Source organism: Bombus affinis, chromosome 13, assembly GCF_024516045.1.
Source record: "Bombus affinis isolate iyBomAffi1 chromosome 13, iyBomAffi1.2, whole genome shotgun sequence".
Classification (NCBI taxonomy): Eukaryota; Metazoa; Arthropoda; class Insecta; order Hymenoptera; family Apidae; genus Bombus; species Bombus affinis.
In genome coordinates, this window is record NC_066356.1 from 928,777 (window position 1) to 1,379,564 (window position 450,788).

At 36.8% G+C, this 450,788-nt stretch overlaps 16 protein-coding genes and 1 long non-coding RNA gene across 41 annotated transcripts; 7 read left to right on the forward strand and 10 right to left on the reverse strand.

Annotated features, from left to right (window-relative positions):
• Positions 1 to 38,335: 38,335 nt before the first annotated feature.
• On the reverse strand, positions 38,336 to 64,733 carry LOC126923076 (allatostatin-A receptor). Of its 3 annotated transcripts, none has more exons than XM_050736107.1 (6): positions 63,323 to 64,733; positions 59,881 to 60,696; positions 58,819 to 58,948; positions 56,425 to 56,685; positions 54,562 to 54,810; positions 38,336 to 39,222 (listed from the first exon to the last, which is right to left on the reverse strand). In XM_050736107.1, the coding sequence occupies exons 2-5, from the start codon at positions 60,303 to 60,305 to the stop codon at positions 54,562 to 54,564; spliced, it is 1,065 nt and encodes a 354-aa protein (XP_050592064.1). In that variant the 5' UTR covers positions 60,306 to 60,696; positions 63,323 to 64,733; the 3' UTR covers positions 38,336 to 39,222. The 3 variants fall into 3 exon arrangements, with proteins under 3 accessions (XP_050592064.1, XP_050592066.1, XP_050592065.1); XM_050736109.1 differs by lacking the exon at positions 63,323 to 64,733 and adding an exon at positions 60,856 to 61,335; XM_050736108.1 differs by lacking the exon at positions 63,323 to 64,733 and adding an exon at positions 60,816 to 60,836.
• A 1,158-nt stretch (positions 64,734 to 65,891) lies between these two features.
• Positions 65,892 to 78,454, reverse strand: LOC126923654 (corneodesmosin-like). The gene is made up of 7 exons (XM_050737340.1): positions 78,425 to 78,454; positions 77,454 to 77,538; positions 73,903 to 74,034; positions 72,849 to 72,941; positions 70,432 to 71,031; positions 68,104 to 68,372; positions 65,892 to 67,105 (listed from the first exon to the last, which is right to left on the reverse strand). The coding sequence occupies exons 1-7, from the start codon at positions 78,437 to 78,439 to the stop codon at positions 66,056 to 66,058; spliced, it is 2,244 nt and encodes a 747-aa protein (XP_050593297.1). The 5' UTR covers positions 78,440 to 78,454; the 3' UTR covers positions 65,892 to 66,055.
• Positions 78,455 to 81,710: 3,256 nt separating this feature from the next.
• Positions 81,711 to 121,400, forward strand: LOC126923074 (voltage-dependent calcium channel gamma-7 subunit). Of its 2 annotated transcripts, XM_050736103.1 has the most exons (9): positions 81,711 to 82,096; positions 99,945 to 101,718; positions 112,209 to 112,301; positions 113,223 to 113,366; positions 114,247 to 114,335; positions 114,706 to 114,861; positions 117,635 to 117,850; positions 118,138 to 118,313; positions 118,869 to 121,400. In XM_050736103.1, the coding sequence occupies exons 2-8, from the start codon at positions 101,379 to 101,381 to the stop codon at positions 118,300 to 118,302; spliced, it is 1,203 nt and encodes a 400-aa protein (XP_050592060.1). In that variant the 5' UTR covers positions 81,711 to 82,096; positions 99,945 to 101,378; the 3' UTR covers positions 118,303 to 118,313; positions 118,869 to 121,400. The 2 variants fall into 2 exon arrangements, with proteins under 2 accessions (XP_050592060.1, XP_050592061.1); XM_050736104.1 differs by lacking the exon at positions 118,869 to 121,400 and having other exon boundaries at positions 114,706 to 114,865; positions 118,138 to 118,259.
• A 611-nt stretch (positions 121,401 to 122,011) lies between these two features.
• On the forward strand, positions 122,012 to 128,685 carry LOC126923090 (uncharacterized). Of its 2 annotated transcripts, none has more exons than XR_007713056.1 (2): positions 122,012 to 122,134; positions 126,959 to 128,685. It is a non-coding gene; the product is annotated as an uncharacterized LOC126923090 (long non-coding RNA). The 2 variants fall into 2 exon arrangements; XR_007713055.1 differs by lacking the exon at positions 122,012 to 122,134 and adding an exon at positions 125,680 to 125,790.
• LOC126923080 (uncharacterized) lies at positions 122,774 to 143,759 on the reverse strand. 3 transcript variants are annotated; one of them, XM_050736114.1, is made up of 6 exons: positions 143,573 to 143,759; positions 128,903 to 129,554; positions 128,388 to 128,631; positions 126,400 to 126,474; positions 126,003 to 126,140; positions 122,774 to 125,749 (listed from the first exon to the last, which is right to left on the reverse strand). In XM_050736114.1, the coding sequence occupies exons 2-6, from the start codon at positions 128,933 to 128,935 to the stop codon at positions 125,499 to 125,501; spliced, it is 741 nt and encodes a 246-aa protein (XP_050592071.1). In that variant the 5' UTR covers positions 128,936 to 129,554; positions 143,573 to 143,759; the 3' UTR covers positions 122,774 to 125,498. The 3 variants fall into 3 exon arrangements, with proteins under 3 accessions (XP_050592071.1, XP_050592075.1, XP_050592074.1); XM_050736118.1 differs by lacking the exon at positions 143,573 to 143,759 and adding an exon at positions 143,105 to 143,543; XM_050736117.1 differs by lacking the exon at positions 143,573 to 143,759 and adding an exon at positions 136,184 to 136,402.
• A 546-nt stretch (positions 143,760 to 144,305) lies between these two features.
• Positions 144,306 to 146,743, reverse strand: LOC126923068 (uncharacterized). The gene is made up of 2 exons (XM_050736093.1): positions 146,602 to 146,743; positions 144,306 to 146,540 (listed from the first exon to the last, which is right to left on the reverse strand). Exon 2 carries the CDS (start codon positions 146,493 to 146,495, stop codon positions 144,750 to 144,752), a length of 1,746 nt encoding a protein of 581 aa, XP_050592050.1. The 5' UTR covers positions 146,496 to 146,540; positions 146,602 to 146,743; the 3' UTR covers positions 144,306 to 144,749.
• Positions 146,744 to 148,154: 1,411 nt separating this feature from the next.
• On the reverse strand, positions 148,155 to 153,931 carry LOC126923072 (multiple inositol polyphosphate phosphatase 1-like). Of its 3 annotated transcripts, none has more exons than XM_050736098.1 (9): positions 153,720 to 153,931; positions 150,848 to 151,032; positions 150,642 to 150,773; positions 149,989 to 150,182; positions 149,784 to 149,897; positions 149,356 to 149,500; positions 149,067 to 149,277; positions 148,725 to 148,934; positions 148,155 to 148,520 (listed from the first exon to the last, which is right to left on the reverse strand). In XM_050736098.1, exons 2-9 carry the CDS (start codon positions 151,008 to 151,010, stop codon positions 148,283 to 148,285), a joined length of 1,407 nt encoding a protein of 468 aa, XP_050592055.1. In that variant the 5' UTR covers positions 151,011 to 151,032; positions 153,720 to 153,931; the 3' UTR covers positions 148,155 to 148,282. The 3 variants fall into 3 exon arrangements, with proteins under 3 accessions (XP_050592055.1, XP_050592054.1, XP_050592057.1); XM_050736097.1 differs by having other exon boundaries at positions 153,218 to 153,927; XM_050736100.1 differs by lacking the exon at positions 153,720 to 153,931 and adding an exon at positions 151,166 to 151,355.
• Positions 153,932 to 154,492: 561 nt separating this feature from the next.
• Positions 154,493 to 157,548, reverse strand: LOC126923073 (multiple inositol polyphosphate phosphatase 1-like). 2 transcript variants are annotated; one of them, XM_050736101.1, is made up of 9 exons: positions 157,385 to 157,548; positions 156,960 to 157,172; positions 156,541 to 156,675; positions 156,270 to 156,463; positions 156,076 to 156,198; positions 155,848 to 155,995; positions 155,548 to 155,758; positions 155,271 to 155,480; positions 154,493 to 155,183 (listed from the first exon to the last, which is right to left on the reverse strand). In XM_050736101.1, the coding sequence occupies exons 2-9, from the start codon at positions 157,156 to 157,158 to the stop codon at positions 155,021 to 155,023; spliced, it is 1,383 nt and encodes a 460-aa protein (XP_050592058.1). In that variant the 5' UTR covers positions 157,159 to 157,172; positions 157,385 to 157,548; the 3' UTR covers positions 154,493 to 155,020. The 2 variants fall into 2 exon arrangements, with proteins under 2 accessions (XP_050592058.1, XP_050592059.1); XM_050736102.1 differs by having other exon boundaries at positions 157,401 to 157,546.
• A 520-nt stretch (positions 157,549 to 158,068) lies between these two features.
• LOC126923085 (dynein light chain Tctex-type 5-like) lies at positions 158,069 to 160,406 on the reverse strand. The gene is made up of 3 exons (XM_050736124.1): positions 159,388 to 160,406; positions 159,075 to 159,268; positions 158,069 to 158,989 (listed from the first exon to the last, which is right to left on the reverse strand). Exons 1-3 carry the CDS (start codon positions 159,424 to 159,426, stop codon positions 158,824 to 158,826), a joined length of 399 nt encoding a protein of 132 aa, XP_050592081.1. The 5' UTR covers positions 159,427 to 160,406; the 3' UTR covers positions 158,069 to 158,823.
• Positions 160,407 to 160,481: 75 nt separating this feature from the next.
• LOC126923079 (uncharacterized) lies at positions 160,482 to 162,696 on the reverse strand. Of its 2 annotated transcripts, none has more exons than XM_050736112.1 (5): positions 162,532 to 162,696; positions 162,026 to 162,246; positions 161,866 to 161,953; positions 161,547 to 161,777; positions 160,482 to 161,446 (listed from the first exon to the last, which is right to left on the reverse strand). In XM_050736112.1, the coding sequence occupies exons 1-5, from the start codon at positions 162,679 to 162,681 to the stop codon at positions 161,333 to 161,335; spliced, it is 804 nt and encodes a 267-aa protein (XP_050592069.1). In that variant the 5' UTR covers positions 162,682 to 162,696; the 3' UTR covers positions 160,482 to 161,332. The 2 variants fall into 2 exon arrangements, with proteins under 2 accessions (XP_050592069.1, XP_050592070.1); XM_050736113.1 differs by having other exon boundaries at positions 162,442 to 162,598.
• On the forward strand, positions 162,593 to 167,028 carry LOC126923062 (GPI ethanolamine phosphate transferase 2). 3 transcript variants are annotated; one of them, XM_050736081.1, is made up of 14 exons: positions 162,593 to 162,739; positions 163,337 to 163,493; positions 163,573 to 163,771; positions 163,858 to 164,067; positions 164,140 to 164,331; positions 164,455 to 164,800; positions 164,872 to 165,068; positions 165,138 to 165,383; positions 165,464 to 165,633; positions 165,707 to 165,885; positions 165,961 to 166,114; positions 166,176 to 166,473; positions 166,556 to 166,722; positions 166,792 to 167,028. In XM_050736081.1, exons 2-14 carry the CDS (start codon positions 163,345 to 163,347, stop codon positions 167,021 to 167,023), a joined length of 2,739 nt encoding a protein of 912 aa, XP_050592038.1. In that variant the 5' UTR covers positions 162,593 to 162,739; positions 163,337 to 163,344; the 3' UTR covers positions 167,024 to 167,028. The 3 variants fall into 3 exon arrangements, with proteins under 3 accessions (XP_050592038.1, XP_050592037.1, XP_050592039.1); XM_050736080.1 differs by lacking the exon at positions 162,593 to 162,739 and adding an exon at positions 162,812 to 163,253; XM_050736082.1 differs by lacking the exon at positions 162,593 to 162,739 and adding an exon at positions 162,812 to 163,172.
• Positions 167,029 to 167,106: 78 nt separating this feature from the next.
• On the reverse strand, positions 167,107 to 178,298 carry LOC126923060 (transmembrane protein 94). 9 transcript variants are annotated; one of them, XM_050736075.1, is made up of 27 exons: positions 178,206 to 178,298; positions 177,254 to 177,420; positions 177,036 to 177,170; positions 176,729 to 176,865; positions 176,466 to 176,659; positions 175,922 to 176,392; positions 175,672 to 175,833; positions 175,497 to 175,600; positions 175,334 to 175,428; positions 175,032 to 175,269; positions 174,710 to 174,820; positions 174,419 to 174,512; positions 174,132 to 174,349; positions 173,816 to 174,051; positions 173,620 to 173,744; positions 173,401 to 173,549; positions 172,921 to 172,962; positions 172,318 to 172,452; positions 171,879 to 172,022; positions 171,372 to 171,516; positions 171,103 to 171,311; positions 169,958 to 170,132; positions 169,469 to 169,714; positions 169,111 to 169,348; positions 168,934 to 169,027; positions 168,687 to 168,848; positions 167,107 to 168,619 (listed from the first exon to the last, which is right to left on the reverse strand). In XM_050736075.1, the coding sequence occupies exons 2-27, from the start codon at positions 177,415 to 177,417 to the stop codon at positions 168,547 to 168,549; spliced, it is 4,296 nt and encodes a 1,431-aa protein (XP_050592032.1). In that variant the 5' UTR covers positions 177,418 to 177,420; positions 178,206 to 178,298; the 3' UTR covers positions 167,107 to 168,546. The 9 variants fall into 9 exon arrangements, 8 of the variants coding, with proteins under 8 accessions (XP_050592032.1, XP_050592029.1, XP_050592031.1 ...); XM_050736072.1 differs by having other exon boundaries at positions 172,915 to 172,962; XM_050736074.1 differs by having other exon boundaries at positions 172,915 to 172,962; positions 178,109 to 178,230.
• LOC126923078 (uncharacterized) lies at positions 170,127 to 171,255 on the forward strand. Its single transcript, XM_050736111.1, has one exon. The coding sequence runs from the start codon at positions 170,193 to 170,195 to the stop codon at positions 171,024 to 171,026; it is 834 nt and encodes a 277-aa protein (XP_050592068.1). The 5' UTR covers positions 170,127 to 170,192; the 3' UTR covers positions 171,027 to 171,255.
• Positions 178,299 to 178,388: 90 nt separating the features above from the next.
• On the forward strand, positions 178,389 to 183,949 carry LOC126923064 (mediator of RNA polymerase II transcription subunit 16). 3 transcript variants are annotated; one of them, XM_050736083.1, is made up of 14 exons: positions 178,389 to 178,537; positions 178,822 to 178,983; positions 179,062 to 179,260; positions 179,336 to 179,582; positions 179,667 to 179,822; positions 179,907 to 180,079; positions 180,163 to 180,490; positions 180,573 to 180,780; positions 180,882 to 181,056; positions 181,158 to 181,304; positions 181,413 to 181,626; positions 183,312 to 183,421; positions 183,497 to 183,642; positions 183,718 to 183,949. In XM_050736083.1, the coding sequence occupies exons 1-14, from the start codon at positions 178,476 to 178,478 to the stop codon at positions 183,839 to 183,841; spliced, it is 2,451 nt and encodes an 816-aa protein (XP_050592040.1). In that variant the 5' UTR covers positions 178,389 to 178,475; the 3' UTR covers positions 183,842 to 183,949. The 3 variants fall into 3 exon arrangements, 2 of the variants coding, with proteins under 2 accessions (XP_050592040.1, XP_050592041.1); XM_050736084.1 differs by having other exon boundaries at positions 178,390 to 178,537; positions 178,837 to 178,983; XR_007713047.1 differs by lacking the exon at positions 183,718 to 183,949 and having other exon boundaries at positions 183,254 to 183,421; positions 183,497 to 183,536.
• Positions 181,657 to 183,254, forward strand: LOC126923075 (uncharacterized). The gene has a single exon (XM_050736105.1). The coding sequence runs from the start codon at positions 181,953 to 181,955 to the stop codon at positions 183,078 to 183,080; it is 1,128 nt and encodes a 375-aa protein (XP_050592062.1). The 5' UTR covers positions 181,657 to 181,952; the 3' UTR covers positions 183,081 to 183,254.
• A 231-nt stretch (positions 183,950 to 184,180) lies between the features above and the next one.
• Positions 184,181 to 186,379, reverse strand: LOC126923077 (thioredoxin-like protein 1). Its single transcript, XM_050736110.1, has 4 exons — positions 186,159 to 186,379; positions 185,492 to 185,759; positions 184,764 to 185,047; positions 184,181 to 184,677 (listed from the first exon to the last, which is right to left on the reverse strand). The coding sequence occupies exons 1-4, from the start codon at positions 186,254 to 186,256 to the stop codon at positions 184,464 to 184,466; spliced, it is 864 nt and encodes a 287-aa protein (XP_050592067.1). The 5' UTR covers positions 186,257 to 186,379; the 3' UTR covers positions 184,181 to 184,463.
• A 15,120-nt stretch (positions 186,380 to 201,499) lies between these two features.
• LOC126923003 (uncharacterized) lies at positions 201,500 to 450,287 on the forward strand. 3 transcript variants are annotated; one of them, XM_050735983.1, is made up of 14 exons: positions 201,502 to 202,360; positions 206,012 to 206,180; positions 258,706 to 258,801; positions 283,878 to 283,918; positions 322,355 to 322,461; positions 346,863 to 347,010; positions 353,756 to 353,863; positions 394,428 to 394,506; positions 421,621 to 421,638; positions 437,969 to 438,126; positions 439,397 to 439,531; positions 440,637 to 440,842; positions 443,260 to 443,481; positions 445,170 to 450,287. In XM_050735983.1, exons 5-14 carry the CDS (start codon positions 322,447 to 322,449, stop codon positions 445,263 to 445,265), a joined length of 1,185 nt encoding a protein of 394 aa, XP_050591940.1. In that variant the 5' UTR covers positions 201,502 to 202,360; positions 206,012 to 206,180; positions 258,706 to 258,801; positions 283,878 to 283,918; positions 322,355 to 322,446; the 3' UTR covers positions 445,266 to 450,287. The 3 variants fall into 3 exon arrangements, with proteins under 3 accessions (XP_050591942.1, XP_050591940.1, XP_050591941.1); XM_050735985.1 differs by lacking the exon at positions 322,355 to 322,461 and having other exon boundaries at positions 201,500 to 202,360; XM_050735984.1 differs by lacking the exon at positions 206,012 to 206,180.
• Positions 450,288 to 450,788: the final 501 nt, after the last annotated feature.

Sequence of the window (450,788 nt, forward strand, 5' to 3'; positions counted from 1 at the left end):
TGGAGTGTTGTCCGGCGTGGAAGCTGCCCCGCTACACCCTGCGTCTCGTTATAGGCGAGAGATTGGCCCCCTCGGCGATCGTGAAAGCGATGCTGAGTGGGTCGCAGGAATAAGAGGCTGTCCGCTTCTTCTGTGAACAAGTTATGCTCATAAAGGAGCGGACAGAGAGGCAGATAAAGAGAAATTCTCACCCTTGTAGGGTAACGCGGCGGAGGGTGATGTCGGTCAGGCGGCCCAGGGCCGCTCCACCGCCGCCACCAACAGGTTGCGACTAGCAGGGGGGATGGCGCTAGGGGCAATAGCCTCCTTTAGCGCCAATTTATCAGTTAGGAAATTTTAGGACTGGCTCGATCAAGACAACGCGGGGAGTGCACCGGCAGTAATTCGCAAGAAATCCCGGGGCACTCCTGTCACACGCGTAGGCAGGCCATCGTAGAGTTTTAGTCGGTAAAAGTCCGCACTGCTCTGCTGCTGCCGCAGCGACGGAGTGTCCATGAAGATTTCTCCACGTACAAAAAAAAAATCTGCCGAGTCCCACATAACCTAGTGACACGGGTCACTGAGTATGCGTAATTAGTATTTTCCCCTCCTCGCGGAGAAAAAAAGGAGAGGTGGTGGGACGACCAATAAGAGTTTTCCTCTGCGACAGCATCGTCACTGAACTTCACTGGTTATCATCGTTACATCAGTCAATATCTCTGCACTGGTTTTACATCTTTAGATTAGTCATCGAGTTAACTTATATCTATACGCACCGAGCGTAGCTATTTTGTCTGCAAGTTGTTGGAATAAAATGTACATTGTTACCTGTTATTCTCAATGTTATAATCAATTCAACCACTTCTATTGTCCTAACAGAAATAGGGGATCGATCACTTCGTGGCGTCAATTATATAATCGTAACGGGAATTTACGACTCCCGTTGGCACGCTTCTTCGTGATCGCATTTCTCCACGAACGGTCGGACACCCATAGAAAGTTTTCATTCTTGAGTGTAGATTTTTACGCAAATTTTATCTTTAAAGACGTAGGTAGAAAATCAGAAAATTGTTTCATCTATCGGGGAGTATAGAATTATACTTTGGATATTTTCTATACTTTTTTATACTAAGCGCGTTCTGTGCGATTCTGCACTTTCCCATTTTCTATAAATGCGTGTCTTATATAACACATTGTGTCGTTGCACGAATACTGTAACGAGACATTGGCATGATCGAATCGGCAAAACTGAATAATAATTTCTAACTCTAAATTTAGTAATAAAATTGGAAGAGACCAGTTTGCACAATTTTAATATACGCAATTTGCTACAAATTTAACGAAACTCAACGAAAGTAGCACATTTACGAGGTTATTATTTACTACAAATATAGACTTAATGAAAATTATAATTGGTAAAAAGTCTGGTAAACATAAATCGTTAATAGCAATCTGAAACATACGATTAGCGTAGAAGGTCTCGCTAAATATTGGGGCTTACCGATACTGTTCAAATTGTCCAAATAAACTGCACAACAATTTTGCTGATTCTCGCGAAAGATGTACTTTCGTTAAATATCTGGCAGCTTCTATGTAAGTCTCTAAATTTGTTTAAAAATTTATCAATACGACTATGATAATCGAGCCTCGTTACAATGTAAATGACATCTCGTTAATAGTATATTAATGAAAGATTTCTACAAATACCTTGTTCGAATATTTCCACGAGCTACTGTTAATTACTGTTTGTTCGAGAGGCTTATCAACGCAAATCGACGTCTGTTGCAGAAAATTCCCGCAGTATGTACATTAAGACGTGCGTTAAGATTCTCAACTATCGCGAGATATTCAAATTACATGGTGATCCGAGCGTTCCGAGCAGAATATTGTGTCTCTTATCGTCGCACCATCGCTCTGCTTTCAACTGGAAGAGAATACCATAATCGTGGTAAAAATCACCGACTTGCGAGCTTGTTTGAAATAGGAAAATTAGAAGCGGACATCTGCCGTGGATCCTGCAGCTCTGATTGCGAGGATTTTCGTATAAATGCCAAGAGAAGGTCATGGATGAATCGTTTACGACGATGCGTACGACAATTCAGCACCGACAGAGAAACTGTATCTGATCGTAAGCGTGATCGGGTCGCCCGTTTCTCGTTGCAGAAGAGCCGAAGAACACGTCTGCTACTTTATGGCGCATAATAGACCAGATTGTCACTTTGTCGCGAAATTTACCCAGTTTTTCGGTCGATAATAGGAACAATAATTTAAGGGACTGCGTGAAACGATGGTTATGCGAACTGGCGGCGCAAGTGTATGGCGAATTATGTATACAAAAACTCGTAAAACATCGTGGTAAAAAAATTACGAACGAAGTTATGAACAAACAACTATTTAAAACGCATTTTGTTTGTTGTTACTTGAAAATGGCAATTACTTTCCTACATGACCCTCTTTCGATATTTTTCGCGAGTATATTTTGTGCGTTATACATTGGAACGTTTTGAAATTTCTGTAGCAAATGAATTATAAAATACGAATCTACCGATTAAGATATTTCTTTAAAAAAGGGGAATCTCTAGAGAGGAGACGCAGTTTCTTCTTCGCAGGATTCTCCGCCGAAAAAGATTTTACTACTCGCGAACGAAAGAATGACGTAGCATAGAGGCTACGAGAGAGGGGAAACAGAGCAATGTAACGAATCGCTGTTGATTCTACGGTCCTTCTTCGGTAATAAGGTCCTACTACGAATGAATTATCATCATCAAGATAGTAAAGTCTTCTTACAGTGAATTCAGGTTGGCAATTTAGCTAGCTACATCGTCGAGCACGTCCCCAGAGAATAAATCCCCACGAGATCCTTCCATAGGGGATAACTTTCACTCCGTCCCTTATAAGATTTTATAGGATACCTCTGTAAGATAAGTTTAACGAGCTAAATCCTGGCGCTCCTATCAATTTTATGAACGAAATACGCAGCGGTTGGTATTAAAAATGAAAACCCTTCCGATAAATAGAATGACAAAGAAAGAAAACATTACACTTGCGCGTGTGAAATGCTACATCGAAGTTTGGAGGAGGAAAAATGGTAGATTCTTCATGTTGAGGTGGTATATGTGTTCGTGATAATTGTAATTACCGCCTGTAGATGTCGCTGCTGGGGTATTACTAATTATTCTTCTATTTTGATGCGTGGAGGAAAAATCGGATCACGGGAACCGAACCCGAGCCCCAAATGTTCGAAACCTAAGGCGCTAACAACTGCTTTTTTTTTGTTTTTTTTTACCAGTTTTTGTGTATTACATACTTGTATTTTCCATTATAAACGATGAATCTGGTTGTGAGGTGGTTCAGGCAAAAGTACCGATATGCGACGGTACGACATAGCCATGCAATATTACAATTTTTTTTTTTTTTTTAAGGTTTACACTTGTAACTTAAATTTAAGTCGCTGTAGAGCGGTGCTTATGTACGATATTGTTCTTTTTTTCTTTCCATCTCTGTCCTGAAAACCTGGTCGCAAAAACAGGACAGTTCGTTAGTGGCGCTAACAACTGCGCTGCCGTGTCCGTTGCTAGTTAGTGTCGAGTAGCGGTATTTGTTGTCGAGTGCCGCCACAGTGTCTTTTCAATCTAGACGTTACTCTATAATAATAATTAATCAAAATAGTATTTTCTAATAATTTTCATTAACAAAATTCCATACTTGCTGTAACCTTAAAAAATAACTTCTGCTAATAAAATTCTATACTTGTAGGAATTGCTACCAATGCTCTTCCTTAATAAAACCCTAATAATAATAATCATGCTAATCTCTTCTAGTAATTCCCGTTACTAGAATTCTATACTTGCACTCATTTCTTAAACCAACTTCTCTTGATAAAATTCTCCTCCGCTTAATAATTATATCGCATATTCTCCACTGCGTATCTCGTGCCTAAATCGCAAGACCGATTTAAACTCTTCGAAGCTGCAATATCCTTCACTTCGAATTCCAGCCGATTATTCAAATTGCCCGAAATCGATGCGATCTTCGTTGTAACAATTTTACGAGGCAGCTTCTAACCTGATAAAGTAAATGATTACGACATTATCGCTCTTGCAGTTTCCTCTTTTACAATAAATAGTCTACAAGAATGTACATGACGGGCTCGTTTCGTACGATTTAAAAGCGAATTATTAAATGCTTCCTGAATGATGCGTCGTCATAATGGAGTCTGGACAAGAGGCGGATGAATTTGGAAGAAGCGGAGGAATTGCAGCAAAGTTTCGTCGAAATTTTCGAATTATTTCGAGACATTTTCGAGAAGTGATTTCAAATTTCACCCACGTTTCCATCTACATCGTTTTCTTTCTTATTTTGGAAGAAATCCACTTTCACTATTTCTCAGATAAGCGAACTTAAAACGAATGAAAATACACAATCATCACGTAGACCAAAGCCTATCAGCCTTTTTCGAACCTGTAGGTTACAACAAGATTTTCATCTCGATGCTCATAGTTAGAGCTTGAACTGGGCTATAAAATGACACGAAGAGAAGCAGCATCAACAGCTCGTAAAAATAGAGAACAGGGACAAGCGGTGTACCGGTATCGTTTATACGTACAATATTTCGTAGCACGTACGTCACGAGCACGAGCTCGATCTCGCGAACCCGTTCAGACGGACTGAGTTACGAGCTGTTATTGCAGGGTCCGTTCAACGAAGCAATTCATACGAGAAACATCGAGATGATTGGAAATAACGTATAGGCAAACCATAACATGTAATACAATCGATCTAGTATATCAATGCCGCTAAGGGAAACACGGCTTCGTTACTTATTTGAACGTCAATTTCCAAGCGCGCAAAGATCAAATTTCAGAATAGCAGAATTTGAAGGGAAGAAAGTAATTTGATCTTCGCCTTTCCAAGGTACAACACGGGACATTCCAATTCACGCGCCAAGTAACGTCCAAAGTGCAACAAAATGAACTTGTTATTTAAATTCTATCCTCCTTGAGTGGATCGTTGGAACCATCGATGTTCGAGGAAATAACGAGACGCGTTCGTTTTGTCGAATTTATTAAATTACCAATTACGAGAAGTTGAAATTATTGTGTTTAACACATTTATACAAAGGCCGTTTCATTTATTTTGAAGTATTTCAATCGAGCATTTTTATTATTAAGAATAATTACTCAAAGACGTCAAAGATTAATTGTGCAAAACACAAAACGTGTGAGCCGTAGAGGAAACCTGCGACCATGGGTACCCATACAAATAGGTACCGAGACGGTGCAGGATAATCGGCTGGAGAATCAACCTGCTGGGACCGAGCTATATGCTGGCAGCTCCGCCTCCTCGTGACCCCCGCTGGTAACGACGCAGGGCAATGCATGCATAGTCGGCTAAGCGAGCTGCCGCTCGAAAGGGTAGATTCAACTTGTCCAATGAGTCGCAAGGGGAGGGTAGGGTTTTTCCAAGTCGCGCGCCGCCCATCTATGCGCGTGGTTTCCCGGGCGGAGGGCGCAAGAGAGTAGACGAGAATGAAAATGAACACCTAGAAGCCAGCGAAGCCAGTATGAGTTCTTATTCAGGGAATGGTGCAGTCGACCAAAAGGTCGAGCCCTGAAACGCACACATTATTTGTAACCCTAAGTGAGTTAATTGTGAAGAAATTTCACGGTTGAATTAAAGGAACAAAGCATTACGATAGTTGTAGTAACCCCTAATAAAAAGTCTCTGATTTTCTCGTTTCCATATGAGCGAGTTTGAAACGGGAATTTATGAGAAAGACGCTGACCAGGCTTTTGTTACTCCTGCATTGTTCCTGTCGTTTTAATTACACCGAGTAAAACTCGAAAATATAATCCACTGCCGAATTTATTTACGTCGCGTGTCGTTGCGATCATCAACCTTTTAGGAAACAAATATCTAACAGAGTTATTACGCTGTTTCACAGTTCTTGCAATATGAGAAATTTTAATTAATTAACTTCCCTCTTCTTCTTTACCTTTTTCGTGTCTACGCGTTTAAAATTTCTGTATCATCGTAGGAAATATTTCGAATATTCGAGGCTCAAATGAAATTTCCACGGATTCGCCTGCGAAAATACATATAATATCCCTGTTAATGATGAATTCAGAATGATAATTCCATTGTTTCAGTAAATTGAGACAGTCGTAACGATATTATCGCGATTACTGAATTTCTCAAGACGTCGCGTTTGATTCTCCTCAAATTATTATTAAAGGCAGTTAACGTAACGCAATTGCCTGATTACGTCGCGAAGCAACTTGAGAAATTTTTCACATAATTTCAAGATTTCGTTAAATTATCGTAATACAACGTATATCAAATTACAAATCAGTGACCGCCTATTTGGAGTAAAACATAGAGTAATTGATATCCATCTCGCCATTACGACAATTTGAAATTAACATTGAATCATTACAATCAATCTTGATTGCAAAGATAATCAATATTGACTGTATCCCAAATTTTAATATGAAAAATGACTACAGATTCCACCCGACAAATATCAGCGTCTCTTAAATAATTGAAGAAACGCGTCAAAGAAAATTCACAACTTCCACGCTTGTTTCTAAAAAGAAGGTTGCAGCGATATTCGTCGAATCGCGTCGCGAAAATTTCAAGAACCGGTGAGACGGTGAGAAAAGCGGTTATAGTTGTACAAACGTCATTATGTGTAAATTTCGCGGCGCGAACGTTTGACGGACGATACATTGACGGACGATTAATTTGGAGTTTCGTGGACGACTACGGAATAACCGAGCAACCGAGGATTTCGAGATGTTTCGTCTGAAACCCGTGTAATATAAGAAAATTCGCGAAATGTAGATGAACACGGAATGAACGGAGAGAAACAAGAACAATACTTGAAGTTGGTACTTTAAAATATTTTTCTGTCGATGTCCACGCGGAATTATCGCTGATGTGCGGTGATTTTGTAACTAAAATACAATGAACATTTTTATTATAATTCTCTCGTGTATCTTTTCATAAACAATCTTAAAGCACTATAATAAGATACGATTTATCGTTACGTATTTCGATAATTTTGCATCGTAGTTTGACGATGCCACAGAAAGATAGTAAGTCCCTAATTTCCAATTCGTTGTTCAGGGTGGATTTTCGCGTTACAACAAATACAAGCAAATGACTTTTCTAAACTTTTTTTAAAAATAATTTATATATCTACGAACATTGATATACGCCGTTTACCATTCTAACCTGCGTGCCAATTATTTCCCTAAAAATCTGTGATTACTCGGAAGCAATCGATTGTTAGTATCGCAGAAACCATCGAAATAGCCGCGAAACGCGACTATAAATACGATTGTGGCACGCTTAATTATTATAAATCACTGGAAAGGATGGCCAGCGGAGATAAGGTTTCTTTAAATCCACCAACCTGGTCACGCCCTTTAATGGAAATTATCGATCACCCGTGGACTGATGCTTTCCTCCCCCCTTCTTCTGAAAGAAAATGTATTTTGAATTATAGAGACGAATTATATAAGAAAATGTATTTTGAATTAAGCTGGACGGTATTGTGTATTTATTGAGAAACAGCGCCGTGAAATAACAGGAAATGGAGAGTAGATGGTTGAAATCGAGTAGTTAATATCGAGAAATTCGGTCTAACGGTTCGTTAGGGTAACTAGAACTCGGAAACAAACGTTGTAAAATGAGATTTTGTTGGTTAACTGTTTATAATAATGCGTAAGTTGGAACTCGCGTGTCCACTTGTTTATATGTTTCAAGGATTACTGAAAGTGAAGTGAAATTAAAACGGCCTAGAAGAAGAATTCAAATTAAAATCGATGTTGGAATAGCAGAAGATCGAGCCAAAGCTGTTAAAAAGATAAGAGTCAATTTTCAAGTACCGAAATTAAGGTAAAAACTCAGAAATGAAAAGCGAGAACTCAGGGTATCGGAGAATCGTAGCTGATGAACCAGTTCGAAGATCAAAGATATTAAGTGATTATGTATAAAATGTTAAAACGTTGGAAAATTTTAAAAATAGGAAGCATTGAAGTGTCGAAAAGTTAGGACCAAGAAGATTAGGATCATTTTCTTCAATAGAGTATTATAAGGTATATTAATTCAAATCTATTTTATACCATTGGTATTAATATTAGGTCATCCCATAAGTTCATTCCGTTTTTCGAGCGATTATATATGTTAAGATTGTTTACATACCTTTCAGTTTCATGAAAAAATGTAATCCCCCTCTCGTTGTACAACTTCTTTCCATTTTTCAAGTGCATTGGTCCCTTATCGCCGTATGTTTATTAATCGACACATGAAATGTATACACAAAAGTCGGCACGAACTTATGGGATGACCTAATATATGTACCCGATTTTTATTAAAATTTCCTAAACCTTACTGCTTGAATTAATATAATACTAGTCTTTGTATAAGTATAGAAGAAATTTGTTTATGTAATTCGTTTCTTAGAGGCTACAGAGTCTGGGAATAAAGAACTTTTTCTGACCGTTTTGTTACGACCTTTGTTAAAACCACATCATAGGAATAAGATAATAATACAGATCGTAATCATTATGTATCGGCACATACTACCAATTTGATTGTGCAATTAAATAACATAATATCAAAAGTAACCAAATGTTGCGATACTTTTGAGCGATAGTGTATATATGTCCAACAATCTGCTTTTATAAATTCATTAACAATAAATCAAAAACAATGTTGTGTTACTTATTCTAATAAGTAGTCCAACCATTTAACTGTAAGATATTTGGAAAGTTCATGTAACAAGCATACAATATGGCGCCCGTAAAGTACCAACTACGTTCCTCTATGAAATTAGTGCAAATGTTTCAAGACTTATATATGGTTAACATTTCACGCAACGCTTTTATAAGATATGTTAATCTGTAGAAACGACCCATCACGGTAAATCTATATATAGAACAGAGTTAGAAAATGCAAAAGAACGATATTTTCTCTGAGTATACGAAGTTAAAATGGTGTTGGACGCAAATTAATTGGTTGGAAAGAAGCGCCCCGAAGCATAATAAAAGAGGTAGCTTACCTCATTGAAATACCATGGAACAAAACCCTGTTGGACAATGGGCATTCTGCTGCAGCCTGGAATTCCTTTTATTCCCGTATTCTTCTTCTGTTTCCCGTGGTTTTTGTTGCAACACTCGTGACATTTTCATTCAAACGAACACACAACGCATAAACGGAGAAAAACAAACGTTGAAGTTAGGTCGCGTCATGCAAATCATTGACGCTACACTTATGTATATGTCGGAAACAGGAACGAAACCAGCGCGGGTGCAACACGAGGCCCCGCGAAATGTAAACTATCGAACTACGTATAATAGTACACGAAAGTATTTCGACTATTAATGTCCTTTTTACTTCCTGATCAAATTTTATACTATCACATTAATATCAATTCTTTAGATAATAGTAATTGAATTTAACAAAATCGTATACTGAATTTCAATATACATACAATTGTATACATATGTCGGAGATGTCGGGCCTTTCTTTTGGGAAGATCCCCAATACTTGGGCTCGAGGTGTCACAACTGGTCGCCTAACGTAAACACGGTCACGGGATGAACGTTTTACCTAACAGAAGTACCGACACTGTGGGACACACGCTGTATTAACAAACAAGCCCCGGCCAGGAGCAATATCAGCTCTACGCGGATCTGCCTAGTAACGGCGCCTGGAATTTTGTTGATATCTCTGATCAATATGTAATTGACAAATGTGATCGTATCAGTCTTTTATTCTTGTGATCACTTTGGAGAGTTTACTGATATCGTCTTGTGAGTCAGTCAGAAAGTAACCGAGCGTCACAGCTAACGTCACTTTGTGTTACACTCCTGCTCGGACAGCCGAGGAGGACGGACGTGTCTAGACGGTCGTCCTCTCCAGGTATAAGTGAATAGTAAAAAAGTGCTTCAAAGTAATAGTGCTGCAAAGTGATAGTGAGGAGGAAATAAAATAACAATGCAGATACCAACTATAAACATAGCAACAAAAGGTGAAACATATTATATAAAAACCAAACAAATTAACATTGAGACTGAAGAAACAAAAGAGCATCGGGGACAGGAAGATAGCAATTCAGAACATGAAAGATACTACCAGGACGAAAGCTGGAAGCCAGCGAAGGCTAGCAAAAAACGCAAAACAACCACAGACATAAGTGCCATAGAAAACCCAGTTACAGAAAAGCAGCGATGGCTGCAAGAATTACCATTAAGTAACTCCTTCAACTCACTAACGGAAGAAATAGACGCTGACCCCGTAAATAAAACCACTATCCAAACAAATCATATTACAAAACCACCACCAATCTTTGTAGAGGCCCAAATAATAGACCCGCTCATCGATCTACTAAATAATCTAGATGAGAAAAACAACTACACAATAAAGCAAACAAAATTGGATCAAGTAAAAATACAAACAAACACACCAGAAACATTTAGGAAAGTTATAAAAGCATTAAAAGAAAAAAATGCTATCTACCACACGTATCAGCTTAAAACTGAAAGGAGCTATAAAACTGTCATAAGAGGATTGCATCCTAAAACCAACATACATAAACTAAGCGATGAGTTAGCTAAAATTGGACATCAAACAAGAACAATAAACAATATAACAAGATTCGACACAAAGCAACCACTACCACTATTCTTAATAGAACTTGAACCCAGAATCAATAACAAGGAAATATATGATATCAAACAAATACTAAACACAATAGTAACAGTCGAACCACCACGACACAAAAAAGATATACCTCAATGCATGCGGTGTCAACAATACGGACACACTAAAAACTATTGCAACAGAAGCCCAGCTTGCGTCAAGTGCGCAAAAAATCACTTAACTGTACACTGCCCATATTCAGGAAAAATAGAAAAAGTTAAATACTTCAACTGCAACGGAAAACACCCAACCAGTTACAAAGGTTGCGAAGCTAGGAAACAACTACAACGCAAACTGTTCCCGCCCCTACGAAGCAGGACAAGCACTAACACACAAGCCCATCAGGACAGCACAAAACCTGAAATATTACCAAATACAGAGCAAGCAATAAACACCAAACCTATCAGCACCAACACCATTGGTGGTCTAAGCTATGCTTAAGTAACCAGCCAACCAACACACACACACAACCAATACCACAGCAATAGTAACAATGACACTGCAGAAATCAAAGAACTGCTCAAACAATCTATAAAGAACACCGAAATGCTAACCAGAATGATAAGCGAACAAAACGCAGTACTCAAACAGCAAACCCAACAAATCACAGTCATGCTACAACTAATTACAAACGTGCTAAGCAAAAAATAAAAACGGACACTCTAAAAATAGCAGCCTGGAACTCAAACGGCCTACAACAACGGGCCCTCGAAACTAAAACATTCATATACAATAATAATATAGACATACTATTTGTCTCAGAAACACACTTCACTACAAAAAGCTATTTGAAAATACCATACTACACCGTATATGATACCAAACACCCCTCAGGAAAAGCTCACGGAGGGACAGCAGTGATAGTCAGAAACGATATCAAACATTATCTACACAGCCAAGTTAACAAAGAATATTTACAAGCAACCACTGTTACAGTTCAAACTAGCAGCAACTACTTCCAGTTGTCAGCAGTATATGTGCCTCCGCGACACAAAATAACAACACAAATGTGGGAAAAATACTTCCAGGACCTAGGGGACAAGTACATCGCAGCAGGAGACTACAACTCAAAGCACACGCTTTGGGGGTCAAGAAACATTACACCTCGAGATAGAACACTGGAAAAATACATTAGAAATAATAACCTCAATATATTATCCACGGGAACACCGACACATTGGCCGACTGACCTGAACAAAAAACCAGATCTTCTGGACTTTGCAGTTACAAGGGGACTAAACACAAATAAACTAAAAATAACACCCAACCTCGAGCTCAGCTCCGATCATACACCCATAATAATTGAATAAAGAAACAAACCAATTCACTATAGCAAACCAGAAACACTATGCAATAAAACCACCAAATGGCAAACTTTCAAAGAAATAATAGAGAGCAAAATAAACTGCAACATCCCGTTGAAAACTCCTGAACACATAGAACAGGCAATAGCAACATTGACAGCAACTATTCAAGAAGCAGCAAGGACAACCACTACACCCGAATCAATCAGCGAACAAACAATAACAATCCCGCAAGAAATACTCGAATACAGAATACTCGAATACAGAACTCGAGAAAACAAAAAACACCTAAACAAACTCGCAAAGGAAATAAAAAACAAAATAAAAGAGCACAACAATAACGAATTCACAAAGTTCATAAGGACGCTCTCTACACATGAGAACATCAACTACTCCCTATGGAAAGCCACGAGAAAAATAAAGAAGCCAATAATACCCGTCTCAGCAATCAGAAAGGCAGATAACACATGGGCAAGAAGCAACGAAGAACAAGCTGAAGAATTCTCCAACCACCTCTGCAACACATTCACACCACACATTATCAACAACAGCAACCTCAAAAGTCATATGGAGGAGGATGCGCAAACCACTATTATCACAACCGACAAGGAATACACCATACCTAAAACAACAGCACAAGAAATTAGAAACATTATCGATGAAACGAAAAACAACAAAGCACCAGGAATCGATCTAATCAATGGCAAAATCTTGAAAAACCTTCCGCCAAAAGCAATAAGACTAATGACAATAATATTCAATGCAATTCTAAGAATTCAATACTTCCCCAAACCATGGAAATTAGCACATATCAAAATGTTACATAAACCAGGCAAAGACCCGCACCAAACTGCATTTTACAGACCAATATCACTGCTTCCAGTATTTTCCAAAATACTGGAAAAGATAATATACGACCGCATAAAACCAATAATAGTGACAAAAAAACTAATACTGGATCACCAATTTGGTTTCAGAAACAAGCACTCCACGATAGAGCAAATGCACAGGCTTATAAACGAAATAATAATAGCACTAGAAAACAAGGAATACTGCACAGCCCTCTTTATAGACATAGAGAAAGCATTCGATAAAATTAACCATGAAAGTCTACTACAAACAATTAGGAAACAATTCCCGGCGCAAATACACCAATTAATAAAATCCTACCTAAGCAGCAGAACCTTCGTAATAAAAATCAAGGACACACATTCTCAAGTTAAAGACATCAAGGCCGGAGTACCACAAGGAAGCGTCCTAGGCCCAATACTATACACATTATACACGGCGAACATACCAACAACTACCAACAGCACAGTATTGACATTCGCGGACGACACAGCTATACTAGTCAGGCATACTAACCCAGAAACGGCAGTCAAAATACTACAAGAACATATCGTAAAAATAGAAAATTGGCTACAAGTAAAACAAATAAAAGCAAACCCCAATAAATGCAACCATATTACATTCACGCTACGAAAAAAGATACCACCAAGCATCCTTCTGAACGGCACGAATATAACACAAACAAAGCATGTCAAATACCTAGGATTCCACTTAGATACACAACTCACATGGGAACTACATACTAAATCAATAATAGAAAAAATACAGAAAACAAGGAGACAAATGCATAACAAGCCGAAAATCCAAATTAAGCATAGAAAATAAATTAAAAATATATAAAACGATCATAAAACCAATCTGGACGTACGGAATGCCACTATGGGGGACAGCAGCAATGAGCCATATAAAAAAAATAGAGATAATACAAGCTAAAATTTTTAGGACAATAGTAAACGCTCCTTGGCATGTCAGAAACGAGGACATACGGAGGGACCTGGAAATCCCAACGGTCAAGGAAGCAATCAGCAGCAACGCGGAAAGATACAAGGTAAGAATAGCAACTCCTCCAAACCCGTTAGCAGCGGAAACGTTCAAAACCATAAACATGGACAGAAGACTGAAAAGGGAGCACCCAGCAGACCTTATAAAGGACATAACCTAACAAACACGAGGATGGTACCCCGCTGGGGGTAGCCACCAACATGCTAATTTAACCGCTAAAAAATTCCATCAAATGTCCAAATTGGACAAATAGTGAATTTAAATAAATAAATAAAAAAAAAAAAAAAAAAAAAAACTTTGTGTTACGAAATATATTCTATTATACAGAGTTTTCCCCGTTGACCATGAATTCGTTATTGAACCCAAGAACATTGTCAATAGCATTCGTTAAACTAATTATTCGTTAAACTAATTATTCATTAAACTTTGTAAAAGTTATATTTATACGTGTAAATATAATCTCTGTTATGCAATACGATAGCTAATTCAAATGAAGAATTGTTACGCGTCCAAAATTCTAACGACAACCCGAGATATGTAGTATCTTAATGGGTCTTAGAGGAAAGGACAAGTAATGATGTTTTGATTTAATAAATGATATTCAAAGCAACGAACTGATTACAATGCTGTCGTACGTCTTCTTCTCATACTCCGCTCTCGACTTCCCGATTCACACTCTCCGGCTTCTGCACTCGCTCGCTCTCGCTTCTCAACTCACCCTGTACTATTTCCCCACTAACTAATACCCCATGGGCTAGCATCCCTTTGTCTTTTCTTAGCCCCATCACGCATGTGTTCCGCGATAGCCAGTGGCCAGGGTAAGCCTTTTCTACGGAACTATTCATTTGAAGGACCAACGACACATTGATGGACCCGACGGCGTCTCGGTTCTCGCGACATTGTTTATGGTTCGACCGATATCTTAGGCCTTTTGTCCACGATACTACATATGTTCAGCTAGCCTCATGACCCGTTATAAACCTTAAAGTTCTAGTTAACGAAAACAGGCAAACAGTCTTTTCCGCGAACGACGCTTCCCGCTAGCAACTTTCCCTCAAGGGCGGCTAGCATTCTTCTCTAACCACCACAATGGAGACTGACCAATTAACAGTAACGTCAATTTCCCTCACCCTCAGAACGAAGACTTTTCTCCACGAATCTGAAGACCTGGTGCCCTTAGACACACCCATCATAGTTTTCCTTGACAGCGTCACCATGACGGAGAGACAGTCTCTCGTACGATCTCATCAACGATTGAAGTATCGTTCTTACACAAAGTGTTTACTGTGCGTTCTAACAGTGAGTACAACTTAGACGTTACCGAAGAGTAAAGAGTCCCGTTGACCGCGGATTCGTTATCCAACCTAAGACCATTGTCATTAGCGTTACGAGTGTCTAACCGCCGCAGTTAATTGTCAAATCGGTCGTATCCATACTTGTGTCAATAAACTCTGCATCGTACCATAACAATAGCTAATACCAGTGAAAATTCGTTAAACGCCCACAAATCCAATTCTACCGTCAACCTGGCATATAATATGTAGTATCGTGGAAAAGGGCCTAAGAAATATCAAGTTAACCATAAACAATGTCGCGAGAGCTGAGGCGCTGTCGGGTCCATCAATGTATCGTCGGTCCTTCAAGTGAATAGTTTCGTAGAAAAGCCCTACGTGACCCTGGCCATGGGTGTTTGCGGAACACATGCGTGGTGGGGCGAAAAAAGACAAAGGGATGCTAGAGACAGAGTTAGTGGAGAAGTCGTACACAGTGTGAGTTGAGAAGTCAGAGCGAGTGAGTGCAGAAGCCAGAGAGTGTGAGTGGAGGAGCCGGAGAGTATGAATCGGGAAGTTGAGAGCCGAGTATGATAATAAGACGTACGACGATATTGTAATCAGTTCGTTGTATTGAGCATTGCTTGTTAAACTAAATCATCATTACTTGCCCTTACTCTAACACCTATTTAAGTTACTACATATATATGTCGAGTTCACATTATGATTAAGGTTAGGGGCCTGTAATGAACAGTCATTTGGATTAAACATTGTTGTTATGCAATAGAGAAGATATTTATTAGTACAAATATGATTATTAGTACTGTGGATATTGCAGAATGGACAGGTAACCGCGGTGATTAGACGCTAATGACAATGATCTTAGGTTCGATGACGAATACGTGGTCAACGAGATAACAAATGTACTTTCTTCCAAAGTCTAAGTCGGACTCGATCTACTTGTCTACGGTACAAATAGTTTAGACTTTAGTTAACTAAAACTTAAGATTTATAACGGGTCCTCAGGCTAGCTGAACATGTACTGTGGAGATGCGTCGACATCTGGTAATCATCTTACCCGAAGGTTAGGGTTTACGCGTGGCGAGTCACGGGACAGAAACCGTTGGAATGTTTACTGTCGCGTGCCAGTACAACTATTTCTTCTTATTCTTAGGAGAGCTACACTATTACTCCATGTCTTTGTTAGACAAAATGTTCATCTCTTGACCGCGGTTACGTTCGACGACTGGTTGTCGCCTCGAGCCCAAGCTCACTATCATAAATCTCGAACAAATACAATCGGATTGAATGATGACAATTGCTTAATTACGGCTATGGTAGAATCTAGATTACAGTATTATGGATTTTTCCCAAAGTTCCAAAGGGAAGGCTCCAGTGCCCTTCCATCTCCGACATATATATTCCTAGTAATGCTAGAGCAATATAACTAATAGATTGTAAAGCACTTAGTTCCCGTTTCTTAAGACTTCTAATTCTATGTTTATAATTAAGAGAGTTTATTTCGTCGGAAATTTGATTGAGGTGCATTCTATACGATTGTACATTATTAGTAATTTTTGGAGCGTTTTCAGTTTTTGTTAGAATTTCTTCTAGACCGTCATTTAAGGGTAAAGCTATAGTTTTGAGATTTGTTTTGTAAGTTATATTGGTTTTTTCTTCTCCTATTCGCATGTGTTCGTGATTATATAATAAATCGCAATTCAGAGGCGTATAATAGTAAGTTGTTTTCTATAGTTATGGCTTGATGTTCCTTTCCACATATAACATTAATTTGTCTTGGCTTTTCGGATATGGCTATGTAGCGATTACTAAGTTTTAACGAGATAAAGCTAATGCCTTTGATTTTATAGATAACAATTTGACAATGTTTTACTTGAGGATGAAAATTTGACTTCTGAATGACAATCAGTTGTAGCATTTCTGTCATGAATGGGTTGTATATGTTTGCATATTGTTAATCCGATTTTTGTCTAAGTATTCGGTATCGACATTAATAAAGCTAAGTCACGAAAGTAAATAGATTTGATGCTCTAGTAAGGGAGCCATGAAAACTTGATTTCTGATGGTTGGTATGGGATATAGCTGGAATATGTCCCATTCAATACCAGAAATTATTGGAGTGGAAATTTTAAAGAAGATGAGATCGCGAATTACAAACATACTCAAGTCGCTTATATCGAGAATAAATTGGAAATGTTCAATTTTTGATTCTATAGCGGTATTAGTTGATCTCGTTTGTAATGCTTGTCTATAATTATCCATGAATTGTGTTGGACCAATAATTTGTGAACTTATAATTCCTTGTTTTGCTAAAGTGAGCATGTTCAATATTTCGTCCAGCTGGAAATGTAATTTATAAAGTGCATTGTCGATTTTAAGAATATAACGAGTCATTAAATTAGTAAGTTTCGTTTTTAAATTTATTGTGGTCTTGATTCAATTTTTCAGTGGTTTGTAAGCTATCAGAGTCTACGATTTTTCTGATTAAAGCGGTTTGATTTGCGATAATGGTTTTTAATTTATTGTTTTCATCAAAAAGTTTATCTATATTTTTATTTATTGATTCTAAATCATCGTAATCCAGAGGTCCAAATAGACTTTTAGAAATGGATCCATCAAAATTCAATAACCATCTTCAGTAACGAGTGTGTGTCATAAGTTTAATATGCATTACTAAATTGTTCAAATTTCTTTTGCGAGCGCGAAGTGTAATCATTTCATTGAAATACGGGCATTCACTTTTACAATGCTCTGTTAACATTAGTCTAAAGCTCTTAATTTCGCTTAGTTTTGCATATATATCTTTAATGTCTGAACCTATAATTACGTTTACAGATTCGCTATATAAGTATGCATGAGCTAATTTTTCTTGATATATAGAAGTATCGTTAAGAGGTATAACGTTTAGCTTAGCTAATTATGAAAAAGGTGAAGATCGTCCTGGAAAATAAGGTTTAATACGATTACCATATATTTTCCTAATCGAGTCATTCACCATTATTTCGTAATAAGGGATTTTTACTTTTTTAATGGTATATGACCCTAGCCATTCAGTATCTAACTTGTGTTTTTTATGATCATTATGAACTAATACTGAATCTCCTTCTCTAAAAATGGATTGAGGTTTAATAATTTTTTTCTTAGATTTCTTTGATATTTTTGTTTACTCTTCATTAGAGTTTCCCTGGCTTTAAGTAGTTTGGCATCCCATTCACGTTTCCTGAAGCTAACCTCATCAGCGTATGTTCTTTGGGGATTTTGGGATATGGTAGAGGGGAGATTGGCCTTATGTCCAAATGTTAATTCGAAAGGGGTATATCCAGTGGCATCATGAACCATAGTGTTATATGCTAGACACACAAAATTTAGGTTTTGATCCCATTCTGTTTTATTATCGTTTTTTATAGCTTTTAACATGTCGGATATTACAACATGTGTTCGTTCTAGGCTTCCGTTGGATTGTGGATGGAATGAGGTGGTTTTTATGTATTTGATCCTAAATGCTTCTTCGTATCGTTGCATTAGCTCGCTAATGAAACTTTGTCCTCTGTCAGTTAATATACGTTTCGGTGCGGAGAATATATAAATGTAATGATTCAGTAAAGCATTCCAGATTGATTGGGTCTGTTGTGTTTTTAGGGGCACAAGTATTAAATATTTGGTTAGTTCATCGTGTATAGAGAGAATGTATTGGTTTCCTATCTTGGTCTTTTTCAACGGGCCTATCACATCCATAGCGATTTTGTCGTTAGATTCTAACGGGGTGTCGGTTATCTGTGGTTCCTCCTTTCCTCTTACCAGAGTAGTCTTTGATGTTTGACATGTCGCGTAAGTTTCTATTCTAGTTTTTATTTTGTCCATTAAATGTGGAATTTTATATTTGTCTCTGATTCTGTCGTACGTCTTTTGTATTCCAGGATGTCCTATCAAGTCATGATTTTCTTTTAATATTTGCTCTATCTCTTCTTCACTTATTGGTTCGTAAGCAAATTCTATGTCGTCGCGTTGGTCATTGAAAAATAAAAGAAGACATTTTATGTGTGCTTTGTCTTGTGCGTTTAAGTTGTTGTCTCCTATTTCTATCTTTCTATTTGTTTTAAGTATGTTTGATATTTTCTGTAACCATACGGTTTCGCCATATGGGCCTAGATATATTTTTGTTAATTGGAAAAAGTTATGTTTGTTAGATGTTAGTTTTAATAATTTTGGTATTTCTTCTGATTTTTCCCAGTCTTTGGATTGTTTTAATAAAACGTCAGTTTGTGTTATCGCGTGTACTCTGGATAGGGCGTCGGCGGCTGTGTTTTCCTTTCCTTTTACGTAATCTATGTCATATTCCTATTCAGTTCCGCCTGTGCAGGCGACCTAAACGGACGTGCGAAACAGTGCTTCAGTGAAAGTGCAGCAAGAGGGAAGAGAAAGCGGCAAAGTAAACGCTCATCGATAAAACGTGGAATCATACAGATTCCACCAATAAAAATAACTCACAAAGGAGAAACATACTTTATAAATAGAGCTGCAGACTCTACATATGCAGAAAAAAAAGATAACATGGAAATATCACAAACCAATGCCGTGAACAACGAACCAACACACCACGAAGAAAACTGGATGGTGGCAACTTCCAGCAAAAAATGCAAAGTAACCCCGTTCGCAAGCGGGAGGAAAACCGAAACACTAGAAAAAATACAATGGCTGCAGGATATCAAACTGCATAATTCATTTAGCGCACTGCCAGAAGAGACAGCAACGGACCTAATGGAAAGTCCGACAACCCGCGTCGCTAAACCACCACCAATATACATACATGCAAAAATAATAGATCCCCTCATTGAACTGCTAAACAACACAGCAGGGAAAGAAAACTACACCATTAAACAAACAAAAATAGATCAGGTGAAAGTGCAAACCAACATCCCAGACACATCCCCATTCAGAAAAGTGACAAGATCACTAAAGGATAAAAATGCAGGGTATCACACCTACCAACTCAAATCCGACAAAAGCTACAAAGCAGTAATCAGGGGATTACACCCAAAAACAAACACCGACAACATAAGCGAAGAACTAGCAAAAATCGGACACCAGGTAAGGTCAATAAACAACATAAACAAGTATGATACCAAACAACTATTATCGCTATTTCTAGTCGAACTAGAACCTAGAAACAATAACAAAGACATATACGATATAGAAAAATGACTAAACACAATAGTAAAAGTGGAGCCACCTAGACATAAAAAAGATATCCCACAATGCATAAGGTGTCAGCAATACGGCCACACAAAGACTATTGCAATAGAACCCCGGCATGCGTTAAATGCGCAAAAAATCATCTAACAATACACTGCCCATCCAAGGGAAAAATAGAGGAAGTTAAATGCTATAACTGCAACGGAAAACACCCAGCCAGCTATAAAGGTTGTGAAACAATTACAACGCAAACTGTTCCCGGCTCTACGAAACAGGACATACACTAACATACAAGTCCGACAGGACAGCACAAAACTCGAAACAATACCAAATACAGAGCACGCAATAAACACTAAACACATCAGCACCAACACCTTTGGTAGTCGAAACTACGCGCAAGTAACCAGCCAATCGACACACTCAGACAACCAATACCACAACAATAGTAACAACGACACTACAGAAATCAAAGAACTTTTCAAACAATCTATTAAGAACATCGAAATGCTAACCAGAATGATAAGCGAACAAAACGCAGTACTCTACAGTAAACGCAATAAATCACAGTCATGCTACAACTGCTTACAAACATGCTAAGCAAAAAATAAAAACGGACACGTTAAAAATAGCAGCCTGGAACTCAAACGGCCTACAACAACGGGCCCTTGAAATTAAAACATTCATATACAATAACAACACAGACATACTACCTGTCTCAGAAACACACATCACTACAAAATGCTACATGAAAATGCCATACTATACCATATATGACACCAACCACCCCTTAGGAAAAGCGCACGGAGAGACAGCAATGATAGTCAGAAACGATATCAAACATTATCTACACAGCCAAGTTAATAAGGAATATTTACAAGCAACCACCGTTACAGTTCAAAATAGCAGCAACTACTTCCAGTTGTCAGCAGTATATGTGTCTCCGCGACACTAAATAACATCACAAATATGGGAGAAATACTTCCAGCATTTAGGGAACAAGTGCATTGCAGCGAGAGACTACAACTCAAAGCACACGCTATGGGGATCAAGAAACACTACACCTCGAGGCAGAACACTGGAAAAATACATTAGAAATAATAACCTCAATATATTATCCACAAGAACACCGACATACTGGCCCACTGACCTGAACAAAAAACCAGATCTACTGGACTTTGCAGTTACAAGGGGACTAAACACAAACAAACTAAAAATAGCACCCAATCTCGAGCTTAGCTCCGATCACACACCCATAATAATTGAATACAGAAACAAACCAATACTTTATAGCAAACCAGAAACACTATGCAATAAAACCACCAAATGGCAAACTTTCAAAGAAATAATAGAAAGCAAAATAAACTGCAACGTTCCGTTGAAAACTCCTGAACACATAGACCAGGCAGTAGCAACATTGACAGCAACTATCCAAGAAGCAGCAAGGACAACCACTACAGCCGAATCAATCAGCGGACAAACAATAACAAATCCGCAAGAAATACTCGACAAAATTAGAGAAAAAAGAAAAGCGAAAGGAAAAAGAGCAAAAACACAGAACTCGAGAAAACAAAAAACACCTAAACAAACTTGCAAAAGAAATAAAAAACAAAATAAAAGAGCACAGCAATAACGAATTCACAAAGTTCATAGGGACACTCTCTACACACGAGAACTCCAACTACTCTATGGTAAGACACGAAAAAAATAAAGAAGCCAAGAATACCCGTCCCAGCAATCAGAAAAGCAGATAACACATGGGCAAGAAGCAACGAAGGACAAGCTGAAGAATTCTACAACCACCTCTGCAACACATTCACACCACACATTATCAACAACAGCAACCTCAAAAGTCATACGGATGAGGATTGGCAAACCACTATTATCACAACTGACAAGGAATGCACCATACCTAAAACAACAGCACAAGAAATTAGAAACATTATCGATGAAACGAAAAACAACAAAGCACCAGGAATCGATCTAATCAATGGCAAAATCTTGAAAAACCTTCCGCCAAAAGCAATAAGGCTAATGACAATAATATTCAATGCAATTCTAAGAATTTAATACTTCCCCAAACTATGGAAATTAGCACAGATCAAAATGTTACCTAAACCAGGCAAAGACCCACACCAAACTGCATCTTACAGACCAACATTACTGCTTCCAGTATTTTCCAAAATACTGGAAAAAATAATATACGGCCGCATAAAACCAATAATAGAGAAGGAAAAATTAATACCGGATCACCAATTTTTATTCAGAAACAGACACTTCACAATAGAGCAAATGCACAGGCTCATTAACGAAATAATACTAACATTAGAAAACGAACAATACTGCACAGCCCGCTTTATGGACATGGAGAAAGCATTTGACAAAATAAACCATGAAAGCCTACTACAATTAGGAAACAATTCCCGGAGCAAATACACCAATTAATAAAATCCTACCTAAGCAGCAGAACCTTCGTAATAAAAATCAAGGACACATATTCTGAAGTTAAAGACATCAAAGCAGGGGTACCTCAAGGAAGCGTCCTAGGCCCAAACACGGCGAACATACCAACAACTGCCAATAGCACAGTACTGACATTTGCTGACGATACAGCTATACTAGTCAGGCATATGTACCCAGAAACGGCAGTCAAATTACTACAAGAACATATCACAAAAATAGAAAAGTGGCTACAAGAAAAACAAATAAAAGCAAACCCCAATAAATGCAACCATATTACATTCACGTTACGAAAAAAGATACCACCAAGCATCCTTCTGAACGGCACGAATATAACACAAACAAAGCATGTCAAATACCTAGGATTCCACTTAGATACACAACTCACATGGGAACTACATATTAAATCAATAATAGAAAAAATACAGAAAACAAGGAGACAAATGCATAACAAGCCGAAAATCCAAATTAAGCATAGAAAATAAATTAAAAATATATAAAACGATCATAAAACCAATCTGGACGTACGGAATGCCACTATGGGGGACAGCAGCAATGAGCCATATAAAAAAAATAGAGATAATACAAGCTAAAATTTTTAGGACAATAGTAAACGCTCCTTGGCATGTCAGAAACGAGGACATACGGAGGGACCTGGAAATCCCAACAGTCAAGGAAGCAATCAGCAGCAACGCGGAAAGATACAAGGTAAGAATAGCAACACCCCCAAACCGGTTAGCAGCGGAAACGTTCAAAACCATAAACATGGACAGAAGACTGAAAAGGAAACACCCAGCAGACCTCACAAAGGATATAACCTAACAAACACGAAGGTGGAATCCTGCTGGGGGTAATCACCCACATAATAATTGAACAGTTAAAAAATTCTACCAAATGTCCAAATTGGACAATTTGAGAATGAAAAGAATTAAAAAAAAAAAATGTAAACTGTTCAGTCGATTAACAGTCGGGTATGGAAGAAAGTGCTGAGACGCGTGCAAGTGTGTATCGATGAATATTCTAGAAATCGTCCATAAAATAAATATACGACTATGCTAATATTAATTCCAAGTGTAAGTTCAATGTTCCCATAACTATATTTCGGCTATCAAGATCCACAATTCTCAACAGTAACATCAAGAAAATTAATGGAAACCGTTTAAAACTTTATTTTCCAGAACGATCTTCATCACTATAATATATGCAGTATCGTAAAAAAAAGCCTGATTAGAGATTATTGGTTCAAGGGAATGCGTGAGAAAGTGGAAAGGGTGGTGCAGAGTTGCATTGATTGTACCCTTGCGGAGAGAAAGTAAGGGAGGCAGGAGGGGTTGCTGAACACCATCGACAAAGGAGAGTTGCCGTTCGACATCTATCATGCCGACCATATTGGATCATTGCCCTGTACGAAGAAAATCTTTCTAGTAGTTGATGCTTTCACCAAGTTCGTCTGGCTGTACCCTACCAAATCAACGGGTTCTGCAGAAGTTATCAGTCGCTTGGAGAAGCAGTCTGTGTGTTTTGGGAATTCGCGAAGGATCATCTCCGATTGTGGGACGGCGTTTACAGCTGGCGCCTTTGAGGACTATTGCAATAAGGAAGGCACAGAGCATGTACGGACTACGACTGGAATTCCAACGAAATTATCTGCACCAACACCAGGCGAGTGGTTCAAACACCTGGAGAAAGTGCAGAGATACCTAAATGCAACTCCAAGCAGAAGTACTAACGTTACTCCATTTCAGTTGTTGTTTGGAACTCGGATGAGAATGCGGGACGATCTGCAAATCAGGCAGCTGGTTGAGGATGAATAAGTCGCAATGTTCCAGGAAAAGCGGGATCAATTGCGTATAAAAGCAAGGGGATGGATCGAGGAGATTCAACCCCGAAACAAGCAAACATTTAACAAGAGACGCAAAAAGGCGACAACATACAAGACGGGGGATCTGGTGGCGATCGAGAGGATGCAGGGCGGTCTTGGGTTAAAGCTGCATTCGAAGTTCCTTGGGCCGTACCGTGTGGTGAAAGTCTGCGGAATAAACGCTACATAGTGCAATGAGAAGGCGAACACGCGTACAACTTCCACTGCAGCCGACCACATGAAGTGGTGGAACGTTGGTATTAGTGATGTAAGTGAGAGCAGTGGTGATGAGCAAATTTGAGGGCAGATGTGATGGTGGCCATGGCAGGCATGGCCGAATGTAGTATCGTAAAAAAAGCCCGATTAGAGATCGATCAAAACAGTGTCTGTCCTTCAGTTGTTAGTTTACATAGGAAAAAAGCCTATGTGACTGGGGTCATCTAGTTCTTGCGAAGCGTTGGCATGATGAGATTAAAGAGAGGAAAAAATAACGCTAATGGAGGGGGACGATTTGAATTCAAAAAGTGTTGATCGAGAAGTGAGAGTGAGTCGAGAGGTCAGAGCTAGTCGAGAAGTCGAAGAGTAGAGTTGTTAGCGTTGTCGAGTTGCGAGAGTTGCTAGCGTTGTTGAGAGATTGAGTTGTTAGCGTTGTCGAGTTGCGAGAGTGGTTGAAGTAAAATAAGATTGTTGCGTTTAGTTCAAGTTAAACAACCGTCGTCTTTTGTTTAATTAATATCTGTTTAGTTTATTTATTGCAAATAAATTATAAATAGTATCAGGAAAAATTTATACCTAAATTTCCCCGATAATACATATATTTAGCCAACGCACAAATATCAATTCTACCTGTTAAAACAAGGAACGGTATTTCAAGAAAAACTTAACAAAGCATATTTATATAGCGATACCAGAAATGCCAATTAACCTAGACGTCATCTGCAGAAAAACTAAGATTTTGGAGGACCACGATCAATCTAAGGAGGGGGATATATCAATCCACATTACAGACCAGACCACACACCGTGGGCAAGGTGGCAGCCAGATGTCCGCACACCTTGGCGCGTACTTCAATAGTCTTAAGGACCCACTATAGGTCTTAGCATTTTCATAGTTAAGGTCCTTTAGACCAAGCAAGTATCTTTTGTTTCAGGTTTTCTTCTACATTTATTGTTTACTACGGGTTAACGCGGAAAAGTTGGTTTTCCTCATGTTCGGTATCTTCTGTTAGTAACTTTCTCTCGAGGGCGGCTAAAACTCTTCCTGGACCACCAACCTTGTTATTGTCATCAACAAATCCGATGGTCCCGTGTCTTTAGACACACCCACCCCTAGCTTTCCTCAGACACAGTATCGTCAGTAAAACTTCACTTATTCTGTATCCTTAGAATAGTCAACATATCTTTACCGGTTTCTACCCTTAGATCAGTCGCGTACTTAACGTATCAGTGTAACTAGGTTTTACATAAAGTTGTTGGAGTGAATTCAGATTTATGAGTGTTAATTCAGTATGTATTCCATTGTGATTGCTGAATTCATAATAAAATTTAATAAAAAAAAAATTGATCATTGTGTTGCGACTCAGCTATTTTATTTTATCATCCAACCCTCAAGTTTACGTGACACTGGCATGCGGATCGGGATCAGCTCAAATTATATTCCTACCTGTACCTACACTACTGTATTAAAATATATTTTCTACTTTGCAGTTTATAAACGCGTTTCTCTGTTTATACATCTAATAACCTCAACAGTAAAATATAATGTAATATTCTATTACGTTATAATGTATTACATAATATACTATTGCGGTATATAGTATTACGTCATACAGTATTACTTTCTAACGCATTGCGTTATATAGTATTACGTTTTAACGTATTACGTTATGTAGTAGTACGTTATACAGTATAACGTTGTAACGTATTACGTTATACAGTACTATGTTATAAAGTATAACGCTATACAGTACAACTTTATTTAGTATTGCGTTATATACTATTACGATATAACGTATTACGTTATGTAGTATTACGTTATATAGTATTACGTTATATAATATTTCGCCATAACGTATTACATATATAGTATTAGTGTATAGTATTAGTGTTACGCCGCGCAAGACATCTGCACTTCATCTCGCGCGGCTTGACAGCCAACGGTCTACGTGCCATCCTTCGAACCCTCCATAGGCCCAAGGATCCACCATAAATTTGAAATCCTAACTGCATTGTTCGCACATATGGTTTAAGTCAATCTGTTTGTCCGAAAAGACTTTATAATTCTAGAAGTGTTATTGGCTGGTTTTTAGAAAGGTCCTTGGGTTTATTACGTGCTTTTAAGAATTACGGAGAAAGCGGGTAGTGGCCTAACGCAAAAAGCAGAGATCTACCTAACGGAAAATCCGAGTTTTCCTATAAACAATGTCGCCCAGGACCCACGTTGGTAGGAGGGTTCTTCCTCTTATCTTCCTTCCCAACATTGGTCATAACCAATCGACATCGCTGATCATGGCCTTCACTTTCCTAACTAAATATGTAAGCAACGAATCCGCGTTCTTCGTTTAAAGGGCACACCCATACCGAGCTTTCCTCCGTAATCACATCAGAACGAACTTCAGAGTCCCTATACCTCTCACAGTGCCTACAGGTTCGAGAAGTCCTACAACTCTCACAGTACCTACAAGCCCGAGAGTTCCTACAGCTCTCGAAGTGTCTCGCTAGTCAATCAAAGTCAACATATATCAGGTTTGTAAATATGAAACCGGAATTTGCCTATAGATGGCCTTAACTGATAATGTAGTTATCACTAATCTGCGTCATTGATGCCAAAAGTCTTTGTTGACATCTCACAAACATTTTCGACTCAGAACAATACAAGTTTCATACAACAGCATAGTTTGTAATAGTAATTGAACATGTCGAATTTTGTGCCTGAAAACTACGATTTGCGGACAGCACTGATTTTCTGTTACCATTTGAAGAAAACTGCTGCAGAATCGCATCGAATGCTTGTCGAAGCTTACGGTGAGCAAGCTCTTGGTAAATCACAGTGCTTTGAGTGGTTTAAAAAATTCAGAAGTGGCAATTTTAAAGTGAGCAAAGAAGAACGTGGATCAGAAGGGTGTGATCTATTATGAGCTGTTAAAACCTGGCGAAACCGTTAATACTGAGCGCTACCGACAACAAATGATCAATTTGAATCAAGCTTTGCGTGAAAAACGACCAGAATATCAAAAAAGGCAACACAAAGTAATTTTGCTTCATAATAATGCACCATCACATACAGCAAAACCGGTCAAGGAAACGATTGAAGCGATCAGTTGGGAAATACTTTCGCACGCGGCTTACTCACCAGACTCGGCTCCGTCCGATTACTATTTATTTGCATCGATGGGACACGCACTTTCTGACCAGCACTTCACTTCTTACGAAAATGTACGAAAATGGCTCGATGACCGGTTTGCCTCAAAAGAGCGACAGTTTTTTTGGCGTGGCATCCACCAATTGCCGGACAGGTGGGAAAAATGTATAGCTGGCGATGGGCAATACTTCGAATAAAATATTTTTAATCATTTTCATACAATAAACGTGTATTTTCTATACAAAAATTCCGGTTTCATATTTACATACCTGGAACACGAATACTCTCATCTACGAATAAACCTTTTCTTCGTTACCTGTATCTTAATCAACGGCGTTACTAATTTGTATGAATATGCGAAGTGTTGGAAATATATATTTTTATAACTCTGTGAATCCCAGTGTTATACTACAACAACCACCCCTATTATGCTTACCGAAATAAGGGGATCGAACTATTCGTGGTGTCGATAGTTATAATCGTAACGGGAATTTACGACTCCCGTTGACGCGTTTTCTCGCGACCGCATTTCCCCGCAATAGCTCGAAAATATAATTAGTACATTATATAGTGTTACGTTATATAGCTTAACGTTATAACGTATGGTAGTATATAGTATTATCTTATATAGTAATACGGTATATAGTATTACTTTATATAGTTTTACGTTACAGCGTATTGCGGTGAACAGTATTACGTTACATAGTATTATGGTATAAAGTATTACAGTTATACAGTATTACGCTATAGCGTCTTACAGTATATAGTATCATGTTATATTGTTTTACATTATAACGTATTACGCTATAGGTTATTACTTTATGTAGATTTACGTTATATAGTTTACGATATAACGTTTTACGGTATACAGTATTAGGTTATAACGTATTACAGTATATAGTAGTACGTTATATGGTTTGATGTCATCACGTATTGCGGCATATAGTATTACGTTATATAGTATTATTTAATATGGTATTACGGTATATAGTTTTACGTTATAAGGCGTTACGGTTTGTAGTATTACGTAATGTAGTATTACGGTATATAGTACTACGTTATATAGTATTACATTATATAGTATCACGTCATTTAGTATTACGTTACAACGCATTACGGTACATAGTACTAACGTATAACATACTACGGTATATAGTATTACGTTACGTAGTTTGTCGTTATAACGCATTAGGGCATATAGTGTTACTATATAACGTGTTACGGTATATAGTATCACGTTATATAGTATTACCTAATACAGTATTACCGTGTAACATATTACGGTAAATAGCATTACGTTATATAGTATTATATTACACGCTTTTATGCCGTAATGTATTGCGGTGAATAGTATTATGTTGTATAGTATTACGTTATAACGTATTACGGCATATAGTATTACATTATATAGTATTACGTTATATAGTATTACGTTATAACGTATTACGGTTTATAGTATCACGTTATATAGTAGTACGGTATGTAGTATTACGTTATATAGTTTGACGTTATAACGTACTTGGAGGTATAGTATTATATAATATAGTATTACCATACATAGTATTAGGTTATGTAGTTTTACGATACAACGTATTACAGTATATAATATCACGTTATATAGTATTACATAATATAGTATTGCCGTATAACGTATTACGTAATACAGTATTACCGTTTAACGTATTACGGAATATAGTATTACGTTATATAATATTTCCATATAACGTAATACGGTATATATTAGGTCATCCCATAAATTCGCTCCCTTATTCGTGCGGTTATATATGTTAAGATTATTTACATATCTTTCAGTTTCATGAAAAAATGTAATCCCCTTCTCGTTGTACAACTTCTTCCCATTTTTCAAGTGCATTGGTCCCTTATCGCCGTATGTTTATAAATCGACACATGAAATGTATACACAAAAGTCGGCACGAAGTTATGGGATGACCTAATAGTATTACGTTATATAGTTTTTCGTTATAACGCATAACAGTATATTGTATGACGGAATGTAGTATTGCCGTATAACGTATTTCGGTATATAGTATTACGTTATATAGTTTTACGTTTAACGTATTACGGCATATAGAATTACAGAGTATAGTATTACTCTATAAGGTATTACGTTATATAGTATTACGGTATGTAGTATTACGTTGCATACTTTTACATTATAACATATGACGATATATAATATTACGGAGTGTAGAATTACGGTATATAGCATTACAATATATAGTTTTGTGTTATAACGTATTACATTATACAGTATTGCGTCATATAGTGTTACAATATATAGTATTACGGAATAGAGAGTAACGATATATAGTATGGCGTTATACAGTTTTATCTTGTAACGTATTACGGTGAATAGTATTACGTTATATAGTATTACGGTATATATTATTACGGTATATACTATTATGTTATATAGTCCTACGTTATCATGTAATACGGTATACAATATTACGGTATGTAGTGTCACATTATATAGTTTTAAGTTATAACGCATTACGGTATATAGTATTACGTTATATAGTATAACAGTATATAGTATTACGTTATATAGTTTTACGTTATAACGTATTACGGTATATAATATTACGTCATATACTATTTCCGTATAACGTAATACGGTATATAGTATTACGTTATATAGTTTTACGTTAAAAGGTATTACGGTATATAGTCTTACGTTATATAGTTTTTCGTTATAACGTATTACGGTATATTGTATGACGGAATGTAGTATTACCGTATAACGTATTACGTTATACAGTTTGACGTTATAACGTATTACGGTATATAGTATTACGTTACAGGCTCTTTATGCTATAACGTATTACGGTGAATAATATTACGTTATGTAGTATTACGTTATAACATATTACGGTATATAGTATTACGTCATATACTATTTCCGTATAATGTAATACGGTATATAGTATTCCGTTATATAGCATTACGTTATATAGTTTTACGTTATAACGTATTACGGTGTGTAGTATTATGTTATATAGTATTTCGTTATAACTTATAAAGGTGTATACTATTACGTAATATATTATTACTATATATAGTATTACATTACATAGTATTACGTTATAACATATTACGGTATCTAGTATCAGATTACATAGTTTTACGTTATAACGTATTGCGATTTATAGTATGACGTTATACAGTTTTACGTTATAACGTATTATATATTTAGTTTTACGTTATGTAGTATTACCTGATATAGTTTTACGTTATAACATATAACTGTATATTGTATTACGGTATGTAATATTACGTTATATAGTGACACGCTGTAACATATTACGGTATATATCATTACGGAGTATAGTATTACGTTATATTGTATTACGATATTTAGTTTTACGTTATAGCATATTATGGTATGTAGGTTTACGTTATAGCGTTTTACGTTATTGGGTATTACGGCATATAGTATTATGTTATATAATTTTGCGTTATATAGTATTAAGGTATAACGTATTATGGTACATAGTCCCACGGACTGTAGTATGATGTTATAACGGATTGGGATTTGTAGTAATACGTTATATAGTGTTACGATATACAGCATTATGTTATAATGTATACTGTACATATTATAGTATTACGTTATATGGTATTACTTTCTAACTTTCGACGGTGCAAAGTATTAGGATATATAGTATAACGTTATAACGTATTACGGTATATAGTCTTACGTTGTAAGGTATTACAGTATATAGCATTAAGCTATATATAGTGTTACCTTATAAGTTACTACGGTATAAATTGTTAGGTTATATATTATTACGATATATAGTATTACGGTATATAGTATTACGTTATATAGTGTTACATTATATAGTATTGTCGCATAACATATTACAGTATACAGTATTACGTTGTAAGGTATGACGGTATATGGCATTGAGCTATATATAGTATTACCTTATAAGTTACTACCGTATAAATTATTAAGTTATATAGTATTACGATATATACCAGGTATGTAAATATGAAACCGGAATTTTTGTATAGAAAATACACGTTTATTGTATGAAAATGATTAAAAATATTTTATTCGAAGTATTGCCCATCGCTAGCTATACATTTTTCCCACCTGTCTGGCAATTGGTGGATGCCACGCCAAAAATACTGTCGCTCTTTTGAGGCAAACCAGTCATCGAGCCATTTTCGTACATTTTCGTAAAAAGTGAAGTACTGGTCAGAAAGTGCGTGTCCCATCGATGCAAATAAATAGTAATCGGACGGATCCAAGTCTGGTGAGTAAGCCGCGTGCGAAAGTATTTCTCGACTGAACGCTTCAATCGTTTCCTTGGCCGGTTTTGGTGTATGTGATGGTACATTATCATGAAGCAAAATTATTATTATTATTATTATTATTATTATTATTATTATTATTATTATTATTATTATTATTATTATTATTATTATTATTATTATTATTATTATTATTATTATTATTATTATTATTATTATTATTATTATTATTATTATTATTATTATTATTATTATTATTATTATTATTATTATTATTATTATTATTATTATTATTATTATTATTATTATTATTATTATTATTATTATTATTATTATTATTATTATTATTATTATTATTATTATTATTATTATTATTATTATTATTATTATTATTATTATTATTATTATTATTATTATTATTATTATTATTATTATTATTATTATTATTATTATTATTATTATTATTATTATTATTATTATTATTATTATTATTATTATTATTATTATTATTATTATTATTATTATTATTATTATTATTATTATTATTATTATTATTATTATTATTATTATTATTATTATTATTATTATTATTATTATTATTATTATTATTATTATTATTATTATTATTATTATTATTATTATTATTATTATTATTATTATTATTATTATTATTATTATTATTATTATTATTATTATTATTATTATTATTATTATTATTATTATTATTATTATTATTATTATTATTATTATTATTATTATTATTATTATTATTATTATTATTATTATTATTATTATTATTATTATTATTATTATTATTATTATTATTATTATTATTATTATTATTATTATTATTATTATTATTATTATTATTATTATTATTATTATTATTATTATTATTATTATTATTATTATTATTATTATTATTATTATTATTATTATTATTATTATTATTATTATTATTATTATTATTATTATTATTATTATTATTATTATTATTATTATTATTATTATTATTATTATTATTATTATTATTATTATTATTATTATTATTATTATTATTATTATTATTATTATTATTATTATTATTATTATTATTATTATTATTATTATTATTATTATTATTATTATTATTATTATTATTATTATTATTATTATTATTATTATTATTATTATTATTATTATTATTATTATTATTATTATTATTATTATTATTATTATTATTATTATTATTATTATTATTATTATTATTATTATTATTATTATTATTATTATTATTATTATTATTATTATTATTATTATTATTATTATTATTATTATTATTATTATTATTATTATTATTATTATTATTATTATTATTATTATTATTATTATTATTATTATTATTATTATTATTATTATTATTATTATTATTATTATTATTATTATTATTATTATTATTATTATTATTATTATTATTATTATTATTATTATTATTATTATTATTATTATTATTATTATTATTATTATTATTATTATTATTATTATTATTATTATTATTATTATTATTATTATTATTATTATTATTATTATTATTATTATTATTATTATTATTATTATTATTATTATTATTATTATTATTATTATTATTATTATTATTATTATTATTATTATTATTATTGCTGTCCGCAAATCGTAGTTTCCAGGCACAAAATTCGACATGTTCAACGCTATTACAAACTATGCTTTTGTATGAAACTTGTATTGTTCTGTGTCGAAAATGTTTGTGAGGTGTCAACAAAAACTTTTGGCATCAATGACGCAGTTCAGTGATAACTACATTATCATCTAGGGCCATCTATAGGCAAATTCCGGTTTCATATTTACAGATCTGATAGTATTCCGGAATATAGTATTACGGTATATACTATTTCCGTATAACGTATTACAGTATATGGTATTACGTTATATAGTATGAAGGTATATAGTATTACGTTATAAAGTATTACCGTATAACGTATTACGTTATATGTTATTATGTTATAACGTATTACGTTATGTGCGATTGCGTTATAACGTATTACGTTATAACGTGTTAAGGTATATAGTATTGTGGTATATAGTATTGCGGTATATAGTATTGCGCTATATAGTATTGCTGTATATCGTATTACGTTATGCAGTATTGCGGTACATAGTATTGTGTTATACAGTATTACCGCATAACGTATTACGGTTTATAGTATTACGTTACACCGTAATAAGGTATATAGTATAACGTTATATGGTACTATCGTAAACATATTACGGAATATAGTATTACGTTATATAGTATTATGGTATATATTATTACGTTATGTAGTTTAATGTTATATAGTATTAAGTTATATAGTATCACGTTATAACGTATTATGTTATATAGTGTTACGTTATATTGTATTGCGTAATGTATTATTACGTTATATGTTATTACGATATATAGTATTACGTTTTATTGTGTTACGTTAAATTATATCATTACACGCTATATTTTATTACATTATAATTTATTACCTTATGTACTATTACATTCTATTATATTTCGTTATATTATATCACGATATATTATACTAATTACTACTTGGTTCCATTCAATCGTGTTTCGCGTTAAACGCAGATAAAGAAATTACGTTTGGTGAATTAGTTGTGGTTCAGGCAATACGAGATCTATTGTGCCGAGTGTCGGTTCTAATTTCCCTGGTTTTACATTCAGAAAGTGTCTGCCGGCATTAACTACCTGATAGTTTCATTATCTACTTTGGAATATCTTTATTCCTACGAGAACTGTATTGGATGCTGTATCAGCTGTTAATGCATATGGTTTGCCGAGGATCTATTGTACTCGAGTTTCACCTACGAAACATTGTTTGAAGATGATGTTGTCAACGTAATTTATTGCAAATCAAGCTATTGCAGAATACTATAAGCTGTAGATGGTGGATTAATTGTTTTATTACTATTCAGGTTATAAATTCGTTACTTTTTCAACTACGAAGCTTTATTGATCCTCTTAACGTAATCTACGTTCAATTTATCAGTGGAAACGAATAATCCTTCTGGATCATTTCAGCAGCATTTTATTTAGATCAATCAAAGCTCATGTTTGCTACCGTCAACATTCACATCGATAATCGGATAGGTTCTTCGATAGATTTCTATCACATGTAGCAAAGTACAAAGGGCTTAGATTTATCTTTTATTGTCACACAAATCATGCGTTGTGTAACGAGGCGTATAATAGAAAGAAAAGATAACATCATCGCAAGAGCAAGTATTTAACCGTAACGATAGAAACACTGAGATATCTAAATATTATGCAAGGGAGGAAAATATTCTGCTATATTCTTCTTCTTCGCTGAAAGTACACGACGAAGAAATCTGAAAATTGCAGCTACTAGTTTTACGATGTTTCGGGCAGACGACGAAAATAGAAAATGAAAATCCCATTGTTCGATGTCATGCGTTGAAAAATTAATTTCAGATTGCAATTTTCCATAGACACCAGTCAGTATTTATCGATGGTGCTGAGGGATATATGAATCCGCATTAGTAGTCTGCCAACAGTATATCGCTGATCCTATAATTCAGGACGACTCATACGGTTTACCGCAATGCTTCAAAATTCTCTCGATAGTAGCCTTGTAATCGATGAGGCGATGTTCTCTACTCGAACTTGTGGTTTTGGAATACACCAATTTCTAAGGAATATTGACGTGACCATGCGAATGAACTTCTCCATTCATTGAGATAGATTCTAGTTAAAAATATATTCGATGATTGGGTGTTATTATCATTGGATGTAAGTTGGAGTTTCCTATGGAATAACTATCTCTATGATGACAGCATTTCGTGATACGAAGGAAGATATAATCAAAATTTTGCAGGATTGGCAGGAAAAATATTTTCTCCTCTCTATTAGAATACCGTATAAATCTTTGTCCTCCTTTTCTTATTAAATATGAAGACATAGAAATTTGGACAAGTAGACGCCGCTATTAGTTCTATTTTTGAAACCACAAAAGCACAGGAACTTGTGGAATCTATAGACTTCGCGTAAAATTCTTAAATCGATCAAAATTTTAATTTAAGTCACACGAATCCAGGCATCGAGATACCGCGATAAAGTTGCCCCTCCTCAAACATACTAAATGTATTGTTTCTAAGGACCCGGGGAATCTGTTGCACTATAAATGCGACATTAATATTCAGTGGCTCTGATGCTTATTCAATCGTATATTATATTTCCTCATCGCAACTATACAAGGCTAATCTCAGCAACTGCAATAACTCAACTCGACTGTCTCGTCTGCGGTTGAACCACTTTTGTTCATATGGCGAACAATAGACGAAAGCTCGAAGACTGAAGGTTAACCGACACTAATGACGTCTTCCATTCTTCTCTTTCCTTTTTTTTTTCCATACGCGAGTTAGCTTGATTAAAGTGAGCATCAAAAGTCTAGGTTAATGCTATCAGAGAATAGCTACATATCGTGGCCCTTCTTTTCAGAACATTAGTTTCCTTAGGAAATGATTTGACTCTGACGATCAGACGTTTGCCAATCATTAGTCTCTTTCCCGAACGTCGTATCGTTAAATTGCTCTTCCATTGGATTTCCACATGGATATTACATTGGGCTAATGATGCATCGCTCCAGGATATCTAGAGCAATGGAACATGTGTCGGTCCTGTTCGATCGTCTATCATTTCAGCGAATGGAAACCAATGATGCGCTGGAGATCTTCCGGATTATGTACAAACAAATTGCCTCTATAGGCTGCGCTAACTATCGTCGAATCACGCGTAAACTGAAGTTTTCTTGTAAATTGAACGGTCCATGTATTCCAGCTTCATAATCCTTGAACAACGTGCTTTTTCCAATTTCGATCGGGGAAGGAGAAGCAATATTGAAACTCGAAATAATCAGGGCACGAGTTTGATTAAAAAAGTACGAGTATAGAAGGATAATACATACGCGAACGTGTAATTGTTAAAGTGTAACCTGAAATGAAATTTCATTATTATGGAATAGAATTTAATACGGTCCTTGTCAACTTGTAATTTATAAAATTTCGCTAATATTGTTAATTCGATTACGAGTTCAATTAAGCGAAACAACGACGAGTTCGTTTAAGTTTAACTGATTAATTATTACTTGAATTAAGAAGACGGAAGAGGTGAAAATGTTTAAAAATCATTAGCGACAAATTGCTATTAATTAAAATTTGTCTTCCGCTGAAGATTAAATAAAGGATGAAAATAAATGTCTGAAATAAAGTATGACAGTCAATAATGAAACATTAGTTCAAGGATCCGCGCGTCGTTAATCATTGACTTGTACTACTTCATTTGCCAGGAATTCCCTATGAATCATTTTTTTATTACGGGGATTAGAATTTCATCGTATATTCTTCGTTCGGCAGTGGCCTTTGGAAAGTGATAAAAAGGAATTCCTCGTGAAATATTAAGCTAGAATTGCGACGTTATTCCAGAAACCACGGAGAGATGGAACTGTCATTCGTATTTAAGAGTCCATAGCGTTGGCTGCAATCGTGGAACGTTGGCATGTAATAAACGTACCTCTCAAGTTTTATTCCACCACCTCTTTTGTCAAACCAAACTTGCAACTCAAATTCTGGAATTTACAACGTTTCCTTTGTTAAGAATATCAAATTATTGTCTATCAACATGGTACTTTCACGCTTAGGTACTTACACTTTCGAGCTAAAATGAAATTACATTTCGTCGTGAAATCTACAGTACCGAGAAACCATATTCATTAAAATCATTAAAGGATAGATCATCTTAAAATGGATATAAAACAGGCAAAATGAAATAGAAACTTTTTATTCTAAAGTCATAACAAATAATACTGACAAAATTATAGTTATAAATAAATAACTAGAAAAAAGACTGCGCTAAAACATATATAAAATCTTGATTCTACTGAATAACAGGATCTGAAAATGACAGGATAAAGGAAGATCATCGCCTAGAAAAGGTGAACAAGAGAAATGATTACAAAATCCAATTTCTTCTTTGTATTACATGAGCGCCTTTATTGATATATGTACTTTACAATTTGTATCAGGACAATTCTCCACGAAATCTCGAGTGTTCTTAAACCTAAGACTCTTAAAATCTACGACGATCAGCTAGAAAAGAAAGGAAAATCTCACATCGTCGTTTAAGTTACTTTCAAAATGTATATTTCTTTGCGCGCTTGGCTCGCGGATGGGCAGGGGCTTATCTACCACGATCCACGAATCTTCAGCGAAGCCTCCCCTCGAAATTACGTAACTTAAAAGTTTTATAATAATTTAAACATCAACATCTTTCTATCAGCCGCGCCGTTAAGCTCTTTCGTTCCTTTCTTTTTGGATTCTTCTTTACAGGACAAACGATAAGCTGTTTCTTTGTTCTCTAAATCTAGATTAGTAACTATCGTCGAACCTATTCATCACTTAATGTTACTATTTATACTCGTACTGTCGTTATTACCTTACAAGCGTTACTATGTACAAAGTTTGTTCACAGTGTAAGCGTAAACTCCGCACGCCATTTACGTCTATATAAAACGTTTATTACCATCAGCACACGAGAAAAAATACATGCTTAATTACGAATCCATGGAACATTCGATACGGTAGAATTGCTCCAAAAATCGAGCAACGTCACGCGATCGACACAGTCATCGAGCTTGTTAATTAGGAAGATTAAAGATACGTCGCTGTTGTAATTGTTTCGCCAAACGGACGTCACGCTTAAACGACACGAATGCACGTTTCAGTTCCCATGATAACTATCCTGTGTAATATCGAATATCGAATGCCGGCGATATCCTTTAAATTCGATGTAAAATCGGCGCAATTAGTGCTTGTTACAGAACGACGAATTCGGCGTCGAAATATTTGTGACCTGAAACAGTAATAATACAACAACAAGAAGCAAGAAAATTAACAAAATTGTTACAACTGCGAGTATTGTTGAATCTAATAGCAGATTAATTGCTTCTCAAAATAAAAATATGTCCTGCCATTTGTAAATGAACTGCATGAAAGTTAACTTTGCAAATCTTCTGCCATATACACTGCTAAAAATTGTTACTCCGCGCTCTTCGTTAATTTTTGCATAGGCGATTGCCTTTTACTCTGTTGCATGACGCAGTTGTGCCATTTGATTTTTTTTTATACCATTTGGTATAAAAATCATAAAGATATCATAAAGCAATTTAATCTGCATAATGTATCCATTAGCGTGGAATAAGGATCGAAGGAGAACCACGAGGACTACGAATATCCAGTACCTTCAGTTTCGATAAGAAAAGGGAAACGATTGTGAAATTTTTAAGCGACCATCTTCGCAGACGTGTTCAGTAAAGTAGTTCGTAAGCGACGATGAAAGTGGGCAGACTCGATGATGGGTACACAGATCGATGACGGGAAAGTGCAAGAAAGACAAGCCAAGAGAGAGGAGAGCTAAAGATACGAAAAAAAAAAAGAAAAAAGGAAAGTGGAGGCAAGCGTACGATACGACAGAGATGAGGAGGCAAAAAGAGAATGGCAGCCCTCTTTTACTTGACGAGTGAAGTTTCCACCGGTTTCACAGCTCGGCCTACTTTGGTAAGCCTCCTAACCCAGAATTATAACGTGGAAACATTGCGAGAATTTCGGTCGGATGGTACGAGAACGTCGCGTTATTCGTAGCCAAGCTCTAAACATTTCTGTAATTAATATTGGATGGCGATGAATTTCTGAGTGACGTAGGACCATCAACTAAGACACTTTGATAGCGTATTTCATATCAATTTCGAAGAAATAAGTGTCCGTAAAGACGGATAGGGGAAGAATCGTTTCTGAGGTGTCCAGCGGTTCTTAATCCCAACGAGGGGAGCATCTTTACGATCCTCGTGACAATATGTTATGTTGTCTAGGTTAATTGTCCATGATAAATGTATAAGTTTTCTATGGATGACTTTGTTACGCATGTTTGAAAGGAATTAAACAATAAAGTAGTTTAGGAATGGAAAGATTTTTAAATTGTCGGTTATGGAGAAAATGGGAAATATTTTTATTCCACATTGCCCGTCGACTAATTTGTTTTAATTATTCTTAGTTGGTCGTCATTTAGAGCTCTCTAATCGTAGTATTTAAAGTTACAGAAGGGATTGGTTAATAGAGATTTTATTTGTCGCGAAACTTTTAATCAAGGACTCCAGGAAAGTAACTTAAATACAGAAACAATGTTACCCGGAAATTGGAAAGGCAAGTTGAACGTCTTAATCTATTTTTAGGTGTCGTCGATGACTCATTGTACGGGCAACCTAAGTACAAGTACTTTCCATTAAGCGTCACCCTAGTTTTCCCCATTCGACGTTAATTCCATGTGAATTCGTGTACTCTTTTTACGATCACGACCACCTCGGTGCGTTCCCTTTCCACCGATTCTATTTGCTCCAAACAAAGACGCTTTCACAGATGAAGTCTCATGATGTTCAGGAAGGAACTATAAGTAATTCGAGACTATTCCACTCTAGAGAGCGAGGCTACCTTTTATTACTTGCTCGTTATGTTTTTGCTAAAAACAGATTTATTTGCATAGAGGAAGAAATATCAAAACAAAAATTCATTAAGCTTTGTTCTCAAAGTATTTTTATATAAATTGTTTAAAAAATTTGGAATATTTAGAAACAAAGTTTTTTTTATATGACACATTATTTGATATTAATTATTTTAATAAAAATTTAACTTAATATTAATTATTTCTATCATGAAATTGTAGGAAATTATTTTAGTAAAAATTTAATTTAATATTAATTATTTCTATCATGAAATTGTAGGAAATTGTAGAATCGCTTAACACCTTTTGCTTTGTAATTCGCATTCGCAAGCTGAATTCGAGTGATATACGATGCCCATGGAGCTTGACAGCGACATAGGTTGGTAAAACTGATAATACGTAGCTATAAGATAAATCAGTATCTACATAAAGCCAAAGGTGTACAGTAGCAGATTGCACTGATGCTAGAAAATGACGTTTGCGTGATACCACAAGTATGTGAATTATAGGCCATTCATTCACCTCATTAGTACATACACGTTCCATTGCTTCTATAATGTAATCGAATTTCGACATGCAATCTTGCAAAATCTGGCGTGGAAATAATTTTTCGTTGGGTAAAAACTCATACAGACCAGTGAACTGTAAAAAACCAATATCGTATTTCCCGTAACATTACTATAACGCCACATACACGGATCGAAAAAATATCACAAATGTTCGTTTTCAAGAACTGGAAATATTTTTCATCGGTCATTATAAACCACTTGTATTATATTTGTTATATTTTATTTTTCCAACAATTTCGTATCTAACCCGTTCTTATAAAATCAAACGTGGTTGAATTATTTATACATTTTGTGAATGTTTTGATTCCCAACGATCAAATTACTTCTACACGTTACGAATTTTCAGGCTGCCAACCAGAAAGCTCTCGAAACAGTTCCCCGTAGTAATATTACACCAACTGATTGCGCAACCGTATACAGAAACATTTTCTTACCAGTGCAAGGAAAATGGTCCCATCGAGGGATATTGAAATTGTCTCGATAGCGAAATAACCATTACCAATCGGCATAGTATTTCGAAGAAATTTTAAAACAAGAGGCAAAAATCTACGTAATCCTATGACTAATCTACTTTGCAATATTTTCATTATTCGCTAATCTTGTTCCGATCGTCAAGAGTGCGCCGTTGAAAAATTGCAAATTGTTCATTTTGACTACTGTGAATCGAGGAGAGAATTTGCCTGAATCTTGTTAGCGAATTACACGCTTTATAGAGCATGTACGCGCATACTCCGTAATATTCTCCGATAATTTAAACGCATACATAACAAAAGCACGGGCAAAAACGTGCATGAAATATAATTTTCTTCTGGCTTCCTTCTGTTTACAGCTTCCTATAAGTTTTATAAAATGAAAACGTCGTCATTAAGCGAAACATTTATAATCCTTATCTGTCTCTCTGTCTCTCTGTCTCTCTGTCTCTCTCTCTCTCTCTCTCTCTCTGAATGTTCAGCCAAGTTCCTAGGTTTAATTTATTCGTGTTACGTCACAGGAGAACGAGCATGTAGCTAAACTTATTGATATTGTATGTTAATAGCTAAGAATAGATGGAGTTTTTTCACAAATAATAAGAAGGTCGGGGGAGATTAATGGGAGAGGACTGCAAATTTTTATAAGCTACCAGAATTTATTAACAATAGTACGGTTAGAAACAGAATATATTTTAGCTTTTTCATGAAACAAGAGCATAACTTCCGATAAAAAATAAAATAATACTCACACAGATGTTACGACTATCAACGGATATGTTCTACAAATGCGCAACAAAATTTATGAAAAATTTACATCGTGATTATACTCAAGCAATTTCACGATGAACAGGCTTCTCATTTTTCCTTTTCTTCTTCAATTTCATCAACTGTAAGTTTTATTACATCGAGAAATTTCACTTTAAAAAATGGAACTAGGTAAGAATGAATCTTACGCTGTTCACGAGATTAATGACCAAGGGTTAAAATATGATCACGCTTAATCTTTTCTATGTACCTTTCTCTCCTTCGCTTTGTTCTCTGATCTTATTAATGAAAACATCCAATGGATCGAAATTGATTTCAAACCATTTTCCTACGCTGAGTCGTAATATCTGCAATTTAGAAGACAAACGCTCTCCTCGGTTTTCTCCAACATATCGACAATGCTGCGTGAAATTGGAACAAACTTTCATCATATAAGAGTTATGTGGTGTCTTCAACCGACATTGCGAGATCAAATTTTAGAAAATACTGCATATCAGATATCAGAAGATATTCTTCGACATTGTTAAACGCAATACTTCGGAACATTTAGCACGAACTTTGAAACAAATGTTTATAGAAACGCTCTTTTCCTTCTTCAAAAATGAATTCTTTTCCGACACAAAACAGAAGACGACGAAAGTTAGAAATCGACGAAGAACATACAACCGATTCGCAGCCCAAGAATGCAATGGAACATCCGTAAGTTGGTTTATTATTGCAGTTCCAATCAGCAAATGCTTCGTGGTCGTAATAGAAATAAACCATAAAAAGTAGGACGTTTGTTTTAGAAAGCGATTTCGTATTGCTGCGTAATATGTTCACTACGCTTTGCACAACGCGGAGATTACACCGTAATTTTCTTTTACGACTTCCATGTTAACGGTGTTTTATAGATGCCATGGAAAAAATTAAACAACGCGAAAGATTGCTGGCACCTGCTGGTTCAGTGTGCAAATCCACGAGGATGAGGAACGTTGTTGTTAAAGCTTCGCCAAGAATTTGGGAATTTAGGGCACCCGTAATATGTTTTTTTCCCTTCTCTTCATTAATGCGTTTTACTCGATGCTCTGGACAATGTACTTCCGGAATGTACGGAAATCAACAACAAAGGTTACGAGAAGCGGGAGAAAGCGCTGACTCACTCGACAAGAAGGAAGTAGACTATGGGAAATTTATGGAATTAGCGATCTTTTCTCTACCGCTGCCATTTTTTGTTTGAAAGCTTTCAGTGAAAAAGCGTGTTAGAAGTTTGTAGAGTTACGATATTTACGATGATGTTCCCAGTTCTAATTTATGCGACGCACATCATATTACGAAATAGTCGCCAAGCTGATAATAAACTGAATACCAGTGACTGAACAGCAACTTTGATATAAGTTAAGACACGTACAAGTGAAATTCCTGTAATTACAAAACTCAGAGAGTAAGTCATAAAGCGTTAATTTAATTGCTAGACCGCCTGTTCGTTATGAAACTTTGCTAAGATGGAATAAAATCGAGATGCGAGATATATAAAGCTAACTGAAAATAAGAACGAAACACGTTGCTCCCTAAAACATTTTTAACATTCTTTCGCTATTAATGAACATAATTTTTGACTCTTTGTAATTAATGAACAGAACCTTTTTTTTTAAAGTAACTATTATAAAATGTTGCGTTACTAATTATAAAAAGTAACATGAAATAAAATTCTAAATTTATGGTTTCTATGTCGAATATTAGTACAATAGAACTTCGCTTATCTGAGACAAATAGTTTATATATCACCAACTACCTATTATTTTTCGTTCACATAATAGGAGCTCGCGTTCAGATGAATTGAACGAATGAATTGAAGCAGCAAAACTTCAGTTAATCAGGCATTAACTAAAATTTCGTTCGGATAAATGCAATTTGTATAAATGGAGTTCTGCTATGCGACAAAATACGATGAAATTAAACGAGCAAACTCAATCGAGACTAATCGCGTTTGCCATTGATCACTAGTTTGATGGATCGTGTTGACACAAAATTGATGAGCACCGCGAGAAAAGAGAAAATAATGCTGGTCAGTTGGTACATAGTTTCATAAACCGCAATCGATACTGTGTACACGTTAACGATATCCTCTAACAATATTGTTCTTTGCACGGAAGCATAAAAGTAAACTATATGCCATATGTTACTAGTTTACGTCAGACATAAATAAATAAGTGCATAAAACAAATTATGAACGCGAAATGGGATTTCTTTCGAACGTACTGACATTTTGTGCTTAATAAAATTTTTATCGTAATACGAGTTTATCACGATTGCAATGAGATGCCGTGAAAACAGATCACAGTTTTCGCAGCGCGACACGACGCATCGTATCGCATCGCGTTCAAATATCGATCCCATGTTGTATTTTAGATCCTCCTATGTGGGTTTGATTAAAGCGCGTTGTCTATTTAGCTGTGTAATTTCGGCAAAGGCGTGAAGCTCATAAAATTCGAATGACCGAATCGTATAGCTTTATCGACAATTTGAAAGTGCTATAGCAATACACGAATCTCTTTCCGTCTCTCAACTCTCGCGAGAACTTTATCCCTTACTATCGTCTGTGACATATAAACTACGATAGCATAATAATTCAAATCTCGGATTAGTATATACATACAGACTGCGGATATTTAGTTATAAATTCGTCTATTTCGCAATACAAATAAGTAGAATCTAAGTAGAAATTCATTTCTTCCACTAAATATCGATTACTTTCCTTCGGGTATTTCACTTTGTATATTTACATTTGATCGAGAATGACTGGAAAGTCAAGATATAGCAGGGCTAATATAACAGTTTCTTCTGCTTTGTGAACAAAATTCATAAACGGAGTAGAAAAATAGGAGCGAACTCATAGATAGGGATGATCGCGTGAAATAAAAGATAGCTTGTACAAGTAGATGACCAAAATAAATGACTAAACACTCTGTAGGAGGTTCAGGCATTCGAGCAAATGACGTTGAACATTTTCGTGCAAGGTAGGCGAACTATGCGATAACAACAATCCAGAGAACGGATACGGCGTAACACAAGCGTCGCATTGGAATGTTCTATTACGGTTAAAATTATTTTAAGAATTTAGAAGATCAACAAATGTGATACGAATATAGAAGTTCCAGCGCCCGATAATGATTTATACGATTTATTTATCTTTAACAACACTGAAAATCACTGATATAACAGGGAAATAATTACGATACAGAGATTTACATCTTTCTCGCTTGGAAACTAAAAGTGTAATAAATTCATTTCTTATGTACACGTATCTCCAAGTATCTAAGTATTAATCTTTCGAAACTATTAACTAAACATATTAACTAAAACATGTAAATCAGATATTTATGTTCGTATGTCTTCTAAATTTCATTTTATTCAAAAACTGTACTTGTATGGGATGACCTAATATTTTATTCAGTTTAAGGCATATCGTTCAACGCGATTTATAGACTAAACTAACCATTCGAATATAACCATTCAAAATAGACGCAAGGTTTTAACGTTTGTATTCGTTTCGAACGTAATATCAACCATAACAGTTGTTTGGAATTATCTAAATGTTGGTCCGACATACCACGAAGTTCCGCAATTATTTAGCTGAAAACGAAGCGGTTGAGAGGCATAGTAGCTAGCTATAGTCGTTTGTCGGGGGGCGGGGGACGGGATTATAGAACAGGCCAGTTATCTGTGGTAGTCGAAGCACGGCGATGGATAGATCCATAACGCGGCGAGTTTATGTTTCGTAGCAACAGCCTTCAAACTTCATCGGAATAAAAATGCACGAACGAAGAAAAAGGGGATGCATGGACGAAAAAACTAAGCCGGATTTCCACATTAATTTGTTGGAACTGTGATATGCTTGGTGAATCGTTCCACGCAAAGCTATCACAGACCGACGTTATTCAGTCATAAACGTAATAATAGCTGTCGATCGCAGAGAAAAATCGTGCTGGTGCTTACGGTTCCGAGCAGGACTATGATTTACGACATGTGCTCTGCTGAATTCGTTCATATAATATAATGTTCCGATTACGTAGAGAGAAGATATAACAGACTAGAATAGACGATAAGCTTGAATTCGATTTTAACACAATCAACGGAGTTTCAAAATTTCGAAGAATGGTTGATTGTTAATTTCATGTTTTTTTCGGCCACGATACGCGATTATCAGTTTTTCCGATACAACATTTTTGTATTAATTCTCCTTCGTCCCTGTCAAAAGATAAACTTGAACAAAGCACGGTAGATGGAAAGAATCTGCTTCTCCAGAAGGGAAGTAATAGTGTCTTTAATCGAGAGCGGCGAGATTTAATGGATTAAGAAATCCCTTCATTTCCTCATTTCATTTTCATCTTCCCTAAATCTCATTTGCGACAAAGGAAAAGACTCGCTTTAAAACTGAAGGGATTAAACGTGCCGTGTATTAAAGCTTTACAAGTTCGCGCTATCGCTGACAATCCTTAAACCCTCAAACGAGACAAGACACATCAGCGGACAGAATAGCATTTCGACAAAATTTATGGGTAAACAGCGTTTATGTATCGCGGTACGATATCCAGCATATTCAGAGTGTTTTATCAGCGCGCGAGTCGCGATGTTATACGAAAAGTTGCGCGACACGATAAAAATTTGTCTACTTTCGCACTTCTCAAGAGGAAATCAGCGAAAATAAGGCAGCGCATATATATTTCCCTATAGTGTCACGCAATGATATTTGCAGCCAAATCCATGTCGTCTTACCATTTTCTGTGACAAATTTCTCCCAAGCAGCTAAAAATACCGGTAGTGCGCCCCGAATGTCGCCATGCAACTTGACTCCAGTGATTCCGCCTCTTTCGGGTTTTAAAGTGAAACAGTATTTTATAGACTTAATAGCGCTCGTAGATCTCGAGAATGTCAAGAAATTTAGAAGAGCCAACACGTTACCTTACTAAACAAGTTTAAATTGAAAAAGTATTCGATCGTAGGACGCGTGTTTTAAAGCCTCTTTCGGCGCTATTTTACGAGAAATCTGTACGAGATTTTTCGCCTGTTTTTATACATACGTTCGTCCGTATTGTAGTAACGTACACAAATTATTTTGGAGAGAAATAATCAGAATTGGTAGCAGTATAAATCCTCGAACGTACTCGTTTAGAAAAAGAGACGTAGAATGCAGATTACATTCTTAAATAAAAATCTTTGAAAGACAATTTGCAAAGATCACTACGACGTCTCGATAACGCGGTACAATTACAAGATCCTACGACATAATATTGCTTGAGCGGAGCTCTGAAATTTGTTTCACAGATAAGTAAATCGAGTTGGTGCCGTAATCGTGGAAATAACTCGAGAGAAATTAAAGTGGCCGAGGATCTGATGTCGTCTACTCCGAGCCGTCTATTTATTTCTCCTTTCGTTTGCTCCGTTTCTTTTTTTCTTTCTCTTTCATTTTTTTTCTTAACTCGATCTCTCTTTGTCGACTTCGTCGACTGCATTTTGCTCGAACGTGAAAGGGAAACAGTCGCTACCTGTTCGGTGGAAATATTCAAACAGTCGATAAAACCAGCGAAATGCGAATAATTCGTGCGATTAAACGGAAGTTACCGTCGTCTCAGTACTCAGATTTCTAACCACGAAATGCGTTTCAAAGGCTGATAATTATGAAAATATGATGAAACATTACGACTTCGATCAGTCGTTTAATAAATTGAAGATTTTACCGCTTTTCCACTAAACGTTTTATTTCAACGTATAATATATTTTCAAGAATGTTATAGTTTGCAGTGATATTAGTATTCTAAAATCCTATATATGGCTTATACTCTTTCTAACTTTATCTTAATTTACGAAACTATATATATTCAAATATATATAGCCTCGTAAATTAGAATAATATAAATCGATTTTACATATCCCGGTGTGATCCTCGTGCAATTGAGTAGATGGCGAGCCAACTCTCGTAGATGTGATTTCGTTGATTCCTGAAATTCTGTACGACACTGTCTAAAAATTTGCATGTTGTGTCTTTGGAAGGGGGACCTAGACCTAGTACTATGTGAGGGTGTGCGTCGAAGCAATGGAACGAACACTCCTGTGAAATGTTCGAATGGGTCTGAGTTATGTCGCAAGAACCACTAGGCTAATCATGAGCGTTTCGAAACGCCAAGGTTTATGATAAGGTCGCGACTATTGAGCTATGGAAAGTTACTGCGGAGAAGTTAAAAATACATGCTACTACAAATCCGTTAAATTACTCGCCATCTAGTACCATCTGAGTACTGCCACTGAGTAGCGCTGAAAATGTATTTCTAAAAAACAGTGATTGTTCTTGACCGTGACATAAACCTGGCTCTATACATAATCCTCGACACATTGCGTTATAACACTCAATAGTTACCTTGCTACATAAATAAAAATTGATGAAGAATTCGTTGATAAAATCGTAAAAGATTGGGTAATCCAACGCTTATTTTTGGCAGAACGTAATTTAATTAGAAAATTGCGGACTTTATTTTATACGTATAGTTTCTAAATATTATAAGTTATATAAATAAATGAGTAGTGGGGTATATTTGTAGCAACTGATTTTCCCGTCTAAAAGATATATAATAGAGAATAATGAACTGAAAATGGTCAAAAGATAATTCGAACGAAAGGAACTGCGGGCACAAAACAGATAAGAGACGAATGGGTGGATTTCCCTGCGTTCCTTTCGTGAAAAGTCCAAGATACTGGCGAACAGCACTTCTAAAATTAGTACCATTCTTCCCTCCGCTCCTCACACCCGGTTTTATCCCTCTTCGCCAGGGCTTATTATCTGTTACTCGTGGATTCAAAAGTAGAATTGCAGAAAGTTGACCTGGTATTTCGGTATGAGAACCGACACTTTCTAACTTTCCCATTCTGTTCATTCTACACGATCAATCAAAAGCAGTTGATAAACTCTGATAAAGGAATAACGATATTGCTTCCACCACTATATTCCATTTGACCAATATTTCTTAGATGTAAGTGATATACGAGCCGTATTAGTATCGAAACTTGAAAGGAATCGATTTAGGCTTCGGAAATCAAGAAATTAGGTATTCATAATATGCGGACGCGTTCGATAAATCTTTCTAAATGACACGTTTCTTATAACCGATTTCGTTTTGCTTTGAACGTTTCAAAATGATCTATGACGCGAAATTTCCATTTTACCATCTTCTTTCTTTCTTTCCCCTTTTTTCGAGGAGAATACATCTGAAACGATATCGTACGTAGACATATTGTAGCAAACAGAATACATAATGATTCTGAGAAGGAAAATATTTCGATCTAGGTAAAAATTCTGCGTTGTTTAAAGTGATGTTTTACGTGTTGCAACCTAAGATGAAGAAAATCTACTTTTCAAATATTAAATGTCAGGACGCTTGATGAGAAATTGATAAAGAAAAGCTGCGACGTAAAACTTCTGAAAAAATACATGAAGAAATCACGAAAGGGAAGTCATGTGAAAAATTAATTCAAGCAACAATAGCAACAACTTTTCGAGCATAATCGGATTAACAATCTTTCCATGCTAAACTTTTCATCACCGTAAAAGTCATCTTGTATCGTTCCATCTTTGTATTTCATTTCCGTCTACTCTTTCTTCTTTACTCGTTGGGTTACTCCATCCTACCTATCTGACGAAACGTAAATATTTTCCTCCATCCTCCGCCGCAAGACAAAATTGTATAATAGAAAAATTTTCCCGTTGAAAACAGGGAAGGGGAATTCGATTCGATTCTGTTACATCACACGGATGTTTTGATACGGGTTGGATATAACAAAATCTCCACAGGTGGATGTAACAAATTGCAATAGAAATATCGTTCAACAAACCAACTTATTACCAACTTATTTACTTTTTATCGAACTTTCCGTCGCCGATCTTTCGATCATTTTTAAATATTTCACGATGATAAATGATACGTACGTAGTAGGTATATGTATCTCATAAAACTTCTGTCGGAGGATATAGCATAGTTATAAAAAAGGATACGTTGTAATAATAGTTACAAGGAATAAAAAATATTATAAAATATCCCATAAAATATTGATTTATTTTCTATCGATTTATTTTTCTGTCATTTTTTTCTAAATACTTCACGACATGAAATTTCAATAGAAGGGAGAAAAGCTTCAGACTCGTTCGTTTGCGTTACTATAGAATATAGAATTTAATTAGCTTGTACACAAAACTTCATCGTTTTCGAAGTCTTAGTAATGTCCCCTATACGTATTTAGTATACCATCCACTGGTAACTATACCACTAAACGCCTACATTGATCTTCTTTGAAAAACGAAGAGGTATTGATTTTTGCCTAATAGTTTTGAAGGAAACCTCATAAAATACGTGGCAAAGTTTTGAACGCAGTGTATAAAGGAACATTAAAGCAACCTTATAGGCACATTAACTCCTTAATGAACATATAAAACGAGAAAAATGTGCTTCGTTCGCGTTAATTTGTTCAGAACAATTGTTGTTAGAGTATACAATGTGTCCAATGTCTCGTGTCCAATTTTTCATTTGCTTTACTAACAGAATAATAGAGGCAGGCATCACGATTTTTCTTGAGAATACAATGTAACAGCAAAGACATGCGCGTTTACAAACATTTGTTCGTGAAGTTTGCGACGAAAGAAATCTCTATCCCCAGATACAGAAGACAGATACTTCAGTGAATTGAACGAACGTCTGCCAGTCCTCGAAAGTATGATCGAAAATACTTGGAAAAGAACATAACTCCCCTATAGACGTTTTGGCAGGATTTTACGAGAAAATTTTAGGCTACGAATGAAACGTTGTCGGTATTTTAAAACAATCACTTTTCAATTCACACGATTCCCGCGAAATCTAATTTCGAATGTCCGTACTTATCCTGATTTATAACGGGGATTCGTTGCTTTCTAGCCACTTTAGTAAACGCAATCTGATTTTCCAGCCGTTTCCACTTTCCGTCCGAAGAATTTCCTGCCACTTTATCTGCAGTCCGCGATACAAATATATAAAAACTCCTATTTAAGGACAGTATTGCATGGTCTTTACCGGATGGGGAGGAAAAATGCGTATCTCCGGTGAAATCCGATTTTCCAGAAGGAATACGTTCGAAAGTACATCGCATCTCCGATCTTACGTATTCCTATCCGATATTATCCTCTGATAAGCTCTTCCTATCTTACTCTTACAACTCTTAGAAAATATCTGTCAGTGTAAATATCTGATTGTAATAAAATGTTGGAAATTGACACACAAAAAACACAACCATTGAATTTCAAGTTGATTTTATGATAATAAACGCAAGAAAAATTAGTAAAAACATTTATTTCATGTAATTAACAAGGAAAAGGGGACATGGTTGAAAGTTGATAATGAACGTAGCAATGAAAGATTTCTCGATAAACGTGAATCGCTATATTTGTCTTCATTTTTATGACTAATCTTATTTCCATATCTCTTCGTCCGGCCGATATGCGGATCATGTTCTAATTATCGCTTTAGAGACGTTAATCGAGTCAGCACAATTTGGCATTTCCTCCTTTTCGATGAAAGTTAGCTGAGCCATAAACGACGTCGTGTGGTCTAATGAAAAAAGTTCTTCCAATCTCCTCAATTCGGAGAAGCTGCATTAGCATTGATAACGATAGGCATCGAACATTCCACGAATACTTATTCGCTTCATTCCCTTTTACAAACTTTTTTAAATGCTCTGAATATTATACGAAGAATTTTTACGAGCGCAATTGAAAATTTCATAAATTCGTAAGCTCTGCTGACGCAGATAATTACAACAACGATATCAAATTTATCAATTTCAGAATCATGGAAACGATTTATACGAAAATGTGAATAACCGGGGATGAAACGTTCAGCCCAATCCTCTCACACTGCTTTATTTGGTATTTCATAAGCGGAAACCAATGTGTGACCCGATATTCCTACATAAGTGACGCTCGTCTTACGATCAACGAATTATACGGACGTCTTTCTGATGCAAAAAGGGAAAATACGCTGACTCAGACTGAAGTCAGCGGGAATTCTACAACGAGAATGAACGTCGGTAAAAGGCAGTAAGAGCAACGTGCAAATGGATATAACACGAGCACTATTTGTCGAATAAGAAGACTGTCATTCAGGCGTTCTACAAACGTTCTCGGATGTCGTTGGGGAACGTTAACGCCTCAGCCAATCCCTACCCTCGCAATTTCATCCTCCCATATACCGTGTGCCCTTCCTTTATCCTGCAAAACCTTCGGGAGCAGTTCGCTCTGTGGATGTCGCGCACGCTTCTGTGATTTATTATCCGATATCTATTCCACAGCCTCGAATCATTGAAACCTCTACAATGTAAGTTATGTCGTGCAGTATTATTAAGGATAAAGATTGTAAGCGAACGAGGTTGAGAGTAAGTGAAAAAAAATGAGAACCAAGTCGTTCGAGTTTATTTCTTCTGGATGATTGGCGGGGTGAAACAAAGCTCCCGCGTTTTGCTAAGTCCCGACGGGTCGATTGAAGCTTCCACCACTTGTAACTTCGTGGGAATTTTCTACAGAAATCGATATTAGGAAGAAATTTTGTGCGCTGGCGAAACAGAGAAAAACAGTGAAAATATATTCTTGGGTGTTTGTTTTATTTATCGAGGGTATGTCTCGCAATGTGCTTTGTATCCGTAACACGTGAAATGAAAACATTGTCCCTACTGCTGAATATCTCTATGAAATGTTCTATACGAGCCGCAAGAGACGAATAAGGAGACAGGAAGAGAATAGCAGAGGGAGAATGAAGAAACTAGTTCACCGGACTTTATTTTTCGGATATTGAAGCGGAATGTTTACAATGAATTTTGATGTGCACGACGTGTATTATGTATAATAGAAAGTAGTAAAACCGTGAGACCTAACATACAAATAATATCACAATCTGCAACTACGATAAAAGTAACTCCCAAATTCAAACAATGCTCCGTAACAAAATCTAAATTGTGTATTTGATTGCAAGTTCTAATCACGTGCTTCATCCGAGATACATTTTGGGTAAAATAAACAGAAAAGTAGGCTGCGAGGCCGGTGTAACCTAGACATCCTATGAGTACAGTAGTCTCGATGGCCTTGCATTTTCAACTTGAAGATGTACGCCTACAGCGATACAAGTAGCGCCGGGTGTTTTCAAAGCCTCTGACTCGTCCATAAAACAAAAGAAGCTTTTCGGAAGGTCGAAAAGCTACTAAGGTAAAAGATGCGTTTCACTTTCTCACTATTATGAAGAGCTAATTGCCTACGAAGTAATTAATTCTATCGTGCAATTTTAAACGAGAATAGGAGAAACGTGAAAAGAGAAGCGCACACTTATGCGCGTTATAGTTTAAAAATCGGTTGTTTGTTCAGGAGTTTAACTCCGCTTAGAATTTTATTCACAGTTTTAATTGTTAAGCAAATTTCTACAAACATGGATCCTACTGCGAAGTAAAACGTGGAGAGCTATATAGCGTTTTCTAATTTCGGAACAAATATCGAAACTATTGAAATTGAATTACCACTTTATCTAGGAACTAAGAAGTCGACGAGAACCAAGAAGCGTTAGTAAAGCAAATCGATTCTCTAATCAATTTTGAAAAATTAATCACAGAAAATTATTGATTATTAATTTTGAAAAACTAGTTAAAGAATCAATCTTTTAACAAACTCTATTATTAATTTTCAATATTTGTTCAATTAAAGATCTTCAAGTGATTAAGATAGATAGTACGAAACATTGAATAAGCATTCCTCACTTTTTAATCATATCAGCGAAAGCTCCTTAATATAGCATGTAAAATAAATTAAGCGAGGAAAATCTTGGAACAAACAACGTTGAAAAAATAAAACTCACCTAAAGGATGTCACCAGTACTGGCAGCTCTCGTAGTCTTCGTCAATGGTCCCAGTTGTCTGGTTTGATCTGGTCGAGGTCTGCAGTAAATAATTTTTCGAAAAGCTTTCCGAAAGCTGTCACTGAGAAAAGCGTAAAGAATAGGATTGACGCAGCTGTTCGTATACGCCAGAATATGACTCGCTATTTGCACCATTATTGTCGCTGATGTCAATCGGTACACATCCAATGCTTTTGTCACTAGGATTACCTTTTGTAAAAAAAAGACAAAACATGCAAAAGATATTATTATAATCCTCGAGCGTGGAGAGTTTGGATTATTTCAAACTTATTTCGGATTAAATATGCTCGCTCATAACCGAAGGATGAAATTTTCCATGAAAACGCAGCAAAAAATCTGTTTTATAATGAACGATTGACGATCACATGTGTAAATATATATTAACTGCGTGTCACAGAAAGTACACCGATGGCAGTTCATTTCCGTAATGGCGATATTGCCACTAAAAGTACCGAAAAGACCGATAATAAATAGTCTATCAACTTTTTGGCTAAATTTTAACTCACTGATCCCGTGTCCTACTTAAAAGGAACCAAAGTAAAGGCATTATGCGAATATTGTCAAAGAAATATACGTTTAATACTTGAACAGATAAAAACGTACAATTTCTGTGATATGAATTCAGCAGCTAAGTTAATAAGAGCCAATAGGAAACATTTGTACAATCTATGAAAACAATATTTCTCGTTCATCGAATAAAAATCGTATAAACTCTTCGTTCTGGCTGTTGCAACATATCGGCGTATTTCTGTTGCGTTTCGATGCATGGCTGATACATTTTCAACGGAGAATATTTTATACAGAAAGCTCAATAAACGCAGTATATCCGATATATATTTAGTGCCGTGAGAAATACATAAAATATTCATTATGAAATAGGAGACAAGCGAAAGATACATAAAACATCATTATGTTCCATTTCGAAACGCGAAAGAACAGAACATCGTACTGATCTTAATAGTCTTGACATAGAACCGGGTGGCTGAACATATTTTTGCGGTTTCATAGAATTGTTTCGCTCGCTATTTTCAATTCGCAACATCCTACGATGAATATCTGAACATGCAACCATTATTCTTTTTGAACCACCGTTCGATTCATGAGTTTTTCTATTTCATTCAATTTAGAGAAATTTCGTAATAAATAAATAAATTTCTATGGACTGTACCATGTTTTAAATGTAACGATATCATTCGTGTAATTTAACTATCTCACAAAGCCAGAATTAAAAAATTAGTAGCATTGTTGACCGACCGATAAACCTCACGCCGATATTCCGTATTGGCCACGAAATACACCGAATTACCGAATTACACCGCACAATTTCCTTTCGCGATTTATCTTCCATCTCAATTAGCGCCAATGGCGTATCAGTTAATTACATCTTGCTGTTCTTGCTCATAAATTTTTTCCGTCAAAAATCAAACTCCACAATTGCTATTTAATTCTCTGGCCACCGTTTACGATTGATATCACGGCGAATTATACGATACGAAAACCGTAATCTTTCGGATAGATCATTGCACGATAGCCCTGTCAAATTTACACGCGGTTACGTAGCACATTCCACAAGAAATGTTTTTAAATATTATTAAAGTATCAAAAAAATAATATTGTTACGAATATCTTTATAGTCCAGAATAAATAAAATCGAAAATAGAAATCTGTTATTTAATAACAAAATATTGAAAAACGTTTAACGACGAAATTTTTGTTAGATCGTAAAAATGTCATATATTACAAAATTCGACGCTGATCGATATTCACCTATTTCGTTATGCAAAAGAGCATGACACTACTAACCTGTATAGGACACCAACAAAAGGCGAAAACGCCAACGACGACGAAGACTAGCCTCGTAACTCGCTTTCTTCCGCGTCGACTTTCGGCGCTGACGCGATCAGTGCGCCAGAGTCTGATGAGCATGCAAATGTAAAAGAAACATATCAGCGTCAGTGGCAGCAGATAGCTCATCAGGAAGAATGACAACTGGAATAACGGCCAACTATATTGTGGTAGGATTCGACAAGCCGTCAGGTTCTCCGACGACAAGTCATCCATGTCCTGAAAGTAAAGCAAATCTACATATATAACAGAGCAATTCTGGGCCGAAATCGTACATGGAAATAAAATGTATGGAAAGTAAAAAGTAAATTGTCTTTGTCCCTTTAAGTTTAGACAAGGTATAACTTTAGCAGAATGGGCGTTTTCAATTTATGACGAAGAATTTCTTTAACTACTTTGAATCTATGAAACTTTAAAGAAATCTTTCATAGTGCTAGCTGGAAAAATACGTTTTAGCAGCGAGGGTAGGATATGTGCTTGCATAATAAAGTCAAAGTGACCGCTTAAATGTACATAAGTGTATACGTATATGTAAAACGTGATCGATATTTCATACAGCGCACAAGATTTCATACTCGCAGTAATGATCATAGCAAATCGCATATCATATATGGATAACGTTCATACTCAGAGTATTTAGTGCTCAAAGGGCTAATGCCATGAGTTTGAACGCTTTCACTATGATAGTTATTATTGAAATCGTGTACATGCCATATGCCAGCGTCTCTGTGTGTACGGGGAGTAGAACTGTAAGAAATTGTTGCATATATGTGATATGAAATAAATATTCAACTTTGGACATGAAGGGATAAAACATTTTTTCACTGCATGTTCTTAATTCTATGGAACGATGGAAAAATGAAAATATTAATAGTTATCCGAAAATGAGGTTGAATTACTCCAAAACGAGATAATTGTCCCTGATTAATTTAACACGTCTACCAATTTCGTCTGGTCAAACTGTGGTGTGATTCAATCGAAATGTACATTTGACGCGTATATGAAACGCGCATTATGATTTGCATTTCCCCATCGCATCAAATGGCGCGTGTCATGCACGTAAACCTAAAATACTGTGCAGCTATAATCGTCGAACGATCACAGCCAAGTAGGAGAATGGTTGTTTCTCCCATTTCCGTTTGTGGAGTCGGGCAAAATCATATAATGCACGATAATGAGTCGTGTTTGGAGAAATTTGTGCAGAGCGCGTACAATCGCGATAATCTAGATGCGTATTCCATGAATGTGTAGTGTTCGGTTATCGTTCGCGGTGTAATCCAAAAATGCTTCTAGCAATTACACATTGGTAAACATTGTTGACAGATTAGTCTAGCAATTTCATAGCTTATCATGTTCAAATAACGCGATTCTGTACCGGTGCGTCATATGTTTCAACGATGAATCGATACAATTATCACGTTAAATTATCCGAAGTTAGTGCTTCGTATGATCTCGTAGGGTTTACATTTACAAAAAGAAAACAGAATATGGACATACGATCGCAGAAAGTACAGAACGAAGAATAAAATTCAGCGATTCAGAGATAAAAATGATTTTCGATTTCACAGAACTGCGGATAAAGTTAAGCTAAAAGATAAAATATATTGAATATGATTTCAGCAATCAAGAATTGAAAAAGAATATATGATACAAATCGCTACGACTTCTAATAATACTTTGATCCCGACGATACCGATCACGTCTGTTTTGCGTTTATAAAGCTTTATGAAAAACGTTCTATTATGAATAATTACAAGTTGCAAGGTTGGCTGCGTCCATTTCATTCGAAAATAATTAGAGTGGTTGCACTCAAAGGTGAATTACTGAATAGAGGGACATCAGCGAACTTTCCTCCCGTCCACTTCAATCTTTCAGTACCATTGCCGGATTATTATTTGAAGAGCTAATCTGTCTTTTTGTCAATTTTAATCCGGCTATCTCGCGTTTCCCTTCTTTCAAAATCTCTGTCGACTATGAATCAAATCGACCCGCTAAATATCAAATAAATCATGATTTCCGTTTGAATGATAGACAAATGATTGGAAGTGCGTTATAAACAAGTTTTATCGGTAAAAGGGCATATTCAATCAATTCATAGTATTGAAATCTGACCATTGAGCGTATTAATACAACGGATAACGAATAACCGAATCGAAGTAAATTGAAATGAATCGAAAAAGGTTACTGGATCGATGTAATTTTCAACATTTGTTCGATTGTAACTAATAAAAAGCTCTGATAGAGATCTATCGTTATGTATTATATATTGTACTATTAGTAATATTATGAGTTAAGTGAAAATCGTTAATCCACAAATTTAACAATATTATGGGAAGTGATTGTGTGACTTACCTCACCGTGGACGATGAATGCAGGAGTGGATATTGCGAAAATCATCGCCCAGGCGATACAGATGGCGACGATTGCGTGGTTTTCGGTCCTCCATGACATGGAGGAAATGGGATGAACCACTGCTAAGTATCTGTAACAATCAAGATACAACATTATATCGCCATCAACAAATGCTGCTTCTTAATTCATTATTAATGTACACCCTTTCACCGAATTCAAATACTCTCTACTACTACTACAAAACAACTAAAGAGTTCCGATATGTATCAACGGCAGTATAGGCCTCTTTTGAAGATGTCTTATACATAATATGCTGAAGCAAATCAATATGCTAATTAACTTGGATGTAAGCCAATAAGCCAAATTATGCAGTCTATCAAGGGATACTAGGTAAATGGATTTATGCGATCTATCAAGGAAACCTGAATCAAACACATAGCTTCGCTTGCAGCTATAGAAATTAATGATACTAAATATGATACTAATGATACTAAACTTTAGCGATTATAAATTGATTCTTCAAACATGTAAGGCTATCAATCATATAGAAATTATTCGAAATCCCGTCACGATCACATTGCAATTACTGAAGACTTTGAAAATTCTATTTGATATAGGAGATGGATGCCGCTAGGTTATTGAAAACGGAATTGAGGAATAAAATCAGAAACCTGAGCACGTAATGTGACTCAAAAAGTTTCTTCAAAACACAAAATGAATGTATCGTATATTTCGAGAGGAAATCAAGATTCTTTCGCACGTATGACATTTCTAGACATAGCACATGATGCTGCAGTCTGCACCACTGCATACTATACGATATCTTGAAATGTAACGGAAAACAATGCTGATATTTATAGAAGGATGAGTTACATCTTACGTTGAGGATCGAATTTTATCGTGCAATATCCTTCTTCGACTATTTCTGTTAACCCGTGCCTGATCGAGTGATTCTAAATTATCGTCTCTACCTCTGCGTACCGCTTTCTTTATAGAAACTATACTGTGGAAAGCATTTTGAGAGAATTACCTAATTTTTCTCTTTCTTCTTAATTTACTCACCTATCGAGGCTCATGAGGACTAAGGTGTAAACACTGGCGTAGGCAGTGACAATGATGAGATATTGAACCATCTTGCACCAGAAGTTGCCGAAGGGCCAGTAGGGTAGCACAAAATCGGTCGCGGTAAATGGTATACAAAAAATGACGAATAATAGATCCGCTACGGCTAGATTAATAATTAGGATATTCGTAGTTGATCTCATTCCAGGATTCGCGGCAACCACGATAACGACCAAAGAGTTCCCAATGAGTCCAAGGATACCAATCATACCAAAAAATATCGGCACCACAACTACTACTATTCTTTCCACTTGATGTCGATCGAAATTATATTCCAAGTCATCGAAGAGTTTCTGAGTTTCGTTGTACGAGCTGTTTGAAAAATTTCTGGCTATTCTGTCCAAAGTCTCCATCTCTTGAAACATCGTGTATCACAACCACAGATCGTTGAAGTTATATCATAGCAGATCTTGAAACTGTATCTTGGAGTTTCTAATCACTTTCGTTCATATCATAACAAATGGCCTTGTTACAAGTTTTAATATAATTTTCTCCTATATTTCAGTTTCATTTTAGTTTAAAAGAAGATAGATATGAAAGCTGTTGTTTATGACAGTAAATGTATCACGTCAGTGAACACTGCAGTTAAAAACTTAATACTCTGTATTTCTAAATCTAAACGAAAAATCTATTCGATGGCGTGTATCTAATATACGAATTTCCCCCAGAATTCCTTGCGATTAATGGAATTTTAGTAAATTCTTACGTCGTGTCTTTGAGGGATTAAGTATGATTTTCTTTCCGCCAGCTGTCGATCTGTAAAGAAACGGATTTTCTATTCAATATAACACATTTGATACAATAAGTGGTTAATACATCAGTAAGCAATATTAGTTGCACAGTCGAATTGTTTTATCTCTCAACGACTAACTAACAACTTTACTTATCCAGACACGTGGAGCTTAAATTACACACGAGGCACAAAGCGTTCTGATTCAAATTTCGTATCCATATTTCAAATTTGACTAATGCGTTGGATATAGATTCCTCTTCCCTTTAAACACGGAGCCATTAAGCTAAACTAAAATTAGATTTCGCTAAACATAACATACAATATTCTACAATTCTATGAAATCGTTTGGTTTTAATCGTTTTTATTCAGACTGATACCGAAATTCTATTTATCACGTCACAGATAATAAAGTCACTTCTTGGAAGATAAATAAGTTCAGTTCGTCACAGAAGCATCTACACTTTAAGAAGTTCCTTTTAATTCGATGAAATTACTCGCCGTCTGTCACATCCGAATCGAATTATTTAAGACTGTTGCTTGCAATCACGAGATGGACTAAAGGAAGTAATAACTTGATCTACGCAATCAAACGCTGATTTTTCAATACCACATTAAAAATAATCGTCACGTAATAAATTACTGGCATGACGCAACTAAAGTCGTTCAAAGCTATTAAAGTGTAAAATATGAAATGCAATGTACGTTCAATATCACATTTTCTCACAGTTCTTTCCTCAACGGGAAGTCATATTTTGGTAATTATCGATATCGCTATACTGAATTCTGCCTATAATTATGTCCGTGACAACTTATGCGTTAGTATTGGTTGGTATTAGCTAGATGAAATAACGTCTAAATCAAGCCTAATTCTTATCTTTTGTCTATAATTTATATAAGATTGGGTTAGATGTCACTTTATCTAGCCGTCGTGAGGCGGCCGCAACCAATGCTCATACGCTGTCACGGATAGAACAATTATAGACAGAATTCACTGTGCCGATAGCGACAGCTTTTCGCGAATATCTGGAAAACTGAGGCCCAGCGACGCTTATATGTATAAAAAAATCGATTACAATCGATATTTTTATAAAATATTCTAAAAGCGATAACTTTCTGACTTTTGTGTACATTCTTTTAAATTTCTCTTTGTCAGTTAAACATTGACAATTCTCCTAATGAAGATCGAACAAAGAAAAGAGAAGAAATAATAAAAATTGACCTGTTTCGAGTCGTGTTTGACTGATAGCAATGCCTTATCAAAATTCAGGTCACGTTGAGAGCACGTGCGATCCCCTCTTTGTGACTCCGTAAAAAGAGTGTTTTATTTAGCCACCGTTCTCACTTAGACAAATATAAATAATATAGGTAAATTCAACATAAGTGGATATTCAAAATATTATCAGATTAAATTAGAGAAGTTAAGTGGTCTAAAGTGGCAAGAAACTTACGATAAAACCACTCGCTTTATACAAGTAACATATAACATCAAAATACGTGAACAGATAGATGAAATTCTATCCAGGCAGAGGGAGTATAAAGATAAGAAAAATATTGTGTTATTATCCAATAAATTTTGTCTCCATCCCATATATTCGCATTTGATATTTATAGACAGAAATAACGAAATTCTACTATTACGATATTGGAATTTTGCAAATTTATATAGTAATTTTAATTCGATATATTTCAAATTACGAGTCTCACAAATTAAAACTGTTGGAGGAACTAGACGTAGAATGCATATGTTACAGATAATAATTAAATACCACGTATAATCCTATAATAAATTACCATCAAATAAATAACATTGTGCCATTGTATAAAGTTCATTAAATAACATGGAATATGAAAATTAATCATCACATTCAAAAGAAGTCTATTGTGTTTCAGTTGGCTAAATTAAATTCAAATAATACCGTAAAATATGGGAAAATTACATATGCATTACATGTTTCTATTATTCGAAGTTATATTTCTGCATTCTGCAGTACGTATAAAAAACTATGGTGCTCCAGCTACCAACATTCTTTACTTCGTTGTTCGCAACATTTCTGAAGAATCAAAATTTTTAATTCATGCCACTTTACCGCCCACTATTTTTTTACGACTCTCTCTCTCTCTCTCTCTCTCTCTCTCTCTCTCTCTCTCTCTCTCTCTCTCTCTATGTTCTATACTATTTTAAACAATAAAAATGTCAGTTCCACCATAAAGCAACGTTAGATCGTAAAAGAATTTCATTCGTCCAGTAAAACGATATAAAACCACGTATCTTTCATATATAAATGTAATATATCATATAGATTGACGCAAAGGGACTTCCTCTCTCAATTTGTACAATATTATCGTGCAATACATTCTTTTATAATACATCTTGTTCTCGTACTTTTTACCCTTGTTCCAACCAATTTATTAAAGAACGAGAAATTGGGAATAAAGAAAAGATTTCCATCGAAACGTCATTGAATATAAAACAACATTTCGTGGCTACGCTCACAGTTGAATATTCCACGAACATAATAATTTCACAAAGAAAAGAATTGTCTGAAAGCCAGAAAGATTATCGATAGAACACGTGGCTTCGAATCCGACAGGATGTAACAAGCATCTCGTGGCTATTAATGAAATTTATGACGATCTTCATTTAATTACCTTGGTCCTCACGCGCTGATATCGAGAGGGTTTAACGATCACCCGCCCTTCCTTTTACCGGATTAAGGCTCATAAGGCGTAACTGATGCAGATAGATCGATTCATGATTGGTCGTCCAACGGCTACTAATTGCTGCAACTCTCGTTTGACAAATATGTCCCTGATGAATATCGTTGATGCATCTTTGATTTCGATATCATGATAGCACAAAGACACCTAAATGCCTGTATCCTTATACCGAACTCGAGCGCATTCACATCCAAATTTAACATTCTATCACGTCATTTTTTCACACAATAAACGATGTTTTAAACGATGATTAGAATTTTTAATATTCTTTATTGTAATTTTCTCATATGCGTGTTAGTTAATCGATAATCCAGCGCGTGAAGAATTATTCAGTGGACCGTCGATATAAAATTTCGAAGATCTTCCTGTTAAATAAAATCTGTCAACTTCAATCTCTTTTTCCTTTCCTCTTTTATTAGTAAGGAACTTTGATTTAATGAGCACGTTAAACATCAGAATATCAAGTAACTTGCATTCGATCTCACACTTTTCTGGGTCACGTTTTCTTGATCGTTCTTGCGTTACAAAAGATGGATATCATATTTAAAGAAACATTACGTGGAAACTTTCGGTAAAATATTCAGATATTTTGGGTAAATTGTTCGCACTTTCCGCACAGCTATCACCATTCACGCGACTTAAATTATATTTTTCAACCTGAATCCCACGAAACTTTCTTGACACATTCTCGTCAAATAGCTTTTTATGATATCGTCCAGTAATAAGACTCTCCGTAAAACGTACGTCACTTTAACAAAATAATCCACACGAATCTCAGAGCTAGTTATTCGTTGTAAAGTTGTGAAATATTTAATTTGCGCTTAAATTTCGTAAAAATCATGTTGTTCTTTCGTTTCTCGTGGGAAAACTGCGCGTGTTAACGAGACTTAGTAAGTACCGTCGTCCATAAATAAATGAGCGGTAACAGAAAAATAAAAAATTTATGAAACGTAACGACACACGTGCTTAGACAATATCAGAGTCGGGAGAAAATATAAAAACGACTAAAAATAAAATTATTTCCTATCTCACGACAAAGTTTTCAGGAACATTTCACTGATAATAATTTCTTCGATTATTTGTCATTTACACGATCGATTTTCGTTTTCTTTTTGTTTTTTTTTTTTTTAATTTACTTTAAAGCTTCTTTTCTTCTTTTATTTTATTTATTGCGATTACGCGACAGAATTCGTAACATGTTTCTATCACATTTAATTTTGAATACAACTCTCAAGAACTTTTATCGGAAAGAGATGCGTATACAAAGTATTTTGAAGACCGCGAGATAGGTACGCAACCAGCGGTGGATGCGGCACGACTGTGCAGATTGAAGAAATATCGCCGTCGAGTTTACCTGAAATAGGGGTGCAGGACTATCCTCGCAGAGAGGGTGCAAGAGCCATCTAGCATCCTTCGAAGAGCAGGGATTTATTGATCTGTTCCCTCAGCCGCTAAAATCGACGTACGATTGTATCATCATATAGTAATCCTTCATCATTTTACAAAATGAGATTAAATATTACTAATGAAGAAACGAATTTACACCACTTAAATAAAATATATTAGAATCAATTATCTAATTTGAAGATAGTTTGAAAAATAAGTAGGTCAGAATTTCTTCAGTTTTGTGCTGAATACACATATACAATTGATTTTCCTGTATTGCCACATTCTTACAAATTAGAAAATAATAATATTTAATTGATTAACATTTCATTATTTCATCATTTTATAAACACGTTTTCGAAATTTGTCGCTTAACTGTTAAGTTTGGATACTAATGTTCCGATAATCGATAAGTAACGTATAATACAATTGAAATGTTTAAAAATCATTTCACTTTGTTTATAAATTTGACACATTGATTATAAATAATTAGTTTACTGATATGATACTGAAATTTAGAAAGCAAGAAAATATCACATGTAAAATTATCGTTATAAATTTTTAACTAGTTTATTCTTTTTATTTTTTATTTGTATTTAAAAATAAAATTTACTTTCCGCAAGAATAATACAAATTTGTATTGCAATTATTATATACGATATAATATGTTTATTAAATAAATATGTTTATTATTAATAATATGTTTATTAAAATCAAATTTTGTGATTAAAATCAAGAATTTTGTTATTAAACCCAATAATTTTTTTACTAAATCCAGGAATTTTGACACCTACAGTTTCGTAGCAACAATCGACCAGTTTTTAAACGTGCCTAAAATAGTTTCGTCAAATAAACAGGGTCTAGTCCTCAGGCGACGTGTCATATACACCAATTGTATGATAATTAAACAGAGTACGAAGTTATTTAAAGAACTGCACTGGTCGAGTGGACGGAGTCAACTTTAGCTGATTCTTTCTTTAATTATGAGAACAGTAAACCTAAAATAAGAACGCAGAAACTAACAATTTTCCGTACATTAAAACTTATGTCATTTGTAAAATTATAAGGTACTTGAAAGAAAAATGTCCCGTTAAGACAATAAAATGCAATGATATAATCAGTAAATCATAAATCTTACTGAAGAATTTATTTCTACAATTCGTTAGTAATTCTATTTAACATAGAGTAATATCGCTATAAGCAGTGATTATCTCGAAGAAAGCATAATTAATCATATATATAATAATATCTTAAAAATATATAAGATCTTCTAAAACTCTAATGCGATCTTCCACTAACTTTATCTATAATCGCTTGAGTTAAAACTCTCCCAGCAAGATCTTTAGCTATATTAGTTAACTGGTCTCCAAAGTTAGGCTTTTTACTGGCAGGAGGAGGAGGAGGCTGATATCCTTGCGGATATCCTTGTGGATAACCTTGCTGATATCCTTGTGGGTACCCTTGAGGATAGTTTCCTTGAGGTGGATATGCCTGTGGGTAACCTTGATTATATCCAGGATAGTAATTACCATATGGGTTAGACTGGCTAGGATATCCAGACTGTGATGGGTATCCAGATTGTGAAGGATATCCTGACTGTGAAGGATATCCTGAATTGCTTCGACTAGCCTGACTAGGATATCCAGGATATGCAGCATTCACCGAATTGGCATCTACCCTTTTAACACTTTCTTCATTCGTCCTGGAACTGCTAGGGTAACCGGAGCTCGCTGGATATCCTCCGGAACTGGAAGGATAACCGCTATATCCTGATGGATAGCCCGAACTACGCGATGGATAACCAGATCCTGATGGGTATCCCGAAGAACTTCTCGAAGGGTAACCAGACTCCGAAGGGTAACCGGAAGAGCTTCTCGAAGGATATCCGGATCCTGATGGATAACCAGACGAGCTTCTTGAAGGATATCCAGATTCAGAGGGATAACCAGAACTGCTTCTCGATGGATAACCGGATGAGCTTCCTGATTCAGACGGGTATCCCGAACTTCTTGAAGGATAACCTACAGAGCTATAGGGATAACCTGACGAACCACTGGATGGATAATTGGAGTTCGAAGGATAACCAGAGTTACTTGGATAACCGGACGATCTGGTTGGGCTTTCGGATTTTGGTTGACTTGCGGAGAATGAATCGGGATTTTTGGAAGAATCAGAGCTAGGATATCCGCTTCCAGATGGATATCCCGATTGCAATCCCTTTGTCGACTGAACGTCAGACGCAGAAGAGTCCACGTCGCTGGCGCTTTCTCGTCTTCTGACTATCTTGTTGTCACTATCGAACTCTGCGAACAATTCGTTATCTATCTCCTAATTTTTTAGAAATATTCTCTTCCGGTTTGTGCCCCATGCCATGCCGAGTCCAACTTAATTGTTATCACACTTCTGTGTTGCACAAGCAGCCTTGCTGATACAGTCAATATCGCTGCCAATGCCCGAGCAACTGTACTATTTGAATTAGTATGTTATTAAGCTAACTATAATGTAAATGTATTTTAATCTCGTGTGTGTGATTGAATTATTTTTGTATCTCGATTATTCATTTCTTGTTACTGTTTGAAAGCTAGGCTATGCAACGAGTAATTCAGTCATGCAATTTCATGTGTTTGTTTTCCTGTTTGTTAAAAGTGTTGAAGGCTGTAAGTGTGCTACTGCAATAAACGATTCACATAGATGTGTCTCGACTTCCTAAATGCGTGGAGTATTTTAAACAATTACATAATCTTATTTATAATTCATTTTATTGGCATCTAATTTTTGTATTGTTTTATAAAGAAAATATATTTCTGGAATTATTCAAATTAAGAGCACCCATAGTATGCTGAAGAATTACATATATTTATTACATTTATTCGTTACATAAGAAAATGTTTCAAATGCTTGTTAAGTACTATACATTTAATAGACTTATATGTCATAACAACGTAATAAAAATGAATCGCACAACCGTAACATGGCACTATAATGAAAGAAACCACAGTCATTCATAAAATAATAAGACACCTACAAAACTGGAGATAACATAAAATTAAATTAGTTCATCGTCATAATTTAGGTTATTGAATAAAAGATTAAATATCAGAGAATCCAGAGTAAATATTTTAAAGATAAGTACTTCTTTATCGACAAGATATCTCGTATATCGACACTAGATACAAAAAATAACACAATTAGGACATTTTCTTTATATAAATATGGTATGTCTTGCGATATAACTGCAGCTTCTAGTGTAGAAAGTAAGATGCGATCCTAAAGCGAAAGCTAAACGTAAGGTAAGTAAGTTATAAATTGACAATGAACTCCACTTAACCAAAAAATCTCCAAATTCGGTTTCCCTGATCATCCACAGAGGTATGAGTATCGTAATAGCCGTTACCACTTTGCTGAGTACGGCTCCTAGGAGTAGTTACGCCATAACGATCATTCCCGAACAAACGGTTAAAAATAGAACCACTTCCAATAGTGTTTCTGGATCCCGAGTTACCGCTGACTCTTCCACCATATCCACTGGGAGAAGATCTCGGTGGTGGAGTAGGTGGAGTTGGTCTAATCTTTCCTGGTCTTGGTGTTGGATACACTGTCACATTGAAGAGTGGTAGTCAAAAGCTATATCGTACTTAAGTCAACTAAATTCGACGCACACAATATATAAGCCGTTAGTTAATGTTAGAAATAACGATTACTGCGTACCAATGTTATGATGAAGTTATCTCTCCTTAAACATGCATTCTAATAATTAATTAATAATAGTTAATTCGTTTACACTTTGTACTTCCACTCTTCAATTTTGGGCATCAATTCATTTTTGACAAGTAAAAATATGAATTGCCTGAGTTAACTCTTAAGCCTTTAATGGATATTAATAAACCTGTAGCTATAATTGGATGAAATAAAAATAAGTAAATGTTTTAGATAATGTATGTATAATAAAATAAAAGTAAATTAAATCGAAGTAAAAATTAGAACAAAAGTAGATATCTTAAAAGTAGCTGGAAATTGTAGTTTCTTTTGAACAAAAACATCGTAAAAAGAATATGCTGAAAGAAACGCTGATAAAAGTAAAATGACTATCCGCCAGCTAAGAACTGTGACCTACAAAGTACTTCTACGTCGCACGCTGAAGTAGATAAGAGGTGTCAGGGTTCGACACGATAACGAGATCAGTCGGTGTTTGCTACGTCTTCGAGAAATTAATCCTAAAGCCTGTTCCCAGGCGACTGCAGCTTAATGAGAGCAGATGACAGGTAGTTGTAGTAAATCTATGAATTTGATAGAAATCGTATTATTTTTATTCCGATTTAACGAGTTCGCACAATAGCCAATATTTCATATATTCTTTAATATAGAAATAATTGTATACGTATTATAAATATACATCAATACAGATATATCGATTTTATTAATTCTAAGAGAAATTATTTTTCGGACGGCAAAAATATATGGCTCGCAACGAAAACGTATCATCTCAGTATCTAATTAAGTGCATTGTGTAAAAAAAGGAAGATAAAACAATTTACGTGACGATAGTTTGTTCGTTTAAAGAGAAGTGAATAATTTTGTTCGTCGATCATACTCAGAATATCAGGTACCAAATTAATCGGCTCATTGCGAACAGCGTGCTTGAGGAATTGGTCAACTTACGTGCTTGATGACATATTTCTTGTTTTTAATTTATCGCTGGAAACATACATTTTGACAAGTTGTAAAATCATTGTGTACATCAAAAGAAAAAAATAGGTCATCAAATTCTGAGGTAGAACACGAATAAAAAGAGTACATTAAATGGAAGAACTTTCACCTCAAACAGCGTGACTTTAATCAGTCAAATGCATTTTCAGCACCCAACATGTTTGAAAATCTTATTCTCTATGGAAAATGTAATTATATTTTCTGCGTCTCCATTAATCATATATGCATTACAAAAAGAACGATCGCTGGGCTGGCTGAAAGACACGTTGGAAGGCACGTAATGCATCATAGTAAAATATCAAATGGTAAATACAATTTTAAGAATGAATCTTTTATAAAGATAAGAAAACGTTGAGCAAAAAAAGAAAAATGATAGAGAGATAATATCTTAAACAATAATTCCTTAAAGCATCTTGTACTTTCGTAAAGCATTTTGTAATTTTTGTATATTTTTTTCTTTTTCAAATATTATTCTAAAAGAAACAACAGAGAGTAATGAAATAACATAACATTACTACAACCTGTTATTGAATCTTCTAAAGATATTAATTTACCATAATGTATTTTTAAATGATGGAAATGTAAAAAATAAATTAGTAGCAAGAGAGAGACAGATAAAGAGAGAGAGAGAAAGAGAGAGGAAGAATATACATTGAAATCACTAACTTCAACATAAAAATATCCAAAAATTATATACGGTACACGCTAAGAAAGTTTCCCTAAGTCTATTGGACGAAAGTAGTGAAGGTACTTATAATCTCTTTCCATAATTAAATGTACATATTATAAATATATACAATTCCACTAAGATTTCTGTATAATTATACATATATATATAATTCAATATTGATCAGACAAACAAAAGTTCGCCGCCCAAGATTCGTCTATTATTCAACCATAACGAATAAAGCATTAACAGACACTTAGAACCCAATACGCATGTAATCATGATAATCTATTTACCAATACCATGATAAGACTTGCTGAATAGATAATCATTAAGGACGGAGATTGCATGATGGCGTTATTTCTTCGATAACCAGAATGCACATTATTGTGGTACATACGATTCTGATTAGGATAATTCGCATTAGGATAATTCGCATAAGGATAATTCTGGTATCCGGGATATTGTTGAGGATATCCTGGCGGCGCTGGATAACCAGGTTGTCCTGGATAAGTAGGATAATTGGATTGACCAGGTTGTCTAGCGGGATAGGATTGTCCAGGCACTGGCATTCTGTTGTGCGTTGGATACGGCGGATATCCTAAATCTTGTTGCCGATTTCCTTGGTTCGATGAGGGATAAGGCGGATATCCGCTGTTAGAACCGCTGTTAGAAGCGCTGTTACTGGGATATGCTGGATAACCCAAATTGCTGCCAGAATTCACTTGATGGTATCCTCCTGCTGGATCAGCAGGGGCCGGGGGTGCATTAGCATTCGCGTATGGGTTCGAATTGCTAGCGCTGTTGCTGGTCTTATCGTGATTCTCGTCGTTGTTGGTTCGCTGTCCGTTTACGTAAGAAACGCCCGCCGAATCGTATCCTGAAAAGATCGTCCTCTTCTACGTCGTATTTTATCTCTAGGGTATTCCTCAATTATAATTAAGGAATTTTAAAAATCAATAGGAACATCAGACAGAAAGAAACGAATATTGTCAAAATATGATAGGAGCTTCATACTAAAAACGGGAGACACCTTGGTTACGACTACGTGAACGCATTCCGACTAAAAACGTTTCGCTAGAAAATTGGAGATTTTTAGAGTGACTCGCTTTAACGGAGTTAGTCGAACGAAGGTGCTATGCGAGAATTCTGAAAATTGTGCTGCATTATTTTCATCCCCAGTTACGTATGCAAAGATAATTGGAAAGCGTTAGAAGTGAACGTTAAAAAGATCCATGCTACATGCTGAAGCAATCCTGCGTTGAAACCATCGTAGAGAAAGTTAAAAATATGTCGTACTTCATAATATTCGTTTGTACAAATAATTAACCTCATTATTAGATAGTGAAAATTGAATAGGATTATACAATGAGTAGTTTCAGACGTTATTTTATTTTTGTGGAACGAAGAAATTTTAACGCAACTGCATAAACCACGCGTTCGAAATCAATTTCGCTAGCAACTAGAATAATACATTTTTTCTTTCCTTCTTCGACAAGATGTTAAAAGTTTATGCGTTCGAGAGCAATTTCTTCAAAATCCTATAACGCTACGTGAGTATACGTGCATCTATACGTTTGCGTGTAGGAAGAGACGATAATGGAAAGGTCGTGTTCGAAAAAGTTAAGAAGAGTAAAAAATCTGCCATACAGGTTCTTGGGGTTCGCCACCTTACGTTACATCCCGCTCTACACTTATCAATATTTCGAAAAATTACGGAAATTCTATGTTCTTAAATGCCATTTTATTTCGAGAACTTTAATTCCACTTCATAAGAAATGGATTTTATCGAACTGTTGCACTTACATTAAAGATATTTCATATCTTAAACTATAATATGCAATAAAAAATCTTCTTACAAAAGTGTATTGTCAGAAAGATAAATACTGTGAATCAGCTAGACTCGTAAGATAAAATAAATTTGAATAACGAAGATTCGTATGGAACATTACGTATGATATTTAAGACCAAGAACACCGGAAGTTTTAATGAATCCAACACGCGTGACTGTAATTTGCACTCGAAACGATTCACGATTTTATACGTTAATAAAGAACGATGTAAATCACATTTAGTTTTGCTTCAAAATTAGTTTCAAAATCTAGTTTCAAAATTTTAAAGCTGAGATATCTAAAACCATCAAATGGATAAAACTCAATGGAATATTCCAACCAATTAAAAAGTTATAAATTTCAACAAAGAAATAATTCCATTCATTTTATAAAAATATGCATATATGAAAAATGGGGAAAAAAGCCTGGTATAAAGCTTTGTTTTTACCGCAATGGAGAGAGGATTACAACAGCTTAAAGTTCCATTAGCAAATATAGAATGAAATTATTCCATAACTCTTATATAATATCGTATTACAAGTAAAAGTGTTCTTTAATTAATATATCTTAATGAACTATAAATTAATAAATCGCATATAATAATACATGATTAATTGCATATATTTGATACTTTCAACGAAGTTCATAAAGTTTTAGATAAAATGTAATATTGGCAATTTATTTATATCAAATGCAACAATTTTTGCCAATATTGTATTCCTTTCTCATCTGCGTAATTCAATTTCATACATTTTGCTCGTTGTACCTCTGACATGCGCTTAAGTTTTCATGCTAATCAACAAGCGTGTACGCATAATCAATCACAGTAGTAGCAAATAAAAGATGAAATAATTTAAACACTCACCAACTGCCGTTGATTTTTTCACGCACGTCGGTGCGTCATTTTCGGTTTTACAGTATTCATTTTCCCCGCATATAGTGCTTGCGCAACTAGCACCTACAAATAAGAGAGATTAAATATTTATTTTGAATTCCTCGCATTTTCAATTCACGATCAGTCGCGTTGATAATATGGATAATATTTAAACGATAATAGGAAACAGCGACTAAAATGATAAATATGGTTCTCCTTAAAAAAGAAGCAAACAACGAGATCGATAATGATGCATTTAGGTTCATCGGATGTGCGTTTCGAATATGATAGTATTGAAGTTAGAAACGTGGCTAACTTTATAATAATTATGAAGTTTGATCAACGCGATTAATCGGTGTAATTTATTTTGAATTCATTGAAATATTCAAGTACTATTTATTAGTATTATCGATCATAAAGCGAACAATTTCATATGCGATTGGTCAGTAACTTACACACAATAGATTAAAATTTAATGAGCTTGTAATTGATTGAAGAGTAATGGAGCTATCGATAATTTATGCACCGAAAGGGGTTGAAACGTTCGCGTTACACACATTCTAATTCAAAACACAACAGACTATATTTGAATAGTAACATATTCCAAACACGCTTCTATGCATGAATCATTATTATATCCTAAATTCTCTACACTTTAATTTCCATTGATACGACGACAAGTATTCATTACTGTGTATTCGCGTAATACGTAATTCGAAATAATTGTGCAGTATTCGTTACACGACTTCGTTAATTGATAGGAATATCGATACGTTAATATCTTCATTTCGAAAATGCTGTATCACTACAGGACATAGCATTCGTGAATCAAAAATTGCATTAAAATGAGTTTCGTTCGATAAGAAACGTAATCGAATTAAAATCATTGATTATCATTTATGCAAAATTAACAAGAACCGCCGTCATCAACCCCGATTCAATCGTGCAGGATTTTATTCCTCTTCCCATTTTCCGTGTCCCGTCCATTCCTCATCGAGATGAGACAGCAAAACTATATTTATGGATAGGTCAACAACATTCTTACCGCCTGGATGAGCTTTTGCACAAGTCGGATAACGACCGCAGTTATCTCGTTGGTAAATTGAACAAGGATCCTCGGCCATCACGCAGACCTCATCCCTTCTGCAACCGATGTCCTTGCATGTCCTTCCATACTCTGCAAACCAGAGAGTAACCCCTCCGTGAGTTTTCGTTTAGTGGCGAAAGTTCCAGTAATATACCATGATCTCGCAATTGGATATGGTTCGTTAAAAGTTCACTCGAAGAAAGGGACGTGTTATAAATAGAATTTATACCGGAGACTCTGATACTCCTGATCAAATGGCTTGTACGGAAGCTTTAATTTCGGGTCGCGCGAAAAGTGCACGTAAACGATGCGTACTTCGCCGAGAAATACCACCATTATATATTCACAGGATTGTGGGTTTATACTGTAGCATAAGAAAATATACTTTTGGAACTTTTTGATGCCACCAGCGTTTCTGAAATATACATGATAGGTCTACAAAGTTTCAGAACTGATTTTATTTTTAAGTACTATTTAAACCATCTAGAGACTTTAGCAAACTAATTAGCAACACATCTGAATATGATGTATGCGATGTTTTATCTATGTAATCAGTAGAGTATAAACATTTATGGAAATTTAAATTTTCGAGGACACAGCTGACACTGAAGAAATAAAACTTAAATGTTCGATGTGATGTATATTTATGTAATCATAAAATATTTACTATAGACAGACCATCTGATAAAGGCTAGTCGCAGAGCACAGTACTTCAGAGATTTTTTTATACTGATATATCACTAATGACGTTAATGTAGTTGCCAGTAATTATTTGTTGCATAGATAACTGTTAAAACTTGTTTTAAAGACATACACGCCTAGATGCCCGGCCATGTAACGTGAAACTATTAAACAGAGTAAGTATATTTACATTTAAGTGACTTTAACTCAATATCTCACATCCTATGTAGAGTTCCACTAAAAGTTCAAATAGTAACTGGGCAACTGAGTAACTGAAGCTGCTGTTTAGTGAATAAAGTATAACTTGATAAATAACTAAATATCTATAGTCGGTCAATTCTGTCATTTCTTTATATCAGCGTCCTTGGCCACAATTAATAATTGTGTGATACGTATTCAAAGAACATGGTCTTGGTATTGTATTACATTTTATATTTATCCTCAACTGTTAAGCTTTGCTGGTTGACAATTAAGTCTTGACTTAAGCCTTGACTGTTGACAATTGCTGAATTGCAGATGAGCGATTAGGTTCTAAAAATTTATATTAAATGTTTTCAAATAACGAATAATAATAACGAAGCAATATAAGACGACATTATCCCAGACTGTAACTGTAATAAACAAATCGAAATGTAAATTAAGTAGAAATTTTGGAATTCTTCTCTCGCAACTTGAATCAATATTCACAAGAGCATAAGTATCTTTGCCAATTTCGTTTGACGCGGTGAAAAAGCTCGTATATCCGCATTTAGTAAATACTAGAGGAAACGTTTCTTGCAGTGAAAATACAACTTCCAGCGCACATTTACCTGACATTACCCAACCAAGCCTTGCATCGGTGTAACGCTGCTAATCGTAATTCTATTCAAGCACCACAGCGTCATCCCCATATAACCCCATCGATTCTCAATTATCCAGCAGCAAGGGAAGGAGAAAGAGGATAGAAAAGGAGAGAGAGAGAGAGACAGAGAGAGAGAAAGAGAGAAGCAGCTGCCGAGTTAACGCCCAGCTTGGTGTTATCCACCTCTGCCTACGTGTTGGGAAGATACGAAGGAATGGAATAAAAGGATGGGCAGCTAGAAAGAGAATATTAAAACTAGGCTAATGATCCTCTCTCTAAATGTCCTTAAACGTTTGTCATATCCAAGAATAAAAGGAAGAACGAAAGAATCGTAGAAACAATAGAGGTATTATATATATAGGCTGCAAAATAATTCTCAAGCAATGCGTGGTGTTATGTGATAAGACCGACAACTGTAATTGTAAGGAATCAATCGAAATACGTTAATACAGGCGGCAAAATGATTCTTGAAATGATACACGGTGTTATGTGATAACCGTGGAAATAACGATAATTATGAAAAATAAATTGAGACGGAGTGAACAGCGTTCCAATTCATCTTCCGTGAAAATGAAATGTACATATGCGGTTATAATAGTCACATTTTGCGTAAATATCAATTCAGCGATAGCAATTAAGGTCCGGTAATTAATTATATCAATTTGGTCAAGAGCATTGGGGCTCTGATCAAATAATGACATATTGGTGATAACGGGTACTTCTTATTTAATATATGTATTACGTTTAACAAAATAAACGTAGAAATAGAAATGTATATGAATAAGATTACTTTTTTATAATAGCATTGCAATAAATATATTAGGAATATATTTCAGAATATATTTTGAATGGCGAATCAATATTAACAAAAAGGTTTTAATCTCGGTATTTTTCTAGCCATTTAAGAAAACTCCATTTTCAACATTTCATTTAACCCGCAAAAAAGCTTCACAGGAAAATTAAGAGAGAAGTTCTGGAACAATTTAAAAATTACTCCAACCAGTTATAATAGTTATAACATCCCTTTTAACAGAAGTGGTAATTTTTAACTTTAAAACAAATACTTTATTCACTTTGGAAATTTGCTATTGGATAGTTAATGAATCGGAAATATATCTATTAATCTTCTAACTATTCTATACATATCTTATACATATGTATTATTTAGGCCATTTGACTGTGTAGTAAGATTGCCAATTCAGCGGAAATAATTAATGAGATATCTTTTTTACTGAAACGAATTCGGATATATCTAGGAAAATTGTTTATTGGCATGGTTTTTCTCGAGACGCTTGTAATAAGCTCCTAAATAAGCTTGATTACGTAAAACTTCTAACAGGAAATTATTCTTATGCGATAAACAGGAATTGTGAAATATATTTCCAAGCCAACGTTAAAGTGTTATATTCTTGGAAAATCCAATACAGGGTCCTATATAATTCAATATAATTCCAATAATAAAACAAAAATATGCTCGTATAAGTATTTTCAAAGGTTGACCATTAATAAGAATATAAACATGGACGACTAGAAATAAATAGTTGAGTTTAGGATTCGAATATACGTGTCATTAAATCTCTTGGTTCCTGTCACGGTTTCTTCTTCCTTATTTAACAAGATTACGAAGCGGAAAAGGACAAAGACGACGATTACGACGAAGGTCGATGTAATTACATTGGTCGAGTTAGAGATTAAAAACGATCATTTGTTTCCATTAAGCCCACTTAATCCCGATCAAACGAAACGATTGGCCATTGGCAATTGAATTGCAACACCATGATTTAAGCTGGCTTGTAATACCACAATTACAACAAATTAGCAATTTAAACAAGTACTGTAGAAATATACAAATTGAAATTTTAATCGATATTTTATTAATACGATATATTTTATGTATTATTTTATTCATTACAGAAATTTATATATATCTGAATTAAGAAAAAGTTTTTTAAAATGGTCTACTTAAATTTATTAAATTTTTACTTACTAGTGTATGAGGCTGCATCGGGAACCGAAGTAATAAGTAAGAGTGTCCCCAGAAGGATACCCAGTATAGAACTGGACAACATTTTCTGTAATTAAAAAAATGTTCTTCTTTCAACCTAATTTTATACGTAGATATAATTATTCTTTGGTCGTTTTAAATTATATTACTTTAAGTACTATAATAATAAAATTATTTGATAAAGGGTTGATTAAAAATTAATACGTAATAATACTATGTGTAATATTGTGTAATATTTTATGGAGTCTTTACACTATATATCGCCTGGAGATAGATAAACGTCACGCAACGTACAACGTATTTCCATGTCATCAGACGTATATTCAAGAGAAGTACGCCCTTACAAAATATCGAATATTTAATACTGACTTAATAAAGAAATGTAATTGGAAAAATTCACATAACATTTATTCCAAATAAACTGCAATCATAATATAAATATCTCGTGGAATTTTGCAGAATTATAATAATATAACTATTCTCTCTACTCTTTTTATTATTTAAAAAACAAGAAAAAAAGTTTATAAAACCAGAAGACGTGTCCAACTTTAAAATTAATAATAGACGCCAAAAGTATTTTATCAATGATTCTATTATAATTTTAAACGAAGTAATAGAAGATGTTTTGGATTTCTATTAAAGTTCTATTAAACAAATATTAAATAAAGAATGTTCACCAAGTGGTAAACATATCAAAGCTGACAATCAACGTTTAATGTTAATTTTAGATCACAAAAGTGTATAATGAAAAAAAGTAACTAGATTTACAATTTCAGCAGAAATTATAGGCAACATATAACCTAACTCATGCAGGTGCTCTATTCCTCACCTGTCCTTATCTCACCAGTCTCACTTTTTAACCTCACCGTCATACCTATCCTTGTACTCCTTAGTATAGGAATACCTAACCTCAAACGCAAGAAATGTACTAAACGTACAAATGAAACACGTACTTCTCGAGTATGCATAACAATTGAATTAAATTGCCAACAATTTAGATCTTAACACTAGAAAACGCATTGGTAACATTGAATTTGCAATCTTTTAATCCATTGACCTTGCCAAGCCATGGAGAAACCGTAAATTGCGTCGTTCGTTTCAACGTGGCACATCGCTCTACTCAGTTACTTACATCATATAATTAACGCGAAAATTCTTAAAAAGACACAAAGCAATAACGTTATATGAGGAAATGATGCAAACTTACCACAAAATCTCACTCACTATATGCACAAACGTCTACTCCAACGCGTAGTCAGTATAACACTGAACATTCGGTGAAATGCAGTATCGTTACTGACCTGACGTTGGCGTGAGTCGAACAAAGATAGACAACGACGTTACGCGCGAGAGACAAGGAGAGAAAGAAACTCCGAAAAGGAAACTTATATAGCGCCAACGTGACGTAAAAGGAAATAGAATATGTTGAGCGTAAATAATCGCTTTAATGACCACGAGAAAGGTAAAAAAGATACGATCTTCAAAGGGAGAGGCTTCAATTCACTTTCGAGAAAAATTTTTAAACATGATGTTGAATGTATAACGAGAATTTCTATAATCATCACGGTACTTTGGAGATATTTATTAAAAATTTCTTAAATTCTGACTACCATTTTTGTACAGTTGTAAAATGTGACACGTGTGCAAATTCCAGTAACGAGAAATTCCTGGACAATGTTGTTTGAGTTTTAATTTAACAACCAAATAAGATATTGACAGAAAATTCGAGATAGAGGTTGAATCATGGAACTCGACATTGCAATTCCATGATGTCATTATCCAATTATGATGTTGGAACAGAGTTTTGCTAATCCGGGCCATGAACAAAAATATTTTTAATCCATTTCTTCCTCAATTTTTTTTGTACTTTTATATCATTAATTCTATCTTCTATTTAATAGCTTAATTATTACTTAATTTCTGCTCAATATAATAACGAACTCTGGTTCAATATAGAATCGTTCTACAGTATAGAACGATCTTGTCGTGTAATGTATCACACATTATTATAGCGTTTATGGAGACTAGAGGCTATACTATGTATAACACGTTCCTATGACAATTTAATGCCTCTTTTTAATGCCACTTATTCTGCGCATTGCAGCGTACGTTAAAGTTCTTATTGTGTACGCGATATGCGAATGGAATAGAAAAAGATCTTAAAAATTGTCTTATCTCAGTTAGTAGGATCAAAGTCCCATCGTAATATTTGTAATTTATTCTGAAACTAGATATTCGATTCAGCGACTCTATACATTAAATTTCATATAATATCATCTTTTAACTTAATTTCTACGATTTTCTGTTTCTATAATAAAAATTCTACTGAAACACATTAAGCTGTAAATAATTTTTATTTGGCATCCCTTTTACGAAATATTCTAATATTCCCTTATTTATTTTTCTTTCGTGATATCATATGTAAGTATCTACAAAGAAGATGCTAGACGAGCTTCGCGAACATCTCACGCGTTGCAACGTGTTTCTCTCGAGGGATAATTTTCGAGCATCTCTGTTATCCTTTATGTTATTTTTTTATACTTTGTATCTTTTTCAAATAAAAGCACATTGAAATTAAAAACCGTGATTCCAGATTATCATCCATTATATTGCATGTCTTGCCTAGCTACCGCTTTTAATAATTCGTTGCTTTTATTAATACTTCTTTGTATAATTACACCAGTAAAGTTCTTAGCGGATAAACGGAAAATTTAGAGTTGGAAATTGTAGTTAAAAGATTTATTAAGCGAAATATTAACAACAACTATCAAAGTTACTTATATCAGATGTATATAACTTAACACGTTTGAGTTTTACATTTTACGTGATAACAATATTCCTAAAATTAAATGTCAACGTTTCTTGCAAATTCTAAACTATAACTCGCGGGTTGATACCGAAAACTTGAAGAAGTTCACTAATCGATGATATCTTTCGCGTTCGTATTACGTCTCCAGTTTAACGGTAATCGAAGAAAATATTTTCAGTACAATTAGATAAATCTTCCCTGGTGGATCTTAGGATCACACAACTTTTCGGCCAACACATCTTGTGAAAGACGATTTATATTACGTATAGCTTTCATCGCACTGTCCGCTACATCCCAGAACTCGCCTGTACAGTATCCGCAGTCACGTTTACCAAGAAATCTCATCGACAAGGAGTTCCGTCAAACTCTCACGTGTCGGAACATTTCATCCTTGCAGAAGACCTCACTGCGTTGTTCCGAGCTTTTCGTGCTCTCAATGGCAGGATGTTCGATCTGGAGACTGCGCAAAGGTGCTCGCTAGTTCGACACTGGGGATAGAGAAACGTTGAATGAGGGGGATCCGGGGAACTTTCGTAGAACCCTTTTGCAGGATGAACACTAAGTGGTGGTGGGTTACTATCACAATCACGCGCACTGAGGTCGCTTCCCTTTCCTTTTCCCATCCACATGTACAATCTCACGCATGCTACTAAAATACATCTTCCTTATCTTTTTTTATTGTTTTCTTTCAGTTCAGTTTACTGCACGTGCTCTCCCTTTCTATCCTCCCATCCAATAGATTTCATATCACGCACCTAGCTACATATCATCTTCTGTACTCATCCGCATGACTGCATAAAAACTGTGAGATCTCATTTTCTTTTCACTCGTCGATACTTTCTAAGAAATTGCAAGTAACATTCAGAATCTCTTTTTCCAACCTTTCTATGCATGCATTCGAACTTTACCTTCTTTCCTACATCTAGTCAAAAACCGCACGAAATTTTTTATTTTCTTTATGTTGCATCTTCGGGGCCGTTTCTCTCGCGAATTTATACACGCGCCGGTCTACCTTGCGTTTTCCGTATTTCATATGTTTTACTCTCGAACATTATTTTCAATCCCCGCGCTAGATTTATTAATCCTTTCCTTGTCATATCTTTTATCAAGAACCTCCACACATATACATCTATATATATATAAAGAAACTACCACTGCTAGTTTCTCATTTCCATTACCCAGTATTTTCAAAATTATTCCGTTTCACGTTTTCGTTCTACCATTCGTAAGCTCTCAGATATTAACTCGCCAGAACCACAGGGTCGAAGGTATCAGTGACAGCCGAAGCAACCCTTATCCTTTGCACTTGTTCCTCGTAGATTTCGGTGCGTTTCTCCCGCGTGTATGCGCGCGCGTCGCACCGCGCTTTCGAGAGGGTGCTGCGCGGTCGACGGGCGTCGTCCGGTAGTCGAATTCGTCGCTTCCTCGAGGTAGGTGCGCTCGTTCCTCGCGTCACGAACCAACGCTCTTTCCTCTGCGATCCTTTAAAATCTCCAGGAGAACCGCCGACCCGAAGAGTGGGGGTAGTACACCCCGTTTTCTTCTCGAACGAGCTTTCAGTGTTGATTCGTGGTGCACGAGTTTCGCGTTAACGATCGAGGAAACGCGGTACTGCGAATGTCGCAGCGCCGTGTGGACTCTGCTGCAGTCAGTGATCGTGCAAGCTTCTGAGAGCAAAGGGGTAAGAGAAAAGGGATGATCGTAGGTGCGCGCGCGAGACAGCATCTTACGGTTCCCCATGAAGAGACTGCTTGCTGGTGAAGGAACTGACAGGACGGTGTACCGATTGGTATACAGACTCATCGAGGAACTTCAGGTATGTTTGAAGAACATCGCATCTAGTAATCGAGAGACGAATCTTTTCAATCAGACGATAGACGTGTTGATCTCTTCCAGCGCCGATTCTTTTCCTTTCCTTTCCTCAAGTGATTTTTCTGTGTATACTCGGTAAACACGGTTTCTTTGTATACTACTAGATGTAACGAGTGCACGGGTGTTAAAACGACGGTTAGAATTAAATTTACTGCCCCGTGCTAGTATACTTCTTTGGTACTTGTTTCTTTTTATTTTTTTCTTTTCATCATTTATTTTCTTGCAGAGTTTTTAGTTGCCGCAAACCGCTTCACCGAACGCCGACTGAATAAATACGGCTTCCCTTGTAAACGCTCCACGGAAGGTTTAGCGTTGTACGAACGAGTGTTTAAGCGAGTACTTTCGGGCTTCCTTGCTTGATCCCTTTCGGGGAAAACTTTCTTCGAAGTAACTCCTGTTTCATTTCCTTGTTCCATTTTCGATGTATTCAAGAATTGTTATCAATGAAAAGGTTTAAGTAAAATAAATGATCAGTGGAATTTGCTCTCAGTTTTTATAATTGGTTTCCTACAATTTCTTGAGAAAACTTCGAGTGCCGTTACCGTTAGGATGCAGTAAACCAAGCCAATGATATATCGATAATTTTTGCGTGACATGTGATCCCTGTGATGTACTGCAAATAAATTTTTGCCCAGATATTCCGCTTGGTACTATCGAAATGCTACCGATTTTTAAAACTCGGCAAATTGTTGGAGTTCGGATTTTCTTGTCACTCGCAGGTGGTTTCTTCCTTCGTTCTACGAATTGAAGCAGGACGAAAGTTCTTTAGTTCAAAATTCAATACAGGTGGTATTCTTCCTCTTCTGCGCCACAGTTTTAAAATTTGATCCTGTTTTTCGGAGCAGAATATCTTTTCAAATAATTATTCAAATTATGTAATTTAATAAATAAAATAATATAATAAAAGTAAATTGAACAAGTAATCCCATATTGTCGAATGAATTAACCAAAGCCTATTAATGTCTGAATTTTCAACGAATTTATTATTTTCTTTTTGAAAACAATTTTATGCAACAAATAAATGAACTCCTTAACGAAAAAAATATTTATCCGGCAGCTTTATCGATAATTCTGGCGTGGAACGTGCAGCGTTACAACACGCGTGCTGTATAACGATACAGCATTGTAAAAAGGAAACAAATTGCGGAAATAAATCACAAATTCATCACCGAGAAAACGGAGCGATAAAATTACTTGTTGTCACGTTCGATCTCCAAATTCTCAAACTCATAGAGAAACACGAAAGTGAATTATGAAATCGAGACAAAATATTTTCCTTTATACAGTTGTTTTCAGTGTATGGTTCAACAAAATTCAACTAGCTAAATAATACTATATGCGTAATCATCTACTTGAACTACCGCACTATATAGCAATAAAATTCATACAGAAAATAAATAAAGTAATAAAATTTGTATGCCCAATCGATTATATAAACTATAGCCCATTAATATGTATTAGAAGGAGAAACCTAATTAATTTTCGTGGAAGTTGAATTTACTTTTCACATTTATAAACTATACAACACGTGTTTATTATTAATATTAATACAAGTATTTTATTATTCAGCTGTCATGCGGATTGCCCCCTGCACAATTAAGCTCTAATGTACTGTACAAGCTAGTCAACGGATTTAAATACAAGCACCATGAATGAATACGTTTATATTGCCGTAGTTATATAGATACATATATGTAAATATCGGTCCCTTTAAATTCTCTTTTATTGAAAAAAATACAATTACTAAAGTCTCATACAAACTGTCAATTTTCATGTTATAGAGTTTATTTTTTCAAATTTTAAATACTAACTCAGTTTACGCTATTTAATAATATTTTTCACGATATCCTCATTTTCAAGCTCCTATTTATATAGACTAATAGGTATAATATTCTGTAACTCTTTGATGATTCGACACAAACTGAAAATTTATTCCCAAAATCTATTCGACGAATACGATTACGAAACAGATGCCTGATGTTTAGTTAATTTTCTCAATTACCTTTAGTTGACGGAATTATAAATTTAATTTCGACATGACTCGTGACAAGTGAAATAATTTGAAATTGTTCATTTTCAGGTTGTACAATGACAAAATTCTTATTGACAAGTTGCGCCTTGTAGTATATATTTATATTATATCGATTCGTTGGCAACATACGTGATTCGAAGAGGATACTGCGGATATACGTCATTCACAATTATCCCTTTGAAATTGAACAATTTTCATTTTGCATGACTGTAATACCATTTTGAACGTTTTTGCTTTTATTTGAAACTTTTATGTTAAACTTCGTAGTATACGTGAAGTAGCCTGCATTGCGGAATTTTCAATGCATTCCCTGTTAAATTTTCAAGCTATAACAATTCTATAATTATAATTAATTGTCACGGTACTGGACAAGGACTGTTTATTGTAGTCATGAAAGCGTTTGAAGCATTTTGCAAATATATACTTTTACAACGAATTAGCAAATATCGCGAGCCATTCATTCATCGAAAATATAAAGATTACGCGAATAAAAAATAAAAATTTTGAAACAGAAAGCGATAATAACTGTGGCATATTTCTATGTTTACATTTCAGATTTCAGGAAACTGTTGCAAGTGTGGTTTGCACCGAGAGTGCAGCATTTTGAGAAAAGTCAGGAAAAATAACGAAAAAGGCAACAGTACTTCGTTTGTCTGTATTTTCAGATTGCAGACCTAACGTAATATCTGTTTGAAACATTTACGTGGGTCACCAAATTGCTTATGCATGTGCTTGTACATATTAGCATGTCGCACGTGTGCACACACCATGTATAAGTGTACGTACAAATGGCAACCAAAAAATCCTTGCTTCTAGCCTAGGAAAATCGCAAACCGCAATTCTCATTATTCTAGTTGCCGACTGAAAGTTATTTGTACGATCAAAATTAGAACCCTAGCCGAAAATAAAATACATTCTCTTTTTGTCGCCGATTGCCATCACGAATGACGATTATTGGAACACAGAAATACACGGAAATAAAACCATTGAGAAATAACTTGGAAGTGGAAATACTAAAAATAATACAAAATCAACAAGCCTGTCCTTCTCATAGAAATTCTTCAAATTCGGATAAATTGTCGAAGTAAACGTGGTGGTATTTAGCGAGGATGATTATCATGATCGTTATCACATTATATGTAAATTAATTCACGTGCCGCTGCTTTGTGAGATAGATCAGATCCTATTAAACTTATGACGTGAGATTTCGGAACTTCTTTTTCTTCGGAACTTTATTTTGTACGGTCCATTGGCAAGAAAATAGCGAAAAAATAACAAATGTTGCGAGAATTGAAAGAATTCTTTCAGCTTCATCAAGAAATTCTTGGAGTTCCCATTAGTGGACGTAAAATTCCAAGGCAAAGGGAATTATCCGATCTCTGTGAATTCAAAGGTAGATTTGTGCATATCGAATTCTCCTTCTCCTTGGAACTTCTCGTTACCTCCACCCTTTCGTATAATCAACAGTATTATTTATCGACGCAAAATCAGCATGTAGCTGGCTTTGAGAAATTTGCACGGAATATAATATGAGGATGTTGATCACCACCGGCGTAGTGCCGCCAAGCTTCCAGATTTCTTAATTTAGAAAGAGTATTATTCGCATATTCAATCAAAATCAATTTTTTCATATGTATAGATAAAATTGTACAGTACGCTATAAGTAATAGAATCTGAAGTGTTGATTGTTTAATGCGAAAGGAATAAACGATATTCGTATATCGAATTACAAAATAGTAGCGAAGCTTCATTAAATTGTCAATACGTAATGTAGGTTCTTTGTGATGCTTTATAATTAATGTTATGATGATAACGCTTATATTATTACGTTATTATTGCGTTATATATCGCATACATAATATATATTAGGTCATCCGAAAAGTTTCTTTCGTTTTATAACGAAATAATGAATGCGCAACATTTTCCGTTTTATATCATTTTATCGAATTACGTATGATCCATTTTGTTCTATCAAACTAAAGATCACAACGTTCGACAGATTACGTTTCATGTTTGTATAAAGATGCGTCGTTGTAAAAGACGTGTCTGTAAAAGAACGACACTTTTCGAACAACCTAATATATATAATAGACCCAGTCGTAAAGAAAGACACGTTTGTTTGAAAATAACATATGAAGTTAATAAAGGAGCATATAAAGAAAGAAAATAACATATAAAGATATATATATTAGGACATCCCATAAGTTCGTGCCGTTTTTCGAGCGGTTATATATGTTAAGATTATTTCAGTTTCATGAAAAAATGTAATCCCCCTCTCGTTGTACAACTTCTTCCCATTTTTCTTGTAGGGCCATTATTCCGTCTCGATAAAAGTTCTCTTGTTTTTCTTTAAAATAATTTTCTAAGCTATTTTTGAGAATGTCAATATTTTCAAATTTGTTACCTACTAAAAAGTGTTGTAATGCTCTGAACAGATGGTAATCATATGGGGCAATGTCTGGGAAATATAGGGAATGTGGTAAAATTTCCCAATTAAATTCAGACAATTTTTTTGTAACGCTTTTCGCGACATACGGTCTAGCGTTGTCGTGATGGAAGATAACGTAGTTCCTATTCACTAAACCTGGTCGTTTTTCAGCTAGTGCTTCCCTTAATTTTTCTGAGTGTAATATTTGTATGAATTAATGGTATCACCACTAGATAAAAGTTCAAAATAGAGTATTCCTTTATAATCCCACCATACACACAAAAGAACTTTACGTGGATGTAACCCTGATTTTGCACAGCGTTGAGGTGGCTGATTTCGTTGGGACCAGCTACGTTTCCGTTCAGGGTTTTCGTGAAGTATCCACTTCTCATCACCAGTTACCAGGCGTTTAAGGAATGGCTTATGTTTATTACGCGCAAGTAATGACATGCACGCTGTCGTTCGTTCAAGACGGTTCCGTTCCGTAAGTTCATGGGGCACCCAAACGTTCAACTTTGACACCATCCCCATTTTTTTTAAACATCTATGAATCGTTGTCTTAGGTATTTTCAGAACATTTGACATCTCTTGAACTGTCAAACTTCGTGATTTTTCAATAAGATCCCGAATTTTATCTTCGTCTGTCTGAGGAGGACGCCTGGAGCGTTCCTCGTCTTCTAAACAGAAATTCCCAGCTCTAAAACATTGGAATCACTTCCTACAGGTGCGAGATGAAAGCGCATTTTCTCCGTAAACAGCACATGTTTTTCGTGGCAATTGTTACAGAACTTCCTTTCCGAAATTCATATAACATGAGACGTCGAAAATGGATACGCATTTCACTCATGATTTCTTACTGTTAGAAGTCACTATGTTCACTATATTACGATCTTATACCCACGAAAATCTGCTCTAGCCTGTCCTCGACCAGCTAAGCTCAAGTACAGTGGTCTCTTATCGCCGTATGTTTATAAATCGGCACATGAAATGTATACACAAAAGTGGGCACGAACTTATGGGATGACCTAATATATATAAAATGATCACGAACCGCGGTCTTCTCAGCTACTCGACGTTTTCAATTATTAATTACGAAAGAAGCCCAAGGATTCTGGTAAATGACTCTGTTGGGTGTAGGTTTGTAACAGATCATTCACCAACATCGTTAAGTTCATCGGGGCGCCCGCGGAATCGACTTCCTTTTCAGACGATAGCAGCTCCATGAAAAGCAGACCCAAATTAGCTACGTTGCAGTATCAATGCCTTAAAACTCAACGTCTTTGAAACAGAAAATTTCCTTCATTTATAGCGCACGTATAGTTTTCCATTTTTACTCAAATTTATTGTCTTCTTTTTCTAAGTAATTGACAGCGAAATATAGGCTGAATTCTTATTATCTAGCCACGCCAAGAATGTTTCCTCTTTTAAGCAGATTGTTGTCTTTCTTAAAAATGCAATGTCGATAACCAACCTAAATGAGAACGGAAATGATAAAATCTTATACCGAATTTTGTCGAGAAATATTAATACAGTGTTTAAAAAATCGTAAAAGTATGATGAATAAAAATCCGACCATTTGGACATGTATATTCTGTATAGTTTTTTACGCTCAAATTTCACGCATGGGCGTATGATCATCCGCGGTATAACTTCGAGTTTATCTCGGTTGTGACCGACGTTACCAATGCACGTGGAAAATTGCTTCACGCTTTCATCGTCGCGCGAACGTCAAAATTTTTGTGTCATTAAGGAGAAATCCTTGGCTTTTTCGAATCAACGCCACGCGTTCGAAACACTAGCTGAAGTTTTTATCTCCGTGTCTATTCGTGACATACCCATTAATGGATTTTCGATACGTGACGTCGCAGTGCAGATCATTCGTATTTCACAGCTTTACTTTCCAATTTCGTTCAAGTAGCAAAAATGTGGAGAGTTCGCACGCCCCTCGACTGCATACAAATCGACCAGCTTAAACAAACCGTCTCATTTCTTCAAAAGAACTACGAAGTGCGATCTGTGAAATTTACGAAAGTGATTGCTATGTTTTTTTTTCAATTCTCTTATACAAGAAAGACGAATTCCACATTTGTCGCAACTTTAGTTACTGTGACATACATCACTGTACATGTAATTTACGATTCAACGAGTTTATTTTTATTTCAAATGTATTTTTCATCCTCTTCGTAATCTTCGCCACGAGCCATGTAATTCCGGATGCACGACACTGTCAGTATTCATGGCGGTATTACTTTAAATTAACTGAACTAATAATTATTCGTATAATTCAAAGGAGAGAACAATTACGCGCCTCGCGAAAAATATTATTACCGGTATGGTGACGGCTGTACGCATAAAACTGAAATCACAATGCGAAAGAATAAAAGTTTTAATTGAGAAAGGGAGGAACAGGCCTCTGCTCTATTTTTGTTAACTTGGTCACTGTAACAGCACCTCCGAGATTAAGTTGGACCATATCGCACGAAACTAATTTAAGTTCACCATACGCGAACTTCTGTGTTCCGCCAGGAGCAACACAATGCACATGCTCTTTTTCGATTTATGTTTCATTTCTAATTGTTCATTGTAGTTTCTTAACTGCAGCTAACACAACGAGATCCAGCTTCTCTTTTGAATTGTAACCGGGAACCATAATTGCTGCTCTCGCATACTCTGTGAATTTACAAAACAACTCTTACTTGTAACGCTATTATCTTACGCAAAATTCGGAATTAATTTCGCTATTGTCGCTATTGTACAATGCTATTTTCGATTCACTGTTCTTTGTAATAGAATAAAAAAAGAAAAGACGAGGGCGTCGCTCTTGCCATCAATTAAAAATATCAAACTCAAATTCGATGATCATAATAAATATCTAATAAAGGGACATTCAATTTTTTCTATGAACCTCTACATTTCCCAAATCGGTAATTGTTAGGTTAGAAAACTTTACTCTGTTTGTTACGGAATTCTAGAAAAAAATCCTTACGCCAGATAAATGTTGCGGTAGCTATGAAATATGTTCCGCGTTATTCCAACTGGTGGTATTTTCCCTACAACGTTCCACGTGAACAATTTTCCACACTACGATACTTAACGCAAACATCATTCTACGGGGCTGTACATTCTACGACGTGTTTATCATCTATACACTCTGCGACACAGTTCGCATATTGTGGTTCTTTTAATATGCACAGTACTACATTTCTAATTTAGTCCAGTCTCTACGTTCATCAATATACTTATACAAATAATATATTGTATAATCTGCAAAATTATCGAACTAAAAATAGTAATATTCCGATATGGCAAACACGCGTTGCATTTTAGAAACATCACTTCATGTAAAATCGATATACATAGGTATCTTGATCTATTTACCTAGTAATGACCAAAGTGTTCAGTAATTAATTCAATGAAAGGTGATACGATTACGATTTAGCGAAAAATAATATTGTAAAAGGATAGATTCATAGAATTGTCTAGTCGATCGAAAATAATCGCTGCCTACCTGATTACGTATTAAATTTCTCAACGTAGTTAACAGAGGCAAGGTGGAATAATATCGCGTCTAACGAAGCAGATATGAGATAATGCAACACTAGGATATGACTGGACGTGGAAAATATCCCACAGAATAGCGTCACACGATCACCACGGATATTAACTTGCATTGTTATGCAAACTAATCTAACGAGCAACTAGCAACATTATAAAACTTTCAGTTCTTAAGTTTTTAGTTGATAATAAAGTCCATCGAATATATGCATGGTAAAAAATGTTCTTCCTCCGTCAAATTAAATGAATGCTGTAGTTGCACATTGTTGATTAAAGGCATTCATGAGTTCTACTCGAAAATATAATTTGCGGGAAGAAAAAAGAGGGACCATTTCCCATAGTGGCTTTATTTTCTTTAACAATCTTCCATCACGAATGTATGGCAAACGCATTTTTTAATTTATTCTCTATTGTAATTTACTCTCTATTGGATCTCTATTGTTAACGCATGAATTTCTAATAAACTAGAGCGAAAATAAGCGCAGCATACTCCACTTTCAACATACGGTACCACGCAATAACTTATTTTTTTTAATCCTCCTTTTACGAGGCGTCCTATTCCAGAGTTATTGATAATTTGTCGAAGAAATATTTCCTAACAATATGATTAGTCGTCATTACAAGGTCGCTATTGTAGATGACCCAAGATTTTTCCACGTTACCGTATACATCCAGGTATTTCTGAGCTCCCATCGTGGTACACGGTACACGCTTTCCGTTTTCGTTTCGCAGTTGAATTTCAATTTATTAAAATGCCGGATCTCTCTCGAGCAGGGCTCGGTGATCCTTTTTAACGTCGTCGCTTCGCTTTCCTCTTTATATCGCTTTCCGGAAGCTGGCACGAAACACCGTGGTCACGCCGCCTCGAATGTCTGAATATAAACAGCGACGCTTTACAATTCATGACCCATGAACGGAACCACGACTCTTCTTCGTTTTCTTCGTTTTACCAATGAAACACTGCCTTCTCCCTGCGTTCTTTTCTTCTGCCCGTAAAAAAAGAAACTACACACGCGATTATCCTTCATGATAATTTTGTAATTCGCGAGGTACTTGAAGAATCTGTCATGCAGGTCGTTAGCAGGAGCTCGCAATTTGCAGAACTCTTTCAATCTTTCAGCGACGATGTAATTCGGATGCACCCTCTAACGCTATACGCATATACTTTGATTCAAACAAACTTTCTGATACTAATTTCTTTCTGCGAAATTCCTCGCTAAGACCAAATTACCTCTAGCAATTAAAATGTTACATTTAACGTGCTCGAAATGTCTCTCAGTGGAATTTCAATTGAGATCTTTGTTCGAATAAAACTTTTCAAGTGCGTCGCTTCCCTTATCGGGATTGGTTATTATGGAAACAAGGAGATCGCAATGTTTCTGTGAATGCAATCGCATTCGTTAAGCTTCATAGAACTTGCAGTTGCTACATTGTTTGGCAAAAGTCCTCGAAACCAGACGATTCAGAAAGTTTTTCGTTTCTTTGCTTTTGCGTAAAACTCCGTACGTGCAGCAGCGTGACTATCAGCGCCGAGAATGTTAGCCCTTAGAAGTCAGCCTCGAACTCGGCAACCTTTCGACGACCAAACGAGCTGCTTGAATACCTTCGTCGAATGCTACGTCGAAGAATACAAACCCCGGTGCGAGTTGGAATCTTGATTTTTGAAATATCACTGTGGACATCTGATATTTTCTTTAAACCGGTTGCGCATTTTATCGATACGTCCCAATTGTGCAGGAAGTCAGTACGATGTATAAATAATAAATAGACATCACGTTTATACATTTATACACGTACTTTGTATTTTCTATTCTTTAAACAATACCGTAAATAATTTCATTTCAAAAGATACCACGTTCTCGTTGTGAATCGAGCGTAATTGTCCGTTTCTGTTGTTTCAGCGAATGTTAACGATCTACGTATTTATAAATCATATTTTTCATCAAACAGAAAGCTATAGTGTGCTCAGGAAAAAAGCAATTTACGTTTAAATCATCCCCGTGCTTTGGACTTTTTCACACACGAAAGTGTACAATTATGGAAGGCAAAAATGTATTGGACCCCAGGGTGTTCTCATGATACATCACCATCCGTGTAGCAACTCTTGTCAATTATCGCGGCATTTCAGTGCAACGACCATCAAGCAAAAACAGCGTTAAAGAACCTACGATAAATTGGCAAAACGTCTGGGTAATTGTACCGTCCATGCAAATTTTCCAAACAGAGTTTCACCATTACGAGCTACGTTCTAAACGAAGCTAAGAATCCATCAACTTTAATTCAACGAGTACTGAAGATGAATTAAACTCGAATATTTTCTTCAAATTGAAATTCGTAATTTTCTCGTTTCGGAGAAAGTACACCGAGGATAACGTAAGTTTCTTCTTTTTCTTCATTGTCAAAGTTATTTGGCAAATTACGTACGACGCGACGTGACAAATTTATTCTCTTTTATCTTTCCTTTGTTCTTCGAAGAAGACGTGTTTTCAACTTCTCGTCTACGGTTTTTCTCAGCTGCATTGCTTATGGAGTAACAAAAAAGGAGTTACTGCGAAGATAAAAATAGTAAGACGGATGATTGCGTTTCTGTGCGAGCCACGCCATTTGTCTCACCCTTCGCAGCGCATCTTACAACAAAACTGTCGCACTTGCGACAGTGAAATACCGATTTCGGACAATTTTCCTATGAACCATAATAAAGCGCAGTCGACGAAAAAAGTCGAACTAAATTTTTTTTCATTTTCTGTGAAAATCGGTGACATTCTATCGAGAAAGAGAAAAGAGTACGTTTGTACCGATCGTCCATTGAATTCTTCGACTACCTATATCAAGAAATTTTATGATACTAGTAAGTGATGCGAAGAATAAAATATGAGAAGAGATAAAAGAGACAGAAAGATAAAGATACAAAAAGGAAAGAAATTAGAATAGAATGATTTAAAAGAATCTGAATTTGAACGTGTTCCGAAATTATTTTTCTATATCGAGGTATTTGGCAGAAATTTTGTTTTCTTGGGACGGAGTATTTTTTAAATAAATTTTCCACGCGAAATAGAGTTTACTCAGGTCGTTTACTTGTCTTACAGGGATCTCGATAAATTTCCAACCTTTCCTCTCTCGTAGAAATTCCCTATGTGGGGACACACATGATTATAAATGGTAGGGACGGCTACCCTCGGGGGTTGACCTCAACGCCTGTCGGGTCACCTGCAGAATCTTTCGACGACCAAAAATATCACTTGAATACAAAAGCCTTTTCGAAAATATGGATCCATAAAAATGTTGTGATCGTAAAATACCGTGCCCTATAATTTTCCAATCCTTAATAAATAGAAGTAACTCGCGTAAAATGAATTGTGAACACACGCTGGGATCTTAATTCACAGTTATAAAACATGGAAAAATTCTGTGCTCTAGATTAATGGGGCAAGTTGTTAGTTTTCTTTCGACGAATTTAAAAGTCAAGGATATTGTGATGTTTTTTTTAATTTAAGAGGAAAATTAGTCCTACCTTAGTTTCTTTGATCTCGAAATCATAATACCAATACCGATCCGGCGATATTGGAAAGCGTCCTTAAAATATTTGAGAGGCACCTCGCAACTCAGCTGCACCGAACGATCGACCGCGAAGTAAAAGTCTGGCAACGTGCCGTATTCCCCCACATTTTTCATTAAAAGGAAGAAGAAAAAGCAAGGGCAAGGAAAACGCAAAGTACTTGGCCGAGTGGAACTAAAATGGCGGAAAAACGGAGCTTTCTTGTCAATTAAATCGTCGAGATAGAAGTTATACCGATACTAAATACGAAATTTTATCGCTATATTAACTTTCCATTGACCTGAATAATCAAAGTTACTTGTTTTGCATGAAACAAATTTATACGGCAACTTTTTTAGCGGCAAAATTTTACTACCTTCTTCGTATTAATTTCAAATGAATTCTAAATCCTTCGAAAGATGAAACGTTAATCAAATAAATGGAACGTAATCGTTAAAATTATATATTGGTATGTACTTATTCCTTTTTCATTTATTTATTTCTTCTTTTTGCATCATATATTTATTCATCGTTTCCCGTAAAAACATTTCGTTAACATAGGAGATGTCCAAGGAAAATAGAGGAAATGAAAAGATCACTGTGTGAATCGCTTTTAGTCTTTATGACAGTTGAGGGAAAAGTAGCAAAGGGATGGCAGTCAATGGCCGCACGTGGTGGATGAGCGCTTTCAGCTTCTTTTAGCAAAAATCAATTTCGCTGACGCTACTTATAATCCGATTAATTAAAACCTAGCCGTGAAGGATAGGACGCACGGTTCTGAAACCTAAAATACGAAATATTATACGGCATATTATGAAATAAAAAGAGCGAATTACTCTCACTAGCCTCGGGGGCGAGCGGCGTTTTAATGGATATAAAATCCATCTACCGTTAGAACTTTCTCGCATCACGTAAAGTTTTAAAGTATAGAACGGAAAATTGCGTTTTAATTGCGTGTTCCTAGCCGAAGGTATAAATGGGTGCATATTTCACGAGAAATCGATACACAAGTCTTGTGGTGCACTCGTGCTGAAAAAACAAATCGAATCGTTTCTTGAACCCCGTGTAATATACTTCTAAAGCTAACAAATATCTCGTGTAAGAAACACATTAACATCATTGGATTAAAAGATGTGATTTGATAAAAAACAAACACATGCATGACGTTAAAGAACATTATTGATAGTTCTATGAAAATCCCTTGCTTAACGCAAATTTCAGCGCAAAATTTTCAATAATCCAGTAAATATATTATTTCACATTTTAATTATTACACGTACGGTATTCGAGAATTCCTGATTAAAGTTATAATCATGTTGAAGGGAAAAAAGTTAGATTTCTTGAATCATTCTACCGCTAAAGCCAAGATTCATCTTAGCTTCGTCTAAATTATTTCGTTCCCTTAGTTTCATTCATGCGTTATTTAATCCAAGCTCAGTCTTGCTCACAACTATATCTCTACGGAAATTTGCGGAATGCGACGAGCCCTCTCTCTCTCTCTCTCTCTCTCTCTCTCTCTCTCTCTCTCTCTCTCTCTCTCTCTCTCTCTCTCTCTCTCTCTCTCCTCTCTCTCTCTCTCTCTCTCTCTCTCTCTCTCTCTCTCTCTCTCTCTCTCTCTCTCTCTCTCTCTCTCTCTCTCTCTCTCTCTCTTTCACTTTCCCTCCTCAAGGAGAGTGGTTCAAAGAAATTTAATTTCAATGCTAAAGTCAAACTGTCGCGCTTTGACGAAAGAACATTCGTTTGAGTTTATCTTCGATTCTTGTTATCTACATTTTCACTTTGATTATCTTCCTTGTTCGTCCTTTACCGTCGTCGCTTCCATCGAAACTTTTACCTTTCATTCTTATTCATGAGCTAATAGGGTATATTACGGGACGTAGATTTAAAGTTTTGACGAAATTTAAATCCTTATACGGAAGCCAACATTGGAAACACTGTTTTAGCTGCAGATTTCCTGCAAATTTTCCATCTAAAAGTTATCGTCAGTTAAACCTTATCAATCGCAAAAATTACCAACGATTACGTTGCAGAGTTAAGTAACCACAAGTACATGGCAGATTGGTAAAAAAAAAAAAAAAAAAAAACAGGAAAAACTAGGTTTTGCGGAACGATCGACCTTAAAACGTTTTCCTGGCTGACGATGGCCTTGTTTCAGTAACCGTAATGAGTAATGGGAAAAGCAATTGCAATTAGATTCGAATGACGTGATTGCAATGATACCGCTTGCGCGATTACTTGTTCTTTAGCCGCATGGTTTGCGAGTAAGCAAGCCCTGCTTGCGCTTGGCGCAGTTCCGCCTCATCGTTGCTTCATTATCCGTACTTAACGAAGCTTTTCTGCAAAGCACTACGATCGATTCGAACCAGTTCCTGTGGAAAAATAAACCATCAAGCGGCTGGGAGGAAATATTCCCTATTCGCGTTACCATAGATACGGAATAAATGAAATTATTTTGCAATTATTTCTTGTACTGCTGGAATTTATAATAGCTACATGGTAAATTATTGTATATTGGATATTACTATACTTCCATTGTCCTCTGCCACGGAATTTAAGTCCTCTGACACAAAAGAAAATCGCGAAATTCTGTCAATTTCGTCGCTGATAAGCTACATAACAGTAGATGTAAAATTCGGAATTAGAAAAGAGTAAATAGATATAATCGTCATATAAATCAGAGTGCGATTATAGATATTTTCACACGTCGTAATGTGTCCGTTCATCGTGCGAATAAAAATCTCCGAGCCCCGAAGGAAAGTTGATTTTTCTTTCTTAGTAATTTCGAACTCGCGAGTGATCCTCTCGAAAGAACAGCACGAGAAAGATCACTTTAAAGTACGTGACGAGAGCAAAGAAGATACATTTGCATCTCAAACGGCTGAGATTAAGAAGTTGAATCATTCCCGCGTTGCATTACAGTACAGAAGCTTCTTACGGTGTGACCAAATGTTCTTCGGCAAAGTAGGCTGCGCGAAACTCGTCCAGGATACTCAGTTTGGAAAGAACTTTCCAGAAACACCTGACAAATTTTAACAGCAACTTCTCCAGACACATTTATTATACGTTATCGATACAACTTGGTAATTGGGTTTTAACAACATTACTTAAAAGCTTGCTGCCTCCTCCGTTTATTAATCGGAATTTTCATCGAAGAATTTTTTCTGAATTAAACCGAGAACAACTCTTACATTTCTAATATCTCGCTAAATGGAAGCATATTTTATGTACCACGATATTCTCTCGTTTCCTACATTCTGTTGTTTCAGAGAAACATGCCACGTCTCTCTTTTTCACAGAAACACGTAGCGAAAATAAAACAAAGCAACGTGATCTTCGAGAAACACGTTCGTCTTCGTAAATCCTTCAATATTGTAAACTTGTTCTGCGTTCTCTCTGCGATGTTCTCGCGCTTTTGTTCCAACTCTGTTCTAATAATTACAAATAAAGAAGGAAATGAAGATTCACAAAGATATAAGAATTTCTAATTCGACGTTGCGCACCGTTTAACCGATTACTTGTACATAATTTCCATCATTCTTTGTCGCAGAATTACATTGAGAATTTTCCATAGCTGCTCAGATAGAGACAGCTCGAAAAATTCCAATCTATATTATTGCGGCAAATTAATTGCACTTTTTGCGCCAGTAACTAAGCTACAAAATCGTGTTAATATTTTAATCACCTGTTGAGCTGCCATTTCCTAGTCTCGCCATTTCGCTCGGTACGATAACAGCTTTATTAATGGTTCACGTTTTTCATTATGTTACTCTAATGATACATTTACCTCTATTCATATCTGAAGATTTATAACGTACAAATATCTACGATTCTTTCTCTTTTTCCCAACCATTACGAATTCAATCATCTAAAAATATTCATTGTTAAAACGAATTAAATAATCATGCAAGTTAGCTCTTTTGTTCGGCGAAATTTCAGTTCATAAAATTGCCTAGCACATTATCCATCGTCGTCCTGTATAATTCAATCGGGTCAGAGAAGGCAGTTCAATTCTAAATCTAAGCCGAAATGAAATCAACGTTTCTGAATGCGGTGCAATTAACAGTGCGGTTAACCAATAATCAAATCACAGAGCGTGAAGAGAATCGGCGAAAGAAGATTCAAGTGGTAAGAGGATGAACCTCTTGATATTTCCTTGCGAGAACTTCACAATCAAGTTTTGCAACCGACTCTTAGCAACAACCCTCCTAAGTTGGAAGAGCCACTCAACTATCGAGCACCCACTTGAAAAGTAGAAACTGGAAGTCACATGTTACGATGCGAAACTGCGCAACCAGACCAGAACTTCTATTGCTCCGCCCCCGCACCGCGATATCCCGATAAAACCGCAACGTGCATTTGCACCCCGTGAGCAGACACCCGCGTAACTGCACATCGCCCCGAGCCACACCTGCGAACGCTACTTTGGAAGTTTTCCCGGGACCAAATAATTCTAAAACGAAATTACAGGGAGGCGCGAGTTTTCATCTAAATGGCTGAATTTTGTCGCCTCTGTGCGCTATATTCGCAGAAGGCATGGAACTCACGTTCAAACAACCGAGAAGTAAAGCAGGTGCGGCGCCATCATTTTCAATTAAATGTATTGAACGACGACGTGTGACAGCAGCTTTTTCGAACGTGAGAAACGTCGGGAATAAAACAGTGACTTTTAATTCTCGTCCATGCGTCTTATATGAATTTGACGATTGTTGCATAAATATAAAGACGTTGCGTTTTTTTCAAATTTTTATCAAACCGTTCCAAATTTCTCTCCTCGATATGAACACTCCGGTTGTTACTTAAATTTTCTAACAACAACAAGTCGAGTCAAGTACGTTAACTTGTATGAACACTTGAGTAGATAACTGGCTTAAAGTTAAACAACTCATTTATTTAACCAATTAAATTGGTTTAAGCCAATCTACTCTAGTCACTCTTATGAGCTATCACTCGATAATATCAGAGGATTAAATATCGTCCATCAAAGGAACGGATCAAGGCTTCAGGGATTCGAATCGAAGGATCGTAACTATCTCGGATGTTGGGTTTTCAATGTACATTAATCCGAGGATCTTTTCTTTTGTTTCGATCGTTTTCTGCCGCTGTCGAATCGAAAGATCCGGGCTCGTCTGAACTTCGATAATCCTCACGGGATAAGGCACCAGGTTAAAAAGAGGGTGGCGATGGGAGGGTTACGCCCGATGAAAAGTCGCGACCCAAAGGGTCTTCGATGAGGCTTGCCGTGGCGAGTTCATGGATTACGCTAATAGGAACTCCATGAAATTTATACGAGTAGCGGCTTAAAAGTTCAATTTCTGTTCGTGGCCCCGGCAAAAGGCCGAAACGTCGATTCAATTACGATTAAAGGATTAACAAGATGCGTAAGGGTGGCGGGTTACTTTTTTCGAGTCTCTTTTTCATTCTCGTTCGGCCTCTTTTTCTTGCTTGGGAACTGGGATATGCTCGTCGAGGATCCTCGAGCATTGCCGAGTCGACTAACTCAAGAGGGCATGATAATCCAACGAGGCTTCGACACTTGACTATCTTGCGGCTTCCATCACCGCTCTTGCATGTTTCGCTGTGGATTTTCGTCCATGCTTCTGCTTAATCGTCTATAATCTATGTCTTTTGTATCGCCGTCTGTGAAATATCATGCAGTAGATTCGAGTCCTTTCACGGACGATAGGAATCATTATTTCCACCAATTAAAGTCAGATGAAATCAATATATGCAATTGGCCAAATATATGCAGTAGACCAAACTGTAAATGTCAATAGATTTGTAACTTATTCAATACTAATGATACATAAATGTAGAATGCAATAAATTTCATTGTACGATAGTGAAAAGAATATTCGCGTTAACTTCGTTACTGACTACCAGAAGATTCAAGAATTTCCTGCAAACTCTTCGAAGCATTGGAAACATGTCAAACAATCTTTTATACTGCTTGTTTCGTGCGCGGAATATCAAAGAAAACTCAGCATACCCAGATGATGGATTAAAGATGTAGAAACGTTTCTGCTCTAACAGTGCTGCCTACGTCTCTCGTATTTTCTCTGCGTTCGATATGATCCAATAAAGCAGGAAAGTTTGACTTAAATTTCAGAGTTCGTACGTAGTTGTCGCTAGCTCAGAAGATTTATGAATTTCGGTAATACACCCTAAATTCTAGAAATGTTTCGTTCAACAGCTTCACACGTAGCTCATAAATCTTAGCTGCAGACCGACCCTTTCTGTTGCAGAGTTTGGGAAAGGACGACTGGTGGGCACCTTGACGAACTTCGAACTGCAAACTGCAAACTCCTAAGTTTGCACGACGGCCGAAGGGTACGATCCTCCACGGAATAGTCTTCGAGTCTTCCTTAAATCTATCTAGGATACAGCGATCAAAGTGTTTGTAACAAATGAAGAATACTCCTTGACGCCGGCGTGTAACGCAATACTTCAAATTCAGCCCATAACTATTCATCACTACGCGTACACAGCGCTGAAACTATCACGTCGAGCTCCCTTCGAGCACCGAATGAAAAATTACGCGTCAACATCCATTGCCTTCCCTTCAACGATGAAGTGTTTATTCCAAAGCCTTGGGAAAACAGTATGAAAATGTTGCAAATATCTCTCACTCTCTCTCGATAAATTATACCATTCATCATAAATTGTAGGCGAAAATGTTTATTCGATAAAAATTTATCGAACCAAGAGTGGTTTGTCATCGTCTGATGGACGACTTTTTAACCAGTTCGCTTTGGAAATGTTTTATCAAGAATTTGCTACTGTTTAGGCTATCTTTTGCAATTACTGTAACTTCGCAAACGTGCGTAACCTTTTTGAATAAAGGAGAGAGAACAAGACACGACAGAAGAAAACTTTCGATTGCAGATACCCACGATAAGACTCGGGTGGAAATAAGTTATTGCCGTTACTTCCACTGCATTATCGATGAAAAGTGTTAACGGACGAATCCAGTGCCAACCGATTTCCAATATCGGCTTCGTCACGAACTTTCGCACATAACTTCGAGAATAACGATGTATAAAGGGGAACCTTGAAATAAAGGAGAGAACAATAATTTTTCTTTCCATCAAAACCGGATTTTCACAAGTTTCTTGGTCGCCAGCCAGATTTTCTTGAGGAATATTTTTAAATAAACGCAATCCTTCAAGTGACAAAAGGAAAATTCTTAACATGACGAAAACATTATAAAATTGTTAAATCGTTAAAAAACAGGACTGTGATTTTAGTATTTGTAAATATCTAATAACAGAACTTATAACCGAAGTACAGTCCTTCAGACACTCACGAAGCGACCTAGTGCTTCAACTCAGAAGATTTTTACTCCAAAGATATATGCTATTAAAAAAGCGTTATGAAGTGTAATAATGAAATGACCAGAAGCGCCATTAAGTTCTTACATATCGATTATAATTACTAACCAAGAGTTTTAAATTTAACATTTAAAAAAAAACACATACACAGAAAAATATTAGAACAAGGAGGCAAAATCTAGTGAGAAAAATCTTAGAAGTAAATACATCATCAAGTTCTATCGTCATCGTCGTGATTAAACCGATCCAAACGAATCCTTGAGACAAAAAAAAAGAGAAAAGAAGAGATTAAAATATAAAAACGAAAAGTACCAAAAAGCTTTTGATTGCTGGTGCTGGGATGCCCCCATGACAAAAGGGAGGCACGTGGTGATGTCTTGTTGTTGTTGGTGTTGCGACAACCTCGGCAGTGCCGGTTCTTCAAGTGCTGGTGCTGGGGGTGTTGTTACTGGTGCATCTGGTGGCAGTGTTGTAGTTGGTACTAACGCCAATAACGCCGGTGGTAGTGGTCTTGGTATTGCTTCCGGTCTTTCTGCGATGCTGTCGTTGGTAGTCGTCACCGTCGCTATCAGTACAGGAGAGTGGCTTTTGACGGAAGAGAAACTACCGAAAACTTCATCGAATGCTTCTGTGGAGCCTGACAGCAAAGTTACGTACAGTGGTCTGTGGAGAGTCTGCGTTGCTATAAGTAAGTAGCTTTCACAAAGTTTCTATACCTCACGATACAATTGTAAACACTCAGCTTCGATCAAGCTTATGGTTATGTATCCATTGGGAATTTATTTATAACTTTGTTTCATCCTTCTGGCCAATTATTATTTTCCATTTTTATCTCCTTTGTAATGAAATATTTGCTTTTCAACGAGGAAACGTTCCGTGCTTATTTGTTAATATTTATTTTTATATACGAAGGCTAATAAATCATTGAATAATTCAATTACTCGCTGCACCCATTCGCGTGCTAAACAATGAACAAATATAAACTTGGGAATAAGTCGAGAAATATATTTCAGCATTAGCAAAATCCGTAATACTTGAGGGGGTAATATTATGCTAATCTTCATCATTGCTTCCATAAACAAGATACGACATTCCTTATAATTGCCGGAATCAGCTTAATTCGTAATCTGCTTATGAAGTTGAGAAAAACAGCAGAGTTACGAAGATTGACTTGGAAATAAATCGGTGGCAAAACTGTCGCGATGTGATTTTACTTCTTTTAAAAAAGAATAGTACCAAAAATCTCAAAATCATACGCTTAGAATATATACTTGACGATATTTTGTTACAATATAGAATCATAGTGGATTTGAAAAATATATTATCAAGAGTAGAATAACATGAGACGATATCCAAGATGCGAAAGGTGACGAATGACAGTGGAAATTTTGGAAAATTCGCGATAGCATCAATAGTAACAGAGGCGCTAAAGAAAATGTTGACTCAGCACTTGTCATTGCATTCACCAGCCGGACATACCAGCTCGGAATAGATCAAATGTACATGTGAATGAAAGCTTTAGCTATCTGTTCAAAAAAGAGAGAGAGAGAGAGAGAGAGAGAAAGAAATAAGAAAAACGAGTAAAATACTCAAAATTATTACTACGCAATTTCTTTCCGTAGTATACCAGAGTATACTTTCCATTCCGTTTGTCTTTTTATTCTTAAAGACATTTTAAGCCAACCTCAATTCCGTGGGAAAGCATTACCAGACACTTTGGAGAATTCGCGAGCGAATTGTAACGACCGATCCGCTTATACTATTCGCATCGTGTTTGAAAAGTGATATAGAAATAGATACGATAGTGGGAAACGATAACGGAAATTGAAAAAAACTCCCGGTGAAAGGAAGCACCGTGAAACCGGAAAATTGTTTGGGACCTTCTTTGAAAGTACACCGAAGTACTCCAACGAACAAAATTGTATTTAAGGGAATCTAATTCAGCGTCGTTCGAGCTTTTCCCTAAGCTCTGAACCGTATCAAAGGATAAAGGGGAAAATAAAATAGTCACGTATATGCCGTAGTTGCTTATTAGGTAAAGCGAAAAAATTTCCAAGGAACAGCGTTATACGTTTCGCAGAAAATACCATTGAAACTATGAAAAGATACCTTATATTATAATTTCACAAAGAAAATGGTTCAAAAATTAATTATATAGTAACTTAAGAGAAATGAATCGTCTACGATAAAATTGGGGAGTTCCAAAGAAACTTAATTTTCTTCGTTGAAATAAAAATAAAATAAAATGACCACTGTATTGCACATTGGACTATGTTGGTTAGTATTCAATTCTAAGTTCTCAGGAGAAACTAATTTCCCTCGAACAATGCGAATTAGCTAGCTTCTTCGGAAGAAAATTGAATCACTCCTGTAACACGAAGACCTACAGTTTCTTTTAACCCGTATTTCTACAAAACTTGTTAACCTCTGTGAAAGGATTTTCTACTTAAGAAGTGATAATATCTTCTTTTCAAGATATGCTATGCTATGATTAAAGAATCTACAAACGAGAGAATGGAATACATTATCTAATCTCATTTTAATCGATTGTCTGGAATATTTTTAAAATTGATACATTTAAATATGTTAATTAAAATACAAAGGCGTGAAGCATCGAAGTAATTAACAGAATGTATAGCTGTTTAATCTTCAAACGTCCGCACGTGCTTGACGTGAGAACTAACTTCTAGATTCTGTCCCTCTTGGGTATCACGTATTCCTAACTTTTCTACCTGTCGACAAACATTCAGTGTCCTGTGGGCTTTCTCGACGTTTCTCTGCGTGACTGTTCACCATGCACGCTTACAATAATAAAATACAAATTCAATATTATTGGCGACAGCAGATAGCGATAATACATCGAATTAAACCGTATGAAAGCTAAGATTAAAATAAATAATAATGAAACGAATAAATATGAAATCGAAATTGTGTTAAAATATCACGCATCGTTTGGATGACTTTATCGTGTTTTAATCACATTATATCGTAAACTAAATTAAAAGTTTCAAAATATAGCCAAGCGAATGTACAAAGATAATAAAATGAAAACGAATTTTCGATATCATCTGCTAGAGATAGGTATCTAATTCAAATGAATACGAGTTTCCGTTTTGTCATAACACCATCAGTTTATTTTTCATTTTTCGTTCACATTCAGTTTATTTTTCAATGGACACAATAGTGTCAACATTAACAAATTTCCAGAACGATAAATGTCGCAGTACCAAACGTTTCTGTCCGAATATTTTCTTTTTTAATGGAATTATTTTACCATAAATTCTTCTATAGTACAATTAAACTAAAATAATTTATAATTTTAAAAGATAAATAAAGCTATTAATTTTAGTTTAAAATATTTTCGAAACTATTTTAATCAACTCTCATCCATACTCGTAAAGGAACGTGGACGTTCTACGAATAAATTCCACGACTAACTTGTGCACTTAAAAAGTAGATTTTTCATTTCGACGATTCGAGATATCGCCCTCAATTTCACAGTTTCAACTGTTTTGCATAGCCGTTTGTGAACTTTTCTTGAATACTTAACCAACAGGACTTACGAGATCCCTCGAGTAACGTTATAGCTAGAGTTTAGTGCGTTCTATTCTTAAGGCTGGATAGTACCATCTGTTTCTACTGGCATTTGTCTGTCGCGGTCCTCTCTCTGCTTTACAAGTATTCATGAAATTTTTATTTTAATTATCTATTTGATATTCATGGTATCGTATTCATTGCGAAGTGATATTAAAGTTAAAAATATGTTCATAAAGTCAAGAAATACACGGAAAAGATTAATACAAATAATTAGAACGTTCATTTCGCCAACAGTAAACAAATCCCAGGATTTTATGTATTTTTCTAGCACTTTTAATTTCACGGCTACACAACACGTAGTATCATATCTTATGCATGAAAATTATAAATCGTTTCATCCTCTGTTAACTTTCATACGTACGACACTGCTGGCGAGCTACATGCAGGTCCAGCCTTAGCTGCATTGCTAGACACGTAGGTCTACGTGCTTCAACCTTTGAATATTAATGTCTAAACGGAGCCGAGATACCGCTGAAATATTCCTCCACTATAACTTGCAGTGTTCTGTCAATGTACCAACTTTATCCATTATTGTCCCACCGTTAATTGATTATGACGTGGTCCAATCTGTGTTATTACCATCCTATTATTATCATAATGTGGCAAGGAAAAAACGATTTCTATGCATAATGTCTTAATAATCTCGTTAACCATAGTTAAATATGAGACGAACGCAATAGGTTGAAAGTATTCAGAGATACCTTTGGCGGCTGATTGCATGCTTTTCAAGATATTTCTGTTCTCAAAAGGAAAAGATTTCCCTCGGCCGAGGAAAACAACGGAATGGCATTTAACTCATAATACTTGAAAAGCATTTTACTTTTACCATTCCACTTTGTTATCTCACAACAGAATTTAGATATACATGTACATACTCTACGTATACTCCACACGCGGCACAGTGAAACGCCATTCCTTATGTTCCTTGATAAGAACAATTTATTTTAATTTTACTGCTCCATGGCTATACATTTCCGTATCGTGATCTGATATTGCATCCTGTTGCTCTATACGATTGCCATAGCTTTAAATAATCAACTTAACAATTACATACATCCAATTAAAGTAAACGGATGAATCAATATGTATCCAAAATAAAGCTACGATCTTTTCTCAGATTCTATCACGCGAATATCCTTCAACGTCTTTAATACAAATATAATATAAACGTTCAAATAATTTCGCGAGTCTTATTCCACCTATTAACGAATTTCATAAATACATCCCGAACAATTACCACTCCACTCTTCGTATATTAATAACCGAGACACAAACAGAGAATTCCTCTTTAATTTCTTCTTCCATTTATCCAACGCAAAAACTCATCAAGCTATATCAATACAGAGTAATAATCTCCACGAAACAAAGGTGAATCATCGTTGATTTCCAGTATAAACGCTTCTTATCCTGTTCTTTATCCATTCGCCAGACACCGCTGAGATTTCAGTGAGTAAAGGGGCGAGGGCAGAAAGCATTTAACTGGTAATATTCGCGAAGCGTTCTGTGATTCCGGTCCAGGCTCTCTCGATAGGAATGACGGCATGGAATGGGAGAGGATCTGAAGGAGACGAGTACAGTGGGTCGGAAATGACTCGTTACCGAGGGCACCGGAAACCGCTCTCCTTTTGCTGCCGCCATCACTCGGCCTCCAAGCAGTTCCACGCCTACCAGGAGCGATGCCCCCTGGCTATGCCAGCGGATAAAGAAAAAAGAGCAAGAAAAAGCAAGAACGAGAAGGAAAAGAAATAGAAGAGCCGACGGTGGAGAGCTTCGTCCTCATCCAACTACCGGATAACTTCTTATCTCGGTCGAAGAAACTCGAATTTTGTAGATTGAGGCAAAGACGAAGAGATCGAGAAAGAATATTGCGTATAAAACATAGCCGATTTAGCCAGAAACGATGGTCACTTGTTTCTCTTTTTCGATTTAGGCTACTGATTCGCAGACGTTCTCCTTTCTTATGCTAGTCTGTATTCTTCCAAAGATTATTCGTTTTATGATAATTACATTTTGCGATATATCGTTCGTAACCATTTCGTTTTTCAAAGAATGAAGGTTATTCAAAGGTTTTAACTGGTTACGCAAGTATCCACGGTGAGAAATTAATGTGGCTTTAATGCTTTCATGCGAAGCTTAATACCACTATAGAACCGTGCTTTTCTTCGGAAGCCCGTAGGAAGGATTTATGATGCATCTCACCCCGTTAATTCTGTTAATCTTAGAATCTTCGTTGCGCTTCAGTACACAATTTTGCAACTTGTTGCGAAAGTCAGCCAAGCCTTTTTGTTTGCCAGTACTTAACAGAGTTGCCAGCGCGTTTATCATTATTTCCTGTGGAAACTATCAAACTTGCGACTCTTGATATTAAAATTCTTTTTATATATTTAACATCGAATCGTTCGAGTATCTAGCGGTTTTTAATATCAACGTACCAGTAATACAAGTAACTCGTATGTATTCCATGATATCATATATGTATTTCACAGATACCATGATCCACTTCTTTAATTCTCCGGTCCTCTGATATTATTTGTGCATAAAAAAGGTAACTGGCGAGATGTGAAAGAGAATTTTTTCACAGAGGCAACGAGACATAAACGTATCAGTATCGTGTGACATTAAATTCACCGAAGACAAATTTGATATTGTTATCCAATAGGAGCACGCATATGCGCGGTCGCTACGTTAAAACTCGGTTTCTGTAACAAATGCTTCTGGGTATTTAATAGAGTAATCGTGCCAGGGTAGTGTCTTCGTAACATGTCCAGGTAACCAGACCCGTTTGTTCCAATTAGCCACGCTGATGTTAAATAATGTCACGCCGCGCCGGGGAAACCGGTCGCACAACGTGCCGGCTACTCCCACTGCAGTTGTACTGGATGATCCCTATTTCGTTGTAAACTTCATCTCCAGTTCGTGGTCTCGCGTGGCGCACTACGAATCCCCGCTTCTTCTTTAAATGGCCATCAGAAAATCGAAACATTATTAGACTAGAACACGAAAATACATATCTGCCACGTATTCCTTTTTCTCGGAAATTTCAACGGCTTGAGAAATGAAAGTCCGTTTTAATTAAAGTGCTTATGACATGCTTTTCAATTAGACCCGTAGATTGAAAAAGTTTCTTTCTGGGACTTTTGCACATCAATTCGTTCTCCGCTTGACCGAGATTTGATAATTTTCGTGCTACATAATACGGAAAACAGAAGATAAAGTCACTGTTTAGATTGAAGTTGCTTAAGTTCAAGCGACTCGGAGTTGTTGGAATAATTTCTATAATTTTCTAAAATAATGTTTCTAATTTCTCTAAACACGAAAATGTTGAAAGCAACGTGAAACATTCTATTAATTATGCTCTTATTTTGAATTCTCTGCAGACGAGTGTGATGTACAGCATGTAATATCGTAACGAGTTACATTTATGAGAATGACACACAGAAAATTTAAACTAAGCGAATTATATTTTCATCGTGAGTAAATTTAATTAAAGAAACAAGAATTTTAAATGAAGCCGTGATAAACAAAATCATGTATAATCTGTCTATCTGTCTGTCTGTCTGTCTGTCTGTCTCTCTCTCTCTCTCTCTCTCTCTCTCTCTCATTCTCTCTCCTTTTGAGTTTAACTTGCAAACTTACATACCATAATAGTGCACAACCATAATTATTTGACAAACTTGGAAACATTCCTCCATTTTTAACCAAAAAATAATACTGTCCCTATGTGCAGTATTCTCTATACTAATAATTAATATGTCCAAAATTTGATTACAATATGCGAATTTCTAAAATAGATGGCCGCATTAGCCTGCCAGCGGAAATTAGACAATATGGAGCCCAGCAGAAATTGCCGAGTTGAAAAAATGAAATTCTCCGACGAACAACTTTAATTCTTCATTAGCGAAACTTCTTATTATATTCGAAATATATTCCCAAAATGACCGCCTTAAATCATAAAATACTACGTATCTGCATATGCTTTACAAACTTTCTAACCAAAACTTTCGCGAATTTTCCAGTGTCAGAGGCAAGCAAAGGTTTGAACACGTAAAACCTCTTCCAGATCCTGACGCTTTAAAATCACTCTTGCGCCCTACGACAAACATATTTCAACAACTTCCACAAATATACAGATGGATGTAAGAGCCCGCTTGGCACAAATACTACTTGTCACCAAAAACCAAAATACATAATAATACTATTACGACCAAGTTACAGCAATCTCGATCACCGAAATGGTTTCATAAGAATCCGATCGAAATTATGCAATCCCCTACCATTTGAGGGTACAATACGGCTCACTGAAAATATGTGAAACGGCAATCCCGTGAACGAGGCTCTATCATTCCTCGCGGAAGCGCGGCTCTCGAAGAAAAACGAAATTGCCAAAATGAGAAGTTGGCAAAGGGGCGCGTGTTTCCAATTCTCCCATGTTACGCTTAAGCGGCGACCGCAGTGCATAGTCGAACCGCGGTGTACGTGGACGTGAGCAAGTTATTATTTCTGTTATACGTATACCTCTGTCAGTGGGCACGCCGGCAGCGAACCTGGAATATCGATTCTCAACTGTCGAAGGTAGGCAATACGGCCGACTTCCGGCACGAGCCGGAAATGACTGTTCCACGCCTGCCAACCCAATTCCCCGTTCTCCGTTTTCCCGTACCCATAGCAGCCACAGCGAGCTGCGTAACTATAAAAGCCCGACGCTTTGCGTTCCCTTGCGAATGATTTCGAGAAACGCTTCGATAGTTGGATGCACCACCTCGGCATTTGTTCCAAAATACCGAATGGTAAGCATGTTTAACGATCGACGCTTGATACGCGCGTGCCTGTAATCGGTAGAAACGCGAATCCCACTTTTTAATGCCCCGTAACGCGTAATAGTTTCGGTTTAATGACAATTACCAAAAGTAAATACGCTGGAAACACGGTCGCGCTTCGCCACCTGTTTCAGCTTAGTTTCGGCATCGAGTAACGGAATGTTCGATGATTTGCATAACGTAATTATTTAGTGCGCGGCTCACCGTTTAATTTAGGTACGATGTTACAAACAAGTGATTTATGCTGTTTATCTTTGCGGTAATTATCCAACTTCTTTGCTTTGGTCATTTATTTATATACATTTTTCGTTTTGTTTTGGAAAATGTTATTAGGAATATTAAAAAATATTCTTTACGCAAACGTTTTGTATCGTTTGGAACTGTACGTATCGATTTGTCGATTGTATTAATTTTAAAACATGTGGGGAACGTTGTCGGTACGAAACGAATCGATAGATTGATTCGTAAAGATTTTCAAATTGAGATGAATTACTATTATCGTACTTGTTTGTGTAAAGTAGAGCTGTTTAGATGGAAGTAATGATCGATTCATGGGCTAAATGTTCGTAAAACGTATTTGTTGGAAAAGCGCGCAAAAACTAAAGTAGCTTTGTTAGTGGAGCGGAATTACAAACGAGCATTTCAACTTCAGAACGTTATAAAAGCATACATTTGTTGTTTTCGTGAATTTAACGATGCGAAATAGCGTTTCTTTGATTCATATTTGAAAGGCAGTTTTATAAATCTCTGCCACAGTACCGTAGCCATACATCATACGCATATAGCGTACGACAATCTTTCAATCGTGACAAGATCTACTTCGCAGAACTTTGATTGTGGGTATTCTTTTCGTACGCTCTGTAAAAATGTTGCCCGACAATGTTTCCGCTTTACCGTTTCCATATTTTAACCGACAACTAAAATATTTAATAGGCCAAGTATATATTAGTCCTTTCTTCTTACCTTTCGATTTCACAACATGAATGTGGACACTGATTTTTGATGGACGTTTCACGAGGATCCGATTTCGCACCCGTTTCTAGACTTTACATCAAATACATGAACCGTAAATAACGATTGGATGAACATGGAGGGATTTACGAAAAATTTACTGACTGACAATTGACCGAATTTCACAAATGTTTGGATGTTAAAATTAATCCGTTTTGAATGACAAGTTTTTAAACGCCAAATAAAATATTAAAACTAGCTAATTGCTAGAGAAATACATTGACCCGCTTTGTCTAAATATACATTTTACTGCTTTATCTGAGAGAAAAGGTCTTTCATCCTTATACTATACGTCCCACTTATTAAAAAGAAAACTCGTTGCATGGCATACATCTTGAAACGAACGCATCCGGAAACATCCCTCGATCATCTGCAGATGATATTAAAATAGAGACATATCTCGCGTTCTATTTACGTGAAGCTATTGCAAGCCTGTCATTGCAATAAGATTTGCCACAGAGAGATATCGATCGCGATAAATCAAATCGTATAAAACAGAACCATTGCGTTGTGACGAACGACTGGTCTAATAACGCGACATCGAAGTAAAGAGTGCGAAACTCACAAGTCACGGGTTATCGCTCTTTGCCATACGGTTCGTTTCAATTAAATCTAAAATTGTGAGGAAAACGTGAAAGATAGTACGACGACGAGAAGAAAGATGATTTACTAGTCCAAGTCTTATAAATTACATTCATGCGCTGCTTCCCGTTTTCTCTTTGAATTTAACTCGTCTAACTTTTCCCTCGCGACGCCCTTTGAACATTTCCATTTTTACGTAGTCAAATGATCAAAAGATAATTATGCTTTTAGTTCTCTTATTACTGCCTCCTTTTCAATCCACAGATCAATACTAGACCAGCGAATACATCGTTACACGCAAAAATTTTAATTTAAAAGACGAAAATTAAGATTCGATAAATCAAATCATCGAGTTTTCCCTCCGAGAAGTTAAATTTCTATTTGACACCATCGTCTTTAAATCTGATTCAATGATGAAATAATAATATTTGGCCAATACAGCAGTAGAGAAGATGATTTAATATCACAGTCCACATCGAATTACGATATTTCTGCAATTGAATTTAGTTGCTTTATATTATGACGGAAATAATACCTCGTTTAACGAAAGTATTAATGAACGTCTATCCAGAAAAATCACTTTTCCCTCCCGAAGACTTCCACGATTCTGATTGCGCGGTCCAAGTATTATTTTATTATCGCTTCTTAAGTTATCAAAAATAAATAAAATTCGAAGGAAATTATTGAAAAAAAAGAAAAGAAGAAGTAACCCATACAGAGAAGAATGAATGGTCGGGTAATACTAGTAAATGTAAATCGTACGAGTCGTGTGACAGAATAGCAAGTTTGTCGGAAATTGAAAACAACCATGTATAATTGCTCCGAGGTTTCAACGACGAGGAAGCGTCTAATTCGCGCATTTTCTACACAACGTGCCAGGTAATAAAGAGAAAAAACGGAAAGCTACAATGCGATGTAACGTTATCAACGACCACCTGTGTTCTGGCGACAATGAAATATAAAACACGAGAGCCATAAAGCTAGAAACCGGAGAAACGAAACACTCGTTGCGCATCGCCGGTGGAACTTCCAACTAAACGCGTAACTAAAAAGCAGGCGACGAATTTATTTTGGTACTTTTTCGATATGGTGAAAATAGGCTACAGAAGCTTGCGCGTATCACAGATGCGAATCGAGGCCAGGATACGAATCACTTTCTTTTGTTTTCTAGGCTCCCGCATGGAATACGAATGCTCGAGCATCGACTATTTTCCAAACGAGGAATACAGCCCAGATCCCAGCGATTCAACGATGGCAATACCATGTGAGTATCAATGAGACACGGATCGAGTATATGGGACGTGTGCCTTTGAAGGGGGTTGATTAGGTGTCCTCTGTCCGGCACTGAACTCGAGTGTGACACGCTCCGTAAAATATTCGGCGGGAAAATGCTTTCAGCCGGGAGGATGTTCCATCCATGATAAACTGGATCCGACAATTTGTCCATCCCGATTTTCACCCGTCCTTCGGAACCTCGTTCTTCTTCTTCCATCATTCGCTGAACCGTGAGAAAGAACAATACGAAATTTTAGAACATCCTTCCTTTTTTTTAACGTTTATTCATACATCAATCATTTTTTACGGGGTTTTTCACTGTAATTGAAATAATTTTTATTATTTTATCGTTATAAAGCGCTGGTGATTGTTGGTATTTTATGCATAGAATTTATGATTTTTACGAGGATTGTATTACAAACATTCGTTGTTACGCTTTTAATGTGAAAATTTTGAAAATAACGACGAATTGCGTGGATGTGATAGGATTTATTCAAAGTAAGTTTAGAGTGTTTGAAACAGTAGTGTAAGAACATACATTTAGTTTCGTATTCGACTAAGTTATATTTTCTTTCCCTGACAGGAATGCTTTTATAACTTCGAAATACGTATTAAGTTTTGTATGGTGAAATATGGCAGTGAAAAATAAAAGGGAAAAGTAGCGAGAGAAAATAACAGCGAGCTGAATCACGCCATGATTCTCAGACTAATTATTTCTACTGTAATAAGTTTCAATTTTATTCTGAAATCCTTTATTCGTTGAACAAAGCGAAATATATTCCTACAAATCTCATCGGTATCCTCGTATCTACGCGTGATGATCAAAGGATAGTTGAATGGAGGGAAGAAAAATTTCGGCAAGAAACTTTTCCCATTCGTCGAGCCCGTCATACTCATATTTTTTACCTAGATGCAGTTACCAAGTCGGCAATGTTCTTCTTCGCTGCAACATCGCTGCTGGTGGTAGCCGAAGTTTGTTACTTCACGGCTCACGTTACTCACCCGAGACACAGACTTTGCGTCTTTGTCGCCGGCGTAGTCTTCATAGTTTCCGGTGAGTAATAAAGTACACCAAGCTTATATTGCACCTAATACTTCGCGCACACTAACTTTCTGAAAAAGGGTTATGAATACAGAAAGCAGAAAAACAAGCGGTAACTTGTTGGTTCGTATAACGTTCAAAATAAAAAAATACACAGTGTATCTTGTAGAAAAACGAACCAATCGAAAGATGGTAACTATTGTATGAAATTAAACTTCGTTTTATTATATTATAATAGAACTATCAATTTTTAAGATAAAAAAAAGAGAGATCGTAAAATAAATTTTAATGAATTTCGTAGATCTAGTATTACCCTTTTGTTCATTTAAATAGCATCGTTATAATATTTTATTCGAGTTAGAAGAAATTTCGAAACTATTGTTTAAAAAAAGATCTTGCAGAAAATGGATAAAAAACCTAAAAAATTATTGAACTACCAAAGGATTAGAGCATGAAGAAAGCGTCTTTCTGGAGCAATTCCGCTTTGAAAAACGCGCACTGCGTTGTAGAATCGTTTTGCCGAGTGCAAATACAGAAAATTCCATCTCGCTTTTCAAATATTACGCGTTCGATATACACAGGCTCACCAAAGTATTCGAACAGTTGTAGATAGCTTTTTTGAATATATCACGTGTGTTATACGAGACATTTTGAAATTTCATTAGCACCGTTACAAGATTCGGCTATATTACACCGTTCTCGAAGATGAGTTTATATAAGCATCAGTAGGTTAAATCTACATGCAATGTCCACCTTCGTAAATGTACCACGCACGAAGATGGATTAAAGTTTAAATAATCGCGTTACCTAAATTGTTCAGAGCCCGTGAAATTGTCGCCAGAACTGCTGCAGAGAGATAACGTTCAAGTTATTAAATCGGTTTCCCTTTCAGGTTTGTTAATGCTGGTAGGAATGGTGATGTACATATCTGTGTTCAAAGCTGAAGTTGGTAGCAAACTTAGACCAAGGTCGTCGTTTCAGGTCAGTCAAATATCCAAAACTCGTTTGATGTTCACATCCTCAAATAAAGAAAAAAGAAAAGGAAAGGCCATATTATTTTCAATCGATATTAATCTCAATATATTTAATCTCAAGTTTCAGTCGGCTGGAAATTGTTTACATTTTACAAATTTCCGAAAAAATAAAAGTTTATGTTTCATTTGAAACGTAAAAATCTCGAATAAAAATTTCCAATAGAGGAATTTTAGTTGAAATCATAGCCTAACCGTGGAATATCATACGGAACGATGAAATTCTCGATCTCATATTTCCTTCGGTGCCATTAGATTACTTCTTATCTGTATCATTGCCCGTGTGAATGAATATCTTGGACGCAATCTTGCGATTTCAGGGACCACCCTTCACCTACAGGTACGGATTCTCATTTTTGCTGTACGTGAGTGGCTTCATCACGACCGAGGTCGCTGGCACTTACGCCATTTTCTTGTATATTTCTTGGCACCAGAAAGAACTGCTACGGAGAGATTCCAGGCGAAAAAATTACGGGGTTGGTAGTATTAGCTTCGTTTCTACGACTTCGTAAGATCGGATGTGCTCGCGTTCGGAAACTTGGACCGAATTAACATCCGCTTAAAAGTTTTCGTTATACAAATCGCAGTCGTTAGTCTTCGTTTGGCAGAATATCAAAATATCGAAACTATTTGCTTGGCCCATCAACAACCAAGTGGTGAAATAATACAAGCGTATCGCTTTCCACTCAAATTACAATTTCATTAAAATTTTGCAATTTTAATATAATTCTAATGCACATTCGTCGATTGGACGTGATAAATTTTCTACAAATTCTTGAAAGTCTTTATCACTTATACCGCAAACTTTGCGCCTCTCACTTTGATAACTCGCAATCAACGTGCTCTTTTCTTGGTTCGCGCGTGTGCTCGGAATTCTTGAAACTTTCAAGGTGTATAAGTTATTCTTCTAAAAAATTCAGCTACAATCTCGTGCTTTCAACGATAAAATAAAACTCGCGCAAATAAACTTCCAACCCAGCTGAATACAGATAGTTGAGTCTCCTGAATGCCAACTAAAAATTTGAACGTGAAGCTTATATTTTGAAGCTTATATTTTTTACGGTGAAATTTAAATATTTTCCAAACGTAATTAATAACTGTTTAAATATTAACGAATAATCGTAAGGCTGGGTTTTGCTAAAACGTAATTCACAAAAATATATTCTGTCCAAGTTAAATTACTCGTTTAATATCTATACAATAGAGTACGAAATATTCTGTATAAACCCCCATCTGCATGCAATTTAATAAGTGCTCGTGCAAAATTTTACTCAAGAACGTAGCTCGCGTGAATTACACTTCGGGAGTTTAATTTAAATTTAACGAACGTTGTGCTACTTTGAGACAATATTATGAGTACCAACAATGGTACATTAATATGATTACAAAGCGAATAATGTCAAAAGAAAAAAGTAAATAAATTTTCTGAAAAATGTGCGAATATTTCTGCATGCTTTTCACCATTGCACGATTAAATCTTCCATCCTGCTGTCAATTAACCAACTCGGCGCGAATTCAGCGACTTATTTTAACTGAATTACGATCCGGCAGACTAGGAGTTAAATTACATTTAACTAGTAAATAGACACCTGAATGAAAACGAAGCGAAACACGAGGCAGAGGCAAGTGTTAGCTCTCGGCCTCCAAGTACCTGGGATCTCATTCGCGCAATGCTATCGCACTCAGGAAACAAGTGACACTCTTGACTTCGCGTCCCCAGGTAGTTTCCACCGCACAGAGTAAAGATTAAAAGCATTGGTTTTCTTGTATAGTACTGCTTTGAAATTTTCCCTGCGAGGATGCTCAAGATACGTGAAACATACATAAAACTCGCCAAATTGAGTTGAAAATAGAGCAAGATGATAAAAGGCAATAAAGGGTTATAATTAAAGCGATACGATGAAAATAAAAGAAGTTCATATATATACGTTTCAATCATATATCACGTTTCAATCTCAATAAACGTCTGTGTATCAATTTTGTCAAAAATTTCAACATGTTTTTAGTCAAAGAACGGGAATCGAAGTCCGATGAATTTGGTATCTATAGTGCTAAGTATCGCGTCGAATATTAACGCGTGGCGTAAAAAACAATCGGCTAAACACGACACAGTTGTACGAAACATACCTGTTGCAGTATCTGTGAGTCTACTATACTATAGCGGTAACATAAGCAGGCACAGTTAAAGCTTTACAACTAACTTACCTACGACCCGATAGAATGAGATACTCTCGAAAGTCATTTCAGAGATTAGAACGCATACTCGTAGAACTTTATTAAGCCATTTTAATCCAGCTAGAGTTTCCCACTTGCACGTGCTTCGAGATGCAGATATTAAAGGTAAACATACCTCATAAGAGAGGGAAAGAGGGAAGTGTTCTTTAGATTCACCATTGGATTAAAAATATTTTCAATCGATTTATTTTCATCCCTCGTAATAGATCAATTTTTGTAATCGGATAAAAGGAACAGACGCGCGACGAAATAAGTGTCAGGACAAATAATAAAAAAAGGAACGAGCGAAAAGGGAACAAGATAAACGCCGGCAGTGCGTCGAAAAGCAGGAAGAGGAAACACAATAGAGAAAGGAAAAGAACAATTCGCGACCTACAGTGATCCGTGTGGCCTCTGTTAACATCGAGCTGGATTCATCCCCTTTATGTCAGTGGAAATGCAATACTTCCGTGTAGTAAAACCGACACAAGTGGAATAGGTCAGTCATACATCGACCATCAACCTTGTCCCTTCCATATATCTCTACGTATGTTTATACATGTATCTACACCTGTATCATTTTATTTCTCCTTGTAAATTTTTGCAGTTACATTTATTTTACTTCCTCGCTTTCGTCCGTCGTAATTTCTTTGAATAATCGTATCTTCGATATTTTCCGCCTCCAAAAATCAAGCTGCAAGAGATTCTCACGTATTTTCTACAGAAACACAGCGAAAAATATTTGAATCGAAGGGACTGAATATTCTTTCCTAAACTTCGCCCGATACAATTACGCAGATTGGGGTTTAATGTATCTTTTATACGTTTGACCTAATTCCCCGCTGAAGCAATCAACCTTAACGCTTCCGGTATTAAACGAATAACCTTATATACAGAATCGTTCGTATACGCGTTGAACGCAGTTTCCTCCTTATTTAACTCTCGTTTTAACGTGTTTTACTCGAAGATAATAAGAGATAATTGTCATTACGCGGAACAGAGATCCGTTTGTTTGTTCATAACGTCTTTTTTCAGGGCGTGTATCACTTGGACAATCACCACGTGCATCATGCAAATCACGCGACTATAGGCCACAGTGGTTTCCTCTGCGAGAGGCATCAGAAAAGATACTTCTTCGGCAGGGATTCGGTAGATCATGTCGACTTCGACGAGTTCTTACCGCCACCTCCGAATTTGGAATATCACGACCACTTTTCCAGGCAATTCCCTAGGGACCTTACCACACAAACGGTAAAAAAGAAAACGAGAAAATGGAATACAAAAATGTTTAATTAGACGGAATATTTTCATTTTAACGTTAATTTCTTTTTCACGTTTCCTCTACAAAATATAACATTTAAATAAAGTTGAAATAAAAGGCAGACTGAAAATGTAATTGAAAGAAAAATTACGATTAAAATAAAAATATTACGCGTTAACCGTAAATATTACATTTCCCAAACGAATTTCATGCTTCGTAGTTTTGGAATTTCATAAATCTTTAGTACTTTAGAATTCGATAATTTAATTAATCGCAGGTCAGTACAACAGCCGATGTCCTGCAGGAAGAAGAAGAAGAATACAGTCCCAGTGTTCAACACGAATTCGTGACGTTTGATCTTGACGAACCTCTACCTCCCCCACCACCAGTTAGGGGTGGTGAATGGACCTTCGACACATTGAGAAAAACGACTCCCGTCTGATATACCGTCAGGTATATTTTTTCGTCTTTCTTTTTACCTTCTCCTATCATATTTGTCATTCTATTTCTCTTTTATCAAGCATTTAATTATATCGTCATATCAGTTTCCGCAACTCGTATCGAGTAACATGCCCATGATTCATAAAATTCCTCATACAAAAAGTCATGTAACGTTTAGTTAAATTGGCAATTAGTATTTTATACTACATTCGAAACATTTGATTCAAGGAAATGTAATTGACTGTATCTTAAATTTATTTTGGAACTTAAGGTATAATTTTGTTTCCAATTATGAAGTTTCTATAGGACTAAATTTATTTGAAATTTGTTTCAAATATATACATGCACGTTAAAATTGCTATTTAAAATCGATGTAAAATTTTTTGATATTCGAAGACCGCCTAGAGAGGAGACAGAGGAAAAAGGATTATCTTACGTTAAGAGAAAGGGTAGAAACTTTACAACAGAATATATAACGCAAAATTCATCGCAGATAAAATCACGAATACGGTCCGAAATGAAAGTAGTCGTGTCGTGAAATCAAACGAACGGTTTATGATTTTGCAGATACGCGAGACTAGTGCAAAGCGTTGAAAGCGACGAGGAGGACGAAGCGGAAACCGAGGAAGACCACGACATAGCTGGCGATTAAACAAATCGACTCGCTTTTTAATGAGATACCTGATACCTTACAACTGAAGATCGGATAGCTTTCATCGTTCAAACTCCAGCAGAAAGCCACACAAAAGCAGACACTGAAGCAACGAGACTTGGGGGTCGATGGATTATCGAATTTCGAAATTAATAACTCGCCGAACTCCTGTTTTACACAGCGTAACTCTGTAGCTCAAGATCGTGATCAGGGGAAAAAGTGAAGGGGGGAAAAACATGAAGTACATAATCCACGAGTAAGGATCAAGTGAAGCAGTAACTATTAATTAACATGTTCGATTTCTCAATTTATTTTATTGTGTATTTTTCTATTCCATATCTTTTTTTTTCTCTCTCTCCCTCTCTATTGAGAAGAACGCGAAGAACACTTAAAGATGATAAATGGTGACTCGGTGAACGTAAAACTTAAACTATGGACTAAGATTGAAGAAAATGAATCGAGAACAAAATCTCGATAGTTCTTTTAATAATTTTAATCAGCTAAAACGACTGCCAGCCTCGATCTTCCATTATTAATCGCATATGAGATGAATATGATAGCTTTGTTGAAACGAACCGTCCCATCGTCGTTGAAAGAAAAAGAAAAATTCCAGAATACGGGAAAGAGCTTAATAATTATTAATTTAATGATCGTTAAATTTCTATTCGTATGGAAGTCGTTGATGATAATATGTTTATGTGATGTGTAGAATTTTTAGCAGGTAAATATTACATAGAAATATTGTGTAATACTCTCGAATTCGTAAAAAAGAAACATTCACCGTTTTATATTCTGACTGTTAATGGGATTGTCATTTTCTAGTTGTTAGGATTGTTTGTATTCCTTCCTCAGATAGAATTTTTATGGAAAGGAATTAAGCGAAAGTTTCCTAAAAGACTGTTACATACATCTACTGTAATTGAAAGCAATCGAAACTGTAAATCGATTAAATCTATAGTTACATAAGCATTAGTGTGTTTACAGTAATCGAATATCCAAGGTTTTACTTTTAATACTGTGGGGACCAAAAAGAACTGTTGTTTTTCCCAATTATAATCATTTTCTTATTCTGTTTTTAATACAATTAAACGATTCTTACGAATTACTTAAACTTAAAATTTCAAACTGGAAAACAAGGTCTTCGTGGTGTTAAAATTAAAATGAATATAAAGTCATACCAAAGACTGCAATGCCAATGAAAATATTAATCGATTAAATCGAGAAGAGGAATTATTGGAAATGAATTATATGATAGATTATACTCGTGAAGGAATTTTCCCAGATGGAAAACAAGGAATTGCAATCATGAATTTCAGAAATTGATACAGACAACGACGGTGATTCATTGTTTGTATCACAAACTTGTTAAAAAGCCCATCTAACTAAGGAAAATGTGCTGTACAGAACATATAATATTGTTACAACATTAGTATGTCTGAGAATTTTTAACACAATTAAATAGTTAATAAGTTTTTATACAGTAGTCAATTTTCCACCAGAATTTGTATGCAGACTCATCGATTAAACAAAGATGAAAGTTATTAAGATTACCTATTAATAATTAGTCAATCAAAACAGATAAAACAACAAATTTAATTAAAGATCTGATGAAATGATACACATAAATCTTAAACTATATGACCTTTTTCTAATTTTGTGTTCATCACCTTGAATATCATTGTAAAACATTGGTAAATAACTTCTTTAGCAATAACCATAATTTATGAACCACTTTCATAATTTATGAAAATTTTCCTGTTCCTAAATTTTTAAGTTAGTTTTTATACATGTACAGCTTTCCAGTCGCATAAAAATACACATCTTATAGACTGCTCATATAAACATGAAACAAAACTTTTTCATATAACATACCCAACTTAAACATACAGAAGTAATTCATCAGCAAATTTAATTGGTGAGTAAGATTCTGTAAAAAAGATATTAACCTATAATTTTTTATAACACCAATAAAATAATATGTTCCTTTTATGTGACTGGTACACACGCTAATACCGTTACTATATAACTTCAATAATTTTCTTTAATTCTACACAAACTACTTGTAAATAAGCCCAGATACTTGCAATGCAATATATGATATAAAATGCATTGCAAATGAAAGTTCATTTTGTATTGTACATTTGTAATGCTCAGAATCAAACCATTATATATCAGTCTCTAAAGGACTTTTTGGTAGTTTTTAAGTAAAATAAACCAAAAGTGGGCAACTGTCATCTGATAAATTAAGAAAAGAAGCGATTGATCTTATTATATATGACATTTGCCCTGAAAAGAAAGAGAAGAAAACTTTTTCTTGAAACGTTGCCATTGTTTATAGAATAATCCATGTTCACTAGCATGTAATAGAAGTTTATTGTTTATGTATTCAATTATGATAAGCTTGTCCAAACTTTACAATTTGTACAATAAAGTTTCTTCAAATTTAATATTCAACTAAACGCATATCCCATAACATACAAATCATTTAGGTTAATTAATAACAATTTGATGTAATTTTCAAGTAAGATTTGAAATATAACTTGTTAAATTATAACATACAAAAAGTATCATTCCATAAAGATTTCAATTTGACTTAACAAAAAATAAATTTATATTAATTTCAAGAAAAGTACATCAGAATTCTTTCTATCAATGTACAAACCAATTAACCAATCAATCAATAAGAAAGAAAATTTACATACACAATTCTTGTCTTATAAACTTCAAATTGTCCAACGATATAAGGAAACAACAAAATCACTCCGCGCAAATCGTATCTACATTCTGCACTTTAACTTCTCTACTTAAACAAATTATACGTCGAAATTTCATTATAAAACCCTATATTACCCTTGATAAAGAATAAATTGTACTTAAATATCTAATTGAAAGTAAGTATATGTATAGACTGAACACTTTTTATTATAGGAACACATGGCGGGATCTCACACGCGCCATCTGTAAACAGAAACAACCGTGGTGATAATAATGTGAAATATGATCTGTAATACCGACCATTCAGAGTTTTTATTACGCCCTCTACAATCTATAATATGGTGCCGAATGTAATTAGTCTGTTTAAACGCGCTCCGTTCATTTAAACAAAACTTTAGTTAGTGTTAGTATTAGTGATTAAATTAATTTATCTGAACGTAAATCAGCATTATATGAACGAGAAATCGTAAGTAGTAAGAAGAATCAGTGTACTCTTACGTATATATGAACTTTAGTTATACGAACCTCTTATCCCGCAACGGTTTCAAATGAACGAAATTCTATCGTATATCTAATTTTAATACGAAAGTTGATAAACTTAGAAACAAAGCATATGAAGACAGAGTTAAATTAAAACACTTCAGCCAATCAATTTTGGCAGAATATTATATTGAATCCAGATCACTAGTATATGGCTTTGACAAAACTACTGTTATTGCAAAAACATCTTCATATCTTCCACCAGAACATCGCGAAGCAAATAGAAATTTAAAAATATCCATACAATGTGATTCGATGCAATGAATACAACACCAACTGAACTTGGCACTTTATCCTCCCTTTTCGATTTTCGTTTCTTAATTCGATTGAAATTCGAATCAAATTAAAAAACAACTTCCGGTTTGAACATCCAGTTGGAACTTCCGGTTTGATAGACCAATCATGGACAATGAATTGCAAATTAACAATTGTTATTATTTGATGTAGAAGTACTAATTGCATCGTGATATGTGGCTACAATTAGTAATTACGTAACAAATAATACGAGCCAATCGTCTGTGAGAGCATTTCTCGTTCTATAACGATAATTATTGATATTTTACCGTACTTGTGAATACCCTTTATTTCGATCGTGGAAAAGAGCAATTACATTTATTTTCATGGTCTTGTACACGTGTATAAAGTAAATGTCTTTTATCAGAACGCGTGGGCAGCTGCTTATACTCAACAAGCAAAAGGCGAAGGAACTTTTAATCAGACACTTTTGTGCAGTTCATTCTGAAATCAATGTTCGCTAATCTATATAGAACAATCAATCTGTTCTTCAGATATTATAAGAACTTTAAACGATAACGAGACTGCGCTAGTTTTGTAAGTTAAAACAAATTGTAAAATCACGTACTCGTTATTTTACATTAATTTACTATAATTCGTATTTCATTTCTCGAGTTATACTGGCACTATGTGTATATATATATGTATTTGTACGTTCCTTTTTAATTGTTACGATGAACAATTAGTATATTTGTTGTGAAATTAGAACCAGAATTTTAATTAGCGAACTTTAATTTTCATAATCTTTTGTACGGAGGACAATAAAATTCTTAAAGTTCAAACAACCACAAAGAGCGATACAGTATATAATATAAGTGATATCGATGGCGCAAATTCACCTTTTATGCAGACGTAAAAAGACTCGTTTAAGTAATACTTACTCGCGAGTTCTCAAATGTGCGTATGGATTTATGCCATGAATAAGATGACGAGGAATCATCGTCGTAGAAATCGCGATTCTCAGGATCCCAGAAAGTTACTGAAACTTCCTGTAATCGAACGCTTGAAAATGAGAATAGTGCAAAAAGCAGATATCTCGTTTCGAAAAATTTATGCTTGAAACACGAACACTTTGTATTAGTAAGTAAGTAGAGAAACAATTTACAGTTCGATAATATTTCGCTTGCACCATTCTCAATTTATCGAGAGATAAAATTGGACATGATATTATTTACATAGAGTTAATCTTCTATAATCTTTTACATGAAGAATCATGTCTTTGAACTTTGATTAACGTGCCCTTAACGAGTGTTAAGATAAATCTTAATGTAAAAGTTGTACGATTGAATATTAAATCTCTATCGACTAGCATCGTGGTACTTAATAAATAATCATTCGAAGTAGCGGAATATCTTGATATTAAGTATACTTTTGTGCAAATATTTCATTCGCTTAGTCATTGTACAATTGCATCTTTGATGACTAGAATCGTAAAATTACCTAATAATCATCGTAACTTTGCTCAGGTCCTTAAGTCTTTTACGCATCTTAATTGCTTGCTTTTAATAAAAAATAATTTAATTATCATTCCTTAATTAAATAGCTAATGTTATGTAATAATAATTAAGTAACTTGAGCGTAAGCTTTTAAAGTACATAAGTAATTTTTTAGACGCGTAATGAAATTATGGACCTTGGCAAAAATAAGCGACACTCTTCCTTCTGTTAAACATCAAGATTTTCAAAATTATACGTATATTACATACGAATATATCGCGCTTATTAGCAATTAGTCAATTGCTAATTAAACTTGTTTTAATTCGCGTAACTAACAATAACTCCATTCTATCCAAGAACTTGTAATATTCTCGTGTATCTCGAAATAATTCCATTCCTAACTCCCCCAAAATTGCTGGTTCGTGAAGTTTCATAATTGAACGTTGTTCTCTGAGTTTAATTAATACAATAGCTTTCACTTATGGTATAAGGTTATTCCAAAATAGTTTCTAGACTTGATAGATTGTACAGAGAATATGGGTAACTACTAATTGTTTCGGCATTCCTATTTCTAAATATCTATCTTCTTCTTTGGGCATAATTTCGACACCGAGTTTCACCTAGAATATCGAATATCTATTTATAGAGAAATATTGTCTTTTCAACATTGTTACATATACATATTGCAAATTACGTCGAGAAGATTCAAAATATTTTCTCGTTTACTATATCTCTAGTCTTTAAAGTTCACGAGTATATTGTTGAAGAAGGTAGAAAAATATACACTTTCGTGTAAAAAAATAAATAGTTTGGTGGTTATCTCAGAATTTGATTGTTGTATATAATATCTTATTTTCGTACTCAGTTACCATTTGTTCAAATACGCATGCAATCGTCCATTGAAAGTTTTGCTTCGGCCGAGTTTTAATATCAACGCCTTGCAAACAAGTTGCTTTTAGAATTTTTATTTATGTTAAATTTATTACGCTCATTTCGGCAGATATTCGACGAGGAATATTTCAATTTCTGTTAAATGGTCCCAATATTCTGAACTTCCATATTCCGATATGATAGAAAAATAGTATCTGTTGTCAATAAATTATTTCTATCCTGTTTACGAAATGTTCAATATATTTTTCTCTTAGAGTATCGATGCAATAGCATCGATTAATCCAACCACCTGGGGGAGATGGAAAATTGAATATCGAAGTACATTTACGTTCTGTCTTTTAACAATAACGTTAACAATGTTGACGAACTGGATAGAGAAATGTATGCGAAAGTTAGTTATTTAACCATAAAGATAATCAGAATTAAAATTACCATACAAATGCACCGATATCCAATTTCTTCTTCTTTTCGTCACAAAATCCATTCAGCACTTTATCCATTTTCTTAAAACGTTTTCTTAACACACATACAGCTACGAGCTTGCGCACGATATGTAGTACGTTCGCGTCTTTTACTTTCATCGAATTCACTCCATGAATCACGCACAGGCGACAGTCTCCAATAACGTACGACGAATTTATCAATTATTAGGAAATAATCGAAGACGAATCAACGACCGATTATGGTCGGTTCATCAGCCATCGCAATTTCTTCCGTCGGTGCCTTGTCCCTCTTTCGCTTCCTGGAGAACACTATAAAGGCACAACCCGCGAACAGGTTGCAGAGAAATACTATCCAGGCCAGAATCAGAGAAAAGTCGTACCTCATGTTTGCGCCCTTTGGAAATGTCGTGTGTACATGTTTGCTTTCGAACTCGATCGAGGACAGAAGTACTTGTATCACCACCATGTTACAAGCGGCTGAAACGAGATAAAAACGATGATTGGATCGTTAAAACGTCGTAAGTTAAGGATAATAAAACACAACTTTGAGATCTATTATACGTAGAGCTACTAAAAATTAAACACTAGATCGGAAGTTTACGAGATTTTCTCGTTAATAAAACGAAACATAGAGCGAGAAATAGAATAAAAAATGCAGAGATCCAATAAACCAATAATAAATCTGTATCCATGACAGTTACTAAATTAAACTAGTAATTGTGTTAATTACCACTAATGAAATGTATTCCACCAGCCAATCGTTTGAACATATATCGTGGATTACGAAACGTGTAGATCGAGAAAGAAAAGCCCATCATCATCACGAATAGGCTGATTATCGCGAACGATGCCTGTGTCCTCGAATAATCTGCAAGTGATAGATTGAAAGTGATAGATTCAAGTGTGGCGATGCTTTCACAAATTTCTTTTATAATTAATAGTATCGTCTATCTTTCGATTACGTCAAGTACATGTAGGTTTCATTTTGTATAAGGTCCACAATGATAATGCATTTTTTAAACAAATGTCTCCGTGTATTTCGAGCAAACGTATTTCAAGTGGATGATTCCTCGAAAAAGAATTTTAAAAAAGACAGAACAGTACGCTGGTAATTTAGTTTCACTTACTGACTACGGTGTTTAATCCCGGGTTCAACTTGAACTGCTTCTCGGTCGGGAACATGTCCTGATTCTTGCACTCCTCTGAAAGAAAAAAGATAAAAATGTTGGATATTAAATTAAAAGTTAAACTACCGCTTGATTAATGTAGACTTCGACCCGTTGTTTGCAAGCGTGATGCACGAATCAGTTTGCGTTAAATCCCTGGTTTACAGTAATCACCCTATCCATCTTCATTTCTCTCCCAGCTTCCATTTACTATTTTCTCATCCTGGTTATCTTTCTTTGCCTGGAACGCCTCGTTCGTGTCTCGCGTCATGGTGAGTTATTTTTACGCGCAGCCTTTAAACGGAACTGGAGAGACAATGAGACCGTGATCAATATTTATACCACATGATATTTAATCCTTCGATTACGCGAGCTACGGTCGACGAAACGTGAATCCATCACACCTTAGCGAATATGATTAGGAATTTCCGCGTAAAGACGTCGAATTAGATAAACAATTTAACGATAAAAATTCAACACGTGTCGTTTGTGTTAGTACAAGGATAAATTCTGAAAACAGGTTAGAGATGAAGATACGATGAGAGAAATGATCGATCCCTGGACAATTTATGATGATATTACGGTTATCTAACTCAGTTCTGGCATATACATGATGAAGCACAGGTGTGGAACAGTGGACGTGACGTATGACAAGTCAGTGTACAGCTACAGATGCGGATTCTGGCATAGCCATAATTAACTACAAGGAGTGAAATTAACTGTTTTGGTTAGAAAATTACTCCTCTTTCTTTTTTAGGTCTTTAATTGCTTCGAATCTGCGACATTGTAACGACAAATTCGAAGAGAGAAGATTAAAAATTCTATCGACGATATTTGGCTTAAATCGGCGTATTTTAAAAACATTACGATAATAAGAGGAGTTGCAGCAATTGTGAAAGAAAAGAGAAATCTGTACTCGTAGATTTTTATTTAAAGTTTACCAGGCTAGTGCATCAAAGTGTGAGCAAACGTATAAATTAAGTACCAAGAGAGGTTTATAATCGAGCTTGGTTTATTGAGGTATGGTAAATCTCCGGATGACATAGTGGATGAATATCCGCCTTCTTTAAGCAGAAGTGTGATAAATCAAAGTCTGTTGGGCAACGGTGCGTATTGGTTTAACGTGGTGTAAATGATGGAAACTGTAGGCGAAAGAGGGTAACTCTGATCGTTCAACGTTGAAAGAACGTATGCATGCGTATACTTTGTTGAAAATGAATTATCAATGTTGCAGAAGGTCGTTTGCCTAACATAGTGCAAGTACAACTAATGCAATTTTATTCTACTGTTTCTATTTAAAGCACGGGAAACTAACGAACGAGGTTTCAGAATGCATTTGTTCTTTATGTATATCGATTATCGAACCCGCCTTTTTTGGAACGACGCCATCGTCATTCGGACAGGCGACATATCGTGGCACGTCTCTTATCCCTCGTTCCACAGGTGTGGAATTCTTTGCCATTAATTTGATGAAGATGTAAAATTTCTCAGTGGTCGTTTCCAACGGAGTGTATTGTCGTTTCTGTCACGAGCTCGCCCGAGTCTAAATTACGTATAGCTGGTTTAATTATTGGGAAGGCATGACGAGAGTTGTTCGAGCCAACTACAAAGAGAATAACTTGGCTGTGTTGGGTTTACTTCTTTTTACCATGACTTTGATCAAAGTTAAACTTCATAAACGTAAATCAGTTACAAGGCTCCGTTTTTCCAGTAAATTTCGAATCATTAAATTCATTTTAGGTGACCGATAAAGTATGGCTATCCGATTGAACAGCAATTTCGTTTTATTAAGTTTTCCACGTTTCACAGCAGACCGAACTTTCCAATATCATGTGAAAATAATATAAAAATGAAATGGGTCGTTCTTTCAAATTTCAACGTTGTGTCGAGAAAATACGGAGCAGGAGGATAATATTCGATAACATTTTTCAAACATTCCATACACTTACTGTAGGGGATAATTTCGGTGGAGTTTTCTGACTGTGGCATGGTCCCTTCCACACAACCTCTCCAGAGACCCATATGCTTGTAGATTAATCGTCTACCTTTGCTTGGATCCCCGAGGGGTAAACCTCCTTCATCCGGTGCTTCGACTGTGAACCAGTGATCGGTTCCAATGGCAATCGACCATATGCACACTGACAGGCCAACGAGAACAGTACAACCAAGAAGAATTCGCCTCTCGAAGATTACCTGTACAACAAAACACACACGAAATATCCAGAGATTTCATCTCGGTCCCGTTTCCTTAGTTTGTAAAAATAAATACTTATAAATATATACAAATATCTAATTATAATATTTTATTTTCATTCAAAATTTTGTTACGTTCGCAGAAAAAATTTAGGGAATCGTTCTATTAGAATCTTTTATCGCACATGCAGTGAACAGGAAGTTGAAATGAAACGGTTAATTATAAAATGAGACGAGACAGAAATAAAAGCAAAAACGTATGATATTGTACCTGATTATATAACGCTTTCATTCGACTCGCCATTTTGTTCAATCCTTTGAATACCTGGAGTTCCTATTTGGCAGACGTAACGGTCTACTTCTCCTTTGTGGTCCGACTTAATCACTTTGCTTAGTGCGTTACCATATTGCATTCGTTATATATTCAGAGCTAACGTTTTCAGATGGCATAAAAAAGTTTTGATAAAACTAATATCTAATTATGTACTTGTCAGTTTTCCGAATATTCTTAATATTTACTGAATCTGTTTCCTTACAAAGAAATTATCGATATTTCATTAGACGTGAAATTTACAGTGACATTTGTATTAATACTTTAGACATTCATTTACGTAGTTCTGATTGGTTCGAGATTTACGTTTACAGGAATCAATGAGAAGCTTCCTGAAAGGTTTCAACTTCTTTGCTTTCTTTCTCTTTAATTCTCGAACATCTTCGTTATTTCTTTCAGGCATTCATTTCGATTATTTGTGTCACTTTTCCCAATAATATTCCACTCAGTAGCTTCCATTTCTTTTCTTCTGTTCTGTATTTCGATGATTATAATTTTAATTCTTTAGAACTCTTCAAAAAGAAAGTTTCTTCTTACGATCACTTTGAATTCACGTAGTTTCACAGTTTCGTGAAATGTTGTTTGATAAAACCTGAAAAAGTAGAGAAAAGAAAAATCCATGATAGAGAAGCTGCGTAGACAATCGATACGATAACAAAGAACATCCGAGTTCTTTGACAGTCAATTCCAATCATGTATCCATCTTTTCACAAATCACTTACAATTATTTGGCACGAATTTGAAATTTCCATGGATACTTGGCTCTCTTCGTCGCGATTAGTATACCGTTATTCTTTACACTAATATGGTTATTAACTTTGTAAACTGATCAAACATGCCTTAACATAATATGTACATTACACGTTTATCTAAACATGAAATATACAATCACAATGGAAATTAGAAGGACGAATTTTAGATTCATTAACTTGGTAACAAATTTGTATTGCACAACGTAGCTTGTATTCATCTTCTTTATCTGATGCTTTTAAGATTACTTAACTTACGTTGTACAGTAATATTTTAGTGTTGAGTTGAGCGAAGTTGAGTAGCTCGGACGCCAGTATAATTTTAAAATTCCTTGGCTTTAAGTGTCTTTAGGGTTTATGGCTGAGAGTTGGGCGTAGTCAGGAATAATTTGTGAGCTACTGTCATGTCTCCCATTTTAATTATTTACCGGTTTTATCGCCGCAAACTTTGATATGTGAGCCATTCAGGGACCAGACTGCGTAATAATTGAATGGAACTCCTTACAATTAAATTAATGATATCAACTTTGTAATATTCCGATATACAGTAAAATAAAACGCAGTATCTCCTATGCAGACAAAGAAGCTACGAGTTTGTGGTTTGAAAAACGACAATGCAAAAACACGAAGAAACATATATAAGTAAATTATACTACTACGTGCCTGAAATAATTTGGCAAGAGCTGGACCTTCTGCCGAAACGTATCAATTTCATTCTATTCGCCTTTACTACAAGGTTACAGCACGTCAACTCCTCGAAGCAGCCAAATTAAATAATGCACCATGCCAAGTGTAGAATTTTGTTGTCATGTTCTCAGAGAACGCGGGATTAGGAAGAATAATCTCAACGGAAAAAACGTGAAATGTGAACAATCATCCTAGACAACGTGCATAGTCACGTGTGAATTTATTTGTTTTGTCAACGAAATCCACAATTTTGTATCATGCCTGTTCCAACAAAGTAACTTCGTTAATCTAACCAATCATTTGTTAGCTCTCGCGCCGCTATTATGATTGAATATAAAGTATCCGAGCAGTTACGAATGACTGTATTAATTACAATCCAAACAATTTTAATCATAATTTTTTCCCAATCGTAATCCTATGCGCCAGTCTAAATGTAAATAAACTAGAACAGGATTAATCGGACATGATGAATGTACGTAATTCCTCCGTCTGTTCGGCTTATAATTTCTCAAAATTGTTGTGAAAAGGGAGACATCGATCCTCGAGTGCAATCATTTTGCCCTTTTATACTTCATCGGCGCGGACAACGACGTTGACAATGCGAAAATTTTTTCTTGTATCGTTTTCACCGATATGAAATGGAAAATGTGAGAAGGCTATTACGACAATAAATTTAAATTGTCACGATCATTGAACCATCTTCATCCAGGAATCTTAATCCAGAGATCTAGAAAACACTGTCTAGAGAAACTCCTTCGAATTCGTCAGATGCGCGAGAGATGAAAGTTATCGACGTGATGTTTGAATAATTCGATACAGAACGAAAATAGAAAAGAGGCGGTTCTAGCTAGAGATCGTGAATAGAATTTACAGATTATAAAGTAGACAATTTATGGATTTCTTTTTATATTTTTCTGGTTAATCGGCCTATATTCGTTGAGCGTGAATCGTACAAAGAGAAAATAGACACGACGAACGCAGGTATAATACGGGAGTTGAGAAACTAGGTATGAGTCGCATGAGTTGTTTACCAGAAACGGAACATTTTGGCAAGACAACATCGACTGGCAGGCATCGGTAAATCGAAGATTTACTCTATATCGTTTCGTACTCTTCGATGAAATCTACGCTTCAATGAGACTATTTACTAATTAAAGTTTTCCGAACAATTAATTCGTAGCACTTTTGGCATAGAGTACGCAGAGTAAACAATCCAGGATAGGAATATGTAAACACAAACAAAATACGTATTGCGTTACTGGCATGTGGCGACTGTTTCTCCTGCAGAGTGTTGGCCCGCATCGTACAAGAATAAGTAAATACTGGTAATATCCATTCTATGAATTTTTGGTAATGAATGTTGTTATTAAATATATAGAAATGTAAATATTGATTATACGAAGCAACATATTGTTAATAGTGACTGATATCTATAGGAAAATTGGTTTACATTTGTTATCCGGACTTCTTTCAATTATTATACACGCGGTATAGAATCCTTTTGTTGTTAATTAAAATTTTAATTATGTTTGTTCCACGATCTGACTCGTCCGATACAAAATACATCCATTTTGCTGAAATTGATCGTATTTCAATAAAAGGCGGTTTAACGCGAACCCCTTCTGCGCGCAAAGAGGCAAAAATTTAATCGATGTCAAGAATACGCGGGTAGGTTTCATATACGAAATTAATGGTAAGGTAAAATGGAACAAAAATGTTTCTTTTTATAGAAATCGTAAATTAAATGTTACTCAACTACTAGGAAAATTCTACTTGTATGCTGAAAGCAATATTTCAACAACAGTGTTTAGAAAACTGGAACTTGTTGTAAATAATATTAAGATTAAATTCATACGAGATCATAGGGAAAAAGGCTACTGAGAAATCCATTTCAGAAAAGATAATAAACGCGCAAACATATTCTAGTAATGAATTATTATTCTCGATGAATGCTACAACTGTCATATCGTGTTTCAGTTTTAATATCAAGCGATCAAACGATCAGAATATCACGCAAAAGAAACTACCACTGGCAATCGAACGATCGCCAAAAGTATCTTAAAGCCTACGATTTGTCGATGGATGTGTTTATCATAGCACACATGCAGACACGAATTTATGAGACTCGCAAATCGTGAAAAACGATCTTCGTGATCTATCTGTAGACATAAATTATCATATACAGTCACGTAACACAAAGTAATCATATCAATATACCAATATTCGCTGTTGTTTAAAAATGTTGTAGGAAGTTTTTCCTAAAACCTCTCTTACAAAATGAACCAAGCGGAGGAGAGAAAAAACAGGCTGTTTTGCTGATTTTGTATCGTATAGCGTGTTTAACTTGTGACATATGAAACTACAGAACCGCATATTTTTTTCTTTTTCATCTCTGATCAGAGAATAAACTTTGCAGAATTATTTCAGATCTTTTTAAAACCTAAAACACGTTCGTATGCTATGTTTCCCAGAAATTGAATATTTTTTTTTTAAAGAAGCTATTTGACGTAATTTTATTTCCCGGGCAAAGTATTCCAATAACATCAAAACATTCCTTTGTGCTTTCAGGGTGGGTGTTTTATAAAAATGATAAATAATTTTATTAATAATGCCATTGCGGCAGATCGTACAGGTATAATATAGCGAAGACAGGGTCATAGGAGGTTCCATCGAGCTGAGGAATTACCGGCATTTGGCCTAGTTTTTACGAAACACGTTCCCTTTTTCACTTTTATGACGCATTAATGAACTTGGTTTTTTGCCTCCACGTGAAAAAAATTCCGTTACGCGAACGTTGCTAATAATTTGATTTTCCCGCACAATTTTAGAATGAATTAACCTTATTTCCATTGGACAGCGTTACTTTCATTCGTGAAACGAGAAGCTGTGTTTTCGGTACAAAATTGGAATCTCTGTTCCGTTCATTAATTTTGCAACGGAGGAAAAGATTGTAGCTTGACTGACATTTGCTAGGAGAAGCTACCAGGAAATTAAAGTTATAATTTTCGCGATATTCCCAAAGAATTATATTTCGATGCTGTTCATAAATTCATTCGAATATGCGATGAACGTTAATTATAATGTTGGAGACGTGTAACGACGCGTAAGCTAACAGGATTTCAAGCGAAGTTCTTTTTTAACTTCCGGATTCTATAGTACGCGCGGTGGTCTCAAACTTCTGGTCGGTAATTTATACAGTATTAACAAGAAATTAATTAGTGAAATAATTAGACTTGGCATTATTCGTCAAAATTTGTCGCCAACAATTTCTAACATGTATAAATAGCACGATTACATAATTTTCCTAGTGCATATCCCAAGGCACCTAATGAAATATTACGAATATTTCTGGAAATGAAAAAATAAACACGCACGTAAAAGTATAAACATATTTACAAGTCCATTGGGTAACGACGAAGAAGATTGGCATTTAATTTTCATTCCAGATTCGAACTAAAGTAATAGTGATTTAAACTCTTGTTATTAGGGTTGAGAATAGGGTAATGGCATTATTTACTTATGGATCTTATAGACTTATATATTACGATACATGCTCCATTTCGTTATGTACTTTGTCCTAGTTTAGTCATTATAAGCACTACTACTTAACTTTCAAGTTGATCGTACAATTTTTAGTTGTGAAACAAGTGGCAAATGGCAAATCTTTAAACTGTTGGCGCGGTGTACTATTAAATCACACAAGTTAAGTAGGTTTCAGTGGCAATTTGTTCAAATAACTTCGTTGACTTATTTTGTAATATTACAATGATACGAATTTTGTTAACATCCTCGGTATGCCAGTTTCATTATTTGGTCCTCTCACAACATCGTTGGCCCTTTTACATCACCAGAGAAAATATGTTACAGATTGAATTTTATCCTAACTTCTTGAATGAACGTTCAAAGTTTGGCACGAATTACGGTAAAACTCTATTTGTCCAAATCCATTGAATTGATTCCCAATAGGAATTTACCGATCTCTACAGTATCTATATTTTTTGGTACAAATGATGGGAATCCGCACTCTTGATAATCGAATTCATTCAATCGAACGATAATGAAAATTTCGGTCAAATAAATGAGATATCTCGTCCAAAGCGTTCAGTAGGCTATGTTAAGAATCCGTCATACCAGATATAGAGACGACGCTGGAAAAAAATCCCATTATAAACTACAAAGTAAAGTTGGCATAAATTCATAATTGTCGTGAAATTTACGAACGATGTCGCTGTCCGAGTGAAAAAGTTCCTTGCGCAGAGGCAAACGGTACGAAATTAAAAAACGATCGGTGCCGACAGAGTCCAACCTAAGATTACAGAGTGCACGTGGCTCAACCATTTCATCTCAAAGTGTTAACGATACATAAAAGTCAAGCGTTCGATGTTATCGATGTTCATCGTTTTTCATTGCGACGATGACGTCAATGCACTCGCTATTGTTTTATTCGTTTACAAGCGCAGAACCGCAGAGCAGGACGCTGCACACCGGTTTATTTAACCGCAGCTGCAGCTGCGCATACTGCGCATGGAGTTATAAATGCTGACAAAGCGAACCGTGCAACGATCTGTCAGACTGTAGACACGACACCCACAGTGGCTATTTTTGAAAATCGCCGCCTTTTTTCCTCCCTACGCCGTTCTTTTCTAATATTTATCCGCCTTTTAATGTACCGAAATATATGGATCACCTGTTCATTCGCTGAAACGGACCAAATACTCTCCAAATCGATGTAGAACTTCTTAACACTACAATTACCAGACTCATTAAAATGACTAATTCGCAATCTTTCATAGATGTTTCGAAAATTTGAATGTTTCTTTTTTTTTTTATTAAGTGCACTGCCATAAATTTCTGCCACAAGTTCAAAAAGAAATTCGATTGCTTCGAGTCTGTTATCTAATCTACTGCAAAGTACCTTAAAAGTGAGTGATAAAACTGTCACGAACAGTCTTTACAGCTGTCTGATTTTTTATCTCGACCTGTTGAGTTTCTCTCTTCAACTTTTTCTGCTTCAATAGTACATAAAACATAGATCTACGTAAACATATGTAAATCTGTTTCCCATCGGTAGGTATTCGAGTTTCCGAGGAAATATTAGAAAAATAAAAGGAGGTAGAGGAAATCTATTTCTTCGAGCCTGTACCTTGAACAACGAGAATAATAAAATTTGCACAACAATGACTATAAGAATCGACGTAAAAAATATTTGGCCCACATTCAGAGTCTATTGTTACGGTTGTGAAATCTTTCTCAAACGAGCTTCTTAATGTCGTGCTGTAAGGATGACTTTTACAATCACGTTGTTCGCCAAATTGTTAAAAACGAACAATTTTACGACTCCGTTACGTTGAAGAAAGGGGGATACTTTTCAATAAGTTATAGAAGGGAGAAATAAGAAAGCGAAACGGTCGATTATTCCGCCGTTTGAAAGCAGCAACTTCTTTTTCATCTTCGTTTCAAAGGTGGAAAACTAAGAAGATAAAAAGAACCTACCGGACAGGATAGCTTTTGCCAAAGGAGCAAAATAAAAATGATAGAACGAATGCCACTGAGACAATGACGTTCCGAACGAAATGTTCGTCGATTTATCGTCATCGTAGCGTCCTCGTCTCCTTTTTTTCCTCTTTCCTTCCTTTCTCTCTCTCTCTCTCTCTCTCTCTCTCTCTCTCTCTCTCTCTCTCTCTCTCTCTCTCTCTCTCTCTCTCTCTCTCTCTCTCTCTCTCCGTCTCATCCACTACGTCGATGATTGATCGTTGTGGATGGCAGAGGAGTTTATGGGACTTACCGTCGAATATAACGGCGAAACACGAAGTTACAGCGTTCCTAAATTTCCGTCGATGCTATTCTCGCCCTGAACCGTCGAAGACAAGCGGAAATACACGGACGTCTGCTTAGAATAGAATCAGAGCCAAAGATCTGAGGGGTTTGTTTGCTCATGAGCAAATTCAAATCAACGAACACGATGACTACCTGACAGGAACGTCATTGTTGCTCTCTAAATGCACCGTACCTATCGATCGATCTAAGCGTCTGTGTCAATTTATTATTGGCCTACATTCTCGATTCATTGTAATAGAAAATTCAACACCCGCCAGACTAGTCAGCAATCGTTCGTGCTTCAACGCGGTTTCAAGCGGATCAACCGATAGAAAGGAGACACAAGGATAACAGAAACGAAAGATACCGAGAGTCTTAATCAACTTTTAGAAAGTGCGAAGTCTTGTAAATAGGAAAATGTATAATTTTGGTATTAATAACGGCGATGCTTTAATATCAATAATAATAAATTTGTCATTCTTTAGTACTCTTTTGGATCTTCCAATGTTGATAAATTAATCGAAGAATGCGCAAAAACTATGATATTTTATTCTCAAGAAATAAAGTAAATCAAAATGGTAAACATGTAAGGAAATTTTGCAAGGAGATTTTTCAGTAAAGTTGGTTTCGAAACTTCGGCAAAAATATTGATACACGCATTTATATGCATATAAGCAACGGAATTTTTCTCCGAGTTCTGAGAATTTTTCAAAGTACGGGAAATACAATTTCGTTCTGGTATATCGGTTTATACAAGGTAGTTGATCTGACAGGAAAGTTGCTTTCCACGTTATGACATCATTTTAGTCAACTTCATACACTTCGAAGGAAAATAAATACGAGAATAACATACAAGCTAAGAAGCACGATTGTTGACAAGAAGTAAAATTAGCAGGAAGAATAATAATCTTACGTCGAAGGCGTCACGGTGAACTTCAAAACTTTCTATGTTATAATTATAAATCGAAATTTCGTAATTATCCTCGTCGTGCTCGTTCAATATTTACCCCTTTCGGAAATGTAGAGATTTTATCAATAATTACGTTGATGTCTAATCGTTGGAAATTTTAGCGAATCAAGGATAATACTCAATTGCGTATTTACACATGTCAGTAAGCTGCCAACTCCCTTGATGGAATCCCTTGCGGATCGCTAAATGCGATTAACACTAATTACTAACGCATCGCGTGCTACGCGAGACATGGTGTTGGAAACATGTCGGAAATTACCAAATATATTAATTACAGTTTCCCGAAACACTAAACATGTTAGGTAGTTCCGATTAATTAACCGAAACCGACAGAAGCTTTCGATTAATTTCACACATAAACACCGATACCGTCTAGGGTATGAGATCTAAGAACTCCGCCCGAGCGTTTGAAATAAAACTCCTGAAACGAATCGATCAATTTGCGCGTGACAGGTATCTCTCACATATCTGACAAATCGATCCACGTAACTCCCTGGTAAATTGAGAAGACAGGGTAACGTTAATAGGCGATTGACACCGAGTAGAACGTCGACACGTGTCAGTGCAGATCGCGTGCGTATACTCAGCCCAACCCGACGCGACGCGACGAACGAGCCTCGAACTCGGAGCGATCGACCAGCCAGTCTTCGCCAGAAATAGGTCCCTGGCAGTAGTTATATTTTTAAATAATTTCTCGACGACCTACGACAATTGCGTGGCACGCAGCACGTTTTTGTTGATTAAACTCGCGGCTCTTATCACTCGCGATCTTTCTTTAAGTAACACCGATGATAAAATAATTTCGTTATTATCCAGAATATGTATAGTATAGACTTTGGAAATATTTTTGCCAACTTTTCATTCTTCTGTGGCTTCTTAATAACACGCTCGCACTTCGTAGCTTCGGAGAAATGGAAATTTTTATACAGCCAACTGGAATAAAAACTGGACTAAAAAAGGAACAAAGTTACTTTTCACGACGGGCTTTTGTCGCTTTATTCTGTCTCATTTCTACGAAATAACAACTTTTTTCGAATAATATATTTCTCAACGATGGAATCCGATTGCTACGAAATAAATCCCACGCCTAGAATTTCAAAGCTTTTAAAATTTCCATACAGCTTTGAATCATTTGAAACACGGACGAAGTACAAACATACTCCGGTTGTCTAAAGTCTAAATGTTTTTCATTTCGACGGGCAAACTGTTGCAGTCGTATATTATCTATGAGGAAGAAAAACGGTCACATGTCAGTCGATAAATACGAACGGAAAGAATTCACAGTTCAAAGCCAATTCGCTTCATCTATGTATCACGACAGTTCCAGCTTCCTCTGTTGCTATTTTTCGCGTCTTTCGTCGATTCGGTTCATTGTATCGAATTAATTTGTAATTCCAGTAACATTGACCAGACTCCTTACAATCTGTTCTCTCCTTTTGTTTTTCAAACTGCTGTGTTTTAAAGGCTGATGTATGCAGTCCGTCTGTTTTGGTTGGACGGTATAAATACAATGGTCAAAAGCTGGGGAGCTATCTTCGAGTAAACACAGACGTTTCCCGACTTCGTTGGTTGGCACGAGAATACGTGAGAAAATTCAGAGTAGCGGTACCTTGAGATGACCGTAAGGATTTACAACGTGATTAGGGTAAGAAACGAGTATTTCCGTCAAAGGAAAGGTTGGATCCTTTTCATTCAAATGGCCATGTAACGAAGATAAGAGGAGTTTCCCCGGGGATAAGAGCACGCTCGGAAATTTTCTTAATGGCTGTTTGCTAACTATGCGGAACTACAATCGTGTCGAATAGAAAAATTGCCGGCGGTAATATATTTTATATGTTCCGTCTCTCGAGAACAGATAGTATTTAAAATCGCCAACCACGCTAATAAATGAACGTATGAATAGGATAATGGGATGATAGAGATAAAGTTAATAGAGAGAACGGTAATTCCGTTAACGCTAACGACATTATCAGGCAGAGATTAAACATGCGGAAGGATTGTTAATGGTGGTCTTAATACGCTCTTTTTGCTACTTCGTCATTTAGAGCTCCTTCTGTCTCACGCTTTAATGTGCTTACGTAACAGCTCCATAATATAGGATAGAAATGAAGAAATGTTAGTCACGTAGCATTATGATTAGCTTGGGATATTTTTAAAAAATTTAGCAGACCAGTAACATATGGAAGCGTGGTATTTTTCACGGATATGAAAATGATAGATAGGCATACTATCTTTATCAAGCTTTGCTAACTCCGTTAAATAACTAATCCAAAATTTCTACACGGCGTTATACCGTAACATATCTTCCGATAAAATTAATAAATCAGTATAATTTGGCAAGTACATCAGAGGTGCTAGCTGACAGTAACGAAATATCGTACAGAAAGAAACACGAGATAAATTCAGCGGGATTTGCAAACATCGTAAGACGTATACGCATTCATCCGATCTTTAAGAATGAAAACAGCTTGGAATTTTTACATCGCAGTTAATAATTCGAGAAACGATAACAAATTACATCATTATTGACCGAAAGCGGTTTCTCAGATTACGAAAACTTTTCATCGAAATATCAATATCAATTTCATCGAAATAAGATCATCCACTTTTTCCTTTCGAGGATATTGACAATGTCTCTCTGCGATTTACGATAACCGTAAATAAATTACTAATAACGTCCGTAAAGTTCAAACGGGTAGAATACGTGAAAATTTTGGGCATGAACGGACGCGTTCAAAGGAACATACCGTCTGCCAAAATTCGCTACCAACCGGTGACAAAAATATTCCTAAACAAATGATTCATAAAGATAATCACATTTATCATTTGATAACGTTTAGTAATGGTTCTGATCTGAAATCGGACTAGAGGGTCTGTTACCGAACCAAATAAAGCGTTACGCCTCGTCGCCGAATATTGCAAGCGCAGAAGAAATAATTGATGCTGTTGAAGCGCAGCCAATTTTCACAGGACTCTCTGTGCACTCATATATTCGTTAACTTGACGATAACAAATACGATACACTCTCTTGGGCGAAATTGATAAACATATCCCTTTATCACTCATTATTAATTAAAACCGGAGAAAAATGTCAAAGCATTTTCCTAATTCCAACTGTGCTGAATCTTCTACTACTTTTGTTGTAGATTCAAAATTTATATTACATCGATCGAGTGATTTTTCTATTTTATTTATATTTCGCCACTTTTGTTAACAGCTTGTTCAAGAGACATTCAAAGTAACATATCGAAAAAGTAAAACCTTTACAAGTCCTTCGGATGGTGGATAAGCAACGAAGCTCATTTGTGCTTTCAACCGTGACACCTAAACTGCGAATATTTTCACATAGAACGTCTAGTAGCTGTAACTGATTTATCGCGTTTGGTCAGTTTTCATCTTCGTGTGTGAACATAAACCGTCGAACAAAAGACATTCGGTGACCCGTGACAAATCCTTGCTATAAGCAGTAAAAACCACCTTACTATCGTTGCCTGCAAAAGAATCTTACGCATCTCGCGACAGACGTAAAGATTTGTATACATTTATAAAGGTTGTAAAGATTTTTATATAACACAGCGAAGAAATAAATCTTTGTACTTCAGGGAATACGACAGAAAGTAAGGAGGGTAACAAAAATGTTAATGATGTTCTGCGTTGTAAAAGTAAAATGGGATTTTGGTAATGTGAAAAATAGTAGCCTGAATGTTATTATTGTGAATGGCACCAACTGTAGGGCACGATTACTGTTTAAAACTGATTATAACTTCTGCCGTATTCTTGAACTGTTTGAAGAACGAAGGACAAAGAGTAAAGAGGACACGAAAAAGAGAAGCGATATAGTGAAAATAGTATAAATTGATTAAACATAAAAGAAAAATAAGTAGAAAATGTGATATCTTCTACGTTTAAAAAGTTTTACGATCGTTTTGTAAAGAAATTTGATCTTTGATCTAGAAATGTAAATTATTTTAGGTTTCAATAACACACGTGTCCGGAAAAGAAATTAAATTGACACCTGACGTATAAAATTACTGTTCCTCTAACACGTTATGATTTTAAACGTGATAAAAGCTTCTGCTGTTGGCCAGGATCAAAGGAAAATCAAGAGAAATGCAATATCGAATAACGCAATCGCTTCATACTAATTGCCATTAGCCTGCTGATTGGTAAGCAAAGTTACGAGCAATTTCCACCTAGTATTAGGACGCGATAATCAGCATTTCCTTCATTAATCCTCAAATCCTCGACGAGGATGCCGTTATAAAGATTTCGTTGCGCCAGAGCAGAGGTTAATTAGGGTGGCGTATAAAATGAAAAGTTCAAGGTACATTACAAAGTCTGTTGTCAGGAAAGTCATCGGCGTTAGTACTACGCGTTTCAATGGCACTTTATTTGTTCGAGAAATTCATACGAGTCCTGGTCGAGTGAACAAAAGCGTGTCAATGCCATTCCACGATGATTATTATCGATCTCAACCACTGTGAGAAGAATTTATGTGTTATACATATACCGTGATTATTATCGTATTACTTTTTAATGGATTCACCGCGGGAATAGAATCTATGTCTCGTATTTACAAAAGTGGAAAAAAGCGTGATATTCAACTACCATAACGTATCGCAATATACATCTGGATTCATTCATAAATTATATACATAGAAACAAGTATGATCTTTCTTTTTTTTAAATTACAGCAAATCGTTCCATAGATTTTAAGTAAAGTAAATAATTTGTAAAATGCAAATAAAAACGAGATACAGCGACTTTCCGAAGCTAAATCTCTAGTTTTGATTTCAACAGCTTCGAAAAAAAGTTCCTGCTATTGTGGTGCGATGTATGGGGTTCGCAAGATGCATAAAGGAAATTTAGCCAGAGGGTGGAAACCAGGGGTAGACGAATATCGAACCCACACACCACAGCCACGTTAGGGTGAAAATTCCAAACTTAACCCGCAGTCAATTTACAAGTTACGAAAGCTAGTCGTAACATGCGAAACTGTTGTTTATCACGTGATAAGAGGTAAAAAGTTTCGTGGAAAGATTTTCTCGTACGAGCGTGATTATCGAAACTCGAACGATTGGAATATCGTTGTTTGCGATATCGAGAAAATATTTTGCATTCTAAGTACATATAAACTTCTTTATGTATATCCAATATTCCAATCGATTTTCTCCCTGGTCGGATTATTTAAAGCCGTAGCTGAACAATAACAACATAAACAGAAACAATGTATCCGCAAAATTTCGTCGAATTTTAAGAATCGCGGTGTGAAACCAAGTTGTAAATAGAACGAGAAGGTATTCACCTCGTAAAGATCGACGACGTTAATTCTCGCAAACAAAATATGTACTCTGGAATAATAAAATTCCCGCGTGACAAAAAGGTAACATTTTAAGTACTCGACGTTGACAAAGTAATTTTAGGAAGTACCAAAACACTTATTTCGTGACGGCCAACAAAATTTTAATGAAATTTCTGCAAAGCAGACTTCTATTTTTTCATTATGACAGTACCTTTGGACATAAAAAGCTTCTAGACCAGAAGATACTATTGTATAAGACCTGCTGAGTTACTGACGCTATAAAATTTTTCCTAAACTCAAACCTTCTTTCGTTACTTTAAATTAGTTTAAACATAGCATTGTATAATTGAAAGAAAACAATATTCCATAATTCCTTCCACGTTTGATGACAAGCAAATAACAGAAGAAGACTGCGGTTGTTTATGCATTTCAGAAAAATTTAAACTGTATAAAAATATACGGAATATGCATGATATAGAGAAGCGTATAAAATATTCAAAATAAAGTACTCATTACAGTATTAGCATAATAATTATAAAATTATGAATATGCATAAACATCTACAATCCACGTATAAGAACGTGTAAAAATGTTTTATGAAAACAATATATAATTACCACTATAAAAACAGTAACGTAGATGGTTTAAAATTGCATACTGCATGGTTTAAAACGGAATAAGTACTGTATACTGTAGCAGCGGTGCTGGTATTACGTTTCCGTTGAAATCGTGTTCCAACAAATCTCTTCTCCATGCACGTTTCCGATTAAACAAACCTCGTAACACAAACGATCGACACGTGAACCGACATGAAATTTCGCGGCAGCCACACGTTTAGCCACGGATCGGTGTCCGCGAGGTGGGCAACATCAAAAATAAAGTCAAAGCGGCCGCGTCGTAGTTGTCGTGGCGTAAAAAACGGAGATTACGAGGCGCGGAGAGCGAAAAAATCAAGATTCATGCGGCATGGCGTAAGAGAAACAATAAGCGTGGAAGGAAAGCGTGGGTGACTGTTCAACGAGGCACCTCGTTGACACGTGTCCGTATACCACGATTCGGACTTCCAGCTCTACTGTCGACTTTACCTCGATCTTTCTTGCGTCTGACGATGTGTTTCGATGCCCGAGACGACGCAGAATTCCTTCCACTGGCGAGTTATCCGGTTTCGTCTCGTGGAACTCGAATGAGTTCGAAATAAACCGCGAGGGTAAACGTACCACCTACACACGTTGCCGGTTGGCCCGACACTGGTCGTACACCGACTACTTGCTGCGTGACTTCGCAGCGGTGAGCGGAACTCCCAGTGGGGGTAGCGACAGGAAATGGAACGTGGGGAAACTGACGAACCAAGGGCTAGAAGGGAAAATATGCGAAGGAGAGACTCTAGGAAAAAAGAGTGGGATATCGAACCCTCCGTTCGTATAACGTTCACGGCCGACTGCATTTTCAGAAGCATTTATTTGGTTTTCATGGAACTGCAGAATTTATCGTACTTCTAAAATTGCGACCCTTCTCTCTCTCTTTCTCTCTCTCTCTCCCTCTCTCTCTCTCTCTCTCTCTCTCTCTCTCTCTCTCTCTCGCTCTCTCTCTCTCTCTCCCTCCCTCCCTCCCTCTCTGTCTGCTTCTCTTAAGTAAGTGCGTTTCAGGCCTTGAAAGATCGAAAAGTGCGAAAAACTCATACAAACGCTTCGTCGTCAGGTTTATCGACGGCGAAATCATAATTGTTCTTTATTTCATATGAGAAAACGTGTTGCATAGGATATTGCTGGTTATTAATAGTATCTAAATGGTTATGGATATTGATTTTGAACGTTTAGCTATTTTACACGTAGAGACATGACTTTATTAGGTGAATATTTATCGCGTTCGTTACAAGATATATTTTTTGAAATGCTTTTAGTGCTAAGATTATCGATATTTGTTACCTAAATCGTTAGGATTATTCAGTTTTATAGACGAAACTTACAGCAACGCAACGCGGTCAAACATGCTGAAAATAAGTTGGCATTTCAAGACACAGTTTGAAGTACAGGATCATTAAGTTGATCCTAATATTAGATTGTTTAAATATTACTAAGCAAAGATTTGTGTTCAACAAATGTTCAACGTGAGTTAATAAGGATAAACAGTTCGAAAAAGATAACGAGTTTGATGGAAAAATTCGGCCATCCTTTTCCAAGAAAAATTCTTGTATTTCTAGTCACGTGAATTCCAAACCACTATTTATATTTCAACTACGCACAGTCTCAAATACGTGTAACTTCACATTCTGTTCAAAAATTTTTTCGTCCCCTTGTCACGGCGGAGATAGTGTATTATAATTTCACCAAAAAATACTAAAAGCGACATTAAAAATCCACTACATGTGATGCAAGCCAGATTCCATGCGAGAGGCAATGTGTACGAACTATTAACTTCCATGATGTGAGTCTTTCTTGGCCGAAATTTACCAATATAATCGTTTAACCATTTCATGCGAATACCTGCTGCATCCAAATGTATTATGATCTTTACAAATTGGTCTCTATACGGCGAATGTTTTTTCAAAAAGTACGCACTCGGTGGTTTCGCGTAACACAATTTTTCGCAGATTTTCAGGACCCTTTTACCTTCGCGCGCATGCGAATACATTATCATGTTTACACTTCTCGTCTCAAGGAAGCAAGTAATATTCTTGTGTTGTTCCAAATAATTCACGCAATTCTCTGTATTATCCATCTGGATCGCGTTTCTCTTTAACCGAGAAGAAGATTCATCTTCGTTGAGGAAAGTTACGTTCAAAAGACCAGACATAATAACGGGAGTCAATCCAGTGTCGTCCAACTCCTTGTAACTGTTATAATCTATCACGGTGTGCTCTTTCATGCTTATGTTGGTCAGATCAATGAACAGATTCGCCGAATACATCGACGAAGCGAGTACAATGAGAAAGAATATAACTCTTTCCGTCGTCTTCTTTGGCCTCGATGAGATGGTGGTAGCTATCAACAGACCGAAGATTTTCAATGGTTGCCACAGGTCTGATTGAAATTTCAATACGACCGATAATCCCCAGAATATAAGGAGAACACAGAAATTTGTGGCGATTCCAATTAAACCGCGTATCTCGGCATGATTGGATTTGTATTTAACCGGCACTACTGGACACCAACTTTCGAAGCCAAAAGGTAAAGTGAAATCACATTTTACAGCATTAGCGTCCGCGAAAATCGACAACGTCGGAATAATCATGTCGATTTTTTCATTGACTATATCAACGAATACCTCTTGACTGGGATATACTGCGATAGTGAAGTTCATAATCCGAGCAAGTGTTTTTATAACTTTTACGTCCGGGCCTCTATACATTACAGGGTATCCCTGTGAATTTTTCATGTACCATAAATAGCCTGCACGTTTCAGCATGCCTATTCTTATCGGGTAACCATGAAGATTGTCCATTTTATTGGGAAACAATTCTATACCCGAAACATAAGGCCGTTGATCGTAGACGTTTGTAAATGGGTTATACTGATGAACTTTCGTAGCGATTGTGTGTCTATTCAATTTTGACAATTCTAAAATCGCTATGTCGATCAAATGATTGTGCCACGTTTGCTTCAGAAGCGGTTCAAAGTTGCAATCTGTTTCCTCCATCATAGTTATCAACAGAATTTTTGGTCGATTCTTGGACACGATCGCGCGTGTGATATTTTCCGTTTGTTCGAAATTCGGTGAAGTTTTTGCGACGTAAATGTATAAAACCAGCGTTGCTTGAGATACCTGAGAGGATGGCAATCCCAAAGGATCTGAGTCGTTCACCAAAATGTAACTCGTTGGTATAGTTTGAGCCACAATTTTATAGATCTCGTTGATTATTCCGAAATTGTTTCCGTAAGGATTTTGAACGACGAGTTGCACATCCGAAAATTTGATTCTTCGAAGAACATCTATAATAGTTTGTTCGACGCTTGACAAATAATTTAAATAATTTATCTGTTGAAGCATTAGTAGATATACTGGTAGCATTATAGTGATTTTCTCAACGTTCCATGAATTGAGAGAAAGAAAGTCCTAAAAAGATATAATTATCAAAGTTAATGTTGTTAGATAAATAAAAAAGTCATATACTTACACTTTGTCAATGATAAGAAGGCTACGTCTTTGAACTACGCCACTCGCAGAATGAAAGTTCTTAGATATAATTTTTTATTTGTCATTTAACGATTCTTTAATTCTCATAGATCAAGTACGCAGAGGTAAGACATCTACAAAGCTACAAACGCAGAAGAGGAGTTACAATCGACTGAAAGAAACACCTTTATACCTCTTAACCCTTCGCGCAAAATTTCATTTATCTTAAGTGCAGCAATAGCGTATATAAACGACGTTCGTACTATATATAAAACAAGTTCGTTTAATGGCACGATACTTATCAAATGCTTTTATGCATTATTACAAATATGTCGTTGTCGATTTGATTAATTCACACAAATGGAGAAAAGTATTTTAGTATTAATTTCATTAGTATTCCATGCAATGTTGATTCCAACACCATTCCTTATATGTTTAATTAAATAACAATTTCAGCTTAACTTTTCAATGCATTATAAAAGGATTAAATCCATAATATTAATGGAAAGAAGGAAGGAAATCTTTCTCGTTTAAATGATATTTGCTGATTAAGTGAGAATTATTTTAATAAGATAGGATTTTTTCACTAGCAAATTTCATTCGCAGATAGTAGACCGGTGACGTACTTAATTAACTCTTACAACATCTTCCATTTATTGGTAATTTGCCCGCCTATTGCAAATTTTATTGACCATAGCCTAGAAACGTATAAATCATCCTTGACGATGCATTATTTCCCGCAGTTATGATATATTCACTACAATTGTACTCTTTCAAACAGCTCAATGGCGACGACAAATTATACTAATTAACAACCCTCGGTTTGGCATTTTATACTATGAAGGTGTTTGCTAATAATTATGGTAAATTAATCGAAGGTCACAAGCGAAGAAGCTTGAAACAGCAAAAAGTTAAACTTGTTAAATTAAGACGTAACAGTTTTTAACATCTGTTAATTATTTCCTTGACATCATCTTCCTTTATTCGATATGACAACAGAAACTATTAATAATTAAACTTGTCATCATCTGAACTTATATGATTACCAGCAATATGGGCCAAGGTGAAAATAAATATCATTATACCCGAGCATTTATGGTATACATATATCAGTAATTTATTTATTCATAATTTATTTAGAAAGTAATTCAAATTACGAGTACGCAAATACAATGTACGAAGAGAGGCCTTTTTGATATTCAAATCTTCTACATTTATTAAGCGTATAGAAACACGTTTCTCTTACTTTTGCTGTGAGATTTGAGAAAGTCTGAGGGAGAATTCTAAGCAACAATGTGACGGTAATTGTGCATTATGTTTATACTTATGCGTAGTCATCACGAGTCGGACGGACATCATTAGGAAGAAAGATAATTTAAATAATATTTCACTTATACGAATACATATTTACGATATATAAACAAATGACGATGACGATAAACAACAATAAATGCATATAAATTACGTATAGAGCGGTAGAACAGGAATAAAAAACATTAAATATACACATTTTGGCGATTTGAAAGCGCAGTGAAATGTTGGCGAGTCGCAATGTTGAATGCTTGGAATTATTTTATTTTAATAGCCATAATGATAATTAATTTTATACGCGTTACGTTCAACATATTATGCGTTTTCTCTAAATTACGAACATCGACAACACGCATACACCTGTTTCCTTTCTACTTTCTAATAAAGACTAGAGAGAAGCATGAAAGAAGGGCGAGGAAGAAATTGGTAGCGTAAGTGGTGGCACCACTTCCGTTCCAGCAAACATTAAGATCACAATGTTTAAGCATTGGATTGAACTTCTGCTTGAAATATTCCCAATCGCAGAGACCAACATCACATCCGTCGAGCATGACCAGTTTCTCAGCCAAGTAAAACATTACTTTGTTTGGTTGACTAGTGATTTCGCATCTGTGAATAAAAATAGAAACACTCTGTGATCAAGTGTAGTCAATTTACCACAAACGTTTGTGATCTTACGATTTTAAGGCATTGTTCTTATTTAACGACATAACGCAATATCGTCTAATACGTAAACAATTTAGAAGGAAAATTTACATTATGTTTTATTTGTTGGGATTAATGTTTCAATTTAATTCGATAATATGTCATTACCTGTAAAATACAGCGACAAGATTCGCGGCAAAGGACGACATGAAAGAGGTTCGCCAGTGACGTTTCGCCATATCTTTGTAATTAAAAGCTGTCAGTTGCGTTTGATCCTTATTAATATTCAACGTGGTCAAGAGATTCTGCAGACTTATAATATCGCCGAAGTAGAATATGCCTTTAGGTTCGTTAGACTCTCCATTTTGTTCCACTCTCCTACAATATTGATACGTTCATTGATATCGAGAGATGACAGCTTACGAAGCGATAATAGATATTGTGAGATAGATATTGTGTCAAAGCAGATACAAAAACTTCATTGAAATAAAGACAAAAGAATGAAATTACCAAAAGTGATTCATCATGTCTTGCAAAAGGGTACATCCTAGCTGCGCATTGATTTCACGTCCATATCCGGCCTTGTAATAATAGTAGAGATCTTCGCGATACTCTAGCACACGAAGTTCTTCTTTACTGAAAACAGCACACCAAGGAGAAAGTTTCGTCACTGTCCAGGCCTTTTCGTAACGGCACATATTGTACATCGTTAGAATTGATTCTGAAAAACGAGACAAAACGTCGATAAAATGAATGAAAAATACTAGACCTTTTTTTGTTTCTGAATTGTCGAGCTTACCTTTGGAAATATCGTACAAAAATCCAAGACTCTGACTGACATTCTGTATCAGATTTTTAAACTGCGCTCCTTCTTCGAATATAATTACTTCTTCGATAGTAGCATTACTAGGACCATTATTCCACATGTTGCAGGATTTATACATCTGATATAGATAAAGTTAAATTAAAATTGAATTAGATTAAACTTAAAATTAGATTTCCATTTCTTGAAATGGTACAATTTGAAGAGCTCGCTAAAAGAAATAGTACAAGTGCATTTAAAGGAAAAAGGAAAAACGAGATAAATATCGGGATCTGTTTATGCAATATCTAGAGAAAATTTTCTTCTCAAATTTCCAAATCATTATGAATACGTATAACGTTTATATATTGCAACTTGTACATTACCACTATTCCTTATTATTATATGGGAAATAATACGCTCACTGTAAGCAGAGTATCATTTATGGCAACTTCTTCTGCATCCACCGCTTGTCTGTCACCAAACAATCCCTCCATAAAGTAACTCATGCTGCTTTCCCGTGCATCGGTCGTTTTAAACTAAAATGAATATTTTCCAACTTAGTAAAATTAGTGAATAGTGAAATAGGTAAATTTTTATATTCTTAGTAGGATCGATCGTGGTGTATACCACATAATTTTCCGCCGTTATATTTTCGTTGATTGGTTGAAGAAGCTGTGGAAAATTGCTTTGCAATCGTCTCGCAAGCAATCTCATATCTTCCACACCTTGCGGTGTCAAAACTTCCGCTCTTTCGATTGTGAGGTACTCGTCCGGTTTCCATCTCTTTAAATTTTCTAAATCTCTGATGCACATACGGCCATCTGTGAAAAAGAAAATTGTCGAAGAGCATATATTTCGAAAGTTGAACGAGCAAAGATCGAATCACTGATGTAGAAAGTGAATTTTTAGTTTTCCGATGGACTAATAGCTCAAGATCAGACGTGTTTCAATTCAAAGGGACGAATTTATACATGAACTCGATAAATCTAGGGTTAACCGCTGGACTATTGATCAATATGTAAAACGACGCGTGGCGAAGATCGATACGAAAAAGTGTCAATGACCTGAATTAGAGTTTAACTGGTTTACTTGCGTTTGCTTTAACGGGAACACCTCCTTCTCGGAATTTTTCCAATGAATACTGAAACGCGGTCACACGTAAAGACGTATGAATATTTTAATCTAAATGGTGGATAATTTGAGACTTGCTTTTGTTCCAATTCTAATCTAATCGTCTGTTAATTTCCTCATTTTGAAATGAAAAAATATGTCAAACTCACTGTTTCGAACTTCGTGATTGCTAATTATCTGATTCTGTAGTTCTGTTAATTTTTGCATTTCGATATCCTCCGTTTCAGACGGGCATCGTGTACCGTGTGTAGCAAACATCCAAATTTGCTCTGCATGACAGTCTATAAGTCGATTAAAAATTGAAAAGCTTCTTATTAAATGAGAGGTTTAATGGAAAAATTATACGAATACTCACTGGGTACATCTTGAAACCGAGTTTTACCGGCGTGGACAAAATGGTAGGCAGTTTTAGTGGCCATATATAAATATGGATCATCTTCGTCCGCAAAACAAGAGTCACCGTCACGCGCGTAAACGTGACTAATTAAAAAAGTCAAGAATAGTACGTATGTATTCATTTTTAAAGTTTGTCTCTTTGATCTGCAACAAGGAAGAGGTAATTATATATACATATATATATATATTTTTTTTTAGCAAGTTTCTAAAATTTTCATAATTTTATTTTTAATTTTAATATTTGTAATATTTCATAGTAATCTTAAAGAGATGCTACCAATGTATATGAAATTTCATACGAAGATTGGAAATTATTCTGTTGGTTAAACCTATATTACGTGGTTCGTGCATAAAATTTGAATTTTGTTTAAGTAATCACCGAATTAATTTACAAGCCTAATAATATGATACTAATTTTGATCCCTTTAATCGCGAAGAAACGTAAAGCAGCTACAAATAACTCTTGTTCTATAACTCTCGCAATGCATAAAATGCTTTGTTTCATTGAAGTACAGCAAGCAATAAACCTACATTTTCCTGTGCTGATGTCACATGTTACTTTACTACCGGCTTTACGAATTATCTACGACCAACTATACATAAAATAGATCTTATGTAACCAACAGGATATTTATTCATCTCTTCCTTTTTTATTATTTTTCACGGTTAAATGCAGATACATAAGTAGGGAATTATCCTTGTTATCTTAAGGTTTATATAATTGATAAATACACAATACCGATGAATTTATCAACAGACACTACATTTAATAAAGTTTCGATTTAAAGATAAGTCGAAGACTATCTGCTTTGTTTTGAACATATTTATAGAACGTCATACGATTCAAGGTATCGATGAGTTTAATGTTTAATCTCGTCTTGAATTTTCCGATTCTATGATGTGAAAGGAATTGTAATACGTACATGGAATAGATATTTGCCTACCAAGGTTAAGGATAGATGTAGAACATGCACGTGAATGTGAAAGTTAAGATGTGTTCACGCATTACGCGTATGAACAGCTACATATATTGCATAATTCGCGTGTAAGAACAGGTTCTGGCGAAGTTCTAGTCTTTACTGTACGGTTACTATTTTTGCGGCCGAATTTAAAGCGTAACATTTGTTCTGTTTTTATCGATATTCGTCTTCGAAATTTACACCGACAGTCGTTAATTCTTTACACGCCGACTTTTATTAAAATTCGTTTTGCATGTCTCAATGCTGCTTGAATAAACAACAGTTAAAAGTGTACTTATATAAATAAAAATTAATGTTAATACCGTAAATGAAGTTAGACAAAGATACGAAATTTTTAGGAATATAATTCTTAAATGATTCATATAGATATTGAAACTTAATTTCCGAAACATAAATTGTAAAATAAAATGTGCAATGATTCGGTGAACCTATGAAGGCGGGAGGCTGCTGGAAGAGTAATTCAAGAGTAAGTTAGATTGACGATAACGAAATTGGTAGTGGCTTGATTAGCAAAGCCTTCTCTTAGTGTAATAAGTCTACTTGGCCTACTTATTGTCAATTTCTTGTGTCCGCAAGTGCCAAGTCTCGTGTAAGCCTGGTACCGATTTGATTCTTCCGGAAAGCCTCAACGTATTACGTTACACGCTTATTCTTTTGCCACATTCCGATGGAACACAGTTTCTTTCCGTAATTTCAATTTTAAAATGTAAGATATTTGTTTCGCGTTATTGATATACGCATACCAACATGGAATATGAAATGAATAAAATAAATTTCCACACGAATGAATATTAGCACTTGATACCGACTCAAAATCAATTGTCTAATGTGAATCGAAAGGAAAGTAAAACAAACTAAAACAGATTGATTTTATTCAATAAACATCGATGAACTGTAATTTTTTGTTGATAATTGAGAACAAAAGTAGGACGTCGGCGTCACGGTTGGCGATCCGTACTGCTACTATTCAACAATTTAATTATTCACAGACGAGCTTATTTATTCAAATGAAATTCCTCCTAGATGTGTAAGCGGCATTCCATCGAAAGTTGAATGAAATGAATTTCGCCACAGCGTTTCATTCGCACCGCTTTCACGACCTGTCTCACATAATTTTTATTTCGTAAAGGGGCTATTTTATCATAGATATAACGCGAAAATATTGTATTTTAAATCTTATTACGAAAATGTACAATCATAATATTATCAGAAATCAAAATGATACTAATCTTACTATAAGGACAAAAATTTGTCGAAAGAATTGTTCAAGAAATTACTAAAATTATAGTATTATTGAAATTATTTCGTACTAGAAATTAAACAATTTTTCATACTCATTAAGAAATTACCGTATTCTTTACGTCCTGTTCAAGCGCATTAAATCGAGTACGGGTTTATAGACCTGAAAAGAGAGAGTGCGACCGACAGTATTGTTCACTTTTCCTCAATCGGTGGAGTGCTTTGCCCTCTGCAATTCTGGGCAAATGAGATCGTATCAATGTTTCATAAACACTTCAACACAATCGATCTTTTGTTGAAACTTATGATTATTTTCTTCTCATTCTTCGAACTAAAACGACATGAAAACCATTCGATGCGATTCGTACGATAAGCTATGTCAGATTCAACTTTTATCAATAAGTTTTGGTGTTCTTTCTTTATTTTTCTTTATTTTTTATGCGAAGATTGCACGGCCAAGTTTTAGAACTTCACGACCCGACGCGGCGCTTGGAACGATCGATCTTCAACGATAGATTCCACGGATTCTCAAGCAATATCGAGGATTTGTGCATGAATCACTGAGTGAGGCACTATATCACTGTTTAAAATACAAGTCAACTATGACAATACCATGAAATGCGCGTAGTCGTTGTTTGTATGCCGATCGCGACCACCTTTCGAGGCGGCAGCTCGTGTGGCACTGCCGTAAGGTCGTCGAGCTTCGTTGCTCCTAGCGTGTAAAAGTCGTATAGTTTCAACGATAGACCCCGCGAATTGTGTATTACGGTTTGTAGCCTTTGAACCCTCGTTGGCCCAACGTAGTGTTTCATGCGTTCTATAAAATCGTAAAGGTCCGTCACTTTGAGCACGCGCAATCAATAAGAACCTGGGGAAACAAGTCCCCCTAAGTTCCGCTAAAATAACCTGCTATAATAGTTTATTTTTCGTCACGACACATATGGACGTATTACGAACGTTTACAAGACTCTGAAAATAAATTCTTCGTATCGTTAAAAATCTTTCTTTCGTATTCTGAGAAACTGCTGGGAAGATTGAAGGTAAATTACTGAAAAAACTAGATTGAAATTTTTTTCAAGTATTTCAAGCATCAGATTATCATTCGTTACAACGTTTAAACGCACACCCCTGCTGACCAGCATTGGTCACGGTATTCCAGGTGCCACTGACATAAGGTCGTCAAGCTTCGTTGATTCGTATGTGTGCAGTCTATACATTTTGTACTCTGCTAAAGCTATATAGTTACTGGAACTGAAGAAGTAATTACGTTCTACGAGAACATTTATTAATACTGTAGAATGTATTTAAATATCGACGATGAATTGTAATTCATAAATCAATGAATTATAATCATAAATCAGCAAATTAAAATGACTAACGCGTAATTGATTCAAGTATAAATTGATATATTCAAGTATAAATACAGTAATCCTAATGTTCTAATTTCACGCAGCAAGTAGATTATATTTATGTATTTAAATACAGTACAGTAATTATGTAGTAATACAGTAGTAATTACAGATGGCAAATAAAATAGAATAACAAATGATAATAAATATTATTACTCCGCTATCTCTTTCGAAGTTAAACAAATATTTATAAGGATTTTTCTGATGATATCAAGTAAACGTGATTAAATTTGAAGCTGTCATATACGAGCATATCGTTCATCACGCCAGCTTATATGGCAGTAATATAAGGTCGTCTAGCTTCGTTGCTTCGAACATATACGTACAGGTTGTCAGACTGTAATTTCTTCAACACAATTCCTGACAAAAGCACATATGATAATCTACGTAATCACTACGGAATCACTCCTGCTATTAAATTACTTCACTGTTTTCTTTTGCGTAACGCTTACCATTAATACCATTAATAATAAAATAAGATTCTACGTTACATATAATATGTAATTATTTTGTTGTATCAGCTTTACAAAAATCTGTGTTACAGTCGAAGGCATTGGGTCCCATTTTCTCCTTCAAATATTCCCAATCGCACACGCCCAATTCACAACCTTCGTAATCTAAAGGTTTCTCGTTTAAGTAAAATCTAACTTTATTCGACGAATCGCACCTGAAAACAGTTTTAACGCGAGAAAGGAATAAATCGATCCGAGTAGCTGAAATATGAGAACAAAATCCAAAATAATCCTTGACATACCTATAGAAAATGGCTGCAAGATTCGCAGCGAATGGTGCCAGACGGGAACTATTCCACTTTCTGTTTCTCATATTTTCAAAGTTCGAAGCTTTCAAAGGTATCGAGTCTTTTGCAACCCCCATTGTTGTTAAAAGCAACTGAAGCGCCGTACTATGAGTGAAATAGAAAACGCCTTGTGGTTCTTCGCTTGAGTCTTCGTTCTCCAATTTTCTAAAATATCGGCAACGTACCTTAACACAGTATTTGTAATATTTATATTAACAACACTGACGCTTACCTAAAACGATTAAACATGTCCTGTAACGGTGGACATCCAATGACACTGCTCATTTCTTCGCCGTAACCGGCGTGGTAATAATAATACAGATCCTCTTCGTACTCGAATAGTTCATCTTCGTATTTTGTAAAAGCGGCACACCAAGGAGATCTTTCATTTACGTACCAAGCATTTTCAAAAATGCATGCGGTGTGCATAATTAAGACATCATCTAAATCAAGTTGATTAATCAATCTTCGCTGATAATAATTAATACGAAAAATAAATTTATTCAGATTCTCCTGCAATAATATTTTATACCGAAAGAGAGGCTGTTCGAAAAGCCAAGTCGCTGACTAACATTGCCAATTATTTCTCTGAATGATGGACTATCTAAAAATTTATCAACTTCGGACTTGCCCGTCGAATTATGCACTTGTTCCAACCATGCCTTGCAAATTTTATAATACTAAAAACGAAGTAGGTATATTCTCATACGAGAAGATGCTATTTTAATGACCGATGATTAGTATTAATATTTTTATCAACCTGTAACAGAGTATCCTTAGAAGTTGGTACTACCACCGTGTTGTCGATGGTTACATTACCGAAGAGCCCATTAATAAAATGTTCCATACTAGCTATAGTTCGTTGCAGATCTGTCGACCTAAACTATACATATATCAAAGTTAAATGAATCGATTGTCATCCAAGTACGTAAACATTACGCGTTAAAGACTTACTTTGTATATTTGCTTTAAAATATCAACCGGATAGGATTGCAAAAGTTCCGGGAAATAATCTTTAAACCGTGCACCAAGCGATGATAAATCTTTTTCACCTTGAGTTGTCAAATACTTGGATCGGTGTTTTTTAAGATTTGGATCTAACTTCCACGTTTTTAGTTTCTCTAAGTCCTTCTGGCATAAACTACCATCTACAAATACATCGTGTTATACGAAAATGGAAAGTTATTATGAACAGACAAAAAGATCTTTCGAGGATCTTACTTACTTCCATATTTTTCATGATTCTCGATGATGCTACTTTGAAGTTTTGGCAAATTATGTTCCATGCTTTTGATCTGATCCTTTCCAGGATTGCGAGTTCCATGCCTAATTAACATCCAAATTTGGACTGGCTTGCAATCTAGGGAAAAAAGCAGTAAAAAATATGTAATGTATAAATAAAAAACAGAAGTAAAAAGTATCAGTGCAAGAGTTGTTACGTTATTCAAAATATTTCAGATGATAACAGTCTGTAATCACACAACTTTCTTATTCTTTTGCCTCATTAATAATCGTGCGACTGCTTAGTGCAGTTATAAATAATCAAAGAAGAACAAAATATATTAGAAATTACGATACTATTTATTCTATTCGACATGTTATAATACATTATGTATTCTAAAGTGACAGTCTGCAATTACTTACTTGGAAGAGTAGTATTTTTAATTAAGCCATGTTCGACTTCATAAGCCGTCTTCGTACCAGCGTATAGATAGGGATGTTCATCGTCGGAATAACAATAATTACTATCACTTAAAACTAACTCGTTTGTCAAACAAAAAAGTGCAATTAATATCGCAAAAATTTTTACTCTCGACATACTTCCTTTGCGAAAGAACTGCATGCTGTGTCTGTAATCTAAAATGGGATAAGTACACAGTGAATAATTTAAAACGTATGTTACATAAGTTACGACACATTTTAGGAAGAACGTATACATCTAAAAACGTTATGTAAAGCATATGTACATTATTTCATAAAAGATGGAACCGTATTGTATTTGAAACAAAAAGTAAAATTATCATGCGAAGGCAACTGTGGAATGTAAATTTTGTATAGTAGGTACGTACGTTCAAACAAACTCACGTTTAAACTCTGCTATTCACTTGCTCCAGCTGTGCGATACAAATGTTACTAACTATACGTTCCTCTGTTTTATAAGAAGGAACTGCCTCGACTATGCCTTATCAGTAGCCTCAGGTTATAATACTTTACGAGGCTTAGTATCTCCGAATATATATTCAAATTGCTAATAGATCGCATATAGAAAAGGTCTAACGTAATTCGTATATATGTGTCGATTAGAAAGTCGATCGTGCAGAAAATTCGACGGGTAAAATATTTTGATGGTCGATAACCGGTTTGGCAACTGGTTTTATAAAACTACCTTAAATAAAACAATTCAGTCTGCGTATGTCATGGAAAATCATCCGTATAAACTTTGTATTTTGTATTAACAATTTATGATAGTACATACGTATATTGATAGCATTTCTTTTACATCAATTATCGACGGTTATAATTATGTTTTAATAATTTACTTGTTGAATATACTTGTTGAAAAAGAAACTGCAATCGTTAAATTTGTTGTATACTAATTCATATCAAGCTAAAACATCTTATTTTACTCAAACTAGATTAGATTACCTTGGATAAGCAACGCACGAGATAAACGTAACAGTAAAAAAGACCTGGTTATTGATATACATATATCAATAAACCATAGAATCATAAAAACCATAACAGCAACAAGGTAAATGAAAATCTTTGATTTTATTGATCGTAGTGTTGCGATAAATACTTGTATTATTTGAACTTGGCAATTGCGAGATAATTAGAAAAGATATCGTGTCTAGCTTTAAATAAATTATGACAATAATTTTCTTGAGTACGCAATCGGTAGAGATAAACAAAGGTGTGTTTAAATCAGTGTATGCATACACGAATTGATTCTTATTATTACTATATGTTTTTGCTATTTCCCCCAATTATCGGTAAAAACTTATCACTCATTTACGTCGATACCATATGGAAAACGTATGATCTGATGAAAATCAACAGAATATTGTTCAAATTTTAACTTCGTCGTGAATAAATATTAACATACAATCAGTCTCAAAAATATTCGGACACTTTATAACTCACCATTTTGTTCAATAACATGTTTTAAGCAGTTTAGTATGTTGATTATTTTTTATTAGTAACCGACGCTGTATTTTATTATTCTATTAACTGAATTTATCATTTTTCCTTAGTGTTTATTGTTGTCTTTTTATTAATTCTACGGTTCAATTAATTTTTGTTTTAAGTCAAAAGTTTTTTTCATTCTGACATATATATACCATACTTCAATACATTGTAAAACATTTTTGTTGTTTTATCTTCATCTGTTTCAAATATAGAACATAGAAGTCAAAGTTATGATAGTGTCCGAATATTTTCGAGACCGACTGTACGTAGTTTGGTAGGTAATAAGAGCGAAAAATTACTAAGAAGGTGATAGTTCAACTTATTCACAATAAAGACCAAATACACAACAGTAGGCATGAAAAGTTCGAGCTCCGTATGTAACTGTAGAGTAATTGTCTTTTCTAGCGTCCCAAAGAAAGCCTATAGATGATTGTATAGATTGATTTGCTTTCTCTATGATGGTCACATTGACTACGATTTTATATCTGAATAGAAATGTAACTCATTAAAATATATAATAATTCCTGAATTTATTAAGATAAAGTGTATCAACAATAAGAAAATAATTACCTATCGAAGTTCAAGGTTTTAATTTTTTCTCTAATTTCAGTGGCTACTAACTCACAAAGCTTCAGACACTCCACAGCATTATAAGAAATATCTTCTAATTTAGTTATCATTATTGTCTTTACAATCTTATCCACTGGATCTATTTTAAAAGGATTATAAGCATTCAGACGATAAGTGTTCTGATATTTTGGCGCCTACAAACATGTAACAAATCAAAGCAAATAGAAATCCATATTCATCAGATTTACCAAAAATTAGGTATCACCAAAGACACTGGTACTACTTGAAGTAATAAAATTATAATGATCCTCACCTCTCGTTCGTTATCGTGGCTCGTTAAATGGTTATCCATATCTAATTGAGAAAGTATATAAAATATAATAAATAGAGTATATGATTAAAGATATGGCTACACCTGGCAAGTTGCATCTGATAACTAGCGCCTATCTTAATAATTGAATAATTTTTCCTCGAAATACTTGTCACTCATATCTATACAGTAGAATCACGAATGGTTACTTAGAAACCAAGCTAAACATGTTGATTGATCAATTTTGTGCTAAAATAGATCAATAAAAATAGTCCATCGATACTGAATATTTGGAAATATAAACAAAATATTTTCCTCTTGTATTGAACACGACGTTAATATTATTATTTTTTTGAATATAAAAATATATTTCAAATTTATTTAAATATTTATTTATTTAAAAATATGTTTGTTAGATGTTAGAGTTATTTGAGTATTTAAATATATTTTTAATTAACTTTTAAAATCGTCTCCATCATACAGAATAGAGTAAGCATAGATAGCATTCAACTAGTATCGATCTATGCAATATATCGAACTGATTTGAATTATCGAAATATTGCGCGCTTCCGTGGAGTTAAGAACCTGGGTCTTTTGACATCATTTCAATCGGTGTCATTCAGTTAATTGAAATTGTATTGTAAATTGTATTATTTAGTGCAAAATATTGTTCCTTTTTATAAATATTTCTTGTAGTGTGTGTGATATGAATTAAATAAAATGATTCAACCAATCTCTTCGGAGCAGAGTACAATCTCAACCGTGACGAAACTGAAGCCAACAGCCTACCAAAGTTAGTCGAATATATTCAAATAAACATTATATCTTAAATCTTTTATAAAATTAAATAAAGTTACGCAAGTATAGTTAAACAATCGATGTACAATTTCAAAAATTTATTTATTGTGACATAAGTAACTTTGCCAATATTTCCTATTTGGCCCCCCAGCATGGCCATGGAGTAATACTTAATTGAACCAAAGACAAAAGGGTAAAGTATACTTTCAAACGATACTGTCCTTATCAATAATGAATTGTGTAGGTATTCTGTCAACAATCGAATTTCATTTTGATATTACGGAATAACATACAAGATATTAAATAATACATAAATATTCATATATTTTTTATAATAACATATTTAAAGTTTTACATCAATTTAATCAGTTAAATAAAATAAACTGTATTATACGACAGATTGACGGTTCTTTGGCTTCGTTTTACATTATGTTACTTTTACAACTGTAAGTTTAATTTATATGTAATTCAATATAACAATATTTAAAATTTGCTCATTAGTTGAATACATACAAATTTCATATCACTTACAAATATTATACATGTTATACATTATATAATTTAATTAGAAGCAATCACCAAGACACAAACATATATTTTAATATTTAAAAATTTATTTATGTATTGTTAGTATAAAAAGCATTGGTAAATAAATTTTAGCATTTTATTGTTGAAACAAATATGTGTTAGAAATGAAAGCATAAAAAAAAATAAACATAGGAACATTTAAACAAAATTAGAATATAATTTTAACACAGAAAGATATACATTCATGCCTAAGATTTAGCATTGGAAATGAGAGCTTTATAAATAATTTGTTTTATTATGAGAATTATTTTTATTTAATGAAACAGACTCTATCATATAATTTTGATACTAAATGCGGGACATGAATGTACTTCTTATTTAATAATATATTACACTTCTGTATGATGTCTGTTGACATCCATCACTTTAAATACTAATACACAAAATATAGGCTTGTGCTACTTTACTCTACTTGGAGATCAAAGTCTACTGACACATTAAAAGAATTATGTGTCAATTGGAACCTTACTTCTTTCTTTTTAATTAATTAAGTAATAAACATATTTGGTAACAAAGACTTCATGAAGATACATCTTCCCATGCATAAAATTCATTAATTATCCTAAGACAACAATTCAACTTCAGCTTGAATATTTTGTCGTGCTTGCTCTTCATATTTTTCTCGAAATTCCTTTGTGGCAAAAATATTTGGGATCTGCACAAAGTTCTGCAGTACCTAATTTTTTTAACATGAAAAAAGAGTAATCAGAAAATAATGTGTACATATGCGAAGGAATAGATATATTTAAGCATAATACATTCAATAGTATTATTACCTTTAAACGTAATGCAATATACATTGGCTCACTAAGAAAAGAATATTCTCCACGTACTTTTTCTCTATATTCTGCATAACTTTCTGGACAAGATCCTAACACAGCCATGTCCAAATCTAAAAAGTAATGAGCATCTTCACTACCAAAGGCACCACCAATTTTATGTGCATCAGTACTATGTGTTGCAGCTACTTTCAGAAGTTCACAAGCTTCTTCTCTTAATTGTGCATCCTACGTGCATAAAAAAACAATGTAAAAAATGTATATTCTTCTATCTAATGATGAGAGTAACAATCTTATATCATAAACTGATAATTACAGCAGGAATTTCAGCTTCATCTGCAAATGCATTAAAATGCTCCAAATTCATGTTTTCATCATCTAAAGCTTTGGGGTCATATTCAAAGCTACAAATTTAAATTATTAAAATTCTAATTTATTCATATTATTTCTTTACTTGAGTTTATGATGCTACTTACTTTTGAAAAAATAAGGCAAGAAGCACAGCTTGAGGATTCTTCAAGTTATTCTTAATTTCATAATAATGATTCAATTTATCATGAAGAGAATCTAGATTATGATAAGTACGTTTTTCTTCTGAATAAGCTTCCTGTAGTTTTGTAAACCATGTGTCACAGACATCACTATTTAATCCATCAATTGCTTCTTTCCAGCTTTCTTCTATTGATGCCATTTCCCTCTGAAATAGTTTGTAGATGTTCTTTAAAATATTTTCACTTAGAAATTTCAATTAACTATTTTTTACTAAATCTACGATTTCAAATTTGGAGGAAACAAAATGTTTTCGTATACAAATGAATAGTAGTACTGTTATAGTAAAGAGAAAATTGTTTGGAAACGAAATAAATTATCTTCGTTAATTCCACATACTCACAGTGTATCAAAGGAGTCAAACAATGTGATAGTATAACTTATTGTTAGAGACGAAAAGTAAGAAATTGTGCTACGTTGAAATTCTGATTACCGAAACATAATGCGTCGCTGCGGGTGCTTGCTGACTGAGTGAATCTGCTTGGTAAAATAAAGTCGGCTTCCATTTATTGATCGGATTGTGTTCGAGTTTTATCAACGAAATATAGCGTGATTTATAATCATCATTATTTGTATAAAACATTATATTTGATCTTTTTAGAATATTTAATATGTTAAAAACTAATAAAGTAAATCTAAAGGTATGAATTTAATTTTAATTATCTATCAAAGAAAACATATTTGCATTCAATTGTATGGTATCTGCGGTTAGTTGGTAACCCTTGTCGAGTATTTTAGAATTTCCCGCATAGGAGATATGTATTTGTGATCAATTAGAAAATTATACATCAATGATCCTTTTGTTCTTATTGTTGGATGTATTAAACTATTTATAGCTTATAGATTTGACAAATTTTAGTAATTGCGGAGAAAGCATACATCTGTCGCTAGTTTTGTTTGGCTTAAAATTTACCGCTACCGCGAGAAAAAGAGATTAGTTTACAGTCTTCGTATAAAATATGAAATTGTTCTATATAGTATAAAATAATGTTCAAAGACATTTTATATCTATAAGTGATAGCAAATTATAGGTTGTAATATTTTCTTAATGAGGAAATGAAGACTGACAAAAATGTATTTAAGAAACTGTTGCATATTCGGTCTTTTGATAGCTTAACCTTAAAGTTATATGAAATAATATGGAAATAATAGAAAGTAACATATAGATAGAATTTATAATAAAATAAATTAAATTTTTCTTATAAAAATTTTTCCTATAAATTTTTCTTTAATTGCAGAAAAGGAAATGGATAGGAATATTATTATATTATTATATATAATTTTTGTTGGATTCTTGTCTATTGCATTATTTTTGTATGGGTTTTTTCCTTTGATGTATTATGATAACACTATAGCAACACAAGATAATATACCAGAATTTATTGAAAATACAAGGTGAGTTCAAGAAATATGTAAAAAATATAGGTAGGCAAAGGAAATGTATTTTATATAATTTATACCACAAATCTTTTAGAGTAAAGGTAGATACATTGTATCAACCAATAGCTAAAAAATTGATCATTATGGTCATTGATGCTTTGAGGTGGGATTTTATAACAGGCTCAATTGGAAAGATTGCAATGCCTGTAACAAGTAGCCTTATATCAAATTCTTCAGCTTCTCTATTACAAACTAAAGTACAACCACCAACTGTTACTATGCCTAGAATAAAGGTGCAAGGTTTTAAATAATATTCATTGTGAATCTTGCTCTTGAAAACTATAGAAATATAAAGAAAATAATATTTTATATAACTTAGGCAATTACCACCGGTATGATACCAAGTTTTATTGATGTTGTTCTAAATTTTGGAAGTAAACCAGTTACTGGTGACAGTGTGCTCCTCCAAGCAAAAAGAACTGGTTACAAATCAGTATTCTATGGAGATGATACTTGGATCACTTTGTTTCCCTCTATATTTGATCGTTATGATGGTACTACATCATTCTTTGTAACAGATTTTACTGAGGTATTTTCTGTTTTTGTTATATCTTTATATAGTATTATATATAATTACATACAATAAAATTCTCCAATTCAGGTTGATGATAATGTAACTAGACATATACACAAAGAATTGTATAACAATAATAACTGGTCCATAATGATTCTTCATTACTTAGGACTTGACCATATTGGTCATGTTCATGGACCATTTAGCCCACTGATCAAAACCAAACTTAAAGAAATGGATAATGTGATAGCAGAAATTCAGATTAAAGTTCAAGAATGGGTAGGTTTGGTATAATATCTAAAATATTATGCTTAATCAAAGTATAATATGAAATATTTTTTTCACAAGAATTACAATTTATTTCATACATTTATAAAATCAATGTAAACTTATTATCTTCAGAATCAAAATAATGATTCTACTTTGTTTATTGTCTGTGGGGACCATGGGATGAAAGATTCTGGTGGTCATGGTGGTTCAACAATATCAGAAACAACTGTACCATTTATTGCAATTGGTGGAAAAAGTCATAAAAATCACATTGAAGATCCCATAGAAATATCACAAATAGATATTGCATCTACATTATCTGTTATCTTGGGAGTGCCAATACCATATTCTAATATAGGAACTATCTTCTTGGACTCTTTATATGATTTACCTATTTCAAAAAAGTTATTTATACTTTATTATAATTCGAATCAAATATTTAATCATTTCAAAAAGTTAGCTAATTATGAATCTGAATGTGAGTAAATCAATTATATTTAACTATATATAAACTTTGAGACAATATCATGTATTTATTGATTATTACAGATGCATATCACAAATATTTGGAAGCGATAAAGCTTCACAATGCATGGTTAAACATTAAAGATCATCCAGATGGTATGACAGATGATATTGTGCTTTGCTATAAGACTGCATTGAAGGGGATGAAAGAAGTCCTTATGAATAGCATAGTAAAATATGACTTCCAGATAATAACAATAGCTATAATTTTCTTATGTCATGTAAGAATCAAAAGTTAGCTCAATTCTCCATTATGTTAATTCTTCTATATAACAACTTAACTATTTCAGATTATTTGCATCTTATTAGGGAAAATGTCTTCCAAATCAGCACCATTGAAAAATGTTGCACTTTTTATTATTCTAAATGTGCTTTCATGGCTATTTGTCAGTTATGTTTGGAAAGATGAAAACACTGTACTACTTGATGCAAAGAACTTAGTTACCACTGTGATAACGTTATGCATAATAATTGTTTTGATAATAAATTCTTGCTTGCTTGCCAATATTAGAGGTTTTCACATTTTTAGGTTTAAGGTAAAAGAAATTATATAGATCCAAATACTTAAAAGATTTGCTTGCATACATTATAATACAATTCTTTCTTTAAAAATTAGAAAACTGACAAAGGAGTAGAAAAATGGCTCCTTTCATTTGGGGGCCTAATACATGCAATTAGCCTTGCTGGTACTAGCTTTGTTGAGGAAGAACATCAAACTTGGTATTTCTATTGGGTTACAGTCCTCGTATCGCTACTTTATAACTTTATCACAAAATTTTTACGATCGTAAGATAATTTTTTTTATTAACATAAAGTACTATATTATTTATGATATTAAGTTTTTAGCATCACGTTTCAGCCACTACCAACAAAATTTACATGCACAAATTAGTATTAAGCTTTTATTACTACTGATAGGACACAGAACTCTCAGAAAATTAAATAGTACCGGAGATAAGTATGCTCATCTTCCTGACATAGCAGGATTTTTAATAAAACAAGAAAGCAAGGTGGGCATGACGATTGTGCTTATCATTGGTAATTAAATTACAATTTACCGTTTAAAGTAACAAAATTAAAACATATTGTAAAGTCTTAAATCCATTTTCTCAGGTCTCGTACTTTTGATGTGGATCGATCTTATTCACGGGAGTAGGAAGCGTAAAAATCTATCGTTTTTGTTGAATTCAATAGCTTGTATGTGCATTTATCTTCGCCATATGCATAATAATATGGTTATCAAAATACCATTTTACCTTCAAACTAGGTAAGCTTGTTGCTTACATTAAAAATCTGTGCATATTTTGAAATGTGATCGTTTGTTACAGAGGAATATTCGAAGTACAAATTTACTGGTTTTTACTCATAATGAATTTTGGAAATTACATTTACGATCTTATCCATATAAGAAAATGCAATGATAGCTCCTTCCTGAGAATTTCATTGTATTTTATTCTACAAATGTGGATTATGATCGCAGCAATGGTTCATCAGTCACACAGTGTTATACTCTTGCCATTTCAAATAATCGTTAGTAGCGTGATTTATGAGATTAATAAGAACGATACTACGCAAGATATTCAAGTATTATATGCTTTGATCGGCAACGTGTTTTACTTTTATCAGGTAATAGTCTAACATTAGATAATTTATGATGTTATTACTGCCGTAAAGTGAATTTTAAACAAAACAATCGACTTTTAACCAGGGAAATTCTAATAGTTTAGCGACTATCGATGTAGCTGCGGGCTACGTTGGTGTACAGTCATACATGCCATTTATTAATGGTTCGTTATTATTAATTAATACTTATGCAGCACCGGTTTTGGCCTATTTTTTACTTATTTATCATGCGATCTTACAACATCCATATAAGTGAGTAATTGTGATTTAATTTTTCAAATAATGGAATACTAATGTAATAGTGGTAATGTTATTTTTCAGTACTCGTGAAATTATTACGCGATTTAGCAAAACATATATTACATGGAGATTGTTGCCAATAGCTATTTATACAATTATAATCAGTATTCAGCGTCATCATTTGTTCGTTTGGTCAGTATTCTCGCCGAAATTATTATATGAAGCTGTACACTCTGTTGTTATTTGTTTGGCCGTGTTCGTTATGCTGATTTTAGCTACAGTTCAAGAAATAATAAATGATTATGAAAGATGACTTTATATTTCTTGTGCGATTTATTTATCCAAAATATCATAAACATTAAATTGGAAAATGTTGGAATTAACGACAGGAATATATTAAATTTAAGGAAAAAGTTTCTGTTACTTTTAATAATTATTATTTCACAGTCATTATATTTAACCAAATACTTCGATCGCTTTTATAAAAATCAAAAATATAAAAGTTTCTAGTAATATACATAAACTATATTCTTTAGACATCCTTTTTACAATTGAAATTGTCTATTGATCTAACGAAGCTCGAATTTTAAATGAACTGTACACGTTTTTATTTTAATTATGTATAGATTCGTAACAATGTATAATATACAGATAAGAAATAAACTGATATAAAATTCACTTCAATATAATTACGAAAACAGAATATCTTTTAGAATAAAAGAAATATAAGGTATTAGCATCTTAAATGTATCGTAAGGTATATCGAAATATTTCAATATTTCTCGGGTGCTATAACAGTCATCGGTTTGAAATATTAATTTCTCGTTTTTCCTACTATTTAATTGTAACCTATGATACTTTGCAAAGTCATTTCTTTAAAATATTCGCACAAAAGAATGTTTGAAAATAATATAACCGTAATCATGTAAACCAGGCATGCAAAAAAATTCGATTGAAAGCAGTATTCCTCTATCGCTAAAAAATAAATTATTTTCTATAGGAACACAACAATCCTAAATCTATACATATTTGCTAGAAATAATACGTACTATGACTATTAAATCTAAATAGCAGCGGTATTTCATTATTTAATGTAGTATGCTTTCATTATGTTTATTGTTATTTAAGTACTGAATTCGTAAAATTAAATGAATTATTTTGATTTTTGTTTCTACATATCACGCCGAATTATAGGTCGAATTTTCCAACATATATGAAATTATCAATAATTTTTATCCATAAACATGGATTTTGTCTTCGCAAAAGAATGCATTCCAACAAGTTAAATTGCGTCAAATTAAATTCGAATTAAGATAAGATATTGCACAGTACTCTTCTGTGTATAGTGTACAATATTTATAATTCGAAAATTAAGTATATCATATCGCATAAATCTGAAATAGTTATCTTGCAACACGTTAACTTCTAAAATATAAAATACCGTTATCGTTTCGTATTATACAAAAATATAAATACTTTGATATCAAGTTATCGAATTACGAAAACAATTATACACATTTCAAAACTACACTGTTTAGAATACTAATTTCGATTATCTCGCAAGGCTGCAAGATCGCCAGTAACATTGGTTAATTTTAAATAGACGATTTCAAATACTTTTCAAGTGTCAAACAGTATACAGCTATTCGAACAAATTTATACTCTAAATCGTAACGTTATTTTTATGATTTTCAGTTTTGGATAGAATTTTTAGTGCATTTTTCAGAATAGATTTCTAATAAGATAAAGATCTCGATTTTCAGGAAATACATGTTTCATAACTTAGCTACTATTACCATCGTATCTCTTCCCTGACATATTTAAAATAAAAATTCTTTAAAACGGTGAATTCATTCCAAGTTTTGTACCAAATTCAAGTCGTGCCCTCTTTTGATATCTCACGTTTACCCTAAACATTTTCAACGTTAGAAACTTATTAAATGCTTTTCCTAATGCTTAGACATTTCTATACTTACTTGATCTCTTGCCACTTGATTAATTCGTTAATTGCAAAAATTAATGGCAATGAAACTAAAAAAAAGAGAGGAAGATGTAGAGGAAAATCTTCGATATTCTGTCCTTCGTCTTTCCAAAATTTGCAGAACACAGTTCCTGAGAATACTGCTTGTGCGCATAATCTACAAAAACGTAATTCGAATAGGATATTTTTTTATGGAAGATGAAGTTTTGCGTATACTTAGTAATCGTAAATCTTATACTCACGCTATAAATGCACTGAAGAACCATACATAATTGTTGAATGGCTGTTTCTTCCAAATGGAATATTCCCTATGTACAAAGCCTACGGATATTGTTACTGTACAAAAAGAAATATTCAATGTTCAAATAGAATTTAACTCGGTAGATCGTTTCGAAATATTTGAAAATAATAAAATTTACCTAAATGTAAAACTAACAGGGACAAGGCGAAATGTTGTATCACTAAAATAATATTTGGTTTATCCCCCCAACCACCCCATGAAACTTTTCCTTGCGCATCGGGATACACATACAGGCACTTGGAGTCTGCTGTGTAAATAGGACACAAAGTCAAGAACGAAATACATTGCGATAGTACTATCGTTATGATTGTTGGTAAAAATTTGCTGCCGTAACACCACAGAACGAACAATGCAACCTGAGAAGTCAAGAATTTACCTATCTATTAGATATTAAAAAATTTATATAGTATACATAAGGTATTTCGAAACACTTCGAATTTAGTAGAGAAATGTAAAACTAGCGACGCATTTCTTACCTCGCCATTTACAGTGCACTGATTTTTCCCAGTTGCACGTTGCATTATGGTAGGATCCATAGGCGTAGCGATCATGGATATAGATAACATTGGAATGATTAAGCAACACAACCATAAGACTTGATCGACCGAAAATAGAGGTGGTAGCAATAAGAAACCAGACAGAGCTTGAGTGAAGGAGAGAGTAACTGTACAACAGAGCCAGAATTGCACGCAATTCCAAAGGCACGTCATATAATGTCGAGCCTAAATATGCAATAGATAATATCCAGTAATTATGATGACAATAATAAGAACTGGATTAGAACTGAAAATGTAACTGAAATAATCCTGGATTGCAAATATTTAATTAATCGTACTACGATCTTTAAATTTTTATATTCTAATTTCCGTCTTATTTCAACTATCAGAAAACACTTTTGGATAGAAAATGATTCAAAAGAAGTAATAGAGTTAATAATTAGATATTTTGAGGAACCCATCATTTACCTCCATAATTAAATGGAATATCGCAATTGGATCTTCTCGTTTAACGCTTAACGAACAGGCAATGGAATTCAGTGCTCTACTCAAATCGACTGGAGATGGACCTTGGTCTTCTTTAGTTGGTGTCAATGCTGGAATTCTTTGACAAACTTGTGGATAAAGTGGTTCCACTGCCACTCTAAAAACACAGATATTTTCCATCATTATTTTATGCTTGAACATTGCATGAAACAGTTGAATGTACGAATGTATGAATAATATTTGCTACATTTATTCGTGTCGATTAAATTTTATACCACCTTATTTTAAACAAAATTCAATTTTTATAAACATGACGTTTATTGCCGACGTTTCTCGACGTACATCGACGATTTTAAAGCAACCAGATAATTCTATATGTCAGGATGAGAATTTTGTATATCTGCAATCACGTAAAGTGCGTCCTATGGTATACTGTAAATCTTACAAGAAACCAACCTTGAAAATTGAGTCAGAGACCACATATGGTTTGTCATATATGAAATACGATTGTATTTCTAAACCAAAATTTCATTACGGGCTACACGAAAAGATAGTGCCTAGTAAAACTGGAAAGTTCGACTTCGACACGGTGAATAAACTTTCGTACCAAGCTGCAACTGGAAAATTGCGCAGAGCTTTCGTTCCAATATCATGTTTATCTATCAGTGGTTCTCACGACATGACGTCTACTTTCAAGCAATCTTACGTAGATCCTGGATACGTGAAAACAATTTCTTATAAACCGTACCAAGGAAAAGCTCAGCATCCAATATCAGTGGATTATAACACAGTAGCGAAGGAATCTTATCAAGATTTTGGTATTCCTATAGTTAGAAGACCACGAAAGAGAGAATTCTGGCAAACTAAATTCAAAACAGACTATCACACTACGAATCAATTGTCGTATCAATACGTAAAGCCATCTTCGAAAAGGGTTCGTGTATGCTATCGACCAGTGATATCTGCTCAAATCGAGAAAGACACTGTTTATAGTACGAGTTATCAAGTTCCTGGTCGTTGCGTAGCTAAAGATGATATAGTTTGTGAATGACATTATATGCGTGTAATATATCTAATAATTTTGTAGAAAATCATTCGTTAATTATTAAAGTAATAATAATATTTACCCTGCATCCGCTTGCATAAAGATGGGCATGTTCTCTGCATTGGCTGAAGAGCCAAGTACGCAAACAACTTCTCCGTAATCCTGCATAATGTGCAACATCTCCCTTGTAACAGTAGTGTTGCAATCAGTAAACAGAGATACCAAAAGGGGAACATTATCTATTAATTCTATATGCGGTCTAATTTTATCGATGCCTCGAGGTAGTTTTGCCTGAAAAATATGTAAAGTATAAAAATACATCCAGGGTAAGATTTTATCACAGAAACTTACCCTGTTTGATAAATCAAAATTTACGGGAGCGCTCTGCTCCGTGCTGTCTGTAAGACAACTCAAAGATCGCCATGCTTCTTGACCGGAACCTAAATCTACGCTTTGTACGAGTACACTGTCTTCGCTTCGCACTGTATCCTGTTCCCTATTGAGAATCGATTACTTGCTAAATATTTTATATATTTATTTTTGTTATAAATTCAAATCATTAACAGAAGACTTGATCATCTACGAGTATGTAAAATCAAAGTTTGAGTACAATGGTAATGAAAGTACCAAACGTGAGAGATATATATCAAAAAGAGTCTAGACTATACAAAAAGTGTGGGAGAGAACGAAAAATAATTACGAAAAGTGTGACGATTCCGTTCTCGTAATCCTTCGTACTAGGTGACTTAGACTGCCATGCAAAATCAGAATAATATCATAGCTATAATATTATAACTCGAAATAATCATAAAGACTGGTAATCTCAAAGAAACGTTTCAAGTTTGCATAGAGACGAACCTATGGCTCATAGCGCTTTTGACTTGAGATGTTCCTGTATCGTTCCATTCCGTGGTCTCATCGTCGAATTTTACCGTGGAGAAATCGGTGTTTATAGCGCTCGGTGCGGACATACTCATCGCACGACTATTATCCAGATTAGTGCTACAATGTAAAATAGATCATACTATGTAAAAGTGATTTTCTCGTGTATCGTTCATGCAGGATAAAATTCTTAGAACACAAACACATCGATGCAGCATATTTATGCAGCAGAAATGTTTGAATGCATGCTTTTAATGTTCAAGTATTCAGCGATATTTTAATCGACTATCGTATTCGTGAAGCGAAAGCACATTTTTTAATCGAAAATTGATACGTGTATATAATAAGATATAACGATGAATGTATTATTTCTTTAGTGTATTATGTGTGATAAGAGGGTAAATATGTAACATACCGAGGAGAGACACGATTAAGCAAGTGGCTGGCCTCATCCATGCAGGAGTAATTATGTTGATGAGATTGGGCCGAGGGAGTGGGTGAGGACATGGCTGCTGCCTGGCTCACCCACCAACCCACTGGACTCTCGGACCTAATATTGGCGTGTTAGTTACATACATTTATTTGTGTATATCATGTATGTCATGTAAATTACGAGATATTAACACATGTGCATTAGAATAACTGTAGAAAGTGTATAAGAATCGATGTAGTTAAAATGTTGTATCCGCTAATAAGAAGCCATTAAAAACTATGGAATGTAGTTGACCAGTAACTACCAGCGCAAATACAATCAATTTAACTTAATACTCTAATCATTAACATAAATAGAATACATGGAAAATATCGATAAGAGACAGTACTTAAACGTGAAAGTCGGCTAGAGTATTTGACAAGACTTGAAATCAAACGGGATAAGAAAATCATATAACTGCATTCGAAGAACGTTTAACTCTATGTAAAAACTGATAAGAAAGAAAAATTATTAATAAAGGGCGTAACGAATAAACATGCAAATTAGTAACAGTAATGAAAGAAAGAGGTATAGACAAACATATACGATGGGGGCATGTGCGGATATCTCTCCAGCCATTGCTGTCTCCTGTAACGTACATGCATATTTTACATTCACATCCACAATTATAACGAATAGCTAGTTAAACAAATTTATTATATCAGTTGTCACGATTTATTTTAGACTTAACAACAAGATTAGAGAAGAGAGAAAACATTAAGAGACGACATATATCTATATATGTATATATATTATATAATATATATGTATATATATTATATATATATATTCAGATTAATCGACAAAGAAGAAGAAATGTAAGACGAAAAACATACAATTAGTGTAATACTTTGTGTCGAACATGTTTTTGTACACAGACTTTACACGTAAAAATAGAGAACATATTTATACTTTCCAACGTGAGGACATGCCCCAAACTTTTTAGATTAATCCAAAAGCAAAAGAAAGCAAAGCAAAGTAGTTTATAGAGACAATGGTATTTGATAGAATAATGAGGTACGGTACCTAGCTCTTTCACTGAGCAACGATATGTGGCAATTCCATCCGCTTTCCAGTCCCATTTTCTCCGAGAACACGCGTGATCTTAGTTCGTTTTCTTTGCTGAAGTGAACGAAGCGAATGCACGCCCTGTCGAGTTGCTCGATTAATTGTACCTGTTAAATATTTTATGTAATTTCTTTTGTTACTTTATCTTATGTGCATCAATTTACTGAAATATCTTACCATATCGATTTGGGCTTGGTACTGCATAGTCACCATCCCAATAAAGACTTGATTGCATTGAATTTCAAAGCAACTATCAATGTCGCTAACGTTATCATCTTTATTTTCACTACATAGCAAAGAATCTATAAAAATTCGCATAAAAATAGATTAATTAAATAGATTAATGAGAAATATATACAGTAATCATAATTACCAGTTGAATGAAATTGTCCAAGTATTCCTTTTACTCTGGGATCGAGAACGTTTCGAAAGTCCCAAGGTAGTGGAGTAGGACTTCTGTGAGGTGCATATAAATGTTTGCTATCCGCGGGAAGTTCTAAATATATCTTAGTCATTCTATCGCAAATACCACGTGTTAGTGGTCTGTACGCAAATGCAGTGCAATATGACGTTAAGCTCGTTCTTTGATAAAAATCTTGCACCTTTTTTCTGAAATGTACATGTTCGATAAATATATCAAAAAAATAAAAAAAGCACTATATGTCTTAAAGGCTAATATTTCCATGTACCTATCCGATGCTGAAAGTGGACACAGATCATGACCATCCCAAAATTCGATACAGGAGTCCAAAATTATGTCCGCTGTACCCTGTGTAAGCAGTTGCAAACCACCGCCACTCCTTTCTCTAACTACCACGGCGACCATATGTGGAAACGGGAACTTCAATTTTGTTGCGATACTTAAAGATCGTGCGAACTTTATATCTCGTCGAACCATTTCTGGTTGCTACAACAGGAAGAATTGTAATTTTCCCATTTAAAGATATGCAAACAGAAGGATTCGATCAATGCTTACGACGTGTCTAAATGTAGACAATTGTTGCTCCAATTGGAATATATTTTGTGCCTGGTCTTGGAAACCTATCTGCTTCGCTAATTCACATAAACACCTATACGAATCATATACGTAAATTTAAATAAATGGAAATTTACATCGACGAATGAAAAGGGAAATAGAACAAAAATGTGAGTTTGCTCCATGACTAGCATTCCTATGAATATATGTATGCTCGGAGATACATTCACCCATATAAACGGATTAACTACAAATACAGAGGATACGTAAAATAACTATGGTTGGACTGACCACATATGTCCAAGGCTCCCTGATTCGTCGACTAAATACACTTGTCTCGAACTTTGCATTGTATCTTTTGCTTGATTTTCACTCTTATCTTCTATACTGTGATCCTGGTAGCTGACAAATGTGTATGATCAACGTTACTAGTAATTGGACATGTTACCATTTGCATTGGGCTGTTCTTGGAATTATGCGTATGATAAAACTGGATGTAATTAGCTTGACATTTGGAAGAATTAATTTGACTATTGCACACAAACAAGGGGAAGAAATACAATGCGATAAAAGACATAAACGAAAACGTGATTCTAGCGACATGGATACGTACCGTCTGTTTGTAACCGGTACAAGATCCTCATTATACAGAGCTTCACACGTGACATGGCAACAAAACTGCATGTAATGCTCTTGGGTGTCCATATTACATGTATTGAGGAGGATGGCTAAACCTAGGGGTTTTAATGAGTTCAAGTGTTGTCTCCAGGAATGGTCGTCAAACTGTAGACGAAACGGCAAAGCGTGATCGTGAGTCAGGTCCAAAACTTCGGCTGCTGAGTGAGACAAATCTGAAAATTTGTTCATTTTTTAATAGATATTTTATAAGACATACTTTCCGCATTTATTTATTACCATGTGTTATATATGATGTCTTGTTTGAATCTTGTTTAGAGTCTTCAGCTTGTGTCTGACATTGAGGTTCTGAGGTTCTATCTACACTACCAGTACTGTAAAATAATCTACATGTCACATTTATGATCTTAAGAATTCGTATGTTCTTAAGAAGTATATTTACCTTGAAGACGGGGATAAAGTATTAGCATTTCTTAAAAAAAATACTTTCTCTGCAGTTGGATTAGGCCACGAAAGAATCCCTTTTTTATCTACGCAACACAGTGCCTGGAAATTGGTTTGCTTTCATTCATTCTTTCACATTATTTAAAAATTAAATCGTCGTGTATTTAAAGTACCGTGACTGATCCTAAGACGTGTAGAATACTGGCAGATCTCGACATCATATGTTCTTTACCAACTAAAATATTGAAAAAGTATTCTTTTAATTCCAACCAATTGTACACTACTTCCTGGTTGCTAGGCCCAGAAATATCTGCGTCTTCGAAAGGATCCACAAACTAAAACCAATGTATTTTAGAAAATATTGTACAAATAATTTGGTCAATAGTCGACGGAAAGTTTCTTTTATGTTAAAAATGTATTAACCTGAAGTTTCTTCGAAGATTGATAAAGCTTAAACAGAGCTTTGAAACGAGCCATTCCGAAACAATTTAAAAAGATCCAGCAAGTTGGAAATACTAACGGAAGCAAAGGGATACTAATAGCAATCGGTTGTAGCAAGAACATTTCGTTCCAGTAACCGACACCGAAATATTCTGTCGCGTATAAGTATCGAAACAAATTGACAAGTAATACGATGATCAGAAGAACTGGATACGCCAGTTGTTCGATGCAACAAATCATTAAAAGATGCCGTTTGCGATTGTGATATGTAACCGGCCTATCAAGAGCTTGGTCAAGAGCCATTCTAAGATTCATCAAATAGGGTGTCTCTTGAAGTTTATAGATTTTATTTTTCAATGGCGTTCGAGCTTGTGGCGTTGAAAAAATTTCATTTGCGCTGTGGACCTGCGGACTATATATTTCTCTTGCGTGTAACATCGGTGCATCAGCATCCTGAAATGATTTCTCATTATTATCCTTTATTTTATATGATAAACTGTATTAAGCTCTAAAATGTCAAACTTACATCATAAGGAATACAGTATCCAGGTGATTGTTGTCCAGGTTTTATAACAATTATATCACCAGCAACTAACAATGCCCAAGGCAAATTAACTATACGACCATCGCGATAAGTCCACTGCAAAGTTAGACAGGGGGACAATGGACTGCATAAATGTGGATAATTTTCGGGATTCCATTGAGAATTATTCTTTGCCACTGAAATATGGAAAATAATATTGCAGAAAAATTTAAAATATAATAAAGTAATAATATTTGAATAAGTACCTTCCAATTGGTCAAGAAGAACTCGTACTCTATAAGGAATTTCTTCATGTCGTAATTTATTATCGGATATGACTAAAATAAAATTTAATACTACCAAACAACAAACAGTCAGTCCTTCATAAGGCAGTGTAGGATGCCTATAACAATAAAAAATTGTATGCATTATATTTCTTTATATATCAAAGGAAGCAGTATTCAACATTCGATACAAAATATAGTTACAAGCTACTTTCAACAGCAAGCATTAACTAAATGTACAATAGGACATTATGTTTGATACATAAATAAAAATTAAGTTAATTCATACCATGTATCGTTGGTTGTGAAGAATGCAATAACAAGGATAATGGCATTGATCAAAAGTGCAATTGCTGAAGTCCAACAAAGAGTTGTGTACTGACTACGATGATGTAAAGTGTCCTTTAGCCAAGCTTTATATTTTCTGCACATAATATATACAGTATACAAAGTATAAAATATGGAATTCGTTCTTCAACATAAATAGCAAATAAGTAATAAAATTACTTATTTCTCCTATATTCTTCCTCATATTCTTGTAATACTCTCCTAATATCGCGTTGTAATGTTTCAAGAGCAATTTTTGTACTTAGCCCTAATGGTTCTGTGGACTTATTCTTAACATTTTCACTTGGTTTAGAAGTGTTGTCCTTTGCTCGATCACCATCCATTTTCTATATAATCAAATCATTAAATTGTACGCCTTAATATCTGGTATGCATTGAAATTCACATATACAGATTCCATAAATTATAACACATATATAACACAAATATGCATACAAAAATCTACTGTGGTAGCACTTTTATGTATGAAAAGATAATATAGGCTAGAGGGAGGATAATTATGTTGATATATATTACTAGGTTTTATTTATAAGAAATAAGAACTGATAACTATTTAATGAACTAATGATAAATATATCATTTTGAGATGTACATATATTTTAAAAAGTAAATATAACATGTAGGGTAAACAAAAGAGAAAAATATAGACAAACAAGATTTCTAATAGTCTATGATCCATTTCAACAACATTGTTTTAATCTTGCTATAATTTTTAGATCATGCATTTGAATCTCAAAATTTAATAATATTCTGAAACAACACCAATCTGTCTACATTCTAATCCACGCCATGAAAAAATGAATAACTAAGGACATAAGTCGATAACAAATTTAAGCAACACTTTGAATTTTTATTACGGCATAAGTAGGTAGAGGAAATCGAAATAAATAAGGAAAGAACGATGCAAATATGATTTATTAATACAGCCAGTTTCGAGGGATAGAAGCAAATCAAAACAAACGGAGTGAGGTTAAAATGCATTAACACTTGCATAAATCAATTAATATTAACGAACGATATCGTATTATTTAGGTTTTATAATCTCTTGCTTTAAAATTTGGCCGTAAATCAGTAAACTAAAGGTAATAGAAAAAGGCATAATTTTGAATGACCTAAGTCAGAACGAAGAATGCATATTCAGATCAGTCAGAGCACAAACACGTAGTCGAGCACATGACGCAATGCTGACGACAGTGATGTGTATGTAGTTTTGTTTTTAAGTAAAATTTTGTGCGTGATTTAATAAAAGTTGAAATTAATACACCTCAAATTTTCATGCATCGCAATGCATGGGTCTTGGTATAGTACACAAGTAAATTTGGAGTGCACACACTCATTTTCATAGTGTTTGTTAAATTGTAATATAACATAACCTCACAACAATGGATTTACTGTATACTGTAAATAGAAAAGTCACACCAAAACCGTTTCTAAATCAAGAAAGGTATGTGATTATTATAATTTTTTAAAATTTTCATAGATATTAAATATTTTATTGAAAGTAACTTTTCACTGATATAATATATTTTGAGCATTTGTTATCCATACTAATATATTACAAACAAAGTATTAAAAGATAACATATATTTCATTTACCATAATATGTATATCTATTAATAGTTTGATATAATTGGTATACTTATTTTTATGAATCTTATGCATATATTATAATTAAGTTTGACTCCGAGAATATACTTTTTAAAACATAATTCTTTAATGTTTATGCAGTAATCAAATTTTTAGCCTCTATGAGGGACAATCTTTATGCTCATTATCTAGTCGTAACATAGCTGCATTTACTACAACTACAGAATTAGATGATAACAGTGGAAAGACATGGGGATCTCATGTTTATGTTTGCGACTTAAATATGCCTTGGCATACTCACAAGTATGAAACATTTTTAATTAATTTATTACCTGTCCAAAAAATTTTACAAAATTAACCAATATTATTATATAACATTAGGGTATTATCAAATAAAAATATTATTACTGCATTGGAGTGGGATTTACCAGGTGATAAATTAGTTGTTTGCGATTCTATTGGACATGTCCAATTATGGATGTTTAAAGATCATGTTCTTAATGATTGGGTATTAATTGGTTCCACCTGTTTTGTTGGTGAACATATATTAGGTGCAGCTTGGTTTCATAATGGGAAAAAGGTATTTATAATGTTAAGAAGTTACTTTAAAGATTTATTGGTATCATTATTTTATAGAGGAAATGTATTATTTCAGACAGGACTTGTGACAGAGAAAAAAGATAGTATTCATTATAGTGAGAAATTTAATCATTTACCCTTTGTTCCTTCTGTAAGACAGTTTGGTGGTAGAGCAGCAGAAGGTGCATTGGTAGTTTCAACCACTGGCATGGTTGGTGCTGTTATGATCACAAAAGACTTTCAGAATCCTATTTGTTCCTCTACTGAAAGTTTAGGCAGCACAAGGCACAGAATAACAGCAGTTGATTTATGCTATGGGAAAAGTACATATATAATCATGTCTTAATTAACATTAAGATACTTCAATAACAACTAATAGATCAATATAAAATATTGTAAACTTTTAGATGGCCATATTCTGGTAGCCATAAGTAGTGGAAATATTTGTTTGCCAATCAGGTGTTATAGAGTACTAGTACGTAAAAATGATGATAAGTGTACCATTACATCACAAGCACTGCCTAGTTTTTTCCTACAGGATGGTGCACCAAAGGACAATACATGTAAAGTGGAAAAATTTATAATTAATACTTATAACTGATCATGCATTGTCAGATTTTAAAATACAAAAATTTTCTTTTTCTTAGATACAAGTGTAACGCATTTAAAGTTTGTAGTTCGAGAAGATGCAGATTCTTTAGTTATTGCTGTTAATAGCGATAGTGGTGGTATAGTTGAAGTATGGGAATTAAGGGAAAAATCGCAACCTGTTCATAAGTTGTTTCAGCCCAAAACATTAGAACCATTTAAAACTGTAGTGGTATGTGTTCAAATTGGAAGGATTATGTACATAAAATTTGTCTGATTTCTGTTTAATCGTATATTTTTGACACAAATTTATAGGTATGGCAGCATCAATCGCAATATCGTTGTCAGTCACCAATAACAGCGATAACGACTACAAAATTATCTATAGTCACCACATTACCTCCCCCAAGTTACGTTGTAGTAGCTTTAGCAGATTCTTCAATACATTGTTTAAGTCGTGATTGCTTAAAAGAAGTAGCTTATTCTTCTCTGAATATGGCATGGCGGTCTGAAGAGCCAAGTAATAAGTACTTTAAAAATTCGATTTCAATAACGAATATAGATCTATCTTGGCTAGGTTGTGTACTTTTAGCATGTGATACACGTGGAAATTTGTATGCATATAAATTGCTACCTGATGGAGGTAATTCAGTTTACAATAAATTTATATAAGAAACAGTGTCCTTAAAAAATATAGTATACCATATTACTAATTCTTTTTACAGGACCATCATTGACATTAAGTTATGCTTGTACGTTATTAGAATATTGTTTAGTAACAGGATTAGATTGGTTGGATATACTATTCTGTTTGAGGTCTTCAATGATCGAACCATTGTGTGAAAGATTAGATGTTTCTTTTAATAGACAATTACAATCAATACAACCGTATCATTATATCCAATTTCTTTGCATCAAAATATCATTGTACAGGTTTCGTATTACTTTTATATTTAAAAATTGTTCTTACGAAAGTCTGTGGATCTGCTTCGTGTAGTTTTCGCGCAGGATCACCGCTAAAAATATATTTTCAGGATGCTAGTATCAGGACAAAGTAAGGCGGCAGATTTATCGTCGTTGCTTATGATACATTCAGTAGCAACAGCATTTAAGTCGTTATTACGTCCATCAGATTTAATTTCTCATGATAAGGGACCAGCAGAGAGTTTAGCAGCAGTAATTAATGATGCTATCACTGATGTAGATAAGGTAAAAATAAAACATATTTTTCCTACATTTATATCCTAGTGGATAATTAATACGTAATTGCATGTAATATTTGTAGTAGATAATTAATATGTTATTGCTAGGTACTTTTACACCTCGATCCCAAAGAATTTACCGTAGAACCAAGTACACTTCAGTCGTTGCAGCAATTAATTCAGTGGGTTGCGGATCTAGCTCTGAATCTTTTAGCTCGTCTTCCGGAGCAGCGATTACAAATGAAATCTGGCGGTGTGAGTATTATAAATAAATTTTGAAAAATATAATTATTCCTTTGTCTAAACTAGCATAATCGTACTCATTTTTTTTTTTTTTTTTTTTTTTTCGTAATATCGACCCAGTATGAACTCCTGAAAGACCACAAGGCCTTAAATACATTGAGAGAACTGCTCGTAATTATACGTATATGGGGTTTATTACGTCCTTCGTGTCTTCCAATATTTCTTCGTAGTGCCGATAATCTTGATGTATTGGCCTTGTTATTCCGTTTATTATCAAAATTGGTTCAGCCGAACGGAGATGGCCAGACTCAGCAGGTAGACGATGGTTTAATTGGTAAGCTCGTTCATCATTCTTATGTAGTATTATAAATAGTATAAATGGTATAATATCTATACTTATTTATATGAATAACATGTAGTAAAATGATTGATAATTTGTGTATAACATTTATAACTAGCCGTTGAAACTTTATCGTAATATGTTGGTTAGGAGGAAGTAAGATAAGACACCACTTCCTCATGCGTTTGAAAGGAATTACAGATTTTTTCATTCAGTAGCGGTAAATGCATGCTAATGAGTATACATGAAATGCAAAAATATAAGAAATATATAGTGTGATAGTGTTATAATTTTTCGATTTTCTTTTTGTATACTTTAAAATGAGTGAGAAACTTGCGGCAAAACATACAAATTCGGTAGCTTTAAAAAAACACAAGCTATTGTTAAACAGAAATGAATCGAGAAGTTGTTGCCCATATTCGAGACCGCATAGATTAGCTATATTTTGTATAATAACATGCTGTATATTTGTACTTTATTGGATCATATTGTCTCCTCTTTTAATCAGTGCTTATCATTCAGGCAAGGCTAAAAATTGGCCCAATGGATGGGTCATTTTAAATTGGATTATCGCATTTTTAATTTGGCTTTTCATTATGTTATGCTTGCTTTTAATTTGGAAATGTTTTGAAATTAAACATCATGATGACGATGTTAAACTGCAATCCTATGGTACAAATGATTCTTTGAAATCGGGGACTTTGATTAATACGAAACTCGATCATTTGCAAAATGTAAAACTGAAAGATACAAAACAAGATGGAGCTCCGAACGATTCAATTTCTGATAAAGATAAAATTGCCTGTGATAAATCAAATATAGATATTTCGGATAAATCTTGGCATAACAAAGTTAAAAAGCATAAAGATCTTCCTCCTCTTGTGATTCATCGTCGTAATTCAGGTAATGAGGTCGGACGTATTGGAACTATAAATATGGAGAAAAATGTTAATAAAGATGAAGATATACTCAAGTCAGGAAATGATACTTTAAAAAACCAAAGAGAATCAATGAAAGATTACTTAAAATTGGTAGCAGTTACGCCGCAAGATGAATTGGACACAAAGAGTCCGAAAGGATCTCTTTCTCCAAGAGAATTATTTTTTATCGACCTCATAAGAGAAGCTGAGAAAGCTGAACAAAACAGAACAAGTAATTCTCAAGGAACGGAAGGGAACCAATTTTTTCCAAGTGATTTTTCGCTGGCTAGAAAAGATGTTAACGAAGATAAGAGGGAAAAGCAAAAACCAACTGATACTCCAACAAATAAACAGCAAGAAGTAACGTATTTTATCGCGGATGTAAAAAGTCCGAAAAGGGAAAAAAATGAAGTATATTTAGAAATCGAGCCCGATCAAGAGTCAGCCAAAAAGTGGTGTGTGTGTTTGAATAACGAAAAACCAATCCTTGTTTTACAAGCTGATTCCAAGGACGATTCCAAAAATTAAATTGTTTTATCCGAAATATAATTAGATATTCCGTAGTTTAACAAAATATCTAAATCATTCATTTTACTACTAGTTATAATTTCTGCGCTATATTATATACATACAATAGTACATAATGATAGTAGGATAGTCAAGGAGGCATAAGAAAATACTTCATAGTAATCTTTTTAAAGGGGACAATAAAATGATAAATGTAATAAAGTATGTGCTATGACAATGACTGTCTTCCAGATGATTGCTGCTTGCTACCTAATCAGATTATGATACCACAATTACATCAGGGCAATAGCATAACAGCTATAGCTACACCTGTACTATTTTATCAAAGTTTCCCTTTGCAGGTAAATAGAGCAGAATATTCTCTCATCAATTCAATAAATAATTTGTAATTATCATCAATTTTATTTTAATCATAGTTAGAATATGGCATAGAACCTGAACAATTGCTATTTGTACCTGAACTCAATCCAGTTGAAGGTTGTATGCATAGTGGACAGATTGTAGATGGTATTAGGCATTTGTATCTTGGGAAGCAACCACTTCTCGTGAAACAATGTACAAGGTATTAGATATAAGTGCATTGACGAAATAATGACAAAAAAATGACGAATAAAGTTGTTGTAAATTAAAATTCCAGGTGTGTTGGAAAAGCACAAGTTCAAAATATGACAAGGACAGCTGCAATTAGAGCATGGGATCAAAGGTGGGCACGAGCTTGTCGTTGCGGTGGCATTTGGCGAATTCATAAAACTTGTCCCTAAATTTAAATTAAATTTAAATTTACTGAAAGTAATGTACTGAAATTTATATTACAATTACTTACGATTTTATACATGATAAGACAAATCACATTAAACATTTTTATTCAAGATACGATATATTTTATTTAATATTTTTGTAAATAATATTTTTATTTGCATAGAAAGGGTAATTGGGTAGAATATTTCTTAACTTTTATCATTTATTTATTATGAGCACAACAATTTTTATTTTTTGCAACTTTGCACCTAATCATTGATTGATTGAGCACGCATACACGTAAAAATTATTTAAATACCTTTTTAATAAAAAATTTTGTATAATCAGAGAAACACGTATCGTAACTATAATGTAATTTATTTTATAGAATCTCTCAATAATTTATTAATAAACAAATAATTTTTGATTTATATATATGTGTTATTATTCAATGTATATGATGAGTGTGTGAATTTTCGAATTTTATTATATCATTCCATAATTGGATTGAAGTTATATAATATAATATATAAATAAAGAAGAGAAAATTTAGTTCTTTTCAGTATTCTTAGGAAATGTAATGGCCATGGAAAATCTATCTGACATAACATAGTCTTTTATAATCCTTCACATGTTAACTGGTTGTTAATGACTCTCCCCTTTTTTTCCATTCACTCTTTTGAATTCTCCCATGTTTGTTGTTGAAATTGGTGAGCCAAATATAGCTAGATGATCGATTCTTGTTGTTTCACCACCATTTTGATTGTCTTTTACAAATATTTGTATATTCTGTACATTTTGAAATTTCACATAACGCAAGGAAATTGGATTACCTTCCTCAATATCCTTTGGTGATAATCTGCACAAAAATTTAATATAATTAGAACAGATTTACTAGAATGCTATATAATATAAGCAATGTAAAATCAATGAGGTCAATATTACGTTAAATCTTGGACACTTGTATTAGAATCTGCCATGTCAAAATCAATAGTTCTTGGTTGATTAATGAATAGTTTTATATTTTTTGGTCCCGTATCTTTGGGAGCTTTAATCTTCAAAGAATGCACTTTAACTGCTTGTGAAAATGCAATAGATAGAATCAGCTGTTCATCGCATTCACTTTCTAAATACCCACTGTCAGAACTTAAGCATTGTAAAAAGTTGTGATCATCAGATTCGTTCAAACATTCACATTGTGCCTTTGTAATGAAACTAGATAGATCCATCTGCAAAAGGTATCCTTTGAGGATTTTTGGAGTATTTATATTTATGTAGTATCATCTCATACTTTTATGTCCGATAAAGTTGGGTACAAACATCCAGGGAAATATACATATATAAATAAGAATTTTTATTAAGAGTAAAAACATCTAAATGCAATACAAGTTTTGTTTTGAACATATTGTATATTAATGACAAATTTAACTTTGGAATATGATATTTACAAAATACTAAAAAATTATAAATACATGCAATTGATGAAGCAACATAATATATGTTATATATTTCAATTAATGGTTTTTTCTTATTAATGAATATGTTATAATAATGTTAATATCCACTGAAAGAAGGTTACCACAACTTTTTTATTGGTACTTATTCCAGAAGTACAAAACTGCAACAAGAAATATTCCAAAAATATGGTAATAAACATTATCACTATTTCGTACATGTCCAGACACTGGACTCTCAGAATCCTCTGAATCTCCACTGCCATAAAATTGTTGTATTTTTGATTCTAATCCAGCCGGATCAGCTCCTTGACATAAACCCAATTTTGTTTGGTTACGATAAAATATAAATGTGGGCATTGCACTAACTCCTTGCATTGCAGCAGTCTCTGCACACTTGTCTACATCGACTTTAAGAAATACTGCATTTGGGTATTTAATTGATAATTGCTCAAATATTGGTGCAATTCTCTGGCAAGGGCCACACCTGTAGAATTATAAGATTAATAGCAAGAGATATTTTCAAATAGTATAATATTTTCGTTTGCATTGGTACTAATCATTATATCAATTACAGAAACACGTAAAATTAAGTATGATTAATTGTAGTTACATTAAAATTCAACAAATTACATTTTGTAAAATACAGGTATTTAAAACGTCGTGAGCATTATTATTTATTGCTATATCAATGACAATAGACATATAAAAATATTAAACATAACTTTGTTGGTAATGTTATAAAATAATAATAATGTTCTAAATATGTATGAGCGTAAAAGGAACGAAAATTTGAAAGTTATAAGTCGGTGTACATAGCAAATATAGAAATTAAGTTCTTCAAGTTTTAGTAACCTTTCATTTGATATAACCCCAAAAAGCTCACCATGTTGCCGTAAAGTCAACTACGACCAATTTTGCACCTGCACTAGCCATTTCCCCATAAAATTGGCCATCGTCATTGATTACACGTACTGCACCCATTGTATTTTTATAGCGATCTAATCCAACATGAATAAAGGAAAAACGTATAAACTCCTATAGAAATATTGAATGACTGGCAGTTTAAGCATACAGCACTGAATTTTCGAATACGTTCAATTTTATGGCTAATTCACGTTAAAATATTTCGGGTTCGCGATTGGAGGTTCAAGCAAAGACAGTTTACACATGAAGGCGAAGAATCCGAATAGGTTGGAAACGTAGCTATATTGTAATACACATCAAAATGCGGCTTCAGGTAACTTAACGCGCCAACTATGGAGAATTTCTACTAAGTACAGAAAGGAGGTGTACGACTTTTTGTTGAATTTACTGAAATTTGCAAGAATTTGGTGAATGAAAGTAATATTTCATATTGGAAAATCATTTTTAACAATTTGTAATTATTTCCAATCTAACTTATACGATTTCTGTCAAAAAAGCATCGTATACCTGTTGGCTACGTAATTTTCAAATTGCTATATTTCTAAGCCACGTTGAAAATTCAAACGTAATGCGTATGTATGACAATGTTATATCTTTAATTGGTAGATATGATCCATATATAATAATAGAATTTGTTTCACTTTTATTCATGAAATGGATGTATGAAATATATATACTTATGTATATATATAAATAAGTATATATAAGTGTGTGTGTACATATATATACTTAGAAACATTCCTAAGTACTAAAATACCAATAACGTGTATAATCTTGGAGTATTAATATTTTATTCGCAGTATTAAATGTTACAATTAATAGTAAACAGTACTTGCTATGCAATGATGAAATATATTACTACCTTCTGCAAATTTGGTCCCTAAATAAATTTTGCATCGGGGGCAATAATGTGCGGTATTTTTATATACATTAGTACAGTATGGTATTATGCACATACTATGGGAATGAAATTTACTCCTTTTTTAAAGGATACTTAATTTAAGAATATAAAACATTTATATTTGATATATACTTACCATATGGGAAGCAAAATTACAGCCATAATATGTGTTACATAAGTATTATAATGATAAATTTTCGTTCTGATGTAACATGAACAATTTGGACAAGTTGTTTCATGCGAATATTTATCGAAATCAGTGTGTTCTATGAATAAATGATTAAAATGTAACGATTATTATTTAACTTGTATATATTTTTGCAACCGGAGGTATGTATCAAGAATAGAATTATTTTAATTTACTTTTACTCACCTCGCGTTGTACGAGGAAATTTGTATACATTCGTTCGCTTTCTGCAAATATACTTTATGTTACACTTGAATTTAAAACGACGTTTCTGATCTGATTTGTAGTTATTTAGTGTATACGTTTCCATAGATTTAATAAATTCATTGGAAGGATAAATATCTTAAAAACAACAGTTTTATATATTTTTAAAAACATTCAAATGTACATTTGAAAGTAGAATATGCAACTTGTACACTTAAGAATGTTTTCGCTCAAGCAGAGCTATTTAGAAACATCGTTTAAAATGTACAGTGTAGTTTCATAGAGATTAATAATTTAGTTTTAATCACATTATAGATAGTACTTAATTAAATGCCTTTGTACACGTACGTAGAGTCGTTTCGTGTGGAGATTCTTCAACCATAATTAGACGTTTTTAAATATTTGATTGCTCCCTGATGCGAAAACTTTGTTACTTTAATCAGTTTCTGAGTTAACACTGTAATATATTATTTGTTTGCATCGGAAATTAATTACATCTCAAATATCAATCATTTATTAATGACTTATTTCTCTCAAGTATCTAATTTTTAACCATTCTTTTCTTATATAAATCTTTAGAATCTCTTGTTTAGAAACTCTTACTATAATTCATATAATTACATAATGCACTAGCAACTTACAACAATTTCTTTCTAGACCATTTTCTTGAAATAGTATGCATTAATTACGATTATATCGTATTTTTTGGGTAAACAATTGGTATGTGACAACGAAAATGCACTAACGTATATATTCATTTCATTCATATCACAGGAATTTTAACCTTCTAACTATTGTCTGTATTCCATTTCGAATTAAATTAGCCGAAGAATACTTGGTATTAAATAACGTATTATCAGAATTACGAGCGGTAATTCGATAGAGTTCTTCGAATTTCACGAAGAGGATACGTGGAAATTTGGCTAAAAGGATCGATAAAAATTTCACTTACGCTCTTCCAATTTCACTCTTCAGCTTGTGACGTTTTATCAAATTTCATCATTTCTATCTCTCATGGCAAGCTAAGTTTTTAGGTGGCTACTTCTGCCCCTATACGTCAGTGTTAGACAGGAAGTCGTATTATCAATCAAAAGCAGGAAGATGAGACGTCGCAATAGCGCAAAATTCGCATGGGTGCTGTGAATAGGAAAGGAAGCGAGGTTTGAACATAGTCAGAGTGGAAAACGATGAAACGGTACTATTGTCTGAGGAACCCGATTATCAAACCAGGGGGTAATGTGGTTTTCAAAGGAAACTTGATACTTGACCTCGTAATAATCAATGCTCGACTCACCCAGCGGTTTAATTTTACTAACACTCATCGAAATTGGCGGCTCTACGAAGCTTGTGGAAATCAATTAGGTGGAGAATCGTCGACGATGGAGTAGATCTGTGTTGGTGAAGTTGAAGTTATTTTCTCGCGGTGTCTTGAAAGAGAAAATCTTGATGCGATTAAAAGGTGAAATTTGATTCGATTAGGGGTTCGTTCTTTGTCTACGTCATTGTTGATTGATTTCAAAATTCTGGATAATATCCAGATTTAATTCTGTACTAGCTAACGTAGCTAATCCAGTTAGTTTTGTTTCATCTGTGAAAGATTTAACGTAATTTGGAGACAGACCTGAATCTATATGCAGCATTATTTCCTAACTAATATTATCAATGAATTGACAAGTGGTAGATTCTAAATATTAAAGTAATTCTTACAATTTTACATGGAATACGATAATCTTGTCAAATTTTGACCACCTTTCAAAGAGTTTTGCGAAACTTATGTAACGTGCATCCAGTGATTGTCCGGATTAAGAAGTACGTACAAGTAAATTATAAGGTATAAGAAAGTAAAAGCTATATTGGTGTATTGAATAGGTAGCGGGATGTGTCGGCGTAGGGGGTATCTAGCTAAGAGAAAACCATTGTCTGGGGAACGTGAACACTATTTGCTGGTAAAGTAGATTAGGTTGGTATTGATAGAGAGAAAGAGAAAGAGAAAGGGAAAGGTAGTGGCGAAAGGGTGAGAGTGAGAGAGCGAAACGAAGATGGAGAGAGAGGACGAACGAAACGAAGGAAGATGATGAGAAGAGAGGGATGAGAGAACGGTTGTGTTCTCAGAGAGAGGCCAATATAGACGCTCGAGATGGGATATAGCAATAGAATTTCGCTTACGAGGTATAACCGCGTTAGACGATGCCCTTTGTTGTATCAGTGCGCAATTGCCTTAAGTTCTGATCTTGTCCGATATTGATGTCCGAGAGACCGGTGAAACCTCCGATAGGATACTAAGAGTTCTATTCGCCTTCGGTCGTTTCTTGACTGTGTCCAGTTAGTTACCAACTTCCTCCATTTTTTGATCCTTTTGCAAATTCTCGACAAATCAAATTTTATTTATCTCGGAACGATATTTCGGAGATGCTCGTTGCTTTTATGAAATGGCTTTCCCTCTGAATACTTCGATGGCGAATGGGAAGGACCGCTGCTACGAAGAGTACGCTAGAAATTTGAAAAGCACGCACAATGTATCTCTCGTTAATTCACGTCTCATAGCGACAATTCAAATACAATTTTCTGTGCGAGTCGTCGAGAAAAAGTTGTAATTGTTGAACCGTTATACGCGAATTACGTTTTCTTATTACATGTTCATAGAATTCAATTTTATGGAAGTGTGTACAGGAATAGCAATTTCACGGTGCATTTCCTGAATAAGTAGAAACGTAGAATCCCGGAAGTCGGAATGTTGTAATTGAAGTACATTCAAAGTAGAGAATATCGTTACGTTACACGTATACATGGACCTCATGGGAACTCACCTAATTCTCTACTCTTAACTTCATATCGCTTTATCTGGCATTTTAGGTTGAACTAGGAACTAGAATGGAGATGCCTGGCAGTCCGATATTCGACCATAATGCTGAATTTAATTAGATGTCATTGTAGTAATTTCCATAAATTCTCTTCCTTCGTTTCACTTTATCGATGCTCCTTCGCGCATATGGATACGAATTTCTTGCAGATTGGGATAAAAACAGCTGTAAGGAAATGCCGCTTAAGCGCGATGATAATCGTTTCATCAAATTTTCAATTTCATATATACCAGTCTTGGTGATGTATAATTTTTCCTTGAATACGCGTTGCATTATCTATATTACTGATCGAAAGAGTTTAGAAATGGCACGAGCTGTGCGCATTACGTTATTCATAATATACGACATCGTATATTTAAATTGTAGGAATATGCTCAACGCAGATGTTCTTGTTCGAAAAGTAGATACCGTATTCGCGTGGAAATTGTTGTAGCCGCGAACGTGAGCATTCTTAAATGTTGCATAGAGCGTTTCGCCTGCAGACACGAAAGCCGATATGGCAGAATAAACAAGGAGAACGAACAACGTTGTTTTATACGCTATTGGCGATTCGTGGTTGAAACGCGCCTCTATGCTGTACAACCGTGTTGTGGGCGTAATTTAATAATGAATACGTATGCGCACGTGAAGTGGTACCTGCTGATATGTAGGTACGTAACATCTGGCGGCCTATGAAATGCACGACTGAGCAGTCTGCAGTTGAACGTTACGACCGGCAAGAGTTATGAGCCTCAACTCAATCTCCGACTACCCCTGCCTCGATATAATTGCGATACTAAAATCCGTACAACTTTGAAAATACATAAATTTCTCTCTCCCTTATCCTCGATTTCAAATGACTCGAAACACCGTATTTAATGATTGCTTTCCTACAAGAAAATAATTGTTACACTTACGAATTAATTATCCTCTTTTGTTTTCCACTATTTGCAAGTTGGAAATTTATTCTGTGAATGAAGATAACTTCGAAACAAACTGAGAAATTTGGAATAATTTTCGGTTAAGAGGTGGACAAAATCTGCAGTTCCTTCTTGCGTCGATGTCGAAAGAAGTGAAAGAGATTAAAAAAGTGAAAGCTAGGGTAGCTACCCTGCGTTCTCTATCTTAGCTAGGGTACCTTCTCTAGCTAGAGAAGCAGGTATTTTTGTACATATTTCTTTTTGATGAAACTGTCGTGTATCTTAAATATCATTGAAGTCATTCGTGTTAATCACCTTAAAGAGAGCCACGCGTTGAATACAAATTTTAGCTCATTCGGTTTTGGTTTCTTCAATCGATAAAGATTTATTCAAAGAAGAAAAACTTTTTCTGCAGTTTCAAAGAGTTCAATGCTCGCACGTCGACATATTTTTAAATCTCAGTCCCGTATTCAATGACTAATTAAATAGTCAAACGAACGAACAGGTGAATGACTCCACTTATCCGGGAGAAAGGTAAATTTAGTACGTAGTAAATTTGGCGTGTATACATATATCAATGGGCGGACTTCTGCCATTTGCCGGATGAAAAAGAAGTTTCTGCGAGCGATACCGTTCGTATAAAAAATCTCTGCGTTCGCAATGCTCCTCTCATCGAGCCTGTCGACTTTCCAAAAGGACTTCCGCATTTCGACTATTTTCTCCTCCTCATGAAACGAATTTCACGTTTTCTCGGGTGAATTCTTTTGTGTTGTATTAAATTGATTTACATTTCATCGAAATACAATCCACCTGCGTATAATTAGGGACTCCTGATGTCGTTGCGGTACGGTAAAATTAAATTTTGAATATCGATGCGAATTTCGTGAAACAATAGAGTTTTAAATTATTATTTCGCGTGTATTTTGATTATATATTTCATGCTTCATAAATATAAAATAATTTTAATGTTGATAATATGACGTATAATTAGCAATAATGTAATTGAATAATAGAGTAGTCCGGTATTCTTTTCTCGTAAATATTATTCAAAATTACATCACGAAAATTGTAATTATAAGCTAATTAGAGTAATTTACTTCTTTGTTTAGGTTCATAATATTCTATCAGTTTTTATTTTTGTACAGTTGTATCATAGTTGAAGATTCTAATTTTGTATTTGTAATTGAAATGAAATATTAATGTCTGTATGCCCAATTCAATGGGAACTCGTTATTAGAATATTAAATTAATAATGACATTAGCACTGGTATAAATATTAATGGAGCATAATAATATATTGTATAATCTCAAAAATTGATTAGGAGACGAACACGTTCTAGAATTTACATGAAACTATTCGTTTTATCACCAAATGAATATTAATGGATTTTATAAATTTCGCAATGGAACTTTTCGTCTTGTTGCTGTAAATGTAGGACATATGATCAAATATCAACTATTTTTAGTATTTAGAACGTCATTTGCAATAGCACTGAGGGTATTATCGATTATCAATCATCCAATTATTGGCAATTTTCATGGAACACATCAATGATTACTGGAACGATGATATGACTTGATGATCGCAGTCAGGGGTTAACTATCCAGGAAAGTGTGAGATGTATCGATGGGCTGGAAGAACGAGCTCCCTTTCTCGTAGCACGCAATCCTTTATTACTCGCTGGATTAATTGATATTGATGTGACATTCCTTTCAAGATAACTGATCGATATTAATGTGCCGCACCTTACCGAGGAAGTGGCGATTAAGGTAGCAAGATACCTAATTTGAAATCATTCAGACACGTTTAAATTCTTATGAAAGAGTAAACATTTAATATTTTTCTAAAGGTTGTGCGATAAATAACAAGGAAAGTATTATAAATCTACGATATCTATTGTAGTCGCGAGATGTGTTCTTTTTTTCTGTAAAGAAAGTAAAATTTCTGAGTGTATTATTTGACGAACGTACTACGTTGGAGCAAATACCGTAACATCGACGATAAACGCATGCTTATGCATTGTGAAATAGCGTTCTTCTTGAACGTGATCCATATTTTAACCGCCTATACACTTGCACGACTTATTCGAGGAACAGAGGACCGCGATGAGCCGGAAAAAAAGAAATTCTAGACGTTTGCACAAATGATAAATCTACGGCACGTACAAGCGTGTCGGGTCCTAACAGCAAAATCGTAAAAGATATCATGCACCGCGCTATGTGTGGAGCTACGAAATTAAAGTTGACTTAAGGAAGAGCGATGCGCTCGGTGGGTTAAAGAGGTTCGCAGCTTCCGCAAATTAGTTTACGTCCGACGGTTGAACGAATAGGGATTAAAGCTAAATGTATTATTAGGGAAAACTGTGAAAATCAAAAGAAACCGAAGACAAAGAAGGTTAATCCGCTAGGCGAGGCCAACACTCATCTTGGCCTAGCTGCTTTCCTGGTTGGTTAAGCTGCTCGACCAACCGACCATTTATCAAAAACGCATAACACCTATGCAAGAAAAATCGACAATGTTTTAGCTGTAGCAAGTGGAGGAAGGTTGGCCTGCTTATGACACGGGAGATGGATGTACGAACCGAAACCTTGTACATTCTACAGGACGGCAAGAACATTATGTATTATACGCTCCCTCGCGCCGTACGGCGTACGCCAACGTTGTGTACTTGCCGATAGAATCCTCTGTGACGAGAGGATAGAGACTTTAAAGTGCAAAATCGTTTAAGGCTGATATACACGTTTCCCGACCAGAAAAACTACATGTCTTCTCGTATCCTGTGTGTTCTCGACATGACTTTCCGCTCGATAGTCGATGGGCGATCTACTATTTCTACTATCACTTTCGATAGACAAACTAAGGTCTGCGAGTTCATAGAAATATTACTAATGAAAATTCATTTTTTCTTCTTTCTCTCTTTTGTTTTTTTTTTTTTTTATTAATAGGTTGCTGCTATTTTTTTACGATCGGAAATAAACAATTCGCGTCTGTATCTCCTATCGAAGGAAGGAAGCGTTTCCAGGTTGGTCATGCGTTAATTCAAGTAGAGATCAATGAAAGTAAGAACTATTTGTGACCAAAGGAATTATCAGACTCGAATGGTAGATTAAACGCAGCGGGATTATAGGTTGGGCGTGGCGAACATTTAAAGCCGACTCAAACGCATCGGAGTATAGGAAGCCTAATAAAATGCACCCACATACTGATGGATCGCAATACCGGCATTAGTAGCTGGCAGTAAAGGTTAATGTTGATTGCACGGAGTTTCGGAGCGGCCCGTAAAAATTCTGATTAACCTACCAGACGTGACAGTATGCTCTTCCCGCCCTTAAGTGCTTAGCCTGATAAAAAAAACGCTCTTGTAAAGAACGAAATATAAAATGCACAACGATGCGATGCTGGCGCGGCGGCACGTGTTTACGTACAGCGACATTAAAAAATACACGGGGAATAGAAATTCTGATCTGTCCGCCAGTTTATTTAATTAATAAATAAGAGAAATTGCACGGGATGAAATGGGATCGTTAAAGCAGAATCGATAAAGTTTAACACCTTAGGTCTCCTTTAATGAAACGAAATTTATCGTTATATTAACTCATCAGGCTTGAAATACTTTTTGACACGGAAACTTGGTCTGAATAATTTTTCTCTTTTGACAGACGCGATATCGATCTATGTAATGTATGTCTATTAATCTTTCATCTTGAACTCTTCGTTTTATCGATCGGCTTAATGTTTATTTGCTCTTGTCCATCAGCAAAAATAGGCAGGTATTTTTTAGTTGTCCGTACATTCTTTCGTTCTGTATGGCAGACTATGAGCATAAATCACCCAGATCTGGTTTGCTAATCCCGATTAGAACATTGCACGATGTATAAATCACAGGGGTTTCATTTATGCTTGTTGATAACGCCACAAGGTAGACTGTATCACTAAGAGTAATCCTCCTTCTCCTAATCTGTAACCTTGTTAAGATAATTTGATAAGGGTCAATCGTCTCCCTCTGTAAATCTTTAACATTCCGTGTTCCGATAACTTTGAGAAACTTCCATTAATTCCTCTAACGACGTGTAAAACCGCGTTTTAACATTTCAGAATAGATACGTTAAAATTATAATTCAACGTCTGTTTGATAATTGATCTCGATGACGAAATTCTCACGTATGAAAATAAAACTCCCTAATTAGAAAAATACTGCGTAGCTTTACGATGGTGACATCAGGTGTTGAGTGGAAAAAAGAAAAAGTAGAACTGGCGGAGGAAAGGAAACGAAGAGGCATGGTCGTGCAACTATGGAGGAAAACTACTCCTCAACCGTGAGCCGTAATTTTGACCTTTCAGGAACATCTGCGTGGCATCTGTACGAACGAGTCGCAGTTACCTGCAATTGACAAATTTCCAATGGGCTACTTCGTGGCATCCGCCTTCACAACAATTAGTCGTGATGAAGTTTGGAAACACTTGGTGTGTGACACTGATCGCAACTTAACGAAGCAAACACGAACTCTTAGGTGTACCTAATGTTTAACGTGGTCAAAGAACTTTCGTTGGAGGAGTAGCGGTGACCGTAAAATTAAGATCGAGTTGCTCTGCAGAGTGTGATCGACGTTTGATACTCAGTTCCCCTTGTGGTAGCAAACTTATTACAAATCTTATGTTTAATGCTTCATTTTCTTCCGCTTCACATCGATCGATACAATAATATCGTCACGTCCAAGTGTTTGATTTTCAAACGGGTACACGAAGTGCAATAATTAAGTTGAAATTAACAGGAAACAAAGAAAATCTTGTAAATACATAAGTATATACTATACCTTGATCTATCGGAGATGATTTTGTCTCGCTTAATTAACCTTTCCGGAGGCTCGATAGCGCCGAGAAAATCTTGGGCGAAAATTTCGCAGATGCGCAGAATTGTTTCCAGGTTTGCGCTGACGCTATTTTCATCCGCGTAACTACCTGGCGGATTATTCACGCGGCTGTAATGTAATCCAGCTCGTACAGGCAGTCCGGTAGTTTGGGTTAGGAATTGGCGGTAGTTTCTACGCGAAATAGCAGCTCTATTCTTCAGTCTGCGGTTACGTAGTGTGAATATCTTGTGGATAGATACCTGCGACCGTGTAATCCTGGCTCGATCTAGAGAGCCAGTAATTTGGATTAGCTATTGACGTTGCATATATCACCTGCCAATTCAAGGTGTTCACGCGTCGTGTGGTGTTAACCAACGTTTCTAACGGACCAGCTGATAATCACGTATAAATGTAAACGATCTTTGCTTTCTGCGAGGTGTTTCTAAGATCGCTTCTAGCTTAAGATAACTAAATTGAAATGGAAGTAATAAACAGGTATCTATAGTTGGGATGTTTAATTTTACACCAATTCTTACAATATTTCACTTTGTTTTATCTGTTATATTCGTTTTCGATTAACGAATCGATAAATCCAACAGCTAGTAAATTTCTAAAAAATTTCATCATGGATATTTCATGTAGTTGAAAAGTCTGATCTCTATATTAGTCAGCTAAATATACCGGTTTCGTCGTTTCGATAAAATGAAAAATTTGTGCAGGTATATCGATTACGGATACATATCTACACAATGGTCAGTGCGGAAGAATTCAATTCAGCCCAAGTTCGCGATGGTATTTGTTTTGCCGTTTTACTTGGTACGACGGAGACTTCCTAATCTTCTAAACGACATACCAGACGTACATGCACATAGAACTTGCACATAGAAAACCGAATAGCCGAACGTGGGTGCGGCTGGTCTCTAACACTCAATTGCAATCGATTATCCGAACATGAAATTCCAAAATAAACAGAGTGCCATTCCAGGATATGTCCGATGACTTCTTGGTTCCATTAAGAAGCTATTTGCATTTCTCTTAAATTCCAATATGCAATAATTATAGAATGACCTGCGATGACACTATCGAATAATTCAAATTAGATGCTCTGGTACGTAAAGCATCCGCTTATTCGGAAAATGGCAGCTCTAACGTTCCTTCGGTCCAAGGGAACGTCGGGGCTGTGGTTCTGGGAATCAATTTAGTCTTTAGAAAACTCTGGGCTGAAGAAAATTCAAATTTCAGGAAACTCGAGCTTACAGAGCTGAACGTACGTACGATAGACCGTGATATACGCATCGTGACGTCGGATTGGAAAATTGTATTGTACGGAAAACATGGAATGTGCATCAGGTTTAATAGACAGATGCGTTATTTACAATGCGAAGAAAATGGTTGTGAAAGCGAGGTGTAGCAGTTAACAAAGTTTCCAATAACAGGATAAACAATCATTCGTTCGCAAAACTACACGTTTAATGCGCATCCAACTTTCTAATTCTTCGAAGCGCTCAACAGAGACGCGGAGTTAGAACAAAAGCATTCATTACTGTTACACGCTAGTTTTGCTTCCTCGTTCTATGTATATTGATCGGTTTCGCACCCATGTAAGTTCTTCCGCACAATCAGTTGATTGCGCCAAGTTCGAGAACCTGTGTCCTACCACATCCCCTTTTCATCGTATTCCTACGTGTGTGTCTAACTGACTCTTCTTTGTCGAGTACATCGTGCCCGCAGGTGCAATTCGCGTTTTCCGCTCGATGTATTGCGCTACATTAACGAGTACGACTCATTTACAAATCGCACTCTTGGGAGGCGGAGGATGTTGCTCCATTTTACCGAGTTATTTTTTTAGATAATTCGCTTGTAGATTTTATCTGTCTGGAACGTATGCATTAGGCAGTGTTAACCTCCCGAGACGATTAGTAAAGAATCGTGCGATTTCGCGTTCCTGTAAAAATCTTTCTTTTTTCTTGGACCTAATTTTTTACTTGCAAGTATATTTGCATAATAAAATAATAATCGATACTAAAAATAATAATTGTGTTTCCAACGATGCCGTCGACTACAATCGACTTGAATATTTACGGTAGGCGATATTAGATACATTTACTTGGTTTCCGAAAATAAAAAGTTTCGATGCATCGATTTCCTAAAAGCCGATACGCAAATGCCTCTACATTGATAGATATGACCGTTCTCTGTTCAATCCTACTCGTTAATTATACATACGAACGATTGGTATTCTCAATTATTGGTATTCTCACAAGCCATTATTCTCAATTCCCGCGTTCCCGTTAATCTAGACAGGAAAAGCATGAAGGCGCGCGTCCAACGGGTGTATCCATGAAGGCAGTATCGAGTAACGTAGCAACAATAATAATTATCACGGAGAAGTTTCCTATCCAGCGCGTCTCGCTGCGCCTTTGTGAGCTACTGGACGTTTAACAGTGTTCCAACGTGTGTGCAAGGTTGGCACTGTTGGTATGGGGTTGGTCGCGGTGAAGGTGGTAGGAGAGCTCGGGTGAATGTCTGAGCGGGCCCTGGTGTGAGAGAGAAATTCCCAGGAGGAACATAAAGCCGTGGACAGCCGCACCGACGCGACGCCACCCTCTTTCCGGTGGCATCCTGACGCGGAGCTTGCGCTACCGCGTTTACGTGCTCCGTCACAGTGCTCGGTTACAGTGACGACGCACCACGGTGACATGCAACGACACCGAGGAAGTCGACGCGAGACGCGTCATACGAGCAACTGTTGCATCCGCGTACTCTCTCAATTCCGAGTACCGACACTCTTTTTACTTGCCTCATCTCTCATCATGCCAAGAAAAATTGCTAGGGAATCGCCCAGGGATATTCGCCGGTTAAACGATGCTAATGCAATAACGTGTCGCAGCTCGATTCCGCGTCGTGTGCGCTCGTAAGGATACGATAGCAAGTATCCTCGAAGAGAACGCTCGACAGAGGATACCGGTAATTGGGAATAAAATGCTCGTTTCGAAGGGCTTTCGGGGAAAATTCGCTGGAAAAGTTGAAACAAATTGGACCAAGTCTAGATCTTTGTGTAATTGTCTGCGTTGATGGAATTTAAGCAATATGCTTTGAACTATACCTTAGGCAGATTAATGCGAATAATGAAATTGAAAAATCGAGAAACGGTATCAAATGATTTTTCAGCGCACTATACAATATTATCGATAAGCAGAGTAGGTACTGGAACGATTGACATTCGATAGAATAACAACGCGAAAGTGTGTCTGAAACGTATAACGAATCATGTACATGTTGTTTCTGCGCGTGTATACAGTAATTCGTAATACATAATATAGAATGAGAAGTATATAACGCTATTTGCGAATCGTTTTGCATCGTGATAAATTTCCCCCCCTCCCGCTCAAGAGCGGTGGAATGTTAATGCAATCCGAAAATAGTATACGCGATGTTACCATGTCGTCATAAATATTTTAATAACGACTGTTGATACTCATTAATCGCGAATGCGTCTCTGGCGTAGCGAAATCACGGATTTAAATAAAGCTTTGTGCATTATTTAGTAATTTATTATTTCGCGTTGCGTTATAACTGCGTGTACAGAAACATGGATATACGTATCGCAATTCGTTGTTTCCCTTTTTGTTTGCCCTTTTACACTTGGTATCCGTCAATTTTATGCGTCATTTTCAGCTTTACCACACGGTAATAAAAATGTTTGAACAGCACAAAGCCCCACTTGTGTACGATGACGAGTTCCGTGAAGAAGTCGTCGCTGCCAGTGTTTCCAGCATTTTTAGAGTATTTCCCTCCTCGCCCCTCCGCATAAACGTAGAAAATGAACAACTGTTGCACCCGTCCGTCCATTTTTCTGTACGTGATACCGAAAATCAAACATTCTCTTTCGCTGCTTTGTCTTTCATCTCTTTACCAGGCAGAGTTGTGGCCAAGGACGTGTGTTACGACGCGACGTCAACGCCCTCGACATGCACGCTATTTGACACTGACATTATCGACGAAACAATTGTTTCCCATTCGATTCCTCACGCTATTCGAAAGCAAGAGGAATTATGGAGGAAGGAACAAAAGCCTGTTAAAACGTTCGGTACTACGGTTGACGTATTCAACGATTTTTACCTTCTTGTTAATTAGATTAATTATTTTTTGCATCATTTTCATTTAGAAAGTTTAAGCCGAATGTTTTCTTTTTCTCCTTTCACTATTCGTAGGGTAATTTTATTTTCGCCATAAAAAGGAAGAATCTAATTACATCGTATGAATTTTTGCGTTAAAACGCTTGAAAAGTTTCTCTTTAGAAAATTCTCTGTGGCAATTGCCAGTACATAAGCAATCCGAATACGTAGGGAAATTCCGCGTCATTCTTGTAACTTCTAAAAGATGCACAACTGTTGTGCTCATTCTCCGTTTACTTCTGTACCAGTTTCGTGCTAGTGCGTTCGTATTTTCTTCGTGCCGAGCTTTCTTCTTTCGAAAAAGGTAGCTTTGCAACATCAGTTCTGCGGCAGTTTTTCTGGATTATTCTGCCAGTGACCTTTCCTACCAAGTTTTTCAAAAAGTTTGCTACATTTTGTACGGTAACATCGTAATATCCCGTAATATGTATATTATTTTTCAACATTTTTACCGCAATACCCTTTTAACGTAGAATAATGAAAGAACATATAAACGAAATACGTGTGTCTACTGAAAAGAATGACGCAAACGTAATCGTTGCGTTTGCTCACGATCTGAAAATGTTGTCTTTTACAAATCATCCATCATTTCTTCCTAACATTCTTCTCTACTTGTAATCATGAGGCAAATGTGACGTTTTCGGTTGTATAAATCACTCTGTATAAAACATTCTTCAAACATAAACTTTCTAAATATCGTTTAAAAAAGTAGTGCATGTAAATGAAACGCCTATGAGGATCCAGTCCTCACACCTGAGATCTCTGTTTTTCTTTTTTTTTTTTTACCCTGCGACGCAACGTTGAAGTAGCAATTGACGACGAAGTCGAGCATAAAAAAGGAACTTTTCTTAGGATGTTGCCGGTTATGTAGTATGCCAGGAGATTCACAACTGTTGCATTCGTCTTTGTTCATTTTCCTACCCTTGTTTCGCGTTCTTCTACTCCCGTCTCGTTCTTCACCCTCTGCGAAAAATACCATAAAGAGGAGAGCACGCGTCGTGCTAGCGAACGAGAGAAAAAGAGAGAGCAAGTGAGAGATGGAAAGAGGGGAGAAAGGGAACATCCCGACGTCGTGCGTCGCGGTGGACAGACCGTGCGCGTCGAAGAATCGCAAGAAAAGGCGAGGGGCGGAAAGCTACGCAAACGAAACGGCACGAACGACCGTGAGCGCCCTCGACGAGCGGTGTCGGGACGTTGAGCGTCGCGGCGCGCCGTGAAAACCGAGGGACGACGGCGTTCGAGTCAGTCTGCGTCCGCCAGTCGTCGCGACGTCCTCGCATCGCTGTGACTTGCGCCGATTCTTCGTTCATACGTGAATATCGCATATAACGAGGGACCGACGTCAACGGCCAAAGTCTTTGCAGGATATTCTGTTTGTAAATTCGATACCATTGAATCAGAGTTATATTCGATACGAACATATATCGAATATATTTTTCGGAGGATCCGATCTCACGATTCAAAAAGAAAAAAGAAAAGGAAAAAAGTAGGAGCGACTAATAATTTTGCTTTGGAACTCGTTTCTCCGAAGATAGACCTTCGTGCAAAGAGGGGTTGGTTGGATGTACTTTTAAAAAATATATTCGAGCAGAAGACAGGACTATCCGGAAGAATCGCGAACATCGCGACTAGTCGCGATTCGTCGTAAAGTGCCACGAGGACACTGATCGAATTATCACGAGCGTAATTAATCGATATACGACGGAAGAGTGTTTTCACGGGGGTTGTTCCCCTGGCGGATCCTCCGCTTCAATCATAAAACACCGCTGATTCGCCATTCGATCTTGGTTACCTTGTGCTAGTATTTCGTTCTTTGCCCCTGTTTCACCCCTTTTTTCGCACCTGTGTACCTATGCCAGCCGCTAATTTGTCACTACACTAGGTGAGAGTGAGATCAACCGAGAAGGAAAAGAATCGAAGGAGAAAAATAGAAAACTCGAGTCTACTCGTGGACCTCTTTTCGATTTTTCTCTTTTATTTCTCGCCACCCTCTTGAATCACGAACGAGTTTCTGTGCGCGCCGCTGGATGGATCGTCAACTTTGATATTCAACTCGATATTTGTCGGCAATCATCGTTCGGTAAGTAATTTGAAAAGTCAGACATTCGCATACCTCGTGTGACCGACTCAGCGTTGCGTTTCATTAACCTGGATTAGCATTTAATTTGATTTTACCCAAATTTTTATTCTAGTCTTTCGTTGTTTCTAGAATTATTCAAGCTATTGATTATTCCCCGTTTCTGTTTCTACGAAGGCTTGAAATATTTACAACATTTACAAAAGATCATTTTGGTTACATCTATATCCTAATATTATAGTAACATTTTTTGCAGTGAAGTTGCCTGAAACCAAATGTTATATTTTGAAGTGAATATTATCAATGCAAATCTATTTATACGTTAATTTTCACCCTCCATCGGTGAAAACAAAACCAAATAACAATTTGCACATTATTGACGCATATCGCCAAAGCAGCGTCAGTGCAGTGTAGGCGGTTAAAGAATTTATTTTCACGATTTGGATTTTCGTTTTTCTCATTTTCATATATTTCGCGTGGGAAATATTTAGATGTGAAATGCTTTTTAATCGCCCTCGCGATATACCAGAATCGTTTCGATTTCCGGAATATTTCAATCCCATTTGTTCGTTCGTCCATGTATCGGTATATTGCTCTGTTGCGATGCACGATTAAAAGAATAGACTCTTACTGTTGAAAATACGAGAAATGCGTCGTTGTTCCTTGAAAATCTCGGCGGTAGTTAATGCGTGATCGTTACAGGAGAATAACTAGTGTTGGATTAATTTTCACACAGGCACGTGGTATGCTACTGGATTCAAACAATTGTAATTAAATTCTTTGGATGCTAATCACCGCAAGCACTTGTGTCTCGTGCAAATGATATTTAAATTAGTACGCGGCCTGTATATTAATCGTACCAAACAGGGTACATTTTCGTGACGATCGTGCTACTTCCGCAACGTTGTTAACTGATCCTGCAACGGTAATAAATATTTTTCCGTAATTTACATTCTCCGTTTTTTCATTCGTCGCTCTTGAATATGTTTAGCAACCGGGTGGCGCGTTGTTGATACTTAACACGGTTCCCGTGAAAGAAAGAAAGGGGTTCATAAAAATGCACCACGATCCATTGTCCGTGTCTGTTATCATGATAACAACGCGTTGTTCTAGAATAATAAATCGTCGAAATTTTCTCGCAGCACGCGCTATATAAAAGGTACATTATCTGTGATTTTTGTGGATGGGATGTTTAGAAATTCGTATCGCGACGAGGAGCAGGATAGTTTTCATAAATATGAGGATACTAGGAACGAAGATAGCAAAAGTGGATAGTGAGTAAATTTTATTCATATGTAATATGACTCGCGATACGTAGTGCTGGAAAATATGGAATGTATTGATAAGCGGATTAATGAAACGGAAAACCCGAGCGTAAGATCGAAGAGTTCGTTACATGGAAGGATCTCCATGACGTAAATATAAAATCGTGGCTACGATATAACAAAAAAAAAAAAAAAAAAAAAAAAAAAAATCAATGGGAAAAATAATTACGAATAAGCGTAACATATGGTCGTTTAGTTTCTTTGTGTCAATGAAAAATTAATACTTCACGTTTCTTTATCGTTGTGTTTGTTCTTTCCTTCACCCGACCTGTGCATTCAAACGTTTCATTTCCTCGTTGCTTCTGTGCGGTGCAATCTTTTCCTTTTTAATTTTCGATGAGTCGGAGTATTTCGAAATAAAGCTGCAACCGATAAAGTATTTTAAAAGTATGAAGAGTGCACGCTGGTGAAACTTGTCTGCCATACTTTTGTAGTAATTTAATCTTTTTTCGCTTCGTCATACGATGGTTCCTCTTTTGCAATAACTGTCCAAGTATTTGAAGGACAGCTCATGGAAAGGAAAAATGAAGATGTTGAAATTAACGATATTACGTCAAAGTATCTTTGCATAAAAATTTAGCAATTAATTTGATTAATTTTTCTCGTCTGTTGCTTCATTTCATATGCATAGAGGGTGTTCTGTAGTTGGTGGTAAAATTAGAGGGTGATCAACGATATATTTCGATAAAATTATAGCTATCGAGTAAAATTGAGATCTAAATCGAAACGTAATTAAGCGAATACGTGCCAAGCAAATATTTAAAGTCGAATTTCGCGGAAATTAGGCCTCGTATGGGAAAATGTTACTCCAAATATTCGTTTCCTTTCTTTATCTGCCGGTTGTACCATCGATTCCACCCACTGCGTCTATACACATTATAATTTTAGTAGATGTTTGCAAATAAATCCGAGTAACAAGAGTGGCTTCGTTACGGTTTTATAAACGCGCGCGAAGTTTTATGGAGATTGGTTCGCTTGGTTTGAATTCCTTCCTGCAACAGAGTGCAGACTCTAAATAGACAGGAGGTGAGAAAGTTTCTAAATGATATCTACCTTGTAAGTTCATAACGAAGAGGGTTTCTACCCTCAATCATAACTTACAAGTTATCGGGAAAAGCAAAGGAGTTTTGTAGCCTGTTCAGGATTACAGCGGTGCCAGGCTTTCAGGAGGCCGTCCTACTACTTTTATTTTCTTATCTCTTACATCTCCTTATCAATTTTTTATGAGACTGCTTGATTCTAATTGTTAGACGTAATTCCATGACGAAGTTACTTATTGCAGTAACAAGGAGTCATGAATTATTAATACTATCGACAACGTCTTAATCGTTTATAAATTCAGGGAAACAATATAAATTATTAATAGAGGATACGATCAGGAAGAAGACGAGAGAGAACCTTCGGTATGGTAAACGAGGGAATGTTACGAATAGCTAAAAAATTGCTGGAAAAACATTCAACCGAAATAAATATCGTCGTCAATGTTTAACATTTTTTTTATTCGATCGATATATGAATGTGATGCGAAAAAAATATCAAAACATAGTGTAAAAATCTTCTATTATACGTATCGCTTATTACACATTATCCCTTATTTTAAATTGGCTTAATAATGGAACGAAAACATCGATATCGATAACCATACGCGAATATATTAAGCTGAATAGTACTCGAAATTTATGCATCCATTGCGGAAACACATTAGATTAATCACTTATTAATGTATAACAAATATTCCACATATATTCCCCTCAAGGAGAGGAATGTATACGAGCCCCGTTGCGTGAAATATAGTAGACACTGTTGCACTAACGCCCAACAGACTGAATTGGTTTTCAACGCGTTCAATGCATATTACCCTAATAGATAATTTATCTCCTTAATTACTGATTTATACATGTAACATCAAATCATAATTAATTAAATAATCATTCATAGGCAAATTGAAAAATTCCGTGATGCTTACCACCTCCTGTGTTACGTTATACGATCATTCATTGCGTCGAACGTTTGAAACTTTCTTTGATGAATGTAAAAATTCGCAGTAGAGAAATTCAAAAGAACGAAAGCTTGCTCGGCTATGTGTGAACGACTCGAATGTTCCTCTATAGCTACCGAGCACATTACGCAGTAACGTAACGAACAAAAAATCAACAAAAACAAATTTACTATATTTTTCACGTGTAGCTTTTATATAGGAGAGTGCGTTTGTAAACAAAGCAGCTCGGTTTCTAAATATCGCGCACGTAGTATTTGAGGAATCGAGCTTGTCGACATGAAACGTGTTGGATTGTAAACAGTCGACATTTTCTGTTTCATTCGGCTGTAGACGCTGGAGCATGGTTGGGCACGTAGCTGGAGCGCGTAGAGAAAAGTGACGGGCGACGTAGTACATATGTTAGTGTGAAAGTGAGCCGAAACGAGCGAGGAAAAGTGCAAGCTGGCAAGCCTACGGACTTCTCTTTCGATCTTCGACATCCTGTTCGTCCGAGAAAAATGTAAGTTAATAAAAAAACGTTCATGTCATTGCGTGTCGGATGAAATTGTTAACACCTTTTCGAATAATCGGATAAGGAATCGAATACATACTTCTGCGATCAATTTAAGCTTCGATGATGTTTATCGAAGTGAAAATTACGATCGAAAGGTGTTAACATATTGTCTGAAACGATGTTTCCTGCGTTTGAACGTAACGGAGCATTTGTCGTTATCTTTTCTACTAATCGATTGTAGTAATTCCTTAAATAAATAGCTCATAAATTAGCTAAATATTATTCTTGTTAGCAACGTGGGAGGATTTACATTAGCTAGTTTAATTAGGAGAGTGTAGAGTGTATATTCGAGAACTTTTAATTAGAATAGGTTCGGTAATTTCTAAATTCCATGTACTATATTTATTTCGTATTTGTTTTGAATAATCTATGCAACATACATAGATATACGCATTGACAAGAATAAAATTGGTATCCTAGCATTTCTATAAAATTTCGTGATCGCTCAGCACCTTGTGTACGTTGCATAGACACGATTCTTTGAAGTCTTGTTTTCTCTGGAATCAATTGACGTATCGGATTGAAAGAAAACATACAGGGTGGCCTAAACATTAGCCATCGCGATTTTTCAAGCACTTCCGATAGCCAGGCAAAAGAATGTTTCGAATAAAAATTGATCAGCAATCGATTACAAATTGCAATATTATGAATTTCGAAAAATGTTTTATTTCGATGAAGAGTTAAGGTCCTCTGAATTTTTGGTAACGGAACAGTACATTTTTTAATTGCCTACAAAATAGTATTAAACAAAAGTGATTAGTTTAAAAGAAATTTTAACTTTGACGTTGTAAAACTTATCGCATGAAAAACAAGGAAAACACAAAAACAAAGAAGTTTCGTGGCATTTTTTCTTCTCTTTCATATGATAAATTTTACAATATTAAAGTTTAAATATTTTTTTAATTAATCATTATACGATCCAAGTACCTCAATACCTTTTTATAGAGAATTAAAAAAATGCATCGAATGGAATATAAAAAAAATGCATTGTTCCATTTAAAATAACAAAGGTAACTTTAACTTTTGATCGAAGTAAAACTTTCTGTCAAATTCATAATATTGTTATTCGTGTTCGATTGAAAGCTGATAAACTTTTGTTTGAGACAGTTTTTTGTCCGATTATCGCAAATGCCTGAGAAATCGTGCGGACTGATCTTTAGACCACCCTGTATATTTGTCAAGGGAATATCTTTTTCTGTGCTCGGAGTGTATTTGCCCTAAATTTTTCAGATCGTTACTGCATTCTACTAGATTGTCCGAAAAGTTTCTTTCGTTTTATGAGGATACAATAGACTCGCAACGTTTTTTGTTTGATATTATTTTATCGAATTATTTACGATCTATTTTGTTTTATTGAGATAAACATCGCGACATTTCACAGACTTGGTTTCACGTTTGGATGAAGGTGCATTGTTGTAAAAAACACGTTTGCGAAAGAAAGACACTTTCCGGACAACCTAATATATTCGAATACGTATTAGAAGATTTCTGCGCCTAACATTCGCATAGCATTATCCAGTTATATAGCAAAGAACATTTATTACAATTTGAAAGCAATCATTTTTATCTATCCGGATCGACCGACATTGCCTCAAATGAAATTTTTCTTCCGCAAATTAGATTTATTCAGAATGGCTGAACAATTGCTTCTGTCAAATCATTTATGGATGGGAGTAAGTATTAGTATTTCAAAGTTGACACGGCTATCGAATGAGAGCAATCGATGCAGTAAATTCTATACACAAAGCGTGTTTACGCAGTAACGAGAAGTGCTTCCCGTTTTGATCTCGATTGTTTGAGATATTGCGTTCAAAACATCGATAACTATTGTTACATTCGATAAAATATATCCATTGAAAATATGTCTTGTACAAAGTTATTCGAAAGTCACTATAATTTTATATATACTTTTTTCCTCGAAAAAGAGCAATCGGAAGTACATCTTTTGTATTGGAAAATAAATTAGGCAAGCAATATCGATTAATTTGTAAAGCATTATTAAATGCAATTTATGTCCAAATAAATAAGGTTAATTAATGTAGAGAAGAAGAAACGTACGCGTTAATTATAGTATTTGTGAGCCTTGCGTATCTTCGACATGAATGTTTCTTAAAAAGCAAAGCTTGACGTTTGCAATTTATTTTGTTAAAAAAAATCTTTTCGGCTTGTCTGCGTACTTTTTAATATTCTACTGAAACATTTCTTGTTTGACGAAAAAGCTCTATTGTATCGTTTTAAAATCGTGAAACATTTCTGTACATGTGTTTTTAAAACTATTATTGAACAACAAACTTGTTGTATGTTCAGTGTTACGGATAATCAATTAATCATTTCTATCAATATACATGATAACGCGTTTCACGATTGGTAGGCGATTTATGAAAGATCTGTTACGGGGGTCACGTCCATTTACTAATTAGATACTATTGCTCGATAGTGTAGCGACTTTATGGCACTCATTAGTCACATGCGTGTGGAAACATTAGCCGTATCGGTTTTATCATTAGCAGGACTTTTATTTTACGTGTTATAACCTCGAAAGAGGAAAGGAAATACTTTGATTTTCTCTTCGTGCGTATAATTATGAATATCATAGTCAGTACATTTTAATGGAAAACATTGATTGATCGATATTTAGTTAGCAAGCAGATCTCTATTTTTATTCTAATAGACTTTTAAAAACAGCTCCGTTTAATCAATTACCATTTTATTCCCTTTTCCGGTAATTTCGGCTATTAATTAGTTTTATCTAGTAACATGTAAGAGCATATATCGTTCATGGCATTAATTTCAATATTTTATTTTTTGTTTCTAGAATGGCAGATATATTAGCATTAATCAAATAGAAATTAATTAACGAAACTTTCGCCATTATCATCGACTTATTTATTTTATATTTCGTTCTTGCATCAAATACACTGATGGCCAATTTATTACAAAGAAACATTAATTATCAAGGTAGAATAAATAAGTTCGCAAATAAACGTTATTCACGCACCGCTTGAATCTATAAACTCGCAATACGTAATTTCAGAAACGTTAAAGTTTTGCTCGCCGTTACGTATTTCATGGGTTACCATACCAATTCAGGATATTTGTTTCTTTTTTAATTCATCAAAAAGCTATTATACAATTTTTCATTCTGATTGTTCTTCGTTGTAAGTCCGATGGATGTATCGCAACTTTTCGATGTGTGGGCCCTTACGCTCTTAAATCCAACGTGTTAGTATGGTTTACTTTGAAAAAAGCTTTCGTGAAAGCTTGTGCTTGGATAAACCTGAAAGCAGCACGGGACGTAGTCATCTTTCAGGACTAGCTCGGCAGCAAAATTGCCAAATGGTGTTTCTCGTTTCGACGCCCACGGCTGCAAAAAGCGATACGTTTGGATTGAAATGATCCATTGTATTGCTTTGTATGCGAATGCTGCCCCGCAATGCAAATATCTGCCATTCCTACATAATTTCGTTTCACTGCGAATAATGATGTGTCATTGCTGCTATTTCGTGTATCGTCCGTGCCGTTCCTGTAATATTGCAAAAAAAAAAAGAAAAAAAAAAGAAAGAAGAAAACAGTAACAGAATACATATTCAACGTTAAATATTTATATAACCACCTGCGTGTTTCCGTGTACGACGAAATTATGCGTGTGCATTTGTACGCAGAACGCGTGTTCGTTTGCTGATGTATGGGCAACTTTATCAGAGATCGACGGCTTATTACTACATTTAGATATGGAGGTGAAGTTTGTTTTTTAGATTGGTCCGAAAACATCTTGCAATCGCAACGATAATTAAAAGTACCAAGAGCAAATAGAGCAGCGTATGTATATTGGGTGCGAGGAAATATATGCAGACGTAGGTAATAGGAATGCGTAAAGAGGGAATAAGGGTGGGGAGAAGGCTAAAAACGGGAAAGAAATAAACATAGTGAAGCGGAGTGAATGAGGCACGGGAGAAGCGTATACGCAAAGAAATAAAGATGGAAGAAAATATAGAAAACCTGGGGAACAAGGAGGGGCAGAGACAGAGAAATAGAGAAGTAGGAGATGAGGATAAAGAGAGATTGGGGAAGAGAAAGAGAGAATGATCCCAAAACCCAACGGAGTTCCTGGCACCACGAAAAATAGGGCTCTGGAGCCCTCTTACCATTTCCAAGTTACGAGCGACATTACCGACATATCCCGCATAACACAACGGTGGGCAAAAGTCGAGGATAATCGAGGAAAATTCCGGTGTGAGATAGGTCAATGCGAAGAAGAAAAAAGAGAAAAAAAAAAGAAAAAGGAAAAAACGTAGGGAAATTGCAGTGACCGGCGACTTATGTGTTTCGTCAGTGATTGAAGGAATCAAAATGATATTACGTCCGATATCATTCTGCGTTCCCTAGGGGTCATAACTATCATTTGCCGATGACATACGATCGTAGTAACTCTCGTGTTTGACTTAAGAGGGGGAAGATTTCTGAAGCTACGAAGTTATTTCTTTATAAATCGAGATATTCGAGCAATTACACGAGTTTTGTATTACCGAACCTGTATCATTTATATTGCATACTACGGTGTATATACCCGTAAGTAAATAAATAAAATGAATTGCTATAGAACCTCGCTGCAATGTATTATAAGTTTCGAGCGTTTGTTTTTAGACGTTTATATTTATGATTTTCTGTTCTTAGTATGAAATTTCCAGTTGCGTTTGAACGTAAATTGTAAGGCCCTGTTTGTTAATACGATTCTACATCATCCTAATTGTGCTTGGTATTCGGATTGCATTAATTTTTAACTGGTTGAGGCGATGATGATGGATTAACTGAAAAGTAGCCTTTCATATATCGTTCATTTAATTGGACATCGAAGATTTTCAACTGCGAAGCAATAAATTTCCAGGCGAATGTGAATTATGAGCATGTAAAATTTTAATCCCCTTATGATGATCGTTTTGACGCAGCATTAAACGGAAACAAGATTATTACAAGCACCGATGATCGAAATTGTTAAGCGCCGTTATTAATGACTCCTCTGAGGCCGAGATAGAACGCGCATCCTTCCAAACCGTCAGTGTAACCAAAAAATAACGTCCAACTTTTGAAAACAAAAAGTTATTCGAGTAATTACGAAGTGTCATTATTATTATGTAATTTATTTACGTTAATTTAAACGATGACCTCGGCAGTTCATCGGTACGATAAACGTTACAATTGGACAAAACATGTTACTTCAGGTGGAGTTAACACAAATACTAAAAAAAAATTACGGTATTGTGTCGTTAATCTACGTATTGGTACAGATCGTGAAGTTTCTATCTCGCTGTATGTACCGATTACATTTAAAGATTACGCGGACTTCTCCATGTATCGAACTGTTCTACATTTTATCCTCTTGGCAAAATTTGTACAGTGACTTTGTCGCATGAGAACGCTTAAATGCAAACTTATTGTAGCGAACGATGTAGAAGATTCGTTTCCATTACGTGGAAAACTGCACACGTACAACATGCAACACGTGCAACATGTACACGCACACAGAAGAAAAGAGAGAAGGCTGAATATATCGGTTTAATCATTCATATGTTATATCGGGAAACGTGAATGAATAAAAAAGATAGGAAATGGTTACAGATTGTCGCGTCTAGTCGTTCCATTGAATTTCCATAATATCAGTAGAATATCGATTCGCGTAAAAGACGAATTATGTCTACTGACTTTACATTTATAATTATTAAGTAGAATATTATTATTATTACATTTCTTTCCAATCGCCACAGAGACAATCTTCTGAAATATCAGAGAAATATCGTTCGTAATTTTCAATTGGGTTATTGCCGTTATTTATCGAGTGCTATATTTCCAATTCTAAATCAAAAACTGGGAAGCAGGGATCATTTCTCAGTGTTCTAACTCGAACAGCCGCAAACATCGGCCCCTTCTAATCTTAACTACCTCGTTCAAATCCCGCCAAGCTGCGGTAACATTTATCTCCATTCCTTTTCCTTAACTGTATCATCAGTTATTTAAGCACCGCGTACTGTTCATCAAATCCGTGCCAGAGTGATAGCAGGATTGCGTGGGCTGCAAGCTCGTCGCTGAAACGGCCAGACAATATTACACAGAGTCTACTCAATTTTACGCGATGCATTTTAATCGCCAGTTTAAACGTTACGACTTTCTGACAGCCAAGTTCAATTACAAGTATCGGGCAAGTTTTACGAACAAGTTTAAAGAAACCTGTCTTCGCTATTTATTTCCTTCTCTTTCGTAGGTAATTCGAAGAGGCGGATATTTTTCTCGGCTTCCTCCTGTATCGCGTCTTTCGAAGGTTTCGATGAGTTTTTGAAAAAGATTGAAGAAGAGCAGATCGTAGACACTTATCGTAGGCTTCTTCGGGCCACGATATTCGTTCGCTGCTCATAATTAAAGTCTGGAGACACCGAGTATTTTCTATTAACATTCCTGGGTAACCCAGCGTACTCAAAATGACCGCAGCCGGTACGGTATGTTGTACCATGGCCATTGCACGTCGTAGACACATTTCTAGCCAACGGGAATGTCAGGCAGATGTTCTCTCGCTTCTCCTATTCGTGAACCGTTTTCTATTATAAAGAGGAATACTTAATTTTCACGGTCGATTAGCTTCTCGCATTCGCGACAACTTCGAAAGTATTTAAATCTATTTAGTCGATCGCGGAGAATGCGAATGGGATGGAGTTGGTGAAGAATCTTTCGCTTGTATTCGAAATTTGTCTTCCTAAGAATTTTACTAAATCGTAAGCAGAGAACTTCCATGGAGACTGTTCGACGGTGTTCATTCCTTTCCTTCTCTTCTTTCTTTTTTTTCTGTACGAAGGAATTGTTCAGTTCTCTTTATCGTTCCAGCATCGCAGATTCTAGTAGTTTATACCTCATTTTCTTATAAAGAAGATGATTTTCGAAAGCTTGTTGTTTTAATGGAAATCAGCGTAAAAAGGCTAGCACGACCGAAATCTGTCAGATTTATGAAGAATTACTATTACTGGACTTGCGAGTGAAATAACCACGTTACTGTAGTTACGTGCTAATAACATTACCTTGTTGTAATACGTAACTAGCACTTGCATAACAAGTTCCGAACCGGTAATAACTAACTTTGGTTGTTTAATCATTTTCGAGATAGGTTTAATAGCATTGATTGACTTGAAATCGATACGTTATTAATGAATTATGAGCAGCGAATTAAGTAAAATCCAGCAACGAAATAAGGTGTCGTTATTTCGAATTATTACATTAAGCAAAATACACTATGTTTGAGAATTCTCACTTATACTGTTATTAATATTCGACCTAGTCTATCATCTCTTATTGTTTTTTTTCCTTGGCAGTTTGAGAAATTGCATTTTTACATTGTACTGTTATTCGATCACAGGCTATAAATTTTGAAAACGCGAGGTGGATGTCTCTTCATCTTCCGTAAAATATTACAGTCTATCTCGATCGAGATTCATATCCATATTTATCAAAATAACATGTTACCATTCGAAACACGCGTAGAAAAGGACGAATGAAAAACAATCGTTTATCTGTGGAGTAATTGTTAAAAAGTGAGATCTTCTCTTAGCAAACTATTATATATATATGTTCGCGTTAGATTTTAATAATTAACAATTGTTATAAACGTAATTAAAATAGAGCAATCGTTTCGTAGAAAAATGACCGCACAGAATGGTATAAGTAGGTCGAACATCTTTCTATGCTCGTTCGGCATGAAAATACGTACTAAACCGGCAGCGAAGTCTGCATATTTTACACTTCGATTCTTGCTACAGTTCGACACCAGAATGTGACATTCGCCTTTTCGACGACCTATTCGCTTATCGTGCTATAAATTTGATTCACTTTGAAGCGTGTCTTGCTCTAGAATATCAGTGACACGAGCAGTGATATAACCTATGTATAAGCAGACAGTCGAATTCTCAGTTTCATGACATAGCATTTGAATCGTAAAGGAGATTTTATATTTCTATCAAAAAATGAATGGCGAAAGAAAGGAAGAGGACGATAACAATGAAACAATCATATTTTAGTTTTCGAAATTTTGTTCTCTATTGTGTTACGTTACCGATTTCTAACAAAGTACGGTTCACAAACGGATTGATAAGAATGTATCTACGTGTCTTACGATCAATTGTATTGTTTATCATGTGGCATTGATTTTATGAAATGGAATGTTTCACTCGTTTTAATGTCCTCCTATAACGATTCATTGCGGCACGCAACAAGATTGAATTGTGTTTATCAAATTTTCAATATTATATACAAATTTATTTTATATTACAATATCATTTTATATGACACATTAAATTATCGTTGTTGTTATTTACCCTAAATACACCGTATTGAAATAATGAGCAAGGCAAACAGTGCGAAGCAAAGTTGGCATCGTTTATTCGTTGATACAATGCTGGCCGCTATAAATGCTTTTTCCTCTAGAAGCATTTTTATCGATCCGTACACGATCTTTCTATAAAATTCCACGTCGCCGTCGTTAAATCAAACAAAACGTTATCGCGGCGCTCGAAGAAGATAAATCAGACTTTTCGACAAATCCCAGGAAGTACCGAACGATTATTTAGCGCGGAAAATATATCTCGAGATACGGCCTTAAGTCAGCTAACGACACACCGAAGATTTCCGCTGTTTATACAGTTGTCGGAAAATTATGAGAAAGTTCCAAAGTGAAATCCGACTATCTCCATGTCTGTATTAGCAAGTATCATCGTTAGTGGGATAAATCGTGTACGAATTCGTAACTTATCGAGTTTCACAGGTATCGTTTGAAATAATCGAAATTTAGTAGATTCATCGTGTTTCCTACTCTCATCCTATTCGGATATCCGAGATAGATCTATTGTATAAAAATAGACGTATAGAAATAAATTTATAAGTATTTGATAGAAGAATAACGGATAATTGTGGGTATTACGTATCTGTAACATTCATTTATTTTCATCAAATAAACATATGAAAGAAGAGCCGCGTTACTTATGGGACGAGCTAATATTTATGAGTGTCTGGAAGCGCGTTTCGCATTAGGTTTACTTTCTTTTGGGGAGTCGCATTAGTTTCTTGGCGGTGCACGGGTGCCACGGTATTTCGTTTTAACGAGATGTCTCTCTTAAAAAGTTTCCTCCATTAAAAGTGTGTAATTGCAAGTTCTCCCTTGTTCGTTCGCATGCTGCAATTCCGCGTGTTTCAAAAACACATCTAGCTTCTTGATGCTAATTGGAATTATGCCCGTTTTGTTTCATCTTGGCTCCATCGTTGTACAGCCAGATTTGCTTCTGCTCGTTTTTCCTGTCATATTCAGAGCAAACCTAGCCCGGCCCCATAATTACTTCTTATTACGTTCGATTATATTTTCGTTGATCGGATGAAACCCGTGGTTGCATTATTGGTTTAATAAATATCCGAAATTAGACGTTTGTTGCGGGGAGTTTAGGGAAACGAAATTGATAAAACTGGGATTTGTATATTCCAATTAACGGTCATGTAATTATCGTAATGCCATTATTTGATGGTATTTTAATTAGAAACATCGTATGCAGCTTATGTCGGCGATAAACAGTATTGTATTATATATTATTATGTCGGTCAATGTTATATTGGTTATCATCAGATCAATACGCTATGTGTGTTATTGGATTCGCGATAGGATTAACTGGAACCGGTTAAAACATGTTGAAAGTATTTGGTCGACTGCTAATGTTCTTAAAGGAAACTTTAATTAAACCTTTGCACTATAATACTCAGTCATGGTTATGAAAAACTATGATCGTATTATGCTCGAACTCAGTGTTCTGAAAGCGAATAGTTAAATTTAATAAGCGCAGCTATGGAACAAACTAGCAAGCTTGATCTCTGATTATCGGCAAATTCGAATATCGTTCATGTTTTCCGAGATACCAAATTTCCATTCGCGTAGAATATTGAAATCGCGTAGAATATTGGTACAATTCGAAAATTTCCCTGTACATCTCCGTGGGCGAGCAACTGCGGTGTATGGGAGACGAATAATATTCTTAAAACTCTGGGCGAATCGAGTATATCTCGGTGCAAAGAGGATTTGCAAACTCGAATGAAAGTTTCTCAGCTCGTCTCTTGGATCTCGACAGTGATCTTCCAGGGAAAAGTTTCGGACCGGTGATCGGTGATTCGAAATTCTGTCGGAAACCGATAGGCAGGAGTTACATGGGCGCATGTGGATGGATACGTAGTTAAAATCAATTACAGACAGTGGGGAGAGAACAGACGTTTGTTATTGGTCCAAACTTCGATTTGATATCGGTTCCGTTTCCGAAGAAAATCCAACTTGGGGATACCAAGTTACTTTCCGTAGTAAAGTAGGGATCTTACCTTCCATTGAAACTAAGGTACATTGTTCGTTTATTGTTGGCGGAGTTGTTCTAATTGAACCGTATAGATTTTTGCTATTCGAATTTACGTTGCGAAATTACATTTGAAGAAACGATAATAAAGGCTGGCAAAGTGGAAATCTTTAGAAAGCACGGAGAAAAATCTTGTTGCGCGTGATAATTGTTCGAGCAGGGGAGAAATCCCATTGGCCTGTCTTGTTTCGTATGATTATTAAAACAGACGGCGTGGAAAGTTTTTTAATTTACTTCTCGGTAAATATAAAGTATGTTACGTTGCGAAAGTTACTACACTTCCACTTAATTTTCGATCGATCGGCCGACGAGATTGCCTTATCATTCCAGCACTTGGTCCCAGTTCATTATTCATACACGCAAGAAAATCCGAGAATTCGCTTTAATTCGAACGTAACCGAACTTTCCTCTTTCGAGAAACTCCCGTTCTTAAGCATACGAACGCTTCGTTGCAACGCCTTTCGAATAACGCCGGATATAGTGCTGTTTCAGCATTTAGTGCTTATAAAGTTAAACACTCGTCTTACAGTTATATGCATTTAACATTTAACACCGCGATAATGACCGTAGTTTTATAATTGAACCACCGCAGAAATTATACAGATATCTTTGCGTTTTGCGTTACTATTACCTACTGCTATTATTACTACAGACACGCACATGTATATACATGCGACGGCAGGGAAATGTTGCACCACGATTCCGTTCAAACTCGAATCATTTTTTCTATAGAAATGTTTCCACGCGCGAGCAAATATACGTTATACGTATTTACAGTACCGATGATTCGTTTTATCGTCAGGGAGGAAGCATATTTCATAATATTTTCATTGATTTATATATTTAGGCAGAGTTCGTTCTTCCGCATGGTCAGTACGATCAGCAATTTTTTTTTTAAACGGCCCCGAAAAACAAATTCGCTGAATAGAGAGATTTCAAGCGTAATTTAAAGGATAGACACGGTAAAAATTTGTTCGTAATAATGCTTATCCTCGTCGATGAATATGCGCGATATTTTATACTGGCTAAGTTAAATATCTATTTCCAATTATGCGCGTTTAACGGTATAACGAGTGGAATCCCATAATATGCGCGCCTCAGAATTTCATTTCACTGTGTCCTTAATTAAATCGGAAGTTTCGGTGTTTATATATTCGCCGAAGTAGTATGGTTAAACGTTCTTTGAATAGTTAAAATATTAACAAATAATTAATAGAAACGATATAACCAATGTACAGTCGGAAGCACGGACAGCCGATAGCTTCCAGGTGTCCGTAAAATGAGGTTAAACGTTCGAATACAACGCTATTTCAATATCGATTCAAGTATCAATATTGATACGTTTCTTGCTCCGCGTCCTTTGTATTTCGTCTAAATAAATTTGTTCGAATTAAGGGAAACTTAAAATAGGATATGTTGCAAAGTGAGTAGTATTTGACTATCGCACGAGACACGATTTTTCCGGGTAAAATAAAACGGAAATAACAGGTTCTCGTTTTCAAGAAAGATGATTTTGAAAATCTGTCAGGGGTACGTATATATATATATATCTTGTTTCTGAATCTTCTTGTATTACTAAACGTATCCAGTGTCATAGATTTATATCTTATCGTTTATATTACCCTGCTATCAGGCTGTATCATCAGCGTTCTCCATTCTGTAAGTATTCAGTTAAAATAGTTTTCTAATAAGGCAGATGTAACACAACATTTTTCCAAAATTTCCAGTTGTATATTTAATTCCGGAAAATCTATAATTTCCGTTATATTCTGTGTGTTATAGGGGAAATTATTAAATTCATAGCACCATGTACAAATTATCTGTCCGAATGACCCCTTTGAAATCCAATTTAGCATCGTGCAGCCCCGAATCTGCATATAGCGAATAATAATCAGGTTACGAACGCCTCGAAAATATTACGAGCTATCAAGTGATATCAATTTACAAACTTTCCGTGAGATTTTCCTTTGTTTAATAAACATCTCTGGCAATTACAGCTTGGAAAGAACGTACAGACATACCAGAAACAGCGATGTATCCAAAGGAAACAGTAATAAACAATTTCGTAAAGTTCTTTAGGCATTTTAGTAAGTTAAATATACAGGTGGTATTTTCGTAATTACATAGGAAAGGCTGGTGGTTGTATTAGGTAATAAATTAGTGCGTGTGGAATCGCGAGTGTAAAACGCGAGGGTAGAAAACATAATAAACTGATTTTTTTTCGATGGGAAATTTAGGAAACGTTGGAAATCTATTCCCGCGAAAAGCCTGTATTTTGATGTTACTCAAACTATGCTCGATAATAAATCAGTGTCAAGGTAGTCTTGTAGTGGCCGTTGAATCACCGACAAGAACGACATTTACGATGACAGATGACGTGCAAAATTATCTACAACATCGAGAGAAAGAAATAGACGAAAAGACGACGTGGAAAGAAATTATGGTCAACCGGAAGCGTAAAATGACGATAACAAGAACAATTTGTAACCTAGAAACGATAGGTTGAGAGAATAGCAATTTTTATAATTACAGAATGTTTTGTAAAAAGAAAAGAAGAAAAGAGTTTAATCGATTTATATTTTCGTGTAAATCTCCGTCGAAATCTTATTCTCTTTCTCGATTGTTATCTTTTAATCGCCTACGATTTATGCACAAGGCAGTCACCTCAGTTATTTCATCGTACGCACATTTCACGTTAAAAATAAGCGTGAATCGATGTATGCGGGATACGTGTGTTGGTCGGTTTAGTCATAGGTACAATAATACGTGATTTCACGGTTCTTCGAATTTTCTTCGCGAAACGTATTGTACGGTTATGAATATTCTCAAGGACACAAATTTCTTCTCCTTTATAATATAATTCAAAATTGTTTAAAAAAATCGTCTACTAATCACTGATATCGCATTCCAAAATTTTATACGACTTTTCCCCTCTGCTATCATTTTCCTTGTATTTCTTCTAAAAAAAATGGACGCATGACGAACGCCAGACTCTTCGTAAATTAACCGACGGCACATTCGTACCGTGTGTTTCGTGGAAATCTAATTCGAACGTTTCTGATTACACTGGCGCGTATTTTTGGGCGCATTAACAAGAAGCTCGAAACAACAGAACGCAACAGAATATACGTACGTAATAGCCTTTTTACGATTCTCCCGACTCGAATTTTCGTGTAGGTTTGCCAGCGAGTAGATAACGTTGAAATTTTGTTGGCGAATCGCGTGCAAAAGTACATTTGTAAGCGACACCGGTAGTCGCCGAAAAAGAAGGCGAGACAGAGCGAGAGAGAGAGAGAGAGAGAGAGAGAGAGAGAGAGAGAGAGAGAGAGCGAAAGAGTAAGAAAAGCGCAAGAGTCGATCAGGAGGGACGAACATCTCGTTGGAAGAGATACACCGTTTACTTAAGCGCTCTTGAGATATCGAAAATGGTATGTACACACTATCGATTGCTTTACATGTATATAGAAGTGCAAGCTGTACGCTGAATGCTTCCGATACTTCAGAGGACCGGACAGTTATTGGTACTTAAAAGAAGAGCATCGGAGAACCATAAACTTGGGTGTTCGATGGGTGGCGGATGGGGGAACGCGAGGAGTGGGTAGAGAGGGTTGGAGTGAGTAAAGGTGATTGTGGAGTAGAAGATGTCTCCAACGTGTGCAAGGTGCATCTGCATTTAAAGTGGCTGTGCTTGGCAGCCACTCTTCCTCCGTCAAGTCAGAATCACGCGTGCTTTTCTGTGTGTGCTTCGGTATATCCGCATTCCGTCCTGGAATTTCGTTCGCGTAATTTCTTTCCCTTTCCTTTCACTCCCGCCTCTGCCGCCTCCTCTAACGGTTGTATTTTTCCCGTATTGGATATGAGACCTGTTTCTCTTGCGTTCCGGTTCGAATATTTTTCTTCGGGAATTTCTAGGATTCCTTGATACGCCGGGAATACGAATCGTTGGTCCAACAATTAGGAGGGAATGCAGCAAAGGAGAAAGCGTTAACGATATCCTATTTCGGTTTCAGGCGATTCGTCTGTCAATTAATCTAGATTTCGATTTACCGCCTCAACCTGTTCGAGACGCGACGTTTCGTGAACGCAGAAATATGAAAAAAGAACAGGCGAAGCTCTCTCATTCGTTTCCTTTGTATTAATTTTGCAATCTGCCGAGCAAACTGCTTTACATTCGAGAATTCTTGTCTGCAGCTTCTCAGAAATATCGCGCTGTATCTCTACGACAATATCGTAACGAGTAATTCTTGCTTTGCCAGTGAGACCTTACTTCTCATTTATTTTTCACATAAAACGCGTTCAATTTTGTACAGAAGAATTTTTTACGCGTTTCTAGTTGATGTGCTCTTCGTGGCTCTCTAGGGAAACGTCCGCAGCGATTGCATCAAGGGATACTATGGTTAATTAAAGTCGTAAATTAAGCATTGCGCATTCGTGGTCGCACCATTGCAAATATACTAGCTTTTTTACGTTTGCAAATTCTCAATTTCGATATCATGATAAAGATATAGTCAGATTTTCCAACGATCCTTTTCGTTCATCCTATTTCACGACGTTTCGTCTCAATTAAAGATGGCAGTACTCCCGAAGAAAGGATGTTTTCAATTACATACGTCTAACGCCATAGAAAAGAAGATACGATAATAAAATAAAACGACTCTAATGTCAGGGTATTTTGGTTATTTTAAAAAGTAGATTAACGTCGTACGTTTAGCATCAATTTAGTTAATCTCGCTAAGCATAAGCTGCCTTTGTAGGTAAAAAAAAAACTTGAATATATCTGACGGAAAAAATGTCGCGACGAGTTTATACGCTTTGAACTGCGATCCCGCAATCCCGAGCATTTTTACGTTTGATAATCCTGCAAAGCGTAGCGCGCGAGCTGCGAAAGGTCGACAAACTGTTGCAAAGTTGAACGCCGGGGCCGTGAACTAAGCTGTATCCGTAACGTAAGGACTAAGGGTCTATTGTTTGTATTCTCATGTGTGTATGGTTTCTTGAAAAGCCAGGCCCATAATTTTAACGTTTTTGCTGCTTCTCTTCCCCTACCCCTTTTTTCCTGCCATCTCTCCCTTTTCCCTCTGTTCTCGTCTCCGTTTCTCTTGAGCCTTTATCATTCGAGACCAGGATGAAAGCGCCGACCGCATGAAAGCCCGCCTTTTTGCCCGGCGAAATAAAAATTACCATGTCAGACATAAACTGCTCTCTCTTTTTCTCCCTTTCTCTCTCTTATTCGTTTTTCTCCCCACTCCTAACTTCCCTTCTTTTTCGTCTTTTTCACTATACTGTATTCTGTACTCTGTAGGTCTTTTTTTTCGTTGTCTCTATCATTCCTATACGTGTCTTCGCTCGTCCTCTTCAGGAGAACAAAGATTCTCTAGCTTGTGTTTCTCTCACGAAGCTTTATTAACGCGATATTCAAACCATAACGGATGCGAGGATTTTCAGTTGCGTGTACATACACCTTCGAATATAAATAATATTCGCGCACGTCGTTGGCGCACGATTCCTCGGCCCTTTACACTTTACAGAGAGCAGCTTGCTCGTATATACTTCGCTATCTTTGAAAAATCGCTCTCTTGGTCCAGGGTTTTCTTTACCTTGTGATGTAGTTGGATTGCCAGATGGGTAGATACTCTCGGAGATTGTGAAAGTATCTGGGTGATCACCGGATGCTATTAGCTTCGCATTTAAGATTATTTTCCTGATAAATTCTAATATGATCATTTGTAAGATTTGTGCACGAAGTTACCTTCCTTTAGATTAACAGCATTTCCTACATCTTTTTCCACTCTTGTAAACTTCAGATTTAGCTGCGGATTTCAGATTGAACTTCTTAAATGTTAAACAGGAAGATATGAAAATAACTGGAACAAAAACTATATGGTGTCGCTTAGGGAGTTAAGGGGAAACGTAGGTTTAATGAAAATTCGATGCTTACGTGTGATAAGACGATTGGAGCTTCCTTAATTTCAAAGTTACTTTATACCGGTGGTATTTCGTATGATTTTCCTTCGTTTCACGCACGCCTTTGAAAATGGATAGATTATGAAACGTGGACTGTCGCGTAATCTAAAGTTATGGCGACTGAGCCGACCATATCTTAGTTCGCAGCAGATTTAAAATTGGTTCTCTCTAGAAATCCCATCGCAATTTCCCCACCTCAAGTACTTCTGTGGAAAGTCAAACGGTATTATACTCGGGCGAAGATTTCGCGAAATTTAATTAATTTTATACCAGGAAAGGGACGTGTGTACATATGTGTGTTTTCTTTTCGTTGATACCGCGGGAAGAGCGTTTCTTTTGTAAAAATATCGTTTGTGCTCGCCGTGAACGTTCAGTTCGCCTTTTCGTTCGACATCCGGCTTTAAAACAGAACTTCGCGTTAGATACGGATGAATTGTGCGATAATCTCTGCACGCGGCAAATCCACGAAAAGCTTTAAAAGTTTGCCAAACTCCGGCGAACTTAGTCTTCCGAGAGTCATTAATACTCGTGTAAATTTTTAACGAGCATCTTCTATCACGGTCGCCAAAGATGTGTAGAATGGACTTTACGCTTAATGAACTTTTATTCACCTCGAAGAATAAATTCTTCGCTCTGTTCCAACCAAGTTTCACCGAATGATACGTCGGGTATATATTACAATTGGAACGCGCAAGAGGCGAGCCGTAGTCAACCTGTGAGTGCTGGGTTCATCGAGACAGTTTGTCGGACTATTTAATACTTAATCAACTACTGTCACACTGTTAATATATATGACAGTTAACGTGTTAAAAGATATCTGTCTGCGATCTAACAATTCTACGATAGCTTTGGCAATCCAATAAAGCGTTAAATTGAAAGCGCTAATCTATCGCTGTTTTATACGTACATACTTCTTTCAATGTGTCTCGCGATTCACTGAATCATAGTTAATTGCGAGTCATATTTCACGCGATTCACGCCTGAGGTTTCAGATCTTTATCTATTCAATTTTATGCCGACTCCCTTGTCCGGAACACGTAAACTTTGACGCCTCAGCAATTTTACGATCTCGCTATATCGTCAACTATGCTATAACATCGCTTCTGGCGTACAGAAACGACGATGGAAAATAAGGAACGAGCTGGTGAACACACACAGATACACGCTAGAGGACCCGCGTGTACACACGTCAAGCGAGGACCGAACTTAACGCTTGACTAAACCGGGTTTTCTTCTCGCGACAAGGAAGAAAACACGATGCCTGTTTTACCCTTGCTTCCGTTACCCAGCTGATGTTCCTCCTCCTTTCACTCCTTTTTCTTCAGCGTTTTCCTCTCTGTCTCTCGCGGCTGCTTCGCTCTTCCAAGAATCCCATGAATATTTCAACGGTGGAACCTCGGCAGCAAGCTTAAATCATGTATGTGGGCACACACGTGTTTGTATAATAAGTAAACACTCGAAGCTTTGATTTCACTCGCCACGTGAATTATTCGACCCGAGACAATGAGATTCTGAACAGTTCTTGAAGAACGGTGTTAGTTCGTTGGCTTGTCAAGAGGATTGTTGATTATTCGATTGATTTTCTCGTCCCGAGTTGGTCGAATTCGCGTCCATTTTCACGTTGGAGGTTTTTCCCTGTACGTCGAATAAATTGCTTTGTGATGATGAGTGGAGGATAGAAAGGGGTGTAATCACCTTAAAAGTGCTCCATAAAAGAGTCGTCGTTAGCTGAATGACCCTACATTCACCTGGCCATATTATATCCGCTCTTCGATCAAATGCTCATCATGTAAATTACGCCGCACTATACTTTGTTATTCTATTAATAGCGCGGAGAGACGGAGCGAAACTTCGTTTTCTTCTTTTTCCCTTTTTAGGATAATTATTTCGATTGCTCGCAAATATGGCAATCATCAGTTGGACGTTGACGAGGTCGAAGCAAATGGTGTAATTTTAATACGATTATCTTATCAAGGTGATAGAAATGAAGTCTAAAGAATTAGGAGGAGGAGGGAAAGAAAAATACACGAAAAATACAAGTAGAATAGGAACGTTCGAAACGGTCATGTATTCTTAACGAATTAATTTTCAAAGAAACGGCTAATGAAGTTTCACGAATGGCGAAGGTTAGAGGGAAATTCCAGCAAAAGAGTCTGACGAACGCTTCGTTATACTTACATTTCGCGCGATGCATTCAGATAGCAGTAAACGCTATTATAACGCGGCTCGTTACAGCGATCTCACGTTATCTCATAAGACCAATTTGCGAAACGGAACAATTGTAATCGAAACAAAATTTATTCCATCGGGGAATTATATAGCTCGATAGTACTAATGCCCGCTGTTACCGCGGTTGTTTTATGAATATCCGTTGTACGCGAACTTTATTATAATTATCGGCGATCGTTGCTATGAAAATTACAATAAAATTCGGCCCGCGATTAATTAGATCAGAATGCAACCGGGTTGATAAAGTAAGCGTGTTCGACGTGCTTCATATAACCCGATAGCGGAACGGTGGAACAAACAGTAAAACAAATGGTAAAATGAACCGCGTCTCACCGATCTTTTCCAGAAGTAGGAGGGTGAAATGGAAAACCATAGTGTTCGCGGGAACCGCGAACAGCCCTCGTGAAACGCTACAATACGCCTCGTTATCTGGCAAGGCATATTTCGAAAACGAATCGCGACAGTTTCCAAGCGTTGGCGTTTATTCGATCGCATCGACACGGTCGGGAATATATAGGGGAAGGGGGTGGAATCGAGCATTGTCCATAGGTAATAAACTTTCGGCTAATCGAAATCTGGTGTAAGCGGCATCGCATTGTGCATTCCTTGTACGCGGAGATTTGCGTAGCCGGCTTCGAATTTCGCAGGCTGTCGCTATGCCGGGGCATAAATTGCCCCTTTGTGTATCTTCCGGGATTGTGTAACAGGTTGTTGGCAACGTTGGATACGCAATGAACGACTTTGGGGGAGAGGGGCTGGTTTGGTAGTGAAGGGCAAAGGGAAAGGACGGAGAGGCCATCACTACCGCTGCTGGATACAAAACACCGTTTCGCTGGGCCGATTGCTTTGTAACAACAACGACATGTAATTAGAATGCGCGGACGGCCGCCATGTTATAGTTAAACGCAAATGAATCAACGGGGAAAACAGGAAGAGAATAACGAAACGATGGCTGGCCGAATAAAGAGCGGCGGTGGCTCGAAATGCACACAATTACAGATCGATATCGATGTATGAACGGGACACTGGGGTGAGAAGAGGGGAAGGGGCCACGAGGATGGCAAATGATTCCGCTACGCGAAAACAGAAGCGGCTTTAACGAGCTCTCTGCGCCGCGCAGATAGCTATGCAAAATACGTTTTCTCACGCGCGACGATACGCCCACGCTCGCCCTCGCGCTCAAACCTACGGCCGAGGACAAATTGACTTTGATATGGAAAGGAATAAAAGCCGAATGAAGGAACGAACGAATAAAGCTTTGGCTGCTTCGGGTCAAAAAAAGCTGAGTCCGATGTTCTTTCTTCTTTTTCTTTATTTCTCTTAGCTCCGTGCAACCTAGAAAAGTTATACGGTGAAAATCTCCAGGGAAAATTGGCCGACCGTTTGCATTCCTTCAGCAACCAAATTTCCACCGGTTCCATTTCCTCGATGTGCGCTACGTCAAACACGAGTCGCCCCGTAGCAACTTCGGCTGCCAATGACGTCGACGAAAGTTTGTCGAGGCAGTCGAGCAACCAGCGAAGATTTTCCTTCCGTTCGTTCCTTACGATTTCCTCCAACGTCGTTCGTCTTCCGAATGATCGATTAGTCAATTACGGCTATTTATTTATTTCTAGGAAGCTGAAAGCTTAAAGAATGCACAGAGCGTACTCGATCGACTTCTCCCGAAGACTTTTCCATTCCCTTGGGAATTCGAGGATTATGCTCGTCGCTTGCCGCTCGATCCGCCAATGGTTAAACGAACGTGAAAAACGGCATAATTTGAATGGCATTGCTGAAAGTTTGGATCTCGCAACAAATAAGTTAATCTATTCTGTTTTCGTTTGATCGTCTCGCCGATATGTTTGGAATTCAATACGCGCTTTGATCGGTCTACCATGTGTCCCTATGAAGAATTTACAGCATCGGTTGTTCGACTGAACAAATGCGTTTCGAATACTCGCGAAAATAAACACGAACAGTTTATAGCACGCCATTAATGTTGTGCACAATCGTTTACAGACTGCTGTCTGCTAGACAGCCCCTTTAAAACATACTTCGTTGGATTTTCGAATTACCGGTGCACTTTGCAAAATCCAAACAGCGGCGAAATAACATTGCGAGCCACTTTGAGGTTTGCGAAACATTTCCAAATGCACATTTACTTTGGGCGGGCGGCAAAATCAATAACAAGTCCACCGACTTGTTGAAACGAGTATTGCTAATAACTAACAGGAAAGAAGTTTGTACCTTCAGTCGTACGGTTTGTAGTTATTTAGATTGGGATATCTCAGTACCCTGTAACGTTTAATTTTAGAAATATCGTGTCGTCGTGTGTTTGCGACGTAATTTAGAAAACGAATTCTATTTGCGATATATTTCAGGACACCGTGACAGTCAACAATGTGTTTTATCTAAGTTTTAGCTTAATCAAAATTCCGCTGGAATTACAGAAATTATCTTGCTACTCTTACAGAGCCAAGAATTTTTATTCTCCGTGTAACATTTAAGGAATAGGAAGAAAACATGTACCTAATGCCTTCGTAAGTTTTATTGCAAAGACACCTAGTGATTGTAAAAAACTGTGCGGAATGTCATTTAACCGAGCAGTATGTAATATTCGTAACTAATCAGTAAGTCGCAAAATAATTGCCGCTCGGGATGTCAATAACAGATTAGCTTCTTGTCAGAGAGTATCCATCGCTCTGCGACAGAATTTATGGTAGGGCTGTATGTTTTTAGAGGAGACTTTTTATTTACACGACGAAATCTCCTCCGTAGGTGACGCGGGAGTTGCATAAGTCACGGATAAAAAAGGAACTGCGTATCAAAATTTTTCAACATGTGCATAAATCGCCGGTCAACTCGCGTTCTTTTCTGCTGGAAGTATGATCGATGAGGGTTGCGATCAACGAAACGTAAGGAAGAATGTGGTTTCAATATTTTCCTGGCTGACAAATGATTCTCGCACCTACCAATCGGACAAGAACCTGAAACGTTATGTATCATCACTTGCACAACAATACCTCCACCATGTTGCCAGGATACGCTTTATACGACGATTTATTTATTATGACTTTTCAGCGACTCTGCACCACCGCCACTGAAAGATTTTATGCTCTTCAGAATCCAATTCCCACGAAATATATAAAGCGACGAATATTATATATCCCAAGTTTCATTTATTGTATTTTAACGATGGAACTTTCAATCACATTTGCGATAGAACATTTTTCTCCGACTTTCAACCAAGATTCGTATTTTTCGTTTTGCAAAAGTTTCACGTACCGCGAAATTTTTTTCACGTTGAAAGCAGATAATTTTATAGCGTTAGGGAGCGAGCTTGAAGAATTATATCGACATTCTGTATCGACTCGACAGAACTAGAAAATATTCAGTGGGGAATTTTAGGCTGTTGGTGCGATTGATGCACCGATTAAACGTTCTACATCTATAGGGCTTATCTTTCTCACTTCCGTTTTTCGACGTAGTCTAATTCTGGATAAATTATCCTGCATTGAACTGTTCAATTAAAATAATCCATTCTCAAGGATACGAAAAGAAACGGTTAACGACTTTTTCCAGTATATCGACAGTTTCGTAGTCCTCGTATATCAGTTTGGCACGATATTTTCGTAACTAACCATTGAGATAAAATATTTTTTAATCGCACGGTTAACTAAAAATCTATGCTATTCGAAATTGCTTTAGGAACTGCTAAAAAGAGTTATGAAATCACCAGGGTACTAAAATAAAGCTAGCAGTGTATGCTTAAAATGTGTATGCTGCTGTTTAAAAATAGAGATTTTAACATGAAATAGGAACATGAGATAAGCCACTCCTGCAGATGGCTATAGATTTGTGTAAGCAAAATAATAAAAGCTTCTGAAGTGGAAAAATGTTTACATATCTATAATATAGTTCGCGTGAACGATAAGCGAGGTAGATTGAAGTGTTTAATTTCCTACTACAAAAATCCGTTTCGTCGCTGTAAGCATTCCTAATCGCTGATTACTGGATCGAAGAATACCAACTCTTTTTCACTTTGTAAATAACGTTTCGTAAGAGTTTTCTAATTTTGTAAGAACATCGTAATCACTGGATAAAGCTAGAGGGTTATGGCGCGGCCGCAGAGAGTATGGTAGATACTTCACTCGAGGATTTCTCGGTTCTTGTTCTGGTGTCTAACTTTTTATGTTGTTCCATGCAGTGAAATGACGCAGTAAATTCTTGTTGCGTGAATTTAGTTCCGTCTTGTATAATAAAGTAGACGTATTTTCTTCTCGGTACCTTCACGCGACTAAGAATATCGTACTATTCTAAAGTATTGTTCACGTCGTGGCTCGTTTGATCGTTGTTCGGAACGATTACATCGTTGTTACGCGGAATAAAAGATAATTAATAATTTTGCATCGAAAAATCGGAAATTAGTATTAAAAATCAGGACGGGAAAAGTAATGGAAAGTGGTACGTTTCAGCGCGCTAATAATTTATAAGAATGAAAAATTCATAGATTTATGGATTCCCATTATCCATGTTGTTCCCACTACAACAAAAAGTCAGGCTTGTGCTCGCCAAGCTCCAGTTCGTTACCCTTAGTTACCATCGGCTAGCCCGATCGATAGGGAGACATTAATCTCCTTAACAAAATCTCACCTTAATTGCAAATTACCTCTGAGAGCCGTGCCAGCGTGTAATTCAATCCCGATATTTGGCCACAGAAATGGCGTTTCGTCGGTTTACGATCACTGTTTTAAAAACAAATTGCTGGGCTAAGTCTTTGGTCTCAGGCGGCGTTTTCAGATCGCAGGCTGTCTACGACGGTTGTTTGTTGTAGTCGATAAAAATAAAATCGCGCAGTGCGTCTATTGGAAATTGCGATCGATTTAGAATAATTAAATTTGAAGCACGTGGAAAGACTAAACGAAACTGTGAACTGTGAATTTAATGATATTGTGCGATTTAATGATAAATAATTCGCATCATGTAAACATGTATCGTAGAGCTTAATAGGAAACGAGGATAGGCTCGTGTCGCCGGAAATCAGTAATTTCAAGACTGCAGTTACTGCAGGGTTAATTAGTGCTTGAAGCTTGCAAGCCACGAGTCTCTTTACTGCATATTAGGCGGGAGTAAAAGCGGTACGACCTGGTACGGTCTAGCCACTTCTTTTTTGAGGGTGGTATGTGGTATTAGCGCTGTTTCGCCAAGGTACCCTTCAATTTAACCCCTTTCATTTAAAGCACACACTCGCAGACCGACGATTTCGCCTTTAGGAGAAATTCAGGTTAAACAGCAAAAGTTTGACTTTGAGAAATGACGGACAATGTTTGTACGCGAAGAACTTTTTGCTTTATCTGTACAGAGCCGAAAGAAATTCAACGAGCTTTGCATGCTACCTATCGAATGTTATTGGATAATTCGCAAACGTCATTATATTATTGAACTAAAAATAAATTTGAATCGAAGAAACGGTCAACAACCTTCGTTCAGAAAGTATCGTATTTCTCAACATTTTCATTTGCTTTTAGGAAATTTACTGACTTCCAAACTGTTATATATATCATGTATGTATGAAATTTATAAAATTTGTCGTTAAGTCAACGTTCTCGGGCATATCTGCACCAACATGAAGTATATGATATAATAATACCTTGCTTGATATGACGCTCGCGTAATGTCAACAAATTTCTATAATTATGTTTGCTAATGTAACTCCGGCATGTAGCGCATGGGAAAGTGGTGGGCAGCCTAAGTAGTATTTCTGAGAATCTTAGTCTCGCAGAAACCTCCGTAAGCTCTCCACGCGGATATTTAGGTAATGAACACCAACATACTCGCGTTAATTACTGTTTGTAACCAGCTCCTGCGTAGTCGTTTCTACGAGTTTTCTTACAATATTGCCCGTTGAAGCTACCAGAGATACCCGAGTATAAAATATTTGCGTTTTGAATAAATTACGAACGACCATGAATTCAAAATATTTCTTACGCGAACTGGTGCTGCGAAAAAACACGTACGAACAGAGTTCAAACGAATTAACGATTTAACAAACCTTCTTATAAGAGAAATTTTTCAATTTTGAAACAGCATCGTGAAGGATATCGAGAATATGAATTTATTTAGCGACGGATAGAGACATACTTTATGTCAACTAAAATCATTCCATAGAAATTTCAGGAACTTGTTTTATTCCAGATTTGAGAATTTTTGAATCTGCAAATTCTTGCAAGAACGCTTCATTATGCACCGATATATTAGATAGATGGAGAGTCGTGAGTGGGAGAGATCAATCGTGAACGTTAAGTTGCCGAGCGCCGATTTGTAACATTCCGGCATTCGAGCGGACAGGAAGTGCAGCTACTAGGAAGAAACATGTTTCACAGATTAATAGCTGGCGTACACGTTACCATCGAGATAATTAACATACCGTATTTACATAGACATTAGACAAACAGTTGATTAGAAAGATATAGGTGTGCCTCGACGTCGTATAGGCACCGGGAAGGGTGGCTGACGCTCGTAAGGGAGGGCTAGCGTGCCGTTGTAAATACAGCCCGTATTCCACTAGATAGGGGTGTGATTCATGGGGGACAACCGCCACGATCTATAGATCCACCCCGATACCGAGACATCTCCTACTCTGCCACCCTCTTACACCCTTCCAACTCCGGACAGTCCTAAACCAAGGCTTTTCCTCATGCACGCAAACAGTCCATACGTTTCACCTGGATAAGGCGCGTCCGTAATGTATGGAATCTCTCAAGAAGTTAATGAACGGGCTAACACGAGCCTGGAACGAGTGGAAGAAAAAAGATTTCTTTTCGTTGCGATCGCTCGGCTATCTTCTTTCGCAAGTTCTCTCTCCTTTCCGAATCCACAACTATTGTAATCCATAGGAGAATCCTGTTATTGCGCTATTGTAATGTCTCGTTTAATGAATGGGTTAGCCGAGACGGACGAAAAAGAAGTTTCCTTCTACCTGATATTACGCCGGCTATTTTCTTCGAGATCGTCGAAGCACGTTGCTATTTCGTGATGCTCATAAAACGATATCTCGATGAAGAAGCTTCTTATTTCTTTCGTTTCATCGTTCATTGGGTGTACTTTGGTTGGAAGAGGTATAATTGATAGTCGAAACGAGTTAGGTTCGTATTATCCATTTTTAATCTATCCAATCAGTAATTTGTTCGATACGTTTCCGAGTTCACCATGTTAATTATCTCGATGGTAACGTGCCCATCGACCATTAATCTGGAAATCCGTTTCCTCCCAGTGCTATCGTTATTGTCTTTAACAGAGATTGCATGCTCACGACTGAATTAAAGAACCACACAATTATCTGGCTCGTCGTGTATCGTATACGCGAACGCATATGCATAAATCATTTCTGTACAAAGCTGAAGGTAAAACGGCTGGAAATACGTCGAACGAAAATTGATATTTCTGGAAGGAAGAATGTGTAAATGACATTAATACCCAGCACTGCTAAATTGTACGGGTGCATTTTGTAGACTACAATCATTACTGCGCCCTGCACCAACCGGGTCTTTCTTGAAATGCACTCTGTTCATGCAAACTTCATCGGGTATCGATTTTACAATAACAGGCAAAACTGTGAAAACCGACTCAGTCGATGTTGCTGGTATCTGTTACGGCAGTACTGTTGCTTATAGAGTCAGTCTCAACGACGTCACTTTCTATCTTAAATCGTTAGCCACGATCGCGAAAGAATGCGTTTCTAATATCGATTATACATTACCAGATGCGAGTCGAACTGATCTGAACTTTGAAAATCATCGTTAGCAGATTGAGAATGTTCATTTACTTTGGCTACTCGATATATTCTTGCATAAGTATCTGCAAATACATAAATATCAACGGTACGATTGTTACGTCGATCTGGAATTATAATTTCATTTAATTTAATGACATTTTAATCCAAGAACATGTATCGAGGTTAAGAAAGTTGAGTAGAAATAGTTTTATGTAAATCGTAAAACGGATTAAAAAGCAAAAGTCGATGTGAGAGATTACGTTTTATAACTACTGTAGATTTAGCGGAATACAAAAACGCCTTGCATCTCGCTACGTTCGCTGTCTCCGGGTGTTTTACATAGGTTGTATTTCTGAGAATTTATTTTTTACTCCTTTTTTCAACCCCTCCGCAAGCCTGTTCTCCATGCGAATGCCGTGTGCACGCATTGCCGCGTATCCGCAACGGTGCCGTTCTTTGTTTTAATGAACGTAGTTTACGCTGGTTTAAATTCCGTTGCGTAGGATTTTTAAATATCCAGCATCCACTCGTAGACATAATTCAAATGGCACTTTAGCTGGCCGTTGATTAACGAAATAAAAATTTCCCTCGAACGTTGAATTTCATTTATTTTGGTGCAACGGAGAAGGATCAGGCGCACCTTTATTTCCCTGCTCTCTGGAGTCGTTTATAACGAAGAACTATCAGCCGACTGTCACGCAGTTTCTACGGGATATTCGTCGGAAGAAAGTCGGTGGAAAATTTGTTAAATCGCTCGTTTACGAGCGTACGTTAACGTGCTCTGAATCGTAACGGGCGGTTCTTTAATTTAAATTTTAATACTAAACGATGGCTACTACGCGATAAATCGAGAGATTGGCGAGTTTCGGTTAACACATTTCCACCAACACACACGTTTTTTGCTGCGAGGTTATTTCTTTGAAGTTACAGCGAAATTACTTTTCTAGGTGTGGCCTCCATTGTTTTAGGACGTGTAATTTCATGTATCTTGATGACACCCAACAGTGCCGTAATACAAACCAAAAGACCCGTCAGCAGTGCATTTTCTTTTGTTTCCTCAGTCTTCTTTTAAATGTCGTTCTTTTGTCGCTCAGCCTGCAAGAGAGCGGCAAAGAATGTCTAATGAAGCACCACCTTGATCTTACAGTAAAAAAAAAACGACTTTGGAATCGTGCAACGAGGCAGCGAGGCTACACGTCTCAAAGTTAGCTCTTTTCTTTACTTAATTTCGGGAGAATTGAATTCACCGGAGCGGTGGTTGTTAATTCACGAGCAAAAGGAAACGTATGTTCGTAACTAAATCGTGTATCTTAACAATTAGGAATCGAAGGAATATAGGAATCAATATTCCTAACAATTTTTGGCTGTGATGATATCAAACTTTGATATCTTTAATTGTTATCAACGCCAGATAACAGTAACAATATCCGTTTCTTTATTCTTTTCTTATTCACAACTGATAAATCCGCGAGCATACGTTTGTCCAGAATTTGCGCACTTTTTTAAGAGTGAAAAATATCTGAACTCTCTTGCAATAGACGAGCAGAAAAGAAGAAAAGAATAGAGAAATGAAATTTCTGTTGATTAAACGCAAGCGATATTCGATTCAGAAGAATTCTTCGTGGTAGGGTAGGTGAGGGGGTGAAAAAATCTCTATTTGGGTTTACTATCAGGAACCGGGCATCGTTTCATTTATCCAACGGTCGCCTTTTCTGACGACACGGAATTGCCGCGCGTTCGCGAAGATGTAGCTGCATTTGCTGGATAATGAAAACTTTAATTGCCTCTAAGCAAGACGGCACGACAATTCGTTCACGGGGTTGAGGCAAGGGCTGAGGCAAGGGAAAATTGTACTTACGAGCTCTTGCTTCGGAGACAACTTCTTGGTGGACTTTTACATAAATGAAGAAATCCCGTAACTTTGGCCGCCTTTGTACTTTCAGATACAACGATGTCGTATTTTCTCTCGTATAATCGTAATTGAATTTGTTTTTGCATCTCGCCCGTCTTTGAAGGGAAAATGCATTACCGTGCAACGAGGCGAAACATTCGATTAATAAAACGACCACCGGGGAATCGTAAAATTATTACGCTTGAAAATTATTTTTCTTTCACCGTCGGGACGATTAAGGAATTGGGAATCGGACTCGTTTTCTTTTCGTCTTGTAATTTAATTGCTCGATGGATAATTGAAAAGTTTTGAAAAGCGAAAGAACTTCCGACGATTTCTCCAATCTTATCTTTTCCATATCTTCTCTTCAGGTGAAGTTAGTTATTGTCCTTCCAAGTTTCTCCCACGGACGTATTTTTGTAACGTAAATGTTTAATCGAGCATACCACTGTTCACTTAATGCCTTTCGAGTGTCTCAACCCACGAAAATCCCAGCCCTTTCACTGGCAGACGTCATGCATAAAACAGAATTCAATTATGTGCAAGACTTATCGCTTCTTGAAGTACAGATAAGAGAGAAGAGACTGCCTTTGAGATGGTCTCCTTTAGTATTCACCACGCTGTCTTGGCTTTTTTAACCGAACTTTGGAAAAATCTGGTTATCTATACGATTTCCTTGGTGAATTTAATTAATTTGCTTGAGTAAATATAACCTTTGTGCGAGGAGAAGTTATGAATACTACCTTCGGGGTAGGACTTGTTCCACAATTTTTAGCGATTGTTCGCTTTTTAATTGCATGAAAATTTAAACTGACTTTAACATTTTCTTCTCCTTTTTTTTTCTTTGAAGAAGTATCATCGAGATTTTTATTCCAACTACCTTAAATTGGATAACCGAAAAACAAGCTGTCAATTTACGAATGATAGTACGGACAGTAACGAGTAATTTATTGACCTTTATTCGATAGAATAATTTTGAAAGGCAATGAAATTTATGTTTGCATAGAGAGCAATGGATGTAAGCGAACAGGAAAATGAAATATTCATGAATCAATTCGCGTAAAAGCTTGTATCATCTAATCTGATGTATCATAGTGATTATCGCAAATTGTTGCAATATGCACAACGAATATCGCAAGTTCGGGAAAATGTGCATTTTAATCTAGGTAATTTGCTTGAAACTTTGTTTCCTTCGTAACCAGTGGAAACGCGGATATCTTTTCTCGTGTATTAGAGTTGTAGTTTGTTCGTGTATCATTCGTTGAAAACAAGCGTAATTCAAAGGATTTCTACCTTGAAACAGACATACATAGCGAGAAAGGATATTACATCGCATCTTTCTTTACGCTTGTTTCTAACAGAAAAATAATTATTTGCAAAGGATTGGTATATTTCTTCGCGTGGCTCGGGTATTAATTATTTCTGAAATAGAGGTCGGAGATAGGATCGAACTCTCTGAAAATGAAATAAATTCGAAAAAACGATCGTTGAACGTTGAAAAGATTTTTGAAATTTTAATTTCTTTGTTTTTTGATTTTTCTGTTTTTTTATTATCTTCTTTTCGACCGTATGTCAGACTTAGAGATACTAGCTTTCGGAGAAATTTCTCAGGATCTGCAACAAAGGTATAAAAACTCTTTGGAATATTCAAGAATACTTTACCGTTACACGCTTCTAAAGCGTAAAAATGATATTTTACATGCACTATATGAGATCGTAAACGCGTAAAACGATTCACGAAACGTTTAACCAAGCTCATAAAACCGGTTCACGTCGACCAGGCACGTACGTGTCGGTTTTCATCATTTACCTTATCACTACAATCCTTTATAGCTCATGAACAAGCGTGGACCACGTTCGCTCCAATGATAGAGTATTGGATTTGTACCTTATGTCAAGTAACTATAACATATATAACTACGATATCACGATCGTATTTAGCACTTCTTGTCGTCTAAAGTGTTTCAAAAGTGAGCGAGATGACTTACACGAAACGGTCGGGGCACATTTTATCGGTCGGTGTTATATTTAAAGAAAGTTACGTATGTGACTGGTAACAAGATAGACTGTAGCTTCTATAAATTTTCGTTCTTTGGTATACTAGATTAAATTATGATTTATATTAGAAGGTAGACTATATTAAGATATTCGCTATAGTAACACGTATCAATAATTTTGCTACGAAACTTTATGATAAACGACGAATGAAAGTTCAATTGAGATATAGGTACAGTTTACGTATGATAATTATTTGTTATTATATAGCACGGTAGATAATTAAAATCCAATTAGAACACGTTAAGCAATGTAGTTAATTAAAATGATTAAATTATTATTTGGTTGAATTATTACTGATCGATTATCATCGCATTAAAGAACAAAACGTGACAAAAATATTAATATAAACAATTTCAATCATTATTTAGCCGAGGAATAGAAGAATATTTGCGGATATACGGTCATTCGGAAAAACTGAAATGATTTTTACATGAATGTAGAAATGTATAAATGTCGGGCGCAGGGCAAAAGAAAAATTAAATTCATGCGAGATAAATTGAAGTGTATGATTTATGACGATAAGTAGAAAGATCCGCTCGCATCGTGCCAACAGTTTGCAGATCGTATACTGACACGAAAAATACAAAAAGAGAAGAAGAATCGGGGGAGAAAAACGCAGTGCTAGACCTCATTAATTATGTATAGAGGCGAACAAAGCAGATTATATCAAATGCCTGATTCGTTCCGCGAAATATTCAAAATTATCTCTCAGGATGTAAAGAAACATAAGATGTTAAATTATAACATATGATATCGTCCAATTATAATTTTTGAAACTAGCGGATAACTTAGATAGGACAAATCGGCGATAAACTATTTACAAGTGCTGGGTAATTAAAATAAAACCTAGTTCTAGATAAAAGTCTGAAATAAATGTAGCTGTGCAGCAAATGCTAATATAACGAAAATGAGGCAAACAGCACCGTGGTATCTAACAAAAAAAAAAAAAAAAAAGAAAAAAAAATATGTTCGATAAGGTGAGAGAAGTGAAATGGTGTATAGCGTGTCTAGAGGAAAATTCAATCAGCTTAAATGCACCGGGATAAGCGTAAATGTAAAAGAAGTCATCGTGAGTCGAGCGTGTTAATCAATACTGACTGCAAGATAAGCTGCTTATATTGGAAGACTTCTTCGTTTCGCGCAGCAAAGGTATGAAACTTATAAAAATGATCACGTAAAGAAGATAGATTTCAGTCAATCTGTCTGTTATTTTTCAATGACTTAACTTTCGCAGAATTCTAAATTTATTTATTTTTGTTATAATTTCATTTAATTACAACTAAATTGCAGTTTCGACGAAGTAACAAATAGAGAACTTGATCGAAACGAACTGAAATTAGAGAAACGATTATCAGCGATAATTTATCATAAGTAACAAGCTGCACAAATTTTCCAATATTTTTGAAATCTTTGGTGAAACAGTCGAGCAATAAAATTCAGCCAGTCGAAATTCCAGAAAGTCGCTTTTGCACTTCGCGGAATCGTAAATAAACGATGGATACATTACACCTTTCAAATCGAGCGTGCAATTTTCTCCCTATCCGTGGCGGAGAACGCGAGAAAGGGTACGGGAAGGAGAGAGAGGGAGAAAGAGAGGGAGAGAAAGAGAAAGAGTAAAGGGTGTTCTGGAAGAGCGTAGCTGTAATCTAACAACCCCTCAATTTCTGCACGCTTTATGGTTACAGACGGAGATGATACCTTTTCTCCCCTTTCGCATTGAATATGCAAGAAGAGCATCGCTTGAAATTTACATTTACGCTCAAACTCCTGGAGTAACGACGAAACGTTTTACAGACTGTCCTGCTCGTATCTGATTCCGCTGGCCATTTCGGAGCGCGTGAATGATAATCGAAGTAGCGGAATAGAATTAGTGCGAAAGCGAATTCATTGGATAGTCAATAACAATTTCTCCGGTTTCAAATTTATCGAGCGGATAAATGATAACTAGGAGAAAGGTTAAGAAGGCTGAGCCACGATCGAATATTATTTGAAGTATTTGCCAACGCATTATCAGTTGTTTACGATACACGATATTTCGTTTTTCACATACATTTATCGATCGAAAGTTTGGAATCACTTTTTCAGTCGTATTTCTTGCTAATTATTTTTTTATTTACTCGAAGTTGATTCTGCTGATCGTTGGCGGAGATTTCGTTAAAATTTTAGTAAAAAAAATTATTCGGAGTAGCAAGTTCTCTACTTGTTGCACCGTTTTACAAAACAACATCTTTTTTGCGCGAAATTAGCCGCGAGCCGCGCTGAGGATCGAAATAACGAGACTTAGGAATTCGCATAGTTGAATCGACGAGGCAGTGGATGAAGAGCACGTTAGATTTTAATTAGTTTTTTTAATGTCTATGCAGATCGCATCCTTCGGGCTATCTCCTCCAGATCTATTGCATGGAAGATTTACCACGCAATAAAGCACTTTATATTTTCCCATCTGGCCTTCGCACGTTTCCGAGAATCACGGACGTAAAAATGGTAACAGGACACTTATCCCGGAAAAATTTTTACCCTCGCCGCTGTAAAGAGAGCTCATACCGTATATTATATTAAATTTTTTCGTACCGCACAGGTTAATTAAAATAAAACAGGCCGTGTATTGTAAACTCGAAAACTCATTTAAAGTACTGGGTTTATGGAATTGTTATTACACGTTTCTGTATGTTTTATCTTTTTCCGGAGTAGTTTTTACGCTTATAGCATTTTCTTTTGTGTAAAAGTCTGCAACAAAATTAAGGCCAGTTTTTCGTTAGACTAAATCTGGTTTTAAGTCCGTTCGACATTTTTTAATCAAATAATTACGTTTCCATCGATATAGAGCAGATAGATTCGCAAACATTTTTTTCATTGATCGTCTAAGAATGAACGCTATACCGTGTAATACTTTGGAAGTCGTGTGTGTTTCATCTGATTCAATTGTTGGGAATATTTTCAATCGATTGTTCAATAAAATACCGGTGAAACGTTTGGTGCAAACACGACCGGGACAACGATGCGTTGGCAATTTAATGGAGCGATGCGACATGAAGCATTTCCATAGCATTCTAGGGGACGCATTATCGAGCGTAAATTCGTTTCATTAGACTTTATTAGAACACACACGGCCGTTTCCACGTTTCCAAGTTCCTGCGTCCAACTATATGCACGTCGTCGGATAATCCATGACGGCCGGAACACACGGCAACGCCGAGCGAATGCAGTTTCGCTTTGGCATTCGTTTAAACGGCCGACCAACGCCATGTTCCCGTGATATTCGATTCATAAACTCATTTTTGCTGTCTTGTCAGCGATGCGACGCGCCGTTTGTTCTGCTTTCTTTACCCGTTTATCCGCTATTTCTCCTGTCACTTTCCTTCGCTTTTCACCAATTTTCTATTGAAGAATCGTTCTCTCTTTCTGTTTCTACGACCATTTCGCACGTCCTTACTCTTCTTCGATTCGTGAACAGTACGTACAGGATTCCTGATTGTTGTATTAAATTACGTTCAAATTAGAATCGCACACGATACGAGAAAAAATATCCAAATAAAAAATCAATGAAATCAATAAAAAATAAAAAGCCTCTTCCACCGAGGCTCTACTTATTTAATTATATTATCGAGAGTATAAATTTGAACGAAAATCCGGGGTTTATTCATAACTTCTTCATTTCTATTTTTACAAGCAAATCAATTTTCCCTTCCGTTCATATAATTTTTCATAATTATCTGCCACCGTTTTAATAAATCGGGCCTCGAATTTCTATTTCACCAAACGCGTGCGACCGTAATAGCGAATCGGATTGACGACGTATCATAGGTTAAAGGTCTGTAATGACAATAATCGGATCGCGGGATTCCGCGAACACGAAGAGGAAAAGACGGCCACGTGATATCGGAATGACGGCCGAAAATATAATGCAGCTGGCGGCCATCACGCATTCCATAGAGTACGACAGCCTGAACGTGCTTTACAAACAATAGCTTCCACGGGGCGAGTGAAGTGGAAGCCGCGACAAGACGGCAAAAACGGGTTTATGAATCAAATATTATGCGTCGTGTGTTTCGCGTCTGCTCTCGTTTGAATGACCGACCAAGTGAAGCTGTGTATTTGATGCGCGCATAAATTCCCCTCCAACCGGTACTTTTTCAACTTCTACGCTTAATCACCGACATCGGACGTTTTATGACTTCTAATCGGTCAGCTGCATTCTTTCGCGCGTTAATTCCTCTTTTTCCAAGCATTTTTTTTTTTGTTCTGGATAATTTTTCGCAGCTCTGCGCATGGACTTTTCCACCAAAAATATTTACGATATCAGAAATATACTCCATGACTTACCATTTGACTGCGGATTTTTATTCATTTATGGGAAATTTGAAGATGTGAAAATGCACAGAGTGCACATAATATGTATAAATATGTAAAATATTCAATGTACAGTAGCCCTTGCGATATTTAATATAATATTTTATTTTGTACATTATATTTACAAAAATACGAATTTTCCTGAACACCAACAGTCTAGTTATCGTTTCTGATGATGACAATTTTTGTAAACTCGATACATTTTCCCTTGGTCCAGATTTACCCCAATTTTTGTAACTCTACACCGCACGAGTAATTAGAAACGCGTTTGATCCGGTTAAAACGTTTTTTAACGAACGTAAAAGAGTTATATGGACCATATGTTGAGCCTTTCAAAGATACAGTCTTAAGTTTAGTCACTTTGGATCAAGATAAAGGGTTCTTTAGTTCTTGCTTCTATTATTCCACCGAACGTTGCAGCCGTATTATTCTTTCAGAACGGCGTTTTCTCGTTTTGTTCTTTTAAATTGTTTGAAAGCCGAGATTGCGGTATGTTTTGCTTTGATGTTAGGGAGTAGGGAAAATTTTAGTCTCTGGAAAGAAACAACAAAAGATTGTCGCAGGATAATTTTGAACAGTTTACGAAACTTCCTCTTTACGGGTACAAAGTAAAAAGCATAAAAGTTTCGCGAAATTTGCAATGCTGATATAACTTGTCTTCGATCATAAATTATATACGTATTACAATTATATAGATTTATATACACTAATGTTACGGAAAATGTATATAAATTACACACATATCTCATAATATTATGGAAAATTTATATAAATTATATGCATATATTAGGTCATCCCATAAGTTCGTGCCGTTTTTCGAGCGGTTATATATGTTAAGATTGTTTACATACCTTTCAGTTTCATGAAAAAATGTAATCCCCCTCTCGTTGTACAACTTCTTCCCATTTTTCATTATTCCGTCTCGATAAAAGTTCTCTTGTTTTTCTTTAAAATATGAAATGTATACACAAAGGCCGGCACGAACTTATGGGATGACCTAATACATATATCACAATATTAATTCACCGAAAAGTGAAATCTTTTTTTCAGACGTAGAAGCTTTCGTATCACGAATCATCGCGAGACAAAACAGACGATAATTACCGAGAATTCCCGTTTAATTATTCGCAACGATTAAACCGGATGTAGGAAACAACAGGTTCACATCCGTGTCTGGTAGTATGCGCGTTTCCCACGTCGAAAAATTCAGCCGCAAGTACACACGTAACTTTCAAGGTAGCTTTCGCGGTCGATGCTTTTTTATTGCGAATCACGCGTTCAACGAAGTAATTAACGTCCTTATTTGCGTTATATTAAACGCACGCCCGCACACACAGATACAAACGAACGCGTGTGCGAACGGACAGACGAACGGACGAACGAGCGTACTCACCGTGAAAAAAATAGGTGGACAGGGAGAACGCGTGGCGTTGCAACGAGACGCGAAGCGTTACGCGCGTCAACGTTTTTTTCCCAGCGTGGAAAATATGGAAATATCGCGAAAATCTCGTTTCGTCATGGCGTTGCTCGGAAATTCACCGTCTGAGCCGTCCCAACGGAGAACCCGTTTCCCTAATAAATGACTGGCGGAAATCCTGGTAGAAGCTTTATAATCGTACCTCGCGCGAAATGTGACAGGACCCTCGAGTGGGTCCAGGTATGTATGTACCGGGGCAAGTAACAAACTGAATGCCTCTGGCTACATACAAAGCAAAATAACGTTAGACGGAGGTAAACGGCTGTTTATTAGGTTTCTGCTAAACTCGGGGATGCGAGTCTGAAATGAGATGGCACTGCTTACAAAGTCACCTACGAAAACGATTGTAATCCCTCAGCTTCGAGCTTCAACGTTTACATGCCAGCAGCCGTGCGCTCGCTTTATCAGCAACGACATATTTGAGGCCTTTTGCCCGGGCCACTGCTCCTCTGCTACGTGATGAAACGTTTTCCAAAAGCGGCTAAGAAATTCCCTTTTGCTCTCTGTTGACGTTTCGCTGGCAACTTGATTTTCACGCTCTTAACCGGTTCTATTGTCAACCAGGGTCACGCTGTTTCGTTAGAGCGATTGTTATATATATATATATATATATATATATATATATATATATATAAAACGTAATGATATATATTGGGAATAAGGGAAAATGAAATCTAATTAGTCTAATCGAATTTTTGAGAACTGGATTCGTTTATCCGAAAGTTTTCAGTTACCTTTAGGGTAGGTTTGGTTATTAACGACGTTAAAAGGTATCGTTCGGTTAAACATTGTCGACGGAAAATTCGATTATGCAACGAATCCCGTGGAAAGCAGAATATTCTGTTGTCTCGTTTTTCTGGTTAATCGATGTAGCAAAATCGGCCTCGTTGCACGAGAGAAACACCAGGCAGAAAATGAAAATTGATTCGCGATCAGATTGCGTAACATCTGCGATAAAAAGTTGAAACGCTGTCGTATTGATATTTGCATATGCACCTTATCAGTTTATGATATTTCCCGCGTGAGCAATTGTACGGTTGGAAATCGGCGGCCAAATTTACATTTCACTCGACGTCGCGGTTTAATAAACGTTTTTTCGTTCCTTGATTAAAAATGCTCGCGTAATCGTCAGGTTAATTTTATGAGACGCCGTGTCGTCATCGCCGAAGGTAGAATGGATTCGCGCCGTTTATCTTCCGAGCGCTTCCATTGTTACATTGTAATTCGCTTAGCAGCGGCTGGACTCGTCCGAAACGGTAGGCTCTGCACCTTATATTTCTTTTCCTCCTTTTTAAAATATTCGAGAGTCGCGTATATCAGAATAGCGGAATTTTCCTGGCTTTCGTTCCTTTTTTTCCGGGCCGAATTAAACGTTCAGTTGAATTAAACGTTCGACTGCGTCACCGTGACGTTTTATCTAATCAACAGGTACCAAATTCACTTTGCTCTGAAATGTTAAACACACCGGAAGCTCCTTCAGCACAAACGAACGTGTCTCCGCATGCATGAGAAAAGTCATGCGAGAAATTCATTGAGAATATACGAAGATCGATATCGATGGTAATATTGCACCTATGTTAGTCAGATCGGATATATCCTAATGTAAAGCGAAGCACGTTGTAGAAATGAGAAGGAACGAGCCTTCTCCAGTTACCAAAGCGCCTCTACTTTTTAATAAGAAAGAAAACGCGAGTGTACGAGGATGCAGCTGTCGAATTGTGTGCTTAATAAAACAAGCGAAGAAGATGTGACGTGTGGGAAAGTGGAGATGGACCATTGGCAGCGAGTACACGTGTCATCATTTTCCTTCAGAAGCGGTAGCTCGCTGCTGGATATTTTCAAGCCAATGAATTTTCTCTACCCACGCACTGTATATCATATAGCCGCGATAGGAGAAGCGACGAGTGGAACAGAAAGGATGAAGAAGAGCGCGAGAGACACGGAGGAACGGTATGTGGAGTGACGCAACGCGGCGCTGCGCTGTGTGGCGGCAGACGAGAAATCGCGGAAGGGGAACTGAAAATCCTGAAGCACGATCTATGCCCAAGAGTACTTAATCTAATTCACCGGCGCCCCATGCATTTAATCACGGGCTCAAAATTCCAGACTATACGGTCAGTTTGCTTTTTCACTTTGCAGTGAAAAGCGGATGACGGCCTGTATCCACCGATAAAGCGCAACACTCTTACGCGTTTCCCTCGCGTTTATACGGAAAAATTTATATGCACGCGTGTCGCCGCTATACTTTCTATACTTCTCTCGGTATATCGGCATTTCAGATTTTCTTCGCAAAAAGTTGAAACGCCCCGGACGCTCGTAAAAGTATCGTTTTGCGTTCGTCGCCTACAACACTGGCTGGAATCCGGGATTAATTGATGCGAGATCACATGGTTTCGTTTGAAGGAAACTAATGAAACTACCAGTGTCGAGTTTTATCTCTACCTTTTTCTGATCGCCACGGGAAATATTGAGATCGTACATCCTCCGGTAAAATTCTTCGTTGCTGTAGATATGGCTTATATCGGTTTCGGCGTGATTCAGAGCATTTGTAAGAAGGGATCTGATTCGTAAGTTAAAGCACTGTTATAGTTTGCTGCAATTTACAAGGAAAGGAGATTTATTCAATTGTAGACATGCTGTCGATAAAATTAGCTAAAATCGTTTTAGTCGATGTAAAATTATAGTAGGTTGTCCGAAAAGTGTCTTTCTTTTGCAGACGCGTCTTTTACAACAACGCATCTTTATACAAACATGAAACCTAATCTGTCAGACGTTGTGTTTTTTATTTTGATAAATCAAAATGGATCATACGATAATTACGATATATCATAATTCGATAAAATAATATAAAATGGAAAACATTATGCATCCATTATTTCCTTATAAAACGGAAGAAACTTTTCGGACGACCTAATAGATAATATTTGTTTCTGATGTACAACTTGTCGCTAGTCACTAGTGCCTTAAAATCGATTCCTCAAGAAACGAAATAGTAATCGAATCAACTTTCATGTCAAGTAAATAAAAAAGTTATGTTGCGATTAGCAAAATCCAGGTGTCACGTGCGAGGATACCTTTAGGATCATTGGATCGTATTAGTTGTTGGTAAGGAATCTCGATGTATGTTATTGGAATAACCGAAGGAGGCTGAAATAGAGGCGCCTACTCGTACGTGTATGCGTAATATAATCCGAACAGATATATGCAACTGTGGCGTGGAATACATTCCACGATCGCTGGGAAAAGTGAAGACGAAGAAAGCGGGGAAGAGAAGTTGTTTTGCACGCGGGTAAATTAAATTCAACCAGGCAACCGTGGGCGTCGATACGAACACACAAGTAGCGCAAAATTCGATCGGCTGGCAAGCGAAACGTGAAGCACGTACTCTCATCTGCGTGTGTACGTTCGGTGTGACGAGTCGAGGTTTCCGCACGAAGATGAGTTTCCGTTCTCGTCGTAGTTCTCTGAAAAATTGTTGTCAGGTGGTTTTCAGAAAATTCGATTTCTCTTGTACCATTTCGTTCGCGAGTATGTATCAACGTACTTACGTTGCCAACTTGATCTTTTCGAATTCACCGTCAGATCTGTCACGATGTAATTCTTTACGATCCACGATTTTCTAACTATTTACAATACTATAACTCTTAGAATATCGAAAATACTTCGAAGTTAAGAACGAAAAATGTATTTGTATTAGCCTGAATCTGAAAATCAGAATCTCAAGGCTACGTTGATAAATTATATCGACACGATTAAATATTTAGATCTGTAATTGCAAATATTCCCGCTGCGAAACTTTCAAACTCCTAAGGGTTAAATTAAGGAACGATGAAGCATTTCGCGAATAATTCAGGATTATTTCGAAGGGGAGTTCAGCGTGAGCCAGATGTCCGGAATCGAATCGACGAAACTGTTGATATGTTTTAGAGCATACTCAAAAGCATTAAAGTCCCACCGTTATATTTCGTTATCACGAGTAAATATTGCATAAATATTGGCAGTTCGTACTGAGTATAAAGAACGTGAGTAAATACGAAAACAATGATATATGGAAGTCAAACAAGCAAGCTGCGCGGCCCCCGTCGTCGCTTCCTACGTCTACCGAGATCCAATATAAATAAATCGATGGATTAATTTATCAGTTTTTGGTAAAAAAAAACAAAAAAAAAAACAAAAAAATATAAGTCGAAAATTCAAATCCGTCGGATTGACACGTAGTGAGATTTATGAAAAATTGTAATTGGAATTTATAACGAAATAGCGAAATTAATTAAAACTGCTAAAAATGTTCGTAATACAAAATTACACAGTGAGCGCGTATCACTCTGCTTTTGTGTTTTTAACACTTTAATCTCCATTTATTTACAATTTTTTTATTTAATTGTTTTATTTGAGTCGATACAATATTTTCACCTTAGGAAAACACGAGATGGAAAATATTTCGTACCACCGATTTCCAATAAAAATTAAACATGATCGAACGTTCAATGCAACGTATTGGAAAACATAGCTGGGCAAAAGAGATTCGAGGTACTTTTTATTGTTCTAGGAGAAATATCGCTATTTTTGCTAACTTCACAATCTCGCTGCAGATATAAACCAACTCGTTTCGATGCGAAGTTTCATCGCGTGTACAAACTGTTATCTTTATTACGATCGTAACGGCGCGAGAAAATCGTACCGCAGCGATGATTTCGAAGCGGAGAATTTCGCTGCTATTTTATTTATCCCCGACGGTCAATGAAATATTCAAATATTTCGCCTGAACTGAGGTACAATAGAGCAACGAAGCAATACGGTCGCTTATGATTTATGACTTTACGTACAGAACGATCGACTGACTGGCGAGCTCATGTTTCTGAGCTTTCAGCTTTAAAAGATTTATAAGAATGCACCAAATGGTTCGCAGCGTCACTTTCGTATGTATACATATTTGCTAGCTGCCGAAAAAAGAACATATGCAGAGCAATATGCTTTTGAATAGGAAATGTATAACAGTCGTGTTCAGGCATAGTTGCACGTTCGAATAAATTTTTTTAATTTTTCGTCCACAGACTCAATATTTGTATAACCCACGCTTGTTAAAGCAAGTCTAATTATCCAGATTCATGGAAGATAATTCTGAAAGGGCTTGGATTAGCTATTTGAAATCTTATTACCTTCCCTTGAGGGTAGATTAATTAACAACCTCGAGTAGTGTGACCCGGAGTCACCTATTTTAATATACGCGGAGTAACTTGCGGTTTCTATTTATTCGTAATAATCAAGCCGTTTTGACAATAAGTAAGAGTACAGTTAAATGGCATGCGTTAAGAGTGTAGCTAAAAAAAAAATAGTTATCGTAAATTAAATATATCCGTATTTATCGTCAGATTTCTTCGGAAATTAAATAACCTTTCAACGCGATTAACTCTATTTCCATTCGAGCATCGCAATCATACTACTACTTTCCAAGGAAACGTGTGAATCTGAACTCTAGAATTTTCAATTCTATCTGCGTCTGTCTCTCGAGTTACGAGAATCGATAATTAAGCGGCGAACGAGCGGCAGGACCAAGTATTCGCGTTTCCGCGAGATAACTTGCGCGTTGGTAGAGAAATGCGAGCAACCAGTATCTTACTCGGAACACGTAAAAGTGTTTCTATACGTGGACGATAAAATTCTCAAGATTACAAGCTGCACCGACACTTCCTTTCTGCGCCCTGAGGCGTTCCCTTATCAGCATACTGCGAAGCGGCACAATAAGACGGAAATCTGGTGGAAAGAACGGATACCGTGCAACGAGACCGAGCCTCTATCGTGGAAATAAAAGTAGCAAGTAACGGCTTGTAGACGGCCACGAGAATAGGAGTTGGGATCCACCGTTGTAATATGCAATACGCAAACACCTCGTCCTTGCCTCGATCGTACCACGCAACCCGACATTCCCTTTCCGCTCGAGGAGAGACGTCTTCGAATACTCGAGACACGGTATAACGGTTGGAAACAGTCACCCAGCCGGCTATGTAAATGCGCCCCGGCTAGCCCGGTTGTTCTTCCGGCGTGACATTACTTTTCCTCGCTGTTGGATGACGTTAGTACGACTCAGTTCTCTGATGGCCATCATCAATTACCAAGACATTGATAAATTCCGCGGCATTGTCGAGGAGACCTGGTCCTCGTCCTTCGTTCGTCGCTCGTCCACCGAACCTGTACACACGGACAAGCGAGCAGAGTGTAAGCGTTAAGAGGGTGTACAGCGTACACGCTTTCAGAAGGATGCTTGCGGCATTAAACCGACGCGATTCAATTCAATCGTGCTACCTGACGCGCTGCTGACTCCAGGCGCCCAGAAAGTCGATAGCCAAAGAGTTTGGAGTCCGTTGGTTTTTGAGTATCGAACAAGTGCCGCACGAGCCTCGGTTTGTTGTCCGATTGTGTCGGGCTAATTGGCTTGTGGCTTCCACCCCGTTCTTTACGGCCAATCCAATTCCCCTGGACTTTTGAAGTTTTCCGAATAATGATTTCACGCTGCGTTCTTTCGTACCGGTGAATCTCTTTGTTGGAATTTTTTTTTTGGAACGTCCCACATGGTCTATGAACTTTCTGTAAAAATTCATTTTCAACGTTTCCCCGATATTTCGCCGATTGCCATACACCGTGCCTTATAAACTGAAACGTCTCGAAGCAAATAACTATCGCGTTAAAACAAGCTCTGCGAAAAAGTTGCCTGCGCATCCTGCATTTCATCGACTCTTAGCTTACTTACCAAAAATTTTTGCTCACCTCAGACCTCCAACTCGTGGCTCTTCGGTCGTTTAACGAGGCGAGTTTTCGCTTCCCAAGACGATTAAAAAGTTGAACGAGGAAACGACGATTGAAGAGGTACGACCCTTCCTCGGATCGGTTCCTGAAATTTCTCCGGTCTAGATAGTAGAAAGGGTTAGCTAGAGGAAGGAACACGGTAGTCGGTTGATGGGGTGCCGCAGGTTGGTTTCGGGCGCGAGGGTTGGAGAGAAGGGCGCGAACGGGCTAGACAGTAAAGTTCCTTCTTTGTCGGATGGGCGCGGTGAATAGCGTGCGGAGGCAGACGGACGGGTTAAATTTGCATGGACGCTTGTCTGCGTTTCCAATTTCACGCATGCACACATCCAGCAGTACCGATAATAAACGGCGCCAGTTTTGGCATAAATCAAGGCCACAAATCCTACCGCGCCTTCGTCAGTTGGGAGAGCCAGTGGCCCCCTTCAGCATATATTCGCGACTCGTTCGCGCACGATCCTCACCACCCTCCCTCCTGTCCCCTCTGCTTTCCCCTTTCTATCATTTTTTTGTCCGTTCCTTTCTCCCTTGCTCTTCATCGACAGACGGATTAATCCAACATGGAGAGCTAAACAAGCAGAAAGTACGCTTACCTGCCGTCGTTCCGGCGGGAGAGAGGAAATATCTGTAGAATTTCACTCTCGGCCTCGTCCGGTAATCCCCGGTAGGCCGTTTGAACTGGACGTTTGAATGGCGCGGCTTATTAAGATCCGTGTTTTTCGTGGCAGCTTGACCGGCCTCTGCCCCATGCGAGTTTTCGAATCGCGAGCAAAAGAGCGTCAGCTTGATAGTGTTTGAAGTATTATGCATTGTTAGTCCGGATTACGTATTTCGAGTTTTCGACGATTGCGATTCGTTCTTTCTTCCACCCAACCCTGTCCCACTCTCTGCCATTTCATAGTTTCCTTTTTGTTTCCGCTAATTTCCCGTTATTTTTTTCCTTGTTAGTTTTAATTAACGACTCGATTGATTGGCATGACATGGATTGATACGGCATGACACGGATTTTAAATGGTTTTCCAGGGGAAAGCCGAGCGGGCAATTAACGCAGTCCATTGCCAGATTATCCGAAAGTAGTTTAGGTAATCGCTTCTGTCCTCTCCGTGTTTCGTAGGAACCGTTTGTCTGCAAGTTAACCGCGGGATTTTGCTCGAGCCCTAACTCGACGTTAGATCACCAGAAATCTGTCTGCGTCTTCTTTTCCTCTTTTATGACTCACGAAGATACTTCTTTCCTCATAGCTGATCTTTTCAGTTCCAAAAGTTTCTGTAAGATTTTTAAATTACTCGCAACTGCTCACTGATCGTCTTAACTAGAGCGTTGTCCGTAACGTTATATCGTTTCATCGAGTGCGTTGGTTGTTACGAGGAGAGTATCGATTAATTGATAGTCGCTAATAGAAAAGAGAGGTTGTTGATTCGTCGTCGTCGATGGTGTGCAATTAAATAAACATTCGAATCAATTTCCGTGCATTTACGAAACGGCCACAAAATTTGCAACGTTCACCCACTATATGCAGTGTCATCCTGTATTTCAAGCGACTCGGTATTTACTGGGCAAGCAAAATTTTCGCGGTTACCATATCAATGGATAGGTACAATACGCGGCCTCTCATTAACGTTTTATGATGATCCAGCCGCTTCGAAATGTCCCAGTCCTCACACAGTAATAAATTCTCCCGTCACCATTAACATTAAAAGAAATAAGCGTGCGATACATCTTCCTGTTATACATCTACACAGGCTCGCATTATAACTACAATATTCAAATCGGGCTGATTGCGTGCCGGCATTTTGTATTCGTGCCGTGTACAAACTTAGTTACCGAGGGATCAGTTCCGGCGAAGATGGCGATTGGGGTGGAACGTAGTTTGGACGTGCTTTGAACGACGTCTAATTTCTTTCGGTCGTGATAACAAAGATCTTTTTTATCGCGGCCGGGGATTCGTCTTTTCGTCGAGCTAATGCGTTTCGAATAGTTCCTTCCTTAGCGATTCAACGATATTTAGATTATTATTCCAAGAATATCTGCTATTCATCCCACGTCGAATCACAACGTGACGCGAATAAGCAACGTTGAGACACATGAACATATTTGCGAGACAATCATTTAATCCAATCGTTAATCCAGTCATTGATCCAATCCAAATTTTTGGACTAAACGAGGTTATAATTATTATAATTATGTCTTGTACGTACAAACGACAATTGATCGTGGTTAGAAGCAAGTGCTTGCACTCTCCGCGCTTGTTTATGGTGGAATATCGATGAATTATCGGAAACACCCGACCTGTAAAAGTTGGATTGAAATAGAAATTGTTCTCGAAGAAACTTATAATACGTTATAAGAACGATGATTTTGTTTCCTTGCCTAAGGCTTCGTATACGCAACAAAGTAAGCAGGAACAGATAACTAAATACTCGTTTGGAAATGTTAAATAAAAATCTGTTCTCTTTAATATAATTTTTCTGAAAAGCAGCGGTATCCGGTATTTTCTTTTGCTTAGGAAGTTGATACGACAAAGTTTCATATTTTCTCATGATATCTTGCAGTGTGTACAGACGAGAAAGGAAAACCCTTTTGTCTCCACGGGTTTCTTTTTGCGCCGGAAGGCTGGAGGTAGGATTAATTCCGAGATAAAATTTGTTCCCGGTTATTCTACTACACTTCTTAATTAAATCTCGCAATTTCTTAAATTATAAGACCAAAAGCTTCCGCCTGTATGAAAGATCAATTTCGAAATGCGGAAACGCGCGTGTCTCTAAATGCTGAATGTTCACTCCAAACGGGAGTGTTTTCGTTGCACTGGCTGATTACACCCCATGGGGCAAGAACATCTCCAATTGCAATTCGGTTCGGTGGCGTATCGTGCGTCGTTGCGAGCTGTGTGCTTCATAAAATTTTAACTTCCATTCCTCCCGTTCTTCCTCGATACTCGGCCGATAACAGAGACTCTCGACGCGTTTGCTCAGGCGCAATGTACTTTTCTGACGGAACCGGAACTTAAAACAGTTGCCCCCATAACAATTTGCCGAGTTACCCCGAGAACGCTACGTATGACGTGAAATTTTTCTAACTTTCCACTAAGCACGTTTCCCTGCATTCTCCAGCGGGAAAGGCGAACGACTGGCTGCGCTCGCAACTTTTTCTAATAAAGAATTTACCGCGCACGCTGCACAGCGACTTCAATTTTTCGGAATTCCATGCTGGACTCGGTGCCGGAATACAATTTCATGGATCCGCTTAAAAATCGTGTTTTCGGACATTGGACGAGGAAAAATAGACTCGCGCTGCAATATCACGACGTCTATCTACAGGGTAAAGTAGACTATTATTGGATCTTTTCCTGTAAGACGTCGTCGGGGGCCTTAACTAGGTTTGTGGTCCCACGATCGCTAATGTACGTCTAAATAGGGAAGCTTAACCTGTAGCCCTCTAGACGGTGTCTTACAGGCACGTTTCAAGAGACGTGACACAAGTCACTAATAGGATTATTTAATTAGGAATCAGATAGGATGGCTGCAACTACATATACTGTAGAGAAAGAGCACTTAATTATCTTTCGGGAGCGATTAATAATCGAGGAGTAGAAATATAAACGAAATTGCGCTTTGTCCCATTTGACACGCGGTCGAATTTACTATGGGGTCTCGTATAAATTGTTAAGTCGGTTGTGTTCGTAGTCGGGGACAATTAAACGTCTAATTTTCGGTGGATGTCGGGCGCACAAGGTATTACGGTGATTCGAGCGCAACTACCCCCAGCTACTGACATACACGCCGCAACCTTGGTGGATGACGAACACGCTGCTGGGAAGTGACAGTAGCTAATTAATTAATATCAAATGTAACTCCCTCCGCAACGGTATTCTATCCGCCATACCGCTTGTTACACTGCACGGCATTTGATACAGCCGGTGATTAAGCGCGCAGACGGAAAATCCTAACTGGTTCGCAGTTGGTGTACACGTAAACTCAATTCCAGAGAAATTGCAAAGTTATAGGGATACTTTGATGCTAGGTGTTTATTAGATGCCTTAATCGCTGTATTAACCCGTAATCAACATCACAGAGTCACGAATGGCCACGATAGTTTGGCTTGTTTAATTATACCTTGTTTTCCTTAACTCTGCAATTTTGTACACAGTTATTCGTAATTGAACATTTGATATAGGCGATTGTTTATTTTGTCGACGATTCTTATCGCGCGAGGCATAGCATATAGATGAAATCGAAGTAGTCGAAAATTAAAAATAACCGGATCTTTTCTAGGACGACTCAAAGATACACATTGGGAGTTAACATCCTTGCGTGAAATTCGCGTTTGAAAATTGCCACGTCGCCTGTTTTGCATACTGTTATTCGGGATCCATAGCCACTGGGAATTTAAAGTCTTTCGAGCGCACTCACATTGTAACTTAAATATTTGAAGAGTATTTGGTGGAAAAATATTTGACGTCGGTGGATGTGTATCGCAGATTTTAGTCGGTGTCCGCGGTGGGCAAACAGCCGGCATGTTGTAACAATTATTCACAGTTAATTCGATAAATCGTTCCGATAAACGGAAAACGTGTTTCCTGTAAATTGCAAGACGATCGATGAAAGCCCATAATCTTGATTGTGTGTTAACCCTGCTTTTTTGTATCGATAGCATATCAAACAACAATTGAACGATTATTCTCTTCCATAAAAGCTTTTTTCATGAAATATTTCAAAAATACAGAGGTCGAACGAAAAATAATGCTTTCAGTTTTGTAGTTCATCGCCGGTTGCTAGTACTGACGCGTTGCAAGCGTTGCTGACACAAGTAAAGCAATGAAACTACTGCATATTATAACGACTATTTCAATTTGGATATTTTAGATATTTTTACATATTTCCCTACATTCCAATTTCTCCTATAATTTTAGTATCTTTATTCCTTCCCGCGAACTCACAGCCGGTTTAAAAGAATGCCAGCACTATTTGTATCCGCGTGCAGAATGTCGGCTCGCAACACGCGCGAATTTAAGAACCTACACTATAATTAGTTTAGGCGTGAGAACGAGAGGTTTCGGGCTGCCGGTTAAACAGGCTATTAGCAGCAGCTGTTACGTGACATCGGCGCGTCTTGGACAGTATTTGATGTCGCGGCTTATATGCTCGTGTGCTCTTCTTCTCCTTCGTGCTCTCTCTTTTTCTCCTCTTTCTCTCTCTTCCCTTTTCTCTCTCTTGTAACTCCTTTGGTAGCCTCATGCAAAATCCTCGGCATCTCCGGTTCTTCGCTTCTCCTCCGCATCGCATGCATCCTCCGGAGGCTGTAGCCGCGTCTGATTAACTTGGTATGAAATTATCCAGCGACTTGGCCCAACTCCTTTCCGCCTTTACTCGCCAAACAACAAACCATCTCCTTTCCATCCCTTCCTATCGCTCTCCGTCCTAGCTTCGTAACAGTTTCACACCCTATAGTCGAGCTATCCATTCACTCAGCTGTTTGGCAGGCTCGGGCATACCGTAGCGGTTGCTTGTCCGATGCAAGGCACTGCAGTTGCAGCTACAATTCCCGTGTGTATCGGTAAGGAGAGGCTAGAGAGAGAATGAAAGGAAGGGGAGAGAGCGAGAGGCGAAATAGAGAGGTAGCTAGTAACAGCTAACTGTATGTACGACCTGGTGGCTCCCGCGTGCGGTAATAGCGGTGGCTACGGTGTACCAGTCAAATGCATACCGTATTGATTTTAATATCTACGCCACGAAGGTACAGGCGATTATGAGACGCGAAGAGCTGGCGAAAACCACGTTGGATAACGATCTATGTAACTGTGTTTCACCATATTGTCTGAAAGCGTAGTCCTTTATACATATTCTCGATACGCGGAAAAAGGACTGCAAAAAAATCTATAGAGCTGTATGCGACTGTTTTCTTTTTGTACGGCGATATTAGCCCCCTTTTAGGTATAGAGGCCAAGGAACATTTTAATACTACTATATCGATCCTCGTAAGGGAGGAGAATAAATTTCAGCGACACGTGGTCGTTAAAATTTAAAGTGAAATCGCGATCGTAATCCAACGCAGCGGCATAAGGGTTAACACCAAAATTAAGAAAGCGGTCAAATTGCTTCGTAGAAATTTTATAGATCCACTAAGAGAGAAAGCATTCAAAGCTTCCGAGAGAGAGGGGGAGAGAGAGGGAGAGAAAGAGAGAGAGAGAGAAACCTATTAAAATCTGCTCTTCTTCCATCCCGATCTTAAAACAATAGACATAGACGCAGAAATATCGAAAGTCCAAGCTCTTTGAATGCTAAAATTCGGATACCATCGTCGTGTCGTATAATCTCTCTTCCCTCATCTCGCGTCTCACATGAAACGCGGAATGCTCATGTTGCGATAGCCGTCGTTTAATCCATCGAAGGGTGGTCTGAAGTAGAGGGGAGATAGGTGTGAACCGGTGACAGCAGAACGTTACAAAGGGGTGCACGTACACCGAAGGACGCCGATACGTTACCGAACCGTGCAGGGGAGATGACGCTTTTACAACAGCCATAAACGCCTCGCGTCGGTGAGACATCGCGTCGGTGAGAGGGCACCTGTGGCTGATGCACGACGCGGCGTTGCCGCAAAGTCTGCCGCTTTGCGTACGCTCCACCGACGCGTTAAGGATCTATGGAAATTTCTTGGCTGCGGTGCAGGCGGCGACGGCCACACCAACGTCGGCGGGCGGCCATTGGCCTCCCGACCGCGGTGAAAATGCTTCCCCTTTCTCTCTCTCTCTCTCACTCTCTAGCCTTTCCATGTATTCGGAACACGGTGTTAAGGATACGAGGCGCTGTTTTAACTCAATTTTCCGATACTATCCAAAGGAGAGGGGCAATTTGGACGGGCCACCGTAGCAGAAACGCGGTTAACAGGGGTGATGTTAAAATTGTACTTCAACGTTTAATTGCACCCTTAGACCGTTCTGAATGTGGGCTAACGAGTAGCCGGAAGTACAATAGTTGCCGGAGAACACGTCGCGGTCGGAATTAATCTGATTTGCTTGGGAAAAGGAGGAGCTCTGCAGGGGGTGGGCAGGGGGTAAGTCGTAGTCGGAGAATTTAATGAGAATTAATCGAGTTGGAGTATTAGACGATTGATGAAGACAATGCGGGCGACTGTTGAACGTTTCTCAACTTCTAACGTGTCTCTGCGTACGTCGTTGAGCACGTAAACGATGGGTGAAACGCGCGATTTCTGACAGACAGGAATTTATAGTTGCTCGCGAGGAATCCGTTAATGGGGATTTAGCCTCCGCTGCATCGAAATAATGCTTGTCTATGAAATATAATTAACGGACGGTAACTTGAGCCGGAGGAACACACGCTGTGTCTTGTGACGACCTATTGAACGCGGCGTCGGCTATTTTGCTCTACTTTCTGGCACACCCACGCGGATTTAGGCACGGAATTTTGTCTAATAATACGAAGATGGTAAAACAGGAGGACTAGTTTTCGAACGAATAAATTCCCTAACCGGGATTTTACTAGACAGCATTTGTACGTATCTCTTTACGAGTCGTTTCATTTAATCATAAGTGCGCATATAACTTTGCGCAACTTCTTGCCTTAGGTGCCAGTACTTTCGAGACCATCATAAACGCTTTTGTTCGTGTAGGTAATATCACGAAGCTACTTGCCCTTTGTAAAATATTCTTACGCTCGGGTAAATGAACTTCAATGATCATTCGTTTCGATATCGCCCGACTTGAAAAATATCAAAAGGAAATTGAAATTGATTTTAAAATGCTAAATGCTTGTCTCTTTCTTCTTTCGTACATTATATATCATTTTATTTTTTCGATTAACTCGCGATACCTAAAATCAAGCTACGCTATTATTATTTAGCGATTGTCGCGTCGCGATGGCAAAAGTCAATCGAATAAACCGGTTGGAAATGTTTCAAGCGCAACAATGACGAAGTTTATAACCGGCAACCGTATGTATCCGGGCGAATCGGCTACGTCACGATGAGCACACGATAAAACCAATGTTGACAACGTGTTTGCAGTTTTATGGGGTGTCGGCTAAATGCAACGCGGTGTACAGACCTTAATAACTCTCGCGTGATACGAGAATAGAAATACGCCGTAGATTTACTGGTGCGCAAAGTATTCCCATTCTCTATAAATGACGAGGAGGCGTGCGCCAGAAATTACATCAGTTCAATTGAATCGTTTAACGGTCAAAGCGTAGAAAAAATTTCATCGTTCCAGTATTAATACTACATACTATCGTCCGGTGATATAATACTTTTATTAGGTATAGTTGGTGGAAAGAATATAATGAGATTATAAAATTAATCAGAAACTAAAGTAGAAGTACCGAATATGTTACGAAGGTGGAAATGTGATCTGAGGTAATTTGAAGATAATTTGGTATGATTTGGCAACTCGATAGTAAAGTAATTTTATAATTTGGAGGGTATCCTCCAAGAATCTATATAAGGAGTTATTAACGAGATTAATTATGGCTATTATACGAGCCCATAATCGTAAGAATTTCTTTGAATAAATCATAGACGGTATTACTAGTGATGGTTTAAAAATACGTTAAGGTGCGACAAACAGATGCGATATCTGAAAATAGGAAAAGTTGTGAATAAACTCTGGGTTATCCAAGATAATTATGATAATTAACCAGTAAGACAGTAATTAAGTGGGAAAGGGTATTTCCATCATTTTTACCTCTGTCACTACTGATTTATGATGTTACGAAATTCTAAAATTATGGTTTAAAAGTAGAAGACCTTAATCTCTGTAACATATTGATATTTTCGTATTTTTACCAATATTTTTGTATAAAATATTTTTATAATTATAATCATAATTATTTATCAATTATTTATTCAATAACGTATTAAATATCTTATTAAGTAATTATTTATATTTTATAATTATCATTTTTATATAAAACATTGTACTCGATCTAATAATTCGCAACATTTTCGAGGGGGTTGCTGGTTATGCTCTTTGATCAACCGACTTTCGGATTAACTTGGTATTTGTTCTCACCATGAGATCTCTCTATAAAATATCACCGCGAAATATATAAAAACATCTTACATTAAGCTTACTCTGTGCTATTAAGTTTAAGCAGCTTCCAGCGCATCGCGGCAAAGCTATGGCGCTAATAGGGCGTACTCGCCTTGTAACTATACTTCAACCGGGTCAAACAAGAATTTTGATTCACCATTTTTAACGTTTCATTGTTATTTTTGCACCCCATCGACCATCTTTGCCACTTATTTTCCTGTTATCGAGTTACACCGAATTTTTGGCTTCATAGCGAATTAACAACGTTGGTTAATCGACTAATCGGTTAATCGGTTAATACGATCTTGCCCAAAAAGCTATTCAATTAAAGTAGCGAAGGATGTTAAGTATTTCAAAAATTTCCCACACGATTTCAATGACAAAACGCAATATATATATATTTATTGCGTATAGTTGTAAATTAAAATTAAACGATGCTGGTGATTGTGGTGCATGTGGAGTTAATTCTATGGTTCTCTGATTACAGAATCGATTCTGTTGACGATATCAAGGATTCTCTTTAAGACGTCGATTGAGGCTGTACGAGCATCAGCTGTGCATGTCCGAGTTTGGTGATTCACTGGTGAGTTTGCTGTCCACAAATCGTATTTGCAATCTATTTCCATATCTATGTCGGTGAATAATCGTCATCGTGGTTAAAGCGTTTTATATAGATGGAAGAAATTTTTCGAAAAAAAAGAAAAAGGTCGAGATAACAAATTCCTATCGATTCGATGTTAAATTGAATTTTGGACGTGTGTGCTATCTTCCTTTGTACTTTATGATCCGCAATAAATGTCTGAAACGATGTACGGAGTCGGTACGTTTTTAGCTCGCGATGCTGCATTACATAGTTCTCTGAGCCTGGTAAACGTAAACAAGGAATCGTATGTTTGCTTATCATTACAGTTAATACATTATTATCGATTCTTGGAATAGTACACGCAGCAAATTTTTCTTCTTCAATACTGAACTTTATTAAAATTTTTCGACATCTTACGACATTTGCCCACGATAATGATATATACATTTTTTTTATTAATTACGTTATTATTAGAAGTTATAGCTACGAACGTGTGTCAAAAAGTTTCGCAAAGCTGCGAAACGCTCCAAATAAAGATTTAGGTTAATTTCAAGGATTATCAAAGAAGCGGGGAAATTGAAAGTACGAAAATAACGCGGTGATTTTATGCTAGCCACTTGAGCGTGATCAACAAGCGGAAAAGTTGAGCGCCGAGAGGAAAAAGCACTGCTTAAAATTCAAACGTAAAAGCGGCCGAGCACAAAGCAAGGGAGCTGAGCGCCCACTGATTCGTGAACGATGATCAGGGAAACGACAGAAGAGTTTAGGGTTATAAAACGGACTTTATGATTCGAGATACGCATCCGTGTGCGATAGTAAACGCTTTATTACTACATCAAAGGGAACAGTTTACGAAAATTGGTCACGCTCGTGATATCTCGCACATCGTAACGCATTAATATCGTATCATAGAATATTTCGTTTATATCTGCTCGTAACTGCGATTTATTATTTGCATTTGATACATAGCGTCGTGGTTGATGTGTATTTAGCGCTGTAACGTATTTACCAATTGTAACGATTCGTGTTGCACAGATTTCCTCTACGACGACACCTAAAGTAGATGTAAAGTGGGCGTAAAATCGGCGTTATAAACGAAAGAATTAATATTTACAATCATTTGTATACTTGCGATCGTACAAAATATTTTTAATTCGTCGCTTAAAAAAAAAAAAAAAAAAGATAAAGCAAAATATTAATTTAACCGAGTTGTAACGATAAGTCGCCGCGCCGGCTTGTTAATATAGCGATCGCCATCGGTGTAAAAATTCATTTTCAAGTGACAAAAGTTTGGCGCGAAAGTTAACGTCGACGAGTAATGAAAGAAGAACAAGTGGAAACTTTTTTATGGCGAATTTAACTTTAGTGCGGGTAAGTCGGGAGGGGGATGGGAATTGCGATGGACAGGTAGGAAGGGGGATCGAGTATTGGATTACGATGGAATGATTGCGCTCTTAATTAAAAGTGGGGTGGAACAAGGCCACGCGCGTTCCGACCGAACGGATTAACTTGCTAAATCCGTGTTATGGTCTTATTGTCAGGCTGCTTCATAAAACAAGATGTGTGTTACCTTGGCGTTAATTCACCGGTTAAAATATTCATGGTGTTTGTTCGTCGGCATTCGGTGAACACCCGTCATTCGTTCGTAGTCAAGGGGGAAGAGCGACAGCTCTACGCGTGAAACCTAATTTCAAGTGCGACGGTAAGTCTCCATGAACGTAACTTGACTTAATGTAAGCCGAGTATTATTATTGCTTTAATACCCTTATTTATATTCATCTCCTGAGACATGGGAGTGCACGCAAAAGGTGACTAGTAACGCGACCCTCCCTTCGTCGTCGCGACAAAAACCTTGGAAATTTTGGCAGATTATACGGGGAACAGAGGAACGTTGGTTTTTAGTGTTTGCCTCTATCCTGGAAATTGCGCGTGAAATTGTAATAGGCGACAGTTGAATTTTAAATATCGTCGAGATACGTATACGTTATGTGTCGATTGGAGGTAAAGATCAATTGGTGGAAAACGAACTTGTCCACGAGTTAAGAGTTTTTGCGATAAAATTTCTATTAAATGATCTATAAAATTCGCGTTAAAATTGCTTCGTTTCGCTGAACTTATACGACGAAATCCGATTTGCCCTCGATGGAATTACGCGAATAAAGTTCGAGTCTCGTTGGACAACGTATTTCATCAACGATCGCAATTAACCGCATTACGACAGCCAGGTGTAAGGAAAAAAGTTGGTGAGAAAGCGTAAAACTGTAAAGGTTGTCAGGCCGGAGCGAAGTTACTGCTATCAGCGAAAAGGGGTAAACGCTTCAGCCCAGTTGGCTAACGCGCCGAGAGAAATCGATGGTTAATGGACAAAGTTGACACCGTTACAACATCCCGAAACTGCTTCGGGAAACTACCGACATTCGTTTCACTTAGGCTGCCTTGCTCGGTTCTCCATCCTCCGCCACACCGTTTCACCCCGCCTGTTTCCAGGTCTCTCTGTATTATCCGATACCCTCGCCTGTGCTCATTCGTTGAACCGTCGCGTCGACGGTTCCACGTTTCGGTGGTTCCACTGTTTTATGGGATAGAATGAAGCGGAGGTCAGCCTGATCTTATAGATTTTTTTCGGCGTTATTTAATGGTTATTGGCTAGCGATGAAAGTCTTTTAATAGAAACGATGGATCGTCAAGTTCGGACATGGGAAAACTGTTAAAAATCTGGTACTTGGCCAGGATTTGAGGACACTTTTAGAAGATGATCGTATGTTCTTGAAACTTGGAACTAAAAATGTCCTCTGCCACCGACACGTATGTTCCGATCGTTCAATTATTCAAATAACGCTGCTGTTCCCTCAGTTTTAGCGTGTTCGATAAAATAATTAAAACAACCGATGGGTATCCGTAGTTTAGCAGCTGCTTATTTTTCAAATGGATTTATGATTCCCCGTTTTTGAATCTATAAACTTTGGAAAAAGAGTTTAATCGATTGACTCGGTACAATACAAAAGGGATGAATAATTTAACTACTTTTCGAACTAAGACGATTTTAGGATTATTTATTACGTATGCAAATTTAAGTATATACATTTCATTTATATGTAAAGGAAAGATTGAAAAAACCAAGGCCAATGAAAAATTCAATAGAATTGTGAATCGGTCGTCGATTCTATCCCGATGCTATGAAATAGCATAACTTTAATTTGTCGATTTAAGGATAGGAGGTGATCGTAGTTGGCATGACGCGGCGGTCTTGAAAAGGGCGGGTTATACGCCGGAGAAAGCAATCAAGAGTCAGTAAATTTTCGGGGAACGGAACCCCCTAACGACAAGCCAATCTTGATGAGTAAAACGGTTTCGACCATCATCAGGCTGTTAGATTAACGGGCCGCGTAGCCTGGAACTTCATATTACGTTTCCGGGCATGTTTGTTTCCTCCCGTGCCTCTCGTTTCCGACGATGTACGGCCTGTCCAGAACTCCGCGTGGCGATTTGTCGCAGCTAAATGCAATTGTCCCCTTATTTCTTCGATAATTGCGAAATCGGTTGATGAAACTGGCTGGATACACGCGGAACATCGAGTTACTTTGGCTTGTTTCTGTTCGTGTGAATCGTGCCCGTGGTCGCGTACACATCTAGATAGACCAAAGGAGCGATCAAAAAGGGAAGAGTATTAATCGTCGATCGGCACTGTATGGAAAACCGAGCAATCGGGCGTGTGTCGAGCACTTTCAGATTGAAAACGGAGGTCGAATCAGCCTCTTTCATTTTCGCGTTAAGCGCGGCGTGACGCTTTGCTTCCGATAAAGCAAGACGATTCCTTTTTTTCCTTCTACTTCGATCGGAGTGTGAAATAGGAGAATAAATAGTAATCACTCGTTGGTCATTTGTTCGTAGGTTATTTGTCGGTAGAGACCACGGAATAGAATTGAAATTCCTTGTATGGTATAGCGAGATATTGAAGATTTATATTTCTTCCTTTTATAGGTTTTCTTTTTATAGGTTTGGATGTGAATGCGCAAATAAAATGGCAATCGTACGTTCTTGATTTTCTTTTTCTTTTCTTTTTTCTTTTAGATAATTTCTTGCAGCAGGAACTAGAAATACATCATTTTTTTTCTTTTTAAATTAAGGAGTCGTTATATTACTCTGTTAAAATTATTCTATTAAAATTGGCAAGTTCATTTCGATTATTGCAGGTAAACGAAACTATCGCGTGCCAGTTTCCTCTTTACGCCGGCCTAACGAAGCGGTCGTATGTTTCAGCTCGTTAAAACTCTTCCGGGCGTAATCGTGTAAACGAATTTTTAATTTCTCTCCTTAACGAATTTAATAAACTCGCGCAATGGTAAGAGGTCAAGATGGTGGAAAATCTGCGACTCGAAAACAAATTTCATTGGAAGTAATTGAGCAATCAGTTTTAATCAATCTCCCGTCGAATCATAGTCCCGCATCTCGGCCGAATCTCGCGTGATGGCCGGCTACAGGCAAGACGTAAAATTAAATAAGCTCCGGCTGAATCACCGTGGAAGCGATTGTATCGCTTCCGTAGTGGGCTTGATCTCCTCTATTTTCCTCTTAGACACTTAGCTGGCGAGTATATAATCCTGAACGACGAGGGAATTTGCATTTTTCTGCATACGAACGCCATGCTCTCGGCGATGGTTGTCGCGTCATGGCTTGCCCATGTGCTTCCGGTTACCTCCGCGTGGTTTTCTCCGGATCTACGTAATCGTTTCTCTTGTCTTTCCTGGATTAATTCCACCCTCGAATGCATTTTATGGAAACATTGTAGTAACTGTATTGTTTCATATGTGTATGTGTGTGGGCACGCGAAAGATACTATAGTGTTGAAAGATTAGGTATTTTATGAACGAGATCGAGGATATTTGTAGTATTTTTCTTGTAATATCGTTTTTATCAAAGCAAGGATGTGTAGAAATGTTTATCGAACTGTTCATATAAAGTAGCAAACTATTGTTCATGACGGAGGATTGTTTGCCGAGACGTGTTCAATGATCGAGTTAATCGGCGAACATTAGCTTTCTGCGAACTTGGCTTTGATCTCTCAATGGTTGAGTTGATTCATCGTGTCGTGAGAAACTTGCGACAAAGTTGTTTACAACGTTACTGAAGCTGCGTAGAAGCTTCTACATAAGTCGATCTATTGTTTAGCCGATAATAACAGAATATGTTAGCCAGCCTATTTGCGTTGACAATTTTTCCAGCGCTTAATAATTAACAGAAAAGTTTTCCTTCTTAAGCTACGAATAATTCAGTTCCATCAAAAGATTATCACGGTTCAGAATTAATTTTGGTTTCACTGAATAAGAAAGATAGAGTAACAGATAGTAAAGTAACGTACATCGTAATTTTTTAAATACTTTTATTATTCTTAGGAAAATACAACAGCCCCTTGTCTGCATTTATTCCCTGCCAATTCTCTCTGCGAAAGTTTTAGCATTAATATTTCTGTTGTGAGAAACAATCCACGCTAAAAGCGATTGATATGGACATCCAGATACCATTACGCGTTTGGATATTGTTTTCTTCGTGCGGAGGAAAGTTTAAACAGGGGGCACGTCGGTATTCTCCTTGTTCGTAAGTAACCACCGGTAACAATGGCGGTATCTGAAAGCGGTGAGGACGGCGGAAGCCGTGTTTTGCCGCGAAACGTCCTGGAAACTTGACGTTGATCGGTGCAAGTCGGGCCCTTGGCAGCTTTCAAGTCTGTGAAAGTTTTTGAAGTAACACGGCTAAACCCGGTCCGGTTCGATCGATCGGTGCACGCGCGTAACGTTGCAATCGGCCGCCATTATATCGATCGTTCGGGAGGGAGATTTACCGCGTGCATGCCAGCCGTGCCTCCTACGAACATATGTCATGTTATTTACGAGCCAGGCATTACTCTCTGCCCGATTTACTATATTTTATGTTACGTGGATGGACTCGCAATTCTTTCAAATCGGTCGAGCCAGCAATCCGGTCACGTCGTCCGCGTGAACACGAAGTGCGTATGACGTTCTTCGCACCCGTTCGATTATGTCTATGTCAACCCCTCCATTCAACAGAAACATCGTGTTCGATCCCTGCCGGTTTCCGGATTCAAACCTCTCCTCTTCTCCATTCCTATCGAACAGACCGATCATTTCGTTTAATCGCCGTCGATTCGCGAGTTTCGTTGATTCGCGATTGCTGCCCGATTTTAGCTCCATGCATTTGCTCCGTCGTCACTAGATGACTACTTTTTCTTAACTTGCTGTAATTACTTCGTTTTAGAGGTACGGGAGATACATCAAGCTGTAACGTATTAAACGTCCGTCTTGTTTGGTGGAAAGAAATATGCTCTTATTTTTCATTACTGTAAGTTCATTAATGAAAATATCGTTTTGTTGGAAACAATTTACTTTTGCTACATACCTACTTGGCGATATAACAAACAACTTTCATCCGGACATTTTATATATCACGAGATAAGAAAATAGCGAGATTAAGAGAAGAAATACGAGGGTCGGATCAACAATGTTCTCCACGAGTCAAAAGTTAAGCGTCTCGTTATCACGACAAACGTGTAAAAATTCGGTGGATCAAAGACTCGAATTGCATGTCGAGTGATTGAAAACTTCTGAATGACGGCTGGAGAATGCATCGTGGTTTCCGGGCTGATATAGGGACATATGTTATCGTGAGAGACGTTCACTATTCTTTGCAATGACTGGCTTTCTTTCCCGAATGGTGACCATCAGACGCTCGGGATTGGTGTCCGTAATCCATTGATATATTCCACAGAAAAACCTGCAAGAGATAAAAGTAACACCTTATCGATTTTATCCTAGAATTCGAGCTACGTCTCTCGATTAATTAGACTGAAGTGAAATTCTTTTTTTTTTCCATCTTTCTTACGCCCGAATAATCTACAGGAAGTGCAGCTGGTCAATTTGATTTATCGAAAGAGTTCTTTGAGAAAGATGCGCTCGTACAATTTTTCTACTCAGTTCTTCGATTGTAATTTTTCGATAATGCAATAACGATGTAACCACTCGCTTTAAGAAAATTTCAACGTGGAAATTTGTCAGAGACTTAATCAGTTTCTCGCGATAAAGGAGTGTTTTAAACAACACTCGATATTTTCAGTTTATTAAGTACTACACAACATGTACAAAGACGCTGGGATGATGATTGATGTTACAGCCGGGATAGATGTTCCTGACTTCGACTAGAAACATGCAAATTTAACAGGACTTCTCCAAACTTGCCCTAAATTGATGGAATAAAGTTGGACATTAAGTAAACAAAGTAGCTTTGCACGCGGCGCGTAAAGTTCACGCAAATTAGAGAGCAACCTTGCTATTATGCGTCGCCTCTACGTTTAAACGTGTATTAACCCTCTGGCATCATGATGATTACAGGTACGCAAAAGTTTTCCTTTTACCAGGAGGATGTATATCGTATATCGGTTAATGCACGTCTTTGCAATTATTCCGCGACTTCGTATCGTTCCTTGTTCCATGTTGTTCGCTTTACCTGCAACTCGTTGCGAAAGGTTTGCCCCGACGATGAAAGCTTTCTGAACTTTCTACATTTAATCTGCTAGTTTAATGATGTACACGTTGCTCGTTATTAAACGTTACGCCGTAAGAAGGGATCCATTAATCATCATGTGCTTACGTAAACTATTAACCCTTAATTAAGGGTAGAATTCGGTATTGAAAACAATTTCTTCTCGGGTAGAATTTGAAGAACTCGGATTTTAAGGATCCGAATTCGCTCGTCTAAATTCATTCAAACTTAAAACTGCAAACATTTGCAAATATGTAAATTACAAACAATTCGGGAACCGAATATCAAAACTCCTTCTTTCACTTCATTCATTGTTCACTTCCGTTTGATTTTATATCGAATGCAACGAATCAAAAGCAATGAATTTATCAGTTACACGCTACACCTGAAACATTGATTCATCGAGTCAAACAGCCTTAAGTGAGTTTTCACGAAACGCGCTACTCTCCGCGTTATTTCTCTTCCATTAGATATGCACCGTGCCCGGTGTTTATCCTCGCCGATAAGATTGTTGACGAAATCGCGGAAAAATCTGGTCGCCCGTATCGGGGAAACTTTCCACCCGAGACTCACCACTTTTCTCGTTAGACGGTAGTTTCTTCTTCGACTAGAACAGCTATAAAAATTCCTTCGTTTACAGTGCATCAGGAATTCTCAAGTCAAGCAGGTCGCTTTGCATCGCGAACAGAATGTTTTAATCATAAGCTTTCTAGTCCAATCCTACGCGATACGCGAACAATTCTTCTCTATTTCAGTGAGAAATTCAAAATACCTACACTTTAAACATTCTGCCACGATTTTGATGGAAGTAAACAGTCACCGACGCAGACAGGCCGTGTCTTACAGGCTGACTGCAAAGTTTATGCACGCCCTTGCCACGAAGTACATATTCTTTTTTCCGATTTCTCGTTTGTTAGCCCTTTGGCGATAAAACGGCTTTCAGTCAGTCCGCTCGACCCACGCGCTCGAAATTATTCCAATCTTGGCTGACCCTTCCGGTTGTACCTCTTTCTTCTTTCCTTTTTCCTTTACTACCGTTTTTGTTTCATTCGCGCCTAGTAATTCGCTCACTCGGCGGGAAAAATATTTCTCTGCGGTTTTCTTCGCGTGGTAGCGACGGTTCGGAAATCTGCCGCGTTTGCTTGCATTCAAAATATTGAACGTCTTTAGCAATCATACGATCTGGTGTAGGTTTCTCGATAGGTTTCTAGTTGTGGAATAAAACGACCGAACATACAGTTAATCAGAAAGATACACTGATAGCTGTTATATCGTAACTTTTGTTAAATTCGAATTAGCCAAAGGCATACTGCTGCTTAAAACTCACACTCTCACTTCTCTAGAAACTCTTTTTCAACTTTCTTCTGTGTAATTTCTCTCATTCTCAATTCCTTTCTCTCGTTTCAGCTGCTTCAACTATTTCCTTTTGCATGTGCACATTCGCTCTTTATAAAGTCGAGACACGCTTTAACGCTTTAATCACTTCCACGATACTCCACTATAATCTTTTCACTGTACTTTAGTATTCATTGAGAATTCTCGGTACATTTTTTCGAGCAATGGACGAGCAACAAAAGCGATCTATCCTGCTGGATCTCGGATCGGCGCTGATCTCGTGTAAAACGCTCGACGATACACAACCTGAAAGATAATGAAGGCGGAGGATTTTAACATTTAATCTGTTTACGGGCACGTTATGAACGGTGAAAAATGCAACGGAGGCGTTTACAGTGCTGGCCGTCGAACGCCATGCTTGCCAATAATTCAGCTGGATGATGCAGCCGCGTGTGTGGCAAAGTGCAGCGATTCGTGGAAAAGAGAATAACGTTTAAAAGCGACCTTTTTCGCGAGAGCCAGTGATGACTTCCGATTACCGCGAATCGTTCTCGAAAAATACATTTTTGCGTTTTCCGCCCCCGGGGGACAATGGCGTTGGTGGATAGCGGCGAAATAAATAGAGAAGGTCATGCCGCATAGGAACAACCCCATGTCGATTTGGCGAAACCGCATCGAACGGCTCATGCAGAAATACATCGGCCTGTTTGCGTATATTGTTGATGCGCAAAATGAGAATCCGGTAGGAAAACGGCGCTATTCCACCAGGTGAAAAGTGGTGAGCGAATAACGCCGCTCGGAAAACGTACCATTTTTTCCTGCGAATGATCGAGTAATTCGACTGTTTTCCAAAGGGAGAATTAAATACAATTGTGTACGGTATTGGGAAATATTTTTCCAGATTATTTATTTTTTCCCTGGTACGGTCTGTTTGCGGATGATAGTGAGCATCATAATTTGTAAATGTTTGTTCGAATTTGTTCAAATATCGTGTACTGTATTTAGTGTGCCCCGCTACGGATAGCTCGTGGTAATTAAAAAGAATCGATGAGACTGCGGCAATCTTGTTCGAACGCAACATTTTATCGTTCACGGTAAAATGGATATTTTTGGAGATAAAAAAATTAACATAAATTTGAAGATTGTTACGCCCAATAATGAACGTAGAGTAAAGAAATTGGAAATACTTTATCGTCCGATACTTTTTAAGATCAGTAAAATATTTTAAGAAATGGGAATATTTCACGCGAAAAAGTTATTCCGAAAAAGTGGTCATGAATTCTGTTACCATCCAATGCAGGTATTCGTTCATTTTCCGGGCTTTAAATGGCAGGGACACCGGTTGTTATTGCGCGGGATGAGAAGCTGGCGCGGAAAAGCGACGTCACACGAGAAATCACCGCCAAACGCCGGCCCCGCAACTTTTTAACGAACTGATGAAGCGACCGAAGCGGTGGTCGTTTTATTTTCTTCGTTCTTCTCCATTTTTTCTCTCTCCTTTTCTTTCTCTCTCTCTCTCTCTCTTTCTCTCTCCCTCTCTTTCTTCCCCTCTCTTCTCTCATTTTTTCGCTTTTATTTTCAACGAGTCGACCGAGTGCCCATCCTACAGATAATTGCGAAAAATATAATGACGCGGCCGTGTGGCTGCTTTGTGGCCGGCTTTAGACATGAACTCGAGTGGGCTTTGAAGAGGAAATTATCGGTCGAATCGAGTTTAATCGTCAGAAGATAGTTTTATAGAGCTTTCTCTCGTGGTTCTTTCTCGCCCAAGCTTTTACCCATCAAACAGCACACAGTTATTGTCCTATTATCTTTATTATTTTTTGTCACCATGCTACAACCCTCGAGCACCGAGTACACTCCGTTTTTGAAAACACAAACTTCGTTGCACCATTTAATTGGAGAACTTAGATATATTCGTCTGGTTTTCTTGGATTTTGCAACAGTATCGATTAGAAATTGACTAGTTAGTTTTCACTGACAATAATACCTTCCTATGCATTTTTTATCATACCAGCATAAATCACGCACGTACACACGCATTACTTGTTCCATCGTTAGTTAAATTTGTTATATAAAACGATATTAGATAAATTACGAAAAGGGACTCGAATAATACCGATAATAACAATAATCTATTTGCAATTAGTCATTTTATTAGCGTTCGAAAATTGTCCATAATTTTCTCCAAGTATTTCCTTCACCTGCACACGATATTCGGCAATAAATTAACAAGGAACGATGCGAAACGATACTACGTATATAAAGTTCATCGAGCAGGTGTAATACATTTCGAAGGAAATTGTGTATTCGACAATGGTCGTGGTATTGTGTCGCGTTTGATAATTACGAGAAGTACCTACCTCGGTATCGCGGTACGTTTATTAGATTACGATCTGACCTCGCCCAGCGTGGCAAGGAAATTATCAGAGGGGTCAAGCTCTTAGATTTTAGATTATTAAGCAGATAGTTGGGGTGTGAAGTTAGGCGGGCCCGTATTTCGCTCCACGATTTCACCAGCTATACACATATGTATTTAGGATAATGTTTAACCATGGAGACAATAAAGGCTTATCGATCTAATAATATCTAGTATTTTAAGCAAAAACTAGGATATTTCTGCTTTTGATAAAACAAATTTGCAAATACATAAAATAACGCTTGATATTGATGTTAGGAGATAAGGACTTTTATGAATTCGCTCGCGGATGAAAACGATTCAGCTAGTTTTTCTAACGTTAACGTGAAACGATGAAAAGACAGGTTTAAATAGAAATAGAAACGTGGGGGATAAAATCACAGCTGTTATAAAAAGGTTGAAAATCGGAGTGACGTCGGAGTTCAAAGGTTAGTTCGTGACTTGGTAAAAATCAGATGGAGCCCCGCGAAAAAGGTCCGATATGAATTTCTGTTTCCAAATGTGTGGCGTGGGTCGAAAGTTGCGTAGTTCCCGTTGAACTTTTGCCCGGGTGCCAATTCGATTAGAGTCGCTGGGCGATAGCACCAACTTTGGTTACAGCCTTCAAGTTGAATTCGCAAGAGTTTAACTTGTTCGATTATCTTTGAGGCTCGCCAAACTGTTCCACGGAGAAGCGAAATATCCTGCTCAATTTCGATGTTACGTTTTCACGGTGGCGAAGATGGCTATTGCACTGCAAAACGTGTTTCCTGGGCCTTTTTGAACTTTTCTTTCTTTTCTTTTTACCAAAAAACTATACATCAATCAGCCGTTAATTCTCGCTTTGATCGAATAACATCGTTAATAATAATATAACATCGTTAATTTTGGAAATACAGACATACGACTTTGTACATTTACTTTTGAAATATACGAAGAAAATGCAACTCAGTTTCCACATGGTTGATAGTATACAAAAAAAAAAAAAAAACAAAAAATACGCTTTTAAAAAAAGAAAGAACAAAATTTTCCTATTTTTACACATGATTCGTCATTACCGCATTGAAAAGCTTTTGTCCATTTTATTTTTAAAGAGGGGCGAATGTTTAGCAAATTTGCAACTATTTTCGGGCTGAATGTTCTTCCCATTAATTGCATTTGGAAATGCGTATAGTTCTCTGGCGAGCGCAAAAGTGCACTTTGATGTATAAAATGAAAAATATTCGTTCACGCGGTAAACTGAATATCAGCGCAACGTGTGCACACGGGCGCATTTACGGGATGCGTTTATTGTTTGCAAAAATACTTTATTCCTCGCGTACGATAGATTTGCGAGATTAAAAATCCTGACGTGCAGCGGAGTGATGGCAAATATTGTATGATTGATACAAAATGCTTTCCTTGAAGAATATTTTTTTGGAATTGCTACTATCCTATCGTATCGTTCGATGAACTACGTGGATTTTTGGCATCTACATATAAAACAATGGAACTCGTCACGTAGGAATTTTGTAAAATTTCGTTTTATAACTCTCCATTTGTCTTTTATGCTATATGTGATACATGAAAAAGTATCGAAAAGTATTCGCGGAAAAGTTCGCTAATGATCGAAACAGTGGAATCCGTTGTTTCTTTCATCGTTTCTGCATCGACGAGATAAACGCTCGTCCAATTAATCAGTCTATCTTAATTAGAAGGCGCGAAGGTCTTATCAGCGTTTTATCAAATTGAGTTTTTTCTCAGATGGCAATCTCTCTTTCTCTTTCTTTCTCTGCTGTTGTAACGTACTAGCTCAAACTACATATGTACATGCGAGGCGTGCATTTATCTTCTTCCAACGTTCAACCAGCTAACCCTCCAATGAGTGCTCTGTCTATTTGGGGTAGTAGTGTTTAAACTTCATGGTATAACAATATTTGCATTTTCGTGACGCAACATTGCGGGAAACAGAATAACAAACTACGCATCGGCGAACATGGTTATTTGTTTTTTCTCGCGTAAAATTAGAACGTCGAGAAAAATTCTTGCTTAGAACTGTGTCTTCCTGTGTTGCTCCAACATTTTTCTTCGAAAGATATCGCGCTATAAAACGAAGTGACTCGCTCGCTTGCTCGCTTGGCGAAAAAAAAAACGGTTCGATGCCGGAAAGAGGTTATAGGTACGAAAAATATTTTTGTCGAATTTAATTTTAGTTACCTCGGGGGAACGCGATTCGATATTTTCTCTTTTTTGTTTTGTTTAATCGAACAACTCTGTTCCCCTAGTTTATAGTAAAATAGAGGAGAAAGTTTTTCTGGACAATTTTTCTAAACTAACTAAGCAAAAATTAATTAACTCAAACACTGCATTAGTCGATCTAATCCCCCTTCGCACATGCGCACATTCTCTTTTTAAATTTAAGAACTCGAAATAATAGAAATGAAACTTTTAATTAGGAAATTTACTTCAATTTTCAAAAATGAAGCTTTCCGCTCAAAAGTTTCGGCTCTGGTAATTCTATTTGCGTATTACATAGAATATTTAATACATTTAATATCACTTTTATACGTATATAATGTAATATATATGTATTACATTTGCAAATATGACATAACCAATAGGATTACGCTTCTCTGTCGTGATAGTTCAGATTATATTCGATGAAATAATGGAACGCACGCGATATCCCTACAGTTATACAACGCGCAGAGAAAATGAAACTATCGTGTCAGTATGAAAAATGTATTTTCAAAAAGGAGCCAGAGCCCGAGTAAATTCTCCAAGTACCGAAAAAATATCCTTCTTTAATAAAAAGTAGAATCAAAGAATATTTTCTCTACTATAAGAGACCAATTCCATAAAACAATATGTTCCACGAGAGTACGTATTTTTGTCGACTGTTATAGTTCAGATTTATGAAATTCTCAGGAACGTTGGAATCGTTCCCCGGTGATTTCGTTCCGTTTCGATCTGACAAAAGTTGAAACACAAAGAGGACAACCGAGTAGTCGAAATAAATATCTTTCATAAAAGGTTATAAGAATAATTGGAAATCGTCTAACCCCTTTCTCGTTTCTCGTTTTTATTTTTGTGAACCTATTCCCCAAACGATTTAACCGGTCAACGGTATCGACAAGTATAAATTAAGAAAGTTTATCGCTCGGAGGAATGGTGCAGTGCGACGACTACGTTTGTAAATGGCTCTGGTCATGTATATGCACTGGCTGTGTGCACATACGTATGTATGTACACTGGATCGCACTAACGAGGTAGTATATTCTACACGTTGGTCCACTAATGATTACCTGATATCATGATCTAATGGACGCGGCAGATGTCGTATCTTTTCTGTTAAATTTTATTTAGACCTAAATCGATTCAGGCCCTGTCACAGAGTCAGGGGATAGAGCCTGTTTCGTGAATCATCCTAATCATTCGCGCTCGGGGACCCATCCCAAATTGCAGCCCAATTAACGTGGTAACGTGGTTGATTTCAGCTTATATTTGATTTAATGGAACCACCGTATGTATGGAAACGTGGCGTCCAAAATGATCCACGTCGTTTACTCGTGTATTCAGGATCACGTTTTCACAATATCACAATACTTTCGATCTCTTTAGGGACTTTTTTTTATCGATCATCGAATATTTCTTGTTAGCGATTGTAGCACACGTCGACGAATATCACAGTGAAATAGTTGGCACGGATAGCCATCGCTTAAAATAAAAATTTCTGTATACAACGTTGGGATTGTCCCGTTAAAAACAAGGTAAGAATAAACAATATATAGCAGAGAGTAGCATTTTTGAGATAATAAACTTTCAGAGTAACATCGAAGACACTCGCAGTCACGCACAGTGGCGCGGGAACGTAGTAGGGAAATGGGAAATACTAATTATTCTGGACAATAGGGATTATTTTTTACTTTAGAGAGCGCGGCACCGGTGCATCTGTCCTCGAAGCTCCTTAGAATTATAATTGTGTAATTAAACGCTTCATATTGTCCCAGGCGACGTTTCCACGTTAATTACGAGCGAGGGCAGACGAAACTGCATTAAAACCGAAGAATTTTTACGGAATGGACGGTTGACAAAAAAGTGTTTAACAGCCGTCTGGTTGAAGCAGTAAAACTGGCTCGTCCGCGGAAGATTTCTTCTTCGCGGCGCCGGTTTGTACGGCGGTGTATCTGTCGGATCGTATGCAAATCTCTTGCGGCTTAATTACGCGAACACGCCTACTATATGAGGTTTCAGATCGTACGTAACGCGAACCGGAACCCAATATATTTCTCGCCCGATAAGAAGAAACCCCCTGCATCTGAGCCTCGATTAAGCCTAAGGCTTGTACGCGCAAGCGTCCCTTTACCCTTTAGATACCTTTTCTTCCATTCGCCTTCCTTCTCCTCTCTCTCTCTCTCTCTCTCTCTCTCTCGCGTTCTTCTTCCTAGTCTCCCTTACCGAGAGATGTATGCTCGTGTTGGCGTTTATCTGTAGCTATTTGCACACACGGATACTAAGCTTGTGCCAGGGCTGGTTTACAAGTCTTTACACGACGATCGGCCGATCTGTGATACCCGAAACCTGATTTCCCTTCCGCCTTGCAGCTTCGATCGACCACCCTTGTTACAGCTACGCGGAACAGTAAGTGCGTTAATGAGCGCTCTGATACGGAACACCATGGTCATAAGGAATTTTCGTTGAAATTCTGTTTCGTTTTGATACTTTGAATTCGTTCTTCTTTTTTTTTTTTTTATGTTTGCTGGGAACATTTTTTTGGATTTGTTAAATCAGTTTGAGGGCTAGATTAGAGTGATTTTGGAAATGTAACGACAAGGCTATCCGATACGGTATCGCGTGGTTGGCTATGTATGAAATTCTCTTTGTGGCTCATTTTAATTAGCGATTACATATGCTGATACGTCCGATGGATCATTAATGGCCATTTTGGCAGAATGCAGGTACTATCATTGAAATTTTCATGCTGGTTCGCAGAAATTAATACACGCGTTCGCAAGTTGTAACTACTTCTGGGTAACCGTCGATAAGAGTTCAACGATTCCACAGTCGGCTGATTGATTATATCGAAAATTTTTTCGGTGGAAAAATGGTATTCGTTATTCACTTTCCGATATCGAACGTGCCTACATGCAATTTCTAAGAATTTAGATAAAAATTAAAAATTCATAATTCTTACAAACAAGCGGACATTTCAATTTCGCAAATTCCAATTAAAGTATCAATGGTTTTCTTTACTTCTCGTATCAAAGGATTGATAACGAATCGAATCACCACCGTGAACCACTGCTAAATCAGTTTACGCAATCGATTCACCTATCTTTACAGAAAATATTTTTCTGTCCCTTTGAGAACTTTATCTGCCTCTTTTGAAAAGCCACTTTTCGATATAACTAAAATTACAGTCGCGACTGTCAGCCGGTATCGCGTTATTAAAAAATGGTGCCATTCGTTGAAGAATGTCAATCGCAAGATCGGCGAAATGAAATTTTATCGAGAATCGTGGAGAGCGCACGGCGCTTGCAGTAGTGTCAATGGCTTTTTGCGATATTAGAGAGGTCGATGAAATGAGATTCAGGATTTCACTTAAATTACCAAACTCTGTCTCTCTCTCTCTCCCCCCTCTCTCTCTTTCTCCGTCGATGCCTTGTACCTTGTGCACGAGTCTGTATGCAATATGAGCTTTCCTATTGTGTATTTGCGCCAGAATTTCAGTAGTTTCCGTTATAGGTGTACATAGCAGCGTTACGCTGACTCGAACACTCACGTATCGTAAGTGCAGTTTCCAGGTTGAAAGGAGTCGCTAGTCGAAATAATAAGAGAGAACGACGAGAAACGAAGGGATTCAAACGGAGATTGGCAAGATTGAATTATTGTTCAACTTTGTTTGTTGCATACACCAGGTTCCAGATCCATGGCCTATCCTTGATCTCGTCAAATTTAAGGTGCATTCGACTTCCCCCGCGATGTCTCGTCACGACATTACGTTTCTGCGTTATCAGGCGAAATTGACTCTATTTGTCAAAACTTTACTGTACGTTTCCTCTGGGCTTTTGTAGCGACACGACGCTGTGTCCCAATGAATCGGCCGTTTGCCACGAGAAACGACGACGATTGAATTTCGTGAAAGATCGACTTAATGAACCGTATTTAGCTAATTACGGCTTTATACGCGGATAACAACAAGATCATTTATTGAATCAATTTTTCGCCTATTTACAGCTAAAACGATACCGAAAACGGTACGGTGGACAAAGCATTGTCTTATCAATTTCCTCGCAGCAGCCATGTAACGTTGCATTCAGGACCAAATTCATAATCTGATTACGGTGTACTATAGGTTAGAGTTTCAACTTTGCGCTTAATTAGCGAGCGATGGGTGGCGGTTGCCTGGCAGTGTCCACGGTTATCAGTCGATGAATGTTTAACTTGGTCATAAAACCGAAGTTTTTGCTGTTAATTAATTCAGACAAAGCTGAAAATTCAATTATAATTTTATATTAGACCGTGCGCGTGTATCAATTATTTGGGAGCAAACGTTGCTCCATGGAAGCAGCAACAGGCGTGTAGACGGGCAAGCGGCGAGGCTTTCACCACGCTAGAAAATAGGGGATGCATAAATTTCACTTTAAATTAATTCGAAACTAATTTAATATGGTTAAGTTAACGTGGATTACAATACTAAGTCAACAATAATACCGAGCATAATACGAAATCCGACTCGGTAACAGTCTGATTCATCGCTGCTCGCTATCTTTTATCGTTTTTATCGATATTAAATTTTTATTTAGACAATTGGAAGAAGATTACTAAAATTGAAAAGCTGCGACAATCTTTTTCACTGGAAATCAATATTTTTTCGTTCGGTTACAGAGCTAAGCAGCACACCGAATCCTTAAAATTAATCATCGCGATAAACTAATCGCCCTATCGTTAAGCAAGATAAGAAGTTGCTGTCAAAAAGTCAAAGAATATACGGGAAGATTCATTGGATTCGTAGCAGAGTGGAAAGTGATATTCGCAGTTTAACGTTCACGTTTTCGAAATATTTTGTAATTCGTGCGTCGAGGCAATAGCAGAGGTTCCTCTCGGAAAACTATGGGGAGAGGGAGCTCAAGGCAAATTCGCAATACACCCCATAACCTTGAGCGTCATAGTTTCGATGTTGTTCGGTGAAGAAGCGGCGGATGTTGAGAATTTTCGTTTATTGAGAAGCTGGTGCGGTACAGGTTTCGGTTTAGATGGAAGGTGGAGGGCAATGGGTAAGAATGTGCAAGAAGAGGGTAGAAATGAACGAAGAGAAGGGTGGCTCTTTGACTGCCGACAGTACCTACTTTGAAATTATACAGCGTTTATGCCCTTATTAATGCGAGTCCTAGCAGATATGGTCGGAGATCGAGGAGGTTGAGTTATGATTCAGCTCTGCTCGTTCCTTGGTCGCTTTTGAGCCAACACCGCCATAATGCCCCGTGATTAATCCCTCGGGGTACGGGCTGGCAGTACCAGCGGTGCATCTCACCACCTTCAACACCCTCTTTCTGCAAAACCCCTCATACCTCGCCTTGTGCCCCTCTCCTTCTCTCTTTTTCGCATCCTACCGAGCTAACACCCTCCCACTCTGTACCTCGCCGCCCACCTATCTAACATGTACCTTTGTGGTAGCACCCTCGACGCAGATCAGTATTTCAGGAGGCGTCCGGAATTTTAATACGCGGTTTTACCACCGTGAGAGGCGTCATCCTCGTCCTTGCCACGCTCACGTTAGAATTTATACACGGCCTCGCGCCGCGGGTGATCCGTAATTAGCCGTTGTGCGAGCACCTCGCACACAGATGCATTCTTCTTTTTCCCCGATTTCCACGGCCTGATTCTCTCTCTTGCTCTGCTTGCTTCTGGCTGTTGTTGCCGAGCTACCTGGCTTTTGCACAGCGCCCCGGCTGGCACGCTTATACGAAGGTTGATTTCTTTGATGTCGAGTGCCCGTGGCAGGTGATCGAGGGGAACGTCTGCGTTCGAGGGTTTCTTTTGCGGTTCTCCTTCTTACTCGTCCGCTCGTCTGAGTTAAAGCACTCTTTCCGAGAATTATCTTGGTGTTTCATCAACGTTGCTTCGTTGGCTATCGAGATCGTTGTTATTTGTTACCTTGCGTACCGAAAGTATCTATCGAAGTTTTCTCGTTAAATAGGTTTCGTATCGAACGAGTGTACTTACGCGGAAACATTTGTGACGAGAACGATAGGAAACAGGTCAAGCTTCTTAATACGTTTGTTATACGTTCGTTTATTTGGCAAAGATACAGATATTTCAAAAGAGATTCTCGAGAAAGTCACTAATTACGAAACTTCTTGATTCGGACATTGTTTCAATGCGAGAATAATAATATGATAGAATAAGAGTGATCTTTAAACGTATCAAAGTTAACAATTAAAATTAAAAGGGACAAAAATTGTACGATTCAAAGCAATTTAAAACTTGTAACAATAGTCTGCTCGGAATAGTATAAAGTATACCACTGATAACGCAATTTCATTCGAGTCGATATCTCAATTAGTTTCCAGGATATAAAACTTGCAAACACGACGTTCCAATGTACGCGCGAAGTAGTGAACGAAGTCACGGAGTGTCGTGACTTTCTCCTGGAAATGCGTACATCGCCTAGTAGTGGTAGCAGGAAAAAAAAATGCTGACTCAACATTTGTCACTGACCATTGCACATGTGACAAGCGTGGGATAGATCAAAAGAGACGCGCCCAAGTATATGCCACGAGGATAGAAGAGTAAAGTCTTAAAAATTACGGTGCACTTTGGTCGACGATATCTCGGGAATAGAAAGTCGTATCGACATGGATCTAAAAGCATAACGAAAAAATAACTTCACCCTTACTGTTGGTCTTAGTTTTATCGAAAAATCACTAATATCTCTAAAATGTTATTTAGTTGAAGTTCGAGTAGTTTCAACCCACGAAGGATCAACTTTGCCTTAACATTTAATTTGCGATTTCTTCACTGATTTTACATTAACAATTATGCTTGTTTCATTATCCTGACTATGAAAGGGAATTCCAAGGATTTACTTAATATTCTTTCCATCGTTAGATCGTATTTCATGTAGGTTTAATGAACTTTCTGAACAAACGTGCGTAACAATAATGGATATTGTTTATAATTACTTGACTAACCGAGCCGAACGACGAACAAGATAATGATCATCATAATTTGATTTATGCGAAGGTATTGGACAAGGGAACTAAGACGGAACAAAGGAAATTGGATATGCGTAATCCGAGTAGAATATTGTTGCGATTGTTCTGCGCAAGGTATTTGTTTAACAAGATCCAAGGTAAAATCCTGATGGTCTGGAAGGTCCTGTGTTCACGGAACGCACACGTATGGGCAGACAGATTCGTTAGCAGTTAGTAGACTCCGTAATTGTTAGCACGTCTGGAGTTACGGTTTAGATGGCACAACGTTACATGATGGGTGATTAAAGACTTGATAGAGTAGACGAGCATTGGTTAAGAGTAAATTCTCTCTCATCGGCTCATCTTGCACGATATATCGTGTTCGGCTTCCTCGTCTTCCTTCGACCTTTGCTCCCTTCATTTTTTTTCTTTCTACGTCAACAGATCTTCCCGAAAGAAAAATGGAAACGAGGTTGTACGCGATTTCTATTCGACTTAATGAAACGAACTTGCTTAATGCGATTTATTATAGAAATACGTAACGATAAACGATGTAAATCTTATACGTAGAGTTTGCGAGAAGTTGTTCCGGTAATTTGGAGAGAGCTCCTCGAGATAGTCTTTGATTACGAAACTTTTGCTCTTGTTTAAGACTTGCAAGATTTTCTGAAAATTTAGTAATTTGGGCTTGGCATCGACGAGGGAATAATAGAATGATTACATAATGAAACAAGAGAAAGGAGAGAGAAGGAAACGGGACAGGACGCGTTGAAAATGGAAAATCTGCCTGGCCACGGATTCCTAGAGTCGCGCCATATATTTATACGCAGGAATTAATTCGGCGCCGGGACGAATTAACTTTCTATGGCGTTCTGCCAGCCTCCAAGTCTGTTGATCCGACGGAATTTAACTACCATTCGATGTAATTGAAGCGTCCTCGACTCAGCCACCATTATCTGTACGCTCCGTGTGCTTGATCTCTGGGGAAAAATTGTCTTATTCGGAGAAAACAGATTCGCCCTGGGAACTGGTTAACGCAAAGAAAACGTCCGTGACTTTCGAGTTGACTACTCGAAAGATGTTCAATCAACTTAATACCAGCGTTCAGGGACGAATATCTTAAGTCCTTCGCAACGTAGAGTGTATTATATCAGACTTTACTTTTCTGTCAATTTGCTACAACTGTTACTTTGAAAAATGTCCAATCTGTTCATCGAAAATTGTTTTTTCCCTCTGGTCTCGACAAAACTGTGCTCGACAGTAAATATCGTTAATTGCAAGTTTGGCGAATCGTTAGCCAACTAGAGAGAGGCACTCCATCTCGAAGCTGTGAAATTTATCGTGCGGAATATTGTCACGGTCTGGCGTGTAACCGCGTTAGAATAATTTTCCACGGGAACATTTCGAGGGAAGAGGGGCTATTGTTATTCCCGCGATGCTCCCTGCTATAATATACCGTTTACGTAGAACGTCAGACCGGGCTGATAGATTCCTGTGAACAAGCAACATCACCCGTTGCGATTCATAGTCGCGCATCCTGAATCGAATATCATTGTGCTACGTCATTAACACTGCGTTACGAGACATACAGCAATTAGATAGACTCTCTCTCTGATCGATTGTACTTGTAACCAAATCTCTCGACGGACAAAAGCACGACTTGCTACACGATAATGCACTATCGTGCTATTGCACCACGTTTCCTCGTCTATGCTCGTACCATTTCTCCAAACCTGGGCTGCGTTGATTAATTAGTCGAAGAATTTCTATCATTTTACTTCTGCAAGAATGAAAGTATTACGAAGATGGAAAGTATCTTCGAAAGCAAACTAAAATTTTTATTAGATATATTAGATGAGCGAGAGTAGAATGCAACGCGATACAACGCAACGTTATCCAATCCAAGCGGTCGACCTATTCGCGTGTATCGATCACTTGAAACTCAATCATTCGCGATAAACGATCGTCTAAAATCCTCCTTTCCTTTACTTTTTCCTTTTTCATTGTATGTTAAAAGAAGAAAGAAATATCGGTTTTATTTTTTAAATTGTTGAGGTATATATACGTTTTGGATTCTGCTCAGATTTCTACCAGATATTCCACGATCTTCGTCCTCGAGGATATTTGTACTTACACCGGCACCGTTGTCGGTGCACTTTGACCCTCGTTCACTCGAAAGCCTGAAGTAGATTTCCGCGGGGAAGAAAGTCGCATTTTTTCCGACGGTAATGCGCCAGTTTTCGAAACGAGATTTACCAGTGGAAACTTCTCGTTTTGGATAAGACAGGATTTATCGCTAGGCATCCAGCATGCGAATGCGCTCCAGCTCTGACAAAATCGGCTGCTCCGCGATGAAGTGTAGTTTTCAGTCTCGTGATCTTAAGGTCGACGAGCTTCCCAAAAAACGATCAAATTTTGTGACAAAATTTTGCTCAAAATTCTCCGTCCTTAAATATCGAATTTACGTTGCCTGCTTTTGCGTTACAAGATTGTCCTGCTCAGACATTCGAACTAATAAAATAAGAACGAGTGCCGAATATCAAATAAAAAGCGAAACACCGAAATATTGAGGTTTTTAAATATTGAGGAAATATTGAGAGAGAGAGGGCGAGAGAGAGAGAGAGAGAGAGAGAGAGAGAGAGAGAGTAGAATGGCAAGGAAACGGTGGAATAATTGAAACGGTATGCGAAATTGCTTGTTCGCGCAAATGAACGGAACAAAGCAGAGAGATGATGTTATAAAATATTGAAAAGAAGGCAGGTGAGGGTTTTCGGTGTCGTTTGGCGCGTTGTTTGTCTTATCGCAAAACAATCACCGAATCGCTGGTATTATCCCGACGCGATCGCTGCGGTGAAAAGCAAATTGCTAGGCACGAAATTGATTTCCCTCTATTGAATTGCTCTGTCCTGCAGTTCTGTTGAAATCTTGCGACTGTGTGTGTGTGTGTGTGTGCGTGCATGTGCGTGTGTGTAACTGAAATGCAAGTGACGGACCCATGGAAAAAAAATCCGTCGGGACAATGGAGGCTATCTTAACCGCGCGCAACCATCACCCTTCTCCGCTTTTTCAACTAAACTTCATGTTCGACGTTTGACTGTCAGCTATTCTTTCGTGTTTACAGTTATATAACTGGCCATCCTTTCACGGATCATACCGCCAACGATTCTATATGCCTTTCACACTTTCGGTGATTTATTCGACAGATGGAATGTACGGCAGGAATTTTTCCAGAGAATAAAGCAACGGGGTTTTTAAACGTTCGAAAGAAACAATGCTGCCGTTTACGTTAATTTTATCACACGCTTCTTCGGTGTTTTTTTTTTTTTTTTTTTTTTTATTTATTAGAATATCTACAATCAATTCTCGTTGAGAATTTTCAGTAACTTAATTTGGCGTGATACAATGACATGGATTATAATAGTTTTATATTGTTGGTTCTAGTAGAAACTAAGGATTTAATCTCGAGGGTATCTTCTTTTTAGTCTGCGGATCTGGTCCATCGTGTCCAGTAGTTGGGTGACTAGTGGGTTGTGGTGGTTGTTGACTCTTGTGTTGTATCTGCTTCTGGACTTATGTATTTCATCTTTGACTGTAGGTATCTTGAGGTCACGGTGGATTGTTTCGTTGGAACTTTGGTGGTTAAACAATTTCAATTTACAGCAGAAGCATTTGAAATATAAAAAGTTTATTTCTCTACGTTGCAATTTATTTATTTTCTTAAATTCACTTGACCATCGTAGGAAAGCTTTTACCCGCGCGTCTAAAATTCATAGACAAGGCCTCGCGTCATCTTGCCGCTTCCGATCGCATCGTGAAAGGCCAATGGGTCGAATGCTTCGTGTTTCGACATCGAAGGAAGTGCGTCGTATTTCAGCCGCAGCAATTTACCGGCGATTTATAACCATTGACGAAAAGTCATGGACGTAGAAAAGTTAGGGTATATAGACACGCGTAAAAGTATCGATATACGAAGTGTATCGGATCGTAGAACGGTGTATGGGCTTTCCAGAAGAAAATAAGGGGACAGTGTAAAGTAGAAAGTTTACGCGTTGCCTGGTACCGTTGCACTTGAGTTCTATGTGGTTATACAACGACGATATGGCATCGAGGTGCACGAGAAAATTGTAGGAGAACGTTTACGCAAATATGCTTCTCGTACGTTGTCACTGCGGAGAATTAAGCTATGCCAAAATTAAATAAAATTATTAATATTTATACGTACTATTTTCTACGTAATGAAGTCGCTCAGGATCAAAAATTCCTGTCATCTCTATTTTTATCTATTGTTATCTATTGTTATATACTATTAGTATTTACCAAAATACACAATTGGTTTAAGTTTTCAGAAGCAAAATGATTAGCCTCGATGGACGTTTGATTCTGTGTGTTTCTATGTAGCTCGGTTAATGATCGGTAAAGTAGTAATCCTAAAAGTATAATGTAAAATATTATCTTAGAAAAATAATAATAGAAAAAATTTGTTATAGTATAATATAGCGTTAGATAAATAAAAGAAGGTGCTTAAATTGTATATGACAAATTAACATAGAATGATTCATTTGTAATAAATCGTTTCGTGAAGATAATGATATTAATTCCTTCTCCTGTTTCAGAAATCGGCAAGTGCGGCTGCCACGTCCAACTTCTGCAACCCGTAAGTTTGCCACGATATACTACCAAAATATAATTGACACTATACGGTCCGCTTACGCTCGGATATCAAGCAAAGGCAGATTATAAATCACGAGACCTTTAGCTTCGTGCTAATGTACGCTTTTACGATCGGCTCATTGCCACAAAGTGCGTCATAAAGAAGCTAATAAAGTCCATCCGTGCTGGATGCTATCTTTATGAATTCGTGCCAGCCAGCTTTGCGCTTGTTTCGTTTTGTCCCTAGTCGTTGTTCCTTTTGTCAGCTCAACGCTGTACTTCAAATTTATTCGGCTAGAAATTCAGGTAAATTTATTCATGTTTCTTCAACCTGTTGGCCGAGTCATCCCTTAATTATTTAAAAGTTCCATGAAGATATGATATTGATTTCACGTTGGTCCTGAATTTTAATAAAAATTTTAATACATTTGAACAAAACGTAAGAAGATAGTAAATTGCTGAATAAATTATCGCGTGAACTCGTCTCAATTAACAGGTTGAAAATTCATCGATAGGAATATAGATTAACTCTCGATTTCAAAATTGTTAAAATCGGCAAAGGTATCTTCGAACAAAAATGTTCGAACAAAACATCGCGTAACTAAAAATACTCTCAGGAGAGCGGATAAAAGAATTAGGAAAAAAATCACGAAAAAGAAAGATGCAAGCAAAAAATAGTTTCGCGTCTAGGGATTACCGAGCTTTTGGAAATATTTGTATAACCCAATTTACAGGACAGACAGGTGCCGGTAAGAATTTTCACAAGTGTATTTTTTAAAGCAAACACGGGCCGTTGGTCGTTAACTGAAAAATCTGGACAAAAGCGGGACGTTTAAAACAATTACGCGGCGAGAGATTGACGAAATTTTTGTCGCATTTCCTTGCCGCGCGTAAAACTTTTCGCATTAATAATCGCACGGAATCATTGTCCGGCCGCGAAACGAATGGGGAGATTTTTGTACAAGCCAGAGGATAAAAAGGGACGTTTGACTAGGTGACCTCCATCGGGTTTTTGTCGCGTATGTTTGCCTCCGTTCAACGCCGACGCCTGCAAAAAGATCGTTAGCGGGATCTAGAAATGGTATACCGATGTGGCTTATCGATTCTAATTTACCGGAAAGTCATTATCGCGCTAAAAAGTTGCTATTCCATTCCATAATGTTGCCTTGGAATTCCTGTCAGACCCAATTTTCAGTTATCTGTTCTAGTCGTCCTAAATTCGCAACGAATTTCCAGGTAATTTCAAGTTTGAATCATATTATGATTGTGTATTTCCTTGGACATTCCTCTCAACATGAAAACCATAAATACGTATATAGGATGAAAACCTATTGCCGTAGCCATGGAATTTCTTGAAAGAATAGATTTGAATTATTCAAACGTACCAAAATTTTCTAATTTGAAATGTAACGAACGTAAATTCCAATTGTGCCATTTTATAACGTAAACATAACTAAACCTGCCACAGTGGAAACCCCGTTAGCCTAATCTTCGCTCTAATCGGCGAAACAATTTCGACTTTATCTCTCGGCCATGGATTGCAACACGGCTGAATACGCATATTAGCGATTATTCGCGTCGATCGCGCGACAACGATGCCCGCGTAACCGATAAACGTTAATAAACCTCGTATAACTATATTGGACGACGTGTAATTCCCGATTCAATCGGCGGAATCGTCTCTCTATGACTGTGAAGAACGTCACCGTGGAAACGATCGTAATCTGATGTCTGCCCCGAGAAAGCCCGTGATTATTCTAATGCATCGAACTAAGCAAGAGAGGATCGACTTGTATCGGATCGACTTAATATTCATCGTCGAGCGCCTTACAAATTGTATTCTCAATTTTCATGAGGAAGTCCTCCTTCCAAAGTGATTTGGTCGTCGCGTCGCGTATCCTTGGGTTAAAAAGCGAAAAGTCAGCTGGAAGTTGTAACGATCTAGTTGTGTAGGAGGTTGGAAAGAAGGAGAGGGAGGGAAGAAGGTGACTTTTTATCGAGACAGCCAGGTCGTACGATGGACCGATTATAGGGTGGAAGTATCGAGTGGACCATTAAATCGTAGCCGGAGCAATTACAACCGATCTACTCGCGTCTGATGATGTTGATTTAAGCCACGCTCTCAGTGAGATCGTCAAAGATGCCGTTTATTATTCGCAATAGTCGATTAGTGGAGGAATAGCGCGACACAGCCAGCGCTTTATCGAGCTTTCTCGAGTGCTTTAAGAAATCGAACGGAGGACTTTGAAGATTGAACGCCGAAAGAGGCGCGCTATTAGCAAGCACAGGGTACGCTGTTGCGACACACCGTGTCTAGCTTGTTTGGAATTTAAACGAGTAAATCGAGTCGGTTGGCTCAGCCAGAAGAGGCCAGACAGATTCGAGAGCGTACAATTAATTAATTTTTTCTCTGATGAAGTTTGTAACGTTTATCGAGAGAGAATTTATAACGAAATATGAACGGTGCGAAATATCGGAGGCACGTCTTATCTCTTTGTAGACTTTTGGCTATCTAATTTAAGTATTTGACAGAAGCATCCATTTCTACTTGAATTACTCCATCCGAGACATTGATAAAGGATAGGATTTAATTCCATAATAGAACAATAATTTAATAACGAAGAAAGTTCGTTTTAATTGAAAAATTCGTACTGTTTGCTGCTTGTTATTAATATCTTTGAAGGAAGGGAAAGGGCAAGGAAAGGGACAGTTTAATTACTCAGAGGTTCTAGTCGAAATTCACGAAGAACGTACGAAACGATTCGAAAAAAGCGAAGCTTAAATATTTAATAAAAAAAGGAAGTCAGAAACGCAGTCTCATCTCAGACTCTTTTTCTCCTGGCTCTTCGACTCTTTAATCAATGAGCACCGAGAAAACTTCCGTAATTCTTCCTGTTCTCGCTGCATTTCTCTTCTCTTTCCTGCAACGATATACTGAAAAAGATATTTACTCGTCCTAACAAAGTTCATTAAAAACAGAACCACGGCCCAAGAACTCGGAAATTACTTACTGATTTGGAATTCAATTTCGAGGAACGCTGGAAAACTATTTCCCACTCGTAATCAGCCGATTCTTTGCACCCGCCGCTAATGACTAAAGCGTTAACGAATGAAGAATATGAAGAAACACGTGCACGGCCGAAACGGCGAGCGCAAGTTCGCCAGTTCGAAGTGAAACTGCTCTCGAACAACTCTCAGAGCCCGAGAAGGTCTCGTTAAAAAGTGTTCAGAAGTGTATCAGTTATCGAAAACGCCTCGACCAGGTTGAATGGGTCGGTGACACCCGAGAAATCACTTTCATGAACGAGAATCCTTAAGGTCGCGTTTAGAAGGAGAGAGAAAGAGGAACGAGAAAAAAGGAGAAAAAAATAGATAGATAGATGGATAGATAGAGAGAGAGAGAGAGAAGGAGAGAGAGAGAGAGAGAGAGAGAGAGAGAGAGAGAGAGCGTACAGACAGGAAGGTCGGCCATCCCGCGGCAACTCGTTCCCTTCGAAATTCTCGGCGAAATATCGACGCGATTCCGATAACTTATGACGGCTGCTGCTTCCAGTTCCACCACTTCTATGGTGATTGCCTTTTGTTACGGCTGAATAGCGTCCGTTGGTGCTCGAGTCCTGGCTTGTGCCGTTCCATGAGGTTCCTTGCACTCGTTCCCTTCGTACCGGGAGAAAATGGAGTTCCTTTCTACGGGACTCTTTCGAGGGACAACTTCTTTTCGACTGAAACTGACCGCAGCGCAGCTGAGTAGGCAGGGAGACCCGAAGGACCATGTACCACGGCCATCGAAGAAAAGGGAGTGGAAAGTGGGTTTTCACTTGAAAGATCGTTGGGAGGCAGGGGAAATTATTGGAGGATAAAGTTTTAGGCCCTTTGCCCTCTGGCGAACAGATTGCAGGTTTAGCCATTTCACTGTTATTTTTATTCTATGAAAATCACTGCAGGCTGTCGCGTACAGTAACCACTCGATCTTCGTTCGTTCTTTTATTGAATCGAGCGGAGAAGTTGTTGCGTTTTTACCGTATTAGATATCGCCATGTTATATTTACAGGATTATCGATATTTCCACGAGTTTTTCGATTGCTTCTTTGTAGAAGCTTCGTTGTTTGATCGTGAAATAACCCCGCCAGAGGAGTATATACACCTTATCTATACAAATCGCTATTATCACAAACGAAACGCAAATAAAATCGAAGATATCAATTTAATCGTCAATCGAACGGGCGCGACCGATATTCCTCAGGAAAACCACTATGTACGGCTCGCGTTTCGAACAATCGTTTCACCTTCAATACCAGTCCGTTGTTACCATTTTTACAGGAATATTTTGATATTTTGCGCTGCAAGTTCCAACTTGGAAAACATTCGCTGATACGCGGTACAACGTTGGCAGGAAAAATTCTCTGTAAAAATATGGCCTGAGATAGAAGCCGGATCGGTAGGGAAATATGTAGGAAGGAAGATTCGATCGATCGACGGCCCATTTAATTTTCAGATTCTATTTTTAAATGGCAGTCGCGTTTGGGTTTTCTCTGTGAGCTCTGCTCGCCGTATCTACGAGGATGGCTAGCATCGGCGGTGGAAAAGGGGGTGGACAGCATTCCTTTCTATGCGTAACAAAATTAAATTCTCCGACGACGGATTGGTAACCGCCGCATTCTTCTGCGTGCGGAAAAACTAATTGCACCGGTTCGTCTTCAATGAATTTTCCGTGGCCATTATTCAGCTCGGGAACATTGCCACACCGCCGTTGAAAAAACAAATACGTTGTGTGTCATTTTGCGAGAGGGTAGTCGCGTTTCCGTGGAAAGAACGAACGTTGATTGACCGTTCCTGTGGACTCGTAAATTTTTATAATTCGTTCGTTTAATTTTTGCTTTTATAAACGCTCACGTGTGTTCGTGACTTGTTGATACTGAGCCGACTCGATTGCTCGAATTTATCGTCCGTTCGTATCGATATTATTGCCCCGCTTTTACACCGCAGCCACTGGAACTGCCTTTTCCCTATTCGTTGACTATCGCCAATACTTTCGGCTAATTTTTGGTACAAGTGACCTGAAATTTGTGATCGATTGCACCTCTAAGGTTAGATGAGTTTAATAATTTTTCTATCGGTGAATGATTTTATTCGTCGTTTTATTTTTCGTTTCGTTTCACTATAAAACGTATGACGATCAGAGTCGAAGTCGACAGTCTTAGGCATTTCAAATTATCCGGTTCTCACGTAACACATAACATAACTCGTTAAAAATGTGGACAACACTAGAGTTTTCTATCGTTGTACGACGATATTTTACTCGTTAAGAGTTTACCCGTCGCAGTTGGAAGTTGTACGAACGTTTTCGTTGTTTTGGAACTCGATGCTTTAGCGAGGCGTGCCGCTACGATTCAAACGAGACAGTTTGTCGAGTTTAGTTTGCATGATTTTTACAGTTTCAAGTATTGCGCAAATTTAATTGTTTTCGCTCCTCTAGTCCCATCGTACTATTGAATACCGCGATAATTGTCTAAAAATCTAGGAAAAGTGACGATCATTACGTTATGAAATCTCCCGGCATTCGCCTCCTGTGATCGAAACAGAACTGGTTGTCCAGATAAATAGACAAACGTAATCATAAATGTACGTGTTGATGTTATCGTGAATTTGTCCTGTAGTTCATCGAAAAGCAAGCAAGAGTAGAAAGACGAATAATAATTAATTCGTATGGTTTATCGGCCGATTAAATATTCATATGACTGTAGAAATGCATAGAGTTGCCTAGACACTTGTCAAAAATTGTAACTTTCTTCTTAGTGCAATCAATGCATTATTTCTTCAGCGATAAATATTTCTAACAAATTTGTAATTACTTATGCTGTCTATGATTTGTAAAATCTTACCAATCACATTGATAGTTTTGATTAAAAGTCACTCGAGATATATCATCGCGTATATGAAAGATTGGACAAATTGAGCTATTAATAAATCATAATAAATAAGGATAGGGACGATTGGGCCGGTGAATTATATCTATTTAGAGAACGATGATTTATTTTCGGTACGCGACAGGCTGTTCGTGCAGAGGGTTAAAATACAAGGTTCACCGGCAGCGCAAATTAACAGTATAAGGCAGGTTTATGTTGCCATTGATCGTCAGTTTAATACCACCGACATTTTTTTTACCGTTCACGCGTAAAAATCCCTTAAAATGTTACCAGCAGAAAATTGCTGTTTTCCAGTTTTAATAATGGTATAGGTTTCGCGTAAGGCACGACAAATAATTTCATAAATTGCACTGCTCTTTACCGGTATCGCTGGTCCCATGCCGGGTGCGAGGAACTGTTTAAATTTCGGTATTAAAATGTTAACTCTATATCATTTAGTACCACCTTTTTCCACCTTTATTTTTCCAAGTTGAAATATAGCACAATGCTCGATAGAAGAGCAGATAATTGTTAGTTTAAAATAACGCGAACAGCGAAAGTAATCTTTTATTTTAAAATAAGGAGATTATTAAATTAATTTCAATAGAAAGTGGAAGAAGTACACAAGACCTTACTTTGCAGACTTTTTTAAATTTCTTTACGAACTTCGTCCATCGCTTAGGAAAGGAACAGGTCGGAAAGAATCATTTAAAAAAATAACGATCAGAGATGTCTTAGACCCCATAAATTGTAAATTTTAACAATTCAAGAAGCAAACAGTGGCGAGTAGAAAACGGTCATCCGAAAAGTGGATTTCATTGTATCCAGAAAATAACCGCGAGAAATTTCGCGTTTAGCCAAAGAAGAAAAGATTTCCGCTTATTCTCCGCGGGGATCTTAAGAAAAGCTGCGAACATTTCTGCGCAACTTCCCTGACAAACTTACCCTACCCCTTTTCAAAGGCGCCTCTAAGTTTCCTTTCGTAAAGTTTTACCTTGACCCAGCAGCCGTAGCAGGCCTGGATGAAGTGCAGTGAGAATGTGCGCAACTGGTTGGCTGACAACTTTCCCGACACGTGAGAATTGCAGATGCTGCCTCGCTCTTGCTTTTAAATGTCTCTGGGAAGCTGTTAGACGCCGCGTCGTGCTCGTTTCTTCTTTGCTTGCTCATCTTCGTCTTTTCTCTGTAGTTTCTTTTTCCTCCTCCTTTTGCCTTATTTTTTTTTCTTCACGCTCGAGGCGTCAGCGGGGAATGTTGAAGTTGCTAACACTGGATGAGCAACGTATTTCGTCTCGTTGGTAGATTCGTAGGGTGAAACTGATTTTTTTAGTAACTCTCACCGGATCTGACACATTGCTCACGTAACGAAAGGTGAAATTAGATTTTTCGAAGCTTCTAAGAGGTTGATAGTTAGAGAGTTTGATCTCGTGAAAATTATTCTTCCGTAAGAATCAATCTATTCTTCATAATTATTACTCTTCACGGAATTTTATATAACTTGCAGCACGAAACGATACTGTAACGATTGCTGCAAAAGTAGGTTACATTTATCGAAATACTGAAAGTGGTATAACGATAAATAAATAAAACGAAACACAAAAGATATAAATCCTAGGAAGGTACATTACCTTTGAGGCAATTTTGCTATTAGCTTTTCGAACAAACCGATGATACAACTCGAGACAAAGCACGTTTGTTTCTCACGAACCGTGACAAAACCTCGTTCAGTTGCTTATGCGATTCTCTAACAGTTTGCATCCGATCAATATCGCTAGTAACGTCATTACACAGGTCTTGTCAAAATGCACGCACGATTTCGATGCAGCATTATCGCGTTTAGCGGCCGATAGGTGTAGCCAGACTGAAATTTTTACCAGGCTTGCCGGATACCCGGTCCGGGAGCAAATATAATTTTACCGTAGGATATGGCGAAGCAGCCATGCTGAACAAAACGGATTTGAAAAAATAAAAAATTCACTCTGCCCTTCCGTGGAACGATTTTCGGTGTGATTCGGTGACAGAGAATCGGTTGTTTAAATCGAATAATTTTGTTTGCCGGCCGCTCGAATTGCGGTCGTTTGTCACGTTTGTCATATAGAAAATTCTTGCTCGCGCTTCGTCGCTTGATGAAACGATCCGAACGTTTCAGATATTTAAATGATTCTTTATTCAAACGTATTCTTCTTGTTTTATCAATCGAGGGACAAAAAAAAATCCTCGGGAAAAAATTTCGGGAACGAAATTTTTGCTACGAAACTTCAAATAGATCCAGAACCAGCGTCTTTTTTTATGTTACAACACCTTCGTTTTTACCTATAATTATTTAAGAGCTATTACATAAGATGGAATATTATCGTGGGTTCTGTTGACAGGAAATGAGACTTAAATACTTTTCAAATTGTAGTAATATATCAGAGATTTACCTAATTGAGTGACAGGCGACGTTGGCAGTGTCGCTCGTTGTCGAGTCAACTGTCCGAGCGGTATCATTTAAATAATTGCCGTGGCATATTCATCGAATTAATAATGAGTAACTTCAACCGTGTTTAACAGCTTTCATGCGGATTTCTCGCTTGGATCTATACGAATTCCGTAACAGGATTTCCAATGTTCTATCAAAACATTTTCCTAATCAATGAGATAAATTCTGATCCTTCTATAAATCATGAATCACTGTTATTCAGTAGATAAGTTAAAATTCGCTAATAACGAAGAACGCGGAATGTTCCAAATATCGTGTAGAAAATCAAGCGCGTTTCGTTTGGTAAATATTCCTTTGTTACTTATTTTCTGAAGCGACGCTCTTCAAGTTCTTCATCGCGGAACACACACCCACTCGTCAAATTGAACGCGTTATTTAATCCACGCAACGCGTTAAAGGCAGATCCACGGCTTACGTAGATAGGTGATAAGGTAATTAAACATCGCATTCTATCATCGAAGCAGTAAGCTTCGTTTCTGAATGCTCCATCGCTAATCAGTCAAAGAAACACCAAAGATGTGAATTCGGTACGTTTGCCATGCGTATCGCTTGCAAAGTATATTAGGCAGCAACGTGCGGCTGCATTCTCGCATAATTGCACGAGGCCACACCTAAATCGTGCGTTCGTGCATTTGTGCATTTACTCTAATTTGATCATATGAATGGTAAAATCGACAGATTTGGCGATCTGTTCTTCGAATCAATGTTGTTCGTTATGCAAATTGATATTTTTATGTAATAGGAATAATTAAATGGAATTTAGTTGGACACATTTAAATACTGATTGTATGTAATTTCTTTTAACCCGTGCCAAGTGAACTGTTACGTTATAAATTTACAATAACATTATATAAATCGCGTGATAGAATTCAAGAAAAGATAACCGATTACCGAATGAATAAAAACGAGTCAGGATAGTACTGTTATCGAAAATTAGAATCACGCTCGAATCGAGCACTTTCATACTACAGAATTGAAATATTATGCGCTACGCTCGATATTGCAAAAGAGAAACACATACATATTTCCTATGATGATTTTTAATCTTCGAACGATCTACTTCTCGAAAAGAAAGAGGAAGAGAAAAATAATACGTTTGAAAAAAAAATAAGAAAAGGGAAGGGAAGATTAAAGGAGAATGGTATATTAGAAGGTAAGTGTTTCGCTTGGAATGCAATGATTTATGACGATGATCGCGCAATAATAGCAACAGCCGAAGAAGCCCAACACGCGGTCAAGTAATTTCTGCCTCGTCATCCCCATCCGTGAAGGCTGTAAGGAATCCGACCGATTTATGTTAACAGTAGACAAAGTTCATCAGAACGCGTAGAATGTAATGCGCGGATTCGGAAATTTTGAAACTCCTCCAGTTCTCTGATTCCCGACGATTCCGGATCCCCATGTTGGCTCATCAGTCACACGTGACTGTATAATGTCCATTACACGCGGAACTGGCGAATGGATTAAGCAAATCGGTTCACGACACACGTAACATGCGCGTACGTTCACGCAGGCCAGGTCTGTCCGCGAATGCGCGTCCAACTACACACACAGACAGGCTAGGTTGTGTGCGTACACCTGGCCGCGTGTATCGCAGGCCACAGCACTGGTTGCACCTAGTATCGGTTAGAATTTCCCAAGCCACAATAATTTTAGGTACCGGTGACCATAAATATCTTTCAGTCCGTTGGTAATTTTAGGCCGCACTCTGTAGTCTCCTTGAATGTGGCAAACAGAGAATAGCCGCTTTTCGAGGGCTGCGTCTTCGAAGATACATCGACGACTACGCGTTCGTTCCACTGGTTTTGCCAAAGATGGCCAGGTTATTTTATATAAATCGTTATAAGATTGTGACGATCTTGGCAATTTAGAGTACGGAAAATATTTGCTCTGTATTCATTAGGAAATATTTGCAAACTGTAATTACAACATTTATTATTTAATAATTGAATTGGAATTATATTATATTTTCAGCGACCCAAAAATACCTTCATGCGGTTAGAAAAATTATTAAATGGGATTACAAGAATTTCAATATCCATCCATCGTAAGTAAACTATTTTTTGCGCTAAATGTCAGAATTCAGTTGTTATTGGATTGGATTTCCCAAATCTATTAAATATTCCGCGCGTCAGAAATGTTTAGAGTCGACGGAAATGGACGCATGAATAATCGATTTGACAAATCATTTAGCTTTGTCGATATCTCTTGTCAATATTTTGAACGATATTATGTGTAGAATACACGCAGAGATTGAAAATATCATAGCCTAGATTTTTCACTACTGGTAGAAGGTGTCTTCCTGACCTGTTTATAAAACTCTTCCGTTTCTTATGATAAAACATCTTGAACTAGAATATCCTTATCTCGTTATTCGAACTTCCAACCACCTTTTACCATCTTTTTTCCTTCTCTGAATATTATCTATGCAGTGTTAGCGCTGCAGGGTTTCATATTGCGCGGAGAATTAATGGAGGCAACGTCGCTATCTTCGAAATTATCATTCAATGCATTCTGCGCGGATATTATTTTTCGGTTATGCAAATAAAACTGTGGCTCCGCCGGGAGCAATATGCGAATTCTCAGCAGAGGGAGCTTGTAGACTTTTATATCTGCGGGAAGGATGAAAGGAAGAGCGAATACAAGATAAAAATATGTAGGATACAAACTTCTTGCAAAAACGTTGCACTCTCGAGGCATTTCCTAAATCTTTTCTCTGTAGAGCCATTTTCTTACGGCACGTGATTGATTTTCAAATTGTAATCGATCGCAAGCAATTGTAATTTAATCTGCATATCGTAGAACAAATTTTCATTTTTCGATAGAAATAAGGATATTAAAATTGTGTTACAAACGGTAATTGAAGAAGAATTCAATCTTCAAAGGAATACTAATTTCTAGATGTAGAGTGAAGTATCTAGATGTTTTAATATTGGGCAGGAGTTATTATTAGATCAACGTTTTTATCTGAACATGGTCTAGTTTATTGAAAATTGCAAAACAATTTAATTGATGTACATACTTATGTATCTTAGTGACAAATTACGAGCCAAATGATTTCGTAACAGCACGAATCGGTTACATAGTAGCCCGTTAGTTTGGTGAGTCATATGTTTGCACGACGTAGAAATAAACAAGATCACAGCGTTGCGAAAATAAGTCGGTCGAACTTTTTTAAAGATGAAATTGGTTTATTCCATCATTTCCTTTCTAGTTCGAATATCTAAATCTAAATAGATGGTAACAGTGACCTTTTTATCATTGGATTTTTTATTTGTGCCATTCGGTAAATTTCTATCCGCGCGCGTCGTCTATCATGAATTCATATGAAAATGCGGGTTTTTTTTCAGCCAGAAATCAGTTTTTAATAGGTTCGCATCGCTGTGTCCATTTTTCTCACGATGAAAAATTTCTTTCGTTACATTATATTTGATCAATACAGTGATAAAAATCGTTATTTGATTCGGTGCTATATTGTGAGCCCCATTATTTACAAAAGCAGAAATACGATATTTAAAAATATTAAAATATGATAACGGAAACTGTTCTAGAAAAGGAAAAACGAGAAAAATCTAAACGAAATAATTTATCATCGAAATTAAATAAAAATTGTACAAAAATTGTAAGGTACGATACAATATAACATAATAACATAATAATAGCTATGTTTTTTTTAATTAAGAATAAGATTCAATTCGCGAAATAAAAATTTGTCTTAAAGATTAAAATAGTAATTAATGGATAGATATGGAATTCGTTTGTTTAAATCATACAAAACACACGAAACGTATCATGCGTCTATTATCGTTTTATCGATCGTGAAGTGCATTCTTGTAAAAGTCATTGCAGTTTTTATCTGCGCGTTAACGCGTTGCAAATTCAATGAAACGAGTCCCTTCCTGCGAGCGAAATGGGGTTGTAAATCGTACCGGAAGTATCCCACGAACCACGCATTCTTTCATTTCCCCTCATCTCCTATACGCGCATTCCTTCGTATCATTTTTTTCCAGCCTCTCACTCACGCCTTCGAACTGGTACGCATCGCTCTTCAAATATTCATACTCGCTTTTTCTTTCACTATCTTTTTCTTCGAGTTTGTTTTACGGTTTTACTCCTGCCAGTCGTTTCATTCGTCATGTTTCGCGTATCAAGTATGCATCTCTCTGTCTCGTTACGTCAGATTTTAGAAATTGTCAACGTAGAGAAATTACATCGAGTCGATGAAACGTAATTAAGAGATAATAAATGACACTTGATAAATGAGCGAATACGTCTGAAGAATGTGAAGAAGAAAAATACATAAAACAATATGTGTGTACGAGGGCTAGACACGATGGGAGATTTCAGAAAACAAATGGAAGGTGTCGAAAGGGGGAAAAGAGATATTTTATGCTAACGCCAGACGTGAACGCTGCCTGTTCATTATAACTGATACGCAATAATCTATGTATGTAAACGAAATAACTTTTAATATAACTTGCAAATAAGTTTGAAAACTTTAATCTATTAAAATTGATGGGGTTTTTCACGCAGACAGAAAAGAGAAAAGAAGAAAGAAGCAACTCTTCTCAATTATGTTGCAATTTGTCTTTCATTCTTCAAACATCAGTCCATTATTCTTTATTCTTTTTAATTTGCCAATAGCAATGCGATAGCAATCCTGAATAGCTTACTTACATAAAGCGCAGTAGCACAATAAGTTACCGCTAAACATTATATTTTCATCGCGTTATCGCGAAACGATTTATCGCGAAATAATCCCGTCTGACCTATAAATTCCTTTTCGCTATCAAAACGACACTCCAACGAGGCAGCAAGCTTTTTGTCCAGAAGTACGATCGTGCGCTACGGTTGTTTCGCTTTTTCTGAACTTGAAAGTTCGCTCGTAAATAGCCGGTACACCGAAGAATCGTCGCGGAAACGTTTCAATCTCGCGGAGACAAATACAAGCTCGCCAGAAATTTCCAAGCGACCATTTTCCAACTTTCCACATAATGTGTTTTCTCCGCGTTTCGCTAATACAACCGCGGCGGAACATAGAGATCGCCTATCCGACCATGTATAATTAATTAACATGTGTTTATGCTTTGCACGATCTTATAAATATTCATGGAACACTGGGCTAAGGTATACAGCTGATCGAATTTGGTAATTTCCAAAAATCTATCCAGACGATAGTTGAAATCGAAAGATATCGAGTATCGAATATATTCCGGCGATCCATTAACGTTTAAAAATCTAAACCGATATCGGACAAATTTTTTGAACGATTTACAATAATAAATAAAAATGTTATTAAAATAGATTTAAATTCATAGAAAAATTAGAGTACATGCACTGTTGGAATAAATTGAAAGCGAAGAATTGAATTTGGCGGTTCGCGGTATGCGTGAATTAGTAATTTGATGAATTGCGAGCGAAAATCGATCATATTATTAATTGAAATATATCAGTTATTGCTTATGCTAATGTAAAATGAAACATCGATTTTGTAACTTCTGATTCTGATACACATTTCGCGGTAGATAATATTTGTAACATAAATATTAATCGAATATTGGTAAACTATTTGCATTCGAGTCACAATTGCAGCTGACAAGTGGATTCTATGACGCTTTTTTAAATATTATGATTTCGATAGATTTAAATATTATAGTATAACGTTGTTAAAGAGAATTCCATATGAAATATTTATTGGATAATAGTTTTGAAGCGACGTGAATATCTAAGCGAGTTATTTCGAAGTGGAATGAATGATGAGAACGAAATATTAAGAAAGCGCGAAAAATAAGAAACGTATAAGATGGAAATGAATGTAAATCGCGACGCCAAAATTCTTGTCAAAGATTTTCGTGTGATTCTAGGCGATTTTATTCTATATCCATGATTATTACCAAATTTATGAGAATCACCTTTTAGAACCGATACTTCATCGAATTACATTAAAGTAATAATGTTAAAACAGATCGTTATAAGATTATAAGATCGTAGGATTCGATATTCAATTAAACAGGAACAACTTTACTTTTATCGGATTAGAGCTAAGCGAATCGAAGTGAAATAATCGGCACGGAGCACAATTTGATATCGACGAAATTACACGAAATCGTAATCGCTTTCAGCAGTACGATTTTGAAACGGACTTTAGAATTATTTTAGGACAGTGACGTGTAATTTCTAAGGTTCTCCGGGAGTTCCTCAAGTTTCTAAGGCTTCCGGAATTCTGCAGTTAAACTCTGATACCACTGAGCCAATAGTGCAACTGTGGGATATTACGCAACAGACGGTTAACTTGTATTTTAAACATTTGCCTCCCGGCTCGCGAATTTTTCCTTCAAACAAAGTTCAGGGGATTGTAGTGCCATATTTTCGAAATTTTATCCAAGATAGAAGCAAAGACACACATTTACCTTGTCGATTGAAAAATACGAAAAATACAAACTCGACGGTAGTTAAATATAAAAAGACGTTGTGTCCTTTTCTGCCCTTCCCTCCTTCGTTGACTAAAAATTGCATTTTTGCAATTTGTGTATTCTTCCCTTTCTTTTTTATTTGTCATATCTGATTCTTGCTCGATTAAAACAAAAATGGGGATAATTCTATTTCCATCGAAAAACTTTCTGGTTATTTGTATTGTTTCTAGGCATACATTTTGTTGACGTGTTAAGCATGTACATTGACATTATCGGTTTCACAATACAATCAATAAGTTTTCTTACTTATTAACACAGGATTGAATGGATCGGTCTGAAAATCGACGCAATTATTAATCGACATTCGGCTGAGCATTGTTGCCGAGTGGTATGTGCATCAATCCGATTGTCCCGCGCAAATATGAATTTTCCAGAAACTAATATTACTTCTCTTAATCGTTCCGATATGAAATTGTCGAAATTCAATCCGATGTAACTTGCAACATAGCTAAGGGTAGACGAATTTCACGTTAGTACACGTTAATTAAATCACGCAAACTGCGAGAGATTAATTAGTTAGTTGTTACCGAACTCGATTCCTGTATTTGTAGTTCAGCTACTGTGAATATATAATATATATGTATATATTGTGCCTCGAGAAAAGCAATTTTGATAGTGGACAAAAGGGAGATACGCAAGGGACGGTGAACGTAAACATTGAGAAATAATAGAGGATAAGGTTTTAAAAGCAACGTATCGAGCTGAATCAATTCAGATTTAAGTCGCTTTCTTGTGACCGAAATTTCCAAATTTCGTTGTTCAAGCGGGGAGAAATTTAAATAAGATTGATGCAATATGTGCGATAACTTGATATTTCCAAATAAGGAAAAAAGTAAATTTTGATGGATAAAAATTCTAGAGAATAATATCTTTACTTTAATATCTACGTATTATTGGCAAATAGAAAAACGTACCTTTGGTCGTCCCGTGCTATTACATACTATAGAATTATATTAATTTTATTATATAATATAATATAATATTTAATGAATTATATTAATTTTTAATTATATTAAAAATGATTATATCATAGAACATAGATATAAAAAATTGATCAAATTCCTTTTTACAAATTCTTTTAATTTCCTTCGATTCAAATGATGAACAGCTATATCTTGCCAGGTGGACGATGTTTTGGTCGGATTCAGAAAAAACACGATTCGGTTAGAACGAATCTGTCGTTTAAAGCCTCGATTGTTCGGGCTATGGTCTGGCTAACGAAAAGAATGCATGATTACGCGGTGACAATTGATCAAAGCACTTTCGAAACTTATTTGCGGCGTGCGGCGCAGCTGTGTGTAAAGTTGGAATGCGGCGCGTGTGCCACGCGGAATGAGTCACGAACCGTGTGCTAAATTGAGATGGCCGGTCGGCTACAATCGCTCGGACACGCAACGCGAAACATTCGTCACGGACGAGCGTTCTTATGAAAAATACCCGGCGACGATACGTTCGGGAAAAAAGAGAGAAATTTTGCGATTTACGAACGAAACCAACGAGCAAACAAGGAAAACAACGAAACCGTACGTACCGAAAGTTTGCTTGTTATTAGGTTGTCCGAAAAGTTTTTTTCGTTTAATAAGATGATAATAGATGAACAACAATTTGTTTTATATTATTTTATTGAATTAAGTATGACCCATTTCATTCTATTTCTATTATTATGTTCGTACACAATTCAATAAACTGATATAAAACAAAAAACATTGTGCATCTATTATTTCCTTATAAAACGAAAGAAACTTTTCGGACAACCTAATAGATGTCATCGGTGTAAAATTTCTGGCGGAATTGTCTTACAATGCGTTGACATTTGGAAGAAAGCTCCAAGTTTCAGTTTCGGTGTGTATGTTTCTCATTAGACATTTCGTATTTCAAATTTTGGAATATTTCCATTTTTGTCCGCAAAAATTCTCGAGCCATTACTTCGGACAGGAAAAGTTATGACACTTTTCATCCTTCGTTCTAATCTGTCACGGAAAGTAACAAATCAACGACTATACGTTCGCGCTATTTCCGAAATTTCATCCGGTAGGTATGTTACGAAAACTATAAATTGTACAACAGAAACATTCGTGTAATAAACTTAACACGGGAACTCATAATCCCGAGATTACGAGTGTCCATTCCGTTTTCCCATCCGTTAATCAATTCCGTTGCTGTGAAACGGGCCATCCAGGCTGGTTGGAATTTTTTGACGTTTACACGTTGCTATGTTCGCGTTTACGCCGAAAGACAGAAGAACGAACGGCAAAAAAATTTATATCGTTATTAAATTCACATGTAAAACGGCGTACGCGATATGCATACGTCGTAGAAAGGGGATTTCCAGAGAAACGAGGACGAAACAGCGGAAAGTACCGTTTTCCCGCGTTTTGTCTGAAAGCTTTGTTTCGCTCGTGTTTTTTCTCGTGCCGCGAGAAACACGACAAAAGTATATATGTCTCCTGGCTGGAAAGCCGGCTAACGCCGCGCTGCAACGCTCTCTTCCGTTCTATGATCGCGGAGAAAGCAACGATACCGCGTTTTACTCGGTGATACTTGAAAATTCTATCCCACGCATCGTTGGAAAACGCGAAACACGAAAGGCCGACCACCGTTCCACCGACAATCTTATTGCGTGATTTCGGTCGAGAATACGGTTGTTATGCCAGCAATTTGCATGATGTGCCGACACCAACAGATTACAAATTAAACGAAATATCGGAGAAACGGACAATTAAAAATGGCATTATGCCCGAAATAAAAATATAAATAATGATAGAAACTTTCCAAGATTTTCATAAATTTCAGTTTCCACTAAAATTCCGAATTTTTATGATGCTAATTCGTCGACGCCGATACACTTAGCTTTAATAAAGGAATGGTAAATTTTCATACGTTTCTAATAAAATACGGCTCAATTTAATTTACATTATTGGCTGGAGGATCGTTAAGAGAAAATGCAGGGATGCAGATGGCGCGGTCATTTAAACATTTATGCTAACATTAAACGTGACAAGCGGCTAGAATTTTTGGAGGGCTTGTAGCATGCAGGGACGCGTTACAACCGAATCGTTTATCATGTCAAAATTATCTAATTATTCGGAGAGGGTGGCCGAAAGAGGAAGCAAGAGGGTGGGAGCGGGAGTGAGAGAAAGGGGAAGCTGTACAAGCAGAAATGCATCGCGACGCGACGTGTGTTACAATTCGCCGCTGTCGTCATCGATGTAATATACGAGGCTATAATTTGCAGGCGTGGTTAAATTGAAAATCGCCCCGGAAATCTGGCAAAAAATGTCGGAACGTAATGAAACACAGCCAGCTCCTTCCGACTTGCTCGAGTTATTTTCAAGATCGTGCCTCGAAATTCGTGGTCGCTGGAAAATTGAAACGGACGAAAAGATACCTGAAACGAATCTAAATTCGATTCCGTTTAATTCTCTCGTTGAACAAAACGCGTTCGAGTAGATAAGATAAAATGTTTGCCGTCATTTTTAAGAACATTTTTCAACGCAGCTAACGGATAATTAGAATTAGATTAGATATTGATGAGGAACGATTACGAATCGAATTTGACGGATTGACGTTATGGTTTGCGTTCCAATAGGATTTAATTAATGGCTTTAATTCTAACGAACAACCATGTGCGAAACTATGCGTGTACATGCACCCGTGAAATCGTAATAATTCAATTAATGTAATTCATTGAATGTAATGAGATTTCTCAACGAATCGAGTGACGTTCGCATCGAATGTTCGCGATCGGAAGTGTGATGTTAAAGTTGGATAGACAAGTTAGCAATCTGAAATACGTACATCGTGTAAAATTATACGTAACATCATTTACGCTCAATTGTTTTTTTTTTTTTTCATTTTACGGATCGGGTTTCTTTTTCAGTTGTAGAGTTCATTTGACAAAATGACTGTTCGTAACGCGATGTTTATACTTTGATTAGATAAAAAAAAAATCACTAAATCTGTACTCACAGCTGCTATCGTCAAAATATAATATATTCTGTGAAATCACGAAAAATGTCCTCTTTACCTGTTCAATTAATTTCAAGCAATTGTAACGAAGGTAAAATATCTAGCACTCGGAACTTTTAATCAACAGGGAGTCACTTTCTGTTTCGCTCGAAATATTCGTTGGTTTCATAAATAACGAAATAAAGAAATTTAGTTGAAAAGAACATTTTAGTGGGCGAATCTGTATAATCAGGGGCAAGCGCGAGGGAGTGCTATAAATGTCAAGTTGAACAACGTAACAAATAATTAGTATTAAATATCGTTTAACTGCACGACTATTGTCATTACCACAGCATTACGTCGGGGTAACGATTGTGCCGCAGCGTGCTTATTTCCGATTAAATCCCGCGGCGTATCGTATGTAACTCGAATCGTAACTGAATAGTGATTAGAATAATTCATTGGATTATGGCTGTGTAGTTTCTGATTATATTCCGCTCGTGAATTTCGGAACTTTGTATGGAATTACGATGCTTACAAGCAGATTTTTCCTGTCGTTAAGAATTTATCGACTATCTGCTCGAAATCATTCGACGATAAATGTATTAATTATTAAGCACTAAAATATACCTTAATGCGTATTAATCGTATCGTAACGCTATAATTTTACCAACTTATATAGGACTCACACTTATGCAGGATGACCTAATTTCTTTTCCCTTAATAAATAAGAATTTTTCGGTATATTTTATGCGTATCGGGAAGTTCAGGATATTTCGAGAGAAATTAATCTAAAACTGAAACGAACAGAAACCGAAGGGAAGAAAACAGGTTTCCCACGGGTTTGAAAAGCCAGTAGTAAATTGTAAAAACTGCAAGATCAAAGGAAGTCGAGTCTTCTGAAATTAGTTCGTCAAACATTCCAGCACAAAGTGAAATTATTTGCTTTCGAATCTATCTGTGTACCTCCGAGCGCTCTTTTTAAAATTCTGCAAAGTTCTATTTGAGATTGTTCAACGATCCTGCTTAAAGAGATTTAAGCAATGCATTTAAATTCTAAGTACTCGCTCAGAGGTTTACAGAATGGTGAGTTTAAAATGTCGACACTTATATCGCGTATCCTATAACCTATTCAGTATTGTATCGGCAAAGGTGAAATACATGAAAGTTGCTTTCATAGGCTCAACGGTATTCACCGCATTCTTACGTATCTCGCTCTTGTCTTCTCTGGTATATCGCCCGATATTTCTTCGCGAATGATTCTACCAACGCTTTAAATATAGCAGGTCGCTTTCAAAACGCATTGTATTCGCTCAAAGTGTCTCATGGCTGTTTCACCTTCGTCTCAAGAAACAATCTTTCCTGTGCTCTCGCGAAATATAATTATTTAAAGGAATCTCATATTCTTTGAAATAAATAATCCTCAGAAATAAATAATTATTTATGTGAAATAATCCAAACTTTGGGATTCTTTATTTAAAGCGATCGAAACGAGACTCCGAAAGCGAAACTTGTTACGCAACAACATAATAATCGAGTGACCGTGCACGGATGATACTTTGGTGGATGATCGCCCGCTCGTGGTTAACTCGTTCGCGTATTTCTTTCTCAAGGAAATGAACGCTATCCGTCGGCGATACGCTACGCGTGACAATGATCGGTCGAGTGGGAGACAAAAGGGGAGAAAGAAAGAACGCTAGGAAGAGCGTTAAGAGGATTTGCGTTGCATTAGACGCGACTGGGCAATTCGCCAGTTGTGCTAATCGCGATGCATTCTTACGTCTTGACGGTCGATCGATCACACCTGAGAAATTGAGGCGATATTTTATAACACTTGGCGGTTGAAATTAGTTACGTTGATTGAAACATAACGCAATCGCAATCGTCAATCGAGAAACGGCGGCGATTTCCACGAATAATTACAATTTTTGATTCAATAATTTCTTTCATACCTATGAATCTGAATTTTATTAATGTGAATTTCCCTCCATAATAAGATGTTTTTTAAAAGGAAATTGAATCATCCGTATTATACGTATAATCACGATATGGAATTACAGAAAGATTTCGCGATACCGCTGTCGTACAGGAATGAGAGATAGAACAAACATTTTTTCGACCAATCATACGATTTTAATGAAGACCTTTGCGGATTCATTAACTGGACAATTTTATTTCCGTCCGTAAGCGATTGAACGTATAAATTTCCATGTATTCAGCCGCATCGAGGACGCACTTAAATTCCAAAAACCATTTTAATTAGCGCCGTTCGACATTCATTTAATTCACATATTTTTCTCGTTCGCGCGCGTAGATTCTGATCTAATTAACAGGCCTCTCCGATGCGCACCAAACGGAGTAAAATTGCATATCGCTCGCAGTTATGCCGCATTGGAGCTTTGCCAACGTGGACTTGTTACTTTTATCTGTCGTATCGCTCACTCAACTCGTATTACTTAAATTAAACGAACTCCCGTAACGCTATTCCCGCTGCTGTTTCTTCTTTTACGGTTTTAATTTACATTCTTCACACATCATCCGGAAAATTATTCCAGATAATGGGATTGTCGTATGTATGCCGTCGTACACAGTCTTCATTCGAAAGTGACACAATTTAGAAATGTTAGTTTTCCAAGAAACATGGCGGAGGATAATTTTTTCGAAAATATATATTTGTGGAAATTTCACGTAATTATTACAGATTCCAGAGATCCGATCTCGTGGAAATTTCTTGCCGTTGACGCTGTTGTGGCTTAGACCTGTTCCTAGCGCGTTGTTCCTCCACCCTGAATAGCGATTCAGATGCCATAAGCACACGATGCAGTATCCATGTTGAATAGCTCTCTGACGTGCTGCCTTTCGATCTGTTGTGTCCTTCGTCCCAGATATTAATCCCGATAATTATAAGATGACAATATCTTCCATTATCTATCCATAGAAAAATCCAGTCACCGATATCATCAGACGCAGAAATAAAAAAAAAAAAAAAAAAACACTTATAGCCATTCCTTAAATTTCTCGAACGACCTTTACGAGAAACCATTCGAGGAACCTTGGACCTGCTTTCGATCATCGATCGAAACGAGAAAAAGGAAGAAAACGAGATGGTAACGATACAGCTTGGGTAGGTTGAGTGGCACGATTTGACGGAGTTTGGTCTGCATTCGCCTACTCGGTCGTCTGGAGGGTGTCGAAATGTCGGCGGGCACAGGTCACGGTTATATCCAATAAAGGTGAAATTGCGGGGGGCAAACATGGGGTGGAATTTACGCATTGATGTTTAATGCAAAATTCAAATCGTTCCGTCAGCCCGGCCAGCCACTGCGTCAAGATACTCTTTCGCCCTCGTTCCTTCGTTTCCAACGACTCACCCTCCCGTCCTCTGTTCACGGGGTAACATATGACGCAATCTTGGCAGGTATTGTCAGGGAACCGGCGACATCTTTAATGTATGAGATAGAAGGGGGCTAGGCTAGCTGGCTGCCACCGGTAATTGTCACTGTGTCGACCACGATTTGGTGCGCGCGCGCATCACTGCAACCTCGTTTCCTAGTTGTATAGTACAGGTGTCGGGGATACACGTGTGTCTCGCCTTTGTTCTTCGCATTTCGCGTCGGCGACAGGCATCCCTTTCGTCGCCACGACAAGCGTTGTCGTCGATATTCCCTTTCCAACGGAAGAAGGAAAAATTTATTGGTCCGTCGTTCCTTTTTCGGGCTTTATTGGCTGAGCTTCTTTCGTTTTCCTTTTTTATTCGTCGGATTTTCGTGTTCGAGGGCGTTTCGTTTCGTTTCGTTTCGTTGCTTGACCTGGTTTCACTAGCTTTGCCGCGCGTCCTTACCGATGTATTGGCTCGTTGAATCTCGTCGATTTTGACGCGGCCGCTGCAAGATTGCACAATTGATTCTGCTACGCGAGAAATCGAGATGGATCTTCGTTTCTTTCTTTCCCCTTTTTTACCTCTTCCTTTCTTTATTTCCGGACTTTGTATGGAAATGGATGGCCGACCATTGCGATTCCGCGAATGCCTATGTACGTTAAGCAAAATCAATTCTTTGTGCAAATAAGAAACTTCCATTGATTCGATCTGCGAATGCCCGTGCGTCTTTTTTTTAATTTTTCGTGATACTTATATCGTGATACATCTTTGTTAATTTTCGTAGCATTTGCTACCGATTTTTATAAAAAGATCAGAAATATATTTAGATAATGCACTGTATTCGTATTATAATAGAATCTTATTGAACAGATTTTCGAAGGGTTTGCTCTACCGTACGTATTTCCCGTCTTTTCTGTCGAGTAATTTATACCGGCGATGATGGTAACTTCCAAGTAACACGGGCATGAAAAGATTTCGGCGATGAAACCGTCGGAGAACGTCTGACTTATGAAGCTGTATACTACTAATTTGCTGTTCTAGACTGTTATAAATTTCTTTATCTGTTGTTTCCTCGTATTTCGCTGTTTTCTTTATTCTTTATGACGCCCAATATTTTTCCCGCATCTTTTTCCTTTTCTTTGTTCCCTCAAGAATACAGCTTAATACTCGGCAACGGTAAATTGAAGGAATATTAGCATGTCTGATCTCGCGCGGTTCATACTACTTGCCGCGATGCAGTGAAATTACCAGCAAATTGCTTGTAACTTCACTGTAAACAAGCAATGTTCATCCGTCTGTATTCTCCCGTCTCCTGTTTTATTTGTACGTTCGCTCGTTTCTTTCTTTCAATTTTCTCTCAGAAAAGAAGTCGATGTGAGAATGTGTAATATTTCCACGAATAAACATTCCAGTGCTAATATTATACTTGTAATTGCAATTGATCGAGAATGACGCACTTAATTTATTTATTCCCACTTTTCTCACTTTTGTATCGAACATCTACTCAACACGCAGAAACATGTGCTTCATTTTTATCGTATGTTATTCAACGTAACGCACAATCTTTTCCAATCGAGGATGATCCCACTTTGCTTGATTATTATTTACTTTAATCGAGCGAAAAAATAACTTTGAAAATAATCTTGCCTCGTCGACATTCTTAAAAGTTTTAAATATTTTACTTTAAAATATGCATCACAGCGAAAACATCGACAAGTAGTTCCAAATAAGGATCTAGAAATCCTGTTATTCCTGTAATTCGATTACAACTATCTCTTTATAATTATTTGACTTCGAATTAAGGGTCCAAGCTTTTTTCAGGTTCCTATTTCGTTGTTTCAAATCAGGATCTTGGCCCGTGGATCCTTCTACATCTTCTTCTTTGCAATGCTTTCCTGTATTTCATTCCATTCATCTTCGCTGATGCTCACACTATTCTCCATACACGTGTACACGGCTTTCAAGTCAGATATAGGTGGAGTAAATGAGAGAAGGAAGCTACGTTTCCACGTCGACACGTGGAATCCCATCGTAGAAAATTACGCGAATTTATACCACGTCTGTCGTTTCAAGCCCGGCTCATCCGTCCGCGAATTGGACTTTCTGCCAGAAACTCGAACGATAAAGAACTCAGTTTGTCACACGTCAAACGATACCGAGATTTGATTTTTTTGAAAGGGTCAAATGGAGCATCGGTGAAAAGCTTGGACACACGGCTTGATAAGAAACGTGTTCTCTGGTTTTCTGCATTATTTAATTTAATGATTTAATTAGCTTCGCTAAATTTACTTCGATCGCTTCGCCTCTATTATTCTTAAACGTTCTTATCACGTTTATCAATATTTTTGTCTGCCGTTTTTATATTTTATTTACAAAGAATTCTCTGCCTTGTAATTAAATTATCCAATTTATTTTAAGACCGTAGTCTTTGCATCTTGACGTCATCAAATAATCACAATTTCGCGAGAATTTTAATTCCATATTATCGAGTCTAGAATTAAAGCTATTCGCCAAGGAAAATGTCAACAGAATGAATGTGGAGAACTCGAGAAACGTTTTATCTCTATGAATAAGCGAGAAAATGTTTCACTCTTCAGATTAGAAAGATGTTGACCGAATTTCACGTGATTTCCGTGAATGTCAAATGTACACTGCTTTCGGAATATTTTATAATACATTGTGTCGGATCGCCGCGACGACGCCGACATGGGCATTGTCCCGTTTGTTTTCGAGATGAAATTTTGAAAAGCTGCAGCGCTCTGAAAGACCTATAGAACGAATTTCTCAAGGAACAGCGTGCGCAGAAGGCGATCACGCGAATTAGAAGATGCCAATTCTTATGGTTCCCAAGAGAGATTGCCGAATATATATTTTCCTTCTTTTTCGGACGTCTGTTTATAGCGGAACAACAGGGAACGAATATCTTCGATAAAATACCGTTTTACCTTATAAGGACGGACACGGTACAATTCTTATTATTTCGATATTTTTCGTAGTATTCTTTCTATCGTCATAAGCGATCGCGAAGAGACAGAATGTTCAAATAAATTTGTCAAGCAATTTCTTTTGATTTTAGAGCATCTGGAGTGGAAACATCATACATTCGAAAATTAAAGAAATAAACTAACGGTAAAAATAAGAGATCGTCTCATAAAGGAAAAAGGAAAAAAAGAAAGGAAATCTATAAATTTCATCAAACGCCGTTCAAGCCCCCTGTGGACAATTATCTTGGTCAATTGAGGGCGGACGTTCGTCGAGTCCTTCCCTGGGCAAAAATTAACGTCGTCTATCGGGTTATTCCGTCGTCTTATACCTCCCAGAGACATAATCTAATTTCCCGGCGCGGAACAAACCTTCGTTCTGTGCGTTTCTCCGAAAGAAGAAAAACCTGGAATCGCACGTGAGTTCGTGTGTGAGCGCGCGAGTACACGGATTAGGGGATGTCTTATACAGAGGCAAATTATATTAGTCCCTCGGGATTTTCTCGTGTATGTTTCCCGCACAGTTTATACCTTTTTCGTGAGAGATGCGCGAAAAGTATTGCCCGTCGTTTTCGCCTTCTCAATTTCGTCTGTGGATGCAAGAAAAAACATAAAAGACCGCGATCAAATATCGACCAGAACACGGGAGAAAATCGTAATTTGCATTTCAATTGAAATCGCTATTTTTAATGATACCGATAGGATTCAAGTTATTAGGGTTAACGGAGACTTCTTCCCCCTCGAAGATCCGCGTTCTACGTGATCCGCGTTAATTAATGCTCGGGGCACAACCACGACTTGAAATCTGAATAGGATTCTTTCTTATCGATGGATTTCGGACGCTTTAGAATTTTTTTTCTTTTGTTTTTTGTTTTTTTTTTTAATAATTGAAATAGAAATAGAAGACTTCAATTTTATGAAATAACCCATAATCTATAGAACTGAATAATTGTTCTTTATTTTCAGATTTTTAAAACTGTAATACTAATCACGTAACTTCATATTATTTCCATAACACAATATATGCTCATTAGCGAATGTTTTATGAGTTTGTTGGCTACAGTACTTTCCGGACCAGCAAATTCACGGTTTGTTCTGTAATTTCGATTACAGGTATAGTAATTCCAGTTACTCGGGAGATTGATGGAAACTGTATAATTCGTAGTATGAAAAGTGATAACAATGGTAACGATGGAAGTTTTGGGAAAATGTATTTCAACAGGAAGTAGGAGGGTCGAGAACGGGTTGAGTGAGTAGGGTTGAATTCTCATTTGACGCTAGAAGTAGAGAATCACAATGCATTTTATCGGGATCGCTGAATAATTTATACAACTCGTGACGCAAACGAAATCAGCTCATCATTTTAGTCGCATTCAATTCCGAATCTATTGTAAAAGTAACCATTAATAATATCTTCTAGGTCACGTTAACCGTTTTGCCAGTCCAACTATTAATCAGAGTTATTTCCATTTATATCATAATTTCGCGGATGCCCGGCAATGGGCACGCGAGATAATCTGCATGTGAATATAACGAATTTGCACCTGCGTTTACGAAGTGTTTCGTTTATTCGCCTCGTATATCTCCGCCACCGCATCAGTGAAATTTATTAAATCGTGCTTACGAGGTTAACTAGTTCGAATATATGAAATTCCTTTTCCAATTTTTCTTTCCATTTTTTTTTTTTACATACTATCATCTTAGAAATAGATGTTTTTTTATTTGTATCCAGTTATGTGAGACAATTTTTCAAAGAAACAAGCTTATTAAATATCCTCTTCCAAGGATTTATATTAATTCACGTGAAAGTAACAAATATTTAAGTAAAATAGCGTTACATCTCATCATATTTTCGTTATGTTCTCAGTTAGTATTTTTCGAATTGCAAACTTTTTGTTCTTTATGACGTTGGTTGCCTACGGTTCATTCAAAGTGCTATCAAATAAATCAGCATCGTTGCTTAGACTATTCGCGTGATTTTGCTCACTGAATCTGGCTGTGTTTGAAATTTACTGGAGCTCCGGTGCACGCTCCTAAAGTACAAAATGGCGTTATATAGTTACAAAGTTACTAAACTTGCGGCACGTTTTTTTAGTAACTCATGGGACTTCGTGTCAAAATTGGTCCTCGTATGCGTTTCGAATAGTAACGAAAAGACCGAGTCTCTCAAATTTATCGCCGTCTCCGAGCGATATATTTTTCCCTTTCCTTCCTTCGTAATTCATAAATTAATTACTGGAAATACATATTGACGATATTAGTTAGAGAGCACAGACAGTAATTCAAGAAAACTTCAGAGAGTTCTCTGGCTCTTGTAATTAACTTGAACTCAACTTCATTCCAACTACATAATTCCTCACAGACTCCTACAAAGTCGCTTACAATTACGCTGCATTAATTTTCAAACGCGAGAGTTCCATACGTAGTTTAATCTTTGCTGTATTTAAACAAAATCTCAGTAGAAATCATTCCTTTTCCCATCAAGCTACTGTACATTATACCGTTCCTAGAAATATTCTACCTTCTAAGCGACCCAACTAAGAATCTTGTCGCGAGCTTAAAATATCGAAAATCCAACGCCACTCGACAAGGAGATTTCCTGCCTGAAATCGGTGAATATCGACAAATACAACTGAAACTCTCCTCTTCCATTCCGTATATTTCAATCACGGCTCATATTTCATTCATCAATCGGTCGATTTACACCACGCATTCAATTACAACCGCGTCGATTATCGCGTGCACGCGTTTGCATTCCGGTCGAACGCGGCCGCGCCGCGTCGCCATCCACGTCGTTGCATATTACATCGGGAGGTTCCCAAGCGAGCGTTAAAGCGCACTGCCGCGGCAACGAACTCCGTGTCGAACGGTTCGTCGCACTTTGTTTTCCACACCGGACGATATTTTCCCAGTGTTCTTCGCTAGGAAAAGCACGATGCCGTGTGGTCCCTCTGTCTCGTCCAGTTGCATATATCCTCGGGGCAACAGCGATCGACTGGCAGTTTCGTCGGTTCTTCGGGTTTTCGCACGCGAAACTTCCCTCTACAGAACCGAAATCATAGCCTGGCCACGGAACCGAAAGTTGAGCCACGTGTGTGAGATAAATCGACGGGACACATGCCGGAATCCGCAACTGACGTGTCGAGTTTCGCGTAGTTCCCCCGGCGAATAAAGCGGATCCACGGCCGAGCTCTACGATTTTCACACGTCCGCGAACGCTTCGGGTAGTACCAGTTGCTCTTGTTCGACTACGATGCGGTACAGGTTTCATGGAGATTGCGGTATTAAAGGCGATACATTGTCCCACCGACACTGGTCATCCACGCTTCCAAGCTATCTTCGTCTCTCTGTCACGATCAACTTGAAATTGCACGTTTGTTGTGAATTTTCCATGCCTCTTCAGATCGTTTCATAGATGATATTGGTAAAGAAAACATACAATCTTGACGCGGTAGGCATCGTGCGATCGGATGTTGCACGTGGAACGGTCGAGCGTTTGAGATTAAAGAGCGAAGAAAAAAGTGTGACGATAGAGAACTTTGGATGTATCTCTTAATTTATTCAACCTGGTTTTGGTAACTTTCTTTAATCTTGAACAACGTTTCGCTTATTGGATGAAAGAAATTGATTACTGATTGTTACGGAACCTTATAACGTTACACTGAATTGTATCGAGTTCGCCGCAGTAATCGATATTTCTGTAAGTCGAATATACAATTGGAATTGAAGCGAATCGGTATTATTCGTGTCTTGCCCGCGTGTTGCGTGCAATTGCATAACCGTTTGATCAAGTTCACACTTCTCTCTGTAGAGTTGGAACTCACAAATTAAGCAATGCTGAACCGTTTTCCATAATTATATATCCGGAATCCAAAATGTGGCGCGAAATTGTAAAAGCTTCAAATATAGAATCGGTTCTCTTGGGATGCAATTTTATACGAGATATAAAATCGATAAAATGACTAGTTTATTTCAGTCTTAATAAGAGTATTAGATATAGCGTTCTTATGGTTATCTTCGTATTCTTATACATGCTTCAGGAAACGGTTTTTGAATCGGAATTAGTGGACAAATCGAATGAATTAGAACTGAAAGAAGGAAAAGAGAAGGCGAAAGGAAATGACAGATCTTCTTTAGTCATTTTCGAAAATGAACGGGAATACACGTCGCATTATTTTATTATTCTTCAGTGTCGATGACAATCGCTGGTCGATGGGAGCTGCTGTAGCCGCGGAACGCGAGAATTTCGACGCGTTATTATCGCGGGTGATTTAATCATTCTCGAGTTATTAATGCACGCTATTAACGTTTTATTTTCATTATCTAATTCCCCGTGAAATCACCGCTAATTAAAAGTGCTTGTCGCGGAGAACACGAGCTGTGTTGTAACAATTACCGCGAAGTTTGTAATTAACTGGCGCATTTGTACAGCTTTAGAAATACGCCTTTTTTTTAACAGTTGTTTAACGCAGTTAAACTCAGGATATTAAGCAATAAGAGAAGTATCCATATCGTGTTTCCGGTAATAACATAGATTACATTATTCATTTGAATTGTATATTTAGGATGGCTAAGCGATTACAATTTCGTCCTGCAATTAATTTACGAAGGAAAGTGCGAATTCTCTTTCGGTCGTGTTTGTGTTTAACAATATTAAATTATTATAATACTACAGGTTGGATGTGTAATCTCGTAAATGATAAGGGATAGATGCTATCCGTTTCGTTACAACTTTCTATGTACTCTCCTTTCTTCGAGTCATTACTTTATTTATTCACCAGTTTAGTTTTTACTTTATCGTGTTTTCCATGCGAATAATATCATGAAGAAGATCGCATTATAGCGTGAAAGCTTTGATACTTTAATCGTTCATTTTATATTTTGCGTTCAAAGTTTGCACGAAATTCGGTGACGTTAACAGTACAGAAATTCTACGGATTCCATTCGAAATTCTAGTCTCGCGTCATTTTATTATCCTTATCAGCGTCACTGGCAATTAGAATTACATTTAGTACAGCGCAGCGTCCAGGGATGCATCGCTGCAGCTAGGTGCTAGATTTGACGCATTAGCTCTCCGCGAAATTTAATCATACTCGAGGACAAATTTTTATTGATACTTGAACCACAACGCGGCCTTGCGCTGCCGCGATATTGTCGTCGCCACGGCGGCGGTATATGCGGGGTAATCTATCAAGAACAAACCACTTAATCAAATTCTCCATGATTAAGGGGATGGAACAATTTTCTAGATAAAAGTGAAACCTTGCCCATTTTTTTTTTTTTTTTTTCTTGAGGATGATTGAGATGATTTTTTATAGCTTACTATATTATTCTCTATAGAATTAAATTAGCCGTTTGCCACATAAATAGCGGAGAAAGAATGAAAGGTGGAAATGGTGAAAAGTTGACGAAGTCATAAGAAGAAAATTCCTAGTATTTCTATTTTATCTAAAAAGTGTTGTATCCCTTCGGAATAATTATGGACAGAAAAATCATCACACCTCGAGCGATGTGTTGTTGTACCTTTAACAAACGAAGAAGATAATTACGTATTCTATTTTAGTTGAAGCACGCAATACAATACAAGCGTACGACACCCAACTGCACGATTCTACCGAAATGAAACTGCTCCAGTTTCTGTGCAGTGGAAATGAAAAGTACTTAAACTTTATAGCATCCCTTATCTAGCCGCAACTGAAATCAGAAATCAGCCCGTCATTCCTGACACTGGATAGAAAATAACGCCTTTCTGAAACGCCGTTTAAGTCAAATTTTTAGAATACAAAGAGCCAATATTCCCTTTGTTGTAACTTGATATCCAATATGTTGTATCTTTTTACCATACACGTATATGCATACAAATATTACACAAGTGCATTAAGAAGCAAATGCTATCGCTACGTGTAGAAAATATTTATAATAATAGTGATATTAATAGGTATCTAATAATGTTTATTATAATATCAACGATTTATTGTCCTTTGTTACACAGTAGAAAAATTACAATTGACTATTAAACAGAAAAACGTTAACAGTTATGATAAACGTAGAATGAAGTTAAACTTCTAATACGACTTAGCAAATTCAGCGCCAAATATCGTACAAACATAAAACATAAAGTTAAGTCTAAATTACAAGTTGAATCACGTGGAGGTAAAGGATCGTCTAAATAACGAAGTGGATTTATCAAAGAAGTCAAGTACGTCGCAAAAACGGTTTGCAGATTAACAAATCTGATTAGAACAGTTATTTTGACCGTATAATGTTAGGTATGTCTCGAACTTGTAGAAAGTATGGGAAAAATAGTATGGGAAAAAGGCAGTGCGCAGAAATATGAGAGTTAGACATGCGGAGAATATTCGGAGAACAGGTGTATGATAATAAGATCATAATTATGGCAATAGGTAAACACAGCGAATCGGTATAATATGAAGCAAATCTAAGAAATTTGTGCTATATAATTTCAATCGATGCGATATGATTTTTAAAATAGGGACACCATATTACGGAACTGTACTGTGTTGCAGGTCAAACTTGAGATACGTATATCTGAGAGTATAAAGCAATAAGCGATTGGTAACGGCGGAAGAGTCTTCAGAAGTACGGTAGCGAGAGTTCTAGAGAGTTTGAAGAGCAGAGTTCGTTATGGTAATATAGTGTGATTAAAAGGACAGAGAAAATAATACCAAGATCGCGAATATTATTGACTGAGAATAATAGTATATTGTTAAAAGAATACCTATATATAATGGTACTATTCTTACGACTAGAGCGAATATGGCGTTTATACATCATACTTATAGCTATGCTATATTTTATATATCAAACGTTAACTTATTGGTTGAATAGGTGGATCTGTTAAGACAATGCATCACATACTCTTAAGATCATCGGCGTATAGGCGAGATTTACTATTAGGTTGTCCGGAAAGTATATTTCTTCTACAGACACGTCTTTCACAATAACGCATTTTTATACAAACATGAAACCTAATCTGTCGAACGTTGTGATCTTTAGTTTAATAAAGCAAAATGAATCATGGTAATTCGATAAAATAATATAAAACGGAAAATGTTGTGCATCCATTATTTCCTTATAAAACGAAAGAAACTCTTCGGACGACTTAATATATAAAAATATGTCAGAAATGTCGCGAATAAACAAGATAAAAAAGAGTAGACCAATATGAGGATCTCAAGGTACACCAGAACGGATAGCAATTTCCTTAGAGAAACGATGGTTGACGTTTACGATTCGAATAGTTAAAAAGCTAGAAAGCCGAGAAAGAAGATTGGCACGAAGACCATGAGCGTTAAGTTTAGATAAGAGTACAAGGATTGTTAACAGTGTCGAATACCTTACGCGTGTCGGTGTAAATAGCATCTATCCAGAGCTCTTTTTCAATGCAGACAGATAAAAATCTCTCTAACAAGGAAGAGAATTTGTGATAATGGAATGACCAGACAATTATATTCCAATATCTGCTTCGTTTCATATACTTTCTCCAATTAACGTTTCAAAGCAGAAAGAAGGACTGTCGATGATTATAATACGGATCCACTTTACAAAGGGTTAAAGTGTTCTCAAAACAGTGGGAGAAAATTTTTAACGCGAACTTGAAGGTCCGCAGGGTACAGCCTTTAGTTCTTTAGAAAGTGACAATTATCAGATTAAAATCCTGACCCGGTGTTCGAGTAAAGATGGAACGCCTTCCTTCCCTTTACCCGTGCTCCAGGTTTGTGCAGTAGAACAAATTTTGTGAATCTTTGATTTAATTAATTCCTTTTGGTTCGTGTTTAAAATGGTAGAAAATTAACGTGGCGAAAGAGCCGAGCGAGACTCGAAGAAAGCGCTCTGCAAACTAAAGAAATATTTTATCGAGGATAGCGAATAGTTTACCGTCCTCTTTGAATATTATTATCGGGTCTGATTAAAGGGATCTCCTCTCTCTTGGCCAATAATTTTATACAATCAATCTCGATTGTTAATACACTCCATCATCAGACGAGCGAACATCGAACAGTGTTTTCTTATTCGATTAGGTAGAATTGATTTCTTGAACTGCGGTAATTTTAGAAAAATCAAATGTTTTACCAGCCTTCTGTTTGTCAAGAAACTGACTAATGAACGAAATACACAAAATACCAAGAATCTAATACACATTTCTATCCTTCCAAAACGAAAGATCACGTATCAACGAATTAACCAGCAACGAATCAAGGTACACAGTGTACACGGTTCAACAGGCACGATTCCTGCCACGGGTAAGGTGCAACAAATTCGACAAAGTTTCGTTATTACGAGCTAAACGACAGGTCGAGCAGAAATCGTTAGTGTATGATCTATATTAGCCACGGTACGGGATGAGAGGCGGAACGAGGCGCGACAAGAAGCGTGTGTAGAAAAGCAACACGCTAGTAATTTTCCATTTTATGGACCAAGACAGGACGTTGGCGGGGCCGTTGCCAAAGCTATTTCCAGGCAGCAACGCTGACTTTGCTTCGTCGTACTCTCGGGTTTCTTCTCAGCTGTTCGTCGAGATCCGCGTGCAGCACGCGCCCCGTAATACCACGAGACGTAGCCAAACGTCCGTTCTTATGGTTTCGTCGAATTAGTTTCAACTGGCGTAGCGCAATTGTCAGAGATAAAGTCACAAAACGGCTCTTTAGAATGGCAATTGCCGGCTGCTGACGATAGCTGTACGTGAATACTAATTGCCCTTGCCACTTATGATCCTCGATTACACCATGATCCTTGATTATTGCAGTCATTTTGGTGACTCCGAGCGAAGCGATGCCGTTTTGTTTCGCCGTTTTTTCCCTTGAATCCGTTTGCGAGTCTTCCGTCTCGATTATACGATTCTTTCAGTTTCACTCGATTAGAAGGTTCGCAGCGAACAAAATATAAAGAAAAATATAAAGGAGAATCTATATGGACATGATGGAATTGATTGGTTTTATAAAATAATATACGCGCCGTTCCTTTCGATAACTCTTTACGATTTATCATAACCTTTTATTATTTGGCAAGTAATATTATTCGTACTTGGAGAAAAGCAGGCAGTATCGTATTTCGCCGTGGTAGATGATTTTCTACATTATTGCTCACGGTATTTAACACCTTCCTGAAATTTGGCCCGTGCAGAAATAACCGGGAGCGTAACGTGTCTCGTAAAATCCGCGGTGTGACTCGACACGGTCTGTAGCTTTTCCGTGTTTCGTTTTTGAATTAGAACAAGGTCTTTGTCTATGAGTCATTCTATTTCGAATCGAGCGAACGCACGGTGCAACTATAACTCGGGTCTGGATGTAATCCAATACGATGCATATGTTTAAAATTACAGCGAAACCGTCGACGTGTTATTCACTTTTTCTATCTGTCCATCTAATCACCTTAGAAATTAATGATTACGCGATACGGTGGCTTCATATGGCTGGATTCATTAAGATTTATTTGACGTTTACGATCACAGACGTCGGAAATAATACCAATGTAAAGATGAACAATGACATATAATAACTATCACGTCTAAGATTAGGTATCTTTAAATCCATCGTTAATGTACGGTGATAGTGTATTTCGTTTCCTATATAACATTGGGATTTCCAACGCAACATTTGTTTCGTGTCTTACGGAAGGAAACATAAAGCGTAATTAATTATTTTGATTCGAGTAATTAATTAATGTTCAATTTAATGGAAGCTTTATAATTACTTGGCGTTTGCGAGCGTGCTTATGAAATTTAAATTTATAAAATGCATTATGTAAGACATAATTAGGCGCCTGAACATAAATCATATTTTTTATTCGATAATTTCTTGAATACTCGCTCCGATAGACGAGATATGTCGCTTCATTCAAATACAGAATTTTTTGGTCGAATCAGAACCATTCGTCAACGATATACGAAAATTCGTTTGATGCGTCGCGAAAATTTTACCTGCTTACCTTTGTCCATTACGGGAAAAGTTGATCAGATGAGTGGGTTAGTTTTTATCAGAGAAAAGCGAATCGTTCTGTGCGACTCTCTTCCGTGGTATAGACTCAAGGGGGTTACAGGATTTTCATTCGCCACGCGTGTACGACGCGAAAACACTAGAATTTCGTTAAGTATCGCGATTCCGAGGCTGTACACCCATTAGAGTGCAGGGTACAAAGGTTAGAGCTCTAGACTTTCGTTGTTCACTCAGTAGGTACTGCCTAATTCCGCAATTTTCCGTTTCTTTTTTTTCATGTTTCTCTCTTCTTTTTGTATTTCCTTTTCTCCTGCGTTAGTAATTAACTCAAAAATGCTAACACCGTGGAACACGGAGAGCGTAACGGCATCCTAGAGTCGGCACTTTTTAAATTTTTCCTTCTTCTTTTTTCTTTGTTCTCCTTCTCTGTTTTCCTGGTGCACTCTCCTTTACGTGTGCATTGTGGGCGCATAAAATTCCAGGTATCTCGTAGCACAACCAATGTTATGTTAATACTACGCGCATTAATTGAATACTTCGTTTAGTAACCGGACAAGGAACTGTCGACGCGGTCTACGCGACGAAGAAAAAAGAAGAAAAGGAAATGAAAAACGATGCAATTATCTGGCCTTTGATAGGTCTACGGCATTAATAAAGCAGAGAGTAAACCGGGTAATTTCTAATCAACGAACGGCGAACGTTGGGAAACTAGCAAACTAGCAAACGTCCGGGAAATTCTTTTGAAAGATGAGAGTTTGAACGTGTAATGCTGTGTATATACGCGGGATAATTATAGCGTTGGTCGTTTTGCTTTTCACTTGTTTCGTGTAACGTTTGATACTACGTATAACCTGGTTTGGTTGTCTTCCTTTTAGCTCGCTGGATTTGTCGATCGCGTGCCTTGTAATCCGGTTTAATTAAATAAAAAGTAAACCTGCGAATGGTGAAATATTTAGGAGTTTGGTCGGTATCTCAGTGCAATTACTTATTACCTTTATAACACTTCTTTAACCTATTGATTCATTTACGCAACTGGTTCTGTGAGACACTTTTTCCTTAAAACATCTGAGATTGGGTAATTGCGATAAACATTTGTTACTTAATTGGTGATCGCCAGTAGATTAATCGCGGTTGATGACGGTTCTGCTAGCGATCGTGTATAATGGGTATCCGATAGGTCGAAAGTTAGGCGTATCAATCTGTCTTAACCACATGCTCGACATGCAAGGCTAATGATTCATCTCAATCTCCACCATTTTCGTAATTTCCAGTATAACGTGATCAAATATAATGTAATAAGAAAATGGTTCACTATTAAAGTTACAATACTTCGATGGTAAAAAGGTAACTAGTAACGGAGAAAACAATTAAGAAAATTTAAATCATCTTAGATGTAGATCTCCAGAAAATTTTCTTTTGAGGAATCACATTTTATTGTGTATTATACGTTCGTCCGAATAAAAGAATCATAAATTTTGAATTCGTAGCAACGAAGCGGAAACAAAATGGTCCTTAAATCTGTTGTCAAAACACTATCCTGATAGTCGTCGCTTTTATCCATTTCGCCTTTAGTCTCCGTTCAACCCTTGCGTTGTGTGTGCGCAAAACGTGATTCGTCGAAAAGCTACGTTCCTTATCCCGCAATTGTTACGACAGGGTGCACGGAATTTTACACGATATTCAGAAATTTACAGATAATTAAAGAAAAATGATAGTGCTCTTCTGTGTTATACTTAAGTTGGTTGAAAAATTACTTGAACTTATACATTGTATTAAATTCATGCGATTACATTCGATGACCTTCTTCCGATCTCCTACCACTAATTCCAGCAATCTTTGTGAGAAACGAAGTTTTATTCACTTTTTTTCTAGGTGGAACAATGTCGCTACTTCTATTCTCGTTCTCTTTCGTATCAATACTTATACATCGAAATTTAACTCATTTTCACTGCTGCTTATAATGTAACTCTCACTTCTGCCTTTTCGTTTTGGCACTGATTTACAAATTATAAAAGAATAAAAAATTATGCATCTTTCTGGGAGGAGAACAACGTTTTATCGCTACCTTTTGTTACAAGAAGATTTTTCATTTCTTTTCTACTTTTTTTCGTGCAACGCGAAGGCAAAACTTCAAAAAAACATATTTTTTAAAAAATGTTGAGCTTGTGTAATTTCGTGCTATATAGTCACCATTTTTGTGTCTCCTTAAAGGGGAATCCGCGTTGTTCACTAGATTTACGATGCTCTTCAGAGGGGACAGCCGAGTGCGAAGGGTTAGTTGGTGTTAGACGTTGTTTGTGGAGCACTGAAACAATACCTTATGGCGAATATTTTCTAAACTATCGCAAAAGTAAATATCGCTGGAGTCTAATAGATCTCTTTTTGCCAATCACGAATTAAATGTGTTCGTGCGATTAACAATCTGTCATAATCAGGAACGTTCATCTATCAGTAAAGGTAAATACTTCTCCCCAATCAATAATACAAAATTCCGAGCCCTTTCTCCTCCATCCCGCTTATCAAACCATCAAACCAAGAAGTCAATAGTCGTGCCCTAAATTACGTCTTATTTATACGAAAGGTACACACAACGCATGAAATGTCACAAATTACTATCATCTATAGGAGTTATCTACGGAAGTTGTCGTGGAATCTGCGACACGTGGTCTCATTATCTCATAGCCTGTCAACATGAAATTATAACCATAAGCTGGTCTCGCTGGCGGGGACAAAAGAGGAAGAATACCCCAAGAGGGTTGTTGGATGCAAAGAGAGGGCGAGGATCCAGGTTACGTAAGCTCGAGAGCACGTGTCACGAGAGTCCAATAGGCCGCTGCTCTCTTTATTCCTTTCGTTCTTTCTCGTGCCAGAGCTTCGTTAACCTTGCCAGCAATAGCGGCAGGCAACAGGCGGTTTCGCCTGCTGCTTCGTTAGAGATAGTATGGATGAATGCACGGAATAATTGAGAGCATCGCGCGGCTTTAATTCGAATTCTTAATTACGATTCTATCCATAGTGTATATTTGTATGTACTATGCGCCATGTATATTCGTGTTTCGAATTGAAAAGACGCGAAGCCTGCTTTTCTTCGTTAGGAGTACAACTCCTCCAGGTCTCGACACCTCCGAAGGATATTTATATAACCCAATTTTCGAAGCGTTCCGCGATGGTAAATAGCAGCGCCGGGGCTGTCCCTTTCATCCCCCTGTTGTCCGAAAATATTTGCACGGACAAACACGACCAGACGGTTTCCCATTAACCGGTGTACAGAAAATGAAGGAGAAAAAAGTGGAACTGTCTTTTTTTTTCTTTCAGCGAGAGAACTTACGCCGCGTTGCAGTGGGAATTTTAAACTGCTGCCTGGCTGCCCGTTCGACTGGGCTGGACTTTAGAGCTGGAGAATATACATGGTGAAAGTTTTGGTGAGTGTTCATTGAATTCTTGTCCCAATTGTTTTTTTTTTTCCGAAGATTTATGCAGCGATTGTTATGAGATGAATATGTATATCGATTTATCCTGCTATCGCGTTGAAACATGGTAAATAGACTATTGTTAGTTTAATAAAATCAGTGGCATGAGGCGAATTAGATATCTGATATTTCTGCAAATAATTCATTAAATAGGTCAGAAAATTGGAAATAATTTCTGAAATTTATTAAAATAACCATTGAAACATTTGAACTGAAGGTGAGAAGATGCAAATGAAAAGTGCATGTCTGTTATAAAATCAGCCCAAGCCCACGATACTCCTATTTCTTCAACGTTAACTATCGCATAAAACTTCCTTCACTGTTCCACGAAACATTTTTTTTCTTTTCTTCCCCGTATCGCTTAAACATTCAGGCAACAAATCCTCCATAGAAAAGAGCTTCCGCTTATCGTGGAAAATTTCACGCGGCTCCATTCCTGCTCGTTTGATCCGACGCAAGAATATCCTACAATTCCAGTTGTACAATTCTTAACGTCTCGATCCACGGGGAAGAGAGGAGCACAAAGCGATTCGCGGCGAAGGCTTCCTGTTTACGTGCAAATTTTACGCGTGCATCTCTCTTATTCCGGCCGCTGTTCCGGAAAGTGCAGTCGCTTGCGGTTGAAATGCGTGCCACGGAAACGTTGATACACTTTTGCGAAGTGTTCTCTGCCTCCATGTTTCCGCACACCATGCACGTATACGTGCACACACATGGAAAATACATACAGGCACGGCAATTCTCTGCCTCTTAATGTCGCGCGCCCGCGTACAATGTGCCAAGCGTGTTGTTGCGTTCGTTCGGAGAATTTCACGATGCAAGCTCCCGAGTATCAGTGTAACTGCTGGCAAACGAACCGTTTCAACGAACATTCGCGTTTCAAAATTACGAATACGCTAAGCATTGCCCTGCTTGGAAAAATTTCTAGAACGAAAGATGTTGCACCGCTGGTCATACCGGTCATATGGACCAACGATCATCGCGAAATTGTTCCGAGGAAATGTAACTGATGAATTCGAAATTGCCGATCAAACATCGATCATGCATTTAATGCGAATAAATATTAAACGAGCTGCCTCTCTTTGCTTCTACGTACTCTGCAAGCTACACTCGCATATACGCAGAATATTATGAATATTCATTAAGGTATAAGCGGTGATAAAAATCGTGCCGAGTACGAAAATGAAAAATTACAGCGCGTATAAATATGGATGGCGGTGTTAATTGTTTGGACGAAAGGAAGCGAAAAGAACACGCATACGATTCGCCCGTTTTTTCCCGGGTTTTTGTTTTTTAACCGATTTTCGTGTTATTGTCAAAGCTGGCGGAAAATTGGTTTGCATAAAGATCGATCGGTAATTTTTCATCGATGTGTAATTTTTGGAATTTTTTTTAGTTTGTATATAAACATCACCAATGGCAAACGGACAGTGTAGAATTTGATTTGATATTCAACCTCTTAATCTATCATCCGGTCTTTCTCGGATACTTGTCTTTAGGTGGCACTCCTCTCCGGTAACTGATCAATCAGAACCGATTACAGTGATTATTTATTCTTCCAGCGAACCAAACTGTATTAAATCTCTTTAACGAAATTAATCCGTTTAACTGAAATTTAAAATCTCTTTAATTATGTCGAATTATTTTCCCCCGGTAAAGAACTAATTGGATTAAATATTTTCCTACTTCTGACATATTCGACATCGATAGCGTACCGCTGGATATTTATTTATTAATCGTTTTTAGAAAATTACTCGCGCTTAAAGTTTCATTCGAAAAAGCGACATTTCGTATATAGAACCTGAAGCTTTCTCCGATATACCGAAGAGCCACTATCGGCTTAGAATCCCCGGTGACGTGCAAGATGGGTAAGAAAAATAATATCGCGAACTCGTGGGCTCATAGCGCGGTCTCGAATAACCGGCCACGTGAATCGAATACCAGCCGACAAAGGAAACGAAATTCTAGCCTGGAAAAATCCAGCGTGTTCCGACCGTGAATCGAGTTATCGTTAGTCCGAGGTAATGGCTATTCGTCAGCTAGCGGAATTGCTTCTCGAAATGGAGTGGTTGGTTATAACGTGCTATATCGGCTGTACCTAGGCGCCATTTGAAAGTCAAATACTTGCGTGGAAGACGAAAAGGGAGCTGGGGTGGAAGGTAGAAGGTTGCACAAGGCTGTTTCAACCGGATAGGGTGAAAAGGAGAGAAGGAAGAACCCCCGCGAGATCTCAAGACATTTCATAGTATCGCGCGATATCTGCTGCTCCTACGTAGACCGCAGACTTCATCCGATTAACGACGCCCAGCTTCTGTAATGCGAGCATCTTGCCAAATTGCCTATGTCTTGCCTTGACTTAATTAAATTCAAATCGACCTATCGGACTCCTTCCAGATCTTCGAACGCGATACAATTCTTATCTTCTCCATTCTTTTCTCTCTTCCTTCGCTCTTGTTTTTCGAAATTCCCGCAGATATACTTCTAGATATACTTCGAGCCACGAAAAGCGCTTCGTTGGTTTTGCTCGTATCGTTTTAATTCGATTTGTTGGCAGTCTTCTTCCGAGTGATCCTTTGGAAGCCTGATGTTTTTTGTCCTACGTTTACACAAAGGAAGTTGATGTTTTCTTCAGAAGTTTTACACTTTACAAAAGTTTGCAGTTTCCGAGTGTATCTTGGCTGGGTAGGAAAAGCTTTTTGTTTCTCAATTTTATTGCAATTTCCGTGCGATATGTACTTCGTATACGCCACTGCTTTTTTTATCGAACGAAATGTTCATTATAAAATGTATATTTGATATTTCGCAGTAATCTTAGAATACCTTCGCGTCATTATTTTAATTAAAGAGAAATTTCCTTGCTCGAATAGATGAAACGAATGAAACGAGTAAAATGAAATGGAGCAGCGAAAAAGTTGTTGGATTTGAAGAACCGCAATCGCCCTAGCCAACCGCGACGCTTTGATTTATAAAATTTATTATACCCTTGGACGCATTTTTGTTTGTTTAACGTAACGCGAGCCTCGAGTTTATTTGATTTTCCACGCGTTTTGATGTGTTCGATTCCGTGTGTATCCCGGCACGGAGAGCATAAATTTTATTGGAAAGCGATTGGCGCCAGCATAGGAACTCGAACGACCTTTTCGAAATTCCACGATCGAACGCAATAAATCCTTTCGATGAGTCCTTCGATATCATTTGTTTAATTGCAATCATCAAACCGATACATCGTTTCTGGTTTCAACGCTGCTCTCGTCGTCGATGTTGATTTTTAATCTCAAGTTGAAAGGGCTGGACTCGTTGTTTGAGTTGCAATCAAATTAAATGAAAAGCTGATTGGTGTCCGATTGTCTGCGGCATACATTTATCATAAGATTTCTTCCCCGCAACGGTGAAAGGAAAACGGAAACTTAGCGATGGGAAAATGGCGTTCAATTATTTTGCCGCTTCTCACGATTCATGGATACTCTGCTTAATTCTGTTAGTTAACTCGCGAGGCTATCGCCTCGTTATAATCGAACGATAGGATTTTAAGGCTTTGTACCTATCGATCTAGCGGATGACAAAGTTCGGAAACTATATTATTTCCTCGACGAACGTTCATATAGGAAGAGTGAAGGCAACCTTTAATCTTCCCACGCTACTTTATCGATCCATTAAACCGGAACTTGAAAATTTCCCTATTACAATAAATTAACACTCCCGTCCCACCCCGGAGAATCAAGCTTTAATGCCTCAGCGAAAAAAAGTTGACTCTCCCACGTTCTCAGTTGAAATTTCATCGGTTTCTAACCGATAAAGTTCCACTCCCTCGTCACGATCCGTTTCCACCCTCGTATGCGGCGAAAGTTGGATTACAATCCGGTCGCTGGCGAAAAACACCGAACTAATTCCGTGAATCGATTGATGCTAATAGCGGGTGGAACGGCGAGCAGAGAAAACACGGTGTAAAGGAGAAACTCGCGTAATCGATTCGTGAAAGGGACGAGGAAATGGGAAGGTGGGAGGAGAACGAGACGCGAACTCGAGGGGTAGCAGGCACTTGGCGTCGTCGTCACTTTGTTTCCAGGTGGACGGCTCATGATGAAGGGTGCTCAGGTGGAAACACAACCGGTCTGCCATGCGGCTCTCTCCACTCCCACTCGAGCGTCGAACGTGATTCGATTTAGCGCATTCCGATTGAAACTTTTTCCTGCGAACCGGGCCAAGCTTTCGAGCATCCGGTGACAACTCGCCGCGAGTAATTTCCGTTTGATTAAGGAACCAGGAGGGAAAAAGCCCGGTCGCATTGGGACGCTCGGAATCCAATATTCGCGGTGGACGTGGCACACGTGGATCTGCCGACGAAAAAATTCGTGACCGAGGGAAAAAGAGACGACCTTCTTCTAACGTGTCACCTACTCTCGTTTTCCGGGCCCTTGGCTGGTCCTCTTGCCTCTTTCTCTGTCTAATTAAATTAAATCTGAACTTAATTTCGACGGAGTTGGCGTTGACCAACGGCCTGGAAAAGATTTGTTCCGTGGATAAAGCGAGAGAGAGAGAGAGAGAGAGAAAGAGAAGGAGTCCCGTCAGAGGGTGAACATGATTTCTGTTGCTCGATGATGCACGACTTATGGCTGGCTGAATAATGAGTGGAAAGGGGTGACGAGGGTTGAAGGATAACTTTACGGCTAATCGTGATTGTTCCATAGGGTTGTATGGACAGATTGTTTTTGGAAATGGCATCTAGGGAAATTGCCGGATTTTGAAGCGAAATTTTCGACGTTAGGAGAAATTTATGGGAATACAGCTATTAGATTATATATAGAACGATTATATATAGAACGATGGTTGATTATACCCTTAAGAAGATTGCTTTTGCGCATCTAGTTCTTCTTTGTATCAGGATTCTATAATCTATGTTGAAAAACATTAGACTTGGTATATTCTGTATATTTTATTAACTCGTCCGCTCTCCAAATGAATCAAAAATCGAAATTTTTTGCAAAGATAGCGCTTCTTCTAAAAAATATTCCCACTCACGAGAACGGTGATGGAAAAGTTGAATAATTTTCTTGATTATGCCGTCAGCACTGCCCGTCAGCGTATAAGAGCTCGTCAACGATGAATAATGATAATCACTAGTTATCGGCGGATTTCATAGATAAATTGGCCCTGATGGACAGCTGTTGCCTGGTAATTGTATTTCGCTACAGCTTGCAGCCGTTCTACCGGTGAGAATTTCTCGCATCCAGGCACATACGTAATGCTATAACGTCACGTTGGAAATTTTCGCTCAGACTATACTGCAAAAATATTTTACAACAATATCCAGTATCGAACTTTATACGCAGTGAAATAAAAACAAATTTCGCACATGCGATTTTATCATTTTTCCAGAACCATTGATATCTGTTATGTTTTATTATAAATTATTTGAAAATTTTTGGACATCAATAACTACCAATCTTAAAAAATGTTTTACATCTTTTAATCTGTTAATTAAAGCGAATGGCAATCGTTGTCGATCACGAGCGCACGATATGTCACAAAGTTTCTGCCCTCTTTTACCCCGGTCGACCAGCTACTTGGAAATATCTCGATGCGGCGTTTCCAGCTTATGTCACGTATGAAACGCAGCTTGAATATAACGCATCTGTTCGATGGCAAAAGGCTTTGTATCGTCGCGCTGGATCTCCAATCCTTCATAAAGAGGATCCTCGTTGTTCGAGTCTGCCGCCATTCTTCCGTGGAAATGCAGCATTGTACTCTACGAAGAAAGTTGGTTTCGCGATCTCTGAAATTTATCTCGCGCCCCGACGACTTTTAAAACACAATGCATGTATCGTTGGCTGGTTGAAAGCCAGGGAGAAAGAGCCTGTTTTCCGGGCAGTTTCCCGGAACTCGAAGAAATTACCCACCGACATTTCGTTTCGGTAAAACTTTTCGAACAACGTCGGATCATCGTTGAAAATCGTGAAACCCGGCAGAGAACGATACTGTTTTTTCTCCTCTTTTTCTTTCCTATAGCATTCAGCTATTTCTATAGGAAGAATTGTGTTCTCGCAAGGATATATGATTTTTCATCAGTGTGTGACGTATTTCGCGAGTGTCAAAGTTGAGATCAAAAGCTTCCCCTCGCGTGTATGATTATGCGCATTAAGGGTAATTAATATTTGTCATAGCTCGGAACCAGTATCATTAATTTCTCGAAACGTTGATGGTTAGTATTGAACAATGTTCCCGTTGGACGAGTAAAATTTTGCGGGAATTAATCGAAAAGAGGGAGAGTTTGTGCTCGATATCCGTGGTATAATTTCGTGAAATTTCCAGGCTTATCGTTCCGCTTTGAAACCAACTGATCATCTGTAATATTTCAAACCTCTTCCCTTCAAAAAAGCAATATCATGCTTGTAAAGTTCGTATTCGGCAAAAGGATTATCATCTTCAATACTTGTTCAGTCATTGCATAAATCAAACTTATACACCAATCGTCATGCTAAATGTTCCCAATGAATTACAAAATCTTAGGTGGAATTTTGCATTTCAATGGAACATTCTACCGTGACATTTTCTGCTAATCAAGAATCCTGCCTTTCCTATTTCTTCGCAAAATATAATTTTTGAAGGATCGAGGATACTTCGAATAGCCACTTGCACAAGTAAGTCAATATTTTCGTGACTTTCCTGTATCTTACACCTGACGGCGGATAATGTGGTATTTTAAAAGAAGTCGGTATTAAAATAACGCGGACGCGCTATGGTGGCTAGTAATTAGACAGTTTCTACGGTGAAACGCCCTTAATTAGATGACCGTATACCGCGTCATATGTTTTTATTTCAATACACGTGCGCGGTTGCGCAAAATTCCTCGTATTCAACGTGCGCAAACAGATCCTATATAATACGGCCACGAGATTTCTAACTAGATTATTATGGTGGATTTTGCTTTTGCGTTCACGAGCGCGGTTTTAGTTGCGCTGCTTACGTCACTCTATTGTTATATCACTGAGTAAGCGGCGCATTCTATTTTTCTCGTTGAATTTTTGAAGGCAGGGAAAGAGGAATTTACGTTGCAAAATTATAACAGAGTATGTTAGCTAATTTGCGCAATGTTCTTTTCATTCTTTTATTCGCATAAGTTGTGTAATTTTGAGATTTGAGTTTTGCGACGGTTTATTCCTGCCCAGCATGGTATATCGTTTAAACTTTTGTCATTCGAATGCTTTTTCTCGAAAACTAGTATTCACTTTTAATTCTTTCGTAATAGTTAATCTAAATGCCCAATGGCACGTACATTTTTCGAGAATCAAACGAAAATTACTTTCTTTTTTCAATCTAAAAAGGTTACAAGCGATTGTCGCTACGCTATTGAAAATTTAAAATCAATTTTCGACAACACATAGAAAACTTTTTTTGGCAATTAAACGAAGTCATTGGGACGAAAAATCGAATTCACCGTATTTTTGAATGCAAATTGAGTAGATGTTGATTACTTTCAGTTCGGCACACGGCCCAATAAATATGTATGGAATGTACGTCGATGAATTTGGGAGTGCGGGCTGAGTTTCGCCTTATCAAGGATATTATTCGGGCATTTGTCTTGGTGCCGGGATAGAAAGGGGATGAAAGGAATAGATCATGGTACGATGGCGAAGATATTGAGTTAACGCCGCAGTAAAACCACCCTGATGCACCACCAGCCCTTCGTTGAAATAGGGATGGAAAATGACGCAAGGCCTGCTGTTGTATAAAGTAAGAGAGAAGGGGTGAAAGGAAGAGCAGTACGATATTAATTACATTTAAGCTCGTCTGTGGGGTTATGGTTCATTCAAAATTTCCTCCCCTATTTACATATTTCTCTATGCAGACTTAAAACGATCTTTTAATACATCTTAAATGAAGGTTGCAAGAAAATGTTTCCCCTTTCTCTTCCGTTATATCTACGCAACAATCTACGAAAGAAAAATGGTAGAAAACGTTCCATGATATATTTTTATTATATATTTCTCTATATCACGTAAACTGAAATTTAATCACTTGTACAAGTTCATCGCCTTAACCACGAAATATTTGAAGATTTTCATGTTAAAACATTAAACCTTTCTCTATAATTACTGACCCTAAGTATTCCTAAATTTAGTTTCCGCTGTGAACGCTCTTGAATCTTAATCGTCCAAACAGTATACCGTTGGGATTGTTCATTCATGGAAACTTTTTCGTCGAATCTGCACTACTCGCCTGGAATACTAACACAAATTGAAGGAAGACGGAGAATCAAAATATGCTCCAAGTTGAAATTTATTCATCGGTCGGGTGATTTGACATTCACTTTGTTCAGCTTGCTCCTTTACCGCCACTTTCATCCGTCTCGTTATTATCGTTCAAAAGCATATCCCGGGCCATCCTCTCGAATCTGAATTTAACCAGATAGCGGAAATGTTAGTGATCGCTTTACGATGCGATTTTACGTGATTGCGATCTCGATTGCCATCAAACCTCTTTCGATCCCTTTCATTGCCACTCTACGATCAACGTTTCCAATCCCCCTTTCCCTGACACAGACGCCCTTTCTACTTCCCACGCGTTCGTAGCCCCGATACAAGAGAATTTGTTCACCGAATGTTTTTGTATAACTGAAACTAAATTCGTTCGCTTTCTGACAATCGATGTCAAATATGCAAATACATTCTCACAAAACCCGTGAAAAAGAACATTTTGAAGACGGTGGCAGTGATAGGCGGACTTGATCAGAAGGTTAAACCAAGTGGCTAATGAAACGAAGGAAAAGACGAAGCCAGAGCATCGATCAAAGTCGATGGTACGAAAAATCACGCCGATTCAGCCGGCAGTGAATCAATCTCGGAAGCGACAACGCTCGCTCGATCGTATTCCGACTTTCCATCGGTCATTACTTATCCTAGGAAACAATTACCAGACCGAGCCTGTTTCACAGTCGTCCCGTATTCCGTTCACGCGTGGAACGAGCTCGAGGTTTAATTTTTCGGAGGGGATGCAACGACGTCGCAGCCGCCTCCGGCGACATGTCCTCGCGTCCAATTCGACTGAATTATTAAAAGTACCCCGGAGGATTTCCAAGTAGCTCCGCTGGCCGGTGGCGGGCAAAAAGCTGGATGATTACAATCACGTCGCCTCGTAAAGCGATCGCGAACGGTCCCTTACACTACTCTGAATCCTCGATTCACCTCGATTCTATCTGCCCACTCCCTTTAACCGATTTACTGAATCGAGAAGTTACCCTCGTCGATGTATTCCCAAACCTCCTTCGTCTATGTGCACATGCAAGTCTCGTGAAAAAATTAGACGGCCGGAAGAAGAGTCTCCGATACTTGCTCGTCTAAAATGCACCATGGAATCCCTCGTCCTTTTGTCCCAGCGAGTTACGCGTTGTCGCGGCTCTGAATAAAATACGTGTGAATGATATTTCAAGCGTGTATAATTGAACAGCCCCTGGCGAGATGCTGGGTGGAATAGAGAAAGAATCTTGCCGTGGATCGAGCTACGGGATTTGAAAATGAATACTGCAGTTGCTTGTTGGCTGCTGCTGCTACTGCTGCTGCTGGATCTAGGTGAACGCGCAATCTCTACGGGAAATTGTGGCTAACTGTTCTTGGGATGACGAGGGATAGGCAACGATTCAAGAAGCCTTCCGAAGATAGGAAGCTAGGTTCCGGTGGTTCCCATCCATCCTACGTGTTCTAATTAAACGAATCGACAAATTTCGCTCGTTGATCTGCCTATTCAGCGCGTTTTTGCTTAGGTTATCAACGAGAGATGAATTTTTACGTTAAACGCATCGGTAAGATAGATTTTTAAAATGTTTTATTAATATTTGAGAGAAAAAGTACGCATTTCGGGATTAATCGAAAAATTTGGAAGATTGAAAGTATTCAAATTTAAGAACTGTGATTTGATACGAAAAAGAAAAGCATACATTGTGGGAAAGATGTCTGGAATTTTGTAATACCGCGGTATTATTACGATAACATTCTTCGTCGAAACTTTCTGAACAAGTCACCAACTTCGGTTGTTACATCGAAGTGAAAAAAATCTCTCGTTTCGCGATCGTGCGAAACGCGGGATTCGAACCGCAAAAAAATTTCACCGCGCATCACGCATAAGGTATATCTGTGAAGCATGAACTCGAAATTCCATTTGAACTTGTAATGAGGTTCCGCTTTTTGATTCCGCGGACTTCGGAATTTTTCGAGCGCCACTTTTGCGCCTGTTCCCTCTTTATTCATCACGAGGAAAAAGTTGGAATCCCATCAGGAATTTCTCTTCGTTCGCAGGTTTCATTTCCGCGGAGCCGCAATAAACAAAAACCCGGAGAACCTTCGACTATTTCGCATTTAACCCGTTTTCAAATTACTTTCGTTATAATTACAAAGGCGACAGGTTCGCTTTCTTTGCGCGTTAGAAATCGTATATTAACCTTTTCTGGTCGACAAGCCGAGCAGACTACCGAAAACTCGAGCAATTAATGTTCATTATTCCCGGCCTAGCGAACGAACGCGTGGCTCTTCTGTCTACGTTCTACCAGCGAGATGAACGACTTTTTATTGTTTTACACCGTGTTAATTCACTGTCGGCTGTTCGTAATACGTCACAGGATCGAGCGTTTAACATTGTTCCAACGGCGGAGAGAAAATTCTAATGTCGCCTCGATTTATCGCCGGCTCGTTACGAGTGGATGAAAAAGTTTTATTGCGATCACGTCAGCTCGTAAAACGATAGATTGGCATTACCCGACTAATCCGCTAATTCCAAAGATTTGCTCGCGGCGATGGCTCGTGAATTTCAAGATATCGGCGAACCCCTTTTTGCACGAATTAAATTCACGAATCACTGTCTCGAATTTCTTCTCTTTTCCTTTCACCCTCTTCTCTTCTTTCTTTTTTTTTTGTCCTTCTCCTTTCTTTTCGCTTATTCTCTCTGTCTATGATATTAGCATCGTTGGAAAGATTCGTGCGACCCAGTTCGTTGCCTAAGATGATTAATTTTTTGTCCAGATCGAAGCACATTTCACGTTATTATGCAAATACGAGGGAGATCGTGATAATTTTATTTGACGAAGAAACGGATAGCATAGAAAGTTCGTTGACGTTTCCAGACTTTCCATATACAGTGATTTCTTATGCAAAGAGAAATCAAAAGCGCGGCACGATGTTTTTTTTATTATAGACGTGGCTTTGAAGGAGGTCGATTTTTCGAATTTTCCGGATTTTTCAAAATTTACGAATTTCTCTCGTTTCCGCGATACCTCCTGTACGCAATATTTGATATTAAACTCTGAGAGAAGTAGATTATCCGCAGCGCAAGATAAACAGGACCCCACGTTGGAAGAAAGTTGCGAGTTACCATAAAGCAAAGATGTGATACGATGTTACACGCCTTTGATCCGGGCCACTGAAACAGATTAAAGTCCGCTCGCATGTCCGACCCGCCGTAAAAGTTTCCGGTGAGCGGAGGTGCGACAAGCTCGTTGGAAGAGTAAGGAAAAAGTTTTTTTGACACGGCCACTGACAGCGTTTCTTCATAAGCTTTCTTAATTTAAACCATAAAGTTTACGGCGGGCCGGGTTGCTACGTCCGAACCAACTTTCAACCCTGGAAAATTGAACGTTGCATCCGATGCAATTAACTCGGCGGTGGTTACGAATAACCACCGTTTTCAGAAACGGAATTGCATCCTATAAGGGTTACAGCTAAGGGAAAGTTCCGGTCGAACTTCGAGCCAATTTCAAGGTTGTTCCGGGGAAATTGGATTTATTATAAGGGAAAGTTTTCTTACTAACGACATTTTAAAATCGATAATAAGCGCGTACCTGCAGGGAATTCTCCTTAACTGTTCACCAGCTTTTCCTAGGGTTGTTTGCCGTTATCAGGTACGGCTGGCCGTAGCTTCGATAATTTTGATTCTCGCTTAAAGATGTAATTGCATTGAAGTTTACACAATCCGTCGAAGAATGTAAAAGTTTAAGATTGGATAAATTATTCGAAAGAAGTGAAACTTAGAGACAGTTATAAAAGAAGTGGGCTTTAAGTAGAGGCGGTCAGTACGTAGTCAGACATAGTTGTTGTGCCATAAAACTCGAGCATCCTTTCTTAAGTAAGTTCAACCATAAGAAATATATAAATATTTTATAAAATTGACATGATATATCCTTTTCTTTTTTTTTAGCTCATTAAAAGTACGGTTGTAAACTAAGCTTAGACGTGTTTCAGGGGAACATTTCGAATTCAACATTGAACGAATGTACCGCAAAAGAAATTCACGCTAATCGAATGAAGAAACGAATTAAACAACATTCGATCGTCTCTTACGTAGCTTTTTCAAGCCGAATCGAGCAAACGCAGTCGAGGAGAGCGAGTACTTCTCTAATAAAATTAGCTCTGTTCGGTCGCTCCATTCAACCGAAGGCCCTTCGACGTTCTCCTCCTTTGAATAACTTTAGGCATGGCGGCGCGGTTTTCTCCGTACCCCCTCTACTGCCCTCCATCCGCTCACATCCGCCCCCGCACGTTTTCTTTGCCGCAGTTCACTTCCACTGTAAACATTTGCACAACTTTCACTCGGTTTGCACCCATTCAACGTCGTTCCAGAAGCTGTTCATAGTTCACCCGTGAAGCAGTTGGCCGTAATCGTTTGCCCTGCACTTACGAAGAATGTACACTAAACCCCCGTCTCCTGTATTTTTTCCATCCTCGTTTCGCAACTGTGGAACACGATCTATACACAATCCGGGAGTTCCATCAATTTCCAGCGATTAATGATAATCACCGGATCAAATGACAGCGTGCTGGACGATACATGCGCGCTGTAATTTACATTTCTTTGATCTTTCTTGCTACGCCAGTCGCGATAATGTTTAAATGATATTCGCCGCGGAGCACATCTACCCGCCGCTACGTTTAGGAAGATCGATTTGCAATAAGTTTCATTTGTAACCTGGCAATGAACGACACGAGCTTGAAAAGATCCGCTTTCGTGCATGTGTTTAAAAAAAGTACGTAAATCCGAACGAATCACGGCGTAATATCTAACATTTTCGTTAGAATTTTAACGGGCGATTGAAACAACTCGATTTTGTTCTCTTACGCAAAGTACTAGTTTACATTCTACGAGCTACGAGTAATCATTTAATGATGAATTCAACTTGATCCTTTGAAGGATCCAAGATACATCGACAACGGTCGCGTATTTAAATCGCCTTTGTACATGCTTGCGTAACGATGCTTTTACTGGATCTAATAATTAAAAGCTCAGCCAGTGACCTAAAAGAATAATGCGCCTGTATCGCGTAATACTTCGTCAATGGTATCCATCAAGCTGATAATAGAATCGTTTAAATATGCTGCTTAACCTTATGTGGAAGATACGAGAGCCACGAACCCTCCTCCCTTTCGAATTACTTTCCCGAAATTTTCAAATCGTCGCGGAGAACTCGATGGATAGTGCGGCTCCGCGACACGAAACGATCGAAAGTCGTTTTACCCCTGCATGGAACGAATAAACGTTTGTTAGAACAATGGAACGCTTTGAAAAAACCAACTCATCGATGAAAGTATCATCGCTTCTGTTCCCGTCTCATCCACGGGTAATCCACTTTGCGAAGAACAATGCGTGTCTGTGCCGTTCTATCATGCCTCACGAACGACAAAAACACACGAAACTGTCGTCTACTATCTCGCACAATTCTAGTGGTAATTCACTTATTGTTTCGCAGAGTGAGGCGCTAATGAATCATACAAGTATAATTCAATTGATCCAATTCTGGTGAGTTGCCGCGATTCAAACCGTGACTCATACCATATCCCTTATCGCCCTTTCCTTTTCTTTCCACGTATCCACGGCTTCTATGTCTTCGTTTCGATCCAACGTTATCGCTCAGGGTGTGAATTTCGTCGCGACCCTCCGTACATATTTTATTCTATTTTTATGTTCAAACCTGAACCGTACGCACTATTAGCTGAGAAATTAATTCTCCACTCCTTTTCCCCGATATGTCGGCGGAAACGCGAAGGGCAAGCCCTCTGAATGTTTCACAAGATTCGAAGCCACATGCCTCGATAATGAGCGTGCACGTTCATAATGCAGAATGGCAACGATGAAAATTGTAATCGCGCTTGCCGGAGGATTGAATGTTCGATGATGAAAGGAAGTGAAATATTGGAGAGATATGAGAAATTAGCTGTAAAGAAAATTCTCTTTTTCTCCTGAATATAATACTTTAATATTACTACAGTGCTTCTTTGTTGTAAATTTTCTCGAAAATTTCGCTGTCTATTTTTATAGCGAATACTCGCTACCATTCTTCTTTCAACTTTTTAGTCATAAAGGGGCGAGCTTAGATCAAAGACGACGCCAATTGCTGAAAAAAGATTTACGGTGCGTTTATTTAAGCAAGGATTCGATACAAACAACTTTTATCTTCCGTTTCTCCTCCATTGTTTTTCTTTCAACGAGCACGAATGCATTCGTTCGTGCTTCGTTTTAGAAAATCCGCATTCCATTCGACGTTTTCATCTTTGCATTAGCATCAGACCTCTCTCTTTCTCTCTGTACGCATTTCATTCACGGTCATGACTGCATCGACGTTAGAGAAATATCGTAACAAGCAAACTTTACGACACGCTCTGTCCATTGCAAACCAGCAGGTTTATTCACTCTGTTATTCTTAAATTAGGGCGTTTCACGAACAAATGCATGGAACTAGGACGGCGGGAGGTTGAAACAAAAATTTTATTCACGACGTCGCTCACCGAGAAGTAATTTTTTATATTTAACGTAAACTTTTTTGCGTTTTACGTATCGCGGTCGGTTTTTAATTAAATTAAGAGTTAATTGGATTTCGGTACTCACCCACCTCTCACTTACACCTTGCTTTTATTTCGCTGATGCTTGGACAACGTGTAAGTGGGAAAAATTAATGAAATCCTATATTACTATCACAGGACACAAAATCAGAAAATTCCTGTCTCTTTTAGATTAAATTTCGACATATTTTTTATAGGATAAGCATGGTCTGGTGAGACAGAAAGAATAAATATTTTGCAATTTCTTCTCTCACATTCTTTTCGTCTTTCATAATATGCAGGATTTCTTCCTTCTTCTTTCTCTCTCCCATTTTCTTTCTCTCGCGTTCTTTGTTCACGTATAAAATAGGCATTTTTCCCTTTCTTTTTTATTAGCCATTTGAAACCTCAATGGAGATTTTATTATTACTTATGTATACACATAATATACAGTAGCGTTTCTATATTATAGATTTAGGGATTTCGGGAACAAAAACAGCTGCCAGATTTGTGCGATATTTTTCTCTTTGCAAAGAAAATAGTGCGCGAGTTAGTTCTCATGATTATATAATTTAAAATTTTTTCCTCTCGCACAAGTATTTCTCTTCGTGAATGTTTGAAAGTTGCTTGAGAAGCTCTTTTCTTCGACTTTAAACTTCTTAACGAAAGAGTACTGAAGATAGTTTTGTAAGTTGTGCAATTTAGAATGTTCACTGTACAAAAGAATTTCATGAGACTTTGAAACTTGCCGAAAACGGTGAGACTGTTTAGTATACATCTTTCTACGAATCTTTCACGACCGTAATTTCTGGTTCCTCTTCTAAAAATTCAGAACATGCAAGATCGTAACCTACCTAAATCGTTAATGAGTGTAAAACGTACATTGAATTTCTAAAAACAATTTTCAATTTCAAACTGAATCGCTTGTGTATCTTCATTATATTCTCATGATCTGGATTTCTCATTAAAAATAAATCTGTGTCAATGAAAATATTTCTGATTATTTTCTAATTCATTCTAAATAGATACTTATATTTTTTTGTTGCAAAAACAACATTTTTTGTAAGCAAAAGCTTGCTGAACGAAGGTTGAACGACCAGTTTGCTTAAAAAAACGCTTACGCACAATGAAAGGAAATAGACAAAAGATACCAAAGAAGAGGCTAGATTTGATTTTTCCATCGTGGGGTTGGGTTATGCTATAAGGAGAAATTAAGCAGAAAGTAGGACATTCCTCGAAATTAGATTCAGGTACGATTTTCTTCGAGAACTTTATTGTCGGCACGAAATATAATTTTTATCTCATTCCCGGCAAAATACAATTTGTATGACGAAAATTCTATGTCCAGCAATAAATCGAAAAATCTCTTCCCTTCGTGTTAGGATCATCACTCAGTACTAGAAAGGACGTTCAGACTTCCTCCCATTTCGTAACGATTTTTTCCTACCGATCCTCGTTTCGTCCTTATCTCATTAATGATAATTACTTTCATATGAAAAACTGTGATTGTTGGATGAACATGGACATCCGTTGAAAGTCAGGGAGCATGTCGAGAGCATTGAATAAAGTTGAAACGAGTGGCCGTGTAATGGCCGTGTAAATCGAGTTTCGTATTCTCAAAAGCCGGCCGAGGGTAAATTGCCGATATTTCTATCCCGTCATTGCCAGCCACAATCCGGCAGTGACTTCGAAATCGCGTATCGTACAATTGCCACCAAATTCCGTGTTTAAGAGAGGGACCAGGCTATATAGATTCGTAACGAGCGCATTCAAAGCGACGCTGGATTACCGTTTTGCTCGGGAGAAGGCAATTGTAGTAGCTCATTATGCTTAGATACAATCGGCCGAGGGAAAGGTTCATGTCGGACGCGTGAAATTTCGAATATTAACCCTTTGTGCTCCATTTAATTCGCTAATGCATCGTTTCCTCGTCTCGCGGACAACCCTTTGTTCTTAGACCGAACTCCTCCTTTCTTTCTTTCCCTCTTCTTTTAATTTTCTGGCTGGAAGAAAAGGATAGAAAGAAGCTCGTCGCTTACCGACGCGAATTTTTACTCGTTGCGTTAACGTTACATTTTTTTAGCAAACACTCACCCATATTTTTATAGTATTCAATGTTTTTAAGTGTTCGTCGTACGTAATTTTTTTAATTCGTTGGTATTAAAATAATTTTGAAATATACGTTACGCATAGAAGGAGTAGAAAGTCGAATAAAAAATACAAGGTACGTTTTAAAATGGATATAATGTATTTTTATATTGAATACATTTAGTAGAATTTTTAAATAGAGATATTTTTAGAGGTAGAAAATTCATTTTAATTTTCATTTCAATCTTTTAAATCTCCATTAAATTCTCTCGATTTTCATTTTTTGATAAGTTAATTCCATCCTACAGGACGGATACAATCTGCGGTATCTTCTCGAAAAATTTATTCAGTGAAAGGACTAATCGTTAATATCACGATGGAACCGAGAGGAAGGATCGGTCTAAAAACATTGAATTTTTCTTTCACCTGACTGTTCGCACAATAAATCTGGTGTTCGGTGACGTTCAAATTTCGAAAAGAAACACACGCATGTGCGAGACCCTTAAACACGGTTATTTCGACTAATTTTCATCCCTGTACATTAAGGGAAATTGCATGTTTCGTCTTCATTAATAATCACATGTTTCTTTGATCTAATATTTGCAGAGATACACGCGTTGCATTCTACCTCGATGTATGACCGTAATTTCTCTCGATCGAATAATTAACCGAACGCCTGATCAACATTGTAGCCTGTTATTTTGAACAACGAATGGTCAACATACTGACAGATTATTCTCTGCTGAAACTATTGACTCTGACTTAGTTAAATTTTCAGATTGCACGTGCACTTATTTTCTATTAAATCCTAGTATCTTCATTCCTTCGTCAAAATTAGATCTAATCCCCAATGCGTTCTCATATTCCTCTTGTATATACTATAATTTGTATATACTCTGTTGTTGCTCTGTTCATAAATTATAGGATATTTCTCTAAATTATGCTTCCTGGATGATAAACCCGATACAAAGTCCACATTAAATTCACCAAATATTTTCTTCGATGAAAGTTTCATTAACACGAATGTCAATATTACAATTCGTTGAAAATAGCGCGAATAGCATGCGCGTTGAACAAGCGTGTTGCAAATACGTTGCATTATATGTCCTTATTGCGATCCTTTTGTTAAAGCTGTATTGAGAGACGTAAATGGAGTAAATTGTAGGTGTAAATGAATAAATATACATGATGGGGTTCGACGGCGGGGAAAATGGAGCAGGTTGAAACCGTAGGAAGGGAAATTAACGAGATTCCGAAACTCAGAACGATAGTCCACGTGACGATACCTGAAATTATACAGCACCACCAGCGGCAGTCCACTCTTTGTTTTACTTCCTACATAAATTATGGATAATCTTCTTAGTTTCGTGCCTCCCTCGAGGAACTTCCACTTCCGATGATCGTGGCGAAAGATTAAGTTTGAATTCGAGAATCCTGCGCGCCGTCTCCTCGTAACACCGAGATCTTTAACTTCTTTCGTTTTCATCGCGCCGCTCTCATTTTCATACTATTTTCGAAACGGATTCCCCTTCGCTTTAATTCCCCCGTTTCATATTCAGCTTGAACGCCCAGCTGAATAACGTTATAAAATTGGAGAACTTCCGTCTCTACGATTCCGGTCCAATGTCCGGCTATACACCTCGCGGAACACAAAATCGTTGCCCCGTTTTTAGTCTTTACTGTACCAACAACATGCTGCAACGAACCGATTGTTACGTATTTGCCTGTTTTGCCTGCTATTTGTGTATAGACTAGTTTATCTGGATATTTTAACAGAGACAGGTTAATGTAGCAAGTTAAATTTTCGTTTCATGTTTTTTTTTTGCTTTCCGTTTATTTTTTTTTTTTTTTCGCTATCGGTATTTGTATTTATTATTCGAAAATATATGGAGTATAATCGCAACAAGTCGTTGACATTATAATTTTCAAAGTTACGTATACCTATGTGCTTGCTTGTAGTCATTAAGAAATGTTTGATGATTTAAAATCTGAAAATAGAAAGAGCATTGAGTAGAATTGGACTGTGCGTGAGCAAACGCATCATCTAATAGACATGTTTATTTATGATTAATTGTGGTTTTATTATTTTATTTATATCTTTGCTTCCAGATTTAGTAAATTCCAATGATACGGTTATAATATTCTCAACAAATTTAATGGTAAAAGGAATGAAATATGTACAATATATTGCCGAATCCTCCAAAATATTTAATATTTCGCTTATTTTCGCAGAAAACAAAGCATGAATAAGATATCGAATGAAAATATCGAATATGAGAAAATATGAATATGAGAACAGGTTAATTTATTTCTATAAATATTCAATATACAAACATTTGTTATGTAGGATACATTATTTGTTGTGCAACTATTAAACTGATGGCTAAATATTGCATAACTATATTCTTTCGATATACGTACTTGTTAAGATTCCATTTCAAACAGAATTTTTATTAAAGTGTACATATCAATTTAAAGTTGGCCGGAATTTTATTTCATGGAGAATTGTATCACATCTCTTGATACATTGGCTGAAACGTATTCGCAGATGCTCACTGTTGAGAAATTCCATCAAAGTTTCCGAATCGGATTCTTGCCTCGGCTTGAATCGACGACGTTCAGATTTCTAATTACACTTTTGTTTGTAATGGACCCAAATCTCGCACCACTGTCGCCGTTATTTATGTTGCAATTCGTCGAAAAGTACACCAACTGCGTGCTCCATTTGAGATGTTTTCGTTAAAATCATAGGTGAAAGAATTTCAAATTACTATTTGCAGGTGAAACACACTGCAATATTTTCATACCAAATACGCGTGAATTTACGAATCATTAGGTGGTTATATTAAATTATAAAACCATGTAACTTCATTTGTTCACACTATTATCGTTCCTTCTATTCAGTTAATCAAGTTTTTCGAAGAGATTTTATTCCAGAAAATATTTTAGCGTGCTTGCAACCCGTGGCAGCATTTTTCATTTGTCTTTCGAGTAATTTTTCAACCTCTTCGCGCTATGAGGAAAGATTATTTAAACGACGAACGTATTTGCTAAGAAAATTATTCTCGTAATCAGAAAAACATTCGATATTAAAAGGGTTAAATATTTTTAACAATTCCGTGAACGTTTCTTCGACGACGGTACAATGCACGTCAATTTCGAAGTTAAAAGTACTATCAAAACATTAGGTTCTGCTGCCAGTAAAGGAAAGAGATATCATAAAAGAGTCGATAACCGGTCGCAAATGCGAATCAATATGCGGAAATGATAGTCCTTATCTTGAACTCGTCATGAGCATTCGTTTCTCCTTTCATATTCCACATTTACCCTTGCTACTTAACTTTCATGCTTCTTAGATATTTCTCTCACTAAACCAGCATATTATTACACAGAGAGATACACGTTCAAACGAGTTTTATAGATCATTTAAAAAAGACACTCAGAAACAAATAAAAGCGTGGATACAGCGATACGAAAATAATGAAAAAATGCCAGTAATTTCCATGACAATTTTACGGGTAACGTAGCATAATAATTGCAACGAATGGAATGGGTGAATTTAAAAGTAGAAATATCGGGAACGCCAGAGGGTATCGAGGAGAGATCGACTCATTTTTATTTTCCAATAATCACCGTGGAAAACGCAACATTATATATTTTATACGCTACGTATTTATACTATGTGTTGGTACGAAATCGCCAGTACGGTAAATTCAACGGCACGACAATTCACCGAAATCGAAATAAAAATCTTCGTGTTCGTTACAGAACCGTTACGAGCATGCGAGGCACGATTTATTTCGCGTATAGCGATTTAAAAACACGCGTATGGTGTTAACATTAACGCGGGGAAAAGAAAATTGAGAGAGGGGGAAACAGTAGCAGCAGCAGCAATAGCAACGTCAGCGACAACGGCAACAACAATACGCCCACGCACTTGTATTCAATGTTTTCGGGTTTTCCATGCGTCTAGCCGGAAGTAATGGGAATTTAGTGTACATTGCCTGTGGTAGCGGGCCAACCTGAACGAAACGAAACGGAACGTAAACTAAAAAATAAAACTTCCTATGACGATTCGAGATGTCGAGGAAATATTACGTAGGAATTTTTTGGTGTTCACGTAAAATTGGCAACAGGAAACGTATAAAATTGAACGACTAGAGACGCTCAGAAACCGTGAGATCTCTCTCTCTCTCTCTCTCTCTCTCTCTCTCTCTCGACTCTTTTATGCTCATTTAGTGATTTATTCATTTATTTATTCTATTCTATTTTATTTCTTTCCTCTTTTATTTCCTATTTCTGTTTGTTCCACCCGAGCCTGTACTTTTTTCCTCTCTTTTTTTTAACAAAACGACGATTCTCGTCGTTTCCACGGGAAATATCGTTCGCGTTAAGTGTAGCATCAAACCTAACGTGGCCAAAAAATGCTGGCGTTCGTCGAAAGCGTTTGTGAAACGCATCGAGAGCGTTCGTCACGAATCTCGTGGCTGGAATCGGGCCGGCTTGTAATGGAGATAGGAAAAGGGAAACCTTTATAAAATATACCTCGAATTTCAGCGTTGCTTTGTTACCTGGCATTCCTCAATGGCTAGGTATCTTTCGGGTATTTAACTAATTTCACTTTTCTCTGCCGTTTTTTCGAAACTTGATAAATTTTTGTAACCTAGATATTCTTCAATCTTTCTTTAGTATTTGATATTCTTTATTTGTAAACTGAGACGGCTACAATTAAAAATTATAAAAAATCTACAAAAAATTGTGGGAAGTAAAACGAGGACTGTGTAATATATCGTTTTCTGTGTAAGTGGCGTTAATTCACTTTACACGTGAGCTGTACACGCTGTAATTTAATTAAATCGGTAAGATTCCATTTCATATTACCGCATAGACAACTTTCGCTTTCAAATGACCACGAAAATTCTTACTGTTTATGCTAATTACAGAAGGGGCGCAGTGCGGGACTAATTAGACGCATCTCCAATTTCCCTTGACTGAACGTGTTCGCTAGTAATTACTCCGACATCAATCAAGCCAATATTAAGGGGTGGTTACATGTGCCGCGACATAATATATATCATTACTCGATGTACCCACTACACAACATATTTTTGCATCGTTAGTGCTCATCGATATACTTTACAAAAGAGTACCATAATTTCATATTACAATATTTTCATTTTTTCAATAAAAATTCAATTTTCATGTATACTCGCGTTCAGACCATTTTTATTAGATTTTCTCATAGAGTTCTCGGAATGATGTTCTTCTAAAAATAGGAAACCTCAATATCAGGAATGCACAAAAAGGAACTCGAAAATTTTTGAAGTTAGAATAGTTGCGAGTATCTTTTCCCATGAATTATCTACTACGGTCATTGGTACCAAAATGCGGATCAATGACGAGAACGCGATATATTAAAATATCAGGAATGTTAATAATGCACACTTATACCAGGTAAATATTGGAGGAAAGGTCGAAATTAGCCAGCGACGCGACACGACGGATGAAAGTAGGTTTTATCGAGGAAGAATTCGCCACATCGCTGGCAATTTTGTAAAGTAGATAAGTGTGCCGATTTTTACGTGAAGGAAGGTGGAAAAACCGATGCAGCAAATTACGTGGCCTGTCGATCTTTTACACGAAATCCGCTTTGCTTATGATTTGCACAAGCTTTGATCGCAAAAACATCATTTCGTTTGATTTTATACATTTTCAGGCGCATTTACGCGGGGGTGGATATTCGGCGATCGACAAATTGTGTTTATTCATGAAGATTTAATTCATTTAGCGCATTACGTTTTTGTTTAATATGGTTCATAATGCAACCGTGCCATTTGTGGAAAGGTAATACTGCACCATTTTACTGCAGCGCGCTTTTTAGCGAAATTTGTTCGCAGTTGAATGTTTTAATTATGAAACGCGATATCCACGGTATCGTTTGCAGCCGTAGCGATAGAAAGATTTCATAATTCGAATATTGGAAAAAGGAATAAATATTTTCAAATAGTATTTTCGTAGAAACGCGATACTTTCGAAATAATCTTAAAGCGTAGAATAACAAATTCTGACAAATCCTTTAAGCTAAGTATCAGGTTGTACCAATAGTTTCTTTCGATTCATAAGTGAAATAACAGATGCACATTTTTTATTTTACATTATTTTATGGATTCATGTATGATCTATTTTGTAGTAATAGAATAAAATGGATCAAACATAATTCAATAAAATAATATAAAACAAAAAATGTTGTGCATCTACTACTTTCTTATAGAACAAAAGGAATTTTTGGGGCAACCTAATAATAGCAGCTCGTATGGCGGACACTTGAATAAAATTTAGAAAAAAGAAGTATAGTAAGAGAGATATAACAGAGAAAAATTTGCGCAATGAAGCTTATTGAATATCAAAACGTTCGGACTGTAGCTCGTTGAATATCCGCTGAAACATCTTTTGTATCAATTAAAAAGTCATTGCCCTGGACAACATTATGAGATGAAAGCAGACTGAAATCGAGCTTCGATACGATCAAAGGCTAGGGAAAATCTTTTCTCGGACCAGCTGAGTGAATTGGCATACGTTCGCCCAATTAACGCATGATCTTCCACGAGATTAACAGATTCCATGAAAATCGGCATCGCTCTGCCACTGAGAATCTATCCGCGTCGTGTGTTGTATTTAGCGTCGACATGGCTAACGACCTCATTAGTTTTGTGGTATATATTATGGAAAATGAGAGACGAGGTAGACACGTCGAACTTCGTGGTTTTTAGAATGGAATCGCAAACGCGTTAATTAATTCCTCGCGTTCTCACCGCACGATACGACCCAACGTGTTGACGACCTCGCATCTTTCGTCAATTTAAAGGGCTCCAGCGAATTTCATTAAGTCTCCGCCAGACTGTACTGAGGATATTATTTGTTACCCGGGAACAGGATGGTTTCGTCGAACCTCTGTGAAGTTGTCGCGATCTGTGAAGTTTTATCTTTCACTGATAAAAGTATCGCGTTTGAACGTCTACTCGGTCCCGTTCAAAATCCTCCGTTCTCAAAAGTAACTTCGAAGAACAGACACTTTGGTTTTATTTTGTTATACAAGTAAAGTACGCACAATATTATAAAATAAATTTTGAATAATGTCCGAGATCAGATATACCAAAAACTGTTACGATCCATTCTTTAATACCAATAATTTTTTATGTTGATTTACGTATCAGTACTTGTATCATGGTATCTGAAACGAAGAAGATTAAACGACCACGTGAAGACCGATAAAAAGACCCGTGAAATCGGCCTAAATCCAAGAACGAATGTCATAAATGAACGTCTGTGTAGCCGGTGACGCGAGTATCGGTCGTAGGAACGTTCTATTAAGGTGAAGGCCAATAAAATGACTGTATCACTTTTCGTTGCATCGTCACTCAAATCACGTCCGACGATAAACCGGTATCCGGTTACATTCTTCTGTTCCAGGCGATGAAGATGAGCAAAGTGGGCAACCAGACCAATTCGCAGGACCCACAGGCGGTGAATTCCCGAGTTTTCGTCGGGAATCTAAACACGTTTCAGTGCAGCAAGACCGATGTGGAGCGAATGTTTCAGCGTTACGGCCGTCTGGCAGGTAGGTTCCTTCCGGTGGAATCACATAAACGAAAGCCCGGATCAGCTTCGACCCCCGACATTTTCCAGATTCTTTCGCTAGACCGTCACACGTCAGATGTTTCCACGGCAAAGAATTTTTTCCCTTCTCGGGATACACTGTCACAAATAATAATAATTGTAGCGTCCGATTTCCTTAAAATGATTCAAATTTCTTTGAACTACTTTAGATAACGTTCGAAATAACGGCGGAGATGGATATTTTATAAAATAACTACGGGAGGAAATATCCTTTTATGTTTTTATAGCAAGAATTTTTTCAATTTGATGATAGAATGAATATTTATTCTTAGAAAAACGAATCTTCTTTCGCAACGAACTTTCATTTTTGTTGATTTTAAGGATCTTTCCTTCGTTGAAATTCACGCGTGGCTGATTTGTAATTGAGCAACGAACTGTGCCAAAAATTGTTATTTTCATTCTTTACAATTGTGAAATCTAAATAACAGTGGTAAAGTTAGCAAGGAAATGAAAAATTAATTCGCGCTTACTTCAGAAAATTTGATACCCTAATAATCGTAACTTGAGATAAAATACTAAATTTCGATCTCGTAGAAAAAATCTCATTTAATCGATATTATCTAGAATTAAGAAGCAGTACATAAAATAACGCGCAGCCTTATTTGTGGGATTCGCGTAGAAGCATCGGTTTCAGGGTGGAGTGGAAAAGCGCAGGATAGTTACAAACTGGCCAAAGTTGAGAAGATTCAAAGATCGGGTCGGATAACAGGAAAGACTCGCGCTGTTATCCGGTATAAAAACGTGGAAGCTCGGTTCGGCCAGAGAAAAATAGCGAGTTGGAAATAGGATTTTCTCGATACGCTCCGTCCTCGGTAACCCAATTTGTGCCGTGATAGCTCCTTGACCTTCGATATCCCGATTGGATATCCGTCTCTAGCTGCACGAACCCCGATGACTTTGTTGCTTTCACTATAGCACTAACTTCGTTTAGGAAACGTACTTTATTGCTACCAACTAAATCCACTGTGGAGAAAAAAAGAAACAATAACAAATTAAAAGTAACAGATTGGATTTCTCGTTAAGTTTTGGATTTATCGTAAAAGATAGGAATTAAACTCGTACCATTTTTTCGTCGATATTGCGTATCTCTACTACTTTATGGAATTTATTATGTATTATTAAAAGATATTTCACTCTCGATTTCCTGATAAGCTACAGAGCGTTCTACCGTTTGACGAACAGCAACAGGATCGTATTTCGTTAGTAAAAGTATCACACTTTTACTACTGATGCAAGTTTCGCGAAACTCGGTCTTACTTATACGAATTTCGAGTTTCCTAGAGTCTGTTGCGTACAGCTGTCACTGGTACGCGATGCGATCCGTGTTTGGTGTCTCTGAAGCAAGGAAAATTAAAGCGCAGTCTATGACGTAGTTTCTTCGCATTCGCGTGATACGTCGCATGCAACGTCCGTAATGAAAACTTGGTGCATTAAATTTGAACAAGTCGATCGGTTCTAGGCCTCTCAAGAACAACAAAAAGTTTTCCAAAATATAAGTGGAAGAAGAATTTCCTGGCCAATGTAGATTAATAGTAAACTCATTAACGTAAATTCATTGAAATATTGCAGTTAAATTATTTTAAGAAATAGATTATTTTAGAACTAAAAATATCGCTACCTGCGATTATTACATGGGAACTAACCTACAGTATGTTTTACTGTAATTTCTGACTCGTTGGAATTATCGTAAGATCGTCGAGCAATTGCACGACCCTAGTCTGACAGCAGACCGACCTTATCTACTTGATCGAACGCTCCTATCGTCCCACTCTTACAAAACGTTACGTTTCTTCAAATTGTGAGTTGCAATTTTATTGTTTTATCTAACATTTTCCCACATACTTGTACGTCGATTCTACAAGCGATATTACAAGCCAAACTAAAAGTACGTTAATCCGTCTTAGAATCTTCATAATCGTCTTAGAATATTCTTCAAAAATATATGAAAACGCTCAGAAATCCGGGAATCCGAAGAACAGAACACGCGGCCAAAGTTAGCCAGGGCGCTTTATCGAGAATTCATGAGCGAGCAGAAAGCTAGGGCTACTAATTCAAAACAATTTAACGCGACAAAGTGTCACGAGCATTATCGCGAGGATGGAAGCCCAGTTTCAGGCCAGTCGTCCAATCGGACCAGCAGAGACACAGAACTCTCTCTCTCTCTCTCTCTCTTTCTCTCTCTCTTTCTCTCTCTCTTTCTCTCTCTCCCTCTTGCCCTCTCTTCTTTGAATCCTGGCCAGGAAGCTCGAAATCTCGTGGAAAGTGACACCGCGGAGGACGGTGGTGTCTGGAAGCTGCCGATAAACAGCTTACTTTCAGCAGCTTCCTCGATAAAGCGGCTAGACAATAAATGCGCCGCTTCTACAATGCGGCTGCGCCGAACTTTGCCGGGCAGGGAACTTGAGAATCGTCGGAGGAATTAAAAGGGGGCTTCGATTCGACAGATAAGACGACAACCGCACGGCGGACACCACCGAACTACCCCCATTCAGTAGGGCCACGGTGGCAGCTGTACCGAGCAGATTACGCGAGTCAAGTGGACGTTCGGAATTGTACCCGAGTGTTGTCTATCGACTGGACCGCCGCTTAATTTTATTTCCAAGTTCTACCTAGTTGGAGTACAGGCTTCAACTCTCCAGCGTATTCAGGGACTTGTGCTAATTCGTGCATTTGACAGTGGGGACGTCAAAAGCTCGAGTTCTTTTTGGTTGAAATGAAAGAGCAGTATGAAATTTGGTTGGACTGTTTTTGTTGGATCGAACGAAAAGTTCCTGCATTTTGTGCAGAATAATTGGACCACTAAACGTTATAAGGATTTAAATTTGACAGAGCTTACTATTCAAAATACCTTCGTAATACTGAACTTTAACATTTTAATTGTTAAAAAGTAAAGAGGTAGTTATTAATAATTGGGTCAACGAATTGTACTGAAAAAGTTTCAGAGCGGAAACATTTTGTTTTCGGACTTCCAACTCTTCCTCCTTTTTTTTCTTTTTTTTTTTTCTTTCTTTTTCGAACGAACCTGTACTTTTTTCGATTTCGTCGAGCAACGACCTAAAGTGATCTAAATGGCAGTAAGTGCTCGTAACTTTTTCACCTGGCACGCGCTCTCCCTTTTCCATCTAGATACACGTTCGAATTTATCCTTCCAAAAGAAATGTTAGCCCGAGCGCAGGCTGTTTTATCGTCAATCAAAGAGACAGACATATGCATAAATGACGCGGGAGCGCGTACTCATTTTTCTAGCGAATCAAAAACAGCTTTGGTTATTCTGACTCGGAAAATTCAATCGTTTACCGAACCGTGCCCGGTCCATCGTTTCAAATCGAAACGTTCGTCGGGCTCGTGCATTTCCTTCTCATTTTTTTCTCTCTCCCTTCCCTACCGCCTTCTATTTCGATCTATTTTTCCTTTTAATTCGATTTCCCACTCCCCGCATCTCCTCGTTAGCCACGGGTCAGGCAAAAAACGGGATATGTAGATTTCCGCGAGAGAAACAACGTAAACGTCCGCAACAAGAAATATCGAGTTACTCGAAACCTCGGCTCGCTTTTTCTCGTTGCACCCTCGAATCGGTATCGCATGAAACGTCACGAATTATTGCGTTTCGCAATTTGAAAACGAAATGCTTTCGTCCCGGTGGCCCTCGTGGTTTATGATACGCGTCGCCCAGGATTTAATACAATTTTCGATTCTTCACCGGAATAGTTTCCGTGGTTGTCGTTGCCTAGGTCAGAATCTAAATTTAGTGATGCAGGACTTCGAGTAGCTGGAAACTTTAATCCGCAAACACTGTAGTAAATTTTAATATATAGTCTCCAGCTTTGTGATTCTTTAAAGCGATATAAAAATAATCAAGCTTTTAAATATTCGATTTTGAAATTTTATTCCTATTGCTATTCCTATTCATATCGCCGTTCAAATTATTTCTTGGAAAACAGCTCCAAAGAACTTGTAATATAATAAATCGTTACCTTTTCATATTCTGTATTTTATATACATACATATATTTTTTTTTCTTTTTTTTTTTTTTTTTTTTTGTTAACCATTGAACTACTAAATTTCGTTTATGGACCATCGTAAGTCATTGTCGTTGTCAGTGTCGCGGTCGTCGTCGAGGTTGGACCCACTTGATTCGTGCAATCTGTTCCGCACAGCTGTCACCAGTGGTCCAGCATTCCAGGAGCCGTGCTCTATCTGACAAGCCGAACCTTTTCCAATTTCACGTCTCCGTTGACTCGGGCCTCTCTAGTCCTCCGGCAATAAGGATGCGGGGTGGTTCCTTGCGCGGTGTACGAAAAGATCAGCGCAAAACAGTCGTCGTCGGGGAAATTGCGAATTGTCGTTGCGGCGAGCAGAGGTTGAAACTTTTATAGAAGTTGCCGGTCGAGACGATGAGCCAGATAGAGCGAGACGCTTTTTCAGCTAGCCACACTTTTTTTCGGATTCGATGCAAAGGAGACTTAATTTGTTCCTTTTTTCGGTACGGTGAAAAAGCATGTTCTTTCTTTTTTTGTCGTTTTCACGTACCGTTATAAAGGAGATATGATCGATTAATTCTTATTCTTCGTGGAAGACATTATTCGGTTATCTCGTGTCGGAGTTCTTGATGTAGGTGCTTTTTAAAATTGGACAACCGAGAGAACTAGCAAATCTTTGCACGTACTTGAAATTTTCGTATTGTTCTCTTTCGTAATTCTCATACGGAATTCTATACTTAATACTTTGCTGGATATTTAAAGAGCAGTGAGCTCTACTTTAGATATTGAAATAACGTATTCGTAGATTTCGGAAACTTTTCAAAAGAACTTACCGTTTAAACGAGAGTAAACTGTCTTTTCTCTGATGGATGAAACGCTTTATCAACATTCTGCGAAATCTCTTATGCCGACAAAACAAGATGCTCAACAAATATATTGCGTCAAATCTTCCTACAAATACTTGTCTGTCGATAACAATTCACATCTGCTGCAGAAGAGTTCCCCTGCAAAATCGACGATATCGATACGTTTCGAACATTGGGGAAAAATCGAAATGCGCCGGCTACAGGCCGCAGAATTCCAGGCTAGAAAATATTCGTTCGAAATTTCAACCGATATTCTTTCATTTCTTTCTCCTCTTTTTTCTCTTTCTCTCTCTTTTTTTTTTTTGTTTTTTAATTTTACATCGGCTACCACATGGCACAGCCGGGTCATCGATTCCGTGGGCAGTCTGCGTAGCAAGTCGGCAGATACGTTCATTTTAACGCAGGAGCCGCCTGTAATCTGTGTACCCGTAATAACTTTTGCGTGGTTAGCAGCTGACCATGCATGGAATTCATTATGCTGAAACAAATATGTAAATCTCCATATATTCCTGCCACGGTTATATATATAGCCGTGGGTATACACGGCCTGGATGCAGATATATTTCGTACTGAACGTGTGTCCACTCCCGAAACGGACAGTGATGGCTAAAAAAAACTTATCTGGCCACGCCAGTTGCCTAGGACATGTTAATAATGTCGAGGACTGAAAATCTCGTGGAACTTTATGCTGTTCTCTCCTTGAATATATTGTTTTATAGTAGCTCTTTTTGTGCCGCGTTTTCTACATCGACGGAAACCGTAACTGTCCGGTGTTGTAATCTAAGTTTACTATGTACGTTACTGCTTTAGAGGCTGTGGTATAAAAATTGTGACATTTCTATTCCACGATTGTTATACGGTGTTATATAACCGTAATCATCTCTGTCCTTTTATATTTTCTCAAAGGATAGGCTTTCAAAAGATACGTGCGAGAAACTCTACGTTGGAATTTTGAAAAATAGCGGAATTATGATTACTCGATGGATGCGATAAGTGCAACTAACATATGTGAAAACAGTATTTTGCATTAGTAAGATAAGGTTGTACGTTTCGTGGTGGATCATACGACTCGAACGTGAAATCTTATTAAAATTCATTGCCGATGAATGTAGAAAAAGGAGGTGAAGCAATTCGCTCCCCATGGATTGTAATAAACTCCGTGGAGCGCGTAATTTATTTAGAACAATCGCCGACGAAAGAGAAAAGCTCGTGCATTAAGCACATTCAAATGTAGTTTTAATCGCATATCTAAAGACAGACGAATCTACCCGGACAGATATTTCATGTACTATAATCCAATTGTCACAATTATCTAAAAATTGTCGATCTAGAACTTTTTATAAAGTAGATTTCTTATAAAATGGTATTCTATTGAAGTATTGTATTTCTGAAACGAAAATAGCGTCTCTTCTCTATTGATTAGTTATAAATGTTTAAACAAATCGAATTGACTTTGGAATCAGTATAGAATGAATTATATTTCAACATCTCCAAATCGCCTTGCCGTTGCTCGATTACTATTCATCACCATCACACGTCACAAATCGAACAAAGGGATAGAAAGGAAAAGAAGAAATTAAGGAAAGAGAAGATAAAAGAAGAAGAATCTCTCTTCGCGTATTTCCTTTTCAATAATCGCGATCCGAGCTTCCCTCATCTGGTATCTGGCACGATGACGAGTTCGACCAAGCCAGGCTCTATGCCTCATCAAAATTCATGGAAACAATTTTAATTAAAGATTTCCTCCCATTATCTTGGTATTTCTGTTTCATTCCATTCGCGTGGCTGGAAGAAAGACCCGTGGCTGGTATTGGAACGTCATGATCGTTTGTTGTTTCAGGAATATCTATGCACAAAGGCTATGCATTCGTGCAATTCACAAATCCCTTTGATGCTCGGAGCGCCTGCCTCGGCGAAGATGGCCGCACCGTTCTTAGCCAGATACTCGGTAAGTAATTTCTCTCTTGCCGAAACATTAATAACTCGTTCTCGTTCGCTTATACACGCACATAACCGTACTCGAATTTAAACATTAATTATCCTCCGCAATATTTGGTAACATCCTCCGCGTGGAACGCCAATTAATTGTCCTCGCAGCTTTAAAGGGCCGACCAACTTCACGGTGCTTTGATGCTCGTTGCTTTCTGCTTTTTCAAGTTTAATGACCAGGCTTTCCCGGCTCCTTGGGAAACTCGTACTTCGAACAAGATTCGTGCATTCGGTGATGCACTTCGATCGTTCTTTGAACTGCTAAATCTTCGCGCTGCGTCGTGTAAAAAATTGCTCGTGGAACGTCTTGTGGAAATTGAATAAATTCATTGATAATACCGATTGTAGATTTTTAGAGGTTTTCATAAATAAGAGCGACAAGAAGATATGAGAAGTAAAGCGAAGAAAAGAAGCGAGTGAGAAACGTATATAAAAATTAAAACATCGTTGATGTAGAACAATTAAGTCCTCTTTAAATAGTCTTAATTGTAATTAAAGCTACATAATATCTGAGAAAATTCAACAATTTTTACAGTTTCTTTTTTTTCATTATAAGCAGAAATTAATGCGGCGTTGTTATTAGATGGCCGCCGTTCAAAACTGGTTCATAAACGTACTGTGAATCCGCTTATTACCATCGTATTCATCGGGAATGCCTCAATTAGCCACTTACTCGATAATATCATCATTTTTTTCTCTATTACTACGGTTTCCTCGCTAAATGGGAATGAAGGGGATCAGGAAACAATCAAATTTCAGTTCTTAATAACCGTGACTATAATCGTACACTTGATTAAACTTCGGCTAAAACGTGGCATTCAGCGATTCACTTATTGCAGTTGAATTTAAATTTTTCCAGAAATCGTGATGTTAGGATATTATGCGTGTAACGTACGCTTTTTACAAATATTTGTATATCTTGAGCTCAAGAATATCGTGAGGTAACTTTTCTACGATCCTAAAGAAAAATATCTGCTCGAGAGAAGAAACAAAGCACACGCGAAAAGGAATTAACAGCATTCCGCGGAGTATCTCGTCGCAAGAATTCTAAAGTCGAGGATCGCGATTGAACGTTCGCGCGAACATTTGCGAAAACGACGCTTACCTGGCGAAGTTAACTTCGTGTAGTAGAAGGTTCTCCGCAGTCAGGAACGAACCGAACAGATCCTTAAAAGCAAGGTATCATCGATTTCCAGCCATTAGTTTCGAACTTTCCTAGAGGATCTGACTAGAGACAGGGATGCGTTCGCTCGAGAGCATTTAGTAGACTCGACCAAACTCCCCGGAGAATCGGCTTTTCTTCCGATACCATTACGAATTCGCATGATTTTCAACCGATTCATAAATACCGATCGAAACGTACGCTCCCTACATTTCTCTTATTTTTCTTTCTTCTCTTTTTTATCGTATATCGTGTCGTGCAGCCCGAAAGATGGAATCCATGGTTTCCAAAACTGGGGTTTACTTCAAACCAGAATTAGATATAGAACCAGATCCACGTCCTGCTAGTTCAACTTGAACAAGCTGCTACAGGAATACGCCGGTCAATAAGACAAATATACGTGGAAAGAGAAATAAGGATCGCCTGGTATTGACTAGGTGCTATCTTAGGTGTCGAAGATTGCCAGCTGTGTGCGTGCGGGTGTGTATGTATTATCAGACCATGTAAAATTGGGCTCAGCATCCTTGCTTGATGTTATCCTTTATTTATGATCTGGTTACATGTACGTAGTTTCTTGAATATAGTTCCGGGTTGTATGTTTGCTAGACTTATCTACACGTGCAACATTTCGACGTTTCAGCAAGCCCTCGATATACATATTCGGAAATTTCTTTAAAATGAAGATGGAAGAAGACTTACTATTCATCCACTATTCATACAGCAACGATAATTCAATCTCATTAAACACAACTTCCTTTTCTCATCCCCAGTCTATTTAAACCTAAGCTCCCGTGCACATCAAAGGTTAACTTACTGGCAAAATAAGAGTCAATAAAATCCCCGTTGGAAAGGGGAGACCGAATCGAGGCAACGCGGAGTGCTGGTGTTTCTTTCAAGGGCTGAAAAGCGGCCTTCCCGAAAGAAACTCGCGCATTAATCACAGACAGAAACTTCATAAGTTCGCCGGCGGCATTCAAATTGCGCGGCCACGGGGTGAGAGCGGCGTTGATAATCGTCGCTTGAAACGAGCCCCCTTTTCTCGCGTTTCTTTCCCCCTGCGGGCTCTGAGAGTATCCCAGCAGCAGGATACAGGCGGGAAAAATCAACGACGGGCCAACGATAGTACTGGCTGGCAGACTGCCGGTAAGAAGCGGTCCTGTCTATACGAGTAGTACCTTTCTTCGTTGCACCGTCGCTCAGTTAGCCCTGGCTCTCTCACTCCATTCCCCAGAAATCTTTCTTTGGCTAATGCAAGAACTGTGTTCCCACTGTAGCTCCCAGCCGCCTACCTTCCGGCGGCCATATACCCATATACATATACGTTCAGCCGGGTTATAGGTAAGCGGTTGTAGGTAGACGTGGGCTAGGATACCGTGAGAGACGTGCATTTACAAATGCAACTCACCACAGAGAGACCGAGGCAACCTCCTACGCCCAGCCGTACGCCTTCCTATATAATTCTCACCGCTGCACACGTTTCCGTGTACATAGAGAAAGTTCAGCAGTGAGAAACAGCCGAATAAAACCGTGCGCCTCTTTCCGACCACCGGCCGCTTCTGCGTCCGCCATTCGTGCGGAAACCGATCGTTTCTCCGAGTCGAACTGCCGCGTCTTTTGCTAGAATCTTTTCATGCTTTTTTATTGCGTGAAACTTTGATGACAACTGAAAAATTTTTTAATGGAAATTGTAATCGAGAGGTTGCCATGATTAATTTTGCTACTTGCGTCGTTTATCACTCGAACGCTATGCGCTTTCGAAGTTTGCTATCTTTACAGATCTAGATTTAAAAAATGTGAAGAATTGTCCTTAAACTTAATGACACGTTACTTTCCTAGTAAAATTTATCAGCGAGAGGTATAATGCTCATAAAACAGGATTAACTGTTCCTTTCATCATTTTCGGTTTATAGCTCCAGAGAACTTTCTCATAGTGATAAAACGAAAAGCACGGTTTTCGAGTTGTATCACTTTTGTAAGGATGGCGCATACTTAGATATAAGTTGCTCAGTAACTATACTGATCTAGTCCATAAATTGAGAAGCATAGAAGATCCATGATATACGGATACTTTGTTTAGATTTAGATTGGAAACGTTGTGAAACCCTTTGATTCAAAGGGATAAATTCTCAGAGAGCTACTTGAATCGGGTTTAAATCCAGATCGTAGTGGATTGCCTATTAATTTAGCTTCGAGCTCTATTCTTTTGTGACTGAAAGTCTTTTGTGCAAATGAAAAGACATTAGGTTGAATTATTTTCATGAGCCTATTTTCTTGAATTAGCTACACTTCTAAAAAGAAACAGGGATTGCTTTGTTGTTTACCCGCAAAGGAGAACATTAATATATTCGCTAAGCAGTGCTTGATCTATTTTGTCCAAAGACTAAGTGAACAAAAGGTACGCTTTCGGATGGTGGAATCTTGCATATTTCGTAGTATCAGACAGGAGTATACAACGGGATTGTAGGGCGATATAATTATGTGGGGTGGTAGGCGAATTTGCGAACAGTCCGAGGCACTTTGAGCTCTCTGAGAAATTAGCTATCAAAAGGAAGACTGTGCAATATTAGCCGCTACGATGAAGAGGGATCGGACGTCTCGCTTTTGACCAGAATCTTATTAAAAATGAATTTCACAGCGGTGCTTCTGATAGTTTCGAGGTACCCACCACGTCAAGCAATTCCTGTTGATTTATTTCGGATGTTTCTTGGCATATGTAGTGAGAGAGAAGATCCTGAAGATGCTTAAACTGTAGAATGAATACAGACATGTGATAAAAATATTCAAGTATTTTAATTATGCAACTAATATCAATTTAATTGTGCAGAATTCGAGACTTTAAGAGCTAAAACAATTGAAAAATTAAAAAAGGGAAAGGGACACAATATTGGATATTTTTATCTCAGAAAAGTGTTAACAGCTCGGTGTAAAAGGTTTCTATTAGCACTATACGAAAATATGGTACAATAATAAAATTGTGTATACGCCTATTTCGCGTCATATAGTCTTCAAAATTTTGTATGCATCCTATATTTTCGCGAAACACGCAGCTGAATATTTTAGATTGGTACTTATTAGAATATATCATGTATGAGAAGTTTTATTGGCGCTCCCGTCATTTTATGTGACACCCTTCACATTTTACATCAACCTAGATATATTTAAGTGTCACGTTTGCTACCCTTAAAAGATGGCAAAAGGTTAGCCGATATTTCGTGACGATGCATTTCATCCCGAAAATTCTAAATAAATTATTTCCTAAAGTAGTCTGCAACCGATAAATTTGCTGATACCAAGAATATTATCTATATGACTTGTACTTCAAAACCGTCGCTAATTTATAAAAAGTATATAAAACAAAATTTCGAAGTTACTTTTCAGAAAATGTACATTTTTCTCATAAATGGTAAATTTGAGGCGTTGGTAGGGCATGTAGGACACCAAAGAAATACACGGCGTTTTGTTTAACAGTATATTTATTAACGCGCTTAACGATTTCGTTACAAGTCTCGACTCGCGATTTGTACAAACGACAATTTGTTCACGATTCTTGCTTACAACTACTCAATCACGACTCTCGGTCACAATTGATTTCTTAATTCATTTCGTTTCTTTTTGTCACCTCTCAATATCTCCACTACGCCCGTGCTTGTTAGGCGTCCGCGACCGTGGTCATTTCTTTCGAGTGTTTGGTGGAAAGACCGTAGGGATATCGATGACTCATTAGACCTGTCGGCACCTTGCTTATGTTTTATCGGTCTCTCGTAAATAGTCTGTCAACGATGGTATACTATGTACCGACGAAACCATTGGAAAGTTCTGTGTTATCGGGTGCCGCTAAAAATTTTTACCAAATATATCTTCATTATCAAACGTACGAGATATAACATAATATTAATATTTATTCTTGTAATAGCTCTCTAGGCGAAAAGCTAATTGTCTTTATTTCAATGTAGAAAAAATTGCTTTATATGAAAGGAGACTTTATTTTTCGTTAATGATAATTATTAAACTTTTCCAAAATAAATCTTTCACAAAATAGTTACGTCATACATTTTTCGAGCTTTTTATTGAAATTCGATACGTTTCCACCCCAAAATGTACTATTCCAAGCGCCTATGCGTGCACGACCTACATTAATTACCTCGCAAATTGAATTCCATTTACCCTCTCATCCTCTCCCTCAAAAAAATCTGTTCCACCGTTAATTTCAATTATGCCTCCGTTGGTGTTGGTTTCAATTGAAAACCGAACTAATCGAAAATCGTACTACCGTCGAATACGAAAGCAGCAGAAAATTGAAAAGTATCGACAATTATCAACTGGCTGGATATTCATGAGAAATATGGGTCACTTATAATACGACCGAACTGGATGCGAACAAACGGAATAGGTAGGACGGAGAACAGTGATTTATTATGATAATCTCATTATGAATTAATGTGCTGATTTACGGCTGACATGGTTCTTTTTCATTCGTTAATCTGTAGGACGGTGTCTGTCACGAACTTGTGTCAAATAATTGGTGATTCATGAGTCTCCTGTGTACTACAATTTTCCAAGAAAAATTAATTCGCGTATTCTATAATACGAAATCGTTTTGAAAGTTCGCGCTAGAATGCGTTGCACCTAAATCTTTCGGAAGTCGCACCGAAGATACGCGAAGACGTACGAACTGATACGATCCGATGTAGTCAACGTCGTTCCCGCGCAAAATCTATGGTGTTATACTTTTTGTGCGTAATTAATTAGTGGTTTAATGTGATCAAACCATAATTGTTGATGTTTAATGGACATACTTTATAACGAAATTCTGGTCTACTAATGGAGTGAAAAGAATGCTGTAAAATATTGCTTACATAACGGTTTCTTCGTACATAAAGAAAAGCAGAGTTGCAGTAACATGACAGGAAGTTTTTAGACGGTATGATGCTAACATTATTAATAGATTTATGATAATTTATTCTTCTCGTGGGCTGAAAACGGCATCACGAAATAATATATTTCTATTATTTTAGATTATGAACCTTTCATTTGATATATGAATTTTAATACTGTAGGAGTTAATATGAATAATTTTATTGCAAATTTCTATTGTAACAAAACGAGAGAGTACTATAGAATATTAATTAATTAATTATTCGAAATAGTAAGTTACTGCAAATGATATTTGGATAGTCATATATATATTAAAGATGTTTTAAAATGCATGTAAATATTTTTGATACTGTGAGATATAAATTACGAACACTTCATTCCTAAAACTTTTCATTAAACATTTACTGCAGAAATTAGCGGTGAACAACGAAATCAACGATCTTCCTAGAAATTTATGGAACGTAAAGAGGAAATAAGAAAGTTAATGTATTTGTTTGGTTATACACGTTATTCATACATTCAGCAAACGTTTGACCCCATAGAAACTGCCACGCGTACGTATTAATTAATAATTGAACAGCGCGCCATGTTATATGAATAATTCATAATTAAAAGTCATAATTTTCACATATCGTCGCCATTTCCCATGATACGTGAAAATGTATAAGCAAATGTCACACGAGATGCGTATTATTTAATACAAAATTTCTTTCGTTTTAAATTAAAGACATGGATCAAATTTGATTAATATCTATTACAACGCTATGCAGTAAAATTAATTCAAAATCTAAATTTTGATACCTAAATAATTAAAAAAGTTGACGAATCAAATGTCGAAAATTAGCTATAATTTATATATTTTCATAATAATTTTTCATCACATTTTTAAAAATATAAAGCTATATTGCAAAACAGTACGTTTAGTAATAATCTCGAAATTGTTTCCAAACATTCAATGTGTCTATCTGTCCTTAGAACACGCGAAACATTGTTCGAAACGCGTGCACCTAAATTCGTATCCAGCAGAACTTTGTTAAAACAAAATGTGTCTTCTCCACCAGGAGCGAAACACGTGCTTGTTAACTGTTACGTGAATGATAGCCAGGGCATTCCCATTAAAAGTGGAGAAACGTTTCATCCTGATTCGTTGTAATCGCCGTGTGAAAATTATTCGTACGACAAACATATTCTCTGTTTGCTACTAAACTTCGGGGAATGATATAACGTGGTTTTGTATGGAATTATGTTTCGTTTAATTAGATTAATTAAATTCGTCGATAACGAGATCAGAGAGAAAAACAAATAGGGATTGTACACATGCTTCGAGGAACATATCGCGAATTTCCATGTCACGAAGATCTAATTGTCAATTGTATTATTTTAAACTGCAATGTGGAATACATCGGTTGCAATCAAGGTCTGATAATAACTATAATCACACAGTAACTTTAGTTACCCTTTGAATTAAATCTGTAATTTTCTTGCTAATTGGATACGTTTATGTACATTACTAAATGAACACTCTATTTCAAGTGGCGTAATTCAGTTGGTTCTGGGAACTTTACGGATTCGTTCTAAACATAAAAAGCTCAAAGTACACCGCTGTTAAAGAGAGGATTAATTACACAAATCTCGTTTAAGAGATCCCCAAAAGAATTCAAAAACGAGAGAGAAAAGAAAGTCCATAATTAACCAGCGCCTTCTGTGTAATCATAAAGTAGATTCAACCTTTACAGATTCCAAAGAAATACCTTACTCTAATCTTTAATTCTGATTCTTCCAAAATCATGGGGTGAGAATCGTAAATCATTTGATACTAACGAAATTGTTTTCCAGTTATGAATATTCTAAATGCGACTGTCCGCTGTCAGGACAGATTATGCAGTCTCAGAAAGAATCACAGATAATGGACGCGCTTCTTTTTCACATCCGCTCCGCCACACCACGAATGTACGCAGAGGGTGAAAAGCATGCGCTCTTCTTTTCTGAAAGCGCCAATCACTTTTTTCCCGGCAATAGGCGAACAATACCAGCCACCTACGGTTATTTTATTTTATGATGGGTATTTTTATGCCCACGTGCACGGCCAGGAGTTGCATTTAATCCGTCTGGAGAAGCGTTTCCAGGCAGGGTAACTGGATCAAACGGCCGTATGCTATGGGGAGGGGGTGGTGGTTAAATGGGAGAAGATGGGCCAAGCACAGTGAATCGCGTGCCGTTCCCGTTTTACGATTCTGCCCCCTCTCTTACCACTGCGGCTGCCGCTCTTTTTTTGGTCTCGAACGCGTCTTTTTACCCTCTACTCCTCTATCTTGCCGGTACCTAAAGTGTATGACATAAAACAACGGGGAAGAGTTATACGGTTTTCTTTTTTAGGGTTTCACGGGGCGGGAAAATGGTTTCTGTATTCATAGACAGACGTGTTTTATTCGCGAATCCGAGAGACTCGACGAAGATTGACTGCTTCCCCCTCGAAGCTTTTTAGGTTACCGTCAATGAGAATCGAATGGGATTAAGGATTTTGGAAAGAACGAAATGGTAAGGATGAAGTTTCGAAATCGTACGGTGTCCAGCTGTAGATTCTTCTCCATCTGAATTTTTCTCTTTCCATTTGATTTTTCACCCTTTGTTTCCTTTTTTATACTCTTGCTGACCTTTTTTTACCTACTCTCCCGGTACGCAACATTAAGCCCTTTAAATGAGAGTCGAAAGCTGGCAAACTCTTCAGGATATAATCCTGGCTTTGCGAGGCTATGATCCTTCTAACGGCGGAAGCCCGCTCTTGTGATATTATATAAAAACTATCCTGCTTTAGTATCATTTGCTCTTAGGCCTTGAAGTTTGCCACTTCCCTTCCGACCGATCGTTCTTTACGATATTTTAAATTCGTTCCGCTCTTAGGGATAATGGTATCGTCATTACTTGTCGAATATGTCTCTCTAGATTACCTTCCTTACTTTGCCTTAAATTATGATGTTAAAAATTGATTCAACATCGTTTACATAGTTTCAATAATATCTTCCATTTTAATTTCGGGCTATTGGTAATTCGGTTCAGTTGGTACGTCGATCTTAATCAGTAAAGCCAATAATTAACACTGTACAATTTGTCAAAAATACAATTTTTCTTTTTGGCTCTTAATGTTAAATAACTGTTACGTATCTTTCTTTATATACCGTATTGTATTAGTAATCTATTATTTCTTAATTATCCGTGTCTAAAGAAAAATCCAAATATTGAAAATATTACATTGCGCCAATGCTCTACGCTTGAATTTCTTGATCCATTTCCCTTACCCCAGTTTCTTACAACCTTCACGCAGTGTTGATATTAAATTTGGCCATTCGGCGTTCAAGCGTTCTAAAGGTTAGACGTGTATAGAATTTCTCTTATAATTCGGTTTACAATTCAATTCCCACACGTAGCCTCTTATCAGTTAGAATATCTCAAGCATAACTTTTATAAATAATATTTTTGAATATCTTTTTACAATAATTTTAATAATTAATTATCCTTGTTCAAATCGATAACAGTCCCGAATATACCAAAATACTTTTTTAAACCGCGTGTGGAATTAAATTGGTTCATAAAGCATGTAAGAATATCCTGCGACCAAATTGTAAGTCACAGTTTTATTTATTAAGTTTCATTTATTAATATCTTGTGTTGGTCAAACCTTGTTATTAAAGTTTGATATAATATTATAGTAGTTTATGACTTTACATCACAGAAAGCAATATGTTACGAAAAAGTACAATTCAGTCGATGCTGTTAATGATAATATTGTTACACAATACGTACATATACATGTGTATGAAAACTATGCTACGAGCTGGAAGCGGGAAATTGTACGAAGCGTGTTTACAAATTTTGGTGTAGTTTGCAAGCTAATGTTATTGTTGTTTAATTTGCATAGAATATCGAATATAATATTTGGTTCAGAATTATTTTGACATGGCATGAACAACAAGATATTCGGCTAATTGGATGGAAGATGGAAAAGAATACGGGAAATCAACCTTATGTTTATAGAATTGTATAATGTTAAGTTACAGTAATAAAATTACTCTTTTACCAGATATTTCTTCCGTAACTGTGTGCATGTGTACAAAACCTTCATGCAAGAAAATTCCTACTGTTACGAGACATAAAATAAAAATTCAAATGCTTATTGTTAAGCGATGAGAATACTACAAATAATTGAATTTTCATTTAAACTGGAAAGAAGTAAGAGAATATGTTAAGAAATTAGGATACTCGGTTGCTTCCTGTAACATCTCATGTATATAATTTCGACTTTCTTGATCCTCGAGAGAATATCGCCCGCATCGCTGTGAGAGAACGTGCTCGCGTAAATTTACGGTGAAATGTTGCTTCACTATACTCCACTCTGCCATATTAGACTGTATTCTTGAATTCGCATACACGACGTAAGATTTATAGCCGAGCTAAACTCCAACGTTCAATGCATATTACTGTTAACGAATACTAGCCTCTTGTTTTATTTCTGACGCGTTCCATTTTAATCCCAATGCAAATGTTATTCGTAAAAGAGCCATAATGTATGTGTAGTTAACGTTTTAACCCACTTAAGACCGAATTAGTAAGATGGGGTCAAGTGATCTATAGATATCTTACCAAGAAGCCCGTCTAATTGATTATTCTTCAATTATCGTCTAGTTTAAAATTTCGTATGTTTCAGCTCTAGTTTATTAAAGGCGTTTTATTTATAAAATTTATTATTTTCCAAGTTAGGTTTTCCAAGTGTCAATCTTTTATGTCATTTTCATTTTAACGTTTCATAAATTAATCTAATCAAGGGTTTAAGTAACATGTAATTGTAATTAAATATTTAATCAGTTACATACTCTCTAATTTTCTAAAATTATTTCCACTTTGTCAACTATATAACTGGTATTTTATCAATAAAAGATTGACCTCGGGGAAGAAACTTAAAACTCGAATATCGATGTTTTCAAAGCTTTTCAGCTCTCGAAACATTTAACAGCATAATCTTAAATAGTACATTCCGCGAGTTTCTAGATTCTTCTTTTCTTCTACCCTCGATCGCATCAACAAATGTGCTAATTTTTCAATTCCATGGTATTATACGAAATTTATTAATTAATCAAACAATCGACTGCTCTGTGATTTATTGCGAGAGCATCGATGTAATTCCACCGACACGCTTTCGCATTGGAATTTATTATAATATTTATTAAGCGTTTATTACGCTTGCGTATTAATAAATAGAAACGCAAATTGTAATAGCATTGAATTAAACAACAATATTATTATTATTTAGTATTATCGATTTAATTATGGGAATTGATTATTAATATCCCAAATTCCTTCTACTTCGTTCACTGATGACTAATAATTTATAAATCGCGAATATAATCAGCTGGGCGTGATTGCTTCAAGTTCAAAGATTCATCATGATTCGCGATTGATCGCAATTAATCATTTTATCATTATCTTTTTTCCTTTGAAACAGAATCTTAGACATTCGTATTGTTGATCATGGAATGCTAGATCTTTGTCTCGTTTGTAACAATAACAAATATGAATTAAAAGTAAACTTTTCTCACAAGGAAAAGGAAAGCAAGGGATTGGTTGAAATTAGTTGAAGACGAGGGAAGAATACTATGGAAAATAATTTTTCTACATCAAATAAAACAAACAGAAATTCGTTTTATTGTTATTCCCTCTTTCTTTATGATTCACAAGGTATGTGTACAATGGAAAACGCGGAACAAGCTGACTGAAATTGCCAATTGATTTATTTTATAAACACTTCTGTTTGACAAACAGTTCTGTTTGTTATCGATGAAGGACAACGAGGAACGTGTTGCACGTGGTTTCTGCCGCAAAGGGAACTAAAGCTATTTGTTTTGTTGATTAAATTCTTCACTAATAGTTTTGTTACTACCTTCTAATTACTATTTTCGTTTCGTAGTATCCAAATCTAAATTTTTTTTTTTTTTTTGATAAAACTAATTTTTATGTAAAACTATTTTCATCAGGCATTTTCGTTGAAGTAATATTTTTAGTAACAGACGAAAAAGATTTTTCATAAATAAATCGAACGTCGAAGCGCATTGAACAGCTCCAAATTTCACATTGACGCAGAGTTAGAACTAAAAGCATTATTTCTACCTGAAAAGGAATAAAACAGGGGAAGAAAAATAAGAAACTTGCCGGAGTTTCGTGCCAGACGGTACTAGGGCTGCCTGCTATTTTCTCCCGTGCTTCCAAGGCATTTAAAAGTCAATCCACAATCAGTGTTTTATGGGAAAGATTAAGCCTCGCATTCTGAAGCGTCTTTGTGTAGCAGAAAAGGCCATTAAGCTTAAGCAAATGAAATAGTGTGCTTGTTGTACTCCCGCGCGTGACTGTTTCCTTTTTTTCCCCTCCTCTTTTCCCCGTTATACATCCCTTTCTCTTGTCATCGTTGATGAACACCGAAAGTGATTTTCATAAATGTAATTTTAATACTTGTCAAGACGTGCCATCATTTGTATGCAGATTTCATCGTGCGAAAATTTATGCGTTAAATCCGTGCCACCCAGCTGTTGAAAGAACCAATATTTATTCAGGTCTTGAAGATTTCCGAACCAATGTGATCTGAGAAAATACACAATATTCCATGGAATTTTTTCCTTGAGGAACTTACATAGCTACGTCTATCTGAATAGACGTTAGTTAAGCATCGTATCGAGTATTTCCGGAATTAATATCCGTATTGCAGCAAAGATTCTTCTCATTAACACCGACCATCAATGTGAAAAGACTTCTCGAATGCTAGATAAGAAACATGTAGGAACTAAGATCGAATTTGTCAGCTCGAAAGGATTGCAACGAAAAGCATGAAACGTTTACGAACGTGGTGTATTTGAGGGTGTGCAGGAAGTGTGGAAGGAACAAACGGCGGCTGGAAATCAGTCGGGATTCGTTTACGGTGGAAAAAGTCAGATGGAACGAGGCCGGTCGGCCAGACTGCGGGAAAGAAGTAAGGGTAGCTATTCGCGTGTCCTGTGTGACGCGAGCAAACCTCTCGCTCCGGGAAAGAGAGAAAGAAAGAGAAAGAGAGAGGTACGAGGTTCTCGTGTACCTAGCCTCTCTCCATACCAGGCAGAAACTAATTTAAGTTGGAGAATCACTTTGGCTGTTTCGATTTATTCAGATACTCGACGTATTTCCCGCGAGAGGCCAACCCGTCCGACGTTTCCTCCCCACCGACTCTGCGTCCCTGCCATTCACCTTCGATGCATGAGTCCCGACAGTGCGCACACTGGCCCATGTGAAAATTCGACGCTGTGAAACCTGCTTAAATCGAACCGACGTATGCACTTCGTATTACCTGCCTTCTTCTTCTCCCCTTCTCTATTCCCTTCGTTTCAAACGTTCGCCAAGGTGCATTGTACCTGTCTGCGCGCCCGCAGTCCCCCGCCTTCTGCGCCACCGTTTCTTGTACCGTTGACATCTCGAAATTCGACTTCGAATAACACCGCAAAGTGGATTTCGGTTCTGTTTTTATTGAAACTGGCGGCCAGCGCAAACCCTTCTAAACGTTTGAAAATGATAACAACCGAGAGTAAAGGAACTTACTGTGTGGGAAGTGACATGGATGAGAAAGGGAAATAAGGTGATTTACCCGGACAGATTAGGCAATTATATACGTCGTACGATTACATATGTTAATTTACGTAAAAATTCGAATATTTTGGTCGACTCATAGCGATAATGTGTATGGGAATTTAATCCCTTAAAATATTTGTAGTGCGACAATATCCCTAAGAAGTAAAATTCTCCTGGAAAACATTTCGTGGCTGTCTGTATTTTCTGTGCAACATTAACAAACAATTCAGAAATGGATATAACGACAACTTGGCATTAAAACATATAACACGGCATTTTAGACGCCGAAATTACCGATGCTATTAGGTTGTCCGAAAAGTTTCTTTCGTTTTATAAGATGATAATAGATGAATAACAATTTCTGCTTTATATAATTTTATTGAATTACGTATGATCCATTTCGTTATATTTCTATTATTATGTTTGTGCATAATTCAATAAACTAATATAAAACAAAAAACATTGTGCGTCTATTATTTTCTTATAAAACGGAAGAAACTTTTCGGATAACCTAATATATATTTCACGTTTCTTTCACTCGAAAACGGCGAACTGAGAGCTAAATTTCTCTTTAAAAAACGATCCTTCTAACCATTTTACACGACATATTAATTTTTTAGCAACATTCTAAGGACGGTTTTTAATAATTAATCAAAAAGTCATTTTTACAGTGGCTTACTATAGGAATAAAACTTTCAACTTTAAAGATGAATATTTTCATTTCGGTAAGATTATACTCTTTAAAAATTGAATCATGTATAATTAATATACTAACGTATTGATAATATTATATGTCTGTTCAGGTTATAAGTGTATACGCATGTTTGAGTTGTAGCGGTATGTATTTGTAGGTTTGGATCATACTTGTATATGTATATATTTATTTATATGTATTAGATATGTCACGATATTTTGTTATACTGTATTAACTATTGTGTGTAACGTGTATATGGAAGCGGGACGTTGTAATCCTGTTAAGAAAAGCAATAGAAATATATAAATAACGTACCATCAGAATTGCAAAGAAATTGTAAGAAAGTCAATCTACGCTGCAAATACCTTAAGGGCTGACCGAATTTTCGAAAAAGGTAACATTATGATTTTTATCGAACCGAATATTACGGAGGTGAAATTTTAGGGCTGATCGCATTAAATGTAATATAACGGAGGTAGACCTAAAAAGTTAATAATTTTGCAAGATTAATTCTTGAAATTGAGGAATTCTTTGAGAAATATATGTGCCCTCTTTCGTTCGTCTCTTTGCTTGCAAACAGATCCAAGTGTTTGATTTCCAGCAGTTTGAATCTCGTTTTACGAGTGCACCCGTGTATAGGTGTAATGCGTTGGCAAGCGATAGTTTTTCAATGTCTAGAAATTGCTCTCGAAACGTGTAAATTTGATGCATCCCTCCTGGCTCGTAGTTCGAACGGGGGAAGCAATTTTTAGCGAAGCGCATAATTATGCAGGAATGCCATGAAAACAGGGGATTCAATGAAACAGCGCGCAGCGAATTCTTTCTATCGAGTTTGCTCTTTTTGTACCGGCAGAAAATCAAACTCGAAAGCTTTTCCATTAGGAAAGGATATTATAGACACGTGGAGTGAGAAATTCGATCGATTTTCTTCAGTTTACAGCGCTTTAGCGATCAGAGTTTCCTGCGCAATCAACGAGATATGCATGAGAATCGCTCCTTTGCATTATCTTCCAAGGAAAGCCGAATTTCTTGTTTCATGCAATTTGTTTGATAAATATTGTTTATTCGTAAAACGTCTCATCAGCTCATCTTATCTCTCATCGTCGTAACAACCGATACCAAACGATGCATTATCGGAAAATATTTCAACGTAAAAATATACAACGCCACTTTGGTCTCATCATCGATATTCGATCATTGAAAAATAATAAAAAATCGTTCGAAATACGTGGCTACCTCAAACACTTCTCATTAAAAGTTCCATCAGAAACTCTCGGCCATAATCTTCTCAATCGCCGTCCTAATCTCGTCGCGAAAATTCGCGGACGCTCCAGTCATTAGAGCGCAGAAATTACTTTCTAAACAGATAGAGAGCTTTTTCCAAAATTTCCTCTGGAATCGAAAGCTTGGCCCGGTCGCGTGTTGGTCATAATTGCACGGAGACACAATCGAATCAGTAGGGAATACGGTATCGATCGGTCGTTGATCAATGGAAACCCGATGAATTCGTGCATCGCCACCTGTGATGACGAAACAGAGCTTGGATATCGACTGTGTGGCGTACGTAATATGTGTGCGTAGACGGACGAATACGACATTTGGCTGGAATTGTTTGCCATGTGCAACATCGAGGCACAGCGACACATGTAGATGGTAAACGCTTTTGAGTATCGCGGCCATTATCGTGCCTTCGAAAAGCGCGGCTCGTTGAAATCTCGTCCTGGTACTATATGAAACGATTTACTAGCCGAGAGACCCGCACGTGCTCGCCGTAAGATTTACCGCCAAGCATTTTATCCTTTATTATTGCATCTCGTTAATAATGTCGCGAATTCTCTGAACTTTCCCAAGATCGATCATCAGATTCCGATATTCGTTCGAATATAAGTTTAAATAAGAAGTTGAGTTGTTTGAAAAATGTGTAACGTCTTTAATAATCGATAAACAAATATGAAATGTATTATATATTTGGCAAGGTAATATATACGTGATATTTTTTATTTATTATAATGAAAGGCAAATACTAATAATAATTGAACATATGTAAAAGTAAGCTTTCAAATTTGGAAAAAGTAGCATACACGAGATGCTCATTTATGTACCAAAGAGGTAGTAACTACAAAGGATACTTTTATCTTTCTTCTTGATTATATCTAACGACAAAGGTTGATTGTAAAATCGAGTCGCACAAAAATCGCTGTTCATGTCGTGCTCTTGCAATTAACTTGCAAGCAAGAGTTAAATCGTTAACGGCGTGACTCTTTGTAATTAGTAGCAGAAGCAATTACCGTTTGCTGCTTTTAATAAAATTCCGGAGATAATGGGTTGGTAATGAACCATGTCTCCTTTGTAATGAAAACATTGACACCGTTCTACTGATGAAACGTGCTCATGGAATATCAATAGACGATATTTAATAATAAAAAGCTTCGTAAAGCACCATTTATTTCCTCCTTCTCGCATTATAAACGATATAAAATTTAAAATTACATTTAAAAGCTGCTATAGATCTCTATTTAAAGAAAGCGTGGCGCAAGTTAATATTGTTTAGATTAATTGATAAACTTAGTTCATAAATTAAAAAATCCTAAATTGAGGAACTCGGAGGCACATTATATCTGCAATCCATCATGCCTCCAATTAGAATCAAATATAAAGGTATCGTCACGTGTGACGTCTTCTAATCAGTCGTCGAAAGAATTACCAAGAGGGAAACGTAAGAACATTAGTCAAGTACGACTTATTAATCGTCCATTAAAGAAGGAAGAATTATCTGGATTCTCGGTTAAAAAAGATCGTTAAACAATGAGTTATTGTAGTCATCGACGTTTCTCATCCTTACTCTCGTCCCCTATGGACTGACAGTTAAAGACGGAACGTGGACGATACTGGAACTTTACATGCGAAACAATGACCTGAACATCGTGAATGCATCCCAATGGTATGCACTCAGAGCTCGTACAAGATCGTTTCACGTTACAACTGCACAAGAAAGAGGCTGCGGATGTTCCGTCATTGTCTCCTTAAAGGATCTCAGCGTAAAGCCGTGCAGAGGTCGTTAAGAATGAAATTCTCCTGGCTTATCACCGCCGGGAAAAGGGGAATTTAACTAATTAACTGAGGAAAGGACAGGTCACCGGGGATATTTCGGTGTATTTAACAAGGAAATGCACGGTCGTAATGACGTTTCTGAGAACACGTTTTTCCAACCATTCTCTCTTTCTCTCTCTCTCTCTCTCTCTCACTCTCTCACTATCTATCTGTCTTTCGACTTCTCGAGCTTTTCTCGTTTCTCTCGTCAGCCAGGCGAAACGAAGGAAGAAGGATGGCAGAAGGGAAAAGTGCCGGTGAAATTATTTCCTAAACTTCCGGCAATCATTTTAATGGCGTCCCTTGGTTAATTGAATCATGGAAAGCGCCGCCAGTGTTGGAGATGCTGGTAAGTTAACTCGGTCTCTCAAAGGTCGTGCATTTCACTGTTTGCGAGAATACTGACACCGTAAGTAGTTGAAGTAGGATTCGAAATAAGAAGATAATTTGAAAGTAAAACTATGGAATTTGTAATTTCAAATGTCAGTCGTCTGAAAAGATAGATGTAGCAGAAGTTAAAAGTTTCTGTTAATGCGAAACCTTAGCCAAATCGAAACGAGTACGTCAATCGATTGGAATTCATCCCGTCGAGGAGCCTACAACTTGGGAAAGTGGCCAGGAATGAATTTTATCGATTTAGTGTGACGAGAACTTCACAATTCTTCGAGCTATAAGCCTTCGAATTAAAAGAACTTGAGCAATTGACAAGCATTCACTGGAGGAAGTAAAAAGAAATTACTTGTCACGGCGTAGAAAACGTGCAGGTGACTTAGGAGTATTTTATTCGGTCCTGGATATTCCGAGAAAATCGCAAGCAACCTTATCCGACAACTAGAAATCCATGTCGTTGCACCCTGTTGTGTGCCACCCACGTAAACAACATTTTATCTTACATCATGATACTTGGAAAAGATACTTTTAGTATTTTTAATAATTTTCACGTAAAACAACAGCCAGGTCTCTGGATCGCTGATATCATTTCCTAGATAAACTCTGGTTCCTCCTGAAACGAAATGTAGCTAAACGAACTTATAATTCCAATTGTGTTAAAAGCTTAAGAAATTGCAATGGCTATAATTCCAACGGAGCACGTAATACGACAAATTCATTGAACATGAATTGGGAGAGAACATAAATGATGGTCCCTGTAGTAGGTGAATTTTATTTTTCTTGCACTTCGATGAAGCTGTAAAAACTTTCGTCCGTTCATTCAGATCTACTTTTCGAAAGCCAGGAACATTACCTGCAGAAGTGCTATAAAACGTACATCTACAGTGACGTTTATGAGAATTGGGCTTTTATTTCCTTTTTATATTCCGCTTTCCTTTCTCTCTTTCTCTCTCTCTCTCTCTCTCTCTCCCTCTCTCTCTCTCTCCCTCTCTCTCTCTCTCTTTTCATGAACAGATGTTCGTCAAGCCCGTCGAGCACATTTATTTTGTTTTCCAGAACGATTCTTTCTGCCCACTGCATCTGCTTTTAATTACGAAGATAAATATGTTGAAATTAAATCGAGTGATTCAAGAAAATTCAAAGGGAGCACGCGAACGAATTTCGCGCTGTTCACGCGGATACTTTTATCGATTAGCTTATCGGTATCAGCCGTGTAATATTCGTAAAATCGAATTTACCATGGCATTTATTTCTTTCATGTGCTCCAAATTTTCCAATCGTATTCATTTATTGATAACGCAACATTACGGTCGACTGTTTTTCTTCGCATTATGCGTTTTATATTACATAGAAAGCGGTTAACAGTGAAGTATCTCGATTTCAACCCATTAGTATGCGTTCGTTAACAGGATTATATAAAAATTCATAGCATTGACAGAGGATGCTGTAAATCTGGATATGTACGAACAGGATTTGTTTCCATATCTGTGCATTCTTAACGTTTCTGTGTCAGTGGTTATATCCCTGGTAGATATGCTAAACTTTTAACAGCTATATACGGTGTTCCATACGATATTTTACAATGATTTTTCTGGAAAGTAATTTGGAAGACACATTTTTGATTCGATCGGGTATTTTTGTTAGGAAAATTCCATCAAATCGGATCGAAACGGGTTTTATCGATCTTTTAGGTAATGTTTACTTTTTATCGCCCAATTTTAAATCACTCTTTTATAGCTCTTTTTATCACCTAAATCAAGCTTTTTAGAGTTCGCTTGTTTGGCTCTTTGCGAGTGTAAAGTTTTAGGACTCTCCAGATATATAATATTTTGAAGTAAAAAATTTTTCCTCGGATTTAGGCAAAAGTAGAAAACTTTGTTAAAATGCAACGTAATCAAGCAAAAAGGGAATTAGTCCAGATAGTTGAGTATTAAAATCTTTGATTTGAATTTCATTTAATATTATAAAAATGTTGTTGCGTTTAATTGCAGATTATAGATTGACTAACAATCAACAGGATATTAGCAATGTGACATAATATAATCTTCGTTTTTAAATGTCCCGTAATGTCTTCTTTGTTTAACAAATTTTAGAAATAAAGACACTATCTCCGGTAGCCACGCTATCTCCGACATAGGATTTTCGAAAACTCTCCGTCTGCTCGAACCTATCCACTTTTTCATATTTCAAACGTCGAAGTGTATACATAGAACTAAAATGCATTGTATCTTGTAACTTTCGTGTTCGCTCCTCTTTAATGTTTAAAATCTCTTCTGTATTTTCTCCTCTACAAGCACTCTTCATCCTTTTACCTTGAAGCAGTTCTTTTTTCCTCAATCTGTCGAGTGGAATCAAACCTTTATCGTGAAACAGTTACTTCATGAAATGTTTCATTAACCATACGATACGATAGAAATTCTATAAATACGCCCTAAGGTTTCGTGAAAATGTCGTAGTCATGCATAATTTTATGTAGATTTTTCTTTGAGTCACGCTCGGTAGCCAACTATCCTTCTGCTTAAAATATATTTAATTTAACTTGTTATTTTTACCATGGTCTACTCTACTGCTCAGTTAATAGTTAAAGTTACTAAAATTAAAATTAAAAAATTAGTTTTCAAACATTACAGTACAATATGCGCGCATGTAATTAAGAAATAAAAGGAATATTTCTCACAGAGCTTGCAGAAAAATTTTTTCTTAACTCGATCTGTCTAGCAACCCCCAGATAAAAGTGCAACGCTTAAAAAGTCGCTGGTGCAGACGTCGGAATAAATTTGAAATTTCAGGTTGGAAGACTGAAAGAACATCAGCATCAACAAAGCTCTCCTCCGGTAGTTCATAAATCTCCGGGACTGTAATCTGGCAATCGAAGTTTTCTAATCATCCTCACGCAAGACATTCCAACGTAGTTTATATCGGGACGATATTCGAGGTGTTGCGAGTTGGCAGTCGCATGAAATACGACTTCTTCCACTGCAACCGTCGACTTCTTGAAATTGGAGAATCCAAACGGGGGGCTTTGCCATGCAAAGACCCGGTTCTATTTCTCCTCGCGATATTTACGATACGTGCCCCTGTTTGATTGATACTAAAAACACATTGGTTCTCTATTAATAACTTCATCGGGAGTTCCAATTGGCAAAATTTCGAAATGCTGAAATTACGGCTGTGTATTAATAACCGAGAACTGTCCAACTCTTTCCGATCGTACGATATTTGTTACGGTTTCTCAGATTAATTAAGGAAACTTCTGTATAAAGTGAATATATTAATGATAGATTACGTGGATGTTTCATAATAAACTGTAATTTTAATTATACACCGGAGCGGTGTAATATCTATAATATTAATTACGAAGAGATTGGAAATGTTATTTAATACCGAAGAGATATTATTCCCAACTTTTCAACATTGTCGTTTTATATTACCAATTGATTTATCGGCTTTCGATTTAAATCGAAATATTCTTAGTAGCTTCTTTGGTTAAAAAAACATTAAAATTTTTAATAAAAATCCCAATGAATATATCTAATAAGAAATTCTTTTTCAATAAATCTAAAAACTCGATTGTAGTCTTAGATATTTGGTATTAAGTACAATCTCCATTTCTTCTTTTCAATTGTATATTTCTTTTATCCGATCGCCAAAGCACAGAAAAGAACATCGTGGCGCGTTTAATCTTGCAGTCAATACAGAACGCGTTTCTAACTTGAATTCTACCCTCAACGAAGGTTAATGAATTCGATCTAGTATAAATACCGCGAGATCATTCCCCGCTGATGAAAAACCACGCTCGTTTGCACGCGTGTACACCGGATTTGCGTTACAAAGACATATTTTTGGCGTATTCGGGTCAATTTAGTCGCTTTACAGAATGTCGAATGAAGATTAACCATCTCTTTTAAATGCATACGTTGTTTTTTGCATTCAAAGCAACGTCTACACGTAATAAATGATACGTACAATTTCAAAGAAAATTACCAACCCGAATTAATACACGATCCTGGTACTTCCCTTTGTTCCACGTGTATGAGGACATTTAATAACAGGTTTTTTCAATATAGTCGACAATCATAACTAATATATGAGGCAATTTTTAAAGTGACTTTTGGCTTTTAGAGAATCGCGACATATGTGGCGAACAAACGTTGATATTACCTACGGTCCCGTTTGATGTCGCGTTCCTGTAATATTTTACTCGCTACTGTTGTTCCCCAAAACGCAGAATTGTTCTGCATAATGTCGTTCTGTGTGTTGTGTTAATGCAACTAGAGAATATTCATTGATTCAATCGTGCTTCGAAGGCAAACGTTTGTTCACGGTGTTCTATTGTTTTCTACATACGAAGGTTTATGGAACAATTATTCGAAACCGAGCCATTACGTTCCAAATTTTGCGATTAAATACATTGCGCTCTTTTTTTTATAGGAGCCTTTCGACTAGACGTGACTAACAATAAAAATCACTTGACCGATCAATTCTCCAAAAATGAAATTAAAAATTAAATCACCGAAGTGTATACTCCGAGGAAAGGGACAAGAACTTCCTCCAGCGTGTACACAATTTTTTTTTATCGCGAAAACTCACTTCTGTGAGGAAAAGAGAAGACAGCGAAATCCACTCCTATCACCGAACCCAAGCACTAGCCACGATAAATCTTCAGGAGGGACAATGTTTCGAATGTTCAGCAGATCGAGGTCCCAGTAGATCGAACGTGTATCTCGGCTATACGTTACTTCCGCTTGAAATAGTATTCGGGGGTGGTTTTCTTCGATCAGCCAGCAGACAGGGTTAATATTTAAAAGTGCCACGCAATTTGGCAGGAGCGTGCTGGTGATTCCTGATTGTCCCGTCGAGATTTCGATAGGACGGATCCTGAAGGAAAAGGCAATGCGGTCACGTGATTGGCTGATTGGCCTGACCAATTTCTAAGTCCAGGCACGCCATACACCGCGACTCTAACTCAACAACGAGAACGCTCGACTAGGGCCTGACTAGAATTTTTTCCATGTAATTACGTCTACGTACGCCCGAGTCCCTGGCCCTGCCGCCATGACACTATCATGACTCGCTTCTTTTATTCCTTCCGAAGGCCTGTGTTGCTGCGGTGAAGCTAAATCATCTTTGGAATGAGTGGCCGATATACAGTGCTTGCGCATTCCCTCGTGTACAGGTTACGGTTTTCCAATCGTTTTGCCCGATTTTCCTGCCAAACCTGCCATTCCTATCCTCGTCTGATTTATTTTGTCTCCACGAAACAGGACACGTGCCTCTATTCCTTCTCCAAACTGTAATTGCAAACCTATCACGTTCGATACTTCCTTCGAACGTTTCTCGAGGTGTTTCGTATTTGAAACTACACTGCTGCTAGTGATTTTAGAGATAAAATCCGCCCTAAATTCCAGCATTCTAATTTAAATTTGAATTTATAAGTGAAAATTAATGGATTACTTAATGTTATCAAAGAACTCTATCGTAAGAGTTAGTTGTAAAGATTACTTTTTTTATAAATTATAAGACCTTTAACTTTTATATTTATAAGATATGCAGGTACTGAAAATGTTCGACAAACGAAAAAATATAAATTCAGAATCTACTCGTTGTTTAAAAGCTTCTTCCTATTCAACCACATTTTCTTTTTCTATTTTTTGGCTTCAAGTTTTGTATCTATTTACTCTCCTTTGCCGTACACACTATATATCTACAACTTAGCGAAACTTTTACAGTAAATCCAAAACTTTTTGTCCTGCTTTTTCGCATTTTTTCCTACCTTCTCTCTTTTTTTCGTTCATTTTAGCTGCTCTTGTTACAAGATTTCCACTTATCCATGATTTATAACCTACCTTTTTTGTTAGTATGAAAAAAAATGAAAAGTTCCTGTTGAAAAAAAGAGAGACGCTATTTGTTACAGAAGCGTGCAAGGATTTACGCTTGGCGTATTCCTCGATCTCTCGCGATTTTCCCATTTGGTCCACTAAATTTTCGCCAGTTCCGTTTTGTTTGCATAAAAGATCCTCCCTCGCTGTTGAAATTTCAACCGAGTTTAGTCTTCGGATTAAAGAGTTTAGTGTACAAGTTTCATGTAAACCAAACCAACAGACTTTTTCGTTCAGGATGTGCACGCGTTGCTTTTTTCTCACTTTGAAATTTTAAAAATTTCCCCTGCGCATTCTAAATATGGATTTATATATTTCATAACATTTGTGTTTTAAAAGTTAGATCATTTATTTTACGGAATATCCCATTTCTTCTCGTTTCTAATTTTCTTAACGTCGTTCATTAATGCAATTTCAATTTCTAAAGATGAGAATTTCTAAAGAAGGTTAGCAGGAAGGTTGGGTAACATGTGGAGATATTTTTGAAAAGCCGCAGAGCGTGACAGGGAAAGTCGGTTTTCTGGTTACGTGCGAAAGATTTGTTGAAGTTAGATTAGCCGTACGCCGTACGCGTTCTCGCGCCATCGACTTTGTAGATTCACCTCGTTTCACCGAACTTTAAACAGCTTGTGTGTTACTGCTCGGGAGAAATTGATTGGAATAATAACTTTTCGCTTCGAGGGCGACCAACGGGCGAAAAGTTTGGGAAACCTTTGCACGTATCCTGCCATACAGGACAGCGTTATAGAAGTTTGCTGTAACAAAGCCCATTGGACAGACGTTTCTTTATTCCTGGCAATCTAATTCGCCACGAAAATTCTTGTCGAGTAAATCGAAAAAAAGCACAATGTTCGCTATTGTGCGCCAGCCGGTAAGAAAAACAATTGCCTGTTACTGACATTAAACGTCCTTTGTACGGACGTCTCCCTTTGACAACGTACGGCAAATTCTTTGTGTTTTTAAATATAATCCTCGTTCATTTGTTAGCCGTTACAAGATAACGATAAACAAATTATTTCAGTCTTGGTTACAATATACATATATGCATACGGCGGTGAATTGTATCAGACTGGTGTTAGTTGAGTTCGAAATTGTTTCCTCTCGTACCAAACGTAATTTCTCATATCGGAAATTATTAATTTTATATCGTTCGTAGAGAAGAATTTGATGAATTGAATATATTTTGAAATTGTGATTGGGATTGAATCCGAATGACATTTTTCACTGTACCGGTGATCGATGCCATTGACCAGCTCGAAGAAATTAAAGACAGAGGAGTAATATCGAGTGCAGCTCAAACGTTATGATAAGCGGAACAGATAACAAATGTTGGTCCATGAATTATTCAGACGTTGCAAAGTGTTTATATTTTAAAATGACGCAGCGACATTAATATTGCATAACGCGAAAGTGGCTTGATGCCCTAGAAAGTCGCTTCAGATTTCAAACTTTCCGCGATGCACAAATATCACTCGTTGGTTACTAATATTTTCGTATAAAGAGCTCGCAAGATAATGATCCCATTTATTTGGATATTTCATCTCGTTTTGATTTGTTTTCTGATTGGAATTACCTTCTGATGGGAATGCATTGTACAATTGCGTATATCAATTAATTTGCAATAGTTTATAAATATAAAGGTTTAGTATTCTTACAAACAAAGTATAAATGTAAACAAGTAGAAGAAGAAGAAAATGGAAGCAAAAGAATAATTGAAACATTTTTTGACATTTTTCCTTAGGTAGACACAGGGATGGGATAGATGGTTTCATTTCCTTATGTGAGAAAAATCGTTTCTCATACAGAATTCGATTGTCATCCATGCCATTTGCAATCTCCATCCTCGACCATCCCGATTCACTCGAAGTGCAGCTTTTTTCACTTGGTTTCCATTATTCTATTTATTTACCCGGACCCATAAGTTATGTCAATATTATCTTTCGACGTCAAGGGTTTATAGGTTCGTATCTCATATCTCACACTGCCGTTTCCAACGTGTATTGCTTCCTTTCCGAATGGTCTTTCCTGTTTCGTTAACTCGCATACCGATTTGTTTTATATCATCTATCAGAGAATGCAAAAATCGCACGAAATATCGAGTGTCTTATATTGCGATTCTCACTCGACGATCCAATCAATTTGCCAGGAATAAAAAATTCGAGAGTCTACGATAAAAATTTTCAATCGACCGTGGATATCTTTTAAAGATAAAAATGTAGATTCTTTGCATATTCCACATTTTATACAGAATTTTTGCGAAAAGAGTAATTATGAAAATTACTAGATTATTAAATTTAAAAAAATGTTATTGTATCTTCTCTTGGAGTACCTAATTGCTGATATTTATTATAATTAATATTATATTAATAATTATTATTTACGCCAGTTTATTAACATCTAAATACGAGATGTATCGATCGACTAATTAAAACGGAAATCTTTTTGTACAAAAAGTTGAATCTCATTAGAAGAATCGATTCAAGACATCGATTCAAGACATCGATTCAGGCCATCGAAAACACTTCCCGAGAAGTGGAGAAGTCGAATTATTTATGCTCGGTCACATCGGTTTCAGTCAGAAGACTGAGCGGAGTTTGGCGCTTAACTTAAGCACGAATCAAGAATAAGTGATTGCACGCGTTTAAATATTCGTCGCATTTAAATTCAAACGGAAACGAATGTAACCAGAACTTGCGTGAACAAGACATCTTTGGTAGACTGTTGAAAATCTTTTCACGTACACTCACCATGGCGGAATGGCATTTGGCAAGTAAATGGTTTTTTATCCAGTAACTATCTTGTTGAATAGCCGACAGTAATGGTAAATTTAAGTTCGAGCAGCTTTGCTACTGTCATGGAAGATGTACGCTGCTTACATAACTTTCCGACTAGGATACGTATTTGTAGAAAAGCTCATAGTCTTACAGATTTTGTTACAAAGTAATCTCAGCTCCACGCATGAATCCTGTGGATAATTAATTTGCTAAAAAGCAACTGAAGGTTGATTTACTATGATATCCGCTTCAGAACTGTTGCCACCTACGAATGTAATTCCTTGAAATTCGTTGTGTTTCCTCTGTAATCTATTCTCGTCCTGTTTCCTATTAATATGCGCTCGATATTTCCACGATATATCGAAGGTGGTGACCCCGCCGGGGTGTCGAAGAATCGAGGCGGGCTACGCACGTGCGTAAATTCACGGATCACGTGTGCACCGGCTGCCCTGGAATGCGGGAGTAGGTACAAATTGCGGCCATTACTCTCGCCACGAGGCAACCGGTTCCCCTCTTTGCACCCCTCGCGAAGGACGCGAGACTATTGTGTATGAAATGATTATGGCGGTGCGGTATGAGGTCGCGGGGCCGTGCACAGCCGTTCGTCACTTAGATTGGCTCGTTGGCAGTTACAAAAGGCGGTAGTCGCGCGCGCTGCTACTGCGATTATACGCGCACGAGCCTCGCCTCTGTAGATGCTTGTCCACTTGATAAGAGATTGCCATGATTGTGCGCCTCTCCAAGTTCCATGATGGTTAGGATTGTTAGGTATTTTGGGTAGACTATCGTTGGTCTGGATTTCTTAGTCCCAATAGCTTTTGTACGTACCAAAAAATATAGTTAGGGTTAAAGATTCTAGTGAACGAACGAAAATCGAATAAAATGTAGGGAATTGGAATTACAATGAAGTGGAATTTACTTGTTTCAAAACGTATCGGTAGCGCTGTTTAAATGCTTATTCTTTGCCCCGCTTCAACATGTAACCCGATTAACAATATTCCCTTTGAATGTAAAGAACGTAACAGGCTAGGTAATTAAGAGTACAGCGATGGAAAACGCGTTTTGTAACGAAACGACGCGACGCACGTGTTTCGCGATATGCTCGTGCGGATGAAAATGCTGCGTACTCTGGGAAGCAAGGAGAAACGAGGAAAAACCAGAAAGAAAGAGGAAATAGGAAGGATAAAGCAATGGTTTCGGAAACACGACGTACTCTGTTACGTAAAAAGTGATACTTGCAGTATTCAGCGCAGTTGTCGATTCAATTTTAAATACTTTTTCACAAAAATATGCAATCCATTTGATCAGATTTACGAGAGCAGGAGAGGGAAGTCGGGGAGAAAAAAAACTGTTCTACCACGATAACAGTGAATATCCATTGAGCAAGGGCCCGGAGGGGTGGCTTTCATCAGTTTTAAATACGCCATTTAAAAGCGCAGAAATCCTTTAATTCTTTTGGCTCCGTTGGTTCGTTGCTGCTGGCTGCTACCGCTTAAAGCTCGTCCGAACGTTGGGGAGAGGGGGACGGGGTCTCTATTCAACAGACGCAACATCAAAGAACCCAATCACGTGTTTTGTTCACGAAAATTTCCGTAGGTTGTGCGCAGGTGCTTATAACACTTGCTTCGTTAATTATACGCCGAACTAAAATACATTTCGTCGACATGGTGCAGTCAATGAGCCCGGCTGCGTTCAAGGGAGCGAGACGGACGCACGAGTGCGCGCGCGTACACACACACACACACACACACACACACACACACCTTACATCCACGGTCAAATTTACTCCCTTTCAACATTTTCTACGCCGGGGCTATGGCTGAATTAGCGAGGTAAACTTTGCCTGTAGCGCCGAAGTAGTCGTGCTTTTCCACGTTAGAGCGGTTAAGAGGCTAAGAACCGCCCTTTAGCCGCAGCATTCAGACAACTACGATCTCCTTTCCCTTCTTCCTATGTTCATCCCTTTATTCGTACCCTCTCCTTGCCATTCTTCTTCCTTTCTCTCTGCATTTTCCATTCTTTGTCCTCTACCTTCTGGGTCGTTTCTCTTCTCTTTCGTTCTTTTCTTCTTTTCTTTTTACGCATTTTCTTCTCCTCCTCCTTTACTTTTACTCCTACTTTGTTAGAAGAAATCTCTAGCAGCACGGAAATAGGCTTGGTACAATATTAGCCGGCTAATTAAAATCATTCGGAACGATCTCGGCAGGATCTCGACGTCGTCGTTGGGAAGCCGGTGAAAATGGAATCTGCATATTCAAAGGTAGCCACATCGGAGTGTGTAGGTAACTGTGCGTTAGGTACGAAATGAAGTAACAGCGTAACCGGGGTCGCGGCAGAGACGCAGAGAAACGATGTCTGTCTTGGGGCAGATGGTATGATTATTCGTAAGTCACGGAGGGATTAATTAACGAGAAAGAGGGTTCGCATGTAGCTCGTTCCGACAGGTTTTTCTGTCGTGGAAATTAGAGGGATTCGGCGTTGCGGTTTATGCCGTGTAATTTGAACAGGATTTCACGCTCAGATCTTGCGCTTCTGCGGAACACAGCTGCGAAGGGAAGTTATTTGAGCGGGTCAGTTCAATCTTGAAGCAAAATGATAAAACGTAAATAGGGCGAAAGTGCCGGTTTCCGCTTTTTCTTCGATGTAATTTCCGCTGGTTTTCGTGAATTATTCCTCTCGCCGCTAACTTTTCCACCTTTTTAATCAAACCAAAACGGAAATATTAACGGTACCGACGATATTAGATTTTTCCTATTACATTGCTGAATGAATCAAAGCTAAACCACCGAAACAGTGACATGCTAATAATATCGAAGGAATACCAGGAATCTATTTCAAATTGAAAACCATTGGGACACAGCACAGTCATAGAATTCTAGAGTTCTTCGTAAACACCTTTAGAGCTCAATTTCCTTGCTCGTTATCGTTCAACGGTAATCAAGACTAGTTGCACCCTTCCGACTTCCAAGTACCGTTTTCTTGGCGACCGGCGCAACTCCTTTTATCGATATGTTTCTCGACAAAATATCTTTGTTTAACAAGTCGCCGGCGTTTAATAAAACGAAAAAAGGCACCAGACAGCGGAACAGAGGAGAGAGAAATACTTATTTAACAGGTTACCTTTATGCAGGGCGCAAGGAAAGCTCGAGAGAAGCTCAGATGTAAGGGTGGCAAACTGGTACATCCGCGCAGACGGATTGACCAACGAATTCAGGCAAGCACGATACGCATATAAAAGGACCCTGTTCCGTTGAAGTAGCTAGAAACGTAGCTACCGTTCAATACAGTTCGTTTGAATACGCCGCTTTCAGTGGCCCTTACCACGCAGTTACAACCCTCTTCTTTCTTCCAACTATTCTTTACTTTTCTCTTACTCTGCCTGTATCCTTCTCGAACTGATCACGAGACGATGCTTAAATGCGAGAAAAAAGTACCGACGAACTAAAGAGGTGGAAAGGAAAGAATTAAGCTGCGTTCCATGGTTTGCTACGGTTCTTCGGATGGAAGATGTTTTCGTTGCGTGCCTTCGTCGAAATCCGAACATTTTACGGAGATCTTTGATCTTGCATGGCGGTTTCTAAAGCTTCGATGGTCTGGAAAACTGGATAACCGTTTTCGTTTATAAAGTTGGACTTTCTCTTTGAATTTTACTGCCCATATTTTACTGTCTATTTGAAATCTATTTGAAGATATTATGGATATATAAGATATTATAAATAAATTCATAAATTTGAAAATATTTCCCCTTGGTTTTTAATAATTAATTATATCGCAAATCGTTGGTTTAATCTAAATATTGTAAACGTGAAACTTCGATAAGGTTAAAGACTCGTAATTTAATTGAACGTTGGTTTAAAATGGTTTAGCCATTTCAAGATTCGACTACCGAACGTAAAATCACGTTTAAAGCAAGCAATCATATTACTTCAGGCGATCCAAATTTCGCATGTTTGATTTTAATTACCAGTCTGGCTAAATGGCTGTCCTGTCGCGGATTTCTAGCATTTCTAGTATTAACAACTCGGATATTCATGTCGCTCATCAGTTTACGCGATGATAGCCGCCAAGTCATTCTCAAACTGTGCACGAAGACCACACCGGTGTTAGCCGCAACCGTGCAAATGTCAAAAACGTCGTTCCCGCAACAGGACTTCCGTACAAGGTTTCGCTTCCGTATATACGTCTCTTGCCACTGATCTATGCTGTTTGTTATGACTAAATAATATTAGTCTGCTGAAACTTGACGAGTTGTCTAATTAACGAAATTGTTCAATTAATATTTCCTGAAATAGTATAAGAATCATTTTCTGATACAGAAGTGGCAAATTTATTATCGTAAAGGACCTAGGAGATTGGATTTTGAAAATTAAAAATTAATCGTAATTAATATCGTAGATGTTCGTCAATGTTTGAAAGAAAATTTTAGTAAAAGAGCAACTGCAAATTAGATACTTCCAATAACTTGAGAGATGCGCTTAGAAATGTCATTGAAAATTCAGCAGGATTTAGCTATTGTGATCTAATTTCTAATCAGATTTATTTGCCAAATTAACGATTGCTATATAATTCAGATTGTCGGGAATGACGACTTAAAATATTTCAACTGCTGTGCGATAAAATTTCAATCTTCCACAGATAAGTTCCGAATTGAAAATAATTATTGAGATAGTTTTGTAACGAGCGGAATAAGTGATAGCTTGAGCGTGCAAGATCAGGAGAATATGATAGATAAGGCAGAACATCCCATACAAGTTGCACCAATTTTTATCGTGTGACAATTGACACATGTGGTTTTTTGTTGTCTTGGTCAACCACGTTTGAACTTGTGCCAGGCCAAGTTTTATTTTTTACAATGAGTTGTACAATTGATGGTTAATTAATCAACAATACCAGGTTAGGCCAATTAAATTGTGGTTGATAACCGTTGTTTAAACTCAGATTCATCTCGCTGCGAAAAGCAGAACGAATTTTCCGTTTAATCTGATATAATACGTAATCTCGGTCCTACTGCTAGTAGAAAAAGTCTGACATAGTCAGCCACCTCTCAGCGACTTTCTGTCGGCGTGTAAACAAAATTACTGCAAAAAGACCTATCGCACGATATAACTATCATTGAAAATATAATAATCATAGTTAAGGGATGTGCAAGGAGGGTAAAAAGTTCCGAGACTTCTTCTGTTCGCGAGAAAACAGCCGTGAGTTTTCACCAACAAAGGATTAACATGTGTTCACGATAAATCCACGTTTTAACATCCAGTTATCACGAAACGAAGCTTCCGTTTCACAGCATAAAACGCGATGGCCACCACGTACGTACGCGCCCCGTTCACGGAAAAGACGAAACAACTTCTAACTACCGTTATAAATAATGAGGTGCAATTAAAGGGGCCAGAAGGATAAAGCCTCGTAGGAAAAAGTGTAGGGAAACTAGGGAAACATTATCGTGTCGCGGTTAGATATATCGTAGTGCGTGTCTGATGAGCTGATCAGAGGAGGAAGCTTGGACTGGCTGGTACGAAACTTTGTTGAAACGCTCCGAACAGCCGTGAGTTTCTGTGTGCACGTACACAGAGAAACACCGGAACAGTTCTATGAATTTCGTGAACGAGCCTGAGCTCTCTGTGGCAGGAAGGGTTATAATTGTGAAGAGGTTGTTGGAGTAATATCGCATGAAATGCGTCATTTGCGATCTAATAAATAATGGTAATTAATATTTCGAATATTAATCTCTCGATATGAAGAGGAACAGTGGAAAATAGTGAAAAGAACATGGTAGTGGTAATTAATAATAAACGCAGGCGAGCTAATGGAATTCTTTTTTATTATTTTCTCCACCTGTTTGCAAGTTTACAATTTATAGTACGGAATGATAACCCTTTCTACTCAGGTACGCTTTTGCAATAAAACGCTTTGAAATAAAGAGTTTTATTTTGAAATGGCAAAAGTTGTAAATTTAAACAGTAGTATTCTTTCTTTCTCCATATTTTTTAATAAAATTCATTTATTGCGAAGACAATACACAATAAACAATTTTCCCGTTATTGTCAATGGAGTACAAAATATTAATACAACGAAATATTTGAGTTATTCGAGGGTTTGGTAATTTGGTTAGTCAGGGTTCTCATTTCCTTTCGAATTTTTGGCTATAAAATATATCGTGGATAGACGAATTCTAAAAGTGGTATTAAAATATTATGAGTGATAAACGATGCAGATTAAACGTGAAATACTATATAATGAACGAATGATAAATATTAAACGTTCAAATGATATAGGCTCTGCTTGCTCGGTATTAAGGGTTTTTGTGGAATGTTTGTTTAATAAAATGACGCTGTAGGATTATTATCAATTACCTCACGCTTTTGATGCTGTAGGAAAATGTTATTTATCAATGTATAACGTAAATTCCTCGTGCCGTTTGTCAGATAATAATTTCACGTAGGAATCTGTGTAACAGTGGAATGAAGAACTCCCGTTGTAAAATAATTATTTATTTAATAACGATAAAAGATTGGCAATCTGTTTATTCAGACCGGTGTTGATTAATATTATTTTAAAGAAGAACAAGCACGATTTTTCCCCTTAATTTGCTTAAATTGCGCCACACTCTCGTGACACTTGCTACCCTCAAAGCAGAGCAAACATTAATGGCTTCCTCCACTTCACTTTCATTTTTCTTCCTGGCCTTTCTGCCTGTAATGACCATAAGCAGCTTATAACTCAGTCCGTTTGTCTTTATGAAAACGTGACGATTATCTGTCATTTACTGGTATTATTTGCATTCACGCGTAGACTCCTCGGGAAATATCAGGAGATGTAAAAGCAACAGGTCATTTGATATTTTAAGACACGAACATTTTTTCGAAATAAATAATTCGCAACTAAATGGATATAACAGGAAATCTCGTTAAAATAGTTTCTATTAAATATCGATCCATTTATTTCGTAGATTTTGTACTGTAAAAATTGTAATCTCTGAAGGTTGCTTTCTATTAAAATATATTATTTTCCTTGCTCGAATTTTCTCTCCAATAATTAAATTTATACATTTTTCATCACATCTCGATTATCAAAGTTTTCCAATCAAACAAAGATGTCTTTTGAAAACTCTCGCTAGTCAAGCTGAAAGTTCTAAAGAATACAACTACCTCAAGCTGGAGCAAAGAATACTTATAGCGAAAGTTTGCATCCCTCTTTCATGTATATTAGAATTCTTCGCATATTTTTGAAACGTACCATGGAAGAAACTGAATTACCATGTAACTAGGGCTGGGACAAAGCTCAATTTTCACCAACCTTCAAGAAACATATGCACATCACCAGTCTACGGTCTAATAGAAGTTGCATCAGTTTCCTCGTTAAATCTTGCAGTTGCAACTTGCATACGTTCTTCAACTTTACCATCTTCTTTTCACGCCATGCCTTAACGTCTGTCGCATAATGCACACGCTTCATCGTTATCCTGTCTCAAAGAATCATTTCTAATTTTACCGAAGCTTAACAACGAAGATCATATTTCACGAAACAATCGCCCATCTAATAGAATGTGAACTACTAATTGGTCTGGCACTTCTTCCCGAACTGTGATGCGTTCAATGCTTTGAGTAGTTGTTGAAAACTTTAATGCTTCGAGTAATCGAAAATAAAGTAGAATATATTTCACTATTTTATTCGCGAATAGAACTTTCAGTGTGTTATATGCGACTTCACTTATGCATATTCGGCTACATAGGAAGATGGCTTTCATTTTCGTGACAGAAGCGCATTGTTCATAAAGTGATTCGACCCGTTCTTTATGAAATGCATACAAATTTCTAATTTCAAACTTGGAATCGCTTCAAAACCTATACGATAAAGAAATTGCGATAAATTGCAACAATAATTGATTTTGTCATTAAACAGTTTTTAAGCCAACCTGAGATTGTCAATTTTTTTTTTATAAAAATTTATGCGTTTTGTTCCTCAATACTCTCCATTGGTATTCGTTCTATAATACACTCTATGTTAATAGGGAAAAAATTATTCCTAAAGTCAATTTCGAGCGTGAAATCACGGTTTCCCCGTGAAATTCACGCACCTGGATTATCTTATCTGAAAAAGTTGACTTGTCACATCCGCTACGCGTCGCATGAATCATCATTTTACTCTCGTCTGTGAAGCTGCATTAATTGGCAACATTCCAATTACCGGATTATCTACTCGAAACAACTCGGCAATTTGCGGTGCAATTTTATTCAGTCATTTATCGGTCAGAGAACTGTCAGTTATTTTCACCTCGAATTCTCATTCTCGTCACGTAGCGGACAGCATGACGAACGTTGCGATTTGTTACATTACACTCGTTCGTTTTATCGCGGCCATTGAATAGGTGAAGAATCGTCAAGTGGTAGTGGGAAGCGGCGTAAAACACCAGGAATGATATTTTTCAAAATGAGCAGGAAACGATCTCGTACGTTAATGGCCATGCTGTTTGCTTATTAAATAAAAATTGTTGCTGGTGGTCTCCTTTCTACAATTGAGCTAACAATGTTAGGGAAATTTTTCGAGTCGTTACAAAATACCAACAATAATAAATCTTTTTCCATAAAATAATTGAAATTCTGAAATAAATACATAAATTTTATAAAATACAAATCAGCTGATTATATACTAGTAACTTTTCATCTGTAAGACAATTTATGAAAAACGCGAGAACGTTAACTCCGAAACTTTATGAAAAGAAACAATATCTTGAACAAACATTCTGAACGAATCGTTAGAAATGTCTTCTGGGAAACAATCCGATCACATTGATAATATTATCACCCTCGATGATACAATTTGACCCGGAATATAGACTCTTTAATGCTTACTGTGAATCATATCTCAATCCCCCAATTACATCGGAGCACGCATTTATTGCCGGTGGTTAGAACATGGCGCGCGAGTCAGGCGCGCCGCTTTGAATCGCTTTCTGGAAGTATTAATTAGCGAAATTCTAATTAACGTATTAACACCGCGAGACAACTTACCAACACCGTATCGCATTATATCCCGTCGCTCAGACGGCAAACTCGCTAGTTATATCTGCTACAAATTTCTCTCTCTTCATTCGATCCAAAACCTCTCGAGCTTTGCCTGTCTGTCTGGCCATAGAACGAGCACGTATTATGCATCAGCTTTCGCTATGAAATTTTCCCCAAACATATAGAATAGATAATAAGCCCAGATACAACATGGATTATGAATGAAGTCTTATTTTTACTCGTAGAGTATGCTACCATCTTTTTGCGGCAGAAACCTGTAATACCCTTGTGTAGAAAGCATCAATATAGGTAAAGGAGGATGATCAAAAAGTGCTAAATTCGTATCTTCGGACGCCGAAAATCCTAATAAGGCGTTATCCTATAAGAACGAACGTATCGTCAGTTAAAATTTATAACAAATATGATGGGAAAGTTAGAAAAAATTGATGAAAAGTTGGCGAAGCCCCGAAATGGGAATTGGAACTTCCTCATTTTGAATGATCATAACTTCCAAATGAATGTATTAAATGCGAAAACTCAAGCGCTGTTTTGCAAAGAAAAGTCAATATTTCTATGGTATGTAAAAATCGTTCAAATTGTTAATTAATAACCGTCGACTTAGTCTACATTTTTTATGACTTTTCCATCACAATTGCAATAAATGGTTTTACTTTCGTACGTTAGAAATCATAGAATGACGCCTTATTAGAATTTTAGATGTCCGAAGGAATACGAAGGATCTTTTTAACCATCCTCCTTTTGTCTGATAGGAGTGGCTACATTATACTGCGTGTAAATCTTAATTGGTCAAATTGACGGGTAAAACAGAGTGGCTGGTCGAAGGAAGACATAACAGTTACGCATCGACGAGCCACGGTCACTCGTTGTCGTGGTTCCCCCTGACTGGATTGTTGTTGTTTCATGGCCATGCAGCTTCGTAACGGGGCAAACGTCAGCGACAATGGTCGTTTTATTAGAAAGTTCGGAGGCAGGGAAGCGGCTGATCATTATGCAGCTCGCGTTGTCATATTCCATTACCGTGGCTGCCGGTTACAGATGCAGCTGCCGCGGTTAGTTCGAAGAACAATTCGCAACGCGATATAGGAGCCGGCATCACCCTTCAACCGTGCTTGCAGATGACATCGATACTCGACTTCCGCCTCCGCACCCAGGCGTTTGTAGCCTCTCGGTTTCCATCGCAAGCACGATTCACCATCGAGCAAACTTTACCGTGTTTCGACGACAACGACGACGACGACGACGACGACGACGACGATGGAAATGACTGGGAAGCGGATAACGCGCGTACGCGACCAACAATACACGTGTTGATTTCTCGGAACTCTGCAAGATAGTCTGTAATCCGTATTTGTTGTAAAACTGATACACTGGCGGCTGCTTAGTTCTTTTGGAAAAATCGTTCGAATGTTTTTTAATTCTCTTTACGATATTTTTCCTTCGTTCGGATACTTTGGAATAAGACAGTATAGAAAATATTTTTAAAGCAGTAATCCAGACTGATTTAATCAAGAAAAGATGAAAGGTTATAATGTTATTCTATATTTTTGAAAATTACGGTTTACACTTTACGATTTCATCTTCCAGTGAAGGAACGATCAAATAAATATTTCTCTGCATCAATTATGTGAATCTTTTTTGTTGAAGTGGTCACCACTTCTAGGAAAACTCCACATCTGGTCTTTTTAGCTTTCTCAAGCGCTGAAGCCATCGACAGCATATCATAAACTGTAGACAGGCGACGTTGACTTCGGGGTTTTCAGTTATAAAGTAACACTGCTAGCGTGCGGATCTGGACCAGCTCAAATTGTATTCCTGTATTTCACTATTAAATTAAATATATATTTTGTATCTTACACTTTATCCACGCGTTTTTCTCTCTTTATATACCGAATAACCTCAACATTTTTGTGTTTTAAAGTTTAAATGTTGAAAATTTTACATCTATGTATCGTTATGAATTACTGATGGTTCGTACGGTATTGTATTAATTAGGTGATTGGGGGACATTTGAGATAAAAGTTGCATTGGAACCCATGTTTAAAAACAAATTCTCATATTCCTCAGAGTCAATGAACGCTCTATAATTTTGAGCAGTTTCTACAACCTAAAATCACGCAAGTTCAAATATACATACGTTATTGTTAGTATGGAAACGTTTGATTTCTTTTTAAAATATTCTCTATTTCTGCGAATAGCGTATCGATTCCAGAGCAAAGTTCAACAGATTTATATTATTCGTCACATTTATATTCCGCGACAGTTCCAGAGATAGAGAGGTCTAGTCGAAATAATTTCATTCGATGAAACGGTCATTTATACGGGTAGAGTTGAAACCTGGCGGCTGAATGGCATTTTTATGCATATCGCAGATTGCACAGTTGGAAAAGTCAACTGGAAGCAAAATCTGGCATTCGGGAACGACGTAGAGAAGGAAATAGGATACAGGCTGGATATTTAACCAAGATTATGGCAGCTCGTTTGGTGAAACATTCGCGGAAGTTAAGCGCCTTTCTCGGTCGCCGACGCCGGTCTGTTTTAGGTAACTCCGAGAACGTCGCTGAGATAATTCTTATCAGGCTGTCTGGCTGTTTTAACGTTAGCCAATTCTAATTTCTTCGAGCTCGATACGCGTTGAGAGCCAAAGTTTACGCGCCCGTGCGAACGTTACTGAAAGAAATCCAACTAGTCGTAGAATTGATCGAAACTTACCTTTTATTTTTAGTCAAATTATTTTTTTAGAAAAATGTGCACTTCACTACCATGCGCGAATTATTACTAAATCGAATCTATCAAAGTGTCTGGATATGTCTAAAGTCGAAATCGATTGGGATTTGTAATAATGTATTGGTTGAAATTAATGTTATGATAAAGACAGGAAATAGTTTAGGTATTGTTAAAGTAAATGTTGTCGTGTAGTTCATTCGCGTCTAATTAGTGTAGGTAATACCTTTACAGTAGGTAGTATATTAATACATACGTTTATTGCGTTATTTTACGTAGAACGTGTGTCAACTAATATTAACTTGTTCATTTACATTAATTCCACATCAACTGCTAACGAATATTCTGATTTAATACACATTTGTGTATTGCATTTGCAACGTTCGGGCGTTGTATGCACTCGGTAAACAACGGCACAAGTAAATACATGCTACCATAGAGATTAGTTTACGACCACGCAGAAAACAGAAATTATTCAAACATTAATATTCCATAGTTGGGACGTCTGTGAATACTACTCCGTAACTATAATTAGGAGACTATGAACAATTCTCTTGAAAAATTCATCCCCTCAAATGTTAGTATTAGCTCGTGCCATTTTTTTCTATACGTTGAAAATCCAATTACTTTTTCTCTCGAGATTTAAGAAAATTGTTAACCATAACATTACGTATCACATAGATTAGATATTTTTACCATGAACATGAAAATATCCTAATTATAAGTTATATATTTTCCGTTCCGAAATATTTAGTTTTACCTTCAATGAGCAAACTGAATTCTCTTTAACGACGCAACAATCAACTCGATCCAACAATTCAATTTCTACTACTTTGCAAAGATGGTTTCGTATTGTTGTAATGTAAATAGACGCAAAATAAGTGATAAGCTCGTTCTTTTTAGATTCTCCACCTAAGCCACATACATAATCATCGATACATTTTTGTGATAGATTTGTAGTCAACGTGTCGTTTTGTTTCAAGGTGTCATAAAAGTGAACAAATCATTTAGGTTGACTGACATGCGAACAATTTCCCCGTTATATGTACAAATAGCCATCATAATCGAGCTGACTTTTAGCTATGGTAGATTATGTGTACACCCTCGTGGTTCTATCTGTACGACGTGTTTGGTTAGGTTACACAAAGGATAGGTCTGTGTCGTGTTTCGCACTGGCTACACACCCACTGGAGTCAGCTGGCTTGGTACCCTGTTTAAGATTATGTTTGTGCTCTTTGTCAGCAGGAAATCATTATTTTCGATAATAGAGAGGTAGTCAGAAATTGTGATTAATATTCGAGAATCCGCGATAAAAATTGCTTACACAATACCGCGAACGTATTTTTAATCATAGAAAATATAGTAGTTAACTGAAGACATTATACAAGCATGTACATTTAATCATATCATATGATCACGGAACTTCTTATTTTTATTCAATCTCGAGTTAACTGCATACTTGAAAAAAGTAAAACAACCGCTGAAAAGTTGTTCTGATAAACTTAAAATATTGTCCAATCGAAGCACGCTTCGTAAGGATTATAATTAAGCCAACGATCGATATATTGACCGGACGATGTTAGGTTTAAGGTGGATTAAGATAGATCTTTAGATATCCTCGATAATTTCATGAATCATCGTTCGTTCAGAAGTAATTCGCATAAGCTGCTTCCAGTTCCATATCGAACGCAATGGGAAACGTGTCCAAGAATGAAATCCGCGAAGCCTATTCAGTACAACGCAGAGAATAGTCTTTCCTCATTTTTTTCCGGGCAAAGACAGGAAGAATGGATAATTCGCTGACACAACGGCTCAACTGTTCTGATCACTCGAACGAGCATCCATTATCCACCTTAGTGGTATCTAGTACGATACAGAAACGCACCGCAAAGGGACGAAATTAATAACTGTTTGCGGACACGTTAAGCCCCTTTGCAGCCGTCCGCTTTATTAATTTAAGCTGGCTATTAAGCCAGGAGACAGATTTCTATCGCGATTTTGCTGTTACACGCGCGACAATTGCTTCTCTTTTTACGATAAACAATCATGCTGCACAAAGTATTTAGCACAGCGTTTTAAGTGAATTCTGATTATTGGTAATACATTAGACTTGAAACTTAAATAAAGCTGAACTAAAATTTATGAAATTATAAATCCTATATACACGTTTTAAGCAAACATTTGATGCTTTTGTTTCTCTCTTTTCTCCGCGAAAATATTTAATATATTATTGCACAATGCTATAATGTATTTTTATCATTTTTGTTTCAGATGTCAACATGGTGGCCGAACCAAAACCCCATCAAACCGGACGCAAACGACAGAATGTAACCAAAACTGGCAACGATTGGTATGTGAACATACTTCATCTAACTACGTAATATTAATACGTTTACTGATGAATGCTGTAAATCTAAGAAATATTTTGAATTATCGCTGTAACGTTAAAGATATCGAATATTCTATCGAACATGCTGTTTATTCAAGTTATTTCCGTCCATGGATGGAACTACCATGATAGTCAGCGTATTAAAATTCAATTTTCGAAACAGTGTGAGCTAATATACACAGTATTGATATGAAATGTAACAAGATCCAGTTTACATATTTCTGTTGCTGCCATTTGATAATGACAAGTAACGTTATCAAAAACTAGTAGAAGAACCGGCTACAATCTTTACGGAGAAAAAAGATAGAATCACATTAAAGTCCTTCTTATCCAAATTTGAAGATCAGATTTTGCATGAACGTGAGTAATAAAGACATACACACCGTAGGAGTGCAAAGAAAACGCGAATAATAAGTAGGAAGATATCACACGAGGAAATTCGTAGATTCTAGTGGAAAATTGGGTTAGAGAGTGTCGATTGTGTCGGTCTGCCGGATGAAAAATGGCGTTCTTCTTCGGTCTATTCCAAAAATCTGTAATGTGGCGCGAGACTTGGCAGCTAGCCTAAGCCTGCAGATCGCATCACGGACGAGGAAGTTGGTCGCGGGTCGCGCATAAATCTTCCACGTAAACGGAGAAGTCGCATTTCATTCGAAGGGCGACCGCTTGATCCTGTCGCCGTCGCTGGCTCGAACGGTGAGATCGCCTTAAGAACAGCGCCAAACAAATGCTAAACTCGATCTAACTGGCCTGCTCTTCGCGCCATGCTTCTCGCTTGACGACGTGCTGAAACAGTGTTTTACGCGACGTACGTGACCATGAAATTGCGAGAACCTCTCAGCTCGACGAGAAAAGCATCACCCGGAAATGAAACAACGATAATCGCCGGCTAATCCGCCTGCACTCGCGATTGTTTAGCGTTTAGACTGATTAAGCTGACGCTTTTTGCCGGAAAAACGCTGGATATATTAGAATCGCTTTGTTCCTAGACTTGTTTATTTCTCCATCGCGTTTTCTGACGGAATTTCGATTGTATATCGACAGATGGATTTTCGCAAAATTCGCCGAACGTTTGGGAGGTTCTCTCAAACGAAGTTCGAGGAAAGGACAGAGAAGGATAGATGATAGGGGGAACCACGGTCGTATTTCCTAGAAGGGAAATAACGTATGTACATTGTTATTATTCGATTCCTCGATAAAACGTGTTCGATATCCAAACGGTGAGTGAAAAGGAAGTGATATAGGAAGGTATATACTTCGATTTATTAAATTTTTACTAGAATTTTAGCTATATCGGTAAAGTGAAATATAAAAGTGTACATAACAAAGAGATGTTAGCGTGAATATTTTAGCAGCAACTATGACATGACTTACCACCTTTTAGGAGCAAAAGATTAGAGATTGGAAGTTTTATACCTTTTTGGGGGAGAGAGTCACGTAAGAGCGTTGATCAATAGCGCTGATGGAGTATTTTATTAAAAAGATATATTTATGGTTAATGGAGCGGACTAATATGAAGTGAAAGATAGCACGATCGAATTAACACGAAGAATCAAAAAATTCTGTATCGTTGGAAATTTTATTACCACCTTCATTGTTCGTTTTAATATGCCACTATAATTCTCTGATATTGAATTACTTTCTCGGAATCCAAGAAGCTGCAAATATTACTTTGATAACGCTTTTCCACCAATGAGACCAGATAAAACAGGTTGTTCGTTGCTTTAGGGACAATGTCCCTGGGGAAGGCAGAATTCCGCAGGTTTCTGTAGGGAAACCGTGACATCTCGTATCGCGTCATCTGGTTTCACGATCTGCCGGCCGAAGAAAACGAGCCAGTCAACTCTGGCAACTGGTTAAAGTCCGCAAGCAAAGTGGACCGAGGGACACCGATTGTTTAGACCCTAAACTTTGGAGGGACATAGAGCGTGTTTGGTTGGTTGCACGAAACACGGTCTCTGTCCTCAGCTTGCGCGATAGTCGCTAATATAAAACGGCAGTAAACCGTGATTGTTAAAATTTAACGATCCACCCGTTTTTCGCTGCAATATTTCTCGCGTACAGAATGAATTTTCCGGCGGTTCTCGCGTGACATTTAAAATTTGCCGAAACATGCGGCAAAATGCGGTATTGTGCGACTACTGAGTCTGACTGCTGCCTCGTTGTCGCTATTTTTTAGCTTCGCAGCAAATTGAAAGGAATAACGACGATCATTTTTCGACGATGGCTGAAACGGTCGCTTCGAAAAATTTTCATCCCGTCGTTTGAAAAATATAGCACGGCTCCGTTGAAATACGCCCCCATGTTGTCCGCTACTCTTTCAAGCCAATAGACAAACGCAGAATTGGTCTGTTTGGAAATATTCAGTAAGATTTAGTATGCAGTGTCTTTAATTGGCGTAGATTCCGATTTCAAATTTCCTTTCTTCTTTTTTTTCTTTTTGTTTCTTTTTGTAGTTCTTATTCGTGGTTATTGCATCGAAAAATATTTCTAGTAGGTACCTCGTGAATTTTTGCTTATTAAGATAAATTGACTACTATGTGCAATTTTAACGTGTAATTTTTTTGTCAAAGATAATTACAAGTTATAAAATTATTTTTCACATCGAATGTTCCGTAGGGAATGTGTAGGTATATAACATATTATTAATAGAAATTCAGAACTTTCTAGCTATAAAACGTGACATTTGCAGGAGCATATCGTGCAATATTAAAATTTGTATATTCTACAATACATAAGAAATGACGATGGAATGGTGCATATGCTAGCGTGCTATCGATTTTTCAATAATTTCAGAAACAAAGCGAGACATTTCATACATATATTATGTAAAATCGCATACAATCTTGGAATATGATATCCTCCCCGTTAATATGGTTTATTGTCTAAATATTATTAATAAATACTGTGTGTTTTAAATGGGAATTTCGAATGTGAGTTACATTAAGGTGTAAAAAATGCGCGTAATATTATTGACAATGGTCGCTTTCGCTATTTTCGGTGTGTGAAAACGTTTAAACGCGAGTAAAATGTTTCAACGAAATCCTATCTGAATTGAAATCCACTTGAAAATGGTTTTGAATTATTTTAAAAAATCCATGTTCCACATTGTTGAATTTCAGTAAAGTTTCCAATGGGGAAAATTTTTGAAGCTGCTACTCTTACCGTTTGAGTGTTGCTCATTTCGCGGACATGATATTTGGATACTGTCAGAATTTAAAAGTCTGCTAGTCTGGCCGTCCCTTTTCTCATATAGGGCTTTCTATTAAATTTTCGAACAAATTTTTCTTGCTACGTTACACACCTGCATCAGCTTTTATTTCTAATTCGTGTTTCTACAATCCTAATGCATTTTGATATTCTATTTCCATTTATTTCTCTGGTATTTGTCACTATCGCATAACATTATTATATTTATATAAATTATTACATTTCGTACGTGTAAAAATACGATTCACCAAAAAATAGGAATTGCATAATTATTTAATTTCCAATCTTTTTGGTCCAATTTAAAATTCAAATTTCATGCAAAGAGAAAAGGGGTGATAATGAATAAATTTCCCTTAGAAAAAACAATAATGGCGGGCGCAGAGGCGATCTCGTTCACGCGTCTGCCCTTCTACCGATGAAAATAATTGCTTGTACACGCAGCAGCTGTCCTCTTCATCAGCCGTACGTACCCATTGTCCGTCAGACGTTTTCACGGAATTGTCGGCTTTATAACGTCACGTCATTTACCGTCGAGGCATCTTGGAGCAGGGCGAAGTTGTTGTCTGGCTAACACAGCTGCTGGCCGCGAGACAGTAAAATCACCGTCCTAGCCATTGTGTCCATCATGATATGCAAGGCTGAAAATTTTATGAGGGATGAGAGGCTCAAAACTTAAACGAAAAACATCGTTAGTTAAGATTATACGATTTTCTAAAGCTTCTTGCTTTTCGTATGCAATTAATCAATTAATTTTGAAAATCCCCAATGTACATACGTTTCAGGGTAATATTCAGTATGAATTATGTATTTAATCCTTGACGTCCTAAACAGTGTACGTTCACTAAAATGTTGCTACGGATAGAATATAGTTAGGATCTTGATGTTATGCACATATTTACCTACTTATGCTACTTCCATGTTACATATATTATGTAACATAATTCAGAACGTACGTATTAAAAAATTGAAGACGGGATATGCTATAGCATTTGTTTCGTGCCTTTCTTTCTTGTTTTGATTTTCATGTTGTACATTCCTTGATATAAATTACAGTGGTTGGTTACGGTCAAAGGAGAAAAGAAATTTTTTACTCGCATACAGGATAACCGAATTAATATGATTTCACGAACTGGTCGAGAATTTTAAACGAAGAGCGTACTGTTAATGTAGGAATAAGTAATTAGACACGTACAAACTTAACTAGACTTTTAACAAGTTCGTTTTAATCTTCCCTCTCGAAGCGAGTTTCTCAGGGGTAACTTTCCATTCCTTTTCTGGTAATTGGCAATCATCCGGAGCGGCAGACTGCTGCAAATAATCAAAAAATTATGTATAACAGACAAATTAATAAACTACAAGCGCTAATATAATTTCAGTAATATTAGCTCGACAAATTAGATGAAAGCCAAAGTTACACGAGTACGATAATTTATCAAACAAAATGAAAAAAAGGTGATCGAATAATATAATTTTTTGTGAGCACTGTCATCTTCGTCATTTTGACGAAAAAAAATAAAAATCAAAGTTTAAACGATCGTTCACTTTTGGCCAATCGAATTACGTTCTCAAACTTCCTCTAAAAGAGAAAACCACCCTCTTTACAACCTCGTAACTCAACCAAAATTCCATCTCCGCAGACGTTCTGTTGAGACCAATCTGAAAACGTCAAGGCACAGGTAACTGCATAGTTGTACACCGCGGGATACCGCGGATGGTCTGACAGTTTCCGTGAACGTAAAAAGAGGCCGTGACAGGGGAGAAAGAGCGAGAGAGAAAGGAAGAAAAAGAGCGAAAGGGGAAGAGAAGGAGACAAAGCTGGAAAACATATTTCGCACCGGCTGATGCATTATCCGTGAGATGTCTGCAACAGATAGTGTCGTGGGAAAACGTCGATAGCCCTTTTCGCGAATGAAGTCTATTCTCAGGCTTTTTCTTCCGTTTTCCACCGCTTACAATCTCGTTCTTCCTTCTTCTTTTTTTCCTCCTCTCTCCCTCCTTCTTCCACCCTGTTTTGCCCTCTTTTCTCGCGCCTCTTCTTTTTTCTACTCTTCCAGAAGATTCGCGCCGGCAAAAAGGCAGTTTCGCGACGATTTTCGCGTGTCCATTGAGAGAGACAGAGCGGAACTTTTTTTCCTCTGGTGGTCGTTGAACGGTCGACACTTTTTTGATGACTCCTCGGCGACGTAATTTTCCGTCATCCAGCAACGAATGACGAGCGCGAAGAGCCTCCGCAAAAGTGACTATAATAGTTTCCACGGTGAACAATGCCCAGACTTCGAGAGTTTCGAGGTAAATGCGCGTACTGCTGCTGCTGGCTGGCGTTTCGCGTTGAAAGAAATTGTTCGTGAAGTACGTTGTCCGGAAAGATTCTTGCCCGATGCTCTCTTCTTCTACCAGTTCTTTTCCTCCATCTTTTTCTTCTTCTTCTTCTTCTTCGTCATCGTCGTCGTCGACGTCCTTTCGTTCTTCGTCTTTTTCATTTCTTCTTTTTGTTTTGTCCGCGGGAGCATTCGTTTACTGATTCGAGGAAATAATATGGTTGGATGAAGAATATCCGAGGACGATCGCGATAGTGAAATTCGCAGTGCAAGCACTTGCGTCTGGGATTGCTAGATGTCGATGAACCTTCCTGAAAGGAACCTGGTTCTTAGATCTTCTTTGACGAAGTTTGAAATGGGACAGTTCTTTATTTTATTACGTTCGTCGAGCTCTTCCATAATTTACCGATCGTTTTTCAGTCAATTCCACAATCTTTAAATTCTAAGAAGTTGTTTTAATTATACAAGGCTTTAAAGAAAGGATCGAAGAGTTTAAAGATAGTTCAATTAAAGTGATAAGTGGGAAATGTATGTATAAAACAAACAATGTTTCACACATTGAATATACATTCGTCGATTTATTATTTCAACCTGGAAATGTCGTATTCAAGGAAGCATCAAACGCCTCTCCAACAGCACGATAAAACTCGCAGATAGAAACAGCTCCAATCACTCTGCCCTCTGTTTGCGTCTCTTCACTTCGCCCACGCAACCTTAAATCAATTTCGACAATGTCATTGAACGAGACTGAAACAAGATTCCCAACGCGTGACAAAAGTGACGGCAACGGAACCAACGGTCGGTAGTGCCGTTAGACGAATAAATAAGTCAGAGTAGCCCGGCACAAGGGGAAATATACGTACAAACAGGGAGGCGAATGCGATATCTCGAAGGCGTCACTTAATATCGTCAGTCGACGCCCAATGTTCTCCCCGTTCTTCCACTGTCGCGCTTTAATGTAGCCGTCAATCCACACCGTTTTCACCAACTCTCACGAATTCCCCTGTTTTCGTAGTTGTCGCCGTCGTCGTCACCGTCATCGTTCCAGCAGCCTGCGTTTGTAAATCGTGTCGAATCGAAGCTCTGCTCCGGGTCGATCGTAATCGTCCGTTTTATTCTCGTCGCGCGGCACCACCGAGGATGCAAATGGTCGTCCGGTGGACGGCCAAATAAATTTGCATATTAAGCTATATTTTAATACGCGTGCGTGTCCACAGTAACAGCGAGACATTTAAAAATTATACTTGCAAACAGGGGAACATAATTAACGTCACCGGCACGCACCATCATCCAGCGACGTCGACTCGCCCTCACCCTCATCCTCGCCCTCGCCTTCGCCCTCGTCCTCCTCCGTAGCATTCGGTTACCGCGCCGTTCAAAATTTACCACTCGTTTCGAGTGTCCCGAGACGAGAGAAACTCGCACGACGCCGGAATTTTAATTCGCGAATGATGAATCACGCGAGAAAGGTAAATCGCGTTGGTTCGCGTCACACCACCGCCGATAGACCCACCTCGTCCGTGCATTTTTCTCTACCCGAACGACGAATTTTGATTCACTCGAGACGACGAACGTAATACGGTCACGTCGCGGGAAAGTTTGTCCTGGATAGTTCGGAGTAATTTGTCAGTATCAGATTGGAGGGAAATGTAGTGCGGAGACGCGCTGTTTACTCGTTTCCGATTGCCTCTGTCTCGTTAACGTAATGGAGGCTTGATGACGGCCAAGTTTGAACCGGTTTCGAGAGGACAGGAAAGGTACTCCATGTATATCTCGTTTACGAACATTTTAGTTTCGACGAGATCCTGATGACTTTTTCAAGGAATTTTGTAAGTTGTATCTTCGACGAACCAGTTTGGTTTCGTGAAATCGTACAAAATAACACGTCATTTCGTTTGAACTAAAGTGATTTTGGATATAGGACGTGTATACGATCCTTGCTTTCGACTCTTTTCGTACAATTCTCTATTCCAACTGACGATTTTCAACAACAATTACAACTCAACGGTCACAAGTCAATTGTTTTTTTGATCCGATTCGTTTCTTTTTTTCGCCTCTCAATATCCGCACTATGCACGCGTTCGTTAGGCGTCTGCGACCGTTGTAACGTATGCCTTCTTCCAAATATTCGGCAGAAGGACCGTAGCAATATCGATGGCTCATTAGGCCTGTCGGCACTTACGCTTCAGTGATACTTGTATCGACGAAACCGTTGGAAAGTTTTGTTCTCGAATGCCGCTACAAACTTTATCGCATTAGAATTTGGATCGAAGCTGCCATAAAAAGCTGCTTTCGCGAGAATTTATAAAACGTTTGAAATGAATTTAGGAAACAATGAAAATTCAGTTTCGCGAAACTTTATAAAATAATGTTTCGTTTCACTGAAACCATATTGCATCCAGATTTAGATATTTCAATAATACAATTAATTCGATGCGCTTTGATCTGATAGATTTTATTTTGGGCAGACCCTTTCTTCTTTCGCTATTGTATCACAGTATTAAATTCGCTTAATTATTCATTTACGTCATATTGATACCAAATTAGTTATTAATTGAGTATCAATTAAAATCAGAACGTCAATTGTTTTGCGGTGGGCTGTGTGCCAGTCCGAGGATATTTGATTATAGTAAATTTGCATATACATATTTGATGTTTCATAGCAACATAATGCCATTGATTATAGAATTAAAATTTCAAGGATCGTTAATACGAAGTTAACATCATATCAATTAACAGCATTGACGACCTGGGGAAAAAGCGAAAACCTAGCTATTTTATTATTGTTTTGAAATGAATTCAAATATCCCAGAATGCTCTTAGAAAATTAAAGATAGACCAAGTCTTACACACTATGTAATTATTAGAATATTCATGCATTTACTAGAATAATCTTCCTGTGTAATGAATATTTAATTATGACTATAAGTCTTTTCGTCTGGGGTGATTCAATGAATCTAATTCTGTCACATCTGATAATGTGAATTATTATTAATATATATATATATATATATATATATATATATATATATGCAATTATCATTCCGAATTTCATGATCAGTACAAATCCACGGTACGTTCATTCAACTATTTCGTCGAACAAACGATCAGGGGACAACTCGGACGTCTAGTTCGCGTGCATGGAACATCGATTCACCGGTTGAGTGACGAATGAAGACTACTTCCGGCAGAATCGACAGGTCTGTTGCAATCATTCCAATACCTGGCTGATATTTCATGATGGAGTGGCGATACTCGGCGATCGGTAACCACAAAATCGAATCCGATGATCTCGTTTTGTACCATTGATTCGAAATTAATGATTGGGAAATGAGGTTCGTTCGAAATTTTTCAACGGCAACGTTTGATAAAATCGGTTGTGGAGGATCCTTTGATAACACTCATGAAACGCTGTCATCGCGTTATTTCTGTGGATATGATTTTTAAGAGGATTAAAGACGCGGGGAAATTTAAAAAATATCGAAAATAATTAGGTAGTTTAATTATCTTGATAGATCAGTGCATTGTGGGGAAAAATGGGGATTATAAATTTTCAGTACGCTTCGAACGTGAATGTGTAAAAAAAGTTAATTCTCTTTGGTAATCCTTTGTTATAATTGCTTTTCCGTGATATGTTTAGTTTTTTTGTTTTTTTTTTTTTTTTAATAGAAATTAAAAAATGTAAAACATTGCTGAACAAATAGTCATTTAAGTCGCTACTCATTCTAATAGAGAAGAGAAATAATTTTTTTTACTTTTCCATCATTCCATAATCTGTGAAATTTGAAAACAATCGCGCAATTTTTTCAACAAATGAAAATATCGGAGTATTTTTTATTTGGAAATTTATTTGAAAATATCAACGCTATGTATTTTTTTTTTTTTTTTTTTTTTTTTAAGCAGGAACTATTCTGTAAACAACGTTACTTTCGGAAATTGCAGGCGGTTTTGAACGCAACAAGTGAGAAGCTTGAATAACGAGGACTGGCCACCTCGGCTATATATTTTCCCTTGACAAGTTTTAATGAAATTCCATATCTGATTCTTTTAATAATATTCATCGACGAATTCCTGCTTTGATGAAAATCTACGTACCGCTAGTGCTCATGAAAGGGAACAACGTTCTAGATTCTAGATTATCATTGGCTCGTTTCTGCTTCGTTTAGGAGGAAACTGATACGTTCCAAGGTAATCTACATCTTTGTCTTTTTCGTGTCACAAAGAGCACGTAATTTACTTGATTGTAAAGATCACGTCCAGCCCTTAGCATGATTGTAAGAATCTAAAAACGACATATTTTAGTTTATTTAATAATAATTTCTGTTTAGACCGCGGTACAGTAACACGTTCTTAATCATTTTTATAACGCATAGTACGATAAAATATTATTTTTCTATAAAATGATATTAACGCAAAAATTCTCGTATAAAGGAACTCCGTGTTAACGCGCGTTATTTAAAACATGTTTGTCATAAACAAGTAACCCTGTCGTTATCGCGAACTTGTTCGATGAAATTTAATTATTCGGAAAATTAATTTCACATAAATGCAATTCGCCAAAGCAATCTTAATGAAAAGACATTTTACAAAAAAAATGTCTGAAAACAAATTGCGCATATTTACGCTTGCAACTGACGTTTCCTGGAATAACAATCTCATTAGAAGGATTTCAAACTAAACACCTGAAGTTAATTGAAAGTCCGATTTTGGAATTAATGTTGTTACGAAGTAAATTCTGTGGACTATGTGATGCCACGATATAATTACGAAATTATTTGTTGCATATAGTACAGTAACTAGACTGTGATAACAGAAGATAGTTGGTGACTTACACGTAATGACCGATATCCCGTTGTTATATCTGATTTTAGTGAGTAGAAAAGAATAGAACTCGAGATGGCATTTAACGTTTCTGACCTGAAATGACCTACGGCAGAGAAGCACATTAATATAGCTAATGGTATTTCAAAACTTAGTTTCTCTCTCCTGGGACAAAACTCGCCTAATTGGTCCACTTTCCTCTGAGCACGAATTGAAGCGGAAACCGCGTTTGTTACCAATTTGCGACAGCCACGGATAGCATTGTTATTATTATTTACATAATAAGCAGATGCACGCGTTAAAAATAACGGATGCCGTGGTTTAATGATATTTTCACATTTTCAACTTCATCGCGATAACGAACGCTTTTATTCGCTATTCCAAGGATTATAAATTTGACGTCCTTGCATTGGATTATTTGATATTAATTAAAGCCTATATTTAGCATCGAGATTTAGCATCGCCAGTATTTTCGTACTATATCCTTCATTTTTAATTCTTGTGAGAAAATATTCATCTCCGCTTAATGCTTACGCTCTAAAAGTAATATTAAAAGAGCTATTTTGAGAAACATTAATGTTCGTGTGACTATTAATATTCAAATGACTGGTATATATTTATTTTAACTAAAACAAGAAAAGTGATATAAATGTTTCAATATTACTGTGAATTTCGTTCTCTGCAAATAATTAAACGATATTTCTGAGAAATTGCTGTTAGCAACCTTATACCTACATGTTCCATATTACTACAAAATTACGGTTAGGTGCAATAATTTTCTTGTAGAGCGAACCGAACGTTTAAACAAGCTTTTCTATAAATTCTCGTTGGTCTTGTACTTTTGAATTTGCCTGTACAGTTAACAGAGGCCTTCCAGCCCTTAACACCGAACATAAATATTAATAAGCAAGCGGTGAAATTCACGCTTATCGTGGCACCGTGAAGATTTACATGAGATAACACGACTTTCCTTTTGCTATACGGCCGTTTGTGTGGCCCGTGCACGTGTATCCAGCAGAAAACACGTCGGCATTTACATACGACGTCGGATAAGGCAGTCACGGAGATCGTTTTGCGGCCGCAACTTTTATCGCGACTGATATCTCGCCGGGTGGTATTGCATTTTTTTTAGAATAAATAACGAGACTTGGGATGATGAAGCAAGAGCTGTTACATAGCGTTGTTTACGCGCCATGTGAATGGAACACTTTGAGAAATGATCTTTGCATTTTCACCCCTCGAAGATGTTGCGATAGTATTGCTTTAAACCCTACCTACCTTTCTACCATTCTAATTTCTTTCGTCCCCTTTGAGCCTACGATCGACCTTTTTAGCGAAATTGCTTAAAAATAGTACTTCAAAAATGGTACTTCTACGATAATAAGTAATAGTATTTACATATAGTATTACATATAGTATACATATCTTAATACATATAGTATTACATATAGTAATAGTATTTAAAATATTATTTTTGCAATAATAGTTAATAGCATCTAAATTGTTTAAAAATATTATTTGTAAGAATATTTGCATTGATTTCCTGTTTCGAAATTGCTTAAATATGGTATTGCAAAAGTAGTTACAAGATGTCTAGAATTGAAAATAAGAACTAGAAAATAAGATGGAATCTTTGTATTTTCATCCCTCTGAAATGTTACCATAATAATACTGCTTTAAACTTTTCATCTTACCAGTCTTAAGCTATAGTGTGTTTAACGAAGTACCAAGTACTTTGTCTATTAGAAATTTATATATTTGACATTTGAAGCTGTCCGAAATATAATTCATTAAGGGCTTGCCATGTTCTATATTACCAAATTCCATTATTGATTTAGGTGCTTATTATTTGTGGCTGTTGTAAAACGTAAATACGTAATTTATTAGGAAACGCATGCATTATTAGTGACGTAGCTGTATCGTGTATTACCGAATGCTGCGTTAATGTTGGTGATTACGCGCGCGTGTTCCTTCTACGCTATTCGTATCTGAATGCGTTGCTCGATAACGTTTGGCTTACCACAAACCGCTGCATAACTCGGAACCCCCCACTATGTGTTAAACAACATTGATTAGTGACATCTGTAGAGTTAATATTCCGATAAATTTAATGTCCCTTTCGTATCTCGTTTAATGCCGGTGATAATTGCGTCATTAAATATTATTTTGTAGCTGTTGTCACGAAAGAGTCAATAAATCGCGATATTTAGCCAATTTTAATTAGTCCACGCATAATTTTCCTACAGTTATTATAAAATATTTAAGCAATATATAAGTTAGATAAAGAGGGTAAATATGTGATTGAAATAATTTTGTTCTATAATGTGTTATTTTCAAACGTAAAGCTAGCGTTATTAAAGCAGAACATTCACTTCAACGTCCTGTTTCAAATTGTACATTCGCATAAACTTTAATGATATGTTTATTCTGCATGGAATGAAGCATCGTCGATGACGAAAAATATTTATTGCATTACAATATGCGTTACACTGTTAATTTAACACTACACAATTTGCAAGATGATAGATCTTCATATATTCGTAGACAGACGCGTAATGTACTTTACTTCACCCTGCTGCTTTACTTTATTTTGGTACTGTTAAATATCAAGATATTACGCTCTTCGCAATGAGAAATAATAAATTAAGCCTCTAAGTTGCCTGTTTATCGTCGACTTACGACATCATCTGGAGGTAAAAAAGCAGTTCGGTTTCGAGTTCTCCCCAACGTTAATTCACTGCTGGCTTCCCTGTGAGTTACTTCACACCCCCTCGGTTTCTCCATTAGCCTATCAGACATGGCTGGCCCGTAATTGCTCGCGGCCGCACTTCGTTCACCAGGGTTAATTTCAAGTATACCCTGTCCATCGGATATACAACGAAGATTGTTCGTTCGTCGTGTATTCGATAAGCTTCGTCTGGCTGCGAGTGCTCGGTTCTCTCCACCCTCTGTGGTCCTGGTACACAGGCCGCACGAGCACAAACAACGTCTCCCCGGCCGTGGTGAAACGCCGATGAGTATATTTGCAGATCAGTCGGGCGAGTTCTACCAACATTTCAGCATCGTTAGCATTCAATTACGCGATTATTGAGGGTCTTGACCGATTCGTGCGCCCCTGCCTTCTTTGATCGATACACGTCCCTTTTTGTGAAATGCCGTAGCTCGAAATAATAGCCAACTCAAGTGCCGGCTACTGCTTGCTTCTCCCCTCACCAAGTTCGTTGAACCAAGTGTCTACCTGTGTATGTGTGAATGAAATTTCAATATCTCATGTGTGAAGACTCGAGCCACTTTAAGCTCCATTAACCTATCGAAAATTTTGCTAATGAAGTATTACAGAATTCGCTGCTTCCGGACTTTAATGGAGAAGCTTGGTTATATAATCAGCGCTAGAAAATTTCTTAGAATTTTAGGAATTATTCTTCTGGTGCCAATCGGAATATAAAAATGTACAAGCGTCGGGAGATATCTTCTTCGATAAATTCCGGATCTTTCTCTTGAATTGCTGTATTTAAATTCATTTTACATTTAATATATCGTTATTGGACAAGAAAACATTCTGAATGAATAACTGTTTCAATTCTACCATATCAATTGCCGGAAACAATCAAAATCGTCAAATAATCCAACACAAAGATAGTACCCTGGATTTCTTATATGGATAAGTATGTTTGTCGTAGATATCGATTGCATTTGGTATCTAGGTCCAAAAATATTACGATCCCTGGTCCCTCTAGTTCCCTCGGCTAAAATTAAGCATGACGTACGAGGAGAATCACGATAAGTGGTAGTACACTGTGTACAAGGTTTGCGTTAAAATTGGCTAAAATGAGCAGGAGTGTAATCCAATTTCGTTGAGTAGTTTTCGTGCGCTGGGCTTTACGAGAAGAAAATATGAAACGAATGAAATTATTAAATTATTCCACTCCATTTTATCGCTAAATAATGCTACGCAATTTTGAATTTTAATTTCTCCTGGTAAACAGTAACTTTGTGCATGTATCAATAAATTCTATCAGCCGTCCTGTTGAATTTTTCAGGAAATAAAGTTGTCTCTTGTTTTGGCATTAATCCAGTTGTAAAATGCAATTTCAATTTATTATTACAATCGAGACGAGAAGTTTTTCTTAGAGTAGCAGCGATCCTTCAGCCATCGTTTGTGGCCAACAATTCGTCGAGGATTGCATATTGAGCCAGCCGTTGTTTCCGGTAATTGCGACAGGAAAGAAATACCGTTTTAAATGCAAATGTATGCAAGACAATCCGGAGATTGACTAAAGAAGCAAGACTTATCGCGACGTGATATATTTGGCTAAAAGTAGCTTTCCTTAATTGGAGATCGCATGATAATGGCGCAATTTATTTTACCCGGAATGCATAGCGTTTTCAATGATCAATTATGCACGACATTCTGACTTCAAATCGATACGACCGTCATTCTAATTATCATAGCACGATCAAGCGCCGCGTCGTTCACTGATTTATTATAATTAGCCACGATCGAGAACACGATGATATTTTATTCGATAAAAATAGAACATTCGATATAACATCGTTTAATTATCATTTATTTTTAAAAAATCTGAAATACGTTGAGAGAATTTATCACCGAAAGAATTGTAAAATTTTCAAAACTACAATCACGAAGCTAGAACCGATACATCATAAAGAGACTTTCTCTCTTCAGTTTCGCTACAAACTTTCCGAACAACCCAATATCGAAAGCAGTGTATGAGTTTCTCGTTTACAGGAAGCAAAGTGAAATAAGAGAAGCTTAAATAACGTAAAAGGGATAGCGTTAGAATAGCAACAGCGTTTCATTTTAATTGCAGGAAACAGTTGGTTTGTTCACTGGCGATTGTCAATATTGGCTGTCACGCGTTAGTTCCTCTAAATTCGCTTGGAATGTACCCACGGGTTTCCGATATGGAAACACCAGATTGATGACCGGCTCTGCAATAATTGTGATGGTTACGTACATATACAGGGCGACGCGACGGCACCCCGAGGGAGGTGAAAACTTGCCAGAGAATTATAGAAGCACGTCGGTCACGGCCAATGCATTGTAAATACGTGTTTCCAGTGCTGACGTCAGAGTTAATCAATGCAACGATTTGCCAATGATAAATCGCTAACGTGTGATAACAGGTCGAGCGTGGCTCAATCGAATCGATAAAAGCCATAGTGCCCTGAGAATTTCGTATCTCTCTTAAACGAATTGTTACTTAATTGATATGCGCATATGAAATTTTCGTACAAATTTTAATCGCATGTAGTTAACAACGAACTAGTTTCGTTCTTCCAAATTCATAAGTATTATCGGTACTAGAATTATTCATGACGGTTAAGAATTAGACTTTGATGGTTTCATTATAAATTTTTCAAACACCCAATGATTTGAATACGTTATTTGTGTTGCAAAGCTTCTCTTTTATTTTCGTAGTTAATTATCAACGATAAATATTATTCATTTTTGACGAAAATTTTTAAAGGAAGAATGGCAAGTTTTCAGAAGATTGAATTTTCGGAGCAAGGCAGGAGTCGTGGATTAGAAAGGGAGTAGCACTTGGTCAAACGATCTGACTTTCTGAACGAGTGATATCAAAATGTATTGGATGGTGAACTATCACCTTTACGGAGCTTTTATTGAAATTCTTGGAGGCGATCTTGAAAAGAATTCCTTCCTCTACCCAGTCGACTCATCTCGAAAGTCACGCCTGCGGAATGAGTTCAATGTAGGGGAACCCTTATAACGTAATTTCGAAGACTAGGATAGAACGTGCGTGAGAGAATGAAGGTTCTTAAAAAGTGATCAACCCAGAATACATTTTCTTTCCGAAATTATTTATGATTTAAGTTCTATCGACGTTCCAGAAGAAAGTGAATTCAGATATCGAATTTTATCACCTTTTATATGCTATTGAAATAGATAAGTTGATAAGTGTAGTTTTGAAAAATGTTGAAATTACGTTACAGGTGTATTTAATAGTGTGATTATATTCTTCCTAGCATATTACCCCTATATAACGAGTTTAAAGTGGCTTTTCATTTGTCCGAACCTTTAAGAATCTCCTTACTTCGTGAAACTTTCTGGCTTTAATTCTTGTAAAATGCTGAAAATTTTCGAAACTCCTTGGCGTTTTAATAATAAAGAAGGTAACTGAAAGTTCCACGAGGGTTGGTTTGATTAAAAAGCTTTTGAAAAGAGTTGATTTTAAACAGAGCGAAAAAATTCCGAAGTCTAAAGATCGTAAAGACAATGTATGGCGTCGTTGTTTCTATTCATCGATCATCCAAAGTCAATGAAATTTTATCACGTTTTATTATCCACTAACTTTCCTAAATTTTCTAAATAGGTTAGAAAAAGACTCCACCAGTTGTCTACTTAGTTTTCACTTGCTTACTCGATATTTCATAGCCGTAGTCAATCTGGAATTCGCATTATCACCGAGACGCGAGTAGAAGTCGAATTTTCCGAGCTATAGATACGGAATACCTAGCTGATAGCGTGCAAAGTAATCGCGTCAGGATGATCAGGGGAAAAGTTGACCTTCCCAGGATCTGTCTCCTCGGTTAAACCACCGAACAGACCGATGAGTGGTTCTTTTTCGTAGCCTCATCCCTATACCAAGCCATGCAGAAGTACGTACAGCGAAATGGAGTCAGTCGCGAATGACGATGGCTGGATTAGCCTAGAGGCACGTGCTGTGGACACCATTCTCCACTTCGCTTGAGTGCTTGAAAATCACGTTCACGCTGAACTCAGCCAGAAAACAGACTCCGACGATTCACGCATTCTGATTCAGTCACCGCTCTCTGGCCCCTCACTGTGCGTTCCTATGTTCAACATTCCGCCGGATTCCTTGTGTTGCCTCCGTTAGAGGACCTCTGGGTACGTTTTATGTGTCACTGGAACCAGTCGAGCCCTTTTAAGGAACGTTCGAATGTGTTGGTTATTCATATAGAAGTTTTCTTTCGGAAATAAGTTGGTTGTCGACGGGAAATTTTGTAGGAATCTCGTGAAAAGTTTCTATCTTTTTTCAAAGTAAGATAACGCGTGGTGCAGTAGGACTTTTAAGGTATTATATTTTGAAATCTGAGAGTTTCAGCTGTTCAGTGAAATATCAGAACGAAAAAACGATATTGCTTCAAAGAAAACATTAACTGAATGGATAAGCAGAATTTTACAATATGTTAAATATAAAAAAAGTATACAGGCCGTAATCATTGTAGTTATACAACGATGTAGGGTGATTCTATGTGAAAAATAAGAAAAAGATTTGGTATTAATTATATTAATTGTGTTAAATGTATTAATATACATTTACCCTGAAGTTCCGTTTTCGAGAAAATCGACTTTGAAAATTTGAGGAACATACATTAACTTGACTAATTTCAGACTCAACAAGAGTAAATAATCGACGTACATTTAGTAGAAAATAGTAGAAATAGGTATAGAAATAGTAAGAATAGTAGAAAATAATAAATAAATAGTAGAAATGTAGAATAAAATTTTTTCATAAGATGCTTCATTTTCGAGAAAAATAAATTTGAAAATGTATCGTGGAACTGTACCATACCAATTCCTAATTAAACATGTTGAAACGTTATTTCCTTGAAAATGCAGCTTCAAACGGAAAAATTTTATTTCATACTTTTGACCTATTTTCATATATGTAATAACTTCCTGTTAAATTATTTACTCATAGCTAGTCGATACTTAGCTAAGTTAAAGTATAGTTAACAAATTTTCAAACTCGATTTCTTCAAAAACGAAACTTCATACAAAAAAATTTTATTCTATGTTTCCGGCTTCTTTTTTCACGTAGAATCACCGCTTGCCCAGTTACAGTACAATCACCGGCCCTCCTACATTAGAGAATCAAAAAATTTATTCTAATTCGATATAAAGCCTGTAACAATATGATTTTCTAGTTTAAGAATTTAGAAACACGAAGTTAGCGAGTTCTTTATTTTTGTGTAGATAATGCAAATCCGGCCAGAGAACATCTTGGGGCTGGAACAGGAAGAGCACAGTTTCTTTGTTGTTATTTGAATTACACTGTCTTTTTTCTGTTTCATCTTTCCTTGCTTCTTTTTCTTTGTTTTATCCTACACATTCTGAGCTCTGCGTTACTTTTCCTTGCAACTCCTTTGTTCACTTCGTAGTAATATTAAGATAATGAGACGAGTTTTCCGGAGAAAGTCAGATACCAGTTCCCCAAGGAAGGGAATTACACTCTACGGAAATAAAAGTTTAAAGTATTTTCAAGCGTGGATATTTTACACACGATAATAGAATCTTAAATGAGGTTAAGGTGCATTGTTGCGGGGCATTAAGTATGAATTATTTCGATTATTTCCAGACATATTTTTTCGATAGACGCTCATTCTATTCTTATTTCCCTGCAATAACATTATAAAATTATTAATTTCCGATCTTCCTAAATGTCAATAAAATAACCAACTATTTGCTATAACTGATATAACTGACATTTTTCCATAATATCTTCATGTTGTATGATAACAGTAATAAGAAGGAAAATGTGATAATTTCTGTCACACGATATTAGTAGTTTCGCAATTTTATTTAGAATTGGTGTATTTACCAAAATTATTTGCTTTACATAGCAAAGCGATAAATTGAAATGGTCAGTGAATTCTGTTAAAATTATGAATTACTGTTGAATATTGTATATTTTAAATTTATAAACGCACTGCAAAGAAGCGTTTTAAGCACGGAAGCAAGCTTCTGCGAATTCCACGTTTAGATTTCCTTCGCGTTTTTCCTCTGTTCAGTATTCTTTCGCGTCTCTGTTTCTTTTTACGAAAATACCATTTACCTTCTTCGCTTCCGCTGTATCGTTCCATCGTAGTCTTTTTCGTGCACTTAACGAAAACGTCACGATAACGAGTCAAAGGTATCAGCTAGAAATAGTGCAATAGGTTAGTCGTTTCGATAGAACCTAAAAATTCATTCGCTCTTTGCGGTTTCTCCAGCACTTCGTGTCGTATCACTTCATACAACGTTTCTTTACCTGGCTTAAGAAATTTCAGAAATTTTCCCGAGAAAGAATTCTTTCTAAATTCTGCGTCATTTTGTAATAACTCTGAAAAGTTAACTTATACACCTCACACAATGTCTACAAATTTTTATCCACGAAATATATTTCCAACAACCATTGTTTTCACGCAGTCAGTAAAATGAAAATATTTCGTGACGATGAACTCGACCCACGGTTTCGACTGCAAAATTGTTCGAAAACCTAGCTACCTTTCATTACGTAACAATCGCGCATAGTATTTTTGAAAATCAGCGTCGGACATTCGGTGGTTTCCAGGAAGAACCAGATTCGTAGAAGTTTGCTCGCTTCGTATTCCATTTCCACTTTCTACCGCACTGACACACTCTTCTTTCTTTCCCTGAAACCCCCATGACCGCCGAGAGTCGATGTTTTCCTTTTTCCATCCACTTGCTTCTTTTGCACGTTCGAGTCCTTTTCCGCGACCCCTTTTGACCATTCACCGATAATGTTACGATAACGAGTCAATGCTCGGGTGCAGGAAACCGTGGTCGTCTCTTTCCTACGTGAGAAATCAAAAAGTCCTTTTTACACGGTTTAACCGAAAGCAAGAGGTCTCGCGTTTTAAATGAGATTTGCCATGTTACATAAAAAAAATATCCCGAGACAACCTGGCAATATCTTTTTTTTTTTTTTTTTTGAACGGCTCGTGTTTTTCTAATGAATCAGGTGACTCGATTACAATTACAAATTATATGTGAAATACACATATCATTTGTAGAGGTACATGTAGTAGTTTTTTGTTTGCAGAACCACAACGGGAAATATAATTCATACTTTTCATTTTTTTTATACAGGAGCAAGTTTAGAGTTCAGTATGTTGTCCATTAATCCAATTTAAATTCAGTCGCGTCATAAATTGACACGAGAGATTTTGGCTAATGATAAACGAAGTGGTATACAACAAAAATGTTTTTCCCCATGTGGTCTTCGCTTGTTAACTGTGACGATGAATAAAGGGGGTGGACTTTTTTCACATTAAAAAATACAGAGCAGAAAGACATTGCCATAAAACTTTATAATTTGGACATAGTTTAAATATGAACGACTGTGAAAAGAAGGGTAAGTGAGAACGATATTCAGTATGAAATTAGAAACATCAAGGTCGAGGCTGTGGAATTACTTTATGTTTATTCGCAATCAGTTCCACACGAGCTCTCGTTCCGGTCAAAAGCAGAAGAAGTGCTCGTCGAGTGCAATTGAGTCGAATCGTAATTTGTTGCACGATTTGATTAAGAGATTCAATTGTCGAAAATAGTGATTTGTATGCGTGCGCGTGTTTGTATGTGCCTGGCTTAACACACACTCGCCGCGAATGACCTAAATGGTACATACAAAACTCATCGATAATTATCGTATTGTCTTTCTTTTCTAAACATTTATAATACGTAATATTATTTGCTATCGAACAAATGAGATTTAGAATTTTATAAAAGCTTCTTTATAAATGGTAGATAAAAGTTGTTAAAAAAATGATCTAAACTTTACTAGATTTAATTTACTAGATTTAATAGAAGAAGAACAATCTATATTGCAAACTAAAACATTCTTTCTGCAAATAAATAATGAATATTCTTCATAAAGATAGATGGCAGTTTTAAATATTAAAGATAGAGCGATTTAAAATATTGCAAGGAAATGAGATTTCAGGCAAGATTTAATTAACTCGCTACTTCAGCATGCATTAACGAATTTAGAGAGCACTTAATCGCTATTAAATTTCCTGTCACGTCTTGTTCAGCCTAAACAGTGTATGTGTCGATAATATCGGTTATCCTGATCTTGGATACTTCAGCATCAGCTACTGATATTGGACTATTATAAGTAATAGCCCTGGCAATTGTCGATAGCTTATTACCATGTTGTAACGTTAACTACAACACCTATCAGACCAAAATATTCACTGCAACAACATTTGCATTATTATAAAATTTTATTGAATCGAAATCTATATGATACGATATATTTAAGAAATATTTTATGTATATATTGTGATAATATTTTTATTACACAGTTGATAAAATTGTACGCATAAATAACTCTTCTTCTATTTCGTATAGCGTCTATAAATAATTATGATTAATGTAGGAAATATTTTCGCAAAACGCTTGAAAACAAAAATTCCAGTGTCAACATTCATTTTTGTTCCGAGCGAGGAATCTTAAGCGTTAACGTTTGTTTGTTTTCATCTTTTTTCCCCTTGCTCCAACTGATACGAACCCCATTTTCTTATCCGCATAGTCCTCGTTTAATTTCATTCGTTGGAATTAGTAGGTCACGAACTGCTGTTAACTTATATTATGGATGACACGCGTCTACCTCATCATATTTTCATCCTACCGATCGTTTAGTATCACGTCAAAGAGCCAATATAGGGTCGTTAATATGGTATCAGTAGTTACGCTAAAATCCTGCATGAGATTTCAGTATAAAACCGTTTCATCAGTCGACCAAGTGGTCGTTTGGTATTTTTAAATTGATGCAGTTAACTGAAATTATCAAGAGGACGGAGGGAAAAGTCTGTTTGAAAATGGGGCGAAAAAATAACGCGCTGGCACATAACCGAAGTCGTCGAACAACGATAAACGTTAGGCGAACGCGGTGAAATTTTAGGAAAGTCCTCGTAAATTTTCACGCATTTTCCAACGCATGGGATTAATTAAACAATTCTAGTGAAATTTAAAACCGTTTACATGTTGTTTAAAGCAAACTAAAAGTACTCAAGTTCGTTCGTTAATTAAACTAACGTAAATTGAACAGACGACCTCGAGTTGGCAACAGATGTTGATCGCGTGAATCTAAATGAATATATAAAACCAATGAATTTAAATCAACCATATAAATGACCATTTCAACAAATAATACGAGTCCGCGTGTGAATTTGCGTAGCTGCGTAACATAACCCTAGGTCGTGAACGTTTGTAATTTTTATAACCGACAGCTTTCATTGACGCGAGTAATATGTTTAATTATTAATTATCGATCGTACAGTTAATTTTCCCACTGAAAAATTTAATTCCTTTATTCCTTGAAAAGGCTCTTCAACAATATTGCATTATTATCGAAAAAGACTGTTAAAAAATAATTCTTAATATTTTGAAACTACAGAAGATACAATCGTGTCATGTAGATTACAATATCCTTTATTCACGGTCTCATATAAAAAAGATATAAAAAAAAAGATACTCATACCGTATGCAAAAAGCACGCGCATAAAGAGAGTGCAACAAAATTTGCGCCATTAAATACACCATGTTCTCCTCCTGCTTCGTTTTCACGTTCAAACAGCTATGATGAAAAATCGTGGACAGGCCATATTTTTTCATCTAAAAAACTGTACAAAGTAAAGACCGAAAGTTTGAATAACAAAGAATTCGCCGGGAACAATCGGCCCCATAATTACACCGTCATTTTTCGATACACGCTAACCGTTCTGCACATCGACAGTTTCCTCCCTCTTTCCCTCTTTTATATCTTTTTTTCCTCTCGTGGCGCTTTGAATGCATCTGTTCCCAATTTTCAATCTAACGTTAAGACATATGAATATTTCCCCAGCGCCGACAGGCTATTAACAGTCCATATTTTTTAATTGTTTAATGATTTTTGCGTTCGTATCTTTCAAATTTTGTTTTTCTAATTAAATCGTGCAATTTTATCAATAGATAGATACAAATTCACTCATAAAATTACGAAATAATTACGAAGGAATCGAAACAAACAAAATCGAAAGTAAACAAAATAAATATGAAATATTCAGTTAAAAATTATATACTAGAATGGCTAAAACTAAAAAGATTATCATTCCAAAATTCATCAGAAAAACATTTTTTCAGTTATATCCCGCAGTGTTTCTCCTACGCTTTAATGATGAAAACACAATTAAAACATGGCAAACAATAGATAGATAGATATATTTTGTTCCATTTTATTTTACATTTTCGGGTTTCATAAATTGTACGAAATACGTAGATGTTTTTACTAAAAACAGGAATATAAAATCGTTATATAAAAATGTAAATGTAATGTAAGTTGAATATTTATTTAAACGTGAATTCAGTACTCTGTACGATGCTCTGTAAAGATATATATTTTTTGCTTTTTCCTTTCGTTCATAACCGATGCAGTTTCCTTCGCAACATTTTCGCCTGAATTTATCAAGTAATAGTCGAATAAAGTTCGGATCTTTTGGTAAACCCTGTATTTCGAATTATGCGCTTCAGTAATCGTCAATCGATTTGCTATTCGTGTCCAATCGCTGTACGGCCAGAACTGTCGTAGTTACGCTTTCGACCAGAGAATAATATTCAGACATTCTAGGTCATGAATTCGCGATCGTTTCCCAGTTTCTGACGTTTCTTTTTTCACGCGCGCTCTTTGAATCTGGTCGATATTTCTTTCTACACTCTGTAGAAATAATGAACTGTTGGAAAAAACTTGCGCGGAAGTAAGTTGGAAATAATATTTAAAGAAGAATATCTTTCATATTTCATTGAATATTATGCGATTGAATGATTATAATTCTTATTTTTAGATTACTAATATTTTTACAAATTAATTAAGAACGATATTTAAATGCAAACCTGCCAATTAAACTAATTTTATTCTATTTGCAAAATTACTTTTATACCGGCTAATTGACACTAGAATATTAATATTACTTTCATTTTGCTTCTCGGCATTATGGAAATAAGCCAATGATTTATCGAACTAATCAATTGCACATTTAATATTCAGTGAATTTCGAAGAGCCCATTCGTTAGCTTGAAATTTCCTTCTGTTTAAGCTGAAAGTCTTGTAGGATGTTTCTCAGCGTTTTACATTAATGTACGAAGACACAGAATTACCTAGAGCATTGCCAAACAAAACTACCGGCACAGCAAAGCAATCAAAGTAATTGGCAATTTTCTCTGAAGTCGATCCTTTCGTCGGTATTTCATGGTCAGCGTCCTTCGTTTTCTCTCTTTTAAGGGCAGAAATCGTGTATTTAAACAGCAACTAATGGACCGTTTATTGACTGAAACACTTTTCGTTCGGTCGATCGTTGCACAAATTCGATTATCGTCCTTCTCCTCTTCATTATCAGCAATTTTCTTCCTTCTATACCGATTAATTCGATAAGTGTCTGTCAATACCTGAAAAAGCGTTTGTCGGCAACATGTTTACCAACGATAAACTAGTATAAATAAGTATAATATAATATAATATAGTATGATGGTATAATCGAATAACTGGAGGAGGAAAATTCTTCTTTTTTACAGAAATAAACAGAATGAACAGAGAAACTTTATACGTTTCGTCGATCGAGCCTTGTAATATTTCTTTCCCTTAATGTTAAGTGACGTGTCTTGATTAATCGGACTTCAGTTCAATTTTTAAAATTAGTAATTTTATTTCAAGCTCAACGACATCAAGTTTATTTTTCTCATGTAATTCCTTAACTGCTTGTCCAGTCTGCACCTTCTTACTTACTTTGTCTCTTAAAGTATCGGTGTAAGTAACGCCTCGATGCCCAGAATGTATCAGCCTCGAGTACTTACAGGGAGTAAAGTAATTGGCAATTTTCTCTTAAATCGCTGACCCATCCTCAAAGAACCGCTGTCCGCGGTTAAGTGAATAATATACCACTTACCGGTAAACTTGTCACATATTAAACCCTTTGAAACGGTGAAAAACGATAATTAGGTGGTTTCTTTATTCAATTAACTTCAAGGACAGCTCCTTTTACATGCTCCCGATACTTCCAATTATTTTACAAAATTATTTATGACGATAATAATCAATAGATTTCGACAGAAATTTCTGAAACAATGTTTCTACACAATTCTTATATATACTGATAATTAATAAACATTATTAAAAGTTTTACTACCGACATTCGTATTTCCTTAAAACAGCAACGAGGAAACTGCTGTTGTTTTTGATTTGTTGTGACTGAATCCGTTTACCTTTCTTCTCCATTCCTTTTTCTTCGTTAACCATTTCTTTCGCGTCGCTCTAGTTTTATCACCTGTGTATAGGACTGTGTAATTCGCAGTAATCCCCGCGTAATGCCCGATAACCTTAAGTATCGCAAAACGAATGAAACGTTACGCTTTGTATAAATAGACGCAATTATTCGTGGCTTTCTAAGAACACGTAAGCATTTCCTTCTTTCGCTACGTAAAGAAAAAAACTCGTTCGACTGGAAAATTACAATTACAGTTGTCTCGGTATAGAATGTTGTAAAAAAGAAGAAAGATATAGTTTTATTTCTACTATACACGTTTCTTGGAAAGACATGAAAGCTGCAACACCTATTAGTGTAAAAGATGCAAGCGATCGATTTAGTAAAAGCGTAGCAAGTTCCTCGAAAACCATTTCGAACAAATCAATATCCCTAGCAGCGCAGAAATGAACTCGCATCATTGAATCTATCGTTTAGTCGATTCGACACGGGTCAACTCCGATTTTTCCATCTCAATGAACTTACTAGATATTTAAGAACATCTGTTGCACGCTACAGTTCGTTTAATAGCTTGTGATAGAACATTAGTGATGAAAGACGTTTTATATCTATCGTTGAATTCTCATATTTTTTTGATTAAAATCTCTTCTTCCTCTTTAATCTTCTTTCCTTTGTTCTATTGATTTTAACGGTCTTTGCATTATTTTCTTTAAAACTGTCGTTCTACAATAGGAACAAAGTGAGGAAACTATACGCAATAAAAATGTATAGGCAATAACAGAGAATGAAATGTCAGTATACGTATGTGATCTATGAACAACTGAAATTGATTATCTTCGACGTCTTAAGAAATAATTGGGTGGAAGGAATCTTTCGCTAGTTCGTAGCGTAATACTCAAAAAGATACAAGCAGAATGCATTTAAAGTACCGAATTTTAAGTACAGAAAAGAAATGAATGTCGCGCGACGTTCGATTTGACTTGCAGCAGCACGGCGGTTTAGTCACGATTCGATCACCGTTGAAGTGTCATTCACTACACAGAAACGTGACTGGAACGTGAACACTATCGTACATCGACGGATTCAGGAAACACTAAATAGTGATTGAACTGTGACTTTGCTACGCGATTCAATCATTAATGCAAATTAAGCGTTATCGCAATGTAACGATCTTCAGAATCGTGACATACACGAATCTATCTGTTTGATGAACCTATAAATAATCTGTTGCGAGTGATTAACAACATTTCTTTATTATTTCGTTCGAATTCGTTTGATGTTTCATCATTTCAAACCTTGATCGTTATTCCATCGGTTTCTTGTTTCGATATAGCGAAACACGATCCCATTTTTCTCTTTGTTCATGATATTGGCGTAGTTTTTGAAAGTGTAAAAATGTTTCCGTCGATTGAAGTTTATTTTGTGCTTGAACTGTACATATAACAAACGAATATAGATATTGATTTCACTGAATTTTGTATCGTTTGTTGTTAACGAATATAGATACTTGGACAACCTTAGAATGGTTCTTTTTTTTTATTTGCTATTGTGAAACTATAGCAAACTATATACAAATTTCAAATTACGATAAATAATATAAATCTATTATAGATTTAGAAATGGTATACATATATTTTCTTCCATTAAAAATTCTTGAAAAAATTTCTGAACTAATCGTTTACTATGTTTTTGATTTCAGGGACTACTACTATGATAGGTGAGTGCGAATTGCATTGGAGATGCACAATTTCGCTGAATTACTGTTCGCATAGTTTTACAAATACGGTGGTGTGCGGTAGTCGGGTATGTAAAATCTTTCTGTTGTTTAATTCAAATACCTAAGAACGACTTTACGGATTACGCTATTAATCAAACCTAATCCAAAAACACGTATTCAACAAATCGAGTATACTTGCTCATAAATAAATTAAATTTATTTACAAGTGATTTTTCCATCGGCTAATCGTGCTGGCTATAGGTGGAAGATTAAGCCAAGCTGATGTTCTTGTATAGGAACAACATTGCCCATGTACATGAAGAGCTCGGTCACCGAGTGTACGCGCAATTTTGAAAAGCAGGCATATAATTTGCCGTCGATGCTGGAATTATAACTACCAGACCGTAAATCATAATTATTATCTCGGCCCGTTTCCCGAATGTTTTACTTCTGCCTCGCATACGCGATACGCAAGAGGAATATCAGCAACAATATTGAAGTTTATTAATTTATTTTTGCGTATCGTTTCGCGTTGATGCATGAACGCATTTATTACCTCCTGGCATCGATTAAACTCGCCAAAATTCGAATTTGGTTCTGTCACTTCGTTTCAAATTTTCGAAGGTGATAATCAATGTTTTTTTTATAATTCATTTATTCTTTTTCATTTTTATTCCTTTCTTTTAACAATTGTCATGCAAAAGAAACGCAACCTTTTAATTCATAGCGAATATTTTTGTACGAAAACGAGTTTGTTTCCACGATTCGCGTAGCAGATCATGGGTACCGTGATCAATATTCTTTCAAAATTAATTGGCACGCCGATTTAATTCGATCGCCAGCGAAAAATCCAGTTTGAAGGACGTTAACCCGTGAAATCCCGAATGACGAGAGAATTTTATTCATAGGTATAAATTAAAATATCTATGCCTGCCCCGTTTAATTCAGCCCGCATATGCGCATTCGTTTTCTTCTCCCTTCTTCTTTCTTTATTTCTTTTCTTCATAATTTTTTCTTTCTTGTAACAAGAAAAGGACAATACCAAAGGATTTAACCGTATAGTTGAGGAAGAAAATCTCATTCGAATGAACTCGGCAGAAAATTTAACTGCGATAAGATCTTGTATATAGTCGTCAAAGGATCTTTTCGATCTATCCACCTATTTAAAACCCTCTGCTGAAATTCTTAAAAGCGCTAAGAAGCATTACTTTCTAATGCCGAAATACTGCGACTTTCCTAAGACGTATATACTTCCTGTGCGAGTAAAAGCTATTTTCCCGATTCGCGAAACGTCTCGCCTAGCCAACGCAGTTTTTCAAGCCAAGACGAGAAACGTAACTCGATTAAATAAAACATCACAAAATCAAGACGCTGATGTTGCGTCAGAGTACGTGATGTAAAGGATTCTTCCAGCTAAACCTGGAATTTTCTGGCTACAGGATTTTTAATGCTTATCGTATATCGAAAGCGAGCTTCGCAACAAATCACGAATCCGCCTTCTTGTATAGGGGCAAACGAAGCGTGCAGAACTAATTAGTCGGCAAGCAAACATCGTCGACAACAGGATACATTAACACTTAATTACTCGCTGAGTAAACGCAATCATTCTTTTTTTTTCTCCCTCTCCACCGTCGAGGTATTTCTCCAATTAATCGCTTGCTCGGTCGCTCAAGGAGCGAACAAGGACCGGGCTTGATTGAATGGAGAGAAGTTAAAGAGGCAATGCACGTGCGATTATCAAAGCACGGTGTACGCTAACGTTATTATACTCACGTGACCGTAGATAATAATTATTAGAGTCCGACCACGGTGCTTGCTATGCCCTTCTGGTATATATTTCAAGTAACAACACGCAGAAAGTCGGCTGAAACGGCATTTTTGTCCTATTTGTTCGCAACCTAGCGTCCAATTGAATTTCTGTGTAATTTAGGATCCGCTTGTGACGTTCGCGCTAAGGCAGGTTAAGAAGGAAAACACATCGGAGAGTATTTATCGCGCGATAAATCCCGTGGTTCCTGGCCGTATCGATTTTATCGTTGGATAGTTGGACAAAAAATTTTTATGGCAAGCGGCGAATTAATTAAACGATAGCGAGAGATATTTACCGCCCTTTAATCTTATTTTTCCTAAAATATGCTTAGTTATACCTATATAAAATGCTTTGTAAGTTCTATATATATTCGGATCTGTTCCAAGCTTTCTTCTTTTTATTCTCTCGTTTCATTCTTCTGTCTTTACTTCTTTTATTCTAATCTTACAAAGAATCAATGGCAAGCTTCCAGTCTAGACAAACGAATAATTCTGCTCCGTTCACGCGTAATTTTCATCCAATAACGCAGCCACGATTCATCGCGTTCTTTCACCACGGTCGAATAGAGGGGAAAAAGAGATCGAGACAGATAGAGAAAAAGGGTGGAGGAGGAGGAGGAGAGAGAGAGCAGGGGCAAAGAGGTCGCGAGTCGAGCGGGAGAGGTTGGAAAACGGGCGCGGTGACCGCGCAACCGGCACCCCGGTCCTTTTGCTTTAATTGTTACGATTCAGAGACAGTTCGTGACCGGCCTGGAGAAAGAGCGACGCGGCCGCGCACGGGTGCAAAAGCGGAATACGACGCGCCGCGCCGGCCCGAATAAAAATCATAAGCTCAGGTGAGGCCGTTGCCGGGGCAGCCGCGTGGAACGGAATTATAACCGTGGGCTAGAGAAACATGCACGGTCCAGGCGCCCTTTTCTTTTAACCAAACCAACAACGATAAACCACGTGACGTTGCTTTTCGTTGCTTTATTAATTCTTCTGGCGCAACGGTGTATGAGCCCCGCGAGCTCTCGTTTCTTTTTGGATAGTCGAGAGAGCGGTGTTTTCGGACAGACTTTATATTCCATCCTTGCGCCCTGCTTTAAATATGCAACGTGCGCCGCCATAGAAAACACACGCCCGTGTAACGCACACGAGGCATCCCGAATCGCCACAAGCGACACGCAGTACAAGCCGCGGGCAACATTGTTCGTCGACTAAAAAGGAATTGATTGCTTTTGATATTTTTCCTTTCTGCCTTTTTTTTCGATCCTGCTTTTCGTTGTTGCATTTTGTTTCGTCCTCCCACTCCACCTATTTTTCCCAGTTCACTTTTGCACCCGGCTGTTTTTTCCTGGCCAACCGTGTATCTGCGGCCAATTTCCGGGCAACTTTTTCAGCAAAACTCGTTGCAGCGCGTTTTATATGAACTGCCACGGGTTTTCCCATCTGAATAACACACGAGTAAAACCAGCTCATCGGGATAGGAACACCTTGAAAATCTGCTTTCGATTAACTTTCTTGCTTGTCATCAATTCGATCCTGTTCTCCGTTCCGTCTTGCTACCGTTACCATCCGTGGTCGGGAAATTGTATTTGGAAATCACTTGAGTGTTTAGTTGCTCTTCCCGTTGTTCCAGTTTCTCCTGTAAGTTTCACGATTACAATCCTAGTTACATGGTTTTAATTGGTATTTTCTCATTGTTATTGGTTACGTCTTAGTTTACCCAAGGATGACGAAATTGACGAAAAATATGCAAAAAATAGAATTAGAATCATTTTTCTCGGAAAAGAGCTCATTAGGACATTACCTTTTATGAAAACGGGTTTAAATCAAATGAGCGACTGAACGAATAATATTGCCAAATACGTTCGAATTTGCTCAGTGTATAACTCACGGTGCTTTTCAAATCCCGAGCGAAATTGCCGTATTTCGACTTGGTAAAATTAAGCGTTCACAAGTGCGCCACTCACAAAGCCGACCTTTCCATATGTATTAGTGCGTACAAAAATGGTCATTTCAGTTTAAAACTACTATGGAGGATCTGCGCGGCGGTAAAAGTTCTGGCTGAAAGCAACGTTAAAAGCGCTATTAAAAACAGTGTAGGAATTTCTGACCAATTTAATGATTACAGATTGAGAGGAATCGTGATCCGATCGTAAAGTTCAAAGCCGTATGTATAAATTTTGTGCACATTTTATTTTCGTCGATCGTTATAAAAGGAAAACGGTACCTGCATATACAGAGAGGAATAAAAAAAGGACGAACCAATATTCAAAGCGACTTGTTTTATTTATTAAACCATTCCCATGTAATCGAGCTACCGAGCTAGGTTGTTTCTTTTCAACAATAAAGTTCGTTCTTTGCAAACGCATATTGTTGAAGTTATATTCATGAAAGTCGTACGTTGAATTTATTGTTAGCAGTTCGCAACCAATTGCAATCGTTGAGTTATACGAGTAAAAGCCTGTAGAAGAGTTCTTTAATATTATTAAACAGCCAGCAAAACTTTTTACAAACTAACACAGGCATAATAAAATTGATCATCGATAAATTTCTATGAATAATTAGTATATTTATTGATTAGCGTATTTAGAAAAAAAACGGGACACAATGATAGAATTTTAGTAACCGTTAAGATGTTTTTATCCGTATCCTTTAAACTTCTACGTCTTAAGGACTAAAACCCAAAGCATCTTAACTTGAGAACAAAAGCATCATAAAAAGCAAGATCTTTACTATTTGCAGGCTAGACTATTATTAATTTTTAATTATCATATTAGTTTATTTATCATATTAGTTTATTTATATTATACTATCATATTAGTTTATTTATTATTGTATTTATTATACATAGTTCTCGTCTGTTAGAATGGACTTCCAGAAATACATTTTTCTCTTATTTCCTATGTTTACCTCTCACTCTCCAAGCCTTCTTCTTTCATCCTTCTCTCTTTACGCTTTCATTCGCCCCCTATACATATAACACTTATCATTCTCCTTTAATCCTTCTGGTATCATGTTTAATTTGTATCAAAGGCATTTATTGTTCAGTGTCATCACATTGCTTGATTAACTGTACATCTTTGGGATTATATATATTGGTTTGTGCAAACTTGAACAATGTATTCAATTCCATTAAATAATTTTTATTTATCATTATTTATCGTTTATGGAAGCTAACTGCAGATATGTTCGATCTCGTTTTAAAATATTGCCGATATGTAGTAGTTTTATAATGGAATTAAGAGCCTACGTTTCTGCTTTGCGATTCAAACCGTTTTACAGAAAACTATTATATCGAGAAATTATGTGCTGAGAATGGCGCTGAATATTCGAATGGGAAATTATCGCCATGCGTTTCGCTTTGCCCTTCTTTTAGTCGAATTTTTCTGGTTATTCCATTGCAGGCAAAGATAAAGCGTTGTTTATGGTTGCGAAATTCCTTACCTCCTCTGTATTGCTTTGTGTCGAATTCTTTATCTTAAAAGAGGTTGTTATAATCCTTTGAACAGATTGAATTCACGCCAAAGTGAACTTACTGATCATTAACTCTAGATGAAAAGAAAATAACTTTCCCATGGAATACCTCTGTCTTACAATTACCCAAAAATAGAAACTTCTACTAACAGGAAAAAATCGCAATTAAAAGAAATAAAATAAAATTTATAAAAATATCATTTACCATTTTCTTGATCTATCGAACGCAACAATTAGAGCGGAATAAAAAAATAATAGGATAATTGGATAAGAAGAAGGAATTCCGCATTACGTTTTAATAGCTGCCTTCGTGTCACGGTTGATACAGGAAACCAGTGTCGTTCTCGCATCGATTAAATTTGACGTTTCTGGCAGGTAACACTTAATTTGACACAGGTCAGATAGACATCTGAAATCCGTGCACTTAATGTATGTCGATGGGAATCAAGCTTATAGGCCAGGGTGCTGTTAGGTGTCACGATGCATCGTGTCCAGTTAAGCCTTCTAGTCACAAAGCGATGTCTTGAGGGACGAATGTCCCTAATTAACCTGACACCCTTCGGCGTATGTGTGCACACCCTAACGCAGCCAGTCGTTACACCGTTATACCTATAGCCAATTCAATTTGTAATTAATCTTCCGGGTTCGAGGTAGAGAAAATTCACAAGAGGGCCATTTACTTAATTGAACGTCGTTAATACGCGATAGAGATCTTAGATGCACACTTGCCCTAATGTCGTTTCATATTTCGTACTCTGATTTATCTCCTCCTTTCCCATTTACCCTTTTGGGAGGGTTCCATCTCGAAGAACTAGTGTCTTTCGAGATATTCATATCTTGCTAAAAACATATCATATATGCGTAACTTTGATGTCTCTTTATGGATAGGTATTTAATAAGAATAATGTGATATATGATTTTATTTCATTCATTTTATTACGGTTCTATTAACAAATCCATGTTCATTCGTGAATTATATAACAACGATTTTCTGTTATGTAGCGGAACAAAAATAGCTGTTAAGTTTAATTAGAAAATAGTTGAAACGTATTTGCAGAAATTAAGTTTGCATACGTCTAATAAAATTCCTTAAAATTCTAGTAGTATTCAGATCCTAGCGTTCCGGTAAAATTAGTTTTCTTTCTCATTCCAGAGGACGTACATGTAAATTAGTATACATAGGTGCGAACATGGCATTTAAAGAAATTGTGAAAATTGTGTTTTAATCTAACCATAAATTTCTTATAACCGTCATATGGGTTTCTATATCTATTTCCATTATCTTTACATCGTAGATATCAACTCGATTTTATTCTCGTCGTATCGATTCGTTTTTATTAGTGGAAATTTTTAAGTCCATTATGACAATAATTATGGATTACATAATTAAATTACTGACGATATCGTACACCGTAAAGAGCGAAATTGCGGACAATAAGCTTGTGATATAAATCTCTGTGTTGCACGAGTACGAAATAGAGGTTAATCGTAGCTGTGAAACGATACCCGGAGGAATGAATATTCCTGATTAACTCGATATCCTTTCTTGCGTATACACCAGGGTATTACACCTACATTATATCCAATTTGTAGTAAAATTGCAGGTCATACATGAAACGTTGTTAACAAAATTCCCCGTCATATTTAATTACCACGTTTAACGTTATCGATGATCCTTACGATTTTCCCATAAATTAATATCTCATCTTACGTCCTTTTTAACCAAGCTATCCTTTATTTCAACATTAACCATCCCTTAACAAAATGAGACGTTTAAAAAAATATTGGTACAACTGACAAAAATCTTTGACTTAAAAGAACTGTGGTTGCCTGTACCACGAAAATGAACCTGTACCACTTTTCCACAAAATTTGTCGAATAAAATATTTTCAGAGCGGTTTGTGCTTTAAAAGATTAAAGGGGCAATGAATTTTTGCCAACAAAACCGCAAATCTAGAAGCATTCATTGAAAGGACACAGACGAAAATTACGAAATTGGTTAGAGATTAACACCGTTACGAAACGTGAAATTCGCAGGGCACAGTCAGGGCAGTACTAATTCGTGAAAAGTTGGTTAAGCTTTTCCATCCTCTTTCTCGGGGGTTGCGATACGTAATTAGAAAGGACGAACTCTCGCCTCTGGTCCACGCCTCTTTCGCCTCCACCCGCAACACCGGGGATTGTCTTGCAGTAATTTGCATTGGTTTAACAGCCAGTTTCAAACTACTTGGTGTTACGTTGCACGCCTATCGTCTAATTTGTAGCGACCAGCGTACATACATACAAGCTGCCTAACAAAAAAGCTCGTCGTTCTTCGACGACAACTCGGTTTCTTTGTCGCGCTGAGCCTTTAGACGTGGAATTTCGACCCTTTAACAGGATGCACATTCACGATACTAATTATCATACAGTTGTGCAATTTTTGTTAATTAACAATTCTGTGAGCTATATAATTCCGTAGAATTGAAAATATGTTATTAATTTTTGCGTTTGATGCAAGTTTTATTTTATTAGATATTTCGTCGCTCTAGTTCCTAAATGTTCTATCTCCACTAATTTGTAAACTCAGAAAACTGAGTTTAAAGTTCATGAAGTTTAATGTTGTTGTGTGTAGTTAGGATTTAAAGAAATGAATATTTGTTACTTTCTAAGTAGAAACACGAATTTGTATTTTTCATAACAATGAAACATATGTGAATTGGTTAATTAAATTTTTTTGAAAAATGGAGTGGAAAAATGGAGGACAGTTAAGAACTAGGACAACGATTCGTAGAAGGTAATATTTAAGGATGGATAAACTACAGTTGAATTACAATCATGCAATATTATGTAAGCATATGTGAATACTTAAGATCGGTTTAGTAATACAGTATCGTTTATAGCGTGTGCTTAAATAAAAGGAAAAATGTCAATGATTGACCTTTCTGCAGTTATCCATTACAGTTTCAGAAATAATAGCTTATTTTTAGATACGAGTGAGATGTGAGAGGAAGGAGGCTCGTCAGAAATGTCATAATATATTTAGTATGTATAAAACATTCATTAGATATATGTCTAGAATCGTTATGAATTATTTTATTAGGATTGAGAATAATCAAAGAGATAGAAATCTTTTCTAGCTTTCTAGTGCATCATCTTTGCTTTCATTGGTGTAAAGAAAATATATATTTTGTTTAGTTTATTTGAAAGCGTAATTTTAACAATATTATCTGAATGATATATACCAGAAGAGACGAAAATTTCTTGAGTAAAACACAATAATATGATGAAATGGTGAATGGAATTTACAATTTATACGATACTCGTAACTTATCCTTTGATCTAGAAGAAGGCTAAGGGATAAAAATCCTTTCGCAGGCGACACGTAATTTGATTTTCGTTGACGTCGAACAAAGAAAATCTCCGCTCTTGAGGAAATAAATTTCGATTCCGTGTGAAGTTGGTATTCAAATATAGTACATATTACGTTCTAATAACATTTAACACATAACTTTATTAAATGTTTGATTCTTTATCCTTCTCCGTTTCGCTTCTTTTGTAGTTTTTCTAAAATTCTAACAAAAATTTTGCAAGATCGGCCCGCACACGTGGATAGGTAATCCAAGGATTTGCTGGCAAGCCTACTCAAGTAATCAAATAAGAAATCTCGATTCTGAAAAAGAGATATAAGAAGGAAGGAAAGAGTAGCTGCGAGATTCCACGATAATTCCTTCCATCGTTTCGCGGTGAAACTTCCTGAGCACTCTTTAATTGCTCGTAGAAATCCGAGGCAGGCCCAAAACTATCATACGCTGGTGAAAAGTTTTCTCGTGAAAGGAAATGAGATGGGAAAAGGGAGCATACATAATGCTCGCGGCAATTTCCCCTGATTCTTTGCCCAGCACGTGGAATCTTAGCAAATTCCCGAAAATTCTATTCTATTCTTTTTTATTAATTAGCATATATATGCGCAAATGCATATTTAATGTACCACTAACGTTACGATAAATACTCATGAAACTTTGATAATTTGAACATTATGCAAGATAAGCTGTCGCCGTGATAAGAATGTTTTTTTATAAAATGATATATAAAGAGGAAAAGAAATTTTTTCCTTTTATCGTGCATGTTCGAATGTTTATTTCTACATATTAGAAAGTATAAACAGGAAACATGCTATAGGTTTACTGATATCGATTTAGTAATTTTATTAGATCCACTGTCACGTGAATGTCAGGTAGCGAAATCAAATCTTTATGAGGACTTCGAAAGATAATCCTTCTCACTAACCAAAGGTTTCTCATTCGATATTTAGAACTGACGTATGTAGGTTACGATTGAAATAAGGATCAATGGTATAACGTCATCGTACTTCTATCTTCTTAACCTGATCAGACAGAGATCTTTTTAAATGAACCATGTATTATTGCGACAAAATAACATCCTATTTATATTAAGTATATATATGTAAAAGTGTACTCGTAAGTACAAACATTCTCTTCAAATAGTCTTTGTTATCGTGCCGTAGTTATAGCGAATGTCCTTTTTGATGATAATATACGATTTACTTGCAGACAAACAGAACAATGAAATTTCCGTAACTCCGAGCAACTTGTTCATCTTTGTTATGCAAATTCTGTTGCTTCTGAAAGGTTGTAGCATTAAAAAAAATGGTGCTAAAAGAGCAGCTTTAATACACGTAACTAATACGCCCCTTGCAGTGCACCTTAAACTCTCGTGAAGTAAAAATTATGACCATCTTTTACAGTGGAGAAGAAAACAAAGGACCATGAATATAAATAGGTATTTCGACGTAATGAACATAAGAAATTCAAGGAAGTATAATTTTGAATCATACACATTATTTTTCAGCCAACATTTGGAATATAAGATCAAGGTTCTGTCCTTTTAATTCCTTTCTTATTTTTGTTTTATTTTTAACAGACTCATAAGGCTAGAAAAAGCAAAAAATATGGTATACAAGTGAAAAAAGGAAACATTAAAATGAACTGGACTGACAGAAGTTACGAATGGCCCTGTTACCGGATAGAATTATGACATCGGTTATGAGAAACGCAATAATTGCGGGAAAACGCCGCTGAAAGCTCCGACAGAAATATTATTTATAGGCATGGGGGTGCGTTCTGGACCACGAACCGTCCAAGTGGTAATATTTGTGATAGTAAAATATATAGGCGGCAGGTTTTGTCGCATACACATTGTAGCAGTTTCTCTACTGTCATGGTACGGGAAGAAAGCAAAATAAAACAAAAAGATTGTATCCCTGGGACAACGATAAAGCGATCTAGTTGACGCAGTTGCACGAAAAGAGGATTATAAATAATGAAACTTTCGTATGTTTTAGTTCATCGATTTTAGATTTGTATTAACGAATTCGTTTTTAATGAACATTTAATCTATTAAATTAAACTTAAACGTGTGCCTCGAAACTTTCAATTTAAATAAAATTATTATACATATGAATGTTCAAAGAAATTTTTTACTTTCGCTATCTGAAAAAATATTTTTCATTGATGATACATAGTTATTATATTTTTGGATGTCAGAAAGAAGTGTTTTAATATTATCTTAAAGATGTAAAATCCTTTGCGACAAAATGTTTTAAATATTGTTTTTAGAAGCAAAGATTACAATTTCTTTATAATCACAAAGCGGAGAAAGAAAAGTAAAAGGTCCTAGAACTCCATATAATTTTTAAAATTCTACTTTCTATTTGTAAAACATTTTATTTGGTAATTTGAGTAAAATGTAAGTGAGTATGGACTGGAATCGATTCTTTGTTCAACCCGAGCCTGGACACGTATGTGTAGAGATTGAACAACGTGAACGGAACTTGAATTTGTCGGATAAATACTAACCCAAACCCTCTAATACCGGATTTCATTAAAATTCATTCAGCCGAGCAAGCTGTCACACGTGCAGGTTAAGCGTCGCGGGTGGAACACTAATAGGCTTATAATATTACGATAAAGGATACCTGAAAATTGATATGAAATTGAAAAAAACCTGTTAAAAATACGAAATTACAAATATTTTATAAAATAACTTACGCTCTTATAACTCACGTTATATTTGTTCTAGAATTTAATTTAATTTTGTTTAAGTATAAGCGTAAGGATAAATTTAAACGTGGAGATAATTAAATTTCCATCATATCTCATATAAAGTATAATTAAATAGCTTAGTTTATAAATCGTTTAATCTTTCTATGTGAAAGTAATTATGTTAAAAAAGAATCGGCGTGAAACAATGAATGATTTTTCTTTTTTTCAATTTCATCGAAACACAATAGGAAAGTTTTTTAAAAGAATTTACATTCAACTACGAGTCCTTTTACCACGTTCGATATATTCCAGTCTTAAATGGTCATAAAGCGTCCATTAAGGCACCTTTTAACAAACCTTTTTAATCTTTGCTAGCTGGCGGCGGAAGTTGCTCAAATTGCTCGAAATAAAGTTGACAGGGGTAGCTTGCGTTCTATTTCAGAAATTCTGACAATGACTCATTGTTGGTGGCGATATAACTCGAAACGTCGCAGCCAGGTTCCTGCTGATCCTGAAAGTATATGGCTAGAGAGAAAAAATAGGAGGGACGGAAACCCCTTGCTTACACGGCTTCGTAATGTTTCGTGTGATTCGTCGAGAGGAAATAATCGCCACTGCTATCCACGGATTTACCCTCCATTTATCTTTTCTTAATATGAATTCCTTCCTCATTCTATCGATTAATGCATCAATCAATTAGTATACGTCTACATTAGTAAAGTCGTCGATAACAATATCGCTATGTGAAAAAAATTTTGATAATTTAACAGTTTAGTAAGATCTTTTTTATAAAACGAAGCCTTATTTCTAGACAACGACCTGTTTTTACGCTATTTCAAAAGCTTCAGAAGCTTGTCTATTATTCATAAGTTTATCTTGGGTATGATGTACAAGCTAAGTCGAGTGGACTCGAGAAAAGCGGAGGATAATAGAAAATGTTATGATTCAAATTAGCTTTTTATCTTATCTAGCTAGTTAGCTTCTCGTCTTATTTCAAACGATGATACCGTATCCTACATTTTTAGAAAGCTTCTGCAATTTTATTTCACAACGTCGCGGAAATGTCACAAACAGACTAAATGCGCACCTGAAAGTGCAGGAAACGAGAGTAACAAAAAGAGTGAAAAGCCCCGGAGAAGGGAAAACGACATTCCCTGGTGATTTGTGGAAAACAAATAATTGTCAGGGATGCCAATCACAGACCTCGTTGGTCGAATCTCCTTGGCCGCACAAGAAGGTTGCTGTCTAAGGGTTACTTCTTGATGAAAATCTGTCGATTTATTCCATCGCCCCTTGTCCCACGGCTGTCTCGCGCCGGGCTTATATTTAAACGAATAGAGGTTTATCTCGAAGCTTCGGTTTTTTTCCTCATCCGCCATGGGAAAAGATTCCTGATCCCAGTAAAAGGACGATGCCCGGGTAAAATTTAAATTGAATCGTTCGTTCTCTGTTAAATTAAACGCGATTCCGAAAGGTACACGACTTGTTGAAAATTAGATCGAAAATATAACGTGCAACTTTCCGGTTGACTTTTACCTCATGCTCCGCGGTAAAATGATGAACTCTGGTAAATGTAATCGAGAAAGATTCTTTTGAAATTCTTATATCTTGGAACGTGCGTCAAGATCGTGAAAGATGTACTTAATCGAATTACTTAGCCGTAATAACCTTATCTAAATTTTAACAGATCGCAGCTTGTATCTAACGTTTCGTTGAAAAGTAGACATCGTTCTCGTCTCTTATCGAAGCATATCACAGCCTGCGTCGACGCCGAAAATTTGATTCGTTAGTTAAAAGTACTCGTGGACAACCTTTAAGCGGCAGAGGAAGCACCGAGTAAAGTTCCGTCACGGATGTGTTTATCACCGGTTATATTACCGCGCTACCAGCCGAGGTCTTTAGAGAAGACGGCGCGTAATCATCGAACTTCCGAAACTAAGGGACGATCGTTACTCCTCTCCGCAGGGATGCGACGCGCAACGAAACAGTAACGGCCTGTTGTTCCATCCTATTCCGTCTGCGCCTCTCCTTATCAGTCGTCGTAGACATTAGAAAGGAGAAAGGAAGAAATAAGGGGCCACTTCAAAAGGCGGTCGCGACTCGACAAAGGACGACTTTTGCGGTCGCCAATAATTGGACGGTGGCTTGAAAAAAAATTAAAATAGTCGAGACGACGGGAAGTGCCGGTGTAGATGATACTGCCTCCCTGTTGCACGCCCGCCCTTAACGTAGCCCTTCCGCTCCGCCGTTCACTCCTCTACGTCCTCCTCGTCTATCTCTCTCATTCTCTCCCTCCCTCTCTCTCTCTTTCTCTCTCTACGCCTCTCTTTCGCGCCAGTTTCGCGCTTATTATCCGAAAGTTTCAAAGTGAAACAGAGTGAAACTCTGTCGGCGTGGAGAACTTTTAACAACGCCACGAAGGCACGAATTCGTGGATGTCTCTTGTGTCACGCTATTGCCAAGGGGGATGGAACACGATGGAGGAGGAAAAAGGGTACTGGGCACGGATCTACGGAAGATTTTAACGGAGAAAGGAACGTATGTCAGGGAAGAAAATGACGCGAGGAGAACGAAAAATAATGACTGGTAAAACGTATGGAAATGGGAACAGAGAAATCAGGGGGATGATTTAATATGGCGGACAGTTTGAGTAATAAGAGGGATCGAGTAAACGGATGGTCGGTCTCGGTACGAAATTTAAGGAACTGTCTGTCAGGTTTCGCAATCTTCTATCGTCACTGGTTGCATGGAAATTACTGTTAGTTTCATGATTACGTATGGCTTTTTGGAATGTCACATGGAAATTGTTATTCACTGCACGATATAAATATTGAAAGAACGGTATTTGATGTAATATATATCGTAAAAATATTTTACAGCTTCCTAGCTCGATATTGTTTTATAAATTAAAAGAGTGGGAAATAAATTCAATACGCGATATTTTATACGAAACAGTGGGCCACGCTTTAGGCAGTTGTGCACGGACCGATGAAATAAAAATTTATAGCGGCACAAAGAAACGGGAAAAGGGAATCGTGGAAATCTGCAAACTCTTGTACATGAAGTTAAATAAATGAAAAGAGCAAAAGGGGGCCGTTGCTGTGGAAAGGAAAGGAATGAAAACTATACGCTGGCAACTTCGCGGCAAACAAAGAACAACGACAAAAGCGGGTGGCGAACAAAAGAATGCCGGAGTTAATAATAACGTCATTAGTTAAGCGGAAAGTTTTTTAATCAGCATTTCAAACCAAGATAACGGGAAGAAGATACTTCCGAAATGCGTGACAATGAAAAACAATTCTCGCCAATTAAATTATTTTATTGTTCTAACTAAACGTTATCAAAAGATTCTCTAGTCCTCAAAAACGAATTCCGTTCTGGTACGACGACAAAACGGAATAAAATGGCGAGACGTAAACAAGCAGATGGGACGAAGACGCGTTAAACAGGAAAGAAGGAGCCCTGCAACCGTTTCTCAAGAAACAAAAAAAGAAAAACGAACTAAGGAAACGAGAAAAGGGAAGGTGAAACTAGAAAAAAAAGATGGGAAAGAATCAGAAGGAGAGAGGAGACTAGACAAGGTTGAAAAAGACTAGAGAAGGAGGGAGCAAAGAAGAGGAAGTTTTATTTCAACGAAGGTTTCGCGAGGCGAAAGCAGCAAGGACAGACAGAGGAAATACATAGCCGGATAAATACGACGGCGAGGGGTTGCGATTCCTCTTTTCTGCTCCCCTTGTTTCCACCCTGACTTTCTTCCTTTCTTTCTTTCTTTTTCTCTTTCTCCCTTCTCCCTCTCTTTTTCTCTCCCTCCTTCCCTCTCTCTATACCTCTTTCCACTTGGCTCAAAGCGGCGAAAACTCCGTACAAGCACTGTTCTCCGTTTCTGAAGTGGCTTGTCGCACGGCGACAATGTCGCATCGATTTTATCAAAAGTCTAAACACATCCGATTAAATTCAGTTAGGTGGACGTGCAGACGGACGCGTTTTGAATCGTTATCGAAGGTGTCAGTAGTTGTGTATGTGTTTATCGGAATGTATATAGTCAACGGTTGTGAGCAACCTGGAAGTAGATGGAATTTCGGCAAATTAGCGTCTCGAAGACAGGTTCGCCCAGCGTTTTATTAGAAATTCGACGCAAGCCGTTCGCTCGAGCCTTTTAATCGAAACTACACCGACGTCCAAGAGAGGGAAACCCAGGCAACTCGCGTGCAAACACGTTCCGCCGTGCTGTTGCGTCTAAATGAGTTGATTAAATGTACAATTTGTACGTTCTTCTGGAAACCCGTTCTCAAACCTTTCGTGCACGGTGCTCCTCGTAAAAATGAAAGGACGCACGATTTAGGCGAGCTATAAACCGTTGTAATTGAATATTTCTAACCTTGGCTTGTGATATTGCAGCAGGGACAAAATTATTTTTAGACAAATGAAACTCATTTCTAACTTGTCCTTTATTTAAAATTTGTACATAAATATTACAATATTTGAAATATATTAAGTGTACATTTCAAGGTATGGCTCTCTTCGTGTCCTCTGTATTACTTAATATATCATCTCTGAAATCTTCCGAGTTTCTATTTTCTCTATCCCTTCTAGGATATTTTCGCGCTCCAAATCACCAGCAAAAGTTTCTAAATCTTCTACCTTTCCCCTCTTCTTCGATTTTTATTCCCTAATACCTCGGTGACATCGTCGATTTCTTTTCGTTTCACCTGAATTCTCTTTTCATTAGTCATATAAGATACCAAAGATTTCATTTATAAGAATTTCGTTTAAATGTATCGTTTCTTATAACATGATTGAGAAACTACGCCGGCCTTACCATTTACTAAAATACGTGTACTGCAAATATTATCGTATAAACCAACTCGTCCAAAACCGTCGCAAAACGAGTCGTCTGCCGACACCACCGGGGCCGCCGTTAAATATTCACGCAATGGCGTTGCCTTCGAAACAATTATTCATCGTTCCCAGCAACGGAATATCTTGTGACACTCAGTATCCAAATTTATTTTCAGTTACTATGCGTCGACTGCTTTTCCACCCCGTTTGGCACCACCATTGAAAAGACCACGTCTGATGCCACCGGCTCGATCGCAACATCCCAAACAACAGAAACAGCAACCAGCTGCGAACACGACCACCGTTCCGGATTTGAACCAATTGAAAGTCTACAGTAAGTATCACCGTTCCACATTCTGACATATAGACGAAACAGTAATCAAAGTTGGAAACGGAGAAAAAGAAAGGAAAAACAAGAAATGTTTTGACTAGAAACAGGTTGGAGTTGGAGCATCTCGAGCATGTTATGGTTTGAGGAGTAGTCGTTCGAAACCACGCGAAAGTACAGTTTGTTAATTCGTTCGTAAGTTGGTCGTGCGTTTCCCGTATTAGGCAACAGCTTAGCGTGAGAGAAGCGTGTCGTCGACACTTGTCTCTGCGCGGTACGTACTTTAATTACGCGGAAATTACGAATAAGCTCGCGTGAAAATGATCGGTTAAGTATAGTGAACGGAAAAAAATGGTAGAGTACGGTGGAGAACGTTATTATTCGTCATGAAGCGAGATAGTGATGTTGGAAAATGAGCTTCCATTTACGTTTTTATTTAAAAAATTTCGAATTATTGGTCGTAAGCATGAAGAGAGGAAGTTTTCTTAATTGAATAATTATATACACAGCTAATGTTCCGCAAGTTATTTATTCCATAGGGATGAAAATTTCATTATATTCGCGTGCACTTCCTTCCGATGAAAGTTATTTTAATAAATGTTAAACGGCTAGGATTTTAATCAGGTTTGTTCTGTGAATTTTATATAGTACCTGGTTATTCGTGATATTTAATGCTCTTTAATAAATAGCTCTTATTTCAACATAAAATATTGATACTACTTCCACGCTTAAGTGCAGTTTACAGTAACTCATATAAAAATTTAGTACAGCAACTATCTTTTAAATTAAAAATATACCACTTCTGATTTTGACGCTTCTGACTCTCGGACGTTAAGCTATGTACGATGTGATATTTGAAAAATGTTACCACTCCATTATTCATTCCGTTATTCTGGATAATAGGACTTCTTCGGGAAAATTATATTCCAAATCTAATTCAAGTTTCAAACGTGCTTAGCGAGTTTTACTTTTACGTCAGTAATCGCATCAACTATCCACAATTTTACTGCCAAACAGCAAAGGAAGAAAGGAATTGCATTCCATTATCTCTCTTAATGAAACGAACAGAAAAGATATATTTTCATATTTCCTTTCAAAAAGTTAAATTAATCCAACTTCAAAGTGATTGCGAACAATTATTCCAGAAACAAGATTCGTCTGAATATACCATTCTCGCGGAATCGATGTACAAAAAAAAAAAAGAAAGGGGCGAATTAAAGTGCAATTAAACTAAAATGAAATCAAGGGAAATCAGTTTGTGATTTCTATGTTACAGGCAATCCGGATATCCTGATCTGTGGCAACTGTAGAGAGATGTTTACAGACCTAGGCGAGTTGCTCGAGCACAAGCGGAATTACTGCAAACTACGGTTCACATGTAAATGTCACACCTTCAATGGAACAGCCCCAAGTACGTACCTACTCGAAAGAAAAGTTTGCCCGGCGAACCTTCCGCTTCCTCTGTACTCTGTAGAACGAAAACGTTCGCGTCTGTTAGTGCCTTACCAAACGGGATTGTACGAATTCCACAGCTACGTTTCCGCCTTCAAGAAATTTTTCAATAAAGATCCAGCTTTCATCGAAATTCGAGGGCAAGTTTCGAAATACTTATCCTCGTCCCGTTGCCACCTCTTTTCTCTCTGTTATCCTTATCGCACTTCGAATGGCGCGGTTGTAAAAATGAAATTCGAACCGGATCCTGAGAGCGGTTCCTCTTTCCTTGTGTCTCTCCGATTTTCTTCTCGCGAGCAGAATTGTACTTTGGCATTTTACCGAGGAAAACGCAGCTGCGTCGGTACAATGGTCCATGATTTGTTTAGGATGGAGGAATTGGAACGGGAAAGCCTAGGAAGTATTGTTGCTGTTCGTAAAATTTGCCTACGGATGCTGTTGCAAGATGCTTCCCTCCATTTGACGTATCGTCGCTCTAGTTTTTAACTGTTCTATCTGCATTGGTTTGTAAACTGAAAAAACTGAGTTTAGAATTTACCGAGTTTAGTATTGTTGTTTAATAGTAAACTTAATATTTATTTAATATTATTATGACTTAAAAGGACTGAATTGTTGCTTTCTAAATGAAATTTTCATCGTATTATTAGGAATTCGTGTTCTTTATACGAATACGACATATGTGGAGCGGTTAATTACATATTTTTTTTTTTTTTTTTTTTTTTTTTGGAAAATGAAGTTAGGATTAGGGCGGAAATATTAACTCTTTGCAATCTAGTAATAAGGATAAGGTTAAAATAAACATATAAAAACTTTTAATAAATTTTCAGTAAAATCCTATAGTAATTTTAGTACAGATTCTCTTACAATTACAAGTGCCAAATTAATTTGTATGTTGTATTCAAATTTCAAAGAAATTGATCCGAATTCAGGCTAATATTTACTCAGATAATAAAACCACAGATTGTTAGTAACTATCGTGGCTTTGGCAAACAGAATATATTTAAGTTATTACCAAACACGCGCACACACACGCACACACAATGCATTTATGTTTATGTTCCAAGGAGATTCTACAACAGCTCTGCTCTGCGTTCTCTGCAAGGTATCATTCCCTTCAGCATGGGAATTGATGGTTCACGCTCAGGCAGCTCACATGATCAACATTTACGAGCTGGGAACTCGACCCCAGAGTCCCAGATCTGCTCCCAGCCCTCCGCAAAGTCCAAACCAACATCAGAAGGAATCATCACCGTCACCGCAAGATTTTCAAGTGAGTTTCCGACATATTGCAAAGATATTGTTTCATCAAGAACAGAACAAACGTGTTCGTTCTATTTCATTTCGTTCTGTCAAAAAAAAAAGTTGCACTTAACGACTTGGAAATATAACAATATATATGAAAATTGAGATAAATTTAGTTTCCTTGCATCCGATACAATAAATATTGGACATATTATATATTGTCAAAATAAAAATGCCCAAAGGCAAAGCAATTGCGAAATTGCGAAATGCACTAGTAAAAATTTCCTCTTCGTTTTCAATAACGAGAATAATAACAAAAAAAACGCATCATTCGACAGCGATATTTGAAGAACAGCAATGAAAACTAAAACTTGCAAAACTATTAACTAATATTTTATATGTAACGTGGAAATTAAATTCCCTAACGGAAAAGTAATTTCGTTCTGATGGATTTTCCGTTCCGTTATTTTTGTTGCATCCTGAAATGTGAAGTAGCGAACGATGACTGCGCAATCTTATCAGAATGAGCAGGCTTGGATGAGAAGGAACTGAAAAGAAAATACGACACCGACTATTCACGTAGCTTTAATTCTGGAAGTATTTCTGACCTAGTTACCATCATAATCGCGAACGTCCATCCCGCCAGCTGAATTTTCATTCTTTATTCCTGAAATTGCGGGAATTCCATATTAATCCCTAGCTTTTTCTCTATTTTAATACTTAAAGTTAAAAATCGTGCGAGGATTTATGGATCCGCTTCGAAAGTCTCACTGTAAATACGATATTGGAAGGAACAATTGAAAGGAGTTTCTCGCTTTCCCGAAAGGAATTCATTTAGTGTTGCTCAATCGACTGAACGCGAAGAAAAATGATGGTAGGAATAATGGATTTTGTTCGATTGAAAATTTCTGCCGGATTCGATAAAAGAAGCTTTCGAAATAAAAATAAAATCTCTATTGCAATTGCCAGCATTTCCTGTCGAAATTAACCACAATATCTTTTTGCTGATATTTCAAAGACGTTGCATCGATTTGTGTTAACAAGAGGAAAAAGACGCGATATCGCTGGTGAAATTCCTACGAGCTATGTAAAACCAGAACTCAAATACGTCCAACAGGAAGCAATAATAACAGTGGCAGTCAATTTAAAGAATATAAGTTCTCTGCTGAAAAGGAAGGAAACGCGGCAAATCGTAATATCGTCAGGAGGCAAGCTCTCAGTGCTTAAGACAAGGCTATGAACGGACGGAATGAAACTCTGTAACAAAAGAACGAAATCCTGTCGCTGTAGGGAACAACGAACGACTTGGAAAAATATTACTTCATCATATGTTTCTCTGTCGATATGTCAACTCCAGAGCACGGACGAAGTATACGGATCGAGCTATCAGGCAATTGGAACTTTTGTTTCGGATTTCAGCGCTCGAGAGCCTCCTTATTATTTTCACTCTTGCTATCGTCGCTCTTATTAATTGTATCGAGCGTGTGATTTTCTACTTTCTTGGCAATAGGAAAACTTTTGTTCTCGTTATTACTTAAAATTGTTTTATTTCTTCCACTTTTTTTCTTTAGTGTGATATATACTTTTCGAAGGATTTAAAGAATTTTCGAATGATTATTCTGTTCAGGGTAACTATTCAAAAATGATTTTCCCAGAATTGTTAAAATAGTTGAAGATAATTGATGTGCAAGTATGTACGAATAATTGCGAATAATTATTAATATAGTAACAATCGGAGCGCTTTAACGCTACGTGCTAGAAACGTCTGTTAGTGTGATCCCGCTCCCTAATTATTCGACATTTCTGTGGTGTAGTATAATTTTTTCGTTTAATCACGCAGTCAATGTCAATCGAGATCAATCTCTTTAATATCGTCAAAGACATTAAAATAGAGCGCTCTGAATTTACCCAGCGCATTAAATTAATATATACTAATTCTTATAATAAAAATAATCATTAAAAGGATTAATTATGTACATATATAATAATTTTCTAGTACATGTAGTAAACAATACTCTATTAATAATAGATGCATGCGATATAATAATAAATATAATATATAGCAGATAAGAGAGGATTAAATAAAAAACTTACAAAGTAGAATAGATGCGCTTTGGTCAGCCAACCGGATAAAGGTATGTAGATCCTATCACTAGTATAGTAGTATAACACGCATCAAGCAAGGGCTATCGCCTGTCGTTTTACTATCTCAGCACGAAAGAAGAATGAAGCAGGTCGAGCTAGAGCACTCAATTGATCGCATATTTCCGATTCTAAGGATATTTTTAAATATAATATCTTTTGTGTAATTTTGTTCGCGTATTATTTCGTACATATATGTATCTTTATCTCAACTATTTTCGCTTTGTATTCTTTCCTTTGACGTTTGAAAAAGATATCTAGAATGATATAAAAAGTCGTTTCGTTTTATAATGATTGTAACAGGAAACCAAAGCATCGGATTGCGAAGAACGCGCAGAGGAAGAAGATCTGGATGGACACGAATTATTGCCGTCCCCTGACAGCGGCAAGTCAACGGACAATGAAGCAGCTTTATCACCGATTAAGATACGATCTGATGTAAATGGACTGGACCATGAAGAATGTGACGAGCTGATTCACGTTGAAAATACCACACAAGCTTGTATCATGCATGCCCTCAGCATTGTAAGTGCTGCTCAATCTTTCTCCTCCTTAAATTTTATTTAATTCATTTGGATCACACAGATGTGCGTTTCCTTAACTATAATAAATATCAATTCATTGAATTTTGTTAGTGTTGGTGTTAGTACAAATATTGAGATATGCATATCGTAGAATTCGCATCAATTGGCAATAAATTTTTAACATTATACGTGTCTTTTCCTAATTGTAAGACCTGTAATGCGTTAATCAGAGAGAACTACGGTCATATTTGTCAGCACACTTTAGCATAGGTGGAATATTTAAAAAATTTATTTTACTTTGGAATCGGAATAATATTCTATCACATGCCACTTCAAAAGGGAAAGCAAATATAAAGTAATAGAATTTCAGAGAAATGTTAGTTTGATTTGCAAAGCGTTTATTGTCGACATTTGTATTGGTAGATGTAATATTCAGGTGTTCCAAAGTGGATAAATTAAATTCCAATTGAATTCCTTTATTTCATTGAGTCACATTTATTAATTTTACATGCAAAGCACAGTATGAATCGTGCATAATTGAATCGAATACAAACTCATTCATTTTTATACCATATTATTAGTTTCAGTCGGCCTTTTATAATAACTCGTTTCCTTTGAGATTTAATGATACCAAATAATCAAAAAATATTTAGATCTGCTAATTTTTATTTCAACTCTGTCATTAGAGAAAATTGAAATCAAAATTAAGATTAACTCGCTACAAATTTGACTTTTAATCTTGTAATTCAAAATACAATTTCCATCGCAAAGTTCCTTATCTTTTTGCAGAAAAAACAAGGTAACAGAGTTCTTTTCAAATTTGACGGGCATTATTCCGATTTCAGAACGAAATAAATTGTTGTAACATTAAAACGGTGTCATTCTTCGCCACCTAGTGTCTTCTTCGCCGCCTAGTGTCTTCTTCGCAATGATAGATCTGAATCCGTACAATGACAGGCAGTAACGACCGTTCGATGACAAGTATCATCGCGGTATCGTCATAAAGGCATCAACACGCGCGTGGTAACGCGAGAGGAAAGCTTCCTTTCCGCAATAAATCAGAACGGGACCGAATGCTTCTGTAGCCGGTTGTGCCATTTCAGTTTCGCATTCACCGAGACAATCATTGGCAAATGGTCTTGCGAAACCGTCGTATCCGCGTAATCACCGCACGTAAACGTGTTATAGCTTTCGCGATCAAGCTCGAAGATCTCCGCGATGCACTTACAGCAACGTCGTAATACACGCTTGGAAAAATTCATTGCGATTTCCCCGTGGCTTCACGCATCACTGAGATATACGATTGCTTTCACGGTTGACTATTAACGCGTTCCAACCAAGTAAATCTTTCTTCTCTGATTCTTAATGTGATTTCAAAGTTCGATATTAAATTGGTGGAAAATATTTTGCATTCTTTGTTCAAAATAAAACTGTTGTGCGACTATTCACTTACTATCAATATAAAATTAAGATATATACAGGTATTTCTTCCTAATTAATTTCCTCATCAAATATTTCTAGAAATTTTAACCCGTCTCATTCGTTCCTCTAATACGTAATTCATTTCACCAAGCTTTGTGTTTTATCTAGCTTTTTCGTGAAACATATTACGAACCAACAACTTTTAATCATTTTCATAATGTACCGTATCCTTTATTACTACAGTTACTCTTGCCTTGTACGTTGCAGGACTCGTCCTTGGAACTCAACTCTGACACGAACTCGAGGGGAAGTTCTGGCCCAGTCATGGCGTTGACTAATGGATCCTTGTCCGCGAAGGAATAAGTCGAAAAAAGAATTAGACATTGCAACACGGTTTTCCCTGTCCAGGGACTCCTGTACCAACGCCACCAATGAGACATATCGATCTCCTTTAAGGATAACACACCCCTCTGTATATAGCTAAATGCCTAACAAATAATTCAGGGTCGTCTCATGCCAGATCTGGGACCTATTTTGGCGAATTTAGTATCGATGGATTTCGAATCGCCCCGAGGATTCGACGAACGAGAAAGATTTAAACCGTTTCGCTTCCATTTACGTCCATCTTATCGATTAATCCTCTTTCTTTTTTCTCCTGTACTCCCTTCTCTGTGAAATCTAGTCTTCAAGAATGGATCGATAAAGCGTCGATTTCTTTATTCGTTCTTTCTTCTCTCCTTTTTCTTCTTTTCCCTTAAAAATTTCGCTCTTTGCACACGTATTTTCGCGACGCGTATAAAATATTACAGCCAAACTCAAACTCGATAACATTCGTGAAACACATAGTACGAGAATTCTATTCGATGAAAATTACACTTGACGATCGAACATTCGGAGAATTTCTTTTAGTCACGGTATTATTCGTTATCTGTGACGTATTAACTCTCTTATCGATTTTATCGTAAAAATTGTGGCCGCGTGTGGTAGGGATAACGTTGCATGAAACGCGTTTCAGAAGATTCGTTAAGATTTGTCCAGCTTGCTATCTGTCTCGCGAGACGGGCAAAGGTTTTTTAAGTAGACGCCACGGAGGATTCCTAAGTAGGGTGCAACGTTAATGGATTCTTTTTCCAGCGTCGTTGAGAATAGGTGAAAACCAGGCCGTCCGTTTGTGGTAGCGTTTTATGAAAATTACAAGTAGTCTTCCGGAGTCTCGGCACCGGCGTAGATCGCACAGTAACGAGAACATCCGTTGCTCTCTGAGAGAATTAGTTAATTAATCGCGTTCCTTTTTAATTCTCCGAAGAAAGCTACGTCTGGATTTTACTCTTTAAATTGCACCGTGCTGAATCCAAGATTAACTCCAATCGAGTAATACGGTTGCTTCTGTAGAGACCTTTAAAAATATATCACGCCCAATAAATACAGGCTCATACGACACAGTTAAGATTGTGAAGGAGGAAATATTTATTGATAAATTCAATTGTCCATTTAATTTTTTAATTACTTCCTATGGGCACTTTAATTCCATGCAGTGATTTATGCATGTATTGAAAAGCAGAAATGTAGAATTACGTATCTTCGTAGTATAAGGACGAAGTCCATTTAATTTCCAATTAGTTTAAAAGCTTAGCCAGAGTTTCCATTCCACAATTGGATAAAGTGAACAATTTTAACGCATTTAAATTTAGAAGAATAATGTTTGCCTCTTGTATATCGATCATTGCGATAACGCCTTTTATACTTCGAGGAAAGACAGCTGTGCGATCTCCGATCTACAAATACGATTTGTAAATAAATTGAACTGTTTTTCGTATATCTCGTAGCTCGATAATAAAAAGTCGATTAGTTCTCGGCCGGGCATGTTAATCGTCAGCGCTTAGTTACCGTTTAGGACGTTGTAAATATTCGTGTTAACCTTAAGTTAGCGTAAAGACGGTAGCAGTTACGTTTCCTAGGATTAATTAGGGGAAAGATTCGAACGAACCTCGGAACGTTTTAAATCACCGGGAACGTTCTTGACTCCGCGGGCAGTTTCGATCGCATTGATATAAATTTGGCCTAAATCTGATGCTGATTTAGCGTCGAGCTGACCGCCACGATGCATAATGATTAAGACATTTTTCGATCCGGTTGGTAATAGATGGGTGACAATGACTGATCGTAAAAGGCAGAAAGAAGAAACAAAGAAAAGAAAAAGATAACAAACAAGAAATTCTATTATAATTTCCACGGTAGATAAGATCCGCCATGTGAAGTTGATTTTATAGAATTGACAGTATGCGTACGTGCGTGCGTGCGTGCGTGCGTGCGTGCGTGCGTGTGTGTATGTGTGTGTGTGAGCGAGAGAAAAAAGTACACACAAGAGAACAAAGTGTGGGTTTATTAATTGTGAGGAAAAAAAATACAGTTAGCATATCAAACGTGTATTTTTGATGAGAACGTGTGTGAATGCGGTTTCTTTTTCTCCGGCGAAAACGAACAGAGGCAAGCATCGTCCAATTTAGTATAATCGATTAGAAAACGAAAATCTACTTACGGTTACTGGTAATAACTGGCTTCATCGTGAAAAACGCGACGTACAAAAGATAATAGCGTCATGAACTTGAAATTGGATACGGTCATCTTTGATGTTGTCCGACATATCGTGCTCGTAATTGCAACTCGCAAGTATGTTTCTTGAGAATTTTGTCGTTCTTCGTGTACTATTATTTATAATTAAGATCTATATACAAATATAAAGATATCGAATCATTATTTGGCATCTCTTTCCGTTACGTGATCGTAAAAGAACAATTTTTAAATATTTAAGAATATTTTCTACAACCTTGTGAGTTAATTTACAAATATGATATGAGTCTTCTTGCGACTGTGGTTACTCGCAATCACAAGTATCGACTCTAGAGTTACAGATTCTTCCTTTCATTGTACGTATATAATAGTTAACAGCAAAGAAAAAATCATAAGTGTAACGCTTTTCAGTCTTAAAAGTCGTATAAGCTTATTTTACTACCGATAAAATGTTTCCACTTTACTGAAAAAAAGGATCAATGGTCGAAGATGAATGACGTACGTGCAACGAGATGAAGTTAACTTTATAAGTGTCATTATCGTTGAACATCGTAAAATTCTATCACTTTAAATATCCAGCTAATCCTGGACATACCGAAATGATAAGCGTTAATGGTGATTATTCCTCGAAAAACGCTTCGACTCGATTCACAACGATCGATGTTTAATTAGAGAGAAAAGACTAGGGCTGCGAATATCCGTACGACAGATTGTGCAAATTTCTATTTCTCTCTCGTATACATATATGTATAAAGGATCTGTAAGGAAATGTATGAATTTTGGTTTATAACATAATGCATCTACCAAAACGAAGATAAATACGTGTAAGGCATGACCGATGTTCGTGTACCTTGAAACAACAATCTGTGAAGAATTCTAAATGACATTGATTGATGTTCCAATAAGAATGGGATCGCAACGGATGTATGAAAATATGAATATCAAAATTTTTATGGAAATTTTTTCGGCGAAGTTGTCGCACTAGAAGTTTTGTGGTTCCAAGGTACTAAAGGACTTTGCTTGTAAAGATTAAACGTTTTATATTTTATAAGAATACGCGGATTTTGCCTATGCTAATTTCGCTAAGCATAATATTTATTATCGTAGGCGTATATATATTATTTACGTAATTTATTACGTGTATCTATTATTGTAATATTATAATGTAATTATCCTAATAGAGACGAAATGAAATAGCCTGATGGGGTATAAGTATGATAAATCACATCGGAATCATTACATGCACCGTATCAATAATCAAAGAATATTTACATATCAATTATTGATACGACGTAGGTAACATTAACTATATGTATTTGTAATATTTCTACAGCTTATTATTATTATTATTATTATTATTATTATTATTATTATTATCATCATCATCATCATCATCATCATCATCATCATCTTCATCTTCATCTTCATCATCATCATTATCATCATTATCTTTATCATTATTATTATTATTATTATTATTGTTGTTGTTGTTGTTGTTGTTATTATTATTATTATTATTAGTATTACTATTATTGTTATTATTTAATCATGTACACATATTTGCATATATTTTGAATATCCAAGCAGTGATAAGGCTTTAGAGCTCGATTGTTTGCATCAGACAGGAATGACGAAATTTTTCCGTGATTCCGTAATTGAGCAAACATAATCAAGAAGAAAGTTGCGGATAACTTCGACAGCCCTAGAGGATTGCAATCAAATCAATGGTCTCTTTCTCGACATGAGAAATGAGATTTTCAACATAACGGATGTAATCTTATTATATATATTTTCTTTCGGTAATTATTTGATCATTAAAATTCTGAAACGTCTCGTGTCAAAGCGACAGTCTAGTTTAAGGAAAAGATTCGTTGAATACGAGGAAATTGCAAACTATACTATTGGAAAATTTTAATCAATCAAATCGTACGTCTCTTCACACTATACGGTTGTTGACAAGAGTTCTTCCATTTCATCGTCACACATCCAGGTTCAAATAAATAAACCAACTTCAGATATTACTGTTCCGTTTGCATCGTCGACGATTTACAAAAAAAAGGGGGGACGAAACGACAGTTGAACAACTTGGAACTTTCTCCCATCTTTGTTTTATGATTTTCTTAAGCAGAGAAGGTTGCGTTAAGTATTAAGAAAAGTCCACCCAACAATTTTCTTCTATAAATTCTTCGATAGTTATTTTCCAGTAATATGTATAAGAAACCAAACTCCCGTAGTTCAACGAATTTGAATCATATCAGATCATATATTACAAGCATTTCTCATTGGAGCCACGAAGAAAGCGCTGATCGTGACAAAATGACAAGCTGGATTCTTACTTGACGAGGAAATGCGTTGCCGCACCCTTAGCGATGTGTAGATTAAGCTACTTTAATCATTTACTAAAGAGTGGTTTATATAGTTTATCTGTATGCAGCGAGTATACCTGTAAAAATAAAATTATGGCTACAAGAGAGAAAAATAGAGAGAGGGAGAGAATGAGAGAAAGAGAGGGAGAGAAAGAGAGAGAAAAAGAATCGTCATCAACCGATGAAAAAAGAAGATCAAAAAAATCACAACGTCGATCGAAATGTCCTCAAAAGAGAACTCGAAACTTCTGCCGCTTTTCTTCCTGCGTTCTTTCTTCGTAAAAGAATAAAAAAACACGAAGGATACATTTATCTATGTTAAGTTACGACTAGATCTTAGAAACAAGGGTTATTTGTTCATAGTCCTATAAAAAAAAATATATATATATATGAACAATGTTTTATGGATCATTATCATCTGAATAAAATACATTAAGTCTTTTAATGAGTTCGGTGATTGATTAAAATGATGATTTTTTGACTCTTTCTGTATGAACTGAAAAAATCAAATAAAATTACGAGATCATCGAAATACTTTTAGGTTGTGCATTCAATTTTTGCTTTAAATTATCAGACACAGGCTGCGACGATCATTGGTATCTAACGACAATCTTCCACATTCCACTTGCGTCAAGAAGTAAAAACCACGCTTCAACCAAGAAATAAGAAAAAGAAAATGACTTCTACGAAACAGTGTCCGACTTAACCGCGCCAATTACACGAAGCCTCAAGTGAAAGATAAGTTGATGTTCAGTCTCTGTCGCCTCTGCGACCGATTCGAAGAAACAAACGCCTGACCCGATGTACGCGACCAGCCGAGTGGCTCGTTATACAAAAATTTTACGACTCAGTGTCCTCAGTCCCTCTGAGACGAAATGAGCTCTCGTCTGCGCTCCAGTCGACGGATAATGAGTCTGTTGTTCCTCCAATTAGACCGAACGCGAAGCAC

Excerpts from the sequence above, each read along its gene's own strand:
- LOC126923076 (XM_050736107.1), bottom strand. The coding sequence starts at position 60,305 with ATGTTTCAAGAGATGGAGACTTTGGACAGAATAGCCAGAAATTTTTCA. Across the intron at positions 56,686-58,818 it reads CATTCATCGTCCACGGTGAG|GACATGGATGACTTGTCGTC; the intron begins GTAAGTCACACA and ends CTTTACTTTCAG. Across the intron at positions 54,811-56,424 it reads TTTGTTGGTGTCCTATACAG|GTAATCCTAGTGACAAAAGC; the intron begins GTTAGTAGTGTC and ends TTTTTACAAAAG.
- LOC126923654 (XM_050737340.1), bottom strand. Across the intron at positions 74,035-77,453 it reads CGATGCAGCCTCATACACTA|AGTATGGAAGGACATGCAAG; the intron begins GTAAGTAAAAAT and ends TCTGGTTTGCAG. Across the intron at positions 71,032-72,848 it reads GAAAAAATCAACGGCAGTTG|GATACGATTCGGCGGGCGTT; the intron begins GTGAGTGTTTAA and ends CGATCTTTTCAG.
- LOC126923074 (XM_050736103.1), top strand. The coding sequence starts at position 101,379 with ATGACAAAAGGGAGGCACGTGGTGATGTCTTGTTGTTGTTGGTGTTGC. Across the intron at positions 112,302-113,222 it reads TTCAACGATGGCAATACCAT|ATGCAGTTACCAAGTCGGCA; the intron begins GTGAGTATCAAT and ends TTTTTTACCTAG. Across the intron at positions 114,862-117,634 it reads CCAGGCGAAAAAATTACGGG|GGCGTGTATCACTTGGACAA; the intron begins GTTGGTAGTATT and ends GTCTTTTTTCAG.
- LOC126923080 (XM_050736114.1), bottom strand. The coding sequence starts at position 128,935 with ATGGCGAGTCGAATGAAAGCGTTATATAATCAG. Across the intron at positions 128,632-128,902 it reads TGAAAGCGTTATATAATCAG|GTAATCTTCGAGAGGCGAAT; the intron begins GTACAATATCAT and ends TTTGTTGTACAG. Across the intron at positions 125,750-126,002 it reads TGGAATACATTTCATTAGTG|CCGCTTGTAACATGGTGGTG; the intron begins GTAATTAACACA and ends ATCTCGTTTCAG.
- LOC126923068 (XM_050736093.1), bottom strand. The coding sequence starts at position 146,495 with ATGCTACCAGTATATCTACTAATGCTTCAACAGATAAATTATTTAAAT.
- LOC126923072 (XM_050736098.1), bottom strand. The coding sequence starts at position 151,010 with ATGAATACATACGTACTATTCTTGACTTTTTTAATTAGTCACGTTTAC. Across the intron at positions 149,898-149,988 it reads TAACGGCGGAAAATTATGTG|TTTAAAACGACCGATGCACG; the intron begins GTATACACCACG and ends TATTCATTTTAG. Across the intron at positions 148,521-148,724 it reads CTTGTCGCTGTATTTTACAG|ATGCGAAATCACTAGTCAAC; the intron begins GTAATGACATAT and ends TTTTATTCACAG.
- LOC126923073 (XM_050736101.1), bottom strand. The coding sequence starts at position 157,158 with ATGCAGTTCTTTCGCAAAGGAAGTATGTCGAGAGTAAAAATTTTTGCG. Across the intron at positions 156,464-156,540 it reads GAATCATGAAAAATATGGAA|ATGGTAGTTTATGCCAGAAG; the intron begins GTAAGTAAGATC and ends ATGTATTTGTAG. Across the intron at positions 155,184-155,270 it reads CTTGCAGCCATTTTCTATAG|GTGCGATTCGTCGAATAAAG; the intron begins GTATGTCAAGGA and ends AACTGTTTTCAG.
- LOC126923085 (XM_050736124.1), bottom strand. The coding sequence starts at position 159,426 with ATGGATAACCATTTAACGAGCCACGATAACGAACGAGAG. Across the intron at positions 159,269-159,387 it reads GCCACGATAACGAACGAGAG|GCGCCAAAATATCAGAACAC; the intron begins GTGAGGATCATT and ends ACATGTTTGTAG. Across the intron at positions 158,990-159,074 it reads AAAACCTTGAACTTCGATAG|ATATAAAATCGTAGTCAATG; the intron begins GTAATTATTTTC and ends ATTTCTATTCAG.
- LOC126923079 (XM_050736112.1), bottom strand. The coding sequence starts at position 162,681 with ATGTTTTATACAAATAATGATGATTATAAATCACGCTATATTTCGTTG. Across the intron at positions 161,954-162,025 it reads CTTGCCTTATTTTTTCAAAA|CTTTGAATATGACCCCAAAG; the intron begins GTAAGTAGCATC and ends TTAAATTTGTAG. Across the intron at positions 161,778-161,865 it reads ATGAAGCTGAAATTCCTGCT|GATGCACAATTAAGAGAAGA; the intron begins GTAATTATCAGT and ends TTATGCACGTAG.
- LOC126923062 (XM_050736080.1), top strand. Across the intron at positions 163,772-163,857 it reads TTACTATGCCTAGAATAAAG|GCAATTACCACCGGTATGAT; the intron begins GTGCAAGGTTTT and ends TATATAACTTAG. Across the intron at positions 166,474-166,555 it reads ACGTGTTTTACTTTTATCAG|GGAAATTCTAATAGTTTAGC; the intron begins GTAATAGTCTAA and ends ACTTTTAACCAG.
- LOC126923078 (XM_050736111.1), top strand. The coding sequence starts at position 170,193 with ATGTACGAATGTATGAATAATATTTGCTACATTTATTCGTGTCGATTA.
- LOC126923060 (XM_050736072.1), bottom strand. The coding sequence starts at position 177,417 with ATGGATGGTGATCGAGCAAAGGACAACACTTCTAAACCAAGTGAAAAT. Across the intron at positions 176,866-177,035 it reads TTCACAACCAACGATACATG|GCATCCTACACTGCCTTATG; the intron begins GTATGAATTAAC and ends TTATTGTTATAG. Across the intron at positions 174,821-175,031 it reads GTACCGGTTACAAACAGACG|CTACCAGGATCACAGTATAG; the intron begins GTACGTATCCAT and ends CACATTTGTCAG.
- LOC126923064 (XM_050736083.1), top strand. The coding sequence starts at position 178,476 with ATGGATTTACTGTATACTGTAAATAGAAAAGTCACACCAAAACCGTTT. Across the intron at positions 179,583-179,666 it reads TGATTTATGCTATGGGAAAA|ATGGCCATATTCTGGTAGCC; the intron begins GTACATATATAA and ends GTAAACTTTTAG. Across the intron at positions 181,627-183,311 it reads GGTAGACGATGGTTTAATTG|ATGATTGCTGCTTGCTACCT; the intron begins GTAAGCTCGTTC and ends ACTGTCTTCCAG.
- LOC126923075 (XM_050736105.1), top strand. The coding sequence starts at position 181,953 with ATGAGTGAGAAACTTGCGGCAAAACATACAAATTCGGTAGCTTTAAAA.
- LOC126923077 (XM_050736110.1), bottom strand. The coding sequence starts at position 186,256 with ATGGGTGCAGTACGTGTAATCAATGACGATGGCCAATTTTATGGGGAA. Across the intron at positions 185,760-186,158 it reads GTTGACTTTACGGCAACATG|GTGTGGCCCTTGCCAGAGAA; the intron begins GTGAGCTTTTTG and ends ATAATTCTACAG. Across the intron at positions 185,048-185,491 it reads AGAGTCCAGTGTCTGGACAT|ATGGATCTATCTAGTTTCAT; the intron begins GTACGAAATAGT and ends TACCTTTTGCAG.
- LOC126923003 (XM_050735983.1), top strand. Across the intron at positions 439,532-440,636 it reads CTTCAATGGAACAGCCCCAA|GAGATTCTACAACAGCTCTG; the intron begins GTACGTACCTAC and ends TTATGTTCCAAG. Across the intron at positions 443,482-445,169 it reads TCATGCATGCCCTCAGCATT|GACTCGTCCTTGGAACTCAA; the intron begins GTAAGTGCTGCT and ends TGTACGTTGCAG.